General features: G+C 42.1%; 2 protein-coding genes and 1 long non-coding RNA gene across 5 annotated transcripts; 1 reads left to right on the forward strand and 2 right to left on the reverse strand.

Moving 5' to 3' along the window:
* Window positions 1-197,966: 197,966 nt before the first annotated feature.
* Window positions 197,967-256,392, reverse strand: SIM1 (SIM bHLH transcription factor 1). 2 transcript variants are annotated; one of them, XM_081856416.1, is made up of 11 exons: window positions 255,540-256,392; window positions 234,471-234,553; window positions 233,029-233,118; window positions 230,669-230,777; window positions 230,480-230,565; window positions 226,477-226,676; window positions 226,257-226,363; window positions 222,759-222,906; window positions 213,699-213,864; window positions 206,747-207,152; window positions 197,967-204,257 (listed from the first exon to the last, which is right to left on the reverse strand). In XM_081856416.1, exons 1-11 carry the CDS (start codon window positions 255,712-255,714, stop codon window positions 203,518-203,520), a joined length of 2,310 nt encoding a protein of 769 aa, XP_081712542.1. In that variant the 5' UTR covers window positions 255,715-256,392; the 3' UTR covers window positions 197,967-203,517. The 2 variants fall into 2 exon arrangements, with proteins under 2 accessions (XP_081712542.1, XP_081712543.1); XM_081856417.1 differs by lacking the exon at window positions 255,540-256,392 and adding an exon at window positions 248,253-248,314.
* A 4,542-nt stretch (window positions 256,393-260,934) lies between these two features.
* Window positions 260,935-262,875, forward strand: LOC309338688. Of its 2 annotated transcripts, XR_014155023.1 has the most exons (3): window positions 260,935-261,090; window positions 261,880-262,040; window positions 262,360-262,467. It is a non-coding gene; the product is annotated as an uncharacterized lncRNA (long non-coding RNA). The 2 variants fall into 2 exon arrangements; XR_014155022.1 differs by lacking the exons at window positions 261,880-262,040; window positions 262,360-262,467 and adding an exon at window positions 262,535-262,875.
* Window positions 262,876-281,823: 18,948 nt separating this feature from the next.
* Window positions 281,824-486,443, reverse strand: ASCC3 (activating signal cointegrator 1 complex subunit 3). Its single transcript, XM_081856656.1, has 42 exons — window positions 486,285-486,443; window positions 479,983-480,131; window positions 477,435-477,585; window positions 472,770-473,353; window positions 462,127-462,247; window positions 460,695-460,902; window positions 458,433-458,574; window positions 456,185-456,310; window positions 439,415-439,615; window positions 438,804-438,944; window positions 419,863-420,027; window positions 407,466-407,642; window positions 405,201-405,272; window positions 386,256-386,390; window positions 374,596-374,787; window positions 374,039-374,263; window positions 364,651-364,770; window positions 361,883-362,047; window positions 360,634-360,720; window positions 358,713-358,889; window positions 357,426-357,651; window positions 356,869-357,023; window positions 356,202-356,300; window positions 355,431-355,599; window positions 352,734-352,954; window positions 352,317-352,402; window positions 350,899-351,065; window positions 350,644-350,789; window positions 350,406-350,526; window positions 348,798-348,940; window positions 335,749-335,886; window positions 335,514-335,634; window positions 334,141-334,273; window positions 333,059-333,184; window positions 324,850-324,961; window positions 324,380-324,514; window positions 303,525-303,749; window positions 293,415-293,566; window positions 291,774-291,915; window positions 284,062-284,271; window positions 282,723-282,898; window positions 281,824-282,621 (listed from the first exon to the last, which is right to left on the reverse strand). The coding sequence occupies exons 2-42, from the start codon at window positions 480,070-480,072 to the stop codon at window positions 282,474-282,476; spliced, it is 6,630 nt and encodes a 2,209-aa protein (XP_081712782.1). The 5' UTR covers window positions 480,073-480,131; window positions 486,285-486,443; the 3' UTR covers window positions 281,824-282,473.
* Window positions 486,444-574,410: the final 87,967 nt, after the last annotated feature.

The raw sequence follows: 574,410 nt of genomic DNA on the forward strand, positions 1-574,410 counted from the left end.
CTACTGCTATGGCTCTTCTGATGTGGTTGCAGAATGAATCTGTCTAAAGAGGGAAGGAAGTGTTTGGCACAGAACAACCCAGCACTGACACTTCTTCTGACACAGTGCTCAGCGTCGCACTGCAAATGCACCAGCGATCACACTTCTCTGCTGTGAAGATAAGCTGGTTGATAGCACATTCAATGTGCAAATAACCAGAGGCACACTGCGGGTTGTGTGGGATCGTGTAGGTCGCTAGAATATTCAGTGTGTTACTGATTCGCAGACAGCTAAAGCCTAATTTGACTACTTTGTTTCCGTGATACCATATTTTGACCAATAAGGTGTGTGTTTGAGGGGAATAGAATGGTATTATAGGATCCTTTTAGCTCTCCATTTTAGATTATTGCTAGTACAGCAGAGCTGCCCTTTTGCTCCAGCAAAGGCAGCCAGAAATGCTGTCCTCATCCATCGTTAACCAAGCTTAGTTAATGCTGTTGACCCTGTAACTGGGGCTATCTGCCACTACCATTGCTGCCAGGCCAGGCATCAGAATTCTAGCCCAGTCCCTCTGTGGCTCACCTGAGCCTACACAAATCACTTTGTCTGGAAGTGATGGGGGCAAGAAAGGGTTCAGAAAGGAGAGAGCAGCAGCTGGGGGCAGCTGGAAGGGGAAGGAGACAGGGTCATCAAAGTTGCTCTGGATTGTGTGAGTACAGTGTTGTACCATGGATTGTAGTAGGGAGAAATTAATGGTTTTCATTGGTAAGCCCACAAAAGTACAGTGGTACCTTGGGTTAAGTACTTAATTCGTTCCGGAGGTCTGTACTTAACCTGAGACTGTTCTTAACCTGAAGCACCACTTTAGCTAATGGGGCCTCCTGCTGTCGCCGCGCCGCTGGAGCACGATTTCTGTTCTCATCCTGAAGCAAAGTTCTTAACCTGAAGCACTATTTCTAGGTTAGCGGAGTCTGTAACCTGAAGCGCATGTAACCTGAAGCGTATGTAACCCGAGGTACCACTGTAGTTTATTTTAATAAACGATATCTGCTTTTCAATTGAGGGTTTCAGCTGGCTTCATAAATGGCTGAAAACTTTGACTGACTCTTTGCCATTAAACATTTACTCACGGAAAACTTGGACTCCTAGAGCACTCTGGACATGTGTAAGTTATACTAGTGCTTTTCTTCTAGAAAAAAAGCACTGTTTAGGGGAGTTTTTAATATTTAATGCTGTATTGTTTTTAACACTTGATTGGAAGCCGTCCCGAGTGGCTGGGGAAACTCAGCCAGATGGGCAGGGTATAAATAATAAATTATTATTATTATTATTATTATTATTATTATTATTATTATTACTATAACTATTACTATTATTATTCAACATGTTATTACAGGCCATCTGAAAGTTCCAAGTGAGTGTTGGATATGTTCCAGGATGTACTGTCAGTTAACACGGGACAACAGTCAGGCCCAACAGGTCTGGAAATAGCCCTGCATAGAGTGAAAGTGTGCTCTAGGACATGACCCAGAATCCTTTGCGGTACATAGGACCTATGCTAGACATTCAAAGTCTCTCAAGCAAACAAGTTGATTTAGAAACTGCTCTCTGGAGGTAGGAAGTCTGGAAAAAACTGCTATAACTGGTGATAGTGCAATATGCAAATAAACAAAATGACAGCTGAATAAATGAATGAATGCCAATGACAAGAGATTCTGGTCCTTTGCACACATATGATGTGAATAAAGTAGAATATTTTTAAATTAATGCTATCTAACCATGAGTGTGGATGTGTGAAAATGAATGTGTGGGGCCTCCCAAGTGAGCAGTGTATGCATTTCCCCCTCCCTACAAACCAATACACTTTAAACCTACTTTAATTCAAACCATTTGCAACAAATGGCCCCGCAGTGAAGTAGATATTTCCTTCCTAAGTGGCTTTCCCTTTCCACTTGGCTAATGTTTAGTTGTATATTCATAAGGAAGAGAAAAGATCTGAGGACCTGTGGCCCAAGCCTATTATGTGCCATTCCATCTGTTTGTGATGAGCCAGAAAGAGCTCTGCGTTAGGTCCTGCCTTATGGCAATCCCTGGTCTGCAGTTGCTATTTTCCCACACTTACTTAAGCTTCCCTGCACATGGACACACACAAAGCAGATGCCGGTGCCACAGCAGGCCTGCAAGGCTCCTCCTGAGTGTGACATATTTTTATATAGCCAGGTCCTTAGGACTTGCTGCCGGCAACACCAACCAAGCAAACACAAAAAGCTGCTTACAGTTGACATCAGACAACCTGAAACTGGTTTATTGATTGTTCGAAGAAAACTAACATGTCAGACCATCGCTTATATACTGTTACCTTGTGACAAAGCCGAATGGATTGATGAACTCTTTATCTATCGATCACCACCATCAATAATTTAATTTATAATTCATTATTATTATTAACTACATTTCACTACCATCCTTTACTCAAGGATCACAGGGTGGTTTACAATATAAAAACACAAAAATACATACCATGGTAACAAACAAAAACACCCCCCCCCCAACAGTTTAAAGGGCCATAGAGTGTTTCATTAGCCAAAGGCCAGGTTATAGAGAAATGCTTTTGCTTGGCACCTAAATATATATGATGAATGTTCCAGGAAAGCCTTCCTGTGGAGAGTATTCAACAAATGGGAAGCCACTGCAGAAAGACCTTTTCTTGTGTTGCGGCCCTCCAGACCTGTTGCAGAAGAGGCACACAACAAAAAGCCTCAGATGATGACCTCAGGGTCTGGGTTGATTCATATGGGCAGAGGCGGTCTTTGAGGTATTGTGGTTCTGAGCCATTTAAGGCTTTATAGGTCATAACCAGCACTTTGAGTTGGGCCCAGAAACTAATTGGCAGCCAGTGCAGTCAGGCTGGAATTGATGTAGCATGCTCAAACTGTCTTGCCCTGATGAGCAACCTGGCCGCTGAATTCTGTACTGTATTGCTGAAGTTTCCGAACTGTCTTCAGAGGCAGCCCTACGTATAACTCATTGCAGTAATCTAACCTAGATATTACCAGAGTATAGACGGCAGAAGTTAGTCTTTCCCTGTCCAGATAGGGGCACGGCTGGGCCACCAGCTGAAGCTAAGGGTAGGCACTGTGCACCGCTGAGGCCTCCTGAGCCTCAGGTGGCAGCAATGGAGCCATAATTTAAATGAAGGCTGTGATGATGCCTTGAAATACTGCTCCAGATGTTACATGGTTCTTTGGAAGGCTGACAGTTATATTTATACATTTTCTTCAGTAGAAATTAAGCACAATGTGGTCAAAAATAAATAGCAACCTTCTATTTTATTTTATTTTACTTATTTATTAGATTTGTATGTTGTCTTTCATCCGTAGATCTCATCCGTAGATTATTCGCTGCATAAAAAATACAAGAGAAAAACACAAAATACATAATAAAACAAGAACAAGAACAAAACAAAACAATAACCCCTGTTCTCCCATCCCTCCGGGATTCAGTAATATTTGGCATGAATTTCCCTGTACATATGCATTCAGATATATGCAGTTTCAAAATGGTGGTTATGGGAGAGATCACCCCTGCTGCACAGTAAGCCATATCACCAGAGATGTGACAGGGCTGGAACTCAGCTAGGTGTGTGTGGAAATAATTCACAAATGGTGTGTATGTTCTTGCATAGGGATCAATTTTTTAAAAAATGAACCAATTTTTGAGTCTTACCTGGGGAATAGGTGAGGTCTGCCTGCCACTGCTTACAACATGCCTTCTCAACCAGTTTTTTTGGGGAGGCAACTAGAGTTCTTTTCCAGCCAGACCTAAAATTCTCCTTAGTTTTACGCTTCTACAGACAAAAAGGAGAGGAAGCCTTGTTCATCCGTTAGCAGAAAAGAACACCCTATAATCCACAGGCAATACCCCAAATATCACCCCCCCAATGAGCTAGCTTCCAGGCAAACAGAACTTTTCTTCAAACCAGTTAGTAGGCAAAAATGGAGGCGGAGGAGAGGCAGAGACACCAGAGCAAGGTGGCATTTAGCCAGAGTCTTAAAATGGACTGTACTAGAAGATCTCAGCCTTAATTGGATTAGGTTCTATTTGGGTACTAGATCTCAGCTTGGACCTAAATCTATTGAGGAGACGGCTTTGGTTATGGTTGTGTTTGTTGCTGAGCAGAGAGATTACAGAAATAAACACTTGTGCCCATATATGGTTGGAATTTGGGGAGTGGCGAAGTTGTTTCTGAAATTTGCCATAATCCTCTTCTGTGCTGTGCTGATTGTGGCTCAGCTTTAACAAACAAACAAACAAACAAACAAACAAACAAACAAACAAACAAACAAACAAGTTGTGTTTATATTATTAATTATAGTATTTCCTTTTTGGCTAGTCTAAGTGACTGCAAACACTTTTTTTGTACTGTAACTTATATTTGCATGCAAATCCTTGATAAGGTTCTGAAATATTTATAGCTTGTATTTACTTGTTGATCTATGTTGCACTGGAAAAATACAGGAAAAATACAGGAAAAATACAGGATACAGCAACAAAATTGTATAGTCATGTGCATAAAAAGAGAGACCTGAGAAAGACAATATCTGAGATGTCTTTGCTTTTTGTGATAACAATACATTACTAAATTTAAGGGCTTGTAAAGTTCTGGACCCGCTGTGGCCAGAATTTATTCAGCACCTGATGTTATTTCAATGTGAAATGAACATTCAACACCACACATCTATTCAGACTGAGTGCTATTCAATAAAGTTCATCACAGTTAAAGAAGTGTGCATTTTCAGAAAGCTGGAGATAATTACGCACTCGCTAGCCTTCATTGACTTGTCTAACAATAAGGAACTTCACTGCAACAGAGTAATTAAAATTATGGCCTGATTTCAGCTTGTATCTTCCACGTTGCTAGGGTTTTAAATTACTTCATTATGTTCATTTCTTTGTATTGAGAGTCTTTTAGGCTTATTGTTTTAGAAGCAAAAGGCATAAATATAGGTTTGTAGTTCTATTTTGAATCCTCCGATTCTTTATGTGTGGATGTTCTAAATCAAACCTGCTAGAACAGAGTACCAAAAGTGACTGGGCTGCTGGTCACTGTGATGATACTCTTCCTCTGGGCTTCTTCTTCTTCTTCTTTTTCCTCATCTTTTTCTAATCCAAGGTACAACTGTGTACCAGAAAGGTCTCCTGCACAAGCTTCAGGAAACGTATGTGGAAATCACTTATTAATTGGCCTTTGTCTGCAAGACACAAAGGAGGTCACGGGCTTTGCCCTGCCTCTCATTGCTCTTTGTTCTGACTTACAGGTGCCTTTGCCTTAAGTTGTGTTATATTTGATTTGGAGGATTATGCTTTCTTTTTAATATTTTATGTAGCATGGAGTCACAAGCCTGCACACAATTAATCACAGGCTCCTGGAAAGAAAGGAAGAGCAGGCTATGCATTTAATTAAACAAACAAACAAACAAACAAACAAACAAACAAACAAACAAAAAAAAGTAAAACTAGCAAAATAAATGTTCAAGCACTCCAAGGGAGATGTGCCACAAAATGTTGCAGTTTGGAGGGTTCCTGTTCAGGATTCAACTCACTCCACTCAATTAACTTCCTCACAGTTTTTGTTCTCTGCCCTGCCCTGCCCACCTGTAGCCAGTCAGTTAGCATTCTGTGGCCTCTGAAGAGACACATCAGGTTGTTTGGGGAGATTTCCCTCAAGAGTATAAGTATAATTATATTGCTGGTGTGTGTGTGTGTGTGTGTGTGTGTGTGTGTGTGTCACTGCCCATATCAGATGGCAACAGTTCTCCCCCCTCCTTTAAAACAGTAAATTTTATTAGTATTTTCCACACAACAGAAAACGTAAAACGAAAAATGATAATACATGTCAGGGTTTTAGGGAGAGAGGAGACAGAGAGCGAGGGCGAGGAGGAAGAGGACGACAACGAGCCGAGGTTGTCCCAAAGTCCGTCTAGCGAATCAGAGGATTCCCAGAAGGGAGCCCCCCTGGTCAGGCCAAGGGGCAATAGAGAGGGAATCAGTCAGAGAGAGGGGAACGAAGAGGGAATCCCCAGTGGGAGTGGCAAAGAGGGACCAGCTCCCCCGTCGGAACGGAGTAGAGGGGGGGGAGTTGCCAGTGTGTCAGAAAGAGCAGGACAGGAAGGAGGAAGGGGGAGGAGTTCGGAGCAAGACGTCCTGCCTGAAAGGGAGGAGTGTAGTACCGAGAGCAGCGTAACTGTAGAAAGGAAGGTCAGAGGCAACGTACGCGCGCCAAGTTCAAATATAGAGGCGCGCGGAAATGAGGAGAGCTCTGAGGAGGAGCCTGGTGCCAAAGCACGAAGGAGGGGGGAGCAGGCGGGAGAAGACTCAGCCTCTGGGGAGTCCCGGAAAGAGGGAAGACAGGGGGGCAGGAAGACCCTGCGGAAAAGGAAAGAGAGGAAAAGGTGGAGCAGTACAAGCCTCTTAAATTGGTGCAGGGGAGGGACGGACTCAGAGGGGACTTCTAACATCTAAGGGTAACAGATGCGGAGCCACGGAGTTTGGATGTAATGACGACAATGATCTTCAATAAAACCTTTTGTATATAGCTTGGACTGGACTTTGGTCTCTTGTGAGCTGGGACCCAGGGTGGCTCTGACAATACACAAAACACAAAAACAAACATATGAAAAACAAATCCAAATCTTACAAATTAATAGTATAAACACTAAAAAGGAAAACAAACGTTGACTTCCACCAATCCCACAGCACCTCCTTTACCTCTCATTGTATCATCTCATCTCAATCCTAGCATCTAAATATATATCCTTCTTTCATATCCTTTCACTTCACAAGGTTATTCCAGACTCAGCCAGATTTCTGTCCTCAAACCTTGTCTTTTAAGGTATTCATTTAGGCACTCCTATTCCTCTTTCACTACACTTTTTGGTTTTTGTCTTATTATACCTGCCACTTCTCTTTTGCAGTTACTCTGTGTTTTCTGCCCATTGCCAAGGTTTTTTCTTATTTCTCATAGATCTCTGACATTATCATTATTCAATAACAACAGCAGCAACAATTATACATTGTGTCTGATCATGAGGGATGTAGTATGTGGTGTTAAGAGCAAGCCATGTGTTAGCCCTGGGGGTGTAGGGCAGCAGGGATAATGGCGCCAGCAGCACCGGCCACTTGAGTTCTTCCTAGCAAACTCAGGCATAGGACTAATATGCTGCTGCTGCTGCTGCTGCAGCAGCAATAGCAGCTCCTGTCTCCCCATGGCTTGGAGGCTGCCACTGCCAGCACTTATAGTCAGAGCAAGCAGTCTACTCCTAATACTACCGCTAGGAAGGATCTTTTTGTAGAGCAGAAAGCAGCAAGTAATACTTTGCCACTAGCAAAGGGGACCACACTGCAATCTCTTAGTACTGTCCCCTTCAGGACCATTAAATTGCTTTCAAGCAGCAGGGAAGAAGGTGAATTCCTTTTAGTTCACACCTTTTAGTGAGTCTGTGAATAAAAATAGTTGCCATTAGTTAACAATTGTTTCAGAATTTTCAATTCATACCATACTGTTTCCTTACTTTTACCATTATCTTGTGGTTGTTTAGGTTTTTTCGTTGGTTCAGTTTTTACTTCAGTTTACAATTAAATACAATGTTATGCTGTTTGTCTGTGTGGCTTTAAAACTGCCTATAAAATAGAGACCCCTTTCTTTACCCATCTGAAATTTGTCAGGTCTGATCCCTTGGAAGAGGGGAGGATAGTAGAAAGCTAGAAATGTCATGTCAGTTGGACAGAAAACATAGAAGTCACAGGCAACAGAAGTATATCTGGGTCTCCCACTAAAAACAATGGGAAAGGATAACAATAATGAATGAAATAGTATTAAAATATAATGTGATTTAGAATAAAAAATCTAATGAATAAGGTTCTAAGAAGTAAAAATAAAATGGAATAAGGAAAAAAAAACACCACATTTTTTCTTGCACACCCTCTACTTTTCTACAATGTCTTCTTTAACATTCTGTGCACTCCTGTGTTATAGATATACCTTAACTTTGGAATAATAGCAGGATAATTCTCTTGGCAAGCTCCCACCTGTTTTAATGGACCTGGATGGCTCGTGCTTACACCAGGTTGGGAAATACAATCTTACCTAGTTCCTATGAAATCTGTGCTTATCAGATATGAACTATTACTCTTTTTAAAATGCCCTTACTTGGTTCAGATGTTTCAGGCATTTTGGCCTGGAGGAGCAGGTGGTACTGTTTATTGTCAAAAAACAGTACTGAGATTATACACAACTTAGTCTTTTTCAGAAATGCACAAAATCATGAGCCCGTATAGCTTTTCATGAAAGTGTAGAATTGCACATTGTAATTTTTTTTTATTTGTAAAAAAGAAAAAAATTGTATATACTGACTGACCATATGAACATGTTCTCATTTCCTCCTCAGGCCTTTGAGCAATTTGCAGCCTTTTGTTAAGACATAAAAGCTCTCTGAGGCTCCTACTTGAGTGCAGAGTTTACCAGCTGCTATCCACTACTAGGCCTCATTAGAGGCCTGCTGTTCTGCTGAGAACCAAACCACATGCTGCACCCTCCGTTGTCTGCCTATTAGCCTGTTGCTGCTCCTTAAATTACAAGGCACAATAGCTTGTTCTATTTCTCCTCAGAGAACAACTATCTTACTCCCATTTCAAGAGGCTCTATATCATGATCTCTCTAACTAATTAAGGTTCGTAGGCAGGCCACAGGTTGCTACAGAGAATTTGTCCCCATGGTTGATATAATTTCCTCTCCTTTTTCTTTCTTCCCTTAAAGGTTTAATGCTGGTGTATCTCATGGTCACTGGTGTCTAATAAAAATAAATACAAAAGCATGGTGAAAATAAGAAAAGCAAACTCTGGTTTCAGATCAGGTATTAATGTGAATCTTCCTATACGCACCCAGGGAGGTGAAGCAAAGTCTTAGGATTACTACATGATACATAAACAAGATAGGGTTGCCATGCGCCCCCTTTTTCCAGGACACGTCCTCTTTTTCAGGGGTAAAATTTGAGAGAAATTGCATTTATTTGTCTTGAAGGGCCATCATAGCCTCCTCTTTTTTGCACTTTAAAATATGGCAACCCAGAATAAGAGGAATAGTCTTTTGTGTTTTTCTTCATCATCTATACTGTTGACTGCTTTATAAAATAACTGTTGTGGCCGGATGTGTACAAGTTACCATGGAGGAGTGTCCGTCCCTTCATGTCTAGATCATCATCGTTGGAGGTCATAATTGTGGCATCCATTTTTGTTTTCATCTCCATTTTCCTGATGAAGTATAACGTTTGCATCAACTGTCACAAAAATAAGAATGCGGAAGTGAATAATGTTTGTTTTCAGACTAGGGGCAGATAAAGCAACTCCATGTTTCACTCTGGTTCCAAACAGGGACAAAACTGTGATAGATTTAAAGTGTGAAAGAGTAGCTTCTATAGACCCGACCGTTTGAAGATCTGATAGCTTCTTTCAGCACTAAGGCTAGCGGCACAAAACAATAACTTGTGGTTGCTTTTTAAATTGTCTATTTTTAAAAACAGGTGGTTTAAAAACTTTTTTAATCTGCGAAGGTTACTGCAGCATTTTGTTTATTTTGCTCTTTTCATTTTACAGTTGATTGGGAAACTGTGTGATTTGCTTCTCAGCAGTAGCTGGTTTCTTCCATAACTCCAACATGGATGTGCAATTCATACTTGTTATGATGGTGGGTTTTGTGTGTGTGATAAGACACCTGTCCACTAGGAACTAGGATGGAACGACTAAATTGTTTTAGATGGATCAACAAACAGCTGTCAGATAGTGTAATTTGGTTTTCTTGATTTGGAAAGGGATCTTATTCACTGGCTATGTTGCCTGTCCCCTGATAAGCTCAAGCGCATTATATTGTACACAATAGCACGATGAATGCTTGTTGATTGGAATGATTCCGTGCAGTTACAAAGATACAGCCTCCCTCCATTGTCTGCCCTCTTTTTACAAATCATAATGTTAAGAAAACTAACCCCAGGGAAGAAGAGACAAATGCTGGACAAGTAAGAATGTGGATGCACTAGCTATATAGGAAGCTAGAATTTTCAAAGGGTGTTGGATAATAAGTTTTGAATCTATGCTAATTGTAATGCTTTGTTACCAATGCAGTACTATTAGCTTAAAACATACCTTCTCTTAGTATGTGCACTGAAAATGAACCAGATGCCTACTCTATTAGTCATTATCTGCCATTGCTGTCAAAGAATGTATTCTGGGAAGCAAGATGGGGGCCTATGTTGTTGTGAGACTGACAAGGCAAGATGAGGGGAGAAAACGTTCATTTTTCAGCTGGTTTATGCACAAAGAAACTCCTTGTTGAACAACAGGTTGTCAACAGTTCCTTTTCACAGAAAAGAGCAGGAAGAACTTTCTTTGTTGATGCAGCATGCAATCTAGTTAGGTCTGTAATGTGGGTACATCATTCCTCATATTGGGTGGAAGAAGCAGAGCGGTGGGCAGGGCCTCTGAGAAAATTTTATCAGGGGGTACAAAGTTTATTTGGGGCCCCTTCCCTTCTCCATGAGTCAATCTGTTTTTATCTACACAGTTTTATGTCATGAGCCTGTAAGGTCTAAAAGGGCATGGAAGACGAGAGAGGGGTGGATGGAAGGTGACATAAACACACAGGTAAAAGATGTCACATATAACAAAACTCCATGGGCTTCATTTCTTGTTTTGACTGTCATATTTAGTTCTAGGAGGTCTTTAATTTAATGCCAGGCAAGTGAACTTTGCACATTCAACACGATCTGACTATTTTATTTCTCACATATCATGAAGACAACAACCAATACAGTTTTGTAGTAATTCCCACTGCAAATATTAATCTCCTGATTCTTAGGAGAGTTGCTTGGAAAAGATAATGTTACCTGATGTAGTCAATTCTTTATCTGTTCATGATAATAGTGGCAGTGAGGTGCTTCGCTCTCCTCTGCTTGAAGGCAGGCTGCTGTCAGCACCAAGACCCTCTGCCCTTCACCAGCAGATGGCAGTCCCCTCAGGAGGTTCCCCTCCTTTGGCTCCCGAGTTCCCATTTTGACCCCAAGCAGGGGTACGATGTATTCCCTGGGTCCTGGTAGTGGGTTCAGCATTGCACCCCAAGTCCTGTTGGCTTGCACTGGCCAGAGTGAAAGGTGGTGATGGTTGTATAGTACTTCAGTACATTCAGACCAAAGACCCATCTAGCACTGTGAGGTAGATTGTCCAAATGTAATCAAAATCAGGGCATGCATTTCATATGACAGCATTGCTAAATTTTCAGTATTATTTTTATATTCACATTTTAAATTAGCAAAATATTATCTGCTAATAAAAGACAATATCTTGTTTGCCTTTTGGGCTACTGCTGCAGTTTGGTGCATGTTTTTGTTAAATGAAACAACCATTCCTCGGTCTTTCTCCTGAGTGTTTACTGTTACACTCATCAATGTGTATGAGTAGTTCATATTGTTCCCTCCTTCCATTGTGCATGAGCTTGCCTTTGTCTAAACTAAATCTAATCAGCCAATTTCACCTCATCTAGCCTACTCAACCAGCTTTATTAGTTCATCCTGTAGATGTTTTCAATCGCCCACAGTTTAATTTCTCCTGATGATGATGGGATTTGTGAAGCTTTAAAGCTTGATCATTTGAGCAAAAGGTGGCCCAGTGTTCTGGACTAGGAAATGGAGCTCTTAGTCTTTAATTTCCACTTTCTATTTTGCTCATAATTTTAGTTTGGAAATAATGTGTATATTTGTGACTTAGATAAGACCCCAAAGGGAAATTCCTGCCATCAATTTTACTTCCCCAGCTTTCAGTTACAGTATTTTAAGGACTATAGCATGGAGTAGAATTTTAATAAAGTGTGCAAGAAAAGAATCACTCATTCTTTTCTTGGGAATGTGCCTGCTGCTTAATCAGGGCAGGCTAACCCTCGTGCTCTCTGCCTGCCCAGGAGAAGGGATGTGAAAGTTCACACGTGTGTGTGTGTGTGTGTGTGAGAGAGAGAGAGAGAGAGCACACAAGAAAGCTTCAGACTCACTATAAGGCAATTCCAAAATTCCAAAACAAATGTGGAAAGACTGCAGCTAATTAGCTTTTGGCTCATGTAAGATTTTCTAAGTTTCCTAGACATAGTAAATTGCCACGTAGCTCCACATGGCAGGATAGAAATATATATATTAGCCACACACACACACACACACACACAATTTTGCTCTGTTCTCTGATGTGCAAGAAACCATACAAACAACCAGTAATTTGAAGTCAGATAGTCAAAAAGTATTGTGCAACAGCAATTATTGTCTATTGACAATTTTTATATAATGGGTGCTGCATTGTTCTTTATTTTTGGATATTGTGTTATTTTCTTCTCTCTCTCTCTCTCTCTCTCTCCCCCCCCCCACCTTTAATTTCCAATTAAAGTAAACACAGGGAATGAGCACACTAGAGCGGCTCCCCATTGTTATTCCAGCCACCTTTCAACGATGATAAGGAAGGTATGAAGGTGGCAGCCCCTTTATAAAATAATACTAATCAGGGTTTAAAAATATGCAGGGAGCCCTTGTGAGTTCAGATCTTCACCCTCCATGAGTTGAAATATGATTGGAATGGCAACTGCGGTGGGATGGTAGATTGGCGGAGCTAGCATGCACATCTGCCTTGCCCCGTCACATGTTTGACTGGGAAGGCCGCTCCACTTCTGGGTGGGGCACCATTGTGGACAGGCCACGTGGCCTCCACACACAGTGGGGGCTGGGCAAGCCCCGTGTCATCAGGGAGTCCCCAGCCCCCAGCGGCCAATCCAGTTGGCCGGGGTGTGTGGCTTATCTCCTTTTAAACAGGCCGCACGATTCGGGGGATCTCCCTTCTTGATCTGGCTTCCACGGATCTCCTGCCCTCCCGCCTTCTTTTCATGTGTTCGTCATACTAGCTTTGCTATGGACCTTGGTTGATAGCTGTTGAGGGGCCTGGTAGGAATTTTTTCACTTGGCAAATTGGCACTGGCCATTTGGTTTTTGCCTATCTTGTAGCAATTGTCACAATTTTTGTAAGGTTTGGCGGTTAGGCATTGGTAAAACCTGGTTTGGGGGAGGGGAGGTGTGGCCATCACCTGCCCCTCCATTCTAAAGGGTATTCTGTTAAAGGAATCCAGGGGTCATGGTTCCTGTCTGAAGCCCGGGTGGAGGCTAGGGCCATGGCATGACTTTCCGGTGACCCTGAGGGGAGCTCCGAGTTGATGTGCATCAACAGGACTCCCCCTACTGGTGGTTAACCCTTCTGAGACTTCCTGTAGTGTGGGCAGGAGTCAGATATAGTTGGTTCAATTCCAATGCCTAAGCCAATACCGCTCACATTCTGTAACCAATAATAATAATAATAATAATAATTTTTTTTTTATTTATATCCCGCCCTCCCCAGCCGAAGCCGGGCTCAGGGCGGCGAACAACAATAAAATAGTACAACATTCTAAAATCATCAATAGAGTTGTGGCCTAAATTTTGCCCATTAACCTAATATATGGTGTCCATGTGTTATTATTCAATCTAAGGGGGAGGCCTTGGGGACTTGACATGCAATGTGTTATGTCTGAAGAGGGCTTTTCTCTCTTTCTATGCAATTCTGTGCATTTTCTCAGTGCTAGATGCATTCATATACTCTGTGCGTGTCCATATCCCACAGTTGATACCATTGGTAATAAATCCAATACAGTGGATTTATAATTCTTTTACATAGCATAGAGCATAGAGAGGCATTTCTTCCTTGATATCAAACATATAATATGGAAATAGGCCATATTAAAATTAATATCAATGGATATCCTGCATGAATAGATAACGGGGGTATTAGCAGTGATAAAAGTGGATTTTATCTTTTACCAGTATCTCATGATATACTGATGCCTTGAGACCCAGTTTCCAGCAAGGTGGCACATCTGAGACACAGGTTAAACACCATAGTGAGAACTACATTTAAATTTAGTGATGTATCAGAGTCAAAGTTTTGCCAATATTCTCTTTCTATGCCAACCTACTTTCACCCATGAATTACAGAAACCAGCTATTCATTTTGTTGGACTATATCTGATAATAGTAATTGGTCACTATCTCCCCCCCCCCCCAGTTTTGATCAGCAAGTTATTCCATTATGATTTTATTAGGCATTTGAGGATGGTTTTTATACTTAAACGAGTGTGTTGGTTTTGTTAATGCTGGCTTTTTATAACGAACCACTGCCCTGCTTTCAAAAGGGCTAATTCTCTTAACCATCTTCCAACACTGACTTCCCTCAGCTTGACATAAACGGTAGCACTTTGTATTTAATTGCAAATTTCTTTGCTCTGTTGCTCATCAGCTCTGCTGAGCTGCTTAATGCTGACTGACATTGCAAGATTAGCCAGTATGATCCACAAATCTGGGCTACGCTGCCACAAGGGGGGATGTAATTGTGTGTGGCCCCAGATCTTCAGGAGGTGTGCCCAATGCCCCCTATGTGTATAGGACAGTATTTCAGACCTTAAGCTTGCATTGCTGGTAACATTGGCACAGAGTTTCAATGTTTTAAGGGTTTTTGGACAGGTGGATTTAAGTGGAAGACATCAGTCTGGGGAAGGGAAACATGGAATGTTCAGTGATCAAGGAGCAAATGTATCAGTACTGCATCTAACCAGCCAAAGCAGGGCCCAGTGTCAGGGGTCAGCATTATAGGGCACCTCGCAGGGTCCATGTCCCGCTGTCAACCCCTGGAATCTTCTGATTCTCCTCCTCCTCCTTTTTGTTTCTGCCTGTTCCCCTCCTCTCTGTGAATGCGAGAACAGGGAGAGGAGTAAGTTGACAGTACAGTAACCTCTGCACACCTTGTTCCCCCACTCTGGGTACTTTAGAATGTGTTGGTGTTATGTACAGAGTTGAATAGGATCCAAAAGGCAGCACTCTGATTGGTCCTAGAACAATAGGGTCCAGAATGCAGCAGTCTGATTGGTCCACAGGAGCCACCCAATCCAGCTCCAGGTGGAAGTGAATCCGCAACCTGATTGGCCTACAGGTGAATCCCGGAATTAGCCAATGTATATAAAGCAGACATTCTGGAGGAACTTCCATTCCTCCTCACCACTATGAGCTGAATAAAGAGCATGAAATCCAGTCTCGACTGAGTATATTTCAGTTGGCCTCCGAGATAAAAGTCCAGGAACTGTAGTATCCTCAGAAGTCAGCATGCTTTAAGGAGGACATGACAGCCTGTAATACTCTGTGCACATTGCCCATCAAAGTGCAGTCTGACACACCTGACCAGGGCCAGATTTAGGTTTGATGAGGCCCTAAGCTACTGAAGGTAATGGGGCCCGTTATATGTCCAGCTGTCCTTTGTCAACAACAAATTGTCACTGTTTTTTGTGTTGAATATATGCTAAATGATAATTTATGTACCTAATAGGTATCTAAAGCCATTTGCACATAACATAATATGTATTTTATCAAAGTAATTGTTGAACTGAAATACAGTACAATTAAGAAGAAGTATATTAATACTGAAATATTTTCGGGCCCCCAAGAGAGTGGGGCCCTAAGCTATAGCTTGTTTAGCTTATGTGTAAATCCGGCACTGCACCTGACCTAGATCAACATTCCCATCAGCTTGTGAGTAGGCGTGAGTGTGCGCACTGTGTGCTCATCCTGCATGCTTGTATCAATTGTGAGGGCACAATTACCAGGGGGACAAATGAAAAGATGGAATCTTATATTTGTAAGGATATAGAAAATAAGAGAAAGCCATCCCAGCAGGTAAGCAGGCAAGCAGGCAAAAATCAACCAACTAATCTTTTTTTCCATAAAAGGCCAAAACTACATAAGATCATGAGTTAGTGATGGTTTTGGTATTCACTTCATAGTATGCACCGCTTTATTAAATGCAGAAGCAGAGTCACGAAGCTCTGACTGGAAGACTCCATGGCGCTTCACACAAGCAAGGCTCCTACTTTGTTTTCTTCATTGCGGCAATTTTACAGTATCAATGAGCAGTTCTAAACCTGGAGGAAAATGTAAGAATTCAACTGTAGCCACATATATTTATAATATTCTACTGCTATTCTGTTATATTTCATTTCTGCAGTATTTCAAATTTGGATTCCTTTAATATTGCATTAAATATTTAGATGGTTGATTGGATAACACTATATTTATATTTCCTACTATATTTACAAATCACCTTTTGTATCGCTATCATGACTGAGAGTTTACTTTTTAAAAAGTGTTGTGTTGACTCAATGTGGGTCACTTGTTCCTTTATTTGTAGTGTTGTACTGAGCCAGACAATTGGTTCCTCTAGCCCATTATATGCTACATTGGCTCTTCAAAATCTCATATAGAGGTCTTCCCTGAGATCCTGGGACCATTTGCATTTAAAGCATGTATTTTATCACTGAGCCATGTTGTTGAGCCCATACGCGAAGAACAAACTACTGGATTGGCTAATTGCGTATAAGTAACTCAACCAGTAATCAGCCCAGGTAGGCTACAGCTAGAGAAGGGTAGAGTTGATGAATAGTTGACTCTTCCCAATAGCCTTTAGGTCCCAGAAAGAATCGTGGAGAACCTGTTCATTGCAAGCTTGATGACTTGGGCATTATAAATTTGTCTTTGAGGGCTGTCTGTATGACGATAAAAATATTTGGGGTTGTTATTTTATAGATGTTCTTACAAGATATTAAACTTTATGAAATATTGAAAAGGAACAATCTTGTAGCCAGTAGGTGGTGGCGATAAGGCTTTGCAAGGCAATTAACATCGAAGAAGAAAGGAGGCAAACTCTTGGGGATGCATTAAAAGAACTGGTGTGGTGTGGTGATCTCTGAGGGTGTGGGGCCCCTGGAATTATGTCATTCTGCATTTGCAAAGGTGCATTGGGGCAGCACCCACCTTTATATTAATTGGTCTGCACATATAGCCTTGGGTGCTATATGTACACAGGTGGGATATAAATTGAATTTAATGTTAAATGTTCAGATAAGCACCAGCTTTGATAAAATGGAATGCTATTAACACAGAATACTCTGTAAGAATATTGTGTACACCATCAAATGGGTTGCACAAGTTCTGCAGAACTGAGAGTCAAATCAACAAAAGGGTTTGCTATACTTGCAAAGTGTTGGGTGAGCTTCTTTAAGAGTGCTCTTGGATGCTCAAGGAGGGTATCCTTGGGCAAAACATTTCAAACTCATATGCCTAAATTTAGGTACCCTTCATGGGATATGTTCACCCCATATTAACTTAGACAGGGAAAGCATTAATTAGCTCCAGAAGGGGCTTGCTGTAGGTTGCAGAGCAACTCTTTGACAGATCCATTAATAGAAATGAGCTCCTCTGACTCCATGTCCTGTGCTTTACATGTACAACCAGCAAAAGGAGTAATCTATTAGTACAACAGTTCATAATAAGTTGATCTTCTTTATTTAGTGCCTTTGGCAACAAGGACAGAGAGTTGCACTGGTAACAATGATTTTAAACCCATATGATGTACAAACCATAGTACAGACCAGCTAAACTCTGATTCGAGAAGCTGAAAATGAGGGCCTGGCCAAATTGCCACCATAAAGGGAGACTAAAAATTCAATTTATATTTAAGGTTTGCTAGTAACTTGTCAGAGTTATTCAGTTGATCTTGCAGTAGCACAGTGTTGTCATTTGCAGTGCTACATAATAAAGCTATATTGGAGGAAAATTGGAGTGTTATTTTTCCCCCTCTGGGATTATTGCATACATACAACAAAATGGTCAGCAGTTCTATCCAGAACACAGGGATGAATGCATTCCTGCCAGGGTAGAAAAATAAGCATGCCCTTGGGAATAAAATTTCATGTGATCAGACGCAGGTGGGGGTTGTGATCATTATTAGAAAAGCAGAGTATTTGGTACAAAAACATTATTAAGATTGGGATATTCTGTATTGGAATAGCTGCTATACTTTCCTGCTCTATAGTATCATATTTGTACGAAGACATACATTATGTTGTTTAAGCCAATGTGACACAATTCATTGAGTGTATTCAACTAAGTTTTACTCAAAGTAGACCTACTGTAATTAATGGACCTAATGTAATCATGTTCGTTAATTTCAGTAGGTCTACTATGAGTGAAACAGTAGAGAGCCAAATCTACAGGATACTAAAATATACTAAAGAAACTGGAAAAAACTGAAACTGAGAAAACAATTGTTACAACAATAAGCAACAAATAACTTGCCCTGGCAAACTTACAGACTTTTATCATGTCATGTGTTGAAGTTTCATTTGAGATCACATCACATTTTCCCATGAGTGCTGGGTGGATTCCTGCCACAGTCTGAACAACTTATGTATTGAATAAACATTTGCCATATGTTATAAAAGGAAAGTGGATTGTGTTTGCCCTTTGCTGACCTCACCTGACATGTTAGTTTCTCAGCCGATGCTATTGACCATACTCTGTTATACCAAGAACCAATGATCAGCTCAACACCAGTTTTCCAACAAAGAGGTCATCTTTAGGGTACTCATGAGCATATGGTATCCTAAGTCCAAGAAGTGCTGGTGCAGGGGACAATTCAGTTGTTTTGTTGTATATCAAGCTTATTTAAGGTATTTTGATTTTCATACTCTTCTGTGTAAGGCATTCCAATGAAATGGGGATCTGTATCTCCTTGATATGGAAAGCACAACTCAGGCCCATCGAAACACTGTTCATCATGTGTGAGAGAGAGATGCCCTGACCTCAGACTATTAGAATGCTTAAGGTCAACACCAGCACTTTGAATTAGACTCAGAAACAAACTGGCAACCAGGGCTGATAATAAATGTTATGTTCCCTCCAGCTAGCACCAGTTAAGAGTCTAGCCACTGCTTTCTAAATTAGATGCTGTTTCCAAATACTTTTCAAAGGCAGTGCCATGTAGAACACATAGCAGTAATCTAGCCTTAAGTGCAACATGGCTGATGGAACTGAAGCTAAAGAGACCAGGTTCCCTGTGGGGTATCATTTCCAGAAGAACAACTCCTGGCTTCATTTTGGACATATCTCTCAATCAAGCTCTTCTTGGTGACCTGGCCTAACTTTTGCTGTGTTTCCCCTCAACGTATAACCTAAACGTAGTGGCAGTGGAGGGCTCACCTTTCAAAAGCTTCAGTTTGCTCTCTGATGAAAAGAAAGCATATCTTTCTCAACAGTTTCCATTTGTTTTGGGGAACCAAAGCAGTCTAGAGAGTGTGTTGGTTCATCAGCTCCTGTTTCCCCCTCTCTTTCTCCATGGCTTGCAACCATACCTAATTATCTCTTGCCTTTTCTTTATCCTCTGTTGGGCTGTGTGTTGCTGCATCCTCAGTGTATTCTCCCTGCTCTGACCAGCTCACCTTCTAGTCCAACAGCCGGCACCTTGGTGCACTGAAGAGGATCTCTGTGGCCTTGTTTTGGCTCTCATCCAGCTGGCACTCAATGACTTGAATTCATTATTAAAGGGATAATGATGTGTGATGTGGGGAAACAAATATACCAAAAATAATGGACTTCCATGTGGTAAAAGCAGTCCTAAACCGTCCTTAGTCTCCAGTGTGCCACAGTATTATTTTGACATCTTAATAAAATCATATAATTGATATTCTAAAAATTCCTCATTTCTTCATTTTTTATTATTATCAATAACTGCCAAGCTAAGTATGATGTGTTCACGTCCTTTCCATAGTATGATTTAATATCCCAGCCTCAATCATCTTGACCTTCTTTACAAATACGAAAAACAGTTTGCTTCTTCCGTTCCAGTGTAGACTTGAAATTGCTAGACCCTATAGTAATTACTTTAATGATGTTCTACCATTATAAGAGCATGCAATTATTAATCTAAAATAGGAAACTTTGGAGCAAACATAGTGACCTGGATGAAAATCTCATTAGTAGTCATTGGATAAATAAACCTTTCCTGTTTTTCCTTCAGTGCGCTTTAACGTTAAAATCTCTGAAGCAGTGTTTTTCAAATATGAGAAAAAGTTGATAGGATGGCTTTGCTGACAGGTCAGGTGAAGCTGTGCATGTAGAAAGTACATATACTATCGGTTAAGCACTATATTTACAGAAATAATAATAATACCTTATAATGCATCATTACCAATCAATCAATATGCTTGTGAGCTGACACCATTGTCCATCATGGCCCCTCTCTGCTGAAGAGGATGCTGATTGTGGTAGCTGACAACCAAAAGGAGCACTACCCAGCAGTGATTGCAAGCCAGAACAGGACTGGGTCTGGAAGAGCCTACTGAGTTGCAGCCATGCTGAGGGAAAGGAACTAATGATGGTCTGGGGTCTGGTTAGGGAAGGCATAAGAGACAGCTCAGAGAGAAAGAGGGAGAAGGTAAACAGTGAGAGTGGGAGCAAGAGTGGAGGTCTGGAGTCTGAAATGGCTGAAGAAACCAAGGAGGCAGTAAAAGGGTCAAGAGACAAAACAGAGAATAGGATGCCCAAATGAGAAGGACGCAGAGGTCCTGACCTTTTGCAGAAGTAGCAGTTCCAGCAGGTGTACTCTAGTCACCGTGATGGAAGAGGAAGTCAGCCGAGTGAAAGTAGGAACCTGAGAAGAAAGAGAGAAGGCAAAGTGAAGGCAGTGGACAAAGGAACAAAGAGACTGGAAAAATGAGAGCTGTGCATAGCTTATCATGATGAAACTCCTTCCTGTACCTGGAAACTGTGGTCTCAGATGAGGAGCATAGCAGATCTCTGCACCCTCAGCAGGAGCTGGCATATCCAGACATCAAGGATCAGAGATTTCAATATGAATTGTCTTACTTCCTGGCTGGTTTGCAGATACCCCTCATCAACCACAGGAACAGAGGAGATGGCAAGCCAGGCTGGAATTTCCAGGCTGCTGGTGAAGTGCCTGGCTAGCTGCACATGGACCTTCTCAGAAGGTGTGGGAAATGCATACACATGCCTGCCCAGATCTAGGCCTGGCTGCAAGCCTGACTTCTGGAGAAGATCTTAGTCTGAGCTGCTTCACTCTGAAGCAACAGCTCCCCCTTAGAGCTCTAAGCTTTGCATTCCTGAAGTGGAGAAATGGGCAGAGCCTGTGACTTGGAGATCTATCTACTTTGTCTATAGGGAGGCAGAGAAGATCCAGAGAGCATAGCCCTTATCAGTCCCCAGGAGCCCCAAGTACATGCACTACAAGTCTTACGGAGGGAAGTGCAAGCCAAAGATACCCTCTGGCCATGCATTTCTATCCCAATACAGATTTGCTTGTTAATACGGAGAATCCCATGTCAAAACCTCTCAAAGAAGAGAAATAATGGACAAATCTTATCATTTACTTTTTGGTAACATCTAGATATAAGGTGAACTTATGTCGTTATGATTATGCTTTGTTGATTTTATTTCTTTTGTTACAAATACAATGAATTTTTTAATTAAAAAAAAAAAAAGAGTTTAGCCCAGAACATCTCAGCACAGTTGTATGGAATTAAATTTCATTAAAGTCAGTCGCAATCTCAGAAATTTTCCTAAAACTGGAAAGTTTGCTGGTTCAGTTCACCATTTTAAGGCTATAATCCTATGTACACTCAGCTGGGAATGAGTCCAAGTGAACACAGCGGGGCTTACTGCTGAGTAGATATGTACAGTAAATGGGTGGTGGATCACACCCTAAACCAAATCTATCTGAGAAAATATGTGACTTTTTGTTATGGCTAGCATGCCTATTTTGAAAAGGCTTGAAATGCAAAAGTAAAAAATGGCGTACAGGCCTTAAAAAGCATAGTACATAGTCACATTGCATTGTAATACAAGGATATTTTCAGTCAGCAGCTTTTGGCATTCCTACATTAAAGATTTACTAGCTATTACTAAGAGAAAATATACCAGATCTTAAAAGAAATGGGCCACTATTACTTTGAAATGATCAAATATGCCAGAATGCTCCTTTTGACTAAATAATATAAACTAATGCTAGGATTTTGAGATGTATTTATATATATTTAAGGCTATATGCACACACATACAAGCACACTCCATTCCCCCCCATCTCTCTCTCTCTCTCTCTCTCTCTCTCTCTCTCTCTCTCTCACACACACACACACACACACACACACACACACACACACAGAGGCATATAATGAGAACATTATTTTCCATGTGCTTATTTTCTTGGCACTTGCAGTTTGGTTCTATGTGCGATAGCTATAGCATTTGCATCTTCTATCTGCATAATGAGTCCAATATAAAATGACTGCAGCTCATGCAAAAGACAGGGTGGCATGTTTTCAGTTTTAATGGGGACACTCTGAAAACTTCCAATCTTTCTTGACATTTCTTATAGCAAAATAAATGTGGTTGAGGTTGGAGTGTCTATTATGAAAATAAGAGGAGAGCAAGTCAATTATATTTCAATGACTGAATAGCCAGGGGTCCTCATTAAAATGATCAGAAAGGCTGCAGTGTTGCTTTCCTGTATGTAGCCACTGATTAAGTTGTATAAGAATGACATGGCCCTTTTAGGAGGAAAACAGAGGAGGCCGGCTGGGTTTCGAGCCAGCCAGCCAGAAATTGTTGACACTTACAAAAGTGAGATGTGCGCTCTGTCAAGAAAGGGAAGTTACTACTTATGGGGTCATGGACTCCCGATGAATTTAAAAATAGTTATGGCTCTTTTTTTCCATGGGAGACAGTCACAGAAAGCTTTGAATTTGCACTAGGTTGTATGAAAAATGCCCGCGGTTTGGTGGTGCTATGGTATGTTTTCCTTTCCACTGGTTCCAATGACATATACATAGCATAACACACACACACAGAGAAAATGCCTGTAATATATAATCTTTGCCTATTCGGACCTTTAAGCAATACTTTAGTTATCAGTTCATTACTATTCATTTCTAGAATGCAAATTCCTCCACTTATTATTAGTTGGTATGAAACGATTCCGGGGTGGGGGTGGGGGGGTGGGTCTCTGCAATTTGTTTCCCAGAAGAAAATGTATCCTGTAACTCAGAAAGGATGTTTTGTTCAACCCTCTCAAAAGTTGGAAAACCATAAATCCACCTCCCATCGTCTAATTTTTTTTTTGACTAGTCATTGCTTATTCTTAAAATTCTTGCTCATGCTTAGAATAGGTTTTTTTTTCAAAAGGGGAAAATATTTATTTATATATGGTATCTTACAGCAGTTGTATATAATAAAGCAAGCAGCATTTATATACATATATAAATTAAGCTATGTATATTTAGTAACAGATAATGTAGAATAGTTATAGTGGATTATTATGGTTTTTTGCCATATATCAGAAGGCAGTGCATCTTAGTACATGTTCTGTATCTCTTATAATGCCTTTCCAATGGAGTGCAAAACAACACAGAGGGGCGAAAAAAACACATTTTCTAGTATCACAAAGGAGCACATTAAGGTGCAGTTGTGTAGATGGTTGTGAGGGCAGGGAAGGAAGCATTATTCCAAAATATCTAAAATCTGCCAGTTTCTCCAGTTTTGTTTATGAATGAGAGTCATAAAAAGAAAATACAGTTTGCATGCAATCATTTTCACTTAAAATTTGAAACTCAGAAGCATTAGATTTAATCACATTTCTTAGCTGGTTTTAGTTTGTTAGGCTCAGATATGTTAGGTCATAAATTATCATCTGTATAATGGCATGTGGCATTGTATATTGTACAAAAAAAATCACACATCCCTTTTGAATATCTAATGTTAGATACTATTTGAGAGCTGGCATGCAATCAGATATCTTATTTTATAGTTTTGGATAGATAACACTGTTAATTTAACAGGGCAACCCTACCCTATGCATGTCTCCTCATTACTAGGCCTCATTGAGTTCAATGGGACTGACTCCCTGGGAAGTGTGTCTAAGGTTGAATACAGTCTGAAAAGCAGTATCATATTCCACTGTGTATCAGCTATCAGTACTGTCATATGCTAATGACATTGCATAAAGGTAAAGGTAAAGGTAAAGGGACCCCTGACAGTTAAGTCCAGTCGCGAATGACTCTGGGGCTGCACGTTCATCTTGCTCTATAGGCAAGGGAGCTGGCATTTGTCCGCAGACAGCTTCCAGGTCATGTGGCCAGCATGACTAAGCCGCTTCTGGCGAAACCAGAGCAGCGCACGGAAACGCCATTTACCTTCCCGCCGGAACGGCACCTATTTATCTACTTGTAAGAAAATATGCAGAGAATATTGGGCCCACTGTATGTTCCTGAAGAACATTCAACATCAACATTTGCAAATGAGAAATTTGAAAAGTGAATTTATTACAAACAGGATGGAGAGCTATACTAAAAAAGAATTAGAATGCTTACTGGTTTATTGGTTTTATAAATCTGGGATTGACATTCTATGATATATTCATGAACAGTATTTTTAACAGGAACCATGGGTGTGACAGCACAGAATACTGTTCTATTTTAAATGGAACAGATTCAACTTTTTCTTTCTTCCATAATTTAAATAGCCTTTGTGAGAGATATTGTTTTTGTTTCTTATACCATAAAATGAAGACTTCTGCTGAACTATAGAACACATAGAACTGTTGGGCTAAATTTGTGTGCCAGATCAAAATGTATAATTTAAATGATTTTGGGATGTGTTATTGTGTTTTATATTTTTATGATTCATAATGCTATAGATCTGTCGTTCTCAGACTTCCTCCCATCATGAAGCACTTGCTGAGGGTCTTGGGGAGAACAATCAATGACTGTAATTCCACAGAATTCAGATTGTAATACATCAAAATACAACATAAGAAATAAAGGCAAAAATAAATAAATAATACAATTGAAAATCAGTATGAATATTCAGTACGATCTTCAACCACACAGATACTCTGTGGATGACCTGAATGAATCTTGCAGATCATTGGTAGTCCATAGACCACAGTTTGGGAACCACTGTTCCAGATTGTTTTTAACATGTTGGGAACTGCCTTAAACAGGGCAATCATGAATGCAGCATATAAATACATATAATAAATAATATTGTAATAAATAATTGTACGGACTTGTCATTCAGAATGATGCTTCTGTATAAATTTGAAAAATTGGGAGCTTGATCTTACAAATAAACTATATTTGCAATGTGTTTTGTTTTTGAAGCAAAATTGCAGATGACAAAGAAATCTGGGATTGCTGACTTGATGATGATGATTTTTTTTTAAAAAAAGACATTCCCAAAGATGTACAATTCTGTTAGGGGACAAAAATGCTCAAAATGAGCTTCAAATTTCATGCAGCTGTTTGCAGGTGACCCCAAAATGCAGGGAACTTGAAGTGCAAATGTAGATCAGCTTTCCTGCATGGTCACCATTTCATTGGTAACAAAACACCCGGTGCAGGTACATTCAAAACTACACTTCTGGCATTCACAAATGCACACTAACAGTGGGAAAGAGCTCAGAAAGGTTTTAAGTGACATGTGAAATCTGCTTGAGAGATAGTCCAACATGCAACACACAATTAAACTGATGTCCAGGTCTTGTACCACAGACATTTCATGTGGTTGCTATAATACCTCAGTCTGCAGGAGCTCTTTTTGGATCTCAGGAATTACTGTAATTTCATGTAACTTGTATATTATTATTATTATTATTATTATTATTATTATTATTATTATTTATTTTTTCTTACCTGTCCTTCACCATATTGTCAGAGGGTAGACCTTACAACAATATAAAAAGTGACATTACATATTACATGTACTTCCAGTTCACGTGCCACTTCCATTATGCAACTACATATGAGCATTGAAAGTGTGGTTCTTAATCTACCCCAGTGGATGAAAGGATCTTGACCAAACAGGACCTGAGAGGCAACTTCTAAGCTAAACTCTATTCAGAAGTATCCACAGCACTCCCCATCTCCGCATTGCACAGGGAGACCAGAGCCTCAACAGGATCAATGGCTCTATCCAATGGGAAATCTCCCAGAATGCTCAGGAGCCTCTCTGGTTCCATTAGGCTCTGGGGGTGGACCACCCAAATTGGTACCCTACCTAAGTTAGGCTGGAGGCTCCCAGTGGGGAAATGTGGGTGAGCTGATGTTTGCCCATTTTATTTCCTCCCACCTCCCATGCCATTCCGGTGGGTTAACTAACCCTCTGGGGCAGATTATCAGGGGGCACAAGAAGCAACAGAGGAAAGGGGCAAATGGGAATTGGCACAGATGGCAATCCTCCCTTCTGCCAGTAGGAGCATCCCATGAATAAAATGTTGCTTGGGGAATCTCAAGATCCAAGCCGATGAATTTTCTTTTTAAAGAGAATTTCAGAATCAGTTCTATGAATTAAGGAGGCTTAAAAATGCAGACACGGGTGGCGCTGTGGTCTAAACCACCGAGCCTAGGGCTTCCCAATCAGGAGGTTGGCGGTTCAAATCCCCACAAAGGGGTGATCTCCTGTTGCTCGGTCCCTGCTCCTGCCAACCTAGCAGTTCGAAAGCACATCAAAGTGCAAGTAGATAAATAGGTACCGCTCTGGCAGGAAGGTAAACGGTGTTTCCATGCGCTGCTCTGGTTTTGACAGAAGTGGGATGAGCACCGCAACTCCAGAGTTGTCTGCGACTGGACCTAATGGTCAGGGGTACCTTTACCTTTACCTTTTTAAAAATGCAGAAGATGCTGGAAAGTTACTCTGAGTCTAAATGTAAACTACCCTCATTATCATAATTGTCAGGAAGAGAAACATTCTTCTTGAGTCCCAACTCGCAAACCATGTCAGCAACAAACTCTGTTTTAGCCAACCTTTCAACCTGTGTATCATCAGAATAATTGGTCTTTTAGATGATTTGACTAACTGACAGCTAGGGCACTAATAATTATCTATGGCAGCATTTTAGATTTGGGTTTTTGTTTTGTTTTTTTGCTTTACATTAGAACACTACGTTAATGAATGTATGTATGTTAAACAACAACTGCATTTGGACGCTTAGATGATCATTTACACAACCCTTTGTGGAACTTCAACCTCCCTCCCATGGGCATCCTGAAGAATTTCTTTAATTAAAGGGATAAAGAGACAGCAGCGTGTCTCACTAGCTCTCTTTTATGCTTAAGCACTTGATAATACAATATATTAATTTGGTCAATTTGTTAAAGTATCATTTCAACTTTATGACAGCCTTTCAGTTTTACTTAGAAAGAGCCAGAATTCAAGAGAATGCTTGTTTAATAACGTACGCTTTGTGAGATCTTCATGCAAAAGGTATTCTAACCATCACCCACAGTTTATCCACATTGTTACGATGACCTTCCCTAACGCTAGCTCTATTTCCATATATGAGCGATAGAACCACAGGCAGAGCATATGTTGCAGGTCTATGGCAACAACCCTCTATAAAAGACCCCAAGAGGAATATCTTTGGGAGAACTGAGATGTGGGTGAGTTATATGCAAAGGTGGCTGATAAAAAATACTGTGCCTTCTTCCCTTGTCTTTTGAAAATATATTTATTAATGCTTGAGAGGCTTTGCACCATTTTAATAATTAAAATGACTTTTTAAAGAACAAATTAGAACCAAATCGCAATTTAGAACCAATTAATTAAAAGATTGTAGTGATAAACGCATACACATTTGTTTCAGATAAGCAGCTCATTATAGAACCTTGGCTGTTTCATACAAACCCAGATGGGTAGAGTATAAATAATAAATTATGATTATGATTATTTAACTGCAGCTAAAATTATACCTATAATAATATTGAGTATCTGCTATGCATAATAAGATCTTGCATGTCCAGCTCTGAAGAGTATACCAAGAACAGACCTAAACTTCATGTGGTTCTACCATAGTCTGCTTATGCATGGATTATTAGAAATGGAGAGTCGATTGCATATTCAAAATCCTTTTGTTACCTCCCAGTGTTTCTTCTAAAAGAGTCAATATTTTGCCATACAACCCTTGATATTACTGGTGTTTTAATTAAACTAATCTAACAAATGTAATACAAATTGAGATTTTATGTTGTAAAAATATTATTACATTGCTACCATTTTTAAAAAAATGCAGTTATATTCTGTAATTTAAAATCATCAGTTGAATGTATGTAATTGTATTTTATGGACTTATAGGGAAAGAGGAAAGCCATGTGGAAAGGAATAAAATTGAATCCTGTATATTAATGTTTTTCTCCTAGTAAGCATTTTACATGTATTTATATTTTAAACTGAAGTATTAATATAATAAGGTAAAAGGTAAATATAATAAGCTTATGCTGGCAGCTTTATACACCAGAAGTGTATTGTATTTTCTTCATTATTTGATTTGTATTATCAGTGGATGTTCTGATACATTTTTAAAAATGGCACTTGAGTTTTCAAAGCACAAACACACTTTTGAATTATTTCTTAATATTAAAATGATATTCTTTGAGGGAATTACTGCATATTGCAGTTGCTCAAACAGGAAATTATTTCCCATTGTTGTATTTGGGGTACAATTGTAGAATGGTGAGATATAAACTTTAGAATGAATACATGACTAAAGAATTATAATTGTTTTCTTGGGTTTTTTCATGTTTCTGTTGATTCAGGTTGGGCACAGCTAAGGTGGTAAGTCTATTAAGATGATAAAAAATAAAAAATTCTGGACACTAGTTTGAATAAAGAAATGCACATTATCATCATCATAGTCTAATATTGTTCATGGCACTACAAAACCTTGCAAAACCTGTTTGACTGGAGAGCATAGTGGGTAAATGTTTTGCTCTCTAAACTAACAAGCACCAATCTCTGTTTCTTCTTTAATCTGTGTTTCTCCACTGATTTCTGTGGGATCAGGATGTTGGTGGCCATATATTCTGTGCTATTAATTTACCTCTTATACCTCTGGATCAGTCCCAGGGGTTTTCAGATTGTAGTATTTCATGGATTCACTTGCATGCCAGCAAATTCAGGCTGCACAATTAATGTAGATTTGGTGCTCTTTGTACAACAAACCTATTTCCAGCCTCCCCACCCACAGCGGATGTTTTATGGAAAGGAAAGCGATGGGAAATTGCACGCAGTGGCGTAGCGTGGGGGGGTGCAGGGGGGACCGGGCGCAACATCTGGGGTTAGGGCAAATCCACGGGTTAGGGGGCACAAATCCACAGGTTAGGGGGCGCAAATTACTTGCCTTGCCCCGGGTGCTGACAACCCACGCTACGCCACTGATTGCACGGAAAGCGTGCGATAACATTTGCTTGATGCAAAATCATATAACCTCCTGACAAACAAATAGGAGGGAGTGCTCAATAAACAGTGGGCATAACATAACCCCCAAAACACTTTGCAAACAAACAAGGATGAATGCTCCATAAACAGGTTGTCTGGAAGCTGCCCTAGATCAGTGTCACAGAACTGGACTTCTTCTAAGCTGCTGAGCTTAGAGATCTGTGAACAGAATGACAGCATTTTTTCCTGTTGCTCCAGTCTAGCAAAAATAACCAGCATGTGAATCATTCCTCTGAAAATGGAGTCCATGTGCAAAATGATGCTGCACAGAGAACTCCTGCCCGTAAAGCAACTTGACATCAATAATAATAATAATAATAATAATTTATTATTTATACCCCGCCCATCTGGCTGGGCCTCCCCAGCCACTCTGGGCGGCTTCCAAAAGAATATTAAAATACTATGATACATCAAACATTAAAAGCATCCCTAAACAGGGCTGCCTTCAGATGTCTTCTAAAAGTCTGGTAGTTGTTGTTCTCTTTGACATCTGGTGGGAGGGCATTCCACAGGGAGGGCGCCACTACCGAGATGGTTTGCATGCCACACATTACTTCTGTGCTGCGTGGGAATCCATTGGCCTCACTTTGGCCTATTTTCCCTTCCTTCCTTTTTTCTTTTAAACATATTACATTATGCAGCACATCGCTTCCTGGCACATGGCAGAAAAAAGCAGGAACATCTCCATGTTCCTGAAGGAGGAGCTCAAGCTTCAGAAACAAAATGGCACAATTTAGAACAAGGGTGTTCTAGAAGGATCCACGCTTCCAATTCATTACCAGACATGCTGCATTCCATAAGACACTTCATTGTAGTTCATTGAAAAATATCTGGAATAGGTGTGTTTCCATTGTAACCCTTCCATTCCTCCTCCATGCGACTGAAATAAGAACAATAATCAAGTATCTCAAAAGAAAACTTCAGCATGACCTGGATTTGATTACTTTTAAATGCTCAGGGCATGATTCAGGCAAGGTGGGATGCTAATACATACTCAACATAATTTCTGAAAACTCCCATCAATTTCAGTGAGAGAAGTCAGCATATACATAAATCTCACTTAAATTATTTCTTACATTTAAATTGCACACTTAAATTCAGTGGACTCAAAAGTGATTTACTTTGTCTGAATTGTAGCCGTTCAAGTTTTTAGTTTTATTTTAAGCTCATTTTTATCTTTTTTAAAACAGCAACAACAATAACAACATATGATTAATAAAGGAGGGAAAAGTAGCAGAATTGTTGACTGCCTTATTTTCATTATATTCAACCAGGATGAGGCCTATTTTAGATGGCCCAGACTTGGAAGCAGCTTCCTGTTTTCCTATATACGTAAAATCATAAAGTCATCCTTGCACAACCCTCCTTGGAGGATTTGGAAATTCCCTTCTGGCTTTTCTTTCCTTGCCGCCTTCTGGAACATTGCTGTGGCAGAGAGTCAGGTAGTAGGGATTTTTGGAAATGTAATTTCCCCAGGGTTCCTGAATCTTTTTTGCAGACTTCCTAGAATCTAGTATGCCATCCTAGAGAAGCAGACCTCTAACATCTTCCTGTTGGTGATGCTCCCACCAAGTCAGGAATAAGAAAAGGTGAGAGTTGCGTGTTGAGTCCCACAGTGCCACCCCCCAAAATAATTCAAACTTCACACAACAATTTTTGTTTAAGGTTTTTGGCATAATTTTGGCCACAACTTTATTAAAATACAAAAGATGTGAGTGGTTGCTTAGGCATTGGTTATGACTATCTGTCCTGGCCCTCAAGGACAGAGCTGGTCCCTTCTGGACACCACTGGAAGCCAGCGTGGGAAACAAGTATTGGGTGAGAAATGAAGCTGGGAAACAGACCCTCACTTCTCACCCTCATGTTCCTTTTGGGGCTTGCACGGCCCAAGTCCGGCTCCACGGACAAGGACGAAAAGAATGGCAAGCCCCTGGATTCCTTTAACGGAATTCCCTTTCCGTATCATTTGGAGGGATAGGCACTTACCCCTCCAAGCACCAATTAACCCCCGCTCCAAGGCGAACGACCCCATGACAGGCATAGCAAGGTCAAGCGATCAAGAAAAAACCACCCTATGAAAGGGAGGGAGGGCGGGTGACCCAGTGCAAAACGGCCAAGAGGACGTCCCCACGTCTGGCCCCTATATTTAAAGCCTCTGACCCCTCCTCCAAATTGGCAACAATCAAAATTCCCCAGCAACCCAATTAACCCCTTAAAGGCTAGGGTTGCTGACCAAATTTGCCTAGTCATGGCAGGGTGGCCTGTTCCCCCAACCACAACACGTGCTCTCTGTTAGGGAGAACACACTTAATAAGTTATTTTTCAGCTTGGATTATAATCTGAGCAATAATGCTTGTCTCAGATGATTCAAGACAAGCATTATGACTCAGATTCCAATCAGAAAACTATTAACTTCAGTGGCAAAGCTACTTGGTTTGCCCTTGTTAGATTAAGACAAGTTACATGGACATAAATATTTGATCTGTAAGGAATTCATTTCCAAGTAAACAAATTTAGTGCCAGAATATACATTAAAAGCATATACAGTAAAGGCAAATTTGCATATTCAAACAAACAAACAAACAAACAAACACCTTATTTTCCCCAAAAGAAAGATTATGTGATTTTACAAAATGCTTTTATATAAATAAATATATTGATATATTCAATTTTACAAATGGACTATTTGCATCAAACGTCATGTTGACAAATTCAATTGCGCGTAATTGTCAAAATTGCTGGTCATTAATTTACTTTCAGTTTCCGTGTGTGAAAATCTGAACCTGCAAAAAGTGTCATTATCAATTAAAGTCCATTTCAAGTGACCTAATTAGCTTTAGTAGTGATGCGTGACCAACCAACAACATGGGAAAAGGAAATGCGGACACATGCTGTGGGTGTTATTGGAGATGATGCAAATACCAGTATCTGCTTTATCATTTGCTTCTGAATAAAAGCTATTACATGTAGAGATTTAACCACTTTGACATAAATTTGGGACAGATAAAAAAATAAATTCAATGAAATCCCACCACCCCAAGATGAATAAAAGTGGTTTTTTTGTACACAATGACCAGATGGAGAAAACAGGCCACATGCTCTTGTCTAAAGATGCAGTCCACCAAGGACTTTTGCTGTGTGTCCTCCAATTATTTTTCCTGAGACTGATTGAAGTAAATGGAGATTCATATCAAAAACCCTCGTTAGAGATTGTGCTCATCACGAACTGTTAAGTATGACTCACCACCGGATCATATCAGGCTTGTGCTTGTGTAAAGCCCAACACAGTAGCACATGGCAATTTTGTCCCTATTGTAAATGACAATGACAAAAATGGTTGTCTTTTCTTGACTAACCACAGTTTTCATTGAGCTGATATTTCAGAGCCTGAGCCGTGGATGCTGTAAAAGGGTTCCCTCCCACTTCTGGAGAACTAATTATAACATCAAGTGGGATGGTGCTCGCAATAGACTGAATGAAAAAACCTAATCTAATAATTATTTAAAAGAGTGGGTGTTAGCTTCTGGTCAGTTCCAGTGGTGGTGGGAGCTGTGGGGAAGCTTCAAAGTAACAATAAATATCTGGCCATTGAGGACATTTTATTCCCCCTTTTCATAGTTCACAGCATTACAAAAATCCAGTAGATTTAGTCTGCTTTTCATTCACACCTGCCACTTACGCATGTACTGCAAAGCCTTTGGTACAGTTGTTGTGGTCAACAAAAGACAATAAATAGCTTTTTAAAAAGCTGTAGATGAAATCCTATTACAATAGGCATAGGTAATCAGAGGTAATCACCTTTAACTGGAAATCTGTAGCCACAAAATGAACAGGAACACATGCGTGCTTTGAAGTCCATTTTTATGCAAAGATCAGATAGCCCTGCCAAATTTCCCTTTCACAGTTTTGAAGTGCAAATATACACCAATGAGTGTCAAAATGGTTTACTAGGTTCTAGTCTGTTCCTGCCTAGATTTTTAAAAATATATATATATCAATTGCTTTCAGTCTTGGACACTAATTTATTTAACTGCTAATGTTTTTCACCTTATACTTAAAAAAAATAAACCCCAGGAGATTTGTCCATAGAAATATGCAGGCTTGCTTACTAGAGAACATGCAAAGTTATTTGGATTTATTTATGGAGTAACCATGTGTAGGCCATTTTGCAGCTATTAGGATGGCGGATCAATTGGGCACCATTTTAAATAAAAATTACATTTGGCTTAGCATGATGTCTCAGACCCTCCAAGTGTCCTTTTTTCCCAGGGAGATTCCTGGATGTACAGAAGTCATCCCAGTTTCTGATTTGATGCCAGAATGTACCACTTTTCCTTAGGACATCCCTATTTTCATCAAAGAAATGTTGGACAGTATAGAGCTGTGTGACCCCTGAGCCAAGGAAATAAACAACTATACAACCTTTAGAAGACATCTGAACGCAGCCCTGTATAGGGAAGTTTTTAAAAAATGTTTAATGTTAGAAATCACCTAGAGTGGCTGGGGCAACCCAGTCAGATGGGCAGAGTATAAATATGATGATGATGATGAGGAGGGATGGAATAGGATGTCCCTATTTTCATCGGAGAAATGTTGTAGGGTAAGATGTCTTGGATTTAAAGCTGAATGATGACTTAAGATTTAATTTCCTTTTATTTAAATGTTGGTAGCATCCAAATCCTAACATGTTAGCTGCAATTCACAAGGCTGTCGATGCATAAGTTCCTATTGGAAAGCCCTGCAAGAACTCTGGAAGCTTATTTTTTTCTGACCAATGAGAAGCATGCAAACTGATAAATATCATGTTCATGCTCACTGTGTGAATAGATTTGGTTATGGTATATCATACTTTTACCATTTCTTTAATCTTATCTATTATTATTTTTTGTACTTGAAGGTATAATGGCGGCTGTATGGCTGGACACTGAATATCTTCATGCATCTTCATAATTTGGAGGGATCATGTGTACATTCCAGTTGGCAAGCCGTTACAAGGAGTTTGAGGCCCCCTCCTGCTTTACCAGTCCCTCTAAGGCAACCAAAGGAAACGACTGCAGCTACAGCCTGCAGGGTCTGGAGCAGCTACAGCCTGAAGGACCTTTAGCTTCAGCTCTCTCTGTTCGCCTCTGTCAGCTCCATAGCAATTGGAGCTCTGGCACTGAGTATAAAGGCTATCGAAAGACGGAGGCAAGGAAGAGGTTTTCCTTTGCTCCCCTCTGCTGTGTACTGTGGCATTTACCTGGGTTCCAACCTACTAGTCAGTTACCAGCTGCTTTACAGCCTGAGGCAGCACCTGGGTACTTCTACAGAAAACATGGAAAGCACCAAGCACAAGTACCAAATCAGTACTAGCAAGGCATCTCATAAACTTGAGGAGGAAATGAGTACTGAGCACTATGTAGTTCGAGGGTATGAAAACCTGCCAGGACTGGTACCTGCTTGTGTTTAATTTCCGTCAGACTGAATGCTTGTCAGCTCACAGGCCTCAGCTCAACCAGGCAAATGTATAATCTGGAATTTATTTGAAACCTTTCTGGCCTAACATGAGTCAACATGAAATGTTGCTACTAACGAGTCTCAAAAGGGATTCCATTATTCCCATTCCACAATTTTAGAAGATAACAACAGAAATCTGCAGAGATATGAAGTCTTAGATAATAATATAATATAAATAGAAAGCTGGACTAGATAAAACCAGCTGAACACTAGTCTGTCCTCAAGACCTAACAGGAAAGTAATAACAGGCTTCTGAATATGTCTCAATGTCTTTTGGCAGATATGCCTTCCACAATTCTGCACTACTGAAGAACCATTAGAACTGATTGGTCATTTAATCCATTTTTGAAGCAGCATCTCCAAGGGGTATGTGTGTACACACACACACACACACACACACACACACACACACACAAACACACACACCTATAGCCAATAAGATAGAAAATTGTCAATCTGGCTTTGGGATTTATGTTAAGTTTCCATATTTCGTTTGAATGCAGCAAATACTTTGAAAGTTCATTAAAAGCAATTGCCGTAGGTTTCATTCTTCCAGACTACCAGGATATCTGATTTTATTGTATTAATTCCATAGTTTGTCCTCACTGGTAGGGCATAAAAATGCAACAGGACACAATGCTTGTGGGGGAAAACATATCTTTGTTTTTCACTGAGCTTGAAATAACAATGCTTGGAAACCTAATCTCTCAGTGCTTTAGTAACAGGCTATCTGAACTAGGCAAATCAGATTAACTTACATTTGCTTACTCCATGACTTTTCATTAAGATGGCTTTGCTTTTACTTGTATCTGAATTCTCACTGACAGTCAAAATGACTTCTTAAAAGCTGAGGAAAAGATAAATGGACATGATCCAGCCAAAGTTAAGCACTTATGAGCTCTAATGAATTTTCCTACTAAAATTAATCAGAGCTCACAGTGCTTAACTGTGCAAAACACACACAAATCCCTCACACTGAAACTCGACAGGGGTTAAAATTGATTAGCTTTGCATGGATTGTGACAATATTTGTTTTGCAGACAACAAAATAGAAGCTGTGCATTTAGGATGCCCAGATGCAAGACAGTTCCTTCACTTTTAATGATTGTGCAACAGAGAGTATTCCAATGGGTGCAGTTTGACATGCAAGAATTTTCCTTCTACCTATCAGAGGCACAAGAGCCCTGCCTTCTTTGACATCTGGTCACTCTACATCTACACGACTCTCACATCAGCTGCAATCAGGTTGGCCAGTAGTGTTCTTAAAATGATTAGAAACATGAACCTGAGTTTTGGACTGACTGTTGATATCCTGAACTATAAACCAATGAAAAAGGCAGAAAAGACAGAAATGTTTGTCGATAACACCACTCTTTTTGTCATTGTAGGGTTCCATTTGGATTGCTGCTTGGGTCTGTGCATGGTTTCTTGGCTGCTCCAAACCAATGCAGTGGTGTTAGGATTGGAAAAGGAACTGTGCACAGATGGCTCATATTAGCAGAGAATGTCTAGTCACCATTAAAAGGTTGGTTTGCAGGAGTGTCACACCCAGGTCCCCTTGGGGAGAAGGTGGTGGAGAGGAGCAGCAGTGTCGGAGGAGGAACACTGAAGAGACAAAGAAACCAGCGTGATTTGGAGGGTGAGAAGAGAAGATGATGGAAGTGGAGGAGAAAAGGGTGAGCTACCAAGGAAATTTGTACTGCCACAGTGAAGCAGAGGCAGATTTAGGGGAGCATGACTGGTTCGGTCGCACTGGGCACCAAGCCTCAGGGACACTTCAGGGGATGCCACAACTATGATTTAGAATGGAGTGTAATCAGTGGGGGTGGGGTGCTGAATTTTGACACTGCACAGTGTGCTGGTGAAATTTGAGAGCTCAAGGTCTGCTACTGAGTGATGATAAGAAAAAGAGAAACAGAATGGAAGGGTCTGGGGTTGTTGGTGAGCTCAACCCCAGTGGTGAGCCAAAAAGCGAGAGAGGGTTGAGAAGGCAATGGGAATAGGAAATTGTACAAGAGAAGAGATTGTATAAGAGAAGAGTTTGGAGGAAAGTTATATAAAAAGAAGGGCCATTGGGGTGCTGCATGATTTTGTCCTGGGCCCCTTGTTATTCAACATCTTTATAAATGACTTGGATGGCGGTATTGAGGGATTGCTCATCAAATTTCAAGTTGACACCAAACTGGGACATAGCTGTCAACTTTTCCCTTTTCTTGTGAGGAATCCTATTCGGAATAAGGGAATTTCCCTTAAAAAAAGGGAAACGTTGACAGCTATGAACTGGGAGGGGTAGCCAATGCCACTGAAGACAAAATTGGGATACAAAATGACTTTAACAGATTAGAGAACTGGACCAGAACTTACAACATGCATTTCAATGAGGACAAATGTAAGGTTCTACACAGGAAGGAAGATCCCTAATCTCTCTCTCTATCCCTCTCTCCCTCTCTGTGTGAAATGGATGTTATCCAAATTACCAGTTCTGCTAGTGCAAATATTTGTAGTTGAACAATGGAACTTTCCCACCCTCTTATCTCATACAACCCCCAAATCTGTTCCAGGGGTTCTCCCAATGCTCTGGGGTAGATTCATGGGGCATTCAGGACACATACAAAGAGGGCAGAGGGTAGGAAAGTTTCATTGTCCTGTTAAAAGTCCTTGCGCTAGCAGAACTGCTTTGTTGAATACTACCCATTAACTCTCAACTCACCAATAATACAGTACTGTTAACATTCCACCCCCTTGCCCACAGCTATGTCCAATGCCAGGGCTGGCACTATCTTGGAAGAACCTCTCCCACTGCTGCAAAGATTGGTGCACAGGATAACATAAGCAAAATTTGTGCACAGTTTTCACCTCCTCTTTGCAATCACACTAAGTAGGCAAGTCCCTAGTCAAATCCATGACTGTAGATATCTACAGGATACTTGTCAATACCTGAGCACAGATGAATTCACTGAATGCAACAATATTTTGAAATAGTTGCTGACTTCCAATTTATTTCCAAGAAGTATGAAACAATGAAGAATCATTGCACAAGTCTCTAGAGAATTCTTTGCAAAGATTCTTCATTTATTAATAGATAAATATGACCCCATTGCTGACAAGTGAATTGTGTAGCAGAAAGGAGTTGTTGTCAGTTACTGGAAAGAAGGAAAGAGAGAAAAGGCACGGGAGTAAAAATGACACTTGCTTCTTTTGAGTTATGCTGGCAAAGAAGATGCAAGAGGAGAGAAGCTTGTCAAAACATAGAAGTTATGAAGAGTGGTGTGTGTAAAATACATTTTCCACCTGCAGGGCCGGATTTAGGTTTGACAAGGCCCTAGGCTACTGAAGGTAATGGGGCCCTTCACATGTCCAGCTGTCCTTTATCAACAACAAATTGTTGCTGTTTTTTGTGTTGAGTATATGTTATATGGAAATGAGCAAACCAGTGATATTTTAGGGAGCAGGCTAGTAGGCGGGGCCCAGTACTTACATAGGAGCCTGCACAACACAAAACACTGTTGATGTATATAGGTTTTATTTTATTTGTTTTTTATCTTATATTTTGGAAATGTACATCCAGGTTTTTTTCCTTTAATTTTTTTGGGGGCCCCCAAGAGAGTGGAGCCCTTAGCTATAGCTTAGGCATAGGCAAACTTGGCCCTCCAGATGTTTTGGGACTACAACTCCCATCATCCCTAGCTAACAGGACCAGTGGTCAGGGATGATGGGAGTTGTAGTCCCAAAACATCTGGAGGGCTGAGTTTGCCTATGCCTGCTATAGCTTGTTTAGCTTATACGTAAATCCGGCACTGTTCACCTCACTGTAAATGCAACAAAGGAGGCAGATTGGCCACAGAAGGTAATTTAGAAGTTAGAAACCAGTGTCTACTGGACTAATAGATGGACTATGTGTGCATCATTCCCCTAAGAGTCTTCTGAGCACAAATCTAAGGCAGCACACGACTGTACACACACACATAGTGTATACATGTAGCTGAGCAAATTAAAATGATTCCCACCACGATTTGTCACAAATTTGTGTCTTGGTCCTATGGATGCTGTGTTAAGCTTAGATGAATGGAAAAGGGTGCCTTGCTGGCTGACTGAGGAAAGAGGAGCTGAACTGCTTTTCTCTTGGAGGCAGCACTGCTGCCACCTGCCAGCTTTGCTCATTGATTTGTAGGCACCTGGCCCCCACAATTATAGTATTGTGGGTGCCAAAGCAACCACAGCCCCCTGGAGTTGGCTCCGATGCTGAACACCAAGTTGTTACAAAGCAGAAAACCAATTAAAGCCAGATTAGCCACACATACACACATAGAGATCAGAACAGGCTGAACAGCGCAGAATAGGTGAAAAATGTTACTCCAAAGACCAATTAGAAGTACCCAGAAATTCCTACTCAGACCCTGAAGTCAACTGACTAATCTCAACACTGCTTGTAGTCTGAGTTGCTTCAGAGACTGAGAAAGATGCCATTGAGGGTGGCACTCCCTTTTTAAAGGTAGCAGCTACCCTCTGCCTATCATTAGATATCAAATTTATGGGAATGGAAACAATGTAGCATAAGTTTTAATATCAGGTCAATAGATGTTCCAATGTGCTAACATGTTAGCATCGTAACATGTCTTCTATTACTTACTAGATTTCCTGTGGAGCATTCTAGAAGGGGTTTAAGCTTCCTGATTCTGCACTCCCTGTTTACTCCCATACCTCTTTGCTTGGCATCGAAGCCTTTCTATACTCATTGATTACATTCAGAGAGCAAGCCACATGGCCTCTGACAAAGTGCTAATTTTTATACTTACTGAACAATATCTTAGAGAGGCTGCAACTCCTTGTTGCAAATGCACTCATTACATTTAAGGACTTAAGTAGATAAAATGCTGCCGCGAAGACATTTGCATGCCACAAATCAAATAGAAAAATGAGCGATCAGGAACTGAGCAGCAAGATGAAAGCAGGCTGTCCCCTTAACTGAGACCAGAGCGCCCTGCAGTAAGCGTTTTCATTAAAAAACACCAGGGGAAATTCTGTGCAAAAAGCACAGGCAAGCACACCCTTCATATTTTCAACCTTCCCTTGTTTATGCAGCACATTATTTCATATGGGAGACACCTGCTTAGCTGGACAACTGCAGCCTGTTAGGACTATAGCTGGATTCCGTGAAAAACATACAAATAAAACGCAAAGCAACAAACGATGTTGGAACAAAGCATTGCTACTGCTAAGTAAAATCCTTTTAACGATACATAGTTTTTATTCAGCTAAGGCTTCGATCCTATGCCTACTTACTTGCGTGTAAGACTTAATTTCTGAATAAACATGCATAGGATCTCAGGCCATAAGGTTTTGGCTACCTTCTTCAGCTAGATGGAAAACTGGAGAACATGCAAATACTTTTAATTTTAATCGGTGTGGTAGGAGGTGAGGCACCTATGGCTTCTCTTGCTTGCCTGTCTCTGCCTGCCCTGCAAGTAACCAGGGGAAGCAACAGGGCGGAGGAGGCTGTAGGACCATAGGAAGCTATCTTACACTGAGTAATACCATTGCTTCATCTAACTCAGTCTTGTCTGCGCTGTCTGTCATTATCTCTACAGTGCTTTGGGCAGGAGTCCCTTCCCTAGGTGGGGGTGATAATTCAGCTGCACGTTACAAATTGAGGGAGGTGTGGATACCTTGAACAGGCACCACCAATCTTGCCCTTGATTGGCTCAACCAGGCATCTGGCTAAGACTACTCTTTGCGATCCACTCTAAAAAAAGAAGTGTTGGTGTGTTGAATATTCATGCTAGTTCAGAAACTCAATGCCAGAAGCTTTGCTGCTGCAAGCGCAATACAAAATGGATCATTCAGCCATCCGACCTACTTGGAAACCATTTTTAAAACTAGCCAATATCGCCATCTGCTGCTGGCCTTCAGACTCAACGTTTCAACAGTTTCACTGTAGCAGTTTAAATCTAGCCTGCTTCCAGGCGCTCCTTGATGCTCCAGAATTTAGAGGCTGCAAGATAAGAGGAGTGGCTGGACCACGAGAGCCTTTCTTTTTTTGCTACACGTTGTAACTATTTTATGGGAGGGAGGAACTATTGCTTTGTATGCAGAAGGTCTCAGGTTCAAAACAGTAAAGAAAGCTTCTTGGCAGTTGGAAGATGCTTTTATTTTGGGCTGTTGATGTGCCATGAAATCCCACCAGAGATATATGCTGGAGCTCCTAGTGGGTTACTAAAACATTTTGGTCGGCAAGCAACTTTTGTGGACTTAAAAGGCTGAGCTGTATTCCTGCTTTTGCATGATGAAGTTAGTTTATGTGCATCATGGGGCGTGTGGAGTGGGAAAACCATTCAGTTTCTGAGCAGCTTGTGACTCCAGATGGTTTGTAAAGCCTGACAACAGTCAGTTTCACCCTGTAGTGCATCTTGCTGATACTGTCTCAACCTAACAGCTGCACAAGAACATAGTGACAGAAGGGGAAATGCTACATATTTATAAACAAAAAATAAAGTATTTCCTATGCTCTGGGGCATGAAGAAGCCTCTTTCCAAAGGTATAAGGCAGCGGTCCTAAATTCAGGGATAGGAACTGAAACACAACAGAGATTGTGAATAATGTAACATTTGTGTATACCATCCCTTCAGGGTATTTGCTTTATGCTAATCTAGTTTGTTCTAGCTTTGGTTATATGCTACAAAGAAGCAGGTGTTTCCCTTTCCTGTGTAGTGTATGCAATATTTATTTAGTGCATAAATGTTAACTTGTGTCATCTTGATTGGTCACCGCATGTGAGAGCATTGTGAGGATGTAATCACAGTTGCTTAAAATCTACTACATACTTTTGGAAGTTGTTTGCTTGCTGTGTTTTGGAAACCTCTTGAGATAGTGTAACCAAATGCTGCATAAGGGTTCAAAGGGAAGATTTTATTCTATGTTGGACACCACTTTGATTCAAGATGATGGCTGACTGTACTTTCCAAAACTATACAAATTTGAACCAGTGATTTCAAAACTGATTTTTCTTTGGTTTCTTACCATTCCTGAGCAATGCCAGCTACAAGGATGCTAGTGATAATATTGCTATGTGACACCCACAATCTCTGCCAAGTGATTAGGTAGGAAGATTCCAGGGGAGGTTCTAGGCACTTACCCAGGGCTCTGTTTCCTTCTGGAAAATTAGGAACAGCGGAGGCTGTAGTGTTTTTAAAGACATACGGTTTTATTTACACATATAAACACCTGTGCCTAGATGGAGAGGGTTCATGTATTCACATCACAAGTGAGTCCAATTGGTTACTCTCCAAAGAGCAGCCAGTTTGGATCTACAAACAGATGTGGTCTTGTGGTGTAGGTCCAGCTCCGAGGGCCTTCTGGCAGTTCCCTCACTACGAGAAGCAAAGTTACAGGGAACCAGGCAGAGGGCCTTCTCGGTAGTGGTGCCTGCCTTGTGGAATGCCCTCCTATCAGATGTCAAGGAAATAAACAACTATCTGACTTTTAGAAGACTTTTGAAGGCAGCCCTGTTTATTGAAGTTTTTAATGTTTGAAATTTTACTGATTATAATCATTAATATTAATATTAATATCATAATATAATAATTAATATTAATAATTATAATTATCATCATTCTGTTGGGAGCCACCCAGAGTGGCTTGGGAAACCCAGCCAGATGGGTGGGGTATAACAACAACAACAACAACAACATTTAGAATGCATTTAGACACCAGGAAAGGATGTATTATTTAGTTATTCTCCTTCCTTGCTCATGTGAGTGAGATCAGCAGAGTATCATCCTTTGCAGCTTTAAACTTGGAAGCTAAGTCAAGATTGATTCAGCCTTCTAGAAAAGATAACTCAGAATGCTTTAAGGCACAACTCCATACTGGTAGAATTCTGCATGGAGGAGAATGGGGGCAAAAATAGGTTGTTGAGCCCTACTTTCTTCCCTACCAGCCCCAAAGGACACTGGCCACAAGTAATTGTGGGAGACACCGATCTTCTTAGGACCAGAGAAAGGCACATATGTTAGGGTCTGACTGGTGCAAAGGGAACTGGCTCAGTGAACTCCTGCTTGTTATTATCAGTGGTCCCCTGATCACCACCATAAGACTCAGAGGAAAGAACCTGGTAACTGATAGCACTGTAGCCTCTGAGCCAGTGTCCTGGTCATTGCTGGACTCCAGAGCATGGCAATACTCTTGCACTGTCAAAGGAATACCAGTGTGATGTGCAATAAGTAAGCCAATTGGGGCACATGGTGTGGGGAAGTAGTGAACTAAGAGGAATACATAAGAGGAATCCAGTGCTCACTTGGGGATCTTTCCTATCATATTGAAATTGTACTGATCTATTGATATCAATATATATTTATATTTAAGAGGCCTACCCTGAGTGCACCACTGCCACTGAGAATCAAATCCACACCATTATTTGTGCAACTTTAGAATTGGTTCTGCTTCTTGGTCACATTAGATTGCTAAGAGAGTGCAACAGGAAGTCGAGAGTTGGCTTACAATACAATACAATACAATACAATACAATACAATACAATACAATACAATACAATACAATACAATACAATACAATACAATACAATACAATACAGTGGTACCTCAGGTTACATACGCTTCAGGTTACAGACTCCACTAACCCAGAAATAGTGCTCCAGGTTAAGAACTTTGCCTCAGGATGAGAACAGAAATCGTGCTCTGGCAGTGCAGTGGCAGCAGCAGGAGGCCCCATTAGCTAAAGTGGTGCTTCAGGTTAAGAACAGTTTCAGGTTAAGAACAGACCTGCCGAACGAATTACGTACTTAACCCGAGGTACCACTTTACAATACAATACAGTACTTCTGCTGCAACAATAGATTTCACCAGCAGATGGAGTATTTCACTCATGGTTGATGCAAAGTGATATAAGCCGGTGACGCACCTTCTTTTTTTTAGTTGAGTGAACAATGAAATTCTGAGGGGCAGAAGATCATTCATGCCTCTATAATTGTTGAGAAACTACAATAAAAAGTGGAAATTTTCTGGCAGAGTCATTTGGGAGAACTGAATTTTCCATTCAGGTAAAGGTAAAGGGATCCCTGACCATTAGGTCCAGTTGTGGCCGACTCTGGGGTTGTGGTGCTCATCTTGCTTTATTGGCCGAGGGAGCCGGCGTACAGCTTCCGGGTCATGTGGCCAGCATGACTAAGCCACTTCTGGGGAACCAGAGCAGTGCACGGAAACGACGTTTACCTTCCCGCCAGAGTGGTATCTATTTTTATCTACTTGCAGTTTGACGTGCTTTCAAACTGCTAGGTTGGCAGGAGTAGGGACTGAGCAACAGGAGCTCACCCCGCCACGGGGGTTTGAACCGCCGACCTTCTGATCGGCAAGTCCTAGGCTCTGTGGTTTAACCCACAGCGCCACCCGCGTCCCTTCCATTCAGGTACAGATAACAAAATTTGGATGGTTCAGTCCATTTTTAGCCCCTGGAGCTTCAAAGATTATTTTCTCCCAGGAAACTAAATAAAGTGATAGTTTAGTGAGTTCCTATGGAATGAACACTCTTTGTGATTTTGCATACTGCTAAATTCACCTTAAAGGGGACGCGGGTGGCGCTGTGGGTAAAACCTCAGTGCCTAGGACTTGCTGATCGTATGGTCGGCGGTTCGAATCCCCGCAGCGGGGTGAGCTCCCGTCTTTGGGTCCCAGCTCCTGCCCACCTAGCAGTTCAAAAGCACCCCCAAGTGCAAGTAGATAAATAGGGACCGCTTTATAGCGGGAAGGTAAACGGCGTTTCCGTGTGCTGCTCTGGTGCTGGCTTGCCAGATGCAGCTTCGTCACGCTGGCCACGTGACCCGGAAGTGTCTTCAGACAGCGCTGGCTCCCGGCCTCTTGAGCGAGATGAGTACGCAACCCTAGATTTGGAAACGACTGGCCCATACGGGCAGGGGTACCTTTACCTTTACCTTTAAATTCACCTTTGGCATGATGCAAATCAGCTTGTTCAATCTGGGTGGATGCCAAAGGATGCCAAATCTCATAATGCATCTCAAATTGGACAACTGGTGTGTGGTGTGGGGGCGACAACACGTAAATTGGTGGCTATTAATTTGCATGCTTAGCCTATTCTGGAACATTTGCCCTACTTTGCGATTCACTATTTACAAAATAAAGTAAGTTCAAGTTCCCCTTCAGAAGTTCAGACCTTAGTTGAGCTCCTTTCTCCAGTTACCATGAGGAAAGCACTATAATCCAGAGCTGAGAAACCTCTTCCAGCCGTTATTCCACTGATAGTTAATGTTTTTTGTTGGTAGCAGTAGTAGTAGTAGTAGTAGTAGTAGTAGTAGTAATAATAATACAGTATTTAACAAGATAATGCATCAACAATATCAGACACTGATGGATTAGGTCTTCTATTTCAGACCTCATTCTCATTTTACAAATCCAGAACACTGAATTAAAGGGTATGGAAATGCAAGACCAACTAAAGAAAGAGTTAAGAAAAGGTAAGTTGTGAGAGGGGAGGGATGGATAAAATTTGAGTGAATACTGCATGCAAATGTCAGAAAGTGTTGTGGCGGACTGATAAAAGGAATGTAGCTATGAAACCTTAAAAAACAAACAAACCACACACCACTAAACACCAGGTTGGAAGACAACTATAGGTGCCAGTAGTAATATAGCCACATGCAGCTGACCATTATGACCTAACCTAATAAAATAAATCAAGATTGTAGAGATTATTTATTCATTCATTTTATGGACAGAATGTGCAGTGTGTGGCGTTATCATGCTGTTAGTTGAGGGCATAAATTGCTCAACTGCAACCTAGATTTCTTCCCAGTCGCTGCTGCACATTTATTTATTTAGGGTTGCTTAAGAATTAGTCTGTCATGCTTACTAAAAGCTCTTTAACGTCGATGATGGTTGTGGACTGTAAAATTGTGGCAGTTTGGGTGGGAGAGACATTGCAAAATTATGAATATCGAGGAATCCCTGCAGTTGAAGGGAAGAAACAAAGCAATCCTCTCCCGTTGTTTCAGGACTGCTTGGTACGTTTCGTATTATTCCAGAGAAACTGGAGGAAATGGAATAGTGATTAAGCATAAAGAACACCCTCCTTTTTGCATTCTAAAGCAGCTTGTGCTTGTCACCCAATAAATGTCCTCATTTATCACCTGAAAAGGGATGGTAATTAAAAACGTGACAGATGGGAAACCTCATTAGGGACCACTTAGTCCTAATTGAGGGAGGTTTGTGTAAATTGCATATTCAGTCCTTTCACACTGCATCTAACAATTAGCACTGGCTTGATTCCTCTGATCAAAATGAAATTCCGGGGAGGGGGGAATCTCTGCAGGTGCATCCTGAATTACGTGTTTGTGGGTCCTGCTATCAATAGAATGAGCGGGTCAAATTTGTTTGGGAAACTAATTACAAAAACAATTACAAACACTTTGAATTTCCAATCAATTGAAGGGGTGAGGACCCTCTATTTCCCCCTCAAAGATACAGCAGTCCATTTAAAACTGGACACAGAAGCATAGGTAGAGAGAGTGACCTCATCTGCAGTATCCTACCACTTTAAACAGTCATGGCTTCCCCCAAAGAATCCTGGGAACTGTAGTTTGTTAAGATAGCTGAGCATTGTTAGGAAACCCCCATTATGCTCAGAGAACTACAGTTGCCGGAGTTCTTGGGAGGAGAGACCAATTGTTAGACCATTCTGGAAAAAGTAGCTCTGTGCAAGTTTAGCACTCATCTGTACATTATTTCCAAGTGGATATTTTCCTCGAAGAAAATAACCTGGAAATGAGCCTGAAACTTGCACTTTATTCCACCATAGTTCCAGAAGCGGCTTTCATGTTATGTGAAAAGGAAAGTAGTGAAAAGAGAATAAACTGCCATGTGAACGCAGCCATAGGTAAATGTGGACAGTGAGTCCAGTCCACATATAAACTTTGGAGTGCATAACAATTGCCACTGAGGGTATTGGGCTCATTACAAATCTGGATCAGGGGAAGAGAGCTCTGTTGGTAGCAATATTCTCTTTCAACAGGTTTATACTGAGAAAAGGTGATGCCTTGTGGGGACAAATTTTCCTTTTCTGGATCCCCTAAAAATTCACGACATACCTGGTGCTTAGGCACCAACTTTATGAAATACTGAAGTAGGTCAGTAGACACATGCACGAAACATATGTGTCCTTTCAAGCCGTATTTAAATCTAGCCTACAACTTTCAGTTATTCACTCTATCCATAAAAGTATTTTGCATTAGCATTTATAGCCTTTCTGGTCTTCTATGATGCCCCAAGCATGCTTTTGGAGTCTATTAAACTGAACATTTCAGAATGAGTTAATAAAGGCACATGTGGAGCACAGGCAAGCGAGCTTTTCTTGGAGATGATCTTATTCATCCTCTAATCTTGGATTCACTTTGCGATGCTTTCAGAAACCCCTGATAAAAGTGGCAAGAAAGGAATGCCTTCAATGCAGTTCTGAAGTTTTATTGCGCTATAGGAAAAGCTGTATAAAGTGTATCTCTGCTGCTAACATAATAGCAGATGTTTGACATATTAAAGAATTGATCTTTTCCATATTTGAAGAATCATTTACCACTGAAGTCTTATCAGCCTTTTGGCTGAGTACTGATTTACGTTATCTCTATAGTGCTCCACACATTAAGAATTGTCGTTTGCCTTTGGAGCCTCTTTGGCAATTAGAAGTGTGGCTAAATATGGAAGTAGAAAAGTTTTCCAAAAATACATTTGGATTGCAGGGGGTTAGAATAAATGACCCTTTGGGTCCCTTCCAACTATACAATTCTGGGATTCAGAGATATTGTCACATAGGTCTGGATGGAACTTTAGCCAGATATTTTATCCTAAATCTATTTGCCACTAACTGAAAAGAAAGAAAGAAAGAAAGAAAGAAAGAAAGAAAGAAAGAAAGAAAGAAAGAACAGCCTTTATACGTTTGTATATATGCATATGGTTTCACATGCATGTACTACACCTATCTACACACAATATAAAATGGAAGCACATTTTTTCCTTTCAGATAATTCTGGGAAATGTAGGTTGTTATGGGTTTGGGGTCAACTATGGTGCCCAGGGACGCGGGTGGCGCTGTGGGTAAAACCTCAGTGCCTAGGACTTGCCGATCGCATGGTCGGCAGTTCGAATCCCCGCGGCGGGGGTGAGCTCCCGTCGTTCGGTCCCAGCTCCTGCCCACCTAGCAGTTTGAAAGCACCCCCAAGTGCAAGTAGATAAATAGGTACCACTTTATAGCGGGAAGGTAACGGCATTTCCGTGTGCTGCGCTGGTGCTGGCTCGCCAGAGCAGCTTCGTCACGCTGGCCACGTGACCCGGAAGTGTCTTCGGACAGCGCTGGCTCCCGGCCTCTTAAGCGAGATGAGCACGCAACCCCAGAGTCGGACAGGACTGGCCCGTACGGGCAGGGGTACCTTTACCTTTACCTTTATGGTGCCCAAAATTCTTTTGGGGGCTGAGGGAAATGTGCTTCAAATGTGCTTTAAAAGTATAGTGTTTAGGCAGCCATAGATTTAGGGCTGCTGCACATACTACAAATATTGAATCCACTGGTCCCCCCCCCCCCAGTGAACCCCCTTAGTGACTGAAGAGATACGTAAGGCCTGCTTTGGAAATGGAATCTATGGGTTGGATTCAGACTATGCTAGGCAATAGGAGTGTGTTGGATTGAATTGTAGCAAAAGGAAGAACAAAGAAACAGTGGGGTCACTCAGAGGAGAAGATGGTGTAATGCAAACAGGGGACACAGAAAGGGCTGAACTCCTCAATGCCTTCTTTGCCTCAGTCTTCTCCAATAAAGAAAACAGTGCCCGACCTGAAGAATTTGGAGCAAATGATTCAGCAGAGGAAACACAGCCCAGAATAACTAAGGAGATAGTACAAGAATACTTGGCTAGTTTAGATGTATTCAAGTCTCCAGGGCCAGATGAACTGCATCCAAGAGTATTAAAAGAACTGGCAGATGTGATCTCAGAACCACTGGCAGTCATCTTTGAGAATTCCTGGAGAACAGGCGAAGTCCCGGCAGACTGGAGGAGGGCAAATGTTGTCCCTATTTTCAAAAAGGGGAAAAGAGAGGACCCAAATAATTACCGCCCAGTCAGTCTGACATCAATACCAGGGAAGATTCTGGAGCAGATCATTAAGCAAACAGTCTGTGAGCACCTAGAAAGGAATGCTGTGATCACCAATAGTCAGCATGGATTTCTGAAAAATAAGTCATGTCAGACTAACCTTGATCTCGTTTTTTGACAGAATTACAAGCCTGGTAGATGAAGGGAACGCAGTGGATGTAGCCTACCTTGATTTCAGCAAGGCATTTGACAAGGTGCACCATGATATTCTTGTAAAGAAGCTGGTAAAATGCGGTCTTGACTATGCTACCACTCAGTGGATTTGTAACTGGCTGACTGACCGAACCCAAAGGGTGCTCATCAATGGTTCCTCTTCATCCTGAAGAAGAGTGACTAGTGGGGTGCCACAGGGTTCTGTCTTGGGTCCGGTCTTATTCAACATCTTTATCAACGACTTGGATGATGGACTCAAGGGCATCCTGATCAAATTTGCAGATGACACCAAACTGGGAGGGGTGGCTAACACCCCAGAGGACAGGATCACCCTTCAAAACGACATTGACAGATTAGAGAACTGGGCCAAAACAAACAAGATGAATTTTAATAGGGAGAAATGTAAAGTATTGCACTTGGGCAAAAAAAATGAGAGGCACAAATTGTGATGGCCTGGGATTCCGAGTCTGAGAGTGATCCGGAGGAATCCCAGCCGGCGCAGGAGCCCCCGCCTCCAGGGCCGGCTGAACTGGGGCAAGGCCTAGTTGCTGAGGAAACTCAAGAGCAGGCACCAGGTGAAATCATTCAGGCCCCAGAGGTGCTGGAAGACTCAGTGGCTACAGGTGAGCCTCCCCCGGGGCCCAGTAACCCTTCGGCCTCTCCTGATCTGCAGAGGCTTAGGGCAGAGAGGCGAAGGGAACTGGTGTCTCCCAGGAGGAGTGCTCGCCTTAAGGCCAAGAGAGGCGGGGCTTCTGGGGGCCGGGACCGCCCCCGGCCTTAGAAGAAGATAAAGGTCAGGCAGCCCGGTCCCAGGTTGCGGGAGCAACGTCGTTGTGAAGTATCTGCTTTACCCAGTCCTTGTTCGGCACTCCCAGTGTGCCTGTTCCTCGCCCGGCTTCCTGCTTCTGCCTTACCAGTGTTCCTGTTCCCCGCCTGGACTCCTGCTTCTGCCTTACCAGTGTTACTGTTCCCCGCCTGGACTCCTGCTTCTGCCTTACCAGTGTTCCTGTTCCCCGCCTGGACTCCTGCTTCTACCCTACCAGTGTTCCGGTTCCTCGCCTGGATTCCTGCTTCTGCTCTACCATCGTTCCTGCTACCCCGCCCGGCTCCCTGTTGATCTTGGCCTACGGTAACAGTACCTCATCCCCCCTGGGACCAGCACAGTTTGCTCCCGCCATACCCGCACTCCCCCTTCGTAGGGGTGCGTTCGGGAAGAGCCAGAGGCCATGGCTGACCAGGCGGCTGCACTGGTGGATTTGGCCCAGAGGAACCAGACCTTGACTCACACCGTGCAGCAGCTCAGTGACGCGGTTGTGGCACTTCAGCAACGCTTGGAAGCCCTACCGGCTCCTGGGGCCGACGCCCCGGCTCCTGGCAAGTACCCAGTGGCTTTGCCTGAGAAATTTGATGGAGCCCCGGCCAGCTTTCCCATGTTCCTGGCCCAGGCCAAGCTGTATATTCAGGGGCGAGCCCGGAACTTTCCTGACGACCGCACCAAGGTGCACTTTTTGATTAGTTTGTTAAAGGACCAGGCGGCCAAGTGGGCGTTGCCGCTACTCAGGCAAGACTCCCCCTTGCTGGCAGACTATACGGGGTTTTGCAATCATTTGGAGGCCGCGTTCGGCAATCCCCAGAAAGGGAGTCAAGCCAACCGGGCGATTCGGCGTTTGAAACAGGGCAAGTCCACGGTGGCCGCATATACCACGGAGTTTCGGCTGCTGGCACAGGACTTGACCTGGAATGATTCGGCACTGCGGGACCAGTATCTCGAGGGGCTTTCAGACGAGGTACTGGACCAGTTGGCCACAATGGAATGCCCCACCACGTTAGACACTCTCATTCAACGGTGTCTACAAATAGACGATCGGTTGGAAGATCGTCGTCAGGCCCGGGGTCGCCGACACTTCCAGTTCACGGCACCAGCTTTTTCCAGCAGCCCCACGGTCACAACTGATTTAACGGAGGAGCCTATGCAGCTCGGGGCAGTGCGGCCACGCCTTTCCCCTGCAGAGAAGGCGCGGCGTCGGGAGGGAAATCTCTGTCTTTACTGTGGCGGAAGTGGACACTTCGCTCGGTCTTGTCCAGAGAAACGCCAGCCGCAGGGAAACCGCCAACCCCAGTAGCTGATGGCCCTAGCTACCGGGGGTCCCAAACAGCACAGAATGGGGCCGCACCAATTGAATTACAACACCTTATGGTTCCGGTACATCTATACCCTCCAGGAGGGCCATGGATTCTTACCCATGCTCTGGTGGATTCAGGGGCAACCCGCTCTTATATGGACGCTGCTTTTGCTGCCCAGCATCGGGTGCCACTTCGGAACAAGCCAGAACCGGTACAGGTGGAGGCAATCGACGGACGGCCACTGCGTTCGGGCGCCGTCACTCAATAGACCCAGCCCCTGGTCCTGTGCCTCCAGCAGCACCGTGAGATGCGAACTCTGGATATTGCTTCCATGCCCCGGTTCCCCCTGGTGCTTGGGATGGACTGGCTAGAGGCTCACAATGTGCAGATTGACTGGGTCAAACGGACTGTACACTTCCCAGACCCCAATTCTCCTGCTGAGACTGAGATGCTAGCAGCTGCGCCCACTGAGGAGGCGGCTGCGACGCTCCCCGCTGAGTACCGGGACTATCACGACGTGTTCGAGGAACGGGGGGCAGACCAGCTGCCGCCGCATCGGTCCTTTGACTGTGGCATAGACCTCCAGCCCGGAGCGCCTCTACCGGTGAGTCGCTTATACTCGTTAACAGAGCCAGAACGCGAGGCTTTGCAGGACTTCTTGCGCAAGAACCTGGAGCGTGGGTTCATTAGACCCTCTACCTCGCCCACTGCTGCACCAGTGCTCTTTGTTAAAAAGAAATGTGGGGAGCTCCGCCTTTGCCATGATTACCGGGCCCTGAACAAAATTACCATCCCGGACCGGTACCCCTTGCCCCTTATTTCGGAGTTACTGGAGCGGGTGCAAGGGGCGCAGGTGTTCACCAAGCTAGACCTCCGGGGAGCCTACAATTTGATTCGGATCCGCGCCGGGGATGAGTGGAAGACAGCATTCGGGACCCGGTACGGACAGTTTGAATACCTGGTTATGCCCTTTGGTTTGTGCAACGCGCCTGCTGTGTTCCAACGGTACATCAACCACGTGTTCCAGGACTTGCTAGACAAGTACGTGGTGGTGTACTTGGATGACATTCTGGTTTACTCCCGTGACCCGGCGTGCCACGAGGGCCATGTCCGGACCGTGCTGCAGCGCTTGCGCGAGCATCGTCTGTATGCAAAGCTCAGCAAGTGCGAGTTCCATCAGCAGTCAGTGGACTTCCTGGGTTATCGACTCTCACCAGGTGGGGTGCAAATGGATCCTGGGAAGGTGGCAGCGGTTCGAGAATGGGCGGCACCTCGGAACCGCAAGGACCTACAGCGTTTCCTGGGGTTCGCCAACTATTACCGGACCTTCATTGCGGATTATGCTCACCGCACCACCCCGTTGACCCGGCTTCTGCGCCCCAAGACGCCGTTTTCCTGGGACAAGGAGGCGGAGGAGGCATTTCAAGGGTTGAAGGCCTGTTTCCAGAGAGCGCCTATCTTGCAACATCCGGATCCTTCTCGACCCTTTGTGGTAGAGACTGACGCCTCCAGTACGGCTCTCGGTGCCGTCTTGTCTCAGCAGCACGGACCGGAAGCGCCACTCTTACCCTGCGCCTTCTATTCCCGCCAGCTCCTTCCAGCGGAGCGTAACTATACCGTGTGGGAGCGGGAACTGCTGGCCATCAAGGTGGCCTTTGAGGTTTGGCGCCACCATCTTGAAGGAGCAAGACACCCGGTGGAGGTGAGAACCGACCACCGGAACCTGGAATACCTCCAGACCACCCGCAAGCTGAACCAAAGGCAGATCCGGTGGGCGTTGTTCTTTTCCCGGTTCCAGTTCCGGATCCGCTACATCCCTAGCTCCCAAAACCAGAAGGCGGATGCCCTGTCCCGGAAACCTGAAGACAACGCAGACACGGTTCAGCAAGCAGCACCCACCACGATCCTACCACCAGCTGCGTTCCTGGCCACCCAGGAGGTCGAGCCACTGCAGGCTCGGGTGCGGGAACAGCAGCGGGTCGACGCTTGGGCCCAGGAACGACTCCGGGAACTGGCCGAAGGATCATGCCCTCAGTATCCAGGGCTGGTCTCGCATCAGGGTCTTCTGCTGCACTACGGGCGCCTGTACATCCCACCAGGGCCGCTGCGGGCTGAGGTTCTCCGGATGACCCATGACGCTCCAGCGGCGGGGCACTTTGGGCGGTATCGGACCACCCATCTGGTAAGCCGTGAGTTTTGGTGGCCCCGTTTAAAGGCTGACGTGGCTCGCTACGTCGCTGGTTGTGACGTCTGCAGGCGGGCCAAGGGGCCTACCGGGCGACCCCCCGGCCTCCTTCAGCCGTTGCCGGTTCCACCACGTCCTTGGCACACAGTTTCTCTAGACTTTGTAGTGGAGTTACCCCCGTCTCGTGGCTGCACCTGCCTTCTAGTTTTCTCCGACCACTTCACGAAGATGGTGCACTGTGCCCCCTGCCCATCCATACCCTCAGCTAAGGAAACCGCGCAGCTGTACCTTCAGCATGTCTTCCGCCTGCATGGCCTACCTGAGCGTGTAGTATCCGACCGCGGCGTTCAGTTCACGTCCCGGTTTTGGCGTGCTTTGCACCAGGCCCTCGGAACAGAGGTCTGTCTCTCATCTGCTTACCACCCACAGACTGATGGCCAGACGGAACGGGCGAACGCGGTACTGGAACAGTACCTCCGGTGTTACTGCAGCTACCAGCAGGACGACTGGGTCGACCACCTAGCATTGGCGGAGTTCGCTTATAACAACGCGGTGAATGCGTCCACCCAGCAGACCCCGTTCCAAGCCAGTTATGGCCTTCATCCACGGTTGTTTCCGGATGTGCTGCCGGCATCTACGGTCCCTGCGGTGACAGAGTGGCTTCAGGAGCTCCAGTCCCAGCAACAGCTGTTGATGGAGCAGCTGCACCAGGCAAAGGAGGTGTACAAGGTCCAGGCCGACCGCCACCGCCAGGTGGGGCCGGAACTTCACGTCGGTGACTTGGTATGGCTTTCCACTCGCCACCTCCACCCTTCTCGACCTTCGCGGAAGCTGGACGCCCGGTTCACCGGCCCGTTCCCTATCGTGGACCAGGTCTCGCCTGTGGCATTCCGTCTCCGGTTGCCAGCAAACCTGAAGGTTCACCCGGTATTCCACAGGTCCCTTCTGAGTCCGGTGGCCCCACCCGACGAGTTCCACCCGGACCGTCCCCGACCACAGCCAGTCTTGGTGCAGGGAGAGCCTGAGTACGAGGTGGAACGCATTCTGGACTCCCGATACCGCAGGGGAAGGCTGCAGTATCTCATTGACTGGAAGGGGTATGGGCCAGAGGACCGTTCCTGGGAACCAGCGGTCAACGTCCATGCACCTGCCTGCATCCGGGAGTTTCATGCAGCGTATCCCAGCAAGCCGGGTCCGGGCCCTCAAGTGAGGGGGGGGCCTGGGAGGGGGGATGGTGTGATGGCCTGGGATTCCGAGTCTGAGAGTGATCCGGAGGAATCCCAGCCGGCGCAGGAGCCCCCGCCTCCAGGGCCGGCTGAACTGGGGCAAGGCCTAGTTGCTGAGGAAACTCAAGAGCAGGCACCAGGTGAAATCATTCAGGCCCCAGAGGTGCTGGAAGACTCAGTGGCTACAGGTGAGCCTCCCCCGGGGCCCAGTAACCCTTCGGCCTCTCCTGATCTGCAGAGGCTTAGGGCAGAGAGGCGAAGGGAACTGGTGTCTCCCAGGAGGAGTGCTCGCCTTAAGGCCAAGAGAGGCGGGGCTTCTGGGGGCCGGGACCGCCCCCGGCCTTAGAAGAAGATAAAGGTCAGGCAGCCCGGTCCCAGGTTGCGGGAGCAACGTCGTTGTGAAGTATCTGCTTTACCCAGTCCTTGTTCGGCACTCCCAGTGTGCCTGTTCCTCGCCCGGCTTCCTGCTTCTGCCTTACCAGTGTTCCTGTTCCCCGCCTGGACTCCTGCTTCTGCCTTACCAGTGTTACTGTTCCCCGCCTGGACTCCTGCTTCTGCCTTACCAGTGTTCCTGTTCCCCGCCTGGACTCCTGCTTCTACCCTACCAGTGTTCCGGTTCCTCGCCTGGATTCCTGCTTCTGCTCTACCATCGTTCCTGCTACCCCGCCCGGCTCCCTGTTGATCTTGGCCTACGGTAACAGTACCTCATCCCCCCTGGGACCAGCACACAAATATAAGATGGGTGACACCTGGCTTGAGAGCAGTACATGTGAAAAGGATCTAGGAGTCTTGGTTGACCACAAACTTGACATGAGCCAACAGTGTGACGTGGCAGCTAAAAAAGCCAATGCAATTCTGGGCTGCATCAATAGGAGTATTGCATCTAGATCAAGGGAAGTAATAGTGCCACTGTATTCTGCTCTGGTCAGACCTCACCTGGAGTACTGTGTCCAGTTCTGGGCACCACAGTTCAAGAAGGACACTGACAAACTGGAACGTGTCCAGAGGAGGGCAACCAAAATGGTCAAAGGCCTGGAAACGATGCCTTATGAAGAACGGCTAAGGGAGCTGGGCATGTTTAGCCTGGAGAAGAGGAGGTTAAGGGGTGATATGATAGCCATGTTCAAATATATAAAAGGATGTCACATAGAGGAGGGAGAAAGGTTGTTTTCTGCTGCTCCAGAGAAGCGGACACGGAGCAATGGTTCCAAACTACAAGAAAAAAGATTCCACCTAAACATTAGGAAGAACTTCCTGACAGTAAGAACTGTTCGACAGTGGAATTTGCTGCCAAGGAGTGTGGTGGAGTCTCCTTCTTTGGAGGTCTTTAAGCAGAGGCTTGACAACCATATGTCAGGAGTGCTCTGATGGTGTTTCCTGCTTGGCAGGGGGTTGGACTCGATGGCCCTTGTGGTCTCTTCCAACTCTATGATTCTATGATTCTATGATTTTATGAATGGTTGCAACCCTGTTCTCTTGTCTGCTGGGTCAACCAGCCTTCTGCCATCAGTACAGACTTCTCCCTTCTGCCCACCAGTGGAACTTGGGGGAAAGTCCCCAAATTGGTCATTCTGTGGTTGGGGGTGAGATCCAATGGTTTTAGAGCCACTGCTCTCTGGCAGCAGGCCCAATGCAGGCCTGATCACGGCATCAGCCTCAAGGATAATGCCTAATCTCCTTGTCATTCTCCCCTCACATTCCATCACTGTGGCCACAAGTGGCTGGGCTGTGTATGTGGCACAGACTCTGTTGTTCCACGGAGCCTTGACTGAGTGGCAAAGAATTCTCCCATCTCATCACGTCACTTTTCCTGTCCACTGATGGATCATGAATTTCTACCCAGCTAGCCAATCAGAAGTACAGTGGTATCTCTGGTTACGAACTTAATTTGTTCCGGAGGTCCGTTCTTAACCTGAAACTGTTCTTAACCTGAGGTACCACTTTAGCTAATGGGGCCTCCTGCTGCCGCCGTGCCGCCGGAGCACGATTTCTGTTCTCATCCTGAGGTAAAGTTCTTAACCCGAGGTACTACTTCTGGGTTAGCAGAGTCTGTAATCCAAAATGTTTGTAACCTGAGGTGTTTGTAACCTGAGGTACCACTGTATTAAAAACAAACAAACAAACAAACAAACAAACAAACACCAGCTTCCTAGGTGAGACCCATACAGGACCTTTTCCCCCAGGTGAGACCCATACAGGACCTTTTCTGAACTTACTTCCAGCACCTCTCAGGTGAACTCCATTGGCATTATAAGAGAACAAGGGAGGCATTCGTGATGAGTTTCGGCACCTCTTTTTCTAGAAAAACAGACTGGACCTTTGCAGCTACGTAACATACAACTGCCAGTCACCAGTGGATACTTAGTATTTCACACTTAACCCTTCACATAACTCCACGTACATGATGACCTCTTACACATTGTATATAAAACAAACACTGTGTCAGTGAATACATTTTAAAAGGGGTACCACTACTGTATATATGTCATACCTGCCAAAGTGGATGTGACATTCCTCGGGGCTTTCTCCTTTTCATGCAGTGAGGTCAGAGGAAGGTGAAACAGAAGCTAGTGCTTAAAGTTTCTTCAGCTTTCTAACTAAGAACCTGAACCCGGGTTTGCTTATTTGCTCCCCCTCTTAGCCAATTTCCATTTTGTGCTACGTCTTTTTGGATCGAGGGAACGAACGGGGGCCGCTAGGGGCGCATTGGAAGATGGCTGACAATACCATCTCTCCGGCCCACACAAGGTAATTAAGAGGCTGATATGGGAGTATGCAGCCTCCCTTGTCACCCCAAGGGAATGGGGAACACTGCATCGCCTGCGGTTGCCATAAATCACCCCCGAGTTCGAAAGAAGGGGGTGAGGGCACAAGGCGCACAGCACTCGTGTGGGACGGCTCTCCCAGACGCTGTCTCTGATCGCGCGGCCTGGTTGCAGTAACTCAAAATAAACAATTAGAGAGAGAAGCAAATGCACATATTTCGAGTGAAGAATGGGAGTTAAGACTGCTAATTGAAGTGACCTCTGTGAAGTGGAGCGACGGCTGGATTTAACAGGAAAAGATACCAAGAAGAAGATACATCAAAGGGTCGGTATGTTGGAACGGGACAGAATGGGGGGGAACTTTTCTTTTTTTATCTTATGTGATTACCTAACAACCCCCCCCCCCGGAAGAATTGTTGCAATTACTGAATATAAGCGGAATGATTAAGAACTGTGTGGAAATGAATTAATAATCAAAGACATGGCTTGTGAAATATTTGGAAAGGAATGAAAGGCCTTTGGAATGATGCAGTTATAAAAAGAGACCCGTTAGGAAGCAGGCCCAGTGGATTTACGATCAAGGGGGAGGAGACCACGGCTTTGTTATTATATCAGAATGTGAGTTTGACCAGGCAGAACCCCCTAAGAAGTTTGAGGAGAGAGTGACAGGCCTGTGAGGATTAATGGGCAGACTTTAAGAATGCTTTGTACGGTTGAAATGGCATCTGTCTGTTTGAATATGGCTCTTGGAGGAACAGAAAATCCACACAGGATATAACAATGTTTGTTTTTAACCCGCTTGTAGAGACTATCAGAGGTCACAAAGAAAGACATATACGATAACAACAAGAAGATGAATAAAACAATAGAGAGAAGATTGGACAGAACTGTGAATACTATTTGGACAGAACTGTGAATATTAAAGCAGCAGCAAGAGAGATGTTTGGATCCTTTTCTGAGCTCGAAGTATGGGTATCCCCAACAAAAATTTAAAAATTTGGCCTTGTAATTTGTAATTAATGTGATTTGATTGGTTTGTTAATAAAAATTATATGAAAAAAAGCCCGAGGGAACGGCTTGTTCCTCTCTCTCTCTCTCTTTTAAGTGATTTGGGAATCTTGTTTGACTGAGGAAAAGGATAATTAATTAATTAATTAATTAAAGACCCAGAGGGAAGATGTTGTCAGGATTCCAATGCAGCTGAGCTGGAGCGATGTTTTTTAAAAATAGCCTTGGCTCTGCATATAGTGTGATGTGTAGCTTGGCTCTGAGTTTGGGATCCTTTTTTTCTTGCTCGGACCATTATAACCACTAAGTAAGGTTGCAAAAAGCTTCTACTCTCTATCCCTGATTAGCTTCGACCAGTTCTGCTGTCAGTGCTGCTCTTATCAATGCCGGGGGGGGGGGGCGGAGAGAGAAGAGAGCCCACCTAAACCCTGTCCTCTCCTTTCTCCTGGGTGATTGGAAATGTAATTAAACCAGACTGAAAAGCTCACAATCTATGGAGATTCTAACCATATGGAGAGAAAGGTTATTGTTCGCCTCCAGCCAGAAGGTGAGGCAACCATTACTGTGCCCCATTTGCCAACTTTCTCAGTGTTCTAAGTAGTTGTAGTTGTGTTAATGGTTGCCAAATTCTCTAAAGCTAATGCAGATCTGGCAGCTCAAATGTCAATTGGCATCCCAGAATCTGATTAAGTTCCAAATTTGAAACAATAGCTGTTCTGCAGCCATTTTAGCTAAAAGCATTGAGAATTACGTGTTTTTTTTTGTTTTTTTTTGCTGCCAAGAAAGCTATCCCTACCTAGAATATAGGAAATTAAAACTTGGCCAGTTATCAACTGAGTGGCTGCAACAGCTACAGAAGTCAAGCTCATAGGAAGTTCATCGATTTTCAAGGGGGCAGAATTCACTTTCAGTCACTGTGAGAAACAGTTATTTAGGATTTCTAGATTTATTATCTACTGCTATTCTGTCCACCTCCCATGGGCCTGCTACCAGGGATATTCAGAAACAATCTGGATTAGATAGTTAGTAAGTGCTCTAGATTTATTTCTTTTGCCTTTCTTCCTTCATTAAACTTGAAAATGCCCCTTATACAAACCTATCTGGTGTGGACTAGTTTGGAACACTATGTACAACTCTGGTCTTCTCATCTCAAACAAAGGGCACCTCATTGCTGAAGCATTTGGGGGGAGGGGAGAAAAAAATGACTTAATGGTATATAAAATTATGCATGATGTGGGGGAAGTGATAGAAATAACATTTTCTCCTGCTCCCATAGTGCTAGAACTCAGGATCACATTATTATTATTATTATTATTATTATTATTATTATCATCATCATCATCATCATCATCATCATCATCACAACCATCATCATAATAAACTGTCAGGGCAGCTCTGACATAAACATTAATAGTAATAGTAATATTTGTTGTTGGTTCTTTCTAAAGTGATAGAAATAACTTTTTCTACTACATCCATAATACTAAAATCCAGGATCATCCATTGGACATTCTTTGACTTTATAACTTCTAATTAGTTGATCCTTTTCTTTGAAAACTCTTGTTTTGCAGGCTCATTCGAATTTTTCCTCTCCTGGTGAAGTGAAACTGGATCTTCTGGCTTCTTTTCTTTAAGGGATCTTAAACCATGGAGATATCCAGCAGCCCAAGTTGGGTACTTTTGAATCTCATTGTTTTCAGTTAGAGAGTTAACCACATATCTAACTCTCCACTGCATTGCAGAGGATTGAATTCAATGGTCCTTCGAGTCCCTTTCAACTCTACAATTCTATGACTATGAAAATCAGTGGGGTTTAGCACTGCATAGGATGCTGCCTTATGGTAGATCAGATGGTTCATGTTTGTTCAATTGGCCATGGTCCAGGGCCTCAGGAAGTGGTCTTTCACATCACTTGGTACCTGATCCTGTTTAAACTGGACTGGACTGTTGGGGAATAAACCTGGGAACTTCTGAATGGCTCTGTCATTCAGCTATGGTTCCTTCTAAGTTCAGCTTTGGCTAGGCTATGCTTAAAGGGATTGACAATTTTAGCTGTTTAGAGTGGCCTATAAGGTTAAATGACACACAGTGGATCCTAATAGGCCTGATGGTTTGGATACAGAAACAAACAACACAGGTTCTTTCTCTTTCTCTCTCTCTTTCTTTCTTTCTTTCTTTCTTTTAAAAAATCAGTTCAGTAGACACAAGGCAATCAGAGAAAGCAATGCTACTTGCTGCATTTAGGAATATAGAACAAGCCATTAAAATATTTGATAGCTGAAGCATGAAACAGCTCAAACCTTATTAAACCCCAATGGAAAAGGCACAATCCCTTTCAGCTCTTCATGTGGATTAATCACGCTGTGAATCATGAAAGCCTCATTTCCCATTTTTCACAGGATTTATTTAAAGCATTATCCAAAAGGTCAAATGTCTATAGGACTTTGAATGGAAAAGTAACATACTAAGTCAGCTTGTGACAGAAATCTATAACATGCTCAGTTGGAGCGTAATAATTTTTGAAAGGAGCAGGTCAGTGGAAGAGGCATTAAGCTGGCAAGGGACTGGTAGCATTGGCTGTACATCAAATGCAACATTAGCATTGCATGGTTTGGCCACAAACGCCTGGGTTGAAATGTATGTCGGTGAATGAAAGGAAGAAGAAGACAAAAACATCACTCTAGAGCAGAGATGCGAAGATATTGAGTTGTGTCTTGTAAGAGAAACCAGCTTTGACTTATTAGCATTATTACTTTGGACTTGAGGACAATTGCCCTGGGAAAACAGAATCAGCCTTGGCTGACTCCCTCATACATCAGCTGGTGGTGGCAAGCCAATTGTGTGCATGCTTCTACCATGCACCAAATTCAGCCAACATTGGGTTGTGCCATTTACTGTAAACACTTGGAAAAGAATATTTTCATGCTCTTGAATAGTGCCAATTGGCCACAATCTATCTAAGGCTCAGTTAGCTGGTCTTTGATTGCAGGTGGCTCACCCAAGCTACTCAGATGGGTGCCACATCCCACTTTCTAGGTGGGAGACTACCAGGGACAACATTGTCATTCTCTTGCCAGAGAAAGAGAACTGGGACATGGCAATGGAATAGCAAGAAGTAGTCTTAGGGAACTTCAGCATGAGCTGCTGTTGTATCTAGGAATCTGATCCTGCTTTTAGACTAGTACTTCCTAAGTGGGTGCTCAGTGTGTTTATTTGTAAACAGATATTGCAAAACAATCTCCAGTTTCTTCCCTCAAGGAAACTATAAAACAGGACTGGGGAACCTGCAGCACCAACCTCAGCCAACGTGGCCAGTGCTGTCCAGCAATATATGGAGGGCTATAGCTTCCCCACAAGCTGTAAAAGGTTGTCCTGGAATTTCCTAGCACTTGAGCACAGGGGAGAGTGAATAAGTTTGCATTTGTCACATGTCCTGGGTTATGTTTAGCTCACAGACACAGTAAGCGCGTGACTGGTATAAGTGTTCAATGGTTTATTCCAACACACATCAAGTGACCAATTTCTTTGTCAATAGTGTGAAACTAACCTGTCTCATGAGTCCTCCTATGATCGCATTAAGGGACATACTAGCATTGACACCAGCTGTGAAGGTGCATAGAATAACTGAGTTATGATTGAAACAGAGATGGTAATTCTGAAGTTTGGGCTCTCCAGCTTAGTTCTGGGGTGTGGATCCAGTTGACATTGCCTGAAAGCTCAGGCCATTAAGTCCTAATCACTACTATGAAGAATGTATACAGTGGTCTAGTTCGGCTACAGTATGTGCAAAAGGCAGTAAAATATACACTGTAATCAAATAAATCAAATATATGAATCATTTAGTTGCATCAAAAGATTTCATCCCATGGATGTTAAAGGTTCACCACAGTTCCACATCAGTTTGAGCTGCTTCTTCTTTTAAGCCCTCACAAAAAATTGCTAGCATTTTAGAGCTTATTTCTTCTAATATACACATTTTTGAATGCAATTATGCCCCCAAAAGATACTTTTGCATGCAGTTTCCCCTAACACAATGCATTTGAATGTTCTTTCCACCAATTACCTATTTTTGTGCACAGTTACCCCAACATACTTATTTTTCCAACTTTTTAAAACTGCATCACAGAATGTGGAGAAGTGCAAATTTCAAAGGATAGCTGTGTTCTGGTTTGTGTATTGTTTCAGAACATGCAAATGAATTGCATTTCTCACTTATCCCTAAGATCGGGGCCTATCCAATCCCACTAGACTGGTGCTCAATTTTCATGGTACCATTTGATCATTTTGCTGCAGTCTCTCATGATGATGGAGGAGTTGTGATGTTGTTGCAGTGTTCCAGCAAGGACAGATGGGCCTACTCAGCTTTCTATAAACAGCCATGTGAATAGCAAGCAGCAGCACAGGATTGCCCAAATTCAGGCCTCTGGCTTGATAGCTGCTAACTTAGGAAGACACAGATTTCTTGAGACAAGAGGCGACTTGGTCTTCACACAGACCCTTGAGGGAATGCTGTGAGCCATCAGAATTCACCAGGGCAAGACATGACTAATCAGGTTGCGTACTTACCAACCTATACAGACCAAGGGCTATGATGATCTGACCTTCCCTGCAGCAAAACTTCAAGAGGAGTGATAGAAATACTTGGTTTTGCTAGACATATGACCAAGAATGGCTCTGGTGGAAATCAGTTAAGATGAATTGCTTGTCCTGAACAATACTGGAGGCATGAAAAGGCAAAGTTTGAAAGATTTTCACACAAAAAAGGGAAGACACTTGTTTAAGGATGATTTAATGAAAGGTGTAGTGGGATGAAAACAACAATAACAATGTTTTTATTGGTTTTAAAACAAATGGTAAAAAAGCAAGGCTGCTGAAGAGGTCAGAGACCATCTTGGCTGTGACTTCTGACAGACTTGCTCCCTGCCTTGCAGGCCCTTTTCCACCTGGCCTGGAAGGGTGGGGCCTTGATTGACTCCAGCTATAAAAGCTGAGGCTGCTACAGAGGCCAGAAGCCATCTTGGCTGCCTCTTAGTGTAGACCCAGGTCATTGAGCCTGAGCGTCCACAGCCGCCACCCACCATGAACCATCATTGGCAGAACTGGTAGCAGCAGCAGCAGCAGCAGCAGCAGCAGCAGGTAAATTCTATGCTTATAGTAATATGTTATTTTCTTGTTAATTATGCTGTTTTTAATGTGCATTTTATATTTGACATCCCTTAGTAATGTTTTCTTTTGAAATATTTAGGATTTTTTTTTGTTAACTTTGCTGTGCTAAATATACATTCTGTGGTTGGCTTCCTTTGTAATGTTTTATTTTGAAATATTTAAGATAATAGTTTCCTGTTAATTATTTTGTTTTGAATGTATTCAAGATATTTGACTTTCTTCAGTAATGTTTTATTCTGGGTGGTTTTATTTGATGTTTAAAATTGTTGTAAACTGCTTTGAGTTTTTTCTTAAAAATATAAAGCAGTATACAAATGATATGAATAATAATAGTGATAATAATAAAATCAGAAGGAACGCATGGAAAGCAATGAGCAGACAAATACAAAGCAATGAAAGAACAGCTATGACAAGTTTGAATATGTGTGCATTTGAACTGAACAGGCTTGGGAGTCCAGTATAAATTCAATGAATATGGGAAGTAATTTTCTGCATTGTGAGGCAAGTGAATGGAAGTGACAATGAGAATTTCTGCCTGTTGTCAGGAAAGTGATCACACAAACCATCATGAGTCTAAATCTTTCTTTACTTCAGCATTGTCCAAATTGGCTATTATATATCAGGTCCAAGAATGTTGTTTTTGAATGGTTCTGCATTTCTCTAAAGGGAATTAAAGCAGCTAGTGAGAATTTGGACAAAGTTCTGGACAATTTCCCCCCAACTTGATTTCAGGGTATTCTCAATATGGTTAACTCCATGTCTGTGTCTTTAATTCGTGCACTGCCTCCAATGCTTCTGAAAGCTCTCACTAAGCAGTATGTACAGGTAAGAGTGACTAATGCAACTGGCAAAACTTAGGCAGATGGAGAAATAGCAGATGATGTAGAAGGCCAGTCCTGTGTTTATTCACTCCAGTGCATTACAAGAGCTTTTTGATGAGGATGCCTCAAATTCATGGCATTTCACATGTAACCCCACCGCATGATCTCGACTAAATGCTCTTAGGATCACAATTCCACTCTTTTCTGCATAGTCTCTTGCATACTTTATTATAGTGAATAGAATGCGGACATTGCCTGCTAAACTGGCTGAACAGATAATCCCAATTAGGAAAGGAAGGAGAATGGTTTCTGATGTACCAATTTCTTGATAATAACACTCTCCATTGCAGGTTAAGTTAGATGTGTCCACAGTACTTTTCCAGTGGGAAGTCTGGATTTCATTCATTCTTCATAAGCTTCAGTTCATTAAACTAGAACAACAAAACAAAATCAGTTATTCATGGGATCTGATGGTTTCAACATTCCATTTGTCAAGAACACAACCACAGCAAGCACATTATTATGAGGAAGGGATTTCTCAAGACAGTATTCACTTGCAAAGTCTTGTTTCTGGAGAACGTGATGGAAAGCTAGGATTCTAAATTACTCAGGAAGGCTGTGAGTCGAAAATGCTTCATAATACAAAAATTCTGTCTCTGGAGTCATCAGAATGGTGCTGTGGGTGCAAAGGCACCCCATGGGGATTTTCTGCAGCACCTCTCAGCACATGACTCACTGCGCCTTTCATGATGAGGTGCTGAGATAATGGGTCCCTTTCCTTCCCCCTTGACAAAGCCATAGTTTAAGGAGGAAGTCAAAAGAGTTACGTTCTTGCCCATTTTCTGTTTCAGCTTGATATGTTTTTCAAGGCTGTGACCAGCACCTCAGCAACTGAACAGAAAGTGGAGCAAGAGGGAAAGAAAAACAATTGATTATTGATTATTGAATTTGTATCACATTTCTTTCCTCCAAGTCACTAAAGGTGACAAACATGGTTCTCCTTCTCTCCATTTTACCCTCACAACAACCCTTTGAGGTAGTTTAAGCTTAGAGATGCTGACTAGACCATGAGCTTCCTGTCTGACCAGGGATTAGAACTTTGGTCTCCAAGGTTCTAAGACCAACAACTCTCAGCATCTGGGACACTGGGGGAGAAAATGGAGCGGTCAGAGGAGAGAAGGTGGGGTGTCACGGGGGTCAGAAGAGATAGATATTGGTGTTCCGGGTTAGGGGAGATAAAGGAATGCAAGGAAGAGAGGAGGCTACACACACACCCTTGAGATCCTCTTGAAATTGATTGATTTTTTTCATAAATCCCCCCCCCCCCATTTCTACCATTAAATCTAGTGGCAACATGAAAGATGCAACAGCTGATGTTTGGGAACAGTGAAAGCAACACATTTCTGAATAAATATTACACAATTATTTTCATGAGCCTAAAACGAGCCATTATTTATAGATCTCCATTTTAAAAACATATCAGCAAGAAGGCAGTGTAATCTACAATCCATTGCTTTAGATTGGAGAGTTGTCTGCGGAGTGCCCAAGTGGTGGCTTTATACAATCAAACAATTGTAGAATTGGGAAGGGACCTGAGGGTCATCCAGCTCAACCCCCTGCAGTGCAAGTATCCTGCACACAGCTGTCGTTGGGTGAGCTTGAACCACCAACCTTCTGGTTAACAGGCAGATGCACAGCTACAAAATCATTTTTTATTTTTTAAAAACGGGAGGGAGTCGATATTTACAGCGCAATTCCATACACATCTAAACAGAATTAAATCCAGCTGAGTTTAGACGCCAGTTAAGTGTGTGCCAGATTGCAACCTTAATTCGTGGGAACAGGGAAAAGGGCACTGGATCGCACAACACGTGTCCTATGTAGCCTAAGCTCACTCCTCCGCAACTGGAGAAGTAGGCAACTTAAAAACATGGAGAGGGGAACAACGCGAAACCCTAACATTTCCCTTTCCAGCTATTTATCGATTCGCAGGCATGGGCATAGCGGGGGGGGGGCAGGGGGCCAGCCCCCCCATCAATAAAGATCAATAAAAATACAAAGCTAACTGAGGTTCTGCCTTCCCTAACAAAAGTCCTGGCTACGCCCATGTTCGCAGGTAGAATATAATGGCTGGTAAAACTCTCCCCAGTCAGTTTCCAGGTATTAGAATATCTCCTCCACCGGCAGACTGAAATTACGTTAACGCGTCAGGCTGATACTACCCCGCCTCTGCCCTTGTAAAAACGCGGCGCTAAGAAGTCCAACAAGCCAAGAGGAACTCATTTTTTTTTTTTTAAAAAAAGTCACACGTGGTTTATTGGGATCCAGAACAAAACCCTCTGTGCGTTTTCCTACCTTTACCAGGATAAATTATTCCAGGCGCCAGCTTAATGTTGTCATCTGAAGGACTGGGTAAGGATGGAGAAGACCCAAGAGCAGGGACCGCGCAGGGACACCCTACAAACTCCGATCTCCCGCCCGGGCTTTACAGAGAGCAAATCTTTCCCCTGCCCATAGAATTACGGCTAGGGCTCCACGCTTTTGGTTTCACTGCCCGTCAGAAGCTCAGCTGCGTTGTCTCCTCTTCCAGCAGAGACCTCCCGCTCCCCCGCTCCCTGTTTCTCGACTCTCCGCCTTGTTACAATTGCCAAGCGCCATCCTGAAGAGCAGAGCAGAGGGAGCCATAGCTGAGCGAGGAAGGAGAGAGCGACCATTCCTTCTGCGTAGGAATGGGAGGAGTGGCAAAAAAGTTCCCCCAAGTCTTTGCCACATCTGGACACACACCCGTCATCACTCCCAACGCAGAGCATCTCTCCCTTGTGCATTTAGCCCACAGGCTAAAAATAAATAAATAGTGCTGAGTTTAAATGCTTCTCAGTTAAAGTGCTTTTAGCTCATATATGAATAGTAGTTTAGTAGAGTACTATGAATTTCAATGAGACGCGGGGGGGGGGGGCATTTTGCAGATCTCTACACACAAATTACTTGCCACATGGAGGCTACCTTAAATGACTCTGTAACTAGCAACCCGTATGAAATGCAGAGGCAAGTCAATGATTTGGAATATATTTCCCACATTGCCACAAAATTTAAGAAGGGAGACCTGCATGGAAACGCTAGCTTAAGAAGAGTATTTTGTAACTTTCATTTCTAAGATGAGCTCATCACCAGCTGTCAATACCAAATCATCCTGGGATCTTGAATTGTGCTTTGGGGCTCTGTTCAGCCAGGCATAACACCTGGACAGAAGGTATGTGCACTGCAGCTTTTGCTGTGCAGTTTTGGGTTTGGGAAACCCATTCCTTCATCGCCACAAGTATTTGCTGCCCACTTGTATTGTTTTTATTTATTATCCATTTATAGCTTGAGCTTAAATTAATTTGTTTCAAATTTTTTCCTGAAAATTTTCCTCTGCTAATGTTGATGTCGTATACTCACTGAGCATTCATATCACACTATACACTGAATAAGCCTAAGTCATCTCATGTACTTGACATTTGGCTCAGTTTGACAGTCAATATTAGAGAACAGTTGGCAGTTGACATACAGTGGGTTTTAGGAACACTGTTTCATATACCTAATCTGGAGGACAGTGTGAAATGTTCAGCTTCAGTGGATGAGTGCTACTGAAAGGGGGAGAAGAATATCATATCTTTGAAAGTATGCCCCATAGCAGCAAAGCGGGCACTGGGATTACTACTTGAGCATTGTGCAGGCACCTGCCTGGTGTATGGACACCAGAAACTAGTGTCAGCAGAGGTTGGCTGCTGCTATCCACCCAATATGGTGCTGAAGTTAGCAGCCTCAGCACTTCCACCATTAGTGACTCACCAAGCAATGGCACCACGTACCCTCCCTTTCTCCAGTCAATGGCGCTAAGCATCAGATGCCACTAACCTGCCAGCAAACAACCAGATGAGCCACCACTGAGTAGTTTTCAGTGATTTACAACCAATGTGCAACTGTACTTTCACAGTTGCTTTGCAACAGTGTTCAATACATTGAGCACTGTCTCAACTGATTGTTAGGATTTGATCATGTTTTACAGCTTACTTGTCAAAACCAACAAACAACAGACCTCCAAGCACACAAATTATATTGAATTTAAAAGTTGAGGCCAATATTTGAATTCACAAACATCTGATTTTCAAATCTGAATTTTAAAAACTCTTACATGAAAAAGAATTTAGATCCATGCATATAACATCAGCCATGCAGAAATATGATTGATTTTTGCTCATATTAATAATGCCATATCATCTTTGTTTTTGTTCAGAAAATAATTTATTCTGCAATGTTCCAACACTTCAGTTTCCCCCGCAAAATGTTCCTTGTCATTGTGGCTGGATGCTCCCTCTTCTTGTTCAATGATCCTCATGAATGAAAGCCTATTTCTGCATACAGTTCCGTATCAGATTCTTTCCAATTAGCCTTCCAAAAGGTCACTGATACGACTTTTCTTGTGGCTATGCTTGCTTACTGGCAAGATCTTCAGTATTCTGTTTGCATCTTAATGGCATAATTATTTTCATGGGGGGGGGGGGGTTCTTTTCTTTGTGTGGGTCCACATATACCATTCTGTTCCTAATACACTAGCCAGTTCCTCAGCTTAATTGCATTGTTCTGTATGGATGGAGCATGGGAAGCAGCAGTCAATTATAGCGAACTGAATGAAAGCATCTGCTGAGTAGCTTAGAGATAATTCAGGAATACAGGTCAGTGACCTTCTCTTATTACATATCATTCAAAACAAAATTTTCATGGTAGCACTTGAAAGATCACAAAATTCCGCTCTCTTCCACTCTTTCATGTAGCAGGTGCTGGGCATGGTAGCTTTTCATGCAATGCTTAGGAGAAAGGCTGGTAGAATTTGATCAGGTCATATCTGCTGGCTGGGCAGTGCAGCTAATAGGACTGGCTATACTATCTCATCTTTTCAGAGCACTGCCTATCCAGAACAGCAGATAGTGGGATCATTGGCAGCTAGAGGAATATAGGAAGCTGCCCGAGACCAAAGTTAATCCATGAATTTACCTAGAATAGTATTGTTCATAGTGACTGGAAGAGGTTCTCCATAGTTTCAGACTAAATATCTAAATATGCTGGCGATTTAAGCTAGGACCTTCTGCATAAAAAGCAGGTGCTCTACCTTTGAGCTATGGCCCTTCCCCAAGGAATTTTTGAACCTTTGATCTCGTGACAGATGATTCTTTTGATGTGCCCTGATGGTGTAGCATTGCTGTTTTAAGACTTGGTGAATGTTGTGAAGATGCCAAGAATTTGTTGGGTCTGCAGTTTGCACCTGCATTTTAGGTAAAGTCTAGCTGCTTCATTTGCACCTTCTGTTTCCTGACCCTTCTCCTTTCCTAGAGTCTGTAGAACTCTTAAAAGGATAGCCTGGCCAAAAGTTTACCATCCAAGAGCATTGCCACTGCCTTTGTCTTCTGATAACAACCATAATACACACAGCTTTTCACTCTCAGAAGAGTTGATGGTATTGAGGAGTTTAGGAATTAGGTATTTAGGAATTTTGTGTGACCTTCTAAGTAGCAGGTGGGAGCTCCTTATGCCAGTGAAAGGGTGTCCTGATGGAATCAGTCCCTTATTAAATCACATGAATGAGCCTGACAAAGAACCTCCTGGTATCTTTTATACTTTCCCATCTATGACTATCCTGAAATGTAACTTTAATCCAAGCAGCAATTAAAGTCTCCCCAAAAACCACATTTGAAGTAAATCTTCTATTGTGCTCTTGTAATATGCAGCATCTTATGCTTATCGTATTGGAAATGTCAAGTTGCAGTGCCTTCTAGTATAGATTTATTTTCTGCAATAGTAAATGCTGTGAAATGCATTGCTATTTGAGGGCCTAATCTCGCCATCATTTTTAGCAGGTGGCAGTCCAAGCTATTATTGATCTCTGTTGCATCAGTTGCATGTACAGCACCTTCTACATGCAGAATTCATCCCGAGTGCCTTTTAAACATTTTTCAGTGGTGGAGTCAAGGTCAATAAATCCAGTGGCTTTTAGTTGATTCACAGCTATAAATGACACTGCTGTGTATGCCATACTCGGGGCATCAACTGGGTGCAACCCTTGGTTCATTCCAGTTTATGCCTGTTTGTGGTATCTATGTTACAGTGAAAGTTCAAAATTTAGTGGAAAATGACATTTATATGTAAATTCCTATAATCTCATGTAGTTTCAGGGTGTGTCTGAAAATAAATTTGTACTTCTCCACTTTCTGTACGTACCCAAGTAAACGCCCTCATGGAGCTGACTATCCATATGGATTTTGGACATTCACAAAAATCCTTTTGTCTTTACTAATATCTGAATGTCATCAGCTTGCACCAAATTGATGGCAATCATAATTCTGTTAGAAAGTACTAGCCAACTAGCCATCATACACCCACTGTAACCTACACATTGACTGACTGATTTTAAAAAGTATTTATATATCACCCTTTCACAAAATACCAGGGCAATGCACAGCAATTTAAAAACATTTTTTAAAAATCCGCTGATGACTTGTCTACGCTTCTGTTTGTCCTGTACCTACACTTGACCCACACTTTCTAGGAATGAGTCTGAACAGTTTCCCCCTTGCCCCACTCATTTCCCAGGGGAAACCCACTCTTTAAAAATAAATCGGAACCAACAGCAATCTGGGGAAAATGCTGTTTGCTCCAATTGAGTACTAAAAAGTGGTTTCCCCTTGGAGGAAAGCAGTGGAACAAGAGGAAGTGTGGATAAAACCTAAAAGCAACACAGAACAGCAATTAAAATGACTGCCCAGTCAACGAAAAAGTTGAATAGGCCTGTTGGCATGAGAAAATAAGATGCCTGAAAGGGAAAAGAGAGAATGCCTGCTGAATCCCATAGCATGGGACAGGTGATAGGTTTGTTACATGAGGGGCAGCTAACAGTGCTCTTCTGGGTAATCTTAGTGACTGGGCTGAGAGAAAGAAGCAGCAGCAGCTCAGGCAGTACTTCAGTTATCCTGGACACAAGGTGTTCAGGGCTTTGTATATAAACACAAGAGCAGTGAACCTAGCCCAGGAGCATATTGGCAGTCAGTGCAGATGCTTTAACAGAGATGTCACAGCTATCAGCCATCCGACTCCATTAGGAGTCTACAGTGGTACCTCTGGTTAAGAACTTAATTAGTTCTGGAGGTCCGTTCTTAACCTGAAACTGTTCTTAACCTGAGGTACCGCTTTAGCTAAAGGGGCCTCCTGCTGCTGCCGCACTGCTGGAGAACGATTTCTCTTCTCATCCTGAAGCCAAGTTCTTAACCCGAGGTACTATTTCTGGGTTAGCAGAGTCTGTAACCTGAAGCGTCTGTAACCTGAGGTACCACTGTACCTGCTGCTTTCTGCACCAGCTGGAGCTTTCAGATCAGGAGCATTAGCAGCCCCACATAGAGTACATTGCAGTAATCCACCCCTGAGCTTCTTAAAATAATGAATTTACTGACATCTTACTAGTCTTATTTGGATGTTAATAATATAAAATATTTTTCTTCACTTTAGCATAAAACTGTAGGGACTGTTAAAAACCACCAACCATCTCGACCAGTCCTTTTCTTCCTTAAAAAAAAAAAAAGGTTATGGGGTTTTCTCATTTTCCTACTCATATTGAAATACTGCCCCTCAATGAGGCCAAACTTAGATTCACAAAATGTTTAGGGGTACACGTACCCCTGCATCCCCCCAGAAAAAAAGCACTGATCTCGACTATGAAAAGCTTTAAGAAAACATTTGGCTCTTTTCTTTTCCTGTAGAAGAAAAATATTTTTTGGAATTCTCAGTTTTTCTCCAATTTCAGTTACCGAGTTTAAAATTAGATTTTAAAATATGTAGTATAATTCTATGCTAGAGAAAGCCCTTGAACTTATTGCAACAAACTGCATCAGCTCCAGGAAGCTGAATCCCGTGGAGAGAGCTAATAGATTTCTGTAGAGCAGAAAACAACATTTAGACTTTTCTAGGCTTTGCCCTCTAACTTCCAAAGCTATTAATCTATCAATCAGAGTTGTGATTTAACTTCAGCAGTGCAATTATATATGGGCTCTAAGCTGCTACCCTTTGCAGTAGCATGGGAAATATAGCCAGGGGCTAAAAACTGGGATCTGGACATCTAGCAGGCTGGATTCTATTTCATGTTTAAATGAGAACTGCTACAATGATATTTTACCACTGGTGCCTTAGGCATTTCACCATGCCATTGGCTGTAAATTGTGGAAGATACTGCCTGCCCCCCCCCCCCCCGCACCAGCACCAATACAAATGTTATCCTCAATGTAACATAGTCACCCCTACCCCAGAGTTCCCCCATCTAACCTATGGCACAGCCTAATCTGCACCTGCCATATACTGTTTTTCATATTTGTCCTGGTGCCCATTAAAAAGCAGTGGCATGGTTGTGCCAAAATGAATCCCATTGAGTTGATTGAGAGTGTGCTGAAGTGTCTCCCATTGAGATCAGTGTAACTGGAAAATGCTCAACTGTGGATCAATTGCATTCTAACTTCACACACACACACACACACACACACCCCCGCTTCTGTCTATTCTGCCAAATATTTATCTCAGTATTCTTATACATTTATACCAGCAGTACCATTTTTCTAGAAGAGGAGGTACCGGAACTCACCATGAACACCTCCCTTGTTCTCTTAGAATGGCAATGGTGCCCACAAGAGAAGTGCCATCAAGCTACACTTTGCCACTGTAGCTTACTTTCAAATAAGCATGCATAGGATTGGATTGGATTGATCTTTATTACGGCCATTGGCCCATCACACGACAGTTTCCCATACCAACATAATATACTTAAACCTCCAAATTTAAAACCGCCCAAACTTACAAAAGACAAACAGGAACCAAAGCAAAACAAAAACAAAAGATCACCATCATACATTACAATAAATTTGTAACCTAAACATCGCCCTCTGCTCATAAATTAATCGAAGATATCAAGGGTGATATCACCTAATTACATCCTAAAGCATAGATCATGGTTTAAAGGGATTATCCGAGCCACACAGGAGTCCGTTTCTCTTCTTTAGAGATAGGACGCTGATCAAGAATCTGGCAACCATGAGTGATCTTAGAGGGTCATCATCATTTAATAGATATCTCAGTTTGGCTTCAATCGTATCATCGGCAATTCCCTTTAGATATTGAGCAAGAAACTTGCTCCTGGCCGATAAGTGAAAAGCACAATCAAGAATTATGTGACGCAACGATTCCGGAGCCCCACAATTACAATCACATAAGAGCGATATCTGTCCATTGGAGAATCTATTTCTCAGCACGTTCGATGGGAAGATGTTGAATCTTGCCTTTACAAAGGCATATCTATGAGCTGAGGAAGTTAAGGAATTCAAATAGTTTGGGAGCCTTAAGAGGGGTAATAAACCAAGATTTAGGGGTGAGCAGGTGCCATTGCCCAAGACCATTTTCTGCTGCAAGTCCATCTCCTCTAGTTTACAGGTTACTGTTCTTTTAGCTGGAACTATGTCCTGCTCTAGTAATTTGGATGGGGAGATTCCCATTGCCGTAATTTTCAGCTGTAAATTTTTTACCCATGGGCTCTGGAAATCATCTCTCCACATACATTGTATCAAGTACAAGTTTGGGAGATTGTGCCATAGAGATAACCAGTGACAAAGTATGTGCTTCCACAGAGCATTTTCCAGGGATACAGTATTAAGTTCCATGCGTAACGCTGTATTACTTACACAATTGGGCAGTTTCAATATCCCTCTTAAAAACTGATTTTGAATAACCTCCAGGTGAGATAGGTTGACAAAAGTCCCCCCAAATTGAGATGGCATAAGCAATTGTCGGGATCACCTTGGCCTTGAAGACTTTCAACGCCGATGGGATATGAAGGGCCCCATCGGTGAAGAAGAATCGCAAGATCGCCAAGGAGATAGCTTTGGCTCTATTTGTTACATAGGTTACATGGGCCTTCCATCTAAGGTTATGTTGTAACCAAACTCCCAAATATTGGAATCTACAGACTTGTTCGATGACTCTCCCATCAATTCTCCAATTATGGAGTTTCCGGCTCTTTGAGAAAATCAGGATCTTAGATTTTCCATAATTAATTGTAAGGGAATTTGCGTTACAATATGAAGGATTGGATTGGATTGATCTTTATTACGGCCATTGGCCCATCACACAACAGTTTCCCATACCAACATAATATACTTAAACCTCCAAATTTAAAACCGCCAAAACTTACGCATGCATAGGATTGTTTCGTAAGTCAGAACTGGACAGGACTGGAGGAGACTCTTGAGAGTCCCATGGACTGCAAGAAGATCAGACGCATCCATTCTTAAGGAAATCAGCCCTGAGTGCTCACTGGAAGGACAGATCGTGAAGCTGAGGCTCCAGTACTTTGGCCACCTCATGAGAAGAGAAGACTCCCTGGAAAAGACCCTAATGTTGGAAAAGATGGAAGGCACAAGGAGAAGGGGACGACAGAGGATGAGATGGATGGACAGTGTTCTTGAAGCTACAAACATGAGTCTGACCAAACTGCGGGGGGCAGTGGAAGACAGGAGTGCCTGGCGTGCTCTGGTCCATGGGGTCACGAAGAGTCGGACACGACTAAATGACTAAACAACAAGGATTGTTTCGTAAGTCAGAACTGGACAGGACATAAACATAGTCCTTGCCTGATGCAAAGAAAAGGACATGGACAGTAACTGAGTAATGCTATTGATAGCCATCCTGAAGAAATCAGTCATACTGGCACAGGGATATACTTTTTAAAAAGTTGTCAAAGATAACATTTGGAAATCTTGTATCAAGCTTTCAAAAGCAAAAACTATGTCAACACCTGCTGCATCTAATACAGTGGAAGGAAAAACTGCTGATCAGCTCAGCAACCACTGGGTGTCATTGTTGTTTTATTAAACTACATCTAGAAGTGTGAAAGGATGGGAAGGAGCTTTGAGTGCGTGAAAAAGGAGGGAGAAGAATTTCCCCAGGCTGATTGCAACACACACACACACACACACACACACACACACACACTTAAAGATATGCATTTGGGGGGGCATGTTTGCATTTTAGCAAATGCACAAGTGCATAAAAAATATAAAATAAAAAAGCACGATGTAAGGAGTTTCACATTTATAAGAGAGCTGAATACTGATTGGCCACAAGGGGGGTGGGGGGAGAACAGAGCTACAACCTATATAAATGGGTGTGTGAAAGACAGTCACAATTTCTGGAATGGATGATGGTCTCTGCAGTGGATGAAGAATAAATCTCAGTAGCTGCACCAAGGTCACTTGAAGCAAATGCAGTAATTGAGCATGGAAGGTCACATGTGAAGCCGTATCTCAGCTGACAGGAATGGCAGAAGCAACATAGCAAATTAGGTGTTACAAAATTACAGGAGATAGTTGGAATACACCTTGGGGTTAAAAGGCATAGATGCTTTGGAAGCCTGATCTCCGACTGTGAAATGAAAACAATAAAACAGAAATGGAAGAAAGGAGTAATGGTGACAAAGCTTATTAGAAGGAAAACCCCTTTCTCCCTGGAGTAAGCGAGTTCTGTGCTGTTGTTTCCATGGTAACTATCAGCCGCTAGGTAACCCTAGAAAATTTCAAAAGCACTTCATACAAAATGACTGAAAACAAAGTAACCTTGGCTAACTTGAAAAGCTTGCTTTTTATAATTTGTAATTTATAGAGGGCTTTCAAGTACGTCTTGATCAGATGTTTGCATTTACAAACAAGTAGCCTCATGCCCCAGCATACTGCTTAGATATAAATACAGGGCTTGTATTCTAATATACAACAGTTTGTTATTAGTTATCTATAGGCCTTAAACTAGGTTCCTGCCACCTCCAAGATGAATGCCTGAGTAATGGTGATGGATAGCCAAATCTGTCCATTTTTGTTTCTCGGAGTTTCTTGTTTTTGCAATCTCCAGTTCTCTGCATTGTACATCAGGTTGCCAGTAGTGGGCAGGATCAAAGGCAAAAAAGTGTGCTCAGCGGGGGCGGAGATTCTTGCATTTCTGAAGACTACATTGCAGGCACATTTAGTTCAAGGGCACAATCCTGGCAGCACTCAAGGAGGGCATGCAGCAGGGTTGGTGAGGGTGCAGCTTGGGGAGACAGTATGTGGTCGAAGAAGAGTCCTGAGGGCCAGATATGGAGGCCTGAGGTTCCCCACCACTGCTGTGTTTTTATTTTTAATAATAATAATAAGACAGCTCTTTAGTTAAGCAAAAAGTGCTTGGTTAAACAATCTAACCATTAAAATGCAAGCATATGCATGTCTACCCAGAAGTTCACTCCACTGAGTTCAATGGGGCTTAACTCTAAGATGCATAGGATTGCAGTCTAACCGTTACAGCACTATTTGAGGATAATCACTGCGATCCTTGCATTTAAATGCACACAACAAACAAGGTCCATCTGATTTGCATGAAGAAGGTCCCAGGTTCACTCCCTGGAATCTCCCAGTTGGGCTGGGAGAGACTCTTGCCTGAAACTCTGGAGAGCCATTGTCTGTCAATGTAGACAATACTGAGCTAGGTGCACCAAAGGTCTGACTCGTGTAAGGCAGTTTCCTACGTTCCCTTTGTGTGGTAGGGACAGTGCTGAATTGAGGCTGGTCTGATTGGAACAGCATTGCGTTGGAAATCTATTTCTATCTGAAAACAAAAATGTTACCAAGTGTAAAAAGCATGAAACTGAAGTGCCGTTTTGATCAGCAATCCTAAATCTCTCTCTCTCTCTCTCTCTCTCTCTCTCTCTCTCAAACATTATCCCAAAGAAAGAGTTTCTGTAGTTTGACAATTAAAATAAAGAGCTGCACAAGTACTATGAACTTTAGTTTTGTGTTTACCAACTTCACAATGTGGGTGGTTTCTCTGAACTTCTTAATATTTTATTGTTTATCACATAAAAGCAGTTGCTTCTAAATCATATCTGGAGAAATAGATTGATAGAAGCCATCATCTAGATTTAGGGCAAAGGATGTTCATATTTCAGAATGATCAGATAGAAATCCAGCAGGTGAGGGCTGTATTTACCTTGTCCTTGTCTTCCAGGAAATGTCGGTCACAGTAAAAGCACTATAATTCATATTGTTTATAAGATCTACAAGAGGAAAGCATATAATGAAAACATATAAATCTCTGCTCTCAAAATAGCAAGGAGTCTAGGCTTGCTGAATGTCAACGCTATTAGTAAACCATAAAATTGTTGGAACATGGAATAAATATTCCAGTAACTAGCAGAAATATGAACTAAACGTGTCTCGATATAAATGTAATAGGTCCATATTATTTTGAATCACAGTTATCAGAAACCCTGACTTATCTGAATTCACTGTGGCTCCCTTATGTATCCCATGTCAATGTAATTCCTTTGCAGATAATGCTGCCATTTATCCAACCTGTTTATGATCTGAATCGTCTGCATAGCCCACATAAACTATGGAAAAATGGGCCTTGTAAAGGTCTTTCCATCGTCTGCATGTTTGCATGCGTTTCATGCATCAAATATCTAATGGTTTGTCATCATTTCAAAAATGTGAAGTAGGATGCTGCTTATGGAAAGTATGAACCAGAAAGATGACATGTATTTGTTTCACATGATACAGAAACTCATTTTATTCTACCAAATGTTAATGTCTTTATGAAGATTCCCTGCCTATTCTAAATTTGCTTTCTAGATAGCCCATATAGCAGCAGATAATATTGATATCTGCCAAGCAGTGTGCTTCCAGTGCACTACCATAGTTCTTGATACAAGCTGTGAAAATGGGGCAAATGTCCCTACTAAAAATTATCCATGTCCAGTTTTTCCCACCCACACTGCAGAGTACAGTTAGCACCACAGACACGTGAAGACAGCAGAAACTGAAGCTGTTCCATGGGCAAGTGAGCTTTCTATATCCTCCCTCCATCAGCTAATGCTTGCAAGACAGAATTTGTAACCTGAAAATGTATTTATTTTATTTTCAATACTATAATCCACCTTTCAATCATTCAAAGCCCAAGGGAGCTTACATAAAACCATAGACACATCAAGTAGAATGCATGCATTTTTACTCCAAACTCCAATTGTATTAAATGGGGCTTAATCTCCCTAGTAAGAGTGTTTAGGACTGCAACCTTAATAGAAGAGCCCCAAACCAACTAACCAGCTGGGGGGGGGGGAATGCCTAAACCAGAGAAGCAGAATAACTGACAGACAGCAATGACCTGGAAAACACATGGAAGAAAATAAATATTTTTACTTGCTGTCTAAATAGGGAGAGAGATGGTGGTTACTGACTTTCTCGGCAGAGAGGATTTGAAAGCTGGGAGCCGCCACTGACCCTATCTCCTGTCATCATTTGTTGCCTCACCTCTCGGGGCAGGGTTACTTGGAGCAGGGCCTCCACTGATGACATAGGCAGATTGGCAAGTTCATTTGGGGTGTCCCATACCTGTCCGTTTGAGGGGTCATGCTTTCCCCTTTATATGAGAAGAATGTACTGCCTTAGATCCCATTTGAATGCATGGGGTTATGACTTCGACTGAAGCATATACACATCAGCCCTTTTCAAGCAGTGTGAGCATCAAGCAACATTCAGAGTTTTGGACTGGGGGCAACAGTGATTAGAAGCTTTCAGCTCAAACTTTGGGTGATGGTGGTGAAAGTTCCCAATGCCCCCCCCCCCACCAATAAGTTGATAAACGATGTAGCTTTCTCCTTGTCAGACCTGTGAGAAATAAAAATGGTGGATGTCAGCTGCCACTGTTTGCCCCAAATAAGGGAAGCATTTCCTCCCTTTCTACCTATCCCTGAAAAATTCCAAAATGGCATTTACATGGTTGTCATCTGTGAAGGAGTGGCATTTCTAAATAGCATAGTTTAAACACACAAGACTTGTGCCATCATGCCTAATTTGGCTCTTAGTCGTTTGTTTGTTTACATTTATATTCTGACTTTCTACAGTGATGGAATCCAAGATAGAGTAAACACAGTTCCCAAGTGGTCTCCCATCCAGTCACTGACCATACCCAGACATGCTTAACTTCACGAAGGTGGTGACCTCATATGCCTTCAGGCCATGACCTGAGCCCTTCATATTGAAGGGAGAAAGGAATATGAAGAGAGACTTTTCCCCCTTCCCAATAGGATACAATGCTGCCTCTGCAAAGTGATCCAAGCAACCCAGGATGGCTCTATTTCTTAGGCTAATACTCAATGCAGTTTGGTAATGCCTTTTAAAAGACTTCAAAAAGCCAGATGGCTGTTATTTCAGCACTATTCATTAGCGAGCAGCCTAAAATACGGACTTGCAGAAAGCAAACAAAATCCATTTGTGTCATTGTGTTGCCTAATGTGAAGTAGAACCAAATAAATAAAAACATGCTATTAATGCAATATTTTCCCCAAGAAGGTTTTACTGCATATAATGTTGAGTGCATATGATGTAAACAGGGATGGATGCAAAGCAGATGTAATTTCTACTGCTAATTGTAAATGAAAGCTTTTAAAGAACTATGTTCTGATCTCTCCCCGCCCTCAACCACCCAAAGACGTATTGGCAAATAAATTCAGGAGACTTTAAGAAATAGTGTCTAACTCAATGTTCATGTTTCTTTCTGAGCCATTTATCACTGATTTCCCTTTACTTACAAGGCCTTGGACAAATGCTGTTATTAATTACTGCCAATTCCAGTGCTACACCATTGCTGATTTGAGAAGCAACATAGAATGAGTTCCATTTCAAAGGGTTTATACACCAAGTCCCAGATCAATCGCCCTGATTTAGATCTCTTTGTAGGAAACTATGCATATGGGATTTTGAGGAGTATCTGTTCATCTCAAAAGAGGTGACACTTCCATGCATTGATCTTTTGCAACAAAGTACCTAAACATGGAATCATACCCAACTTTCAATAAAATCACAAAGTATAAACATCAGCATATCGAAAATCCAGTGAGCAGTAGCAACAAATACAGCATGAGGAAAAATGTATTGGAATCCAATAACTATCACCAAAAAGGCAACAGCATGAACCATAATGAAATCATCTTAATCAGATCAAATAATAATAATAAATAATAATAATAATGGACATTTGAAGCATTTTTGACAGCTAGTCCTGATGGGGACAAGCACACAAGCACAAATTCCTGGAGAGAGAGTTCTATAAGCATGGGGCTACCACTAAAAAGGCCCAGAGTCTTGTACCTGCTAACCTAAGAGATCGTAAGGGGGGCAAGCAACCAGAGCGTACACTGCTGATTGTAGGGCAGGGGTGGGGAACCTGTTTCAGCCCAAGCACTGCACTTCCTTTTATGGGCTACCTTCCAGGGGCCCATGTGCCAGTGATGGTGGGCAGAGCCAAAGGCAAAAGTGGGTGGAGCAACAAATGGAGCAACTTACCTTTTATAGCATGCTAGTTTCTGCATACACTTCATCCTCTGTATCCTCCACCTAGGGAAGCAATTTCAAGGACAGAGTCCAGTCAGGTGAAAACACAAAGGATGCAAAGCAGGGCCAGGGAAGGGTGTGGACCACAGAGAGGGTGCATGGCCTGTGGGGAGATATGACCAGTTAGAGAGGGCTGGAGGGCTGCATTCAGTCCTGGGATTTCCCACCGCTGTCTTAGGGCATGGATAGGATCATATTAGTGTAAGCAATCCATCAAGTAACCAGACCGGAAACCATCGAAGGCTTTAAGACGTTAAAGTAATCACCATCTTGTAAATGCACTGACTAGCAGTGCAGAAGGCGCAGGATTAGTGTAATATGTTCTGGCCTGACACTCACTCAAACAGCTGCACGCTATACTAGCTGAAGTTTCTGAATTGCCTTCAAAGGCAGCCTCACATAGCATGCATGAAAATATTGGGTTTGATTGACTTACAACACAATCCTAAACATGTCTAGATTCCTGCATTGCAGGGGGTTGGATGAGATGACCCTCGTGGTCCCTTCCAACTCTACAATTCTATGATTCTACTTAGAAGTAAGTCCTATTGAATTCATTAGGGTTTACTCTTAGGTCAGTGGGATTAGGACTACAGGCTTGGTCATGCTTCCAATTCATGAGTAAGCTGCTGTATCTGGAGCTTGGAAACTAAATTTTGGTGCTCTGCATGACTTTCATCAATAGCAATATTCTAGAATTCATTTTTAGATACACTGAATTGTTAAAAGCGGGCATTTTTCATCATCCCCACAAGTGGTTAAATTTTATTTTATTTTAAAGTATTTTCCATAGGAAGACTGACATATGATTTTTAAAAATACAACAGATCATACTTCTGTTTAGTTTAAAGGCTGCTGCAAACTTGCATAAGTAGCATGTGGTATAAGGGCGATAGGACTGTGTCACTTCTCAGCACAGTTGTGGGATCACATATTTAAATGTTTCTGCATATTCTGAGAATCCTTGGCAAGCTACAGTTCATAGGATTCTTCGGGGGGGGGGGAGCCATTTGTTTTAAATGGTGTGTCCTCAGGCCAAGTGAGTTTCAAACACCCTAAATAGATCCAACTGCCTGGCTTTCCCTTTCAACTTCCTTCTAATGAACCTTCTCATTTTTTATAAGTTTCCTCTTGTGAATTTAAACATGTGAGTCTTGGTCTTTCTGAGCAACTTTCCACTTTTACACATATTTAATCTAGTAGCCATTTTTCCACTGTTTTGGATTCAGTCAACAAGATTTTCATCTCATACCAACTCCTGGACACTGCATCCCTTCTTTAAATGTTGTAATTAAATAACCATATAAAAACCACTGTAGTTCCATCAACAGTACAGCTTCCTTAACAGTAATGGGAAAATGTATATTTATAAATTTATATAATTAAATATATAAAAAATAAAAAGGTGCTTTAAGCATCGGCCACCATGAACCAACTACTCATTGCCAAGTTATGCCTTATTTCCCACTTTGAAAACCTCAGAAAATTTACACCATCATTCCTAAAGGATCAGCAGTCCCAAACAGGATATGATCTAGCTCTTGTTTCAGTTCAAATAATATCACACCTACACACAGCTTTTCCAAAAATGTGCTGCCATTTGAGTTGCTGGTGGGAGAATCACTAGATGGCAGCATCTTCTCAGAAAAGTAAAGTACCACACATGACCATTAACATTATTTCCCCCCAGAAAATTCCATGTCTCCCCACCAAGCTGTCAAACCAAGACCAATGCATCTTTTTCTCCCACAAATACCACATCTGAAAACAAGCTGAAAACCAATAACTTGCACTGTAATTTGGGTAAGGAGCAAAAGGTGTCTCTCAAGTACTTTTGTCGTGAATTTTGGAAAGTTGAACTAAGATATTCCACATACCCAAAATTATACTTTCTGCTTTAGATGAAATACAAATTTTGTGATTTTCTGAGCAAAGAATTCTTCCTGATTATTGTTAGGCAAAATGAACACATATCCTTAAAATGTTGCAATCCCGTGCAAGACAGATTCAAAGCAGTAACCCTATGCCAACTTACTTGGGAGTAAGCCCCACTGAATTCAACTCAGTATGTCTACTCAGAAGGGACATACATAGGATTGGTTAATTTCTTTCCCAATGGTTCTGTTTTTAGATATATTTCACTATGATTTACACAGCAATAAAGTTAATAGAGACCATCTTTGTCTGTAGATTCCTTAACTAGCACTCCCCAATGCATGTTTGCGCAGACAGTCCATTGTATTCAACGGCGCTTACTCTCAGGTAAGTTTGCATAAGATTTCAGCTTTACAGCACTACCTCTCCCCAGAAGTAAATTTCACTGAGTTCAATGGGACTTGCTTCCAAATGCATGTAGCAGGATTGCAGTCTAGCTACTGTTTGAAGTGTAGTTGAAGAATGGATATTTGCAAATCAACATATAACAAATTACGATATAAATCAGGTGGCAACATTTTTCACTTTTTTTCAAATTGTATGTGTATGTGGGGCAGGGGGGGGCATGGCTTCAAAAATGCAATTTTTGCTTTGAGCTTTCAATCCAGTTTTGAGAATCAGTGTAGGATCTAGTTACTACTAAATATTTACTTGCTTTCAGAAACCTTGCTTATTTACTTCTGCTTCCATTCCTTGAGACCTTTCCAAATAATCTGTTTATTGTCACACAACAAATAACACATTTGTTGCCCACACCTCACTTTCCCCATTACAGCTGCTCATCTTTTGTAGGTCTGTCATATTTTATAAGCACTACAAATCATTATTTTGTACCTGGGAAATTGGCAATACTTCCCCCAGATAGCAGATACTTTGTTACCAGAAGCCTATAGCCAAGGAATTGGCTGGCTAGTTGAAATCAATACATGAAATTCAGACTTTGCTGCTTCTTGGTCCTCATTACTTGCTCAGGATTGCCAGGCCACAATACTGCAGAAGCCACCAGAGAGAAAATCCCTCAGCTATATAACTCTTAAAGGTATAGCAGTCATGTTAGGGTCCAAATCCATCAAAACTAACCCACGGTCCTCAGGCCTCTATAGCTCCCTTTTCTTTTCACCTCCTTCCTGACCCTTCTGACCTGACCCTTCCTGACCCTATTTCCTTCTTAACTTCCCTCCCTTCAAAGCCAACTCTTCACCCACCTTTGTTTCTTCAGTATCCCACTTTTGAGGCCACTGACTGACTACTGTGTCAAGCTACTTTTGGTTACATTTGTCTTTTTGGACAGCCTCCTTAGCATTCCTCCATCTCTGGCTCATCACCCTTCTGAGCAGAAGCACTGTGAATTTCTTCTTCGGATCTCAGACCCACCTTAATGTGTAGTGTTTTCTGCCCTTTTCTTGCCACCTTTTTCTCCCATAGTTCCTGTTTTTCAGTCCGTTGTTTAGCTACATCATTAGTTCAGCCACCTTGTCTTTGGAATGCTTGCTTTCCTCCCATCCCTACAGCCTGGAACTTCTTTACAGCCCTCAGCCTATTCCCCAGCTTTTCCTGTCCCAAGAGTTGGTGTAAGGTTTCGTTTCAGCCAAACTGACACTCTCCTCTTTTCTTGCAGAATCTGGACTATGAACGTTTTGATAGCTTTGTCTTCTGAGTAGTTGGAAGGTTCACAGGCAACATTACGTATCACAACAACTATATCAAAGGTCTCATCAATAGATTAGAAATTGAGATTGCAATGTGGAGTGTGACTTAAGTAGCATAAACCCTTTTATGTTGCAATGATTACTGAATGAGACACTGACACTCGCCTCCCCTTCATTATTTTCCTGGCTAAATAAATTTCATTTTCATTTTTGTATTGTTTGGTTCTTTAGGGTTGCTTATTTCCTCTACTGCAAGAGAATCCACCTAATTATTTTTTAAATTAAGGGAAACCCTGCACTGGAGGCTTTGAAATTTTGTAAAAGTTTTCTTTAGCTTTTAAAATGTATGTTATTCATTTGCTTTTCATTTGTGTTTAAATGTTTGGCGTCCCATTGAACTCCCCACCCTAATTTCTTGCCCACTGCTTTGCCTCTCTTTGTCTACGCTTCACACAAGGAGCTCTGTCCTTCCCCAGTCCTTGCTGTTACTGCCTATAATGAAAACTTTCACAAATACCTTCCATCTGACCCTGCCAAACTGCAGCCCCCTACAAAGCACTGCCCTAGGCAGCCACCTAGTGCCACCTAAGCCTTATTTATTTGCAGATTTTCTTCTTTTCCACCCTCTTTTAAAAATTGTGCCAACTGTAACTGGCTCAGTTCCACATTGCCAACAGGTACATACCACTCATAAATATATATATTGTTGCTTGCAATGCTCTGCTCAAACATTTGGATTAAATCTCTTCCTAAATACTGTGAAGACAAAGGAATTTCTGTTTTTGTTGTTGCCAGTTCCTCACCAAGACCATCTAGCTCATATATAACCAGTGTAGCGTAGTTTGCTGGTCTTCAGCTGGTGGGCTAGGACCCACTTGTGTGTTGAGGCCTGATCCAAGGAGTTTTGCAACAGGAGCACCACCACCATGCAAAGATACGGTAAAAGAAATGGGTCTCCAAATGCATGTTTGTGCTAAAAGTGGGTCCTGGACCTGAGAAGGTTGAAGATGCCTGGTGTCATGGCTAGGGTGTTGGACTGTGATCTGGGACACCAGGGCTCAAGTCCCCATTTGGCCATGAAGTTAACTAGGTCACCTTGGGCCAGTCACTGCCTCTCAGTCTAACCTAACTCACAGGATTCTTGTGGGCATTAAAGCCGCCTTGAGCTCCTTGGAGAAAAAGGCGGGATATAAAGACAATTAATTAAATAAGCAAGATTCTCCATGCTTAATTCAAAATGCAAAGCAGAAATACTACACAGCCTCTGTCCTGCTCCAAAACCTTGTTCTTTTCTAGTCCAAACTGTTTCATTAAGCTCAGCCACTGCAGAAAAGGGGTTAGGATTCACCCTTAGTTATTTAATTTAGTATTGTTATATTTTTACTGCCGCAGAAGAGGAGAGGCCAGGGACACTAGGTGTGTGGGTGTTCATGTGTGCCTCAGACAGCAAAATGTTTTGCATTGTCCCTGATGTTAGCACTAATAATAATCATAGCGCTCGCGCGCGCTCTATCTCTCTCTCTCTCTCTCTCTCTCCCCACAATAGTAAGATACTTGACAGTGGCTACATTATAGATGCTTAGCCATAATAGACATTACTTGTTCCTTACATGAATGGTCCCCGCCCCCTTGTTAACTTTCATAACTCTTTTGGAGCTAGGTGCCTGATTTTAAATGCCAGTTAAACTTGGCATTGAAATGAATGGCGCAACCAAGACATTTGATTGATTTAAACCATGACAAAAGTCTGTCTGAACTGTAAGAACTTGGAGTGCCATGAAGAAATGAGCAACAAATACTGTCTCATGGTTGTTGCCTTTAATGGCAACAGTTTCTGTCTCTGGAACACATACATGCCATACTGAGATATTTATACTCTCTTAAATGTTATCCTTTTAAATTATGCTCTTCTTGGTGCACTTATTAATAGGAAACTGGGAAAGTGTTCACATTAGAAACCAACAGAGAGAATGTCTCTACTCTCAGCAGCACTCATAATGAGAAGCATTTGCTCTGTCTTTCAATGACCACCAGTCTAATTCTTCCATTATCAGATGGCTTAATGCTGCAATCCTTCACACACTTACCTGGGTGTGTCACTGGCTCATTGTTTCAAGCATTGTTTCAATCAAAGGAGTAGCCAACTAGCTTAGGCGTGTTTGCCAGCTGCAGCTGCTCCTTGATCAGAATGGCTTGGCTTCAGTTATCCATGTTGTGGTGATCTCTCTCTTCTGGACTACTGTAACGTTTCAATCAAAGGAGTAGCCAACTAGCTTAGGCGTGTTTGCCAGCTGCAGCTGCTCCTTGATCAGAATGGCTTGGCTTCAGTTATCCATGTTGTGGTGATCTCTCTCTTCTGGACTACTGTAACGTGAAACTACATGGGGTTGCCCTTGAAGACAGTCCAGAGGCTACGGGTAGTGCAGAATGTGACTGCTAGGTTGCTAAACGAGGCAGCTCAATTTGACCAAGTGTCACCACTCCTGAAAGCACTGCACTGGCTGCCAGTGAGCTCCTAAGCCAGCCTTTCTCAACCTGTGGGTCCCCAGATGTTGTTGAACTACAACTCCCACCACCCCTAGCTAGCTAGGCCAGAGCTCATGGATGATGGGAGTTGTAGTCCAACAACATCTGGGGACCCACAGGTTGAGAACTGCTGTTAGGCACAATTCAAAGCCCAAAACCGCATGGGGCCCAAAACAACACCTTGCCCAATACTAATAGTCTCAGGTACTATGTTTAGCAGTGGAAGGCCTGTTGGTGGCACTGCTGCTAGGTGGTGCTCGGTTGGCATCGACCCATGATTCTAAACAGGGCCTGTGCCATGTGTTTCCATATATTAGAATGAGTCTCCTTACGCATGGTCTCCCTTTTTTCATCATTGCATCATATAGTCTGTCTAGCAACTTCAATAGAAAATCGGCTGGAAGGAGTGTGGCCAGCTAGGATAACTGCTGAGTTAACAAAGGCATGTGCTTGGCTCCACATGGCACTGTCTCAACAGACTATAATGATAAGTCTGTCATTGCTTTTGGTGTCCCAGCATAGCAGATGTAGCCCCATTGGCTTTGTTGCTGTAATACAGAAAGCTTCCTTTTTGTTCTGTAAGGAAATGGCAGCTGCTTTGCTTGCTGTCATGGAGGGGAGGCCATTGCTTCCAGCTAGCCTCATGGAGTGGGTACAGACTGCACACAAATTACACATGGCAAAGGCATAATGTGCCCTTTCCTTTCATCTCTTAGGCCACCTCTGCACTATACATTTAATGCAGTGTCATACCCCTTTAAGCAGTTGTGCTTTCCCCCAGAGAATCCTGGGAACTTGAGTTTGTTAAGCATGCTGTGAGAGACGGTAGGAGACCTCTATTCCACTACAGAGCTACAGCTCCCAGACTGCTAAACTACTGTGAGAAATTTAGCTCTGTGAGCAGAATAGGGGGTCTTCTAATAACTCAGCACCCACAACAAACTGCACTTCCCAGGAATTGTGGGAAGCCATGACTGTTTAAAGTGGTGTGATACTTCTTTAAATGAACAGTGGTACCTCGGTTTATGAATTTAATCCATTCCAGAAGTTCGTTCTTAAACCAAAACTGTTCTTAAACCAAGGTGTGCTTTCCCTAACGACGCCTCCTGCCGTCGGTGCCCTTCCACCATTCAGCTTCCGTTCTTAGACTGAGGTAAAGTCCTCAAATTGGGACACTATTTCTGGTTTTGTGGAGTTTGTAAACCGAATTGTTCTTAAACAGGACTGTTCTTAAGCCGAGGTACCACTGTATAGTGCAAATGGAACCTCTGTACTTGGAGTGCTTGGAAATGGGGCAAAAATGATTTGCCCGCACCACTGGTTGAATTAAAGTCCAGAAGAAAAGCAGGGGCATGTCCAAACACTCATGCATGGTCTATTTTATTATTGACTGCTTGCTAATGTGCTGTCGGGTTGGCATCTGTCTTATCAAGTGGCTGTGCCACATGATCTAAGAGGTGCACTCTACATATTTTTCAGGGAATGATGAGGAACTGCTTGATTGGAGAACTGTACACCAGAATCTTCTGGGATGCTGGAGGGAATCCCAGGAGAAATGGATCTGAACACATTCATTCATTTATTTTTCTATAACAAAAATTATATACTGCTTACTAGAACAAAATACCTCTTGATGGTTTACAATTAACAGTCTAAAAAGTCATTAAAACACCAATTAAGAAATACTAAAAAACAAATAACATTTAAAATTAAAATATAAAATAAACTCATTAATAAAATACTTATTGAAGCTATGTACCATGATAAAGTTAGATGTCTAGAAAGGCTTGCTTGGGGAAAAGGGGGTGGGGTTAGCCTGAAAAATACAGGAAAGGCCTAATATCAAGGGGCAGTGAGTTTCACAGTGTAAGTGCTTCTTTGTTGGGATGTCTAAAAATGTTGCCACCACAACTGAGTTCTGGAGTTGCTTGTGTTGCTGCATATGGCACATGATTCACACAGCTCTCTTTGAAGCTGAGGTACCCAACCAAATACAAATCTATATCAAACCATGGCAGTTTGTGAGTTAGGGGCACTTCTGCAATGCACAGTTAATACATCCATAGAGACCATTCCAGGAATTCAGATCTAGGAATGTTAATGTGCTCTCATTTCCATCTTATTCTGAATATTCACCAGCATCTGTTCTATGATTAATTAAAAGATTGAGATTTTGCAACACATGGCAGCAAGTTAATAAACAGTTTGTTTATGTACTTAGGGTATTCCTTTAATGGGAAATCTGTTTGCTGAACATCTCAAAAGACTTGAACATTCATTATCTGCATGAGAATTGACCATTTGCAGACACTTAGAATGGCTGGACAGGAAGGAAACTGAAGGTCAGGTAGTCCCAACGTTTTCCCTCAGGCAGAAACCTCCTGACTCCTGCTGCCAAGTAACTCATAGCCATATGCTATTGGGAGAGAAGAAATTCTGAGTCACTAGTCCATCTAACTGGAGGTAAAACTCCTTCCCAATAGCATCTCTTCTTTTGGAACCTATAGGTTGTATCTGAACAAGTCAGAGAAGACTAACTGAAATCAGTGGACTTGAGTTAGACATCCTCTGATTAAGTCTTCTGGTTTCAGTGTGTCTACTACTCTGAGTATGACTTAGATAGAAACCCTGCACTTGAAACAGTAGCAATTCACTAGAAAAATAAGTACACAAACCCATCTTGTTCAGATACCTGGGCCACATGGTAGAACTCTCCTCATTTGCTTCAAGACCTCTTAACCTGTAATATCACAGTCTTCTCATCATGCCAAAGGCACTCACACATGAGTAAAGTATGGCCAGGGGACTAGCTTTACATCTTAGACTCCACTCTCATTTATTTATTTATTCTGTGCAGAACAGGCCTGAAGCTCACCACAAAGCAGAATGCCTCAGGCCCACCTTCAGAAAGCTTCCACACCCACCAGAGGCTTATCTGTTCTTTTTTATTATTTATTTAGAATACTTATGCATCACAAAGTAGCAGAAAGTTCTCAAAGCAACTTACATAGTACTGGGTAGCAGAATCCAGTAACTTCTAGAGGGTACCATGTCAGCTACCCCTGCCCAACGCTATGTCTACTCAAGGAAGAATTCTTTCCCAAACTTCACCACAATTGTCCCCACAAAATGGGGCTTAATGGAGTTGCCCTCATCCCTTGTCAACAGTGGTGGTTCTTGGCCTCAGTAGAAGAGCAAAGAACAAGACCTTTCCAGGAACAGGAACAATGTCTGGGTCTGGAGGACAAGGCTGCTCCTGCCACACTTCTTCTGGCAGACTGTTGGATTGATGGTAGCTCTGGTCAGAGTCTGGTGGTAAAAGAACTCACTCTCTGTGTGTCCTATGCCCACAAGTGTGCTGAATGAATGCAGTAAAAAAAAGCTATTAAATGTTGTATACCTGTACTGTACCTTGATTCACTTAGCCCTATATATACTTAGACAAGTGTGAATTTGATAGATTTGGCTCCAAATGAGACCTGAATTGAATTTCCCCCCACTTCCTGCCACCTGGCAGGGATGATGGGAGTTGTAATCCAGCAACATTTGGAGGACCACGGATTCTCCATCTCCATGTTACAGTGAAAGAAAAACAGAGAGACCAACTGACTGCCCAAAAGTAGAACAGGATCAATACCTGTTAAAAAGTTGAGGTAATTTTAATCTCTTTTAATCTGTTTTAAAGTGGATTTGTAATTTTTTTCTTGAGTCTACTGGGGTTTTTGGGTTGTTTTTTACAATCAAGCAGGGTATAAATTTTATGAAATAAGTAAGTAAATTAATGTCATCAATCCAAAGCTGCCCTTTATATTCAACAGTTATTAGTGCCTTCTTACCAAACATTGTATAAAATGGGCATAATTCTGGGTCTTTAGGGCCATTTCCCACCTCAATATCTGCAGTGCCTTTGCTTCCTCAAGCTGTTCAACCAACCAGAAAATGAGCTGACAGGACTGAGGTATCTAAAACCATGCTGCTTGAGAGAAACTTTGTAGCAGAAATGATTGCTGCTGGCAAGGCTAGGTATTTAAAGGATCTCTCCTGGGAAGACTGAACCAGCCGCCTTCACTGCCACAAGGGCTTCTAGATTCCCCCCTCCTTCTATATTTAGAGAGAGGTGGAGCTTCCTCATTCACGTCAATAGAGAAGACAGCTATCCATGCATGGGCACACGTGTAGAGCAGTCCTCTGCCCAAGGATGTGAACAGAAAAGCTACAAAATATGTCTAGAACTCTAGATCAGAGAAATCATATAACCATGCAAATGCTTTGAGGCCAAGTCTCAGAATTTATGCTTAGACTTCAACGTGTTTTTATACACTATAGCTTTTGCCTAACTGATATCCAGATAGTGAAGATTTTCTAAATGATAGGCCTGTGGAGAGTATATTTCTAGATATGTGCTTGTGCTTTTCTAAATTTTATTTTGCAGAGTAGCATTTGATGCATCCCCAAATATCTGAGAGGCTATGGTCTTTCACAAAATGAAGAAAAGCAATGGCAATTGTATTCAGGAATAAAAATAATAGGTCTGTCAGCAAGATAAATGGAAGGGAGGAATGAAGTTTAACATAAATGGAATCAAGAAAGAGCAAAGGTCACACAAAGGGGAAATTTTATAGAGCATGTAATTCAAATCCAGTTATTGTAGCCCAAGGAAAACAATGAGGTGTCTTTATTAAACACTGGGATGAGTAAATCAGAGCATCTTCCACTGCCCCTGTTTATTTATCTCACTGCCAGGCCTGTGATGAAATTCGGGTGAGAAAATATGGACCTGGAATCATCTGAAAGTAAAATCTAAATGCATGCTGTCAAATGCATTTCCTTTCATGTTTATGTAGGCATGTGCATGTTTATAGCCTCCCCCAAAGCATGCAGAATTTAGGAAAGGCATGACAAGAGGAGCTGCTCAGTAAATATTTACTTACAAAGGTTCAGGCGCTCTTTTATTCCAGAATGACCTCTGGAAGTTGAGAAATGTTATTGTTGGGTAGCCTGACTCTCTTGTCAATTAGGCCTCAATTTTTTCAGCTTCCCACCTTCAGTTTTTAATCTCAATGACTTCTTGATACCCAATTTAGGGGCCCTTTTAAAGAGTTTTAAACCTGGAAGGGACACCCTGGGTTGTCTAATCTAACCTTCCCTGGAGAAAAAATGATCCCCAACCTGTTTGTTCACCTGCTGAACTGCTGTTGCAATTAGGAATTTGGGGAGATGGAGAGAAGAGAGAAGCCAAAGAAAACTTAACTGAAGAAACCATGGATTAATAGATAGAAAGACCTACACTGTATCTATGAGAGTCAACTCACATGGTATGTCCTAGAACTATATTAGATAAGGATTCAAGAAACCAAGTTGTTGGTACATGCTATCAATAATTATAGCAGTACAAATATGATTCAGTTGGAAATTCCAAATCCATCAAGAACTGAAATTAGATATTTTTATCTACTGTACTTTGTCATGGTGTCAGCATACAGATGTTGGTCTAGATAGAGGCTGCACATTTAGTAGTATTTGTGGTTGTATCCAAGCCATACAATAGATTAAGTGGTGTTTGCATGCTCTGAAAGGCAATTCATTAACCAATAGCTCCCTCCATGTATGGGTGACATGTGGATGCCATTCTGGCACAGTTCCTGGCTGAGGGTGGAGGTGGTGTTTTCAAGGACATTGTGAACACGTCAATATATTTTCTGCCATTTTAAAATGCTCTTGTGGTGAGTTTCCTGTTCTTCCAGCATGGCAGCAGTGTATCTCCATCCCCAGCATAGTATGTGTAGGGGATTGCTCTGCACATTTTACAGTTTTGCTTATTTTACATAAGCACATTTACCAGTTTACAGCATCTTTCCCTGTTTTGTTAGCATGAAGAGGTAAAGAAGCTCTGCCTTCATAATTTGGAATAATGTAATTTCGGTTACAAGGGCTGGAAACTTGTAGGCTTAAACCAGCGGTAGGGAACTTCTGGCCCTCCAAATCTTGACTGGTCCCAACCCATCAGTCCCAGACATCATGGCCAATGTGCAGTATAGCAACATCTGGGGGACCAAAAGTTCCTCATCCATCATTTTTAAGAAACCATAAAGCTGAGATTCTCAAAATTCTTCAACAGACTACTTCTTTGTCTGTGCTCTCATAAAGTCACAGCACACACCAGAGTCCATTTTAATAACATGCCCTTTGCAATAGCACATCAGAACCATAAAATATAATTCCACTGCTATTACTTTTCAATTTGGAGAAGGGCTTTCCCCCTTAATAATAAAATTACCTAGACATACAATTATATATACACCTCATTACTGCATTTAAAGCTAGAGTTAGCAATTCATACTTCATACCCTCCAAAGATTAGTAAAACCTCAATGGCATAATTGAGGCAAATTCAATATTCTTTTAAGTTAGTGGATAGCTAATCCTCCAAATGTTGCTGAACTACAACACCCATCATCCCTGACCATCGGCTGCGCTGGCTTGGGCTGATGGGAGTTGGAGTCCGACAACAACAACTTCTTCTTCTTCTTCTTCTTCTTCGGCGATCACTCGTAGCTGAGTAAGATTGTCTTCCATAAACACGGTTTTAACAATAAGTCCTTAAGTGACTGTGGAGGCCAATTCTGGATCCACACGTCCTACCACAGTGGGGATGTTGGTTTCTGGGCAGGAGTTGATCACGGATTTGCCAAGCGTGCCTTCCTCTTAGCACGTTTCTATAGGGCCACATATTAGCCACTGTTGATTTAAGTCCAATTAACAGTTACATGGGAATAAGTTCCATTGAACTCAGTCCAATGAACTCAGTCCATTAAACTCAGTGCAGCATATCATGCATAGCATTGCATAATATCGCATAGCATTGCATACATAGCATTGTATTGTGAGTCATCTTAACTGCAATGAGAGAGAAATAAGCATGTGCTTGTTACTTCCATTAAAGGAGACTTAAAAGTGCTTAACTTTGGCTGGACTGTGCCCTTATTGTGTAAGATTTGTGAATACAATGACTAGACATCTGTAATGGCTTGCGAACCATGTGGTAAAGTGACTGCATTTTTTTATTTTATTGTGTTCCACATTGTGTTCATGGTGTCTGTGCAAAAGAAAACTTAAAATACTGGCAAACTATCCAGTCCTGGTTGCCTTACAAATGAACTGGACCTTTCACCTTTTAACCTTTCAAGGTGGAGCATATCTGAAAGAGAGAGGCTGAACTAATTTTAGATAAAGCACCCTTTAGTATGGAGAGCATGAAAAAAGACCGAAGGTTACCATTCAACTCTGCACTATTAATCAGATAGTAATGGGTTTCTGTTTCCTTGTTTAATGAAAAAATTATACACTGCGTTGAGGTACATGTTAAATATCACAACATGTATTTTGAGAAAACGTAGAGGGGCCATTCAGAGCTATAATTCCCAGAATTCTTCTGGTAGAAGCAACACCTGTTAAAATTAGGTATATTCATCCCTGACTAGCATATTCAAAATAGCATATTCAAAACTCATATTCAAAACTCAGAAAATGTCAGATTACCTCTTAAAATTCTTAAGAAGTGGGAATGAGCTGTGTGACTTTTGCAAGGTGCCAAGCTGAGCTTGCAAAAATGCATTCTCTAAAGACACCAGGAACCCAGCTCTGCTTTGCATCTCATCAACTTATGCTAAAGACAAGAAAGGAGGCTGTGTACTGGTGGCTCGATTCAGACATAAGAGCAAATAGAGCTTGCTGTTTTTACAAATGAAAACCTCAAGCATCCATGATTTAAAGCTGCTTGTCTGCATTTGTTTTCTGTCACTGAGGCACACAGCTGCTGTTCCAATTTGCAGAAAGCTCTGTAGGCAGAGTGCTGGCCATAACTATGGTTTGTCAGACATCAGGCCAAACTATAGCTAGCATGCTTTGCAAACCAACTTCAGATTGTGTTTTCTGACTCTAGTGTGCCAACCTATTGCACGCTGTGGTTTGTCAATTCAGATAACTTGCCAAACCTTAATTAAGCTTCCTTATCTGTGGTTTGAGGTGATGTCTGAGTTGACCAGGTTCCTTCCAGGTGACCTGTTCTTAAAGCATTTATTCTGTTTGCATGTTGTTGGTCTATAAGGGGGGGACGGACCCATCAGGATAAATCCTTCCCATTAATCAGTCATTATCTCATACTTTCTAATGAATTTTCCCATCACATTCCATATGAGAAAAAGGCTGATTTTAAAAAGTGGGTTTCTTACATAATATCGTATTTTGGTTTTGTGCTTTAATCCAATTTAATTGTGCAAACTTAGATTTGCCAGTGTGCAATTGAATCCCTCCCGCAAAACAGTGACAATCTGAAAGTGATCCCAGTGTGCCAGGAGCAGATCATTTGAGTTTTGCACACCCGACAGGGTCTCTGATCATCAGCCCTTACTCCCTGCACCAACACATCAATGCTCCACACTTCGCTTTTCTTTTTTCAGCACCCAAAATACTCCCTAATATTTCTAGCATTATTTGTTCTTATTACAGGGTTGGTAGGTTTGTGCAGAAATCTAGATTTCCTAATCCTGCTGCTGCTAGCTGTGAACGACAAGCAACAGAGTACGCAGTTGTAGCTACTGCTAGAGGCTGGACCAGCCCAGTAAAGTTGATCTATGGTTGTATGATTTAAAAAATTCATCTCCCAAACAGTAAATACACCAAATAAGATGAACAGTACTCTCTTAATATTTTTCAGTCTGTTAATATTTTGTTATCCCAGGCAACCTTTTGATCTGACTGCTTCTATAGCCCTTTTTTATTTCCTGGAGCTGACAGATGAGCCTATATATCACTTGCTTAGGGCGAAGCTGGGCTCAGCACTGCGGCTTGTAACTTAAGAGCAGCAGTTGTGATGGCGCAGTGAGCAGCAAGCTGCAGGATGTCATCAAAAAGAAAGGCAAGGAACCATAACCATAAACAGGCAGAGCTTGTAATATATATATTTAATTATCATGCTTTACTCCTGCTAACTAGGCAGGTGAGCAATCAAATCCTTTATTCACATGCCAAAGCATGAAGTGCAGTTTTCAATCATGCAGGGAACTGAGAAACATCAGGGAGTCCAATCCTATATGCACTTACCTGGAGGTAAGTCCCATTGAACTCAATGGGACTTACTCTTTGGGAAAGACATGTATGGAATTGAGCTATAAAATGCTCTTCCCAGATGTACTGTACACTTTGCCATTGTATAGTTCCAAATGTAGAAGAATGTTTAAAAAACAAAAAGCTGCACATGGATGTTCAGAAAACAATATTGTGACCAAAGGGTTGGATACAACTAAATAGTTGTGCAAGTAAACTCCAGCACAATGAGTCTGGCAACCAATGCAGCTGTTTTAAAACAGTGGTTATATGGGATCTACTGTTTTAATTATTGTAAAATTCCCTGATCTATTTGGGTGGTGAGTAGTATTAAGTAAAATATTCTAAATAAATAAAAGTAAATAAATCAAGTCTACAGGCATAGGAAATCCCACATCTGTGAGGCAATCACAAAGAACATTTCTCTTACGCATAACGCCGCAAAGTGGATTCTGTAACCTTGATTGATCCTGGAGATAGTCAATGGGCACAGAAAAGTGAACGACTTCATGGTAAATCAGAAATAATCTAAAGAAGACGCAAAATATTGAATTGTACTTCAATTCCCTGGAAGGCAGAATACCAGTGCATATGCTCGGAAATGGGATTAAGGATACCCATACATGTACATTTTATGACAGAACAATTCCTTGTGGACTGGGAACTTTGGAGGCTTTGACAGCACCAGTGTTCTGGTGGCATCAAGACAGGATGTGCTGCTAGTTGCAAATAGGGGATTTATTGTGCTTATTTAGCACATGGTGGCATCAGCAAGCCGTACAAGCACTGTCACCTGCAATGTGTTGATTCCCATTAAATGAATGAAATTTTAGTTGTATTGTGAAATCAATTCAAGATTCTTCATGGAAAGCAATTCATAAATGAAATAAAAAACAAATATAATCTAAGAGGTGTCATTGTCTAGATTGTGGAGATTGGCATGCAAAACCTTTCCTATTCTTATTTTCATATTTCTGGTTTTAGAGCCAAACCACTCAACTAGTAGTACAGAACCTATCTAGTTGCAGCCTGACAAAAAGTCCATTACTGTTGTTGGAAATTTGATCTTCGTTACTGTTTAAACAGTAATGCTATTTTTGTAAGAAGACACCATCTAATACTCAACTTCGTTAATATTCTTTTTTGATAATCATCTCCCCCCCCTTTGTTTATTTGAGGAAATTTCTGGAAATACCCACCATAGATTCATTTCGAGAACCTAAAAATAATATACAGTGATAAATTAACTGTCCAAAATCTGCAGCATACTATATCTTATGGGAAGAAATTGTTAAACAGAAACCAATCATTCAGGTTGGATGAGAAATTGAATTTTATTTGCATTTTAATGAGAAACTACCTAATTTGCTCTTTTCAAACCAATATGTGAACTGAAAAACAGCTATCCTTCAAATTTGCACTTCTCTGAATTTTGCAATGTAGCTAAATATGGTTTGCATGCATTGTACCACTAAGGAGATGTTTGCAGAACAGAACTATCTCCACTTCTCCTCCCACCATGTCCACTAAATCTGTTCTGGGGTTTTCCCCAACCCACTAGAGTAGATGGTGTGGGGTGCATGCAGGGGGAAGAGGGGGGGAATCCTTTTGTGCGAGCAAAAAAAATGTAGTTGAATACCCTCCCCCCCGTATACAAATATGTGTACATTAAGAGAAAGTGTGCAAAATGTATTCATTTTTGTATACATTTGTATACAATGTACAGTATACAAAAATGTATTATATTATGGGAAATTGCTCACATATCATATTAGTAAAAAATGCATACAACAATGCATATTAGGAGAAATTTGCATTAAAACGCTGGTACATTTTCATGAAACATTTTTTTAAGCATATTGCTGCGGACTGTGGAAAACTGAATTTATGATTTAAAAAAGAAACTGAGAGAAAGCAAAATGGACAGCTTCATCCATCCCTTGCCATAATATATAGGTGAATTAAATTAAGTGCTCAGTTAAGCACAGTAGCAGCTCATCATTGCAAGAAGCTTGCTCACAAACAGCCAGAACGGCAACCAATCTGCAAATTAGAAGATTCAGCAGAAATGGGAAACTGATGTTTTGCTGTAATCCGTCTGACTTGTTCTGCATCCAAATCCAGAAGACACTAACACCCTTCACTGAACTTTCGCAGGCTATTAGTTGTTAGGCAAGCAAATTGCCTTGGATCATCTGCATTAAGTGACAGAAAAACATATATATCAAGATCAAAGATAATCAGCATACATCTGGTTATTATTTGTAAGGACTTAACTGTAAGTTTTTAATGATTAATTTATCTGGCATCTAATGCCTTAATAGATCATGAGAAACATCAAGGGAGGAATGTGGTAGTGCATTTTTAAAGTCTCTTTCTATGTCTCTGAATGATAATAGGCATGGAAGCTATCATTAGTCTTTTTTAGATGATGGCTCCTTTAGGAATCTCCTATGTGTTACCTTTTAGAAGGAAGGTCAGACAACCCCCACCCCCTGGGAGTCCCCTGCAGGATACAATGAACACAACCTGAAACTGTATGGAAATGGCTAAATTATCTTTAGGGAGACCTTGGTCTCTCCCATCAATCAGACCCTTCTGAGCCAGTAAAACAGTTAAGCATCCTGCTGGCAAGAGTGTTACTATCCATATGTTTGTTGGGACTGTCAGTACAGATTCATCAATGAAAAAGAAAGCCCTACTTGCCTAAAGAAAACAAAATGTCTGTCAATAGACACGAGAGCATGTGTGCGATTTGGTTTAGCACGAACTATAACATTGACTTGAGAGAATAAAACCAGGCGGTGGGGGGTGCTGCTGCTGCAGAACCAGTGCAGCCACCGCACAGATACCAACACGGAAAGCTGAAAGTTTTTTTTTAAAAAGCACCGGAAAGGAAAGGGTTAATGTGGTGGCAGCAAAGGAAATGCAGGTGCATCCTCCATGTGTTACTTACGTCCTACAACAGCAGGGGACATCATTGGAGATTAAAGATTTTCATTTAACAAGGACACAAAATGCACGATTGAGGTGGAGTGATGAAGATTCATGTCAAATATCAGGATTAGACAATGTGCTTACCTGCAGATGTTGTTGGACTGCAACTCCCATCAGCCCCAACTGGCATGGTTAAGGGCAAGGGATTATGGGAGATGTGGTCTAATAACACCCGTCAGGCACCATGTTGAGTATCCTTGCCATATATTTTTCCTTGGGGCTCCAGCAGCTCCACTTGAATCGGTGATCTCATACAGATGACAAAACTACATCAGGGTAAACTCTCTCATTCTTGGGTTGCTAAGACATATGTATCACCCTGCCTAGTTTTAAGTAGGATTTTTAAAACCACACTTCAGGTGAAGATGTGTGATAGAATGAATGATAGACTCTATGGCTAAATTGTCATGGGTATGCATCTTCTCTTAGAAAAATGCTAAGGGAAGACATTCTGAGGGTCTCACTAGGATTGTTGTTTACCTCAGTTGATACACGTGGGAGGGTGACAGACCTATTATAAGTGGGATAGCTCTTAGCAATCAATAGCAATCTTGTAGAAACCAGAAGCATTCTGTCTCTTAAGTTTTCATGGTTGTTTCTTGATGGCCATCAGAAATATGCACACCCAAAGAAGAGATATGGGGTGGACAAAGTGAGATAATTTATGCAGCCTCCTCCATCTGATATGCTGCACTCTTAAAAGCATTGCCACCAAAGACTCCATAACAACAGAACAATTTTCCATTAAATGTCTGCTGGTAATGGAGGAATGATTTGGACTATGTTAGGCATGGTACTCTTCCAGCACCATTGCAATCAACAGGATATCTGTTGATAAGTTCAACAGAAGCAAAATCAACCTCTATGGTTTGCTGAGCAGGTTCAGAAAATGATTTACCAGCTGGTAACTTACCATGGTATGCATGTAACTTCTTGGTCATCTAGATGTTTGTGTCCCAATTTGGATACTTTACCAACAGCATCAAGTTTTCACACGGGGCATTTTGGCGTAGCATAAAACAAGTCAGCAATAGGGTATAGAAAAGCGTAGAGCATTATACCGTGACACATAAGCAGTGTAGTTAAAGGCATCAGTAAAATGGTGAGGTATGCCATTTTCAATTATTTCTCCTTTCCTCCCTGCACCCAGAGGTTTTTTTCCAGCCAGAACTGGCTGGAATTCAGTTCCAGTACCTCTCAGCTGGGCGCCATTGCAATTATAAGAGAACAAGGGAGGTATTCATGGTGAATTCCATCACCATTTTTCTAGAAAACTAGTACTGGATGCACCCCACTCTAAATCTGCTCTGAAGGGTCCTCTAATCCTCTGGAGCAGATTTGGGGTAGTGGGTAAGGAGCTGCAGAAGGGAGAAGTTATTGTCAATATTGTGTTCCTCCCCATTCTGCTGATGGAAGCCTGATTGGCACTGTTGCAAAAAGCCATGCATCAGATTTAAAATTTGGTAGATTCAAAAGTTCACAATTTGAAAGCCTGGGAGAGGGAGGTCTTAACTGCATCAAAAAGGCCACAAACAAGTGTCAGGTGAGCCTCTTCTTCTTGTTCCCATTTCTTATAAAAGTTATTCCAAGTTATTTTGCTCTAGCATTCACCTTCCCTGCTAGGATCCACACTTCCAATACAGTCTTGTCCGAACATCTACTTTCATTTTGATACTGACAAGAGACCTAGCAGCCTTGCTACTTTGAATTCAACATCAGCTTAATCACTCCCACTGAAGGGTGTTCCTGCTTTGTCTCTAGAAACGCATGGCCTGTATGTTTACAATAAATGTCTCTATTAGTTTTTTAACACTTTCCCGGGATTCCCAGTTTTGTCTCCTTGAGTATGTAATTAGCATTAATAAGAAGCATAGTATTATGATTATAAACCAGCAGCAAGATTGCTTTGCACGTTCATTGAAAAATCATAAAAATATATATCTTCTTTCTGTAGAAATTAGGATGCCACTTTTGAAACAAGCACATTTCCAAACAATTCAATGGAGCGAAGAGTAAGCAAGCAACCAAAAAACTACATTTTTAAAAAATGTAAGTATGACAACACTACATATGGGCTTAAACATACACCTGTTTCTGCCTTTCATTTGGTAATCACTGTATATAAATTTTATACACCATGAAGAACTTTATTCGCGTCCTATGGTGTGGAAATTGAAAGAAAAACACTTAAAATTAATTACCTTTTAAAAAGTCATTTTCGTTTATCACTTACACCAAGAGAATTTATGCATGGATTGTAAAACTTATGTGAAATACAGTCATGAAATATGAGTTAAGAAAAAGGAGACTGTGCTCTACAGTGTTCTTACGATGTGGGAAGCAAATTAACTGCTCACCACTTCAATCAACACGATCTTATGAGACTGAAACGGAGACCGTACCCACTTACAAGCAGCCCATTGCTCTTTGGTGACTCAGAAAGAGACATAGAGTCATGCAATCCTTTGTCTAAATTCACTTGTTAAAGTTCCATGCACAACCTAAATCCAGCTGCAACTTTTAAATCACAAATGTCTCTGTAGCAGACATTCACAGAACCAGGATGGTGCAAAAATATGGTCAATGCAAAAATAAATCATTCTTATGAAACATCCAGCGCAAACTGTCACATATTAAGTGAGGCCTACCAGAACCTCTCATGAACCTTGGTCATACTTACCTTGTGGAGACTGAGCAGGAACTACAGCAGGTAACATAACACCTGGAAGCAGGCTTTTTGAGCTACATGCATATCTTTAAAGCACATTCAAAATACATTCTTTCCCACAAAGAATTCTGGGCACTGTAGCTTAGCCCTCACAGAATTACAATCCCTAGAAACCCTCAACCAACTACAGTACCCAGAATTCTTTGAGAGAAAGGATGTGCTTTAGATGTAATTTAACGGTATAGTGTGTACATAGCCCTGGAGTAGACATAATGTTATAAATATTCACTGTGGACACTATAGGAACTATAGAGCTTAAGGAAAAATATTAAGCCTTCACCATGTTGGTACCCTTCAAATGTTTTCAGATTACCACTCCCATCAGCCTGATTAATGGGAGTTGTGGCCAAAAACATAGAGGACAGCAAGTTGGCATAGGCTATATTAAGCTATCCCCTAATGACAAGTTCCAAATCTTCTTCTGCAGGGTAGCAGCCCCTTTTCACTTCTTCCTTGTCATTGCATGGCTCACTGAAGCAAGCCAGACAGTTTTCCAATCCTGCTCACTTCTCAAGGCCCAGTCTTTGCAGCACACCAGATTTCCATTCCTCAGCTATCCATCCCTACACTCCCTGGACTCTGTACTGTTCTGCCACTGGGGACTTCTTTATAACAAGAAAGGATAATTGCTGGCACAAACATGAAAAAGTACAATTGCCAAATGTGACTCTATGCTGTGCCATTCAGTATCTTATTCTTTATAATTCTCATTGCTACATGAATTGTTGCTACCCAGGCTAGTTCTGTACACATTGAGTTCCACTTGAACTCCAGCCTGAGATCAATACATATTGATCTGATCCTTAATTATATTAATTTTGCTTTAGAAATTTAGAGAGGCGATAGCAAGGTGTGATGTTAATTGCACAAAGTGCATTAAAGTTGGCCTTTTTTATAGGTGTTCGTGTGTCAGAGTCCCCCCCCCCATTATGAGGAGCTAATTTACATGTAAACATTGGGAATATGATTGTTTCCTTAACATTACATATTAAACCTGTAACTTCTACAAAGTATACATGAAGGAAGCACTAGAAGGTGCAAGGAAATGATGGGCCTCCCAACTTCATGTTTCATCTAAACACTAATGCAAAGGTAAGGAACATTTATGGGGTGGGGCAACTGATAGAGAATAACCATTGAACAATGCCATTGATCTGTATGCCATAAGGACAGACACCCTCTTCAGTGAAGCCTTGATACCTTTGCTTGAGTAAAAGCTGCAGGGTAGTTATCCATGTAGGCTACCTCATGCCATGTGGACAATTGTTTTTAAAGCCCCACTTAATTTATTTTGAATGAAGAAGAAAGAAAGCATCTGTAAAATGCCTCTAACATCCCTTTGTTTTTGCCAGCTCTCGTAACAGCCAGACTTTTATTACACTTTCCAGAACTGCTTGTGTCTGAGGTGAGAACATGCATGGAAAAAGAATGTGAGCCTGTAATTTTTTTAAAGCTATAATAAGCACTTGAAAATGAGGACATATAATGGATGTGACAGTTCATCCATAATTATTGAAGTGTCCCTGTTGCACAGCTGTAATATAGAAAAAAGGAATGTTCTGAAAAGAACCAGATGCAGACAGTGTTCAGGATTATGTCTTGGTTCTAGAAAAAAGGCATGGATCTTTTTGTTGTTGTTGTTGTTGTTGTTGTTTAGTCGTGTCCGACTCTTCGTGACCCCATGGACCAGAGCACGCCAGGCACTCCTGTCTTCCACTGCCTCCCGCAGTTTGGTCAAACTCATGCTGGTAGCTTTGAGAACACTGTCCAACCATCTCGTCCTCTGTCGTCCCCTTCTCCTTGTGCCCTCCATCTTTCCCAACATCAGGGTCTTTTCCAGGGAGTCTTCTCTTCTCATGAGGTGGCCAAAGTATTGGAGCCTCAGCTTCAGGATCTGTCCTTCCAGTGAGCACTCAGGGCTGATTTCCTTCAGAATGGATAGGTTTGATCTTCTTGCAGTCCATGGGACTCTCAAGAGTCTCCTCCAGCACCATAATTCATGGATCTTTAATATAACACAATTTCTGCTGAAACCACCAGTGGCTTGGAAACCAAAGTGATTCCCAGACCATCGGCTACACAGGGGCAAAGGATGAGATGCTTTCTGCATTCTATAAATTCTCCTGCACTGATAATCAGCCCATCTTCAGGCCATTGATTGGCAAGGCAAGGTGAAAGTTTGCCTGTACTTTGTCAATATTACACTTTTCCTTAAGAACAGGAAATAATTAATAGGAACAGGAATGCTTAGTGCAATGACCAATGGAAGAATGTGTATGATAACTGCGTGAACCATGACACAATGCACAGTAGACAGCACCAAATTAATGCCAAATTCCTGCCTATTTTTCCCTTTCTTGGGACAAGTAAGCAAAAGGCTCAAAAATCATGGAAATGTTCCACAGAAGAATTTGAGTAGGCAGCTGAACGTTCTGACTGCCACTTAGGCTAACCGCAGAGCCCTCCAGAGGCTAATGTGAATGTGAAGGGTAGGCACAATACTCAAGTTTAAACTTTAATTTTCACACACACACAAAAAGGCATTCCTCTCTTATACTCCAAAGAAATGCCAGGCAAAAGTCAACTTGCTGGATCAGGAATGAATTCTTAATAATAAGAAAGAAACACTGCTCAATGAGTGGATACATATATACTTTGGGTTTCTTCAAATGTGATTGGCCAAACTTTTAAATAGAATAGATCATTTGGCAGAAGGTAATTAAAGACTTAACATCATCCCACATGTATTCCAAATGGCGCTTTGAGTGCTCTTCCCTCTGCCACATATGAAGTGCTATCAATTATATGCTTTGGATGTCTTGCACACTTTTGCTCAGACTTTATCTGATCCCTAAGATTAGAGCCTATATTGCTGAGTTCCTGTTTTTACCTCTGGTATTATTATATTATTTCACTATTTTATGTTGATTTTTATTGTTTGTGCACCACCTAAAAAACCGTAAAATGTTAAGGAGTTGAGAAATACTTTTGAACAAAAATAAATAAACGCAGTGCTTTTTTTCTTAAAAAATGTTTAGGGGTTCTCTCATTTTGACTCAAGAAAACCACCATTTTATAGTTCAAATCGGGAAAAATAAATACAGTAAATGGACAAAGTACAAAGATTCACAAAACCTTTAGGGGTATGTGTCTCCCTGCATCTCCCAGAAAAAAGCACTGAATAAATGTATTGCAAATGGGAAATTTACATTTCCCTCAGCAATGAACTGAGTATGCACCAAGATGGCATAGTTTTGTCACTTATTCCTGTCAACTGAGCAGGTCAGGTAGGCACAGGAAATAGCTTGCTATCAATTCTGGTATGAATTACAAAAATATTAAAGTTCCTTGAATCCAAGTCTGGGCTTGTTATAAATTCAAATATGACAATCTTGCTCAATTTGTTTTAAAAAATGAACAACTTTGAGTTTGGGTGTCATCACTAGTATAAAGGAATACTGCTGTCAATGTATATTCATGCTTCTCAAATGAACCAGAAATAATGGGCAATATTCAACTAAATGATTGCACAAGTGCAATAGATTCTACTTGTGCAGTATTATTAATTTTATTATTTATTAAATTTATATACCGCCCTGCACCTGCAGGTCTCAGGGCGGTTTACAGGATAAAATCACAATATAAAAACACTGGATACATAATCTCATAATTTCCCCACTCTTCTCCCCTGTTGCACCTGTCCCATGGCTTTCCAAATCTGTTCTAGAAGGTAGGAGGAACCCCTAGAACAGATTTAGGGAGGAGAGAACATTCCACATTGCAAGGAGAAATCCTTGTGCTGACAGAAGACTGTGATCCTGGTGGTACATTCAAATTCAACCGAGTAAAATCCATTCCAATACTTTCTGAAAAAGTAGAGATTGAATCCAAACTTCCTGTTAAAATAATACCATAGGGTTTCCGCTTGTGAGAAAGAATGAGGACAATTCCAGCTTTCTAGTACTGCCTGCTGATAATCACACAAAATTATAGATATAATTATCTTTATTTAGATTTCTTTTGAGAGTTTAAAAATCGTTTGACTTTTTAAAAAAGCTATTACACATCACTAGGAAGTGTTCTGTTTGCATAGCATTTTACTATTCTCTATTTATTTCCTTTTTATTCACTTTTGGGAGCTAAGTTACCTTTAGAAAAAATATTTGTTATAGTGAAATGACATTTAGTTTTCCAAAAATAATGTTTGCAAATTAATTATATTTCCTCTTAACATTTGCAGTGAAGTTCACCCTCCATAATGAAGGCATAGACCAAGACTCGTTCGATTTTTTAAAAATTAGCCTTCTCTGCTCAGGGATGGGGGGGTGGGGTGCATAGCTAAATGATAGAGCCCATGCTCTGCATTCAGAAGGTCTTAGGTTCAATCCCTGGTATATCCAGCTAAAATCTGGGAGCAGAACATGGAAAAATTGCCATGTGAGACCTTGAAAAACTGTACCCCTTGGCGGTAGATAGCACTAGGCTGGGTAGACTCTGTATATGCAGTAAAGATTCTATAAGAAAATATGGTCTTATGAGGTGGGCTCAGCAATGTAAGTGTACCTTTCAAGCTCATCATAAGCCCTATTTGGGTGTGCAGCTTAAATGTAAATCCTAGATGTCAGTAGGGATGTGTGTGTTCCACCTTGCTCTCCCTTCAGGAGTTTAGGGTGAAGTCTGAAGTGATGAGCTTCAACGTGCTTGTGAAGGCTTCCCCATGGGTTTAAGAGCCCAATTTTACAGGACTTTAAATGGTTCCCCATTGAGTAGAGGAGGTACCCCTCTTCAAGCTTGGCTTTCCAACTTGTGGAGGGTGGCAGGGAGAGTGGCCAAAAGGGGAGAGGCTTAGTGTGCTACACATGAGCAGCATGTATACCACGGGTCAGCAAACTTTTTCAGCAGGGGGCCGGTCCACTGTCCCTCAGACCTTGTGGGGGGCCAGACTATATTTTTTTGGGGGAAATGAACTAATTCCCCCCAAATAACCCAAAGATGCATTTTAAGTAAAAGCACACATTCTACTCATGTAAAAGCATGCTGATTCCCGGACCGTCTGCGGGCTGGATTTGGAAGGTGATTGGGCTGGAACCAGCCCCCGAGCCTTAGTTTGCCTAACCATGATGTATACATTCAACTCATTCAAACACACATTATTCCTCTCCTACTTTACTTGCTTCCTTTTGTGTCAGAGTTGTAAGTACTTTAGAGCAGTGACCTGTTTTTGTTGTTGTTCTGTTTTGCTATTGAACAAATGAATGGAACAATTGTTGTGAAGGTGTGGGTGGTGATTAACAAAATCAATCATCTTGGCAAACTGGGAATATACCCTCACTCAGTGCTTTTTTCTAAAAATATATATGGGGTACTCTCATTTTCCTACTCATTGAAATACTGCCCCTCATTGAGGTCAAACTTAGATTCACAAAATGTTTAGGGGTATGCGTCTCCCTAGGAAAAAAAGCATTGCCCTCACTCACCCAAGTTTAGAACATTCCACCATTCTTAGCAGAATTTCTTTCTCTTTGAGAAAAATAAGTGGCTCACATAAATGCAAACTAAGCTTTAATAATAAAGAAAACTATAACAAATTAACATAATGACTGAGAGAAACGAAATACAACAACATGAGGCAAGTCTGAGGCAAGAAACGAGAAGAGCCAGTTGATCCCTCTTAAGTGACATCCTTAACAGAAAACACACTGAAGGGAGAGGCTGATTCTGGAGCAAAACACACAAGCCAGATACCAAGCACTCTACTATTCAAATTAGGCCCCAGTGTTTTTCTTACTACAGCAATATGGATAGTGTGATGATAAGATGGTGGTGATAATGACAACAACCATAACAATAATAAACCCATTCCATTTTATCCCATACAAATGAATGTGGACCTGCCACTGTAGGATGGAGGGAACCTGTCACCCTGCCTCAGCCTGCAGCTGTTCTGGCTTTTGGTCTCTATTGCAGAAAAAGGTATGAATGTAATATCTCTCCACCTGCCCCCAACTCATAAATAAATATTATATTATTACATTACTGATAGATAAATCGATTTAGATATGTTGGTTGAAGTGTAAGTGCTTTTTAAAAAAACTCCTGAAATTTAATAAATAATAAGCCACACTGTATATTCTTAGAGAAATGCATTGTCTCTCTTACATTGCAATCCCTCCCCCTGTTAAATTTATATTGCTTCCTCAGACTACCCTTGTTGACACAATGAAAATAATCATTTGTTCCAAGGGGGAGAAATTATTTCAGGAGGCCTAAGCAGCGCCTATAAATTTAACACAGTCCATTATCATGTTCACATCCTACAAAAATGTAGGTGATCCATCACGACACATCACCAACTTTTCCCGCAGAAGAAACCCTGGCTACACGTGAAGGTTATCTTCTGATCAAAGCCTAGGTCTGCATAATAAAACATGACATGCAAAGGGAGGGGGAATGAAAGGGAAGGAGGATGGGGCAGAGGGCGGGGGGGGTGGCAGATGAGAGAGGGAGGAAAAGACAGATGCTGACGGCTGGCTCTTGCCATCCACTCAGTCATCTTTTAATTCTAACCGTTTGGTTTAAAACAGACAACAGGACTGATTGCTATTGTTTTACTGATTAACTATTCTCTCCTTTTCTCCCCCAAAAGGGATCCTGGCAAAGTCTGCTTAGTAAATATTGACACCTGTAAACCAAGCTGCCTGGATTGGTTTTGGCTCTTTGGTTCTCTTCCCATCTGTTGCCTGAGAATTTTAAGTAAACTATTGCTCTCTTTTCATTGAACACTGTAAAAAAAAGGGGGGGATCTATCCTTAAGCTAATCCAAGAGACACATGGCTCTAGACAGAGGCCTTGTAGGAACTGAAGGGAAAATATAGCATATGTAAAATGCATATCTCACTGGCGCTTCTGCTGGGCTCTTCTTTTTGTTAGCAGAATGCCAGTGTAATCTGCTTAGCTACCAAGCAGAGCTTTCTTCCCCCTTCCCCCCTGAGATCACCCTGACCACGATCAAAGTCCAAACACATTCCCGGCAAACTCTATTGTTCCCAAGAGTGGGATTAATGACTAATTATGTCAGGTCACTCATCCAGATGGCCTCTCAGATGTTCCTTTGTCATTGCCTGACCTTCCATATGCCCCTTTGACCTTGAGGTTTATTGCCATGGCAACGTGAAGCCTCAGTTTCCTTGTTGAGAGTGCCAAGGAGTGGCCAAAAGGGGGGATGTGGGATAATCTGGCCACACTTTGTATTCTGCCTCCATCTCACGCCTTGTTAAATCCAATGAATAGATAAAAAATGCTATCTGATCCCAGCTGAGTGATGACCGTGGTCATGAGTCTATGTTACATGCTATGTTTTTTAAATTAGCAGGCAGCTTTGTACATGGAAACGTGCATTTAATTTGAAGAACATCAATCGCCATAATGTGATCTTTTTATCTCATTAATGTTAAGCAAGGGTAATAGAATGGAATTACAAAATATCACTGTGAAAGGAATACAATTCAGAGAATTATAGATATCCCCTATTAAAGCCCTAGAGATGTTTAGATAAGTCTACTTCTTCAGTTTCATAAATTAAAGATTCTCCACTACCTCCCCTCCCACCCACTCCCAAAGTTTAAATTCTAGCCTAAGATGTTGATCTTATGCTGGAGAAGGATTTCAGAGTGGCTAATGCAATGAAGAAATGTCCTAAAAGAACCAAATAAATACAGAAAAATACAGAAAGAAAGTGAATCATGGACTCAATTGAATCAAAAGAGGTCGACCATCCACTTTGGATGTGATGTGTTTTGCCTTCCAAAGGAAATTCTGGACAACACCCAGGTCCTCATGGTGAGCTGTCAGCCACAAATAGCAATCCAATTAACCCTGTTATTACTTCATCCATAGAATGCCATAAAATGATTATTCCACATCTTGGTAAGGTTTCTTCGAATTCTGCTAAAATAGGCAAATGTTTATTAAAATCCTTACTTCACTCAAACCTTACTCTCCTGCAGGCCTTATACAGATGGTCTCTGCTAATAACTTTTTTTCACCCTGACTGCAACTTGCCTATATAACTTACACATCCAAACATTATCAATAGCTAGGCTGCTTTACACTAAATGCCCCCACAAGTTTATGCATCATATATCAAGGACTGCATCAGTGAGTTTCCTTTCCCACCTTCATTTAATTAATTGTCTTGCCATGTTGCTTTAGCTTGTATTGTGTTTATTATCGAGTCAAATAGAGTATGCCTCCCTTTGGTTCTACTTCTGTCCTCTGCCAGGACACCAAGGGCCACTGGGAGGCTGGCCCCCTGCCTACAAGGAAGAACTTCATGGCAAGGAAGAAAACCAGTCTTACCCCATCCAGCTGCTCCAATGCTTGCTTTCATCCTCCCACCCAGTTCCTTTTCCTTTTGTGTTATGTCTATTAGATTATGAGCCCGTGAGATAGAAAAATTTGGATGCTTTATTAGTGTCGCACAGCAGCAGCAATTGTTTTGTGACATTCTTCCTTTTTGTTGCTTGTATTTATTTCAAAATAAATGTATTTTGAATTTGCACTTTATTTCAAAATAGCATACAGTACTATGTTTTTTAAACAAGTAAAATTGTAGAGGGAAACAAGAAGAAAAAGAAAAGGAGAAAAAAAAGAAGAAAAAACAAAAGAAAGAAAAAACAATACAATACAATATATAAACAATACACCACACAACATTAACGCATTAAACTAAACTAAACAGAACAAAAACAATTTAAAAACATACATCATACCATTTCAATGCCTTATCTTTCATTCCCTTGTTTCATCGACTTCCTCTCACCTCCCTTTTTGTATTCCACTTCTATTAATTGTTTCAGCAAATCCTTTCCATCTTTCACTATTTTCTGTCATATAAATATCTTAACTTATTTTAACCTTATTTTCCATTAATACTATAATACTTATTTATGCTTAACTCTTTATAACACTTCTTCTAAGGCCATATAATTTCATTCCAACATTTTTCTAACACTCATTAATTTTACCATATTTCTATAAATAAACTTTAAACTTTTTCCAATCTTCTTCCACCGTCTCTTCTCCCTGGTCTCGGATTCTGCCAGTCATTTCCGTCAATTCCATATAGTCCATCAACCTGGTGCTCTTCTGTCCGAGGCTCTTAACTCTTTTCCAGGTCCCTTCTGCAAGTCTTCTTCGCATTTATACATACACTTTACTTTGTCTTCTGCTGATCTTGTTCTTAATTTCCTTTCTTTGATGCTGAAGAGTAGGTCTCGAGGGAGCTCCAACCTAACAATGTTTTTATTCCTTCTCGACATGTCATCCACATCTCCGTGGTTAAAACTAAAATCCAAAAGATATTTCAGGACGTGTTTCAAAGTCCCTCCAAATCTGCAGGTCCCCACAACTCTAATTTCCTCCTGACCCAGGTCCAGATCCCAAAGGTCAGTAAATCCCTGCATGAGGTGATCTATCCAACTTTCCTTCTCCAGTCCAAGCAGGGTTCCAATATGACTTTCTCTGAATTCAATCATAGAGGGCAACAATTTGTAATCATCAAGTTGCCTCTGTAAGGCTGGGTCTCTCTCCCTCTCCACTTGTATTACTTTAGGTTCAACAACCACAACTTTCTCCCTTGCTTTCTCCACCATTTGGCATGTCAAAGTAGATTCCTGTATCGGTTCCTGAATAGTTTCTGTGTAGATGTTCACTTTTTGTCCCAAATTAGTCGCTTTTTGTCCCAAAATATCAATTTTAATATTCATCACGTCCATCTTTTTATGGAGCTGTTCCAATGACTCACTTATCTTGCATAGTGCAATCACTAAGGCTTCTTCTGTCGACATTCTCAAGCAATCCAAGGTCAATCTCACAGTTTTCTCTTGCAGCTGGAGATTCCACCAGCCCAACTCTTGTAACAATTTCAAAGGCTCCCTCTAGAGGGAAACAATTTCTGTTTGTATCAATCCTTTTAAGCACAGTTCAAGCAGTAAAATTAGTTTCAATTTTCAGCTACTTTTACTCCTTTTTAAACGCAGAAGGAGACAATGAAAACAATGTATTTCTCTTATTTAACTAACTGTCACAGTCAATGAACTTTTCCAAAAACGTCAGTCTTACTAGCAGTCCATTTCCAGGTTCAGAGCGGTGGTGATCCAACTTTCTTCACTCTCTGCTGCAGGCTTACGCGATTCAAAATTTCCCCCCTCTTCTCCTGCCTCCAAGGGGGGTTTAATGATTTTAGCCGTTGGAAGTTTAATCCTTTACATAGGACTTTCCAAGACTTTAGCTTGCAAATTCTTTGCTTCAATCTATTTACAAAAGGGGAAGGCGGACTTCCTGTTTGAAACCTCCCCATTTCAGTACCAAATTAAGACGTTTAAAAATCCAATTTTCCGTTCTACTCACAGGTAGTTGTTTAGAATCAAATTGTCCACAGGAAAAAGTCAGCACTCTCTGGCAACAGCAATGCGGCTTCACTCCGTGAAAGAAGCAGTCAATTCGAAGCACCGCGCCACTCACCCCACATCGCTCCGGATACCTGAAACCGGGTCTCCTCGCGAGTAGGGGGGGGCGCAAAAAGTGCCAGCCGTATCCCACGTTCACAGGCTTCTCCCGCCTGCGATTTTTAATGGGTCTCCGCCTTCGCCGTGGCAGCCAGACCCTAAATTCCATGGAGCAAGTTCCTCCCGATCAGAGGAACTCCGCCATTGCCGGAGGCGCTAACCCGGAAGTCACGATTCACCACTTCCGTGCATGCATGTGACGTCATTTTGAGCGTCTGCGCATGCGTGAGCAGCAAAACCCGGAAGTAACATGTTCCATTACTTCCGGGTCACCGTGGAGCGTAACCTGAAAACGCTCAACCTGAAGCATATTTAACCCGAGGTATGACTGTACAGGACTGCCTTCAGGCTGCTCAGGGGTCAGATAACTCTATACCCTCCAACATTTCTCCAATGAAAATAGGGACATCCCAAGAAAAAGCAAGACATTCCAGAATCAAATCAGAAACTGGGATGGCTTCTCTAAATCAGGGATGTCCCTGGAAAATAGGGACATTTGGAGGGTCTGCAAGCCTGATCCGGCATGAAGATCACTGGGTGACCTTCCGTCTCCTAGCCTAACTTACCTCACAGTTGAGGATAAAATGAGGAGGGAAGAATCATGTATGTCACTTTTAGCTTGGAGGTTAAAGTGGTATATAAATGTAATAAATAAATAAAAGAATGTAAGCCCTATTACCTTAAGGGTCTTGGACACTATGAACTTTTGCTGAATCAAAAATGTATAGCTGAAACCATCTGCATCCATAGCACCTTTCATTCCCTTAACAAGTTGCTCTGATCCAGCCATTCTTATGAGTTCAGTAGCTCCAGCCCCGTGGAGACATCTGATTGCTTGTCCAGATCTACCCTAGTAGTTTCTAGTCCCACCCCAGTTTTTAACTTTATTCTTGAGTCTCTAAAATACAAATAACACACAACTCCCAATTTACACACACACACACACACACACACACACACACACCAGAAATATTCCATGCATATACAGTGTAAATAATACAATCAAGGTGGTAAATAGTTTAGAACTGATTGCTTCAGTTAGGTGTCTACTAAATTTATTTATTTAAAACATTTTTAAGATGTGAGTAAATCTCATTGAACTCAGGGGGACTACGTTCCAAGTAAATCTGCACCAGCTTAGGCTACTAGATTGTGAATGGAAATGGTGCAAAGACCTTATCTGAAATGAGGCATACACGTTCTACAGAGCAAAGTTATTAGAACATTTACTTCCTAAGCTGCTGGTGGGGGATTGACTCATGCCAAACTGAAGTGCACCTGTATCTCAGCATAAGTCAAAGTGAAAAGAAAAGGTAAAATAAATAAATAAATAAATCTTTTTTTATCTTTAAAATCTGCATATGATTTTGAAAGTTAACTACACATTAGAATAAGTGAGGTATTATTACCCCATACTGTCAGTGCATTAAGGCATATTTCCAAGGTATTTGATCAAAGGACTGTGGAGTTTCATGTCAGCTGTTTTGAAGTATATGGCATACATAAAGCTTATCTAAGAATTTTATGCACTTAACAATTCTGGAAATTTGTTTGGCATGTTCAGATAAGCTCAAAAGATCTCTGGCTGATGTGGTCCATGCCCTTTGATGTCTGCTAATCTCTATGATTTTTATTTTTTATGAAGTACTAATTGTGAAGAATGGTACCTTTAACTTGTACGTGCTCTAGCCAGTTCCAATAAGCTGGGTAGGTATATTGGAATGAATCTTCAGAAGCAGAAACTCATTCCCAGCAAGAATGCCATGTTTTCCAGCCGGTTGTGAGGGAAAGCATTAACATATAATTATTTTAAGTATATGCCCATTTCAAATTACCTTCTGACTAAACAGAGCCTGCATGCAACAAAAGTGCATGTGGCCAAGAATAAAAGGAAAAGAAAACTGTGAAAAAGACCAAGCACCTCCTAATCTAAGTGGAGATTTTCCTGGCTCTTGTACATAAAAGGACAACGCTGAAAGATGCTGACATTGGAAGATGTGCAGGGGAAGAGGTACATTGATGGCTGCAAGACATATCCACACCATACATTTAAAGTGCTCCTATGGCACTTATGGTTTCCCCCCAAAGAATCCTGGGAGCTGTAGTTTGTTAAGCATGTTGACCTCAAACATCTACAAGTCCCAGCACCCTGTATTTATTTATTTTGGTCAATAACCATTTGAGAAGGAGGGAAGAAAAAAAAATACCTAAAACACAGTATTATACATTAAATACAAGATTAAATATAGAATGTAAAACAGTGGGAAATATAAAGTAATTACAGTCGTACCTTGGTTTTCAAACAGCTTAGTTCATGAACAACTTGGAACTCGGAGGTCGCAAACCTGGAAGTAGATTGTCTCAGAAGCCTAACATCTGGTGCGACTTCCGACACTCCTGCAGCCAAACAGAAGCCAAGCCTTGGTTTCCGAATCTTTCGTTATTTGAACAGACTTCCAGAACGCATTCTGTTTGAAAACCAAGGTACAACTGTATATTAAAATGATGAGGAACAGCTTAAGGTGTTTTAAAGTAAGGACAAGTTTTAAAGTTAGGAGCTGTCTCCTGAGATTACAGCCAAGGTAGTGTGCAGCTATAACTTGTCAGCACAGGATCTTGCCCTAACTTAACAAACAAATGTTCTGGGGTAAGAGTGTTTTAAATGTAGTGTGAGGATGTGACCCTGGGTGTACAGGGACACTATGTGACCCAATACTGAGAGAGAGCTATTGCCCCGTGGGCTTCCCTCCCTGTGGTCACTGTAGGAAACACTGTGGGCTGCTGAACTAGGCAGACCTAGTGGCCAGTGAGGTGTTGCTTACTCAAGAGAGGGAGGGGAGCAGGGGCGCCGACTTATAAAAAATATTGGGGGGGCCCATACCGGGGTCCTGCCCCGGGAAGTTTTCTAAATTTTAGATGAAAATTAGTGAGTTTTAAAGTTTTTTAAAAGTATTTTAGAGTCATATGATCAACATTAGAACCCCGAAAACTCGACTCTCTATAACTCCACACTCCGGGAAACTCGACAAGCCTGAAACACTTTTTGGCTTTGAAAAAAGAAACAAAACATAAACACGCACGGTATTTTCGTAAAAAGCTAATTTAATTTACAGTAACAATTATGCTTATAGACTATTACAGAGCAGTGAATATATAGCTCTGAAAAGACTGAAATGATATTTAAATAAATCCTAAACTATCATTAAAAGAATAAAACATAAAATATTGCTGTCGCACAGTAATAGCACTTTGATTAATAAGTGAAATAGCTAATTTAAGCTTACTTTGAATATGGCTGAGGGTTCATTAAATAAAAATAATATCTCAAAGTTAATGCTTTAATACAGTTAATAAAGTTAATACAGTATGCCTAATACTGTATGTAAATACTGTAATACTGTATGTAAATAACGGGCTTTAATTGGGTCTTACACCCTAAAAATATTTAAGTATTTGAAAATAACTAATACAGTACTATAGTAATATAGAAATACAGTACTAAACTAGTACTAATATTTCGAAACTGAAAATTTAACATTCTGTATGTATTTAATTCTCTATTTTATAAAGATTTTTAATATCTGACAGTGAGTTTGGAGTAGCCCAATGCAAAAATCCTGAGGATCCATGTGGATCCATGCTTTGTAACCATGTTTTTGCACCACTGTGACCCTAGGCAACAGTGGGTGTGTGATTTTTTTGGTGCAAGATGTAGCCATGGACATGCTATGTGATCTGATGGTGAATTTGGGGTGACCCAATGCAAAAATCCTGAGGATCCATGTGGATCCGTGCTTTGTAACCACGTTTTTGCACCATTGTGGCCCCAGGCCACAGTGGGTGCGTGATTTTTTTTGGTGCAGGCTGTAGCCATGGACATGCTATGCTATCTGATGGTGAATTTGGGGTGACCCAGTGCAAAGATCCTGTGGTTCCATGCTTTGTAACCACGTTTTTGCACCATTGCAGCCCCAGGCAACAGTGGGTGCATGATTTTTTTGGTACAGACTGTAGCCATGGACATGTAATGTGATCTGATGGTGAATTTGGGGTGACCCAATGCAAAAATCCTGAGGATCCATGTGGATCCGTGCTTTGTCACCACGTTTTAAATGGGGAGGGAAGGAAAAACACAGAAGGGACAAGAAGCACAAGAGGGGTGTGCAGAGAAGCAGCTGGCTAAGAATGCAGGGGAGGAGTTTAACGGGGTGGGGGGGAGGAAAGGAAGGCAAAAGTCACCCCCCCCAAGCCAGCCCTCTCTCTATCACCTGCATGTTTTACGGCTGCCTGTGAGTCCCTAGAGCACGGAGAGGAGGAGGTGGTGGGCTGGAGCCTGCACGCAGTGTGACTAGGAAAGAATTAGAAGGAAGGACTCGATCCTTTCCTTAACCCTCTGCTTGCCAGGAGGGCAGGGGATTCCCTGCTCTTTGTTGAGTTTGAGCAAACGCAGCAACAGAAGCGGGTGGGCAGTAAGACCCTGAGGCAGAATGCAGGAAAGCAGCAGCTTCCGCCTTCCCTCCGCCCGACCGCCCGCCCACCCGATCTTATTTTTGCCTGATTTTTGCCTATTTTTGCCCCTGCGCTCCGGCGAGTCAGCTCCAGGGACCACACATTCGCTCAATAACACACACAGACATTTCCCCTTACTTTTTAGGAGAAAAAATCTGCGTGTTATAGAGCGAAATTTACGGTAATAATTTTCTTAAATTATTGGGGGGGCGGAGCCCCCCCAAACGAATTTTTGAGGGGGCTCGGGCCCCCTCAGGCCCCATGGAGTCGGCGCCTATGGAGGGGAGATGTGAAGTGTGGAGAGCTCAGTGACTGTGGTATGATGGAGCCAAACTAGCACTCCTTCTCCCACACCCCAGACTGTGCAGAACTCCCCTGCCTCTCTCTCAGGAAATGCTGGAAACCTGCTGGGTTGGGAAGCCAGGAGAGCAATGGAGCCCCACCCACACCGCCTACCAGAGGTGGCTACAACTTCAGGCTCACTCAGCAGGACTCTTTCAGTGTTCTTGTGTTATAACCAGTGCTTCTTTTCTGGGGGGTACTCAGCACCGGGTATGCAGCACCGGCACCTTTTCTCCCCCTAAGAAAAACCACTGGTTATAATAGTTCTAAGACAACAGGGGAGGGCTATCTCCTGAATCTTTTGAAGATCCAGATAAACAGGACTTAAACAGTGAGTTTGGTCCAGAAAAGGGAAAATACATATAAACATTATTTTAATAATATTTAGTGTACTTTGCTATCCCAAAGCGACTTACAAATAATATAAACATTAACATGAAATATGGAAGCCAGAGCAACATAAAAGCCTAACCATAAAAGGTTTTATGAAACTCACCTCACAAAAAAAAAAGGGGGGGGGGAGGCAAGGAAGTATTTTCATGAGTATTGACCTAGCATGAGAGACTGAATTCAAAGGGGAAAAGAAAGAAAAAGTTAGGACTTTTCAGAACAAAGGGTCTGATATCTTCTTTCTATTGAATGCCTTACAACCAGCATAAATGCAAATGTAAATGGATGGTTTTAATAGAATATAGACAAGGAGAAGGGGACGACAGAGGACGAGATGGTTGGACAGTGTTCTCAAAGCTACCAGCATGAGTTTAACCAAACTGTGGGAGGCAGTGGAAGACAGGAGTGCCTGGCGTGCTCTGGTCCATGGGGTCACGAAGAGTCGGACACGACTAAACGACTAAACAGCAACAACAGACTTCTATCCCCTCATATTGGGCAGACTATTATTAGTAGAGGACAAAGTTTGTGAGATGGAAAAAAAAGAGTAATGGGGATGGAGTAGCAAAGGGTTAGCAGAAAGTAGAGGAAAGGTGAGGTTGGAGGGGTTCTCCGAAATTTCTCCTGGTAATGTGCTTACTGTGGGATGAGTAAAACATAGCCGCTTTACTCTTAACTTCGGATATTTCCAAAGGAAAGAATGGTGTTTCACTGTCTATAACAGATACTCTATCTCTAGAGAGTTACCCTACAAAAAATCCACAATCAGTAGTCTGAACGACTACAGACCAGTTGCACTGACTCCAATCATCATGAAGTGTTTTGAGAAACTGGTGCGCCGTCACATTATTTCCTGTCTTCCATCAACTTTTGACAACTACCAGTTTGCATACAGGGCAAATAGATCCACGGAAGACGCTATCACTACCACTCTCCATGCTGCTCTGTTCCATCTGGAGCAGCCGGGGAGTTATGTGAGGCTGCTGTTTGTGGATTTTAGCTCTGCTTTTAACACTATCCTCCCCCATAGACTGGTGTCCAAGCTAGAGGCGATTGGACTCTCCAACTCCACCTGTCTCTGGGTTTTGGACTTTTTGTCAGAACGTTCTCAGAGGGTTAGAGTAGGGTCACATATGTCCACAGCCCTTAGCCTTAACACCGGCTCACCACAGGGTTGTGTGTTGAGTCCCCTGCTCTATACTCTCTATACGTATGATTGTACAGCCATTTATTCCAGCAACAAAATCATCAAGTTTGCTGATGACACTACGGTGGTGGGGCTCATTTCAGGAGGGGATGAGTCCGCCTATCGGGACGAGGTGGAGCGGCTTTGTGCTTGGTGTGGAGAGAACAATCTGGCTCTTAATACGGCTAAGACCAAGGAATTGGTGGTGGATTACAGGAAAAAAAGGCGGACATTCAGCCCTTGTATATCAACGGGGAACAGGTGGAGAGGGTGGCGGAATTCAGGTTTTTGGGAGTGACTATCGATCAGGGCATGACTTGGAGCGCAAATACCACTGCTCTGGTGAAGAAGGCCCAGCAGAGAATTTATTTCCTCAGACTTTTAAAGAAGAACAATCTGAGTGAGAGACTGCTGGTGTCCTTCTACCGAGGCTCCATAGAGAGCATTCTCACATACTGTATTTGTGCCTGGTTCTCCAGCTGTACAGCTAGGAAGAGGAAGGTGCTCCAGAAGGTCATAACCACAGCCCAAAGGATTATTGGTCATCCCCTCCCATCTTTGGAAGAACTGTACGGTTCCCGTTGTCTTAGGAAAGCAAACAATATCCTGCAGGATGCATCTCACCCGGGACACAGTCTGTTTGTACTACTGCCTTCTGGCAGGAGATACAGAAACATCAAGTCAAGGACAAATAGACTGAAAAATAGTTTCTATCCAAGAGCTGTGGCCTTCTTAAATGCAGTAACTCGATAGTGTGACCTGGGAGTTTGATGGGTGTGGGTGTGGGTGTGGCTGGAATGTGGTTTGTTTGGTTGTTGTTGTTGTTTTGCTTTTGTTGTTTTTAAGGGATGGCATCCAATTTCGTTGCACTTGTGCAATGTTGCACTTGTGTAATGACAATAAAGAATCTATCTATCTATCTATCTATCTATCTACTCTATGGTGCATTGAGTGTAATGTTTACGCTGGCCTTTACCAGAGAGTTTTTGCAATGTGAGAGCCAATTCCCACAGCAGAGTATGCTTACTGGCTCTAACTGGCCAGTGATGCAAAGTGACCAAGGATATTCCTTTTGAATGCATGTATGCATCTTCCTCTGGTCTTTCAGACAATTGGCCTCACTTTGGGCAGAAAAAAAAGTAAACAGCAATTGACAAGCTTCAATCATAAAGCATGGCTGCTTTGGAAAAAAAGAAAACAGAAAAAGCCACCCGGCGATTATGTTTCACACTGTACATGTGTGAGTATTGATTGACAGCGTTCCCTTTTCCGTTCAGCTGGAATCCAAATGCAGCCGCCGCACAGGTTGTTTTGTCAGCTGCTGCATTCGCCATGACCACACCAACGGGCTGCTGCTTGGCAGTCTGAGCAGGGACGTGGGACGCTGCAGGGATCCCTGCCCGGGCCGCTTGCCTCACAGGCTGTTTGAGCTGCCACAGAGCTCAGCCTCTGCTCCTCAATAGAGCAACAAGCATTCAGTACCCCTGAGAGCTCCCTCCTCCCTTTATTCCTCTCCTTCCCACCTTCTGCAAATAACATTTGAGAATTGTGTGATCATTTTTAGCTTCCCTCTAGAGTGGAGAGGAGGAGGAAAAATGCCCTGCTTTGCAGCCAGCTAGAATGACCTCTTGTTACATTTTTCAGAGGCTGTGGCTTGAAATTAGTTGTTAGAAATTGTTTAGGTTTAAAAATGGAGGCAGGTCGCTTAACTAGAAATCCAAACAATTTTCCTGATTTCCCTTTGCCCAAGAAGCACTTTGAGGCAGTAATTTGGAGAGCAGATTTTTATCAGGTCAGGCTACTGTACTGTCCATAGGAGCCAACTCCTAGGGCCTGAGGTCCCGTTACCCCCCCATAAAATATATGAGGGGGTCACCCCCCAGTTGATGAGCATTGCCATTCAAATAGTGTGCATGTGCCACATCTTGTGATCGATTATGTGGCGCATTGCTTACCTGCCCCCCCCCATTTTATTCAAGTTGGCGCCCTTCAAGTTGCTGTCTGCTGCAGCCTTCCTTAGTCTGATGTCCTCCGGTTGGATTACGACTCCCATCATCCTTGGCCATTGATCATATAGGCTGGGGTTGATGGGAATTGCAGCACAATATCTGCAAGGTGCCAGTTTAGGAAGGGCTGCTTTGCTCTGACTGGCAAAAGCTCTCAGACAGGAGTCTTTCATAGCCCTGCCTGGAGATGCCAAGGGTTGACTGTCAACGATGGCAAGGGAGGGAATATTTTGTAGCCCAAGGGCTACATTCTATCTCACCAGGCATCCTTCCAGGGGTTACATGCTTTTTTTATTGGCTTGGTGGGGGGTCAAAATTTTGTGGACGGAAATGCATTAGAAATTTCCCCATAATCTTAGAAGAGGCATTCCTCCTCTGTGTGAGAGAAGGATGAAAGTTTTTTCAAAGATAACCTGCCGTCTTCAGTATTAGAAGTTAAGGTAAAGGTACCCCTGCCCGTACAGGCCAGTCGTGTCCGACTCTGGGGTTGCGCACCCATCTCGCTTAAGAGGCCAGGGGCCAGCGCTGTCCGGAGACACTTCCGGGTCACATGGCCAGCGTGACGAAGCTGCTCTAGTGAGCCAGCATCAGTGCAGCACACGGAAACGCTGTTTACCTTCCTGCTATAAAGCGGTACCTATTTATTTATTTACTTGCACTTAAGAGTGCTTTCGAACTGCTAGGTGGGCAGAAGCTGGGACTGAACGACGGGAGCTCAACCCACTGCGGGGATTCGAACCGCCAACCATGCGATCGGCAAGTCCTAGGCGCTGAGGTTTTACCCACAGCGCCACCCGCGTCCCCCATTAGAAGTTACTCTATTAAAAAATAATTGCAAGTATTTTTCTTGATTATTCAAGTCCAAAGGTATTTCATAAATTAGCCTGCAATCCTTTGCGCATTTACCGGGGAGTTAATCCCACCAAAAGCAGTTGGACCTCTTAGTAAACATGCTTACAGGACTCACCCTAACATTAGGCAGAATGGGGTACCAGTTTCACCTGCCCAGCACCTCCAAAGACTAAGAATCTCTCAGGTTCAGTGGAGGACACAGTTGAAAATAAGATTCAAGAACAAGTCCAATCAGCTTCCATATGTGGGAATGGGATGGGATGGGGATAGGGGAAGAAACCATAATCTTGGCCTTCTCCTATTTTTCTCTTAATTAAACTCATTAACTGACCACAGCTATGCCCACTTACTTGGGAGTAAGTCCCAGAGAATTCAGTGGCACTTGCTTCTGAGTAGACATTTATAGGATTGCATTGAGTTCAATGAGATAGACACCCAGTAAGTGGCTATACATTTGCAACATAGATGTTGTAGTAGTAGTAGCAGCAGCAGCAGTAGCTGCTGCTGCTGTTGTTTATTTGCTTGTAGTAGCATTTCGCATAGCCTGTTATACAATGTCCTGTGCTTTTAGGAGTAATATCTAGAATAACAAGAAACGGCAAAACTTGACTTGAAACATCACAATCCTTATTTTTTCCATCTGAACATTTATGTTTTGCAAAACAAGTAATCAAATTATTTTAGTAATGGTTTGACCTCACCGGTCTACTAATGCATACACAAATGGTTCCTGGTTTATATTCAGTTGTTACTGTAAGTGTGATAACAAGGGAAATGGAAATCTTAATAATCTAAGCAAGCTCATGGGGGAAAATTGATTCAAGCAAAAAATGTCATTTAGCAGCATACAATAGTTCTGACAAGTAACAACCTGAAGCAAGGAAACTAAAGATTTTGCTTGCTTGCTTTTTTTAAATGAACTAATCTCGGCTACTATTAGTGTGTTATTGTTCTGTTCCTAGAAGACCCCTTGCTAAATGGAAAAATATCAATTCAAACCATGAATGCACACAAAGGGGAAAAAATTGTCCTGAAAGATGGACAGCTGGAACCACAGTTCAGAGCTACACTAGCACAACAGGGGGTTATCTGTGCCCTGCATGAGTAAGAGCCCATTGCTCCAGCGTAGTGGAGGCATCCATAATCTGCATGTCAAATCTGTTGCTGTCTCCCTGCCATTCCTAACCTCCACATACACCATCATTTTTTCCACTCCCCATCTTGCTTCCAACTGTACCACTGCCAAGCATTATGGAAGACCTAGAATCCACCTTCTCTGCATCCTTGTATGCACCATACATTGTGGTAGTTATAGCATACAGGCCTGGTGTATAAAACCAATGAGAATTCTGTGATTTAGAAAGCGATTTAACACCAGAATGTGCTTCTCTTTCTGGAAACATCCCCCCCCCTTTTTTCAAAGTCTATTTTTCCCCCATGGCTAGATCATTTTTTATGGTATACTAAGGGATTCTAGAGATATGGTGAATATTCTCGCATTTCAGAATTCAGGCAAGTTGGTGGTGGTGGGAAATGCTTTGACTGTGATAACATCTACTTTTTTAATCCTGTTCAGTACAATTGTTTCACTTACCAAAATCTTTCTTCTTTCTTCAGCTTAGCCATATGGATGATCTGAGACTCTCGGGGACCATACAATGGACAGGGTGATGTCACTAAGCTGTGTAGCCCTTCAGCTTTGATTATGTGATGATGTAATGTCACTGAGGCCAAATGACATCAGTTGTGGTGGGGAGCACAAGACATGAGCAGGTAAACATTTTTGCAGATATTAACAAAAAAGAAGGCAAAGCATTTTTGAACACTGCTAAAAATATCCCCGAGAAAACACACAATGAACCATTTCAGTTAGTCATATAATGAAGAACAAGTCAGTGTTACATCTTAGCCACTGTTTGTCACTTATCTGTGGAACGATTTCCATCCATAATTAGAATGTGCTTATGACAATCTTTCCTCCACATGTAAATTGTGTTTGAATTTGCTGAGGGAAGTGAAAGGGCGGGGAGCAATATTTAGGGGTGGGTTGGGGGGCCGGTGTTCGGTGAACTTCAGGGAAGAGCTGCAGGTTGCACAACTGTGGCTTATGTTCTGACAAATCCTATGCCTCCAATATATGTTTCCATCCCCTAATACTGAGGTAGCATCAATGGGACAGAAGCAGTATGAGGTGCCTGTAGCCCTATCTTCATATCTTCTTAGTTGTGAGCAAGAACAAATAAGAGAATGGAACATCCTTCCTGTAAAGAGAACATTTTGAAGGATAAAGCTCTGCATGATTAGGTCCTTTTTAGATGAAATATAGCCTATGTTCTATTTCATTGACTTGGGTACCTCTGACCTCTTGATCTTTTATGTCTCTATTTTTTTGGGAGTCTGACAGACCACATGCCAATGTACAGACCAGAATTCCTCACCATTGTGATTGATTGTTTACAGCTGTTCCAGCATTTCAGACATGGCAGCTGCTTTTCAGATGTCTTCAAATTAGAAAGTTTTCAAAAGTGTTCATTTCAATGTAAACCTGAGTGCCGGCAGAAAAGCGGGGGGGGGGGGGAGTTGATGAAAAAATCATCTGAAATCAGGTCTAAAAGCGTTCCATTGATTCCAGCCTTCAGGGCAAACGAAAATGTTTGGCTTATTTCATAAGCTAATTAGGTGTGAGAGAACCTATTTGGCATTTGCTATTGACTGAGCCTAAGCAAAAAAGAGGAAAAAAGTGATCACGGGCAACGTGCTCAATAACGGATCAATAGGAAGCGTGTGATTGGATTAGCCACTTGATCAATGCATTGTGCTAATATATTAACAAGCAAATTACCAAGCAGCCCAAAGACCAGCCTGCTAACTATAATTGTATTATAAACTGTCGCAATTTAACGACCCTTGAAGTGCAAAGGGTTATTTATACAGTCAAAAGGCTGGAGAGGGAGGGGTGAGGTAAAATATTGTACTCTGGTTATTCCCTATTTCAAAAAGTGAGTTTTTCTTAAATAAGTTCCCTTATTTAGCTGTGTGGGTGTGTGCATATAACTGTGATTAACAAAACAGAGTAATTTTATTTATGTGGCAATAGAACAAAAAGCTCTGTCTTATTATTCACAGTTGCATACATACTAGTGTATGCAACCTTACTGCCAGATGGTAGGCACAGTGCATTCATGAGGGGGGACAGTTTGTGTGAGCAAAAATATACTTCTGGCCCTCAGAAAGGTGAATTATAGGAAAATATGAAACAAGAATTATGAATTAAGTAAATGAAAGGCATGCAAATATTCTGCTTTTGCTTCCAGCTCCGCTTACAGCCAATTGCCTGAGCAAATGGTCACAAAGATATGTGAGATCCCCAATCCAGCTGCTGTGATTTTGTTTTGATAGCCCTTTTTAAAAGAACACCCTAAACTGTCACTGAGGGACATGAGAGACTGAGGGTGGAATGTTGTGCCCCTGACTCCCTCTTCTCCGTTAATCAGCTGCTCAATGATATTCCAGCTTTATTTCCTTTTTTAAAAGGGATATTTCTGCAAGGTCTTAGATTTTGGGTAGTGGGCATGTACTCTTTTGGAGCAGGGCCAAATTCTTCTAAGGAGATTTCTTCAGAAGCAATAAATAAAGGAGACAGAAAGGAACCCACTCCGTCTTTGAGCTGAATAACCGCTGCAGTTTAATGTTGCATTCTGCGTAGGATCATTATCTATTCCTTTATAACATATATAGAACTAAAAATCACAGCTCCTTATTCAGCTTAATTCCCTACTGAGGGGGGAAAGGCATTAGGAAGACTAGCAAATATGTATTCTTTGGGAACCTATCATCCCAAGAATGTCAAGGAGATTTGAGAAAAATTGTAATGCCAAATGCAGACCCTTTCTTTCACATGATGCTCTGAAGAAAGTGGCAGGGGAGAGAGAAAGGAAATTTATAGGGAAAGGATAACCCATTGCCATTTTCTTTTAAAGTTTCACTCTTCAATACAGTCAATATTTCAAAATGCAATGTGCATGAAGAAGTTTCCACAAATAAATCAGAGCTCTAAGAGATTAACCAAGTCAACTATTTAAATGGGTATGAAAATATATAAGCCTTAGCAACTGGATTTCAGAAGTCCACCATGAAAATATATTTTCCAATTAGCATTGCACATACAGAAAGGTGGATTTACCTACTGGGTAGTGCAATGGCATAAGCCAATAAAACAGCAATATAATGCAATGGTGGGTGCAATTTTAATTACCCACCACAGTGCATATAGTTTGACATTATGACCAGCGGGGGAAAAATCACATATGCAGAGCAACTGTGAAAGAATGAAACAGTTCGGCCATTTTTTGTTTTGTTTTAGGATCATCTCAAGGATAATTCTGCTCTTGGAATCTGACAATTAATGGATTTGGCAGGATTTGAATGTGGGTCCTTATACATGCAGAACCTGTGCTCTACCAGTGAGTGCTGTTTCCTCCCATGCTATGACCTATCCTGAATGTACGTATACATATATAATCAGTTACACTTCCTCACTTGCTTCAGACAGGAATCACATATGCTCAAGAAGTTTTGTGTATCCTTGTAGCTCATCTCTAGAAGCATGGTGTGTCTAGGCATTCTGAATGGTAATTAGTAGATAGCTGTAAGACATGTCAAAAACTATTCATTTATTTGCATCACCAGAAATAACAAAGCAAGTTCTGTGCTGGGGTCAATATAAAGTATTTTGGACAAAACTGGAGCCAGGTCCCAAAATCAAATTATACAATTGTACTGGATATGGTGGCCCTTTCAATACATATTCCACTGATGGGGTTTTCTGAGTTGTTTTCAAATCAGGTACTGCAGCCAGGTGCAATTACAGTTCATTCACAGTATTGCTGAGTGAGCCATGTCAGCCAATGCTGGACATGACTTGACTGTCACATTTTTGCTCCAAATTCTACCATGGAAAGGTCCATTTTATGACAATTCAGATACAAACTTGCTTAAGGAACAGCCACAACTTAGTAAATAACAGAAAAAGTGAAGTACAGTGGTACCTCGGGTTACATACGCTTCAGGTTACAGACTCTGCTAACCCAGAAATATTACCTTGGGTTAAGAACTTTGCTTCAGGATGAGAACAGAAATCGTGCTCCAGCGGCATGGCAGCAGCAGGAGGCTCCATTAGCTAAAGTGTTGCTTCACGTTAAGAACAGACCTCCGGACCAAATTAAGTTCTTAACCAGAGGTACCACTGTACATCTGATTGTATTTGATACAACACCGGATATTTTGCACAACCCCATCCTCTCACCCCATCCTGCAAAACGTTTCATGAAACTGTATGGCAAATAGAGTTTTCTACTTCTTTGCAAAATAAGCTTTTGTCCAGGCTAAACGCCACTGCCTTGTGTTTTTCAAAAGAGCGCTTTTTGCCAAACTACTTCTTACAGTAAGTATAAAAAACTTTGACTGATCTTCAAAATGTAGCCCCAAAATGAGAAAGAGGAATATGGACAGGGAGAGGTGCGCTTTCACAGAGGGGAAATAGTGAGACAAACCAATAACTCTCCATTGCTGCTTTGAACTGAAAAACCAAAGGAAATCATACATTAAACAGGTTTATAACAGGATAAGCCTGTTATAAGAGACTGGCAAACTCCCACAATAGGGAAACATAGAGGAGTCTGTAATAGCTGTCACAAAACCTTTTTTTTTTAACATAAGAATAATAAATTACAGTCCAAAAGCATCTTTTACATAGAGACCATGAATGCAGTCAAGACTTGATTTGTGCTTTACTGATGTTGTTCCCACAGCTGATGAGGCAAAGTGCTTCCCTCTTTTTGTTCTTATTTTAAAAAGAGAAAATATCCACTTGTGTTGCCCTTTATTTATTTTAATGGTCATATAGATCCTGCTAAAGTGGCCAGAGATTCACACTATAGTGGGGTGGATATTCTTGACCATTAGCCTTGCTTGCTGTGACTCATGGGAACTGTAGTCCCAACAACATCTGAAGGATTACAGGTTAGCCGCCCATGCCTTATACCTGGTAAATTGGGATTGAGGCAATGGTCACTTCTCTCACCTATGTTTTCTCCCTGCCTTAGGCCTGCCAAGTCCAGGGGGGTTGCATAACTACTGCATATATTAATATTGCACGGCTTGAAGTGACTCAAAGCATAAGAACTGGCTCCTTTTGGAAATGAAGCATTGTCCAGACCCATAAAAATAGTATTCAATGTTTTACTGGCAAACCTCTATAAAACAAAACAGAAACACCAAATGATACATCCAAACAATGTCTTGTGCTGTCCAACACAGGTTCAGCATCTTATAAATAAAAGATAACTCCAAAAATCTAATCAGTGTCTCTCTCACACACACATTCCAGCCTGCCCAAGGCTATGCAGTCACCACCCTTTCAAGATGGTGAACTTGCAACTCAATACCTTTGTCACCTGATCTAAGGTTACAACTCTTACATGTTAGCTAGCAGAAAACAACAATTAGTTAATTATCAATTCAGCCAGAGCTCCACTTAGAAAGCTACTGTGTAAAAAAACACCCCATGTTAGCAATACACATTTAGACATTTTCCATTTTAAACCTTCATTAATACACATACATTTTTCATTTCTGTGTGAATTAAATCAATTATACTTAACAGGGTGGAGAGTGGGGAAGCTGAAAAGGACCTTAGGGGAAAGGGTGGGGAACGCCCTCACTGTCTTCTTTCCCAATTCACCAATGAATTTAAAGGTATCAGCTGCAACTTGCCAACTCTACATGCCTGCATTCCGTCTTTCTGTGGGTCATCCCAGTTTATCATTACGGAACCTTTAATGCTAAAGGTTGGATGCTAAAGAACTTATCCAGGGTCCCTCAGTGTGTTTTAGGGTGGAGTGAGAATTTAGACCCAGGTATATCCCAGGCAAATATTCTTCACCACATCACACTGGTGCTCACAGATACCCCTATCTTACACTGCCCTGAACATAAATGGCTCTTATGTCAGCAGCCATATTTTAAAATGCATATATAGCTTACATTTTTATATGTTGGAAAATGTTAAATAGAGGACCTAAATATAAAAGATGAATGAAAAATGACAATGACCAGACAGTTAATGTGGCATTGACAGCAGCACAAAAAAGTACAAGATTCAACACAAAGTTCTAGGTTCATTGAACAGCTCACTCAACCTTACTGAACAAGGTTTCCTGCCCAAAGCCTAGGCTAAACTTTACTTGGCATCAAGAAAACAAATCATTTATATGGATGATATATAAAAGCTACCACTAGCAACCATAAATTTTGCAGTCAAATATACAACCTGGACAACCTTCCATGAAAATACTCATAAAAAGTTCTAGATTCTTTAAACACCAAAAATCATTCATCAGGATATATATATATATATATATATATATATATATATATATATATATCAATACATAAATAGTATGAAACAAGAATAAATGATAGATGGTAGTGATTAAGGAAATAAAATAACAGAATACAAAGGTGCCCTCAAAGCTGTAGGAGAAAAAAACCCTCTTTCAAGCATTAATTAAAGTTGGTAACAATGTAATGCTTTATTTCGTTTACAGCATGATGAATAGTATCACCACTACTTCAAAATAAAACTTTCATCCATATTCTTTTTAAAAACACTCCCACAGCTGTAATATGTCAAATTGAAGCTGTGTGTAGTGTACACGTTTACCAAGATAAAGGAGTGCATATTATAATATGGGATGGAGTCACTTCAAAATTCAAGGAGTTCTATGTGAGACAAATAGTTTTGGGGAAATTTACAACACTTTCCTAAACAGAGATTGGCTGGAGCTAATTAGCTGAAAGGTCTGTCAGTGGAACAACTGTCAGAAGTAGTGGCCAAAGGGGCACATTTATTTCCTTTTTAATTTTCAATGTAATTGCCAACACTGTCACATGCAGCTCTTGAAAATGAATGCAAGTTGCTCTAAAATTGCCCAGATCAAGAAGAGAGAAACTAAATTACAATGCGTTCCATTTTTACCCTACTTATTTATTCGGGACAATTGCTTATACAGTTTAGAATCTGCTAGTCATTTCTCATAGACGACAAGTTACACAAACATAGAAGCATATTCAATGGGAGATTTTCATGACTTGACTTTTCTGAAGTAATAAAGCAGCGGTTTCAAGGTGAATACATATGACCATTTGCCAAGTCTGCATATAGCTGGAGAGGATGTCTCCTGTATTGCCCTGTCAAGTGGTGAGAAGAATTTCCTCACCCTTCTCCTTCCTACAGATTTTTGAGCAGATCCTGACATACAGTAAAATAAGTCAACACAAAGAGCTAGTTTACAAATACAATGTAGTAGGCTACCAGCTGGCAAATGGTTCTCTTATTCCACTCCAGTCAAAGCCTATGTGGTGCCCTTCAGAAGTTGTTAGACTACAACACCCATCAGCCTCAGAGTTAATGGTCAGGGATGGCGGGAGTTGTAGTCCACCAACATCTGGAGGATACTATGCTGTCTTCTACTGTGATTACCAGGTGTGTGCTGTTTTTTTATTGAGGATGGTCAATTGTTTGTAATGGATCTATTGATTTAGCTTCTGGCACTAAGAAAAGACAAATGATTGGTTCATGCTTTAAGGCAGATATACACCATGCAGAGGTTTTGCATTTAGGTATAAGAAAAGTCGGTGGCCTTGTTTCCATTAGTCTATTTATTTCAGAAGTAATTAGTTGATATCTTGTAAATCCTGATAAATGGGTCATTCTGGTAGGTAATGAAAAACACTGGACAAAGATAATAGAAGCTGGGTTTGTCAGCATGAGGGATTTCACCGCAGGAGATCTTGCTGTGGCTTTCATTATTTCGACAGCCAATGGCTGTTGCTATAGAAACTATATTGTTAGCAAAAGAGAGATGATAAATAAAGATAAACTGAATAGAAGGAAAGAGAGAGCAGACATGTATGGCTGTCATAACATTTAATTGCTGATCAATGCCTGATGGTCATCACATGCTTTCCCTATTAATACTGCATGGATAACGGATCAGGGAAGCTAGAAATAAGAGGACTATACATTCATATAGTGTTATTTAAAGAACTGGCGGTCTTTATACCAGTGATACAGTTAAATTCAGAAATTTGGAGGACTTATATCTATTCCAATTTGAAAGCTCAGACAATGGCCGCTCCTCAGTGCTACCACATGGGGGACACTTGAAACTGCCTTGGCAGAGCAGCTGCTCCATCTGCTGATCTGTTGCATGCTTGCCAGCTCCCCACATGGATTAGCTCCCCACGTGCCATTTCCACACATGCGCTTCTGCCCCCAGAATGCTTGGTTGAACTTGGACGACATGGTGGGGCTGAAACAGCTGATGTGGAGCCAGTATCAGATGGTATCCATGAAGTGACCCTATCTGAGAAATGCTCCATTTATTTTTTTATTGTTTTGGTTTATAAAAACACAGTGGCCAAATGGCACGTGCAAGTGCTTATGCAGGTTCATTGGAGGCCCCCAGCCCTCCAGTTTCCTATTCAAGTCACAAACATCACACTGCCTTAGGGGCCAGGCTTGAATTTTAGGAGTGGCTTCCTGAGTAGCCTGATGCAGTCAAAGGGAGAAGAGCTCAGTAGCCCATCTTCATAGGTAGACATCCCAATGCAGCCCTTTAGATCCCAGCGGGCAGTAGCTTACCTTCTTTCGTAACATCTTAGTGAGGAGGCCATAATTCAACTGTGGTGCTAGACCAGGAGTCGAGAACCTTTCTCAGTCCAATGGTTACATTCCCTCGTGGATAAATTTCTATGGGCTGTGGCCTGAGGGTAATAGATGTGACCCAGGAAGAGTCAGATAATGGGCCAGATAATGTGGCTTGCAGAACCACATCTGAGGTTCCTCACCCCTGTGGTAGACTTTACCACACAGTTAAGGTTTATCCTATTAGGTGCTTGGGCACTTTAGGGAGTCCTTACAATAAGCATGTTCTTTCATTTCTAGTTTCTTCTCTATCAGAATAGATGGGGTTTTATCCCTACTGTAGAAATGTATAGCAGCTCGGTGAAACACACAGTGCTTCTGTGGCGTGGTCAGTGGAAATGAAGGAGTTTTTCCATGAAGGCCTACAGCCACTACACAGTACAAACTCCATTCACTTAGATGTGTCACAGTGAAATCATTCATATTATTTTATGAAACATTGCCACCCGTATTACTGTCAGCCATGGAATACATTGTACTAATCAAAATGAGCCTCAGTGCAGTTATAACCTTAACACTGCATTGTGGCTGTGCATATACGTCTAGTGCATGCAAATTAAACACCAAGGCTGCACTTGCTTAGGCAATTTTAAGTCTCACTGAAATTAGTGGCATTTAAGCCAGCATGCCTGATTGCATGACTGAAGTTTAGTGCTGCAAGCTGTGTGTTGTTTCATTGCACACAAGTCCCAGTGGAAACTGTACACATAACTCTGCATGTTTTTTGAAAAATCAGCTGGTAAACAGACCTGATTGGAGAGCGCTTGGCCCAGTCACTTTCCCATTCAGTCATTTAAAGCCTATACAACTAATTTTTCTACTACAACAATTCACAAAGTGGTAAACTTCAAAGTTAAACCCATCAGTTACCAAATAAAAAAATAAAAAATAAAGCTCCAATGGCATTGCAATAAAAACAGAAAGTACAGCAGGAACATCCTTCACAAAGCAAAAGCAAGGGGAAACGATTAACCTTCCCACCACTAATATAGTGGGTTAGTTCCAGATTTCCCATGAGCAGAGTTCAACTCATAGGAAGATCCACCAGTGGGTATAACTAGTAGCAGATGTGATGGTGAGTGGGGGCGCTGCCATTGTCATGTCACTGCTGTGTACTGAGAGGGAGGGATAAGGCAGTGACAAGGCCTGCATGGTGCAAATGCAATGGTAGAACCAACCCACCACTCTTGCCATGTTTGCACCATGCTGATCCGGCTGTTGCCCAGCCCCTCCCTCCCTACTTCACAGTAAGCAGCAGCAACATGACCAACCAAAGGTCATGAGCAACAGCACCCCAGCACATCATCTGCTACTGGGTATAACCACTGACTTGTTTTTTTTAACACTGAATGCAATTTAGTATAAACCACTTTGCAAATATGCAATTTGCAAACTGAAATGCTTCCCACTAAGGAATCTCCATTTTGGCTATTGAGATGCAATAGATTGCTTCCAAACAACATTTTTCTTCTTTTCCAAATGCCCCAAGTATGGTGTTCTGCTAATTGGGAGAAATAAGTATGGTGAGTGGCAGCAACAGGGGGTGGCATCAGGAGTGTGTATTGTTCCCCACTCCCTGAAAACCCCCTACCAACTGTAAGATGAGATGTCCAGATATTATGTTGTTGTTGTTGTTGTTGTTGTTGTTGTTACATTTTACAAAATTAATTTATTGAAATGAAATTAATTATATTGAAAGAACACTCAAAACCAGACCAAATATTTTCTTCTATGGGATCTACTTCCATCAATTCGAGAACATGTGAGCAATTCGCCACCCATATAAGACATCTCAAATGAGATGTTTTTGAAGCATTTTTTGCTGTTTCGAAGCATTCCAACTCAAACCAAGCATTTATCTAAGCGAAATTATTCTCTTTTATTGTTATTTTTTAAATGCATATGTACCTGTGGAGCTAACTGATTAATATCAGCAACTGCTTTTTCCCTCTGAAAGTGTCTTTATCAAGAAGATTTATGTCTAGAATGACAGGTGGCTGGTTCCCCTCACATTATTTTGAAGGTGTGTTGTTATTTTTTAATCATGAAAAAGACCCCTCTCCACTGGTTCAGAGCATTGTGATTTCCTTGGTTCTTTTTCTTCTGAGCTGTTCAATTAGTTGGAAATCTTTCTCTGATGGACTGAAGCAGCTTGAGTGAACGCCTGAGCGCACAGCCAATTAGGCTCATTTGAAGTTGCAGAATTGCCTTCTTTGGTGTTAAAACCCCATGTCAAACACTGGGTCTAAGATCATTTGTACTGCAAAATGAGATTGACAGAGCAGCTGCAACAGGGGGCATGCCTGCTGGACGACTTAATTGTGGAGACTGAAGGACCATCATGAACTGGCGTGTGGAGATTGTAGCGCCACTGCTGCATTACAAATGCTCTTTATTAACAGTGATCTGTAATCAATGAGCTCAGGCTTTTTGCCAGAGCTTCCAAATCATACAGGCAGCCCTCCTCTCAAGGAGTAGGAGGAGCCACAAGACTTGACTGCTGTACTGAACGCTGAAGCAGTTTACATGTGTCTAGAGCAGCCATCCTTTTGTTGAGACAGTGAATCACTAAGAGGAAGAAATGTTCATTGGATGCCCTTCATTCCACTTGAATATGCATTAGGTCAGGTGCTCACGTGCCAATGTACCTGCAGCTATATGCACACTGGATTGAGTAAAATGTGCAATTCAACAAAAGTGAAGGTCTCTTCCATATATTTTGTATGCACAGCACAGATGGTGCTGTTGCTGTTGAATCCCAGGCTACAATTCAATGGGCTGCTATAGGAAAAACCCAGAGCTTGTGCTACCCCAGTCAGTTGCTATTTTTCCTCTTTGATTTTTTTTGTAATAGCAAATCTGTTTTTCAAACTCCCCCATGTTGGCAATCAGAAAAAGATCCACTATTTGACTATTGATTCAAAATCCTAAACATGGTTCCTTGGTTATATCTCTGCACTGCCATGAGAATTTTCAGCTGCAGTCCTGGAGACCACAAGCTAGAGAACTTTATAATTTAGCTGTAGTAAAGACGTTTGGGAAACAAACCTTATCAAGACTTAAATCTAATTTTAAGTAACTAATTTTTTAAACTGATATATATATATAATAATGCATTCCTCACCTTTCCTTGTTACCAAAAAGTGCAGCTTTTTACTGAAATTGAGATTTGCTAGGAATTTGGATAAACTAAGCTTGAGTCCAGATTTTTCTTTTAAATCTAGTACTCTTTCCTTCCTCCTTTCCTTATCAGAAAAATCTAATGCCTCATGTTCTGGGCCTTTAGTAAGGTATAGAAAAACCAACCTAATCAATGTCGTAGTTTGATGCAACTTTATGGGGAGGGTGAAAAGGTGCATTAAACATATTCAACATTGAATTCAGGGCTGAATTGTTTGCCCCTAACAAAGCAGTCATGTGAATGTTTGGCCTTGAGGACAACTCATAACTCAAGTCTATATTTGTGTTGACAAGTGGTATTGGTAGCAGGCAGCAGGAATGTAGGCCGGGGTACAGCATGGGCAGGAAGAAAGTCCTGAAAGTTGAGATACAATGCAAGAGGTAGGGCACCTAAGACCCAACCCACCATGAAGTATTTATTTTTTAAGTCATGTTGAGAGGGGATAAATTCCATAAAGAAATGAATGAATGAATGAATGAGCAAGCAAGCAAGCAGGAGATTAGATGCATATCCTGGAAGAAAGAAGCATGAAAACATCAGGAAAAAAAAAAAGAGAACAAAGTTATATAAGGGGATAATAGAATGAGGAAGAGAGGTCAATGAATGTTTCAGGAGAAACCTCAAAGAGAAAGGTCTGTGTGGGGAGAAGAGAGTGGATAGGAAAAGCTGAGGGAATCTGGAGTTTAAAGGATTCTGGTCAGTAGTGCACTCAGTCATTTTAGACCAGGCACCCCCAAACTCGGCCCTCCAGATGTTTTGGGACTACAATTCCCATTGTCCCTGGCCACTGGTCCTGTTAGCTAGGGATGATGAGAGTTGTAGTCCCAAAACATCTGGAGGGCCGAGTTTGGGGGTGCCTATTTTGGACTGTGAGCCAAATAAGCTAACAGGGGTCTCTCCCTCTGCCACCACACCTTCACTTTCTTCATAATGTGATAAGCCTTTGTGGTTGTATTCTGTATTTTATGCTGTGACCAGCCCTGAGATCTTTGGGTGAAGGGCAGTGTACAAATGTAATAAATAATAATAAAAAAAAATCCCCTCCTTAATGTTCCAACAGCACCAAAACAAGGGGGGAAGTAGCAGGGAAGAGGGTATGTAATTTCACATACTGTATTGTTTTGAAGCAGCCAGCCAAATCATTGGTTATGAATCTCTGGCAACTAATAGAATTGGGAAGCTGTACAAAAGGCAGGATGCACTTGCATGCTGAGCTGTTAGTTGTCTAATATATAACACTGGCACAAGAGGGACTCCACATGACAAGCGGATTTTTATATGTGCTATTAAAGTGTCATAAACAATTAATTCATTAGAATACTTATCCTATAAAATGCTTGTGATGTTTATTTCTGTTATGAATACTGTTCTTCAAACCCTCCATGTAGGCATTTGATTTAATGAAAGAAGACATGTAGAACATGCCTTTTAAACAGCAGAGTCACAAACAAGTTAAAAGAAAAATAATAATCCAGTTTTAGGATGAATGCTTATTAAAACCAGCATAAGCCAGTTTCAACCAACAATCGTTCATCTAACAGCCAAATATGTGAAGACGCAGCTGTCATCTCAGATACTTTATCGGAAGACAAGGGGGAAAGAAAAATATGTAAATTATCCGAGTATTATCATTTTTTATTAAATTTCTATACTGCCCTCCATCTGAGGATCACAGGGTGGTTTACAATGTAAAAACACAAAAATACATACCGCAGTATCAAACAAAAGCAGTAACTCCCATCCCAACACAGTTTAAAAAGTCATAGATTGTTTAACTAGCCAAAGGCCTGGGAAAGAAAGAATGTTTTTGCCTGGTACCTAAAGCTATGTAGTGAAGGCACCAGGCAAGCCTCCCAAGGGAGAGCATTCCACAAGCAGGGAGCCACCACAGAAAAGGCCTGTGTGTCACACATACATTCCATTAGGTTTGGTGAGATTACATGGTCATTCACACTGTTCCACCAAACACCTATGGCAGCGTATATACCATATATAGTACCGATTCACAGAGTAATGTAAGGAGAGAAGAGAATCTATGGCAGAATAATGCCCACATCTACCACACTGATGGATCCCTACAGCTAGAGTACAAGAGTTGCCCACCTTTGCTCTTAATAATTATTTTAGCCCCAAACTACAGGCCTGTCTCTAACCAGCGGTGCAGCTGGCATGCTGAATCAGGGTGCTCCCCGCTGCCAAGGGTGCCGTGGGGAGTCTGGAGTTGAGCGGAGTCATCCAGGAAGAGCCGAGAGAGCCTAGCAGCAGGCAGACATAGCTCTTTTGCAGATGGCTCCCTCTCTGCTTATTCAGCGGAGCAGGTGCTGAGGCGGCTGCCTGGCTCCGCCCCCTACACGCCATTGGTGTAGGGCCAGCCCAGCAGCGTGCTACTCACGAGACTCTGTTGGCCAGCTTCAACAGTTGCCTTGGCTTCCCTCGGCTCGTGCAGTGATGCTTGGTTTTTTGCATGCCCGGCCTTGCAGCCTCCACTGCCCGCTGCCGTCTCAGGACTTGGGCTCCGGCTGCTGCTTAGGAGCGCCGAGCAGGAGTCGTTGAGGCATGGCCGGCCTGCATGCGCCTCAACCTGCCTAGAGGCTGGGCGCTTCCCACTAGGCGCACAGCTTGGCCTTGCCTCTGCCACCCTCCGCCGCCTTGGGCTCCTGCCCAGAGTCCAAGGCTGAGCAAGGGAGGCATTGAGGTGGCCGGCCTGCACGCGCCTCAACCTGCCCAGATCCCTCAGGCATGCAGTCACATACTCAAGCTCGCCTGGGCAGCCCTGATGCCACTGCGGAGAACTCCTTCGGCTCACCGGGTCTCACCTGGTGAATGGGGATTGGGCTACAGGACACATAACAAACTTTCTGTGGGAAGGCCGCCCCTGCAGCCCTTTCCAGTGACTGCCATAGAGAAGCCAGTTTATTTATTTCTTGGAGTATTTTAATCATAGTATCACAGAACTGGACGGTTGGAAGGGACCCCCAAGGGTCCTCTAGACCAACCCCCTCCAGTGCAAGAATCATAGCACAAGCTCTCTCACAAAACAAATTTGCTCCATCTTCCCTGGGAACAGCCTTTCAGATACAACAGAATAACAGAACCATTCACAGAGTTGGAAGGGATCCACCAGGGTCATCTAGTCCAACCCCCTGCAAAGCAGGAATCTTTTGCCCAACAAGTTCAGCATTTTTTTCTCATTTTGGTGCCAGGTTAAGCTATGCCATTTTGCTTGGACAATTTAAGACCAGGAGTGACTTGTCAGATTTTGGCTGGCCCACATGCATCTGAGACTATATAAGTGTGTATATAGGTGCACTGTTAATAAATGAGCAACTAAAAAAAGTTTTTGTTTCCTGTTTTCTTTTCCCAAGTAGAGATAATGTGTAAGCGGTTGTCAGCTCCCTAAGAAACAGGTCAACAACTCTGGGAAATGAGGGGGGGCACCGAAGGTATCTTTGCACCACAGCACCGGATATGCTTAAGACGGCCCTGCCAAACTACCTTCTAAGTTGCACCATATCCAAGATGGCACAATACAGTTCACCTATCCATGGCAGCTCCTGCTAAAGTAGGTCAGTTCTGAGCCTGAACTGAAGAGTGTGAAATCTCCTCCACATTGTTTCCATGACACTTGCTCAGTTAGTACCCTTTCAAGTTTCATCACTAAAGCTGTAGCTTTTAAAACTGCCATGCTTGTGCTGTCTCTTTTTCCCCTTTGTTTCACTAATGGCATTAATGGCAGACATTACTTATATTAACAATAATTTCTGTCGTTAGCATCCCTAACCACTCAGTCTTAACCTTGTTTACCATTGTAGCAGCCCGTGTACTAAACTCACAAAGGTCTATTTTTGTAGACTGTACATAAATGTAATCATATTGAACGCTAACTCAGGAAACTTATACTGAGTCAGATCTTTGGTCCAGCTTGCTCAGTATTGTTTTACATTGACTGGCAGAAGCTTTCCAGAGTTTTAGACAGAGGCATCTCTAGCCCTTCCTGGAGGTGCCTGGGATTGAACCTTGAATCTTTTGCACACAAAGCAGGTGAATTATCATTTAGTTGCAGCCTTCAGTGATTTCACTAATACTATGTTTTCCAGATTGTTTATCAATTACAATAATGTTGGAGGCATAAAGCATATCAGTAGTATTTTTAGCACTCTAAGGCATCCTGGGAACATGTTCAACTTCTGTCTCACGAGAAATACTAACAGAGCTAATAGAAACACCTAGATTATATATTTCTAGCTCATTTCTATTACACTCAAGGATATTCAGAGTTGGTCAGCTTCCAGCTGAATATTTATTCTCATCTTTCTGCAAGTTGCAATAGGTGATATAAAGTGCCCTGATGTATTTGGAAACATAGAAGAGATGGAATAGCTGAAATCTGAAGTAGCATGCACTTAGGAATACTCACCACCAGAAAAGAATAATTGGCAATGCGGAGGCAGAAAAGCCCAAGAAAAATGAAATTGCTTTCATAGTGGATTCACTTTCCTTTACAGCTCATAAATGAAAACAATTATTGTAGCAGTGTAGAAATATTCTTATGTTAAACAAGGTAGAGGGGCACTCTGCTGCTAAATATATATTAAAATAACAGGCATACTATTATTATTATTATTACTCTTATTTCTCTTTAAGTTTACTGTTCTGAGCCAGACCATTTCACAGTATCATTGGCCAGCAGTCATGAACAGTGGTACCTCAGGTTACATACGCTTCGGGTTACAGACTCCACTAACCCAGAAATATTACCTCAGGTTAAGAACTTTGCTTCAGGATGAGAACAGAAATCGTGTTCTGGCGGCGCGGCGGCGGCGGGAGGCCCCAACTAGTTAAAGTGGTGCTTCAGGTTAAGAACAGTTTCAGGTTAAGTACGTACCTCCGGAATGAATTAAGTACTTAACCTGAGATACCACTGTACATGCAATGGGGTCCAGATCATGTATTTAATTGACCCAATCAGTTGAATGAGTTGTGGGATGTGAAATCCTAATACACATACAAGCACACCAAGCTGCAACAGGAGATTCCATAGTGGAAGATATAATTCACTGGATGTGATTCAGCTACTGAGTCCCACCAGCAAAAGCCCTGTGCAAGGATTTCTGCTTACTGAACAGGGTTTCCCTCCTTCCCCTGCAAGCCCCTGAAATGGGAGAATCCCTAGAATAATTCAAGGGGGAAGGAAAGGGAGAGTCATTCTTTCTGGCAAGTCCAAATGCTTGCCTTGCCTTTGCACAGCATTGAATTCCTCCCCTTATTTCTTTATGACAATATTCAAGGAAGGCTCAAATGCTATAGGTTCCATAGAATGCAGCATAACTTGGTTGCTTATAAAAGCTCAGAACTGTGCAGTACTTAATACGAGGCTATTTAGATTCAATGGATCAGAGTTTGTTGCACTTAGATTCACTGAAATCAATATTAAAAGCTAATCGTGTACAATTTTTAAGTCCCACTAATTTCAATGGGAATGAAATTCCAAGGAACTTACAGTACAATCCTATACATTTATACTCGGAAATAAGTCCCATTGAGTTCAATGGCATTTCCTCCTGCACAAGTATGTATAGGATTACTGCCTAAATCTGGATCCAATCCAGTGCGTTACAACATTTTTCAGTCCAATCCAATGTGTTAAAACCCATGTTCTATTAACTAATACGCAAACTATAGGGCATTCCATTCTGCAGACCAGAAATTCCTAGAGTAGTGAGCACTGGGGGAAGGAGAGAATAGCCATTCACCATAGCCATAAATTATAAGCAATGACTGACAAATATCAATGAAACAATTTCCACAATGTTGCTGTCTGTCAGTCAGGCTCCACACTTGGATAAAGCTGTGATCTCTTAGCAATTATAGTGAATGATATGCGAATTGCTAGGCCGATAGGTTTCTAGCACTGGAACTTCCACTAGGGCTCTCTCATCTTTTCTTCATTACACAGATAAAACAGAAAAAGAGCTGTTGATTAAATTGCCAAGTGACACCTAAGTATACAAAAGTCGCTTTTCTTCTTAGGCACATTGAAACAATTTTTCTATTTCAATTTTCCACAATGAAACAAAGAGGTAAATTGGGATTAGCAGGGAAAAAGCACTCAATCCTTTCTGTCCAAGGGAAAAAAAGAGTAATTATCAAACTGAGCGAACACTGCTAAGTCATGATAAATTTAGTACATGCACTTAATAATGCCCTTTGGAAATTTAGCCATTCTGTTGATTTATGCGCACAGGTGCCCGATCAGCAAGCAGGACTTGCTGCATAGCCATAACTGTGCAATGCGAAACTCTGATGACATCTTAACAAAGAGACATTTCAGTGGCCCAGCTCATTATGTATTTAGCGCTTTTTCCTCTCTCACCATATGTGAGTGGATGTTTATATGTGTATACAGTTTAAAATATTATTTCTGTAATAAACATGCATAATGCAAATTGAGCCAATTTACTGGGAGGAATTCAACATAGCATTAAGAAGATCGCTACATTAAGTGCAAGCAGTTCTGCTTGCCTGATGGAACAATATTTCCCTTCCTTCCCCCTTGATGTTCTGGGAGCTTTCCCACCCCCACCCTAATTTGCATATGATGTGTGCAGGGAAGGAGGGGGGCAGGGGTGCCAACTTGAATAAGATAATGAGGGGAGCAGGTAAGCTCTGTCCCACAAAATCAGTCACGAGATGCTGCCATGCACACCATTTGAATGGCAATATCCATCAACTGGAGGGAGGACCCTTCAGACATTTTATTGGAGGGCTGAAGGGACCTTGGTTCCTAAGAGTTGGCTCCTATGAGGGGGGTAGCTCCATTATGCTAGTGTAACTCCTTGAGTGGATCAGTTAGCTGAATCCGGCCCATTGTGTACCATAAATTCTGTACTAATATCCTGATTCATAGATACTTACCCAGTCACCCTGCCCCACTTTGTAGCAGCATCCTGTTCTCTCAAAACTCAGTTACATTAGTCAAAATACAGTGTTATAAATGTGTTATAACAGTCTGAAACCAGATGGCACTGTAGAGCTGAAATTGCAACTCAATGATATTTTCAATTGTTAGCTTTACAACAGTTTTTTTTGCAGAGCATTTTTTTTTATATAGCTGTATAGGATCTAGACCCAGTTGCTAACCAGTGGCCTATCAGAAACTCTCAGGCATGACCTGAAGGTAACAGCACTCTTCTCTCCTGTGTTCCCCCCACAACTGGTATTCAGGAGCATAGTGCTTCTGACTGTGGAGGCAGAACACAGCCATCATAGTTAGTAACAACTGGATACCCTCATGATTCATGAATTTGTTGGTTCCTCTTTTATAGCCATTCAAGTTGGTGGCCACCATTGCTTCTTATGGGAATGAATTCAATAGCTGTGTGAAGAAGTACTTTCCTTTGTCTGTCCCGAACCTTCCAACTTTCCATTTCACTGGATGTCCATGACTTCCAGTGATATAAGAGAGGGACAAAAAACTTTCTCTAGCCTCTTTCTAAATACCAGAAGCGGTTTTAGGGTGGCGCAGGCAGTTTGGTCACAAGGGACGCCCAAACAATGCTGTAGAATGGTGCTGAATTTTAGCACCGCACAAGGCGCTGCTGACATTTGAGAGCTCAGAATCTGCCACTACCCATACCATGAATAATTTCATACACTTTTATCATGCTGCCTCTTATTCACCTTTTTGTATAAACTATTCTGTTTAGTATTAACACTGGTGCTCATTTACTCTTTTTACATATTGCATCTTCATTTCTGGGGTGGGATAAACTACCCCAGCAATATTTCAAACCTAAACACTGGAAGAAAGTTCAGATGTGCTTTCAAGGGCAAATGAAGAAAGAACAGTGACCCAAACACAATAGGGAAGGAAGAGAACAAGCACCACATGTTCATCCTAGGAACATTTCTCAGTATAAGCCAGGGTGTAATTGGGTTGGTAGGGGGTAGTCCTCTTCTGCCCCCAAACTCCCAAGCGATGAGAAAAGCCTGCAACTCATGTTGGCGTCTTATTCCTGGATTTCCTCTCGAAATTTGAGAGATCATTGGTGCCAATTTTGGTGTGATACTGGAAGATCTGACAGCAGCTCCTTTTCCCTTGGAAAAATCCCTCAGTCAGCGTGAAGTCTACTTAGTACAATAAACAACACTGTGTGAACTATTTTTGCAGGTGAGTTGCCCTGCTGGCAGCCCACCCATAAATCAAGGACACTGGCTAATGGCAAGAGAAACAGCGAGAGCCAGAAAAGGGGAGGGGAATGAAGTGTTACATTGAGCCCCCGACTGCTGGAAGGTCATAGGCCTGTGGAGACTTGACTATGCATTAGAATTTATTAGCACAGTGTTTCCCTACTTAAGCCAGCAGGAGCATCAAAATCTAAGTATATCAGTTCTGAGAAGCTGAGGAACGTGATGTATAAAAGTACATAAAAGGGAAAAGGAAGCTTGGGAAAGCTAAGGACCACGTGAGGACCATGATATAGTCTCCATTGTGCATAAATTATAATGAGGACCGTAACTGTTCGTCTACATTATGTTTCCTAATTTAACACAAAACCATTTAAACTCAAGGACACTGTTTTTCTATCACAACCCATCCTTTCATACACACATAACTCAATGTACTTCAAAAGCCTTGATTCATATATAAGGCTGTATGCACTGGCCAGAAGATCAGACTTGCATGTTGTTGCATGCCACACCAATCTCTGAGCATCCTTTTGGAAATGAGAGTGCAGACTGTGGTGTCTGGATGATATAATGGTATATTTACATGTACCGGTATATACAACCTGAACGTACAATGGAGGGGGACACATTTCACTCTGAGAAGGTCTTGTTTCTCCCACAGGTGCAGCTCTGGATTCAAAACAGACATCAGACATCATGCTCTGACCCTCTCTCCAGCTTGCTGACTTTAGCAACCTGCAGCTTTTTTCTCCAGGTCTCAGCACAGAAAATTCAACTTTAAAACCCCTCTCTTTGGCTTTCCTAATGGTTCCTTACTTTCCCTTTGTGCTCAAAATGGCCCATCTCCCAAGTGATTACCGTATCAAGAAACTGGCCAGGCTTATCTTATAACATTTGCCTTGATTAAATTCTAACACCTACTAGACCCAGTAATTTAGGGGAGTCTAATACCCACAAACTCATAACAATATATATCTGTGGCTTTGGAAAGCAGCTTTGTCTGTTTTGGAACCACTCTGTGTCACCCTCATAGAAAGGACCCAGCTACCACAAGGGCCATTGGTGGTGGGGTGGACTTCTGTCCCCCACCACATATTTTTTGGGGTACAGCCTCTTCTCCCTTGATGACATATATTTCTATTGGCTTCCACAAGGGAAGGGGGTGGTGAGAAAACTGGTATAGATCCATGTACAGTAAAAAAGCAAAAACTTTATTTTAATATTTTTCCCAATATAATATTTAATATTTTCCCCAAATCCTAAAACCTAGATCTGTCCAGCAAAATGAAAAAGCTCCACCACACCCCTTTCCCACTCAAGGTCAGGACATTTCCCTAAAAGAAATCTCACCTGAATTGTCCTATATGTCTAATAATTGGGGATGTACGCAGAGCTGATGCATCCCCCTAAGAGATACAAGCACACACAAAGCTTCATCCTAAATAAAAACTCAGAGTATAGCATTTCCAAAGCAATTCAAACTCTCCAGAAATGTCACACTCCAACAGGAAAAGTCCTATTTGATTCCCATCATGAAATCCAGCCACCAAATGTTCTACACAGTAAACATAGTTCCAATTCATGTAACGGCAAACAAACCATTCCATTTTAATGACTTTTGATCCTATAATCCATGCTAGAGCTCAGAGGTGAGCTGACAATTTGTAGAGCTTTTCCACCCTAAACCTTGCCAGCATTTTTGCTGCCAAAGTGCACACTATTACAAGGCTGGGGATCCAAATTACTGAGGTAGAATGAAGCAAAGTGCATAAAGCAAAAAGGGCCCAAAGATATTCATTAAAGTGTACCACCTCTCCCAGCTTTCTATACTGACTAGCCTCATTTCTTAGGCTGCAGTGCTGCAAGCTCCAAAACCATCTCTTTGTTACCGCAGCACCCAGAATCAACAGACTTATACCAGCATGAAGATGGAATTGTATAATGGCTTGCAGTGGTGCTTTTTAGGTGCCGGGTTCACAGCTAAGCTGAAGAATGCAAGGCCACCTATGCGATTCATTTGCAAAATCAGGCCCAACACACTTTGGCTCACCAATGTGAGGGCTTCATCCCATATCATCCCAGCAAGATGTGTGTGTGTCTCAAAGCCAAGTGAGTAGGAAATGGCGTAGTCTATGAAGTGTCAACAGGACATTTATTTAAATGGAACTTCCTTTCAAACATGAGGGTTTCAAATTCTGGCTATACAGCCTGATCGGTGTGGAAGTGTCCTAGCCTGTCAGAATCCAGAACTGGATGTGAGACTAATGTTCTCATGTCAATGTAATGCTACAACACAGCTCATTGTGCCATCATCACTGATATTTGACCCATCCTGTGGTCTTGGCACAACTTCCATTCATGCTGCTGCCTTTCCCTTTGTTTTTGACATGATCCACGTAGGGATACCTAGTACTGTATTCTGTTGTGAACAGGGATGAGCTAGAACCACAGATGGTCCATTTACTCAATGTGTTGTTCTTCATTAACCGTTTTATGGGAGGGTTGCTTGGCAGATGATTTTGACTTCCCATGCCAGGGTCAGTATTTGTGCTACTTCAGCTGTCATGGCTTGAAAGGATTGAGCCGCCTGGTTTCATTCCTAAGCACACTTACTCGAAAATACGTTGAATCTGAATTAGTGGGACTTGCTTCCAAGTATGTCAGAGAATAAATTAGCTTAAATATTTTGACTTGATGGGTCATGGATTAGAGTGTACATCTGTTCGTTTCACCTCTAATGGTTCTCCTTTACTGGCTGACTTTTTTGCTGCCAACAGAAATGTAACATTTCAGTTTTTGTAATACAAAACAAAACAGGTTCTAATGTCAGTAAAATGCACCATGCAAAAGAACTGTGAAAATCTGTTTTCACACATGTGATTCAAACATTGATTAAATCCTTGAATATTAGCTGTGTTTATTTTTCTGACATTAAGTTGGCCAGGACTGTTTATTACAACAGCAATGTGTGCTTTAAAGTAAAAGTCGGCATGGGCAAGGTGTCTCCTGGCAAAAATAGTGAAAGACACACAGATAAAGCATGTGGTTAAAACAATGAATGAATGCTCTTTTGAGGAACTATTGAGATCATGGTAGGGGACACTCCCACTCAGTTAAAGTATGTTCAGAAATGAAATCTGAAATGAAAACTTATAGAAATAAATAATGAAACCAGCAATTGCTGTTGATCTATACTTCTTAATTCCCACCACAGATTTGAGGACATTATGTCTTTGTCACAGTACCATAGACTCCAGAATCATTTGACAGCCTTTCAAACAAATGTCACACTTCTTCCGAAGTTGGGGTACATGCCACTTACAGCATGGCACCCTCATAAAAACATACCTAACCTATTAAAAGCTGTCTGTGGGCATAGTTATGGACCTGCCCAGGCTTTTCTCAAACCACTGAAACATTGCTGTGTCTTTCTAACACCATTCAGCCAGCAGATCTAGTATATCGGGGTTGGGATTGCTCTTCCTGACCTCAATACTGTAAAATAAGATAACATGATCTAGAATGGAAGAACAAGCTCACCTTTTGCAGATAGGAAACCTGGTACTACCAATTTTACATATTAAACTCTTCAGAAAGGCTAGGTCAGCTCTTCAGACGATTTTACAAATTGCTCCCACTTATTATGGTGTGTGTTTTGTGTGTGTGTTTTTAAAATCTTGACCTGTCATGCAATTGCTGGGTGAAAAGAATTTGCCATTTCCAATGGAAATACCAGGCATTGCATTATTGATGGTTGGAAGGCTGTTCCCAGCAGAGATTGCTTGACACAGTTCACAAGATCACTTGTCTGTTAAAATTATTCTTTCATGTACGGTGCTTGTAACTCATACTCTAGTCCTAAGAGGGCAAAGTTAAAAAGTCATACAAGGTGGCCCTGTGTAAACAGTTGTGTTTGCATATGTGACTCATTCAGATCCTTATATACACACATCTGTCTACAAGGTGTGGGCTTCCCTAGCCTGGACTGAACAAGCAGAAGATATCAAAAGAGCCAACAGCTGTATGAGTGGTGAAGGATTAACTTGGCTTTCTTTAAAAAATGATAATACTGTTTGCATTTGTTTTATTCTGGCTTGATTTTGTTTTCTTAAATCATTATCACTTATCCACATGCCATGCAGTTTATAAAATAAAACTTATACAAGATCCTACCTGCATGCTCACAAACTAGATTATTAATTACCGTATATTTTGCACCATAACACTCACTTTTTTCCTCCTAGAAAGTAAGGGGAAATGTCTGTGCGTGTTATGGAGCGAATGCCTGCGGGTGATGGGGGGGATCTGCTGCAGTCGTGAGCAGAGGATCCATGGTTCCCCTTCCTTCCCTCCTCCGTGGTTACAAAGCATGGATCCACATGGATCCTCAGGATTTTTGCATTGGGCTACTCCAAACTCACTGTCAGATCACATGTCTGTGGCCACAGCATGAACCACAAAAATCATATACCCACTATTTCGTTTAGAATATTTTTTTCTTGTTTTCCTCCTCTAAAAACTACGTGCGTGTTATGGTCTGGTGCATGTTATAGAGCGAAAAATACAGTAATTAAATTTATTTGTTGCCTTTTTTTGCCATGGCAAAAAGTGACTAGAGCATCCTCTGAGGTAGCCTCCAAGGTATGTCGTACCTTAACAGAAAGATTTTCTGAAGGTTTCCCCCCTCTCCTGAGCATTATTGAACCACAGGCTGTGTGTGCACCATACATTTAAAGCCCATGACTTCCCCAAAGAATCTTGGGAATTGTAGGTTACTCCGCAGAGATTCCCAACAACCTCTTGTTAACTACAGTTCCCAGAATTCTGGAGTGGGGTAGGGATGTAATGTTCTTTAAATGTGCTTTAAATGTATGGTGTGCACACAGCCTTAGAATCATAGAGTTGGCTGGGGTCTTGTAAGTCTTCTATTCAAATGCCTCCCTCAATGTAGGATCAAGCCCAGCTTATCCTTGCTGTCCTAATGTTTCAGTAGATATGCCTCTCAGAAAATGTTATGCTGATCAAGTAATCTACTTTGCACCTTTCCATGTGTTTCTGGGTGGGTAGCCACCTTTTTAATTTCTGAAAGTACCTCTTCCCTGCTTATTGGATATATTGTTCAGCATTTTCTTAAGCGCTCAAATTTCAAAAAGTTCAAGAGCATCACAAGTCCTTGGCTATCCAATGCAGTGTAGCATCAGCTTCTGCCCCAAACACACAGAGCTAAGGTTTCCCTGAACTCCGTTCTAGGGAGAAAAGTATACATATGAACTAAACAGGGTGAGCAAGTACATAAGGAAAGCCCTGCTGGATCAGGCCGGAGGCCCATCAAGTCCTGCACAAGTGGTCAACCACATGCCTATGGGAAACCCACAAGCAGGGCATAAGTTCAACAGTGACAACTGGTATACAGAGGCACATTGTCTCTGTGGAGTTGGTACATAGCTGGCATGGCTAGTAGCCTTTGATAACCTTCTCTGTGAATTTGTCTAATCCTCTTTTAATAAGAACGAAAGATGTGTTGATACTATAGCTCTCTTGCTCAAAGGATGCATGTTTAGATGCACCCTTAGATTAAGAGATACTGGGGAACCCTTGCATTTAAAGCTAATAAACTGTTTTTGCTCTGCACTGGCTTGTGGTCAAAGTATTTAGGCTGAAGTCATTTTTGGATTCCACCTCTCCAACCTTTGACCAAAATACCAGTAAAAGATCTGATATGGCATGTTGCAGAAAGAAATTGTCCACGCAATCAAAAGCACTGTTCCCCAACCCACACACACCCAAGGGGAAATAACGTTGATCAGGTTGCAGCAACAATGGGAGAATTGTCCTTCAGAAGGTAAATATTAATAAACAAGCATATGAGCACTGGCAGATAAAAATTTAGATCCTGCAAAAATCCACCCAGTTATCAGGAGGAACTCTTTTTGCCCATGTAGCTGGCAAATACAATGGAGATGATAATCAAGGTGGAAATGGCCCAGTTCTCTTCTCTTGTAGATAAGCAGTTTGGTTTCAAAATCGCTGTTTAACCATCAGCTGAGCAAGGCAAACAATGGCAAGACTGGAACACTTTCTGTTGGTTTGCCTTTGTTCGCACAGCTGTCACTGAGCTGAGCGAAGGGAAAGGCTGCAAATGACACAATTGCTTTGGAATGGGAAAGAGAAGCCGAACAGGAATAAACAGAACTGCAATAATTTGCAGTGAATTAAAGGCAACTTTGATGAGCCTGTCCTTTTACATTTGTGTTTCCTTGGCCCTTGTCTGCCAAGCCACACTCAGGACAAAATCAGGCCACTGACCAAAGGGGGGGGGGAAGCAAAGTCCCATCAGTCATGGGAAACACTGGAGCTGCTGGTATCATTAAGGGCTGTGTGTTGTGTGTTCTGAGTAAGCACACTGCATGATGAGGCCAAGTTACCTTGATATATCTCCCTCACAAGCTGAATAAAGGGCTACTTTCTCCTGTTGAAAAAAATGAGTTCCATATGGTAGTAACACACACACACACACGCACACACACGCACAGAGCACACAGTGGTTTAAAGTGATATCTACACCACTCTGGAACAATAAATAAAGAAGTCCGTTGAACAGATGAGTTCGGCCAAAAAAGCTCCCAGGGAGTCATAAAACTTGAGGAAGGTGCTTCAAAAGACTCTCTGCCCCCATCTCAGGATATTTTTACAAACATATATTTGGATTTGCTGGGAAAATATCAGGCCTTTTGACGCGTTCCCATGTAACTAGATATGTTGTGTGGAAACAGCTCCTTCCAAACAAGAACAACAAGAACAAAATAGGTAGTGATATTGATGATATGCCACTGTGGTGCATAGTTGATTCCTTCCAGGAGATCAGTTAGCTTTTCTTTGTGCTGAAACGGCGGCTTGGAGCCAAATAAGGCTCCCACAGAAGTCCCACTGAAATTATCATATTGTATGCTGCCTGGGAACCAGGCTTGTTGGATAGCATACAAGGCTTGTTGTCTATAAATTTCAGATCAATAAATCAAACTTCCTAAATAAAAGTGGTTTAAGGAGGAACAGGGGAGTTATGAATGAGTGCAGACGGAGCTGACATAATCAACACACTACATGACTGGAGACAAAAAACAGTTTTTAAGAAAGTTGGAACTGGTATGACAGAGGTATCATGACCTGTGCTGCACACACTCACCAGATATCCACTGTCACTTCTGGGGAGTTTTGCAGGTTCTTGAATTGCTACTGTAATCAGCAAGGCACATTTTCCAGAGATAGTTGCAGTATGTGTTGAACTTACCTGTTTTTGATGCTATCCATAACCACGAAGAGAAAGGAAAAAAGAAGGCAGGCAGGCAAATATAGATGTGATTGTGTACATGGAATGTTATGTATGATATATATGTACCCTGTACCAGTGGATGGGTTTTAGCAGCATATAAGAAGCTATAACGAAAAGGAAATCGATTGCAGCCTGCCATTGCCCTCTTCCTGATTCCAAACTAGACAAATGGTAGCTCTGGGGAACAGTTAAAGGCTACTGCTACTCTTGGCACTCCCCAGCTTGAATTTCAATTCAGTCTTGAAATATGGGAACAACCTGATATCAATAGCAGAGATCTCAAGTCCTAGAAAAACCAAAACAAAATGACAAAGCAATCCCTAGGGGGCCACATTTTGCTTTTTAAACAAACACCGAATAACTCCATGTAAGCCACTGTATTCTTTCCAACTGAATTCTCCATTGTATGCGCACAACGTTAACCTTTTAAAACTGAATAATTAGAAGCCTGTATTGTGTGGCAGATAATAGGTTCTGGTGTATTACTGTATTGTAGAATAAAACATTACTCAGCTGTATTGCATCATTTTAATTAACGCAGAAAGATTGACAAGCCCTGTTTATACTTACAGCTGCTTCCCAGTGAGTGGCACTCTAAGTGTGTGCCTTTTGCACCAGGCTCCAGTTGGTGGATCCCAGGGCTCTCCTAACACACAAAGTTGATCCCACAAGCCTGAAGTCTGCCTCCCTTTGCTCTAGGATGCCTATATGTGAAAGAGGAGGGAGGGAGGGAGACGAGGCTGGAAAAATTGAACTTTATTGCATAGTTTTTGAAAAGCCTTGTTTTCTCCACACGCTGTGATTGCACACTGCCAAGGCAGCCTGTACATGCTCACCAGCATTGTTTCTACTTTTATTATTATTACATCTAACGTCCCAGAGCTGAGCCTTGCAATTGAAACAATTACCACAGCTAAGCCCTGGTGAGCCTTGATTCAAATTAATCCCAGAATAAGCCAATGATTAATGCGGCAGAACTGCACCTTTTTGCTGCCTGCTGCGCCTGATGCTGCCTGGCTTAGAAATATACACACACATTGGCAGAGATTCAAAGCTCCATGGGGATCCTATGTGCGCACAGTGCTCCACGCATGCAATCTCTTCTTTAGCTCTCCCCACTCCCTTCAATGTCCCCTGTGTTCACCAGTGAGCCTCCAGGCAGCTTCACTTCATCAGTACTTCTTCTGTACTTTCACTGTCATTTTGCATTGAACATTCTTTGAACTTGAACAGCAGAAACAAATCATGTACTTCTTTTAAAAAGGGGTGAGGGGAAAGAGAAAATATATATATGTTAACCCTTCGATGTTTGTACAGAATATTTAAGCTTGAAATATACGGGGTCAGTCTAAATGTTAAGTACAGTTAGTCCCACTGATTTTGGCTTGAGCACATATTTCTCCTACTGAAATCAGTGGCATTTCTTAGTGTTTATATTGGCCACATCATGACCATGATAATTTTAGCATGGCGATGTATAAGAAAGCACCCTAAAGACAGTGGTGTATATTCATACACTGATGCACAAATGAGGCACCAGACAGACAGACAGACAGACACAAAGGCACAGCTGTAAAATAAGGCAACCTGAAGTTACAATCATACTGTGTGTAATCTCAGAAGGTCTGAGATAGCAATAATAGTTGTGGGTTATTCTATTTTACATAGGACTGCTCTGGCCTTGGGAAGAAACGAAGCTCTTACCTTGCATGCAATTTCACCTTTTTCCTCTTCCTGAACACCACACTTCCTGAAACAGGTGCTTTCTAGATTTTTTAGAATACAGCTCCCATCAGCCCAAGTCAGCACTGCTGATGGTCACTGAGGATGGGAGTTGTAGTGTAAAATACCTGAAGGACATCAGGATGGGAAAGAGCCACTACACGCCACCCTTGTTCCTGCTGTCTTTCTCTATCTTGCTCCAAAGATTATGGGAAGGGACATAGCTTTGGAGCAGGGCTGTAGCTCAGCAGTAGAGCATCCACTTTGCAGGCCAAAGAGCCAAGGTTCAATCACTGGCATCTCTGAGTAAGGCTGGCAAACTGTCTGATCTGAAACTCACAAGTCAGTGAAAACTATACGGAGTTTGATGGAACAGGCTCTGTGAAAAACAGCTTCCTACGTTTCTAAACATGGGGGTTTCTTTGTCCTTACTTTAGCTTTTTCTAGTATAAGTGCAAACACTGATCCTGTTCATTTTATCTAGAGAAGATTACAAAACACAGAGCCAAGAAATGCCTGCTATCTTGAGTAAAAATAAGGTTTGCAATCTGCAGTAAAAGAAACCACAGTTGGGCTGGGGGCTAGAATCCCATTAGGTTCTGGAAAAGAAACTTCATTCCTCATGCTTATTGTTTTCAGAATGACAAAGGATATGGATTGGCAAAGAGAGAGAGCTGTTTGAGGAGAAAGTGTCATAGCAGTGAGCAAGCAAAGCAAAGAGAAAGGACAATTGAATGGATGATAGCTATTCTTTACCGGGAGGGCCGAATGAATCCAGAGCAAACAAAACTATAGGTTAGTTGGGGTTGTTGGAACTGAAACTGCCTAATCAAAAAAGCAAACTAAACAGTGAACATTTGCATTTCAAAATAATATTAAGGTGGCAGGCATGGTGTGTATTTTAACTAACCCATTCAGAAAGAAAGGCTGCCAATGGCATACTTGAGAGTCCCACTAAATCAAAATTCTTTCAATGTTTGACAAAGAATGCATTTGAAAGTCTGAACACATTCTTTCCTAAGATGTTTGTTTTTCTCCTTTTTTCCACACTATTTTCCTGTAGTGTCACACTCTGGGGCACTTTTCTGCTCAGATGACTGCCATTAATGACACTGAGATGGGGGGAAGACAGAGAGAGAGAGAGAGAGAGAGAGAGAGAGAGAGAGAGAGAGAGAGAGAGAGAGCGCTCACATATATGTGGTGAGATCATTCACCTTTATTCAAACAGGCAGGATTCATGTGCCCATAACAGCTTAAAGCATTTGTAAGATGCTGTGAGGGGGAAAGCTTTACCAGCTGAATTTTGCCTGCTATGACAGGAAGGTGCCAGTCCTTCTAGACCAGGGGTCAGCAAGGTTTGCCCTACCTGGGTGGGCCAGTTTCACTCCAGCGGAAATCCCTCCGTGGGCTGGATTGTGCATGTTAAGTTGTGGGTTGACATAGCAGACGACACAGCGATTTCTCCAAGTAGCTCTTTATTTTGTAAGCTGGAATAGAACTAACTGCAAACAGCTCAGCCGGCCTGCTTTTATAGGCAGCCGGCTGTCAACATTGTAACAACAACAGCCCAAAGTTCCCGCCTAAAATAACTGACGTGGACCTGAGTGAAAACTATCGACAGACCTGAGTGAAAACTATATACAGTATCCCCCTGCTGGCCCAGGGTGAAACTTCACTACATAACACCCCTCCCCACCGAGATAAGGCGTTAGTTACAATCGTAATGGTTTCCTTATATACAGCACTACGCGTAATGGTTCAATTAGGCACAAAAGCATATCGGTTACATTTCCCATACTTAGACCAACAGTGATACCTGTCCAACAACATAGTCCTTTAAATAAGTTGGGCGCTTGGGAACTCTGCCAGACCGCCGGGGACTGGTAGCCAAGTCCGGAGGGCCACACAGTTCTTGCTGAGGCTGTGGTGCGACCCTAGGTGGCGTTGGAACCAACTCCCCTGGATCCGCTGCTGTGGGTGGAGCCTCCGCAAGTGGAGTGGTCTGAGTCTGTGGTAAGTCTGGCAGACCCTCTGAAGCGGCTCGGTTCGGCTCCACGCTGGCAGTTTGTGAGGGAGGTGTAGGTGGGGCCTCGCCATTTGTACATGTCTCTTCTGGAGCCGCAAGCGCAGTTGGGGGCACCTCGGTAGTGTCCAAGTCCCCAACCCTGCGCCTAAGCTGGTCTATGTGCCGTCGCCACAAGCGTCCGTCTTCGAGTGCCACCTGATACGAGCGAGGTCCAGTGACTCCCACTACTGTGGCTGGCACCCAAGGAATGTCCCCCACATAGTTCCGGGCAAAGACCTGGTTTCCTGGGACAAATGACCGTGGCGCGTTGGCACAGCCTGGGGGTTCAGCCACGGCAAAGTCCGGGTGTAGCCGGTCGAGCGGTGACCTGAGGCGGCGGCCCATAAGCAGTTCAGCAGGACTCCGCCCTGTGGCCGCATGAGGGGTGATGTGTTGCACGAACAAGTATTCGGCGACCCGCTCATGCCAGTCTCCCCGGTCCAGGCGCGCCAGTGCCTCTTTTGCCGAGCGCACCATTCTTTCCGCTTGCCCGTTGCTGGATGGATGAAAGGGTGCCGTTAGGGCATGGCGGATGCCCAGTCCCAAAAGATACCGCTCAAACGTGCCTGACGTGAACTGCGGTCCATTGTCAGAGACAAGGACATCAGGACATGCGTTGCAAACAGGCCTCACAGCACCCGGATGACAGCTTCGGTAGTGGTGGAGGGCATCAGGGCGACCTCCAGCCATTTGGAATAGGCGTCCACCACTACCATAAAGGTCCGGCCGTGAAAGGGGCCAGCCAGATCGATGTGCACCCTCGACCAGGGTGTCTTTGGCGTCTCCCAGGTGTGTCCCTTAGCTGCCGGTGGTGCAGGCCTCGACTCTTGGCACGCTTGACAGGCGGACACCCAGGCAGTGATGGCATCGTCCATATTAGGCCACCAGACGTAACACCGAGCCAACGCCTTCATTTTGACAATTCCCGGGTGGCCAACGTGCAGAGCCTTCAGGACGCGCTGACGGAGTTCCTGGGGAATCACGACGCGGTCTCCCCACAGCAGACAGCCGCGATGAGCTGAGAGTTCATGTTGTCTGGTTGCGAAGGGCTGGAACTCTGATGCAAAAGGCCCTTGTGGCCACCCCCTCCACACCCAGTTGAGCACCCGGCTGATGGTGCGATCCTGGGCAGACGCGGAGGCCACAGTGGCAGCCGATACAGGCGCTGCCGGAAGATCCTCAATCAGAAGGAGCGATGAAGCTGGAGCCGGGTCTTCCACAAATGCTGGAAGAGGGCAACGGCTGAGGGCGTCGGCATGGCCCATCGATTTCCCCGGGCGATGGATGAGCCGGTAGTGGTAGGCAGCCAGGAAAACAGTCCATCGCAGCATGCGTGGCGAGAGGACCGGTGGAGTTGGACGATCACCGGCGAGGAGGCCCAGGAGTGGCTTGTGGTCAGTGATGAGGTCAAAAGTCCTGCCATAGAGGTATTCATGGAACCTCTTCACTCCAGCCACAAGTGCCAGTGCCTCCTTGTCGAGCTGGCTGTAATTCCGTTCCGTCGGAGATAGCGTCCTGGAAAAGTAGGCGAGCGGTGCTTCTCTTCCGTCTGGAAAACGGTGACTAAGGACAGCACCGATGCCAAAAGGTGAGGCGTCGCAGGCAAGGACCAGCGGCCTGGATTCACTGTACTGTACCAGCACACTGTCTGATGAAAGGAGAGCCTTGACCGCGTTGAAGGCCGCCGTCTCCCGATGACCCCAGGCCCAAGGCGTCTTAGTGCTAAGGAGTCGGTGAAGAGGCTCAGCCACTGTGGCTTTGTGGGGCAGGAACATGTTATAAAAGTTCAGCAGCCCCAGGAACGCCTGCAACTCCGTCTTGTTCTTTGGGGTGGGGGCCTGCTGGATAGCGTGGATCTTGGATGTGGTCGGGTGAAGGCCGGAGGCATCGATAAGATAGCCCAGGAACTCTACCTGTGGAACGGCGATCTGGCACTTCTCCCTCTTTACCTTGAGCCCGGCCTCTTGGAACCTGGTCAGCACGGCACGGAGGCGCTCGAACAGCTGCTGGTGTGAGTCTGCAGACACCAAGACGTCATCAAAATATGGTACCACGCCCGGAAGCCCTTGCAGGAGACGCTCCATAAGGCTTTGGAAGATGCCAGGAGCCACACTCACCCCGAACTGCAACCGGCGGCAACGGAATGCCCCCCGGTGGGTGACGATCGTCTGGGCTTCAGCAGTGGCATCATCGACTGGCAGTTGTTGATAGGCTTGGGCAAGGTCCAGCTTAGCGAAGACCTTACCCTCACCCAGGGAATGCAGCAGGTGTTGGACAACAGGAACCGGATAAGCGTGCTGCTGAAGTGCCTTGTTGATCGTGCACTTGTAGTCAGCGCAGATTCTCACCGACCCATCTGGCTTGACAGGCGTGATGATGGGGGTTTCCCACTTGGCGTGGTCAACCGGCTCCAAAACTCCTTGGGCGATCAGTTTGTCCAGTTGTTCGTCCACCTTAGCCTTGAGAGCAAAGGGAACCTGCCGTGGCTTTAGCTTGATGGGGGCGACTTGTGGATCAAGGCTAAAGGAGATGGGCATACCTGTATATTGCCCCAAGGTGCCGTCAAAAACCTCGGCAAAGTCTTTGACCAGACCCTCAGTCTCTGCGTTAGAGATGCAGTTGATACCGGTGACTTCCAGGCCGAGGGCATCAAACCAGTCTAGCCCTAGGAGGCTTGGCCTCTGACTTTCGACCACCACCAACCGGAGCAGGCCCGAAAAATCCTTGAAGGCGATCCGGAACCGGCCAACGCCTACCACGGGAATGTCGTTTCCCTGGTAGTCTCTCAGGTGTACGCGGTGAGAGTCGAGTTGCCTTTTGGACACTCTGGGTACCAGTCTTTTGATGGTGCTCCATGACACGATGGACAGGGCAGACCCGGTGTCGATCTCCATGTCACATGGAGCTCCTTCAATGAGCACCGTGACGTTCAGCTTGCGTCGCGTAGGCGAGTCGGTTTGGCCAATCGTGGTTCCAGACGGGCAGCGGCAGTTGGTGAGAGCGAAACAACTTTCCTTGGCAGACTGGAGTGAAGACTTGGACTTGCGAGTCGATGAAGGGGGGGTGTCAGACGGAGCCGATCGGCAGACCTTAGCAATGTGGCCCCTTCTGGAACACTTCCTACAGATGGCGTCTCTGAATCGACACTTGGCACGGGAATGATTGCCTCCGCAGCCGGCACATCCCGGTTGGCCCTTGGACTTCTGTTGGAACTTCCTGCGCTCCCGCTTTGTCTGGTGCACGTCATCGTCTTCACTGGAGGATGCCTCATCACTGCTGGCCTCTTCATGATGCACCGGAACTGGCTCCCTAGCAAGACGCGGGCTGCTGGACTTGCGGATCTCCTGGGCGGAGCGTTCAGCAGCTTCTGAGGCCACAGCCTCCTCAATGGCTTTCTGCAGCGTGAGGTCTGGCTTGGCAAGGAGACGCCGTTGCAGATGGATGTCCCGGACCCCGCAGACGATTCGATCCATCAGGGCATCGTCTAAGTCTCGGAACTCACAGTGCATTGCAGCCTGTCGCAGGGCGGTGGTGTAGTTGTTGATTGACTCCCCCTCTGCCTGGTTCCGGTGGTAGAACGCATGGCGGGCAGCAATCTTGGACGGCTTTGGTGCGTAGTGGTTGCGGAGCTTCTCTTGGATCGTGTCCCATGGTGTTGCCTGGACTGCTTCAGGCGCAACCAATGCTCGGGCCGTCTCAAACACCTCAGGCCCACAGAGGCTGAGGAATAGGCCCCGCTTCCGATCCTTTGATACTGCTGTCAGCTCGTTGGCTTGGAGGTAGCAGTCGAACCGAGCGAGGTAGGAGTCCCATGATTCAGAGGCTGGCGCAAACGGCGGTAGAGGCACAAGTGAAGCCATGATTCCGATGCCGGCGTGAAGGGCGATGGATGGAACACAGTGCTCTTAGCCAGAACAGTCAGCTCTGAATTGGTTCTGTCCAGTGATTTCGCTCAGTGATTTCGCTCTGTGATTCAGCTCAGTGATTCAGCTCAGTTCAGAGGCTGGCCGCATCTGGCTGTGCTCTGATGTCCATCTATCCCATCCTCGTCGCCAGTGTTAAGTTGTGGGTTGACATAGCAGACGACACAGCGATTTCTCCAAGTAGCTCTTTATTTTGTAAGCTGGAATAGAACTAACTGCAAACAGCTCAGCCGGCCTGCTTTTATAGGCAGCCGGCTGTCAACATTGTAACAACAACAGCCCAGAGTTCCCGCCTAAAATAACTGACGTGGACCTGAGTGAAAACTATCGACAGACCTGAGTGAAAACTATATACAGTATCCCCCTGCTGGCCCAGGGTGAAACTTCACTACATAACAGTGCATGTGTGTGAGCGTGCACACCTGTGATTTCTGGTGTCTGCGTCTCTGCAGGCGCAATTTCTGGTACCACAGAAGCGAGTCTCCGTGCTGCATTGCGCCGATTTAGCGCAGCGCACGGGGACTCGCTGAGCGGGAAGCTCGGTTCAGGGGCAGCTTGTGGGCCGGTTAAACGACCCTCGTGGGCTGCTTGTGGCCCATGGGCCTTGGGTTCCCTACCCCTGTTCTAGACAGAAGTATTCTACTGGGACTGCAGACACACTTTACCTTTCGAAGCACATTTGTAAGAGATAAACTACAGTGCCCAGAATCTGAGTGTGCTTTAAAGGTATACGTTGTACACAGCCTGTCATTTGTAATTACCAATTAAACTTGCACCATGCTGAAACATGGGCAGTCTACACTGGGAAGGAAGGATCTATATATGGATTCTGCTTCTACCTCAGGCCCCTCAGGAGAGGGACTGTATTTCTGTAATAAGAGTACATGCTTTGCATGCAGAAAGTCACGGGATCAATCCTTGGGATATTTGAAAAGGGCTGAGAAGCATCAAAATTCTTAAAGGCTGCTGCGAGTCACTGTAGACAATGTTGAGCTTGATGCTGGGTCAACCCAAGTCATTTCATTGCCTGAGGCAAGGCAGCAAATGGTGCTCCCATCCCCACCTCTCGGTCATAGTTATAGTGCAGAGTACTCAATGCTGGCCAAGTTATTTAGATACCTGAAACAGTCCCACAAAAAATTCTACTCCTCACCCTGGCAATAAAAATGCAATAGTAACAATCTGCTGCCCCTTTGTGGCACCCAAAATCAACCACCAGAGGCTGCCCAATAGTATGGCTGGCCCTGACTAGATGGACCAATGCTGTAAAGCAAATTCCTGTGTCTGCTTCCCCACCCCCCCACACACATAAAAAACAATGCTGTGGGACAGTGGACAAAATCCATATTGTAAGAGTACTTATCTTTTGCACATCATTTTTCACTAAGCAAAATACAACTGTGAGCCAGCAAGCAAGACTTTTATTTCCTAAAAGTCTACAAGCTGCTTAAATTTAAGTACGTGGATTTAAATGTTTTGGCACCCTGAGTCATTGCCTGGAAGTTGAAACCAATCACATGTTCACATTCTGCACTGAGGTTGAGGCTATTAGCATTATTGACTACCGTTAGACTTAATTGGTTTAAATCTAAGTGGCTTCTGGATTGGGCACTAATGCAAATATTTTCCAGTCCTAAACACATTATTCACAATCCAAAAGTTTCATTATTGGCTATTGAAGATAAAAGACTCGTTCTGCAGCCAACAATAGGAACTCCCCAGTGCACAGATTGATCCACTTCCCTCTGAAAGCACTTGTACTTGCTTACAGACATCCCTCCTCCCAACTTAAAACATCTACTCACCATGAACAATAAGCCACAGAGCAAAGATACAGACACAACTCCCTGCTCCCATCATGTCTACTCTGTCAAGTCTGTTGCAAAGTCTGATGTATATTTAGGATTATGGTGCCAATGAAATAGTTTTTAGAAGCCTGTATCAATTCTCAGTTTTTTTTGGTCTGGGCAGGATTTATTTATGCAGCTCTTCTTCAGTTTTAGTTTTTATATGTACATATATATTCCAAATGGTTTTTATGGTATTGTTCATAATAATAAATAATAAATAATAAGACATTTTTATTTATACCCCGCCTTTCCCGGTTCAGAAAACCGGGCTCAGGGTGTCTAACAACAAATTTAAACCACTTAATTGTAACACAACATAGAAGCAGCACAAAATACAGTATAAAAAGCATTAATGACAATAAAATTCAAAGTTCAAAAATCAATTTGGGAGAAATCCATCCAATAAAGATTAGATAGTCACCAGGGCTAGCTGGCTGAATTAGTCCTACTTGGGCCAGTGAGGAGGCCAGGGGAGAATTAGCTGTGGGGTCTCAGAGTGGGTAATCTTCATAAAAGGGGAGGGGGAGGGAAGAGAAGGGAAATAAAAGATCAGGCTTTTCAAATCCAAATTAAAGGCCAGGCGGAATAGCCCTGTCCTACAGGCCCAGTGAAAGGAGGTTAAATTCTGTAGGGCCCTAGTTCATAGCTGTCAACTTACAGATTTGAAAATAAGGGACCAGCAGCCAAAATAAGGGACATGCAGCCTCACCTGTTCCAGGCACTCCAGTCTTCCTGTCCTCCTGCAGTCTGGTCAAACTCATGCTGGTAGCTCCGAGAACACTGTCCAACCAACTTTGTAACCAGAGGTTCAACTGAATAGAATCTGAATCACATGCACCACAAGGCCTATGCAGCCTCAACTTAAGATGGCTCCCCAGCCTGGCTTTGCACTGCAACGTTTGCAGCAGCACGTGCAACAAAATGGCGTCCAGCATTCAAAAACCCTCTCAGCTTGCATTAACTAGCCACACACAAGGCATGCAAGCTCCACCCCCCAGTCGTTCTTAGACTTCTTATTGGGTGAGCAACACAGCCAAGCAACACAGTTGGAGCCTCCCTCCTCCCTGGCCGGCAGGGAGGGAGGGAGAGGAGCTGCTTCCTTTGAAATTTAAGGGACATAATTTAAGGGACATTTAAGGGACATCCATCAATAAGGGACAGCAGCGGGACATGGCCCTGGAATAAGGAACTGTCCCTTCAAATAAGGGACACTTGACAGCTATGCCGTAGTCTAATGGGACAGAGCATTCCACCAGATTGGAGCCATCACTGAAAAGGCCCTGGCCCTGGTGGATGATATTCTGACTTCCTTAGGGCCCAGGACCTCTAAACTATGGTTATTCATGGACCTTAAGGTCCTCTGTGGGGCATACCAAGAGAGGCAGTCCCGTAAATATGAGGGCCCTAAGCCACAAAGGGCTTTAAAGGTCAAAACCAGCACCTTGAACCTGACCCTATACTCCACCGGAGCCAGTGCAACTGGTAAAGCACTGGGTGAATATGCTTCCATGGCAGGGACCCCATGAGGAGCCTCGCTGCAGCATTCTGCACCCGCTGGAGTTTGTGGGACAGTTTCAAGGGCAGCCCAGCGTAGAGAGAATTACAGTAGTCAAGCCTGGAGGTGACTGTCGCATGGATCACTGTGGCCAGATCGGGGCGGGAAAGGTAAGGGACCAACTGCTTAAGCAACTTTAAGAAAAGTTTTTGTTTCTTAAAGGTGGCAGACAAATCCTTAAATTAATACATACACAACTGTGAACATACATCTTGAACTCCATCACAATCTGACGCTACCATCCCCGATCAACATTCCCCAGAAACCAATGGCAGCATTGTGAACACAGTTTGCAATGAAGTTTCAGGAGTGGTGTGAAAGTAGGACCGGCCCACCTGTGAGGCAAGGTGAATTGACTGCCTCAGGCAGCAGGATCCACAGGGATAGTGGATCCCGACATAGAACTTATTCCCCTCATGTCCCTGTTGCAGATTTTCACTAACCTCTTCTTCCCTGCAGGGAGAGAGCTGCCATTGCGTGGACAGGTGGGGTCCCCCAAACCCGTGTGGAATAACAACTCAAGACAACATGCTATGGGGTTAAAATTTGCCTCAACTTTATTATGTTTCAGATGTGGGTAGACCTTGGCTCAGGCATAGGGCATTTATCCCTCCCAGTCCCCCGCCGGGGATCTGGGGAACATCAGGGTTATCCAGTGTTTGTGGGGGATGGGCTGGCTCTGGAGAACATATGTTCAAGCAGAGAGAGCCCACCCCCATTATGCTGCCATTGCAGGGGAGAGTAATGACAAGCTCTAGTCATATGGCCAAAGCCTCCCCTCAAAACCCTTTTAACAGGGAACCCTAGTATCACCGCCGCAAAAAGGAGGGGGTGTGGGTCACCGCTACATGCCCACCCCCATTTAGGGAAGATAGACTAAAGGATTCTGCCCAAGGCCTGATACCACCAAAGTTGTGACGTTTTGCTACGGGAAAGGCAAACCTGCCAATGCAGGAGAATTCCTTTCTGGCCCTTCAACAGTGACCTTGATGTAGCGGTGCCTGTGTACCTGTGGAGAAAAGGTTAACCTGCAAAAGAAGTCTTAACTGAGGGCGGGTAGGGTGGGAGAAGCTCTGGAGCCAACTGACGATTCTGAGGTTAGATCCTCCCCCTATTGTGTGGGCAGGTGGTCCCTCCCCCTACCTGGCCTGATCACCTTGGCAACGCCTCCCCAGGTGGGGAGGCAACAGGCTGAGGTAGGCGGAGACCTCCAGTATCTCAACTGGGGATGGCGAAGCCAAGCCTGTGCTAATGGTGCCGCACAGGGTCCAGGGGGCTGCGAGTGACCACACAAAGGGTGCTCCCCATTTAATGTGGGGAGTGGTCATTCTATGGTTCACATGTGCCAAAATGTATTGAACTGGCCTTCAAATTACAGGCATTGCTAGAGCCACTTCCCTGCACCCTCTTTCATATGTTAATTGCACAGGAAGCTTTCAAAGGTGAGAGGCCATGGCTCCCTTGGCCACAGTGCTTCTAGCACATAGGCCTGTGTGTGTTTCTAATTTGTCACTGTGTTCAGTCTCAGATTCTTCTGCTTCTCTATTCTAACTATGTAAGCTCTGAACAACTAGTTAGGGAATGGCACAAATCATTCTGGCCAACTGGGACTGAAATGCTTTCATTGAAATATTATTTTCAGTTAGTGATAATTAAAGAACAAAGCACTGTTCCTTCCCCAGAACAGAGTTTTCTGTCTTTTTCACCTTTTCACCTTTGTTCGGCTGTTCTTTACAGATCTGTTCAGCATTTCTGTTCTTCCTATATTGCAGAATGAAAAGTATCTGTACACAAATATATAAAAACAAAACACCCACTTTGAAGCTGGCCTGAATCGATTGTCCAGCTCTTTAAATCTCCTAGTTCAAAAAAAGGGGGGGACCTTATGCAGCGCATATATTCATTTTCCATTTCACACATTTTGTGTTGTGATAATTTAAGTTTAGATTGGTGATAGTGTTGGAACATTGCACAATATATAGCCAGACAGCGCTCATGTAGAATTTAAATGGAAGGTTTTATATAAGAGACTGGCATGCTGATTTAAGGTTTCATATGAATATCTATGTACTGCTCTTTTCTTCTTTTTATTCTTATTTTTATTTTTAATTCTTGTATAGCTGTGGCCTGTTGGCTTTGCTAATAAAGTTTTGATCTGATCTATGTACTGGTGTGCTACAGCTGATTTTATATAATACTTATTCACTGTTATAGAACATTTCCATCAGTTCCAGATGTTTTTGTTTTACTTTCTAATTATTAATGCATATTTGAGTAGGATGCATTTTCTAGGAAAATATGATCATTAAAATAGGAGACATATATAGTAAATAAACAAAGGATTTGGCACTACACAGCCACTTGGTATTTTGGTTTGTTTGGTTTTCAGTCATCTCTGTGTGTGACAGAGATTACCAGCGAATAAGTATACACAACGTATAGAAGTGGATTGCACTGATCTTCCATCTGATCTTTCATACACAGCCTAGCACTTGTAGCTTGTAGATACATAAACCCTACCCTACCCATGTGCTTAAAAGAATGTGGTGAATGTGATTAGAATCATCCCCAAGGTTGAGAGTCCTAAGCATGGGGGGCATTGGGAATGGGAGAAGACATACAAAGATGTGGAGGATGCTCTATACCACAATACTCTATACTTGGTGTATACTCCATACCAGGGGTGGGAAATCTCCACCCCATGGGTCAATCTTGGCCTGCTAGAGGGTCCAAGCTGGCCTGCAATGTGGTTTTCCCCACATCACACACACCCAACTAAAGTTTGTTGTGTTTAGGAGGTTCACTGAAATCCATCAGACTAAAGTTTGCGGCTCTTAACATTTCCATTGATTTCCATTGATTTCTTCAGTGCAATCCATTTTTAGTTGGATATGAGCCATTATGCTCATGACACTCAGTTACTTCCCATGGCAGCAAACCAACATCCCTGTGAGAATAAGTCTGCTGGCCTGGTCCTTGCAAATCTTCAGAACACTGGAAAGCAGCAGATGAACCATGGCCAATGAGATTTGGTATTCAACCAGCTTGTGCTCCAAATACTGGAACCCAATACAGTGTTAACATGGTAAAGCTGAGTGTTCTTTAAAAGAATGAGCAAGAATATTTAAATGAGAGTTAAGGGTCATTTCACACACTACACTTTATGGGTACAAAGAAAATATTTTACATGTTCTCATAAGAATGTAACTCATGCACACAAAGAACTGGGATCTGATGGAGTGTTCAGAAAAGCTTGTGCCACAATAAATCTATTGGTTTTTAAGATGCCACATCCTCATGGAATTTTGGTGCAACAGACTTACATGGCTACTCTTCTACGATAGGCTGTGGGCTCTCTATTGTATGTGCATGCATGAGTCCATATGTACATGCTGCTGAAGTGCACAAATCAACTTTCAGCTAATTGGATTTTATGATTGTCTGGCCTTAATGAAAGCATCAAGTCATGTAGTTTTGTATAAACAAGTTTCCATAAACAGAATATGTAAAATAAATTCAGAATATACATAGACTAGATCTCAAAGCCTTTTAAAATGATTGGTGAGCTGTGCACAGTCTTGCAAAATTCTCCACCCTATTTTTGGCCAGAGAAATTTCACCCACTGTTTTTCCCCTCAAGGGCTTCTAAATGTTGTCCTAAGGTGTTTTCAGTTGTTGCCACTGTAAGACTGCAAGTGACAGCAGAAGCAAATGTGTTCACAATGCCTTGAAGCTGGAGATACCACTATCATGCAAGAAGAAACTAGCTAAAGATGGAACAGGCTAGGTTAGGATATGTCTCCCTGATGTGCTAGAGTGGGGATGGGGAACCTGCTGCCTTCCACAGTGGGTTGGAGTACACTTCTCATCTCTCCAACCATTGGCAGACTAGTTGGGGCTGATGGGAGTTGAAGTTCAACACCCCCCAGAGGACTACAGGTTCCCCATTTTCTCTCCTAAGGGTTTGGTGCTTTATATTTTAGACAGGTTACTACAGAAGAAAGCATTTGCTTTCTCAACAGCAATCATCTGCCACAACTCTGATGCTGAACTCTGTGTTGCGTTGTGGATTTGGGGGAGAATCCAACCAAAATTAAGCACCTATAATTGCAATGATTTCAATGCGTCAAATTTTAATCTTATGGTCAATGCCAACACACTGAAATCAGTCAGAGAGCCTTAAGTTTAGCTAAGCCAGGGGTGTGAAACCTGTGGTCCTCCAGATGTAGCTGGAGTCAAACTCCCCTCAGCCCCACCTAGCATGACCAACAAGGAATGAGGAGAGCTGCAGTCCATCTGCATCTGGAGGGCTACAGATTGCCCATCCCTGGGCTAGGCCATGCCCATCATCTCTGTCAAATCACAAAGAAGCAGTGGGTCTGGAAATGATGAAATCTAGAACAACAGATGGGAAAACTGCATGCAAGAAGTTGATGATAACAACATGATAAAACAGGAGAAGAGGCAGGCTGCTCATTTTATATTTTGCCTTTGGGGATGGCAGGATAGAATTTTAAACAAATATATAAATATTGGTTTTGCATGCAGTCCCGTTGGCTATCTTTCTTGGGTAAAGTTACTGCCATTTACATTCTCCTACTAATATGTAACTCACACTATCTCATATCCCCATTTAAGTTGCTCTGATTTTGGCTTCATAAGAAATGGCCATTCCATCACAATTCCCAAGAATTCCATAACAGTAATTCCCTCAGTACTTGTCATGCTTGAATTTTTCCAATCTGTTTGTCACAGTATCACCTTATACTGCTCCACTGAGGCTCTTAATTGCTTACTATATTTAAAGAGGTTCTTGAGAATTTGCCCAGAGACAATGTACAAACATATTTCTGACTTTCACATTAAAGGGGAAAAAAAGATAATATATGGATGTGTGTGCTGCTTTTAAAGAGTGGAAGTACTTTGAGTTTTTTAAAGCATTGCCAAAATGGCCAGTTGCCATAATTTAATATATCTTCCCCCTCTCCACTCTCCCAGCATAGAAAACTGACCTTTATTTTATTTTATTTCTTTGTTTTCCCATGACAGAATTCTGCCAATGATGCTTTTCAGGTTTCCGTTTTTGGGGTGGGGGTTGTCATCCAGCTTCCAGTTCAGGTAAATAGGACCATCTATGATTATTCTACTTAAGGGATGAATCCATTACAATCCTCGCACAAGGCATTTAGAAATTTAGGAGAAGATTTTCAAAGGAAGAAAATTCCATTTAAAAACTTTCTTCCTGTGCCAAGTTGAAATGAGTGTGGCCTTTTAAATATCTTTACCATTGAAAGGGTTTTCTTCAACTGCTCTGCACAGCAATATTTCACAAAACAGCAACCCTGTCCACCACCCAGTGAAGCTGAAACACTTGGCACAGAGCCAGTTTGGTCCTACTGATTTAATGAGACCAAAGCATTTCCAAGGCAAGAATATTTGGCTTTTACCAGCAGTGAGTAAACCTCTCCATGTGAGTAAACCTATATATGTTATTCATATATAACTATGTGTTGATATAAATACAGTCGTACCTTGGAAGTTGAAGGGAATCTGTTCCGGAAGTCCGTTCAACTTCCAAACCATTTGGAAACCAAAGCGCGGCTTCTGATTGGCCAATCGGAAGCCGCAGAAGCCCCATTGGATGTTCAGGTTCCAACACTCACTTCCGGGTTTGTGGTGTTCAGGAGCCAAAATATCTGACTACCAAGGCATTCAGGATCCAAGCTACGACTGTACAGTGAATTTGGTTAATGTGGTAACCTGTTGCTTCATAATGGAAGGGTCAGCAAGGGTCAACAAGGAAGTATTAGCCCTATCCATGCATTCAAAAGAAGGTGAATGGGTGCAAAGCGTCCCTATGGATCTGGAGTCTGGCATTATAAGCTGAAGACAGTTAGAAGCCCCTTCAGATCTTGCCACACATGCAGGTAGGCTGAGGATGGTGCGGGTTCAACCAGGATCATATGGGAATATTGAGGCAAGGTGGTGCATGCTTACTTACCATTGCCACCCCACACATTGTACATCCACATGCATTCTTACAAATGCATGAAGAAAGTTGATGTGTTGCTGCTTAAAAAAAGAGATATGTACATTCCATTGCTTATCTAAATTATTTTCAAAGCTGCAAAAGATGGCCTTAATGGCAGACATAGTTGAGCCACTCACGTAAAAAACACAACTTTAAATGATGGCGGCAAGGGGCATTGTATCACTCCTCGTAAGCAATGTTAAACGTGCTATAAAATAGGTGCCTGATACTTGGGTGCCTACATTCAACGCAACACTCAATGCCAAGGTAGAGGAATGAGTTGAGGAGAAAGTGCATTTCACCAGCATCAAAAAATTCATGTTCCCAGTGGAAGCGGGGGGAATACAATTGGACTGATGGGGAAATGGATTATCTGTAGAACAGAAGTACCGGTACTTCCTTGAGACTACATTATTCCTAGTAAACCAGCCAAAGTGGGGCGGTGGGAAGCACTCCTTGTCACTGTGGCCTAATCATTTTGGCTGCTTCTGTGAACAACAGCTGAGGGAGGATGCTATGTGCATTCTTCTCTTTGAGACATTTTGCCAGTGGCGTAGCGTGGGGGGTACGGGGGGGGGCGGCCACACCGGGCGCAACATCTAGGGGTTAGGGTTAGGGGGCACAAATCCACGGGTTAGGGGGCGCAAATCCACAGGTTAGGGGACGCAAATTACTTGCCTTGCCCCGGGTGCTGACAACCCACACTACGCCACTGCATTTTGCAAGTCAACTAAATGCTTCTCACAAGTCATTCATCCATTGCTATATAATGGTTAGAGTGTTGGTCTATGACTTTAGGAGACCAGACTTCAAATCCTTGCTCAGCCACGAAGCTCACTGTGTGACCTTGGGCCAGTCACTGTCTCTTAGCCCAACCTACCTCACAGTGTTATTGTGAAGATAAAATGAGGAAGAGGAGAACCAGTGCTATTTTTCTGGAAAAAGAGGTTCTGAAACTCACCACGAACACCTCCCTTGTTCTCTTATAATAGCAATGGCGCCCACCTGAGAGGTGCCAGAACTGAGTTCTGGCTGAACAAAAGTCCTAGAAGGAACTAAGTATGCTACCTTCAGCACACTGGAGGAAAAGTGGAATATAAATGAAATAAATAAGTTAGAATTTGAAAAGTCTTAATATCCATGCATGAAACAGATCACATTGGCATTTTCGTCAGACCACAGATGGAAAAATAAGTCTCAGACAGGTTAGCAGGGAAAGTTTGCATTTGTGTGGTTTGTGTTTTTGTGTTTGTGTTTCTGAGCCCATTACTTTTGATTCTAGTGTTTTCACTTAACAAAGCTATGTACTGGGCTGTTAGTCAATACCTTGAGATAAGGGAGAAGACAGATCTTCTACTTTCTCTCTCTTTTGTTAACTACTGTAAAGCTTCTGTAGTAGCCAAATATTGACGTTATCAGACAATTCTAAACTCCTCCAAGATAAGTAATCTGGCACCTGCAGAAATGTAGCATAGAGATCTCAGATTGTTTCAGAAATGTCAGCAGTATCACTATCTTAGATAGATAAATATCACATGAGAAACTCAAGGCTACAAGCTCAGAATGATATCCATTTACAAAGACTAAGGGAAGAAAACACCAGGAAAAACCAGTTACCCAAAGTTTAAAAGATGCTGCTACTTCACATCCACTGGGGAAATCAATTGAAAGCTTAAAAACAAAAGTGGGGAGGGGGAAAGCAGTTTGGTGTTCAGGGGGATTAAAAAAAATAGCTTGGGGAGAATTTTGGCCAGGTTTTTTTAAAGGCTCACTAAGCTGGTTCTTCTGATTTAGGAATGATGACCTCTGTACAAATTTAAACAATGCATGTACTGTACAAAACATTAAACACAAAAGCAACCAACAGCTTTCACCTGTAAATTCATTAATTTTAATTCATAATGAATGAAAAATAAGGATAGGACAGAAAGACCTATTCAGGTTTCAAGATTCTCCCTGAGATACAGGGGATATTATGTGGGCACCAACTGAGACATTATGTGGGCACCAACTGACGCATTGGCTGGCACACTGGGACCTGTGGGCGCTGTGTTGTTGACCCTTGCCCTGTGATCTGTGGAGAAAGCTCTTATCTGCTTCCCATGATTAGGGGAAGTTTGCTTAGAATAGGGTCTCTTCTCTGGTGGCATTCCATTTGCTAAACTACAGTGGTACCTCCGGTTACGAACTTAATTCGTTCTGGGACTCTAGTTCCCATCATCCCTGACCACTGGTCCTGTTAGCTAGGGATGATGGGAGTTGTAGTCCAAAAACAGCTGGAGGGCCAAGTTTGGTCATCACTGGGTTAAACTGAAAGGGAAAACTGTGGGCCACTCAGGGAATGTATCTATTGGAAGAAGTCAAAGTTGTGACCCCATATGTTTCTGCTCAGATAACATTTTACAATGCTATGAAAGATATGTGGCTAGGGTGTGTAATGTGTACACAGGTGACAACCAGCAGCAATGCAGGGTCTTGTCAGAGCAAATGTGTAATCACAAAGCAGCAGCACACTCTCTGGACCCACACCTTCAGAAATAAAGTACAAAACCCTGTGTGACTAGTTGAGTTGTGTTGGGGTTTTTTAAAAAGAAAATGAACACAAAGTGGGCAGAGTTAAAATAATTGCATAAATTAATTGCATGTGAATCTGTTTCAATATTTTGTTGTATTTCAGTCATTGTCACCATTCCGCCCCCCCCCCCCGCAAAGCACCTATAATTTGGCAATATATATGCAGGGTAGTGAAAATTTAACCTTGAGTTTAGGTTTACAGGCTCACACAGGTTGGCTAACATTTGTCCCTCCAGATGTTGCCAGACTACAACTCCCATTGTCCCCAACTATTGGCCATGCTAACTAATGGGACTTGGAGTCAAAACAGCACCTGGAGGGATGTCAATTAGCCAGCCCTGGTCTAACAGCTCCGTAGATGTTTACTTGGAAATATGTCTTACTGAAAGTTCAATAGGGCACACTCTCTAATATGTGAGCTTACAACTTGACCTGCATAGTGTGCCTCTATGAAAGTTTACTCAAAGGTAAACAATGCAAAGTTCAGTCTGACATTCTCCCAATAAAATGTGCATATGGTTTCAGCCTTCTAGCATGATTTTATGCTTCTTTGTTCGGAAGTAAAGTACAACTGACTGCAGTGAGACTTACTCCCAAGAATGCATTCAGCAGATTTTGTCTTAAAACCTTATTGGCATACCTTAATGGAGACAAATAGGATGGAAGTGCTATTTGGGGGGTTAAGTAACAGGAAGGGGGTTGTAAGTAAAATAAATCACTCTCATACCTTTCTTCAGTCATCACTGATATACTACAGTTAGTAAAACTGCCTCGCTGAGCTCATACCACAAAGTGATTGTGAGGCTCATCAACTGGGTTTTTACAGCCTTGTAGCTGCTACACTCAGCACAGCTGTTGGCCTGATGCCTCCTTATGAGGAGCAAGCACATTCTTTGCTATGTGAGTGCTCATTGGATGAGTTTGGGTTAACTAAAATAATACCCCACACTTGCAGGTCTGCCTGCCCATGTTCTCTTCCAGAACTGTTTTGCTAGTCAGAATCAGAAGCACGGGGGGGGGGGGGGAGAGAAGTTTTTTTAATAACCTTGAGTTTGTTGCAAAAAGAACTTCCAGTGGTGAGAAGATTCCAAAAATGTTCCTCATTTGAATGAGAAATGAGAAAAGTACAAGAACTCTGCCTGTCAGGGCTTCAGGGCCTTTGAGACATCAGCTGCTATCAGACCCAGACAAGTGTTCCTCACACGTGTTTGCATGATGACAGTCCCTAGAGCTAAACAAGAAGCTGCCATGAGGTCTGTGCTGCCATCTGATCATCATTTGTGCTGCAGCCTTTGGCCACTACTGCAGCACTCAGAATCACATGCCCCATACTACTGGCATGCAGGCAAATGAGGTTAACAGCAATTTCAGAAATAAATTGGAATAGTAAGTGACTTGGTTAAGAATGATGGGAGTTGCATTCTCCAGCAACATCTGGAGAGCACCATATTGGCTGCCTCTGGATCAGACCCTACGTCAGAGATGGGTAACATGTGACTCTACAGAAGTTTCTAGATTACAACTCTCGTCATCCCTGATCCTTGGCCATACTGCCTGGAGCTGATGGGAGTTGGAGTCCAACAACATCTGGAGGACCACCACAGCTTCCCCTCCCATACCTTAAACATCTGCAGTACTTGAAGCATTGGCGTCATTAATCTCATAAATATTTCTGAAGTAGAAAGAGCTTAGCAAATGACTGTATCAGTAAAAGACTGTGAGTACCTCACAGGAACAATATGGGCTACTGGAGGTGATATGGTCCCTACATCTAGTTGTGGGAGGGAAGCCCCTGAATGGGATAAGACCAAAGAGACAAAAGAAAGACATTTGGAAAGTATTAAACAGTTGGGTGGGAGAGATTTTAAAATAAGTTGCTTGCCAAACACTACATGTTTGGCTTCTTCTTCTTTTTTTACAAAAAAACATGGTTGTCATAGAGGTTAATGTTATGATGTTTTCAATTAGTTTAAAAGCTTTTTTAATGGCCCATTTTCATTATAATTGTTTAGCTATTTTGTAACTTCTATTTGGAATAACTTTAAATGCATTAGATATTTTTTAAAAAATACTCTATGTTCTTTTTAGGCAGTCAAAATGGGGTGTATGGAGTTTTTACAGGGACTTGAGTTTAAGTTTGTTTTACTATTTATAACTTTTTAAAACTTAAAAATATGACTTGAAAGAAACACAAGGCCTCTTAGCACTTAGAAAAATTTGCTCTATTGATTTTGAGTCAGAGTTCTATATCTTCAATGTATATGATAATAGAATGATTTCCCCCCCCCCTGAAGTCTAATTTGAGCTTTGATCTTCCTGGAGAGTATTCTTTATTTAGTTGTAAGTAGGCCAATCCAGCACTTCTTATAATGGTGTCACATCAGCAAGTTCCAGGGGGACTTTTCACACAGATGTACATTGAAGCCACAATCTAACACAGACCTTCTGCCATCTTGTAGCAGAAGCCAATTCTTTTCCTAGGTAGGTGTCGCAGGGGGCATAGAAAGCACTAGATTTCCCATTCTGAAGGCAGAGACTGAGAAAAAGATACTCTTTCCGATGCCACTTCCTGCCACAAAAGAAGCTTCCACAGTTCCTGCCCTACCAATATGGAAGCTCCAATGCCTTGCAGATTGGGGTGTGCCATGGGCAGCTCAAGGAAGGTTTAGACTCGAAGGAAATCCTAGTCGTCTGACAAGCCCCAAATGAAGGAGAAAATATAACAGACAGAGCTTTCATGCCCATGTCACATCATCTTAAACATTATGATTTTCAGTGGAAACAGTTCACATGGTCAGCTGTGAGGTAACAAATATCAAACTGTGACAGGTTATGGATGTGGAAGTGTAAATCAGCTCTCCATACTGATACAGAAAATCTCTTTGAGATGTCCGTTCAGCCCTTCTTGGTTAGGTGGCTTTGCAGGCAGGCCCTGGGCCTCCCTTGTGACCACTGACCCAATGCTCCCAAACTTGCTTCTGGATCAAAATGCAACTCCCAGCTGGGTTGTGCACTTCTCCATATTTTGTGGTGAAGTTTGGGTGAACTAAAAGTGCACACAAAAATAGGCATTTTCTGCAACAGCAACAACAAAATCCTACAAAAGGTTTAATTTACATAAAATGTTTGTACAAAATGCATACAATTCAAATGCATTGTGTTTCCCAAATTATCTGCACTAAATGGGGTGACTGAGCACCAGAGAAACTGAAACAGGATGAAAATAAGCTACTCAGACAATCCCTAATTAAACACAAGGAAACTACAATGTGCCTCCTTAGCAACACAAGCATATTTGATGACCAAGCATTAATGTGGAGAGAAGGGAAATTACATTTCAAAGTAAAATGTTATAAGGTCCAAAAAGTTTACCGGTGTGAAGCCCAAGCCAAAGCTTTTAAAATAGTTCATAATTTGACAGAATTCCAAAATTTGAAATATTTTGAAGTCAACATTTTACCTCAACATTAACATCTAATATTTTGAAATAAACATTTGGGGTTGTATCCAACACTACGAAAATGTAAGGAGTTTAACATGATCAAATGTTGGTGCACAAATTTATAGTGCTAGCTTTGGGTGTCTGGTTGGCTGACAGAGAAGAACTGGGGGAAACAACATTCAATTTGTAATATAGCCGAATGTTGATCTGAACTAATTCATATTGTGAAGCAACTACGTAATTATGAATTGTGATAATATCTCTAGTTCAAAAGCATTTCTTTTGATGGCAAGTAATAACAAAAATATGCAGCAGGATTATTCTTGTTTTCTTCTAGAGCCTTCTTCTTCTTCTTCTTCTTCTTTTTGACATCAGAAAAAGCCTTGCGGCCTGGCCTGTTTTATGCTGTACTAACATTTAATTGGTCTTTGAAAGAAGGAAAAGGGATGTGTCTATCAGTATTGGTTCACAGGAACAAGTTAACAAAAGAAGGATATAAAAAAAGGGTAATGAATTAGAGAAGTTGCTTCTGTATAAATCTCAGTGAAAATAAAGGCGATCTCATAGGCATAAACACCAGAGGACATCAGTGGTATTAATTAAAATATGTTTAAGAATTCCATTTTCCAAAGTAAATGGCATATATCAATACCATAGTGAATCAGGAAGGAAGACACACATACACATCTGTGTGTGTGTGTGCGCGTATACACACACACACACACAAAAGCATTTCATATCACAGGCCATGATTCTTGTTAAATTCTGATTTTCATTCACAGAATATAAAATCAGATCATAGCGCAAAACGTTCCCAAAGAGATGGGAAGGGGAAGAAGAGAGGAGAGAGGAAAAAAGAGAGAAAGCCCATTACTGAGAGAACCCATGTGTCATTAATTCAGTTATAAATTATTAGCTGAAAGCAGCCTCTCAGCATTTGTATTTGATGAACAAAAATTGATTTCTTCAAGGGCATTTCAATCCTTTTGATGTTACCATCTTTTAGTCCACCATGAATCTGAATCCTTAACAAAATGATTATAGCATTATAGTAATCCTAAGGGCCAATACTAACGGATTTGGAAGAGCAACAGAGATCAATAGTTTGTAAAAAGAATGTCTTTTTGAGTTGACAGAGCTGCCTAGCCTGATAGTGAACCAGGAAAAATAAGGGGGGTGGGTTAAAGTACACAAGCAATCATGCAGTCGGAGCTAAGATGAGCCATTTCTCCAAAGTGCTGAAGACACCATGGAGCTTGGAATATTTCCACAGGATTTAAGCAAAACTAAGGGCAACCCAAAGATATTTTGCTAACATCAGCCCCCCACCCTGGAAAAAAATCTTTTCAGAAATATGTTGGGACATCTTTCAAAGCTTTATGGGTTATTCTGGAGGTTGACAGGGTGCTCCAGCAAGGTCAACATTTGCGTTTTGGCATAAAGTCTGGGATTATTTGAACTGGGACTTAAGGTAACATGATTGTCTTCCCTTTTAGCTGCTTTGAAATGCGTTATCTGGGCCTTATTCCAACACAGAGATGAAAGCCCAGTTCTTTCATCAACTGGATCATATGTGTGCTATATTTACAGTAGATAGAAGAAACAGCCATTCTTACACCATCACACTTCCAGTAGTCAGAAGGAACGGTTAGGCATAGTAAGACGTGGGTGACTACTTGAATTCCAAGTAAAAGGCAGCCAAGAAAGCGAATGCCTCCTCAACAGCTCAAGGATTAGCATAAAATTATGCTGTGGAGGACAAAAACAACTGCAATGCAACAGTGGAGCATTGTTAAAGAGCTATTCCAGGATTAGAGCACAGAAAGATCATTTCCCCACCCCCACAAATGTAAACAGAAATATGTGGGCTCCTGCAAAGTTCCGTGATAGTTTACCATTTCTTTGGTGCCTAAGCAACATATTAACTTGGTCATATGCCGGTAAAAATTCAGAAAGCTGCATACACCACATCTGGAGAGCATCCGATGGCAAATGGTGAATGGCTAAGTAATCTCTTTCTACGGCAAGACGTGAAGTGATAATTTATAGTTTGTAACCAGGGCTGTGAACCAGCCATTAATTCTAATATGAAGCCTTCTAAAAAATTATACCTGAAATAAATACACAACTCTGAATAATCACACTTCTCCACTGAGAAACATATCCAGTAAGGGGGAAAACACACACACACTTATGTAGCCATAAACATCTTTAAAAGGTTTTAAAGATCTGTATGATCCTCTGTAAAAGGCCAGGGCAAAAAGCACATCGTGCACTTTTTAACCTGTTGCAGATGATTTTCTTTATGGGCCATAGCTTTCTTAGCTTGGCTTATGTTTTCACATCTGAAAGAAGGGCACAAATTAAATGCACATTAAAGACACAATTTCTGAACATTGTGTTGGAACAGACTTAACCCATTTATTTTGAGGCTGTGCATGATAACACGGGATCCTGAAGCTTAACCTTTATCTCAAGCTATTTAAAATGTTTTGCAGCACCTCTTGTCCAAATGAATAAAAAAGAGGATAAGCAGGGACCGGCTTAAATAATAGGTGCTTTTAAACAGGCAGAGAAATTGATCACCCTACAAATGGTAGCCACCTGTACCAGTAAACTAATGGAAAGAGCAAGCATCACTTGGAGCGAGATGACTGGGAAACTGATGCCAAGATAAAAACACAAATGGGAGGCATTTGTAAATGTGCCTTTTGTTGTCTAATCAATAAGTGCCACTTATAACTACAAATGATGACTGAGAAGTAAAACTGTATAATCATTTAAATACATCCACCCCATGCCCATAGAGTTATTGGGTAACTTCCCAGAAACAAAATACAGTGGTACCTCAGGTTAAGAACTTAATTCGTTCCAGAGGTCCATTCTTAACCTGAAACTGTTCTTAACCTGAAGCACCACTTTAGCTAACGGGGCCTCCTGCTGCCGCTGTGCCACTGTTGTGCGATTTCTGTTCTCATCCTGAAGCAAAGTTCTTAACCCGAGGAACTATTTCTGGGTTAGCGGAGTCTGTAACCTGAAGCATCTGTAACTCGAGGTACCACTGTAAAAAAATTCCTTCCAGTAGCACCTTTGAGACCAACTAAGTTTGTTATTGGTATGAGCTTTCGTGTGCATGAACATGTCTTCAGATAGGAAGAAAAAGAAGTGAAGAAGTGTGCATGCACACAAAAGCTCATACCAATAACAAACTTAGTTGGTCTCTAAGGTTCTAGTGGAAGGATTTTTTTTATTTTGTTTCAACTACGGCAGACCAACACGGCTACCTACCTGTTCCCAGAAACAAGCTGAACAGATCCTATAACAATCTACTATAGGCCCTCGTTCCTTTCACAGTGCTGTTATATTAACTGCCTAGTGAGCAGTGTTGTAAGTAATGCCCTGTTTATACCAACCAATGTCCCAGCTGAGCAGAGTAAAACTCAGCTTTACTAACTACAGTTCAGAGCTAGTGCCAGAAATCAGCTTCAACAAAAGTACTAGAACTGCACTGAAAGGGCTGGCTTACCCTGTGATCACACCAGAGATTGTTGGACTCCAATCCCAGTCATTGTGGCCGGTGGTCGGGGATGAAAGCAGCTATACTCCATCAATAACTAGAGGGCCACAGGTTATGTATCCATGCTGCACAAGCTGGCTTTCAACAGAAAGCACTCTGAATGACAATACAGACTGATCAACTTTCAGTGCAAATCCCTAAGATTCATTCCGTAGTATCGATGGGGCAGGACTTGGGGGAAGAAGATGTACACAATTAACAGGGGTACCCAAAATGCAGCAGGGCTGGCTTGCCACATTTGTAAGTGCAATCAGTCCATTAAATTCAGCGTCTGAAATTACCTAACTGCATCACTGGATTCATTTATTTATTTTAGGGTGGCGAAATGTTTGTTGTTTTTACATGGACTTGGATCCCAAGGTGTCATGCTTAACCAGAAAGTCACTTTCTCTTGAGCAAGGTAGGCCTGCTAAATTTCCCCCTTTTCTCTTTCTCACTACTTTCTCTCTTTCTCACTGAGTTCTGGTGAGTTCCGGCTGAAAAAAGCCCTGCATTTATTGCTCATGAAACAATGCCTGGCATAATGTGTCACTCATGTAAAAAGGTAAAGGGCCCCTGACAGTTAAGTCCAGTCGTGAACAACTCTGGGGTTGCGGTGCTGATCTCGCTTTACTGACCGAGGGAGCCGACGTTTGTCCACAGACAATTTTTCCAGGTCATGTGGCCAGCATGACTAAGCCACTTCTGGCGAAACCAGAGCAGCAGCACCTTCCCGCCTGGGCGGTACCTATTTATCTACTTGCACTTTGATGTGCATTCAAACTGCTAGGTTGGCAGGAGCTGGGACCGAGCAATGGGAGCTCACACCGTCGTGGGAATTTGAACCGCCAACCTTCCAATCGGCAAGCCCTAGGCTCAGTGGTTTACACCACAGCGCCACCTACATCCCTGTCACTCATATAATACTCATTAAATATGTTCAGGTGCAGACTGTTCTATGCAGAATGACCCAGAATGACCTTGCCTTACAGATCATACAACCTCGGAGGCATGTTACTGAGAGACAAACTAGATGTTTTGAAAAACATGGAGTGCTGCCATTGATCTGTGTCAATACTTTGAACTCTGTTTCCTTGCAGCATCTATTACTAATAAACATTATGTGACATGGGGCTGTTCACCCATACTTCACACAATTGTTTGGTAGAGAGTGGAGTGCATAGAGACACAGAGAATGACATCACATTGCTTTTGTTAGATGTCACAAGGAAAAAGGAGCATGGATTGGCAGAAACTCCATACCTGGTAGAATATCTAGCTTGGCCATCATGCTCTAGATCAAAACATATTAATGGTTTTTCTCTGAGCTAAACAGTCCCAAATGCTATTTTTCCTTACTGGGAAAGTCATCAGACTTACTTATCATTTTAATTCTCCATTTCTGCATTTTTGCCAGCTCAACAACATCCTTTTTGAGATAGGGCATCCATAACTATACTCAGTATTCCAAATACGATTGCCCAGGCATTATGAACCTCACATTTTTATTTTCAGTTCCTTTTCTAATACTCCTTAGCATGGAATTAGTCTTTTGTACAGATGCCGCATACCAGATTGTTATTTTCATTGAGCTATCCACCATGGACCCAGCAATTTCTTTCCTGGTTAGTCACTACCAGTTTACACTCAAGAAAATACATTTGCTTAGTGATGTGGTGGTGCTGTTTTGTTCCACTATCCATTGCTATGCAGATAATTACACTGAACCTGATATATAACTTAGTGTTTAATAATTATATATAAATCAATGAAGGATTCAAATGTATCCTGGGAGATAAGATACAGTAATCTTGTATGGTCTTATAAATTTAGAAATATATATAAAGAAGCAATATGGATATTCATATTGGTTGATATATTCTCTATTTGCTTTATTGTTTTTTAAAAAAATCTGAGCAATATGTCTATTATTTTTTATTATTATTTTAAAATGTCTGTTTCATTGGGATGCAGTGTAGTTAACCTATTTCTCAGGACCTTATGTTTATATATTTTCACATTTGTTTTTAGATCCAGAGATAAAAAGACTTATTATATGTGAAACGTAGTGCATATTACAGCACATCCTGAAACCTAATACAAGTTCCTTCCCAGAGGACAACAGTTTAACAGCCGAAGCATGAATCTTTGATCTTGAATATCCAAAACTTCCTTCTGTTCTTACTGGGGGAATCAGAAGTCATTATCACATTCACAAGTTTTCGTTTCGAAGAAGGGAGATTTATTATCCTAATTATGTGGTTATGGAACGAAGAACATTTATTGCCCAATTCAAAAAAATCAGTGCTACAAAACTACAAAGCACTAGCTTGGTTGTAAACATGCTGACTTTCAACAATGCATAGTCGATTCATTAGCAAGTTCTACAAAACCAAGAAATATCAGTAATATTGATGTCGCCCCGTTGGAGATCTATGGAACCCACAGAAGAGGAAAGCATCTGCACAGCTGCTGATGAGTTGTACGGTTCTGAGTTTGAGGAGGCAATGTTGTAAGTCATCCTGGTAATGGTTTTTTTCAAAAGCCCACCAAACCGGTTTGACAACCCATGTCACACCCAGATTGCCTATTCTTCTCCCTCTCTCACATGACCCTCCTCACATCAGAGGCATCCAGGCCAAAGGACCATCTAATCCAGCACCCGGTTTTCACACAGTGGCCAACCATGGGAAGCCTGCAGCAGGAGCCACGTGAAATAGCCCTCTTCCCATTTCTGATACAGATGCATTCTGCATCCAACAGTGGAGGCAGAACATAGACATCGTGGCTAGTAACCCATAATAGCCTTCTCCTTCATGAATATATCTAATCCTTTTCAAAGCCACCCAAGATGGTGGCCAGCACTACCTTTTAAGGGAGCAAATGCCATCGCTTAACTAGAGTTAATTCTCTTTCTAACTCATTTTTAATTTTGGGCATGAAACATTCTGAGAATGTAAACATTTAAAAATTACCCTGCTAATGCAAATTCAAATAAGAGCCATTGTTATCCTACAGCACAGTGCAGTGTTAATTTTCTTGGTGTGTTGTAGATTTGTAAAGGGAAATGCAGTTGCAGGGTATTAAGATGGTTGTAGTAGCTACGTTTGGGGAGAGGGATTCATTGCTGTCCCACCCATAGAAGAAAATAGGATACTTGGAGCAGGGGTTGTTGTTACTGTACACACAATACCCTCACATTGCCCAGTGCACTATAAAGAGGCCTTCCTGTTATAATGACACAAAGGATTTTGCTACGTAACTTATATAAGATTTATAGATTCATAAAGAAAAATTAATTGTAAGTTAATTTCAGGGTCGGCTTTTGTTGGTTGTTTGTTTGCTTGCTTGTTTTGTAAAGCACATTGAACCAATGCCATTGTACATAAATGGTTGTGTAAGAATGAAAAATTTACAGAAGTACCAGTTTTTAGAATTGCCTATCCAGTGCTTTTTCAGGAATGTAACAACACACCACTAAAATCTGAGAAGGCTAAGGAAGAGTACAATTATTCCAAGCTGAATCCATCAAGGACCATGCAAACTGTCGTTGAAGAATATAAGCCAACATAACTCAATTGACTTCATTGAGAACAAATTGTCTTTAAAACTTTTCAACGTAGCTGGCTCTGGATTGAGCTTTTTCAATATCCCCCGACATTTAAATCAAATCTTGACTATTTTCCTTTCCACACAGGAAGTATCCCTAATTATCTTATGAAAATCCTCTGATACATATCCAGTAATTTAACTACTGGAGATTGGAGGCTGTTCTATACCAGCTGGTATTTCCTGTGCTTTCTGGAAATGATGCAAGGAGAGTTTTTCTTGTGGTATTTTGATATTTGTTTTCCTAGCCAATCATAGGAAGTGGAAATTAAAAATTTGATCCATTCTATACCTCAAAAGAGAAATCAGCTCAATTGGGGGTGCAGTTATTAATTACATTCCCTTTCTTCCCACCACCCCAAAATAAAATATCTAATATTGTTTCCATATATGTATTGCATCTGCTAGAATGGAAGTAGTATTTGTTCTCTAATTGTTTAATCCTGTGAAGTCTTACACACAGAATATTTTTAAAGCACATTCAATATGTGGGAATGTTCAGGGATGCAGGAGAGGATATATTGTGAGATTATATCCTTATCCAACTTGTGCTAACAAGTTCTCAAAATATCAGCAGAGTTAATAGACATTCCCCTTTTAAGTTTGCAACGGTAACGTGTGCTCTGGTTCGCTAGAACCTCTATAATAATTACTCTGGTAATTTCCCCTTTATTCCCTCTTAAAATACAAGACACGACACAGTCTTTATAAAAGTATAAAAGAGTTTACTCACGTTCTGTTCACAATATGATCCCAGAAGGCAGACAGGCTTAAAAGGTAACATACTGTGCTAGTCCCGGGGGAAGTTACCGTGGGTGTAAGCAGAGTCCACACGAAGAGGGGCGAGGTCCAAGACGGGGAGCCGGGCGGGGAACAGGTACGCTGGAACAGGAGGCCGAGCTGGGATCTGGAACACCGGATAGTCAGGAACAGGAGGCCAAGCAGGGATCAGGAACACAGGAAGGTCCAAAGCCAACAACGACGTTGCTCCCGCAACCTGGGGCCAGGCTGACTGGGCTTTTATCCTCTTCTAAGGCCGGGGGCGGTCCCGGCCCCCAGGAGCCCCGCCTCCTCTGGCCTTAAGGCGAGCACTCCTCCTGGGGGCAACCAGTTCCCTTCGCCTCTCTGCCCTAAGCCTCTGCAGATCAGGAGAGGCCGAAGGGTTACTGGGCCCTGGAGGAGGCTCACCTGTGGCCACTGAGTCGTCAAGCCCCTCTGGGGCCAGAAGGGCTTCACCTGGGGCCAGCTCCTGATGCTCTGTCACAGGTGCAGACTCTTCAGCATCTAGGCCTTGCCCCAGTTCAGCCGGCCCTGGAGGCGGGGACTCCTGTGCAGGCTGGGATTCCTCTGGTTCATCCTCTGAATCGGAATCCCAGGCCATCACACCATCCCCCCTCCCAGGCCCCCCCCTCAACCGAGGGTCCGGACCCGGCTTGCCGGGGTACGTCGCATGGAACTCTCGGAGGCAGGCAGGTGCGTGGACGTTGGCCGCTGGTTCCCAGGAACGGTCCTCCGGTCCATACCCCTTCCAATCAATGAGATACTGCAGCTTTCCCCTGCGGTATCGGGAGTCCAGGATGCGTTCCACCTCATACTCAGGCTCTCCCTGAACCAACACTGGCTGCGGACGGGGACGGTTCGGGTGGAACTCGTCGGGTGGGGCCACCGGACTCAGCAGGGACCTGTGGAAGACCGGGTGAACCTTCAGGGTTGCGGGTAACCGGAGACGGAATGCTACAGGAGAGACTTGGTCCACGATAGGGAACGGGCCGGTGAAGCGGGCGTCCAACTTCCGCGAAGGTCGAGAGGGGTGGAGGTGGCGAGTGGAGAGCCAAACCAGGTCACCGACGCGAAGTTCCTGCCCCACCTGGCGGTGGCGGTCGGCCTGGGCTTTGTACGCTTCCTTGGCCTGGTGCAGTTGCTCCACCAAAAGCTGTTGCTGGGACTGGAGCTCTTGAAGCCACTCCGTCACTGCCGGGACCGCGGATGCCGGCAGCACATCTGGAAACAGTCGTGGATGATAACCGTAACTGGCCTGGAACGGGGTCTGCTGGGTGGACGCATTCACCGCGTTGTTGTAGGCGAACTCCGCCAATGCCAGGTGGTCGACCCAGTCATCCTGCTGGTAGCTGCAGTAACACCGGAGGTACTGCTCCAGCACCGCGTTCGCCCGTTCCGTCTGGCCATCGGTCTGTGGGTGGTAGGCTGACGAGAGGCAGACCTCTGTCCCGAGGGTCTGGTGTAATGCTCGCCAGAACCGGGATGTGAACTGAACGCCCCGGTCGTACACCACGCGCTCTGGTAGGCCATGCAGGCGGAAGACATGCTGAAGGTACAGCTGAGCGGTTTCCTTGGCTGTGGGTACAGATGGGCAGGGGGTGCAGTGCACCATCTTGGTGAAATGGTCGGAGAACACTAGAAGGCAGGTACAGCCACGAGACGGGGGTAAGTCCACTACAAAGTCCAACGAAACCGTGTGCCAAGGGCGCGGTGGAACTGGCAATGGCTGAAGTAGGCCGGGGGGTCGCCCGGTAGGACCCTTGGCGCGCCGGCAGACATCACAACCAGCAACGTAGCGAGCCACGTCGGCCTTCAGGTGGGGCCACCAAAACTCACGACTGACCAGATGGGTGGTCCGATACCGTCCAAAGTGCCCCGCTGCTGGGGCATCATGGGCCATCCGGAGAACCTCCAGCCGCAGTGGCCCTGGCGGGATGTACAGACGGCCGTGGTGCAGCAGAAGGCCCTGATGCAGGACCAGCCCCGGATACTGTGGGCTGGACCCTTCAGCCAGCTCCCGGAGTCGTTCCTGGGCCCAAGCGTCGACCCGCTGCTGTTCCCGCACCCGAGCCTGCAGTGGTTCCGCCTCCTGGGTGGCCAGGAACGCAGCTGGAGGTAGGATCGTGGTGGGTTCTGCTTGCTGTACCGTGTCTGCGTTGTCTTCAGGTTTCCGGGACAGGGCATCTGCCTTCTGGTTCTGAGAGCTAGGGATATAGCGGATCCGGAACTGGAACCGGGAAAAGAACAACGCCCACCGGATCTGTCTTTGGTTCAGCTTGCGGGTGGTCTGGAGGTACTCCAGATTCCGGTGGTCGGTTCTCACCTCCACCGGATGTCGTGCCCCCTCAAGATGGTGGCGCCAGACCTCAAAGGCCACCTTGATGGCCAGTAGTTCCCGCTCCCACACAGTATAGTTACGCTCCGCTGGTAGGAGCTGGCGGGAATAGAAGGCACAGGGCAAGAGTGGCGCTTCAGGTCCATTCTGTTGAGACAAGACGGCACCGAGAGCCGTACTGGAGGCGTCGGTCTCCACCACAAAGGGTCGAGAGGGGTCAGGATGTTGTAAGATCGGCGCCCTCTGGAAACAGGCCTTCAACCCCTGGAACGCCTCCTCTGCCTCCTCGTCCCAGGAAAACGGCGTCTTTGGGCGCAGTAGCCGGGTCAACGGGGTGGTGCGATGAGCATAATCTGCGATGAAGGTCCGGTAGTAGTTGGCGAACCCCAGGAAACGCTGTAGGTCCTTGCGGTTCCGGGGTGCCGCCCATTCTCGAACCGCTGCCACCTTCCCAGGGTCCATCTGCACCCCATCTGGAGAGAGCCGGTGACCAAGGAAGTCCACAGTCCGCTGATGGAACTCGCACTTGCTGAGCTTTGCGTACAAACGGTGCTCACGCAAGCGCTGCAGCACGGTCCGGACATGTCCCTCATGGCGAGCCGGGTCACGGGAGTAAACCAGTATGTCATCCAAGTACACCACCACGTACTTGTCTAACAAATCCTGGAACACGTGGTTGATGTAGCGTTGGAACACAGCAGGCGCGTTGCATAAACCAAAAGGCATAACCAAGTATTCGAACTGCCCGTACCGGGTCCCAAACGCTGTCTTCCACTCATCCCCGGCTCGGATCCGAATCAAGTTGTAGGCCCCCCGGAGGTCCAGCTTGGTGAACACCTGTGCCCCTTGCACCCGCTCCAGCAACTCCGAAATAAGGGGCAAGGGGTACCGGTCTGGGATGGTGATTTTGTTCAGGGCTCGGTAATCATGGCAAGGACGGAGTTCCCCACATTTCTTCTTAACAAAGAGCACTGGTGCCGCAGTAGGCGAGGTGGAAGGCCTAATGAACCCACGCTCCAGGTTCTTGCGCAAGAAGTCCTGCAAAGCCTCGCGCTCTGGCTCTGTTAGAGAGTATAAGCGACTCACCGGTAGGGGCGCTCCGGGCTGGAGGTCTATGCCGCAGTCAAAAGACCGATGCGGCGGCAGCTGGTCTGCCCCCCGTTCCTCGAACACGTCTTGGTAGTCCCGGTACACGGCTGGGAGCGTGGGTGCTGCCTCCTCCGTGGGTGCGGCCGCTAGCATCTGCGACTGAGCATGGGAACATGGATCTGGGAAGTGTACGGTCCGTTTGACCCAGTCAATCTGAACGTTGTGAGCCTCTAGCCAGTCCATTCCGAGCACCAGGGGGAACCGGGGCATGGAGGCAATGTCCAAGGTTCGCACCTCCCGGTGCTGCTGGAGACACAGGACCAAGGGCTGGGTCTCCCGAGTGACGGCACCCGAACGCAGGAGCCGCCCGTCAATTGCCTCCACCTGTACCGGTTCTGGCTTGTTCTGAAGTGGCACCTGATGATGAGCGGCAAAGGCAGCGTCCATATAGGAGCGGGTTGCCCCCGAATCTACCAAAGCGTGGGTAAGAATCCAGGGCCCACCTGGAGGGTAGAGACGCACCGGTACCATGAGATGTCGCAATTCTACTGGTGAGGGCCCTTCTTGCATGGTTTGGGACCCCACGTTGCTAGGGCCTTCGGCTACCGAGGTTGGCGGTTTCCCTGCGACTGGTAGCTTCTCGGGACAGGAACGGGCGTAATGTCCACTCCCACCGCAGTAAAGGCACAGGTTCCCCTCCCGACGCCGCGACTTCTCCGAGGGGGAGAGCCGAGGTCGCGCAGCCCCGAGCGACGTTGGCTCGACTGGCAACTCGGCTGTGGGCGTGGACCTGCTGGGAAGGACTGGCGCCAGGAGTCGGGAGTGCTGGCGGTCCCGGGTCTGGCGACGGTCCTCCAACCGATCGTCTATCTGCAGGCTCCGCTGAATGAGGGTATCCAGTGTGGTGGGACGATCCATCATGGCCAACTGGTCTAGTATCTCGTCCGACAGTCCCTCAAGATACTGGTCCCGTAGTGCAGAGTCATTCCAAGACAAGTCTTGTGCCAACAGCCGAAATTCTGTGGCGTAGGCGGCGGCTGTGGACTTGTCCTGTCTCAACCGACGAATCGCCCGATTGGCTTGGCTCTCCTTCAGTGGGTTACCAAACGCAGTCTCTAAGTGGTTACAAAACCCCACATAGTCCGTTAGCAAAGGAGAGTCTTGCCGGAGCAGTGGCAAAGCCCACTTGGCCGCCTGGTCCTTTAACAAACTGATTAAAAAATGCACCTTGGTGCGGTCGTCAGGGAAGTTCCGGGCTCGCCCCTGAATGTACAACTTGGCCTGGGCGAGGAACATGGGAAAACTGGCCTGGGTCCCATCAAATTTCTCTGGCAAGGCCACAGGGTACTTGCCTGGAGCTAGGGCGTCGGCCCCAGGATCTGGAAAGGCTTCCAACCGCTGCTGAAGCGCCGCAACCACATCGCTTAACTGCTGCACGGTGTGGGTCAAGGCCTGGTTTTCCTGGGCCAATGCCACCAGCGCAGCCGCCTGGTCAGCCATGGCCTCTGGCTCTTCCCGAACGCACCCCAACGAAGGGGGAGTGCGGGTGAGGCAGGAGCAAACTGTGCTAGTCCCGGGGGAAGTTACCGTGGGTGTAAGCAGAGTCCACACGAAGAGGGGCGAGGTCCAAGACGGGGAGCCGGGCGGGGAACAGGTACGCTGGAACAGGAGGCCGAGCTGGGATCTGGAACACCGGATAGTCAGGAACAGGAGGCCAAGCAGGGATCAGGAACACAGGAAGGTCCAAAGCCAACAACGACGTTGCTCCCGCAACCTGGGGCCAGGCTGACTGGGCTTTTATCCTCTTCTAAGGCCGGGGGCGGTCCCGGCCCCCAGGAGCCCCGCCTCCTCTGGCCTTAAGGCGAGCACTCCTCCTGGGGGCAACCAGTTCCCTTCGCCTCTCTGCCCTAAGCCTCTGCAGATCAGGAGAGGCCGAAGGGTTACTGGGCCCTGGAGGAGGCTCACCTGTGGCCACTGAGTCGTCAAGCCCCTCTGGGGCCAGAAGGGCTTCACCTGGGGCCAGCTCCTGATGCTCTGTCACAGGTGCAGACTCTTCAGCATCTAGGCCTTGCCCCAGTTCAGCCGGCCCTGGAGGCGGGGACTCCTGTGCAGGCTGGGATTCCTCTGGTTCATCCTCTGAATCGGAATCCCAGGCCATCACACATACATTTAGAATCTATCTTATAGGAAGATAGTCCCTTTGTCCTCTCTTGGCTGGGAGCCAAGAGGGCATCCTTAGCAGATGTTGCTGCTTCGAAAGATGAAGATGAGAGAGAGAAATGGCTTCCCTCACCTGTGTTTTTATCATTACCTGCACAGGTGAGGCCACACCCACCTCTGGTCACATGCGGAGGAAGTCTGTCCCAGGAAGTTTACCTGCTGGCTGGACAGACATCTCTCCCCATGTCTTAACATGTACACTCTAGGAATGTTGTAATTGACTGCTCCTGTGTTTTACATCCCACACAATACACATACTCCTTCCTACCCCTACCCCAAAAAGAATCATGGGAACTGTAGTATACCCTTCACAAAGCTACAATTCCCAGCACACTGAACAAACTAAAGTGCTTTAAGGATATGGTGCATACACAGGTAACAAAGCAACAACCATTCTGAGGAACAGTCATCAAGCCACAGTAGCATCCTAAGTTGCTGGGTTGTGTAACATAAGAGTGAGCATATCTCATCAGTTCAGAAGCACAAATCAAAGATGCCAGATGCAGGCTGCAATCCTACATCCACTCACCTGAGAGTAAGTCCCTTTTAAGTAACTGGAACAGGTTGCCATATAAAGAACTGAACATACAATGAAGACTGCTTCCTGCTATGGAATAGCCACACTTTGTTCACAGGGCAGCTACACAAAACATCTCCTCTTATGTTTTCCCTCTTCATTTCCCCCCTTTCCCCCAGAGCACAGAGCATCTGAAGTTTTAAAAACTCAGTTGAATAGTTGCTCATTGTCTTCAGCTGCAGACTAGTGGCTGGCAGCTACTTTTTCTTTTTTCCTAAAACCCTGAGATCCACGAGCCAGATCCATTTAGAATTATAGAACTCTTGAGTCCAGAGATTTGTTTTTAATACCTGAACTGAACTGAGCTGTGGTCACAGTCCTTACACACACATGTCCCATGCCAACTTTCTTCAAATAAATTTGAGAGGAGTGAGTCATTTTGTTGCTGCCATTGTTAAGCAATTGAGAGTCAGAAATCCTTCTTGATCTAGTGCATGATTTCCACAATTGCTGAACAAACTGCATTTGTTGAAGTGTTTATGTCTTCCTATTCTAAAGGACCAGGCTGTAAAAAAGTATGCTTTTGAAAAAGACGTATGAAAATAAAATCATCTAAAATGGCTCCAATCCTGCAGAGACTCCTGCTGGTGGAGGGGGTAGGGAAATTTATTTCCTGCTGCAGCTGCCTCCCCTAACAAATTCTGATCTGACGGATTCAGATACCCTCCAAAGGAGTGTGGGAGGTGGTGCTGGGGGACAGGTAGAATAAAGGGTGGGGAATAACACGCACCCTTCTGCCAGTGGGAATCTCTGCACAATTGCAGCCAATAAAAAACATAATATACTAACCACTTTCTTCACTTAGTGATGGAAAGAACCATTTTTAAACAGAGAGCTGCATAGAGTCAGCTCAGGCTAGGAGGAAGTCATGTTTTCATTTTCAGCATCTAAAGATGGATGCCTCAAACCTTTCTAATTCCTTCCTTCTCACTCTCTCCTTTTTCAGCAATCCATCTAGCTTTCCTCAGATCTGGCAATGACAAAGTTAAAATTAGCAAGGATAATTCGATCCATTAGAAGCATATGTGGCTTGATTTACAATTGCTGTGGTTTAGTGCGTCCTTGTGGGTGTTGCTGTCAAAGGCTTCATCACTTGCATCAGTGGGATTCCTTGGAGGCAACACCAAAGCCGTTCAAGAAACAGATCCATGTAAGAGCAGGTTCTGAAGTCGCTGGAACCACGGGGAAGTGAACATCAGCACACTTTTCCAGCAGATAACTGAACGTTCACTACAACATGCACACACAGGGTTGCCCTGTGGCTGCAGAGGCCTAAGAAAGGTCAATCTACCCCCATCACCGCCTAGAGGAGATAACATCCCCCCTGATGGGAAGTGGCATTTTTCTGCCACTCAGCAGGAAGGGAAGAGCACCAAGGGAAATAGCATTTGTTTGTTTCCTTTTGTCTTTTTCAGTATAAAATGTTAACTATTTGTATAAAGCACGCAGAGGCTTTGGAACGGAGCAGATACAAATAAAACATAAGCGATCTGCCTACCTACTTGTTTTTGTATGGGCTTTGACAGGTTCAGCAAGTTCAACTTTATTCTAACAGTGATGCTTTAACCACAATGAGCAAATGCACAATAATGTTCCAACAACTGAAGATCACTGTTAGAACAGTTAAGAGAAGAGACATTCCATCTATGCAAGGAGACATGTCTTGGGGAAATATTTGCCATCATTTTTATGAGTAAAGCTTCGTTTCCCCCTGAGTGAAGAATCAAGGGTTCTTTACTTGCAATCTCTACATTGCAGGCACTTAGACTTGGGGATCCTTCCCAACTCCCAACTTTGATTTCAGGGGTGGGGAACCTTTCTCAGCCTGAGGGCTACCCTTCTAGGCAACTTCCCAGGGGTCACATGCCAGAGGTAGGATGGACCACAGCCAAAAGTGGGCGGAGCAATGGATCTACATACCCCTCTCCCCACCATCCAGACAACATAATTAGAGTTCAAGGACACATCCCAGCCAGGTAAGAGGATGCAAAGCACAGTCAGTGAGGAGTGTGGCCCAGGGTGGCTGAGAAGGGGACATGTTGTGGGGAGAGTCCTGTGGGCCAGAGAGAGAGAGAGAGAGAGACCTAGAGGGCCCCCTGGTTTGAGATTCCCCATCCCCTCCATATTTCTAGCTAGGGTTGCCATATTTCAAAAGGTGAAAATCCCAAAACAAAAGCTTTTTTAAGGAAGATTGGATTGCCATACGTCCAGATTTTCCCAGACGTTTTTGACAATTTCTGCCCAGACACCACTTCCTACTGCAGTATTCTGGATATGTCCTCAAAATCCGGATGTATGGCAACCATATTTTTAGCAGCTGCCGGTCAAACTGGGAAGAAAGGGGACTGTGCTCTTGGTACCTAGACCATACATTTCAGACACATCCAACACACATTTAAAGCACACTACTTTCCCCAATGAATCCTGGAAACTGTAGTTTCCCCTTCCCAAAGAGCTAAATTTCTCATCACCCTTAACAAACTACAGTTCCAAGGATTGTTGGGGGAAAGTCAGGTGCGTAGGGTGTGCTTGAAATGTGGTGGAGATCCGCCCTAGTTGCATACCACCCTCAATATGATTACCAGTTCTTGCCATAAAAGGCCCAGGATTTGTGCCTGAGAAATACTTGCAAAACTAGCCCTAGACCTCTGGGGGTATGTATGCTGCATCTCCTCTTTCTGTGTGCATTCAGGCTAGAGTTTCCCTATGTGTGTGCACAACAGCTGTTTAGGATACTAAGCTCTACAAGGGCTGGCAGCAGACGTCAGCGTTGTTGGACATCTGCCAGGGCTCACAGTCCTGCTTGCTGCCTCTACAGGTTCACCCAGAGTCAGCCTGCCTATGAGGCATAGTGAGGTGGCTTCCTCAGGCAACACCCCTCAAGGGGTGGCACCTCTAATCTGCCACCCAACTTTGCCACCCATCTCCCCAGCTTCTAGGGCAGAGAAGGACCAGCAGTAAAGATCTGCGGAATGCCTTCCCTCCTGCTGACTTGGTGAGAGGGGAGGCATTCCATCACCCAGCTTTGCTGCCAGGCTGGAGGGGAGATCCAGAATGACCTCCCCACCTCCACCCCCCAGCAGTGTGGCCAGGTGAAGTCCTTACGAAGTTTCCCTGGCAGCAGGGCATTTTGCCTCAGGTGTTGAAACACGGGCCACCCCTTGACAGTTCACCTGTCCCCTCTAAGGAAGTGAGCAGTAAGAAGAGCAACGAGGAGAAACAGCAGCCTCCTTTCACTTTGTCCTCTCCTTCAAGGCATCCATGTCATTTAGGCCCAAAGAGAGATGGCAAGCTGAGATTCCTGTGCTGCAGGGGCTTGGATTAAGTTACCCTCGAGGTCCCTTCCAACTCTACAATTCTAAGATTCTAAGTAAATGGATAGTGGTGGTAGCAGTGAGGAGGGAGGTGGGTACAGTCAAGGAGGAGTCCTTAAGGGCCTTGACCTGTGGAGCATCTGACTCATCCTCTCAGGATGAAGTGTCTGGCATCAGCTTTGGGCTAGGTGTGGCAGCTGTGCAATTGCAGTTGACTGGGAGGTCTTGCACAACCAGCCCAACTCTCCTAAAAATCTGACTTTTTGTGAGATGAAAAGTGATGGGGGAAATGTGGGGCAGCACTTGTTTTGACAAAACATCATCTGGTCTCCCCACAGACAAAGCTCATTCATTAGCCAATACCATCTAATCTCTGCAAACAAATCAGGATGAATGCTCAATAGACATGTCACCTGGAAGCGCCCTGAGTTCTGCTTGTAGCTAGAGACTCCTAAGATGGGTTTAAATTTTTCATTTGACTTCTGTTAATAAGATGAGGGAAGGATTTATGAGTATTTGACAGTGGTGGTGTAGTTCAGATCCCAATTAAGAGGGTGGGAAAACTTATTTTAATGGATAAAGTTTCATCTCAGGGTTTGTCAAGCCTGAAAGGAACATCTCAGCCTCTTAGGTTCAATTCATCATCAGTTTTAAAGCTTTTTGTACAGCCTTCCTTTTCCCATCAAAATTACTGAGCTGGATGCTGGTAACTTCTCATTTCCTCTAGTGTACGGAGAACTCTGTAATTTATAGTATTGCACAGATGCTAAAGTATATGGATCACCATCCTGTTACACATAACTTATGCTGTCAGTGGAAAATAAAAAGATAAGTGCAATCCATATTGCAAAAGCATCACAGCATGATAAATTTGCAGCCTTTTTCTAGGTTATGCATCATTTTGTGGAATTTATATTGCTGTTGCAATAATGTCTGGTGTACGCCATGAATAACTTTGTGCTAATTACATTTGGATTCTGAAGCTGGGACTGTTTATGAAGACAATATTATGGCACCCTTGATTGTGGCACTAAAATAGATACCTTAAGTGCAAAGTCTGGTGAATGAGAGGGAAAAAACCCTAAAAACTAAAAGCTAAACAAGCCTCAGAGTAAAAAGAAGGCTATCACAACAAAATACGTTCATTAAACTTTCTCACCTCCTTTCCCAAGCAGCACATTCTGAAACTGGTGACAAGAAAGTTAAACAATAATAATCACAATAGAGGTAAAAAGTCATGTAAACTGTTGTAAACACAAGTGCAAGCATAGTAAAATGAAATTGCAGATTAACACCAGCGATGTCCTGTGCTGATACTCAGTTGGTGGAGAACACAATCTTGCTGGGCAGCAATCTGAGCAGCAAGTAAGACCCATTGAACACAGTATGGCTGAATAAACATGCATAGGATCACACCATCTTTTAATTTGAAGAGCTTTTTGCATTTATTTCCTTTAAACAGCAGTAATTTCTGCCAAGTTACTCAAAAATTCTCCTGAGCAGCAAAACCTAACTGCAGCTGAATGGAAACCATGTGTCTGTATTTAAAAGGCTCAGTATTTTATTTGAAAAATATTCATAAATTATATTTTAAAAATTATTGATTGTGTGGCTTGGGGATATTTTATTTTTATGCTAATTGCACTGCTTTAAATATGCATTTTATATGTGATTTCCTTTAGAAATGTTTTCTTTTGAAATGTTAAGATAATTTCTTTATTAACTTTGCTGTGTTAAATGTGCATTCTGTACTTGATCACCTTAGTAATGTTTTATTTTGAAAACTTTAAGATAATATTTAGTTTCCTGTTAATTACGCTGCTTTGAATGTGTATTTGGCTTTCTTCTGTAATGTTTCACTCTGGGTTGTTTCATCTGATGTTTTAATGTAGGTTGTAAACCACTTTGATATTTTTATCTTAAAAATACAAAATGGTATAGAAATGAAATGAATAATAAAGATGATGATAATAATGATAATTTAGTCATTTTAATGGCCAGGGCATCCCCCATCAAATCCTGGGAATTTTAGTTTTGTGAAAAGACCAGAGAGCTGTAAGGCCAAGACTACTCTAGTCCTACTCAGAGTAGGCCCATTGGAGTTAATGGGCATGGTTAGGTTAGGTTGATTCATTTCAGTTGGGCTACTCTGCGTAGTATTTAGCGGATTACAACCCATTATCTTGTTTACCCTTAACCGCATAAAGACAGATGTTAGCAGATAAGCATTTGTCAGAACCATAAAGAGTTGGTTATCTTGCTACTGCACTGCTCAGGTAATGCCAAAGTGGGTACAAATTTGCTTGTGTTGTCAATCTAGGCTCAACACTTATGATTTACTGTCATCTTTGTAAATATTTGAGCTGTGGTTGGAGAATGCACAAAGCATTGCTTTGACTCTGGTTAAACCAATACAGCACAATTATTCCCTTGACATCAGTGATACATCTGAGTAAACATACTTAAAATTATACAGTTAGCCTTAGGGGCCAGAAATTTTGCAGATCTGTATCTGGAACCTAGAGTGGTGGACAAGCAACTAGAATTTATTTAATAGCTTTAAATATTACTGTGGAATGATCTCAGGGTGGGTCACACCATTGAGAAACTAAATGCAATTGAGCAATAAATGCCAATAAATTTTACTACACTACACACTGATCCCTCCAGCTGTCACACCCATCATGCTAGCCAACATTATAATTGCAAAAGACTGGGTGAAAGAGAAATGCTCCCAGCTGGCACCAAAACTAACTAGAGCTAGTACTGAGCTACAGTTACCTGGACTTTATGTGGTGATGGTGCAACCAGGGGGCCGTCTCAACTGATCTCAGATTGTTAGTAGGACAATGTAAAGAGATAAACTCCTTCAGGTTGCTGAGTTCTATGCTGGGTCTTAAATAGGTCCCATCTGCACTGTACATTTAAAACAACATGATACCCAAAGAATCCTGGGAACTACAGTTTGTTAAGAGCACTGAGGTGCTGAGAGTTGTTAGCAGACACTCCAAGTGTCTCTGTTTTCCAAGGACAGTCCTGGATTTACAGAAGCCGTCCCAGTTTCTAATTTGATCCCGGAATGTCCTGCTTTTCCTCAGGACATCCCTATTTTCATTGGAGAAATGGGTTTGGAGTTATATGACCCCCTGAGTAATTTGAAGGCATCCCTGTACAGTATAGGGAAGGGGTTTTTTTAATGTTTAATGTTTTATTATGTTTTTTTATATGGGCAACCCAATCAGGTGGGAGGGGTTTAAATAGTAAAATTATTATTATGGAATGGGACATCCCTATTTTCCTTGGAGAAATGTTGGAGGGTATTTCCCTCACAGAGCTACAACTTTCAGAGTGGCTCAAGAGTCAGTCCCTGATCTCAGGGAACGGTGGGAACTGTAGCTTTGTGAGTAGAAAATGGAATTGCCTTACAACTCCCAGCACCCTTAACCAGCTACAGTTCTCATGATTCTTTGGGGGGGACTAATGACCATTTAAAATGATATGATACTGCTTTAAATGTGGGGCCTATGTTTCAGAGGAGCTGCTACCCCTTGGAACAAGTGCTTATAGGCACAATTTTAGATTCTTAATATAAAGTACCCATACTAGAGAAACAAGTCACACCAAACTCAGTGTTGACTACTGATGGATGTAACTTGGGTCGTGATCCCACTACACATCCACTTTTAGTGTTTTAGGGCAAAGGTTACAGCATTCCTAGCATAATAATGTTCAGAACCAACTTTTTCTCTCTATTTGTAGGAGAATCTGGCTGCACAGAGAGCTGTTGTCCAACCTCTATGACAACCATGAAGCTACTTCCCTTTCTCCTTCCCTACCCTGTGTGGCTGTGCTGAGTGTTGATTGGCTGGCCCTTGTGCTTTGAAGATTTAATGGTAAATAATGGGTTAAACCACAGAGCCTAGGACTTGCCGATCAGAAGGTCGGCGGTTTGAATCCCCGTGACAGGGTGAGCTCCCGTTGTTCAGTCCCTGCTCCTGCCAACCTAGCAGTTTGAAAGCACATCAAAGTGCAAGTAGATAAATAGGCGGGAAGGTAAACGGTGTTTCCATGTGCTGCTCTGGTTCGCCAGAATCGGCTTAGTTATGCTGGCCACATGATCCGGAAGCTGTACGCTGGCTCCCTCGGCCAGTAAAGCGAGATGAGCGCTGCAACCCCAGAGTCGGTCACGATTGGACCTAATGGTCAGGGGTCCCTTTACCTTTACCTTTAAGGAATTTTTATTTTTATTTTGTTTAAACATAAGCAAGTCATCCACATCAATAACCAAAACAGAAATTTGTCTGTCCAGAAGTTTCAGGAAATTGCTTTTAGCAAGCAAAATTCCTTCCTTCCCCACCCACCATTCATTTCCCTGACTCTGGCATGTTACAAATTGTAATTTTTACTAAATGCTTCATCTGCAGGAAGGCTACTGGGTGTTCTGTTTAAAACACAAGCCCTCTCTCATACATTGCCTATCATTAAATGAACTAGCAACAATTGCAGCACATCTTACCAGTGTGGTAGTCTAAGATTTAATTCCAAAACAAAGTGCTGCATTATGCAAGTTTTGGGGGGTGTCCAATAAAAATAGATATTGGTGCCTGGCAGCAACCAAACATCTTGTGATAGATCATGATGCCTTTGAAAACATCTTCCATGACCAAATGAGTACAAGACTTTCCCCTTCATCTTGTACTTTACGCTTTTCTTAAGAATATTGATGCCATTATGTTGGTACACAGCTTCTTTCCTTTTAGATGAGCGCCACAGACACATTTCTTTCAGCCATAAGGAGAATTCTTGAGTGGAATGATATAAATGCATGCCATTCCTCGACAGCTAGAGGTCATGCAGCTTAATGGATGACAGAGCATGAGCTGTAAACCAGGAAGTCCTGTGTATGAATCTCTCCTCAAGTTATGAGATACTTAATAGCATTACTGTGCAATCCTGTACATATCTCCAGAGAAGTACATCCCATTGAGTTTAATGAAGCTATGGAATTTCAGCCTTATGCAACTCACTTGCATCTAGCTACTGTAACTGGAATCTGGAAGGATAATAACAATACTACCTTACAGGGGTTTTATAAGGATCTGTACACACTGAACGCCATATAAATGCTAAGAGTTTTTAATAAGTTACACCGGTTAATTTTGCAAAGCCAGCTGCATGGTCTGAATATGGTCAGCTTGCAGTTGTGCTCAGGGACTCTTTCAAAAAACAGTTTATTTTGAATTTTCTAGCCCTCAATGAATCAGTTGCCCTTTCATTCAAAAATTTACCCCCAGTGTCATTTCAGAAGCAACCTTAATGCAATAACTGCACTTTATCTGCAGTTATATCACAGGCTTTTGATTCTTACTTGAAACAGTTCAGCTGAATAACAGAGGAAGGATTTGAACAAGTGCTTATTTATTTTCTTTTAACTCCCACCCCCTTTAGATGGTTGTTGGATGTTTCCACATCTGCTTGTCTTTTTGGTTGCTGTCTGTGTTTTGAAGAAACATCCAATATTTTTTCAATTATCTCATTACATTTTGTATGTTTCAAAGGAAGGTTGTTGTTGTTTTACTTTACTTTTTTATATTTTGTGAACAGCTTTGAGGTTTTTTAACCATCAAGCGCTGTGTAAATTTTAATAAAGAAATAAGCCTTTTCTTAGAGAACCACCCTTTTAAAATACAAAAGTCAATTAATGCCTATGCTACAGGCAATTACAACTCTACAGTACACATATTTAGTGCATTCACACTTTGCCTTTTAAAATGTATACTTTAGAGGGATACATCCAGCATAATGCAGCCAGATGTCCCTTTGCATAACAGGGCTTCTCCTTCCTCTTCTCCCACCTGCAATTCCAAAATCTGCTCTGGGGGTGGGATTTGGGGACTCTCTGGAGCATTTGCAGATTTGGGGCTAATGGAAGGATAAGAAAAACTGAAGGTCTCATTGTGCAAATGGACACATGTTGCACAATTAGACGGACATCACTGGATCTTGCACATATATCTTAGGTGCTTGCCTAAAAATGTAATCAGTATGGTGACCCTAAATGATACTGAGTGCATCAGATCTCTCACACTCTGTTTGTACAGCTTCCAAAGTAAGTGGTATTTGCCTATTTCCAAATGAACCTTGAAGACACTATATGTTAAAAAAAAAAAAAATTAAGGAGATTTGGAAGCAGGAAAACACACTAAAGAAAGCTACCGGAAATCCTCAGAAGAAGCTGAGAATGGTTTCCTGATGGGGCAACTGCATTTTGCCAAGATACATTTTTAAGTTAACTTTGGAGTAAGCTCAAGTCAAGCTGCCATATGGAATTACTCCGTGCCGCAAAGCTGGCCCAGGAACAAATATTATTTAAAATATATATTCTGTATGAATTCCTCCAACGGTGATATGTTTGCATTACTCCCACATGCTATCAGTTTCCAACAGTAAACATCATTCATATTCATTCATAGTGGAGAATCATGAAATAACGAAGTTGTACTTGTGCTTGGTTATTTTGACAACACTACAAAGCAGAACCATATTAAGTTATTTGCCTCAAAGCCTGCTGGCACCTGCAGTTTAGCATATTTACTACCATACTTTGGAAGATTGATCACAGGAAGCCAAGCTATCCCCTTTTTAAAAAATCAGAATCAGCTGTTTTTCTTCAAGCAGCCTGTCTGATCATCGCCTTAAGGATAACCGAGATGTTTCTTTTGTGCTAAATGCATTTATACATTTGGAGTCCTAGTAGCCTTAGGCATCCCCAGTTGCCACTAAGATAACAACCCTCCTTTCAACTTTATCAGTAATAAACAAGTTAGGAAACAAACTGACTCTCACCCTTGCTTACCAGGTGTGGGCTGCCACCATAGTTGTGGTGGCAGCTCAAAGTAGACTCTCTTAACTGTAGAGACTTCTTTGGAGTGGGCTCTCAGTTAGATAACAATGGTATTGCTTCAGAAATATTTTCCCCAACAGCCTCAGGTCTAATTTAAAATCTGTGTGAACTGGGTTGTCTTAAGTTCTCATGCAGCATAATCATAACTGTGGCCTGGGCAGATATCATATTGTAAACTAATACTGGGCACACAGTTACCTAGTTTAGATATGACAGAAGGTGAGTGAGATGCTGCACAGGTAAGTATCGTTTGCCTTTGTGCAAAGGATAAGGGTTTAACTGCAAAAAAAAATCAAAAAACCAGACGGAGACTACATATTGGTAGCTGTATTTTTTAAAGAAAAAATTCTTCACATAATAAATACATCTTATACACATTGACTTCAAATTTACTTCAGAAATCTATTTACAATATAAATAATTATAAATGGAAACAATTTTCAAGATATTGGTGACATAGCTAAGTTGGGTTTCCTACGTTACATTCCAAAGGAGAACTTCAAATTACAGATGTTATGCTACAATGTCACTAGAACATGAACATTGCAAGTCGTGGTGTTTGTGATGTTGGCAACTTTGCACTTTTGCCATACCAGCGAGTAATCCTTTCGGCCTTCCTGATCCTAAACACATTTTCTTCAGTTTTACAATTTGCTCTGAAGTGCTCCACAGAGCTTCCCCATTCACTTAAATGGAGGACGCCTACATTCCTTTACATGCATAGAGCAGCCCATTCCATTGAGCTATTGGAAATGCCTGTGAGCGCAAAAGGAGCTCAGTATGTGCCTTAGAGTGCTGGATCAGACACATTATCATATGGGATAAAAGACCTTTTGATTTTGGTGGAACTCCAAGTAAATATGCTTATAGTAATCACCTTATTCACTGAACCTGAGCATGCTTATTTGGAATTGATTTCTTTTAGAATAAATGGGACCTGCTTTTAAGTCAGTGGGTAGAATCCGGCTGGTCCTCTTGTTGCTGTTCCAACAGAAGGCATCCACTACTGGAATAGGAGGAGGGGAGGGTTTTTTGCTGATGTCCCCTCCACCCTGCAGTCCCCACAGAAATCTGTTTACCATTAGCAGACCCCTCCCTGATGAATTCAAAGCCCATGCCCTTGCGCCAATGGAATACCACCCAATTGGTTTAGAAACAGGGTGTCTGCATATCCGTGAAAAAAGAAAGCAAAATGCATCATTATCTTAGAAGTGCTCTTGGATGCAGTTATGTTTGACCTTTAAAAAATCCCTTTAAGGAAAAATAAGACCATATCAATACTTAACAGAAAATAGTTGTGCATATTAATTTCTCTTTTCTTCTTAAAGTAAAACACTGTTCTTTCATAATAAGCTTATGTAATTGCTTGGTTTTAAGAACACTTTTTTCATTTGAAAAGTAAGCCACATGCATTAAAAATAAATAAGAGTTTGTTTTTATAAATAGCTTAAATGACTACAATAATAATTGAGCATATTTGTTTTCACTGTTAAAAAGAGAGGTTAGTAGCAGTGACTAGAACTGGACACTTCGATTTTTCAGCCCAATCGTGGCCAAGCTGGGTGCAATTAAGGGTATGATTTCAGTGGCTTAAGTGCACCTAACTTGGCTAGGACAAGACACTTTGGCTTGGACTGTAACATGTTCCATTCACAGAACAGGACTCTCCTGCCTTCTCCTTCCCTCTGAAGCCCTCACATCCTCAACACACATACAAACAAACAAACAAAAAAATGGGTTCAGAATAGAAGAGCACATGGCTAGGCAACTGCAGCAGAAAGGGTGGCTACCAAAACTGTGTTAGCAAAGGCATCTAATGCTCATTCTGCTACCTTCTGAATTCCAAGTCTTTGTGTTTATTGCCAGCTTTACTGTTTCCTACCATGAAGAAATGAGCCATCTTTCATCAGCAGGTATATTCTTCCCATCTGAAGCCAAGATTAAACCACAAGACTTTTCTGTCTTTGAAGTGAGCATCAGTTGTCCTTAGCTTGTCCTACGGTAGTCTCCATGATAAATACACGATATTGTTTTATTATGCAAAATAAAAATGCATTGCAGTGCCTATTCTGCAAAAACAACAAAAGCTTCTGAATTTCTCTATCAAAATATTTAATTTTCTGTTGAGGCACATTCTGGAGGTAACAGTCAACCATAAATAAAAGAACAGCCTCAGATAGATGGCAGTTTATGCTATTTTGATGGGAATGAGTAGCCTTGCTGTTTTACTTGCATTGTTTCCAGATTCTTGGAAAGATCAGAGGAAAGCCATGTGACGAAATAAGAAAACTTTTAAATGCATAAACAAATAAAGTAATATAATTCCTATCAGAATCACCCAGGCCAGAGCTAAACCCAGTCTGTGGTTTTCCTGGGAGCAGATCATTCTACAGAAGGCAGCTGCACCAAAACTATACAGCAAACATGAAAGTTAGAGGAAACTGACTGCATATAAGCTCAAAATCAACAGAAAGGCTGGATTTTGGATTTCGTGCTTTAATTTTAAGTGCATTTTAGCTCTGGGGATAGATTCCAGGTTTTGGCAGATACACGAAAGAATGTTCAAACTGTGATGAAAAACACTTGAGTTTCAGTGAAAAGAAAGCAAGTGTCCAATTAGCAAAAGAAAGCAAATAACCATTTAGTTGTTGTTTTAAAACAAACAAACAAACAAAAATCAAGCACCCCCAGGAAGTCTTCCAGATGAGGAAGAACATCACGTCAACATGCATTTTGCAGTATTTGTTAAGCACTCCAAAATCATAGCACACGTTTCAACCGATTTGGAGCACTGAATCTTAAACCAAATACCCACCTTTTGGGTGTATTAATGCACCATTTCGCAATATTAATTGGGGGTGGGGGCATTAAAGCTCTGAAAATAAGACCAATTGCATTTATGCACAAGACAGCCTATTCCTTCAGTCCTCTCCTATCCTTTTTGTAAAATATGCTGTACAACAGCATGTAATTTTTATTTAAAATTTGATAGAACACATAACCATTTAAAATTAACAGGTGGCCGTTGTCATAACCAGGCAGAGGCATTGCATAAGCACTTCATTGTGAAGAGATCTAGCTGAGGCTCAAGCATATGGACTTTCTAGCTTAAACAGCTGCACCAAATGGATTACCTTTCAGGTCTTAGACTCTAGAGTGTGCTATCGGACTCTGACAACTCTTGTTGGGATCCATAGAATCTCAGCTTTCTTTTTTTCTTTTTATACAGCACACTACTACCATAACCCTAAATGAATCTACACTGAAAGAGGGGAGTGGGTAGAAGGTAGATTTAGACTGCAGCATCATACTCTTCAGACATTTGGACAGAATGTGCAGACACTGTAAAACCTTCTACCCAGAGCATACACATGGATGCATCATGTAAGATCTAACCCAGCACAACCATGTTTGCCAGTGGCACTTCTTCATAGTGATTTATGTAAGCAGTATGTGGGTGGGGGGAATGGGCTGCCAGACTCATACTGTGATCATCAAAGGCTGTATTCAGTAACATGGTTGTATCACATTAGGCATCACTTCTTCCACATGGCTAGAAGGGATACATAGAATCATAGAGTTGTAGGGACCTTGAGAGTCATCTAGTCCAATCCCTTGCAATGCAGGAATCTCAACTACATTATGTGGAGCGTTTTAGGGGCTCTGGAGTCTGGGCTAGGCACCTGTCACACGGATTTCAAAGCTAGTCAGAAGCATAGAGGATACTGCATGATGCAGAATATCAAACACAGTCCAATCCAAAGCATCATTACTGCAGTGCCGTTGTGAGTAGATTTCACACTTTCGGCTATGAGGAAAGGCTTAGAAACATAAGGGCATTATATGCTAAAGACCCAGCATACTTCCAGACTATCACAGTTTTTGAGTGGGATTCAAATACATCCTGGAAAATTCATCTTGCAAAACACACTCCCCCCAAAGATCAGACCTTTTCTAATAAGGAAAGTGATAGGGGCATGTAGTGGAAAGTGAGGGATAACACTTCCTTGATGCAGTGCCGTCCTACCACCCCGCAGACAAAGCAAGATAAATGCTCATTAAATAGCCAACATGGACTAATCTCTCTGGAAGATACCTCAGAAACCAGGTGGCAGTAATTCACAAAGCTTCCCGATGTCACGGCAAAGTTGTGGTTGATAATTTTAAACATTAGGAATAATCGAATCAATACCAGGTCTCATGATTAGTCCACTTGCTTGACCAACTCTGCATGTGACAGAGGAGGCATTATACTTCCCCGCATGCCAAAAATGGTTGCCAGAAAATGAATTTCTCTTTGTGTTGATACTTGTACGATAGCAAAACATTTTCACGGCAACCATTGGGGCCTCTGCATAAACCCCAATCATTCCCAAAGAGCTCTTATGGGACCACTGAAAGTTGCACTTCACTGGCCTGTTTCATATCATCCCTGCCAGCTTTGATGCATTTTCAGAATTTTCTGAAACTGGGCAAGCCAACCATTCTCCACAGTTTTGCTGAATTTTCCCTCCTTTCCCCCCACCTCCGAGTTGTGTTTCTGTTTTTCTGACACACCTGTGTTTCTGACCCTCAGCCTCTCTAACATCACCTCTGTTGGACTTTTCCACAATCCCTTCTATTTTTTTAGCACAGGTAGGATGACCCTTTGGCCCTTCAGATGTAGCTGAACTACAGCTCCCATCATCCCCAGGAAGCCTGGCCAACGGCTAGTGATTATGCGAGTTGCACTTCAGCACCATTTTGGAGGGCCAAATGTTCCCCACGTCTATTTTAGCAAATCAGGAAGTTCTCTCTCCACACACAACTCAGTTATTCTTAGACCGAGGACAGGGCATGCCAAGTTGTGGGAAATTATGTTTGAATGCTCTTCCTTTTCTTGCTTAACTTCCACTATGTTCTATCCTATACTATACTCCTTCCCAGAATGTAACCATTTCCCACAAAGTGATCACAATCTGATAGTCTCCTCTCTTGTATAACTATGCAGTTTCCAGAAGATTGAAGGGACCCATGCACAGCAGCACTCAACATCCTGACATTGCACAGGGGCCCCTTCTGAACTTTGAGGGACCACTGCCACTTCAAAAAAATGATTGGGGGCCCCACGGTGCCCCAGGCCCCAGGAGTCAATGGCCTTGGCAGTTACATCTCTTCTGCTACTCCAAACCAGGATAAGAATGGCTCATCGCCCTTCTGTCTCTCCCTTGTCACATGACCTCAGCAAGCGGTTCTCTTCCTGTCTGTGTTTGTTGTCCAGCAAGTCAGCTTCCAGGTCAAATACCCATATAATAGCCAATACCCTATCAAAGAACCACACCGGCCCTATAACTTTTATCTAGCAGTCCAGTGCAGTCACTGGAGAAGCAGGACCAGTATAAATATGAAACTGCACAGATAGCTTTGCTTTAAAATGGGGGGGGGCTGCATTTCACTTTCTTTTTCATGGAAAGAGTGCATAGCAGTTTTTGTCTTATGAGGGTGTGGCAGGTAGCCAGAGGCTTAGAAATTCAGTCGCTCTCTCTACATCCTCATACATTTCCACACAATGAAAAATCTGCCCCCTTGATGTACCCCAGAAGCTCGCAGAATAGATCTACACCACCACAATGTAGCATCAGCTTTGTGATTCAACTGACTACTGTAACCTTAACTGAGACCAGTGCATTTTCAACAGTAACTTAGATAAAGCAACACTTCCCCCAGTACCTTACAAGTATTCTCTCTAGTGCATTGTAGTTTTATCAAATGCCAGTAACAGCAAGGGTATCAAAACATGTGTGCCTGCTGTTACTACTGCAAAGATATTTTCCTAGCACAAACTTTTTTTAAAAAGAAGAAAAATGAAAAGGGGGTTGGGAAACACCCATCAGCTCCCATTGGTTATTATAACAGAGGTCCCCTTATGTCCCTGTGCTGGATCTTGCTGCATCCGTAGGTGAGACGTCACATCAAAGTGTGACCCATTGCAACCCAAAGAATAGTTCCTGATGGTTTCGCTGTCGTAAAGGTGCTCCAGAGCATATCCTGTTAGCGTGTATGCATGCTTATCAAAGTACTGCCGATGGGAATTGTAATAGTTTGGGGATTCTGCTGAGCTATCCCCTGGAGTTTGATGAGGCGACACTTCTGACTGAAGGCAGTCCTTAGCCAGTATCAAACTGGATTTAGAAATTCGGTCAGAATTGGGGCTGCTTATTCTAGACAGCGCCGTGGGGCTGTTGTCATAGTCATTGTCATGGGGGCTCATCAACTTCCCATCTTGTTGCTGTGTGTGTTCGCAGGGAGATGTGTTGGTGACACTAGGGACCCTGCAGGCATCTCCTCTCAGCTGTTGTTGCTGGTGGTGGTGGTAGCTTGCAAAGCAAACAGAGTGCTTTTTCCCTGCTCCGTTAATGGAAACCAGCTGATCGGGAGTCGACTTCCGCAACTGCAGCCTGTTTTCTTCTTCTTTAATCATTTGCTGAGTCGCTCTTATGAGAGTCTCAATTTTACTGGGCTCGTGTGGGCTGCCCTGATACTGCTCAGAGTGGTATCGGTCACCTGATTCACTAGCAGAACCAGGGTCTGGGGAACTAACAACGCTTTCTTCATCCCAGTGCCCTCTTCCTAGAAAGTGGGGTAAAACAAAGGAGAGAAGCAATCAGCAACGGGCTGTACGCAGTCAGAGAACAGCAGAACATTCAGACCTTATGCACGCCCAGTGGGAATATAACTCTTATAATAACTACAAGTCTTCTGCAACCATGAAATGGTGAAATTAAGCCTCCCCACCACCTGTTTCTTTGACCTTGTGACCAGTTCACAACACTGAAGTATCAGCAGAAGGGCACAACTGACAGAACTCCCCTGTCACGGTCCAAGTCAGCCTTTGCCAACCTAGATCTTCTTAGGCTCTAGCAACCTTCAATCCAAGACAGTACGAGCAGTGGTCAGGGATTGTGGAATTTGTAGTTCAAAACATCGCACCAAGTTGGGGAGTTCTGGTTTAGACTCTAGGGCAGAGGTGGGGAACCTGCAGCTAATGGGTCACTCTAGACCCGCCAAATCAGCTGTCCAATTTGTCCCACAAAGTGACTGGTGACTGGGAGCGGCCGCCGAGACCATATAACACCAGTCTTGAAAGACCTACATTGGCTCCCAGTGCGTTTCCGAGCACAATTCAAAGTGTTGGTGCTGACCAATTCAAAGTGTTGGTGCTGACCTTTAAAGCCCTAAACGGCCTCGGTCCAGTACATCTGAAGGAGCGTCTCCTCCCCCATCGTTCTGCCCGGACACTGAGGTCCAGCTCCGAGGGCCTTCTGGCGGTTCCCTCACTGCGAGAGGCCAAGTTACAGGGAACCAGGCAGAGGGCCTTCTCAGTAGTGGCGCCCGCCCTGCGGAATGCCCTCCCATCAGATGTCAAAGCGATAAACAACTACCTGACATTCAGAAGACATCTGAAGGCAGCCCTGTTCAGGGAAGTTTTTAATATGTGACATTTTAGTGTATTTTTCATCTTTGTTGGAAGCCGCCCAGAGTGGCTGGGAAACCCAGCCAGATGGGCGGGGTACAAATAATAAATTATTATTATTATTATTATTATTATTATTATTATTATTAGCTGGCCATGCCCGCCTATCACACACGCCTGACATCAGGTGTGGAACAGGCAAAGCCACAGCTGCCAAAGAACAACAAAAAACACACAGTTTAGAGTGGACTCCTCATCATTCTTTTGTTATAGGCTTCTTGGTAGTGGCACCCTCCCTGTGGAACACCCTCCCTTCAGATGTCAAGGAGATAAAGAATTACACAACTTTTAGAAGACATCTGAAGGCAGCCCTGTATTGGAAGGCTTTTTTATTATTATAATTGGCTTGCATTCAGCACTATTTAAATTTTGCACCAAATACAAGTCCCATTGCTTTCTGCAAAGATCAGATCCACCTGATGCCATATTATGGTATTAAATGATTGACAGGGGATGCCCCCACTTGTCAAATATGGTCAATGAGTGTAAAACTTCATTTCTGATAGAAAAAATATTCCCTAATTTTAAAGATGCTTGACACTTCAATCATGGTCACACTTTTGGAAGTCCTACTGTGCAAGCAGAATTAACTTACAAGTAGCCATATAATTTGTTGATGTTAAATGTGTTCTGTTGTATTTCAAACATTTTTTTTTATTAATTGTATTTTATAATGTTGTTTTAAATGTTGCAAGCCACCTTGAATCCCAACTTGGGGGAAATGTGGACCATAAATACATTACAATAATTATAATGCAGAATAATAACAATTGACTGGCTGAAATGGTCCTTTTAAAAATCTCTCTCTCTCTCTCTCTCTCTCTCTCTCTCTCTCTCTCACACACACACACACACACACACACACACACACACCCCAGTGCCCTGAATATTGATGGGTAAAATCAATTTTTCCAAATATAATGTATTTTGTTTGTCATTCTCACTAATATCTAGTTTCCAAGAGTCTTCTTTTTTGGTGAGATTATGAGGGTGAGCAGTGAGTTTGTTTGGGCTCTGGGTGAGAGCCAGGAGGCTGAGAGGGAGGTGTATTAGACGGAGAAGATGTTGATTTTGGTCTGTATTTATTCACAATTTGCATTAATGTATTATTTGTTTATGGAACTGTATTTTTGCAACATTTGATTGTTGTTTAAGTTGCCTGTTGCTGCTACTTTAGTTTTCTACACACAATTTAAATTATTTTTATATATTAAGTGGTACAGAAATTAATTATTTTTACACACACTTTCCCTTAATATATGCATTTTTGTAACCACTGGTTGGTTGGAGAACTGCATTGCAAAATTTGGATAAGTATGAATTTTGAAGGATGGCTGTGTTTTGGTGCTCACACAGTTTTGGAATGTCTGAATTGGATAGATTCACCTTTAAATGTGACCCAAATTGAAATTCTCCCCCATCCCTACTTCCAGGTAAGGTGCTAGTCAACAAACAGACCACAGATATCTCCTAACTCCATTGTTAGGTCCATAAATGGTCAACTTGAGACCATTCGAGGCAGGCCTTTCAAACCCTGGCTCAATGTTGCTACCACAACCTGCCTTCCAGTACATTTACCACTTACCGTGAATTCGGTGTATGGAAGTTATATGAGGCATGCTGTTTTCATAGGCTTCTCTGCTCTCAGGAGAAGATTTGGTTAAGGGAAGTCCAGATCGGGAACCCCACCATGCTTCCCTCCCAGACTGTGGTGTGCCAAGGAAGTATCGGCCGGCCTCACACCTGCTACCTTCACAGGCCTGAGTGTGGAAGTGTCTGTCATCAGCCAACCTGGAATGGTCAAGTGCAAAACCATAGCAGAGAGCACTGCGGTCTGAGTATTGTCTATAGGCACAGGAGACATCGTGATGCTGAGAGTTTGGCCTTTCAATGGGATCCATCAATTGTGGAGAGGCAGTGTCGGTCAGTGGGCTGCCACCCCACTGGCTTTCATGGTCTGATTCAGATCTTTCTGTATGAAATCCAGAATACTGCAATACAAAGAAAAAGGGGAAAGAAGACATTAAGGGTGGGATACGGTCTAAGAAGCAATTTGATTTACTGAAAACTCAGAACCCAATTCACAAAACGGAGGAGTTAGAACTGAAGAAGGACTAAGACAAGTTGCATCCATAACTAGGCTGTGAATCAGAATGCCTGCTTTCTCACTGCTACATAGCACTACAAAGCTTTCTGCATTGAAACTAGCACTATTTTTCAAGAAAAAGAGGTGCCAGAACTCATCAGGAACACCTCCCTTGCTCTCTTATAATACCAATGACACCCACCTGAGAAGTGCGGGAACTGAGTTCTGGTGAGTTCCAGCTGAAAAAAACCCCTGATTGAAATCATAAATGTAAAAGCTATAGAAGTCAAATGGGACTGTTTTTGTCTATTCAGCCACAATCCCAATGGCCAAAATCCTTTTAAGACTCCATGAAGTGGCATCAGACCCACTGCCACCTCTAGCCCTCTCCATATAATCCCATGTTATGCAAGAGCTTTTCACAATAGTGCTCTGTTGTGTCTAGTGATACTGCTGTAACAGCAACACCCACTCACTCTGCTTTATGGGCTTACTGTGCCAATATGATGTTTCAGTTAAACTCCTTCTTAGTTTGATCTCCACCCTTAATACTTATTTGCTGGCTCTCAGGTTTAAAAGTGGCAAATGAAGACACCATTTCCCAAGTGCTTATAGAGGCCAGAAAACTATGTTTGGGCAGTCATTTCCCCCTTCTCACCTGCAAACACTTGTTTCTAAGTTTATTGCTTCCCCAGAATCCACAGCCATGTACTTAAAAGGCTCTTAAGCAGAAGTTTTTTAGGAATCACTGGTATTATGATCACAGTGCAATTCTATGTACATGTGCTGAAACACAAGTTCAACTTACTGGTAGTTCAACAGTAGTATTCATGGCACTTCTAGACTGTCACTATTTTCTGGTGGAATTAAATCACATATTCAGGTTGTGAAGTTACAGTTTGTTTGTTTGTTTGTTTGTTTGTTTGTTTTTAACATTTGCTTCTGGTGTACAAGTATCTCAGGCAAATAATGCTAAAGTCTTCCATAACAAACCCACTTCCCAAAATATAATACTTTTTGCAATAAGGAGAGCGGTGGGAAAATGCACCAGAAAGTGTGAGATAACAATTGCTTTGATGCACCTTAATTTCACCTCTCCACAAACAAGAAGAAGGTGGAGGTATATTTGGGGGAAGGAAACCAAATTAAGTTCTCATGAAGAAGAAATGAAATCAAAAGAGAGGGGGAGAAATATGAGGCCAAAATAGAAGCATGCTCTTGACCAATTCCAACCATATTTGGAAGTGGTTTCTTCTCATTTTCCTCCTGTCAACTCTTCTACAGCTGTTAACATGACTTGTCTAGTCAAATTACAAGATAAAACTTGGGACAAACACTAAGAGCTTATTTGGCCTGGAGTCACTCCTGAAATCAGTCACCACTTTCCAAAACTAAAAGGACTACTGGCAGTAAAGGAGCACCAGAGAGTTCATATGATCTATTTCTGATCATCTCCAGTCAGCCCAGTTCTTCCTGTTGTACTGATAGCTTCCAGCAGGAGGGACTGGCAGTTCCTGGAACAAGAGTTGACATCCAGTGTGCTTATCCAGTGTGCCAGCAGAATGACAAGAGATGGGGGAGTGAGCATTGACCAAGGATGGCATTACTAGAGGCATCCATAGTGCTTCATATTAGGGACAGCTTGCATTGTGTTTTTGCCCTGTTGCTTAAGCACACGAAAGTTGCAATAATAGTACTGTTTAAGTATAATGCAAGCTGTACTTCACCAGCCTCGATCTCATGTTTAAATAAGTGTGCTTTACCCACATTTATTTTGGGGAAAGCCATGGGGTACAATCTGGAATATGGTCTGATCTGAATCAGAAACTCCTTGCCAGTTTTCTGCAGGAAGTCACCGCCTACCTGACTGCTGTTTATACCAAAGGCTCTCAGCATAGGAGCCAATATCTGCCCCCCCCCCCAGTTGATGGGCATTGCCATTCAAATGGCATGTGTGATTGATTATGCAGGGTGGGGCTTACCCAATATTTCATTCAAGTTGGCACCCTGGTGCTCAGACTTCTAAGCGCACCCTCCATATGTGTTTTTTATTGTGCGTTCATGATTATTAGTGCTCGTGAAGCTACTGAGGCAGTCACACATTATTTTGCTTTCAATACAGTTTGCAAGTGCAAAAGTTCACTTGTGCATACCCCAAAACCTCCTGCTAAAACCTCATAGCTTATTATAACACAAATGTTCTGCTCTATCTTTGTCCTGCATTTGTTATGCAATAGCAGCTCCTCCAGACAGCAATCATTAGATTCTTCTTTAAAGCCCGGGAGCTCCCAATCAGAGCTGGTTCGAAACTCTGCTTGTATGTTCCAGCCCCCTGATTTGGAGGTTTTGTCTCAGATATGTGATATTTGATGGTATTTGGAATCATAGAATTGTAGAGTTGGAAGCGATCCCCAAGAGTCATCTAGTCCAACCACCAGAGATGCAGAAATCACAACTAAAGCATTCAAGACAGATGGCTATCCAACCGCTGCTTAAGAACCTACAATGAAGGAAAGTACACCACCTCGGAGGTAGTCTATTCCACTGTCAAACAGCTCTTACTGTCAGAAAGTTATTCCCGATGTTCAGTCCAAATCTCCTTTCTTGTAACTTGAACCCATTGGTTCAAGTCCTACCCTCCAGACCATTTATCACAAAGCAGGGCAGGGGTATGCTCAAAAATACTCAACCTGGCTAAAAATCATTCAAGGTCATCCCTATCCAGGTCATGGGCATAACCGGGGGGGGGGGGGGGCTAGATCCACAAATATTATTGAAAAGCTTTGAAAGTACTCAGTTATCGGAGGTTCTGCCCCCTCCCCAGCAGAAGCCAACCCCCCGCAATGTCCTATTTACAGGGTATTTTTACCCCTGATTTTCTCAGTAAAGTTCAACAACTTTGGCTGCCCCCACCCTCCACCAATCCTGGCTACGCCCATGGCCCAGGAATGTAATTTGAGCAAACATAAGTGTTTTAGAATTACCAGTGTTATTTTATATTTCGCTTGTTTCTATGTTTATTTTTTATTGGTGTTTTAAAATAAATATTATAGACTGTATTCCGTAAGCTGCTTAGAGATCTTTTGTTCTAGTAAGCAGTATATAAATCTTGTATAATAATGATGTCAATCCCTGGCATTAAGAACAGGTTCTGTAACTGAGCGCCCTGGCTCAAATTAAGTTATGCATTATAGCATTTATATATATCAGGTTCTTTATATATCACCCTGGCAAGGTGGCTACAAAAAATCCCCATGCAGTGAAAGGGCAGATCATGTGAGTCGGCTCTAAGTGGTTTCTGGACAGCAGCCAAAAGGAGGTAAAGTCTTTCATGGTCTCTCTTTTTACCTAAGCTTTATATAAATACAGAAACAAAATAGGAAAATCAATACATTTTACGAGAGTCTAGCTCCCCACTCCCTCCTTTTCTTGTTGAAAGAGCTGCAAAGCTTACATTTTCAGGCTCTTACAAGGCAAGCTGCTTCAGGGGAACAGATCGGCTTACCAGTTACAAAGCTGTAAAACACTTAGGTTAAGAAGAGAGGCTGAGAAAACTGAGAATGCACGTGGTAGATTTCAGGGGAACTTAAGCATGCATCAGTATGCGCCGGGTTGTAACTTTATTAAGCTGCTAAGCGCTAGCACATTCTTGCCGGCTGGCTTGGGGAAACAGCACACAAACCCTTCCCATCAGACCTTGATAGGTCTCAGTGCCAGTCTGGCCAAGGACAACAGAACCAGGCTTCACACCCAAAGTCAAATGTGTGCTACAACCTATGTGACTCTTATTTCAATTCCTGGGCAACACCACTGCTCTTACAAAGGAAGAGAGAGAGAAAAGCCTTCTCAATAAAGTCTCCTTTGCTATCAAAGGTTTCTGCAGTACTGGGCATTTGCAACTTTCTTCTTAATTTGTGCCTGAAACTTGAGGGGGAATCACAGATGCTGTCTGCACTGTGCTGAGAACATATGCATGCTTTTAAATCACTTTTATCTTGCTTTTTACTAATGTAACTCTGAAATCTTATGTATGTTCATTTTGCATTCACTGTTATAGGCAGAACAGATGGCAAAAGGCTTAGATTAAAGTAACACAGCACAACCATTAAACTAACCTCTGCTGCTAGTGAGTCAATGCCAGTTTGGGGGTTACTTTTAGCAATAGAAAATGGAGAGATTCTCCCTTGTGTTTTTCAAAGTTGGAAAAAAATTGTATGGGTCTATTGGTATGAAGTCTGGTGGGCTGAATGTGTTGAGTGGTATCTTATGGCAACTTTGCCTTAGTGGATACTGGATTATCACTAATCTGACCCCCGCCCACACCACCCAAGTACGGCAGCTACCCTGCCATGTCATATTTTATTCCTTTCTACTCTTTGTTCCCCAGACTTTGGAAGCGTATTTTGGAGGGGGGGGATTGGCAAAAACAAAACAAAACAAAAACAAACAAACAAAAAACAGATATCCTAACTTATGTAAGAAGCCCTTTCTGCAAAGTCACCATTGGGTCCAACCCATTATTTATGCAGTCCTTTTTAATCAACGAAACAGAAGTTTCTAAATGAAAGTAACAGGCTGCAGTATAAGATGGTTAGCTTTTGGAGGAGATATCAATATTCATCACATGAAAGCTTAGCAATATTTCATTGACACTCATCAGCCAAGGCTATTACAGTAAATAAGTTTGGAGTTAAACAGCTGCAAATAACATTCCAATCAGTGGCTTAAACACAATTCTCCAACAGCGCTAAAAAATGAATTGCAGAAGATCCCCTGAAAGGTCAAACCAGATGCTGACCAAGTGTTTCCATTATAGAAAGAGTACTTTTCATTATACGGTCATTATAAGGAAAGATTACCGTACATTCAGATGATCATTATCAATAATACCTCTTGTCAATTTCTGCTGTACTGTGAATAGGTGTGTGTCAATCTGTACTTATTCTGTTGTTTATTATAGCATAGGTAAGAAAATTGACATAGCTCTAATATGACATGATGAACTCTGGTGACCTTGGTACAAGTTTGATATCAAAACATGCCCTAAGGGCATTCAGGAAACACCCTGAGTTCCTCACACTTTGCGTAAAGGTCAGCACATGTACATTTAGTTGCTAGTCTATTCTAATGTTACCAGATTTTTTTTTCAATGAATCCGGGGACGCTTTTCAATTTCAATGGATTTTGTATGGGGACTGATGTGTAAATCTGGGGACTGTCCCCGGGAATCGGGGACATCTGGTAACCTTTATTCACCACCTGATAATTTGATAATTTGAAGACAGTGAGCAGACAAAAGATAATCAGTTCAGTCATACCCCACCAGGATGATTTCCTTTCAAACACTTAATCTGCAATATGGACCAGGTGAAGCTGGGCAGGAGCTCTGGGGAAAAGGCAGTAGAACTATTGGAAATTGTAGAAATTGCTCATCTCAAGGCCTTCCTCTCTTTTCTGTTGGAACACCTTGACCAAAATGGTATAAATCCCCCAGGTTTCAAAAAGTCAGCTGGCTCTCCTAGCTCCAGCAAGGACCTTCCATCAGTGTTCACAAGGAAGGAACACACACACTCTTAAGGACAGGTATGCTATTCCTCCCCCTCCTCTGCATTTATTAATTTACTATTAGCGTGAGTCTTGCTGGCAAAATTGTCATGCTCACTTCTGGAGGCTTTTGAGAATAGGTAGGGATTCTTCCATTCTTTAGATTAAGGTATGTAGGTATGGTAGTATTTGCTGCCTGCTTAAATTGAAAATTTACTGTCTGAAACAGCATTGATGTATTCTATCACTTTCATTTCATATAATAAACCAAGCTCATCTACCTCTCCAACTCTACTCTCTGCACCAGCACTTAGTACCTGCCATCTGAGACAGCTGCCTTCCTCAGCTTAATGGAAGAGCTAGCCCTGCCCACCGACTTTCATAATACTCTCTGCTCACTACCTGCTCACACCTCATATGTTCAGTTTTTCCTCATCATTTAATCTACTAGAGTTCAAAACCATGCAGGCAGCCTCCATTAAGTAGAGAAGCTCTCTTCTGCAGGAGAGCTGCAAGGATATGATGGAATTTCCTCCATATGTCCTAATCACTAACACACACACACACACACACACACACACACACACACGCACCACATTTGTTCATACTCTTACAAAGTAAGATTAGCAGACAAGGACACCAAGAAAATATTTTCAGTTGTCGCCCCAGAGTTAGATAATTTATTTCCCACATGAACATAGAATATATGTTGCAGGGGAAGCTGCCTTGCTCCAAATCAGACCTGTTGATCCAGTTAGCTTGATACTGTCTACACTCAACTGGCAATGAATCTCCAGAGCTTCAGATGGAGTCTCTCCAAGATATGGGAGCATAGGAAACTCCCTTATATTGAGTTAGACCTTCTTTAAGCACAACCATAATAATGAAAAAATCATGTTATTCATACCTGTGGATATGGAGATGTCCTAGATTTTGACTTTGTGCTCGGCAGACGTGACTTGCTTCCTTTTCTGTTGTCAGTGATTGTTGGTGTTGAGTTTGCATATGGGAATGATGGCTTTGTTGCTGAAACTTGATCCAATGAGAGCTGTAGTCCTTTATATTCTGTATCCCTGGATAAAAGGAATAAGGTGAAATTAATACCATCCAAGACAACTTGGGGTTAACTTGTATAGCTTTCATTTTATGCAGTGTCTTGGTCCCTTTTGTAAGAAATCATCCCATAAAATATACAGACCTGTAGCAAATGTGTGTCTCTTTCCAGACTACAGAAGAAAAGTGGAAAGGGGAGGCAGCGGCTCAGGAATAAATAAGAGAGAATAGCAAAGGTACACATCAAACAGTCTTCCCTGGACAAGAGAATGCTCCACATGAGCAGTGGAGACTGTCCATTCATACAGAGAATTCTTCAAATATAGTGATGAGCATAGTTAAATTTCATGCCCAGTGCTTCATATGTCAATAAGGAGTCAGTGAATGCAGATGGCACAACAAAGAGCATCAAGCATTAATGAAGGCAATAAATAGATACAATTGAAACCATCCATTGGAAGGAAAGATTTATAACAGTACACAGTCACAAAATTGTCTAAGACGATAAAGAGTACACAATTATTAAGAATATATCCAAATTTCTGAGGCTTTTCAAAGGATAAACAAGAGGATTCATTTATTATAATCTACACATAAGACCTGAGGGGAAAATCCCTTTAAAAACTAGAAGTGTTGAAGTTTGCTCCAAATTTTGCTCTAGAGTTAGTCAAATAAATCCACCTGAACTGTTTGTGGTGCAGGCCTCTGTATATATTAAAATGACAGCAGTGTGGGTCTCAATATAGACAATCCGCATTTGATGGATAACTCATTAGTTTAGAGTTAATTCATTACATAACTTTAAACAAGCCAAGAACAGTGGCTCATTAACTGGAACTGGGCAAAGCCAGACCTCCTGTATAAAAGTGACAGGTCTAGTCTATATTATACCACATGCAAAAATATTTATAACTGGGAATACACGGAGCACTATAAACTAATGTGGTAGTTTGAAAAGTTGGCTTGTCTAGAAATTGACAGATGAGGTACAATCAATCTGAATATACAAATGCTTCTGGTCATTTGTCAGGTTTCTGCCTTGTGTCCGTTGGTGTTTATTTCAATGGAATGGGTGTCAGGACATAATGGAAGTTTTGTACAATGGCCTGGCTTACATTCATAACCTACATTAAGAACATAGGACAAGCCCTGGTGGATCAGACCAAAATCCAGGATCCTGCTTTCCCGCAGTAGTCAACCATATGCTTAAAGGAAGTCCAAAAGCAGGACACAAGGCCAACAGGTCTCTTTCTCAGAGACTGATCAAAGGCATGGTGCCTCTAATTCTGGAGGTGGTGGTAGCCATTGATAGTCTTATCCTCCATTAATTTGTCTAATCCCCTTCTAAAGGGGTGGGAACCAACCATCACCACTTCTTACAGCAGCAAATTCTATAGCCTCACTGTAGCTTCACATGCAGCAGAATTAATGAGTTGAGTTTGGAAGTGGTAGAATGGACTCGACTACTTCAGGAGGGGCAAAACCTTTCTGAATGCCACTTTTCTGCTGCACAGCAGTCTGGCAAATGTTACACCTGGAAAAAGAGGCTCTTGTTCTGCCAACTCAAGTTCCTTCACCCTGGAGCCACCCAGTTAGAGAAGTTGAACTGTGGGCTCTAGGAGGAATAAATCACTGTGCTTAAGAAATAGGTTGATCTCAGGAGAGAAGCTGAGTTATTGTACTAATCACTGCAGATCCCCCCACCTTTTTGTGTATTTTACTGCCGTTCCATAAACACAGACACTGCAGGCTGGCGACTGAATTTACACCAAAAGCAAAAAAAGGACCGTTTAACTTGCTGTCTCTGCCCAATCAGCTAGCCAAAACCCTGGCAGGAAGTGACAATAACAAAAGCCAATACTGTCGTGACAAACTGAAAATTTATACAGATAAAGGCCAATTAAAAAGGTAAAGGGACCCCTGATCATTAGGCCCAGTCGTGACCGACTCTGGGGTTGTGGCGCTCATCTCGCTTTAAAGGCCAATTATAAAGCTACATATACATGGGAAGAGGCATAAGCAATGTGAAAATACACATAGAAAGAGATGCTCTTTTTCGAAAGCGAGAGGGTAGATAGGTGGGGTGCTGCAAGCTACAGTGATTTCAGCCTTAGCTTCTTCAGAAGAGAGATTTGCAAGTCCAGCTGATGTTCTATAGAACTGTAGAGTTGGAAGGGACCCTGAGGCTCATCTAGCCCACCCCTCTGCAATCCAGGATTATGCAGCTGTCCCATACGAGGATCAAACTTGCAGCCTTGGCATTATCAGCACCATGCTGTAACCAACTGAGCTATCCAAGCAAATCAGAAGTAGAAGATACTTATGTAGACCATTTCTATACCACATGATATCTAAGAATAATGTGGTGTGCAGAAAACGAAAAACAACAGTAGTTACAAATACATTATGGAAACCCATTAATATAAATTATTCAAAAATATAGACCAATATCAATTCCTTCTCCTTCTGACACATCTCCCTGCTCAAGAGCCTCCTGGCTCTCAACTAGGGTCCAAACAATTTCACAGATCTCTCTCTCTCTCCCCCTGCCCCTGATCTCTCAATAAAGAAGATTCCTGGAAGCAGCTTACATTACCCTACTCTCTCAATCTAGGCTCCTTGTATGGGCAGGCACCAAGGCACATGGAGCATACCAAAGGACACTTCAGACAGTTCACAAAGGCATTTAAATGTTAGCCAACTTTTTGTACCACAAAACCCCTCAACATCACCCTGAATTGGCACCCAAGTTATAAAGAGGGAAACTTGATTCAATGTTTCAGATGAAACAATACCCTTTTAACTTGGTGTAATTCTGCCAAGGGTGCCAGCTCTTGGGGGCCGAGGCACTGTGCCGCCCCTTTTTTTTTTTAAGGGACCAGGCTTCCTCAATGTTCAGAAGGCCCCCGTGTGACATCACACACGGGCCCCCTCAATCCTTCGGAGCAGGTGGTGCCCCTGAATCCTGCAATGTTAACACTGGGCAAGCTAGCGTATTGGTTGTTTTTTTATATATAGCATAATTTCCCATGACTTTAAATTCATAGGTGCTTTTTAGCAGCATGTCTGCAGAGAATACACTGAAAGCCTATTAGATGAGAGATAAAACAGCCAATTTCAACAGCTCCCATCTTTCCTTTAAGAATGCATCTTCCCAAAGCCAACCTTTGCATTTCTACTTTAATATCCAAGCATTTATGCATAAACAGTATCTCTTATTTGTATTAATAGCACAGAAATGTAAATCCTCACACACCAGTAGGAGAGCATCCCCCATTACATGCAAAGTTAATAGGGACCCCCAGCTGTTTCCCAGACTAGACATTTTCACCTCAATCTTCAAGGCAATCTTTTTTACATGTTGGGAGGGGGGACCATTAATATGAGTGCTGTTGGATTGAGCATCACAAGATCCAAGTTCAATTTCTCATTCTGTTACGATAAGAATCTCAAATGAGCTTGGGCTAGTCATTCTGTATGAGATTTTTGGAAGCACTTGACATGGAGCTAACCTGGGCTCCCATCACAGCTGATAGTTAAACCTTCCAGTGGAGATTTCACCATTGGCCTTGATGCAAAGAGAATCAAGAGATGGTATTGTTACAATGGGCTTTTTATTTCATGGAGGATGTGAGCTGGTTTGGAAGCGTCAGCAAAGAAGCAGCATAGAAATCTACTGTGTTAATATTTCTGTAAACGGAACTTCATTGAAGCGAATGAAAACATGAGGATTTAGGTCAGTTCACAGTCCCATTGACTTCAACTGGGTTAACTCAAATATGTCTCAGGAGGCTGCTGCTGGATCTTTTGGCTTCATGACCCAAACTATAACCAACCTAAGACTTCAATGTAAAGTAACCAGCTCTGTTTGCTTCATAATTATGTTAAATACTGCTGTATTAGGCAGATTGGACACTGAAATGCCAGTTTCAGACCCCATACCTGGAGATGCCATGCATGGAACCTGAGACTTCCTGCATGTGCTACAGCTCTTCCCATTTAAAAGTCTTCCTAAGTGAAAACGGAAAATAAGTTGCAGTTCTTTGACATTGATACATAGCTGAGAAGTGGCTGGGAAGCGCATGGTTTGCGTGCAAGGAACAGCGGAACCCAGTGAATAGTAAGAATAATTCCCAGTGAATCTGTAGGTTCTATTCCTGGAAGGTTTTTGAGACAGAACTGAATAAACATCTATTAGTTCTTGTATACTTCAAGATCTTGGGCAGACAACCCCAGAGGTTCATTACAGCTTATGATGATGAGTAATCAGCAAAAGACACATAATAGCAATATGACCATCCAAAAAAAGACAGACATCAGTTATATTTATTGGTATGAATTCAAAATCTTCTCTCTTTTTAATCTAAATATTTTACATCTTATATATTTGATCCTTGATTAAACCTCTTGTAAGTTGATAATCATTAATGGGGTTTTTATTGTTACTGTGCAAACAGTTCATTCATGCTGGTGACCTATCAAATTTCACAGACATGGTCTTTAATTGGATTTATTCATTTCTAATCTGCTTAAGCCCTGGGTGCTGTAATGCTTGACTAAATATACATTCAGCACCCTTATTTAAACTGGTAAAATAAATGTGAGATATAAATGCAATTGTTATTGTGTACCTAACAGGAGCAGAGGTGGAGGGAGGAATCATAGAAGGAATTTGAGGGGTCAGCATCTGGTGTGCTCCTAGTGAGAAAGTTAGGGATGAGGGATATAAAACTGCAAAACCTATAATTCAAGAAAACAGACTCTTCCTTAAGATCATAAATGGGCAGTCCAATGTACTGCATCTATGGTGCCAAAGATAATCTGATGCCAACGAAGGCTATTGTACACCCCATACATGCATTGAAAGCACACATTGTCCAAAAAAAGAATTCTGGGAACTGTAGCTCCCAGCAGCCTTTAAAAAATTACAGTACCCAAGATACTTGGGGAGGGTATGCTTTGAATACGTGGTGTACGCAGCCTAAGATTCCTAACATCAGCAAAGGCACTTTCCTGTTGAATCAGTAATCCTTGCACTGGAAGTGATTTTAAGGATAACCTCATGCCTCTCTATGTAACCCTCAGGGTGCTCCCCAGGCCTCCCCCCTCAAGCGACGCATATCTCCAGTCCTGCTCTGGACCCTCCTCAAGTCCTTTTGCCTGGCTCCAATGTGTCCTTGAAATGTGATCAAGTGTCTTGCTTGCCTGAAGGAAGAAGAAGAGATTGTAGATGTGTAGAAAAAACCAACCGGCTTTTGTATGGCTGAAATGTAACCTATTGTACAAAGGTCACATCCATTGTCCTGCCCACACTTGCCTCTCAACTTGCAGAATTTTGCCTCTAGAATTATAGAAATGTTTATTTTGTACCCACCTATTGATCCTGTGTAGCCCATAACAGTCCAAGGAGGTGGAAACAACAACAAAATATACAGTGAAATCTTTCCAGTGTCCTAAAAGATTTGTTTTGTCTGTCATTACTTGAAAAGCCAAATAAGTTTATCTTTAGATTACACATAATACCTTCAGTTACTCCTTTTAAATGAACAGTTCCCAGGGTTCTATCACATTCTATCATTCTAATATAGTTTTAAATGTCAGCTCCTTGTTTTCTGACTCTGCCATATTCAGTTATTGGTAAGTCATTGTACAGTCCAATCTGCCTTTTCCTCCCCAGTGACACCATTGAGCAATTGTCATTCTATCCAGTTGCAGCAGGGCAGGAGAAGGAAATCAGGACCACTCCATCAGCTCTTAACAAGATAGCAGCTCCATAAGGCTCCTTCCTCCATCAACTGACAGTCTGCTGCAGAGGGAGATGTGGGAAGCTGGACCAAAAGCCAAGAGACTAGAATCTGCTGGCTTCTCCTCTCCTTGCACTGTTTCCATTCCAGCTGACCCTTGGAAGAACTTTGTAAGAATGAATGGCAGGAGAAATCCAGCCAGATGAGTGGGGTATAAATAATAGAATTATTGCTGTTGTTGTTATTTTATTCCTGGGTTTGCTTTTTCTTCCTATTCTCTCCCAATCTACATTCCTATTGTGTCCTGTCCTTTAGATTGCAAGCCCAAGGGTAGGATTGTAATCTGTTTAGGAAGTTTCTTTAAGAGTGGGGTAAAAGTGCTCTAAATAAATAAATGCTTTGGGGAAACCTTGGGTTTCCTTCCCAGACTGCAACCATGTAAATCAGGGTTGGGGGACCTGTGGCACCCTCTCTATGTTGTTTGACCCAAAATCCCATCAGCCTCTGCCAGAATAGCAAATCCCCATGGACTAAGGGGGCTGTGGTCCAACAACATCTGGTGGGCACCAACAGATTTTTGATGATCCATATAAACAAATCTACTTGGCAAGAATAGACACTGCCTTAGCAGGAAATCCTGTTGGCATCCTTGGGAATGAGGCAGCCCGTGCAATAGGGATCTCCTAGAGCAGTGTTTCCCAAACTTGGGTCTTCAGCTGTTTTTGGACAACAATTCCCATTATCCCTGACCACTGGTCCTGCTAGCTAGGGATGTTAGGAGTTGTAGTCCAACACAGCCAGAGACCCAAGTTTGGGAAACACTGTCCTGGGGCATTTGCAAGTTCATGATGTTTTACAGTAGAACCAATGGTCACTTGCTTATTACTCCTTCTCCTGTCCATGCCCACCCTCTTCAAAACAGAGCAAAGCAATTCCATCAAAGCAAAGGAGAGAGAAGAGAATCAATCCAAAAATCTACTTAATTGGCAGTAACGAGAAACAAGCCAGCCCACTGGCCCACCAGATGTGCCAGGTAAACCGCTATAACCAGCAACTGTGATCACTCCATCAGCAGCCACAGGATGTGGCTTTTTAATCACCGCAGTGACAACATTATTAGCAACAAAAGAAACACCTGAACTTTCTCAATTAGCAAGCCTGTGGGCTGGGGATACACAATCCAAATCAAGCAATCTAAAATAATTACCACACCTAGATTCTCTAAGTATTCAGAATTAGCAAGGCAGACTGGAACCAATACCTAAGGCAGCACAAGGAAGGAAAATAGTGGGGAGAGGGTGTAAAAAGGAGTGGGCAAAACATTCACTGTCCCACAATTTTTTACAGAAATGTTATTGTTCAGATTCCTTATGGTCAAAGCATGTTGTTGAGACAAAAAGAAGTGCTGAGCTCTGGGTGCACCTTGGGGCATAGGCTGACCAGAGGGAAAATGGAGGGAAAGTGCTCCCCCCCACACACAGTCAGTTCCCTGCTCCCCATTGGTAGACCCCTATGGTCACTTGAAGGAAAGGTGCTTTTCACAGGCTCTCACTCCCTTATAAATATACTTCCCCTCTTCTGTGCCCCCCTCAAATACTGTTCCCCTCATCTGGATCCATATCTATCGATTGTGCTCCAATGCCACCAACTTCCTTAAATTTAATACAATGGTATCAAAAGGGCTGCTTTTATTGGATTTCTAGGCTGGCTTCCAGTCTCTTGCATTACCAGCTTGTCTCTCTGGCTACACCCTCACCACACATCTAAAGCACATGGCTTCCCCCAAGAATCTTAAGTTCATTAAGGGTGCTGGGAATTGTAGCTCTGTGAAGCGCAAATTATTGTTCCCCAGATTCTTTGGGGGAAAGCAGTGTGATTTAAATATATGGTCTCTCTCACTCTCTTCATTGAAAGCACATGACTTGGGTTGGCCTAATATAGGTATTCTTGCTCTAATATGGACCTTGGCTACTTTTACCTTTTTGTAGCATAAAAACATCACACAAGTGAGCACATAGTACTTTCTATGACACCTTGCATAAAAGCAACCCCTAGACATGTCTGTTCAGAAGTGAGTCCCATTGAGAGCAATGGGACTTTATTGACAGGTAAGCCAGTACAGCCAGAAATAAATTACAGATGGTGGGAGAGAATCTCCCCTTAACTACCCTTTAACAACTCTACTCCTGAAAACAGAAAGCAACTAAGTCTGCACTCCTGTATGAGTGTTTATCTATTGAACACAGTGGGATGTACTTATGAGTTAATATACCTAGGGATTGCTCTGTGCACTGCATTAAGAGGTAACAAATTCACATGGGAGTCACCTTGAGTATGCTGTCTAATACCATCCATGTAGACCTCTACCTCTGGCAGTGCCTAAATATTAACAATGATGGGATAAAGAGTGAGGGCAAAAGTCAACATTTTCATTACTCTTCCTCCCCCTTTCCCCCCTATATTTTATTAGTTTGCTAACTGAACCCCTTCTGGTCACCCCACCTAGTTCCATGCAAGTCTCCATCTCTTTGAACAAGAAAGAAATCATGGGGCTTTGATAGAGACTCTGGATAAAATTAAGAACTTCAAACTCCCAGGTTTTCCCCCCCTTTTTGGGAGCAAAAGAAAAACAGATGTCCTGTTTGTTAAGTATAAATAACTCCGTACGTTGAAACCTTTCTTTTACGCTGCATTAAACTTTATTTAATGCAGGGTGCCCCCTTCAACTGTAAAAAGGCGGAGAAGGAGCAAACTCAAGGGGTGACAAAGCCCTAAATCTTGTTCTTTCCCCTCTAGGGAAACAGAAGAAGACAGGAGGGAAAAGCTTTCAGGCAGATGAAAGAACTTTGTGGATTCCTACCAAGCTCATGGAGAAGGATGGGCCTTGTCAACTCAAGCCCTGGGCCAAAGAGAGTTTTCTTGGCAGGACTGAAATATTTGCCTTTTTTTATGACCCCCACTTAAAGCACTTCCATGACAGGCAAAATGAAAAGAAGAGCACCTTTGATGCAATCCATCAAGCACTTATTTTTCTCCAACAGCCCTTCTCCAGGACTCATGGGACTGGCGCATTAGCAGAACTTTGGTGTGCAATGCCCCAATGTTCATGGGAGTTGACACAGGCACTCTGCTGGGGAGTAACAAGAAACCTCGCTGGATTTAGTACTTACGTGAGCACGTAATTGACGCTGACGATGCAATGAGGCCGTGAAGATCGGCTGTTGTGGACAATGGTGGCGTAGCTCTGCACCCAGACCCAGCCACCTTGCTTGGCCAAGAAGCGATAGTATTTTGTGGTAACTTGACCTTTCACTAGCACTGAAAAAGAAATAGAAGGGCTGCTTTATTTAATGAGCAGTTACTCCATTTCTGTTTTACCTTCAAAGAGGAACTCTAACAAATCTCTACAAGGGCTCCATTTTCTTTATTATATTTCAGCGATTTAACTTGTTCCCTGCTTTTTAGAAAGCTCTGGGCAACTGGGTGGTCTCTTATCCAGAACTACTTCCCTTTAGCTTCAACAAGCTTGAATAGCGTTGAGTGGGACCAATTAGAAGTGAACTCGGAGAGATGTTGTTGGTGTTCTCAGCAAAGAAATAGAATGTGGTTTTCCCAGTCCTCTATATTCGTGTTGATGTACATTAAGGTCATTGGGCACATTATGTCTTTTCAAGAGTGGCACCTCTCCAGACCACCACATCAACTTACACTGTGGTCCTCCATAAGTTGTTGGACTCAACCTCCCATCAGCCCCAGCCAGCACGGCCAAGGATGGTGGGAGTTGTGGTCCTCCACCTATTTTGAAAGAAGCCGCACTTCCCATTACAATTCTGACCAAAGTGGTGGCAGATGGTAGAAACGTAACGCTCTACTGTAAGGGCATGGCGACTCAAAAGCACAATCAATCATTAACAGCAAAAGTCAGTCTACTTCCCAGCCAGGGTGTCAATCAAATTTAAAATGAGTCTCTGGCATGTGATTATTATGTTACAGGAGTTCACAAGTGTCAGCAGTTAGATTAAAAGGCATTCTTATGGTCTCTAGTGAAAATGCCTTTTCCTGGCAGTCATGAGAGAGACTAAAGGCTTTGTAGTGTCTACACTACTAAAGAGTTCAGCTGTCATGACCTCCTTCTCTGTCAAACATCAACATAGCAATTCTGAAAGCAGACTGAGCTACAGTTCTATACACACTTACCTGGGAGTAAGAACCACTGAACTTAATGGGAATTACTTCTGAGCAGTCCTAAAAGATTGTACTGTAAAGCTTCCTAACTATGAATTACCAAACTTTAACTAGCCCGTCTTTGTAATGCAGATATTGAGAGCTCATCCTTGTCCTAAATTTTGTTAAATATATTAGAATTTAGACTGAACACTCAAAACCTGAGAGTCAAAATTAACAAAATATTTTGCAAGCCTGCCTTTACCATGTTTACTTAAATGTCTCATTGTTTTCAGCGGCGCTTTCAAGTCAGTGCGTGCAGAATGGCAGCAATTAAAAGTGCAACACACATTTAAAGCTATAGACCTATAGATTTAATTAGGATGGGTCCCAAAAGCTGTGGACCACAAACCAAAACAACCTGGATTAATTGGATTTAAGACTTTTACATTGTATTCTATTACCTCTGGCCCTATGAATGCATCAGACCTCCTCAGAGAGGATGATCCCCTATCAGATCTTTGATCCCCTAACACTGCAGTGAAGGGCAGCTCAGGGGCATGCCACGGGAAGATCTAGAAGGTTCTAATGCTGTACCAGCCACACCCCTGCCACCCCACCTACAACAAGCCAAAGATAAATTTATGTCCACTGAACTGTCATAAACCAATCCCCTTTCATCACCTCTCCCAATCTGGGAGTTGTGTGTGTCTAGAAAAGGGCATGGGATTGCACCATTAAACTGCATTCTATGCCCACTTACCTGGGAGAAAACCTCACTGAACTCAGTTGGATTCCCTTCATTGTGGAAACATGTAGGATTGTGCTGTTAAAGTGACACAAAACCCCAGTCCTTCCTGTGCAGTGTCTCCAACTTAAGAACAATTTTGCGATCACTTCTACTTAGTCTGAAGTCTGCAGTAGCAGCTAGGGCTAACCCTTTGTTTTTTGGAAAGACATTACCCACTTTCCTTAACAGTACCCACTTTCCCCAGCAGGAAGATGTAGTTACAGAATACCTTTTGCCAGCTGAATTTCTGTCTCTATCACAATTGTGGTATGTATTACAGTTACAAGCACAGAGTTAGGAAAGAGCAAACCAAGCAGCAAGCCGGTTTAAGCAGTGATGAGGATCTGCTCTGGAAAAGTGCATTCCAAGCCACTAACATCAGATGATTCTTTGAAGCCCTGCCCTGAATTAAAACGAACCTTATAGGATTCACACCCTTGTAAATATAATTAGAATCAGGGACCAACACACCAAAAGAGAGAACCCAAAATTAAAGGTTGGCAGGGAGGTAGTATGGATTTCCCATCAAACTCACTTAACAAAAATTTAAAAAATAGTAATTGATTTGAAGAGTAAACCCAAAGTGTTCTACTGTTAAGAGGTTGCATTCCCACTCTTACCAGGCTTGAGAGGCGATTCCTCACAGCCCTTTCTCAAACCATGTCATTTATTCAAGCCAAATCTATTCCATCACCCACCATTAACACATCATAAAGCAGTTCAGCAGAAGGCATGAGGGAAGTGCATATCCTTTGTTGCTTTCTAAAAATAAACCTTCTAGAAGGGGTGGAGTTGGGTCTCTTATTACCTTAATAGGCCTGAGATTATTTTGGAGTTAAGGAATGACATGGGAAAATTCATCTACACATCCCACCCCCTCCTACACAAAAGTCAAGTTGATTATCCATGAAGCACATCTATTCCTTTAGCTTTCAGTATAATTGAGCACTTTCTTTTTGCCATAGTGGTGGGGTGACCAACGCAAAAGAGGACCAGGGCCCCTGTGCCTTACCATCACAGTGCAGGAGAGGGGCTTTCAACAGGTATGGTTTGCAAGGCGGAATCCCCAATTTCTGCAAGATGATGGCAATGTGCAGGAACCCTGGTCCTTTTGGAGTCAGCTGGAATCTCAACCCCTAATCCCAAACACATCATCCCTTCAAATTATGAAAGAAAAGATACCTTTTTGTCAAGTGGAGTGCAAACCGTCCCATCTTGTGCTTAAGGCAGGCGTAGGCAAACTCGGCCCTACAGATGTTTTGGAACTACAACTCCCATCATCCCTGACCATTGGTCCTGTTAGCTAGGGTTGATGGGAGTTGTAGTCCCAAAACATCTGGAGGGCCCAGTTTGCCTATGCCTGGCTTATGGTTAAAGCGCTGCGGTGCAGACAATTTTGCTTTGTGTTGGAGACTTTTCCTCCCTGGGGTCTTATTTCAATTGAATGGTGCTTTGGGGAAATGTTTCAATCGTGCTGCCTACTCTTTCTTTCTCCCGGCTCCCAGCAGCTACCGCAATCCTATGCATGCTTGTCCCCCAATAACGCAGCACGACTTCCATCAAGCCTGATTAGGATCGCACGCAGCTACGTGGAAATACCCAAGTAAGACAGCCCACCAGCCAGCCCACTTTGACTTAGGAGTAAGGCCCAGGGAACTCAGCGCGACCTGCCTAGGCGAGGGGCTTCAAGCGTGCTAAGAGGAGAGCTCCTTACGCAGGTGATGAGCGCAGCGCAAATGGAAAGTGTCACAGCCGTGGACGTGGTGGTAAAGCGTCTTCTCGATCAGGTCCTGAGGCTCGTAACCGGTCAGCTCGGCTACCCTGCCAGGAAAGAGAGAGACACAGAGAAAGAGAGAGAAAGCCGGTCGGTTGCTTTGATTTGGCACGTCGGTGCTGTTAGGGCGAGGGGAGAGGAAGCCCCGACGCCGACCTACCGGGAATCGAGGAAAATGAGCTTCATATCCAGGCTGGCCCGGAACATGAACATATTGCTGTGCAGCTTGATCTCCGTCACGGCGCTGGGGGGCAGGGAATGGCCGACCGCCACCAGGCCGACGTTTTGGTAGCAGCCGTCGAAGGGAGACATGTCCAGGCTGTACTGGCGGATCTTCAGGTAGCCGCTGCAGTGAATGACCTGTTGGGGAGACACAGAGATCCGCTCAAGTCGACAGGGCTGTTCGGGTTGCCCTTCGTGGTCAGCGATCTGCGAAACAGCTCGCGCGCAAACAGAAAACTCTCCGGGGCTGAGACTGTCAAACAGTAAACCAGCGAAAGAGGGAGTGTGGGAGCCCCACTCGACACCACGGATGTGCCTCAATGTAGTAAACGCGCAGAGGATCGCGCGTCTGGTCTCCCCTCCCCTCCTTTTCGGTCCCTGTTAATCGTCTGGTTGGGACAACAGCGCCAAGGGTTGATTTTGCGCGCCTGAAGGGGCCACGGCGGCCAGGCAGGACTTTGTTTATCAGTTTACAACCGATGCTTCTCAGAGAAATAAGCTTGCGCGCTCTCTTGTGTCTATTTGCAGGCCGCTTTTCCGGGTCCCCATTTAGTTGGTCGTAAGGAGCGTGCCAGCCTCCGAATGATCTTTTCTTTCTTCTTCTGGATCAACGCGCTACTCCCTCTCAGTCATCCGAATGAAACCAGGTGACGTTCACCTGCCACTCATCTTCCTCTGTGATCAAGCGGGGTGCCTTCATCCTCCAACCAACCCGCAATTACGAGGCTTATTATCTACACCTATTGACTCTCAGCAGAACGTGAGAACAGTGTAAACTTAAATGTATTGCGTTTGAGATCTGTGCAGGGCGATTCCCCCCCCCCCTTTAATTGCCTCTGGCGAGAGGTCAATATTCATAGGATTGGGGTGCGCGCTTTCACGTGTTTCCGAGGAAGTGAATTTGTTCACTGGGGCTCACTCCCAGATAAACGTGGATAGGATTAAAGCCTTGGGCTGCAGTCCTATGCCCACTTACCTGGGTGTAAGCTCCACCAAACTCAGTGGGACTTAGTTCTGAGTAGACAGACGCACTGTTGACTCTCTCGCCCAACTTGGTCGCGTGGTTTATTTGCGATGACAAAATCTATTACTACATCTCTCTGCGTGTGCCCGATATAGATCGGCTGGCAAAACACTTGGAATTACTGGAGAGTCAGTAGGACGGAGTCTCAGGGCGATTGCTTGGCAGCCTCCCTTTGAATTACGTGGGCTACCTTGCAGCCGGAGGGGCAGTTAGTTCTCAAGGCTCTCAAGAAAGGCGTCCTCGACAGAATTAGGCACAGTCCGGAAGCAAGTAAAATATCGGAAAACAGGCCTTTCCTCCTTCGGAAACTACGCAATTATTCACACAACTAAATTCCCCGCAGTCGAATATTATGCACGTGATTTAGAGCTCAACAGACTTGCCCCAAACTAAGTTAGCCCCGAAATTAAAAGAGTTTTCTTCCAGAAAACACAAGGCTCTTGGAAAACACTGCAATAGCAATCCTAACCATGCCTACTCAGAAGTAAATCCTATTGAATTCAGTGGGGGTTACTCTCAGGAGTGAATATTGCAGCTCAACAAGGTAAGCTGCTGCGTTATGACAGGTGGGCACTCTGAGGTCTCTTAAAGCGCCTCCCTAGGGGGTTAAACCACAGAGCCTAGGGCTTGCAGATCAGAAGGTCAGCGGTTCAAATCCCCACAACGGGGTGAGCTCCCGTTGCTCGGTCCCTGCTCCTGCCAACCTAGCAGTTTGAAAGCACCTCAAAGTGCAAGTAGATAAATAGGTACCACTCCGGCGGGAAGGTAAACAGCGTTTCTGTGCGCTGCTCTGGTTCACCAGAAGTGGCTTAGTCATGCTGGCCACATGACCCGGAAGCCGTACGCTGGCTTCCTCGGCCAATAAAGCGAGATGAGCACTGCAACCCCAGAGTCGGCCACGACTGGACCTCATGGTCAGGGGTCCCTTTACCTTTTAGGCATATCTACTTGGGGGAAAGTTCACTGGGATTTCTTCCTAGAAAGCCGTGTATATGATTGCAGACTTCAGCAAGCCAACACAAAAAAGTCTGTAGGAGAGCAGGGAGGAAGCGCCACCACTGATGTCACCGGAGGGGCGATGGCGTCATCTCCTAGGTCGTTGTTGGCCAACCCTCTGTCTGTAAAATAAGCTTTCTTCAGAGAGAAACCCATCCACTAAGCAGAGGAAGAGAGAGATGACATCAGCATATGGGGCTAAAGGGTAAACTGGCACCCTTTTTGTTGGAAAATTCCAAAGCCCCTTTTTTGTGGTCAACCAAAACGTTAAGCCATCGTGAGCAAGCAGTGGAGTCCTCCTGAACTCTTCCTGAGGCTGAATTTTAAAAAGCTGGCATGGTAACTGAAGCCATAATGTCCTCATTGGTCAACTGGGGTATGGCTATGGGGAGTTATCATGAAGTGCGCCTGCACTTCAGAAGGTATCACTTTGCCACTGAAAGTATGTAAGGTAAAGGTAAAAGGTAAAGGACCCCTGCACAGTTAAGTCCAGTCAAAGGTGACTTTGGGTTGCAGCGCTCATCTCGCTTTCAGGCCGAGGGAGCTGACATTTGTCCACAGTCATCTTTCCGGGTCATGTAGCCAGCATGACTAAACCACTTCTAGTGATGGAAGTCAGAGCGCACCGAAACACCATTTACCTTCCTGCTGCAGTGATACCTATTTATCTACTTGCACAGGCGTGCTTTCAAACTGCTAGGTTAGCAGGAGCTGGGGCAGAGCAACGGGAACTCACCCCGTTGCCTGGATTCAAACCGCGACCTTCCTATCAGCAAGCCCAAGAGGCTCAGTGGTTTAGACCTGAAGCAAGCCAAAAAACCAGATCCTAAATATGTTTACCCTGAAATGCCTTCCACTGACAGCACTAACCTGGACTTTGGCAACTTAGTTGGGAGTAAGTGCCACTGACCTCACTGGAGCTTAAAGGTAAAGCGACTCCTGACCATTAGGTCCTGTCGTGACCGACTCTGGGGTTGCGGTGCTCATCTCGCTTTATTGGCCAAGGGAGCCAGCGTACAGCTTCTGGGTCATGTGGCCAGCATGACTAAGCTGCTTCTGGCAAACCAGAGCAGCGCACAGAAATGCCATTTACCTTCCCACTGGAGCGGTACCAATTTATCTACTTGCACTTTGAGGTGCTTTTGGACTGCTAGGTTGGCAGGAGCAGGGACCGAGCAGTGGGAGCTCACCCCGTCACGGGGATTCGAACCGTCGACCTTCTGATCGGCAAGTCCTAGGCTCTGTGGTTTAACCCACAGCGCCACCCACGTCCCTACAGCCCCCCAAAATCTCCAGGCCCAGAACACTTACAGTGAGAGCCTATGTGCATTTACTTGGACTTAGTCTTTAGTAAGCTGGTCAGCATAACTACATAAGAAGAGCCTGCTGGATCAGGCCGGTGACCCATCTGGTCCAGCATCCAGTTCTCACTGTGGCCCCCTAGGTGCCTGTGGGAAACTTGCAAGCAGGGCCTGCGCACAAGAGCACTCTCCCCTTCTGCCGTTTCTAGCCTTATTTTCTCTATGCAGAGGATTTGCACAGACTTTAAGTCTTACCAAAAGCAATTACTGGGATTTTGAGGGTCTTACTCCCAAATATGCAGAGGATTGCTGGCTCACGGAATAATCCTATGCCTGTTTACCCAGAGGTGAGTCCCGCTGCGTGGGGCTTTCTCCCAAACAAGTACGCAAGGAATCTCCGCCTTCACTGGGATCAAGTCCCAGGGAAACGGGTGGGACTGGCTGCCAAGTAAATGCACTTCAAATCGAGGTGGAAACACGCAGCGCTACACAGCTCCAACTGGTCCCGATTACTGTATTCCTATCAGTGAAGGTTTCAAAGCACCCTTGTCTTTGTACTCAAGTCCGGGCGCAAACAGTTCTTCGCTCTGCCGTTAGTTGGCACTCGTAAGCCCACCTACCTTGTAGCCTCCGCAAGTCAGCCCGGCGTTCCTCTTGGCCAAGACGCATTTCATCCTTAGGAAGAAGGAGCGCTCGATCTCGTACTCTAGTAAACAAGGGGGCACAATGCGCATGTCAGGGAAGAGGCTGCTCTCTGCCGCCGGCCACTACCTTCCTTCCCACCCGCTGCTTTACTCGGTGAACTTTACCCTGAACGAAATGGGAATGGTACGGCTGGTGGGCGGTGAGGACGGCAGTCATCTCGTCGTGGTCGGCTGGGTGGATGTACTCGTAAATGCTGTTGCCTGTCAGCTCAACCTGCAAGAGGGAGTCATCGGGGGCAGGGGAAAGAAAACGATAGAATTGTAGAGTTGGAAGGAACCCAATGGGTCTTTCTTTCCATCGATGATGACACAACGTGCCCCCATTCTATGCCCAGGGTGATCTCAGCCACCTTCAGCCCATTAAGCCACTTGATGGAATTGAGCCGCTTCTCTCTTTGGGTTCTGGTCTGGAATCTGAAGCACCCAGGAAGTGTGGGATGTAAACACAGGAGCAGTCAATGACAACATTCCTAGAATGTACATGTTAGAACATGGGGAGGGATGTCAGTCCAGCAAGCAGGTAAACTTCCTGGGACGGACTTCCTCCGCATGTGACCAGAGGTGGGTGTGGCCTCACCTGTGCAGGTAAATGATAAAAGCACAGGGCAGGCAGCCATATCTCTCTCTCTGCCATCTTCCTTTGATGAGGAAACATCTACGGATGCTCTCTTGGCTCCCAGCCAAGAGAGGAGATAAGGATTTTCTTGCTACAAGATAGATTCTGAATGTATGTAACCTTTTTAAAGCTGTCTGCCTTCTGGGATCACATTGTGAACAGAATGTGAGTAAACTCTTTTATACTTTTATGAAGACTGTGTCGTGTCTTGTATTTTAAGAGGAAACAAAGGGGAAATTACCAGAGTAATTATTATAGAGGTTCTAGCGAACCTGTGCAGACGTTACCATTGCGAACTTAAAGGGGAATGTCTATAAACTCTGCTGATATTTTGGGAACTTGTTAGCACAAGTTGGATAAGGATATAATTAGTCAATATATCCTCTCCTGCACCCCAGAACATTCCCACAGGAAGGACGTCGATTCATGCCATGAAAAGGAACAAGGCTCTTCGAATTACATGGACAGTTCAGGTTCAGTTGCAAAATGGCATCTGGACCAAGCAATAGGATACCTTAACCCAATAATGGGGTGGCCCTGTCCAGCCGTTGTGGGACTCCAGTTCCCATAAGCCCCAACCAGCATGGCCATTGGACAGGGATGATGGGAGCTGGAGTTCAGCAACTCTTGGGTGGCCACAGATTCCACATCCAGCCTTGGACCTAAGGCTGAGCACACCCCCACTGAAGGAAAATTTATTTCTGAGTAAACATGCACAAGACTGGCAGCAAGTAAGAGGCATGGTTGCCAATCCTCAGCAGGTTTGCTGTGCCTTTAAATGTGACTAGAAATTGAACAGGTGAAGCTTTGCCTAAGCTGTAAAGGGAAATATTGTTAACTGAATGTATATCCCACTCTTTCTCTTGAAGGAGCCCAGGATGCAAGATGGGTCAACGCTTCACCTCCTTGTCATCACAGAATTCATCATGCACAGGAGCTCAGCCAATCTTCTGAACAGAGATTTCTGGAATTGTACTATGGGCGTGCCAGCGGTAGCATAGCATGGGGGGGGGGCACAGGAGCAGTTGCCCCAGGCACAAAATTGTTAAGGATGTAAAATTTCAACACCCAGTGCTGCCTCAATATAGTTGCATGCTTCTTTTGCTAGGCTCCATTGGCAACAGCTTCTACATGTGAACCAGGAACTGACCTCTCCAGACAACTGAACAACTCTTCTTATCTCTGTGGCTGCAAACTCCTAGACACTGTTAAACAGTTGAATGTGCATGCGTACTCCATCCATTTCCCTCCCACCCACCCCTCCTCATGGCCCTGGGTGCTGGCAACCCACACTATGCCACTGAGTGCCAGCATGCCCTAGGTCTATTCAATTAAACACTATGTGTTTAATGGAATGGACTTCCAGCGCAACGGAAATATTGGCTAAGCTCCAGTCCTGTTCATGATCCTCTGCAGTGAATTGCCACTGAACCCAGTGAGGCTTCCCAAAAAGTACATCACTCTGAGATCTGTGGATGAAGGGTGGTATACAAATTTAATTAATAAATAAGTACATTTAGGATCAGGCTGTTAGGATTGCACTGAAGTCATCGTCAATGGGACTTGAAAGCACCACCCTGTGCATGTTGACTCAGAAGTACATCTTACTGAGTTTGAAAGGATGTGCTTAAAAAACACTCCTCCAAATCAATGGGACTGACTAGTAAATGGGGCTAGGATTTGCACTAGCCAACAGGCTTGGCTTCACCTGCCTTGCTTGCCAAAAGCAGTGGAGGTGAAGTGTTCATGTCTTGCAAATGAGGTTCCTGGCCTTGAATGTTGCTCATCAAACTGGCTCCCCCTCCCTCTTTGCCTGGATCCTGTGCATGCCTGCACATTCATAGCATACCTGTGACAAACCCAAATGAACAGAGGCTGTTTCAGAGATGTACATGATCTTGCCGTCCGGAGCTACCACAAATATGAAACCGTCCAAAGTCTGCAAGGAAAGGGGCAGAAAAGAGCTGTGTGTCAAGTCTGATTTATGAGATGTTGGTCCTCACCAACCCTTCTTTGCTCTCTCCTCCAGGCCTTAACAAGTGAGGAGTGAGGAGCAGCCTCGACTTTCAGGCTGCAATCCTTATACACACTTACCTGGGAGTAAGTACCACTGAACTCAGTGGGGCTTACCTGTGAATAGAAATGTATAGGATTGCACTGTCAGAGACAAAAATGGTTTGATAATGAGTGTGAAATACAAAAGACAGGCCTTCATTCAATTGCCATCACAGTTAAAAATCTGATCCTAAATCCACAATCATCCTTGTCCCCAGGGAATCCTTTTCCTGTATTTAGGCTGATGGGATTTGCATGGGGAGAAAGTGGACAAGGAGAAGAACCAAATTTCCTAGACTGTCTTTCTGACCCAACTGTGTAGACTGTATACCTTCCTTCTGATGTGATACTCTCAGAGTTGCTGACCTCACTTCCCACTTCCTCTTCCTTGTTGGTCCCACCTGGGGAGGAGGAGACACCTTCAGTTTCTCTCCCCCCCCCCCCAAAGGGGGTCTCTCATCTCCAAGCTCTCTTTCAGAGAATCTCCCATTAACCAACAGTTCACAGGACTCTTTGGGGAATATATAGCAGTAGATATCTGACTTCAGCTTGTAGTGTAGATATAAACTCACTCCCTGATTCAGAACCCTCAGCGGAATTGAAACTATCCTACTGATTTTAAATGGAATCAGAATATCTCAGTCGTGCATTGATTCAAACGTTGCTGACGTTGCCCGTACCCGTACAATTATTCTGGACGATATGGTTTTGCGTTATATAAAAACACATAATAATCATTAACAGCCTTCCAGTATCTCCGGAGATCATATGAGACAGATTATTTGCCTTGCCCCTTTAAACCACGATTGTCTTCTCGGAAAGTGTCCAGAATCCTAGGCGGAAGGGCCTTTTCTGTCACCTGCTCCCTGGCACTATTAAACTGGCAATGACAGGGACCGAAATGTGACCCCTCCCTCCCGCAAATCCTGAAACAGACTTGCCATAGGCCCACCACTGAAGTCAACGCGACGTTTCCTCTTATTTATCAGGGAGAGAAAGAAAGGACATTTTACATGGCTGGGACCCTACAGATCTGCAGGTCGCTCCCCAGGGGACCGTTTCGACCGCCTGCAAACCTTGAGTCTGGTTCAGGAACTCGTAGGAAAGAGCATCAAGCCCGTGTTTGTCTACTATCACGAGCCTTCTATAGCCTTCCTTCCCAGTCTGCCGCTATCTCGATTGGGTTGCCCGGGCTCTCCCTACAAAACCTTAAGGAGCTGCATTCCGGACTAGTACCTGCAAAAGGTGAGATCCCAACTCGCGCCCAACGTTGTCCAAAGGGCTGGTTCGACTCGCGTGGCCCCAGGCTTCTCCAAGTCCTGTGGAGACATCGCCGCGTTATTCCAGATCTTCGGATGAAGGGCGGTATACAAATTTATTAAATAATAGTAATAATAAAAGAGAGGCAGGGCAGCAGGGTCCTATTGCCTGATCTGGCAATGAGAAGTATATATTAATTAAATAAGAATAATTATTCTGTGGTTTCTACCTGACAGTACAAGGGGATGGGGAGGGGTTACGAATAATGAAACTATAAAGATATTTTTTTTCTTCTACTTTCCAGCTCGGTTGCGCTTCCATTGACTGGACTTCAGACGTTCCAACCTGAAACCACTTCCTTGAATGATAATTCGATTGAAATAAATGCGGGTGTATGTTTTTCTGGATTAAGTATAACAACCTCTCCTCTGACTCGTGGCCTGCAATGCTTTTGCTTCTCGAATCATTGAAATCCTACCAACTGGCTCTCTGGAAAAAAATCTTCCCACATTCATACATCCGTTTCACACACAACGAACCAATTTCTGATACCCAGAAACTAGTTTTTCTGCCAGAAATGTGGGGAACAACTAAACTCATTCCCTTTGAAGGGCCCTGGAAAAAGAGAAATGCCGTGGAAACGAACATAATGCTCAGCTTAGCCACAACTATTCTGTTCAATGCTTAAAAAACATCAAACTGGGTGTGAACAAGCAGCCAGCTCCTGTAAACACACAAACCGTCGTGTGGCCATTCAGCTCTCCGAATAAAATAAAAGAATAAAAGCAAAAGCGGTTATTATAGTTAATAACCTCGTCGCGTCTTTTTTGCAGATTTCAAATGGAGGAAATTTTATTTGGGAAGCGAAGGGCTGCTCCCCAGCCACGAAGGAAGCCTTGAAATTTCCCCTTCTCTTCTCTGGGCGTTAGTCCTGTCTCTGGAAGGAACGTTATTCGGAAGGAAAGTCATAGGATCGACTTACAAATCCCAATTAAAAACGTGGGGCTGCATGTGGTCTGAGAGCGTCTCCTCGTGAATTAATTCCCCCACCTCCACCCCACTTTTCCTCCCCCCAATGGTCTCTTCCAGTCCCCCTGTGTCGGGAACTGTTCCCTCTAGTGGGAAGGAGACCGGCCTCCGCCTCAAGCGGCGGTAGAACCAGGCAGATGATCCGAAAAGCCTCCTGGAACAACGCTTAAACGTCGGCTGCGTGTAGAAAAGGACATGAATGTGTGTGTGGAATCGCGGTTTTTTTTCTTTGTCTGCAAAGCCCTTGTTCCTGGCCTTCCTCCTTATCTCCCCTCCCTCCTCCTTGTTGTCTTTTCCCGACAATACTTCTGAAACGGCTGCAGCTCCAGCTTTAAATTGAAACCATTGGATTGGACCCGCGGCGGTGCCAGGCACAGTTTATGCCAAACCAGCTAGTGGTCACAATCATCAACAACCTCAAGTAGAACCTGTGCGCTGTGGATCCGGGGTGCTTTGCTAAACTAAGACACACATGAGCTCGAAGGGCCACTGGAATTACTGAGAGGGTGCGGGTATCAAAGGAGGGAGGGAAGGGGGCCAAGGGCGTGGTGGCTCAGCTGCGTTGTGGATCGCATACAACCCCGGACACGCCTCCTCTGCTGTTCATTCAGATTCTCTCGCGCCTGGATTCCAACGCACGTTTCCTTGCAAGTGCCCTCGATGCCGCCTCATCCCATTACACCCCCTAAGTGGGCTTAGAATGGGAAGCAAGCGGCCCAAGAGCCGCCTCTTGTTGTTGATGCAGCTAAATCCCGCTAACGATCGCGCCCGCGCTACGCAAACACCGGGCCTTCTTCGCACAAGCCTTCGCCCTTCCCCTTTCTTCGCCTCCCCCCTCCGGCCCACTCTTCTGCCAGAGAGCTTCCCACGCGTTTCCAGGGACTCGCTCGCGTTCACAAGCACGTGAAAACTCGTGAAAGCGACCGAGCCTGAAGAAACGCGAGGGCAGAAGCTGAGCTAGCTAACAATTGTGGCAGGCGCTCATATAAGATGGCATTTTATACGTTCAGTGCTTTAGCAGTGGTGCTGTAAAACACTGGAGAGGATCCGCCCCGGACTCAGACCTGTCCACAACTCGGTTAAACCAAAGAGCGCTTGAATCTAAGCCGATTGGCTGCACATTCCGAGCAATTCCTCTGTGAAGATTACTCCCAGGTAGAAGTGCTCAGCACAGCCCTATCCACGTTGACTCCTGAGTCAGTCCCACTGTATCCAAATGGGACTCAATTTCCAGGAAAGTGTGCGTTGGATTTACGCCTTAGATCTATAATTTACACGCCCGTGATTTACACATGCACATATACACACGTCAGCGGACCATACATCCAGATGTTCAAGGTCAGCGGGGTAAGCCGCCTAAAATCCTGAGCCGTGAAAATCAAGTCGTTTGGCCTCTATAGGTTCTTTTTGTCTTCTCTCTCTCTCTCTCTCTCTCTCTCTCACACACACACACACACACACACACACGCTCCCCCAACTGGGAGCAGTCAGCTCTGGGCATGTTTACTCAAAAGCAAGCCCAATCGAATTCAATGGAATTGACTCCCAAGTAAGTGGGATACAGCCGAAGTCCCTAGAGCCCAGCGATTATTCAAAGCTAAGCCCGAGGGCAATCAAAGTCGTATTTCACTTTGCCAAAAGACCGAGGACGGTGCCAACGAAGGGGAAAGCGGACCTGGAGCCACCCCGTTCAGATTTTCCCAGAATCCACTCGGCCACCTCGCCGGCCTAGCCTTGGACTCGCCAAATGGAACAGGACAGGCGAGTCCTCGCAGGAGTTCACCTGTAGCATATATAGAGTGCCTCTTCTATTCTAATAGCAACCATGACATGAAACTTCTAGCTACAGGAGCCAGATCCTAGGAATTTAGGTCCCTTTGCAACCCCCCATAAAATATTTGAGGGGGCAGGCTCCCCCCGCAAGTTGATGGGCAGTGCCATTCACATAGTGTGCGTGTGCCGCGTCTTGTGATTACGTGGGGCGGGGTTTACCTGCCCCTCCCCCCAATATTTTATTCAGGTTGGCACCTCTGTTTCTAGCACAGGTCTTTCCAGCTCTATATGGTCCATAAGGACCGGCGTCGACTGCCTAAATCTTGACAGCAGTGTTTCCAGCGGTTCCTTTTGGAACCGTTCTATTATAGTATTGTGATGGTTTTATTTGTTTTTTTCATTATGTTTTCTATTGCTGTACCCAGCCCTGGGACCTTCAGGTGATGGGCAGGTAAGAAATGGTACCGATAAATAAAACAAAACACCCGAAGCTTCCAAAGAGTGAACCCGGACTCTTCATCAGACTTTCCGGCGGAAGTCCGGGGCCCCACAGAGCGAGATGAGCAGGAGGATTCCCAAAACTGAGCCGGGTTGGCTCACCGCATTTGATATGAGCAAAGCTGGATCCATTATGAAGTAAATCTTGGGGGGGGGCATTAATTCCAGAGTCTAAAACGACCTAACTGAACTTTCTGCATGCTAATTGCGTCCTCCGATTCCTCTAACAGTGAACGCGCGCAGGGGCATCGGACCCTCTGCGCCTGACTTGGGCAGGTCTTCTTGAATTCTGTAACAAGGTACGTGTCCAGCTCTTCTCTCTCCCGACTTCATGTCTTTTGGGACACGCCTAATGGCTGGGGATCTCGCGCAGGTGGCCCAGGTGCGCAAGAAGGCAGGACACCTGAATGAACCTTTCGTAGTGGCACAGAAACGGAAAGGCTAGCAGATGCGTGATTTACCAAGCCCTCCGCTCTTGTCTTCTGCACAACTTTTAAATGTCTAGGAGCCGGGTGCTACACGCCCGCCCGCCCGCTTTGCCAACACCAAATATTGGGAGGACGAGATCCCAGCGGATTTCAGAGAACACCCCTTCCTAAATCCCACCTGGCCGCCTACACGTGGGAATCAGACTTGGGGGAGTTGGGGCGGCGACGGAAGTGGCTGTCAGGGAAGGCTCCAAGCTGATCCTTGCTCGGAAGGATCAAGGAAGCTTCCTGAATACCGGGGCGCCTAGAATGACTAGATTGATGCGCATTCGGAAACGCCTGTCCTTGCATTCAGTGGCGCTCCCTCCTGAGGGTTTCAGCCTGGAAGTCCAAACCCGTGCGTGTTTGCTTCCTTTAGAAGGGAGTCCCCTGTGGCTCAAGTCCCCTGTGTGCCTAAGTTGTTGGTTGTTGTTTTTTTTTAAAAAAGGCTTGTGCGTCGAGGTTTGACTTTCAATGATGGAGCCTCGAGAGTTTATGCGCTCGGTCAGCGCCACGATTAAGCTAAAGGGCGTGGCTACCCAGCTACATTCAGATAGACGTAGCTGCCGGCTTAAATGAGTATTGGATCGTCTGTTTTTTTTTAAAACAACAACAACCAACTCCTGTAGGGTTCTTTTCTCTTCTTCGCGAAACTGAAAGTACTGTACCGAAGCCTGACGGGCCGAGGGAAGCGGGAAGGTCTCAGACATTCACGGGGTCCTTTCGTTTCGATGTGTTTATTAGCGGAATTAAGAAGAAAGACGTAAAGACTTTTTTTGGTGGGGGGGAGTTGCCTGGATGTGCAGATCTACAGAAACGTATTAAGGAGGTCTGGATTTAAACAAGCAACGAGAGTAACGCTGTCTGTGGGCAAACACACAGACACACCTGTCGACTCACGAGACCCTCTCTGGGCGATCCAGACGTTCCCATTCCAATCTCTACGCTTTTCCCAGTTGCTGATTAATCCGAATGCAAAAGCGGGGGAGGGGAGAGAGGGGGGTCTCCTATTTCTCTTAGACTACTAAAAGTGGAGCAGCAAATCCTGCCCCGGCGGGTTAATGAATAGCCTGCCTGCATTACAGGTTAACTTTTGGGCAGAACCCGCAATTCTATTCTCTCCCGCCTCCCCGCCCTGCTCTGCAGCTCTTTTGCTCCTGTTCCGGGTGAACTCCTCCCTCTAGCCGAGCCAAGTTAATATTTTCTAAACAAGCGCTTTGCTCGCCCTTCCGAGCACTTCTCTTCCAAACTGAGCCACGTGAGATTTAGGAGGGGGGCAGGGAGCGAGAGCCTTCTACTGGCCAGATGTCTCCATCCTTTCCCATGAATGACTGGCCGCCATCTGACCATTCTCCAATCCTTTGGTCTCTGGGATTCCTTAAAACCTCGCCGCGGTGGTGGGTGGGCGACTTTCAGCTTTTTCAATCCACAAGCCAGGGGAGGTGGAGGGCGTCGAGGCTGCTGTCTTATCCGCTTATTGAGAGAAGAAGCCCCACTGAGCTCAAGGAGACTTAGTTGCCAGTGTATTGTAAGTCACTCTGAGTTACCTTGGTAAAGAGGTGACCAACAAATTTAATTGACGGGTGGTGATAGACTTGCACTGCGACTCAAGCTGAGTGACACTGACATCTCAAACTGACTGATCTCCCCTAGTTGCTCCGGTCTAAAACGTCCCATTGATTCAATAGCACTTAGCGCTACAGGAACATCGAGATCCTATGAGCGTCTACTCAGAAGTGAATCCCGCAGAATCAAAGGAGACAGAGGCCAAGGAGAGAGTGGATAGGCTTGCCGCCTAAGTGCGTTTGGATCACAATCTTGTGGCCGGAGATGTTCACCTGGAAGTTGCAGAGCAATCCTAATCGCGACTACTCAGAAGCAAGCCCTTGTCAGTTTAGTTTTCCCCCTACCCTGCACCCCCTCTCTTCCTCTGAAATGAACAACATTTTAACCCACGGATCCTAAAATGTTTATCGTAATGACAGTTCCTTTGGAATCAAGCTTGGACTTAATTCGAAACGTTTCAACTAAGTCTTCCGCTTGCATTTATTGCGCGTTAAGACACGCTGAGTTAAAAGGGGGTACTGAAAAACTGCAGCTTCAGATACATTATAGTTCGGTATCTTTCATTTTTAAAGTATCTCGCCCCCCCCCGCCCCGATTTTAACGTTGAGTAAAGTTGCTTGGGGTGCACTTGACCTACCGCAGCCAATCCCCACCCCTTCAAATACTGTAGTCTGGTTGCATTCTCTTCTTCTTCTTAAAAAGTGAGAAACCCAGATCCTCTCCCCCCTCTCTTTGCCTTTGGGATTAGGTTGGTCAGGAGATGTAAAGGTTTCTTCTTGCAATTTGGAGAGCCTCGCTGAAGCAGAGGAAGAAGAAGAAGAAGGAGCGAGAATTGGAAGAGATGAAGAAGGAGCTTGGAATCTGAAGGGGGGATTTTCCCGGCTAAAGTGGTGGAAGATAAAAAGGGAAAACATAATCTATTTTGGAAGATTTCCAAGCTACGCTACATTAACCTTCCTAGGTAAAAAAAAGGGGGGGAGGGAATCTCCGTTCCGCGCTTCGCCAAGCCTGGTTTATCATATTTACATAAGTAGCCTTAAGAAGTGGGTGGGATGTATCTATTATGGCTCTAACGAGCTCACATTTCGCTTGAAAAGCCGGGCGAAGTTCCACTGCTGCTTTCCTCACGATTCTGTTTGAAGGCAGACTCCTCTCTCCCCCCCACCGCCCCCTGCTCGCCTGCATCTTTCCCATCATCCCACCCCCGGATTACCTTCACGGCCTGCCTACCGAGGCTTTGTGATTTCTGGAAATGAGATTTCGATTTCTAAAACAAGAAACCAATTAGTAACCAAATGAGGCGGAGGAGATCCACACCAATTGACCTAATCCCACAGGCACCGTTGACTAGGCAGGCGGGAGGACGGCGAACAGCCACCCCTCCTGCCCCCTCCAGAGGCGACCAGGCAGCTGCCGGCATCGCTGGCCGGAGGACGAGCATCGATCGCGCATGGGGGGAGCCGCGCGGAGTGGGCGTTTTTTGAACCACTTCTCCTCTGGCCCGAGGGTCGTCTTCTGATCTCTGAACCCTCGAGACGGAATTTCGATCCGGATTAAGAATGCCTCTGAGCTGCCATCCTAGGCGCTCTCCACTTCCAGTGGCACAATCTTGCTCAAAAGTGTGGGCTACTAGGGAGATGCGTCGCCGCCGCCGCCGCCGCCTTCTTTTTTTGTGTGTGTGTTTGGTCCGGGTGAAGCTGACAGAAACCGATTCGATAAAGCACACACCATTGTGCTGGTTTGTGCAACGCAAACTAAGAAAGTGTCTCTCTTTCTTTCCCATTCCCTTCTCTCTCTCCTCTTCCCAAGTCGCTCACCGGCGCGCGGCCATTAATATTCAGAACTCGGGTTTCTTGCAACCTGCCTACTGCTCGAGCTGTTGCACCGAAGGCAGAGAAACTACATTTGGAAGCAGCCTCTGCGGAGAATAAAAAGACAAGGGGAAATCTTTCCAAAGTAGAAAAGGTGCGCGCTGCAGGCAAGGTGTGCAGAACTAAAAGGGGCCTCCGCAGAATGGATCTCTTCTAGTCCGACTGGTTTCTCTCCTTCCCCCCCGCCCCCGCAACCCACCCGATCTAAGATTCCTCACTCGGATTCGTGTGCTTACAGTATGACAGTGGAAGAACAAACACAGTTCTAGGGAAAGCCAGCCCCAGCCCAGGGAGAGAAGAGAGGACATCTCTAATCAAGGCCAAGTGTTTGGGCTCGCCTCTCCTCACTCACCCAGCGGGATTCCACTAGTTACAAATAAATAATGGGAAAGAGTTCATTTAACAGGAACTTAAACTTGTTTTTTAAAAACCCCATATAAGATTATTGTTATTTTTTCCAATGTCTGTATCATTTTGGTTTTAGCAAACGAAAATAACCACATGTCTATTATTAAAGTCACAAACTGAATATAAAAGGCTTCCCTATATTATTACATTTACTTCTATTATAATGAATCACTAACACCCAGAAAACATTTTCTGCTGTGTTTGCAACTTCAAGAATGCAGTTCCATGCAGCAGGTAAATCTATGAGGAAACCGCTACAATAGTGACAGTAACATTAAAAGGTGAGAAAACACCTATGCAGGTGTAGGGGAAGCTGTAGACCATTGCTGTACTACTACTAAAAATTACTAAAAGTCTGCTACAACATTAGTGTCCTTGTAGTAGCAGCATTGCCCATATTTCTCACTGCAGTATTTTCCAGTAATAATAGCTGATAGCATTATTTATGTTTATTATTTTATTATGAAATGGTTTGTGTTGCCTTCTACAACCTGCCCCACAGCAGGAGGGATATAAGAAGCAAAACAAGCTTTTAGTCTTATTCATACCAGAGGAATCGTCTTAGGATCTGGGATAATCTTACTTGCCCCACACCAAGCCAACATATATTGTCTGTGTGCAATGCTAACGTTAACAAATATTGTGATCTGGATTTTATCTGCCTCTGTTCCACAGTTTCCCACCTATCCTGAGGGATTCTGATCTGGATTTCAGGAATCAACCACAAAATCTGCTTTCCTTTTGTAGTCATCCAGAACAGATTGTTCTATTTGCTGTGCACCCAGTGCCCTAAAAAGCCTAACAAAGGCCACCTACCCAGTCAGCAGCTGTGGGGAAATTTGAATTGGCTCATCATTTCACTGCCACCTCCACACTTCTTATTCCAAGGCAATTCGTCGCAAAGTAGACAAAATGGGTCTTGTTCCCAGGTAAGTGGGCATAATGACTGCAGTCGGAAACTCAGAAATTAGCTCTACAGATTTAAGTTGAGGCCTACTCTCAAGTAATAACATATAGAAAGCTGCAACTTAAAACCCCACCCATAACCCTGTTAAGCCCAACTACTGCAGGAAGTGTTGAGACGCAACACAGCTTGCCTATAGGTTGTTGGCTTTGCATGGGAAAGAGAAGAGTAGATAGAAGAATCTGCAAGCATGTCCTTCGACCTGTACTGACATTCCTTCAGCTGCTGGAGGGAAACTCTTAGCGCTGCTGACCTAATTTCCTGCTCCTTCATCCTCAGCTTGGGAGAGGAGACATCTTTGTAGGCCTCTCCCGCTGAGAACAAAGAGCAAGCATGGCTCTTTGTGCATCGCCACCTCAGATAAGCGCGATGAACGTTCCCATCAAACTTCCTTTACTAAAAGTAGCTTTATTACTTTCCCAATTCGGCGTCTCTCTGAGCCCGCATCTCAAGTTAAAGTGCGCTTCTCCAAACGGGACTCGGTGTCCAATTCAGCTTTTGCTGGTGCATTCAAAACTCCAAATGCCACCCACTGCCAGATTAAAGAACTGGTTTAGGCGGGGTCCTTAACCCATGGGTTGGAAGGGGCAGCAAGTATCATTGAACCCAGTACTTCGGAAAGGTGGGTTAGTGGCTCCATTCAGAAATGTTGGGAAAGGGGACAGGGAGAAGCTCCACTCTGTCGCTGCACTTCACACTCCCAGGTGGATCATTCGAAAAAGAGGTGGTGGTCGGACGCATGGTAAGCGCATTCGGAAATCTGGAGCGAAGGGTTTGAGCGAAGGGTTTTGATCACTCCCCCTCCGAGAAAGTCCTAATGGCCTCAGGGAGACTAACTTCCTCGTAAGCATACAGTAGCACCGATAGGCTGCGATCCTATGCATGCTTTTCTGGAAGAAAAGCCCATTGGAAGGGGGGGGGCTTATACATGTCAAGGATTGCTCTGAACGTTATTTTTTCAGGAGCCCACCCCCCAAAAATATTCCGATTTGCAAATGTGATTTTCTGCTTTGGGTTGTTTCTATATCCAGTGGCCTTTTAAAGGGTTATTGAAGAATCAGGCTAATATCGACCATGTCTAATACTGTAGTGTATTTGTTTGTATTCAAAGCGCGTCCCGTACACATTCTTACAACAACACCGTAAGGCAGGCCAGTACCACAGTCCTCATATATTTCAGCCTAGAGCCTTTGTGTTACCTTTGTGTCAACGCTCTGTATTATACCTAGCCAGAATCCAACCTTTATTTATTATTAGACCGCGGGGAATAACCCCATTTCCCTTCGTACCATCCACTGTGCAGTGATCTTTCCACCCATCTTCCTTATCTAGAGTAGTTCGCTGCCCTTGGAAATTGCAGCGTTGGCTTCCTGCAAACCTTCATTTCCGGCAGCTTTCTAGATCGCGCATAATTTCGTTCCACAGCCCTGAGAAAAAAGATGTTACTATTGCTACAGTGCAGGGCTCTTTACATACCGATAAGCAAATAATAATAATAATAATAATGGACAGGTCCCTGCCTCCACGGAGTTTACAATCTGAAATAAACAATGAGGAACGCAAAACCGGAAAGGCAGGGCTTGGGTTGAGATGAGCAGAATCCTGCCGCCGCGTTTATTTAGTATGAAGCAGGTTCGGTAGGAAGCAGGGATGAGACCCTGGGCTTCGGAGCCACAGTTAGGACCTTCGGTTTGTTAATTCAAGGACAAATTATCCGACAAACATATTCTTTGCTGTCATCAAACTAATTAAGGCAGAATGCATGGAACTTGCTTTGGTAGATCTACTGCACCTTTGGACTTCTTTCACTCTTGGGCCGAGTTTGCACTAAGGGCTGTGCCCGAGTCTAGGATCTGGGAGTCCCGGGTTCAAATCCTCAGTTGGCTACGAAGCTCACAAGCTGATCTTGAACCAGTCACTGCCTCTCAGCGTGACCTACCCCACCCACAGCGTTGTTGTGAGGATAAAATGAAGAGGGGAGAATTATTTGCACCGCCGTTAGCTCCATGGAGGAAAAGATGGAATATAAATGCAACAAACAAAGCCATAAATAAATAACGCACAATAATAAAATTACCCTAAAGTTAAGTGCCAAGGGGAATGGTTCTCCCTGACACAATCTCTATCTATATACAGGTGTTTTATTTAGAGCAGGTGTGGGGAATATTTGGCCCACTAGGGTGTTGATGAACTACAACTCCCATCAGCCAGAACAAGCCCGGCCAATGGCCAGAGGTGATGGGAGTTCTAGTTCAGCCGCATCTGGAGGAGGAGAAAAGGCTCGTCACCCCTGGTTTAGAGAGACGGGGGAGCATTCCATCACGTGAGCAGCCTGAAGTGGTACAGCTACTTCAGGAGATGCAACCAGCACCCAACGTTATACGTATTTCAGAATGAGTTTCGCTCAGCAAACACGCTGTAGCAGATCTGCTCTTGAATGTGGACACAGCACAGCCCTGGACCAAAGGAAGCGGCTGCAGTAGACATCTCGATACCTTCTCAGGTAGTCAGCCCGCCCTGGGTTTTTCCTAATCTACAGAAGAAAAGCTTGTCACGTTCTTTCTAGCCGAAGAGGCTCGGGCTGAACCTCAGCGGGTTAAGGATCGCTTCCGTGGTCATTCTATCCTTCTAATTCTCCAGCAACAGTCATATACTTGAGAGCCACTCTCCGTGTCTGTCCTGGTCCCTCAAAAGCTGGACTGAAGCAACCACCTGTCTTGGCCCACTCCGACCTCTAGTCTAGCCAAGGCCTCCTAAGAGCGCCTCTTCTCTTCTCTACCGCTGAACCAGGGCCCTTGTGCTACAAACCAGGCTCGCAGGAGACGGAGGGAAAGCGGGTGCAGCCCACCTTGACCTAAACCCAAGTATTGCTTCTTAATTGGATTGTTGTTGAGGAGAAAGGAGTTACGGAACGGTCCCCCCCCTCCTCTCCCCCGTCTCCCTCCCTCCCTCCCTTCTACTGAGAGCTTAAATAAAAGTGCTTAAATAATGCCATCTTTCCAGATGCCCTGATCTGCTTTTACTCCCGACGGCAATAGGAGATTCACGGCTGGCATGCGCGGCACTTTCAGGTTGCCAAGGCGCTTCCAAATCCATCGATCCGGGTTCACGAGAGACAGATAGCAGGTACAAGCCCGCGCGGGTCTACTCGGAAGTAAAATCCCACTGAGTTTCTCCCAAGCTAAAGCAACTTCAGTCAGAACTGCAGCTAAAGCTAAAAGTCACATGAACCACATTGGATTTCTCCAAGGAGCAGGCAGACAGTCTTACAGACATTTGGCCGACTATATCGCTTTCAATCCCCACCTCTGGGAAGGGTTTTCCCCCTCGCTTGTTCTCTGAGGTCAGCGCTCTCGGGTTGACTGTTGAGATTCCTTACAGGAGCGTGTCCCTAGTTTGTAGACAGTTCACCAAACGAAAACCTGGTCCAAATCCAGCATGGGGGTTGTTTTTATCTCGATCATGCCCACCTCGCCCACCAAGTCTGCCCTGAAACACACAAGTTTGCGTTTAGACTGTGCAGTCCTATACATGCCTGCTCAGAACTTTTGAGTTCAGTTCCGTGAGACTTACACCCAGCTAAATTCGCGTCTAAGACTGTCGATATAGATCAGATGAGACTTCCTATGGAGCCAAGGTACCGCCAAGGTCCCACGTGAGGCAGAGGTCTTCTGAGAATGCATTCTGCGCATCTCGGAAGTTTACTGATTGACTCTTTTGCTTATTAATGCTCACATTAAAAATAACAATACATATTAAACTGTCTCTCCTCCGCTCTGGACTCAGAGGAGAGCAGCGAGGACAACTGTGGCGCATCTGCTTATTCAGACTCGGCTCAGTCTCCCTGAAGGCTCCAGACGAGGAAAGTCTGAGTGCAGTTTGCCACATCCCAGGCTTGGCAGAGGCATGCGCAGTCTTTGACCCAACCCATTTCCCTCACCACGTGGCGGCCCTTCAGCCTCTCGGTTTGTCGAGGAGACCCTGGTCATCAGGCGGCCATTTCAGCCTGCAGCTTAGAAAATGAGCACCTTTTAAACCCGCTCAGCAGACACTTCACCACTTTCTCGCTTATTTTACGGCTTGGAGGATTAATATTAATTCTACCCAGCGATAACATCCAGTGTCCTCTCCTCTCCCCACAAAGAAGGCAGGAAAGCAAAGCGCTTGACTTCGAACTGGGTTGAATTGAAACACACAAATTCGAGTATTCGAATCCTAGGGGCTGGAGCAACCTCGACGAAATCAGGCATGCCTCCGACACCACCGGCCGGATTATTGGGGAAACTGGGATTATTGAGGAATGCCGCAGTCCTATACACATTTACCCGGGCGGAGAGTAAGTCTCATTGGGATTTACTTCTGAGTAGATGTGCATAGGACTGGGTTGTAAATGACTCGCACACAATCAGAGGAAAGGGGGCTTGGACTGTCAGTCCTTTTAAGTGATCGTTCCAAGGGACCTCAAATTTCCTCGTTTCCGTGTATTTATTTAGGATGGTGGGTGTGTGAGGGGTGTGTGTGCTCTGATTACTGAGAACAAAAACCAAAGCCCCACACCGAGGAGACTGACTTTTCACTTCAACAGACCCGGGTTCTGCCATATTTAGCTATCCAGTTCACGATATTTGTTAATTAACTTTACGCTGGATCGGCTCAGATTCGGCCTTACAGAACCATCAGTTGCTAGCGACCTCTACAAAATTTACGACCCTGCCCATTAAAAAGCACAAATCAGCTCTGTTTTACATGCATATAAAAACGTACGCAGAAACAAAGTGCTGTTTGTCTTTAATAATAAGTGGAATCGGGTGGTTTAATATGCTGTGATTAAAATAATATCAATAAATGGTATATCTGTAAAATCCACACAAACCCCACTGCCATAAGTTTTTTTAAAAAGAAAATCCTTAGGAAGCAGAACAGATATGGATTCATTCAGCCTTGGGCAAGCAGAATCGTATTTTACCAGGAAAATAGACAACCCGATTAAGGATGAATCATATGCTCACTTACCTGGGGAAAAGTCCCATTAAACTCTATAGTATTGCTCTGTTAATCAGACCCATAAAACGATTCCGTTTTCCATGCTAACCATAACAACAGAGGAGGGGGGAAAATTAATATTTCGTCCTGAAATCCTTGGGGAAGGGGGTGAGGAGGAATTATTTCACCACCTACTAACTTCACGACTGATGAAAATATCTGCAAACAGCTTATTAATTCATACCATTACCACCACCATCATTTTTTTTATTCTGGCGATCGAGGCGGCTTTCCGCGAAGAAATTACGGTTTTTGCCAATCAGCCTGACCTCTGCTTTTCTCAGCCATAAATCTGCTTTTGGAGCAGTTATGCCGGGGTTTTCGTTCTGCACTTCACATTTCAAGTCCACATCAAAACTAGAATCAAACAAAGGGAGGCAGCTTAAAGGCTTTTAAATGAGAAAAACGTCTGTAAGAAAATAAACACTGAAACCCAATGCTCAATCATTTCCCTCAGCAGCAAGAAAAACAGCATTAAATCACCGATCCACGTGGGAAAGGGGGTTGTTGTTTTTTCTTCCTTTTCTCCCCTTTGTTGTTTTTGTTTTAAATACCGCCTCCCAACTAAAACAAGGCAATGGATTTCAATACTGAAACGCTAAACGCATTTATTTATTTATTTAACAAAATAGTAGCTGCAAAATTATGGAGTGTAGAGCTGCCGAGCTGCATTGCTAAGCGATTTTGAGTAACCCTAAGCGGAGCGGCAAGAAGCTGCCGGTGCCTGTTCAAAACGCATGTCCCATTCAGTTTAATGGGGCTTTAATGGGGCTTACTGCTTGGCAAGTGGATATAGGATTGCAGCCTGATCGCAGCGTCCAGAATCCAACTAGTGATGGAGTGACAGTATATATGTTTTCAAAATCCTCGCATTTCCTTATTTTTACTATCAAAAAATGATGTCAAGCGCCTGTTTAATCCGCCAGTCGGCCCACCCCAATGGAGATGGGATGATTTCAGAAGGAGGGTGTGTGTGTGTATGTGTGTGTTTCTGGTCACGTAGTGCATAACGTACACACAGATACACCCACGCACGCACAATGCACACACACACACACACACCCCACATATATATCTCAAACAATCGGAAAAACAGGAGAACACTGGGTGAGCTGAAATCAATGAACATTTTCATAATTATCATCGACGTGAGAACCGCGCGGAAATTCCCTCCCCGCGTTGCTGCTGTTTTTAACTTGCACTTTTACTTTTGAAACACCGCAAAAGAAGTACAGCAATGAAGTTAGCAAGCCCTTTTTCGATGTAAGGCCTGCGGGAAGGATTGCCTATCTCACTCTTGCTGTCGTTAACCTTACAGCTCTTTTTGAAAACAACAGCAAAAAACGATTGTTCTAGAGAAGAAATGAATACTTAGAGGCAAAAACTCTGGACCGCTATTCTCCTTCCTAGTGGTCCAATTCTTGTAGCCCTTTTCAGACAACGGTGCAATCCAGCTCCGTCCAGTCCACACCCGCCCATTCCGCACACCTAAACAGCTTTCGTTCGTATCTGAAGAAGTGTGCCTGCACACGAAAGCTCATACCAATAACTAACTTAGTTGGTCTCTAAGGTGCTACTGGAAGGAATTCATTTTTTATTTTATTTTGTTTTGTTTTGTTCCCATGTACTTGAGTTCTCTCCTCTTGAAAGACAGGTGAAGGGGAAAAAATGAATCAAACGCTTCACAGTTTCAGTTCCAATTTTTAACCAAGACTCCTACTGAATCATAAAAAAAATAATAATTACGAAATAAGCGAGAGAAATATCAAGCGCGCACGCACAAAAATACCGACAACCAACGAACCTTTCCATCGCAACCAACCGGCAGGCGAAAACCCGCACTTTGTGTTTCAAGGTTAGCTCTAATATTCGTTCCTCAGACCTCTCGGCGTTGCCTGCGTGCACCCTCCTCGACCCCTCTGTCTACCTGCCCCTCGGACTCATCCTCAAAATAGCCGTTTTATGTACTTGGGCAGCTATTGCATGCTTTCCACAAACCAATGTAACTGGGTCTATAGTTAATATCCTATTTAAATTACCAAAACTTCACTGAGAGACAGCCCCCATGGCTTCAGTGGGACTTGCTTCTGAAGACACCTCCTTGCCCCGTCTTTAAAGCAACGAAGGCCACTCCCTGGTTTGGGCATCGGATTAAAACGTTTCTAGAAATCTATCCGCTATGGTTTGTAAACCCTTCACTATCTGGAGGGCCTCGGGCCGTTGGATCTAATCCTGCACAGGCGTAAAGCAACAGCTACGTAATAACTGGTGGCCCTCAAGCATCTGAATGCAAATGCTGCATAGAAAATATTTTAGACAAGAGAGAGGAAAAGACGTGTGGCATGCGCCTAAATCGCCGAGCTGTGTTTCTCTCCTTAAAATATTTTACCAAACTTTAGTAATGTTTGGGGAAACAACAACCGCAACAGCAGCTATCTACAACAGATTGGGCATGAAAGCAAGACGGGCTTGTTGGTCTTCTGCTGCACTTCATTCTGCCAATAATGCAACCCTTGCAGCAGGGTTCCTTTTAAAAATGGTGCTGTCGTTCAGCTACTTGGCCTGATTTGGCTCAGCCAAGAGTCCTTCGATCGCTCACAGACGGTTCCCGAACTGGGCGCTGACGTAGAAAGCCTAGCAAGGCTCCGCATGGCGTCATTCTCTCGTTTGGCCCTCACGCTCCGTCACTGCTTGTTTCTGGGTAGGAAGTTAGTCGGCTTCTCACCTTTAAATGTGCTTTTGTCCTTGGAGGAGAGGAGGGGGTGAGAAGAGGAGGAGGGATGTCCCCCCTCTCCCATTTATTTGCAAAAGGATCAAGGCCAGAGCTCGTCCATAAACGCAGGAAAGCGAAACGGAGTCCTGAATTTGACCTTTGCCCTCCAAACCGGCGTGAATACGAATTCACTTAAGATCTCTGTGGACTCGGAAGGAGAGAGATGCGGTAGGTTTCTCGAGGTCTGGCATTTCCCTTCCTTGCCTTAACGCAACATCTGGAGAGCTCAGGAAAAGGCAGAAAGCGCAAGGTTGTCCATTCCCCACTCCCACTCCCCAAAAAGAGAATTGGTGGAAAAAATAATAAATCACCTACTACTGTCTGCGATTGCGTGCCACCGTGTGTCCATTCTCACAACATGCTCAGACCCGGATTCTAAGCAAATCTCACCCTATTCCGCTGAGCATTTCAGGCCCTGTGAAAAATTCGGAAGAGAGGCGATGTATTTGCCTGTCTTCAAGAACCAGCCAAGAAAAACAAGTCAAAATCCAGAAACCAGCGGTAGCCCCGCTTTTAAGTGAACCTGCTGGCCTTTGATGTGCTAAGGCTTCGATCCCAAGGCGTACTTGAGGGAGAGGGAGAGGGAGAGGAAGAGGAAGAGAGCGCCCTTAGACCTGGGGGAACTAGTCCTACGTTGTTCAGCCGGGCTAGGTTTGCCAGGCGGCTTTAGGTCAGAGGCCCAGCACAGTTGATGGGGGGGAGGGGGCGGTGAGCCCGTGGCCCTCCAACCGCTGCTAGACTCCAGCTCCCATCAGCCCAGTGTCCAATAGCCAGAGGTGATGGGAGCTGTCATCTAGGATCTGAAGGGCCGCCGACTCCCGCATCCCTGCCTTGCCATAGTAACAATAATGGTTTGGACACCGCTGGTTTGTTTCTGCGTCTGCGTCTGCTTCTAGCGCTCGCTTTCCTCACCCCACTGCTGTTCTCCTTCCTCGCCTTCCTTCAAGTGGCAATCCTGAATATGCTCAGTCCGGACCACACACAGACAGATCCTGGGACTCCTTCCACATGGATACAACCATTGCGAAAGGCAGCTGTGCCCGAGACCCTGCTTGGCGCCACTGAAATCGATGGGGCTTCATCTAGGCGGCTAGGCTCAGGCCTGTAGGCCCCGATCCCTACCAACGTGCTTGGAAGAAGTAAGGAAGACCTTCAGCCCAGTCCGCAGCCCAATTAGCTCTTGCAGGCTAATTTTCTCTGCGCCCCTTTCCCAAAATTAAGATATGCAGTGATTTTAACCAAAACGCAAGCCATCACATAAGATGCCTTCCCCATAACCCTTCCCTACCTTAGCACACCCATATAAACAGGATGGTTGAGGTGGGGGTGGGGAGAAAGAAGGAGAGAGGAGCGGGTGCGTGCTCAGGAAGAAGTTAAATTCCCCTTGCCTGAGGTGGGATTTATTTCCTAATCGCTGGATTTAGGCTTGCTGTCTAGTGACTGCAATGGGCTTGGAAGCTCCTGGGTGTCGCGCGGTGCCCAGCGCGTTTAAGATCGACCTTAATAATTAAAAATAAAAATAAAAATAAAAATGTGGGGGGAGCCCACTTCGGGCAAGCACCGGTGCCAAAATCCAGGCTAACCTTAGCCACCCGTAGCTGGAGCTGAACACCTTTCAGTAAGATTTTTATTGAGATTTCCCCATGCAATGCAAGAAGATCACAGCTGCCTAAGATAGAAAACAAGAAAAAGAAGCAAAAGAGAAAGAGACAACAGAGATAAAGGAAGTCCGAGCCCCCAAAACTTCTCTCGCTGCCTCCGAGTGTGGCAGACGCTGGGGCCATTACCCCAGCAGCGGATCTGGCTCGCTTTGCCCTTGACCACCTCAATTCCCTGGTGGCTTTCGCTCTCCCCCCCCTCTCCCCCCCCCCTTTCCTTTCTCTTTCCAGACATTCGCCGGCTTACAAGCCAGGGGGAAGCTGGGACAGAGGATCAGCCCTTCTTTGCCTCCTCTGATTGCTCGCAGCCGACAAGCAACTCCATATGCTTCTTCTGATCGCACAAGCCCGCGAGGGAGGCGCCGGTAATTGCGCAGAGCTGCTGCAAAGCACGCTCCGGAGGAAGCCCGCCGGGACCGAGGAAGCGGGCAAATCGTGGCTAATCATCTTTGGAGGAACCCCAAGGGCCCCCCACGGGCCCAATACTTCCACAAGTTCCGCGTGGACAGTCGAAAGGAGCCGCCTTTTCGAAAGGGGGAAATTAGGAAGGGAGGGTGCGCATAAAAGGTCTCCAAAAACTGTGCGCCGGAATGATAAGGTGACTTCATCGCCTTTGCATCTTCTCTCCCTCACCCCAAGAGTGATTAGCACCCTTCTCCTAAACACGGATATTTGGGAGCAGCGGCTCAGTGTACAACACACACACACAGGCTGGATTGCTTTCCCAAACACAGAGCGCTATCCAGCCGAAATTGAGCGCGCTTTAATCCCATCAACCCCGGCAGAAAGGAATGCGGCACGTGTTGTGTATGCTGGTGAAGTTACCGGCTCTAGCTGGATCATGCCCACCTTGAAATCAAGGGAACTTCCTTGCAAACAAACGAAAATATGTATGTGCAGAAGGGGAATCTGGAGGTGCCTTGGGTATGTGCAGGACGGTAAAGTGTCAATAATAATCATCATCCCATCCCAAACTGCCTTGTTTTCATCTAATGCTTGTATAAATAACAGCAAGTTACATGTTGCAAAGTATGGGTGCGATCCAGCCAAAGTTAATTGTGTTCAAATCCCTCTGGTTTCTTTTGCTGCTCTCTGAGCATGTGTTTAACTCCCCCGCTTTCGGAATCTAAAAAGAATGAAAGTTGGATCCTGTTTTACGAAAACAGCCTGATGCATATTAATAAGTTGAACTGCACGTTGCAAAATATGCAGAACGCACAGCTGGGTCACAAGCCCAGTTATTTTGAAGTCCCCTCAATTTCAAAGGAACGTTTTCTGAGCAAGTATGATTGTAGACTTTCTGGGAAATAAATTCCACTTCAACTTATTTCCAAGTGAATTTGGTCGGGGCTGACTTTCTGTAAAAACAAATACCTTGCGCTTGTGTTCTCCTCGATTTCATATCTGAAATATCCTGTGGATGCGATCGCCTCACTTCTCCAATAAAACTACATATGTTCTTAAGGCTATAGCTATCCTAATGATTTGTTTTCGTTAACTCCACCGGGAGAAATTCCACCCCCCCCCCATTTCCTATACCCCCTGGTTCCTGTTTATCTTTACAAAATATTGGTATCATCCTTAGTGAATTTTTCTAACCCCTTGCCTAATTTAAAAATAGCCACTGATCTTAGAACGCCAAATATATATTTTAGATTAATCGGGATCATATTCATATCCCGATTCCATGTAGACGGGAAAGGAAGTCTCATTTGGTGACAGCAGAAAACACGAGGGGCCCTTAATCCAAAGAAGAGTTTGGAGCGACGCAAGGAAGTCCCACGATTCTCTTCCGAGTTCATTCCCAACATATTTGGGATCCGGGTTTCACAGGAGAAAAGCCCTTGGCTTACTGACGTTTTTAAAGTACACAGGATCCTAGAGTAACAGTCTGATCTTTTTTTTTTTTTAAAAAAAAAAAGCAAGCAAGCCGAACATTCAGCTAGGCAATGGGAATTTCCTCTTAAAAGCCGTTGCCAGAGGGGATCGAGGCCGATGTTCCTGGCTTTTCTTTGGATTCCCCTCCCCCTTTGAAGTTTGTCATACCTTATTATTAAGGAATCCTGTTCTCTCCCCCCCCTTTTTTTAATCACACTACTCCAGAAAAACACTCCAGCTATTTCCCCCATCCTAATCACCCAGAACGGGCAGTTAACGCGGCCTTGCTTCTTACGAAGAACTTTTAACACCAGGAAAGACTGTTTTTGTTTTTCGCTGACTACACCGACGGCCTTGATTCATGCCTTCTCAAAAACCTGGACCCTCGACATCAGTTCCAGATGTGCCACGTTCATGCATATTCAAAAGAGGCATTTAAATTCGTCGGCTCCTTCCTCCGCCCCCGCACCTTTCTCCACCGCGACGCGACGCATCTGTCCGCGGCTGCCTCCCTTTTTTTGCTCGGCACAGAAGCCCAGGGGCTGCGCGCTGTCGATCCATCCATGCAAATATTTAGCCTCGTATTAATTCATTTCCCCCACCTTCTCCTCCCCCCTGCCCAATTTATCTATAATAAATATGAGAGAATTGCCCTTTTGAGCAACGCACGTGGCTTCGCCGGGAGGGAGACGCGGGGTGGAGAGAGAAAATGCATTGTTTGTTTTACTGGAACAAGCAGCTGAGCTCTGAGCCTCGACGTGTTGACAAAGGTGCCAGCGGTTCCCAGCCAAACACATCCTATGTACCAAAGGGGAAAGTGTTTATGGGCAGGGAGGGAGAGAGGGGGAGCGAGAGAAGAGAAAGATTTATTTTTGAAAGAGAGTGGGGAACCACTCCAGAGAGCCGTCTGGTGCGAAAACTACACAGGCCAGAGGAACAGGGCCACGAGGCGACTCCTCCTCGATGGCTCCCCTAATCCGCTCTTTAAACGACTGGACCAGATGCGAGGAGGAAGAGGCCAGCACTGCGGGCCTCCTGGGCTATCAAGGACGCCCCCCCCCCGCGCTGATTAGGAAATTGGGGTGGGTAGCTGAATCCCGCGACAATGGGCACCTACCTTCGGGGAAAACCACCCGCATCTTCAGGTAGCTGGTGGTGAGCCTGATGATGGAGGCTTTATCCAGCTGCGAGGTGATGGCGGAAGGCAAAGGCAGCAGTTTGGCCAGTTCGTAAAACTCGCTGTTTTCTTTCTCCCGCCTAGTCCGGGCCGCATTTTTGGACTTCTCTTTCATGGTGGTTTCTTCCCCTTTCTTTCTGACAGTGTAAGCTCCACAGATGCATCCAAAAAAATAAACAAAAGTGTGCGGGCGGGCGCCTCGGTCAGTTCCAGCAAAGCATCGTGAAATTGTTTGTTGTTTTGTTTTGAAATCACAAAGTCATTTTAAATTGCGGGCGCGCAAATGCTTAAGCTTCAGGGTGCGGGATGGTGATAGGTGCAAGACCATCTATTATTATTATTATTATTATTATTATTATTATTATTATTATTATTAAGGAGCTGATTATCAATGGGCTGTAAAAGTTGCGAATCCAGCTCTGGGAATCCAAAAGCGACTGGCAGAGAGGAGAGCGGCAAGATGGCTTCAGAGCTCAGCAATCCAGTCAGGGGGTCCTTGATGCTTTCTTCCTGTCGTGGCTGAAAATGTAATTCCGGGCAAAAGAGACATGATAGCGTCTCTTCAAACGTTTGACAATCTCCAGGCCTCTCTAGCTCTTCCTCTCTCTTTGCGGGGAAAAAAAGTGGCCGGGAATCTGCAGACGCAGGCTACTGTGAAGACAACAACGGCAGGGAGGTGAGACGGGGAGGTCGAAGGGTTTAATTCTCAAGGGAAAACATCGCACCTTGGAAGCATTCTGCGGTGTGTAAGTAAGTAAAGCCTTTCCCCGGAGGGAATGAGGCTGACATCCACCTGGGCAGTGAGTCCCACTGAACTCAGCGGAGGCTTGCTTTTGGAGTCAGGCACCTGTAGGATTGCAAGCTTGCGCAATCCTGCGCACACTTCCTTTGATGTAAGCCCCGTCGAGCCCAGCGGGACTAGCTTCCGAGGGCTGCAACTGGGGCCAGTGAGTGTCGCTTTCAGCATTGGGAATGGGAGGAGGAGAAGGGATCAGATGGCCTCCCTTGGAAGCGGCACTGTTTCAAGTGGTGCCCATTCCTCCGAATAATCGAAACCAGGGGGAACGCTTCGGCTCTGCGTAACTCCATTAAACAATACATCACAGACGCAGAGTCTTCAACCAAGTAAAAACAAAAAGTAATCACCACCACCACCACCATTATTATTTAGGGCCCAGTCCCATGCAGATGTTCTTATCACAGTCTGTTGATATCAGTGTTTCTCAGATTCTGTTCATTTTAACAGGATTCGCGCAGATTTCCCCAATAATTTGGGCCCCTTGTTGCTGATATTATTAATTATTACTATGGTGTCAATCTCCCATTTCCTCCTAGCAACCAGTTCTTAGGAGAAAAATACAATCAATGATGCAGCCAGAAAGAATTGTAGTGTTGGAAGGGACACCGACACCGAGGGTCATCTAGTCCAACCCCCTGCAATGCAAACGGTGCTTCCGATCCAGAAACGAGTTAGGCCGGATTCCTTCGCTTAACGTAGTGCCCGGTCTTGTTTGAAACCCATTTGAACCAGTTTAGCTATTAAATCCGGTACTCTGGCTTAAACACTTTGAGGATGGCGGCACCTGTGGATAATGAAATCAGCTAGTCCCTCCTCTCCCCCCTCCCTCTATTTGGATCTCAATATGGAGAGGGAGGGATGGTAGGATCAAACAGAGACCTCTGTCGCTCTGCCCTTGGAGAACCCTCCGCAGCTGATCCCGTTCGGGTCCCTTGCAAACGCTCCTTCCAAAATCATTCTCTTGCACTGCTACGCAGAGTTCCTTCGAAGGGAGTGCTCCCACCCGCTTTCCCCCAAAACAGATTTTCGCAGCAAGGGAGAGCATCAGATAACCTTTATCTGAGCGCCACATGGGGGGGGGTCCGGATGATGTTTGGCCAAGTCCGAAGGGATCGCACCTCCCCGCTCCCCAAAACAGCCTCGGGGGCCCTCGCCTCCCCCGCCCTCTCGCGTGCCCTTCGGCCACTTACCTTCTGTCCCCGCGCCCAAGGTGACAATCTCGGCGCTTGAATGAAACTCAGGAAGATCCTCCCAAGGTGGAGAAGAAGTTAGCTTCCCCTGCCGCGGGCAATGGAGTTTTCCTCCGTCCCATCTCGCTTCGGTTTCTCCCAGGTTCGCCCTGGGCTCTAATCTGGGATGAAGAGGGGCTATTAATGAAGATCCCTTAATTTCCGGCTGAGAAATGCCTAATAAACTTCTGGATAGCCAAAAGGGCTTTTTAGCACAACTTCATTTCTCAGTCCTGCTTTCTTCTAGCCCGGCCTTAATGCCACTCACAGAGCTAGCTCGCTTCCTATTGGAACGGGGCTCCGAAAGGCCGGCCTCTCACTGGCTGGGCGGCGCAGTGACGTCACCGCATGTCGGACACACCCCTTTTTACCCTTGCGCGCGCCGCGTCCGGTTTCTGACCTCCGCGCTGCTAAGGAGGGGACGCGCCAAAAAGCGGCTGAATCGCTCCGCTCCGGGATCCCAGGGAGATGAGAAGGAAGCACCCCGACGGCAGCTCTTCGACAGTCCTGGGGAAAGAACACCCCGCTCCTATTTCTGCTCGCGCCAGGCTCATGTTAAACCACTTTGCTTCTTGCAACTGGAGAGACAGGAAGGTTTTGAGAGTCACGGTCCCCGCTGGACCGGCGCTCTTCCAAAGAGGCAGATCCCTGGTGCCTGTGAACTTGGAGGCATCGAACGCAAATAACGCCCGTGGGAAACTCAAGGAAGAGTGAAAACGTTTAATGGCCTCAGAGTCAGACCCTAAACTTATTGGCCGGCGTTTAAAAATAAACCGTATCCACTTCTGTTGTCAACGGGGTTTCCTTCCGAGTGATCAGTTTGAGGATTGCTGACCCAAATTCGAGCACATTATTTGGAAATATATTTTCACGAATTTTTATAGGACCAATTTATTGTCAGAGTTTTAGGACAGATGTTTACTAGCCTCCTCTAGAAATAGATAACAGAGCAGAGTAGTAATTGTTTAATAACAGAGCAGAGTAGTAATTGTTTAGGATCTGTACAACCCACGCCTCCTTAATGCGCTCTCGTGCCGGTTTGAAGGACAGTCACACGTTGGGACGCGGCGCGCCACTCTTGACGATTCAATAAAACAGGAATCAGCTTTAAATTATCTGTTGGCAGAAAGTGGGGCGAACTGCACGAAGAAGAAGAAGAAGAAGAAGAAGAAGAAGAAGAAGAAGAAGAAGAAGAAGAAAGTCTTGCTAGCTGATGATAATGGAGGCGGATTCAGAACTGGAAGTGAAGAAAATACGCACATATACAACTGGAGGGCTGGCCAAATCCTAGGAGAGAGAATTAACCCCGCAATCCTCAGCACATCGTTCCCTCACTTCGTGTGTTTTCGGACGGCAGCCTGAAAGTGTTTCAGTTTCAGAAGCAAAAGAACGTGATTATCAAGAGCTCCCTTAGCCAAGGTCTGCCGCGCAAGTTTTCGCCTGGTGATGGAGGGATTACAACTTCTCTCGTTTTAAGTAAATAAGCACCGAAAATGAGCAAATAAAATGTGTAAATGTGCAGAGAGGTAATGTACAGGTGTGTGTGTATGTATCTACACACGCACACGCACACACACCTGCCTGGTTACACGGGATGCTTCTGTTGTCTTACATTACAATAAGGCAAGGCCAATAGAACACAGTGGGACTTACCTCCGAGTAAACACGCATAGGCTTATTTTGCTGCCAACCTATTATATACACTTGTCTGGGCTGTTCGTGTCAATGGGACACGTCAAAGGTTGCGTTGTTCATTAGTTGTTATCCAGCAGTGCTTTAAAAGCCCAGTTAAAATTCCCTTCGTTTCCGTTAGATGTTTGGATTAAAAACATCATCTCTACGGGTTTTTAAGGGACTAACTAAATAGAGCCATGGCTCTGCTTGCCTTTGGAAGATGACTCAGAGAGGCTGTTTCTTTTAAGGCGCAGAACGGTTTGGGAAAGCGATGCCTCAGACGCTGGATCCCGAACACGCGCAACCCGTTTCCAATATGGATAGGATCAAACTGCACAAGTAATTTCTCAGGGATAAATGCAGGGAAGGGGGTGAGGTGGACGAAGCCTGTCTAAACCCACAGGATATACTTAAAGCATATCTTTTATATCTGGTCTTTTGGGTTCATCTATTTAGCCCTATGGGAAGAGCAGGCAGGCGGCATAGTAGTGTGGATTGTGTTTGCTCTCTCTACTGATCTGAAATGAAACGTGCCTCTAAAGCCAATTATGTGCATGCTCAGGGGGGCAACTGACTAAGCAGCCACTGACTACTAAAATTTCACGGCCAGGCCCGGAAGACGATGTTTTGCTAAGGCGACTAGTGGCAAAAGAATTTCCTTCTTTTGCACAACTATTAAAAGCACCAGAATCCTGTTCCTCTCTATATATACAGAGAGAGAGAGAGAGAGCGCGCGCAGACTTGGGGACGTGATCCTTGATTTAATGCCATTAAGTGTTTAATCTACCCTGATCTGCTGTTTTGTTTGTCTGACAACGGCTAAATGTTATGCAGGTGGAGTTTTCGGATGGGGAAAAAAGTCCTTCTACAGAGGCGTTCCCCGTGGCTTAGAGATTTGTACGTCATAAAAGAAGGAGAATGTGGATTTCTCCGGAAGATTTTTATTTTGAAAAACTGTTTGGATCCCCACCCCCCTTTTCTAAATGGCCCTCGCCTTGAAACTTTGGACACAGGCAAGACATAAACATAATAATAATAATTATTCCAAAAATGTCCTCAGTCTGTCGCTTAATACGAACCCAGATCTTGGAGCCTTTAAGCTTCCAAAGATAGCGGAGACCAGCTTTCCCTTTCTTCCAGCCCTAAAGGGATGCAGGAAGAGATCACAGCTTCCAAGTTAAATGCGCTCTGGGGCAACGTGCCTTCCAAGGGAGCAGGCGCCTGAACTCGAAATACATTTAGTGGGAAAGCCTATTTGCCAATAGACTCCGATCCTAATGCATGCCTATGAGGGAGTTAAGTCTGTGAGACTTGTGTGAGTCAAAGTGTTTGGGATTGGCTTGCACCTTGGCAGTTTACAGCCGAGCTTAATGGTGGTAAATTTATTCTATTCCTCAAGAGGGTGGTAATCTTTAGTTTGTTTGTTTGTTTTCCCGATGCAAAAGTGATATCAATAAGAAACCAATGGCCTTCTTTAAAAGCCAAAACAAAACAGAATTCAACGCGTACAGCTTTAAGTTGGGTGGGTGGGAAAGGAGTGGACGGTCCAGGAGAGATAAATAAGACAGGCAATGCCATTCCTTCTCTGTGGGCCGATCTACACGCTCTGCCCAGCTCAACCGAATACTGTACTGAGCCAAGCCGCTCTTAATAAGGAGTGGGGGGAATCGGTTTCAATTCCAGTCGTGGAGTTTAGCCAGGGTGGGGATCGGGCAGAGAAGACGCAGCTCCCAAACGAAGCTATAATCGCTCCAGTAACAGACTGGAGGAGGAGATGATTTCGTTAGAGGTAGGAAAGGAAGTGCCATTAATTCCTTGTCCCCCGACGAGTCCTTCGCAGACCTGCGATTAAGGCCACCGATCGGGGGCGGGAGAGAGACGTTTCCATTGCGTCTTTTCCTCCCTTCCACTCTCCCGTCGCTCGCAGCAAACTCTCTGATCGACAGAGGGGCGAAAACCGTGTTAGGGCCGCGCCATCCCATCCCCTCGTACGTTGTCACTTGCGAGGCCGTCTAGGGGATTGAAACGCGCGAGCCTGAGCTCAGAAGGATCCTGCAGTCGCTGTGAGGGACAGGGCGGCCTGCAGGAGGCTTCCCCCGAAAAGAGACCCCACTGAGGTCAGGGGGGCTCAGTCCCAACCGAGTGTGCCAACGCGCCCTGGGCCTTTCAGGCCGACCCAGTGGCGTAGCGTGGGTTGTCAGCACCCGGGGCAAGGCAAGTAATTTCCCCCCCCTAACCCGTGGATTTGCGCCCCCTAACCCGTGGATTTGCGCCCCCTAACCTGTGGATTTGCCCTAACCCCAGATGTTGCGCCCGGTGCGGCCGGCCCCCCCTGCACCCCCCACGCTACGCCACTGGGCCGACCTGCTGCTCCCCGTCGCAACTTTCGACGGCCGTTTGGCCGCCTTGATTCGCGGTTGAAGCCCGCAAGTCTGTCCGCCGCGAAACGACAAGGCGTCGGGTATCTATGGGGATTTGGCTACTTGGAGAGGGGAAAGGACGGGAAACGGAGCCAGTGGATTGGGGCTTCACTAAGGCCCTGGGGGTGGTTCTAATATTGTGCTTTAAATTGTTGTAGCCCGCCCCGGGACTTAAGGGTGAAGAGGGGGTGATAAAATAACAACAAACACCACGGCTTCCAGCAGCAGCAACAACAGATTTAATCAATTCATTGGTACTTTGGGCTTGCGGGTTTAAACAGAATAATAGAATCAGAGAATTGTAGAGGTGTAAGGAACGGTCAGGGTCGTCTAGCCCAAACCCCTGCGGTGCAAGAATCTCGACTAGATCATACATGACAAATGGCCATCCAACCTCTGCTTAAAAGTCTCAAAGGAAGGAGAGTCTACAACCTCCCAAGGGACTCCACACCACCCTAGAACAGCTCTTCCTGTCAGAAAGTTCTTCCTGATGTTTAGTCAGAATCTCCTTTCTTGTCGCTTGAACCCACTGGTTCGGGTCCTAGCCTCAGGAGCAGGAGAAAACAAACTTGCTCCATCTTCCATGTGACAGCCCTTAAGATATTTGAAGATGGCTATCATACAAAACAAGAAGAAAGAAATGTGCTTACGTTGCTAGCTTCAGGATTGCCAACACTTTCAAGCGCCTTAAACTTTGGCTGCAAATTGTCCTTGAATTGCTGCGCTGGCTTTCCAGCGTGGCTGCAAAATGCTGGGCCTACGGCACTGCCACCCAGTGCCTCCCCCCCTCTCCCCCCCCACTGCTTTCTAGAGATGCACAAAGGACGCACGCAGGGCTCTCCTTTATAGCTGACAGCCCTGGGACAGCGCGCAAGATCAGTTGCAGGGACGAACCAAAGTGAAACAGACGAGCAGCCGAAGGGCTCCTCTTAGCAAGCAACGCTGACAGTCAGTCCGATCCACAACTCACGGAGCGACCCAGGAGCTTCAGATGATGGAGCTGCGTTCATTTGGATATGTGTTTCAGGGGACTTCCCAACCCTCGAACAGCTGCCAGATTTCCGGGGCCTTGGGGACAAAGGAGTGATGTCCAGCCAGGAAACGGATCAAACCCCAACACCCCTCCTTTGAGGAATTAAACATTGCTGCACTGGTGTCAGGCTGATTAAATGAAGTGGGATATATATCCCATATATTGCCGTGGTGCAGTTATGGAGCTTTAGGCCCCCTTCTTCAGAAAAAAGAGATGACGGCTAGCCATGCTGCCTTGGGGTGGAGGTGGGGGGCTCTCCTATTCATTCTGCTGAGAGGAGCCCTTGACATCACTGACCCAATGCAGAAAAATGTGCAATTTAGGCTGCCTGGAAAGAAGGGAATCCCATGAAGGGCAGTGGGGGGCTTAGCACCAAGGAAAAGTGCCTGCCCTGGTCCTCTAACTCTCACCATTGTCAATCCAGCATTGAAGACTGCCCACATTACTTTGGGTTGTGTGTTGTTGCCAATGGGTGGAGGTTCCAAAAAGTTCATTGATGCCTTTCAGGAGGTGTCAGAAAACCAAGTTTCCAACTGGTTCTTCTAAGTAACAGACAGCAGAATTACTGACAGATTTTCTTGAAAAGCTGCCTTTTTCAGTTCTAGCAGTGCTTCTCCTTAGGTGGTAGCTTTGATTCGTTTTTATCTCACACACAAGTTAAACTGGAATACTGTAATCACAGCCAAAATGAATCTTATTCCCATCCTAAAACAAAGGGACACTCCACCCTTACATTCTTAGATGCCACTCATTTATGTTTAAATGTATATCCCAGTTTTCTGCTGTTGAACAGAACCCAATGCAGGTCATAGTCATACCAAAACTGTAACAAAATCACAGGAAAAGAAATAACAACATAAAATAATGCACAAGCTTCCCATTCACTGGTTGCAGGGGAAAAAAGGGAAAGGCGGGGAATCCAAAAGATGCTTGTGTGGCAACACTTTTCTGACAAATATAGCTGGACCAAAATACTGTTTGACTGCTACAGGAACTGTGGGCAAAAGCTGTCCAACTTTAGGCTGCAATCATAGAAATGGGAATAAATTTCATTAAACCTGATGGGGCTTTCTTCTGAGTAGACATGTACACTGTTAACTTGCCATCTTATACACACCTTCCCACCTGCAGTAGGACGTGCTGCTGTGTAAATAGGTTCAGGGTGCACAGTACCCAATTCTGAAATATGTTCCCATTCTAAAGTCCCACAGTACATACACTACATTTGCTGTAGCCTAAAAAATGTTACTGCAGGCCACAAGGTAAGCAGCAGCACAAACACAAGTTGCAACACACACAAGTTATCTACAGGTCACCATTTCTCCTCCAAGTCACTCCATAATATCCTGCAGTCCATTCACAGAAATAAATGCAACTCTAATAAAAAGGAAGTGATAGATTAAATATTCATTATCAAAAGTTTCACGCTGCTGTTGCCCCCCTCCTCTCTAACAAATACTGAACAAATCAAAAAACATCAACAATTCCCAAGCTTTTTAAACTCCCCTCTCCTATCTGCTTACAAAGAGTGCTTTGAGTTGTTTGGAGGTGTAGCCTTGAAGGAAACAGCTTTGAGCATGCTCAGAACATCTCCTGGGTCTACCCAATAGGTTGGCCAGTTAATAGTAGATATATTGGCTGGATTGAGATATTGATAACAGGAGGGAGAGGAAAACTGTACAACTAGGGCAAATAGTCAGTAGCTCTGGCAAGATAAAATTCTCTTTTTCTGCCTGGAGAGAGATGGGTGAGGCCTCCTGTCCATAGCAATAGTTCTGGATTGAGATTGGCTGGCTGGCGCAGAGAGGTGGTTAGCCAGCAAACAGGAGATTGACAGAAGAGTATCCAAGACTTTACAGTGAAATGGGTTCTGGAGAGGAAAAAGTGTAGCTCTGAGATAAGGGGCGGGGAGATTTTTTTAAAAAATACAGGACATTTCACTTTATTAAATAAAATCAAAAATAAATAATGAAATGTTATGAAGAAGGAATAAAGTGCTTTCTGAATGCAGCCTTCGTTTACTTGGGAACCCAGGTAAATGTGTATAGAATTGCAGTCTATTAGTATCAGGGCTCATGGTGATGGTGAACCAGATGCCTCACTTAAAAAAATTAATCAGTCAATCAAACCCAGGGAAGGAAAACACTAGTGTAGCAGTAAATTGTGAAGTGTCGATCCATGCACATATATAGCATGGTGTCATGGCAGGATGACAGAGAGGAGGAAGTGGATCCAGGCAAGGGGTGTAGCTGGGACTGGGACACACTGGGGCAAGCAGGGAATGGGGAAGGAAGTACTCATGGCGTGATGGAGGATGGCGAGGGGATGGAGGTCAGTGTACAGGAACCAGAGCAGCAGGACCCATCACCAGAGCCAGAGGGCCCTGTCTTCACAAACACAGTGGGCTCTGAGGTGTAGGGAGCAGCAGGAGTGGCACTCTAGGAGGCAAGGGCCCACAACTCAGCTCCCTAGCTGGCCAGCTGGGGCTTGCTAGCTCTGGGAGGAGGGGTGTGATTCCTCTGCTGGAGTAGGCTTGGAACAAGTGAGGGTCACCTGCCTCATCAAGCCCAGATGCTGCAGTCAGCATGCAAAGTACCAAAGGGCAGCAGAGCTGAGGGGCTGTGCCTGCTCAACTGCCTGTGTTAAATGACCTTGGCTTGGATGTACCTGGACCTCTACGGGACTGTAGTTTGTGGGATGTAATCCATTGGGAGCAGTCAAGTACAGCATTCCTTGTTTTGCTAGAGTGGACATGCAAGGGAATGTTTGGTCCAGCCAGTGGAAACTTCCTGTTCCTCCTGGGGCATCCTTCTTTGCATGTGACTTGTAGGTGGGCATGGCCTTTCCAGACCTGGCTAAAGGTCCAGTCACATTGCCACTTTTCTCTCTTTCATCTTCCCTTTCAACTTGCAAACTTCCTGGACTGCTAGCCTGCAGTCACTAGGTCAACTCCCATATGGGGTAAACCTTTTCGTACATGTTTGTAACTTTAAGCCTAAAGCCTGCCTTCAGGGATCACACTGTGCTCTGCCTGATTGTAGGTAAAACTACTTTTGTTACTTATGGATAAGACTGTGGTGTCTTTATTCTTTTAGGAGGGATTCAAAAGGGGATCTTACCAGGAACACACAATTCAGTCTGAGCTAGATTGAATTGTATAATGGTAAAAGGCTCAGACGAGTCAGCAACTTGTTTTCTGCTGCGTAAAGGGGAATGCACTCTGCTAAGTAAAGGAATTTGCTAGTGCAAGTTAGGAAGGATATTAATAAACAATATATCCTCTCCTGCCACCCTCAACATTCCCACATACTTTGGGTTTGGCTTAAAGTTTTTTTCTAGTTATAGCAGGAACACTTGGGATCTCATCTGATTTCTGAAGGAACAGGAACGTTGATTCAGAGAAGAAAAGGGTGGGTCACTCATTTCACTAGTCTCAGGTAGAACTGTATTTTTGGAGAGAGTGCTTCTGGACTCTTGCAATGGTATGCATATCTCTCCAAGACTAGGTCTACCTATTTCAAAATATCAATGGGATTGCATACAACTATTCAAGTCTGTGATCAAGCACCATTTGCATTAATAATACTTAAGGTTGCCTAATCTCTTCTGAATTGTCTTCCTAATGTCCCAGGGAGTGGTCTGAAAGCCCATGATGTAATTCTACTATTCAAGATACAGAAGGTGGGAAGCCTAGGTGGGAAGCCATGAGTGTAGCATTTGTAGGCTGCTCTTGAGCAGCTGTGTGGTATATAGTGGAAAAAACCCCTAGACTTAGACTAGAAATACCTAGGTTCAAATTGCTACTCCTTGGTAAAGTTCCTTGGTGCCCTTTGGTCAATCACAGCTGTCAGGAGGATGAAGATAGCCCTTGAACCCAAAGGTCAATGTGTGAGAATTGGGCCAACCACAGGCATGCCAGGAGAAAAAAAATAGGATACAGCAAATAACTACTGCTACTAAAAATAATAAAATAACACCATTGCTCCCTGTGACAGTTGTCCCCAGCTCATGCAAATACAAAAACAATAATACAGTGGTACCTCGGGTTAAGTACTTAATTCGTTCCGGAGGTCCGTACTTAACCTGAAACTGTTCTTAACCTGAAGCACCACTTTAGCTAATGGGGCCTCCAGCTGCCGCTGCACCCCTGGACCACTATTTCTGTTCTCATCCTGAAGCAAAGTTCTTAACCTGAGGTACTATTTCTGGGTTAGCGGAATCTGTAACCTGAAGTGTATGTAACCTGAGGTACCACTGTATATGTATTTCTAAAAATAACTGCTTGGAAGAGAAGTAACATATATACAAAAAAGAGAGAACTGGGTTCTAACTGTACTCACTGAGTTACTTTGTTTATAATATTATATTTTAGTCTCAGTTCCCTAGCCCTAAAATGGGAAGAGTAGTCTGTTCTCTTGAGGAAATGAATGCTACACCCGATACAACATATTGCTTGCGCTCTGTGCTATTTGAAGTTTTATTTATTTGTTCCAAACTTCTAAGGAACATCTACAATTTGCATTCTTGTAACCCGGAGCTGAGAGCCCATTTTGAATGTAGATTTTAGATTTCTATACTCAATCCAGATGTACAACTGGCTTTGCCCTCTGATAGCATTTTTCTTCTACTCAGCACCTTTTGCTGTTCCTGGTAGAAATGATAATGAGAAAGTATTCCAGCAGGAGGAGCTGGTTTAGAAGCAAATGGATTCCATGGCAACTCCTGACTCTGCATGACACCGAGTAACAAGCCTCAGTGTTGGAAATTGCCTGCATTATCTTCCTTCCCAAGATCAGGTCTTTACGTAGGGGTTTCCTTGTTTTAAATCAAAGATGTTAAGAGTTTTGCATTCTGTGCACGGAGAAGCACAAAAGGGAGTGTCTGTCCACGTCAAAATATACACATAGGCTACTATCCATTGAGCTTCAGGGGTCCCCCCCGCCCCAATGCAGCTCTCAGATAATGATGATGATAATGATAATAATAATAGCTGAGAAATGCTCTGAATTTGGTCCCTTATGAAAGAAAGCACTTCTGTAGCAGCAGAAAAAACACAAGCGTTGATGAGGATCAGCAAAATATGAAAGCTGAATCACATTTGGATTGGGTAAGCGGTCAGCAGCTGCAGTACAACCTGATCTGGAGCAGCCCAGTAGGCTTGCTGTACTCTGAAAACAAGAAGATGCTCCAGTGAAAAACAATTAGTGCTTCCCCAAGGGGGCTATTCCATGAAACTTCAGAGGAGAAAAGCTGGGCAAGATGTTGCATCTTTGTAATCATCTGTGCAGGCTGGATGGGTATTTACAGGGGTGCTGCAGGCACCAACAGGTAAATGGCATAGGGTTGTCATACGTCCGGATTTTCCTGGACATTACTGGGATTTCAAAGGTGGAGTTGACGTCAGTGTGTGGGCGGGTATTTATGAAAAAGTGGCTTTGTCCTGGATCTTAGGCAAGTCAATTGAAAAATCACATTTTTAAAGTGTGTGTGTGTGTGTGTGTGTGTGTGTGTAAAAGCTCAACTTTTGGGATTGAAATATGGCAACCCTAAAGCAGCAGGACTTTCAAAGTAAGAGTATAGCAAGAGTTTACTCCTTCAACGGGTTGCGTCTCCCAATCTTGCTAAGCATTCTTTTTTACATATTGCCAGTTGGATCAGCCAGCCTCAAGGTGGGTGTGGCTCGAATTGCAGTTCAATAACAACTAATGTTTATTATGCATCAAACAGCTACTACTAAACTAATGAAATGACATTGTTGTGAACTTTTGGTGGTAGAAACAAAGCCAAACAGGGCCGCTGAGAAGCAAGGCGTACGAAGGAGGTTTGCAGAAGTACAAAAAGTCCATGAAGATTGGGCCTGCGTAATGGCAGTGGAATGTTGAGCATCAGCTGGAAACGGAAAAATGAGAATTGGGAGCAGGAATGGAATCCCCTGCTTGAAATGCACAATTTATGGACAAAGAGGAAGGTTCCTGCTACAAGGTGAGAATACACAGCAACATTTTGTTAACTACAGTGGTACCTCTGGTTGCGAACGGGATCTGTTCCAGACCCCTGTTCACAACCTGAGCAGAACGCAACCCATGTGTGCGTGTTCGCGGGTCGCGATTCGCTGCTTCTGCACATGTGCATGATGTTATTTTTAGTGTCTGCGCATGCTTGAGCGGCGAAACCTGGAAGTAACCCTTTCCGTTACTTCTGGGTCGCCGCGGGACGCAACCTGAAAACATTTAACCCAAAGCGACTTTAACCCGAAGTATGACTGTATATCCATGGATGAGTACCAGCACGGTCAGTTGCTGTTTCTGACATATAAGATAGCACAAGGAATTCATATTTTGTGATCGATAACTGTTCTGATTCATGTATTTTATTCATTTTACCTATATTGTTTTGAATCATTTATTTTACTTATATCTTTATTGGATTTTTTTCTGTGTTTAGGAATTGTTGTTTGTATCTGTTCATGCTTTATTGTTCTAGTCAGTTGCTTTGACCTCAACGTGGTTGTTGGGAAATTAGCATACAAATATGAAATCAAATCAAATCCATATTGCCAGAATGGCACCCCCCATGCAGAAGAGAGATACATCTTCAAGGGGGTGTGCAAGCTCAAGCTTTGCAGAAGGACAGTTGTTTGAAAGAAAAGCTGCCTCCCAAAACAGGCCAATGAGCAATGATTTCTGACTATTGGGAAAATTCAGAAAAAAACAGGAGAGGGAGAATGGAATGGAATCTATTGGAAGAGGGCTGGCTGACACTCTGAACAGAACCCTCAGCAACATTTTCGTTGCTGTTTCCATTTGTTACTCCTCCTTCTCCTGCTAATACTAGTGATAAAGAGCTTAATCTGCTTTGTGTTTTCTGTGTCTGCAAGCAAACAGATAAAATTCCATTTTTTCTTCAAATCTTTGTATTCTGTGCTTTAATTTGATTTGATACTTAGGAAACAGCCTTATAACAGGATGGAAGCCTTCTCCATCTTCCCTGGCATTGACTACCCTAGCTATGGTCTGAGAATATACCTTCTCAGGTATATTTTCACAGCCTAGGCCAAGGGCTGGAAACAAAACCAATATCTTTGTTACTTAACAGAGCCATGATCCTAGTAAGCTCCATGACATAGGACCCAGAGCTCTCTGACTTGACTAGATCTACAGATTACTGTTGTTCAGCATGTAAGCAGTGCCATATATTATAACATGGTTCCCATTATACAACTATGATTGTGTAATGGGAATTCATAAACAGTATGGTGCATAGGCATTTCTGGTTGGTCTCATATCATATCTCACAATAGTTATCACTGTTGCATTGGAACAAAGTTGTCACTTGTGGTTTGTGTTTCTATTATATGTGTTATGTAGTGAAGTTTCACCCTGGGCCAGCAGGGGGATACTGTATATAGTTTTCAATCAGGTCTGTAGATAGTTTTCCCTCAGGTCCGCGTCAGTTATTTTAGGCGGGAACTCTGGGCTGTTGTTGTTACAATGTTGACAGCCGGCTGCCTATAAAAGCAGGCCGGCTGAGCTGTTTGCAGTCAGTTCTATTCCAGCTTACGAAATAAAGAGCTACTTGGAGAAATCGCTGTGTCGTCTGCTATGTCAACCCACAACTTAACTCTGGCGACGAGGATGGGATTGATGGACATCAGAGCACAGCCAGATGCGGCCAGCCTCTGAACTGAGCTGAATCACTGAGCTGAATCACAGAGCGAAATCACTGAGCGAAATCACTGGACAGAACCAATTCAGAGCTGACTGTTCTGGCTAGAGCACTGTGTTCCATCCATCGCCCTTCACGCCGGCATCGGAATCATGGCTTCACTTGTGCCTCTACCGCCGTTTGCGCCAGCCTCTGAATCATGGGATTCCTACCTCGCTCGGTTCGACTGCTACCTCCAAGCCAACGAGCTGACAGCAGTATCAAAGGATCGGAAGCGGGGCCTATTCCTCAGCCTCTGTGGGCCTGAGGTGTTTGAGACGGCCCGAGCATTGGTTGCGCCCGAAGCAGTCCAGGCAACACCATGGGACACGATCCAAGAGAAGCTCCGCAACCACTACGCACCAAAGCCGTCCAAGATTGCTGCCCGCCATGCGTTCTACCACCGGAACCAGGCAGAGGGGGAGTCAATCAACAACTACACCACCGCCCTGCGACAGGCTGCAATGCACTGTGAGTTCCGAGACTTAGACGATGCCCTGATGGATCGAATCGTCTGCGGGGTCCGGGACATCCATCTGCAACGGCGTCTCCTCGCCAAGCCAGACCTCACGCTGCAGAAAGCCATTGAGGAGGCTGTGGCCTCAGAAGCTGCTGAACGCTCCGCCCACGAGATCCGCAAGTACAGCAGCCCGCGTCTTGCTAGGGAGCCAGTTCCGGTGCATCATGAAGAGGCCAGCAGTGATGAGGCATCCTCCAGTGAAGGCGATGACGTGCACCAGACAAAGCGGGAGCACAGGAAGTTCCAACAGAAGTCCAAGGGCCAACCGGAATGTGCCGGCTGCGGAGGCAACCATTCCCGTGCCAAGTGTCGATTCAGAGACGCCATCTGTAGGAAGTGTTCCAGAAGGGGCCACATCGCTAAGGTCTGCCGATCGGCTCCGTCTGACACCCCCCCTTCATCGACTCGCAAGTCCAAGCCTTCCCTCCAGTCTGCCAAGGAAAGTTGTTTCGCTCTCACCAACTGCCGCTGCCCGTCTGGAACCACGATTGGCCAAACCGACTCGCCTACGCGACGCAAGCTGAACGTCACGGTGCTCATTGAAGGAGCTCCATGTGACATGGAGATCGACACCGGGTCTGCCCTGTCCATCGTGTCGTGGAGCACCATCAAAAGACTGGTACCCAGAGTGTCCAAAAGGCAACTCGACTCTCACCGCGTACACCTGAGAGACTACCAGGGAAACGACATTCCCGTGGTAGGCGTTGGCCGGTTCCGGATTGCCTTCAAGGATTTTTCGGGCCTGCTCCGGTTGGTGGTGGTCGAAGGTCAGCGGCCAAGCCTCCTAGGGCTAGACTGGTTTGATGCCCTCGGCCTGGAAGTCACCGGCATCAACTGCATCTCTAACGCAGAGACTGAGGGTCTGGTCAAAGACTTTGCCGAGGTTTTTGACGGCACCTTGGGGCAATATACAGGTACGCCCATCTCCTTTAGCCTTGATCCACAAGTCGCCCCCATCAAGCTAAAGCCACGCCGGGTTCCCTTTGCTCTCAAGGCTAAGGTGGACGAACAACTGGACAAACTGATCGCCCAAGGAGTTTTGGAGCCGGTTGACCACGCCAAGTGGGAAACTCCCATCGTCACGCCTGTCAAGCCAGATGGGTCGGTGAGAATCTGCGCTGACTACAAGTGCACGATCAACAAGGCACTTCAGCAGCACGCTTATCCGGTTCCTGTTGTCCAACACCTGCTGCATTCCCTGGGTGAGGGTAAGGTCTTCGCTAAGCTGGACCTTGCCCAAGCCTATCAACAACTGCCAGTCGATGATGCCACTGCTGAAGCCCAGACGATCGTCACCCACCGGGGGGCATTCCGTTGCCGCCGGTTGCAGTTCGGGGTGAGTGTGGCTCCTGGCATCTTCCAAAGCCTTATGGAGCGTCTCCTGCAAGGGCTTCCGGGCGTGGTACCATATTTTGATGACGTCTTGGTGTCTGCAGACTCACACCAGCAGCTGTTCGAGCGCCTCCGTGCCGTGCTGACCAGGTTCCAAGAGGCCGGGCTCAAGGTAAAGAGGGAGAAGTGCCAGATCGCCGTTCCACAGGTAGAGTTCCTGGGCTATCTTATCGATGCCTCCGGCCTTCACCCGACCACATCCAAGATCCGCGCTATCCAGCAGGCCCCCACCCCAAAGAACAAGACGGAGTTGCAGGCATTCCTGGGGCTGCTGAACTTTTATAACATGTTCCTGCCCCACAAAGCCACAGTGGCTGAGCCTCTTCACCGACTCCTTAGTACAAAGACGCCTTGGGCCTGGGGTCATCGGGAGACGGCGGCCTTCAACGCGGTTAAGGCTCTCCTTTCATCAGACAGTGTGCTGGTACAGTACAGTGAATCCAGGCCGCTGGTCCTTGCCTGCGACGCCTCACCTTTTGGCATCGGTGCTGTCCTTAGTCACCGTTTTCCAGATGGAAGAGAAGCACCGCTCGCCTACTTTTCCAGGACACTATCTCTGACGGAACGGAATTACAGCCAGCTCGACAAGGAGGCATTGGCACTTGTGGCTGGAGTGAAGAGGTTCCATGAATACCTCTATGGCAGGACTTTTGACCTCATCACTGACCACAAGCCACTCCTGGGCCTCCTCGCCGGTGATCGTCCAACTCCACCGGTCCTCTCGCCACGCATGCTGCGATGGACTGTTTTCCTGGCTGCCTACCACTACCAGCTCATCCATCGCCCGGGGAAATCGATGGGCCATGCCGACGCCCTCAGCCGTTGCCCTCTTCCAGCATTTGTGGAAGACCCGGCTCCAGCTTCATCGCTCCTTCTGATTGAGGATCTTCCGGCAGCGCCTGTATCAGCTGCCACTGTGGCCTCCCCGTCTGCCCAGGATCGCACCATCAGCCGGGTGCTCAACTGGGTGTGGAGGGGGTGGCCACAAGGGCCTTTTGCATCAGAGTTCCAGCCCTTCGCAACCAGACAACATGAACTCTCAGCTCATCGCGGCTGTCTGCTGTGGGGAGACCGCGTCGTGATTCCCCAGGGACTCCGTCAGCGCGTCCTGGAGGCTCTGCACGTTGGCCACCCGGGAATTGTCAAAATGAAGGCGTTGGCTCGGTGTTACGTCTGGTGGCCTAATATGGACGATGCCATCACTGCCTGGGTGTCCGCCTGTCAAGCGTGCCAAGAGTCGAGGCCTGCACCACCGGCAGCTAAGGGACACACCTGGGAGACGCCAAAGACACCCTGGTCGAGGGTGCACATCGATCTGGCTGGCCCCTTTCACGGCCGGACCTTTATGGTAGTGGTGGACGCCTATTCCAAATGGCTGGAGGTCGCCCTGATGCCCTCCACCACTACCGAAGCTGTCATCCGGGTGCTGCGAGGCCTGTTTGCAACGCATGGGTGTCCTGATGTCCTTGTCTCTGACAACGGACCACAGTTCACGTCAGGCACGTTTGAGCGGTATCTTTTGGGACTGGGCATCCGCCATGCCCTAACGGCACCCTTTCATCCATCCAGCAATGGGCAAGCGGAAAGAATGGTGCGCTCGACAAAAGAGGCACTGGCGCGCCTGGACCAGGGAGACTGGCATGAGCGGGTCGCCGAATACTTGTTCGTGCAACACATCACCCCTCATGCGGCCACAGGGAGGAGTCCTGCTGAACTGCTTATGGGCCGCCGCCTCAGGTCACCACTCGACCGGCTACACCCGGACTTTGCCGTGGCTGAACCCCCAGGCTGTGCCAACGCGCCACGGTCATTTGTCCCAGGAAACCAGGTCTTTGCCCGGAACTATGTGGGGGACATTCCTTGGGTGCCAGCCACAGTAGTGGGAGTCACGGGACCTCGCTCGTACCAGGTGGCACTCGAAGACGGACGCTTGTGGCGACGGCACATAGACCAGCTTAGGCGCAGGGTTGGGGACTTGGACACTACCGAGGTGCCCCCAACTGCGCTTGCGGCTCCAGAAGAGACACGTACAGATGGCGAGGCCCCACCTACACCTCCCTCGCAAACTGCCAGCGTGGAGCCGAACCAAGCCGCTTCAGAGGGTCTGCCAGACTTACCACAGACTCAGACCACTCCACTTGCGGAGGCTCCACCCACAGCAGCGGATCCAGGGGAGTTGGTTCCAACGCCACCTAGGGTCGCACCACAGCCTCAGCAAGAACTGTGTGGCCCTCCGGACTTGGCTACCAGTCCCCGGCGGTCTGGCAGAGTTCCCAAGCGCCCAACTTATTTAAAGGACTATGTTGTTGGACATGTATCACTGTTGGTCTAAGTATGGGAAATGTAACCGATATGCTTTTGTGCCTAATTGAACCATTACGCGTAGTGCTGTATATAAGGAAACCATTACGATTGTAACTAACGCCTTATCTCGGTGGGGAGGGGTGTTATGTAGTGAAGTTTCACCCTGGGCCAGCAGGGGGATACTGTATATAGTTTTCAATCAGGTCTGTAGATAGTTTTCCCTCAGGTCCGCGTCAGTTATTTTAGGCGGGAACTCTGGGCTGTTGTTGTTACAATGTTGACAGCCGGCTGCCTATAAAAGCAGGCCGGCTGAGCTGTTTGCAGTCAGTTCTATTCCAGCTTACGAAATAAAGAGCTACTTGGAGAAATCGCTGTGTCGTCTGCTATGTCAACCCACAACTTAACAATATGGCTCCGTTAATAACAGCAAACACTTCTTTGTGGCAAATGCCAGTCTGCATTTCCAGTAACTTGCACTGAGAACAAACAAAACCCTACTACTTCTAAATTCCTGACGGGGGCAAAAAACTACCTTCTCCAATGACTCAAAGGGCAACATGATTCTTGTTTGGGGAGGCTGCCACCCAGCCCATTTCAGAGGCTCATCTTCATCTTCTTTTTCCTGAAACACAAAGTGAAACTAAAAAAGACAAATGAACTGAATCTGAATGGTAAAAATACAAGAGAAATAGTGGAAATAATTTGAAAACCCAAGCAGCTTCAGTGCACAGCATTAACACACACACACACACACACACACACACACACTCCCTTGACTGTCCAATTCCTACCCAGGAATTTAAGTGAAACTTAACTTTCACATTCTCAAAAAACCCCAGATAAATGATAGTCAAGAAACTGACACTGGGAGCGATATTACAGAGAGCAATTAATCCCTAATGATGGCAAATAAACAAAGTTGGGTGAAAACCCCCCAGCAACCTTCCACCAAGTGTAATTGGTAACAGAAGTTTGTTCTAAACGGAAGAGTTGTAACACTTAGCAGCAGGGAGGAAAGATACCACTGGAAGCACAGTGTGAAAGCATCTCTCAGTCTGTGCCAATTAATGGGCTGCACTACTGCTTCAAGGTGTGAATGCTCATGGTCCAAAGAATCTAGTTTGCAATAATGGCTTCTAATATGTTAATAAGCAGCAAAGGAAAAGCAGTGCTTCACCTTTGAAGGGACATGTAATGACAGCAATATATTAAGTTTATATATAAATGTAGGGATGCACACAGGGATATGTCACAGTCTGAGCACTCAGATCGTCCAGAGGGGGGCTGCTAGTTGTCCCACATGTAACAGAAGCCTGACTGGCCTCCACTGGAAGCCAGGCATTTAATATCGCTGGTCTGATGCTCTCTCTTCCTGCAGATATTTGGCAGGCAGCCTCGCTTTTGACTTTCAGGCATCTCTTGAAGACTATTTTTGCCTACAGGCCCATGCAGTTTAATTTTTTCTTAAGTAGCCATTCATTTTAATAATTGCTCTGTACTGCTTTTAATACGTTTTAAAAACGTATATTGCAGTGTACCATCCAGATATTTTGTTGGAGGGTGGAATTCTTATTCTTATTTGCAAATAAGTTAACTATTGGTGATGATTTTGACTTTCAAACATCACTTTCCACATTCTTTTCTGAAGTCGAGCTAAACATGTCAACAGCTATTTGGAAAACGGCAATGCAGCCACTTTTAACTTCGATCTCCTCTGACTCCTACACAATTCATTTTGAAATGAACTTGCATTTGTGCACTGGGATTACACAAATGGCTTTTAGATAAAGATTGAAGGCAACTGGCTCTGTATCTGGAACCCAGATCTGAAAATGGAGATGACAAAAGCAGTGCAGTAGCCATTGACTGATCTGCCCTCCAAAAGTAAGAGTAGGATTCATCAAGTCCTTGAAAAACACAGAATTTGACTTGTGCCATGATTAGAATGACCGCTTGAACCAACTATGTATCTAGGATCTGTTCAAAAACTTTCTTGAAGCAGTAAAATAAATTGCCAAGATTTTCTCACCACATCAGTTGTTCACCCAAATTCACATCCTTTTGAATTTTTATGCAAGACGAACTCCAAACAAGAATTGGAATGACTTTAAAATAAACAAAATGCAAGTTTTGAGGCAGAAATTTTAGTTCCTTCAGCATCTTCCAAAGCAGGGACCAGGAAGCCCTTTTCATCCCTTGGGATGCATTCCTTTCTGGAAGACGCATGGCACTAGCAGGGCAGGGCCAGAGGAAAAAGTGAGCAGAGCAACAAAAGTGAATTGTTACTTTTACACAGCTAGGCTAGTGTCTACACCCCCACTAGCCTCCAGCCACCCATCAAAGCAAGAAGCACCAACAGGAGACAATCACTCATTTCAACCAAGTAAAAACACCCAGGAAAGATGCAAAGTAGGGGTGGGTGGTAAGGGATAGGGCCTAGGGAAGAAATTCAAGGGCCAGACAGAGAAGACCAGAGGTATGTATTTGCCCCATGGGCCTGAGGTTCCCCAGCCCCGTTCCAAAGTTATTAGGAAAAATTACGGGTCCTTAACTGCAGATTACTGAGTAGAATTTTGAAATGATATGCGGCTTTCACAAATAAGTACTTCTGTGTGTGCATTTGGAATTTACAACAGGAACTACTAAGCAATGTGAAGTGCAAGAAAAGATCTGAGCTTTCTTCAGTGGCCAGCAGCAGCCGCAATTTGCCAACACCAACCATACAACGTTCATTAGGAGGCCTCATCAATGCGGAGAATGGTGGAGCCAAGTTAAAATGAGAAACCTGGAGCTTCATTAGGAGATACAATCCAAGACTCTTACTAATATATTTAATTGTTATGCAATGTAATAACTGTGGATAATCTTTCTTGTAAAGGGATTATTTTCTGTCTATAGTAAGAAATTCTCCATAAAGTAACTGACATAGAGATCCAAGTGGGAGATTTGCAAGAGATCTTTCTCAAAAGAATTCCTAGCAGGGAAATTATACTCGCTCACTTAAAGGCCCAGTTGTTTAACCTCACCCTGCTGCCAGTCTTCTTTATGGATTTGCAAAATAAAAAAACTACAGATTTTCTTCAGTGCAGGCTGGTTGTGTCTCAGATTGTGGGGCTGATGCTTCTGAATTGATTTTTATTTTTCAAAAATTGTTGTTTTCTATCATTTCTCATGACTCTGCACCGTGGCATGAAAGGTGCTGATAAATGCTTTTTCCATTTTTTAAATGTTACTTGGAATTCATACTCCAAATCCCAACATTGCACTTTAAAAATGCTTCCTCATAATCACAATTTAACATGAACTACTGACATTTTTAGAGGAGTTGGTGTTGCAATTTAAGAACCAAAAGTGGTCATCACTAAATGCTGGCAACAAACAAGAAGGGGTCACTAATCACAATACATTTTCCAAGGGACACTGCTGGAGAAGACAAGCCTTTGGTCTTCTACAGAATAGTCTTTCTTAATTAAATCTAGGCTAGTATGCTCAAATAAAAACCATGTTTTTAGAATTTGAGTATGTGGCTCAGAATGGAAAGGGTCATGCTTCTTACTGCGCAAATGCGCTCTCATATCATATGCAATCTTACAAATAGTTCAGTGAACTTTGGCCCTCGATTTCTATGGTTTCTGTCCGAAGTATGATTGTAATGGACCATGTATTGCTCTACTTCAGAAGAACTGAGACATCCAAATAAACCAAAACACTCTCCGCCACTTTTTTTTATAAAAAAAACAAAGACTTAACATCTATTCATGCATTTGTCCTGGAATACAACACTTTATGCTTGGCAATTGTTTTGAAATGTTACAATAAAGTTTGTAAAAATAAATAAATAAAAATAAAATAAAACGTTGCATTACATTTTAAATATAAGGTTATAAAGCAATGAGCTTGGGACCAGTTTGGTGAAAAACCACATTATACAAGCTGGAATAACTGCTTATTAAGTTTTGAGATCTGCAGATAGGCTTGTGAAACTGTTCTGATGTTCTTTATCTCTCCCCTTGATAGCATTAAAATGACAGCACTTCAGTGACATTTTCCAGTGCATGAATATCATCTTTCAGCTCTATAATGGCTTCCCAAACATCTTTGGTTTCCATCTTCATTTTCTCTCTCTCCATGTGGCGCCTGAGGTTTTAGCTGCTGGTTGATTAAGATGTCATTTTCAACATCTCTTACCATTTTCTAAATCACCATCGTTAGTTATATGATCACTCCCTAATTCATTGTCATTTGTTCCAAGATATTCTCATAATATTGGAAAAATTCCTGTCACATAGAATTATACTTTGCCTTCAACCTGCAAGGTTTATCAGGGAACAGTAAAAAACACACACACACACCACACATAAATAACTACCACGTCAGATGTTTAGAATATATATATTTTTCCTTGGTTTAAAATTCTCCTGATTGATTATGGTTGCACAGCCTGCTGTCTGGAATATATATAAAGTTTGCTTAGGATCTATTTTATATAAAGCTGATAGCAATAAATTTGCCTCCGTTAGGTAGACTGAATTTATTTTACAAAGCCAATTATTTTTTCGCAACAAGGGCATTTCAGACATATTTTGAAAATCTAATGTCTTAAAAACATAGCAAACAACACTAAGTGACAAAAGTAATATGTGAACACAGATCTTTGGCATGAATAAACCCGCTTCACTTAAAGTGCAACTTCATATTGTGATAATATGCATCAATGGAAAGCATTACATTTTAAATATATCATGTAGTTTCCACATAATCCACATTTAATGGATAGAACAATGCTGCTAATGGAAGTCAAGTTTTATTCTTAACTGCCTAGTCCATTTCCAGCTCAGTCCTGTATGGGGCTTCGCTTCACCAGATTGGTGTTGATTTTTTAAAAGTATTTTACAGCCTGGTGAAGTAGAGGTAGCCACAATGTAAAACTCAAACTCAAAAGCACTCCAAGGATATAGTTAATTTCTTGAGACAGTTGACCCCTGCATCTCCCTACACTGGTCCTACTCTTAATGGGGGAAAAAATTAAGATAGATATTAACAACTTTTTTGTTGTATTACCACCATTCAACTAATTATGCATCACACTGATTCAATTCTATGAAGCAATTGCTTTACAGCTGTGGGCATTGCAAAGCCATTCAATTTATTTCCTGGCACCATGAGGTGTGTATAGTTAAAATATCATAGCCTTTTCAAAAATGTAGATTTGGATGCAAGCTGAACACAATAAAAAACTATCTGCAGCTCTCTGAGGAAGTTCAAAATGACTGGATATACTTCCCAGACTCTCTCAAAAATTAAAGCATTCTAGTGGGTACATTTTAAAAAATGAATTTGAAAGGGTTATTTTTCACTGAGGAGCTGACCCTTTGAAACTATCCAGTCCATTATGTGCGCAGGGATAATGAAAAAATCAGGTAGATATTTTCTTTCTATGGAAGGCGTTCAGAAATACCCTTCTGTATTCTCTATGTTAACTTATCTGAAGCACAGTGAACATTTATGTAAAAATACCCTCCAAGGAAATATAAGTACTGTCAGGTAAAGAACAAAAGCACCCAGTACTGCAAACCTGAGAGTCCTTGAATAGGCTCTTAAACCCATAAATATGTTACATTAAATAGCAGGATTTCAAAGGCAACGAGCAAATATGCTGAACCCCAACCAATGTGACCAAATGAGCATGGTATCTGTATATTAATTATTCTGTTTGCAACAAAATAGTTTAAGAGCTTTATCTCAGAATATTAGACAGGTCTCAGCAACCTCATTTAGTTGTGATACAAAAGGTAGGAGAATAGAACTATTATTGGCATGTCATTCCATATTTATTTATTAAACTTGTATGGTGAGGTAGGTGAGCATAAAAATAATAATGTAATTATACTGACATTGGAAACAAAGCACATTTTTCTAAAACAGTGGAAAACCTTAATATATTGTGGTGCTTTCTATCTAGCTCCCTGCTGCTGTTGCTGGCTTGTTAAATGGGTAAAGCGAACTGCTATAGCTGCTGCTCTTGGGCAATACCTGGGCTCACCAAAAACAAAGCACATGGTTCTCCGCCACTGGTTCAATCCAGACAAGATGGAAATAGTTTTAGATGTGGTGCATCAATGCAGATGCGGGTTCATCCTGCTCTGGAGGGGTTTACATTGCCCCTAAAGGATCAGGGTTTGCAGCTTGGGAGATGTTCACTGATGCCACCTTGTTGGTAGAGACGCAAGTGGCTTTTGCAGTGCAAACAGCCTTTTGTTAACTTTAGTTGATATACCAACCACAGCCACATCTGTATGGAGAAAGCCTTCCTTCAGTTATCAGTGCTGGTAGCCTCCTGCTATGATTACTGCAATGGAGTTGCCTTTGAAAATGATCCAGGAGCCTCAGTTGGTCGAGAATAGGGGGCACCACTTACCTGGGACTGTGCAATTAGCTCATATCACACCATTGCTTTGTCAGGTGTCCTGGATTCCAGTCCGCTTCCAGGACCAATTCAACATTCTGGCTTTAACATATAAAGCTCCAAACACCTTGGAACTAGGTTACCTGAAGGACAGCCTCTACCCTTATGGACCAACACATATCAGACCACCACTTTTGGAGGCCCAAGTAAAGTTTGGCATTGGGGAAGGGGCTTTTCAGTGGCAGCACCTTGGGAGTGGAATGCTCTCCCCAGAGCACACATTTTGCTGTATTTTTGGCAGCAGATAAAACCCTTTTTACTTTCTCCAGCTTTTTAAATTCTTGATTTTTATATCGCACACCTACTGAATGTATTTCTTTGTGCTTTATTATCGTAAGCTGCCCAGATAACTTTATATGCCACCCAGAAACAAACAAACAAAAATACCCATTAACATCGTTTTGTACTAGCTATTAATTAGGCCTTTCTAAATACATTTATCAAGTACAGTAGCAGTGTTCTTTTAATGAGGAATTTTTTAGACCCCCCCCAATAAAATTACCAGTATTATCCACTGCAGTACGTCACTCTACAGACATTAAATATGCATTGCTCCTTTATATTCCTAATTTCAGCTCGAACCCCTTTGTATGTAACTTGAAACGCCAGAGCCTATTGAATGTACAGTCAATACTGAAGTCCTTTAAAAGGCCCGTGGGTACAATGACTTTTCAAACATATGATGTGCTTAAGTGCTGAACTTTATTACGATTTCCTATACATTTTAAACAGAAAATTCTGAGATGACAAAATGTGCCACAGGCATTGTCTTCAGTACAAAACCTTGCAATGTACCTCAGAAACGTTCCCCCATCGCCCTGTCTCATAAATTAAAGGGGGGAAAGGACCATTTACACAGAGTGGCTGTGACTGAAATACTTCATTCGTGCCCAAACCATCCATGCAGCTGGAACTTTCCTGCCTCTTTGAGAGCTAGTTTGGAATCTCCAGCTTACTTACACATAAATGGCGTGTTTGGATCACAGAAAGTGGCTGCAATGATGATTTCAGGAAAACTAATGAAAAGGTTAAGTTTTTGCAAATCAAAGTATCTGCTCCTTTCATTTCCTGACCTGCTGAAACCAACAGTGGCAATATACATTAATAGGAAAACAGAGCCGCTTTGCAAGAAACCTAGAAAATGATTTATTTTAAAAAATGCAACCCTTTTATTGGGTAAAAGGCCACTGTGGCTAACTCTGTGTTATCAGAATCAATACAGTAGTCATTTTCAATTTCCTAGGTGTCGAAGTTGGATGCTGATTGCACTTGGGCAAACACAATTCCCTTTCCCAGAATGAACATGTGGGCACAGGTGAGTACAAAGGCCATGTTAGTTCAGAGCCAGGTCATTTAAGGCACCAGAGATCTCTGTGTTGACCTGTGCTGCAGTATTGGTTGGTAGGGTATTCAGATAAATGTCATACTGTTGGTCCATTCCGAGGTAGCTGTCACTCATAAGATACAATGTGTAGATATACCTGTGATAAAGTGAAAGAAAAGGATATCAGTTTGTTTTGCTCCCACAAAAAGGAGTCCCAGTTTCAAAAACCAAAACAGCTTTCATTCAGTAATATCTTACTTTCCAGGAATTTCTGGGGTGTAAAAAGCAACTGAAACCGCACTCTGATTTCTGACATATCCAACTCTTTTCAAAGCAACAAGTTCCTTTTTGTCCACTTCTCCTAGGATCAAGAACCACCCTTCGTCTTTAGTCTTGGGGAACCGCGGTGCAATGGCTTTGCTGTCTTGCCTGCCCTGGAAGGAAGAAAATGCACATTTATGGAATGACCACCCAAAATTTCTAAGTTGTGCACAACAGTTTAAAAAAGCACAGTGGGCAAAATCAAAATTAATTGTAAAAACAGAATGCAGACTTAATATAGGCATTTTAAGCTGAAATAGAAAGGTATTTGTCAAGTACTAGAAGTTCAGCAGGGAGGTGGCCTGTCTAATCCTGGCCAGGAGGAACTTCCACAGGGTTGGGGCTACAATACTGAGTGCATGGCTCCTGGTGGATATGAGCTGTTCATCTGAGTCATGGGTAACCACTAATACAGACCTCCCCCCAATGTACCCATTGATTGGGCAGGAATATAAGGAAACAGGCAATCCTTAAGCCAGGCATAGGCAAACTCAGCCCTCCAGATGTTTTGGGACTACAATTCCCATCATCCCTAGCTAACAGGACCAGTGGTCAGGGGGTTGTAGTCCCAAAACATCTGGAGGGCCGAGTTTGCCTATGCCTGCCTTAAGCTATCCTGAATCAAAGTTGTTAGGGGCCTTGTAAACTAATAGAAAAACTTTGAACTTGATCCAGTAATATATATGGGCAGCTGGTGCACACTTTTAAGCAGCAGAGGTATGTGCTGGCACTCGTCTGCTCCCACCAACAGTCTAGCTGTAGCGGTTTGCAACACATGGAGCTTCTAGACCTGGTCTCGGAGAGATCTGGTATATACCACATCAAGAAGAAACAATAACCGTGTAGAGAATGTCTATGAGTCTGTACATGACTTAATGCCTTATAGCTGAGCATGTGGTCAGAGAGTGTTAGGTTCACACCAGCCGGTCCCACCTCTTTCACTATGTCATATATCCACATATGGGAGGTCTCATATGCATATGTGATGTCCTAACCACATGGTCCTAACCACATGGCACATGTGATGAGTGAATACAGCTAGTTGTCTGAATCTCGACCTCTTGATACAGCTGTGACCATCCACATTGGGCTTAGAATTCACAATACGGCGAATACAAGCCCTACCATGTGATTTTTCAAGCAAAATAGTCATCATATGAAACTGACCTGATGGAGCCATACCATGATGACTCTAAGATATCCAAAAGGAGGACAAGAAATGGGCATTAGGCACCAGTGAGAGGGACAGGGACAAAGAACAGCAAAAAAATTCTACCTTGGTGTAGCCCACATGCAATCTCCTCAAGTTTATTTGGAGGACATATTCTTGGTCCGCATGCAACTTGATCCACTTTTTGTTATCCCGCATGTTTGTTGCCAGCATTGGGACAGGTAGTTCATTCTGTTCTTGAACTGCATCATCCGAGCCCCCTTTAATAGTCATATTAACTTCTATAACGGGCAAGTGGGACAAGAAGTGCCAAGCCTGTAGAGTAGGAAAAACACAAAAAATAAAATTGTCTCCCAAACATTCTCAACTGTTTTTGTTTTTCAATTTTACGTGCAAAATCTCATTCTGTAATTATGTGTTTCATTCTGGATTTTTGTATATAACAAAACTGCTGTCCATTATTCCTTCACAGGTCTTAACTTTCCATTGCAGGGGTGGGGAACTCTTTTGGCCTGGTGGGTCAGATCACTATCAGTGCCCACCCCTATGGGCCAACATTGACACTAGGACGCCTTATGATTGGCAAGTGTGCTGTCTCACCCACCTGCCTAAGTCCCTTGTGCAGCATTTTCCAAGCGTCTGAATATCACTCAGTTGGCAGGCATTTGGGAATATCACTCAGTTGGCAGAGCAGGGGGATTCACCAGTCCCAGGCTTGACAAAGTGGCAAGCACAAGGCTGGCAAAGCTGCTTACTACAGGAACCAGCTGTGTGATCGAGATCCCCAGGGGGAACTCAAGTCACGCAGCTGATCTGTGTCTCTACCCATATCATGTAAGATGTAGTTTGGCAAAAATGGCCTTGTGGGCCAAACAGGGACCTGTACTGGGCCAACTTTGTCCTGTGGGCTGCAGGATTCCCACCCCTGCTCTGTTATCAGCCTTTTTTATTTGGCTCCTCTGCTGCATTGGGATACCAGGCTCTGATACCTACTTACTCTAGAGTTCAACAGATCAGATTGAAAGATTTGCAGAAAAGTGCTACCTGCAATGGGCACTCTATTATATCAACGGTACCCAAATTATTCCCTTTTTCAGCTGCTCAGCTTCCCTTAGTACTGAATCTATTGGTATAACCACAGGACAACTGCTGGGTAGGGAAGAAGATAGAGAGATCTCTCCACTTTTAATTTTGGTGAGAATTTTGGCCTACAATCCTACATGCCAAGTGTTGCGTACCTGAAAGACATCTTATATCACTAGTTTAAGGGAGGCTCCTCTGCACGTAATGCTACTCTATATGCTGTTTGGATTGTAGGGCATGTATGTTAATGAACAGCTAATGAATTAATAAATAATTAATGTTGCCTGATTAAAGAAACTTAACCAATTAAATAGTTTTAATTGAACCATCAATTAATTACATATGCATAATTTGACTATAACAATATTGAAGAAAACACAACCATCAATAAATTAAACCTGATTATGACCAAAACAATAAATTTGAAGAAAACACCTACTTTATCTTAAGCTAGTGCATGCACCTGCCTTCTTGGATGAAGCGCACCCTGCCATGTGACACCAGGTTTTTCCCCATTGTGGCTTTGATTTAATGGAAGGCCCTTTTGCTTGTGCAATGCAGAGTATTCCATTTTAAAAATTATTCCCCTGGGTTATCGCAACCTGCCACACAATATTCCACTCTGTCACAGATGGTACCCCAAAACTCAACCACTCTGATGTCTGTTGGAAATCAGACTCTGCCAAGAATATAAGGTCCAACAAATCCCTCAATTGCGTCACTAACAATTTCATTTCCCAGAAGGTGGAAAAAGCAACAAGGGGGTCATCTCTCTTGGCCCTAATTGCATTCCTGTTAATCATGGGTGTATGGTGAGCAATGATTGAAGCTGAGGGGCAACAGGCAAATGGTTAGAACCTAGGTTTGCTATCCTCCAGGTAGAACAAACTTAATTTGGGACCAAGCTTTCACACCCACTAACTCAGGGGCCAGCTTATTCAGCCTCTCATAGAACTGAGAATTTCAGTCAGTCCCCAAGATACATCCTGATGTGGCATCATTACCCACTGATGGGCAAAGAAGGGGACACCGAAAAACACATGGCAGGCTGGATACAGCTCACAGGCTGTAATCAAAACAAAACATGCACATGCATGTTTGAACATACAAGCAGATACTACACACCATTACATTAAATGCACACACACAAATTAAACGGCTTATCTGGCTTTTCAAGAGCTCAGAAACATGGAAGATCCATAAACACACAAAACCAAGACTGGACACCAGCACTCTGTGAAACATAGCCCTAAGGTACAAAAACAGATGTTTCAGAAACATCCACCCCTGTGTCTTTCACACAAGGATATGGGCTGGAGCTACATGTCACAACTGCCATGGTAGTCCAAGAGAGAGGAAAGAAACATGGATCAAGGGTAGATCATTCCTGAATCCCTCCAAAATCGATCTTCAGTGCTTTAGGGATATTTCCCCATTTCTGTAAGAGTCAATGGGTCTGTTTGTTTTAACACGACTGCTAGAATTGTCACCATAAATATTTTACTCCTTAATTTGACTTTGCCAACACAAACAAAGCAAATATGAAACCCCTGAAGAGTACTACACATGCTTTAGAAAGATTATTTTATGTCCATTTTTTATGTAAAAAATTGTCTTACCCCTACTGATTAAACTATTCTTCTATAAGCCACTGAAAACTACTTTAATTACATTCAGAATTAAATCTTCCCAACATAATCCATAATGAGTGAGTCACTGAAGTGCTAATTAGTGATAAGGCAAACCACAGAGAGTTCAGAGGATCAGTTCAGATAATTACCCAAAAGTTCAAATTCTTATGGAAAGTTATCCACATTCGAAGTTGCTTACTGCAACCAAAGTGGATTGAATCTTTAATGTCCTTAAAATAGTTAGCGACTATCACTTTTTCTATACTTCTTGGCAGTTTTCAGGACTTCCTCAAGATCAAAAGTTCCTTACATTCCAGTTCAGCTTTGTATTTCAAACTGGAGCTATAGTTTGAAGTGAGCAAGGGCTAAGCCTTGTGTAGCTTTGCATATGCCCAGAGATTCACTTCTATATGTGCTAGCTAGTGCTTGCTCTGGGTTTTGGCAAGGCAGTCTCTATGTATACCTGAAGGAGCATCTCAGCACCCATTGTTCAGCCCAGACACTGAGGTCCAGCACCGAGGGCCTTCTGGCGGTTTCCTCGCTGCGAGAAGCTAAGCTACAGGGAACCAGGCAGAGGGCCTTCTCGGTAGTGGCACCCGCCCTGTGGAACGCCCTCCCACCAGATGTCAAAGAGAAAAACAACTATCAGACTTTTGAAGACATCTGAAGGCAGCCCTGTTTAGGGAAGCTTTTAATGTTTGATGGACAATTGTATTTTAATATTTTGTTGGAAGCTGCCCAAAGTGACTGGGAAAACCCAGCCAAATGGGTGGGGTATAAATAAATAAATTGTTGTTGTTGTTGTTGTTGTTATTATCATCATCTCCACCCCCACTTTCCACTCTGCAGCAACTCAACCGAGATCATCAGTGGGCCCTTTGCTGAGATGTCTATGTTCAACCCCCCCTCCCTTGCTGGCACTGATGCTGACACAGGCATAGTATTCTTTAACCATTTCCCCATTCCACTGAGTACAGCAAACAAGGTTCTTTCAGAATTCTCACCTTAGTCCCTTAACAGCTCACTTAATTTCTGCGACTTGCTTGTACAGAAGTGGGCAGCTGAGGGTTGCAAGGGGGGAATTCTGACAGAACTTCTGTTATAGTTGTCACTTGGGCAAGGTTAAAAAGTGTTTCCCCTGTGCCAGTTGCCTGGCACTTGTGTGGCTCCCTGTTCCCACAGTGTCCAATCACATGCTTGTGGGAAGCACTCAGTGACAGCCTGCTGGGAAATGGGCACTGGCCATTACTGCCTAATCCATCACAGTCAAAATGTCTTTCTTAAAAAAATGATTTTACAAGTCTCTTAACTGCAACTGCAACTTTGATAGCTTTAATCTCTATTTCAAGACAATGATAGTTTTCAAAGGAAACCAGATATATATCTGTTGCAGATATTGCAAATCAGGAGTGGAGAACAGTTTTTGGCCAGAAGGCTACATCTTTATACCCCTCACCACTGATAGGCCAAAGTTCACAGGGGGGCAGGGCCACCCCCCTTTCAATTACCTAGTGCCGAGCGATGTTTATAAAAGGCTTTCAAACACCCAATTCTATTTTGAATCTTCATGGAAGTTTGAAGCAGAAATGTGGGGGGCGGGTTTATTTTTGAAGGCTTGCGAAATACATGCTCCTACCCTCTGTCAGCTGATGGGGTGGAGTGAAAATGCATTTTCAACCCCCCATCCCCTACAGTTTCTCCTTCAAATCATGGAGGTCTGAAGGAGAAGCACTGGTGGGTTGTTGTTTTGTGTGTGTGAAAGCTTTCTCTTCTTCATTCCTCCCCTACCCCACTGCCTCTGCTGCAACAAGAAGGGAGAGAGAAAAAGCCTGCATGTTGAAATCTAGGTACCTATATAAAACTTTTGTACCCTTGACAAAATTGAAGAGCAGCAAACTCTTCACAGGAACTACGTACAGTGGTACCTCGGGTTAAGTACTTAATTCATTCCAGAGGTCCGTTTTTAACCTGAAACTGTTCTTAACCTGAAGCACCACTTTAGCTAATGGGGCCTCCTGCTGCTGCCACGCTGCTGGAGCACGATTTCTGTTCTCATCCTGAAGCAAAGTTCTTAACCCGAGGTACTATTTCTAGGTTAGCAGAGTCTGTAACCTGAAGCGTATGTAACCTGAGGTACCACTGTATTGTCTTAGAGCTTTGGCCCATATAAAGTGATGTGCTTTTGAAAAACTGTACAACAAAACAGTGGGCAGAATCTACTTTACTGAGGGTGAAGCACCTGCTTGTGCAGGGTTCCAATAGGATTCTATCTCACACTCCTTTACTGGAATGTTAAGGGGACTGTGGGAGATCAGTAGGTATATTTACCTTGTGTCCATCCAGCACACAAGAGGCTTCCAATCCCCCAAACATGCTGTCTACCGTGTGTAAGTGATGGTGAGGAGGAGAAACTTCTGCCTATGGATGCTGGACCTGTGTTGAGAGTCACTCTTGCCCATTCAGATTACTGTAGGTTCATTTTCACAGGTAATTCGTATTTTCTTTGGCTTCTTATTTATTTGGTTTAGAAAGAGGCTAATGAAAAATTAAGCCCAATTAAGCCCTGCAACTTATTTCTGTGATAGTTTCTCTTTTAAAAATAATGACAAATGTTTTAGAAGCATATTTTTATTTGGGCCTGCAAAGCACATTCATATAGATATGTTGCATGGCCACTTCGAACTCAGATGAGCGTTTCCTTCTGTGTTGTAATATAATGTATTTATTTACACTTACATGCATCTAGATGTATAGTGTAAGCAGAGTTTATGTTATTGACATATTAAACAGACACATGAAATATATGGGCACACCACATACACAAAAGCTATTTTTGAAGAAACTGCTAAGACATTTCAATACCAGCCAAACATATTTATCTGAGGATTAATCTTCATCTATTGAATCAGACGCGAACACTACCATGCATACAATTATTTAATTAGCAGCCAAATCCTCTGCCAGTCAGCCACTGTTCCAGGCATACTGATGGGGAGGGAGATGCAAATCTCACAGTAGTACTGCTTTTTCTCATTACTACTGCAATTAGCACTTAAATTGATGCTTTAAACATACTAATTTCTGGAATAATTCAGGATTTGTATGTTACCTGGGATCGTCTCACTGCAGAGACGACACCAGATTGCTACGCAAATTGAAGCACTTTTGAGCCAAATAACCATCATCGTATCAGACAGAGCCAATTTGCATTTGGTTTTAAAGATAACAGAACGGCAATTTATGCAAATAAATTAAGTTAGTTTACTTCTGAGTTTTCCCTGAACTAATTATAACAATGTTCTAATTTTTCAACACATCTACAACTTGGACTTAAGTCAATTGTATATTATGTTAGAAATCTGTTGTTAAAGAAGGTTTTGTTTTGATCATAATGCATTTTTACTCACAATTTTGATGACATTTTATATATAAATACAGGTGTTAGTAATGGACATTAAAATAGTTACCTTTTGTTTGGAAGCAAAATGTTATCTTATCTGAAATTAAGGAGATAAGTGCAAAGGACATGCAGTTTTATATTTAGGTAAGTCACTAACCGCGCAATCTAACTATGTTTACTAAGAATTCAATGGGGCTTACTCTCATGTAAGTGGGGTTAGGATTGCAACCTTAGGGTACCTGAAAAAAACTTGAAGGTATAATTTTTAGTTAGCACCTACAGTTTAACTTGACATTCCTGAACCCAGAAAATGCTTCAACATACACAATCTTTTAACAAAGTATTTTTCTTTTCCTCTCTAAAAACACAGGTGGCAGATTCTTCTGCTTTAAGGGTGAATTCAAAAAAAGTTAGAATGTCTCTAGTCATAGTTCTGCTACACTTGAGTTACCTTGGAATACTAAACTTAATTTCAGCAGCATTTTCTTCTTCAAAATATTGTAACATACAATTTCTCATTGACACGCATTTTATATCAACTGTGTGCAGGTATACCCAAGTACAAGATATGGAGGACCCACGTACTTAAAAAACCCCACCCCAGTGCAGCAACTTTAAACACACCTTTGTGGTGGGCGATTTGTGTCTTGTGGCTACCACTGACCATAACAAACAGCACTGCTTACACACACACACACACACACACACACACACACACACCACACCACACTTGCCATCCTGGAGTTCACTTGCATCAGCCCTAGAATGTCACAGAATACTAGCTCTGCTATGCAAACACTATTTGCTGATTCATATATTAGGGTCTATTATATCTAAATATATTTGCTTCTGTTACATGAAAGAAAAACTTATCATATACAGTGGTACCTCGGGTTACATACGCTTCAGGTTACATACGCTTCAGGTTACAGACTCCGCTAACCCAGAAATAGTGCTTCAGGTTAAGAACTTTGCTTCAGGATGAGAATAGAAATCGTGCTCTGGCGGTGCGGCGGCAGCAGGAGGCCCCATTAGCTAAAGTGGTGCTTCAGGTTAAGAGCAGTTTCAGGTTAAGAATGGACCTCCGGAATGAATTAAGTACTTAACCCGAGGTACCACTATATATCTATGTCTGTCTGTCTGTCTGTCTGTCTGTCTGTCTGTCTATCTATCTATCTACCTACCTACCTACCTACCTACCTACCTACCTAAGAAACAAAATCAACCTCTGCAAAGACAATCTTCACACACATGCCCCACATGCAGCAGGCAAGAAACATCTATGCTTCATGGTACTGCATGACAATCCCCTCAGCAACCTCTTGGAGCATTCAGAAATTGGAATGCATGGTGTACACAAATGGTTCATGGGCATTTGCAGCAGCCAGGACCTGTGGCAGAGCAAGCCGATCAAGACAAAGTGTGTGCAGAAGACAAAGTGTGTGCCATTATCTTGTTACCTGAGATTATGGCAAATACATTTAGGCTTCAGTCCTGAATTTCTGGTCAAAATTGTGTGTGTTTGAAGCATGGAACATGTTAGATTGAATTAAGCTTTTCTGCACCAATTGTTGAAATTTTAGGTGGATTAAATATATATGTATGCAAAAATCATGTTGCTCCATTGAAAGTGTGTCAAGTGGATTTTTTCCATATATATTGACCCAATAACTTTAAACTGTACCCATGAGAGAAAATGTTACCTGTGTAATTTGTGTGGCATGGAAATCTCGGTCTACAATGGAAGCAAAAACAGTCTCTTTTCCATCACAAGCAGCAATCAGTTCAGGAAGACATTCAATAGGCCCTTGGTAACCACCTTTCCTTTTCCTTTGGTTCCATTTCCTAGTAAAACAGTAAAGATATATCCAGTTAAGAATTGAAGCTCAGGAAAGGAGATAAAAAAGAAAGGAAAAAGGAAAGTTGAGAAGGTGAAACTAGAAATACACATTTTAAGATAAAAGAAGGCAAAATCTATTTTAAGTGGAGCTTTGTCTTAGAAGTTCACATCAACAGCCTTATGTTTTAATGAATCTGAAATGCAAGTTGCACAAACACCACCACACTGCAAGCTTCATAGTTTAAAAACAGGGTACACGAGAGATTGCATATACCACAGTCCAAGGTCAAATAACATTAAGTAGCTACCCTCTTGCTTTAAATAGGTCTAATAAGAAAGAAAATAGCTTTACCATGCAGATTAACATTATTTATTTCAATTTACCATTTAAAATTAATAAGATGACCATCTCTGCACATATCCTTATGCATCTACAACTAAGACGAATGTAGTGGTCCACTTATACGAATTAGCACTCCACTCTGAAGACCACCACCCAGAAACTTATATGTATCTATCAGCAGATTATTGTATTTTTCTGTGTATAACACCCCCCCATGTATAAGACAACCCCTATTTTTTGTGGCTGCCCAAAGTTCTTGAGCTTTTTTTGCGGTGCCCACCACTGTAAATCACATGCATAGCCGCAGACACCTATCTTCTGCATACTTGCCGCAAAAGCCCACCTGAGCACTCAATGCAACACAGACGATAGTATGCCCTATTGCTGCTGCTAATCTCCTGCTCACAGCTGCCACCAATCGTCCGGCCCCCCTCTGCTATATGTGAATGAATGAAACTTTATTTGCGTCAGCCGTCGGCAATAGCAACAAAAAAACATTGCGATATACACAGAACAAAATAAAAAGTTGATTATATAAAACACACTTTAGGGTCCTGAATCAGCAGTCAAATAGTGGACCTTATTCTGATTGCCCCAGCTAGAAACCTTGCAACCTTTGCTGTCATCTGCTCCTCTTGATCTGCCAGAAGAAACAGCACTGTGGCAGTGGTTGGGCGACCCAAAATGGTCAATAAAAGAGGCATAATAATCTTGTTCCTCAGGTCTTTATAAAGAGTGCACGCAAGGAGGGCCTGTGCCACTGATTCTGTGCTGCCATCTCCGCAGGGACATAAGCGCTTTTCGTATGGAATCTGTTGGAATCGTCCCTCAAGTACAGCCGATGCTATACGTGTATAAGATGACCAACAATTTTTGCCTATTATTACTAAGGAAAAAGTTTCATCTTAGGCACAGAAAAACACGGTACTACAGAAAGGATACAACTGAATACACTCCCAAGTGTTGGACTGGAAACTTGGAAAGATTTACATTAACATATCTGTTCAGCCATAATGAAGAGAGTGGATGTAAATTGGGGAATAGTGTGTAGTGGGAATTCCCACAATCAGGACTTCATGAAATGGTCCTGGCTCATGTGTCACTATGCGTGTGTGGGGAAGCAAGGGATATCTGCATTCTGTACCCAAGAAGAATGCATACCTGAAGAGGTGAAGATGGTGGTATTCAACGTTAGGTAAAGTAAGCAAAGAGGAATCGTGGATCCATCGCCCCTGAATCAGCATCTGTACCAAACTGGTTACGTTTAGAGCAGTCACCAACCAACCTTCATTTGCTGCAATATCCAGCATTGCCTAAATCAAGAAGACAACAATTTTAGTTACTCCTTATCAATTTCTCACACGATCAATGGAAACCACATAATGAGAAATAATATGATATTGTTTATCTTCACAGTAGTTCTGTGAGACTGTCCACTACATTTGGGAAACTCAAGAGAACAGAATTAGTTCCTGTGCAGTGGTTCCTAAGTGTATCTTTTTTAAAAAAGAAAAGTGCAGGTCACAGATTGCCTGAGGAAAAGAAGGAAAGCATAAAACTGTCTTCCAAAACAACTCTTCTACAGTAAGGTGGGTTATGGGGGTCAGTACGATTTTCCATACCAGTGTTAATGGTCCCCAGGACAGTGTTAGCATGAGAAGCAACCATGTTGCCAGTATCAACCATGTGAATCACTTCCTTCGAACAATACTGAAATTAGTCACACCACTGTTGAGAATATTTAAATCAGGCTAATGTTTATACAGAGTTTTTTAAGTGCCATCACATGGTTTTTAAGTTTAATCAACCTATACATTTCTCCTAAGAATATTAGACTTTGCAGCAGGTCAAGAAAGTATACTGCCCTACAGTAAAACCATCAAAATCACATGTTGACATTAGCAGCAGCTAAAGGCTATCCAAACTGTACATGATGACAAATGTACAACTGCCAGACAAAACAAGAAGCATTCAAAGAGATTTGAAAAGCTTTAGTAGGTTGACACTTCATGAATATACCTGGAAAGCTAATCACTGACAGTATTGGAAGCAGAAGGCTTTTTATTTTCAGTTTAAGTTTTTGTTTTATTTTATTTAAAAAATAAATACAGGGAGCATCTAGGCTGCATTTTGATGCTAAAATGTATGCTCCAGACTTCTTGTACAGCCCACTAGAGGAATGCTAAGCTGTCTATATTAGCCTGTACATTTAATCAAATGTTTTACAGACAAACAAAAGGCAGCATTTACTTAAGGCAAACTAAACAACGAAATCTTCTTTAAACAAAGGAGTTGTTTACACATGCAGAGCTATTTCAATTAAATTACACTGATCCTGGAGAAATGTTGAGTTTAAAAGGTACACAAAGCTGGTGGCAGCCATGGGGGAAGAGATTCAGCTTGGAAACGGTAGTTTATGCTTACCTTTCAAAAGGTTTATTTCTGACCAAGTTTGCTTAGCGTTTGCTAAGGACCAATGTTCAAAACTATTTTGCCTATGGTTCAATGTCCTGTGAGCTTTTGATTTTTTATAAGAGAAAATCATGTCCAGTGTGATTGTATGTAAACAAAAGCACTGCTACCATAACACTCATTGCATGACACTGTGGATTTCAGATGGAGGCAAAACAAATATGGACAGGAAGGTAACTTCATATTTTTTTAAATGGTGATTTCCAATCTCTCTCCTCTTGACACAATCATGTAATACAATTTGAGGAGGACAACTTTTTAGGATTCTTCCAACTGGTAAGCATTTAAAGGGGTGAATGGGCTACTCAGTAGAAAAATGCATGGATGACTTTTTGCATATGTTGGATCCTTACTTCTCTGCTTCCGTGGGAGAATGGAACACTACAAACCACTGCATGCGTACAATGGGCTATGCACTCTGTCTAGCCAGCACTACATTTTCATGCCTGGATGACCTGGAGGTGGGTGGAAGAGGAGCGATTTCCCCCCTAGCTTTTTCAATGGGCTCTTCCTGAACTTTCAGTTGCCTACTTATAGCACCAGTTTGGACTATGCAGACATTCACTTAGCTTAGGTGTCATGGTACTTACAGAAAATGCAATATCTATCCTTTGAAAAAGCCTTATCAGCATAAGTTCTCATTCATGCATTCATAGTCTTTATTGCGCTAGCCAAAGGCCATGGCATCGTTCACAAGGGGAACAAAAGGAAAAACAGCAATAACCATAAAAACATTTAGCACTACCAGTGCAATAAACCATGGTCAAGTCTCATAGAAATTATTTGTTGCATAAATTATAATAGCAGGGAAATCTCAGGTAAAATATGCCAGCTTAAATGTCCAAATCCCCTTTGCAGTTGACTGCTATTTTATCTAGCTCTTTTCTCCTGATCTTCTTAGCTGCCAACACATATAGTGCTACTTTATATGTTACAAAGTCATCAGTATCGCTCAGCAGCCACTTCACCCTTTCCACCCTGTTAGAGTGTATTCCATTTGTAAGCAGGGGTTTTATAAATCAGTCTCTTGGATCTATATATAGTGGGCATTGCAATACATAATGGTACAGATCCTCTACACAGGGTTGCCCACATATACAAAGTCTCTCTTCATACTGTACTTTGCCATACCGACCATCCAACACCATTGAGGGCATCGATTGGAATCGTAATTCTGTAAAAGCAGTAATTTCTCACTACTCATACTTCTGGGGTTGCGGCTGAAAAGTAGCGATACGCGGAAGGGCTTAGCAAACCTCTCTCAGCACACCACTTCATTGCTTCAAACTGGACCCACCCCAACACCACTTTGCAATAGAAAAGATGTGTGGGCAAAGATTTTTGAGGTCATTTGTCTACCCTGATTTTCTATGTAAATCCCTGTAGCTGCCTTTGAGGGGGGATGCTAGCCACCTCCACCCTGCCAATATGCCTCTTTCATTGTTGTCTTTTTAAAATCGATGTATAGGTGAATTAGTTCCAAAACTTGCTTTGACCTTTATCATTATTGGCACCATCACCTGCCACATTAACCATTACTGCATCAGAGGACACCACTGTTTAACACATTCTGCCAGTTACTGATGTGAAACAAACAACATGCATGTGCTAATGCACAACAGGTTTCCTCTAGCAACAGACTGATGCTTAGATGCATCATAAGACAATTGAGAACGAGCATTTGCTGGTCCCAGCCACTCCATCCTTCCTATCTTGAGTTGGGTCTAAAAGAGCTAAAAAAAGGAGAACTGTGAGTGCATGGAGTATAAATGGTAAGGAAGTACAATTTGTGACACTGCACATTATTACTGACCACAGGGCATGTCTTTAAAGACATTAACCTTAGCTTCCAATTTCCTGGCTTTGTTGAGCTTGAATCAACACGAGATAGCCTTAACTCTTTTACCCCACCTACTGACCGTACTGAAATTTATGCACACAGACAGCTGTAGTGATGAAATTCTTATAGTGTAATATACAAATTCAGTGTGTGAAGGGGAGAGGGCTTTGGGCTGCACAATGAATTCTATTGGCGCTTTTTCTTTCGTTTTTCCTCACTAAGCAGATTTTTTTTTTTTTGACAAAGGAATAAGGACCTGAGCAAGCAAATCTACAATCTGCCAGCTGCAGAAATTTGTTATAGGATCATCTGCCACACAGAGAGCTTTGCACAAATTGACAGCCGTTTACTCGTATCCAATAAGGAATAACAAACGCTTGAGTGTGTGGGTGTGTTCTACATAGTGCCTAAGGCCCACGCGGCAAATCCTCTTTCCCCTCTTATTCTGTGTTCTCTCATCCATAATATTTATTCATAGCATCTCTATCCTGGTGTGAAATCCAGCACAGGGACATTGTGAAGAAATCAGAACCGTAGCCAGATCAGCTTCTTCCATTTGCTGCTTGGAAACCCATTCACATTTTCATTCATTAGCTAAGTGCAACACGCATAAATGCTTAACACAGCAATGGAAAATGAAATCCTTTCAAATACTCAAAGCAGCAAATTGAGTCATTCTGCTTGCGCTCTCCCAGTCAGTCAGTCACATGTATACTGGAGCAACTAATGGAGAACATATTTAACATATCTGCTCCATTCTGTAAAAACGGATTTTGCACCTGTAGCCATCACCATAATTGGTATTTTAAAAAAGACAACCTAATATCGCTTTCTTTGGTGAGGTAAAGTCCTTACTTTTAAAAAATGAAACAAAAATTTCATATTTATTCTGCATTTCCCATAATGCTTAACTGTGTTTTGTGATGCTATTAACTCTGTGCTGCTCTGTACTGACAGGATCACAGCTAGAACCCTCCTTAGAAACATTGGGTTCTACAGGGAGCCTTGGAAATGACCTCAGCCAAGGTTGCTCTTATTGGCATGAATAGTAATCCATTAATATCTGGCACTGAAATGTCAGAAGTCGTCGTATTGAAACTGGATAAAGGACTACTAAACCAAGAATTCCTGACACCTAAGGTGGAATATCCAAACGGTACCATCCTCAAGTTAGATACTGTAATGATGCCCCAAATTTGTAACCTGAAGCAACCACCTTGTTTTGCCTTATGGTAGTGCAAGTTGTGGAGCAGGTATATTGTATATTCTAGTGTAATAGCAGAATCTTTTTTACATTGACACAGAATAGATTGAATACTTTGAAAGCCTGAAAGTTCTATTATTTTCATGCTAAGATAGTAATTCAAATTCCGAATTTTAAATCAGGTTTTACCGTATTTACTTGAGGCTAATGTGCCATCAAATCTAATGCACACCTTAATTTTCGCAACATAATTTGGCCAAAAAAGGTGAGCATTAGATTTGAGTGAATACGATATTTTAAGTGAAATTCTTCTGGGTTGAAAGGCACATGTGTTGAATAAAACCGACACATTTCTTTGTGTGTGATTATATTATATTATATAAATACAGAAGATGCTCCAACAACTAGCAACAGAAGCATTAAATCATGTGAAGTAACTTCAATGAAATGCAAAGTTTTAAAGTTTCTGAAAAATTTGAAGTCAAGGGGGGGGGGAATCGAAAGTTTATGGAAAAACTAAAATATATGCAGTACTTAATTTTAAAAAATCAAACCAAAGCTTACCTTACACCTTTAAGAATGTAACATTTAGCATTTACAACTCAGAATATGAAATATTATTTGGCATATTTATGGAATGTACAGCTACAAGAACCTAGTTTGGTTAATGCAAAATTGTGACTATACTCAGCAGTAGTCAACTTCCTTCTGTTAGCCGTGGTTAGAGTTCACTTTCTATCCAAACTTCCAGATATTTCATCTTCGGTTTGACACCCACAAAAGGGTTTGGGTTTTTTTACAGTTTTGCTCCTACCTTCTAATGTTTTTATTCTTCAAGCACAGCTGCTGTTTCCTGAACTGATGGAGGGAAGAGCTGAAAAGTTGGCCGTAAGGAAGAGGCCAAGTCAAAGGAAAAGAAGAAAAGGACAGTTGCTTCTATTATCACCAAGCTAGACCAAAGGTCACCAGAAGGCGGTACAAGCAAGCAACTCATGAAGATGGCAGAACCTTCTGGGTGCAGAAATTTATATTGGATTTGAGTGCTATGTATATCAGAATTCTCATTCCCTAATGCTGCAGATCATATTTCATTCCCCCCCTGTGTTTCCCCAAATTTCCTCTCTAGCCCTTCATATCTCCATTTAAAGCAGATTATATACTATGTAAAAAACATATCTGTGGTATCACGGATGCCCTATATTTGTCTACATACAATTATTTAAGCTGGACATTCAGAGTCTTATTAATTGTGCAAAGAATTAAATGAGATAACAGCAAATGAAGTGCTCTTTTTATAAGGTAATCATCGTTTATAGGTAATTACTATTCTGTCAAAGCTGCATTAAGATGGTGAGCAGATTTAATTAAGGAAAAATAAAAAAAATAGAATTTATTACACAAGCTGACATATTTTGAAAATACTTATCTCTCTTGTCACAACATGCATCACTGGATACTTTCTTCAACAGACATATTCATTATAGTCAGCAAATTAAAACAATTAATTTATATTTTAGTGGAATGGTACCTAAATGCCCAGTGCTAAGATTTGCTGTTCAGGATAATAAATCCACATATCCACAACCACCAATTACCTCTGAGAATGAAAAGACATGTGCATATAAAGCTGACCCTTCCAGTGAAGTGAATGGGAAGCCTGGACGAAGACTGCATAAGCTATAATAATGCATAACTGATTTGCAATTTGTCTGAGTTCTATGTCTGTGTGCCACAAGGATAGATCATGCACCACATTTTTAAGCTAATAGTCTTGTCGACAGGCACAACCAATTTCTTCCAATGATTAAGTAAAAAATAGAAATATTCCTTCAAAAACCCCAAAGCATACCAAATTACAAAATTCTAATCCACTTGCCAGGCCACGCTCAATATTTTTGGAAAAGGAAAATCTAAAACCATTTTTCTCCAGTCACATCTGCACCTTTTTTTGGGGGGGGGGAGGAAGGGAGGGAGGGAGTTAAGGTCAATTTCCTTAGAATATTCAATATTGTGTAAATAATTAAATATTTATAGTGTTTCAGAGAATGCTTTTCAATGGCAACAGTTGTTCACAATAACTTTCTCCTGAACTTTTAGCCCCGTAAGGTTAGCATTCAGGAAGCTCAGCTGCTATCTAACAAACTTAATTAATCAAAAAGTCATTTCCGAGCAGTAACTATGAGTAAAAGTGCTTCAAGTGTGCTAGCAAGCCTACAAGTTAATCAAAATGCTAATGCAGTACAAATTAAAGTTGTGATTAACATTTCACAGTAGCTGCTTAAGTGAACTGATCACACAAATGGGTTAAGCATTAGTCATTTTCTCCAGTGCCAACTGGGAAAAGATTTGTCATGAGTTTTGGAGAGGGGGGGGAGGGGGAGAGAATTGTACATAAGGAGAGAACCGTATCATCAAATTGTCACCAAATATACTACCACATAGCAGTACTTACGGCTACCTGGGGTGTTTAAAAACAAACATGTGGGGGAAAAAAGCTTAGACAGATGGAAAGTAACTCTGTATTGGCAATTAAGATTCTTTTTTTTTAAATGACATGCTCATTTGAATTTATTAGCTATGCACCAGAGGTACACGGAAGAATATTCACATTTACCCCCTCTACCAAGTGACTTTTTAAAAAGGCTAAGGTATCTGAAAGACCCAGGGATAATTATTTGCACATGGAAATGCTTGAAAATGGACAGTAATAATGCCTAAGTGGTTCCAAAAACGAAACATGTAGCTAGACACCCACACGTGATGGGGGCCACAGAAGAAAGATGTATGGTGAAAACTGGGACTCTGGATTGAAAGGAAGGACTTTTACTTGCCAAATCCATTTTTGGACTGAAGTCACGACTTTCCAAAATTTCTAAGCTGACGATCAAGTTTTTGAGGAATTAAATTGGCCCAGAAATATTGCACATTGGAGCAAACAATTATTGAACAAATAGACAACACACTAGGTGCAACATGCACATCAGTATGCGTCTCTTACACTATATTAATGACATATAAAATTGGCAGAGGGTGAGCTGTGTTAATCTTTTGCAGCAAAACCCACCATAAATACTAACAAATGTACTTAATTTGTTATTATGCTTGTGCCTTTGTGGCATGGCTTCAGATGCATGAAGAGAAATCTTAGTTGGATGGTATATAAAGGAGAAAATTGTAAGGTGGAAGTTGACTGGCAATGAGGTGCAAAAATGACAACCAGTGAGAAATTAGCAATAGAGGCCATGCAACAAAGTAGTGACAGAGGTCAGGCTTATTATTTCTCCCAAAGTATAATTGTACGGACTTAGTATTTTGTCCGAAAATTACACTGTGTGTGAAACTGCTATCTCGATATATGTGGGCAATATTCCAACTACTGCATTCTGTCACTGTATTTTCATTTGCGCAACGCGACTCCTCCCCTCCCCCTCCCTCTGCGCATGCCCATATCCATACCCTTCCCAGATCTTCTCCAGAGGATTGAGAGAATGCCCTAATACAGATAAATGGGGTGTGCTGGGAGAGGAGAGAAGGAGAGAGGTCCTGTGCTCTAGGAGAAATCCTTGTCCTGATGGAATGAGAGGTTTAGTGCCATGTCGGATTTCACCATCAGGATGGTTTCTCATTTTATATGGGGTACTCAGATGGGTATGTTGAAAGTACAACACACATTTGAATCTGCCTACTAATAAAAGGGTAGGTATGCATAAACAGCTGAATTTCTCTATAAAATATATGCAAGTGGAAGCAGGAAAATATATGAATTCCTACTTCCATTTATTACAAGGGCCAACACAATTATTTCTGTCCATGCCTGCCTTTCACAATGATGGGAGTTTTCATCAAATGAGAAGCTGATCTAAAGTTTTTCCCCTTCCTGTGTGTGTGTGTGTATAGTAGGTTTTCTGATTCGGATGAGGCATTAAAAAGTCATAAAAACCATGGAGTTGCATGGCAGTGCAAAGTTAAGGCATAAACACCTCCCTTAAGCAGTTAAGAAATACAATTCTAACATCTGAAGCCTTCTCTTCTCTCAATGTACAGGTACCCTACTGAGATGTGCTTAACTCATCCATGGGTAAACACTTCTCAAAGGTTAAGACTGAGCACCATGACAGCCTCACTACTTGGCAATGGTAAAATATTTTATCAACAATTCTACAAGTGGAGGCTCATTGCCAATCAAAATGCAAAGCGGGCAACTGTCAGATTACTTCTCAGAAGAAGTGATTGCCCTCTGAGTGAGGAACTGAAAGGTATTACTACTTCAATTACCTATTTCAATTAATACAAATTCAAAAGGCGGTTTCAAACAGCAGAAAGAAAACTAATCACTGAACTTGCAGTAATAAAGCATTTGACGCAAAGAAGGAATGAGTGATTTCACATATTCTGGTACAATACTAATATGATGACTTAAAATTACTGAAGCTAACTTTTCAGCACCCCCACCCCCAAGAAAGTCTTATTAAACTATTGCCATGCAAATGGTCAGCAATACAGATCAGAAACCATGCACACTTTTAACAGAAAAATGGAGCACAGTATTATTTTTAACACATATTGTTTGGGAGAAAAACTACTCGGGTACTATATTGTGCTACTGGTTGTAAACAATGCTGGATTCCATAGTAAAAATGTAGACTTCTAAGCAGCTGAATCAAAGAATAATGAAAATGTAAGTTCTTGGGTGCTTAAATGCACAGAAACATTAATGACTTGCTTTAGGCTTAATATGAAGCCAGTAAAAGACCAATAAATAGATTTCTCATATTCGGCATCCCCTGAGTATGGCTAGCACACGTAGCAGAATAAAGTGATAGAACAGACTGTACCAATGTCAGATGGGAAATGGGGAATACAATTTTGAATGCTCCACTGTATAGAAGCGCTTCCTCAAAGTTTTAAAGGAGAGCAAACCCTAGTATATCAGAAAAAAAGTTTCCACTATAGCTCATTCTCTAATAGGCTTTCTTTTTTAAAAACCTTTTAAAGGAAGTTATTTTTTTTACAGCTAGTAAAGTCTTTAAAAATGTGATCCCCCTATCTGTGAACTGAAATAGTACAATCTATGCTAACACTTCATACTACTTTATTCTGTTAAATGTGCAGATCAGATCCAGTGTAATGTTTAAACACAACATTATCTTGCTTCTGTTAATCAGCCTTCTCCATCCTGGCGCCCTCCAGATACTATAAAAACTCCCATTAGCCCCGGTTTTAATTGTGCTCAATTGAAGGTATAATTGCTGTCACTGGAAACTGAGAAGCCAGGGTTCCAAATGGTGAGGAGATTTCTAATTGTGTTCGATTACACGTGCTTACAAACCTTCTTCATATGTTTGTTCTAGTTCTAGCAAATATCTGAAGAGCAGCTTGCGCATTCCGTTCTGTTGAGGGTGGGGCTTACATCCACTTCCCTGTCCCCATCTGTGTCTGCCTAATCACAACTTCTGTGGGATCAACATGGACTTTGCTTACATCTCAGTCCTAAATTAACTTTCTTCTTCTTCTTCTTCTTCTTCTTCTTCTTCTTCTTCTTCTGACATTCCCTGTATAATGGAACCATTAAAGTCTACCTGCCTCACAGGACTGTTGTGAGGATGCACAAAGTAAGAACTGCAAAATACAGAAAAATGCTAGAATGCTGTACTAATGCAATCTCTGTGAACAATTCAGGTTCATTCTTGTATCCATATTGTGACAGCTAACAATAGCAAACCAGGCAAGTGATCATAAAAGAGTGCAACTGTACCTGACATATTCTAATTGACTGGTCTAACACCGTCTTGGTATCAGTGACATAATCCGGGCACGGTAACACAGCGTGTTCAAAATGGGCTTGCATCAGAAGATGGGTTTTTGTGTGTGAACTGTCAAAAGAATGCGGATTGACTTCAACGGGGACATGTTTGGCCAGTTCACTGTTCATTTGATCTTCATTATGTCGTACTGGAAGGTCTGCATACTCTTCAGCATCCTTAATAAATAAAAAAAAGGGGGGGGGGGAGAAAGAGAAAAAATGTTAGTGCGGAAAACATGATGGCTGTGATCTACAGGACTGTGAGTTTGCTTCTGCAGATTTTGTTGCTGTTCCTTCCCTTCACAACAGCCATTGTGTCCTTCAATAAGCTGCTCACAAGGGCAGGGATACCCTCTGGATGGCATCTGATGTACTGCAAGAGGCGGCAACTAGAAGCAGACATTGGGCAAGTTCCACATGTGTCCTTAAAGCTCTCCTGCCAGAGGCGGGTGCAGAAGAGGTCGCACTGGGAAGAGCAGTGCTTGGGGAAGAATGGCTAGCGTTTACAATATTCTACTATTTTTGCATTTACTGTACTACCAAAGCTACCAGGTTTTCCACCAGAATGTTCAAGGGAGAGATTTGCAATGGCAAAATCAATACTTTCAAAGGGGAAAGGTCTCTCAACTTTTAATTTCACCAAATGCACAATTAATATGGTCTGGTTTTCCATCATTTCTTGAACTGTAGATCTCTGGGACAAAACGGCTACATTTCTCACAAATCCATAGGAATTAAATGCTTGCGCAGATGAATCCTCCTTCAAGCCCCACCTCCCCAAGAAGCTGTAAATACATTAGCCAAACTTCAGATGTTCCTAAAAGACAACCCACTGTTAATATTCAACAAAACTATTCACTTCTGATTATAAACAATATCACATGTTGCAGCAATGCTACTGCCCAAAGGTAAAAGGATGTTTAGAAAAACTTCGAAATAAAGTTTATGTTTCTTTAAAAAAATCATGCTCTTTAAGCAGGTTTCTTTCTTCCTCGTCATAAAAAGACTGACTGAAGACAACTGCGAACTAATCCTTGATGTCTCTGCCAGATCTCTTGTGAAAACTGTGGTCATTTATTTTCTGAACCTAAAGGTCACCACCATTTTAAGCCCTATTGAATTCTGCATGTTTGCCTCACTCTTATTTAACTTGCACCCTTTTAAAGATATTTTAAAGAATATTTACCAAGGAGATTTCCCCCCTCCTACTCAGTACGGCCTAGCAGCTACAACTGGGAGACAGACCGGGCTGGGGGGGGGGAGAGGCTGGAGTAGGGGAGGCAGGGTCAGAGGAGTAGCTGCAGCTTAGCTGGTATTTCTGCAAAAAGAAAATAGCTCCCCAGACTCCTTCCCTCCCCCTGCAAATACAACCTGTTTTATTTACTTCCAAAACACTCCTCTTGTTTCAAACAACTTGCCTACTTCATTTCCTGTGTGTGATGGATGATTGTAAGTGAAGTTCATTTTCTTATCTGCATCATGTAAGTAATTAAAGGAAATTGAGAATGGGCACTGAAGCTTTTATACAACTGGGAATGAAGCTGAATGGAGGGCACCAAGGTCAGCACAGTCCATTATATTTTTATGCAAGAGGCCGGTCTGTCTGCCCTGTCCCTGTTTGTTTAGTGTAGGCAGGACAGACTGCTAACTGCAAATCTGTGCTTCTGATTTGCCCAGCTGTCCTTGAATAAAGACATCTCCCACTGCAAATGTTAAATGACAGTGATTGACAACCTGATGATGAACTCTGCTTGTAACCCCCTGCTACTGTTTTCAGATTGCACAAGGAAAGACAGAATAAAGAAACATCCTCCATAATCAAATCAAATAGGCCCGGCTGTTCACTCTGTATTTTCCATTTGGGTTTCCCTTTTCAGTACAAACCTTATCCTAGTCTGCAAATGCCGTGGGTTCAACAGTGGCAGTCTAAGCACAAAAATATTTTGTTTCATTAGAGTATTGATTTCAACAAAAAGTTGGCAATAAAACGACTTTCAAAACCCAAGGTACTGAAGTTTACAATTTTAGGGGAACAACAGACAAGAACATCCTTCCTTGTTTTCTCTGTTGTTGCTTTGTGTCCTGTCATTTAGGACACAAATGAAGTTGAAAGTTGAACAATTCAAAGCTGGAAGCTCTTTGATAACTCCTCTTGGAATAACATACAATTCTCCCATAGTGTCTATATTTTGTCCAGAGGCGGGAAAAGTTAGGCAACTGAAGGTCGATGCCCTGGATACATTTAACACTCACTTTGCTTCTTCACCACCCTCTCCCCCTTCTTTCTTTGGCAGGCTGAATGGAACCCAAGGGCCATTAATTAAGCAGTCACCAAGTTTACTGTGTGGAAGTTTTAACCTACAGCACCCTGACTACACAATCCATCACCTTTCTATAGATTTCCAAATGCCTGAGGACTGAGTTGACTCACCATGTGCCAGAAGGACATCCCAGTGGCCACGCTACATTTTTTAAAGTCACCATCATATGTTAATGGGCATTCACTGCTCAAAAGGCAGTGGTGAGTAGAAAGTAATTCATGATTGTCTACCAGATGTGCTCATCCAAGCATTTTCAGGTTCACCCCAAAGTGACTGAGGAGTGATTCTCCTCAGTTTACTCAGTAACTAAATAAGGTCAGTTTGGAATGATTCATTAAAGAATGCAAAAGGGGAGGATCAGAGCAGAAAATAATAATTGAAATATGGGTGAGAAGAAGAGCACACTGAAGATGACATAGACCAAAATGAGGATAGGAATAAAAATATAAAAATGGGCTTCCAACATCCTAGCTTACAATATTTGCACTTTCATTTTCACTGCTAATAATTGACCACAAAACCGAGATTAGCACAAACCTTTCCACCAACTGTGGAACCTTAGATGGGGAGTCAATGGTTCTTCAGATATTGCTGGATTACAGCTCCCATAGTCACTGACCATTTGCTATGCTGGCTAGGCCTGATGCAAACCGGAGTCCAACAACACTCCATGAGGCACAGGTTCTCCACCGTTCCTTTATTAAAGGTTTCACAAACGCCCTCCAAAGCATCATCTTTTTTCAACCTTCTCCCATTCTGTTACCTGTCAACAGTGCCTTTCTTCCAGAAAAAGAGGTGCGGGGACTGCGTACCCTGAGTACCCCCAGAAAAAAAGCACAGCCTGTCAATTAAAATGTTTTGTTTACTAAAAGTTAGCACAATTTTTAAAAGACTGATTAAAAGGTACACTGGAACCAGTCAGTAATAAAATTAAAAGGCCTAATACAACTAATTCCCTAATACAACTAATTCTAAATTATGACTTTGCAAACATATTCCTAACCATGCCTATGTTTAAAGCAAACAAAGGCAAATTTATTGATGCATAGTGTGGCACTCAATTGAGTCCCATCAGCAGAAGCGCTGATCAAGGACTTCCTCTTGTGTAAGGGGGCTTTCCCTCCTCTCCCCGCAAATGCCCCTGAAATTGGCCCTGGAGCAGCACAGCAGGGGGTAGGTGGGAAGATGGGAGATTCTCCAAAATACTTGTTCCGATGGAACGATTGCCCTAGTGTGATGTTGAATTCCTTCCATTGTATCTGAAGGACTGAGAACACATGGCTTTCTTTCTTTTATTTAACAGCCTGGAAAAAAAAGTCACTGTGAAATTAATTAAATAATAGGTATCACATGTAAGCTCTTATTTATTTCAGTAATATTATTCTTCTATTCCAGTGATTTAAATAAAACGAAGCATTCAATGTAGATTTATACAGCACACTAGCTCAAAAATATAAAAAGCTAATAGGTAACACATTTCATAGTAGGCTAAGGCTGCACTCCTTCGCACGCTTGAATACAATGAGTCTTACCCCCAAGTAAGCATGCTAGAATTACACTGCAGGACTGTAATCCTATGCAGGCTAACTAGGGAATAAGTCCCATTGAACTCAATTATGAGCAAATATGCACTGGATCAGGCTGTGAGTAAGAGATGTGGGATGCCATGATGATGCAGGTGACAAAAGAAAGCCTTATTTATGCTAAAACTTAAGTTCAGCTATGAGAACCGGCAAAGCCTTTAAAGTTAATGAGTTCTAGACTTTTCGGACCAAGCTGATTAATTTGTAACACTGAGGCTTTTAAGCCAAACCAAATTAGTCTCTCACATTCCTGGAGCTTGTTTCCACTACTGAAGGTGCAAAAGTGTCCTCTTTACTAAGAGATTGAAATATTGGCAGATTTCAGCTTTCACTTATGTTTAAATTGGAATTTGAGGTCAAAACTGCCAACAGATGTATGCAGTTTTAGATCTATGTAATTTTAGGATGCAGGTTTCATTTTAAAACTCTACAAGTGCAGAAAAGAAGAGTATTCACATGTCAAAGTAGCGTATTCATGAAAGAAATATATTGCTGCTAGTGATGTTTAGTGATATCAAATCTACACATTTTTAATGGACCCCCTCTTTTTTAAGGAATGCGAAAGGTCAATTGTATTTAATGTCAACTGTGCTGCAGAATCTCATAAATTGTTGCATTTATTTCATTTCATAAAATTTATACACCACTTGATTGTAAAAAAACTCAAAGCAGTTTACAAAAAGATAAAACTGTAAAATGGAGAAAAATTCACAACCATTAAAAATATATACAAAAGTTAAAATACTAAAACATATTTTAAATGACCTCAACTTTCTAAGCATCTGGGTAGACTTGTCTAAACAAGAATGTGTTTAGCAGGTGCTGAAAAGAGTACAGTGAAGGTGCCTGATTGATCTCAATCGGCAGGGAGTTCCAAAGTGAGGGTGATGCCATACTAAACAACTGAATTTTTACACATGCAGAATGGGTATTATGTGGCACCTGTAGTCTTCTGCAGTCCGTAGCAGCTAAGATATCCGACTGAACTGGATTAGCCTTGGAATTTCAAGGCAGCCATGCACTCTTTTTTTGAAGTGAGGCCTCTTATTCTAATTCGTTGCAAAAGAACTGGGACAAACTAGCCATAGGAGTATATAAACAAGCTACTACTCTGTGAGCACAAGGGAGCCCCAGTAATTAAGCACTGAGAAGATGGTCAGGAGTCAGGCAATTTAAGGACTTAGGTGAGTTCAGCAACAGGGCAAGGAAGGCAGGGAAGTAAACATTCATAAGACTATAGAATATGGATTAGTCCGAAGGCCCAACTTAGTCCAGCATCCTGTTCTCACAGTGGCCAACCAGATGTTTATGGGAAGTCCTCAAACAGTTTAAGTACTCGCTTTGTGAAGAAGTACAGTATCTATTTTTGTACAGTATGTCCTGAATATTTCAGCATTCAGCTTCATTTGATGACACCAAGTTCTAGCACCTCCCTTTCCACTTTCCCCACGTCATGTGCAAGCTTGCACATCTCTGTCATGAAGTCCAGCAACATCAGGAAGGTCACAGGTTCAACACCCGATTTATAGAAAGCTACCTGTTCTACATATAGGACCAGGAGTGGATTCTCAATGCATGGATGAAAAGGTGGTGCTAGATAAGGGGTCAAGATATGTCAGACACTGGGGAATATTTTGGGTCAATAATGACCCCGCTAAAAAGAGAAAGGCTTCACAACAGAGCCAGGCAGCTGAAGTGTATAATCAATAAGGTTTCAGAGCAGCTTTCAAACTCACTTCTAGGGGGAAACCAACAAGAGCTGACTTTGTCACAACTCATCCTATCAGTGATGATTGTGTGACTGCTTCAAATTCTCAAATTGCAATGGAGATACACTTTGCTGTTTCTTTAGCTGTGATTAATCCAGCATGCACATAACACCAGTGTTTAATTAAGTAGCTGGGGTACAAAGATGTATCCAAGAGGAAGTTTTGAAATCACAAGTGCCTGAGGAAAACGTACAAAACGCCAAATGGCCTACTTTTTTCTGGATGGCCACACTTGGCTCTGACTGTTAATGATGTCAGGCTGTTAATCTCTGCACATTCCACTGAATAAAAGTGTACTAAACATAATCTAACATCCCTTTGTATTCACACAGTCTCATCAACCCCCAGAAATGTTATATTAGCCTGAGACGCAGCTAGCCAAACAGCAATTGTTAGAGCACATTTACTAACAGAGTAATCTTAACTCCTCACCACCACCACTGCAGCTCTACAGAGCTGCAGCTGCTGCACAAGGTGGAGAAAGGCCAGCTCAGACTTACCCTCAGAATACCTTATTTTGTGGCTTACCACAAGCAAGCCTGACATCTGCTTGCATGTTCCGTGGCTCACAGGGGGACATCTGAGTCTGCAGAAGTTCAGGGAGGGACACCTACACTCAATCCAACCCCCTCCTTCCAATTATCTTAGCATAAAGGTATGTGTGTGGATCGAAACCTAAGGCCTAAAAGGAGATGATTATTGTGGGGAAAGTGTTACATGGTCCTTAGCTGGTATCTTAAAATAAAGGAAAAGAAACCAAAGAGGCAAACAAGAAAGGAGAAACCACTGGGAGAAAGCTCAATTCTAATCTGTTGCTGAGTTTTTTGGCACAAAGTAAACTGAGTATGAGCTGCGTACAGGCATGAACCAATTGACATTTTGCATACGATTGCCCCCTAAATGCACACACAGTGCACAATCCACCCAGCAGAAAAGCAAGTGAGAAATGTGTTGTAATAGCTTTTACATGTACGATCTCACTTTTATTATCTCAGAGGAAAGGAAGCAAAACAAGACTGCGCATTTTGGATTTTGCTGTTTTCCACCCTTGTCATCAAACATCTGACAAAAAACTCCCATTCACTAGCAATACTTCATATTACCATCCAATACTTTATCATTCAACTCTTGGACAGCACATTAAGTGCAAGCTTGATTTATAAGCGCATACATATGTGTACTAGCAAGCAGATGGAATTAAGTCAGGCACAGATTTATGAGCAGCAAACAAACTTAGCAAAAGGAAATGCCACTGTTCCAGTGGCACCAAGTAGTACCGCTGGTTAAAATTAGGTCTGTATCAGTTAATTCTTCTGACAACTTTCTATTTAGAGGAGTTTATTTCTAGTCCATAAAAAAAGATTGGCCTTCTGGTTCCAACTTTATATTGCACATGGATGTTGACGTTTTAGAAGCACATAAACAAATTTTTGCTTGTTCTGGCACATATTCAAGCACAGTGGGGACAGCCCTCAAACTGAGGACAGATACGAGTGTGTCATATAAATATGTAAGGGTTTTAAGGGATAAATGTGCATGTCATGTGCTTTCTCTTGCTTTGACTATTAAACAATGTGCTGTTTGTACCTTCAGTGAGATTTTAAGGTCTTTGGCACGATCACTCTCGGCAAGCACCAAATCATTTGAGAGCCCATCACAAGCTGGGAAAACTCTCAACCAATACTGGTTAAGCCATTAGGTAGGGTGAGGATGTTGCTTCAGGTAGCAGAAGCCTCCCAGGCAGCATGCCCATGGGTGCCCTGTCACCTCTGTCAGCGGTGGTGAAGTGCCGCCATTTTGGGCAAGATCACAACCATTTTGGGTGAGATCTTACCTGAAACCAGTGTGATCTTGCCCCAAATCAGTGCCAATGGCTGTGCTGCTTCTCTGCCAGTGGTGGATGCGGCAGGGTGTGTAGCAGAGCCGGTGGCAGCAGAAGGAAGTGGCGGGAGTGGCAGTATTCCCCACCGTGTTGCTCCTGCTCTCTACCTAACACAAGTCTCAGACCTCACATACCCAGTTAGCGCCAGGCATAGCATGCAGTACAAACAAAATGGACAATGCATTTATTTTAATGAAGTATTTCCTTGGACCCCTATCTCCAAGTGGCATGTGGTTAGGGGATACCACATTCAAATAAATGCAGTGCAGTTCATTTGTTATTTTATTCCTATGAGAAAGAGAGGCACTGGAGAACCTGATACTTTGAGCTGACTGCCCATAATAGAAGATATGAATAGGCCTTGAAACCCGAGCTCTCTCTTCAGTCATGTTGGAATCATGCCTCACCCAGCAGTGGATGACCGTTAGCCTTTTGCTAGTGGTAAAAGGGATAGCTTTGCTCCAGTTGGCCTTTAAGTGTTTTCTTCTTAAAAAAGCTGAGATGAAATTAATGTTTTAGCAAAGCTGAGCGAAAAGGCAAACGCTTCCAAGGATTTAAAGAAAACCATAAGTTCCTGTTCTTCTAGATGAAACTGTTTTAAACTGATTTTAACATTGCATTTTTGTATTGCTGAACCTGCCATGGTACCTTATGGGGGAGAGAAGGTAAGAAATGTAATGGGTTCTGCTTTGGGGTCACTAGACTAGGTTATGGTTCCCCTTGCTACAGTTCACCGCTTCAGAAATAAATATTTGGAAATCCGTGCTCCTCCCACCATCTCATGTTGCCCTTATATACATATTGTATTCTGAGAGTCGAGAAACAGGAATGGAAAAGCCACAATCAAATATTTCCCTCTGCCAAGCAGTATTTGCTGGGCTGCAGCACCCTTAAACCAGTCCAAAGGGCATGAAATAAGTTTATGTTTGAGATTCAATCTTTATGTTCCCAAAGTCAATATAAACTGGATCATACAAGTTTACTGTCTAGACAAAAAAGGAAAAAAGAAAGAAAGAAAGAAAGAAAGAAAGAAAGAAAGAAAGAAAGAAGAAGCAACATTAGTTAGACTAGGACATGTGATCAGAACCAGTCAAGAGACTGAATGTGGGAATATGTGTCGTTGGAATACTAAGGCTGAAAACAAGGCAGCCGTATAGGAGTTGCTGACAGTAACTCTTTGAAACACATTATATAGTAGCCCAAGTCCTGCCAAGGAGCTGGAAGGGAAGAAATTGAGAGCTCCAGTTCTAGTCTTGTTTTCCTACTCCTTTCTCCACCCTCCCATCCATCATGGAGGGAGGACCTGCCTCAGGCAGAAGACAGGCCAACTTTTAAAAACTTAGCCTTTAGTAGTTTAGTAAGAAAATGACTTCTGTAAGTCAAGCTGCTCCAATTCATTACTTTGAAAAGTACGTGGCTGAAAACAGACTGTGCTATGATCCACTTTTTCTTTTTTTGGATTAAGGAATTACTATTATATGACCATGGCATTTAGGCAACAAGATTCCCTTTCATACATGTAAAATCTTGGTTGCACTAAGACAGATTGTTCCATGCTGTCCCAAACCTACATCTTCTTGTTTTTGTGGAAGTTCTCCCTCACATAAACATATAAATTCATGTTAGATGACACAATTTCTAGCACTGTGCGTAGTGATACTGTGGAACATGCACATGAGGCACCAAACATGGTGCTTATGAGTAGTGTGGCACATTCAGACACCTTTTTGGTTCCCATCAAGGCCCTCTGACTGCCCCATAAGTAGAAGTGTAATTTTGCCTGCTTTTTTTGGGTGGGAGGGTTCTGAGGACTACCAGTTCTTTTTTAATGAAATGGGTACATTGTAGTACCCCGCAATAGTTTCAGAGAAACACAAAGTACTGGAGGCTGCTTTTTAGCTGCATATTATGCTGCCAGAATTCATCTTCCCATCCTTGCCTGTGTTGCAATTTGTGCCATGCATATAACATGTCACATACTTTAAGCATGTTAAATGCATATTTTAACACCCTGGTCCCATTAACATTAAAAATAACAATAACACGCCACTCATGAGAAGTACATTTGTGCACAGCAAGACATCTCTATGGCTCCTTAAAACCCCCTGAGCGTTTATTTAGTTTCCAACTTTACCTCCTTACCTAACTGTGCAGAGAACTATGGATGGCATCTGTAATTATCAAGGGATCAGGAATCCAAATGACCTTTCCTACTGTGAAAGAGCACAGGAAGGTCAAACTTAGTTAAAAGCAAGGCAGACTGACCAAAAGTTCAGAGTTCTTTTGGGGTGTGAACTTAAATTGCCATGCTGTAATGAGCATTACACCATAGCGAAATTAGAATATTGTACAAATGACATTTAACACTTAGCACAGAATCAACAACAAGATCTGCAATTAGAGCAACCTTTTTCACAAACATTTTATAGATATTAGTTTCACTGCCACAATGAAGCATGTAAAAGAAAAAGCTACACCTGTGGATGTATTTGAACGGAGAGGGAATAATTCCTATCAGAATGAGCCTTGAAGGCAGACCAAGAGTAATTTCATGGTAGTTTCTTTTACAACCTCCTGGAAAATCTCTGAAAAACCTTTATGTGATAATTTCGTTAATTCCTCACATAAAATTAAACTCTTCCTCAAGCTCCTACAAACCACTGCATTAAATGTAAGGTTCTGAAGTGATATCAGCATAAGGCATGAAGTCTTCATAAGACTAGGATACAATCTGATTCCTATGCCACAATAATTCCCCCCCTCCATTTTTTAGTATCTTTTTGATGTTAAGAATGCAAAGGACTGTAAGCATCTGAAGAAAGGTTTCTGGCTAAGTATCAACAAAACTGCTATTATCCATGATAGCTAAATGGAATCTCTGTTAATATACTTTTCTGAGTACCAGATGGGATGGACAAGCAATATGAAAATCTAGAGTATTCATAAAAAATCTCAACATGGGGGAAAACATAGACATGAATCTTTATCACCCTACGTCAGTCTTCCCCAGATGTTTGGGACTCCATCTTCTATCCATCCCCAGCTAGCATGACTAATGAAAGTCCAAAACATCTGCCGGGCACCAAGTTGGGGAAGGCTATGTATTTGAGTAGCAGACCACACTTTTCATTGGAAAACATGAACGCAATGCCATGGCGCAGAAAAGATCTCGAGAACCTTGTCAATATTTTATTCCAAACAACTTTCAATATTATATTATACATTGATAAAGTGTCCAAGGACACTTAAAAAGAATGTCTAGGTTTTATGGTTTAAGCTGACTTGCCAGGAGAAAAAGAAGTTTTAACTTACTGCAGTTCCATTAGAATGTCTGCCCATGTTTTTAAGATTAATAGACTGTTTTGGCACAGTTTGTATGAACTGATGACAGTAATAAAGCAGTACCAGCAGATTTGCTTAGCAGCTGCCCAGAAGGAAATAATCGGTCAACTTTTTGTTTCAGGCTTTGAACTAAATACCGAAAGTTAGAGGGAAGCAGACTAGAGCATATGCCTTGGTAAAGTGAAGAACTCAACTTATTTGGCCTCTGTATGGTGCCAGATATACGTTTCAAAGTATTCAGATGCAGGCTGGGAACATCACAACTCCCAACATCGTAAATTGGCGTGATATACAGTGCACTTCTTAGTTTCCCACAATCGCTATGATGCTAAACATACTCATTCCAATGAATTTTACTTCAACAGAAACATATCCAGGACAGCACTGTCTACTGAAAAATTATTTTAGAGCTATGAGTCTCATGAAGATAAGGTTTTTCAAGGTTGACACACACACATATAGTTACATCATTCCAACATTTTTTTTTATTTTTTATTTACAGAGGACTGGTAAAAACAAAAGCTAAACATGGGCAATTATCTTCATTGTTAAGGATATTTTAACAGCAGTTATGGGAGCCTTGGTTCTCCAGAACTTGTTGCACTGCAATTCTCATTATTATTCTCATTATTATTAACCAAGCAGGCTGTGGCTGATGCGAATTGAAGTGCAACAAAATCTAGATAATGTCAGGTTCCCTAGCCCTGTCTTACAGCCTCTATTGCCTGTAGGTAGGTGTTTTTGTGGTTTTTTTTTAAAACAAACTTATTTTTAAAGACAAAATCCTGAAACTAGAAGTGAAAAATAGGTTTGTTGGAATCCTGTACTCAGGGAATGCCTGTGTAAATAGGTACTAGCACAACAGCACCCAACAGGTCTCTGTCCTTTTATCGACTTTGTCTTGGCTCCTGTTTGCCACAGTTCCTACTTCCTCACCTCATTTTCCGGCTGCTCAAACCTGAACTGAGGAACTGAATTTGGACAGTCATTCAATCAGTTCCCATTCTGAGCACTGCTGGGTCTGGGAGTCTGAGCCCCCTGGTGTTCCTTAGGGGAATCTTGCTCTGGAGTGCTGTCTCCAGGGGGTCCAGGTGACTCTGGGCTGTTAGGATCCAGTTCATTCAGGCTTGGTGTTGGGGCCTGTGTCTGCATTTACCACTCCAATGACTTGTGCTACTTGTCTTCCTGATCAAGCTAATACCTCCCTCTCCATATGGATCCTGGATGCTAGTCAGGGTTATTAGATAAACCAAGGATAGCAAAAACTGATTTTTACTACCAAATTGCACAAAACGACACCACTTTAAAATCAGCCAGTAACTTGACCCATTGTTTTGGTGAGCATAAAGCAAGCTACCAGGCAATATTAGCAAGTGGCTTTCATCCAAAGCAATGTTAAACTTTTAAGGAGAAAATAAAGGTAAAGGTAAAGGGACCCCTGACCATTAGGTCCAGTCATGACTGACTCTGGGGTTGTGGCACTCATCTCGCTTTATTGGCCAGCATGACTAAGCAGCTTCTGGCGAACCAGAGCAGCGCACGGAAACGCCGTTTCCTTCCCACCGGAGCGATACCTATTTATCTACTTGCACTTTGACGTGCTTTCGAACTGCTAGGTTGGCAGGAGCAGGGACCGAGCAGTGGGAGCACACCCCGTCATGGGGATTCGAACCGCCGACCTTCTGATCGGCAAGTCCTAGGCTCTGTAAATAAAGAATAAACCTCTATTTCATTAGCTTGGTTTAGGTGTTTTGAGCTACTAGGAGTACTGTATGTTTCCACTGAGCCATATCCTCTAAAATAATGGGGTTACATGCAACTTTTTTTTGGGGGGGAGGGAGGGGGATAACCTGGAACTTGGCAGTTTTGTAAAAGGGCTGGCAATACTGACATTTGATAAGACCTGTAAGCTCTATATTTCTACTCAGCTAACATTTCTATTTGCCACTTGTAAAAAGAAAAAAAATCTAACTATTAAGACAAGATCTGCCAAGAATAATAGAGGAAGATAACTGAAGAGAGCTACTTTTGCTGTGATTCAAACTTGCAAGAACTTCTATTAAAAACAACAAAGAAAAAACAAGAGATTTTCAGTACCAGATGTCTGGGAAGATCCCATTTGGATTTGAGCTACTTAAATTTGCAATCATGTATTTATACATCTAACAGAGCTTCTGTTTCTCCTAGAATCTGAAAATTAACTAGCTTTGTAGCATCTTCCTTGATCTGCCACCCGTGCCCTGAGGATTAGAGACTCCACCTGAGCTTGTTTTACAAGCATAAGAGAAAAAATTAATCTCTGCTGGCAGCGATCCCACTGGGATACTGATGAATAATGATATCCCTCTCTTGCTGCCCTCTCAGTCCACTAGAAAAGCCACTCTAACCCAGCAACGTGGAAAATGCTGAAACCATTCCAGCTGTGGATTAGCAGGCAGTCAAGCATCCATCTGCTCTGTGCAAAGCGAGAGAAGGCAAGCATGCATTCTTATGGCTCACACAGCGTTCACGACTAACATCTTTTAGAACCAGTTAGGTAAATATTAAAAGAATCTTTTAATGAAGACTTACAAGTGCTTAATCTATTTTCTATAGAATCATACCATTTCCAACACGATTGCTCTGGGGTACTCTACATTTATTTATTTAACAAAATGTATACACTGCTTGAGTGCAAGAAAATCTCTAAGCAGTTTACAAAAATATAAAATAAAACATTAGAATTTTCAGTAAGAAACAGTTAAAAGCAAGTATATAAAAGCATTCAAAAGACTGATAAAACACATGTAACTTCTACATGTCTGGACATACCTGCCAAAACAAAAATGTCACAAGCGGATGCTGATTTATATAGCCTTATTTTTCATACAAAAGCCCGAAACCCTTCTCCAAGTCGTGAACTGGGCAGTTCATTTAAGCTATGAAATATAGTGAAAGCAACACAGAAGGAATTAAGTTGATGGCATTGAAAATTAATCAAATTTTATCTTATTTGTGGAAGGGGTAATGCCAGGCAAACTGCTTGGGATCAAATTCTCACAAAAATCAATGGGAGTAACTTACAAATAAACACGTCTAAGGCACAAGGCAGTTTTGTATATTTACATGGAAAATGGACCATACTCCTTTTTTTTTTAAACCACATGCACTAACATGTGTCACAAGATGGGTAAAGTGACAAGTCCAGCAAGCTCTTTTAGAATTTTAGACTAGCTTTGTAAGTTACAGCAAGGCCAGAATAACATTCTATTATAAAAGCAATTAAGTTATAGCCTATTTCTATTAACAATGCATTTTAGTTTTAGAAAACATACTGTGCTAAAAGTTCCATTTAATTAAGTTACCAGTAATGGTAGACAATGGTGAGATCTGGAATGAGATTCAACTAAATTGTCACGTGCATAGAACCAGCTCTTCTCCTGCAATGGAACTTTCCATCTCTTGTCTTCCTCCATGTCCCCAGCACCCCCCTAAATCTGCTCAGTGGGTTTAGAGGATCCACGGGGGAGAAGAGAGGGAATTTCATTGCACAAGTGAATCTGTGCATACACACCCTACTTAGCACTATGATGATTTCTACCAACAGGCATTAATATCACTTCTAGACCTCCATTATAAGAAACAGAGAAACAGATGGGTCATACTTTTCACCATAAAACTCTTACATCTTACTTTATCTCAATATTCTTTTACCTTTATTTTTAAATCAGCTAGTTTAAAGAGAAGTGAAATTAGACCATGGCAAAAGAATGATAAACATTTGTTTACCCTGAATTAAAAATGAGCATAGAAAGGTGATGTATATTCTTTGTTTCCTAAATGTCAGGGTTTTGTGCTTTTGAACTTGGTTCCTCTCTCTATCCCTCTCACCTCCCCCAAATTCTGTGCTGCATGAAAAATACGATATGCCACATTCAGTCAGCAATGAGTGGTGGGCACTGTCATCTTGATTTACCTACTGATTGTGCTTTGCTGGGAAGGCAGAGAACACCAGGTGTTTTTAGTTTAAAGTTAGCCTTAGAAGTAAAAGGGAGAAAAAAGCAATGATGGAATTACTTGTGTCTGGGGAGACACTCAGAATTAAGGTCACGGGACTATGGAATGCATGCACTGAAAAATACACAATGCCACCATATTCTGGAAAGATGACTTTAGCTTGTAAAACTGCCCCATTTACTCAGATTATGGAAAACCAAAACAAATGTATTTATGTGTGAGCACTATTGTAAACGCATTTCAAAACCTGAGCTACAAATCAGTAAAAGCTATAGTACTTAGATTTAAGCAGAATTCAAAAGTTCCAGAATATTTCAATATTAGTTATACATTTAAGTCAATAGAAGACGCAACATACTCTTTGTGAGTTATGTGGCTGCAATGGCATAGAGTAGTTATGCCTGATACAGTTTCAGTCATAGGTGCTGGCTCCAGGGCACTGAGGCTCTTTGGGCCCCCTCAGTCTTTGTTTTTGAGGCTCACATTGTTGAGGTCAAAAGCGGAGCCTGGTGCAGAGCAACGCTAGGATGTTGCATTGGGCCCCCTCAATGGACTTTGAAAGATGGGACCTTTAGTTTCAGTTGACAAATAGTAATGCAGATAGGGATGTGGTCGATGCCCATCTTCATCTCCCCAAACCATCAGAATCAGGTGAGGCAGTACAAGTGCTTGGACCATGTTCTGAAAGCAGTAATGGGCTGGAAGAGGGCCAATAAACTGAAGGCGAATCTTCAATAATATCTAGGTGCTATTAGGAGATGGTTACTATGTCTGGAAATTGGGGAAACAACCTATCCTATATAGAGACCGAACAGTTTTTTTTAGTTGGGGGGTATTCCTTGATCCAATCCATCTCTGGAGGTTAGATGGGTTCAGTGGAATGGGGTGCCTATGCCCAGGTCTTATGGGTATGCCAGAGGATGTCAGAGCACTGGTTTTGCAGCTAAAAATGGATAAATGCCCAAGTAACCTCATGATTATATTATTGCAATTAGCATCTGAAGACAATCCAGAGTAGAATGTGACAACCTGAGTTGTGAGTGGTGTATCTAACTGAAACAATAAAACACCAATTCTGCATTAGCTGCCAATATGCCACCAGGCCCAATTCAAGTTTTTGATGCTAACATTAAAATCCCTGAAAGGCTTGGGCCCCAAATATGTGAAGGAGCAGCTCTCACTGTATTCTGCCAGCCTGGGCTTTAAGTTCTACTGGGGCAATGAGACACTGCTACTGTAAATAGATAACAGAGTCCAAGCAATCAACAACTTATAGCTTGCTGAAAGTTCCAGGATCAGTGTGCCTGGCCAGTTCCATGAAGCGAGTGCCCTTCTTTGCTTAAGATACTGCTAAATACAGTTAAAATAATAGACAACATCAGGGAGCTATTAAGAAATATGCAGCTTAGCTTGAGAGACTGGGTGTGTGCATGTGTTAGTGTTTCCCAGGGGAAACACAAAGATCAATGCCTCTAATTTCTCCCCAGCCTCTCTTATCTCCTTATGCCTTAAGTTACTATCATTAAAGAAAGGTATGGGAGAAGAGGGAGGCTCAGCTCTCCACCCACTCCATGTGGGTAAGCTAGATTGATCTAACATGGCTAGATATATTTCTCCTGCCCAAGTGAGCCCTCAGCATGCAGGGCTATCAGCATTCTGTGATGTGTGTATTGCTAATAGGATATAGATAATCCTTTACAAGTTTGTTTTCAGTTTTGAAAGGCTACAAAATAGAGAGACCTTTCACTCTATCTGAAAGTTAAAGCATTTTAGAAAATAATCACTCTAACGTATTCAAGATAAATAAAAACCCTTACAAATAGATTGTGAACTACACAACTGTTACTGCACCCATGTTTTGCAATGTTGACATGCCTTTTTTCACTGTGGCCCACATTTTTCGCTGCCAGCATCATTAAGAGATTCTTCAAATTACTTTTTAAATATTCATCTCCCCAAGGACTTTCACTTGCATCTAATTAGAGTACTTGCCCCATGCCATGTAATTCCCTGTTGCCAAAACTGTTAAATGCTCCAGTAAGTAAGTGAGAAGGGCATCAATGGAGCAAGGCAGATGCAATGCCACTGGTTAACAATAGAGGTGTGAAGTGACTTCCTTAATTATAAAGCTCATTAATGCATAGTGTTTAGAGAGAGAGAAAAACACAGCTTGGTGATAATTCTGTTAAAGTGCCTAATGCCTTCAACACAGCAAACAATTGCAATTATAACTTCCAATTTGTACCTTTGGTAAAAAAAAAAGCTGGGAGAGTAGCTTATCTAATAATTATGAAAACCAACATAAAAATGATAAAAAAACTAAACTTTAGGTTGAAAGATAAACCATTAGCACAAAAAGACTTCACTCAACTTCCAGAAAAGCAAGGATAATAGTTTACCTAACAATTATGTAAACCATCATATAAAAATAATTATAAAAGATCTTTAAGTTGAAATTATTACCACAAACCATTTAGAAGCCATTTTGGATGCATTGTTGTTGTAGAATGATACTTCACTCAACGCCATTATACCTTTTAGGTTAAAATTTATAGTAACTTGAATATTCAACATATATGTGAGATTTTGGAATGGTAAATGGACAATTCACAAGAACAGTAAGTGTGAGGGGCCAGTTTGAATAATGAAGCATGGCAAACATGATACAACTTCTCCAAAAAGCCAGTGTTTGAATACAACCACTGTGTGTACCCACTAGATGAGGGGTTTCAGGATGCAACAAAATGAAAAATGTATTTCACTACAATCCTGAAAATTCTTGTCCAGTGCACAGAAACCTAAATCAGAACAACTTACTGAACAATCTTTCTTCAATGGGAAGGAAAACATTATTTCTTCATGTATAACAGCTATTAATTCATTTATAACAATTGTGGCAATCTATGTTTGATGAAAAGGAATCCTTATTGATTGTTGGGCAGACTTTAAACCAGGACAGTTACAGGCTATTTCATTTTTTTTATGGCTTTTACCAATATATTTCACTTAGGTTTGGTCCACAAGTTTTGACTGGACTTAGTAGTCAGCCTTTATTTCATCAAATCATAGAACCGTAGAGTTGGAAGGGACCCCAAGAGATTCCCATGAATCTTGGACTCCCTTCTCTTTGGGTATCTCTATGGGATCTCTCCAGTAGTTCCTTACACTTTTTGAAACCGGCCTTCTTAAAGTCCAGAGTGTCAGTATATGGAAACATCACCGCTGCAGACAGCCAGTTTGTTGACATCACATGATGCGCCTATCTGTGGGAAAGAAGAATTTCCCAGGACGTTCACAGGCTGGGTAAGTCTTTGTGAAGAGTGTAACTTAAAACCTTCTGTGTGCGCATGTTCAGGAAGTTTGTCAGACGTGCTAGAAGAACTGAACTGAAAGGACGTATTTTTCTCTAGTGCTGTAATGTCAGAAATAAACATCATGTAAACAGATTTCTGACTTATTTTCTTTCCCCTGTGGAAGCAGGAGGGAGGGGTTGTGCATTTTACCCACGCTTGGGAAAATGTCGCCTATCAAAATCTCCCTGGTCTGTCTGGATATCAGCCAGAGGAGGTTACCGGTAAGCAAGCTCCGAGGACAGTGAGAGGGGCCAGCCTCTATGGAGGGGGCTTGCAAACCAACACAGAGTGCATGTCTTTCCCTTGCCTCTGTATCATGAAACCCAGGATGACATCATTACTTCCTCCCAAGTTTCCCAGTACTTCCATGGATCATGTCCTCCCTGTTGGGGTCAAAGATAGATGATCCCCTTGTTGTTGCTTCTTCCACCTTCTGGGAAATGAAACTGTCAGCGACGCAATGGAGGAATTTGTTGGACCTTACATTCTTGGCAGAATGTCCCCAGTATCTGTTGAGTCCCAACTGATATCAGAGAAACTGAGGTCTCCCATGACTACTTTATCTCTCCCTTTTGAATGTCTGGTGATCTCGTCTAGGAAGGCATCCTCCAAGTCTGGCTTGGAGGTCTACAGCAGGTGCTCACAGTAAAGTCACTGCTGTTTCCTTCTTCTCAATTTTTATCCATTTACTTTCTAGCTGCCTTCCTTGCTCCAGATCATGGATCTCTTCACAAGTGTACACATCCTTCCTCCTCCTCCTTTTCTGTTTAGTCTATTCCTCTTGAACAGCTTATACACCTTAGTTTCTACATTCCAGTCATGAGTCTCATGGGGGATCCAAGCTTGAAAATATCCATTCTCTCCCTGCTTGAAAAGCAGGATCCACACTTGCAAAGAAGTTCTCTGAATGCTGCAGGCAGTTCACAGCCTTGGGTTGCTTATATGTGACTTGGGGAAAGGATGCTGCCATTGCTATCATTGCAGGTTAATAGAGATGGTTACATATTATTTATATAGCACCATCTACATACTAGGCAAGAAATTCAACACTGTGCCAAAGTGATTGTTCCATCAGAGCTAGCATTTTTGCTTGCCAGATGAGCAATCCTTCCTCTCTTCCCCCTCTGTGCACTTTTCTCACCTGACTCGGAGCCAGTCTTGGAGTAAGCATGTGGGGTGGCGCAAAGAGGTGGGAAAACGCCACTGTGTAAGTGAAGTCCTTGTGCAGGCTTCATCACCCATAATACTTTACATAATACTAGACTGTCCTGCACCATTTCAGAATCTTCCAACACATAGGAGAACACACACATACACACTGGGCAAGGGACTAAAATGAATTTTAGTTCAGCCCTTTTCCAAGACAGAAACTTCCATAACAACTCGTCAAAAGTCAAACCATACAATCTAGATGAACTACAATTAAAGATCAAGTGGACTTCAGATAGCAAAAAGAAAGCCTACAAGTTACAACGTGGGGAATGGGAGCTGAAATTATAGTGATTGTCTCATTAATGGACCAAATCCACAGAATCACACAGCTAGCAGTTGAGCACACCCAAATGAGTTTTGGATTTTGATTCCTAAAACTTTATGTCTCCCCCACTGCCATCCCTGACACATGTGAAACTTCTTTTGAAACTGAAGGGCCTTTCAAAAGTGGTTAGTGATATGGAATGGGGTTCTGCTGTTCAAAGGGATAAGAATCACAAATTCCACTGGGTGTGCCCAAAGTAGCTCTCTGGATCTTGGCCAATAGGTTTCAGGGCTTTTGGTTTTTTGAAAAGAAAATTATACTACTGTATAACATGTGCTCCATCTTTCATAACAGCTGCCTTTGGCTGCCAGACAATACATTAAGCTGGCATGGACATAGTTTAAAATTAAAACCATGAAAGAAATTTCCATCATTACAACATGACATCTAACAATATTCAGCAGTGTGAAATATTTCTTTGAATAAAAGGGTAATCAAGATAATTACTCCAAGAAAACAATACTTTACTTTCAACATCTGTACATTCCTGTACTATCACTGTAAAGGTAAAGGTAAAGATAAAGGTAAAGGTAAAGGGACCCCTGACCATTAGGTCCAGTCATGACCAACTCTGGGGTTGCGGCGCTCATCTCGCTTTATTGGCCGAGGGAGCCGGCGTACATCTTCCGGGTCATGTGGCCAGCATGACTAAGCCGCTTCTGGCGAACCATAGCAGCGCACGGAAACGCCATTTACTTTCCTGCCAGAGCAATATCTATTTATCTACTTGCACTTCACCCGCTTTTGAACTGCTAGGTTGGCAAGAGCAGGGATCGAGCAACGGGAGCTCACCCCATTGCGGGGATTCGAACCGCCGACCTTCTGATCGGCAAGTCCTAGGCTCTGTGGTTTAACACACAGCACCACCTGCGTCCCTCCCGCATAAAACCCATCAAATTCCACGGGGAGTGGTCTTCACATCTGTATTGCCCATTTCATTATAGTGCTGGATGAGCTAAAAATTACTTCATTTGGATTAAGAATTATTTAATCCAATAATTAATCAAACAAAATAGCAACTTACTGTCAGAATTGAGAGCAGATCTTCAACACTAGATTCGGGTTTCAAACGATCCTTGAACATCCTGACGGTTGGGTGCTTCAAATAATAATATGACGCAATGCGGCCATGAGTCAGAGGTTCAATGCTGTGGTCGTCCTGTTACACATGGGGAAATATATATATTTTAGATAAATATGATTCAAGGTGCTTAGTGCTTTCCTGGAGGTAAGCACATTTTATGCAGTATTCTAATGGAGGTGTTATGTTTTAAAAACTTCACAATAGCGAGATCCGAATCACAAATACATTTAACAGCATGTTACTGGTTCAAATGCCAAAGGAACTGCAAAACCTCAGTAGCTGCAATGGGAGGTCGCACAGCAGCCTACATGTATTTCATAATTCAACAAACATCAGGATGAAAGATAATCCCTAATAAATATTACTGCTGCCCAGATCTTGTCTTTTTATGAAGTATAAATTAGCCTTACCTCCCCTAATTTAATGCAGTAAGAGTATTCCAGATCAACGAGTGATTTCTCCACAAGGTTTGAAAGGAACTTGTTCATGTTGTCATGGCTGACGGCATCTAAGTTATAATAACTGTGTAAATGAAAATGTAATAGAGTTAGATGCTATGAAAATGTTGCTGACACAAATAAGGTTCTTGTAACACTAGCAAAGAACATGACTAAAGTAAGAATGGTCATGTATTATAGGTGGCAATCAATGACCATATCCAATGTTACATCTGCCTGACTGTGATTTTAAAATGATTGCAGGGATGTGGCCAGTTAAGATGACAACAACAAGAGCCATTTCCAGCCCCACCCAAACATGGAATCCCCTAAATTTAAAAAATGAAGGTTTCATTGTCAGGTTTGACCTACCAAACATTACAAATATGTATGGTTATTTTCTGGCTGCTGGAAGATACCCAATTCCACTCATCTTCTTCCCAGTAGTGCTTTGAAGATTACACAACACACTGAATTATTTTGTACATGTACCAACAAAACTGTGTTATAATTTTGCACTATTTCTAATTATTCTGATTTCTTTCCTTGTTGTTTTTGATGTATATACTGTTATACAAATCAGGAATGTGGTCACTGAGATAAACATGTAACAAAAACAGATCTAAAACAAATATTTTATTCTGGACTGCTGCATAAAATAGGCCAGTTTCCTAGCAATAAGAGCAAAATTCATGTGCGTTTTTATTATTCCCGAGCAGATTACATAAGAAGCTAGTTTACGTTATTACATTATTAGCTAGCTGAATACAATGTGTATATTTACTAGAGACGTTGCTATGTAGGATAGAAAATGTGAACAAATGTGTGAATAAGTCCCTTTAACAAATCACTTCTGTAGCAATGTATGATTTGCAAATAAAGAAATAGAAGTGGAATATGAACATCTCTTATAAATATATGGCAGAACCACCCAATTTTTAATGGACTAGCTTTAATTTTAAAAAATCAATTAATATAAAACAGTAGTGTTCCCCAGCACTGTTGTAGTCTTATTTCATGTTTCAGTTTCTGCTCTTAATTCTTGTGCATTATCTTTCTCTTTTTCATGCATATCAACACAAAATCTAAGTGTTCTTTGAACTGTCAATTCGTTAATTTTCTTAAATAAGATACAATTTGGATCACTATTCTTGCTTTTCCAAATAACTCCCAACAAAACTCATGTAATGTGCCAAAAACGGTGGCTTACTGAGAGTCCAGAGATGGGCTTCCAATCAGTATGATGCTGGGAACGTGAAATTACAGAACTTTGGATAAAATGGACTTCAACTACCTTAGCCATAGTCCTGCAATTTTATGATCCCAGAATGGCAGCTGAGAGGTCCAATGGTGCTAAGTTAGTACACATTGTAAACATAAACAAAATCCTCCCTGTAATAACGGAGGAACAAATGAGACAATGGGTGAGAAAGGAGAAAGCTTATTGCTCAGATTAATCACTAGAAGGCCTTTATTTATTTAATGAAATGCACTGTTTGACACTCATGCATACGCACAAAACCTGGAAGTGGAGCACTAAATTGCAATAGATTATGAAATATGTTTTTGAGTAGAAAAAGCAAGGCTGTTACTTAATGTGCGTTAGTGATGGGTGTTGTCTTAACTGCATTTCACGTGAATGGCTACTTATCATGGCCACATAAAATATACAAAGATAAAACGAGTGTAGAAGAAAATTATGACCACCTATCACAAGCTTATAATTAAAAATGTTATACAAAATTTAATGAAACCACATGTTCAGTAGCCTAGATTCTGATTTAATGAAGGCATGATCTAGCCCAAAACTAAGAGACTATAAGAGCTTAATTCTCAATGGGATTGGTATGCTTATATCTCTCTCAGTTGAACCTAAATATGCTTTACAATACTTACTGAGATTTAAGTTCACAGAGTTCACTAGGACTTACTCTCAAGTAATTGGGTATAAAATTGTAGCTGACTCGCACAAGCCAGGATCAAAAGAACTACATCAGATGCACCCAAATGATTAAACATACCTAATAGGTTTTTAATTTCCTCCCTTTTCAACAACAGGCCCCAGGTCATATCACAAACTGCTTTTTAAACTTTCCACATTTCAAAATAGGCTTGTCATGTGGCAGGAAAAGCTGAACTTTAGGGAATACAAGTCTAAAGCTTGAGTAGGTGCACAATACTAGTTTTGCTGCTATTCAAATCCAGATTTCTATTTTCCCCAGGATGTATGTTTCAAGGGTCCGTTGTTTTGATATCCCTTTGTGCTTTAAAGGTAACTGTTAGTAACTACTGCTGCAAAATGATTTATCTTAATTGCAGCATTGTTTTTAAACCTGTATATTCAAATAAAGCTACATTTATGGACAAGCCTATTCATTTCTACTCAGAAGTAAATTCTGGAAAGTTTAGTGGGGCTACATCCAGGTAAAGGTTACAGGATTGCAGCCTAAAACTGGAATTATAAATAATTTAATGGTGTATGAAAATGCTTTGTTGTGATCCTACATATATATGGAAAAGCTGAAAATCTTTCTTTTGTTTAAGGAGTGAATTTTGCCAAGCCTTTAATTTTATTTTCATAGAGTTTGGCTGTTTTTCTAGTCCCAACGCTAGACACATTTCACAACTACAGTATGGCACTAAACAACGGCTAATTTAGCAAGAATGCAGTTGGTGAAATAGTTGAAGGCATTGTAGAATACAAACTATTTTTTTAAAAAGCACTTAATCCGTGAAAAAAATATCTCAAAAAATACAAAAACTATGGCACTTTTTAAAATAAAAAAACATAGCTCTTAATATACCTTCCTTTTTTTAAAAGAAAAACTCAACTAAAGGAAATCCAAAATAGCCATACTTCTAGGAATCTTAGGTTCCAATCCTTAACACAAGAGAGAGTAAGCCCCACAGAACGCAGTCAGCCTAAGTGTTGAGTAAACAGGCGCAAGACTGAGCTGTCTAGGTAGGATTTCAAAGTCATTTTCATGAGATCTCAAGTAAAATGCTTGTATTCTGTTAGATAGAATAGGAATCCAACCAGAGAGATTATGTACTTCTCAGTTAAGATTTTATTAATCCAATACTTTAAAAAGCATACCACAGAAAATCAGAGGTGTTTGAATGCTCATACGTTCAAAATACACTATATATCAGCCCCCCGTTTCTGAGTGACTGTATTATCTAACTATTTAATTACATATAAAGAATAAAAACAGTGCAGTTTCATGGTCACTGCATTGAATCATCCAGTCATTATTTCCCCTCTGCTGCAAACAGACAACCCACCTTTTTGTCAGCGCACCATTTCATTTATTTCACAGTGAAACCCAGTTTCACAATAATTGACTTGTCAGCAGCTCTAATTTATGAGGCTGGGCTCTGTAAGCCTTCTCCTATATTCTGCTCAACCTGCACACAAGCAAGGTTGAATATTTACAATGCTGTTAACAGGTGCTGAGTTGTTTAATGATTCTAATAGCCAGAAGCGTACTGAGAAAGCCAGCGGGATCACAATTACAGGCTGTTTGAACACAACAATTACTCGTCCCCTGAGAGGTGTGAAAGTCAAAGGCAGTTTTATACTAACAGCATCTAGCACATGGGGTAGACAGGCTAACTTCCATTAGTAGCCCATTGGGGAAAAAGCAATAACAAACCCCTAGGTATCGTAAAAATTTACAAAGTACATAACATTTAAACAATCAAAACAATGAAGGAAGAAACTTTTCCAATTTCCTTTTAAACAATATATAAAAAACAAACAAACGAACTAAAACTCCTACTGCTAAACCTGAGACTATATCTAGAATGAACTCAACGAGAAACACAAACTTGTTTTTCTAATCTAAGCCAGTGTGGCATTTCACCAGCTGAGAAAAAGGGAGCCGTGCAAGGACATAAAATGCAGATGAAGTTACACTGACCATTTTCGGTTTAATGTGGATTGTGGTGGCAATTGCTTCCTGTTTGAGTTTTATGTAAACCTGATCCAAGATCTGCCTGGGAAATTTTTCATCAGCCTTGAAATGGTAGTGCTATAACTGTCAGGCCTGTGAAGTCATTTGTTACAAACACCATGGTTTTTATGTTCAGATTATACGGTAGTAGTAATATTACACTGAATCTAAGCACAGGGTAGACAAATAGTTATCTTCTCAAAAGGTGTTCTGTCGTATTCACTGAGACATGCTGCAACTGAGATGATTTTTCTTAACGTGAAATTTACTAAACCCAGGCCACGGATGTGAGGCTTAGATGAAATCTATTATTCTAAGCCTATCCCTGATGGATGGAACACTGGAGAGATGATCCAATCAACATATTTTCTGGATCTAATCCACGAGTTGTAACGCGGTTCAATGGGAAGGAAACCAAGACACTCCCTTGAGAGCAAGCTCATTTGCAAGAGAAAGAAGGTTTATGTCATTGAGTAATACATTGAATGGCCATCATTATCATTTCGGAATGGCAATCAAAGTGAACCAAATTCATTATTAAAATGGCCATCAACACTTAAAAATACTGTATCTCTGGCACAGACAATCTGAAATATTAATAGAGCCATCTTGTTTTATTATCTCAGAATATCTTTTCTTCACCAACTGTGATCCCCCCACCTTTAAAAATATTATTTCTACTTTAATTGTGAAGAACTCAGATGGGTAATCTTTTACTAAAAATTAATATTTTGCAACCATTTGTGAGTTTAATGTAATTTCTAAGGTGCACATCTTGCGGACTGATCATTATGAAGATCCTTCAGCCATATCAGGGTCCTTTCCAATTCTACAATTCTATGTAATTCACTATGAGGCAAGGTGCATTATTTGTCTCATCAGGTAGAAGATAGAATGACTGGAAACATCCCAAGAAACGAACAACTAGTTCAAAGTATGACTGAAGGAAAACTAGAAGGACGAAGGACCAGATACAGCCACATATGAAAGAAAAAGATGGGAGACAAATGTCAACCTGGAAAGGCTTATGTAAAGCAGACACAGTTGATAGCTGGGGGGGAGCCCAAAATAGTGAATGACCACTAGATTTAAATAACTAAACAAAATAACTACACAGCTGGTAGTAAATGGGTGAGATGTCTTAGACCCATTAGATTCAGTGTAATATTGCTATATGCCCATTTGATTTATAAATTCACATCTTCTCCTATTACTTTGAGATAATTAATCTACTGTTCTTTACTTCTTATCTTTTTTATATACTGGTAAATTTCCAGTAGTTTATTATTTTAGTATTGTATTTTACTGTGTGTGGCTGTTGTTTTTGCAGTAGTAGTTGTTGCTATTGAAAGCTGCCTGGGGGCCATTCAAAGAGAAAGGCAGAATGGAAACTCCATAAAATAAACATTTTTTTTTCATTTCAGCCATATAGGTTGAATATGAAGATGGAAGAAGGTGTACCTAATAATATTTTTGTTCACAGAACATGTAATATATTACATTACAGCCTGCTTTTCTTAATAACAGACAAAATAGGTTTTGGTAGAACCAAAAACATTTTGAAATGCTATGGTCTAAATAAAATTGGGGGGAAACCTACTCCTCTTCATAACATTATCAACAGCTACAACACACTGTGAGACATTTGGTTCCTTCATCAACACTGCCCAACTAATTTGTGGTCTATTTATAATCTCTATTCAAGCAAGGAGTCATTCAACATTCCTTTGAACAAGGCCAGCTGCCAACTAGCAACACTAGCATCAGGGTTTTTTTTGGTGTGTGTGTGTGTTTTTTTTGACAATAGCATTAAAAAAGCATTTTTACAGACAGAACAGATGAACTAACAAATAAGACCACAGAGTTTTGAATCCTTTTTTTAAAAAATAGTCTATTGCATTGTGTCAAAATTACTTCAGTATCTGTCAGCAGTTAATTTTCCTGTTATATGTGTTTAAGAAGCACTCGGGTGGAACTGAAAGATAGCAGCTCATTTTTAAGATATCCTAAGCATTATTTAGGGGACACAGGTGGTGCTGTGGTCTAAACCACAGAGTTAGGGCTTGCCAATCAGAAGGTCAGCGGGGAGGGACAGTGGACTAAATAAATGGAATAGAGTTATCCTTTTTTAAAAATATCATCACTATAATCTTTTGTAAAACACTTTAAGCTTTCTACACCCCCTCCTTCAAGCAGTGTGTATAAATTTTAGGAAATAAATATAATTAAAATATTCACAGATAAGGAGTGGCTTCAAAAACATTTGTTCCGCAGATGGACAGTGTTCTGGTAGTGCTCTTTTAGCCAGCTGTATTTCAAGACTGTGGTTAACATAACTTTCTGGTATTCTGGTGGAGTCTTTAACTCTCTAGGCCAATCATCAAACTATTTCGGCTAGAAGAGTTGCACTGGTTTTAACAGAACTGGAATATTAAAATCCAAGTTGTGTGGTTTTTTTATATAAAGAAAATGGAATGATTCAGTCCTTAAGAAGTGTAATTAATTTTATGATAATTATTTAAGATTAATGCAAGATGGTCAGGATCAAGTGAGCCACAGAAGTGGTTCCAAAAGCTCAAGGAAGCTTGTTTTTCTCTAACAACAGCCTGGCCATACAGCCTTTGAAACTGAGGGAAGTTTTTCTGAAGCAGTTTGTGGCATGGCATGGAAAGGTCATTTGTTCAAAGACAAATTTCTACTGGTCTAGGAAAAGCAGCTTGTTTGAAACTCAGTAGTTCTGTGGATCCTGGCTGAGAGCTATAATTTGAGCCGCTTAACTGACAAACCAAGCTAACAAGAGCACTTGGATTTGAACCAATGTGTGTGGGCTTGGTTGCCAATTAGCATGATTAGAAGAAGAAAAAGCTCTGTTCTAAGTAGGGAGGGAGGAATCAACCAGTTATTTATATATTCTCACTTGGTAACATGCAAAACTGGGCACTTACATATAACTAACAAAATAAAAAGCTCTTTATATATCATGCATATAGGAATTACTTAGCCCCCTACAACCAACAAAATTATCACCACCATTGTTATTATATTTCTTACCTGCCTTTCACCAAGATGTCCCAAGGGCATTTAAAAATACAGTTTTAAAAATAATTTAAAAAGCATACCGTTTGAATAAAATCCACAGCAATGGTGATCAAGCTACAACAACACCTGTACTGAAATATATTCAACATGACTAAACCCTAAGCTTCATTTTGAAGATAAAATCATTTGTTTCCACCAGGACCTTGACTCCACTGTTATAGCAGATGAATCCTGAGAGGTGTCCAGAGGGGGTTCTTATAGATGGAAAGGGCCCTGAGGTATGCAGGCAAATCCGGCTTTCCCAACCAGTGAGGATCAAAAGCTATGCATTTATGTCAACATGCTGCTACTATATGTAGACACCGGAGAAACATGTGTAACGTTGAGCACTCAGTCAGGAGTTAGTCTGGAGGGAACTAAGTGACTTGCAACACACTTGTGGAACAGTAGGGTGTTTGCGTAAGACCAGGCCTCTGACAATGTTTCCATACTTTCTTTGAATCAGACCCCCTCTCCTGCCCCAATATTCTTCAAAATGATAAGGAGTGAATCAGATACACTGCCAAATGCATTTCTGAGTAGACTGCCTGCAGTGGAATGTGGACTCAGAGGTTACCCGTCATCTACACTACATCAAATGTGTGCCAGAGTGTTCATTCCACTGAAAAAAAGCAGTGTGGATAGACAGCTTTTACACCTGGATGTAAATTTTGATTTAGGCCTACTGTCTCTGATTCTGAAAGTGATACATAAAGCAAAGTCTGCTTCCATGAGAGGATCTCAACAGCTGAAGTGGGCAAAAAAGTATGTGGAAGGGATGAAGATAAGCAAGGGTGAAAGGATTGTCCTGTCCTCTTTCTCTTTTTTCAAAGCTGGGATGTAACCAAACAAAAACAGAAAAAGGAAAATACACAAACTGTACTTTTTTTTTTAAAAAAAGAACCCACTCTTTTTGTTGGTCTAGTTATGATTTCTGTAGTAAACAACGGTCAAAGTGATTTACAATACTATTACCAATCTACAGGGTGTCTACAAAGTTTCCATTTTACAAAGGAAGGACTTAGATAAAAATATCTAAGTGATATGGCCAGCATATCCATAAGCGAGAGGGGATATGAACCAAGGTATTCAAGGTTCCCTACTATGCACACTAAACCTCACTGGTGCTCAATTTCTTAACAGCTCACCTTGGATTCATGATAAGGCGACGGAAAAAGTAGGTCCAGGTGATATAATCCATTGCATCTTGCTTTGAAGTTATAGTTCCAGCTGCAATTTCAGCATTTAAGTGATCAGACAGAACTTCCAGTAAACTAAAACAAATCAACAAAAATTAAAATTGCACCATTTCACTTAGATTAATTGTGGAATAGTATTATGTACTCAAAACACTCAATTGGAGTGGGTAGATAGCTAATCTTATCTGACTACAGATGTTAAAATCTGTAAAAACTGGCTGAAGTACCTGGACTGATTCCAGTGAGCACTTTTTTCCCCTTTTAAATTAAGTTACTTACAGACTGCCTTTTAGGGCAGCAGGACCACAGTATCTTTTACGGAGAAAGCAACTTGAAATGGATACGACTTTAGAGACTGTCTAAAATGGGGAAATAGCATTTGAGAAGGATACTGCTATTCTATCACCTGCTACCAGCCGTTATGCTCATAGATGAGACATCTCTCTGCCTAGGAGGGGCTATCAAAAATTACTGGACTAATGGGCTGAAGATCTCCCAACAGACACCGAGACACCAGAAACTTTAAAATGATAATGTCTGTTTGTGAACAATGTTGCTTTTGTTGCCACTGTTTCATCTATTGTCTTATCCACTTGCCTTTTTAGCTACCCCACCTCCACAGCCCAAGAACTTTCTGTGTTGGGATTTGTGTGTTTAGGTAGCAGCAAGAAAAAAGGGCAGATTTCACCACAGATACAATGTTGTCATCTACCTTAGATACATGTAATCAAGACTTAGTGCCAAAAATTGTAGCTAAGTCTACTCAGCAAAGGAATTTTCAGCAAAGTCCAATTGCATTCAATGAAGCTTACTCCCAGTTAAGTGGAGTTAGGATTGCAGTCTGACAAAGGAATTATCTTGGCAATAGGGTGTAACTTGGAAATATAAATTGAGTATCTAGGAGAAACCTCCACATGAAATAGAATTTGGATTATCTGAAGAGGATAACTTTTCAGTTTGTAGTTCCGTGAAATACAGTGCCTTTGTGAATCACGTTTCCCCAAATTAACTGTGGTATTATTATTTTTTACCTTGATTCTACTGGGAAAGGCTCATAAAGAAATTTTTTGTAGAAGTCTTTCTTGATGTCATGAACCAGAATCACTGCTTTTCCTTGATCATCAAACTGAGGCCTCCCAGCACGTCCCATCATCTGAAGAACATCTGCAAATGTAAATTGATGACAACATTAAGCACACTGTAGAGTACTGTTTTTTTATATATTAAGGCAAATGTCCAGATACAGCACCACCCTTATAAACAACACAAATATTAAAAGATATATGAATATTTAAACTGGAAAAAGGACCAGAAAATTTACACTAAAACTGTTTTTTTCCTAATGTTTATTTGCAACATCTGGCTACACACTCGTATCTGAAAGTTGAACTTTGATTTTGCAAAGTCTCAATAAAATGAGGTTTGGGAATCTTGTTTCAAGCCTCCCAAACACCCCATCCAAATGCTTTAGCAAGACGCCTCACCTCAAATCAGTGGCATAGCGTGGGGGGTGCAGGGGGGGCCGGCTGCACTGGGCGCAACATCTGGAGGGGGCGCGCTCGCACTTGCAGCTCTCTGCCCCTACTAAAATCCACGGGTTAGGGGGCGCAAATTACTTGCCTTGCCCCGGGTGCTGACAACCCACACTACACCACTGCCTCAAATAGCCTTTGTTCCACATGGCTGATACAAAACTGACAAGTCTAGCATACAAATATGAAATTTCCTAGTAGACCCATCTCTGCTATCTGAGATACTTTTTAAGTGGAGATAGCACATCTGTGTGCAAAGCATGCTATATCAGTTCACATAGATTCCTATACTCTGTTCAGTGGTATTCTAGGGTAAAGGTACTGGCCTTCTCCTAATATACTTCTCTGTTCCCATTTGAGTAGTTTTATGCTGATAATTTTTTTTATGAAGCAATGCTGAAATCAAAACAATGACAAGTATTCCCCATGTAACCTGCAATGTTGCAGGTAAGAAACTGAAACTAAATGCCTAGCTACTCTCATATGTTTTGAGGTTAAACAATTAAATAAGGCAAGTTAATTAAGATCAGATTAGTATTCATCCATATAATATATCTAATAAGCTATATATCATTTTCTTGTATGCACTTTATGGTATGTTTGTTCAATAGTGACTTTAAAAAAATATGTTATACCATACCCTCCCGATTTGTTCTCTCTTCTCAGATATTGTTCTTTGCTATCAAATTCCACTCAATTATTCCAATTCAGTATACTCAAAGCACAGCTAAAAGTTTACTATTGCTAAAGAAACTGAACAAAAGATATGACAGCTCTATTTCAGCTTCCATATTTAACTTCCATGTTCATGGATATCAGTAGTTAATTATAACATGTATTTTTTCTAAGAGTTTTGTGATTTCTGACAATACCTGTAATTGGGTAATCAACATAACGCCTTGTTTTTCCATCATAAAATTCTGTCCCTTTAACAATTACTAAATGCGCTGGAAAATTGACACCCCAGGCTAACGTGCTAGTAGCAATAAGGACCTAAAAAGAAAAAGATACAAGATTAAAAATATATAAAGGACCTCTGTGTGAAGTAAACAGAAGTTTAAGAAATGAATAAGAACATCTTAGTATAATATTACAGAACAAGCATACTTGGATTTTGCAATTCACAAATAACTCTTCAACAGTTTTTCTGTCTCGTTCATGCAGGCCAGCATGGTGGATGCCTATTCCAAAAGCAAGGGTCAGTTTGAGATTGGACTCTCTGATTGTTCCTATGATGACACTCATCTGCAATAACAACAAAAAAAGGATTAATCTAAGAATCTTCCAGAGCATTTCCCCCCAGCAATATGACATTAGTAAATACTTATCAATATATTATACAGTCTTAGTAGTAAACAAAGGAAAAAGACAGTCTCTTCATTAAGGAATTCACAGAAGCAAGCAAATAGAGAAGCATAAGGAAGAGGAGGGGAGCAATAAGCTATACAAACACATAGTCACCTTTATAATGCACTCCACATATTATTAATATACCGTATTTTTCCGTGTATAAGACGATACTTTTTGCTTAAAAATAGGCAATACACGGATAGTGAATGCAGGGGGGGGGGGACATGCGATTAATGGCAGCAGCAAGCAGAAGATTGGCAGCGGCGATTGGGCGGGTGATTGGTAACTGCGGCAAGGCCTACTGGCAATTGGCTGTGGCTGCGGCAACTGGGCGGGTGATTGGTGGCTGTGGTGAGGCGGGCAGGCAATTGGCAGCTGTAGCAAGTGGGCGGGTGGGCTGTTGGTGGCTGCGAGTGGGCAGACAATTGGCGGCTGCGGCGAGGTGTGCAATAGGCAGTGGCTGTGTCAAGTGATCGGCAGTGGTGGGCAGGCGGGTATTAGTCTCCAATAACACTCCTTTCCAGGTGGTATTTAATGCCAGCTACATCAATATTCTACATCAAGAGAAAAAAAGGAACAACTGGCAAGTTTGGCCTTGGAGTTCAAAACGAAGCAGGGCAAAGGCTAATAGAGTTCTGCCAAGAGAACAAGCTGGTCATCACAAACACTCTTTTCCAACAACACAAGAGACGACTCTACACATGGACATCACCAGATGGGCAGCATCAAAATCAGATTGATTATATTCTCTGCAGCCAAAGATGGAGAAGCTCTATACAGTCAGCAAAAACAAGACCTGGAGCTGACTGTGGCTCAGATCATCAGCTTCTTATAGCAAAATTCAAGCTTAAACTGAAGAAAGTAGGAAAAACCACTGGGCCAGTAAGATACAATCTAAGTCAAATCCCTTATGAATACACAGTGGAAGTGAGGAACAGGTTTAAGGATTTAGATTTGGTGGACAGAGTGCCTGAAGAACTATGGATGGAGGCTTGTAACATTATACAGGAGGCAGCAACGAAAACCATCCCAATGAAAAGGAAATGCAAGAAAGCAAAGTGGCTGTCCAACGAGGCCTTACAAATAGCGGGGGAGAGAAGGCAAGCAAAATGCGAGGGAGATAGTGAAAGATACAGGAAATTGAATGCAGATTTCCAAAGAATAGCAAGGAGAGACAAGAAGGCCTTCTTAAACGAACAATGTAAAGAAATAGAGGAAAACAATAGAATGGGAAAAACCAGAGACCTGTTCAAGAAAATTGGAGATATGAAAGGAACATTTCGTACAAAGATTACCATAATAAAAGACAAAAGTGGAAAGGACCTAACAGAAGCAGAAGACATCAAGAAGAGGTGGCAAGAATACACTGAGGAACTATACCAGACAGAAATGGATGTCTCGTATACCCCAGGTAGTGTGGTTGCTGACCTTGAGCCAGATATCCTGGAGAGTGAAGTCAAATGGGCCTTAGAGTGAAGTCAAATGATATTCCAGCTGAACTATTAAAAATTTTAAAAGATGATGCTGTTAAGGTGCTACACTCAATATGCCAGCAAATTTGGAAATTTGGAAAACTCAGCAATGGCCAGAGGATTGGAGAAGATCAGTCTACATCCCAATCCCAAAGAAGGGCAGTGCCAAAGAATGCTCCAACTACAGCACAATTGCACTCATTTCACACGCTAGCAAGGTTATGCTTAAAATTCTATAAAGCAGGCTTAAGCAGTATGTGGACCGAGAACTCCCAGAAGTGCAAGCTGGATTTAGAAGAGGCAGAGGAACCAGAGACCAAATTGCAAACATGTGCTGGATTATGGAGAAAGCTAGAGAGTTCCAGAAAGACATCTACTTCTGCTTCATTGACTATGCAAAAGCCTTTGACTGTGTCGACCACAGCAAACTATGGCAAGTTCTTAAAGAAATGGGAGTGCCTGATCACCTCATCTGTCTCCTGAGAAATCTCTATGTGGGACAAGAAGCTACAGTTAGAACTGGGTATGGAACAACTGATTGGTTCAAAATTGGGAAAGGAGTATGGCAAGGCTGCATATTGTTTCCCTGCTTATTTAACTTATATGCAGAATTCATCATGCGAAAAGATGGGCTGGATGAATCCCAAACTGGAATTAAGATTGCCGGAAGAAATATCAACAACCTCAGATATGCAGATGACACAACCTTGATGGCAGAAAGTGAGGAGGAATTAAAGAACCTTTTAATGAGGGTGAAAGAGGAGAGCGCAAAATATGGTCTGAAGCTCAACATCAAAAAAACCGAAGATCATGGCCACTGGTCCCATCACCTCCTGGCAAATAGAAGGGGAGGAAATGGAGGCAGTGAGAGATTTTACTTTTTTGGGCTCCATGATCACTGCAGATGGTGACAGCAGTCACGAAATTAAGAGACACCTGCTCCTTGGAAGAAAGGAGATGGCAAACCTAGACAGTATCTTAGAAAGCAGAAACATCACCTTGCCAACAAAGGTCCGTATAGTTAAAGCCATGGTTTTTGCAGTAGTGATGTATGGAAGTGAGAGATGGACCATAAAGAAGGCTGATCGTCAAATAATTGATGTTTTTGAATTATGGTGCTGGAGGAGACTCTTGAGAGTCCCATGGACTGCAAGAAGATCAAACGTATCCATTCTTAAGGAAATAAGCCCTGAGTGCTCACTGGAAGGACAGATCCTGAAGCTGAGACTCCAATACTTTGGCCACCTCATGAGAAGAGAAGACTCCCTGGAAAAGACCCTGATGTTGGGAAAGAGAAGGAGGACGACAGAGGACGAGATGGTTGGACGGTGTTCTTGAAGCTACAAACACGAGTCTGACCAAACTGCGGGAGGCAGTGGAAGACAGAAGTGCCTGGCGTGCTCTGGTCCATGGGGTCACGAAGAGTCGGACACGACTAAATGACTAAACAACAACAACAACATCAGTATTCTATGCTGAAGACGCAAAACTACAACACAGATACGTTGAATGTATTTTGTTCATGCCTCCAACTAAGACACTTCCAGACTGCTGTACTAGAAGAAACAAGTATATAAAAGTAAATGTTCCACCACTGCGCAGTTACATACTGCAATACGTAAAATACCTTGTTCTTTTAGAAGACAGAGAAACGGCACACTTTTAAACAGTGGCCCATATGGTAATTCTAAGTTGAAAAAATAATAATGTGCCAATACTGGACAACTGGATTGTAAGAGTATGGGATAGCGTTCAATTGTTAAAACTAAACAATATTCTCAAAATATGAGAAGGGAGACAAATTGATGATAAATTCATTGAAAAAAGGAGCCCATTTATTGCATGTTGCTACTATAAAACACAGGAAAATGCTGAACTATATCTACTGTTGGGTACCTTGGTATTGTAAGAGGCCAATCCTTTAATTCAAAGAGCATAGACATTGTAAAGATGTCTGTAAATTGTTTTTGTAAAAGGAAATGTTGTACCTTCTATTATTCTTGCTATACTATTTGCTATTTGTCACTTAACAAAAAAAAAATCTCAATAAAAAAGAAAAAAAATATTTCATGAAGATTCTTTCATGTCTATCAAGTACAACCAATGGGCTATCCAGTATTATCTCTGCACTGGCAGGCAGAAGCTCTCCAGGTTTTCAGATGCAAGTCTTTCTGAGCCTTATCTAGAGGTGCCAGGGACTGACCCTGGGGCCTTTAATAAACACCAACAACTTCTGAACATCAAAACATATCTGTTTTTCTTTTTTAAAAATTTGAGTAAATAGTAACCTGTTTCATGCCAAGGTAATACCAATATTCCTGTATACTTGTAAAATTATGGCAAAATTTTATTTAATTCACAAAAATCATAAAATTAACACAATCTATTCATATCTCAGCAATTTAGACTAGTTTGTCAAGCCCAAAGAGCCAAATATAATGTAAATCCCACAACAATGATCTGACAATGATGCACAACAGGGAACCCAGTTTTCTGAAGTGATGTTTTGGTTCTGCTTGCTGCCAATTTACACGATCTGAGGAAAGCTCCTAGATCAGCCCAAGGATAGACGCTGCTACCCAAATGCTTATTGTAAATCACTGGAAAATGAAAGTTTGATGTGTGCACCAGAGTATAGGTTGGAAACATAAGGAAATCGTATATTTACAGAAGCTCAACTGGATTGGTGGAATGAATGAATACAGTGCATGGAGATAAATGCAACGGTAGAAGAATAAAAGTGAGGCCGTCTTTAACATACATCTTAAACAAAGACACTATTTTATAGTGGATTATAAAGGAAGTCCTCAGTTTTCTGCAAAGGAGCAACAACTGATTTTTTGTGTGGGGTGTGTGTGTATGGGGTATGAATTCCTTTGAGACTTCTAATCACTGTTCCAAGAAGTAAAATAAGCTTTGTGTCTAAGAGCCAACATATCAATGGAATAGTTTAATCAAAACCTTTGATTTTCAAACAACTTTTTGAGCTAGGAGCCAGTCATTGTAAACTGCCTGCCCCACAATTGGGGTCCTGTAGCTAAAACATTTGGTTCACTGTTTGGGAGGAAAACATGACTTTGCAATGGTATTTAAAAGGATCAAGTATACATAGTGCGTATATTCATTGTATTTATAAGTAGGGAACATTGCACAGATCAGCCACATCCCTTTTAACATTGGCTTATGTTGCAAGACCTGCAGCAGTGTAGTTATAGTGCTATTTATTCTAGCTCAACATCAGTGAAATGCTCAGACCTCCAAGAAATATAAAAACATGAAATTGTTTTCTTGTTTACTTTGGCCAATCAACTTTATACTTCCCCTCCTGGTTGTTATCAAAGTTTTAAGCACAGAACATCTTTCCCTATTACGCTGCTGGACATTTATTCACAGAGGAAGTTCTTACCGTTTGCTGTGCTGATGATGTTATTCATTCCCTCCCAATCCGCCCACTGCCTTTGTACTAAAGCAATATCCTGCCGTGCTGTTAGCTATACCTGCAAAGCTGTGTAATTTAACACAGCAAAACTAAAGGACCCTTAGCAGGAGTGCTGGCATATGCACTGTGAGCCTGTCATTCTAGCAGCGGGGAATCCTGGCCATTTTTAGCAGACCCCCCTCACTTTCACATAAATCAGCGTAATAAAAAACTCCAAACACCTATTTTACCCAGAAGCACATTCCACAGCTTTAAATTTTTTTTAACAACAATTTGTTTTCTGGGAAACCACTTTCCTGGAGTCTATTTTTGCATGCCTATTCCATTCACCTTATAAAATACGACAAAACATGAGGAATGCTGGAAGGACAATTGCCAGATCAACTATGCTGAGATAATAGTTCCCGTGAAACCTCAGAGATGGCTATCAGTGCAAGATGTTTGCAAACTGCCCATCTCAAGCATGAAGCAAACTTTAATGATTTTTCTAGCTTTGCTCAAGACATCACTGCCAAAAGAAAACCTGTCAAGGGAATGTGTACACATTAACATGCGTACATAACAGCTCTTTGGAAAGCACGAACAAGTGTTAACCATGAAAAGGCACAGTACGTTTACCAGATGCATTTGTTATCAAAATTAATTTGAAGCAGCAAGAAAACTGTGTTTTCAGTCGCTCAGCTAAGGTTTGCTAATTTGAAGTGGGCTGGTTATTATTATTTTAATAATAAAAGAGATCCAACCCACTCTGATATGACCTGTTGATTTTTAAACTCCAAAAAAAGTATAGCAGTCATGTTATATAATTTAACGATGAATGTGCCATTTAAAAGTTATCTTTGAAAGATGCACTTAAGATTCCTTTTGTAACATAAATAACATTTAAAAAAAAAAAAAAAAAAAAGTTGCAAGGAGCGGGGGAAAAATCTCATGACAACACCAGCAAGATTTTTCTCAGACTAAAACACTGTATTTTCTCTCTCACTCCTTCCACACATGTAAAATTCTGAACAATTTGACGTTACCAGGGTTTAAAAATATATTTTAAAAAATTTATTATACCTAAAAAGCTTTTCGTAGAAAGATAGAATTCCATTTAAGTAGATACATTACCCTGAGTCTGAAATTCATTCCAGTCAGGGTATAATTCAGCAAGTTGATGACAACACTGGCTCCAAAAGAAAGGAGGAGACCAGATTGGACAAGAATGAGCTAACAGATTGTGCAGCCCAATTCTGTCCCTTTGAGTGTGATATATTGTTTCAAGATGCTAAAACCCCATACTTTCTCAAAGCATATCTGCCGCCCTGGTTTTCCCATTTTCGCAGAATCCTCATTATTAGTACTCTGTACCCTTTTCAAAGCACATCAGACCCAGACCATATGCCACTGCATAATGCTTATCGATTGTCTGAAATGGCTGGTAAAAAAGAAAGAAAGATGGGCTGAACAAAAGAATCAGGAAAGTTATGAAGTCTTTAAAAGAAAATATAATTACACATTTCACATCTGGCACAGATGTTGAGTTTAGTTAAAGTGCTGCTGCGTTAAAAGTTAAATGGCATTTTTTTTTAATGATAAAGCACAACACTGCAGAAGGAAGAAGCACTGCAAATCCTGAGAAAGGACTACACGGATTCAGCCCACACATTATGTTGGTATGCCTCATTCTAAGCACCATCCATGCAGCAACAGTGGATACCGAGTGGGGCTTGATCTGGGAGGTGTCTACTCAAATCCCCACTCAGCTACAAAGCTTCCTGAGTGACTTTCAGCCAGTAACTATTTTTCAGTCTAATCTACCTTATAGGGTTGTTGTGAAGATAAAATACATATCTTTCCCTAAGATCTTTGAGGGGGAAAGGCAGGATAAATACGTATAAACAAGAAACACACACGCAATCCTAATATAAATGAATAGAATTTGAAAAATTGAATTCTAAAATACAGAGAGATTTATTGTGTATTTTTAAAAATTTCCTGCTGAATCTGTCAACTCATAGAAAAGATCCCAACCCTGTCACAACAAACGTTTTAATTTTAATTTTTTTAAAAAAGGTGAAAGCCTAGCTAAAAAAATATTGGGTTTAAAATAGGAGCAATTGACATTATTTTACAAAGACAGATTTCCAGGTTTCCTGTGAGTGGAGTTCTGCTCAAGGGACACTTCCTGACTCAAGGAAAGGGAGCCTCCCCCCCCCCCCCGAATCTTCTTTTTCCTCTGGTCACCAAAAAGCTGCTCCAAATGATTAGGGGACCCCGTGGAACAGAATAGGAGCCAGTGATGTGGGCTGCAGAAATCATTTCCCTCCTTCCTGTTATGGCAGCCTTTGCTGAATCAGAATCTCTTCTGCGAATGAAAAGAGCTTTTCCGTTTGTGGAAGGGCATGCCTTCATCCAACCCAAACATATTTGTTTCAGAATATTAAAAGCCCCGAGAAGAAATGATTAAAGAAATATATTTGGGTGAAATCCAGTGCTGCCATTCTGCTTGTGAAATGGCTTTTGATCTAGCAGAGACATTTACTAATGTAAGAAAAGGGAAGGATATTTGCCCCAAATTCCCTCCACACTGCAGACCTTTGCACCCCCAAAAGATCTGTCCCAAAGGGTTGGGGTACTCTCCAGGAAGTGGTGGTAGAGGGCCTGCAGACAGAAGGGACAATGAGAGATAATCACCTTTCTTTCTCTCTTTCTGATGGATCAAAATACATTTTGTGAACAGAGAAGCAGCATTAAATTTCACCCACAAACTACAGATTGCCCTAACATTGCCTTTAAAATTGGAGAGAGAGAGCTGTCACATGTTCAAAACCACTCTATTTTTCTTTCTTTGAAAATCATATTGAAAATATTAAGTTATTGATATAAATGTTAGAAGCAAAAGGATATGCTTGACACTCTCTTGACACTCTCTAAACAGAGCAGTTTTTTAAACTTCTATTTTTAGATCTATATAGGAAGCATATTCCTCTGTATACATGCACACACATTTTGCTTCATATTCACAGCTGCACATGCAGTTTCCTGTTCAGAAGCTATAAAGGCCTCCACCGCCTTCCACAATACGTGTGGTAGTCTTTTCAATGTTCTTAGCAGGAATTGGATGTGGCCTTCCTAAGTGTTACTAAGCGTCATTGTTTAAAAGATGCTACATTAGCTTTATTAAATTAGCTGTAGTACAATCTTAACAAGCTGTAGATGTTTACAGTACTAAATACACTGTGGAAAGAAGTTGCAATTGTAGTTTAAAAGCCACATACCAGTACTAGATTTCCCTTCTCCTTATGAGTCTCATCTGTTAAAATTTCAGACTAGAGTAAAGAGAATCAAATCCAAGCAAATGCTAATTTAGTATGTTGCACTTTTTACATTTGTCACAGGAACTAGCTTCTGTTTTCAACAGGATCTTTCCTAGGTAATTGGCACAATATTGTACGTTACACAGGACTGAATCTGTTGGATGCCCTCTTTGCAGTTTAGGAGTTACATAAATAAATATACCCTATAAATATAAATATACCCTATAAATAAATCTCCTTAGTTTTGTTTCCCCTACACTGATCAATCACAAGGAGCTAAACCTTGTGATTAAATACATTAAAAGCAAAGCAAATCACACTACTGTGTCTAGTGAGGCTATACTACTATTGCTTCCAAAACATGAATCTTCAGGGAAACTGTCATAGACCCTTTAAACAGAAAAAAAATATGACTGTTTCCCTTGATGTAAGAATGCGAGGCACCAAAGTTTGTTCTCAGTACTGTGAGCACATTGCTCACTTGCATCTGGCTTTGGTTACTATGACCTAAGCATGTGTTACTTGTGTGTAGGGAACACAAATACAAACCAGTGTGGGGACACACAAAAAGCAAATGTGTGAGCATCTCCTCATTTGTAGGGGGCTCCCAGTGGCACAAAGGCCTCACGCCAGAAGAGAACCTCACACATTTGCTTTTTTATACAGGCAAGACAGTCACACAAAACACACAGTTCTTTAAGAAAGATTAGCTGATGTTGGAGCAAAGCTAAAAGTGCTGTTCCACTCTAGCTGGTATACATGAGTAACACTTACATAAGGCTGTCTCTGCTAGATCTGTCAAATTGTCAGGATAGCCTGGACTGCTCAAACTGGTGACACACCTAGCAATTTTCTATCTCTTTTGTGCTCTAGCAGGCAACAGACAACACGGGATATTCTCAGAATGGGACAGCATGACGTATAGGTGTTTCAGGCCTTGTGTTGAATGGGCAGCTCCATCTACAATCATCAGCTGAAGAGTTTTCTTAAAAAGAATGTAATAAAAGGCAACTGACCTGGATTAATCAACTGGGATTTAAAAAGCGACAGTATTAGTCATCTCCTACAATTGCTCCCAGCACCTGTAGTAGGGTAGGAGAGCTGAAAATAATGCCAATATATTTCACATCTGGCAAACAATGTGCCCCTTTGGTTTCAGATAGTACATGGGTAGACAAGTCTAAAAAGCCCAGGACACAAATTGTCACAGCCCTCTAGAAGCTATGGTGGCTCATTTACCAGGAATAATGTATTTAGCATTATCTCTGGAAGCAGCTATGGTGGCTCATTTACCAGGAATAATGTATTTAGCATTATCTCTGGAAGTGTATACTTGATTCTGACCAAACTGGGCCTTCTGATGTATATGTTGCTTTAGGAAGCTTAGTTCTGTCCATCAGTCTGAAATAACTATGCCAAATGATGTCTGTCCTGAAGAAGATACTGAATCTACAAATCTATTTGCCCTCACAGGAGGTACTGATGCTCTGCAATAACATTGTTTACACGAACTCTCACAACCAAGGTGGAAGAAGAGGAGACTTTAGAACAATAACAGAAAACATTAAAGCCTACAGACCACATCTGGCCTGCCAAAGTTTTTATCCTGACTTACTGCTGCCGTACAGTGACTTTCTGAGGACTGGCTCAGTGGAAAAGTGGAAGGTAGAAACTTTTCATGGGGGCCAAACAACTTGCATCTGTTCAATAAGACACCTATAACCACCTCCTAGCCAAAATAATTTAGGTCTATAATTGTAATTGAAGAAGAATTTGGTAAAAGCAGATCATTTGGATTCAAAACACCTAAATAAATGAAAAGTCGAAAAGGTGATTTTAAGCCAACCAACTTTCAGAGATGTCTATGAATTTGTATGTCAAAGCTTCTAGAATCCTTCCAGTGATTTCAAAAATCTTTCTAAGACTAGCATTGCCTCTGAAGGTTTGTCAGCCATTTCCTAAATCTTAACTGCCTTTGGATAATTGAATGTCCTTAAGTAGTCTCTACTTTAAGAACTATTCAAAAGCAGAAACTATTTTATTAGCTCACAACTCAAAAATATTGCCCCCATCAGTTCTGTTCCATGGCCACTGTAGATATCACATAAGCCTCTCTCTTATCAACAACATCTGCACAATGAATCCTCTTTCTCCTTGCTTATGCTACAGTACAATTCAGATGATCGTGTGCTGTATTAAAAATGTTTGGATATTAAGGAAGCTCTCCCAATGCACTGTACACCCTGTCAAGTAGTTTTTCCTGTCCTTAGGAATGTGTTAAAACCTAAAGGCCTATATCACTTGCAACTCAGGAGATACAAACTTAAGTACTTAGGGTGTCAAATCAGTAATAACCATTGTGAACCTGACGTTATCTTCTTTGCAATTTTGTTCTATTTCATTTTCTCTTATGTAGCTTCAGGTATTTCAGCTGATTTCATTGAAGAGGAGGAAGCAGCAGCACTGAAACAGAGTTTGTCGAGTTTTCTCTTTGCTTTGTGGATAAGAATGAAAGGCCCACTAAAATATAATGGCCACAGCCACAAAATGGCTCCCACGGGATGCATGGCCAATCACAAAATGTATTGTACACTGTATGTGAATTGGACCCTTCAGCCCACCTGCACATGGTGGGAATAATACTGTACTGGCCTAGGTTACAGGGCTGTTGTAAAGATTATGATGATGTTGAAAGTACGTGAAGCAGTATGAGCACTGAAATGTGCTATGAATAGAAATGCTAGGTATCAGTGTGTGCTATCTTATGTACACCCATGCATAAATAATATCCAACACCTGCACAATTCATGCAACTGATGATGGCTTATAGAAGGCTTATGCAATAATAATTGTATTTGCTTTTATGGTGCAACAGGATCCCTGGGATGTTTTAATTTCACAAGTATCCTCCTGACAATTTCCCTCCTCCTCTTTTACACAATTGCCAAACTTAATTGTCAACATTTTTGTGCTGTTGTGCTGACGAGCAGTTTTTTCACACCTTGGAATTGGAAGAATATGCTTGCATCTAATGTTCTCAAAATTCCTGACACCCCAGGCACTGTCTCTCTCTGAGCTTGTGCAAAATGTCTCCTTCCTGCTCCAATCAGAGGATCTCTAAAATGGTTCTTCTTCAGTCCATTTACGCACCCAGTGAATTCCCCATCCATGTTCTGCTCCAAATTAATTCTCCTTCATTTACACCACATTCATCATTATACTCCATACTACCTTTACATAAATACCTCTTAAACTGATTTAATTTCCCAAATTAATATCCTATCAATCAAACAAACAAACAAACAAACGGTCTGTGGACCTTTTAAATAAATACTTCTGCTTAGTCTCTTTAAAACCCAAACCTCGGCAAGCAGCATAAGTTCCATTGCTTACAACAACATTTCTAGCACTCAAAGCTTACAATCACAAGTGCCCTTATTAAAGAACAAACCTCATTTAACTCAGGGACTTGCTCCCAAGCAAGCATGCTTTGGCTTTGGAGGTCAAACACCCTTCCTAAAAATAATCACGTCCAGTAACAATGTCGCATTAAACCACTGATGACAGTTATAGTTAACACTGCTTTAGTTAAAATTTTAAAGACATTACCATCTAAGGACACACTCTGTAATTTTTAGAATGCTCAAGGGAAGATGTGACATTTAGCTAAACGGCTAAGAGATACAAGGTCATTTTCATAATACAAAATGGGAACTGTTAAGTGACAATTTATTCTTAAGAATTTGACCATACTGAATATGTGATCTGAATCGTTTGTTGCTATTTGCCAACTGAATATGATTTCTAGAGTACCATGTGTAACACACCACAAGCCACCTAAGAACAACAAAAAACCTAGCTAACTAGTAATTGAAGTCTAACCCTTCGTGCACCACTATTAAGAATAGGGTGCTCAGAACATTTCACTCAATGAAATGTGAAGACGGGTTGGGGAGAATTCAACCACTCAATTTTAACATCAGAGGTAAATCATCAGTTTTGAAGCAAACAACCCGCCCCCGCCTAAATTAAGAGGGCAGCAAGTTTTACCAACTCAGGAGACTCCCTAGGCACAGAAAAGTGTGTAACTTTGGAAATTTAAATAAAAGGGAAAATTTAAGCACTCCAAAAGCAGCTCTGCAAGGAGCTTCCAGGGACTTATGGAATGTTGATGGCGTTGGAATATATATAAATGAGAAATTCTGGAATAACTCTCCCAGCCATCTGCAGTGCAGGGCATTCCAGCTTCCCATTGAGTGAACTTCCATAGTTGCTGCTACCTTTTGGTTTTGGTAGGTGGAGCACACAGCTGCTAAATCACAGCTATGGTATGCTGGCCTGCTTCATTTGTTACAGGAAGATTTCATCCTGTCCCAGTGAAGGGGGAATCTAAAGGAAGCAGAAGTTGAGGACACTGTGCAAGTTTAGCCTATCCTTGAGATCTGTTGTGAGATAGAATGCCAGGATGTCAAGTTGAAGAAAAAAAGCAAACAAATAAAATGGAAGGGTGGTAAAAAGAAATTGGGAGGGAGGGGAGAGAAGAGAAGAGAAAAACCAGAAATCCCCCTAATTCAATTAACAGAAAATGTATACCTCTCTTTCATCCATATTCAGCCACTGTTTTGGATCATCCTCAGTTGCCAAAAAAGCAATCAACTCCAAAGCAGTAAGTCTAGTCTGACGTCTGGATGATACAAATATAAGAACTGGTTTGGCTGGAGAATGACTCCTGATAGCTGTGGAAAACCAGAAATTCAGAACAATGCAATGTATTTCCTTCAATCAGCAATCCTTGCACAATCCCTTTACATCAGCCATGGATTCATTTGAATGGAAACTGCCTGTGACTTAAATTGGTATTTTTATTATTGTTTTGTTGTGCTTTTGCACTTCGAATACCAAAACAGATAAGCCAAACAATCCAGTTTTATTTTTTAAGTATTTTCTTGCTGAGCATGAAAAGTTTCAGCTGGCAACAAAATTTTATGGGCTGTGAAATGGAGATTATAAAGGAAAATGTTGACACATTCACAACCATATTATATCAAACAAGTGTAAAGAAAACCTCTCTATAAATCAAATTTCTATAGCAATTTGATCAATCAGCCAAAGTTTTAAGAGCACCAAGCTACTGTTTCAGATACTATCAATATGTACCACATACTTGTTTAAATGCTAAAGGCTTTGCTGAATATAAAATGATTTTATCCCTTCATGCAGTCTTCTGAAGTTCCACTTAATTTTAGGATAAATCATGGCAAAACATTTCTGCAAATGGAAACCAATGCATGTACACATAAGTATGATAGGAGACAATGTAAATATTGTGTCTTCATATAGAAATCAATATATCTATTGCCTAAAGAAAGCTTGACAGCTAATGAATTTTTGTTGCTTCTGGAACAGGTGTAGCTGAACAGCTCTGGACAGATTTATTGTTCATTAGTGTTTTTCTACAATACTCCTCCTTGAGGTGTAAATAATCTGAACTGCCAAGATTGGTCTCCAGTCCCCAATCAATACTTAGTTTCTGTCATAAGGCTAATTAGATCAGCTAAAAAGTCACCTCACAACTGTCGCCTTACAATCAACAGCAGTTCACATCACAAAATTTATTTGGGGACTTCTTTTTAATTGATATAATAAATATTCCTTATGGAACGTACACAGAACATGTTTCAATAAAATATGAAGGTGGTTCTTAAATCTATCCCGCTTGCCAGTTTAAGAATAAAGAATTGAAAACAGAGACATATTTGGACACACTGAATATTCTGAAGTTTATGGTTATTGCCCTGAAATCAGAATTATGCAAGCTTAGCTTGACATGCAACTTCTGTTTGCAATTTTTTAATGCTTCCATGAGGAGCAAATCTCTTACTGAATTAATACCACAAAAGGTTTTATGTTGTAAATCTTAAAATATTAATAGAAAAATGTTTACACAGTGTCAAATGTGAACAGTAATTTCAATTATTCTGTTTGAAATACATTTAAGTTCCACTGACATGTGTGGTGCTAGCATCTTTAATGTACAAGGCCTGAAGCTGGGTAATGTTGCTGAAACAAACAAACAAACAAACAAACAAACAAACAAACAAACATTCTTCTTAAAGCAAACCAAGAAGATACACAACAACACATAACACAATTTGTCTAGCACAGACTTATAAAAATAAAGTTGTATCTTTGGTTGTATACCCTGAAATGCTGGCTTGTTCATGCTAGCCATACGAGGACAATAGTGCTGGCCTGGGAAGCCCTGAATGTGTACTTCCAATGGAACTGGGCGCACTGACGGCCTGAAGTTGAATAGCCCCATCTAAAGAGAAAACATATAAATGGTTCACTGTTCATGCCTCAGGTTGTTTTTATCCCCAAACCAACGCCAGAGTGCTCCTCCTCTCAAAAGCAACTGGCATTCATGTCTTTTGCATACCTGATTGATATTTAGCCAATCGGCAAGATCCCTGGCATTAGCTAATGCAGTCGACAAACCAACAACTCTGACAGGCTTTTCTGTGTGAGATGAGATGAAGTTAGTACGAGACACAATAACTTCCAGCACAGGGCCTCTCTCATCCCCTAGGAAAGGAGGAAAAGGAAAACAGACATCAATATTCTTTAAAGTTCAACTCGCAATGCCAGAGCACACTTCAATTCCAGCAATAATAATGGTGAAAACGATGCTCACCTAGCAGATGGATCTCATCTATGATGAGAATGGAAACTTTTTGAACATAGCTTCTGTTCTGCCAGCTTCTGCTGACCCCATCCCACTTCTCTGGTGTAGTAACAATGAGATCAGCTTGGGCAATTGACCTCATATCAGGAGTCACATCCCCTGTCAACTCCACAACCCTGTAAAGGGAGTCAAATGGTCATTGTGAAGCAATACAACACAGATTCATATCCGTTTTGGAGTAGACAGTAGGTCCAGAACATTAACCCTTAATATAAACATGCAGAAAACCCCCCAAACCCTTTGCTGTCTCTGACTAGGATGAATCAACAATAGGATCCAAAGGCTGACTTCCTAATCCATCACCCTAGCTGAAAATGGAAAGTAGTCAATCTCCATTCTAGTTGTAGCAGCTCCTTTTACAGACAAGATCAAAGCTGGAGTTGTCATGAAAGTGGTAGTCTAGAGGTCAGTAGGGAAAAACAATATTCATTTTAATACAGGACCCTACTTATCCATGCTGAAAAAGCAGCAGATCTTCTATCTACCCTAGTCATGATTTTTATAAAGTCATCCCTATTATAAAGTGATTTCAAGGTGTGGTGTGTGTAGATAATATCTGAACATTTATCACATACAGTGGTGCCTCACAAGACCAAAAGAATCCGTTCCGCGAGTCTCTTCGTCTAGCGGTTTTTTCGTCTTGCGAAGCAAGCCCATTGACGCCTTAGCGGATTAGCACTATTAGCGGTTTAGCGGCTTTTAGCGGCTTATCGGATAAGTGGATAAGCGGCTTAGAAAAAGGGAGGAAAAAGGAATAAAAACCCCGCAGGAACTTGCAAGACATTTTCGTCTTGCGAAGCAAGCCCATAGGAAATTCGTTTTGCGAAGCACCTCCAAAACGGAAAACTCTTTCGTCTAGCGAGTTTTCCGTCTTGCGAGGCATTCGTCTTGCGGGGCACCACTGTATACAGATTCTTAGCTAATGCTAGATCAATGTACAGCAAGTTTCTGCTGGGCTAAGATCTCTCTCTCTCTCCCTCTCTCTCTCTCTCTCTCTCTCTCTCTCCCTCCCTCTCTCTCTCTCTCTGTTTGATAGTGAGAGGATCCTGAGCCTGAAGAAATATTCTTCAGAAAAATACTTTTCTTCAGAAAAATACTCTTCAGGAAATTATTCTCTACAAGTTTTACAACTTTTACTGTCATGTACAAGTTATGCTGTCTTGTAAAGACAGCAGAATACTCAAAGGACAACAAGTTCTGAAAAACACAACTTTCTTTTTTTATGCTACCTGTTGACAATTCTTTTGACATGGAAGCTAACCTTTATCTGAATATGAGGTATTACAGGATTGTTGTTGCTTTTCTTTTCTTTCTTTCTTTTTTTACAAAAAAGTTTTATTTCTGACCATGTTAAAAAGCAAGCTTACTTTTTACCAAGCTTTTCTTCAATTCTAATTTTCCAGTCTTCAATTCTCTCTCGCACCAGTGCTTTCAGGGGAGCAATATACACTGCCTGCAAGACAAAGGCCAAAGGAAGCAAGAAAAAGTGTGAACACACAGACATATTGTAGGTTTTAAAACAATTAATAAGAGCATTTAAAACAACTACAGCATATTGCATTTACTTCCTTGCATTTCTCATTCATTGGAAAAAAAATTATTCATATTTAGTAGTGGTTTTTCCATTTCACAAGTGTGGTAAAACATTTTTTAATGAACACACTCAGATAAGAAAGAAGTGTTCTTACACAATAGCACTGTCCATTTGCATGGCAAGTTCTGAACTAATAAAAAGCAGAATAAAAAAGTGAACATTTCTCAGGAAAATAAATGTTTTTGCAAACCTTGGATGTAGGATAGTTGTTGAAAATTCTGAAGATAGCCAGTTCTGCTGCAACTGTCTTCCCAGAGCCTGTTGGAGCTCCAAGAAGAACATTACAATCTGTGTGATAAAGCGTATGGAATATCTGCGTCTGAATTGGGTTGAAATGAGTGAATTTATACAGGGCTTCATACTCGGGACGTCCCAAAGCTGTGATAGGTAAAGGCTGGAGATCCAGTAATTCTAAAAAATTGAGGAATTACGATTAGTATATATTTAAGCTTGCAACACGGAACATCACATCATTTATAATGTCAGCACCAAAAACCCTAGAAAACACATAATATATGAACCAGATTGTGAAGGATGCTGTCCACATTGTCTTTTCAAACCTATTGAAATCTAGATCAAAATCTGCCATATCAAAGTAGATGCAACCCATCATTTATAATTAAATCATGGAGAAAAACACTGTGGTTGAGGAAAAGGATACCCAAAGCCTTGAAAAAACAGGTGTCTGATTATACAGTAGCAGTTCTACTAAGAGAAAAGTCTTAAAATACAGCTGGGATGGGGGGGGGATTCAGAAGAAGAAAAAAGAAACAGTGATGTATAATTGGATTTAATAGTACAAAAGCACAGAACTCAGTACTTGCATGAATGGAAGGCAGCTCACATAACTTACTTCACTTCTCTTTCTCCTTACAATCCCATGCACCCCTCAAATCCCTCTCAATATAGGTTTTCTTTTTTGGCGGGAGCTGTGTTATTAGGGGCTACAATGGGGGAACTGACCAAAACTGAGTGGAGGGAACTTGCTCCAATGGGTTCCCCTACAATGTTCTCCCAATTTTTCCATGTCTTACTCATGACTCCACTGGAGGAGAGGCGATGTAGAAGCCCAAAACTCACTTAATGCTAAACCATAGTTAACTTCATGTCTGAACATGGCCGTTATGTCCTATGCCTAAAAATGATACAAATAGGACAATGGCAGATCTCCCACATTTGGACCTCTAAAAATCTATTCACATGTGCAGGTCTGAATTATGATAATCTCAAAGTTGTTCTACGTGGCAAGGCGTGTGGCAGAGGATTGATGTTTTGGTGTTACGAGGAAACTGCATTTCTTTACAACAAAGCAAAATAAACAGAAGTTTCTTAATATCTAGTGGGGAAAAACAACATTTCAAAAGAATGGGCCCACTCTATGGACAAGCAGAGGTGAAGCTGAGACCACAACGTTAGTCCAAGCAAAGGCAGTCTGTTAACCTTATTGCAGGCTTCCTCAACCTCGGCCCTCCAGATGTTTTTGGCCTACAATTCCCATGTTCCCTAGCTAGCAGGACCAGTGGTCAGGCATGATGGGAATTGTAGTCTCAAAACATCTGGAGGGCCGAGGTTGAGGAAGCCTGCTTTATTGCCATAGTAAAGAAATGACAAATCACCACAGAATATTTGATTGGTTGATCAGGATAGACCATATCCCAATTATATTTTAAAAATGCAACGAGAAATTCAAGAGAAAACAACAGGATTATATAGAACATTCTGGAAGTATCTGATTGCCAAACAATTATGAGCTGTGGAAAGCTGAAGCTCTGATATGTATATAACAAGACTGGATTGGACTTCTATTAAATTAGTCAGGACTTGCATCGATTCTGTTACACAGATGCTTTCTTTGAAGTTACGTTTGGCTCAAGATCTCAGTGCCTCTTTTAGGATGCTTCACAGTAAGGTATGGATGGAGAGCCATAAAATCTGCTGAAGCTGCAGGACTTAATATTCACAACATACTTTTCATAGATATTTCAGAACTCTTTCATCATTCCCTGCTAATGCTGTGATTTCTTGGGATCTGTCAGAGGGAGAAAAGGCCTTTTCTTGATCTTTGTCTAGCAGGACCTCTGTACACTTCATTGTTTCAGAGGAACCAGATGGGAATGGCAGTCAATTACCATAAATCCTGGAGGTCCCCTATCTGCTGATGTGTAAATATCTTTTTGTTTCTTCTGAATAGCACTCATTGATCAGTCAATTAGATAAATAGGGTACACATGTTTAGCCAGACAGCTTAGGTACAGCACAACAATGGCTAAACACATCCTATGCACGTATGAATTTATACATGCAAAAACAGGGAGCTGTCAGCTCCAGACATGTACATTCTGAATGCACTAAGTATACTGGATTTTAAACAGGGATGATGACAAAAGAAGTCTATACAATAATAGGCACACTGATGTTATATCTCTCTGGTAAACCTAGAAGCAGCAAACAAATGCATGTGCCACCTGTTTTTGATTTTGTGACTAATAAATGTGGGGAATGAATAAAATAATGTGAAAGTAGTGCCCTGTATTAGTTCCTAGATAAAACAAATAGTATAGTGAAGAAAAAAATTTATCCCTCTCTTTTAAGGACAAAATATATTTTTCCTGATGGCACAAAATACTGAAAATTCCACTGAGAGACAATTAGAGAAAAATGTTGTAAAGCATAAGTTAATTTGCTGCAGCTAAGAGAGAAGTTCCAAAGATTCATTGAAGATTAGCTAATAGATTTCACTGTTGCAAAGTATTGACAATCTAAACTAGCAACAAGTGAGAAAGGAAAAAACATAAACAATGATGCATATTATCATTTTAGGACGAACGATAGCCTTAGAAATCAAAATGACCTATGATTGTGCAGGAATGCTGCTCTCCTTTGTTACCTGTATGAGGTGGATGTCTTTCTGGTAGAATCAGATGTTGAAAATTGATGATACAGACAGCCTCAGCTCCTAACCATCTATCAGATACAGCCCGGATATAGTACTGGGATGGTAGTGGTTCAAAAATGGGAATTGTGAATACCAACAGCTGAGTCTCTTTTGCAATGACCTATGGTAAAAATAAATGTAAAAAATACACACATATACTACAATAATCACTCTCCAGATGGCAAAAATTATGTTGCTCTGTATTTTCATATAAATGCAAAAAATGAAATACACATAAGCAACCGAGCTTATTGCATCTGTTTATATTCATAAAACACACAGTAAAACAGAAGAGAAGCAATTCCTCTCTTTTGGTTCTTTGGGCTTTAGAGACAGATTCTGTACTAAATGGCTTAACACAATAGGATTGGGCTCCTGCTTATTAAGTGATTTCTTTTGATGGAACTGTAGCTAGTAATAATCTGTATTGACATCTGTAATAGAAGGTAGCGTCACATATTTGATTTTTCATCTGTAAGTAATTGTTCTTTCAGACACACCAGAAAGGCAAATCCTTTATTAGATTTTATTTTTAAAGTGATGCCAGTGAATGATCACACAGAAAGCCAATTTTAGCATGTGAATCTGAAAACAAAATTCAGACAGATACTGGATACCTAATAAAATTGTATTACAACATTTATATTAAACTGATGTTTATGGAAGTCTATCCCACCACTTTACGTGGTATGTGCTTTGAACTGCTGTGCTGGATACATTTACCTGCTTTTTCTGAATAATGAAATATTCTGAATGGTAAATATGATCATTGGTAGGGTCTTCCACCCAAATCCACCAGGGCTCTCCACCTGTTCCATGTACCTAGTTGACAAAGAAAATCCACACTCATTAAAAATATTCTAGCTCTGTTAAGACTTTCAATCTGCACATTAAAGTAAACTGGCAGGTGCATTATTTCGGCTGATGAAAAAAGTGTTGGTAAAATGTCTCAGAATACCACTGTGCCTAATATCAGCAAGGCATATTTCAACCTATTTAGTGTGGAAAGGAAAGACTCCTATCTCCTATGCATATCCCCATGCAAGAATGCGTGGGACCAACAGATTTTTTTCTTAGTAGGCTTCTTGCAAAAAGCTATGCTTTGCAGTTTCCCTGGATTCATGGGATTGCTTAAAATTTACCCATGTGGTTGGTAACATTCAGTGTGATGGATGCCAATTTAGAGGCATAGCTTCACAACCAATATGCTTCTGATCTTAGTGAAGCAAAATGCAAGATTCATATACCATACATCAATATCATCTGAAGTATAGGCAAGGAAAAGTTACTTTTAAAAAAATCATGCTCACTGGTTGTGTGTTGAGTTAAACCCAGAGGATTCCAAGTCACTTAGCAAATTCTCCAGGCTTTACGTTTTAGGCATCTTTACCTGATCGCTCCATTTGAAATCTGAAGTGATGTTCAACCTAACTCTCAGCACAGTGCGTGTAATTGGCTGGATGGTCGCTTCCATTGTAATGGAGGGAATTTGATGGACACACTGTTTGACCTTTAAGCCAATATTCACATGATGAAGCATGTGACCTGCAAAGTAAATATAAAACTTGAAACAAATCTGCATTTACCAGAAGTCTAAGGGAAGTGGTGCAGAAAGGAGGCAATCACACAACAACTTTAAAATTGGCCCAGAGAGAGAAATATTGCTTGGCCCAAGACCTTGTCCATGTCATCAGGTCGCATTTCAGCTACATGGGACTCAGTAGCAGGAGGATTAGTATGTTTCTAAGAACAAAGCAATGTGCAAGCAAGTCAATATAAATTTAGGTTGTGAGCCTTTATTACAGAGAAGTATTTTCAGTAGTCTAAAATTAATACCACAAAGGCCTCAGGATAAGGGTAGGATTGAAATGCAAGCAAAACAGTAAAGACAGAAATAGAGTTCAATCTAGTCAAGACACACTGACTTAGCTTTTTCCTGTATCTTACCGATTTCATCTTTCCTCATGTCCTTCAACTTATCAATTGTGAGATTCTTTTGCTCCAATTTGGAAAGGACTGACGGTGGCAGGACTGAGAATTGACGCAGAGGGCTGACCCAACCCCACAATCGCTTGTCAATTACTTTGCTAAGGTTTAGTAGCCGGTATGTCATCGCAGGCCAGCGTTTTCGAAGAGCCACTTCAAAAAGAGCTCGGACAATACGTGCTGCATTCTGTAGGGTACAAGCAGGTGATAAATTGTATTGTTATGTCTATTCCTTATCTATTACAATACACATATGTTTCAAACGGAACGGTGCAACTATGGATGACATTAATTGCTCATATTTATTTCGGCCCAAAACCCAGTGTAGACTACAATTTAAACTATTAAAACAAACAAATGGCACAAAATATTCTCATTCCAACTTCAGGAGCTGACAGCACTAACTTCCAGGCCTGGCCACTTAATTCTGCCTTCCCTTGGGGGCACAGAGAACTTTCTGAAGGGATGATGCCCCAACATGGATGTTCAGAAAGGTCTTTCTCCATTGTAGTATCCATATTATGTAATTTTCTCTTGAAGCGGCAGCTGGCAGCTTCACTTTACAGTTTCCAACAACAAGCTGAAAGCGACTTAGTTTCATAAGTCATTTGCTGAGAAATTAATTTTTTAAAAAACTGCTGCTTTATCTTCTTATCTATGCTACCATATTGTATGTTATTTATTTGTTTCTTGTGGTTGAACATCACCTTGGATATGCAAATGCTTTGAATAGAAAAGCTTTTAGTCAACAAAGAGCACAAAGTTTGTGAAGAAAATACAGAAAGAATTTTCAGCCAAAGTTTTTTGAAACCCTAGAGGATAGGCTTTCTGAAAGCCATGATAATCTACCATGATAAGTCTTGCCTTACAATGACCAACCACAGAAGTGAGCACTGGGTATATTCTAAGTCTGACCCTTCTTTCTTGGGTGACAATGGTTAGGTCAACAGGTTTTCTAAAATAAGAGAACATTTCCATTGTCCTGTGCAATATTTCAGAGCTTCACGGCAGATGCACAGAGCTCCTCAACAAACAACGTAACTGTGAAAAGGATCCTCTGTGGGCAATAAGCTATATATATATATATATATATATGCATTACATATAGGTTGAGACACATACACACAAAACTATTAGTTTTTCAAATCCAAATCTCATGTCAAATGTGTATGGGCTTTAACACATGGGGCCTCTAGTTTTCTGTGTTTCTGGGGTAAGTATTCATTGGATACATGCACACATTCATACCTGTGCAACATAAGCAGAATCAGAAATAAGGGAAAAGCTGTCCATCTCTCCTCGGCTAACATATGTTTGCAGAAGGATATTTATTTTCCCGTAACTGTTCTCTACACCACCAGGAGCGGGAAGTTCACAGAAATCACCCAGCAAGGCTTCAAGCTCTTCTATTTCTTCTTCTCTCACCTGAAACACAAATTAATAGACTTTGAAAAGACTGGTGCAACTTGTTAAATCTTCCACATGAAAATTAAATGCCAATTATCTCTCAATAAATGTGTTTTTAAACAGTCTACAGTTTCTGAAAAACAAGTCTCCCAGCACTGTACTTAATAAAACTTAATTGAAACTATCTTAATAATGACACAATTGCATTTCATTATGTATCACCTTTTATTAAGGTTGCCATTGACACATAAAAATGTGATATGCCTCAAAAATTAAGTCTTCTGACCGTACCATCCTCAACCTGATGAGATTTCCCTTTTTATTTGACCAGAGTATGACCTCTGTCCTTCTGGATTAGGGCCAACCTGAATTAACATTAAATGCATTCATTAAAATCATATAGTTTGCATGTGGCATATTATGTTCTTAGCTCAAAACTCTGAAGTACTATGATTCATGGTATTAAGGTTTTCACTGTTAATAAGATTAAGTCTTAATGCAAGTAAAGAAATATTCATATCTACAGTCTGAATAATGCATAGTATTTCAAATTTTCACTCATACTTGCAAAACAGAGCATACATTTACATATTCTTTGATTTGCTGAAAGTCTATTAGTCTAAAACTTATTTAAAGAGGGTAAATGTTTGGCACCTGCAGGGAACCATACAGAGGCCGTTTCCCTTAAGCCCTGACCAGCTCATTCAACATGAAAGCAGAGCAGAAAAGTCACAAATGTCACTTGAACCATTTGCAGGATTTCTCAATCATCCCCCAATTATGTCACTTCAAGAAGACCCCACTCTGTTAACTACCAAACTACAGTTTGTTAACATCAAATCCTTTCCTTCACTGGCACAGCTTTTGAATGAATGAAGTGGCTGAGGTTTCAATAAACTTGAAGCGACACCTAAACTCTCATCACAACGTCAGTTTTGCCTTTCTTCCTAACATTTAGGAACATTTGCATCCAGATTCAAAGCAGACTTTGGGACATTGCAGTGATTTGATTTTTTAAAATTCTTAATTTTGCAAAAGAAAGTGACTATTCTCTAACGCAATGCTAGCCAGTAAAACTCCAACTCATCTTGAAAGGATTTATTTATAAAGTACACTCAACCTCTTCCCCGTTTCTTGAAGAGCTGCCAGAACAGAACACTCACAGCACTCTGGGTTGCATTCCTCATTAAGACTATTCACTTTAAAGTGAATTCCATGAATTAAAATCTGGAGGTGAGATCAGATGTAGCATGAGCAGGCATCTGCTTGCGTAACAGGGTTTCTCCATTCTTTCTCCCCCGCCCCCCACACATTCAAAATCTGCTCTAGACAGTTGGGAAAGCCTGAGAACAAATTCTGGAAGCATGGAAAGGGGTTACAGAGGAGAGAACAGAAACTGGAAGTCTTGTTGCACTGGATTTCCAGTTGCTGCACTGGATTTCCAGTTGCGCAAGGGAGGTAGACAGCACTGAATGTTGTCCGGGATTAGAAAATGTACTCTAGTTAGAAAATAAGATTCTCGCCTAAATCATGTATATCCGGCCAGCTGTACTCAAGAAGCCCCTGTTAGTGTGGGCTTTAGCATTCACCAAACTGACAGGTGCAACACTGTGCATGGGAGACAGAGAGATGCATGGAACTGTCATTATATAGCAGTAAATGAAGACGTTCCTGTATCCAGTAACACACACACACACACACACACACACCACTTTCCATGTGTAGAAAAGAAGCCTTTAAAAAAATGGCGATGTGTTCTTACCTTGATCTGTTCAAATTCCTCTGCTTTAGACACTATAGCAAGAATGTCACCTTCTGTTTTATGAGCATCAAACAGTTCATTGAAAGTCTGCAAAAAAAGAGAGGTTCGCCTTTGAGAATATTTATCAATAGTGCCAATCTAGACACAAAGTGGTAGAGATGGAGAACTTATTGTCAACATCGCCACTCAAATGAAACCTTTTTTTATTTTGAAAAGTGACGTGGAGTTTTGAACACAGGAAGCATATATACTAGTTTCACATTGTGCAATTTAAAGCATTAGCTCGAATTTGGTTAAAGGAGCTTGCTATACACAGGACAAGATTCTTCTAAAAAGTCAAGTCATCAAGGTGCCAATGGTGTATCCATTTTTAAAAAACTGAAAGTTTAAGGTAGTGCATACTAAAATGTGACTGAGTCCAAATATGAGGACATCAATAATTTGATTTTAAATAACCTAAATGGGACTGTATGTTCAAAGATGCAACATCTTTCAATTAAGATCCTCACAGTAAGTCTTTCAAATATGGAGCAACAAATGCTAACACTTTTTAGAAGTTCATATCACTTCTGCAAACACATACACAAATGTTCTTCATAGGGTGTTGGAGAATTATGTCAGAAATGGAAATGGGAGCTGAAATTGCCACAATTCAAATGTTTGTCCAAGGTCATTAACGAAATCATACAAACAGTATTCACTATATATATTTTTAGACTGCAAATAATATGTAAATAATTGTGATTTTATGCATTGGTTTCAATGTTTCCTTTCCACTGAAATGCATTGAAATTAATTACACGATTAATTACATTAGTTCCAGCCATTGTGGATCATGAGACAAATAATCAAGGTTTTAGTTGAAACCATGCTGCTTGTGACCAACACATAACAGGATAGAAATCACTGCCTCTTTACAATCCCGAGTTCTGCAACACTCTAATTACTGAAATGCCTTCAGAACATACACATTTCCAACATGTTGAATAAAATGGTGTTTTCCACAGAGTCAATCCTACCTTACTAGTAGTTTTCTCTGAACCCTCCCTTATAGAATAAGATAATGCAAACGATAATGTTACACCAGATCGTCCCCTCACCCCTCCAGAACTTGGATTTAAAAGCACATAAGCAAGCACAGAATTGTAGCTATTTATTTTATTACAAATCTAAGATGAAGATGCTGTTAAACAGATCTTCGTGGCATTATTTCAAAATGAGAAAGTATGCAGAGAAATAGCATGGGTACCTCAATTGTATTATATTTAATGTAGTAGTGGCTGGCAATTCTGCCTAGATCTGTAGAAGAAAAAAATCCAGTTCTCTCTTCAAAACGAATCATCCGAGCTTTGTCCAACTTTCGGCCAACTTCAATCACTAGCTGCTCTCTGTGCTTCTCTAAGCCTGGATCCATCTAAAATACAGTAAATCATTATATATATTTATCTGTTGCCTGTCCTCCCACTTTTACAGTTTCAGATTAATATATGGATATGCATACATAGTACAATTTTATTGATTTCATTTGACTCTGTTCAATTTATCTAGAATATTTAGAACTGAAATGCTTAATAAGTTTGGGATGTGTTGGTATACATAACTTGACAAATAACCTTATTATGAATAGTAATAACAAAAGGTGGCATATTTTAGAAGAATTTATTGTAGCTGTTGTTATACTACGTAATAGCCAGATATATTAATGGTTTGAATAATATTTGCTTAACATATGAAATGCAAGGGGAAGAGGAACTAATTTTTGCTTTGCTATTCCTAAAATTGCACTCACAAAACCCAGCTTCCCCTCTAAGATGAAACCCATCCCTTTGAAACAGTAGGGCTGGGACCAATTTGTTCTGGAATCAGAGATGAGCAAAGTTTTAATTCAGTGTAACCACTGGCTGCAGTAGGAAGAAGTTACTACAAACAACAACTGAATGTTAGCATGAAGTTCTAAATCCCTTAACTGTATAAAGAATAAGAAGTCTCTCCCCCCCCCCCTGTAGTACATATGAAGACAGGCAAAGATTCACTGTACTGAATTCTCCCTTTTTTCCAGCTTGGGCTCCTAAAGTCTTATTATCTCCCTATGAGAATATTCTGTGTTAAAGAGGGTCATTTCAGAATTCAAATATATTCAAGTATTCAAATATATTCAAGATGAGTAGAGGGAATTGGATTTTATTTAATGTTATAGGAACAATTTAAGCAAACACCAGGTACTAAAGGCAGATTTAAGAAATTTTCTTAGAATTTTATATTTGAGCCTGAGCAGTCTACATATAGCAGCAAAGACAAACACCTGCCTTTTCAGCATTTGTAAGCTGTAAGTCTCATTAGAATGTGAAAGTAAAGAATAAATTATCAGCCATAAGAAGGAGAAAAGGCCTAGCTTTGACCTAAGTGTGGTCAAATGATACCTTGCGTGAGAAAAAATTTCACTTGACAAACTATCCAGTCACTGCTTGTAGCTATGATGTTGCAATTCTCTTCCAAGAAAAATGGGTATTTTTTTTATCGAAAAAGGATTCTACCAAATAATTATCATCATCACTTTGTCCTACTGAACAAGGAGAAGTTTTCTCAAGCAATGTGGGATGCCACCAATTATCTTTTTGTAACCAAGGTAGACAAATTATTACTATCCTTCTATGAGTAGCGGCAGGGCTGGATTTAGGTTTGATGAGGCCCTAAGCTACTGAAAGTAATGGAGCCCTTTATATGTCTAGCTGTCCTTTGTCAACAACAAATTGTCAGTTTTTTTGTGTTGAATATATGCTGTTTGGTAATTTATGGACCTAATAGGTATCTAAAGCCGTTTGCACATAACAAAATATGTATTTTATCAAAGTAATTGTTGAGCTGAAATACAATTAAGAAGATGTATATTAACAAAAAGGTAAAGCACCCCTGACAGTTAAATCCAGTCGCAGACGACTCTGGAGTTGCTCATCTCACTTTACAGGCTGAGGGAGCTGACGTTTGTCCGCAGAATTTTCCGGGTCATGTGGGCAGCATGACTAAGCTGCTCCTGGCGAAACCAGGGCAGCGCATGGAAGCGCCATTTACCTTTCTGCTGGAGTGGTACCTATTTATCTACTTCCACTGGCGTGCTTTCGAACTGCTAGGTTGGCAGGAGCTGGGACTGAACAACGGGAGCTCACCCTGTCGCGGGGATTCGAACCGCTGACCTTCTGATCGGCAAGCCCAAGAGGCTCAGTGATTTAGACCACAGCGCCACCCACATGTTTTTTATCTTATATTTTGGAAATGTACATCCAGTTTTCCCCCTTTAAATTTTTTTGGGGCCCCCAAGAGAGTGGGGCCCTAAGCTATAGCTTGTTTAGCTTATATGTAAATCCAGCACTGAGTAGCGGTGCTGATCATAAGATTACCTACTGAGTTCATTCAACAGGCTTGAATATTCAGGGTTTATTCTCTTAACCACTATACCAGCACTCACTCTCAGATTCTGAGTGTTGAACTGAAAGAGCTAGGGGTTATCCAACTGCTGGTGTGCCTGGCAACCACACATTCTGGTAGCTGCAGAAGGGTCACATTGAACCCTTTTCTCATAACAATGAATGTGTGGATGCGAAGGGGCATCAGCGAGTGCTTACCCACAACTGCTCATGCATTCATGAACGCACAAGGGGCTTCACGTGAACATTTTCACATTTAGTTTGCAAAGCTTATATTTAGCACCGAAATACTGAGAGAGATTGCTGTACGAAACCAGGTCTGAATAGGCTACCTTCACATACGCTGTGTGCTCATTTGACTGTATTCTGTGTGTTCTGCCTGACTGTTCAAAACTTTATCTATCAGGATGACTCAGTAAAAATAATTCAAGTTGCTTTCCTTTTTACATTTTGTTCAATGGAGTATTTTCCATGTTTTAAAGCACTTAGAGGAGTTGCTGACGTCAGGAAAAGCAGCACTGGCAAATATTTAATCTCCCATCAGGAAAGGATTATGGAACCAGAAAGCAGGTTAGTTTTTTCATGCATTTTCTACCTGATAAGCCTTGTGACTGATGCCATATACTAATGGGTTTGCTCTCATCCGTACATAAAGGTAAGTGTAACTTATCCACTTTACTGCTTCCTCGACATTTGTCACTGTTCCGAGAGCAATCTGCAAGTAGGAAGAAATAAAATTAAATTTACATGTTAAGAGCCGAAATTGATATAAAGGCAACCATAAATTCTATGAGCAGGAAATGAGGAATGTTATAATGAAATATTCCCAAGCTGGCAAATTAAGGGGCTTCATTTAAAAAATAAAAATAAAAAAATGTACCAAGATTTATTTCACTATTTATTTATTTGAAGTATTTCCATCCTATGGCTTTTTCTTGAAATCAGGGGCCCTGATAGAAAGTTTATCCATAATATCAGTTCTTTCATAGTAGGAGTATCATATTCTGCTAACAAACTTAGAACGCAGTACACTTGGAAAACCAGATTATGCATTTCAACATTGCTGTGATGCTTTATGGAAAATGTTTGCTCAAGTGTCCTGGGCATCAACAGGATATTGAGTTGCATCCAGTTTTTATCCTTCACTCAGAGAAGGCTTTTTACTTCCGTGGAGAAATTCATGAACAGAAGAGAGAAGGCAATTTCTTCTGATTCTCATTTCCGTCTATGGCCTCCCATCATGCAAATGTGCTAAAGGAAGCTGGAAAACTCACTGGTACAATACGGGAGGTTATAATCTTGCTTTCTGTATATTGGTCTGGGTTTAGAAGTTCCATTCCATAAACAGTAGGAGCTTCAATTCATGGGAGCAGAGTTCTACTCACTAAATGATCCCTTTCAAATGAAACTTTGGATCCTATTGCATCCCATCATCATTTTGGGCGTTAACATTTTTGTACAATTCCAAGTGGGGAACACTCTTCTATTTAGTCATATGTATTTAAGTGGGAATGCATGTCAAGGTTAACAGATACATACACAAACACTGAAGTGATGCCACAGAATTTGTGTACAATTTTCTTTAAAAAAATACATTTCAATTATTTTACAGCTATATCATTTCTCTTGAACTGCACATCTAGCTAAAGGGGCTGTTTTTAAAAGCGCAATGGCAGAATGGAAACTACCACGATAAGACAGTGTCCTGTCACCCCATATAGCTAGAATATATTGTAATATGGACTCTGCAAACTGACTCATACAACACAAATGCTGAAATGTGATTGAGACGTATAGATAGGCCGTAAATGCACACAATGTCATCAAACTATATTAAGTGCTAAGTAAAAACCAGCACCAAAACTACACCCATTTACTTGGGCAATTCCAAAGCACCAGATTATATGGAATCACTGTAAAAAAATTGTTCATAAAATAAATTCTGAAATTCCACACTTTCATTGATATTCACTTAGAAATTAGCCTCACTGATTTATATGGAAACTAGTTCCGAGCAAGTGAATTTATAATGGAAAACCTTGCATCCCCAACAAAGCACATTTACTTGAAAATAAGTACTACCAACTCATTCCCCTAGAGTCTAACCATCGTAATCCAATTCCCCTCTCCAAAATTATCCTATAAAACATTTCCATTTGTTCTAACACCCCAAGCTTCTATCTTATAATAAACAAAGCCTTCTCCTAACCGAGCCCCACAACCTGTGTCAGGATGACATGAAGCTGTTTAAAGTATCTTTAATACAAAATTCTCCAACTGCATTAATAGCACCAGATTTTGTTTGAGCCAAATTGTATCTCTCTGCTATCGTGGACATTTAAAGTCAAATAAAGGTTATTTTGATATCTGAATGGGGCCGCATAAAGGTTAAAAATGCAGATCTACACTAAATGAGTGCATCTCCATCCAAACGAGAGGAAAAAGGGTACTAAGCCACAGGCATATCACACAATTTGTTACCTAAACTAATGTATGCATTTGATTTCTGCCCATGATTCATTGAAGTACTTGCTTGTTCTATTTTGAAAGAGGAGTGAAGGCATTTCATCCTATTACACAACATCATTATTGCTCCTGGAAATGTTAGGTTTTGGACTATTGAAACTATAACACTCCTTTCAGAAAATGTAACAATGTGCTCCTTCTCAACATGTTCTCTCCCTGCCCTGCAACGATAGCAATATTGGCCTTGCAAAAATTTGCCCCTCTGAACCAAAATGCTGCTTTTAAAAATAGATAGCAAACAGGCAAATATGCAAAATAGCCCTAAAGAAAATCCTCACTGTGGAATCGCACTCGTTAAACATCAACAGGGCTACTACAGAACGAATGGATTAAAGACTGCAGCCATGAAGATGTTAAACTCTTTAATGTTATTATTATAGCCCTTATTGAACACAGATGGTGCTGCAGAACATAAACTACTTTTGAAGATTTGCTGCCACCTTGTGTCCACTTCAGTGCCCTGTCGTCTTTTCTTTTTATAGAGAAAAAGGAAAGCTGAGCTGAAACCATCTATTTTGTGTCACTGCTGCTTTTTAAACACCTCCCATTTTAAGGGGGCAGAGAAAAATATACTGAAAGTATCATCTATCTTTTTTGTTCAGGTCATGTGCAAAGGCCCCAGGGAACTGTGGACACACAGACCTTGGAAGCCCCAGAACTCCTGGGATACAAGGGAGCAGAGAAACCCATTATCCTTACATGATCACACCTGGGGTAGGTTCCAGACATGAGCTGCCACTTAGGCAAAATCTCTTTGCATACTGTACTCTCCAATCTATTTCCTCAGCAGCCACATTCTGACCTCTGTCATCAGTCAGGAATCCATGCACCACGGGGGGCAGAGGAGGGCCGGCTGCACCCCCACTTCTCAGGAAGAACATAATGGCAAGGGGGACACAAATCTGCCCCTTTCCATTGGCCAAGGAATGGACCTTTACAGGAGTTTGCTTCCCGACACCTTGCCAAAAGAACACTCTGCTCCAATGTCCAATTGCCCTTGAGCTGCAGAAGGGGTGGGAGGGAGGAAAGCAACACTCTGGTTCCATCCATTGGCCAAGAGTACAAGGACCACCAACTGGTATCCAAGAAGACCACCAGAAAGGAAGATCAGCCTAGCCCAAACTGGATTTAAATGACTGTAGTTCACCATATACTCTAGGCATTTGGCCTTTGGCCAAAAAGGCTCAAGAGTGGTTTACAACAATCCGTTCCGACTTTGCTTTGGCCTTGAAGAAGAACTGATTTGAACCTTTCCTCTCCACATTCTGCCCCTTGTGTGTCTTGTTCTCTTTGTTTGTAAGCCTGGGCCTGTTCCTTTCCTCTTTTTGAAAACTCATGTGAACAGCTTTGGGAGAGAACAATTGTCTGAAGTGGCACAAAAATATAGTAAATAGATAGATGGATAAGTAGGAAAGAGGGACTCTGCCTAGACTCCAGTTCCAAGTATGAAGGCTGCCATAGGCATTGCCATACAAGTACAGCTTCCCCTCTCCCCAAATCTTGGAAGACATCTCTGAGCTGTGCCCTATGGCGGGACCTTAAAAAAAATCCTTTCGGAGGTGTTGGTATACAGGACTTGGACACAGAGAGAAACATTTCATTTTGCGCATTTGTTTGGTAGCTTGGCAAACATGCAAATTTTGACACTCAACGTCACCACCCCACCCACAAGAAAATGAGTTCTAAGACAGGGCTTGGAAATGCTTTTGATTTCTGTGAATGATTCATAACTACATAACTAAGAACATTTTATCATAACAGTTTTGTTGGTTTATTTTTTCCAGAAACTTGACTCCTAAAGAAAAAAGCAAAAAAGCATTGTATTGCCTGCTTGATAAGGAAAACTCAAAGTAGCAGGTAGAATTCTGGTTTTTTTCCCCCTTTGCAAAGCTGAATGGATTTTGTTTGTAGGTAGGCAAAGTAGTAACTGTTCATTGCTATTTACAAGAAAGGAAGGCAGGTGCATAGCTCTGTTAGAACCAGCATATGCCAGACTGTGATTAAAAATACATAGATTAGCTCATTTTCAGAAACATAGACTATAATCAGTTAAAATCACTAGGAATGCTGTCCCTAGAGAAAATAATTATTCATTTCTTACGTTTATAATTCTATTATTTTAAAAAAGTCATACAAACGATCCGAGAGATTGTAATGTGGATTAGTTTTGTTTCCATGCCCTTTTCCCTCTCAAACCAACCATACTTGTGCAGATCATCAGTAAATGTACATCATTACAAATGACCTTGTCCAAGATAAGCGTAGAGGACACTGTAATGAAAGGAAGATCTACACAGAAAGATGTAAAACACTTTTAATGAACTATATCCCTGCACAAAAGTTACTGGGTAGCTGAAGTATTGAACACTATAATTAAATCAAAATTTGCAAGGGGGGAATCTGGTGTGTGCAGAAGATAGAACATTTGCCTTTGAACTGGCACAGCATGAATTCTTTTCTCAAGTGCTTCAACAGCATAGTCATGCCAGTTTGCGTGTTTTGGAACTGCTACTATATTCTGAATGGCCACCTATTTGCCACAACACCCCCCCACCCCCAAACGGTTCAATATTTTATGTCCTGCCAGAGCAACCTTCAATTTACTTGCTATTTTTAAAGCAACATTTCTGAACTTATTTGCCATACTGAACAGTGGGAGACATGCTTCAAAGTATTTTAAGTCCTTAACAAAAGCACTATTTCAGATACTTCCAGAGGCCTGTTTCTCTCCCCTTTTCTCTCTCTCTCTCTATATTACCCTATCATGTTACAGACCATGTTACATACATCTTGGCATCAATCCTGAGTGATGCGCATACTGATACTTCCCCTCACTTTTCAGAATATGTTTAAGGATGCCTGGTGTTGCACTACTGTACTGCAGCAGGCTATTTATATGAAGCCAATGCAAGGTTCTCTCATATCCCATTGGAATACCCTCTCCACCCATTGCTTCCCTAGCCACACACCCTCTCTCTAGGTCATGCCCCTCATCAGCCCTGTCCTTGAACTCTGATGATGCCTTTTGCTTGTCTGCATAAAGGTCGGAGACTTGTATGTGAGCATGCATACAAACTAGCCTACTTATAAAATGTACACTCTGACACTGGCACGTGCCCCCACAAGGCTGCCCAGCAGGGAATGTGCCCCTCAGGCTGCAAAAGGTTCCCCGCCTCTCTCCCTTAGAGCCCCCAGAAGCTCACAATCCGCCAGATTCCCTTGCAGAGCTTAGGTGCCTAGGCCAAGGAGTGAGAGGCTTCTCTAAAGTGAGGTGCTGGGGGCGTGTTTTCCGGTTTGAGTTCCATCATGTGCCGCTTCTTTTGAACATTTGAAGACTCACTTTTCCAAAGTAAGTACTGGAAATATATGAGTGTATCAAACAAAGAATAGCAGCTTTTGCTTGGTCTTTTAATAACATGTATCATTAGTATAATCCGTAACACCTATAAACAGCTTACTCTACTAAAGAATCTTATTTTTGAGTGGATGTTGCTTATGTAGTCAAAATGGCACCCCCCCCCCCCCCACACACACAGTGCCAGAAGGATCTGGGGAATTCCAAGGTAAAAGTAAAAAACATATTTAGTAAAAAAGTAAAAAACATATTTAGTAAAAAGTAAAAACCAAGTAAAAACATATTTAGAAAAAATCCACTATGGGAAACCACATGTTAAGAACTGAGCATGCTTAGCAGCCATGGAAGGCTGACTGACTATTCCAGGGAGGGGTTATAAAATCGAGTGGGAGGGAAGACAGAATGGAGTATTGTGGAGGAGGGTATGGCTGGCTGGCTGGAGTAAACAAACAGGAGTACTCCAGAAGGGTCGACATTTTGTTGCAGGTTCTCATTGTTCTATTTCTAGTTTTCAGGCTGTGCATGCCATTGCTTATGCAGTCAAAATCCCTAATGTGAACCACCAGCCATGATGTAAGAGAGAGACGTTACCAGAGATACCAACAATCTCAAATGCATCTTGATTTCTGATTAAATTTCTAAAATCACCACAACAATTTACAGCGATTTTATCTAACTCATTTTTCCCATTTTGTTTTTTTAAACAGTGCATAGGGGGTGGGCACTCTGTGTGTTAAAAAGCTATTCTTATCACTCAAAAGAAAACAAACCATTTCTGCTGGGGCGTACCTGCTTACTTTGTGAACATAGGTTTCCGAAAGCGATCTTTTGGGTCTTTATATAAGACGCAGGCTACCTGATAATGAGTGATGTCTTCCACCTGAGGTTGACCACAAATACAATGCCTGTCTGCGTGTGGGACCTTCCTGTAGCAGCCATCGAAGACTGCAGTGGGCTTAACTCGGAAACGCAGCTCAGTAAAGGCATTTCTTATGGAAACTGGTGAGAGTTTGGTCAGATAACTATCTCTAAAATATTCTGTTCTCAAAAGTAGATACAAAGGGAAAATCTGGTGTTTCCAATTAGTTGGAGGTCCCTTCCGGATTCTATCCAGAAGACCCAACACCTTAGAACATTCCACATTACAACACTGTGTTGCATGTCCGACTTGCCCATCTTATTTTGAAAGCCTTTCCTTGTTTTAACCCTAAATTGGCCTTTAACAACCAAGTGTCTTCCCACTGGGACTGATAAGAACGCAGCAGTTTTAATTATGAGCCACTGAAGCATGGCCTTAAACCCAGCTTAGTGCAAGTGGAAGGCAGTTACACACTTACACACACACACAGGATTTCTGATGTCCACTGACGTATGGCATTGTTCCAACTGTGGCAACCCTCACAGCCACATCAAATACCATTCTGGAGGCTTCCCAGTAGCTTTCGGAGAAGTGCAGGGTATTCCAATAGGAAGAAAATGGATGCAACATCTCTTTGTGTAATTTCAACAGAATTGAACATAGAGAAGCAGGTGGTACTAATTGCTCTCTGCGTTGCTTTTGCTTTTTCAAGCACCGTTAAACAGAAAAGCTGGTAACTTTATTAGGATTTCTCCTGATGACTCCAAAGCCTTTTCCCTCTGATTATAGCAAAAGCTAGTTAAGCAAGAATGGAAGATATTTATAAGATCATCTGAACTGAAAGAGATAAATGACTGAGTTACAATCAAGAGAAACGAAAGACTTTTGTAATTGGCCTGACTTACAATTGATTTTCTGTAATCAAGCAAGTACCGATCTTTCCTGGCTTGTCATGTCAGCAGGAAAAGTCATGTCCAGTGTTCCAGAGTACATAAAAAATGATGGTTTCATGGCCCTGTCAGTGCTTCACACTTTTGCTTTTCAGCATTTTCAGTTACACCAGCTGAGATGCATTGCTATTTTCACTAACATAAGTTTATTAGAAATCATTAACACACTTCAACATTGACCCTCAGTTGTCGGAAACTGGCACAGTTCCTGACCATTGAAGATTAATTTTATGCTTACTGTGCACTAGATCTTTTAAAGCATAATTAAACTTTTACGAAAACGAAATTGCATTTTGGGGTGGCCAAAGAAAAATGAGTGTTCTAACTTTCTTTCTGCTTTTTTCTGCTATGGAAGCTAGATTGCCTCCTGTGGTCAATGTTCAAAGCAGTACGAGGCAGTCCATGCATGCCCATTGTCAAAATAGAGAGCAAAACAAAGGTCAGGACCAGCAGAGCAGTCCTTCACTTGCTTGTCTCTATTGTTGCCTCAAGAATATGGCATTTTACTGGAAGATTGGGGGGCGGGGGGCGAGAATAGGAGAGTGACTACATCTGGGGACCAGGCAAACATTTGTCTTCTCCCAGGCCTTTGGCTACTTAAAAAATCTATGGCATTTAAACCATGTGTCAGGTGGCAGCAGTGATTGCTTTTGATTGTTACTGTTGTATGTATTTTGTGTTTTTGTATTGTAAACCATCCTGTGATCCTCAGATGAAGGGTGGTATAAGAGTAAAGGTAAAGGGACCCCTGACCATTAGGTCCAGTCGTGACCGACTCTGGGGTTGCGGCGCTCATCTCGCTTTATTGGCCGAGGGAGCCGGTATACAGCTTCCAGGTCATGTGGCTAGCATGACTAAGCTGCTTCTGGCGAACCAGAGCAGCGCACAGAAATGCCGTTTACCTTCCCACCGGAGCGGTACCTATTTATCTACTTGCACTTTGACGTGCTTTCGAACTGCTAGGTTGGCAGGAGCTGGGACCGAGCAATGGGAGCTCACCCTGTCACGGGGAATCGAACTGCCGACCTTCTGATCGGCAACTCCTAGGCTCTGTGGTTTAACCCACAGCGTCCCCCGCGTCCCTGAAGAGTGGTATAGAAATCTAATAAATAATAACACATCTCAGAGGACAATTGGTATATCTATCATACAAGGTAATACCAGCTTGCTAAATTTTTTGAAGAGATGTAAACATAATAAATGCCCTGTTGTTTCAGGTCAAAGGTCTAGCTACTCCAGCACTCATTTTGTGGCCAACAGATGACCCTGGGAGGTCCACAAGCAGGGCATGAGGACAGTAACCATCTCCTTCTTTTGCTCCCCAGAAATGGGTATTAAGAGCCATGCTGCCTCTGATCCTGGAGGTATTATATAATAATCATGACTAGCAGACACTGATGGCCTTTATCATTTTCTTTTTTTAAAAAATGCATTTGTTCTCACCCACAATTGTTTCAGATCTGAATCAACAGCACTGTGATGGGTACCTATATGAATCTGCACACTATGCCAACATAATCCTGACAAATTAGAAAACTGCTACTACAGCTTCTAATATTGGCTACTTCTTCTTGACCCAAGAAACACCACTCATAGCATTCTCATAGTCTAGGAGACTATGGGAAGGAAAGCCCTCTGCAGTAGCCCAAGAAGCATAGAAGTCCACACTTGTGCTGATCCTCCCTCTTCTGGCTCTTATAACTTGACAGAAAGGTATGTGTCAGAATCCTAAAAAGAGCACAGTTTAATGGGGAGCTTGGAAAATGAATTGGCCTATACCCTAGTCCTTCCTCATGACCCATCAAACTTCACACAACTCGCTTTTTTGTTTTTACATTTGCATGTACAGATTGAAATCCACTTGAGAAAGGTTTGTACTGTACAAGGAGAATAATCAGGAAAAGTATAATCCCTTCTGGTAATATGTAATTATCTCCTTTTTGGGCCAACCTCTTACACACAACATGTTGGAGTAAGAAGAGCCATTAAATCTTCTGATGTGTTGAGCAGCTTTTAAAACTGCTTGAGAGCTGTTAAACCAGACTTGGTCTTATTCATAAAAATGGCTAATCACATTAAAAAAACAATTCAGTATTCTTGATTTAGACTTTACAGAGCACTGCTACATTTGCAAAATATGTTACCCAGTGTCACTACGCAAACCCCAGAAACTATTTAGTGAAGCTGTATAATTCAGGAATATAAACAGTACTGAATTTTCTCACATTTTACTCATATTGGTTTCAAAAGGGTCATATGTATTAGCTACGCAGAATCACTTAAGAAAACGTACCTCTGCATTCAAGTTGTCTGCCAGACTTTCAAGAAACTGGCTCTCAATTGGATTCTGCTGAGTAAGCAGGGTCAGGTAATGGCTGAGTTTGTCATGTGTTGTAATAATGACGCCTTCTCCAAATTTGTCAAACTGAGGTCGTCCAGCTCGACCAAATATCTGCATGACATCTAAAATTCCAAGGTCAACAAAGGAGCCTCTTTTTGCAGCATAGATCTGTGTTCCCTGGTTGACGAAAAGTTAATAAAAATTAACATAAACACACACGAGTCTAATCCAGATGAGCTGAAGACCAAAATTAGGCAAATACAGCAGGATTTCAGGAATGTACTTAAACTAATCCTTCCATAATCTGTGATATATTTAAATCTTTACTATCCAACTAGATTCCCAAAGGGGAGAGACAGTTTTTTCAAGCGACCCCCCCTCCAACATTACTAGATAATTAGCAGCATACCTTACCCCCACAAACCTACCCTTCCTTTTGCAAACAATGGTAAATATATGACACTTTATAGATTTTTAATGGCTGATATGGAGAGAGGATATGCTCTTACCTTAATAATGACAGCATGAGCAGGAAGATTGACACCCCAAGCTAATGTAGCTGTACAAACCAAGACTTTTATATATCCACGAGAAAACAAGTTTTCCACCAAACTTCTGTCTTGCCGCAGCATTCCTGCATGATGAATACTGAATCCATCAGGAAACATTTCACGCATTTGCTTGTTTCTGGATCTTTGAACCTTTTCATAGACAAGTGAAAAAATAATATTTACATTAAAATACAATAATCCTGGCAATCCATACAAAATTGCTTCCAACAACCACAGATAGGATGCAAATAAACTGCTCTTCTAATCACATTAGTGGTTTGTTATTGCTGTTACTGGAAATGGATATCTTTCATACTGTTAGTTCTGTATCCCTAAACAGTAAGGTAAAAGGTAAAAGACCCGTGGATGGTTAAGTCCAGTCAAAGGTGACCATGGGGTTGCGGTGCTCATCCTCGCTTTCAGACCGAGGGAGCCGGCGTTTGCCCACAGACAGCTTTCCAGGTCATGTGGCCAGCATGACTAAACCACTTCTGGTGCAACAGAACACCATGACAGAAGCCAGAGGGCACGGAAATGCTGTTTTCCTTCCTGCCACAGTGGTACCTATTTATCTACTTGCACTGGTGCACTTTCAAACTGCTAGATTGGCAGAAGCTGGGACAGAGCAAAGGGAGTTCACCCCATCATGTGGATTTGAACCACTGACCTTCTGACTGGCCAGCCCAAGAGGCTCAGTGGTTTAGACCACAGCGCCACCCGCGTCCTGTTCCCTAAACAGTACAGGCCATGAAGGCCAAATGGTGTAAGAGACAGTAAAGCACTGTTTAAGCCAAGTCACAGGGCAACTAGATGTTTTCTACTGCAGACCGCTCCGCAAAGAATTCCACCCTTGCAGTCCAAATACGCATTTTGAGACTCACTTCTTAATTTACTTCTTCTTAATATTTGTATGATGTTAGTGCTGCTGAAGTGGCTCATTTTAGGTCAGACTTGTTATATACCTTAATTCCTAGTAAGCTAGGAAAGTTGGATGTCATCTATAAATAACAAAGTCAAACTCAGAGCCGATTTACTGAAATCAGTGGATTTTATTTCAACAGGTCTACTTTGACAAACAGTGGCTATCACCCTGTAACTTTAATTTTAATCTTGCAAACCGTGTTGTGTGTCCAAAGATAAAATAATAAACCAAATCAAGTCAATGGAAGTAACTCTTACAAGATCATTCTGATTCAGATGCCTGACTTATGTCTCAGACAGCAAAATCCTGTGCAAATTGAAGGTTTTACAAAGAATATTGGGATTTCATAACATCCTTGTGGAAATGAGCTCATATTTGTGGGCCAGAAACTGAGCATTTGCAATGCTTCTACAGAATTGCCAGATAGACGTATGCTCAAAGGGGCATTCTCGGGTCTTCCTTGAGCAGCACAAGTAAAATACTCAGTGTAGAGGGTCAGTTAATAGGTTTCTAAATATGCACAACTGCATATTTCAGTTGATGCATGTTTTGGAACAGAGGAATGGACATACAGATAGCATCCCAAATCAAAATTGTATTATTTCCCTCCCAAAGATTGGGTTATATTCAGATACTGAATAAATTTCAGTTACCAAATGATGTAGTTCATCTTCAAGAATGTTTCATGGTTAACTTCTGAAGAACTGATATATTACTAGGACACGAAACTCCTTCCTTTCCTGAGGTTGTGGGCAGTAAGAGGAAGCCCATTTTCCAGAACAAACATTTCATGTCTCCAGATTTCAAAGGCACATTAGAAAGGGACTTCTGCTGAAGACCTTAACATAGCCAACCAAACATTACGTTCAATTTACAGCCTGGGCTCAATTCCTCACTTCCTTTTCAGTAGCTTGTAAAGTATGGATGCGGGACTACAAATTACATTTGAAGGCAAAGAAGAATAAATCGAGATTTCAAGGGTGCTCTCTCAGGATTTCCATTAAAAAACATAAAACTGGAAAGACTACTAAAGTAGACTTTGCTTCAGTGGTAACAAAGATAAAACATGCTCCAAATTGTTCTGCCTCCTAAATGCACACAATCTAACCAACAAAACACATTCTGAAAAGACCTCCAAGTATAGGGAGGAATATAAATTCAATCAATCAATCAATCAATCAATCAATCAATAAAATAAATTCAATGGTTGGTAACCAAGTCCCAACCTACATATTTCAGAGTTCTTTCAAATGAAACTGATCCTCCAGCAGTTTGAACAATGCCTATTTAGCAACCTTGATTTAATGTTGTCCACAGTGCAATAATCTTACTGGACTTTCACTATTATTGTGTATAACCTTTAGGATTAAATAACAATTAAAGGCATTTCTGATTATGTTTGTTCAACCTTATGAAAACCAGGAGATTATACAAAATTACTATAATAAAAATCTGTCACAAAGTTCTAACACTAAAGCTCATCTTCTGAGGAAGTCTACCAACATACACATCCTAAGCTGCCAACTTAAGTATCTCCTCAGGCCATAGACATTTCAGGCAGTGAAAAGAAAAAAGGGCATGGTTGGTGTAAGAAACAGAAAAGAAGATAATGATATGGGGTTCCTCACCTTTCCTGTCTGTTCTGTCTCCTGCAGGTGCTTTCTTGCTCCTTGACATCAGCTCCCAAGAAGGACAATTGTGACATTCTAGGCAATGGCAGATCACATTGCACCATTTCCAAGGAATAGTCCCTTCCAACTCTACAATTCTATGATTCTATGAGCTAGTGTACCAAGAGTTGTTCATTGTTTCACAGTCCAAAAACAAATGACCCAAGATGGCTCATATGATGGTAGTCTCCTCCCCCCTAGTTGTTTTTCTTTAATGTTCTCATACAATCTTGCATGCAGAGAACAAAACAATGTCATAATGATGTATCTTCTCTCAAGCAGTAGCCAAGATAGATTAATTTTACTATTGACACTTTCCCTCAAAATACCTTGCAAAGGAAAATGTGCAATCCTAGAGTGCTGTAGAGATGGTGCGTCACAGGGAAAACAGAACTCATATATCAAAGGCAGCAACAATAGCCATCTTAATGCAGAATACAATGAATATGCATACTCTACTTAGGGGTATCTAAATAATAAATACATTTTAAGCTGATGTACTTTGGATTAAGCTGCTTTTCTCAATTTACTTGAGTACGATTAAACATATTTATCAGGTTATATCCATGCTGCCAGTGCATTAGCAGAAGAGACTTTCACTCATGCAATGGGACTTTCTCTTCCTCATTTAGCCCTGTGGACACTCAAAAATTTGTTTCAGCGGGTTGAGGGAATCTCCACAGCAGATTCTTGGGGTGAATGGGGGCAGGGCTTCAGGGGGGAGGAGAGGCTGGGTAAACCCTGTTTTGTGAACTGAAGTCTGTTCTGTTTACACAACAGCAGCATTAGATACAACCCATTGGGTGGGAGTTAGCCCATGAGTCCTTTCAGCAGACACCCTGCCCAAGGACGGCCACTTGCACAACGTGGCTTTCCCCCTGTGTGCTCACAGCGGGGCAGCCAGCAGAACCCTCAGAGCAGGGGAAGGCATGCCAAAATGCTTGCCCTGATGGAACAATCACTTTAGTGAGATGTTGAATTCCTCCCATTATGTTATTTATTGTGGGTTATATTCAGATTAGTGGGAAGAGACCATGAAGCATCTGCAGGAAGGAGGAGGGGAAGTGATTCCTCATTCTCCCTCCATCTCACAAACATCTGCTCAGAAGTTAGGAAAATGGTGCTGGAGGTCTGCAGAGGGAAGGGCGAACCCACAAAATTCCCCCCTTCTCATAGAATCATAGAGCTGGAAGGGGCACTAAGGGTCATCTAGTTCAACCCCCTGCAAAGCAAGAATCTCAACTAAAGCACCTGCTTAAAAACCTCCAAGGAAGGAGAGTCCACTACCTCCTGAGGGAGTCTGTTCCACTGTTGAACAGCTCTTACTATCAAAAGTTCATCCTGATGTTTATTCGGAATCTCCTTTCTTGTAACTCGATTCCATTGGTTGGTTCCTAGCCTCTGGAGCAGGAGAAAAGAAGCTCACTCCATCCTCCATATGACAGCCCAATAGATATTTGAAGACGGCTATCATATCTCCTCTCCTCCTCTTCTGCTAGATCTCAAACCATTTTGTAGAGAGAACTGCAAGGATGAATCTTATTCTATATTTATAACCAGTGTTTCCTATGGTGACTTACCTTACAGGGCAGCTACGAGGAAAAAATGAGGTGGAGTAATGTATCTCAGTTCATATAAAGTAGTTACAAAATAAGTTATAAATACGTCCTTCATAATATGCAACTAGCTGCCAATATACATGACTATAGTTAGATATCTAGTCATACTAGTAATCTATGAAATGAGTAACAGCAAATTTCATTATGCCAGCCTGAACAACTCTGTCATCCTATATGCAGATGCCATACCCATAGCAATATTAAAAGGTAAAGGGACCCCTGACCATTAGGTCCAGTCGTGACCGACTCTGGGGTTGCGGCGCTCATCTCGCTTTATTGGCCGAGGGAGCTTCCGGGTCATGTGGCCACCATGACTAAGCCGCTTCTGGCGAACCATAGCAGCGCACGGAAACTCCATTTACCTTCCCACTGGAGCAGTACCTATTTGTCTACTTGCACTTTGACGTGCTTTCGAACTGCTAGGTTGGCAGGAGCTGGTACCGAGCAATGGGAGCTCACCCTGTCACGGGGATTTGAACCACCGAGCTTCTGATCAGCAAGTCCTAGGCTCTGTGGTTTAACCCACAGTGCCACCCGCGTTCCAATAGCAATATTAGGTGGGTTCAAAAATATGTAGTTATCTGCTTTTGAGGTGGCTATATCTTTCAAGAGAGTACATTTAAAACATTGACATCAGGAGACGGAGGCCAGCATCGTCCAGTGGATGGAACATTAGGGTTGGATCCCTGATGGCAAGGTTCACAAGGCAGCCTCTGCCAGACTCAGATGTTCAGATATTACAGAGAAAAGTGACGAAGGGGGGGGGGAGCTACTTGTGCTTTTGCTTTCCCAATTTTTACTGCACTTTGCAAAGGAAGATGCAAATGTCTCAGCTATAACTGAGATCTTACTAAGAAGGAGAGAGAGCAAGTCCCTGTGCTTCCGTTTTCTGTGCTTTCCCTCTTTTTCATTCAGCCTAAGATTTGTGGTCAACAAACTGGAAATGAGTTAAAATAGCTTACTCACAAGGCTGCTGTGCAGGGAAATGAGATTATAAACATCCCTTGCTAATTGAAACATTCTATGTAGAATGATAAATACAAACTGACCCCAAATAAATGGACTTCCAGGCAGGCTTACACAAGAAGTGGACAGGTGATTCTTACAGGACTATCCTACTCAGGTATACTCTGAAGTTCCACTGTGCTCACTGCCTAGTAAGTGTATTTACGATTGCAGTCTTAACGTACTACATTTTGATCTACTTTCCTGTAGAACAGAAGGAGTGCTGGAGGATTGCATACATCCAGCCAGGTGCTTGTTAAATTCTTGCAAATATACAGCCAATTTAGGCACCTGACATTGTTGAAGCATAGAACTGGCACCAAAGAGACATTCATTAGTCCTCAATGGTGCTGTTTTGCAAGTTTCAGAGACAAACAGGTAATATACATAATCATTCAGTTGTTTTATACCATCAAGGCATATTTAACAGGGAAGTGTAAAAAGCAACTACACTACCTACAGGAAGGCATTATGTTATTTGGAACATCTGTTATCATTTATCACCATTGAGCATGTTTGAACACAATGGCCCAGGTTGGATGATGCTGGCTTAGTAACCAGAGATTCCAGTGTTTTCCTCACACAAGCTGCTTTGTGTGAGCTGTGATTAAACCAGGAAGTCTTTAACCATAGTTTCCCATTTTGTCTGAACCAGCTTCAGTCTTTAAACCAACTTCAATGGTTAAGATCCTGTCTTGTTCTGATGCTGGTGAGGATAGTTTCCCTGTTCACAGTGGCGTAGCGTGGGTTGTCAGCACCCGGGGCAAGGCAAGTAATTTGCGCCCCCTAACCCGTGGATTTGCGCCCCCTAACCCGTGGATTTGCCCTAACCCCAGATGTTGCGCCCGGTGCGGCCGGCCCCCCCTGCACCCCCCACGCTACGCCACTGCCTGTTCAAGCAACTTATGGTTAATTAGAGACTTCTTGGTTTGATGACCGCATACTGCGAAGGGAGGAATCAAGGGGCTGTGTGTGTGAGAAAGACTTCTGCAAATCTTCACTTAAGAAACCAATATATGATCATCTAAATACAGCCAATAACTGCAGAAAGTATTGACCTTGTTAAAATCATTCCATTTGTCACATTCCCCCTCTCACCAGCTTAAAGTAAGAATAGAGGAAAGGTTACTTTCAAAGTGCTGAGTGTAGAAAGTATATTGAAAAACATAATCAGAGTATAAACAAAGGTACTAATACTTTAAAAAATAAGATATTAAAAGACAGCAGCAAACCAGATTATATACTAAAAACACAATCAAATAAAAAATGTGCAACAACAAAAAATTCCACAAGGTGGCTCTCAATACTATATATATGTGTGTGTAAATATATATATATATATAAAATCTCATACATTTTAGGGTTACATTAAAATGTTTCTGTTCTGAAGATAATTTTCAGTTTAAAACTGATTCAAAACTAAAATGCTGGTTTAAGGCATGTGACGTAGAAGTACATTTTTTAAAACATAGTCTTCCTCTCCCCCCCTTTGCTTGGTGTGAACAGCTAACTCAAGGTTCACATAACAGATAAGTGGTTAGAAAATAAAAACATAGCAAACCTTTGTAAAGTTGCAGGTGGTACTTTATTTATAGATTGCTTCTTTTCAATCATCACACCAGCTCAACAACTTTGCTAAAAAACCAACTTTTGTGTTGGGATATTCACTTTTTGAAATATGGCAACAGGAGACTAGGGTTGGGAATCAATGAATGAGTTCTGTCAGTGGAAGATCTGTGCAAGGACTTGTGGTTGTACAATAGGGGTTCTCTTCTTTCCTCCCCCCCCCCTCCCATGCCCCTGAAATTGGCTTTGGTGTGGGGTCAAGAGAACTCCCGGAACAGCATGTAGGTGGAAATGCCTTCACACAATGCTGACTTCCTCCCCAGGGTTCAAATCCCTACAAATGAAGCTCACTCAGTGACCTTGGGCCAGTCATCGTCTCTCAGCCTAGCTACCTCACAGGGTTGTTATATGAAGATAAAACAAACAGGGGAGAACAGCGTAGAAAACATTGAGCTCCTTGTTCCATGCCCCTCATCCCTAGTCACTACTGAATTTACTAAAATGCAACTTGAAAGACTGTACAACAGCTGCCTGTGGTTTAGCATTATGTCCTAGGCATTCCTAGCCAAGAAATGTGTTTGTCTTTTAGTTAAATCTTAGACACTTACAGCAACTCCCATGGTGCCCCGGATAAACACTTGCACATGCTTCTAGCCTCTAGGCATCTGTCCCAAGGTCTGTGCCCTGGGGAGCAGTTGCAGTAACAGTGGGCCCTTGCCCCTCCACCAGCTTATGTACCCTCACCTGATGGGGTGCATGTACACAACCTGAGACTTCTCCTGCACAGAAGGCATTACTGCTCTTCCCTCTTCAAGCCTCTCCTGGTTCTAGGAGACAGCAGGGAGGGAAGTGGTGGCGAGTTAATTGACCCAACCCTCGCCTGAACAGCCTCTTCCCCCAACATGCCCATCTCTGTATCTGACGGCCCTCATCATTCGTCTCCCCCTGCTGCCCTTGCTCCAACCTCATGGCCGGTGACAAACCCCATAAAAGGCTGCCCCCCCCTCTCCTGGATCAATCCCCTGGCCTCCTGCCTCCGTCACACGCTTGTCAGAGCCCTGACACATTATGTCTGAAACAGGCTTTCAACTCTGATGAGCTGTTTTTTCTATAAGCCACTGTTTTCCAGATCCTGTCTCTCTGTGTATGCATGTGTTCCTTCTCTGTCAACTATTTCCAATTCTTAATGTTTCTGAAAGGGATTGACATCATCCATAATGCCTGAAAGCTTTAGTCGAGAATAAATTCCTGAGAGTAATTCTTAATTACTTACAGATGTCTGTTAATTCCTATGAGAGGTTTTATTTCAAAATTGAAAGGGCAGGTTGTCTCCTGTCAGGCTCTTAAAAAATCCACTGGCTCTTTATTTTGTCAAAATGTTATGCTACGTGGAATAGGAAGCTGCTGAAGTAAAATAGACTCTCTCTTCAATGTCATCTTTCCCAGCATGAGGACAAAAGTAATTTTGTTTCTAAAACTTGAACGAGTTTCATTATTGACCGGTATCCAAACAAATTACAGTTTGTTAATGATTCATGGTGTGGGTTATTCAGAGTGAAGGGGAAGATATGCCTAAAACTATCCACATCTATCCACACATGCATGTATGTGTACATACACACGACCACTGTGGGTCTGCCTCTCTGGCATATGACTATTATGACAGAAGAGTCCATGTGCTCCAGTTAAGTCTGGGTGAAGTCAAGCCAACCATGTCCCGACAAAGCTGGGTTGCTCCTCTATTGGCAACCCATAAGACACAGAATTGAGGTTGGAAACGGAACTGTCCCAGGAACAACAAACCCTATGACCTCCATATGTTGAGGACTATACTCCGATCATCTCTAACCACCAACCATATTAGCTGGGGCTGATGGGAGTTGTAGCCCCAAATATCTGGATGACACAATGTAGATAACCCCAGACTATGGAATGCCCTCCCATCAGATGTCAAAGAGATAAACAAGTATCTGACGTTTAGAAGACATCTGAAGGCAGCCCTGTTCAGGGAAGTTTTTAATGTATTTTTAATCTTTGTTGGAAGCAGCCCAGAGTGGCTGGGGAAACCCAGCCAGATGTGCAGGGTACAAATAAAAAAATATTATTATTATTATTAACAACAACAACAACAACAATAATAGTAATAATGTAATGTCTAATTTATAATGTTTGGTTACATATGTTTGAAGCTAGCAAATATCTGCTTTTAGCCCCCTTGCCCCATTGCTATAGTAAGAACAGAAAAATGGAAAAATATTGTAGAGCTGCACTCAAAGTTCCCATTGCTCATAATTTCATTTTTCGGATGGATGTGCTGGACAGTTCACAGCACAAGCCAACAATGAGGGAAGAGCAAAGGGCCCAAGGGTGCGCATCAGCAGGTTGCTCTTTCACATTAAACCATAGTGTATTTTTGCTATGATGGATAATGTGATGCACAAACCAGGCCATTTCCTCTTTTGAATACAAGGTGGATAAGAACACAAGTTCGTTTGGCCGCAGTGGGTCCCCTCCCCCCCCAATCCCTAAACTTTATTCTACTGAGATATTATCTCATTTAATTATGCCAAAGATATTGCCAGAGTATAGATGGGAATATGAACAGTGTTAATTAATAACACCTCCTATATCTCACTCTCCTACGTTTATTAAACACTTTTTTCCATTTTATAAGTTCATCTGCAGAATTTTGTAATTACCTGCTTAGCGAGATGCAAACCAGATTAACTTATCTTTTACTGAAAAAGTATGATTGTTCTCAGTAAGCAAATAAGATAATCCTTTTTTTAAAAAGTCATTTTCATTCAGAACATTTAAAAATAAGTCTTCAGTAAAAGGAATTCATTACAAGATTGCAACATGCTAAAATCAGAAGGGGAGGGGGGAAATGCAGAAAAGGATGCTAACAGCAGAAAGCCCAGAAGCTATTTGGCAGCCAGTGCAGTTGGACCAGGACTGCTGTCATATGCTGAAACTGTCTTGTCCTGGTGAGCAACCTGGATGCCAAATTCTGCACCAGCTGAAGTTTCCAAATTGTCTTCAGATGCAGCCCCACGTATAACATGTTGCAGTAATATAACCTAGAGGTTACCCGAGCATAGTCATGAGAAGTTAGGCAATCTCTGCCCAGATAGGGGCGCAGCTGAGCCACCAGTCAAAGCTGATGGAAGTCACTCCACATCACTGAGGCCACGTGCGGCTTAAGCCGTAGAAATGGACCCAGAAGTACCCTCAAGTTGCATACCCAGAATGGACTCCCTCCTTATTGGAGGTTTTTAAGCATATGTTGGATGTCCATCTGTCATTAATGCTTTGGTTGGGACTACTGCATTGCAGTGGGTTGGACTAGATGAAGCTCAGTGTCCCTTCCAACTCTGCAGTTCTATGATTCTATGAAAGCTGCTGACATTTTAAGCAAGGTTATATCTGAAGCAAGCCTTTGATGTGCTCTGCTTTGGTTTTGTTATGATAAATGTTTTGCATAAATGAGCTGCAAACTACAAATGACTCTTTCCTGCAAACATCAGCAGATGAAAACATCTCTTTTGTTCGTGTGTCTCACAGGGCAGTGAAATAGCTCCATTAATTATCACTAATGAGAGAGCAACCTATGGGTTTTAGAAGCAAACTGTCACTTATGGAAAATAATATTAATGTTTTAGTAATGTGTAGCTGTTTCTTAACAGATGGATTTTAATTAGCATGACATGTCAAGGAGTACCAACAACAACAAAAAATAGTGAACACACTTAAATCCCATGTTGAAATATTAGCAGACAGCACACGTTCTTCCACCGTAAATTAACCATGGTTGAACTTTGCAGCCACAGCTGGAGCCAGGGAGAAATACAGAAGTCAATGGTAAGAGCTCAGTGAATAAGTAGAGCAGGTAAATTATTAGTAATGTTTACAGTTGGTTTGGCAAATGAAGTCAAGGATGCAGACCTTCACTTCTCCAGCTAGAGCCAGTTTCCACAGTACCAGGGATGATGGTTAGATAAACTTAGGAAGACAAGCCTGTCAACTGACATGAGCATAAACTAAATATACACCTAAATGTACTCACAGAGCAACATCTATACTCTATTTAAGACCGCCTTAGAATGCCAGTGATTCACTCTTGGTAAGCTATCATAACACTAGCACTGATTAACAGCCAGCAGCTGCCACAATGTGAATGTGAAATACTATCAGAGATACAAAATGTTGTGAATATTTTATTTATCATATTCATATCACATCTCCCCCCCCCCCCAGGAAACTAGGAATCCTACAAACAGGGCCCACTTGACACTATATTCATGGGTGTAGGTGTCATGTTGTTCTAGCTAAAAGATTGAGGCCTTTGAGAAGAATGCACAAGGTGCAAAATTAATCTCCTGGCAACTTAAAAATGGTGGCATGAGAAGGAACCAAGTTGAGGACAGCTCTCATATAGTCAAGATCTTGTGATGTTTCCAAGGTGGTGCAAGAGGGTCAAATGGTACATTGGCTCCCATGCTATGAGGCAACAGCAAAAGTATTATGGGTTACTGCTTACAATATGTTTTGACATACATCTGCCTTAAATCATGAACGCCACATTCATGTTTAAAATACTGCTTTCATCAGAAAAAAAAAACGTATTTGCAGCCCTAGAAGCAGACACAAGGTATATGCAATGCTTGTGAAATTTAACCCTTAGAATGAATCAGTGTGCTCAAACACAGAACCAAATGTTTAATCCATTAAAAACCAAAAGAAAAACACACCATGGTAAGCAGTAAAAACAGGAAGGTATTAATGGACCTTGTTTTGGTAGGACATCAAAACCAATTAGCCATAGAAACCACTTACTTGTTTTTCTAGTTGCCCATAGTCAGGACCTTGTGTTGGCAAAAAGTAGCAAATGTGACCGTTATTTTTAGCTTTCTCACGAAGAGCCATGGCAGTTCTGACAGTAGCATTCCGTGCATGAACAAACACCATCACCTTGAAATAAAAGAGATTTTTAAGAAAAATATATTGAGCAATAGGAATTGGTTAATAATATTAGTGATTTAGGACTAAATTAAACAATAAACACATAGAAGTCATTTTAATCAGGGTTAGTTAACCTCTGACCCTCCAGAGATTGTTTGACTCAAATTCTCATCAGCTTTCGCTAGCATGGCCATCGATCAGGGAAGAAGGGAGATGGAGCCCAACAACCTTTAGAGGTCCACAGGTTATCCAGCATGTTCTAATCCAGAGCAAACAAATACAGTGGTACCTCGGGTTACATACGCTTCAGGTTACAGACGCTTCAGGTTACAGACTCCGCTAACCCAGAAATAGTACCTCAGGTTAAGAACTTTGCTTCAGGATGAGAACAGGAATCGCGCGGCGGCGCAGCAGCAGCGGGAGGCCCCATTAGCTAAAGTGGTATCTCAGGTTAAGAACAGTTTCAGGTTAAGAACGGACCTCTGGAACGAATTAAGTACGTAACCAGAGGTACCAGTGTAGATGGTATGTACACTAAATGAAAGCATGTACACTTTCCCCCCTTTTCTTTTTCACAGTTTACAATTCAGTTTCAGAGCTCTAACTTAGGCTTAGACCTCAGAAGGAGCATATGAGGTCATACAGTGCCTGGGCCACTTCAGACTGTGTATGAGTGCTAATAGACTTCAAGAACAAAAGATTATCACAGGTAGAAAACTGGCATACCAGGGAGAATGATATTTTAACTGCAGTGTGTATACAAATGTGGGTGACCCAGAGTTTTAGCATTATGAGAGAGAAAAATGTATCCCTATTCCTTTTCCTAAAACTGTATATAGTTTTATAAACCCGCATTACACTCCCGCTTAGTTATCTTTTCTGACTTGGATGGCAACAACTTCATTTACTTCAGGACTAAAACTTTTTAAAAAGGAAAGGAAAAGACCAGCCTCGATCCAAGACCACAATGCACAGTACTCTCAAAATATGTATTTTTATTTCAGTCTACTGAATGAGCATATAAAACAGAACAACACTGCAGTTCTAAGCGGGTTAACTTAGCCTGTCCTAACTATGTCAAGAGAATTTTTTATTTTATTTCAGTGGCTAACCTCTATGCATTACATTATGCAAATAAGTTGGGAAAAGTAATTTGGAATAGAGAAAAGTGGTTCCACAGCTACAAGCTGTGTAATTAGATCTGTACTCTGAAGTTCAAAGCTAGTTCTGGTGTCTCAAGAGCTGAGAGCTTGTGTAGCTTTTCTTAGGGAAAAACTAAGCTTTTAAATGACAAAATATGCAAGCAAAGCACAAAGGAAATGTCTCCAGGTTAGCACTACAGAATTTTATGACTATCTGGGGGGAGGGACTAACAATTCTTGCTGAAGACTTTTAAAAAACGCTACTGAAAGTGGTTTAAAGAAAGAAGGTGATACTTTCCTTGAACAGAGGTAGTTTTAGCAAAAAGAAATAAATCAAAAATATATTTCTTACTATGTTAAAAATGCAACAGTGGATTTAATTTCTACCAAATATAGCACCTTCTTCCTCATATTCTGTACTGGGTGGCAACAAACAAACAACTTGAGGCAACTTCCCCCAATCTGGCGCTCTCATGAACTATAACTCTCATCGAACCCAGGACAATGTCCACACTGCTGGGAGTTGTAGTCCAACAAGTTGGTTAGATCATGGTGCCAATAATGCTATGGTTGCAGGTTTGAACCCTGTATGGGGCAGCTGCATATTCTTGCATTGCAGGCAGTTGGACTAGATTATCCCCAGAGTCCCTTCCAACTCTACAATTCTATGTGAAGTGAACACCTTTGAGAAACATTTGTCACTGAACATTCCATTTTGGTAGCACTATTTCCTATTCAACCTCTTTGATGGGATGGCTGACCACCATTGTTAAGACTACCAACAGATTTGGATATTCTCAAAACTTTTCCAAATGATCTCTGTGGCTGGAAAACCTAATCATTTTGTTGATCTCAGTCATTATCACCAAAGAGTCTGGTGGCAGCAAAGGCAGATTAAATGGTGACATTTTGAAGCTGACCAGTTTTGGCACAGATCCTTTTCCTGCCCAGTGGAGCAGGCAGTGGTACAATCCTTCTTCCGTGATGCCACTGCAACTGACAGTTATCATCCTGTTAAGAATTTCAGTTTATGGTTAAACTAAGTAAACCAGGGGGGCAAAAACATTTGGGGGCGTGCTTTATCCAATTTTGATGCATGTTGGCATCTGGTTTATAAATAAAAATTAATTCAGCTTGAAGTTGAACAAACACTCAGATTTTGATGAGCAGAAGGCTTCATCTCATGCCCTTTGATTATCTGTAATTAATATTACTCATCAATAGAGAGGAACACTTAAAAACTAGAAGCAACTTCAAACTGAGCCATGTTAGTTCTCCATGATTAAAGTTAGTTCTGATAAGCTGGGCCTTTTGTTGTTTTCTTGCTGGGTAAGATGAATCAATGCCTCCCAGCAGGAACACTTGGTGGGGTATAAATAATAAAAAATAAAATTATCATTATTGTTTATTATTACTGTACACCAATGTGGCAAATCAGCATCATTCTCCCTTCCAGATGCTGTGGACTGCCATGTCCATCATCCCTGACTACTGGGCATGTTGGCTGGTGCTGATGAGAACTGCAAATCACAACATTTAGAGGGCACCATGCTGGCTATCCCTGCTGACCACTATTTTTCAAAGCCTCACTTCCCTGCAGGTTTCTATTTCCCCAATGTACTTTTGGCACAAAATCCACTCATGGTTGAAATATTTTGCTTAGGGTAGGCATGGACAACCATCCTACAGCAATGAGTGCTCTTTAGCAAAAAGTGTAGAAACTGTGAGCATTTATTTAATATTTCTTGAGTAGCTTTTCTCATTCTGATAAGGAGGTTGCAAAGGCAGCTCCCTTTTCTCAAACTAGGATTTTGCTGGTCCATGGATTGTGGGAAGATTTACAGTTCAGTGCTATCAATATATCCAGCCTTAAAAAACTTCTTAAAACTTTTGTGTGCAAGTCAGTCAGTGGTGGCACACTGATGGTCTATTACTTTCAATAACAACCAGCATCTTTTCCTCTTCCCTAGTTTGTGTGTATAAATAGGCAAACTATGCTGGGATGACAAAATCGAAAGAAGATACATTTATCACTTCAAGGATAAAGAAAAGGGAATGTCTTTGCTATATCTTTAGTAAAACAGAATTTGAAAGGACTCGATGTCTGCCTCTCCCTGACCTACTTACTGTCTTCTTCCATGGAATTACTCTCTTGCTAACAAATCTCTTCAGTGCTTGACATCAGCTTTGAACCCTGTTACATCTAATAGTCTCCATGGCCATTGCAGATGCTGAAAATCCTGTTAACCATCAACTTCTTCAATCCCCCTTTGGACTCTAAAAGTTTCCTAGGTTCACGTACACTTGACCACCAAAGCAAACGATTTCCAAGATACTACCTAATTTAATTTCAGTTCTATAAAATGGCTAGCTGGTAACAAGCAAGTAAGACATCATTACTTTGTGCTTGGTACAAACTTTACATCTTGCCGCCGAGATTTACAGAGCTGCTCTTGCCCCTTCAACATTTGCTGAACCACAGCAAGTATTGCAACAAGCACTATTTTAGCCAGATGATACATCTATCTTGTTATTGGCAGATTCCCCTGCCGACTTCTAAGAGACAAATGATGAACACCTACAGTTTTTGAAGCTTATTAGCAATATTGAGATCGGCTTTTTTCTGGCCAGCTGGGTTTAAAGTGCTATTCAGTCTTTATTTCCTCATTATGGTTTCCTAAATAAGATTACAGCCTAATCAGGAAAACTTTCAAGTATATCAGACCACACCATCACCGGTGATTTAGTTAAAACAACTTCTGACAAGATGCATGAAAGGGATAATGGTTGAAATGACTGCAAAGCATTTGTTTCCAGGATATATACTTCAATAGCCTTAAAGTTGGTATTTCAAATATGCAAGTCATATACTCCTCTAATTCTTCCAAGGCAACTGGATGAAGGGTTTTGCCAGGATTCATATTCAGTTTCCTTGAGTTTTGGCTTGTCATACTATCTGGACCATGGGTGGTTTATCTTGAAAATATGACCTCCTTTGAAGGAGAGACAGGCCGTGTAGCCCTGTTGCTGCTGCTAAGTATTTCAGCTGCTTTTGATACCATTAATCATGGTATCCTAGTGGACTATCTCTGTGGTTTGGGAGTTTGGTGGTTCCTATCCTATATGCATGACCACCAGCAGAGAACCGGGGGACTACACGTCTACATCTTATTGGGCGTTGCAATTGGGTATCCACATTGGGAACAATCATCAGGAGGTTTGCAACACTCAGATCTAGTTTTCTGTTTTATTTCAGCCTAAGAAAGGCCATACATAAGCTGAACCACTGCCTGGATGCAGGGGTGCAGTGGATGAGAGTCAGTGAACTGAAGCCGAAACCAGTTACAGAAGAGACACTATGGGTAAGTGGTTACCAGGTCTGACAACTGGGGTGTGTGTGTGGCCAGCCTGTACGGCCTCCCGCTGGAAAACAGGTACACGGATTGGGTCCATCTTTGTCTGTGGACCTAGGCAGCCTCTGTGGTAAAGAGTACCACCAGCTTTGGCTGGTATGTCAACTACACCATTTTCTGGATTGTGATAATTTAGCCACTGTGACACATTCATTGATAGCATCATACCTGGACTATTTCAATGACTCTATGTGGGGCTTCTCTGGTTCAGAGATTGCAGCTTACGCAGAAGGCTGCAGCCTGGGTCCTTATTGGACATATCCTGCCAGTATGGAGGAATCTTCACTAGCAGCCTATTAGCCACTGCACCAGTTTTAAGGTTCTGCTACTAAATATCTCTGAACAAGGTTACCTGAAAAACCGTATTCCTTCCAATGCCTGGTAATGGCAACCAGGAAATGGAACATGGTTGGTTTTGCCACAACCTGGTGATGACCAGCTTGTTGTAACACAGAGGAGGGCTTTTTCACTGGTGGTACCAGTGTTGTGGATTGCTCTTCCTGCTGAAATATGAGTTTCCATCTGCATTGGCATGGCCTCTTGAAAACATGCCTTTTTGGCAAGCATTCACCGGAACCGGAACTTCTAGTCTTATTGTTTTAACTGTTTTAATTGCCATGCTTTTAAACTTCCTTGATTGTACATTTTAGTTGAGAAAGTTTTAATGCTTTGCTTGGTTTATTCTTGTGTATTTTAATTTTGTACAGATTTTATAACTGATTTTATAGTCGTAAACCACTTAAAAGCCATTTTTGCATATGAGCGGTTTATAATTTAAATAATAATGTTAATTTATTCCAAACTGTGGCCAGTTGTTTTATTTAAACTGTAATTTGGAATAAGCCATGATCCCTAATAGGACACGGGTGGCGCTGTGGTCTAAACCACAGAGCCTAGGACTTGCCGATCAGAAGATTGGCGGTTCAAATCCCCACGATGGGGTGAGCTCCCATTGCTCGGTCCCTGCTCCTGCCAACCTAGCAGTTTGAAAGCATGCCAAAAATGCAAGTAGATAAATAGGTACTGCTCTGGCAGGAAGGTAAACGGCATTTCCGTGCGCTGCTCTGGTTCGCCAGAAGCGGCTTAGTCATGCTGGCCACATGACCCGGAAGCTGTACGCTGGCTCCCTTGGCCAATAAAATGAGATGAGCGCCACAACCCCAGAGTCGTCCATGACTGGACCTAACAGTCAGGGGTCCCTTTACCTTTACTATGATCCCTAGTCTGAATAAAACAAGTCAAGATCAGCCAAAGTCCATCTCTTAGCCATGTCAGTATGAGAAAAAAGTAATATGCAAGCCTGAAGGTCACTGCAGCTCCCTCTTGCGATTGGACATACCATTGTTTGTATGCGATGCAAACACAACCATGGACACATTACATGTCAACTCCTACTGATCAAGAAGTTCATTAATGGTAAAGGATCAGTATAATGACTCAACTGCCTGTAAATACATAAAGCTTGCTGAACTAATACTCCAAAAGTTACAGACCAAGGTTACCAATTAACTATTTAATGACTCCATTTGTTGAAATTGGAGAACATAGTGAAGGAATGCCAGCATAGGCCATACAAGCATTACATTTGCATTCTTTTTTAATTTACTTCGGAATTGAATCAAGTGTAAAGTTAAAATAAATCATGAAATGTGGTTAAAAGTGGAAGATGTGCGAAAGGGACAGAAACAAATCTCTCGTGTCATTTGTTATTTGTGCTGTATCTTATATGTTTACAGCTCTTGAATCTAATTCTCATTATTAACTTTCTACTTAATTTGTGAGGCTGGAATAGTCCTGTATAAAGCCTAAAACTCACTTGACTGAAGAAAAATCTGGAATACTAATGGCAAAACATGACTTCCAAAGGTAACTTTTGCAGCTTAAAAACTTGTGGGGTAATTTATATTTGCATAATCTACTTTATTAATTTTTTTTAGCAAGAATCAATTTGTTACCAGTTAGCATGCAAGATCACCACTAATGGCATATTCACTACACCTTTAGAGCATAAAATCCTGAATTAAAGGCATGATGTATTTACTTACATCAAATTAAATTATGCACACTGAAAGACAGAAATCTTCTTTCCAACTATTTTACTTATGCAACCATCTGAAGCAACCAAATGCTTAAAAGTACTATGATACCGTTTCTGAGATAAGGTAAACAGAAATGTAAATAGCATTCAAAAATGGTCATACTATGAATTTATATAAAAGGCACAATGTTACAAAAAACATAAATAACTGCTACCATATATCCTAAATTTTACTGTGTGAAAAAGAGGAACATTTAGCACACCAAAGGGGGTCCAAGTCAGGATGTGGCTTGCTTTTATTTTATACCAATGTGCATTTGCACTTACTTATACTGAATCCCATTGGTCATTCTGTTGCCCATTCATACGGTTTGAAGAAATTCCTTTAAAATTCTTCACAGTCTGATTTTTGTTATGTTAAATAATTTGGCGTTCTCTGCAACCTGGCTTAACTTCACTTCTCACCCCACACCAGACTATCTGATTCAGTTAATCCCAACACAGATTCTTTCCTCCATTGTGTAAACTGTCCATTTGCTTCCTGTCCTTAGCCAAATTACTGATCTATAACACAAACAGATCTAACCTGCAACTACTAAATTTATAGGAAACTTTATCATAAGCCTTTTCAAAATCCAAGTATGGAGAGCCTGAAGGTTAAAAAAGATTTTTTTTTTTTTTACTGTGACACAATTGATCGCTTAATCTTTTGCCAGCTTCTGCTGATAGGTAAACATTCCTGTCAGTAACAATTCAAATATATAGAAACAGCAGTGTCTATTCTTGTACAAAAATTAAGCAAGAGTGGCTAGCCTATTGCCTTGAAAATTTAAGTCATTAGACAGCTAACAAACACATTTCTGTGGATGCCAATGAACTTGAAGGGTTATTATTCAAAATTACAAGCAGCCCAACCAACCCTGGAATGAAGAAAACTAATAAATATTCTGACTATATATAGCCAGACACCCATGTTATCTTCCCCCATATTCTCATGCACTCAGGATTAGTGCAGTGTAGTACTACCAATGTATAGTCCTACAAAATACACAGAGTGTGTATTATGTACAGATGTATTATATACAACTTATGTGGGTTTTTGGATAAATAAATAAATAAATAAATAAACTGAATCATTTTGTCTTTGTGTGTGGACCTCCTGGAACCAAACCCACAATACAGTACACAGGTCCTAACCGCCCCTGCTAAAACAGATTATATTTAACAATTTATATTTAACAATCCCCCTAATAATATTAAACTAGACCACAGCTACATTGCTTTAGAAGGTGGTACATAGCTTAAACCAGGAGTCGGGGAACCTGTGGCTTGCTGTTGCTGGATTACAGGACTGGCCAAGCTGGATGGAGTTTAATGTAGTTGGGAATCCAACATTTGAAGGGCCCCAGATTCCCTACCCCTGGCAAAAGAGGAAATTCCAGAATGTTAATAATGGGCTAAATATGTTATACAGCTAAACTGGCCTCTAAGGAACTAATTTGATTCATTTATATTCATGTGCAATGGACTCTTAAAAAGACTTATACGCTTGATATTTTTTAATGCTTTACAGTGGTACCTCCAGTTACGAACTTAATTCGTTCTGGAGGTCCATTCTTAACCCGAAACCATTCTTAAAATGAGGCACACTTTTGCTAATGGGGCCTCCTGCTGGAGGCTTCTGGGTTAGCGGAGCTCGTTACCCGACACGTTCGTAAGGAGGACAGTATGTAACCCGAGGTTCCACTGCACTGCAAAACACCTTGGGTGAGATGTATATAAAAGGTAGTCTACGACTAAAGTGATGGATGCCCCCAAAGCCTACAGCCTGCCATGAGTGTCCACTACCTCAACGGAGGAGAAGTGCCTTAAATTCATCAGAAAACTTCAATTCTCTTTCAAGCTGAGCAGCACTTTTATGCCTTCCAAGCCACTTCAGGCTTTTTGCCTCATTACCTCAGAGAGGTGAAGGAATCTGCCACTCTGCTCACCACTATGCTACTTGTCACATTAAACAAACCCAAGGCTGCAAAAAGAAGTGAAAAGTAGGTAGCATAGGCCAGTTCTGTCATATGAAAGCATTCAGGTACATTGCTGAAAAGCACAACTAGAAACATATGGCTATGCCAACACCAACCCACAGTACAGAACTGAGTGAGTGAGTGGCTGGATGGTAAATCCTAGTGTAAGGTTACCTGTGTAAGGTTGCATTTAGACATATTCCTTCAGGAGACTCAACACCCTACATTACATGGTCACTACAGTACATAGGAAAATCTTGCTGATATGCATCCTTCCTGGGGTGACACTCCAAGTAGGGGCTGGCTATGACAGTAGCCGATCAGCACTTTCCAGCTTTCCTCTTCAATGTCGAAACCCACCCTTAAACCAAATCAGGAGATTTATATAATGAAAAAAAAAAGGGGGGGGGAACGCCACTAAGCACAGACTTTTCAGAGAGGAAGGAAGAATATTACTTAAACTGGGACTGTCATGCTATGAGCTAATGTACACTTTAAATAATATAAATAGCAGCCACAGGTTGCATCCTATATACACTTATATGGGAGTCAATCTCATTGAACTCAATGGGATTTACATCTGAGTAGTCACACAAAGGATTCCATTCTTAATGTAGCTTCAAAATGGTCCTAAATACTCCTAAACCCAAGTCAAGTAAAAGACAGAAATTCATCTATATATTATGACAGGGTTGAAGTAAATACAGTGGTACCTTGAGTTACAGATGCCTCAGGTCACAAACGCTTCAGGTTATAAACTCCACTAACCTAGAAGAGTTACCTCGAGTTGAGAACTTTGCCCCAGCATGAGAACGGAAATTGTGTGCCGGCAGTGCAGCGGCAGCAAGAGGCCCCATTAGCGAAAGCACGCCTCTAATTAAGAACAGTTTCAGGTTAAGAATGGACCTCCGGAATGAATTAAGTTCGTAACTAGAGGTACCACTGTGCAAAAATTAAAAGAAAATGCACATTTGAATAAACTTAAAGGAATTGCAACTAAGCAACCTGCAACCCCATTCCACCCAGCACTCACTAGTTATTGCTCTCCTATCTAAAGGACAAATTATATTTTCCTAGCACTATAATAAGATGGTTTTGAGCATTGGGGCAAGCTCATGAGCACCAGCTACAAAGCAAAGGGTCGAGAAAGAGAATGGAATGAGAGTTGTTGTGAAAACATGTTGGAGGAGGTGGCAATGCTGTGGTAGGGGCCATTAATATTGAGGATGAGTATTTAAGTGTGTGAGCTGTACGGGTGAGGATGGCAGGTATAAATAATATGTGTAGAAAAGAAAGAGGGTTTCAAGAATGCATAAAGAGGATTGCAAATGAAAAACACGGCAAATTTTTGCAGCTTTCCCCTTCTTGGGACTGTTCCTGAAGCAATGTGATTTGAAAAACTAAGCTGTCTTGTTGACAAGAAAGAATGCTAGCTGGTTCTACAATATGGAAAACCAAACTCCTCTTGCATAAAAAATTTTCCCTTAAAAACACCACACACAAATTGGGAGTGCATGCACTGCAGTTTATAGATCAGGAAACATCCATGTGTGAAATTAGAAGAAGCTGCAAGCAGGTCAAAACTAAAATGTAATCATTAGTTCAGAAGACACTACTCAGCAGTGCCACTGCTCTCCACTCCTGCAATTTCTGTCTATAATAAAACCAGTAATATGCAAAGTAACTAAAGGCTGACATTCTCAACAGCAGTTCTTGCTTCAGTGTTACTGTTAAAGCATCATTACGCATTGTTGTTGTTTAGTCGTTTAGTCGTGTCCGACTCTTCGTGACCCCATGGACCAGAGCACGCCAGGCACTCCTGTCTTCCACTGCCTCCAGCAGTTTCGTCAAACTCATGCTGGTAGCTTCGAGAACACTGTCCAACCATCTTGTCCTCTGTCGTCCCCTTCTCCTTGTGCCCTCCATCTTTCCCAACATCAGGGTCTTTTCCAGGGAGTCTTCTCTTCTCATGAGGTGGCCAATGTATTGGAGCCTCAGCTTCAGGATCTGTCCTTCCAGTGAGCACTCAGGGCTGATTTCCTTAAGAATGGAGGTGTTTGATCTTGCAGTCCATGGGACATTACGAATTAGTGTATTATATTAAGAGTTTTATGGATGCATGTAATCTTCTCCCCAATATGACAGGAAACGTGTGAGAACCAACATGCTTTACATATATTTAATGTTTTGAATGTGTATTCTAGTTTTACTTTGTAGAGAAGCACACCAAGTCTAACACAGTGCTTCTCAACCTTTTAAAACCCATGCCCACTTTTAGCTAACAAGAAAATCCCACATCTCCATTCAAACCTAGCTTTCTGAATTATTTTATTCGAATTTTCAAAAGCATTGAAATATTGCGAATTTTAATTATTATTTTAAAATTATACTGTACTACTTCTTTTTTGAAACATTTACACCTACCCTGAAACCTTCATAACTTCCTCTGGGTGGGATGGAGTGCCCCACCTTTTGATAAGCACTGTTCTAAACATACATGATTAAAACAAGCCATAAAATGCAAAATCTGTTAACAGCAAGGAAGGATTTTCTCAGTTAATCAACAAATGACAATCTAAATAACATGTTTCTGCTTCTCAATACGTATGATCATGGTTAAATTTGTTCCTTCTCTTCCTTCTTGTAACATAAACCAGCCCTTACTCCTTGATAAGGTGGTCAATTACATATTGACAGAAAATAATAAAAGAAAAGAAAGAAAGTCATCACTAAAACAGAGGACAAAAGAGAACAGTAGTTTGCATAAAAACTGTACAGTATATCCTAATTTATATGTACAGATGCAAATTTAGAAATAATTACTACTGTAATGTAAATATTAATTATATAATCATAGTGGAGCTGACTGTGACCAGTGACCTATGTTCCTCTGCTATCTGAGTGCTACTGATGGACAACTTTAAAGCGTCTGCCCTTCCTTATGGTTTCTTGGGTTTAACCCAGATCTGGGTTGGACACCTTTCAGATAGAGGAGGGTGGGCAACGTTTTACAGCCTGAGGGTCACATATCCTTCTGATCAACCTCCTGGAGGTAACACACCAGTGGAAAGCAGGGCCAGAGCCAAAGCAGGGCAGAGCAATCAATGAAAATTTTTATCTTGGCCTGGGGTTCCCCCATCCCTGAAAGAGACTGTACTCTGACAGCCCTTCAAATAGTGTCTCCTCTGTGAAGAGGACATGTTGCCATCCTACTCCATTATGTCAACATCACATTGTTCTGGTTCATTTATTGTATTGGGAAGTGTTGTTTTTATTTGACAACATTTTACCGTTGTGAGCTGCTTTTGAGTTCAGATTGGTTGTTGGGAAAGTGGCATAAAAATATACAAAAGCAAATCAAATCAGAGTTTTCCCACTCCAGGTTCAGATCATTAGCTGCTGGCGAAGGTCTCCCCCCCCCCATCCCAAAATTCATAAATACAGTGTCATTTCCCCATCATCCATAACCTAGTTGGGTGTAATATGCAGCTGTATCCTAATGTACTGTTGGGCTTTGGCTGACTTCCTTCTTTGGAAGGAATGGGTACTCAAAGTTATAGCAAAGGAATGCCACACTTTCCTCCAAATTCATTTCCCCCTTCCCTGTGTCTTGCTGGCTAATTAATAAAAGCACCCCATGCTTTCCACAATCCTATCTAGCTCAGCCCACTTCACCAATATATTGACCAATTTTGCCCAAGACTAGTCACACTAATCTAGGGCAGAAGGAACGTAACATGACTCCTGAACTTCCATTTGAAAACAACAGTAACATGCTTGTCAAACTGAAACTAAGGATCTCTTCTTCCATCTTTCCCAAACAAGGGAAAAAAATAATAATTAAAGATTAAACTAGCAGGCATAGGAAAACATTCACCAGGGGAGACAGTTAACCATTTGGAAAGGGAACTCAAAACAGCATCCAATGTCATACTCAAAATCTTGTGAGTATTTAGATTTTTCAATTAGAACTGTTCCAATACATTTTTAGTAGAAATCTTAAGGAAGCAGGCAATGCTCTAGTACAAAGCTAACCTTAGAAACCTACAGCTTTCATAAACACTACCGAGAAAGCAAGTCAACTCTGTATGCAGGTTTTGTGTGCGTGTTTTTTCACCTATTTTTAAAAGGTTTCCATAAAAGAGGGGAAAGCACAGCAAGACTAAGATATCTATTATGATCCCTTTCGGCAAGTTAACGCAGGAAGAAGGGCTGAGGGAAGAACGCTATCACTGCGCTTGCATTGAGTAATTCAAAGTGAAGCCCACAAACGAGACATCTCATTAGTTTGAACAGATGGATAGAAATTAAAGGCTGATTCGCCAACTTCTAATTTCCCAATAGCCAAGAGGAGCTCGAAGTCTTGCGGAGTAGGACAGTTGAAAAATCAACATGAAAAGATTTTCTTCCATCTGTCATAAGCACATGCCTGTGTAGAATAAATCTACCTCCCACTGTCCTTTATTATTTAATAGCAGTACAACATGCAACATCTATTAATGCACACCAACATACAACATCATCTGAATATCACATGCTACAACCTGTATTACAGTAATGGGACTGAACCAAACCAGCATGAATTGCAGACGTGAAAATTATGCCTTGTTAGGATGCTATGTTCTTTGAGGAGCTAAGAATAGTAGATAAAGGATAACCCGTGGATATAATTGATCAAGTTGTCAAAAAGCCTATCACAAACTATTAATAAATCATAGTAGCTACAGTAATGCAGGTAATAATAAATCCAGTCCTAGTTTTGAGTATGGAAAAATGCATTGCTTCCAAATTATTTCTTCATAATGCTATTCTCATTCTGCCAATGCCAATAAATCACGAACATTTTCAGACACCTGAAGTGGTGGTACATTGATACCAAATAAAGTACCTCCAACAAATAAGTAATACCTTTGAGCATCTTAAAATAACAAGGTTCCTCCCACCTCTCTGCACCATAGGATTCTTTTTTTGGGCTGCATTTGAGATGTAAATAAAGTCAGTGGAACTGAACCAGACATGACACTGAATGCATAATTTCTTTAACAAGCACTTTTAAACTGGAGTGTAAGAGACTATGACTGTGTATGTTGTTGACTCTGGCTCCAGTGCTTCTGAATCGGTATACACACAATGTTACCCACAACGTAGAGCTATCCTGTAATTTCTTTAGAAATACTGCTGTTTGATGCCTTTCTTCACAACAACAACTTTATTACGGTCATAGACCAGCATAAGGAGGGAGGGGTAGAATAATTCAAAATCAATCTCAAACTAGCTTCAATCTAAAAGAAAAACTTATGCCGCCTTCATGTCACAGTCAAGCTGAGGTGTAAACTTAAGACAGCCATTGCGCGTGTGTGGATGACAATGCATGCACAGATGACTGCTTCATTGAACAGAAATTGGAGGGGGGATCCTGGGGAAGGGAAACCATACAGGCATCCAGTTGAAGACATCCCCACCCCTTCTCCACTGTGTACAACAGTGTGCAAATGTGGCTTGGAACACAGCAAGGCAAAAGAATCTCACTGCCTTTTAACTCTGGCTATGTACACAATAGTAGCAGGTAAGGAGGGAGATTTTAACCCTTTCCTCCTCTGCCAAGACCCTAATGAAAATGGTTTCTTTGAAGCTGCTATTTGCGTTGAGAAGAAAACTCATAGGCCCTAAAGGAGCTTTCCTCACAATGCAAACAAGCTGCTTTAAAAGGAAGGATTCTCATCAGGTCTGCAGCAGGGGATGAAAGGGTTAAACTCTCCCTCCTTGTGTGCTTCCAGCAGCTGCTATTTCCATTTCACAAACAAACAAACAAAGACATTAGAGGGAAAGACATCTCTGATATCACAGATGGTTTGGGCCCCTAGTAAGGCTAGTTATTTCTGACTTCCATACAATTCAATCTAGGGACCAAATGTTGAATGGAAATGCCTAACACAATTAGCCAAAAGCTAAGAACCACCATTAAATTTATACAATTTGCCTCATGCAGGCTTAATGCATATGGAGTCATTAATAGGCCCATGGGTGTCATGGCAACCATGACATCTTCCATTGGTGCCCATGAAGCTTCTGTTTCCCTCCATTCATTGAGCCCTTGGTCAGTGAGTGGTTATCTTTTTGCCCCTTGAAAAGTACATAGAGCTCTTTCCTCACTTCCTTGTTCAGCTTTATAAGTTTTCCAACGCTTAGATTAATTGTACTGCACCACACTCTTACATAGATCCTTTGGAAAAGGGATACGCACTCTGCCTCTCAGGGGACTGATCCTGGGGAGGGGGTGACAAATGACCAGGCAGAGCGGCACCCACGACACTCACTCAACATTCAAAATTTGCCCACAGATTTAAAAGGGCTAGTGACCCCTGTAGTAAGTTCTTACACATTAGAGCAGGAATGGGAAATTGCTGTTCAATGGCTCTGAATTCAGATTGCGGCTGCCTGTCCTCAGTCTTGCCCCCCGCCCCAGCAAATATGCTAATAATAAGTTCCTGTAGGCACCAATGAACTCCCCCCCACACACCTTAACTGCTGTGCAGGGAGCAATTTTAAAATCTCTCTCTCTCTCTTTCTCTTTCTGTGCCAGGAAGAAGGGTAATTTAATTGCTCCACCCACTTTTGACTTGGGCCTCCATTCTGGGTATGTGGTCCCCAAGGAAATTTTCACAGAGGGTGGAGTTCAGCACCCCCTGAGAAGGAAGGCAGCTCTCTACATTGCGTTATAACTTGTAAAGCAGTCATAGGCAAACTCGGCCCTCCAGATGTTTTGGGACTACAACTCCCATCATCCCTAGCTAACATGACTAGTGGTCAGGGATGATGGGAGCTGTAGTCCCAAAACATCTGGAGGGCTGAAAAGTATTTGATCTTCACAATCCTTGGTTTATTCAACATGAATGGGTTGAGAAGGGTGATCAGTAGCATCAAGTATCACTTAAGTACTAAAACTCTGAGAAACCTAGAATTATCATTTACCCATGTAGGTTGTTGTAGCTTGCTCGTTCAAGATACATTCCTTTAATTCCTTTGTTTGCTTCTAATGTAAATTCTAATTCTCTTACACCTGCCTCCATTCCTGTGGGTTTTTATATATATATATAAAAAAATATAAATCTGTGGCGGTATAATAAAATCTTATTTCCTGATCTGACAGCAGGAAATGGAAAGAAGATTACTTGCTAATAAAAATGAACTCTTTCAACAACAAACAGTAATTAGTGCTGAATATCAAACTAATCTTTAGGAATATTTTTAAATAAAAATATTATATATTAATAGCATCTGCACTTATCCCATTTACAACAGAAGCTGCTCACCTAAGTATTAAAGAAAGTCACACTTACCTCACTTAAAAGATTAGAGTTTCCAATGTGTAACTGGCTACATTACATGAAGTTAATATTTTTCATTCCATATTACAAGTAATGGAACAACAGATAAAATACTGATTTGATCAGTTCTAGTATACGGTTCTGTTTCTGTAATACAGAACTACCTTGGAGAGCCGTCGTCAGTAAAAACAGACAATACTGAGACAAGTGGCCTAATAGTCTGATAAGGCCACTTCAGCTATTATTTCAGTATTATAACTCATGCACTACTTTAACAATCTTGGTACAATTCAGTTGCATATCACAAAATAATAAAATAAACCCACCTTATTTTGTATCCACAATATTTAAACCATGTTTAACCACATTAAAATGGCATGGCTTGATTATATTGGAGACAAGTGAGAAGTCTGCCCCTCAGGTATGTATTATAGTAAAAAATCAAAATATCGAACTGTGCTCTGAGTGCAGTAAAGAATCAGCGCAATCCCCAAACGACTGATGAAATGGAGTTCCAATTTTTACTTTTAAAAAGAGCAAGTTATCACATTTTCCTTTAGGGAATTCTGAATGAACAGCTGTCAAATTCTATAGAGTTCTCTAAAAGGTAGCATTTATCAGTGTTTAGGTTACATGTAGGGCATTTTTAAGAGAAAGCAAGTAGGATGAATTAAAAGAAAAGATGATAAAGGTCTTATTTCTACAATAATCTATCTCTTTGGACATATATCTGAAACCATTCAAAACACATCATTCAGGAAAAACACACATTAAAATTCATTTCAGGAGGAAAAACACTTTCTTAGTAGCTACAAACCCATGGAATATAGATTCGGTAACTTGTCATGCATATGGAAAGAAACCAGTTTTGGAGAAGAGGAAGGAAGAAGTATGTATTAAGGATGTATTAAGGACCATATGAAAACAACTAGAGGCAGCTTTATTATAGGTTTACTAGTAGTAGGTGGAGAGGTTTTATGTCATACTTTTAATACAGTGCATTATAGAAAACAGTGGGGATATGTATATATCATTCAAAATCTTTTGCTGCCAGAATGCTTGAAACTTCTAACAGCAAAAATAAAAAAAACTGCAAAAACATCAGACTCCATTCTAAGCACACCCAACAAACCTCCCCCTCTTTTTTAATAAAACGTCTCAGTATACAATCACCATTTGGAAATCCTGTGGTTGTGCCATATAGGGTACATATCCACTCTCCTTGCTATTAAGATCAGTGAGACTTATTAGTTGTGACCCACCTCAACTTTTGACCCAACTAAAGCCCTGTTAATATTTTCAAGTAGTTATGGATGCTGAATGACTGAAAGACCCACCTAGAATGCTTCAGAATCTGATAGGCACACTAGCCTCTCTCTCTCTTTTCTATTTTTATGGAGAACTGGGTGGTAATAGAGCTCAATTTATTTTCCCAGAACACTCCAAATGTTGAGTAGTTCAACAGCATTCTTTGAAACAGTGCCTGCCGGCACAAAAAATACCAGCCCTAACCAGTAACCATCATTTCCACCCTGGAATGAGATAATATCCTAGCCTTTGAATTACTGTGATGTGGTAAATGGGTTAGTCTTGAGGCTACAAATGGTGCAGAACGTAGTGGCTAGGTTGCTTGTGAGAGCAGACTTCCACAATAAAACATTGCTTGCACAATTTGCACCAGTGGCCAATCTGCTACCAGGCAGTTCAAGGTGTTGGTACTAACATATAAGGCCCTATGCAGCTCAGGTCCAGGTTACTTGAAAAACTGTCCTCTCTTACAGTGGTACCTTGGTTCTTGAACTTAATCCGTTCCGGGAGTCCATTTGACTCCCGAAACTGTTTGAAAACCAAGGTGCAGCTTCCGATTGTCTGCAGGAGCTTCCAGCACTCAAGTGGAAACCGCATCACACGTTTAGCTTCTGAAAAACGTTCACAAACCGGAAAACTTACTTCCGGGTTTGCAGAGTTCAGAAGCAAATTTGTTTGGAAGCCAAGCTATTCCAGAACCAAGGTACCACTGTATATACTTTATATATCACTGCAGTCTATTAGTGAGTTTCTCTTGCAATTTTCAAAGATCTCAGAAGCTCACTTTCCAACAACTCAGACAAGGCTTTCACCGCGGCTGCCCTTGTTCGGTGGAATAGCATTCCTGTCAAGATATGTCAGGGACCCACTATTTGTACTTTTTGTTCCAGCATGCTTTCCAAGCTGGATCAATGGGTGCCATTTATATAAAAAAATGCCTATTTTGCATTGTTTTAGTTTTGTTTTAAGTGTATCTGCTGTTTGTTGTGTTTTTAGCATCTTGTTTTCATTGCTTTGAGATGATTGAGCAGAAGGTGATTAGTAACAATAGTAATAATTCTGGGAAAATAAAACAGTGCCCACAGAAATCAATAACCAAAAAGTAACCAATGGGTATAAATAGGATAATGACAGTGAACATATTTCCACCCATTCTGATATTTGTTCTGAAATGAAAGAAAGTTGAACCAAATGGGCTGCATTCAGTTAATTTTTCATCTGGTATGAAATGAATGCATACCTTCAGTGGAAAAGTACATTATTTCATTACAGCAGGGTAATTTTTCTCAAGTTACAATACTGCAGAAGAAGGGCAAATAGCAAACTACGAGTGGAAATAAATTCTACATGTGCTTGCATTTGCATTCTGCAGTATTTGATTGTGCAGACTTCCTTACATGAAAACCTTTCATTTTTAGAAGCTTTTCACCGCCTCCAGAAACCTCAAAAAAGGCCAAGTCAGCTGGTTTCCTGAATAGAACGAAATCCAAGTGTTTATGTGTGCAAAGAATAAATCCTTGTGGATATTCACAAGCAGGTTCTAACTTAAAAGCCAATGAATAAACATACCTGATGTCCAGCTGTTACTTGCTTCAAGACATTTTCATAACAAACTTCATCCATATTATTCAGCTGCTGCACCTGAGCAATACAACAGAAATGCTTTATTGTAGTATCAAAATGTAAAAGACAGTATTCCCATTCTACCAACTTTAACGTAGCATAATTTAAAAAATTTATGGTGTTTTACTAATGCTTGACGAAGGCATACTTTTATTATATTGTTACATATTTCTCTTTCATTGAGATACCGTGGAAACAAAGAGGTACAAATATTAACACCAATAACTTAAAATCATTTCTTCTTAGAGAAGTTCTGTTCCTCAAACTTGATCAGGACTTGCCTTGATCTGTGCAGCGTGAAGATTTCCTAGTCACTATTTCCGTGTCATTAGCAGCACTTGAAACATTCTGAAGTCATCAGAACGACACCACAATTTCAGTGAGTTCCAAGGCCCTACTAGAATGCAAAGCCTGGCAACCTTTTGTACTTATAATATCAAATGGAGCTAGAAGTCATCCCATTTTTTAAATGGACAAAACCAGCTTCACCAGCTGCATACAACACTATGGAACAAACAGATGCCCTACAGGATCGCGGAATAAATATTCAAGATTTGCAGTTCATGGTTAACAGACTACCTTAGCAGTTTGGTTGCTGTTAAACCAATCAACTGATGCAAAGCTGCTATTTGCATCATTTGCAGAGGTGAGGTAAAAGAAGACTTAACAGAGCAATCCTATACGTGTTTGCTCAGAAGTAAGCTAGAAGTCAATGAGACTTACAATCAAGTAAATGTGTAAAGCATTACATACAAAATTTACAGGCTGAGGCGAAACATGATGTGTGAACATGTTCAGTGCCACACGGACATACAGCATGTTAATCTCAGGATTGTGGGTTTGAACCTTACGTTGGGCAAAATATATGATTCTAGCATTCTATCCTTACTCAGACTCCTTATCCTCTCCAGAGAAAAAACTACTGCTATCTGTATAGTCACTTGTGCTGTCTCTGGAGCTTGGTATGTTCCTTCTAATTGAAAGCAGAGGATGGGGAAGCCATCAACTTAACTGGAGAAACCTGAACTTTAATTTCACAAGCATTTTGCACTATAGAACCCCTTGTGCCTCTTGACTCTTATGCATTAACATTGATAAAAGACAGCTTCAGAGAAGTAATCTGATATTAACTCTCTATTTATATTAATACTTGGAGAGTAACATAATTCCTGATCACACTGCAACACAGCTAGCTCTACCTGAGTTCCAAGGGGGAAATAATTCAATCATGAAGGCAGCAACAGCTTAAAATGAAGCCAGGGAATTCATAGTCATAGCTGACACTCTGTCCATAGCACATCATTACTAAAAGGGTAGTTGACTAAAGTGAATAAATAACTCGCTAGCAAAGAAATAAAATGCAAACCGCCATCTCTATTATCATGGCAAAACGTAATTATGAAGGAGGGAAGGGAATTTGACACTATTGAGCAAGTCAAAGAAGTCTCAAATCCAACTCTCAAATGCAAACTTAATGAAGAGAAACAACAAGATTCCAAGGAAAAAGAGACGCTGGATATTTCTTCCAACATCAGCAATACTGTACTGCTGTAGTATTATGCAGGAACACATAAGAATTAGACAGCAGAACTGAAAAGAGAACTCCAAACCAATTCCCATGCTTCCATGTATTTCTTTATCATAATTACTGTGTTGCTGGGTAAAGTCTGAAGCAGTAATCCACACATCTCCCCTGTAATGAGTGTTGCACAGTGACTAATAGTTTATTACTACACTATAGTCAGACATTCTATTGTGCAATTAGAATTGCAGGCTATGTTCCAGATTCAAATCTCAACTCAGCAAAAGATTCACTCTGTTGCCTTATGGCAAACCATGGATCCCCATTTGGTACACAGGGACCTTGCAGGTTTGACATAAGGACTGCCAAGAAACCATACGTGAATCACTTTGAACAATATACACATGCTAACATACTGGATATTGTTTATTTTCATGTCTGTGAAACAGACAGGGCACTTTGTAGAGTTTTGTAAACCAAACAAAAATTTAGTAAGATCCTGACCCCAAAGTAGTAGTCTATCTAAAGCTAATGCTGAAGAAGGTATTACAAGGAAGGGAGAGACAAAGGGATGATAATATGAGAAGGATAGTGACTACTACAGATATATGCGGAAATACCACTTGAACATGTTCCTAAGAATGGTTGTCTCAACATCTCATTCCAAATATTTTATAGCAAAACTGTACCTTGTTAGTTGTCTTGATACCAAGAAATGTCTGCCCAAGTGGAACAGGCCGGAAACGGCCATCAAAATAAAACAGTCCAATATAGGGATTAACATGCAGAAATGTAGCAACATCAAGGTAATTAGGTAAAGTGGCTGAAAGGCCCAAGATCCTAATCATGCTTTGGGTAGATTCAACCTGTAAAAAAGAAAAGAAAATGTCATTAAGTTAGCACATTTTTAATTAAAGTCTAGAGTTAATATTACCTTAATAAAATATAAAAATAATTTCCACATAAATATATAAATATGTGTTAGTGGATACTAATATTTTGCTCAATATGTAGTACTGCGGGAGTTTTTCCTTTTCCTAACAAAACCCCCAAGGCCCAGCAATTCGAGACACATTCAAAATAGCAGATTTGAGGGTGTGTTGTTGTGGTCAGAACCTGAACTGAACTCGTAGTCCTTTCTCAAAAAACCCACTTCTGATTTAGATCAACTCAATTTAGAAAGCCAAAGCCAGGTTGCTTCCATGGTTAAACAACTGAGTCAGAAGGCTCTAGAAGTACTGCAAATCAGTTCAGTTCTGGCATTGAAGGAGGCTTTTAAAATGTATCTTTTTACTATTGTCTTCGCTTACAAGAATTTTTGTGATCTACTTCATTATCTCTCATGTAGCTTTCTTGTCTGCGCCAGCTCTGCCTGTGGTTCTATAGCAATATTTCTCTCTGAGGGTCACTTTGTGAAATCTTAGCTCTGAAAAGCAACTAATAAATTACCAGAATGAACAAACAAGCAAGCCACATCACTCAGATATCTGCAGTAGGTCCTGATAGGTCTTGCAGTGGACCTAGCACTTATCTACAGCAGTGTTTCCCAACCTTTTTTGGGCAAAGGCACACTTGTTTCATGAAAAAAATCTCGAGGCACACCACCATTAGAAAATGTTTAAAAAATTAACTCTGTGCCTATATTGACTATATATAAAGTAACTCTCTTTAATAGGAATCAAATAAACACAAAGAAAGTATTTTATAATTACTTTATTATGAAATAGTAAGTACCGTATTTTTCGTCCCATAGGACGCTCCGTCCCATAGGACGCACCTACTTTTTTGAGGGGGGAAATAAAGGAAATTTTTTTCCCCTTTATTTCCCCCCCAAAAAAACAGGTCGGGGAACAGTGGGATGGTGGTGCTGCGCCTCCCCGCTGTCCCCCGAGCTTGTGGGGCTGGCCCATGTCTGCCTGGCGCGAGGGGCGCTCTGCTTCAGGGCGCCCCGCGCGTCCGGTGGCAGGCTACAGTCCGCAGCATGGGGAACCCTCTGTTTCAGGGCGCCCCATGCGCCCCCCGGGTGCGCAAGGCTTGCCAACACGAGCGCAGAGCACGGGGCGTCCTCCGAAGGGCGCCCCGTGCTCCGCGCTGCCAGCTGCCGCCCGCAAGCCTTGCGCTCCTGGGGGGAGATCCCCCGGGTGCGCAAGGCTTGCGGACACCTGCGTGGAGCACGGGGCGTCCTCCGGAGGGCGCCCCATGCTCCGCGCTGCAGGCTGCTGCCCGCAAGCCTTGCGCTCCCGGGGGGAGATCCCCCGGGTGCGCAAGGCTGGCCGACACCAGCGCGGAGCACGGGGCGTCCTCCGGAGGGCGCCCCGTGCTCCGCGCTGCAGGCTGCTGCCCGCAAGCCTTGCGCTCCCGGGGGGAGATCCCCCGGGTGCGCAAGGCTTGCGGACACCTGCGTGGAGCACGGGGCGTCCTCCGGAGGGCGCCCCGTGCTCCGCGCTGCAGGCTGCTGCCCGCAAGCCTTGCGCTCCCGGGGGGAGATCCCCCGGGTGCGCAATGCTTGCGGACACCTGCGTGGAGCACGGGGCGTCCTCCGGAGGGCGCCCCGTGCTCCGCGCTGCAGGCTGCTGCCCGCAAGCCTTGCGCTCCCGGGGGGAGATCCCCCGGGTGCACAAGGCTTGCGGACACCAGCGCGGAGCACGGGGCGTCCTCCGGAGGGCGCCCCGTGCTCCGCGCTGCAGGCTGCTGCCCGCAAGCCTTGCGCTCCCGGGGGGAGATCCCCCGGGTGCGCAAGGCTTGCGGACACCAGCGCGGAGCACGGGGCGATGGGATGTGGGAGGGAGCTCGCTCCCCGCCCCGCGCGTGCTCGCCGCCGCCGCCCCGCCTCTCGCTGCCCAACTCGCCCGCCTCCCTCCCACGGCACACCAGCCGACGTCCCGCGGCACACTAGTGTGCCGCGGAACACCGGTTGGGAAACACTGATCTACAGAACGTGCTCTCGCTCTCAAACCATGGCCCTAAGAACTGTGTGTATGCTCCAGATGGAGAACACTTGAGGTAAGATCTTCAAAGCACGTGGAGTTCAGAACAAAAAGAAGCTGAACAAAGTTGATGATGTTAAAGAACCTAGCGGCATTAAATTTATAAAGCAGAGCAAGGATTTTCTCAGTTCATGTTCAAATCCATTAATTCTGATATACACTTGAGTGTGCTCAGAACTTTATGGAAACTTGGTATTGACTGGTTTAACCTCTATGTAACTTTACTGAAGCTACGTATCTGTTTCCTGAGCCAGTGTTTGAAGGCTGTGGTCAAATGGATGGGGGAAGAATAGACTAAAACTGAACCCGGAAAACAAAAAACGAGGTGAGGAGGAGGAACGGCTATGGTCTGGAGAGGGAGATGTCTGCCTGTGAGTGATTGTATCCATGTGAAACAATAATGAAGGGGCCTTGAGGATATTCCTAGATCCAGCATTGATTCGTAAGTTGTCCGTACAAGTTGTTGCTAGGAGTGGCTTTATCTGTCTTTGGCTAGTAAGGGGGCATTCCCCTTTCAGACAGATCAGATGGATACAGGGTTCTGGATCTCTCAGGCTTGATTACTACAATGCACTTTTCACAGCACTCCCCCCCACAGACAGTTTTGAAATTTCACCTGGTACAGAATGCTGCTGCATGTCGTCTAACAGGTGTTGATAAGGTAGAAGGCTTTCCAACCTTTTCTGTGGTTGTCAGTTTGCTCCAGGGACCTAACTTACGTATTTCTTTCAAGGGAGAAACTTTTTTGTGTCTGTTTCAAATCTGTATAGGTGTGCTGTTCTTGTGCTTATTGTTTTGTTTTTAAATCTCATGCAAGTCACTTTGAACTGCTGCAAAAGGAGTACAGAAGTAGACAGACAGACAAACAAAGAGAGGCAAAGAACCAACAAGGACTTGTTTTTGATTTTTTAAAAAAGCAATTTAATTTGTACACCAAGTAGTCTGAAAGCAACGCTGTTCCACATTATGATGGTAACACCGAAACGGATTTGAGTCAAAGAGCAATCCTGTCATGATTTATAGGTGTATCTAATTGACAGGTAACTGTAACAGTGTGAGGAAATATGGGAAGCGTATAATTTTTGCAATTACTGAAACTAGTGCATGAAAAAGAAAAGAAGGGTGTAGGCAGTTTTTATGGTTCTTTCCAAAATGTTTTTCAGTGACACCTAATCTTACTGCAAGTAGTTTGAGGGGGAGATCAGTACTATACAGTATTATGAACTGTTCAAAGTAGCTCTCTCCATGTCTTAAAATGGCATCATGGCACTGAATGTGACATTTGAAAAACCAGAAATATATTTTTGATAAAGATAGTAAGTTCAAATATTAAACAACACTTTTAAGGTTCATCTCCAGCAGCTTTAGATGCCACATAGATTGAAATGTACTAAAAATTTAACATGTGATTATAGCTGCAATACCATGCTGTTGATACTGAATTTACTATGACTGGGAGTGGAAGAATTCTGAAGAGAGATTATGAGGTTAATTGGAGACACGGCTGAATACTTTAATCCCTCATGATGCAAATATACTACCATTGAGTTATTTTAAGGGAATTAGTATTTAGCTAATTGCAGCAAAGATTTGTAAAGCTGAAAAAAGGGGGGTAGTGGCAGGTGAGAGAATGCACCGCCCCAACAGAATAGTTCCAGAAGATATGGTCAACAGCTTTTATGACCCAAGTTTTGTTAAGAGTATACGGAGACAGACAACAAAACTCACTGAAAATTGAACTTTTCATTATGTATTAGAAGAAGAAGAAGAGTTTGGACTTGATATCCCGCCTTTCACTACCCTTTAAGAAGTCTCAAAGCGGCTAACAATCTCCTTTTCCCTTCCTCCCCCACAACAAACCCTCTGTGAGGTGAGTGGGGCTGAGAGACTTCAGAGAAGTGTGACTGGCCCAAGGTCACCCAGCAGCTGCATGTGGAGGAGCGGGGACGCGAACCCGGTTCCCCAGATTACAAATCTACTGTTCTTAACCACTACACCACACTGGCTCTCAATGAATGACAGATTAACAAACTGACGATTAACACCACCAGGTAATGCTTTTAGCATTGCCATGAAAGCTTATTTTTAATTAAAATATATTAAAAGTCTGCATGGTAATGTTTTCTGCCTGCAAATCTTTACTTTGGATTTTGTGAGTACAGCAAATCCTATTTGCCAGTGGTGGGAGAAAGCCCAACACACTTGAACTCAACACTCTTGGGCACACATATACACAGGACAAAGAGCTCCCCACTTTCCAATCATGCCCACTTTCCTCTCATCAAATGATCAATCTGATGAACGGCAAGGAGTCAATTAGCACTCCTCTCAGAGAGCTGAACTACCTCAGCACCATGTCTGCTTTTTCTTTTTGCAGCATTCAGCAAAATTGGGGGGGGGGGGCTGCTTGGCGGGCAGCCTGATCCAGTCTCTGGCTACACACATTGGCCTGAAATCCATGTTACATGGTCAAGTCACATTTCCAAAATCCCCATCCTGTTTCTCCTTTGCATCGCAGCAGTGGGAAGAGCAATTTGCAAGAAAGAAGCGGTGCTTAGCCCATTTCCCATCTGCCACTTACGCCCTACAGTCCTCCATCCCACTGTTTACCCCTCAACCAATCTTCAAAAAAAAAATGTTGCTTTCCTGACATTGAAAGAACACATCAGAACACTCTCTCTCTCTCTCTCTCTCACACACACACACACACACACACACCTGTAAGTTAATGGAGACTGACAGATAGGATGGACGACTGTAATTTTGGAAGACATAGAGATTCAAGTCCTACAACAGAACTATTTGTTACCATTAAGCCTCTATCAGGAAACACCATGCTAAATACTTTTATTCAAGACAAACAACAACAGTGGGAGTCAAGGAGTCATAGCTGAGCACCAAATTCCATATCACAAACTGTTATGGGCCTATGCAAGCAGGCATTTCTACAATTATGACTAAATATTCAGTGTTTAATTATTTATCCATCCTTAACTGCAACCATGTAAAGACACAAAACTGCAATAATGATTAGCATAGAAGTTATGCACAAAAAACAACTGGAAAGCATATGTGCCTTCACTATTCAGAACAAAAATGCATTTGTTACTAGGCAACTACCTAACTGAGTAATGTTATATATGGATTAATTCTAACAAATGAATTCTGGTATTTAAAGTACTCTGGCCTCCTGAACCTCTATAAATAGTAGTCTTAAATCAAACAATAGAGGGAAAACCCACTAAATGAAGACAACACTCAAAGCTTTGTAACTCTGCAGTATTCTGTGATGGATAAACATCCATACCTATTTTATGAAGCTTTCACACCTGATAGATAAAAAAGGACAATCAAATTTCTTTTGTACGTGGTGTGAGCGTACCACAACAGAGGTTCCTATAAATGCCAGATAGAATGCAAGGGAATCCCAACACACATTCGACCAAGCAAAAGTTCTGCATTTTTATTATAGAGCAATTTAAAATTAATTAATTAATTTTATTTTAATGAAATAAATTTCTATATTGCCCTTCACCCAAAGAACACAGAGCAGTTTACAATATAAAAACACAAACATACATACCCATAACAACAAAAACAATACCCCCCCAGTTTAAAAGGTCATAGATTGTTTAAGTAAAAGGCCAAGGCTGATAGACAGAGGAAGGGTTAGAATATGTATAGAGAGCATGGGAAATATTCTACTATTATGTCCCATCAGCACAAGCATTTCCATGTGTTCAGTAGGACTCCCCCCCCCATGCCCTCCCCAAACCTGCCCCAGAGAGTTCAGGGAACACCTAGAAAAGACTTAGGGTGGGGTTGGGGGACAAGAAGGTAAAAACCTTCCATTGCTGACGCAGAAATCCTTGCACTGATGGAATGATTGCCATAGTGCTACATTGGATTCCACACCAAGGGTTTGCAGCATTTGCACTGAAATTAATACAAATTGAATGTCCTATTTCAATGAGCACACCACCGCTTCTGGGTTTCTTATGGGGTCAACGTCCAGAGACACCTGCTAGCTTTGACAAATTGATCTGAATGAGTAATGCAATGAACAGCAGCAACACACCACTAATGAGGGAGAACGCAGGAGAAGTCAAAAAGAGAAGCAGCGTAATAAAGGGACAATGGTGCAGGTGCCTATTTAGAGAATAGAAAACCCTACAAAAAAACTGAATCTACGGGGCTTCAAAGTAGATGTAAATTCTATGATTCTATAATCAGAAGCGTTCGCTGCCTTAACAAAATCGAAGCAATGGAAGGGAAGAGATAAATATCTGAAAGAGGAAGGCTTCTGTTTCCACCATTGCTGCTTAACCCCTACCACCACAAATCTTCCCCCTTTCTCAAGGGTAAGATTTGGGAATTGGTGTGGGGTACAGGGGGCTGATGTGGAACTCCTTTGTTCTTATTGCAAAGCTGGACAGAGCTCACAAAAAATGCTGAGTTTTTCTCCCAGACTACTGCAATAGAGTTTAGGAAAAAGAAGCCAATTTCAAACTAAGAGGGGGGGGGGGAGTGTGTGGTGGGAGACTTTTACCATCACTAATTTAGACAAAATGTCTAAGTCAGAAAAGGTAGTCATCAATGCACCAGCCAAATGATGACCAGAAACTTAGAAATTTAAAGTGCACTAATTTGCTAAGTAGATATTACTGAACTGCATGGTTTTTTATTTAACTTTTATTCTATTTTAAACATTTAAGCATTTTCATCTTACATCCCTGTTATTTTCAGGAATGCACAATTTTAAACATCAAAGCTACAATTAGTTTCAGAAGAGTCTTTTGATGTTGTATCCACAGCATATGAGCAAAGCTCAAAGCCTTTTTCCACTAAAAAAAGTTTTGTCAATTCAATTTAAATATCTTGTAAAAGGAACCTTTAGAATTCACAAAGTGCACAATGTGCATTCGTGTTTTATACCCTTTTAGCTAAGGTCACATCAGCTTTTACCCTGCGAGATATGTAACTTGACCCCTGAGTTGAAGGGACCAAAATCTGAGCTCAGCAAAGCACATCAAAAAGACAGCTATCCTCCAACCCCCAACAATCATCTCATATACTGCTCTAATTCACAGTAGAATGCAAAAAAAACCCAAACCCTTGAGTATTGCCACTCTTCCAATATTTGAACAAAGAATTGCTGAAAATTTTAAGCACCACTTTAGCTAACATCTTCGACCAGAGGATGTCATTTTCACACCTGTGCTATATTCAGTGTATAATGACATTAATGTTTCTTAACCAATGTTAATATTGTAAGAGGACTCAACACTTTCTGAGGGTTCCATGTGTCAAGAACTGAAACTACAGACAGGATTCTGCAGAAGCTCAATGGGGCTTGATCCCCTCTCTTCTTCTCCTGAGCACCCCAACGCCCCCTCCCCAATTTGTAAGAGGGGTCAGGAAAACCCCAGAATAGTACACAGGGTAAGGGAATGGATCCAGCTGACAAGCTGCTATGGAACATTTGTAACAGTGTAACACTGAATTTCAACCACAGTACAGTGGTGCCCCGCAAGACGAACGCCTTGCAAGACGGAAAACCCGCTGGACAAAAGGGTTTTCCGTTTTGGAGGCACTTCGCAAAACGAATTTCCCTATGGGCTTGCTTCGCAAGGCGAAATGTCTTGCGAATTCCTGCGGGTTTTTTCCCCTCCCCCCCCTTTTCCTAAGCCACTTATCAGCTGATCCGCTGATCTGCTTATCAGCGGATCCGCTAAAAGCCGCTAAACCGCTAATAGCGCTAATCCGCTAAGCTGTCAATGGGCTTGCTTTGCAAGACGAAAAAACCGCTATACGAAGAGCCTCACGGAACGGATAAATTTTGTCTTGCGAGGTACCACTGTATTAATACTTCCAGATATTCAACTACAATTCCCATCACCCTTGGACCTTAGACACGTGGGCCAGGAGCAATGGCATTAGCAGTCCAACTATATTTCATTGCCAACAAGTTCCCTGTTGTCTGATGTAAGGTATAATCTAGACAGAGTAACTTCTGCTAAGAATTATATGCCTTGAACTCTCAATGTTTGTTATTAAAACCAACTATTTTTAGCACCGTTAACTATGTTTAAAATTTTATTTTTGGACTGGAAGAAATTGAAAGACTACCTGCAGAAACATTGTAAAATGTCTGAATGTTAAAATGATGTTGGATTTAAAGAGAATATGGCATCAGTGATCTAGTTAAAAGGAGTATGCAAAATTCTTAAAAAGAAAAGGGGGAAAAGATCAGAGTAATATTATGTGAAATTTAAATAAAATGGCACAAGGGCTTAAGTTATTAAGAATAGTTAAAATTTGATAATGAAAAGAGAAGGAAAATTGGAGACATAATAGGTTGAAATATATAACTATAAACGAGGTCTGAAAGAGGGTTAGAATTTGCTGAACTTGATTGTGTAAAGGGGAACACAAAGAAGGGAGATGTGAGGAAGTCAAGAAAGAAGGTTATATAGATAATAAGTTAAAAAATGGATTTTTTCTTGTTTATGTTTTTATTGCTTTTTCTGTTTCTTTATGATGTACTTTTTCTTTTTGCTGTTTCTATTATATAAAATTTTAATAAATATCTTTAAAAAAAATAAAATTATTTTTGAAGTTATGTGATAAGCCTATATGCCATGATGGCGTACACACCACTGTGAGTTGTATCCTGGGTTGTACCCAAAGCAGCACTAAGTACCTTGTTCTGTCAGCGCAAGGATTTACCGTTGCCCAATGGAACTCCACCAACAGAGAGGAGTGCTTAACCCCAGAACAGATTATTGGAAAAAGACGGGGAAAGTTGGATTGCACAAGCATAAATCATTGCACTGATGGAAAAAATTAACTGGATACTGCCCTCTGTACTAGACTGCAGGAATCACTCTTTTAATTTTAAATAAGGTCCTATAACTCCAAGATAGGAATAAAACTTAAAGCCTTTGCAGATGACCTAGTTTTGACTTTGCAGGAGCCAGAATCTAGTACGAAAAGAGTATTGCAACTGATACAAGACTTTGGTCGGGTAGCGGGATTTAAATTAAATAAACAGAAAACCAAGGTGCTGGGGAAAAATTTGACAGATACAGAGTCAGAACGGTTTCAGAGGGAAACAGAACTAACTGCGGTTAAAAAAGTAAAATACCTAGGGGTGAATATAACAGCAAAAAATCTGAGTCTATTTAAGGATAATTATGAAAAATGTTGGTCTGAAATTAAGAGAGACTTGGACAGTTGGACAAAATTGAAGCTTTCTTTGTTAGGCCGAATTGCTGCTATTAAGATGAATGTATTGCCAAAAATGTTGTTTTTGTTTCAAACATTACAGATTGTGGACAAGACGGAGTGCTTCCGGAAGTGGCAGAAAGATATTTCTAAATTTGTCTGGCAGGGCAAAAAGCCCAGAATTAAGTTCAAGATATTAACTGATGCGAAAGAAAGAGGGGGCTTTGCCCTGCCAGACTTAAAGTTGTACTATGAAGCCGCAGCTTTCTGCTGGCTAAAAGACTGGCTACTTCTCGAAGACACTGATGTACTGGATTTGGAGGGTTTTAACAATGCTTTTGGTTGGCATGCATACTTATGGTACGACAAGGTTAAGATCAATAAGGCCTTTAAGAACCATATTGTTAGGAAAGCAGTATTTAATGTCTGGACAAAATACAAAGACTTATTGGAAAACAAGACTCCGAGGTGGCTTTCGCCTCTGGAAGCTAAGGCCCGAAAAAGACCCAATATGGAGGCCAAATGGCCAAAATATTGGGAAATATTAGAAAAAGATGGAGACAATTGGAAATTGCAGAGTTTGGAGAAAATGAAGGATAAAGTGCGAGACTGGTTACATTATGCTCAGATTAAAGAAGTCTTTAAAAATGACAAAAAGTTAGGGTTCCAGGTGGAGAAATCGAAGTTAGAAACAGAATTGTTAGAACCAAAGACTAAGGTACTATCTAGAATGTATAACTTGCTGTTAAAATGGAATACACAAGACGAAATGGTCAAATCGGCTATGATAAAGTGGGCACAGGACATTGGGCATAACATTATGTTTCAGGACTGGGAAAGGTTGTGGACCACTGGGCTGAACTTCACCGCATGTAATGCTCTGAAGGAAAATGTAATGAAAATGATATATAGATGGTACATGACCCCAGTTAAACTTGCCAAAATATACCATTCGTCTGATAATAAATGTTGGAAATGTAAAGAAAATGAAGGAACATTCTTTCACCTCTGGTGGACATGCCCTAAGGTGAAGGCCTTCTGGGAAATGATATATAATGAGCTGAAAAAGGTATTTAAGTATACCTTCACTAAGAAACCAGAGGCCTTCCTTCTGGGTATTGTCGGCCAGAAGGTGCTAAAGAAGGACCGAACATTTTTTATGTATGCAACAACGGCAGCAAGGATACTCATCGCTAAAAACTGGAAAACTCAAGATCTACCCACACTGGAAGAGTGGCAGATGCAGCTGATGGACTATATGCAACTGGCCGAGATGACTGGCAGAATCCGAGACCTGGGAGAAGAGAGGATTGAGGAAGACTGGAAGAAATTTAAGACGTATTTACAAAAACATTGTAAATTGGTTGAATGTTAAGAAGGATGCTAGATTATAAAAAATTGGCCACCACTAAATTGGATTTGAATTTGATGACAAGTGAGATTAAAGAAAACATAAACTTTTTGGAGAATTGCTAGATTATATTTAAATGAGTGGATATAAGATCGTAAACAAGTTGATAATTTGCTTGGAAAAACCTTTTAATGATGTAAATGGGAGCGGGAGACGTGAGGGAGTCCAAAGAAGTGATGAAACCACGTTATGATATAAGTAAGGTTGTTTATTATTTGTGCATTTGTATTCAAAAATCTTAATAAATATTTATATATATATAAAAAATATAACTCCAAGATAGGAATAAATTGTCTGCTTCAGATAGCCTAGCAAGAGGCATATAGTTTTTTGTTAAAAAATACTTAGGGTACCTAACTCCTGCAAAATTGGCCAAAATCAACAAAAACCATAATAACAAATGTTGGAAATGTAAACTACAAGTGGGAACCTTCTTTCATATGTAGTGGTCATGCCCAGAAATAAAAAAAATTCTGGGATTTACGATCTACAAAGAAATGAAAAATTTACTAAAAATCGCATTTCACAAAAAAATGGAATCATTCCTTCTTGGGATTCTAACTGACAATACCCCAAAAGAAAGATTAAAACTATTTTTTCTATGTAGTGATGGCGGCTAGGGTACTAATAGCCAAGTACTGGAAGGGTGACCATATACCAAGTAGAGAAGAATGGCTACAGAAGCTGAGCGAGTACTTGGAACTCGCTAAGTTGACTGAAGCCTTAAGGAATAAGTCAAATAAAATAGTCCAGAAGGAATGGGAATACCTAAATATCTACCTATCGAGTCAAGGTTCAACAACCAAGATTTGGTTGTGTTTAGAATAAACCCGTTAAGTAGGAAAATGTCTCCTTATACCAAGATGAGGAATCTATTGAAATACAGAGAAATTGCTTTAGTTATAGGAAATGAACCACCGTGAGGTTGACGGAAGTCAAAAACCAAAAGTATAATCAAACGAGATCCACCCCAGAAGGGTCAGCATCTCGGTAGAGAAATGACATTCTGGGATGTCTATTCTAGTTATCTTGTAATATACTTATGTTCTTACTTTTTGCATTTTCTCTGCTTTGCTGTTTTCTTTTTCTTCTTTTTCTTTTTGTCTTGCCCCCTTTCTTTACTCTTCTTTTTTGTATTTAATTGAAATGTTTTTATACTTTGTTTCATTTGTATTTGTATAACAATTCAATAAAAAAATACTTATGAGTGTCTTATTTTAGGAATTATGTGATAGATTTTGAATTATTCTTTATTTTATTCATGTTACCAAAACAGAAAGTTTCCAGATTTACACATTTTCATCCTTCCTCTCTCTGTTGTCTTTCACAGCAGCCTTAAGTGACAGATACATGATCTGGAGGCAGCTTAGGCACAATGAAGGAACCAACTAGAATTATTTGACTTCTCCATGTGCATTCTAATGTTTAATCTGGCAGCTCCAAAAAGGGTTTGGCACATACCTGACGTAAGGTGCGTGCCACTAAACTTTCCAGCACAGGTCCTCTATCTTCATGTAGAAGGTGCACTTCATCAAGAATAAGGAGCTTCACAAGTTGGGAGAGGGCTACATCTCCAACACTCTTCCTTGTCACAACATCCCATTTCTCTGGAGTGGTCACAAGCATCTGACAAAGACAAAAGGAGCAGACACATTTTTATTTATTTTTTACTGTTTGTTTTTTTAAAAAAAACCACACAAAATGAAAAAAACAAAAAGAAATGGCTAATAACAAGTTTGTAAACCAATGAAGACAAGCTTATTCTTGCCAGCACAGAATTCCACTGCCATTTTGTGTTACAAAGCACCCTGGATTCAAAACACTTTCCTCTGATCTCATTCTGAGCTATCCAATGTGGCCCTTACCTTTCTACAGTAGGCTATATTCAGGCCATGCAAACAAAACACCCTACCTACCTCCATTCAAGCACATAAGAAGTATCAACACAATCCAAGGACACATTCTAGCCAGGAAAAAGAATTCAAGGAGAGCGTGGAGCAGGGTCAGTAAGAGGTATGGCCTGGGGAGAGGCCTAGAGAGCAGAATTCAGTCTCCACACTTTAAGTTTCCCACGTTGCCTTAGCAAAACATTTCAGCTAAAACTTCCGAGTTATTCAAAAGCAGTGTTAGAAACTGAGATATGAAGGCTAGGAGCTAAATGGCACCTTAAATCTAGGTTATGGGGGCAACAACGGAATGTCTAGGCGCACTTTTTTATAAGATGAAAATAAATGAACTGCATCTAAAATATCTGTTAATTTTTCACATGGTCTAGTCCTAACCCTGCTCAACCCCCCCTAATATTCTTAAGAGGGTCTCTTCTCCATTCTTCAGAAAGCAGCTGGAAGTGGGGAGGCAGAAAAAGGTCCTCCTTTCCTTCCATTTTGCGGTTTTAATGTGAAATCTTAGGCGCAGTACTGCATCCACAGCTTAGAAACTGCTTGCCCTAATGAAAGTCACCGCCACAAAATGCACCTAGAACAACAGGAGTTTCGAACACTGTTCAAAAGAGCTTCCTTCACAAATAAGAAGAACTTTGCAGATGTGTAAGAGGCAGACATCCAAAGCAAAGTGTGGCAACACTATCATTCTGAGGCTAGCTTCTTGGTAGGTTTGGAAGGGAAGTGGATTTCAATCTGATTAAACATCCCCTCTCAAACAATGCAGATCTAAAAGACCACAGCCCCAACTAACTTAAAAACAGCCGAGATCTCTCAGTCTTATTTCTTATCTAAAAAGAACAGCAGCACTAATCCCTGAGAAAGCTGTGCACCTGGAACTTCTCTCACTGACGCATCATGCACTGACCTGCTCAGCTGGCCTTAGCATAGCACTGCAAATCCCTCTGTACCTTTCGGTAGGGAATCTAGCAGTCAAGGCTGTGGCTGGTAGACTGGCAAGTCCCCAGAGGACATTAAGGCCAACAAAACTTCACCACTTAATCAGGAAATTTCCTCCTACCATCCGATATATTTTGCTCTGCAAGGACTACATCTGAATAACGCTTAATGGGCAGTGTGTGTAGTTAAAAGGATGATTGTATCCATAAACTTCTTTAAATATGCCACCATTTCTTGCATTAACACTGCAGGATTAATCATGTCCACCAGAAATTCAGAGTAACTTCCTAGAAGTTCACTGCCTGGCACTTATTGCTGAGATTTGAGAGAAGTTATCTGTTGTATATTTGCATCCCTGTAGTAGAAGTGATAAATCACCAGACTGGAAATAATAAATCTGAGGTTTCAAGGACATGCAAAAAACATTACCTTCCTCGTTCTGTAACTAGAAAAACCAACTGATACCCATTAAAGCAGGACTTCCTATATAACTTCAAATTCAAGAACTACCTTATAAATGGGAACAATTCTAATCAGGCTTCAGCTACTATACAGAAGGTACAGCTTTAGATGTTAAAAAAGGAGGCAAATTCTCATGTAACTTAAAGGGGGGGAAATATAATGAGCTTTTGTTTATTAGCTAATTTAGGACTGAATTTTTCTTGCTACACTTGAAAATGGTGCCTTAAAATGGTGGTTAAATAATTTATTCAATGTGTCCTTTATAATAGCAATACCTTCCCCAACCTGGTGCCCTCCACATGCTTTGGAGTACAACTTCCAGAGTTGCCAATGGTGAGATGTTTTTATTGTTTTGTTACTTGTTGTTTGCTGCCCTGGGCTCCTTTGGGAGGAAGGGCCTGATATAACTGTTTTGCTAGTCAGCATACTGAAATGGAACATGGACACTCTATTATTCACTACCTATTGTTAATAGTCAATGATAGCTTCCCTTATGTAACTGGCTAACTTTTAAAGAAAATTTTTCCATCACATATTTTGTGGTAGAAGACTATGTAAGTTGGTACTACTTTTTTGTTTCTGTTGTTGCCTTCTGCCAACCAATGTGAATGGATGTCCTGAAAGTTCAACTTCTAATGAAGTTGGTGTGTGTATGCTTGCACACAGGCACACACACAATTATACAAATCTTTCACATTATCACTCTACTGAAACCTAAGCATCTAATGTATTTACTGATACAACTGGGGGGTTATTTAAACATGGTCAAATTTTAAAACAAGCTTTAGTACAATCAGCTAAGTCTAAATGTTGTTTGAAAGGTGTAACGTGTGTTAATTTTTCATCCAGGATCCTGTAAAATGCGATGTGTATCTTTCTCCACACACAAGCATACGCAAGTGCACAGTCACCTATACTACTAAATGCTATACTATACCTATACTACTTTTAGCTTTATACTGCTAAAGGTGGTAGTGGTTATTGTTTTGTTTGTTACCATGTTATGTATTTTTTTTGTTTTTATATTGCAACCTGTCTTGTGATCCTTGGATAAAAGGGTGGTATAGACATTTAATGAAAAAAATAAATATAAATTTAAATTAGGAAACAAATAAATCTAAGGAAACCAGTTGGAGTTGCCCTACGTTCTCTTTTAAATGTGTAGGCTGATCTAAATGAATCTATACAAAACAGAACCAGCGTGTGTGTGTGTGTGTGTGTTTCAAAAATAGAAGACAGCTAATAAATCTCTATGCCTATGCTATGTAACCTAATAAAACATTTATAGATGCTGCAACACTCTATATGTGGAAATAGAGGCAGAAATCTTCTGTTTTTGTCCACTTGTCAGGCAAATCCCTCTTTATCCAAACAAACCTTACTGAAAGTACCGTCACTGCCCTTATAGCCATGCCAGCTAACAATCTACCCTAACAATAGCTAACAATCTTGCTAAGATAGCTAACAACTTCCAAGAGGCATAAGATTCTTAGAGCTATTCTGCATTGGCGCTTTGGCTATGGTTGGATTCCAGGGATGGTTTGAAGGGACTTCAAAGTCAGTCAGACCACCGGTCAATTTAGCTGAGTTTTGTTTAACTGATTAGCAGCAGCTCATCCAGATTTCAAAGCACTTTTCCTAGTCCTACCTGCAGAGATTGGAACGGGGAGCATGTGCTCCATCACCGAACTTTGACCCTTCCCTATTAAATGCGGAAGTTTAATGCAGTAGAAAATGTGGTTTCCAATTATGTTAACTTTTAGACTGACTCGCCTGAGAAAATGAGAATAGCTAGTGACAAAAGAACAAATCAAAAGCCGAAAGCTACAGGCCAGCAGTCATAGCTAGTCAATTGTCCCTGCATCTCTCACAAGCAAGGGAAAGGGAATCATCCCCCGTCACCAGCATCTGGTTGCCTGATGTGGAAAAAGATGGACATGTTAGTCACATTAGACTCAGAGAATCGCAACAATACACTGTGTACAGGGAAGATACTGACTTCTAAGTCTTTGTATGTAATGATGGCGGCCTTTAATGAACCCACTCTAACTCAAAATAGTGAGTGTACAACCAGCATTTATAAAATGCCATCACACCACTACAGATGTAACTTATTACCACTTTGAAATGAGCCATGTCAACCACGAAAATTAGCAGCTGTAATTTTCATAGAACATTAATTAGCAAACTGTGATGAAATATATTTAGCAAGGCATATTAAGAATTTAAAGGTGTGAAATGCTACAAACGCAAGCTACTTAGCTAATTTGCCAAAGCTAAACTGGTACTGCTGCGATCACACACTTTCTTGTACCACAGCCCTGCTGTCACAATTTAAAATAAAACAGATGCATATTTTCTTCTTCTTCAGTTTTAAAGTATTTAGACACATTCGGCGCTAAGCGTAAAGCTCTTTTACGGCTGCATGTTGTAATTAAAAGTTGCTGATGGCACTCTAAATAACAACGTGAATTAAATGCGGAGTTCTGTATATTGTTATTCTGAAGACAGTGTGAACACATTGAGCACAGCTGCTGAGCAGTCTCCAGCATTGAATTTCAATAGGACTCTGACACAAACACCATTTAAACAAACTGAGGGAGAAAAACAGTGCCAGTGCCTGATGGACTGGACCCAAAGTTACAAGAACAGTGCATGTCTTGCTAGACGATGCTGCTCGTTTTCAGATTTATGACTAAGAATTTAGGCTCCTGTGAGGAAAGGAGAACAAACAGTCCGAAGATTTCCTCCTCTAAGTGCAGTTGTGTGAGCTGTTTCATCTCTGAGGCAAGATGAGTAGTTTGCTGCCCATCTTGCCTAGAATTCTAACACTGTAACCGAATTGCCTTGTAGCACTAAGTGCCAAGGCATGGGGTGGATGAATGAGGGGTTGTTTGTTCCTCCCCTCCATTTGCTGCATAGGATAGTTGAGAAGGAGATTTGGGCAAGAGCAGGTGTGGCTAACATGTAGCCACCCAGATGCTGTTTGAATCCAATGCCTATCAGTCCCAGCAAGTATTGCCAATGGTCAGGGATAATGGGAGGTGTGCCGAGGAGAAGGGAAAATATATAAAGTCTGAAGAAGGACCTTTTAAGCTTCAAACAGTTTAGAATTAGATTTAAAACGTTGAGCTTCCAAAAGTGGGATATTGATTATGGTTGTAAGATACACTTTTCAGGTTACCTTCCCCAACCCACCTTCAGGATATGGTAAACCAGGGATAGGGAATTTATGGCCCTCCAGTTGTTAGACTACAACTTGCACCATTCCTGAGCTCTGGAAATGCTGACAAGAGATAATGGGAGCTGTGAGTCCAATATCTGGAGGGCCACATGTTTTCCATCCCTGTGACAAACTGTTAGGTCTTAAGCACACCCATGTCTACCACCCTACTCCAGTTTCTTATTTCCTTTTGACATATTCAACATGGCACCTAGAAAAATGCTGTTCTTGACTGAGTAAATACGTTTCTACGTACTTGGGCAAGTCCTCAAAATATTCTCTTTCCAATTCAGCTGTCTTTCTGGTATTCTACCCATTGGATTGACCAGAGGTGTTGAGCTTTTTTGGGGGAAGGATGAGCCAAAGGTGATGAGCTTTTTTTTGGGGGGGGGAGGAAGAGCCAAAGTTGTTGAGCTTTAGGGGGAGGTAGAGCCAATGTGATTGGGATCGAACAGGGACACCCCACGATTGACCTGTTGGACATCCCTGATCTAGGCAATACAACTGGGGCAAAATGAGCAGTACAGTGAAGCTGGGTATATAGATTGTCCATGGGAAGCGCACATTTCTATGCCACTAGCCCACGCTGGGTTGGGATAATCATAATTAGTTTTGCCATCTCTTCTTTCTTACAGTGACCATGGAAAGCTTCACAGATAGTCATAGCATATTCATTTCGTGACACTGGAAAACCATTTCATTTTTAAAGGAGTTTTAGAATACCTTTATACAGCCATGTTTTCTATTCTCAGTGAGCAGCACTGCAAAGAGTTTTCATTTATATCACTATTACACCACTTCAGTTCTCTCAGCACAGAAACAGCCAGGAAATAAAGTGTCACATTTGGTTAATGAATTGAAACTCATGCAAGACATTTCAATCTGGCTTTCGTATTAGGGCATGGCCAAATAGAAATGGGCTAACTGTCGATATTTTGACTGTCAACTTACATTTCTCTCTGTCCATGTAATTTCTTCCCACACCCTCTTCAGTGGTGCCCAGATTAGTATTAGGAACTACTCCAAAACTAGTTCCATCACTGGGTAAGCATAGAATAAATGCGTGCAGAAGTCCAAAACCGCTGGTCAATAAAAAAATTAATATCAGCTAACAAAAGTGCAACATTTAAGACTTTGGATATTTAGGTTCCAATCCTATATTGTGTTACCTGGGATTGAGTCCCATTGAATGAGGTGGGACTTTCTTCTCAGTATACACAGGATTGCAATGCAACAAAAAAGTATTGTAAAGGCTGCTATTGCTATGCTAAACCTTTGCTCGTTTCCACCTGCTCCCCTGCCCCCAAGAATGCATTAACGGGAAGCATGTCACAAAAAAGCAAAATGGGAACTTTTTTTGGCATGAAAAGTTCCAGTCTTTCTGTAAAAAGCTATGGATCATGCACAGATTGCTACAGATTCTACATGACCATCTAGAAAGTCTGAGGGTGCGAATCAACTGGACTGCAGGAGCGCACATGACCATCCAAGTATATTCAAGAGCAAAAATAAGCCTGATAGCACACTGAAGTTGTCTTTGCAGGACTCCTAAAATTTCACTTAGTAACTACAAAATTCCTATATCCCGTCTTTGAAATACACTATCTGGCCAACTTACAATAAAGTGTTAAAATCATCATAAAGTTACTAATGAATTAAAATAAGTGAAAAACATCACCCTTATAAAAGCAGCATCCAGATACAGATCAACTGGAGTTAAAAAGTTAAAACCCCAGTGAAATTAAAAATGCATTCACCTCATGGTAGAAAGGCACCAGATTGCCAGGCTAGCATTCTCTGGGGAGAGAAATTTTAGAGCTGGGCATCAGCACAGAAAAGGCCTTCTCCCAAGTAGCCACCTACCACATTTCAGATAGAGGGGGAGCCCACAAAAGAATACCTTGTGAAGTACAATGTGCTCATAATGGCTCTCTCCCGGTTAATCTAACAGCTGTATTCTGAATGGATCACTGAGACCAGCTATCTCTGTTTGAGCTGGAAAATGTTGTTCCATGTCACTGAACACGTAACATGCTCACAGTAACATTAGGACAGAAATATTTTTTTAAACAAAAACAAAAAAGACGTTGAAGCTCTCTTCATCCAGATATCCACATAAAACCAGAAGTCAGGGAAGATGCTCACCCTAAATTTAAACTCATCAGTACAGAAAAAAACATGTCAAGATAACGGAGGATAGCAGAGTTTTCTTGTGACATCTCAACTATTGCATGCCAGAAGTGGGTGAGACCAGAAACTGTGGTGGATGTAGAACTAGAATAGTAAAGATGGTAACAAAATGTGACTCTGCTGAAGATGCATAGTTGTTTAACTGGGTATAAGCTTTAATAGTTTACTAACCAATTAAACTGATTAAGATTTGCACCTATATTTGTATAATAATCTGCAAACATATCAAAAGATAAAAGGACATAAGGGAGCAGAGAGGAGAAAGTACAAAGAAGGAAGGATAAGATGGGGGAAAGTCATCAGAATAAAGCATATTATGGTATACTGATAAAAAGCAGCATCAAAACAGTATTCCAGTACATTTTTCTAGGGTAAGTAAGTCTGTCCACACAAAGCACATTTTTAGCCTCCAGAACAAAAGAGGAGGAACAGCTTGTGTGCTTTGTGAAATCCAACACTTGTATTGTAAAATACATAATTAGCTTCTCAGTCTGCAAGTTTAAATAATGATTTAAATGTTTTAAACAGGAGAGAAATTCCATATTATTATCCTACTTTCTTTGCTCTAATTCATTTCACTAATCATGGTTATATCAACTCCAATACTCCAGTGTCAACTTTGACTGATGCCAATAAGCTCCTTAATCAGGTATGACAACTTTCAGCTAGCGTGCCTCATTAGCACACAGCAATCCTGTTCATAATTTTCTCTTTCCCCCCACATTTCATTGCCCATTTTAACAGGCGATTCTGTCAAAGTGTGAGGTATAAATCAGGCATGGGGAACATCCAGGCTGCAGGCCAGATTAGGGCCATAAGCCACACACACCTGATGTCATACAGTTTCAGGTATGGCACAGGCATGACCCCCTGCTGAAAGTGAGGTATGCAGGTACCACCAATCAATAGCATCTTCAAAACCCTTGTGCCTTGGGGGGGGGCAGGAATAATTTATATTAGTTTTCCAATATTTCTCCAATAATAGCTAAATTATAAAATTATTACAAAACCCTTGTGCCTTTGCCTGCACAACTTTATTTCAAACCATGTGACAATGTTCACCTACTGAAATGGCCCATGGGAGTTAAGGGAGGTGAGTATCTGTACCTCTGGCTAGATCAGATTCCCTACCCCTGTGTAGTGAAAGCTGATTGACAATTTGTTAAGAAAATATTCAATTCTGAAATATGAAAAAATTGTGATATAAAGCAAAATGAAACAAAAACCAAGTGTTTTCCTTTTCCTGTACATCACAGGGACCTGACTGATTGTGATGGAACACACGCACAGCTAAGAAATCCTACCATCCTATAATTCTGCCTTCACAGAGGGGGTTCCTTACATCCAGGAAATGCATTCTGGCTTTCCAGCATGGTAGCTTATTGGCGGCTACATAGTGCAATTAAGTCTCCATCACATACTCTTCCTTCATTCTCTAGGGAGGAAGAGAATGTTTGTTCTATGACCATGTTAGACTATTTGTCTCGCTCAGGCAGAGTGCTTCTCCATTGTCTGCTAACTTACTCTTTCAACCAGGAGAACAGGGTTGAACTTAAAAATATTCTGCATTAACAGCACATGCTCTGCTACTAAGCTGCAGTCCCGACCCACTGCTTTATTTCAGACCTAAGTTCTAGTACACAGAGTCAAACTACATGTTGCAAGGCAATCATAGCGATCCAACCCCCCTGTTTGTAATGGGATGGGAGTGTGTTGGGGATGGGGAGATATCTGCAATAAAGGATTGGCAGATATGTAAAATGCTTAACTGTTTTTAGTCAGTTCAGTCAGTTTTGTTTGTTTGTGCCAACTGAGTTCAGAAATGCAAATTAAGCCCAGCTGGAGGATGAGCCCCTGAGAGCTAATTTCAGAGGAGACTTGGCAAGTGTAGGAGGGATTAAGCACTACCTTTTCCTGATCTGCCCCTAAAAACTCTGCCTCCATCCTGCCTGTGAATTTTATTACTTCAGCAAATGTGAACTAAGGGTCTCTTCCTTTGCATGCTGCAACATATGCAGGGAAAATAGTCCCTCTGCTTTCCCTCATCTTCTCCATAATGTAACATATGAATTAGCTCTATGGTTCTTTCATTCTCAAATATGACCTACTCATTCTTCATTAGAGACAAATCAGTGAAGGGGATTCATTCCTGCAACATTACACCATTCCCAAAACACTAAGACCTCAAAGCCTTGGAAAATCAAACTGCTGTTGTTGTTTTTTTAAAAAACCAACAACAATTCAGAAGATACACTCAAAACAAAATCAAAATATCTAAACAAGGGCAAAACTTGTGCAAGCAAAACAAGTGCCTCAGGGTTATATTCAGTTGGTATCGGTTAGCTGACAGAATGTTATTTGATTCAGCATATTTGATTCAGGCTTGGGTCAGAAGAACAGGGATCAAGGTGATCATTGGTGCTTTCCCCAAAAAACCTCTGCTCTCAATAGCTTGGGGACACTTAAGAACAGCAGGGAGATGATGCAGAAGATCACCTTCATCCTTGCTGCTGCTGCTGCTTTTGATTCATCAGTCTTCCATCAAGACCTTCTGAAAGCAAAGAAATGGCAGGAGGATGCAATCTGCAGAAACAGTGTTTAGACTACTTAGCTTTATAGAGGCATTAGTTTCCCATTTAAACTTCCATCATGCAAAGATTGCACACATTTCTAATTTAAAAGCAGAAATCAAAATTAAAAGATTGCTGATTTCCCTAACTGCAAGTTGGTCAAACAGGGACTAAAATCACGCTGGAACAACAGCGTTTTACTTTTAAGGCTTTTAGCATCTGAGAGGTAAAGATTAATTTGTGCGTTTCAATTAAGCAGCTGAAGTAAATTCAATCTGATGGCTACTGAATTGGCAAACAAAATTATTCTGCATGAATTTCAAAAGAAAGCCCAGTACACTAAACTGTTATAAAGTCATTTTGCATGCACTGATACTATGGTTATATATATAATACCCAATTTGTTCTTCATTTCTGCTTTTAGATTAAATGTTAAGTACTATTGTATTCCTCGGTGTTGTTTCTTATTCTATATAATCATCACACTAAAAGACAGAATGTTTTTGTTTTTGAGAAAAAGAACAAAAAGAAAGCAAGCATTCCTGTGTTCCTCCACTTCCATTTTGCCATCCCTCCCCTACTCTCCACATTTCTCACCATTCAAATCCATTTCTCTGCTCAAGAATATTCACTCAACAAGCACAGCTGTTATTCTGAAATCTTTACAGCTAAATCAGAGATAATTGGACTTCAGAGTACTTTTAAATTGTAGCCTAGGAAAAGAATCTAGCTTAATGCATCATTTGCATTACCTATAAAGACTGCTTTTCTATCCTTTTAAATTTATAGTGCTTTTTGTATGGGGGGAGCACAAAAGAGTTATACAGTAGTTTTACAGATATGTGAATTTCTTTGCACAAAAGGGTTTTATGAGAAGCTATTAAATCTTGCAAAAGTAAAAAAAAAATCAATAACCAACTCTGGGAATTCTACAATGTTTAAAGTTATTAATACAAGTAATGAAATATTTCTCATAAGTGGGTCCTATTTGTTTTACGAACAGTATGTTGTAAAAATCATATTTGCACTCAACACACAGTAAAAAGGGTCATCATTTGGTGAGATTTTTAAAAAACCATAATGCAATCAAGCATTAACAGATTCACAAAGCAATTATATAAAGGGAAATTAGTAAAGCTTTATTGTTATAGCAGTTTAAAATGATACAAATCATTATACCCAGTGTTTGCCTGAAAAAATAAATAATGTAATGTTGTAATTCTGGCATGAAGTTGCACACAATATCACCACTTTGCCACAGCAGTCAGTATACCATATCCTAAGCAGTTAACACATGAGCATAGAAAGCCCTGCAGCTGTACTGTTAGGTATTCCACATCTGTCTCTGTAAAATTATTATTAATAAGTCTATTAGTAACAAGTCGGCCATTTATTAAACAAGCACTAATTGCAATCATATCTGGCAAAACATTGCAAGGAGGGCAGCTAGTTATTGTTGTTGCTACTTTTCAAGGAGGAAAAAGGAATTCTGCCTTTAAATGCTTTCCACTAGCACCCAGAGCACTGAACTGCAAGCCACTTTGTGCGACTCTGCAAATGATCGCCAGAATGAGCATCTTTTGGTCCACAGGACAGGTGGTCTGCTATTCCTCTTCTCATCTTGCTCTTCTGCTTCATTTCCCACCAGATGACGAGCCCTCTTGGGGCAAGGTCTCTCTCTTTTTTATGTGGAAAGCAGAACAGGTTTTAGAAATTCAAATTGAAGTTTGAGATAGTAAGCAGTTACAAGAGAAAAGGCTTCAAAGTGAAAAACATTTTAAAACTTTGTGAGGCAGGTGCACTTGCTAAATAACTTATTCAAAGCATTGCCAGTGGTTGACATCTGCAGTCTCAATGCTGTGTTGTGGAGGGCAATAGGAAATCACCGCTCTGATTTCCCAAATCCTGCAGGAATCCTACAGCAGCACCATGCAAAAAGCATGACAAGGACCATTTGTAAGCCAGAGATAATAGAATCGTGAATTTTGAAGTAAAAAGTTTTCCCAGCATCTTCCTAAGGGTTCTCTTTCCATTTATGAAGCCTGACTCTGAAAAAAATAACCTTACCAGATTTTGATTTTGCATTAATATAAACATTTAATAAGATTTAAAAAATAAAAAAAAATACTCATCGGACAATGGAATGTCACTTCAAAATGCTTGCCTGCATGAATAAAGACAAGACTATTAGTGTGTTATCATCACGTTTTACAAATATTAAATCAGATCTAAAACTGACTAGGTAAACTTTCAGAGCAGGGATGGGCGCTATTCAGATGATGTTGGACTTCCAGCAATCATCAGCTGCAGTCAGCATGGCCAGTAATGCGGGTGACAGATGTAGTTCAGAAATATTCAGAACACACATTCCTCATTCCTGATTTAGGGGAAGTGTCACTAATTTAATCTAATGTACTGTGCGCTTTATTTGAAATTCACCCTGAATTCACTATAAACATTCTTTCAACCAACGTGGAGATGAAGAAAAGGTAGATGAAAGGTTTGTAGGCAAAAGCATTGCTAGCTTGGGCTATATTGAATTGAAAAGTAAAACATTTAACTTTATTTTTTATTTTTTTATTTTAAAAAAAACACTAGCTCTTCTACAGCATCATATATTGGATTAACAACTACAAGAATTAAGAAACACATTTTGTTCACCTGCAGGTGACACTGTTGGACCAGTCCATGAAAACACATAAGCAACAAGCAGTAAATATTCCTTTTCAGCGTGCTCAACTATTTTGGATTGATGAGGAATCCAAAGGAAAACATTATTTCTTCTTTTTTATGTTAGCCCTTAAAGTTGTACAACAATAAACCTCAGCATAGCTATTAATTTAACTATTTCATTTTTAGGCCTGCTAACACTGATTTTTTTCAGACAGTGAGTAAAATAAATGTAAGAGTGTGCATACTTGAAACTAAATCTTCTAAGCAAAAAGCCTGCTTCAATCAACCAGAACATATATAGTTTTGAAATAAAAAAGCCTTTATTCTAAAAGGGGATTAAACAATTTTGTCATTTAAAAAATAGGAGAGGGTTCACAAGGAAATGAGGCAGAATGAAATCAACATACTTTAAAAAAGGAAAGTAATTTTTTGGCAATATTAAATTTAAATTACCATTAGTAATTTAAAAATAATAAAATATATACTACCTTTCCCAAAATTCAAGGCACCTTACTCTGCTCTTATTTAGCACTTACTGAACGTTCACACTTCTTTGTACAAATTACCTCCCTTCCCTCTATTGTCCCAGTCAAATTAGGACCCCTTGGCTGCCACCATTTAAAAGGAGGAGAAGGAATGCAGTTGTGGTCACAAACCTAACACACCGTCTAGCTGGGTTTTGAGCAGCATTAGAAACTAGTTGCATGTTACAACGGGCTAATCAGGAGAACGAGCACATGTGCAGAATGGTACGGATGACTGTTTTGCAAAGTGCTTACTTGAATACGTTGGTAACTAGTAATCTGCCATCATCACCTGTTAGTGTGTCACAAGCAGGAACCTTGAAAGCTGCCTTATATTAGGCCTGTCTACCTGTCCATCGGAACCAGTACAGTGGTACCTCGGGTTAAGAACTTAATTCGTTCTGGAGGTCTGTTCTTAACCTGAAACTGTTCTTAACCTGAGGTACCACTTTAGCTAATGGGGCCTCCTGCTGCCGCACAATTTCTGTTCTCATCCTGAAGCAAAGTTCTTAACCCGAAGTACTATTTCTGGATTAGCGGAGTCTGTAACCTGAAGCGTCTGTAACCCGAGGTACCACTGTACTGCCTGTTAGGACTGTCAGTGGTTCTCCAAGTTCTAGTCAATCCTCTTGCCTTGAGATGCCATGGACTGTACCTGGGACCAGCTGCAACAGAATGCATGAGCTCTACCACTTAGCTGCCCAGGTATAACAGTATTCCATATGACAAAGTGATACAGAAAACCCACAAAGGGTGCATGCAGAGGGTAGAACTCAGCACACTGCTAAGTGGGGCATGAGTGTGGGGAATGAGGTCCAGTCACACAATAAGACTTCCTCCTTCTCATGCCCCTCACACCACCTAAAACTGTTCTGGGTTTCCCCTCAAACCCCCAGAACATTTTTTTTTTTGGGGGGGGGAGGACGGGTGGGAGGAGAGAGGGAGAAAGTTAGGTTGTGCAAGCAGACCTCATTTTGTGCATGGAACAACTAGTTGAATCTTGCCTCGAGCTCTTTGTACAATGAATCAAGCATAAAAATGTTTAGATGTTGTGGTCTGAATGACATCTGGCAGAAGCCTTGTGAGAAGAGGGATGGGCAAGGGAGTAGATAGTCTTGTCGAGTTCTGCCTTAAAGACTGGGGGAAGGATTCCCCATATGTGTTCCATGAGCATAAGGCATGCTGGATCTGCTTGCACAATGGGACTTTCATGCCGTCCTCCCCCTCACCCCCTGAAATAGCCAATAGGAGGCCCGGAAGAACCTCCAGAACAGCATGCAGGGGGAGGAGAGAGGGGATCATTCTATCTGGCAAGCTGCAATGCTTGGACAGATGGAAGGTTCATAAGAGCACTGCTGAATGCCTCCCAAAATATACAATCAAGTGGGATGTAACACTTTATTCTGGGGCACATAAACCACTCTACTATAAAGATGAATCCATAAAGGGAGAACACAGTGTGAAATAAGGAAGACTTCAGATTATAAAAATGATTGCATATGAAAAGGATGTTCAGCTCCCTATGGAGAGCTAGACGTTTTTCCTAAGTATCTTCAGCCTCGAACACCACTACCAACCTTTGGGTACATTGTGCTACATTTGAAAAAAGACACAGACATTTTTATATTTCCATTTGTAGTTCATTTAAGGGGGGGACAAGAATCTAATTTTAAATAGGGCATGCCTTTCTACCTTGTGAATAAAAGAAATTACTTTCAGCATAGCTGTGCCACTGAGAAATGCTGCAAGAGATTTATCAGCAAAGGAACAAGGCTTCCTCTTTATTAGCAATAGCTTCTTGATGTATTCTGGTATTGCTACAGGTCCCTGCCCAAATGTCGATCAAAGGCAAATATTCTGATCCCGAAACTCTGTGGGTGGGCAAAACGCTCAGCATTAGTTTTTTTCTCCACCTAGTTATGATGGAAGAAAATACAAGTATTATAACAACTGCTTTTTCTTTTCAGATGTAACATTTTTAATGGGGAACTTTTCTTGGTAATGTCGGGGTCTTCAGAGGACCTTCTGTGATTCCAGCTGCTCCTATTTGTGTTCAAAAGCCATTATTTCAAAAGGTCTCACATGTAAAAAAAATAAGCTGGTCCTAAAAACAGCAAACATTAAGAAACCAGGCTACCCCAGTTGTACTGTCCTCACTATGACAGTGCAGAGTTGTGATACTAATGTGCGGAATGGTTTTTTGGTGTGTGTGTGTGTGTGTGTGTGTGTGTGTGTGTGAATATGTGTGATATATGTCTATAGTATTTTCATTAAAACAGACCTTTAATACTAGAAAAGGATACCCACAGACTCCACAAAGTGTCTGTTCGGTGTATCATCCAGTTATGAAGGCTGCACATCAGTGGTACTGGGCTTCTCTCTTTCATTCCGCCATTAAAAAAAACAGTAGGGGTTTTTTTTTGTTTTTGTTTTTTTTTACTGCCAGGTGGTAGGTAGAAAAGGGGTGAGGAATCACAGAGTATGAATTAAAGAAGAGGTGAGCCATGGGAGGATACACATATCTGGCTCCATCTCGTGTAGCATTTAGGAACCAATGGCCCTTTAAAAATTGCAAGTGAAGCAGCACTCATCAGGAGAAGGAACGTCAGAGTGAGCAGAACAGCAGCTGGGCAACCAACAACCTGAGTAATTAGCAATTCCAAATGGAGACTATACTGACTGAAAATACAGAGATTTTGTCACACATGCTTAATAACTAAAAGTAAAATAAATAATAAAATTATTATAATCCCAATTATTGTATTTCCAGAAGTGAAGCCATGTTTGTCTGTTTCAGTTTAAGTTATAATACATTTGTTAGACTTTAAAGTGCCACAAAAATACTCTTAGTGTTACATTATATACTAGCAGGGAGTGCTCAGCCCTGCATAGTATTCTTAAAAACTGAAAATATTGTAATTTTTAAGTGGGTAGTGCACTTTGTGAGTTTGAACCAATCACGTCAAAAATCAGGTAAAATCAAGAGTCACCTTCTGGTCTGCCATCTTGGTTCAAAATGGCACCTGATACTCAAACATTATGGGAAACTGCTCTGCACACCTGTGGAAGCCCTCATGTCAAGTTTGGCGATGATATCCCTAGAGGCAGATAAGCCTATGCCAAAAAACAGGCCAAACAAAAATGGGAGCTGTGCCAAAAACTGTTCTCTCTGACGAAGGCAGGAAGACACCTTGGAAGTGAGGAATTCTAGCGCTTCCCCACACACTTTTGCTTACCTAAAAGCTGGTTGTCGCCCTCCCCTTGAGGGGAAAAACTGCATTGTTCCCTCTCCTGTCAGGATCATTTGCCACTGGACAGAAAAGCCATCATAGCTGAAGTGTCTGAAGTCCATCAGCGGACAAACCCATCAGGGTGCTAATCCATACAGCTCAAAAAGTCCTGATATCATTTGCCACCCTCAGGGCTACTTGCTCTGTTCAGCTGTGACACGTCCGTTGTCTGCTTCACTTCTTTCTACTGCACTGTCATCACAAAAGCAATCCATCTACTAATCTTTGAAATGGCAATCTGCTTGCCCCCTCCAAGCTATTTCCCCATTCCAGAAAAGCAACACTGCACGCGTAACTGGAGAAGTGCCCACTTCACTGAAATATTAGCTTACATAAACAAGTTGTATTTTCACAAAGTAATAAACCAGTTATATGTAGGAGTTGTGCTACCGACTCTCATTATGGATTTATTATCGTCTCTGTCTCAGAGTTTCCAACATTACCTAACATAATAAACCACATCAACATCTGTCTCACAAGTGTGCTTACCACAAATCTGGTTAAAATAGACATTAATGCTGCTCAGATCTTTACAGAAAACCTCTATAAAGGAGCTTCAGGAAACTAATTTGCCCACGCCACCTTTTCTAGTATGTGGGGAGACAATATGTAGACAGACAGTCCCTGCTGGGTTCTGCTGTGCACAAAGAACTGTGAGTGAACAAAGGCAGCCACATTGACTTAAAGTGTCTCTTCACCATAATAGATTTTTGTGCACCCACATATCCACTGCATGTGGCACTTTTCCAGTTACTGGAATTGGGCTCTTCTTGCTTATCCAGAGCTCTGTGTGCCCATCCCAGCCCCTACATCTGAGCCTAGAGTTTCTGGTTTAGGGCTAGAAATCAGAGCTGGGGTAAAAAAAGATAAGAGACACTTAAGTGCTTCAAATACACAGTCTGTTGCAACAATCCTTACAAAACTCCTTTAGCTAGGTCAGTATTAAATAGCTATGTTGTGTATGGAGGCTGGGGTGGGTAGGTTGTCGACAACGTGTGTGTTTAATTTGTGCGATTTCAGCTGGCCAGCTGCCAAACATGTAAAGCTGGGACTGAGCAAGTTAACTATATGCAAGTTGTAAGTTGACCTGTACACAAATAGTTAGATAACAATTCAGTATCTGTTTGAAGGAAAGAAACAGAAAGGCTGCAGAGAGATAAGAACAGGGTATACATAACAGCACAGTGCCACTTATGACTGACATGACTGACATCACCCAAATAAACTGGCCCACATCTTAAAATCAGTTTCTGCTCTCTGTCCTGTCACTGATTAAAAACTCAGGTGATACTTAGGGTCTTCTCAGAGATGGTGCCACAGTTTTGCAAAACCCTCTTTGGTGAAATCTAACAAGCTCTCTCCTGTCTCACTTTCAGCTAGAGTGCTAAGATGGTGGTGGTGATGATGATGATGATGATTTAGACATGCTTTCAGCATGAACTCTTGGACATCCCATGAAGCTCAGTGTTGAAAGATTCAGTACTTTTTCACACAGCACATAGCTCAAGTATGGGATTCACCGCTACAAGAGGCAGCCAACTGAAATGGCTTTAAACGAGGATCAGACAAATTCACGAAGGATAATCAATGGATATAAACAGATCTCAATGACTACTAGCCACAAATGGCTGCCGCCCTGGTTGGAGGCAGCATGCTTCTGAACATCAGTTGCTAGGGAACACAAATGGGGAGCCTGTACTCAGGTCCTGCCTGTGAGTTTCCTGTAGGTATTTGGTTGAGAACTATGAGAAAAGCAAGCCGGACTACATGGGCCTTTGGCTTGATCCATCAGGGCTCTTCTTATGCTTACACAGAAGCTGAAAGCTCCATTTGTGTATCACTAGATCCATTCGCTTCTCTCTCAGATCTGCAAGTGGTAAGAGCACCGATACTGGTGCCATGGCATAAAACAGTTTTTCAGAGTCATCCAAGAGACGCTAGGGCCATTTGGAAGTTCATAGGGAGTTGGTTTCCCAATAAAAGTATCAGTAAATAAGAACAAGTTTCACTGGATGACTTATTTCTTCATCACTACTGTGTATGCCTTGCCATTTGAAAGCAGGCATACAGTGGAGTGGCGTGTGTGATCTCTGCTCATGCAAGGCACTGGTGAAACGCAAAAGGCTTGACTAGCACTATGCATGGACTTTCTTTTTTCTTTTTTATAAATTTTATTTTCCAATTTTGGATCCCCCCCCCGAAGACATACAAATACAAAACTTCCCAATAAACATATATATTTTGACTCCATCCCTTTTGCAGTTCCTTATAATTTTTAATACTGTGTTTCCTACGTTATTCGATTTATTAGCTATTCCCTGATTTTTCTTTAACGTTGCATTTAACTTCTTGCTTCACGTTAAGCCTGCTAACGAGCTTAAATGTATACAAAAACTTTTCAGATATTCCACAAATGTTTCCCTCTATGCATGGACTTTCAAGGCAGCTTAGAATGTTTCCCACCATCTTCTGCAGCAGGTAGCATTGCAGAAAAGCTAACCTGATGGCAGTAAGTTTGAAAAATCACTGCTTTAATTCATGAATCAAGAATATTTCATTGTTTTGTTACAGCACATTTATACACTACTGCTTGCATCCATCAATATATTTATGTTTGTCATGTAGCATACCTGGGTTCGTAGAATCTCACTTTTCGACAACTGCATATCACCAGTCAGCTCTTTCACTGTGATGCCTAGTGGCTCCAGCCGCTTACTGAAGTAATTTGTCATCTCAGCTGCCAATGCCTTCATAGGAGCAACATAAACAATCTGCACCAAAAAGGACACCAGTTTGATAAATGAGCAAAGTGTACAAGACTGTTGGTTTTGTAGCAACTGATACAAATCACAATTTATTGTGAAATATTATACCTAGCACTTACAGCAACGGGGAAAAAACTTAATAGTAGTATATGGAAAGTGGTTATCGGTGCTGGATAAGTGTGTAGCTTTTTAAAAGACAATAGATTTTGTTTACATGGGCTTATCATTTTGAAAATTGGTTCTGCATCAAAGCTAAATATATTTTCAAAGCTTTTCCCATGGGTAATAAGATTTTCAGAACAGAAAAAGGAATTACATAACAGAGATGAAGTAAATCAACAGGCTCCATCTCCGTGTGACTTGGGGAAAACACAATGTCCTTGAAAACTTCTTGAATCCATATAAATGTGCACAACTCTATAATGGGCTTTATCTTACAAGTTATAAAGCTGTCCTGCAGTTCATTAAATTCCTACCTTAAACTCGTCCTTTTTGATGACTCCTTGCTGAACATGCTGACGGATTTCATGCAAAACTGTTAACATGGCAATGTTAGTCTTTCCAGCCCCAGTGGGCGCACAGATTAGCATGTTTTCATTTGTATTGTAGGCAGTTTCAAACACTATGGACTGGATTCGATTTAACCTTTTCATGCCCTTGAAAGCAAGTTGCCCAATCTGCAAAAAAAGTCCAGAAAAGAAAAGAAGCATTCAACTAAATAATTAAAACAGTTGCTGTTGACAAGGATTAAAGTCTACAATTCTCTCCAACTTTAATATGTCCAGTTCATCGTTATGAACTACACCAGGGTGGAGAACCAGTAGTCCTCTAAATGATACTGGACTCCTGGCTCCCATCAGCCCCACCCAGCATAGCCAACAGCCAGGGATTATGAGTTATATTATTTGTCCAACTTTTATTTATTTTGACTATTTATGTATTTCTTACCTGCAGTTGATTCTATTTGGTTTATATCAAGGTCAACAAATGCAATCAATATTAAAAAAGTTAAAAACAAACTATAAAATGTAGCAGGAAACCCCCCCATCATTCAGTTTGTACAAACTTCACACACACTCACACTCACACACTACATACGCTACGCTTCTGTTATAAATTAATAGAAAATCAACCATACGTCGGATTTGCACTGTTCCACTTTTATTTTACTCCATGAAGGAAGGACTACAAAATGGGGGAGGTTTGATACAGGCCAGGTCGCACTGGTTGATGATCTCCGGCAGGCTAGGGACAAAGGTGAGAGCTGTTTCCTAGTTCTGCTGGATCTCTCAGCGGTGTTTGATACCATCGACCATAACATCCTTCTGGACCGTCTTCTGGACTGTCATACAGTGGCTCCGCTCCTTCCTCCTGGGCCGTGTTCAGAAAGTGGTGGTGGGGGATGAGTGTTCAGACCCCTGGGCTCTCACTTGGGGGGTGCCTCAGGGTTCTGTCCTCTCCTCCATGCTTTTCAACATTTACATGCAGCCACTGGGAGAGATCATCAGTGCGACCAAGGCAGTTTCAGTCCCATGATGAGGCCTGAATCCCGACTGGAAGGGATCCAAATGGTCCGCTTCTTCCAGGCGTGTCTGGAGTTGATTGGCAACCACTCGCTCAATCACCTTGCGCAAGAATGGAAGATTTGAGACTGGGTGATAATTGGCCATCATGGCCGCATCTAAAGATGTTTTTTTAAGAAGCGGTTTAATAACCGCCTCTTTCAGCGGGTCTGGGAAGGCTCCCTCACGGAGGGAAGCATTCACCACCCCACGAAGCCCATCGCCCAGTCCTTCCCGGCTAGCTTTTATAAGCCAGGATGGGCAAGGATCCAGGAGACAGGTGGTTGGCTTCACTCGTCCAAGCAGCCTGTCCACATCCTCAGAGGTAACAGATTGGAATTGATCCCACACAACTTGACTAGACAGGACTCTAGCACTCTCCCGCCCTGGCCCTGCTTCCACGGAGGAGTCTACTTCTTCCCGAATCTGAGCGATTTTATCTGCAAAAAACTTTGCAAAATCATTGCAGGAGATCATGTGGCCCGTACTGGGCCCCAATGTCGCAGGTGGTTCCGCTAAATTGTGAACCACCTGAAAAAGTCTCCTGCTGCTGTTTTCTGCAGATGCAATAGAGGCGGCGAAGAACGTCTTCTTCGCCGTCGTTATCGCTACTTGGTAGGCTCGACGTTGAGCTCTAACCTGTGTCCGGTCAGATTCGGAATGAGTTAACCGCCACCGGCGCTCTAGCCGTCTCAACGATTGTTTCATTGCCCTCAGATCCGTGGAAAACCACGGGGCTGTCCGGGCTCCATGCAATCGGAGAGGGCGCTTCGGAGCCAAACAGTCAATAGCCCTGGTTAACTCCACATTCCAGTGGGCCACCAGGGAATCGGCTGAAAGGCCATCAACATGGGATAAAGCATCCCCTACCACTCTCTGGAAACCATTTGGATCCATTAAGTGGCGGGGGCGGACCACCCGAATTGGTCCCACCTACCTGCAGAGGGGATGGGTCGCAAGAAGTCCAGTTGCACCAGGAAGTGATCTGACCATGGTACTTCTTTTGTTTCGCTTTTACTTAGATTCCACCTAAACATTAGGAAGAACTTCCTGACAGTAAGAGCTGTTCGACAGTGGAATTTGCTGCCAAGGAGTGTGGTGGAGTCTCCTTCTTTGGAGGTCTTTAAGCAGAGGCTTGACAACCATATGTCAGGAGTGCTCTGATGGTGTTTCCTGCTTGGCAGGGGGTTGGACTCGATGGCCCTTGTGGTCTCTTCCAACTCTATGATTCTATGATTCTATGATTCTAGTGTCAGATCACCAACATCCATAGAGGTAAACACCTGGTCCAAGGCATGTCCGCGGCTATGGGTTGGGCCAGACTTATTCAGGGACAGCCCCATGGAGGCCATGCTTTCCACGAAGTCCCGAGCAGCCCCTTGTAAGGTCGTGTTGCCATGGATGTTAAAATCCCCTAGGACAACCAAGCTAGGTGTCTCCAGGAGAACATCCGCCACGACCTGAAGCAGCTCGGGCAGGGAATCCTTGGAGCAGCGGGCTATCCCTGTCTAGATAGGACATAGCTGGACTAAAAGTTGAAGCCAATGGAAGGCACTCCATGCCACCAAGGCTACTTGAGCCTCAAGTGAGAGCAGTGCATCCAGAAGTTGCCTCAAGTTGTGTTTGAAGCGGGCAGGGGGAACCTGTGGTCCTCCAGCTCCTGCTGGCATACAATTCCCATCATCCCTGGCAATGGATATGGGAGTTGGGACCAATCACAACTGAGGTTCAGCAACCTGTGGTGGGCCACAGGCTCCCCACCACAGTCAGGAATGTATAGTAATAGAAGCAAATGTTAAAAAGCAATTGAAATGATTACGGGGATCAAGCATCTTCTGTACAAATAACATCAGGACTTTTAAGTATACAGGGAGCAGAGAGGATGGAAATTATTATTTCATTTTATACAGTAAAACAAAAACAAAGCAGTTTTAAGATTTCCTCACAGGAATGCACAATAAACCTATGAAACCTACTACCACAGAATATTAACACATCACTTACGTCAATAGATATTTTTTTTAGGTAAAGGTAAAGTGACCCCTGACCATTAGGTCCAGTCGTGACCGACTCTGGGGTTGCGGTGCTCATCTCGCTTTATTGGCCGAGGGAGCTGGCATACAGCTTCCAGGTCATGTGGCCAGCATGACTAAGCCGCTTCTGGCGAACCAGAGCAGTGCACGGAAATGCCGTTTACCTTCCCGCCGGAGAAGTACCTATTTATCTTCTTGCACTTTGACGTGCTTTCGAACTGCTAGGTTGGCAGGAGCAGGAACCAAGCAACGGGAGCTCACCCAGCCATGGGGATTCGAACCGCCAACCTTCTGATCAGCAAGCCCTAAGCTCTGTGGTTTAACCCACAGAGTGACCCATGTCCCATTTTTTTTTAAAAAAATGAGATGGTAAATTCATGAAGGATATATTCACGTAGTATATTCCTGACACTCAGATAACAGGGCACAGAGATGTGGGGGCATGCAAGCTTTCCTGGCACATTAGGCTGGCCACAGATACGAGAATGTTGAACTAGACAGATCATTTATTTCACCTAGTATAAGTATTCTACAGCTGTTGTGCAAGATTATGCGTGTTAATATACGCAATCTAAATTTTTTAGCAATTTCATAATCATGCTAACTGGGGTCAGGCTTGGGAATGAAAAATGTGTTCCCTTTGTTTCTACAGCAGTTCTCAGAAACTCACCACGTGAAAAGTCAAAGTTATCTTAAGGTTTTCTATTCCAGGTGTGATCAATTCATAAGTGTAGAAGAAAAAGAGAAGGGCAGAAACAGTTTCCAGGAGAAGAATTGCTACCGACATGCTTTGATTTTTTTTTTTAAAAAAATAATGGTTACACCAGGCAGAGGAGGAAAAGTAGTAGGAGTGAGCAACGACAGATTTTTCAAGATGGGCTGGCAGTCTGTCAAGTCACTACTCCTAAAAGACGGCAGGAACAAGAAATCAAAGCCCAGAAAAAATGAAGCGATCTTGGAAAGCTCTTCAAACATGTACTTCTAAGAGGCATGAGGAAAGAGAAGGAACCACAATTTATGAAAACAACCTAAAGAATAGTCTGTTTGAGCAACACACCTTCAGATGCAGATCACTGCTCACGAACCCAAGTCTCTATTCTTGCCTGTTTGCAATTGATCAGTTTGCAGCAATGGGAAAATAGGCAAGGGTTAACCATTTCACCACTTCCCCCCTGCAACCCCATCCCCTCCCCTCCACCAGTCACTTTCCCTCACAATGCAATAAATGTATCTGGATGGCTACAGGAGCTGGAAGAGGTAAAAAGTAATGTTTAGTGGAAGTCCAGAAAATATTTCGCTTTTTCTGCTGCACCCCATTTAATTAGCCAGCGCCTTTGCAGCTGTTTCAAAACGACCTGAATTGCCAAACTCAGATCTGACAAATTGGTAGTTCTGAACTAGTTTTCTGTGTAAGAAAAGGCAGGGGTCATCATGCTGCAAATGCAAAAAGCTGAAAGGTAAAAATGTTGTTATTCTTTTCCATTGTGAGGGATGAATACCGTATTTTTCGCCCCACAGGACGCACTGCCCCCATAGGACGCACCTAGGTTTTTTTTAGGGGGGGGGGGAAATAAAGAAAAAAAATTCTTCGGAGGGTTGCGCGGAGTGCAGGCAGCTCCGCGCAACCCTCAGGAGCCCGGCGCGGCTTTGCGCCAGGCTCCCTAGGGTTGCGCAGAGCTTCCTGAAGCCTGGAGAGTGAGAGGGGTTGGTGCGCACCTGTATTCGCCCCATAGGATGCACACACATTTCCCCTTCATTTTTGGAAGGGGAAAAATGCGTCCTATAGGACGAAAAATACGGTATGTCTACTTATTTTTTAAATCTAACTATAACAGGAGCTATTTCAACTCCTTATGCCAGAGAATTCTACATCTCAGTTATAAAATTTCTTGTCTGTCCTGAACCAATTTACAGAGCAATTCTAACTACTGGAAACCAGCATAACTTACATTAATGTAAGCTATCCCAATCCAAACGCTGTTCGGAAGCCTCTGAGAGGGCTACTGACACCTAACCCAGCAGGTGAGTATGGGCCTGAGTTTTGAGACTTGAACCCTAGGTCACATGACTGACCAGAACAGGGAGTTGGAATAGACTTAAGCATTTCCTAGCCTCACACCTGGAATTTGCATATTTTTAAAGTTAGACATTAATCTGATTATGGCTTCCCTTTCTCAATGAAAACTTTCCCACTTGTCATGTATTCCCAAATTCATTGCTACTTATGACTCTTGCTTGATTTGATAAGAATTAATTGCTCTTGAACAACATGTTTACCTAACAAAATAATATAAACAAGTAAAATGGAGAAGAGAATTGAACTTTGCCATGGCTTTGATTTGCCTTGAAAATTATCATTAAGTTTGTTCTTTCCCTGGACAGCTTGACCATTTGGACTTTTATGGCTAAAGGAAAAAAATTGGGACAGTATAATTGTGCATTGATTAATGGGTATGATGCTGCCAGTTCTTATGAGTTGACTCTTTTAAAAGGTTTAGAAGCAGAATTCTAGATTGCTGTGTAACATCCACTTATTAAAATAGTTTTTGGGAAGATGATTTATGATGGTTGTAAGATATTTTATCCCTTCAAGTATTTGTCCCTTCAAGTCACACTTTGAATAGGAAATACAAAGGAGTGAATAGAACAATATCTCACTGATACCTAGTTGCCAGCTAACCTGTGGTGGTACGTTAGGTTAGTGCCTCAAAGGCATTGGGTTTAAATCTTATATCCCTGGAGGTCACAGAATGCAAGGAGCTCGCCTGTTTGTGGAGTTTATTGTTCCTCTACTCAGAGTTGCATTTGTTTTTACCATCCGTTGATCTGCTGAAATGTTCTGAAAAAATCCAGAGCCAATCTATTGTTCAAAATTTGCTAATAGCTAAAAATTTCTTTGCTGGACCACAACAATATCCACCTATTCCAGAATTCCGCAGCTAAGAAGCAATTTAAACCTGGATCTGCTACAGTAAAGAACATAATTGAGAGGATTTGATAATATATTAACCAACTCAAAAGCCCTGTGGTCCGATACATATTTCCTTTGAACAAGGTTCTGTGGGACCTTAATGTCAGCCATGAAGTGTCCAATAGCTGCTTATTTCCTTCATTCCACTGTTGATTCTGGCAGCAACATAACATCACATTTTCGATGAAAAGGCTCGGCTGGTGAGCAGTTGCACTTCTGGATCATGACAGGACACAGGAAAAGCCAATTAGCCACCTGCCAGCTAATCTTATGCCTACAGCCAACATTGTCAGGTCCTGTTATTGTAGATGAAAACAGTTCTGCTGTTTGTGTTACAAAAATAGTGATCTACCCTAGTTTCTCCTCTGTGCCACTGCAACAAGCAACAACACCCACTTGTTAGAAAAATCAAGTGAAGTACAGAGTGAAGATGGCAAATTAAAACTGGAATATAAAGAACAAATGCAAGACTATGTTTGGCCATGCAAACAAATTTAAAAATTCACCCACCCACGTTTGCCACTGTGACAAGACATGACCAAAGGCTTCTCTCAGCATCCCTGTCTCTCTTCTTCCTTAGATTTACACCAATAACCAAGCACTTGGATTGCAAAAACAAACCAGCAACAAAGAACTGGGGGATTAGTACAACTCTTCCTTTAAGCTCATAAACTACAGATGAATACATGTGTATTAACACCTCAGGACACATGAAACAAACCACTAGTTCAGGTTCAGATTCTGGCATGTTTCATCATAGGCACAGCAAGAGTGTGGGACCAGCGCCCTGGGGGTTCCACTCTTCATTCACATCAAACAAGTTTTGTTTTAACCTATAGTTTACTGGGAAATGCAAACTGGGCCACTGCTTTTATTTTTGCATGTTGCTGTATTCATGTTTCCCCACTAAACAAAATTTACTTTCGTTTGGGAACAAAATAAAGAACGCTGTGGTACCTTAGTTAACCAAGTTACAGAGGCATGAGCTTTCATTCACCATTTGTCTACAGTGGTACCTCTGGTTACAAACTTAATTTGTTCCAGAGGTCCGTTCTTAACCTGAGGTACCACTTTAGCTAATGGGGCCTCTTGCTACCATCGCTGTGCCACCACCATGCGATTTCTGTTCTCATCCTGAGGAAAGTTCTTAACCCAAGGTACTACTTCCGGGTTAGCAGGGTCTGTAATCCGAAGTGTTTGTAACCCAAAGTACCACTGTACTTCATCCCATGCACAAAGTAGACAGTGAAGATGTTGAACACCGCTGTCACCTGTGTTTGGGCAACATTCAGAATAAACTACAATGCACTGTAGATTAAGACTGCCTTTGAAGACGTGTCAAAAGCTTCAATTGGTCCAACACTCCTAACCAACAAGAAATTTAGAACAATGGTCACCAATTCTAAAACAGCTTCATGAGCTCTCCCTCCACTTTATAGGTGATAATCTATAACATTTTACTTCGGATCTGAATACTTCTAGAACTTCCTGTTCCTATATGAACTAGTTGGCTCATCGGATCAGGAAAAACTCTTCCCAACCTAGTAAGGTAAAGAGAATGACCATTTGGCCTTCTCTGTCAAGACATCTAGATTATACAATACCCCGTTATGAGTTGTTGACACAAGGTGAAAACCCAGGCCTTTTAACTGAGGAACACTGTAAATTTATTTGGAGCCTGTTTTTAGCACTGTTTTAGCCTGCCTGCTATTTTACATGCTGTTTTAACTATTCCCCCCTTTTATATCTCTTAATTTAACTGTTTAAAAGTAATAAATTACAGACTCTCATGAGTCAAATGAGCTATTAAACAAGGTGGAGTGCACAGCTTCCAAACAATGTTTAAAGCTACATTGGGGTGGGAGGAGATAAAAGCTCAACAACCCATTCAACAAAATGCCAGGTCACTGTCGCAGGAGGTAACTTTGCTGGTATTCCCTACTTTTGAACAGCTTGAAATTAACAACATGAGAATGCACAGGGATTAACTCTGTGTCAACCATAACTAAACTACAGAGATATTCAACAGGTGCCCGATATGCTCATCCAACCATATTCCACTCAGCCTTGCAGTCACATTAGAAAACAAATGTGCTCTCTAGAAGAGCACCTGGTTCACCCTACTGCACTTTAAGTTCTTGGAAAACATGATTTCACAGCAACAGAAGCACAAACTGCTGGAAGGTGTGCTCAACAAATGTGTATTTACTGCGAAATAAAATGGTTGAGGAGAAAGACCGTGAGTGAAATTTCCTTCTCTACAGGCACTAACTAATGGCACAGCTTCCAGCTGTTCAGGCATGAGTCACGATTAAAGCTCTTAACAATCTTATCACTTTAGAGATTTCCACATGTACTGAATAATGATTTTCAGAGTACATATTTAACTTGCTTGTTCTCTTATGATGGGAGATAAACCACCTCCTTCAAGCTTGGTGCTACAATATCTATTTAACAAAAAGGGGAAGAACTAACACACACTACTTTAAAGGGTAATTATAGCTGACAGAGATAATAAACGTTAACCCGTCAAGTAGGAGTGAGGCAACAGAGAATGGAAAGAACATTCTTCTGGGGGGGGGAAACACAAATGTCGTGAGCATCTACTTTTTAGAGTGCACTTATTTTTTTCTTGTTCTTTATCTCATGCAATAGCAAGCTAGAGTAAGCAACTAATTATACGTAAGCGTTCAGGATCCCAATAACTCTTCATCAGGTTAAATAATAAAAAATATAAGGCGGCGGGCATAAAGAAAAGGCTGTTCCTCAAGCCATATATGTGTGTATTTTGTAAGCATCTTAAGGTAGAACATGAGAGAAAATTCAAGCAAAGAAAACTTTTTTTGCCTTAAAAACTTGAAAACCTGTACGTTTTGTGACGTTTTGGTTGGTCTGATAACGATATTACCTAATGTGTATTTTGGTCGTCCCCCCCTTATGGGTTGACATGGTTACCTTTGTGTTTGTTTGTTTGTTTGTTTGTATCCTAATTTCAATCTCACAGCCCCAAAGCAGATCATCTATTGTGCCAAAATTAAAGCAAAAATGTATTAAAGCTGATAATTTGACAAAATTAGTACCATTACATTAGTTTACACAGAAGGAAAATTGGGGGGTGGAGACTTGGTAAAAGGCACATCTCATATTGATGCAAGCTATTTACTTTCAGGCAAAGAACATAGGAATACAAATATGGACAAGCTTCATCATGACAGTACCTTCTCTAATTTTGTGTCCTACCATGTCCCCCTGACACCCATTTTGTTCTAAGACAAACCCCCTTGGAAGCCATTTTGTAACTGTATCCCACTGTACTCTGAAAATCTGAAATGTGCCCACTGCATCAAAAAGGTTGACAACCCCTGTCATAGATGATATCAAGTTGTGGCATCCAAATTACAACATGGGCTTCTGTTTGCACAAATGGAACTTCCCCTTTCTTCCCCTGACAGTACCCCACTTCACCAGAATCTGCTACAGAAGGCTGGGAGACCTTTTGGGAAGAGCATCTGGTATACTTATGGAAAACTCCACAAGCACATCTTGGAGTTGGCTGAGGACCCACAGAATCCTAACTCCACTTCATTCCACAGACATATCCCCAAAAATGGCCCTACCTACGCCAGTCCTGGAGGTGGTGTAGTTAATTTCTTTCAGTTGACTGCAATGGAAGAAGACGCACCCCCTCAAAAAGGTAAAAAAATAAAGTCTCCCACCTCTCATCCTGGCTGCTATGTGCTGATAGGGCTTAGCAACATGTGATAGCTCCCCAAAGAGATTCCACCCTGTTTCCCCCCACAGAAAAACACCCAGAAAATTCCTCTGTAAACTCTGTAAACATTGTTTCTATTTTAAGTGTGTTTTATACTTTGAAACATTCTAACAGGCAAATTCTCCAAGTACCTAAAATATTATCAGACGTTACAGCCTGTTCTGGAAAAGAATAGTTTCCCTAATAATTATCATCTATAATTTTTTAGGGCACATTATGTATATGTTCTTAATGTCTAAGACTGAAACAACAAGGTGGCAGTTCATTATTGTTATAAAAAACATACTTTTAATATGTAAACCTTTAAAATAATTAAGAATGTTTCTACTGTTTGTATAACTTTCATCAAGCGTGCTACACAGAAATCTTAACTCCAGTTAATAACAGTGTTCAAACACTGTTGTTTCCTAGTAATTATATGGGAACAAAGCAGAAACTTCATGTTTCCTGAAGTAGAAGTTACACAACACTTGCTTTTAGAAAAACTGAGAAAAACTCTGTACATTTTAATTTCACCAAACATTTTCCTGTTCTTGTTTTCAACGTGAACAAAAATGAGGTGTGGATTTTTGTTCTTAGCTAGAACAAATTAAAAATCAAAATTAAATATAATTTGTGAAGGTGAAAATGTATGGCTATAATCTGAAGTACAGCCTTAGTATGCAAAACATCCCTGACTAAATTCCTGCCATTTTCAGGTAGGGATAGAAAAGACCCCTGTCTAAAACTTTGGAGAGCCACTGCTGGTCAGTGTAGAGCTGGGTTGGAGAACCTGTGGCCCTCTATATGTTGTTCGACTACAGTTCCCATCATTCCTGACCACTGGCCATGCTAGCTAGGTCAGACGGGAATTGAAATCCAGCCACATATGGAAGGCCACAGGTTCCCCATGCTCAATGTGGACAATACTGAACTAGGTGGATCAAGAGTATGACTCAGTATAAGGCAGCTTCTATGTTCCTGTTCTAGGAAACAAGTAAGAAGGTTGTAGAATGAGGAACAAGAGGAGCAAAGATACACTGGGAGTTTAACAAAACACATTGGACTGACTCTAGCAATTCCATGACATTTGCTTTAACAGCTGTATTTGAGTCCCAAGAATTCTGAATATTTATTCCTCATTTACTGGTGGTAAAATACATTTATGTCCAGTGATTTTGAGCATCTCTGGGGCTGGTCCTGGGTACCTCCATTTATTAACATGGATTTCACCCTCTGATCAGGGGCACTCTTTCGTTGGACTTCAGCTTCCATCAGTCCCAGCCAGTTTGGCCAATGATAGGGGATGGAGTTGTACTGCAGCAACATCTGAAGCCACATGTTCTTCATCCCTGCATAAGCCCAACCCTTCAGACTATTAGCAATTCACCACCATTACCACTTCAATCCAGAACTCTCCCTATTTCCCACATACATTTCAGCTTCAGCATGGCTTGAGACGCTCCAGCTAGCACCCTAGTTTCCCATTGGTTTACATGATACATATTCTGTGTCCAATTTTGTCTCTGGACCAGCTCAAGGCTTGATGAGCTACAATGCATTCTGAGCTAAAAAGTTTCAAACTAAATGTTTATTTTTACTTGTTTGTAACTGCACCTTTTGTTACACTAACACAGGAACAGCTAAGAGAGCGAGGGAGCCATATTCAAATGGACAATAAACCGTGGAATACTGATGTACAAATAGAGAGCATTGATTACAATCAATAATGCAAATAGAAGCTTTCTACTTGGTAATTAATACCGTGATTAAAATCAATACCCATGAGTCTTATGGCCATGTCCCTTCATCACCAATCCCTGATTTTATAGGTATGTTTTAAATTTTTAAAAGGATATTAAACATTTTTTTCTTTTTTTAAAAAAGATAAACACATGAACCAACACTTAGCATCTATTTTCTACACTAACTTTTTTCAAGATGTCTGCATAGCTCTCATGAATACATTATGCCTAGACAGCAAGTGAAGGTGTATTGTTGGTTAATATGAACTCCCTACTCACTGTTCTTTCATTGCACTGTTCTAATAAAGTGCATCTTGCTATACAAATGTATATGATTCTTGTAGACAGTGATACTGCATCCATTCCAACAAAATGCATCAGTCTATAAACATTTTTTTTGTTTTTTGAATGCTGAAACCCTCTTTGGAAGGAATGGAGGTGCCTGAATCCAACTTTACCCCCTCACTTCTCCCATACTGATCAGCACAGGATTCTGGATATTGGACTGGGCTAGAAAATGCAACTGGCCCAGTTCTTAAGCCATGGTTTGAAGTTGGTTTAAGTTCCTGGCTTGTACTGAAACTGACAAGTATAATTTTCCAGTTAAGACTAAATGGGAAACCTTGGTTATGATGTAGATTTCCTTGTTGAAACTGCAGCTCACCACCATAAGGAGGTCTGAATGGGCTGTATGTGTGAGCAAAAGGCTTGGGCATATCTTGCATTAATGAGCAAGCATAGGCCCACAGCGTGGCTCAAGGTTTCATGCAGCTGAAGCCATCCTGGGGAGAGTGGCTCTGTAAGCCCCTGCTAAATAAATGCAAGTGGTCCTGTGATAGGGTCTCACCCAGTATTGAAACCACCTGCCTGATAAAGCCCAGCTAGCTGCAGCCAAACAACTTGCTAGCAACCAAATGCCTGGGAAGTTCATGCCAGAAGATAATCAGCCTAAGAATAATGCCTACCAACTATTTTCAAAACTTGCTTTTATAAACATTTCAGAAATGTGGCCCCAATACGTCTAGGCAGAAGGAAAAAATAGCACGACTTCAAAAGAGGAAGAAGATAAATTACTATATTACATCAGAATATCTGAGCAAAAATGAAGGTCATTAAAGCTGGATTTTATGCTATCCGGACAGCTCTTAAAAGATGCATAAATAGCATTTTAAAATTTTCACGTCTTAATAATGTACATGGTTATATAAATGACTGCTATATATAAATACACCCCATCCTTCCCGTTACCCTCCTCAAACAATAACTTGTTCTGCATTTTCAAAATCAAGTAGTCCTGCCATACCAAAAAGTGATAGTGTTCAGTTATCTCAGGAACTTCTCTAGTGCACAATATGCACCTTTCAAACAGCGATCCTTTTGTCATCAGAACAGTTTTAAGGGGATGTGGAGGTATGCAGGAGGCAGGGGAATCAAAGCTTGCCTCCTTGCCCTGTTATGCCAATGGATTTCTTCCAATACCAGACAGACAGAGCACTGGTTACTCCCAATAGTAAGGATTTCCATGTTATTAAAATAGTGGTAGAAGAAATGTACACTCTCACTCCTATCCCCTCCTGCTTGTTTTGCTGCAGAATGTTGTTATGGCTGCACACATTGCAACAATATTCTTCAAAAGACATCAGTTACTGTCAAGCTTTCATGAAATATCTAAAAAACAATAATGATTGACCTCATTCTTCAAGGGAACCTAAGAAACAGTCAAAACATCCTGAAGGGTGACGTCAAAAGTAAAATTTATACATTAATATGTCTGCCTTCAACCAGCCCTGCTTATTAACTAAAACCATAAAAGCAAGAAAACATTATGGAAAGAAAATGGGTATTGATTTTGTAATCATTCCTAACCATTATGCAAAGAAAAATATGTACTTTTTTATATTTAGGCCATCGATTAATTACAGCAAGTGAAAGAAAATGGAAATGACATGAAACAAGGAAATAAATCCTATCACAGCCATCCACTTTAGGTAACAGTAGAGCCATTCATCAGCAACATGGATGTGTTAGGTAAGCCTTTCTTTAACCTTAGAAGAGCGGTGAAGAGAACAGGTTTAACCTTGTATCGCAGCCCTGTAAATAGTTTCAAAACGCTGGCCTACGCACTCCCATTCCAATGCTACACATCACCCTCTGCCTGCCGGCTCCTTGCTTGCACCACAACAGCGTTCTGTTTTTGAGGAAGAAAGAGCATAGCGGAAGGCATAATAGCATCACAGCAGTTTGGCCAGTCCAGGATAAACCACTGCAAACCTTTGCATTAGGCTAAGAAAGACTACCACACAACCAGTCTTGGCTATCCTACCCAACAGGAAATAGGACTAGTCTTGACAGTACCTCTTTCTTTCATATCCCAGTACGTTTCCGAGCACATTTCAAAGTGTTGGTGCTGACCTTTAAAGCCCTAAATGGCCTCGGTCCAGTATACCTGAAGGAGTGTCTCCACCCCCATCGTTCTACCCGGACACTGAGGTCCAGCACCGAGGGCCTTCTGGCGGTTCCCTCATTGCGAGAAGCTAAGTTACAGGGAACAGGCAGAGGGCCTTCTCGGTAGTGGCGCCCTCCCTGTGGAACACCCTCCCACCAGATGTCAAATAGAACAACAACTACCAGACTTTTAGAAGACATCTGAAGGCAGCCCTGTTTAGGGAAACTGTTAATGTTTGACGTATTACAGTATTTTAATTTTTTGGGGGGAAGCCGCCCAGAGTGGCTGGTGAAGCCCAGCCAGATGGGCGGGGTATGTATGTATGTACAAATTAAATAAATAATAATAATAATAATAATAATAATAATAATAATAATAATAATTGTATCAGCAGTATGCTCTGGAAAAATGTCAGAGAAACAGCAGCATGGGCTCTGCACTGCTTTGTCAGGCTGGCAAATACTAGGCCTGTAAAAGCAGCATAAATTACCGGTGGAAGGAAGGGCAGGCCACCATTCACTTGGTCAGCAAAGGAAAAGAAAAAACTTCTCTTTGTCCCAAGTAAGCAGCAAGATTTTAATACCTTAAAAGCACACACTTCAGGGATGCATAAAGTAAGCATTTTATATGGGAAAGTTTAGCAAACTGAACCATTTTTCTTTTTAGTCTGCTGATCCCCCACTGTCGTGGGGACTGCCTTCAAGGCAGGCTGGACTGGAAGCCACAAGTTTCAAAACATTATAGATTAACTGTTATCCAACCGCATGCATATTTCTAGGGACCCTTTGAGTTTTAAGCAAAATGTGTGAAGGTCATCCTTTTAATTACTATGATGCTAATACTTCAAAATCACATGTAATTTTCAAAAGAGAGATGCACTCTGCCAAAGTATGAAATCCTGCAATGGGTACTAAAAATCCCAGCTCAACTTCTACCAAGCAGCTTACACGACTATGTTCCACTGGATAAAAATGTTGGGAGAAGCGTAGAGGAAAAGGTCACAAGTACAATAATGTACCTCCTTTAGCTCTGAAGGCTTATGGCATATCATTTCAGTTTTCCATCTGCCATTGGAATCTATTGAAAACTAGTTGACAGATGTCCTTTTACCACCTACTGGGCATTGTGTAACCAAAATTAAGCACTTGTGCTTTCCTAAGTGAAATCAGAGAGCCCAAAGTGCTAAACATTTGCTGGATGATGCCCAAAAGCTAATGCTAGAAAGAGTCCACATCAAACATTCTGTATTATTGCATAATTAGTGCAATAAGAAGAGAGGTATGTAGAAAAAAAGAAGTGTATGACCTGAATCAGAGAGAAAAGGATTTAAATTCCTGTCCAGTGGTTGTCTTGGTTACATCTCTGCCTCTTAAGACTAGCTTGTAGTGTCTCACAAACAGCTGGAGTTCAAATGTACCCCCCCCCAATATTATACTTTTCTGTGGCTCACTTCATAACTTCATGTTCTCAACATCCCACCATGTAGCAATCCAGCCTCACCATCCCTAATCTTGAGGAAAATCTAGATTTATTCTTACAGCTAGATTCATTCTTCACTAGTTTTAGTACTAGTGAAATGAAAAAAGAAACTCAAAAACTATACACATAAGGTGCTAGGTGTCAAAGAAACTGTCCAAAATGTAGCTTGCTAGTTAATTCATGTCTACAAATACTTAAACCAGAACCACTTATTGCCATTTCTTGCAGCAAAGGAGCACAGAGGGGAAACTGTTTATTTTCCCAACAGACAAATCCCTTAATATCTCGACCAACAGTATCAGGGGTCAACAGTATCCCACGGGTTTACAAAGCCTTTTTACAAACAAAATTAATCTCTGTGCCCCCACCTCCAGTTAAAACCTCCTTGTGAAAAACCTGCCTTTTTCATCATAACTATTTTATGTATGTTTTTGTAGTCGTTTATACTTTACATTGTGGGGTATTGCCAACCCAAATTTCTTATTTGCAACTATGGTGCATTGCTGGAAAAAAGAAAATTCTCAATGAAGGCATAATTCTTTAACTTGCACATTATGTCATGCTTATTACCTACCCTTGAAATAATTTAATTTTCTGGTTTTTGTAGCATGCATTTGACACACAGACACCCGCATCCAGACCGATTAAAGATTATGTATTGACAGAGGGTTAAGGCAGATTACATTATCAAGTTTTCAACTAAAGATAACAAAATTACGGTCTATAAATAATTACTATATTCTCTTCCTGTTTCTTCCATCTTGAATGAATGAATTGATTTATTTCGGTCACTGACCAGAGTGATCTTGGATTTGATCTTCTACCGCCTTTGCCACCCCACCCAATAAAAGCAAGCATTTGTCTTTTTTCTACTTATGGCATGCTGTAAAGTGTTAGAACATGTGAGAACACTATGGCTTGAATCAAGAGAAGTTCAAAGAAAATTTGGCATGCACAATGGGGCCTTCTTGCCCTTTCGTCCCCACTGCAACCTTCTGTGCCTGCAAAAAATCCACTGTTGAGTGCTGACAGTGAGAGATGTGGGGTGGGATGGGGAATGGGGGTGGAATGGGGTGGGGTGCTCAGTGACATGCAGCTTATCCAAAACAATCCTTGATCCAACCTGATATCAATATTAAACCACACAAAAACTGAATTTATCTTTTTCTTTCAAACACGCCTGATTATATACTGATACAATGGAACAAAAGTTTGTATACATGTTCCATAGCACACCACAAAAGTTAAGTTTTACTCACCTCATCCAAATCGTTAATGTAAACTGGTTTTTCCTCCAAACCAATAGGCATCGGTTCGGTGTGAGGGATCTTTACTTCTTCATACATTTTGTTATTTTCTCTCTCAATACCTTCTGGCAGAAGCATCTGTGAAAATTAAGCAGGAGAAAAGAAAGGGGGGGAAACAACTTAAAAATAATTAGCTGAATAAATAATGTTTTGATTCCCTTCCACAAACAGGTAAAAATCAGTTTGAACAGAGTCCGGAAATAACACAGCTAGCATCAAAAAGCACAAAGTAGCAAAAACTAAGCAAAACAAGTTCCTGGAATTCCATGGGGGAAAATCAGTCCCATCTCCACTACAGATTTTAGTGAGCTTTAGGGGATTATTTGGGGGTTTTCCAAATAAACAACAACAACAACAACCCAGTTTTACATGAAGATTTCAAAGTAAGCCTTCTAGAAGAAAGAGAGAGATCAAAAATCTATATAGAACATCAATTAAATCTTTATGGAAATCATGGTAAAATTGAATCTGTATGCTGTTATTTATTTCATTACTTCAATTGTATTAATTCCAGAGAAAGGCTTCTGCTTATAATTTGATTTAATCTTGATTAAAGATATCCTCTTGGAATGTAGAAATACAAAGTGAAGTTACTTTCCAAGCGGTAAAAAATGTGTAAGCAGCCCAGAAACTGAGTAAGTGGTTTGGAGAAAGTCATACTGATGATTACAAAAAAATGTGCATCCGCAAGGTATTTTGTTTCTTGCTGTTTATTTCATGAAATATATATACCGCTTGACTGTAAAAAACCACACACCTTCAAAGCGGTTGCAATACATGTTTTAAACGCTTGCATTTTGGGTGGTAGTGACCAGTTAAGCTAACCAGATTTATTAATTCTGTTAGGAAAAGAGCTTGAACTACAAAAATTTCATATTACTTAATTCAAGCTACTGGTGGACATGTTCTGTGCCACAAAGGAAAAGGTACAGAATCAGTAAGCATCTTTCATTAAAATGACCACTACTTTAAAAATATTGCCATGGGCTTATTTATTTACAGAGAAGTCTATTTCAAAGCACAAAGTCCTAGATCACCTGCATGTCCTGTTTCATAGTACCTTCTCTTAGATGGTGCTGAAAGAGGAATTTGAGAAGGAAAAGGCTACCACTGCTTACTAACCATGATGGTTTTGTTCCATCACTACTGGCTGATGCTCTACGCCTTTGAATGTCAGTTGCTGGATATCGCATGTGCAAAGTGAACTGTTGTGCTCAGATCCTGCTTAGGGGCTTCCCAGAAGTATCTGGTTTGCCACTGTGATAACAGGATGCTGGGATACATGGGCCACTGATCTGATCCAGCTGGGCTGCTCTTGAGTTGTTTTGTGTTTTCTCTCTCTCTCTTTCAAACCACATTTGGAGGCATGCTGTAGGTTTCACACTCCCTCATATCCTTCTCTCTCCTCCCCCCACAACTTTTCCCCTGCCCCCCATTGTAATGCCAACAAAATTTCACAGCCAGAAAAATTTCTCTACCAACCCTTTAAGCAAGGTTTGCAGATGTGTTTTCAAACTCTACCTAAAAGCCAATCACACCTGTACTGAAGCAGATGGTATGGCATAAAATCACATGCAAAATCAAAGGAGAGAAAGTGTGAGCATGGGACACTTGCCCGATCTCTTACCCATGGCTAGGAGCTACAGAACAGCACTTGTTTCTAATTAACATGGAGCTCTAAATCCAAAGGCTGGATTTGGAGGACAAATGCATTCTGCACTGTTTCAGCTGGGAAAGACTTGAAATGCTGTAACCTGAGAGCCACCAAAACCAGCTCCACTCAGGAACAACTTTAATTCACAACCATAATGTGAAAGCTGGTAGCAATGTCTTTAACTGCTGGGTGGTCCATTGTATATATAATCCCACCAATAGTCCTTAAGAGGATTGTTCCACTTTCAATATTCCAAGAAAAACAGCTGAGTATGGCAGAGGCTGCCAAGACCTCAAAACCACTTTAGTGGAACTAATGGCAATGAATTCAGCAGGATCTCTCTGGAATAAGTGACTTCTGGCTGTCACCAAGATTACCAAACATGCAAGTGTTCATTGAGTAGGGGGAAATATTATTAAATCAACGTGAAGACAAATTATTGCCTCCTTTGAGTGGAAAATGTGTTTCTTTTTAATATACAAATGGTTTTAAACAAGTTTCATACTCCCTCAAATGCAGAATTTAAAACAAACACCCAAAGCATACCTTTGATCCTCCAATAAATGCTGAGGTTCTCCTAGCTTCAGCTTGAGAGTCGTAAACGTGAGGGTAATGAATTTTTTCAAATTCTGTGTCTCGCTGTCTGCCCAGCACTGGCATTGTGCGGGCGTTCAAAAGCGCTTGTTCTCTGTAATCACAAAATAAACCACATTATAATCAAGAGGTTATATTATGCAAACTCAGCAAAACATTTACGTGTATTACAGTTGTTAGAAACACCTTTTACTTGAGCAAACCTGTATTATAAAATGAATGAACCTCCTATTGAAACACACAGGAACTATGAAATTTCTCCCAGTTGCTTTTTAATTCAGTAAACATATCAATATAGAATAACTTTTCACAGCCTGTTTGGGAGTGTTTTTTTAATTATCTACTGGTTTTCCATCTTTTCTTTTTCTTTTTAAGTAGGTATACAGCCTGAAGTTTCAATTAAATTTGGCTTTCTACAAAGGAGACTAACACCCAAAGCTGACTGCTTAGGCAAATTCACATGGAACCTTCCTCCCACCATGCAAATTCAGCTTCAAAATAAATATTCGAAAGAGAACAAGTGTGACCTGAAACAAAATGTTACAGTAGGTAGGACTAGCAGCCATTTATGCCCTCCTGCAGGATACACCATTCCATTTCCCCTCTTGTTTTTTGTTCCTGCCCCCACCCCCATCAGCCAGCATTCCATGCCGATGGGTGATTCACTCCTGGTATATCAGGCAAAGGCACAATAGTTCCCAAGAACATTTTTTTGAATGTTGACCCTGACAAATCACAAAAAAGCCAGTCGGGAGGACTGCAAGAAACTTGGACCAATTCATACACTGAGCAGCTTTTATAGATGGGAGAACAAGATTGACAATAAAACTTTACGGTGGAGAAAGATGGAGTCCTATCACTCATATAGCATCTAAGCTAAAATGTTACTTGCACCAAAATACTGATGAGTAAAAAGTAAGCAAAATGTAATATTCTAAACCCAACACTGTGCAAGGAGAGGAGTTGGGTGGAAAAGAAGATTGTAAAATGCTGGTCAAATCAAGAGCTCTCTCTTCAGGAAGTAAATAATGAATAGTGCTCGTCTTAATTAAGGTGGTGATCAAAGGGTGAATAGCCCAGAAATTTCCACTAGACGGGTACATACGGGGTTGGAGAAAAGGTTGAAGGGGCAAGGGAAGTAGAAAAAACAATGGAAAGAAGAAAAAGCTTTTGGCTTTATTATTACACACCTTACTGTTCCCTGACGAGTCTCTAATTGTAGCCCAACCTTCATTGCCCCCCTGACACCTTTCTCCCTCACTTCCTCCACTGTATTTCCTCACCTTCTCTCACTACCTCATCTTTCTCGTACCCTTTATATTCTCCACTTGTACAGAGTAAAGGACGCAGCCTGCCCATTAAAGGACATGCCCCACTTGCTTTCTGGCATACGCAGGAAGCCTGACAACATCTTTTAAAGAGGGGAGGAGGTTCTTCCTTCAACAAAGAAAAAGGAGCTGGCAAGGGTAACCGCTGTTCCACTCACAGCTGGACTGGAGGGAAGCTCAGGTGATTTTCAAGCAAGAGGCAGGCTTAGCTTAAACAAGGAAGAGAGTGCAGCTGTGTTTTGACAGCCAGCTAGCATCTCTCGCCAGCAAGCAAGAGTTAGTGGCCAAGGACAATCCTCTGCCACCAGAGATATCCCCCAGCAGCACAGTGGTGCAAGCCCTAAAATGGGATGGTTCCAACAAATATAGGGGCAAAGTGAGGGCCATTCCAGCTCCCATTCCTTTCTGCACTGATGCAAAGTCTTTACTATTGGAAGGGATCATCCACTCTTACCACTCTCCTTCCACTAATGTACCTGTCTAAATACATCCTATTTTAGAAATAAACAAATATTTTTATCAAGCTTTCTGCACGCCCCACTCCTCATCCATAATACAATGGCAATGTGAAAAAGGACTGATCTAATGATGAGACAGACGGTTGAATATAGACCTTTTATGTTTTAAACTAAATGGACAGTACCCAAGAATGATAGGGTGCCTTTTGCATCTTTACCTCTAACCTGTGTGGGTTAGACTGTGGAGAATGTAATTAGGCAGATCACTGCTCTTTTGTTTCATACCAAAAATAATCTGTAGTTGTAATAAAACATGCCCTGAAGGTCAGGTCTATCTAATCCCTAAAGATGCACTATGAGGGAACAAACGCTTACTATACATTAAAAGTTAACAAGAACAGCATTTTTCCATTGATGGCATTTATTACCTTTGACTGCGGAGCTCTTTCGGATCAAAGCACATTCCTCCATCGACAAAAACGTCTCCATCCTCCCCAGTTCGTTTTTCTCGCCGGGCATTCCGCTTTTCTTCACGACGACATAGTTTCATTAACTGCTTCTCTTGTTCGGACTGAATTGTTACTTGACAGCCATAGTTGGGCTTAGTGTTTTCTCCAGCAAGCTTCCTGCACTGTTCTGCAACATGGAAAAGAGTACAGCTATTTGTAGCATCATGCTGTCTGCTATGTGAGCTTTTAGCAAAGTTATTAAATTTATAAGTAGCCTGGAACATTATTTTTAAAAGTTGGGGGGGGGGAGCTTTCTTTTGAGAATGCTTTTAGATTTCCAAAATATTGTTAGGTTACTTGACACATTCTGAAACATTCGGTTCACCTCCCATACTGGGAAATAATTATCATTGGGGTAAGGAAGGAGGTGGATACAGTATAACCAGCTTGTTTTCCACAACACATTCAACCTCAGTTGAATGACTGAATCTTAGCTTAATAAACTGAGATAAGAACAAGCCTTTTGGCTGCATACACAGCCCCTTCACTCCTTCATTTACAGGAGTCATCAAACTAATCAGCAAGGCTTCCTATTCCTAGTTTAATCAAAACTAGGAAACTATGATTAATAGCTTCAGAATAAACTAGGAAATTAAGACAACCATGGTTTAATATCTTGGTTTGGTGTTGTTGTTGTTGTTGTTGTTGTTGTTGTTGTTATATTACTTTATACCCCACCTTTTCCCCTCAAAGGGACTTAAAGCAGCAAAAAACAACAACAGAAAAAGCAATTATTAAATGAGAATTAGACTTTAATAAATTTAGAATATCTTTATTAAAAACATACTGATAATTACAAAAACAAAAAACCAGCATGGCACCATCCCTTTCATTAAAAGCAGTCTGTTCCCAATAGCCCGTTCCAAAGCTTGCCAATAATAGTTTCTCTATTTCTTTCAAACTATTAAAACTATAGTTACAGGGAGACTTTCTAGTTTTCAGGCTCATGCAAGGGGAGAAGAGGCTCCATCGTGTTTCAACCTATTAAGCTGAGATGGGATTGTGTGTACTCTCCCTCACTATGAAACTATATACCCTTAACTGTGAAGTTACAGCAAACCCACTAATAATTGCTGACCTTCAGATAAGTTTTTTTTAAAAAAATTACTAAAACTATGAACTTGGAAAAGGGGGAAAATTGAAGAATAAATTTGTGATCTCAAGTTATTGTATTCAGCTTTTCAAATTAGAAAATGTGTTTATTTTTTAAAAAATACACACTAAAATAAGGTGGATGTCTGGATGCCATCCATACCCATGACCACCTCTTTCCCCTGTGAGTGGTGTTGCTAAGTTTTTAACCAAAATTAAACCATGCAACTAGTAAAAACCCTGTGTTCTATTACTTTACCTTGCAGAGCCTGCAGCTTATAATCATTTGGTCCCGAGAAAGATCTCTCCACAATTGTTGATCTGTTCTGCAGGAGTTTCTCTATGAGTTCAAATCCCTCAGGTCCTAGCAGCTCAAACAACTAAAGAAATGGAAGGAAAAGCCATTGTCTTAGTATTATCAATTATTGGATGAAATATACATTACAGAATTGTACTTGTTCACAACTTCCAGGCACTAAGCTGTGATCAAGAATGCTAAGAACATGTGGAGCTCCCACGACCCATTATCACATATACTGCTGCTGTGTGTGGAGGATACTTCTGCGGCTGCATTGAAGGATGCCCCCCAAGAGCTGATTTTGAGGAGTGAAAGTTTCTGTCCATTTACACAAATAGATTCAACATGCTATCAAGCAGCAAGTATGCAGATGGCGGCTGCTCTCAGCACTGACAAAACTGACTGCTTACGAGGGATATTATGCAGAATCCAATCCAAAAGATGATTCACACATGGAAGCCCAAGTTCACACTAGTTTTTTGATTAGTGCTGGGAGATGAGTCCAGATCAATCAAGGCATTAAAAAAAAGAGACTTTCTTGACACAATATCAGTTCTGTTGGCAGAACAGTTGATCTGTAATGTATAAATGGTAATCCAGACTTAACGAGTAGCGCGCACACACACAAACACACACACACAGCTTTCCAGTATAGCTAAAAGCATAAGGCCAGATTCAGAGTTGAACCCCATTTACTACACATTCCTGCAGGTAAAGAGTGGGGAATTTTTCACCAATCCCACCACCCCAAATGTTCTGCAGAGGATTGACAAAACCTCCAGAAAGCTGTAGAAGGTGGAACAGGGGGGAGGTAGGGAGGAAACCAGTGAAAATCACCTCCCTTTTCTGACCACAGGAGCACTCAACAAGCAGAGCAGGGAGAATGGAAATTCCACTAGCAAATGGCAGCAGACCTTTGCAGAGGGTGATTGTGATGTCCAGATATAACACACCAGCTTCCACATAAAACATTACAAAATGCCTGGAGACTACTAGGAAATCCTCCCCCCCCCCCCCGACCATGCACATGTCCCATAGGATCAGCCAACAACCCCTCTCAGTTAAATCAGGCTATTTATATGGAAGTAATGGTAATTGATCCCTGGTAACAAGTCAACTGATCTGAGGGAAGTAGAGCATGAGACTCTATCCCAGGATTGTCGGTTTGAACCCAACATTGGGCAAAATATTTCTACACGGCAGTGAGTTGAACTACATTATCCTCGTGGTCCCTTCCAACTCTACAATTTTATGATTCTACTTATAAACTGAGGGTTGCCAAACATATACATTGGGCACATTCATACTTAATACGTTAAATTTACACCTAAAAAAGGAAACATAAAGGTTTCCTTTACCTTTTCCATTACTGACACTGCCTTTTCATACATAAAAGGACACATATGGATCAGGCTTTCACAAATGAAGTGATTGTTCCAATACTGCAAAGTTGCCACAGCCTTCACTCCTTTCACACAAACAGAGGCAAGGAAATCCTTTGTGCAACATGTCGGAAAATGTATGATTAACATTAATTAAGATTGTTAAGCTGTGATACTCCACTATCAAAACTCCAGTGAATCACAGTAATCTCGTGAACTACGCATTTCAAAATGAAGCAACCCTCCCAGTAAAGCTGTAATTATTAATAGTACCATGACACTATTTTGATAAGTTTGGAATGAAGTGACATAGGTAGAATCATTTTCAGAAACAAGAGAAATTATTGCCTTTATACTGCATCGCCTGTATACTGAACACCATTGGATATTATTCCTTCCATGGCATATGAAAATCACCTTCCTGGCCATAGGCAGATGTCTAGATCAGGAAAAGCCAATTCAGCAGCCGCCATATGCTATTCAGACTTCCAACTTCCATCTGCCCTAGCCAGCGTGGTCAAGCGCCAAATGTAACATCTGGAGGGTGCTATATTGGCTATCCCTCATCTACAGCAACTGTATTTTATATAAGAAAATATATCAGGATCTAAAGCACAGCATGCTCAAAAAATCTTTGAGCTTTTATTTTTCAAACAGCAACCAGCAAACCACTTTTGAGACCCTGGGGGCTTTAAAAAGCAGCTTCTCATCATATGGCAGGAAAGTCTGCTGGGGGGGGGGAGAGACAAGGAAGAGTGTACCTAAAGCAGATCTTTGGATCTCAGCCACTGTATCTGCATCCATTTTCATCAGTTCTAGCAAACCACTAAAAGACTGAAATTCCCAACCCCATTTGCTACTAAGTAATGTGTGGAGATCTGCCAGTTGATATAGGTCTTATATGGCCACATGTGAGATGGGAAGGTGTGGTGGAATGCTACATGAGGAAGACAACACAAAACAGGGTCCAGAATAAGTGCTGCATTTCCAGACTCAGTCATATGTGCCAAAGGATTTCTACGCACGACTGAACTTGTAAGCATAGCAACTGTAAAAGGTATGTCCTACTAGAAGCTTTAAGATTACATGACACATGTCGGCATCCTACGCTGCCAATTCCAACCTGTTTGTGTAAGGTTGTTTGAACCGCAAGATGATCACATGCTCCTTAGACATATGAGATGTGTGGACCCCTGTCAACTTTGCTAGCAGATATAACATACCATAGCTTTACTTGTGACACTGTCCAACAATGAACTATTAAAATCATTAAGGACCACCCCCATTAGATCTCCCATGCGTCTTCAACACATGAATGAAAATACCAAAAGGAGACACTTCATGTCTGAGGGGGAAAGCTCTACTTCTGTTCGGTCCACACAAGTCAACAATGAAACTGAAGTCGAGAGTAGGTTTCTGAAGGATTGTGATTATGTTGAACTATGTTGTTACTGTGAGGAGGAATTAAAGTGAGGAGGAATTAAAGAACCTTTTAATGAGGGTGAAAGAGGAGAGCGCAAAATATGGTCTGAAGCTCAACATAAAAAAAACGAAGATCATGGCCACTGGGCCCATCACCTCCTGGCAAATAGAAGGAGAAGAAATGGAGGCAGTGAGAGATTTTACTTTCTTGGGCTCCATGATCACTGCAGATGGTGACAGCAGCCACGAAATTAAAAGACGCCTGCTTCTTGGGAGAAAAGCAATGACAAACCTAGACAGCACCTTAAAAAGCAGAGACATCACCTTGCCAACAAAGGTCCGTATAGTTAAAGCCATGGTTTTTCCAGTAATGATGTATGGAAATGAGAGCTGGACCATAAAGAAGTCTGATCGCCAAAGAATTGATGCTTTTGAATTATGGTGCTGGAGGAGACTCTTGAGAGTCCCATGGACTGCAAGAAGATCAAACATATCCATTCTTAAGGAAATCAGCCCTAAATGCTCACTGGAGGGACAGATCCTGAAGCTGAAGCTCCAATACTTTGGCCACCTCATGAGAAGAGAAGACTCCCTGGAAAAGGCCCTGATGTTGGGAAAGATTGAGGGCACAAGGAGAAGGGGACGACAAAGGATGAGATGGTTGGATAGTGTTCTCGAAGCTACCAGCATGAGTTTGACCAAACTGTGGGAGGCAGTGGAAGACAGGAGTGCCTGGCGTGCTCTGGTCCATGGGGTCATGAAGAGTTGGACACGACTAAACGACGATGACGATGTTGTTACTGATATCAACACACTCCAGTTCAACAGTGCATGTGCACCAAAACTGAAGTAAAATGGATAAAACGAAGCATAGCCTTCATTGCACAGATGATTAATAGTTAGTTTATTAATAGTTTATTAGTTTATTAATAGATACTTTTTCCTCCACAAAAAACAAAACAAAACTCAGTTTTGCTATTAATATTAACTTTTGGTGACTTACAGATATAGGTTATAAACTTTAAAAAATCTTCTACTTATTTTTGCAAAAAAATGTCGTTTTTCAAGACCCTAATTTTAGTGTCAGTTTTGTTATAAATGCCGCCACCACCATTTCAGAAGAAACCAATTGATTATATAGTGGATCAGAAGCTTTGCTCATGGTAGGACAAAAAGCAGCTGCAATACGAACGCTCCAAGTAAACCTTTGGTTCTGTTTCAACTAGGAAGAAAGGCAGCAGCTGGAAGGCATTTGGGAACATTGCATGTTGATTCATCTAGAGGGAGAGAAAGGGCACCAGCTAATATCTAGAAACTAAGCTTTGGATGCTATTGGAGAGCAGCTTGCCAGCAGGGAGCAGAGGTGGGCTGCAGAGTAAGATTTGGAAGCATCTGCTTCGGGACAATTAAAACCCAATTTCCCCACTGTTATAAACAACAGCGCATGCTAGATTTTCATACATTTTTCTGATATTAGAAAAAAACACTGTACATAGGCATGTATTAAAACAATTTGCATTCTATGTAACGTAAATAAATGATACATTCCTACCAGAATACATTTCTTTACTTGATGATGTTGATCTACATTAAACCTAATTCCAGAAGCTTAGAATGCTAAATGTAAATTGTAAAGCAGATTAAAAGTAGATTAAAGTAAAAAACAGCCATGGAGCACTGAAATTCCTTATGAGTTTTGCCCATCTCTCTGTGCTCTTTATGAACCCCCTTCCCCCTGCAACAGACTCCAACCTACACTTCCTCCTGGCCTTGCCTGCTAGCTCTCAGGGGTAATCAAATTCAGATGTGTGATCTCTTCCTAAAATGAAAAGGCAAGGAGACATCTTTAAAGGCCCATTGGGCTGTTAAGTCTTGAACTTGGCCCCATCAGTCTCAGAAGAAGGGTATGTAATATGGAGAATCTGTTAATACACAAACTTCCGTATAGAAGATCTAGCTCAAGCCTTCCCAGCCTGGTGCCCTCAAGGTGTTTTGCACTACCATCAGCAATTGACAGTTGTAGTCCAAAACATTTGGAAGTAGCTCCATAATTCTCCACCTAAATTAGCCAACTGGCAACAAACATTGCCACAACCACACTAGATTCTACAGATGGACATGATCTCTTTGTAGCTATGCAGTAAAATACATAATATATTTCTATCTACTCCTAGGCATTCATTAGCATCCCATCTTTACTGTACAGTGGCATGACTTTTTAGCTATTGTTACTTACTGAGAATGTCCTCATTAGCATTCTTGTACTTGAGTTTGCTCCCAGAGTCCACTCCTAAGTCAATGAAAGATTAACCTATGAAATCTAAAGACAGGTTAAAGGTAAAGGTAAAGGGACCCCTGACCATTAGGTCCAGTCGCGGACGACTCTGGGGTTGCAGTGCTCATCTTGCTTTATTGGCCGAGGGAGCCGGCATACAGGGTCATGTGGCCAGCATGACTAAGCCGCTTCTGGCGAACCAGAGCAGTGCACGGAATCGCCGTTTACCTTCCCGCCAGAGTGGTAGCTATTTATCTACTTGCACTTTGATGTGCTTTCGAACTGCTAGGTTGGCAGGAGCAGGGACTGAGCAACGGGAGCTCACCCCGTCGCGGGGATTCGAACCGCCAACCTTCTGATCAGCAAGCCCTAGGTTCTGTGGTTTAACCCACAGCGCCATTAACAGGACTATAAATTACTATGAGGCTTTTGCCCTGTGTTTTTATTTTTAAAAAAACAAACATTATGTAGATATCATTGCCGTAAATCTGTATTTATTTGAGTTTTCAATCTTCCTTATCCTCGATGGTGTGATGAAAGAACACAAAAAAGAAAACAAAAGCATTTAAAACTCTTGAAACAGATTGAGTTGGCTGCAAAATAAGTGAGTCATGACCAAGCATGACTAACGTGTTCTCGATCCAAACCACAGTTCCAATTAAGAACTCATCAACTTAATGAGATTAGTAGAGAATACCCCCAATAAAGCATGAATCTTTATTAAGCATGAATCTCTTAAGAATCTTCTTATCGCATCTATTCAATGGGCCACGATTCATCCCATCTGCAACAGGAAAATAAAGAAAGTGGCCTAACAAAGTTCTTGTAAACAGCAATGTGATACTCTCTATGCCAACACACTATATCCAATTATCAGCAACACATCTTGAATGAACATTCTTCCCCCATCCCCAAAAAGTCCCACCCCAGCAAATAAATCTATCTGTAGTAAAATCAGTACACTATTTAGGCAGTAATTCAGAAGATATTTATCCATGAAGATGTTCTGGTTCTTCAGTTTATCTGAAAAACCAGTAATTTATCGCAACAAGGCAAGGAAACTTAAAAGAATTCAATTTCGTCCCTTTAGTGCTCAATATACAAAACAGCCCATAGATCTCATTTGGGTTTAAACCTTTAGGTCTGTGAAAAATGTGTCTGACAAAAATCTGTGCCCGTGAAACACACTTTCTCTGCACATGCACATTAAGCTTAAAATGGCAAAGAACTGCAAAGCACCTCAAACACTTCAAAGGGGGGAAAAATCTAATAATAAAAGTACCTGAAACTATTAAGAGAGGCACCAATAAACAAAAACGGAGAAATCACATGTAGATACAGACCACTATTTTAAAAGTAGACATTAGTTACATTCAACCGTAGCAGCGGGAGCACCAGTTCCCAAACTTTTTTTGGACACCCCCCCATGAGTCCCATAAACTCAGGGGTCAGCAAGGTTTACCTTGCCTGGACCAGTTCACTGCAGTGGAGATCCCTCTGTGGGCTGGATTGTGAGCGCATGCGCCCGCAATTTCCAGCGTCTGTGTAGACACGATTTCCGGCATCAGTGTCTGCGCAGACACGATCTTCATCATCTGTGCATGCGCAAACGCAATTTCCGACACCACGGAAGAGAGTCCCAGTGCCACACTACACTGGTTTAGCACACCAAGCGGGCAGCTTGGTTCGGGGGGCAGCTCATGGGCTACTTAAATGACTCCCATGGGCTGTTTGTGGCCCATGGGCCTTAGGTTGCCCACCCCTGCATAAACTCATCCCCAGCGCTCTCTACCCTACTCAATAAAAAGCATTACTCAAATTAGCAGTTTGCATGACCCACCAAGAAAGATAATAGCACAATAATATTCAAAACAGTAACAATTAATTGTGCATTTATTCAAAATTCAATTTGAACCAAATCATGCTCTGCATAGACCAACTAAAACAAACAAACTTAACTTGTCCACTGATTTCTGCAGGTCTATTTCTGACTTAGCCAAATATAACCCAACCTATACAATTTTACGAAAAAGGCTAGGTACCAAAATCTTGTTGCACAAAGGTCACCATGTTTATATACAATCATTGTTAGCTGATGGTGCAAATTTCTCTGGTTAATTTCAGTAACAAATGAGATTCTGGCATATTAAAAAGACATGTGACCCAAAAGTTGCCAGATATATAAAGCTAAATAAATAAATAAAACTAATGCTCTTATATCTCAATAATTTCAGTGAAAAATGAGTATACTCAATTTTGGGCAGGACAGAAGCCATGATTGTTTATACTGTATCTACTGTGGTGGTACAAAGTTCCATTGTCCTAGGCAAAATACAGATACAAAACGAGGATGTTTTCTGTTTGTAGTATTTGTAAGCTCAACTTGGCAACCCATACAAATGTTGTAGAAACAGCAGGATACAGAAATTAAATCGAGAGGAAACAATTATACAACATTCAACAGTGAAAGAGACAACCCCAGCTTATGTATGGATGCCATCACAGAAAGGGAAGTTCTGGCAGCATGCTGTCTCCCAGCATGAGGGCAAAATATGAAGGTGTTTTCAGCTACTTAAAGTAAGCAAGCACTTGGAAACTCTACTGGATATCAACACAATAGGAAAGATAGCAAAAGCCAAGAAAGGGCTTAAAAGCTGTTTGTGCTTAATACTGTCAAGAATGGGTAACTAGTGGAGGATTCCCAGAAGGTCAGTCACACTGTAGAGCAGAGATAGCCAACATGGTGCCCTCCAGATGTAGCTGCGTTCCAACTCTAATCAGTCCCAGCTAGCATGGCTAATGGTTAGGGATGGTGGATTTATTCTCCAATAACATCTGGAGGTACCACATTAGCTAGCCTGCTGGAGGAGTTATAATGCATCTTGAAGAAGCAGCAGCAGCAGCAGCAGCAAATAAGATGGGATCCACTAAGAATGAACAGAAAAGATGAGAGGAGCCCCTTCACTTGTGAAAAGCTATTCAACATGATTTCTTCTTACAAGGAAAAAGCGAGCGCCAAGTTACATGCAGCACCAAATCATATGTAATCTTTCCCTGGGGACTTTGAAAACACCCCCACACAATGTTATTCCGTAAACTGATTTAATAAAAAGCAACAGGACCAGACGGAGGGGGGGAATGTCGGGGTGATTTTCAGCAATTGGAGAAAGAAAAACACAAGGGAAAGGGTTTTTAAGCTCCTCACCCTGCCATAAGTGTTCCGAGACACATTGTGGCAATCTCTCCGACTGCAGTTTGGGACACAAACACACCCTCACAGGACAACACTACAAGCAACATGCATATTACAAGTACAGTGGTACCTCGGGTTACATATGCTTCAGGTTACATACGCTTCAGGTTACAGACTCTGCTAACCCAGAAATAGTGCTTCAGGTTAAGAACTTTGCTTCAGGATGAGAACAGAAATCGTGCTCTGGTGGCGTGGCAGCAGCAGGAAGCCCCATTAGCTAAAGTGGTCTTTAGGTTAAGAACAGTTTCAGGTTAAGTACGGACCTCTGGAACGAATTAAATACTTAATCTGAGGTACCACTGTAGTCTGGTACCAAGAGCAGATACAGAAGGAAATAAAGATTTGAAAGAAGTTTTTATTTTTGAATGGAATTCTTTTACCAGTATGTTAACGAGTTCCAGCAGAGGGAGCTATGGTAACATGCCTGTAATTTGGAAAGGAACCAATTCAATGAAAGGAAGTACGGTAACAGAATGGTGGGAGACTCCAATTCAAACTACACATCCCCAAACCACATGTGACCCTCAAGGTCCTAGAGGGTTTAGGAAAGTGCATTTGAAATCAGACGGCACATTCCTAAAAACATAAAGACCACTGACAAAACAAAGCAATTAAATACATTAGTAGCAGAAGATTGTCTAGACCAGGATTCCTCAACCTGGGCCCTCCAGATGTTTTTGGCCTACAACTCCCATGATTCCTAGCTAGCAGAACCAGTGGTTAGGGATGACGGGAATTGTAGTCTCAAAACATCTGGAGGGCTGAGGTTGAGGAAGCCTGGTCTAGACTCTAGAGAGGTGGTCTGGACCCTTGAATGACAAGGGAGTCACCTATATGTTTTGGGGTCTGAAGTGGCAGTCACAGACAAGCAACAAGACCTTGGGGTCATAGTGGACAGCTCAATGAAGATGTCAACCCAATGCGCTGTAGCTGTGTAAAAGGCAAATTCCATGCTAAGGACCATTAGGAAAGCAACCAAGAATAAAACTGCCAATATTATAATGCCATTCTACGAAACTATGGTGCAACTGCAGTTGGAATACTGTGTACAGTTCTGATCTGAAAGCGTATTGCAGAGCTGGGAAAGGTTCAGAAAAGGGCAGCTGAAATGATCAATGGGACAGAGCAACACCCCGGTGTGGAAAGGCTACAGCATTGGGGACTTTTTAGTTTATAGAAAAGGTGAGTAAGAGGCAACATGACAGAAATGTATAAAATAACGCATGGCATGCAGAAAGTGGACAGAGAAACCTTCTCCCTCTAGAACTTGTGGCCATCCAATGAAGCTGGAAGTGGAACTCGCTCTCACGGGAGGCCGTGATGGCCACCAATTGGGTGGCTTTAAAAGAGAATTGGAAAAATTTATGCAGCACAAGGCGACCAATGGCTTCTTCCCACAGTGACTATGCTTTGCTTCCATTGTTGGAGGCAGTAGGCTTCCTGAAGAGTTTGGTTTTGATATCCCACTTTATCACTACCCGAAGGAGTCTCAAAGCGGCTAACATTCTCCTTTCCCTTCCTCCCCCACAACAAACACTCTGTGAGGTGAGTGGGGCTGAGAGACTTCAGAGAAGTGTGACTAGCCCAAGGTCACCCAGCAGCTGCATGTGGAGGAGCGGAGACACCAACCCGGTTCACCAGATTACGAGTCTATTGCTCTTAACCAGTACACCACACTGGCTCTCTCTCCTGGAAACCACAGGAGGGTTTTCACTCAAGTCTTGCCTGTGAGCTTCCCATAGGCATCTGGTTGGCCACTGTGAGAACAGGCGGCTTGATGAAATGGACCACTGGCCTGATCCAGCAGGCTTTTCTGTTCTCTATTTCCCTACTATCACTCATGAGGCATCCTGTTCTTTACAAAAGAATCAAGAGGGAAACAGCACACAAAACCCAGTTTCTAGGTGTTGGTTTGAAATGCAATTTTTCTCAAAACACAGTAAACCCCCGTTTCATATATTTCCCCATTACAACTATTCTAAGAAGTTGAAGTACTGCCACTTCACAGCAAGTCAGCAGAAAATTACCCCCGGGATTATTCTCAGACCACTTTACAAAGGAGTGTCTTCAAGAAGCAGCAAGCTGTTTCCATATTGTTTTCTCTGACTCTCCCACCTCAGGCCATTCCCAAGGATTTACTGAGCATCGGGCCAGGCTTATAGGGATGGGGAGAACAGATGCAGTGGTAGCACAAGGGGGCACTACTTAAGCACGCTCTGGTTCCAAGCCATTGATACTTAAGGTAATAACGAAAACATTATGCATACCATACCTCATTCTGAAGCTCATCACCACTTTTATGCGAAGCTAGCATCTCATACAAAGTGCAGCAAAGATCCTCCGTTGTTGGGACTCCAGGGGTTTCTTTTAGTGATTCACTCAGGTACTTTCCAACCTCACACCACAGAAAAGAATCATCCACTTTGTCCAATGCCTTCATGCCAGAGCTTTCATCATAGCCATTTGGGAAACGTTCCAAATGGTTATTTAGAAATTTCTTAAAATCCAAGCTAATACCTTTCTGTTCATCCATTTCACCGTTTACTGGCAGTTCTTCAAAGTGATCCAAATCATACATGTCAAAGGAAAACGCAATGTTTTTACCAAAACACAGTTTCCTGTCATCATTTTTGTCTTCTGTCATCTGCAGAAGGCCAGCTAGCTGATCTTCTGTGAAATGAGAAGCAATCCGATAGGTAGCTTCGCAGGCTTCTGTCGCAGAGGATGAGGGAAAGGGCCCAAACATCTGCTTGATGGCTTTCGTTTCCTCATGACCAACACATTCCTTTGTGTGAAATGTTTTAAAAAGGAAAACAGCACCACTTTCAATGGCTTCTTGACCATTCTCAGATCCCACTGTTCACAAAAAAGAAACCCAGAAAAGGTTATAAATACCTACAGTTTAAACCAGCTACCTTATGCAACCACCATATTTGAATGATTTTTGTGACAATCAGGTAAGGGACACAAAGCAAGAATATAAATTGAAAAATAAAACTCTTTTGAAGAACTGAAGTCCTAGGAATTTGACAAATAACAATGATATTCCATTAGATCCAGTCTACACTTTATACAGAGCTACTAAGCTGCAGCTAATAAGCAGAGCTACTAAGCTGCCAGTATGCATGTATGTGAAGGTTTGAGATGGGTCGGGTGGTTAGGTGGAGAAGGGACATAGTTTTGTAATGCTGCCCTCATTTAAAGCTTCCTGCATGTAATAAACTAGAACAGTGCAAGAAGGCTAGCCTAGCCATCTCCCTAATGTGCTAGGATAATCACATGTAGGTACCACTTTACATAAGAACAGCACCATGCCTCCTACTAATGCTTTTCTAAATGTCTAAGAGATGCTGCTGCAGGTGAATTTCTGTGTTTTTTCCTTAGGATATAGGCAAGGATGAGCTCCCCCTTTAAGCTAGAATCCCAAAATGCAATTTAGACACTAGAGTCATGAGTTTTATCACTTACCTCCCATCCTTTCAGTTAATGAAGATGACTTCTCTTTCCTATACCAAGGGCTTTGGGTAGTAACTTCAGTTTTTACCCATCCTCTTCCTTGCCTGGTTGTAGCTGATTTTCAGCCCCACACCAGAATCTGCCACCTTTCTCCACACCCAACATTCCCCAATTTGCAAATATAATGTCAATGTGCTTCAATAACTTAAAGAGGAGATGGGGGGCTGAGAAGCTCTACACCAATGGCTTGACACCATTTCCCCTCAGCACCAGGTAGCACGGCCAATAGCCAGGAATGATGGGAGCTGAAGTCCTGCAGCATGTACAACGCAACATCTACAGGGAGTTGCACATGGCCAGAAACAGCAGAGCCTTGACCTAAGTGAGATATGCAATTCCTAGGATATCCTCCAACACTACCACCCCAAACCTGTACTTCAGCCGACAAGATATGCAGTCTGCTTTGCTGAAACGGCAATGAATGGGAGCCACAACGATTTTTCAGCACAGTCTTAACATTTGCTCACAAACTTCAAATAATAAATCCATTTTCATCCTTTTGACATTATTTGTACCACCTTTATTTTATGAAACTGAAAGTAGGACATCAAGGACACCCCATACATCAATGATCTGAATTAATGTTAAGATGTTCTACTGGACGGGTATTATAAGCTACACAAGTCTGAAGTTATACATTTAACACTTCTATATAGAAATATGTTCTTCTACAGCTAAAACAAATGCAAATTCACATTGTTAGGTTAAAACAACAAGAAATCGATTTTTACTTATGATCCTTTTCATCAAACACAGAAAGTGGTCAGGAAATCAGTAGGCATGGGGATGGGGATTTTGTTTTGTTTTTGTTTTAACTATTTATGTTCTGCTTTTATTCTTTTTTTAATCTTGTGAATTGCCTTAAGATGCCTTCAGATGAAGGATGGTATATAAATTTTAATATAATAATAATAATACCTGTGTGCACACATGTATTATCTTATGCATGCCTATGAAATGGAAGGAGAGCACAAGCACACAAGCATAGCATCAAGGCTAGGAGTTTCTCCATCTTTCTGGAATAAAGAGGACCAAAGGACAGATAGCACTGATTCAGCTAGAGTGTTCAGTTCCACTGCTATTAAAGGGCACAGAGGATACCTGTAGGCTTCCAGATGGTGTTCAACTACAACTACCATTACTACACTGGCCATGCTGACTGGCGCAACAATTGAAGGACCACAGTTCCTCTAACACTGGAGTACAAGTTGACAAGTAGCCAGAAGGAGAGTTTTTAAGAATTAAGAAGAGAAAGGAGGGCTGTGCGTACTCTTTTCTGACCAACCACACTTATGCATAAACCCCACTCCCATTCCACCATGGTTCATTGCTAAGACAGACCATTACTACTCCAGGTCAAAATGAACTTGGGTTTGCTTGTAAATTCACTTTTGAAAAGCTGGTTTTCATCACAGTGAATTTAGGACTAAATTCACATTGGTGTTCTCTAGCAGTCTTCCATGATACTAAACCAGGGCAGAGCAGAAGGGAGGACCAGGAAAGTGAATGACCCACGTGATCTGCTCCTAATTTCTGTACTGGGTTCCAATCCAACCTGGGCCTAATTGTCCCACTGACAGCAAGACAGGCAGATTTATACTCCATATGCTCCATATCCTCCAAATCTCTTTATGAAAGTAATCTCAGAAGTCAAACTCTGAACATCCTACAGGCACTTCTTATCGTTCAGAAGTGATCCTCCTCTGGCCTGGCTCATGTTACCCAAAGCAGTCAGGCCAGCTGTGAAGGATGTGATTCAGTTACCCAAAAAGGTAGCTCGTTTCCAAGCAAACACTGGATTACTTTATAGACTACACAGGCTTGCTGTCAGCAGGGAACCTGGTTGCCACTGGCAACTAGATTTGACCAAGGTGACCCAGACATTTCCTCTTGCAACCAGGTGGATCAGAAACCCCAATTTAAAAGATTCCCTAGCAACACAAGTCAAACTCTTAAAAACAAAAACAACCATTCAATATGATCACTTCAACACTTCAAAACCTTAGCACTCAGTTCCTCCATTGCTATCTTTTTGGTACACAATCAGGACCCAGTAAGTTAAGAGTAGATGCCCCATGCTCAGAGTAAGGCCTTCAATTTACTTTTCCTTTCCCAGATGCAGAGTGCTAAAGTGAAGTCTATATGTATTGATCTAGAAGATTCATATCCCAATTTTTGATCAAATTATTCTCAAACGTTCTTAGATGAGATTTTAATAATGTGTGTGCACAACACACAGGAAAAGCCACACAATCCAGCAAACCTTAGTCCCAGCCCAGTATGCTTCCCCTCAGCCCTGTGGTCCAAGGGCAACAGACAGTAGGAACAGAGTGTTCTTTCTGGCTGGGAGGCGGGTGGAAAGAAAGCTTTGGGTATTTACAGAAGAAGCTGAGGTATGCTGGTGCCTCACTATCAAATTACTTTGCAATGATTTTGAAGACTATGCAAGATTGCTTACATTAAAGGTATTAGTGGGGAAAATAAGGCACTTTATTAATACTTGAAGATCAAATATTATATCACATACTATTGGGGCGAATTCTGCCAGTAAACATCTCTTGCATTAGAAGCAGAAAGAAAGGAAAGAGGATATAATGGATGTGCCATGGCCTGCACTGTTAGGTACAGCAATTATGAAGCGGCCGGGGTGGGGGGAGGTTGTGTGCCTTGTGCCTTTGTTCAGTTAGTCTGTAAAGGGGAAAACAGCGATGATTATAGGCATCATGGTGCCTGTGGCTTTTCTAAAGGTACCTATCTAGTATTACACCGAAGTGGGGAGATATTTGGGGTATTAAAACTGTAATCCCAGAACTGAGGTTTTTTAAAGGTGTTCACTCCAAAGTTTCAGATTAGAGATCCGCCCCCCAAAAAAGGTGGTTTTTAAAATGCAAGGATAATAGGATAACAACTTTTGAAGACTCATCTGCAAAGCTAGCCTAATTTCATCATACCGTTAATATCCTACAAATGAGTACCATATTTTTCGCTCTATAAGACGCACCCAACCATAAGGCGCACCTAGTTTTTAGAGGTAAACAAGCAGCAAGAAAGCAATGCAAAGCCTCTTGAGCGAAGAGGCAGGAGTGCTCCAGCTGCGCTCAAGAGGCTTTGCGTGGCTATCGCTGAAGCCAGGAGAACAAGAGGGATCGGTGCACACCAATCCCTCTTGCTCTCCTGGCTTCAGCGATAGCTGCGCAGCCTGCATTCGCTCCATAAGATGCACACACATTTCCCCTTACTTTTTAGGAGAAAAGTGCATCTTATAGAGTGAAAAATACGGTAATTATGGATATGCACAGGAAAACAGGCTTGTGGATGATTAGGAGCCTTTTAAATGTTGCAGCCTTTTGTTCTGCAAGACTAGACCACAGTATGGCTCAGTCATCTACAAATACTATCCCACTTCTAAATTACCACTTACCTATTTGTTTGGAAGCTTGTAGTATTGTCTTTAAATCTTCAAGTATGGATTGTTTGTTTTCCTTTGCTGAATTTTCATCAACAAAGCTAACTATTTTCTTCCAGGTAAGACCAGAGTTCAGTTGCTCTTCTTGCAATTTGGTTCTTTTATTCTGAAGATATATATATAACACAAGTAGTCAGAAAGGTTCATTTTCTTTGAAAAAAGGTATTCTATATGGTAAGAAAAGGAATGTTTTCAAATACTTCCAAACGCTATCTACCTATTGCGTAACAGAGCTGAAAGTTCCAAATGCTAGCACATTACTCATGTGTTAAAAATGATTGCTTTTAAAACAACACATAAAAATCTAGTGAAAAAATTGCATGCTTGAATCTCACACTGTTCTATTAGTCATTTCAGCAACCATCACTCTTTAGCTATTCCTTTAAACTTGAATGGGGGAAAGGGGGGAGGCAAGGAGAGTAGCTGTTGCCAGGCAGAGTTTAAAGCAGTGATGGCCAAACTTGGCCCTCCAGGTGTTTTAGGACTACAACTCCCATCACCCCTAGCTAACAGGACCAGTGGTCAGGGATAATAGGAATTGTAGTCCCAAAACAGCTGGAGGGCCAAGTTTAGCCATCACTGGTTTAAAGCACTAGTAAGAGATGAGCTTTGGGAGTAGCTTTAATTCTGAACCACTCTTCACTTATGGCTCTATGAATTTGGGTTCTAACCATAGTTAAGGAGTAGGTCTGTGTTCAGGCATATTGCTAAGTGATGGGCTAATTTTATCCAAGGATTATAGAATTATAAATTATAGATTAACCCTGGCTAACGAGTATAGTTTTAACTGTTGTTTATAAACCATAGTTCAGCTGAAGGGCCAGGTTTGGAAAATCAACTTTGGCTAATGATTAACTAAATCATGGCTTATAAACCATGCCAATCTCTAATGATTGACAATGGGATTCATGAATCATCTTCTATCTAAAATTTGACTTCTCCCTATTTTTTCCCCTGCCCAATCTTCCCCTTCCCCAAACCCTCTCTGATTTGGGAAAATATGAAATACAACTGACTGATCCATCCTATACCATTTCACCTGTTTTTCAAAAGGACCCACTAGAGAATGTAAACAATTCTCCTTCTCCATCACTGATACCACCCTTCATTCCAGCAGCCAATCACAGTCCCTTTTTGAGATTCTTTCCATTCTCATGCAGTTTGGGGGGGGGCTGCTATTGCCATAAAAAACAGGCACCTAAAAAAAGCTGCACAGATTATTATTAAATAGAGCTAGTATTCCAACTCTTCTTTGAGAGCCATCAGAAGATTATTTAAGAAAAATGCATTAAAGTGCTGTACAGTATGTTCCTTAAATTTATGCTATATTAGTTGTTGCTGATGCTTGTTTCAGTGAATGGAATCTCTTTTAATGGTTCATTTAGTAGTGCACTTACACAATTTCAAATGACATGAAAAGAGAGGGCCAAATTGATGCTCTAGTTATAGTGATGAAAGAATGGAATAGAGGTAAGATTAGAGGAGTTACTCTGGGCTTATAGCGACATGACGGAAATCAGAATCAGCTCTGAAGTGCTTGGGTAGGTGTACGCGTAGGCGTAGATGGCATCTCAGTATCAAATTGCCAGATGCCAATTTGTTTCTTTTCAATTTACTTTGAACAGAAGATGCCATTGGCTGGCAATGACTATTTGTGCTATTTTGCCTTTTGTTTCAGGAGTGTCTGCTATTGGTTAAAAGTTTTAGCTTTTCACTTTCTAGAGAGATCAGCAGCTCTATCGCCATAGCTCATTAAAAACAAAGCAAAAGGATTACAGTGGTACCTCTGGATGTGAACAGGATCTGTTCCGGAGCCCCGTTCGCATCCTGAAGCGCTTCCACGTATGCATGTGATGTCATTTTGAGCGTCTGCGCATGCGCGAGCAGCGAAACCCGGAAGTAATGCGCTCCGTTACTTCCGGGTCACCATGGAGCGCAACCCGAAAAGCCTTAACCTGAAGTGACTTCAACGCAAGGTATGACTTTATTTTCTCATGTATGCCCAGTGATGTGGGTTTTCCAGAAAGTTTTGTCTGTTTTAGCCTGCCACTCCACTCATGAGCCTGGTAAGACCTCAGATCTCATGGCATCCCCCATGGTCTGCCTAATTTGGCCCAGGAGCTAGACATTACACTTGCCTGCTCTACAGATTACTAGCTGGCCAATGACAGACTGAAGGTCAGAACTAACCCATAGAATATCACACTCTGGTATGTCCACAAATGCTAGCAATGGAAAACTGTAGAAAAATGCTGCACGCACATACAACTGTGTGACATTAAAATGACTTTTCGAAGTTACAAAATTTATGGCACTACTGCATCCCTTCAGAGCTTTATCCTTTCTTGTGTGAGCTTTAAAAAAAGATTAATGGTTTTTTTGCGGGGGGAATACATAAAGTACATAATCTGAGGCAAAGCTGTTGACAAAATGACTGAATATAATAAGCAACTAAAAACATTAAAATAATTCTCAATATTTAAGTTTTGAACAAATAAATTACCGTTAAGTCAGCAGATTCTTCACTGTAATCATCTTGTTTAGTGACATTTGAAAAGGAGCGCAGGGCTCCTGTTAGGCGAGGAAGGGCCATTTATTACCCATTCAGTGATCCATATGATGAGACATTAAATTCATCTCCAGCAGGTAAACCTCCAAAAAGAACATCAAAATCACAGTTAGGTTTTGCCAGTGCTTTGGGAACTTCTCAGTTTAAGTAAATAAACTATTTTATGCAAACAAATGGATGTACACTCAGAGCCTCTGTGTATAACCTAAGAAAATTCTTGAAGAACAGGTGAGATCCCTACAGACTGGAGACAGGTAAATGTTGTCCCCATCTTAGAACCGTACAATCATAGAATCATAGAGTTGGAAGGTACCCTGAGGATCATTTAGTCTAAACCCCTACAACACAGAAATATGCAGCTGTCCCATACCAGGGATTGAACCTGTGACCTTGGCATTATCAACACCATGTTCTAACCAACTGAGCTATCCAAAACATATCTTCAAAAAGTGGGGGGAAAGAAAACCCAGGTCACCAACCAGTCACCTTGACATTGATAGCAGGAAAGGTCCTAGAGCACATATGTAAACAGTCGGTCTATGAGCACTTGGAAAAGCATGCTGTGATTATTACAACCCAGCACAGTTTCTCAAAAGAAGTAATGTCACATGAATCTCATGTGAAAAGAATCTAGAGGGCTTCGTAGATAGACCACAAGCTGCACCAATAGAAGTATAGTGTCCTGATCAAGGGAAATAATACTATTGCTCTATTTTTCCTTGGTCCGACCATACCTAGGGCACTATGTCCAGTTCTGGGTACCACAATTTAAGAAGAATGTCGACAAGCTAAACCGTGTGCAAAGGGCGGCAGCCAAGATGATCAAGGGTCTGGAAATTGAGCCTTATGAGGAACGGTTGAGGGAAGCGGATATGTTTGGCCTGGAAAAGAGGAGACTGAGAGGAGATATGACAGCCATCTTCAAATATCTAAAGGGCTGTCAAATGAAAGATGGAGCAAGCTTGTTTTCTCCTGCTCCAAAGGGTAGAACCCAGACCAATGGCTTCAAGTTACAAGAAAGGAGATTCCAACTAAACATCAGGAAGAATTTTCTGACAATAAGAGCTTTTTAACAGTGGAATAGACTCCCTTGGAGGGTGATGGACTCCACTCCCTTGGAGGTTTTCAAGCAGAGGTTGGATTGCCATCTGCCATGGGTACACTACAGGGGGCTGGACTAGATGATCTTTGGGATCCCTTCCAACTCTGCAATTCTATGGTTCTGTGTATAGGATTGTACTTCGTCTTAAACCGGCAGGCAAGAACTTTAGCAAAAAGAAATTACTTTAAATTATTTGATGAAATAATATAACACAAGCAGCATTATAAACTTATTATAAAATGATAAAGTCATTTTCACTAATTAACAGATAAAGCATACATTCACTGAGTAGGCAAATAACATCAGGAATTTTATGGTACAGCAGCAGCTAAGTCATACTGTGCCAATGACTGAATACATTTCCTTAGGCTCCAATTGTATTCATATTTACCGGGGAGTAAGTCCCACTGAACTCAATGGGAGTGACTTCCAAGTAGATATTAAAGGACTACATTATTAACATCTGATTTACTACGTGGGAATGATAAGCCTATCCCCAAAAATCAACACATGTACACAGGCTTAGAATACCATCTGTATTTTTGACAGAGAATAGCCACAACTGATACCCCACCAAATTTCAAGCTGTAAAAGTTATTTTACACTTGGTGTATAATCTATAAAATGGGAATCATATGGGCACAGCAGCCTTAGATACTTCAGCAGAAAAGGTTTTAGTAGTGAATGATGAGGTGCTGTGGCAAAGCCAACCTGATGCTGCCTTTACATTGTACATGCACCACACTGAGCTCCTGCTGCCTTGGCCCTTCCCTTCACAGAAAACCCCAGCAACCTGCTGTGTTGAGGAGCAGGAAACATAATGGAGAACCGCATTCTCCACCTTACCAGCCATTCCTAGAAGGTTCCAAAGTCTAAGACAGGTATAGGCAAACTCGGCCCTCCAGATGTTTGGGGACTACAACTCCCATCATCCCTGACCACTGGTCCTGTTAGCTAGGGATGATGGGAGTTGTAGTCCCAACACACCTGGTGGGCCGAGTTTACCTATGCCTGGTTTAGGATCACAAAATGCACACAATATTGTATACTTGGTAGCAACTTAACATAACATTGGCTCCCTGCCAACTGCAGTTTGTAAACTGAGATCCAGGCTAAGGAAAATGCACTTCCCTCATTGTCTGGTGCATTTTTCCCATTTCCCTCCAACCATATTCAGCATTAAACATGATTCAGCTTTACAGTTTCACCTGTACAAATCATGGTTAACACTAACCAGGTTGTTCCTTAACCATTTGAAAATATGTTTCACTGCCCAGTGTAACTTGTTTGAGTGTTATCATAGTCAGCTTTGGGGCAGATGTAATACTGAACTGTAATTATGGCTAATGAGGGGATAGAGATTTGCACCAGATGGAAGAACAGAGTTAAGTATGTGTTCCCAAGGCTGGCTCTGAATTTGTAAAATACACAAAGCCAACATTAGATCTTCACCAGGTCAATCATGGAAAGGAAATGTCAATGATTTAAGACATGCTGATTTTGTATGCATAAATACATATAGGACTGCATTAACTCCGAAGAGATGTGGTGCCACAAAGGACTACAGGAGCAAGGAAAGTCACCTCTCATTGCCCTTCCACCAGTGGAGGCCTCCCATGAACAAAACTCTACTCATGGAATACTCCAACCACCAGGATCAAACTGAAGATCCACATCAATATCTTTTCCTTAAAAGAAATTGTTGAAACTATCAAGCAACTGGAAGACTTCAGCACCCGGCAAATTGAAAAGGCTTAAATTCTTCAAGCAAGACTTTAGCAAGCCAAGTGAGTAGGGAACAAGCCCTGCTGCATGTCATCATCTCCAAAGCAAACCAAATAGCTATGCTCTCGAATAGGAATAAAAGTAGTAAGAATAAAACCTACATACACATGCCTAAGGCCAGTCACCAAGAACTTCCCAGGTTCCTGTCTCCTCTCTCCTGGGCATGTCATTCTCTCTTATCATTGAAATTTTCAAAGCCATAGAGAACATAAAACTCTTTTAGCTACTCTGCTAACTGAAGAGCTTTTCTCATACTTTCTTATGGCCTTGGATCATGCAGTACTGGATCACCCACTTATAGTCAAGAGACTTTTAATGCTCCTGCAGAAGAGCACATTCTTTACACCAAGAATTAATTTTCCATTTTGGGGACTACTTGCTACCTAGGATTTTTCCAGCCTTTGCAAAACTTACACAGAAGAGATTTTAGTTAGACGGATAACATGTGGACATGATGCTGTTATCAAGTCCTTTTGTTCCACCTTCATTTGTCAAGTCTTATTTGGTCCAAAAGCTCTCTGGATGGAAACAGAAGTACCACTTGCTTTACTCAGCTGTCAAGTATGGAGAGAAAACAAAATAAAGTGTGTATCTGAAGAAGTGTGCATGCACACGAAAGCTCATACCTAGAACTAACTTAGTTGGTCTTTAAGGTGCTACTGGAAGGAATTTTTTTTCTTTTATTTTGTTTTGACTATGGCAGACCAACACGGCTACCTACCTGTAACTGGAAGTATGGAGAGAACGCTTTTCCTATCCTCAGAAAATTTTAATGGAACTTCACTACACAACCAGTTGAGTGTCTATTTATGGTAGCATAAGCTGGAAACCAAAACAACTTCAACAACAAATCAAAAGATTAAAGCAGCACATACCTTTCTTACTGATATTTATAATGGCTTCTCTTGCAAAATGTCTGCAAAACGCCCAAAAGCTACTTATTAGTAATCTTTCACCCACTATGTCTGCCTTGTTTTCATCTTACTATAAAGAACGGAACCAAAAGACTATTTATTTTATTACTACTTAACATAATTTGTATACAGTGGTACCTCAGGTTAAGAACTTAATTCATTCTGGAGGTCTGTTCTTAACCTGAAACGGTTCTTAACCTGAGGTACCACTTTAGCTAATGGGGCCTCCCGCTTCTGCTACACCGCCGGAGCACAATTTCTGTTCTCATCCTGAAGCAAAGTTCTTAACCCGAGGTACTATTTCTGGGTTACCGGAGTCTGTAACCTGAAGCGTCTGTAACCTGAAGTGTCTGTAACCCAAGTTTACCCAAAATGTAAAATACACATTAAAATTGGATTGGATTGGATTGATCTTTATTACGGCCACATTATTATTAATACACATTAAAATGCGAGATTCAGCAGCAAGTGTGACCAGCTTATCAGAAAAGACTACAATTAAAAAGCAAATAGGCATAATACTAGCCTTAAAAGGAAAAGGTAAAGGTACCCCTGACCGTTAGGTCCAGTCGCGGATGCCTCTGGGGTTGCGCTCTCATCTCACTCTATAGGCCGAGGGAGCCAGACAGCTTCCGGGTCATGTGGCCAGCATTCTGGCGAACCAGAGAAGTGCACGGAAACGGGTTTACCTTCCTGCCGGAGTGGTACCTATTTATCTACTTGCACTTTGACGTGCTTTCAAACTGCTAGGTGGGCAGGAGCTGGGACCAAGCAACGGGAGCTCACTCCGTCACGGGGATTCGAAGTGCCAACCCTCTGATTGGCAAGCCCTAGACTCAGTGGTTTAGACCATAGAGCTTTACATATTCTTAATATAGGCAGCTGCCTTATAGCAGGTTAGACTATTTTACAACTAACCCAGTGTCGTCTACTCAGACTGGGAGGTTCTTGCCAGTGTCTCTGGTAAAGATCTTTGCCACCACCTGCCTGATCCATTTAACTAGAAATGCCAAAGGGCATGTAAAGTGTGTGTTCTGCCACTGATGTACCTCTGAGCCTCCCCAGATTATATAATCAGGAGTATTGAGAGCATGTTTTATGTAGCCTGAGTAACAAATATACCAAAGGTAACCAGTCTTCATTGGCTTGATGGCCACATTCACTCTGGGGCTGGATGGCAGCAGTGGGTGTGGTCAAAAGTGGAAATGGCCACCCACCCTCTTGCACACCTCTACACACACAAGGATACAAAAGCAATTTCCCACCTTTTCAGCTGATCCATGCAGATGAACTAACTGAGAAGCAGCAATCTGTGTGGAAAGGGACTATTTCTCCACTTAGCAAATAATCAATGTGATGCACAGGGAGGAAGTGATGTTGAGCTCTCTGCTGACTTGTGTGCTGTATCTACTTTTTTCTTCTACAACCACTGCCAGAATCCGGGGGGGGGGGGGACTGCTTGGAGATGTGGTAGATTAGAACCTTATATAGCACCTATGGTGGGGGTAGTACTATTAAAATGCACCAATTGGCTCAAGGCCATCTCCTTTGACTTAGTCACTGGGAGCCTGAATGGGGATGGGGAAAAGTAGCATGTCATGACGTCTTTTTCGAAATACAGTGGTACCTCGGGTTATATACGCTTAAGGTTACAGACTCTGCTAACCCAGAAATAGTGCTTCAGGTTAAGAACTTTGCTTCAGGATAAGAACAGAAATCGTGCTCCGGTGGCGCGGCAGCAGCAGGAGGCCCCCATTAGCTAAAGTGGTGCTTCAGGTTAAGAACAGTTTCAGGTTAAGAACAGACCTCCAGAACGAATTAAGTACTTAATCCGAGGTACCACTGAATCCACCTATCCGCAAGTAAGAAACCGGGGCTCTCGCAGGCAGGCCGATTTAAGAGACGTCAGGCTCAGTTTTCCTTTAACTTGCAATGCCGGTCGCTTACCCCCCCCCCCCCAGCGGTGACAAAAGCGGTCCCTTGCTTACTTGTTGCTCTGCCCCGTTACCCAATGGACTTTACTCCCAAACGGCCACGAACAGGACCAGAGAGAACTGGGAGCCTTGCCTGCAATAATAAACACGACCGGGACCGAGAGGCAACCGTCACACCGCAGTGTCTCTAGAACCAAAGTCTCACCCGAGTAAACAGGCGCGCAGGGCTTGGGCTATAAAAGGCTGCGATCCCCGTCCTCTTCCTGGGGAGCGTGGGCTACTGAATCCCGTGGCTACAAGAAGGGAGGGAAGCCACGAGAAGCGAGGGACGGGCCGGAGACTGTCGCTGCCTGGCTCCGATCCCGGCGGGAAACCCCGCACTGGGGGCGTCAGGGGCTCAGCAGGGCTGAGTCTTTCTCTCTCCCTCCCACGGAGGGCGCCTCCTGCTCAGCCCCCAGCCGAGAAGCGGCTCCGTCCGGCGGCAGCTGCTGCCCGGCTTACCTTCTTCGCTTTGCTGCCACGCCGCTTCTCTCCCATGGAGGGCCGACGCTTACTATTTCGACCCAGCCGCTTCCGGGTTCCTCTCCTCGCGCAGCCGCGTTCCTCCCCTTCCGCCGGTTTTGCCGGCTGGGCCGAGGGGCGCCGCGCCGCGTGCGGAAAGCGCGGTGACGGCGGCGCTGCGCTTCGGCCGAGGCGTCAGCCAATGAACGTCCCCCTCGTTAGGGAAGGCTCCGCCCCCTCTCCTCAAGACTTCGACGTGCGCAAACCGCCCGACTTTCTCTTTCGTTTCCTGATGCGCCCCGGAGCTGAAGGCCAAATCTGCTGCCGGCAGGAAGAGGGGAGGGGAAATCCTGGTTCCGCCTCTGCTTGCGGGATAATAGTGGCAGCTGCCTATGTATAGGGAACAAGCGAAATTCAGAACTGTGGCCGAGCTGCTTCCCAGTTGCCAACCGCACGTTCTGCGTGCAGAAGATCCCACGTTCAATTTCTGGCATCTCCGAGTGGGCGGGGTATAAATAATAAATTATTATTAATTATTATACTCGGGAATGACTCGTGTCTGAAACCCTGGAGAGATGCTGTCGGTCAGACAATGCTGAGCTAAATGGAACAGTGAATGGTTTAACTCGGTCTAAGGCACCTTATTGCAAAGAGTCGTTGGCAATAAGTTTTTGTTTTGTTTTTAAAGCACCCAGAAACTTTAAATACAGATTAAAAGGGGGACGTGAGGATCCGGGCTGCCGTTTTGATGCTAATGACATTGTGTTGACACTGCAAAAAAGTCTGTGACTCCACAATGAGCAGGCATCTGGAAGCAGAGAGAGAGAGAGAGAATGATTCTCTGAAACATCTTTCGTATCAATCAGGAACTGGAGCAGAAGATGGAATTTTCCACTTTTTAATATCAATTTCATTACATCGATTATGAAGGCCTGTCATGTGGGTTTACCTATTTAGGAAAAGGTATAACTTGGATTTCTTGACTCGGGTGACTTTGACACATTTCAGGACATTCTTTGAAACATTCCAGCTGTGCATAGATCTGCAGAGCAAGTCAAGCCGTTTGACCAATGGATTTGAGCATAGTATTGTGACCAGAGATTGTAATTAATAAACTTCCTTAAATGCCTTAAGGCTTTTCTCCCTTCATACACTCTGCATGACATCAAATTTGCGTCTTAAGTCTATATGTTCTAATTTTAAAGAGAAAAAACTTGATTCCACCACCACCCCACATAGCTAGTTTGGTGCTACCCTATTTTTACTATACTTGTCTTTCAGTGGGTTTTATGTAAGTAGAAAAAAATATTTCTCACAACTTTTTCTTCTTAATTTTTCAAAGTTCTATATCTAAACACTCTCTCATGTTACAGCCAGGCTGCTGTCCAATATATAGAACTGAAGCTCCAGCCAAAAGAAAAGCATGAATGACAGAGATGATTGTGGTGGGGAGGGGAAAGCAGGCAGATAAAGCCAAATACACAGGCTTCCCTTTGACAGAAGACGTCTGTTCAGATCAAAGTGTACAGAGTTTAGTGACATGACGTGCTGTTGCTTGATATGTCAAATGTGTCACCACGACTGGACTACAATTTTAATTCTGCAGTGCACTATGTGGAAGACTTCCACTATTAAGCTACCAAATGTGGGGGATTTTTTCCACTTGTTTTCCATTGGTTTGTTTTAAAGTCACTAGGTGCAAGATTCAAGTTTTTATTTATCAGCCACCTATAGGATCCACAGCTTAATACAGTATTAATAAAAAACTGCCTTTCCCTCCTATCCTTCATACATTTCCTCTGCCACAATTTTATTCTAGCTTGTTTGACATTGTCTTATGTCTATATCCCGTGTCAGACTCAAATACTTGTATTAAACAGAACATTATAATTTTATTAAAAACATAATTTATTATTATATTCATTTGTGAATTGCATCCCATGAGATGTCCCAAAGTGATTTACACTATACAATTTAATACACAATTTATTTACTTTCATGTAGCTTACATTTTCAGTTTGTTAATTATTTGAATAGGTTTCAGTGACTATAAAGAGGACATTCTATGCCCTTTTAAAATGTGTTAGGGGATTATTGGGTTGTTTTTATTTTTATTATGTATTTTGTATTCTGATTTTATTCTGTTAACCGCCTTGAGACCTGTGGATACAGGGCATTATAATAATAATAATAATAATAATAATAATAATAATAATAATAATAATAGTTGGAGGATACCTATAACAGCATGCTAGGTAATACAAAGCTGGCAGAAGCCAGGCAGTACAATGTTTACTAGCAGCTGTTGGTGCTGCAAAGGGTGAGGAAGGTAAAAGCCTCCTTTCATGAGAGACAACAACCTGCCTCCCATTCGCCACCAAAGGCATAATGCACTCCAAAGTCCCCCTTCTAGCTAGAGGAAGACATATGAGCCTAATTTCTAGACCAGCTAAGCCAGCTCATTTAACAGAAATATCAGGGCGCAGCTGCTCAAATTTATACTTTGAAACTTACTTTTTTTCCTAAATGAAAGCCAAGAGTCTGGACCCCTTTCTGGTGTTTTGCAGTCCTGTACAATTGACTTACTTGCACTTCCATATATATGTCTCTGCCACATAAGAATATGCCTCTTGAGTCTACTGCTGCTGTCTCTCTGTCAGACTTACTTCAGCTTTCCTCTGAAATCTTCATTTTGGGCAGGTACTTGGAAACCCCCCATGACAACTGAGTAGCTAACCACCAATGAATGTTGCCTGTGCTCTTGGGAATTTGCACATTTCACACATGACCCTTAAGCACGCTTGAGGAAGGAGTGAGATCTTTTTTGGTGGTTGACACACACTGCCCTGAGCATTTGTTTAAGGGAGTTCAGGATCTGGGAATTCAAATGCATACCAGGATCTCAAATTGAATGCCAAAGCACCAGATTTATTAAAGTGAGGTAGGAAAGGGAAATTCAATTACACAATAAATTTGGTACAGTATATTAAACATAAATCCCCTTGTGCCTCTTACCTAATTCCTTACTGCATTCACATTAAAATGGAGAATAAATTCTCGGAGTGGGGGGGAGAGAGAGCTATGTTAAATGCATATGTGAAAAAAGATGGGAGCATGCCAATTTGGCATCAGACTCTGAAAAACAGAGAAGGGGTTAATCATTTACCTCAGAGGAGATCTTGGCGGCTGTAAATTGATATTATGGTGTGGTATATTTAAATACCGCCTTTAGGCCAAAGGCTCCCAGGCAATGAGAACCATTAATATTAAAAATACACAATAAAAGTACAGTACATAACACATCAGTCAAAACAATACAAAAAGGTGACGTGTGTGAATGTATAGATGCCAGAACCAGGTGCCTAGGTGATTACAGCTCCTGGTGTTTGGATGCTGGTCCCTTGTTTCACAGAACGTTTGGTGTAAAAGGTGTTGGCTGATTTGCCCAGCTATGTCATAACCCAAGGACTAGTGTCTGTTGATTGCAGAATTGGTGGATCTTGTCTTTGACAAGGAAATTCTACTTCCTGGGATTGATTCAGTTTAATCCAGATCAACCGTTTCGTTTAGTCATTTCTGTCAGCCTCTGCACTGCTGCAACATATCAAAGTAGAGAGCTGGGAACTCATGTCAATATGGCAAGGAGGATGATTCCCAGCAGACTCTACTGGTTTCTCCAGTTTCTTAGTCCAGTGTCTGGAGACTAAGAACAGGTTGTCAGGTTACATGAGGTGGGCTGCCTGGGAATAGGTGTGAGATGCACTTAGGCAGGTATCATTTGATGAAAAGGGAATTTAGTGCCAGGAACTCCCCTGTGAAGGTGAGGTCATAAGTCCCAGGGCACCATTGGTCTCAGGCATGGATTGGCAGGCTATGGAAGTCGAACCCCCTGCCTGGAACCCTGGAGAGCTGCTGCATGTAGACTACTGAGCCAGATGGACCAACAGGTCGACCCACGATAAGGCACCTTTCTGTGTTTGCAATCATACTTTTAGCCTGCTCCCCTAATCCCACCTTCTTCGAAATGCAATTCACAGAAGCTAGTGGAGCTTCTAATTTGATGTGTTTAGTACTAAAGTGCAGTTGTTACAGCATTTGTTAAATAAGCAACACCACTTTTTGCATGTAGTACATATCCACATGACTAGCAAAATGGCAATTTCCTTTTTCATTATGCTGTATTATGCTTAAGACAATTTAAAATTAGCACTGATTCACTCTTCCTTTGTAGCGAGAAAGGAAATGCAGCTTTCCTTTAAACACTTCAGTGTGTGCAAACTGGAGAGCAAAAGCCACCAGCTGCTGCCCACTCCTTCTGGGCAGCATGCCCTGTGTTCCTGGCAAGAAGCTGCCAAGGATATTTTGAGCAAGATACCAGCAGGATGCCTCATCTTGTAGTAAGGAAGATTTGCTCCTTTTTATCAAACTCAGTGGGAAATATAAACCTGGTCTGGTTGAAATAAAAACAAAGGGAGAGACAAGAAAAGAATCAAAGAAAAAAGAAAGTCAATATAGTAAAAATAATTTAGAGGTTGCCTGTTTGGGGAGCTTGGTGGGCCAAGAGAGAGAAATCCCATAGTCTCAGACAAGTCATTGGGAAGGCAGCACCTTCAAAGGCAAACAGTTTTAAGCCTAAGCTTTTGAATTCCCAGAAAATTCACAAGAAAGAAGTTTTAAGCCTACCTAAACTGCAGCGCCACTATTGTGGTGTGATTCTGCCCCCAAAGGGTATCGGAGCCAGGGTTGTATCCAACAGTGTTGATCAATGGGGTCAAGGGGACTCAAACACGACTAAGACAACTAAACAAACAACAATTATAATGCAGATAATTTATTGAACTGTATGTAAGATAAGCAAGTATTGTGCAACAGAGCCTTAGTTTTTTGGGGGTGGTGGGGGTGGGCAGGGGTGGCTAGCCAGGGTTTTTGCCCTGGGTGAAGCCTCCAGAGTGGTGCCACTGCGGCTCTCAGCCTCTGCATGTGTATACACAAATACATGTGTGTGTGTGTGGTGGTGGTGCCAAACTGGGTCTTTCACCTGGGTGAAATAAAGCCTAGTTTCTCCCCTGCTGTGCAGTGCTGTGCCTTTTAGGACCATATACTAAGCCAGACCATTGCACCTCCCATATACTTCAGTTGGGCTTGCACTGTTACTTTTTCTACAGTCTATAATAACCTCTTGCAATCAGCTGTGGGGTTATTAGTATTGTATTTTTTCCCTAGCCCTTAAGATATTTTTTTTTTAAAAAGTACAGCCATTTAAATATTGAAGAGATGGAAGTTGGGAAATTTTGGTTTTAGACTAGCTTGGATGGCTACATCAATCCAATAAGAAAATGTTTGTTTAAAAAGTCTAATAGAAACCTTAATGACTGCTACCGAAAGCAATTTACTAGGAAAAAATGGTAAGCTATTATTTGGTGCAATGAGGCTTTTGAGCAATTTTCTGAAAATGTTTCCCTTTCACTACTCAAACAATCTTAGGAGCTTCAATTAATTATTTAACAGCACCCAAAATAACAGTGTTCTCATTAAAATTGTAACTAGCCTTTAACACTTTCTAGTTGATGCTGTTGTAAACCTATGCCAGATGTTGAGCCCATTAGAAGCCCAGGGGAGGAGGGGAGGGGAGCAAGCTGGGCCAGGGCATGCTGGGCTTATATCCTATGGGTGCTGCCATGGGATTGGCCAGGAGATCTGCTGGATCCCCAATATCCTATTTGGAGCATCCTGGGTGGGGCTGCCAACCAAGTTTGGGCCCAATTTCTGAGGATCGATCCCTTCCCATTTTCTTCTGGGGTGGTTTTTTTTACTGGAGCAACTCCCACAGGGTTCCTAGGGTCACAAAAGAATGTGCAGCCCCCATAGTCTTCTGCGTAGAGGTAATATTGTAGTCTCTCTCTTATCCTCCTATTTAAACTCACTTTCCCCAGTCTGGTGTTCTCCAGAGGTTGCTGGAATACAACTTGAATCATCCCTGACCATTGGACCATACTAGCTCGGGGGGGGGGGTTAGCTTGGGCACAGTGCCCAGATCTGTCAGCCTCTTATGTGAAGTGATGGCAGTATCACTCCACAAGAGCAGGGTTCTGTCTTCTATCTGCCCAATGAATGGATGGATTAAAGCCCCCCAATGGGCTGTTCTGTGGATACAGAAATACTTGAGTTGCTTCCATCAGACAATGACACCAGGGCGAGTTTGCTTCTGTTTGCTGCACTATTTCAAGGTATAATAATAATAATAATAATAATAATAATAATAATAATAATAATAATAATAATTTATTATTTATACCCCGCCCCCAGCCACTCTGGGCGGCTTCCAATCAAGTGTTAAAAATAATACAGCATTAAATATTAAAAACTTCCCTAAACAGGGCTGCCTTCAGATGTCTTTTAAAAAGAAGATAGCTGCTTATTTCCTTCACATCTGAAGGGAGCGACAACCAAGTCTTATAATGCCTTAAAGACTAACAAATTTGTTATGGCATAAGCCTTTGTGGACAGAGGCAACTTCATCAGATAAATACCATAATATATGGGATGCTAATCACAGAAAAGTCATTAATGCAACGGTTATGTATTTCTCAAAAAAGATATGCCTTTCATAAGAAAAAGGAAACAAGTCAATGTTCAGAACAGCTCAGTCCTTTTCTTTTGGCAGAGGCAAACTAATTTACCCCACCCTATTTTTATGTCCCTTTGAGGTTGTGGGGTTTTTTGTGGGGTTTTTTGGCAGAACCTGACAGACATACTTGACTCGTCATTGATCTCCACAGCTCTCTCTTTTGTGATGAGTGTATCAAGCAACTGAAACAAAACTCCTCTCTGCAGATGCTACTGTTAACGGAAATTGTGAGAAGAATCCTAAATCAGTGTTATTATGTGGGGACAATGCAACTTCCTCAGAAAATATCCAATATCTCTATTGCCCATGATTATGAAGCTATCATACTGTTCATGGCAACAACAGCAGTACACCATACTGGGTTGCTATCATTTAGAATCAACTGTCATTCTTCCCTAGTGATCTTGTTCCTGTGGCTTTTAATACCTCTTTTCAAAATGACAGGAAGGATCTAAGTGGTCTGTGGGCTCTTGGGAGAACTAAACACATTGTGTCTCCCCCCAAAAAGGTATTGTTGCTGTGTAACATTTGCAAGTCTAATTTGCTTCTGTAGTTATTCTTTATTTGAGTACTAGTTAAGGAAATGGGTCTGAAGTCTCCTTTTATCAGCTATACCTTAAGTAGAAATATATTTAAAGTTTTATTGCGAGTTTGTAATTAGATTGCAAAAGTTGTCATTAATTATGATGATAGTAACAATAGTAACAACAACAACAAATTTCTTGTTCCCCACGTGGGTGGTGCTACGGGTTAAACCACAGAGCCTAGGGCCTGCCAATCAGAAGGTCGTCGGTTCAAATCCCCGCGACGGGGTGAGCTCCCGTTGCTCAGTCCCTGCTCCTGCCAACCTAGCAGTTCAAAAGCATGTCAAAGTGCAAGTAGATAAATAGACTGCCAACTGGTTAATAATAGCAGCACCAAAATGATCCTGCCCCTGAAATGAAGAAAGTTTTTGGTAAAGCAGGAGTGGTTGTGTGTATTGGAAAGAACTTTGAACTCTGTTCAGTTCTAGCACATAAAACCAATTCCTGGTCTTGGAATTCTTTAATTCTAAGTGTATAACTAAATATGTGGTTCCAGCTGATACATCTCAGGGTTATAATAAAAACAACAACAAAGTAGATCCTGAAAGCCCAAAGTGTGCCTATCCCTGGTGTGGGGAATATCATGTGTTTGCCAGCCCTTGAGACATGAAGTTTCATTAGTGCAACAGGGAACATGGTGTCTTTCTTCAAATGAGGCATGGGTCAATTTGAATATTAGGGTAGCATAGCTGTTAAAAGAGCAAGGACAACACCTGCTTTTTGACAACAAACCATTAGGTAGATTTAACCACTATTCTTTCAGCCCCTCTCCTCTAAAATAAGGGGCTAATAATGCAGGCTTCCCCTGTAAGGATTAGTGTCCTTGTGGCATTTTAAAGACTAACACATTTATTATTGTGTAAGCCTATGAAAGCTTAAGCCATAATACATTTAGTTTTTAGGTGCCACATTTTGGGTGTATGTACTACAGCTAGGGATGGATGACTCTCAATTTTGGTTTCTCCTTCCAGTCGTAAAGGCATCTGCCCACATTTCCACTTCGGTTTGTGCGTTTGTTTGTATGCGTGTATAAAATTGGTCAGCATTTTAGAATGAACTTCTAATAAGCAGATTTCTGCCAGCATTTCCCCTAATATAATGCACTTTATATGTTGTTTTCACTAATTTATGCATTTTTATGAACACTTCCCTCCCTAATGTATGCATTTCTATACACATTATTTGGTTGGAAAGCCGGCATTACAAAATTCGGGGAAGTGCAATTTTCACATGCCAGCTGTGTTTTGGTTAGCATATTGTTTTAGGGCATGCAAATTAGGTAGTTCCTCCTTAAAATCTAACCAGAGCCCTCTGAAAACCAAGGTAATATATGCAAAGTACATTGAATGCTCAAAAAGTGCTATAGGATTGCTAAGTATTCTTCTTATAGCTGCATGGAAGCGCAGAGGGTGCGTGCACATAATATACATGAGCTGCTGAGCTACACTGAGCTCATTTGCCTTACGAGGCTGCGTCCATCAACTAATACAACCGGATTTTCTTCTCTTTACTGCTACAAACAACGCCGCCTCTCCTTTCTCCTTCTGAGGAAGGACCAAAGCCAAATGCTTTTATAAATGACAGAGCTTAGCCAACCAATTCCCGTCACAATAATAGTTCGCAGTCATTAGCCTTGCCTCCTGTGTCCCGCTTCGCTTCACTTACATGCACTGGATATACTGCCAGCCTCCCTTATCTCAAGTGTATCACTTGTTGCTCCTTACACAGCCCAAACAGCCTCAAAAGCACCATGGAGTCAGAAACCACCTATCTTGATTATTGCTCTTATCAGTGCTCTTGCACCTCACCAGGCAATCTCATAGTAATTCATCCAGTGAACCAAGAGGAACTTGAATATGAGCAAAACAACTAAGCCCTACTATGAGTGTGTGGAGGCACACAACTTCCCTTAGCCTAAATGGAATTTTGTCAACTAGTCACATTTATTCTTATTTTAAAAATAACTCCCCGTACCGGCCTTAGGATTAGGCAGTTTGGTATACTAGACAAAATATGGCATGGAACGTTTTTCATATAATTATGATGCATTTGTTGTGCAATCATATGCATATTTACTGGGAAGTAAGTCCAGCTATGTCCAATGAAGCACTTGATACTGTTTTTACTGGGCTGTTTTATTTGTGTTGCTAATAAACAAATGATAGAAAGCACTGTGTCCAGGTGAACAGTCTGAAATACTGTTCCTTTTTGGCATAATTTGGCTAAGTAAGGGTGCTTTCAGGTGGTCTTAATACTGCAAGCAGGTCACTGACATATTACAAAAGGCAACAGGATTTTTTAAACATTGTTTATTTTTCCTGGCCATGAGAACTTTGGATTAAATGCAGATAAAAATATGGGCTGTCATTGTGGGTGCTGGAGAAAATGTGCATTCACAAGCAGCACCAACCACGCAAGAAACATCCATCTTGATATACTCCATATAATCATTTGGATGTTTTGTTATAACAACAACAAAAAGATAATAGTGTAGTAGGGAACATGTTTTAAAAACGGAATTCCTTGGGAAATGAGATATTTAGGATGATCTCATTATATTAACCTGGCATATTAAGTATGTTGTTAGTGTTAATAATTAATCTATATGCTGCTTACCTGCCAAAATGTGGTTTACAAGCATAAAATCAGCTATAAAGGCCATCCATAATTAGAATAAACAAAAAAAAAAAAATTAAAAACACCCATATTTAAAATAAACCACAAAACAAACCCATTAAAAAGTATAACAATTAAAACAGCTGTCTCAGGAAGTTCAAGTTCAGGGGAATGCTTCTCTAAACAAATGTATCTTCAAAAGCTAGCAGAAACCAATACAGATGAGGCCTTTTGTAAATGAAACTGTAACCTGATTTTGTTTGATACAATGGTTGTGGGATTTTTTTAAAAAATGTGCTGTTAGCATCATTGTCATCATCCTTACCACAGCCTGCTATACAAAATGTTTTGTTTCTATCCAACCATGATACTGGTGGTCTCCTTTTAAGCAGCCAACAAAGGGCCTCTCTCTTGCTGCCTTCCATTTTAGCTTTTTGTAAAAGGGTACATGAGCAGCTTTCTGAACTCTTGCAGGCAACCCTGTGACTCCAGACACCAACACATTTGCAAGCCTTTCCACATTCATCAGTGCGCACAGAATCCTTTGTCCACCAAATAAACTTTCCATGTTATGATGGTGATGTGGTTTTTTTGTTTTTTGTTTTAAAAAGGCCAACATAATTACTGAATAGCACTGTTTATAATGAGCAATTTGTTTGAATAATATGACCTTGTTTTCTGTTTTTAGAACATTTTGACTAGTACTGATTTGTTTGCTAGTTGTAATCCTTTGAGTGCTTAATGGGCACAGAATTCCAATAATAGCTTGCTTGCAATTTGTATTCAGTGTAATACATTGTTTCATTACTGCATGAGTCATTATTTTACTTGTATGGCATTATTTCATTCTTTCTTTGAACAAGCAGGACTGTAATAAAGTAGCCGAGAGTTCAGTCAATGTGCCCAGCTAACTGCTCTCTTCATATAACATCTCTGATGTACGTATCTGAAATCAAAGTACACAACAGCAGAAAGTTAAGCAAAAGTTTGTGCCTATGTCCATTTCCCTTTTTCTTTCTTTTTTTCCCCTCGCATAATTTTTATTGTTTTTTAAATCACAACAAACAAGAAAATAAAACAGTTTACACCTTTTTGTCACAGATTTCTTTCTATAAGACTTCCTTCAGCTTCCCCTGAAATCATCCATACCCTAATTTAACAAATTCACACAAATCCTAGCTTATATTGACATTATTTTCTCTTTCCTTCTTTTTCTCTTTAGACAATATTCCAACCTTTTCACAGAGCTTTTTTAAACCCAACTAGCGTTATCTGACCTTCACTTATATTTTCCAGATATTCCACAAATTTCCCCCAGTCCTCAATGAACCTTTGGTCTTTTAAATATCTAATTTTCCCCGTCAATCTGTCCATCTCCGCGTATTCTAGTAGTTTTGCTCTCCATTCCTCAAGCGTCGGTATGTTCTGTTGTTTCCAATTTTGAGCTTTGCGCAGTGGCAGTATCATAGCCAATGAGGTTAATCCGAGGCGCGATTATTGCTAATTGAAAACTTTTCCCATTTCCCTTTTTCTTATCCTTTGAATCCTATGGAAATATTGTGTTTTTAATATTCAGTTGGGAGCCGCCCAGAGTGGCTGGGGAAACTCAGCCAGGTGGGCGGGGTATAAATAAATAAATATTATTAATAATAATAATATGTAGGATGGGCCTTGCGGATTTCATTAAACTCTCACTCGCTTTTCTCTGTAAGATTTGAGCCTGGACAAGGTGTCTTAAATACCCTCCGAGTCTTTATTTCACTATACATGGGAAAGTTTGGTTGCTGCAATGTGAGTGTGGAGCAAATCAGAATGTGTATCCTGGTCAGGGCACATTTTATATTTGCTTTACAAACTAGCACTGTTTACACCACTACAGAAGGAATCCTGAAAGCAAGGAGGCATTAGAGAGCTTTGTAGAGCTGTGTTTCGCCTTAAGTGTGTTTGCTGCCATCAAGTGTGGAAAAGGATGCTGTCCAGTTTCCAGTGCTGAAGTGAGATTCAGAGTTCCTCTAGAGAATCCAGACTGTCACTATTTTAAAGTGGGATTCAATCACATGCCCCAGTGCTCATAAGCTACTGGGACAAATTCAAGGTTCTTTTATTAATTTGCAATGCCCTCAACAGTTTGGGTCCAGGATACATGCAAGACTGCCCAATCCCTTATATCCCTCCCTAATTAGTGAGGTCTTTGCAGAAGTCACTGTTAGTGGTCCCCCATGGTTTGGATGCATGGCTTGTATCCACCAGGAGTCATGTGTTTAGTACAGTACTGTGAGCCTAATTTTATGGAACTTCCAGTTAAGGTCAGACAGGTCCCTGTTGAACTTCCAGCACCTGATGAAGAGTATATATATTTCCAACAGACATTTTTTTGTATTGCGATTCTATAGTTTTTTTACCTGCATTGCATTACGTGTGCACTGCTTAGAGAGGATAGTAATTGTGTGACATATAAATTGTCAAAATAAATAAACATACCAGCAAATTCAGGTTGCACAATTACAATTTATTAGGAGGCCTTGCACAACAACACCCCCCCCCACAAAAGATTCGAATTTTTGCAATAAGGAAAGTGACAGGGAAATGATGTGCAGAGAACAGATTTTCTCACCTCACTGCCCTCCTCCACACATTCAAAAGCCTCTGCTTGGTCGTGTGAACAGAATTACTGATTTGGACAAAAACCACTCTAAGCCTCATACATGAACACAGCCACTGATCGCTTCTCTGCAGGTTGTGTTTTTATGGGAAATGTGTCAGTTACCTCCAGCTGTTTCTGTGCTGAGAAGACACAATCATGTGCATTACAAGTTTCAAAACAGCAGGACTCTTGCAACACTGGCATATGTTTCCTGGGTGGCATAGGCCTACAATGGGACTATAGCCTGGGGAGAATCTAATGCAAGTTGAATGAAGACTCTGGGATACCGATAGTACCAAATTTCAAACCAGAGTTTTTTCCAAATCTAAGCATGTCTGATTAAAGGGATTCTTCAGATATTCGTATTTCAAATCTTCATTTTGACCTATTAATGTACCGTATTTATGTGGGCTTTCTTTTTTCAAGTTTACATTTGAGTTTGTATCTAACTAAGGTCCCAACTGTACTATGCATTGAAAGCAGCAACATAACCACTTTAACAGGCATAGTTTTCCCCAAAGAATCATGAGAACTGTAATTTGTTAAGGGTGCTGAGAGTTGTAAGGAGACCCCTATTCCCCTCAGACAGCTACCATTCCAAGAGTTCCCTGGCAAGAGGGAATGATAAACCGCTCTGGAAATTGTAGCCCAATGAAGGGAACAATGGTCTCCTAACAACATTTAGCCAGTGGCGTAGCGTGGGGGGTGCAGGGGGGGCCGGCCGCACCGGGCGCAACATCTGGGGTTAGGGCAAATCCACGGGTTAGGGGGCGCAAATCCACGGGTTAGGGGGCGCAAATTATTTGCCTTGCCCCGGGTGCTGACAACCCACGCTACGCCACTGCATTTAGCATCCTTACCAAACTAAAATAGTCCCCAGGATTATTATTATTATTTTGGCAGGGGAGAAGCCATAACTGTTTAAAGTAGTATGCTATTGGTTTAAGTATATAGCACAGATGGGCCCTATCTTATACCCAGAGTAGGCTCATTGAAATAAATGAACATGACTCATGTACGTCCAGTCATTGGAGTCTTCAGTAGCCTATTCCCAGCCACAAACACATTGTGCTAATGACTGAGGCATAAATCCCCAACACTGCATCTCTGGAGCAAGAAAAAGGTCCAGCTGTTAAATTTTTACCTGTATGCATCAGGAAAGAGCACAAAACATGCAAAAGAAAAAGCACCCCGAGTTTGACCATCCTGATATAAATACTAAGATATTACAGCAAGGAAATAATAAAATGCATTTTGGTGCTTCCCTTATCTGCTTTATGCCACATCAATAGAAAGGCAGATTTATTATAGCATATGAATGTAGATTTCTTCAGGACAGGTATGTTTTGGGGGTTTTTTTTTAAACCCTGCTATTGTTCAGATACATGAAATGCACACTGTGCACAAACATAAAACAGATATATTGCAACACTTGAATATTGTTTATTTTAAACCCTCCGTACGTGTTTTATGTTGGAAATGAGAGCTCTTTCAATAAGGAGGCATATTTTTCTTCTTTGCTTTGAAAGAAAAACATGCACTTGGATTACACTGTGGGGCAAGGTGGAATAAATAAACTCGCATGCCATTGTTCTAAAGAGGGAAAACGCTGTTTTGTAAAAAGGAATTACAGCTTCTGCACACAGGTATGCACATCCTTCCCTACGAAATCCAGATGCATTTCTATAAAGATGGATTTAGAAGGGTCTCAGGGCACCTGATGCAGACACTTTGCTGAAGCTACACAGGTGGCTATGAATGTCAGTAGCCTCTGGCCATGAAGGCTATGTTCTGCTTCCACTGTTGGAGGTAATTACCGGGAACCAGAAGTGGAGAAGCACTGTTGTACTCAGCTCCTGCTTGCAAACTTCTCATAGGCATCAGGTTGGCCATTGTGAGAACAGGATGATGAACTAGATGGGCCTTCAGTCTGATCCAGCAAGGCTACTCTTAGGTTAGGAATGAAGGAACATAGGAAGTTGCCCGGTCAGATCATTGGTCCATCTAGCACACTGACTGGTGGAAGCTCTGCAGGGTTTTAGCAGGTAGGCTTGTCTCCTAGCCCTATCTGAATATGCCATGGATTGAACCTGGGACCTTTTGCATGAAAAACCATGACCCCCAAATGTTCAGGCCTGGGTCTTGTGAGTGCTTTGATAAGATAGCACATGTCAGTTCTAGGTACACAGATTTGGATTCCATCATTGTGGTAGAAAGGTGGGGATATAAACCAGAAACTCTCTGGGCTAATATTGTATTCCCTGGTGGCATCAGTGCTCAGTGGCAAAGGAGTAGAAGACAGTTGCTCTCTGCTTAATCCCCTGCTGCCAAGTCCCCACAGAGACAAGGGAATTGCCAAAGAGACCTCTTCAATGATACTGAAACAAATTTCCTGATGGATGGGATATCCAGAAGAGCACAACTCTTACTCATGGTCTTTTTGGTCCTTAGGTAACAATGGCATGGTGACAACAGAGAGGAATATTAGAAGCAGCAGCAGTAGGGGTCCCTCCCATGCATTTATCTCTAGCACAGGAGAACAAGGAAGCAAAAATGGGGTGCACAAGTTTATCTTGCTCAACTCTTCCTCCAAAGCAAGCCGTGAAAATCTTAATTTTAAAACAATTTCTGTTTAGTGTTCTGTCACCTGTCTTTTGGAATGAAAAACAAACATCTGGCTGCTATTGCAAATGAAGGTGATTAAAGCTGCAATCCTATCCCACTTACTTGAAAAAAAGTCAGTTTTTATGTCACCTAGCAAAATGAAACTTTTGCATGAATTGAATTATTGAGCCCCCCAAATGTTATTTGTGAGCTGCCAGTTTTTGCCTGTAACTACCCATTTTGGGCCTGAATGCCCATTAAAAATGTTATTGGGATGAAATGCAGTTACTCTTTACTCATTGTTCTTCAGACCTAAAATAATTGTAAAGAAAATTATGGCAAACAAGTGGATTAGGTTTAGGAGAAGGATTTCCCTTAACTACCATTTCCCACCATTGGCTCTAAACAGTGAGCTAAAACTAATAACAATTTTGCAGTGTTTCACTCAGCAAACAATGACTCATTTAACAACTTGTTCTTACTTATGCATTTGCACTGAAATAAAACACTTTAAAAAACCTCCAGATCTCTACAATACAATCCTCTTGAACACACATTAGCTCTGCTGATGTTAGTAGCTTCAGGAATGGAAGGGGAAAAATCTGGTTAAGTTAAGGACACAGTCAACTTTTTAGAAGGGATGTTCTCTGTATAGGGTGACTGGCAGTAATGCCAACTCACCAGAAAAACAACAACAATGTTGAATAAAATAGGTTCGTGTTCTGCAATTTTGTGATTTTTTGTTTGTTTATTATTTGTAACTCATGAAATTTCTGTTAAACTGTATGCATTTTAATTAAGTCCTGCATACTTCTACTCAGTTTACAAATTAATAGCCACTTTTTAAACAGGATCTCATGCCTAGAAGTTTTTAAAATAAAAATCTAAGTAAGCTTTGTGTCTGTGGGGGTAAAAAACAACAACAGTGGCCTGCAAAGTCTATTTTGTCTCATCTTTTATTTTCTTGTTAGATGAATACACAACTTTGTGCTGGGCTCCACCCCTAGATCAAAACCTGCTAGAATCTGTACCATGTGGAAAGATGATCACTATGTTGAGCAGATGCAATGGACAGCAGAGATTTAGTACTTTTCCTTTTCTGTTGTGGACCGAATTTTGGCAGAGGGAGGTTGCAGTGAAAAGAAAATGTACCTGCTAGAATTATTTATTCTAACAGCTGGAACCTTCAGATGGAGAATGAATGACACCCTCTTTAGAGATGAAGCAATTTATAAAAAGGCCCAAAAGACTTTGAAAGACTACTTCGAAATAAACCTAGGAACAGATGTGGAAAGAAGAATAATATGGGATGCAAGCAAGGCCGTGATGCGTGGTTTTCTAATCCAGCAGAATTCGATAAAAAGGAAACAACAGAATGAGAAGAAAGAAAAAATTTGGAAACAAATGAAAGAAGGAGAGAAGAAATTGAGATCAAAACCTAAATCCCAGGAGATTTTAAGAGAAATAAAGTATTACCAGACCCAATACATGGAATTGATGAACCAAGAAACAGAATGGAAAATAAAACAAATGAGGCAAAAAACTTTTGAATCAGCAGATAAATGTGGGAAACTGCTGTCATGGCAACTGAAAAAGAGACAAAAGTTGAATACTGTGACATCTCTCGAGGTAGAGGGAAAATCTATAAATAAACCAAATGAAATTAGTAATTGTTTTCAAAGTTTCTTTAAGAAATTGTATGCACAAGGGCCAAAAGATGAACAAGAGATAGAAGAATTTATTAAAAAACATGGACTGTCAAAGATCTCGGAAAAAAATAAAAGGATTTTAAATGAGAAAATTACGAACCAGGAAATAGAGGGTGCCATCCAGAATATGCAATTGGGAAAATCACCAGGACCAGACGGGCTGACGGCGAGATACTATAAAGCAATGAAGGAATGGCTAATACAACCATTGAAAGAAGTTTGCAACCAAATTTTGGAGGGGAAAAAGGCTCCTGAATCGTGGAAAGAAGCATTTATCTCACTTATACCGAAGACAGAAACTGAGAAACATCAAGTTAAGAACTACCGCCCTATATCACTCTTAAATGTGGATTATAAAATTTTTGCAGACATTTTAGCAAAAAGATTTAAAAAAGTGTTGTTAGAGGAGATTCATAAGGACCAAACAGGCTTTCTCCCAGGGAGACATATGTCAGATAATGTAAGGAACATTATAGATATTTTGGAACTATTGGAGACTGATATAAATAGAAAAGCAGTTTTGATTTTTGTGGACGCGGAGAAAGCCTTTGACAATATTTCTTGGAGCTTTATGAAGAGGAATCTCCGTGGGATGGGGGTAGGCCAAAATTTTGAAAACGGTATAGGTGCAATATACTCTGAGCAAAAAGCTAAATTAATTGTGAATGGTGTGGTTATGGACGAGATCCCAATAGAAAAAGGGACACGACAGGGTTGCCCAATATCCCCTCTATTGTTCATATCGGTCCTGGAGGTGTTGTTGAATATGATTAGAAGGGACCAGCTGGTTGAAGGAATACACCTCGGAGCTAAACATTATAAGTTAAGAGCATTTGCAGATGACCTAGTTTTGACTTTGCAGCAGCCAGAAGCCAGCACAAAAAGAGTTTTAGAACTAATTGAAATATTTGGTCAAGTGGCTGGTTTTAAATTAAATAAACAGAAGACAAAGGTGCTGGAAAAAAATCTAACGATGGGGGAAAAAGATAGTTTTCAAAGGGAAACTGGTTTGGAAATAACAAAAAAAGTGAAATATCTGGGGGTGAATTTAACATCTAAAAACATAAATTTGTTTAAAGACAATTATGAGAAATGTTGGCTGGAAGTTAAGAAAGATTTTGACATATGGTCTAGGTTGAGACTATCCTTGTTAGGCCGAATTGCCGTTATTAAGATGAATGTATTGCCGAGATTGTTGTTTTTGTTTCAGACACTGCAAGTTCTAGATAGGATGGACTGTTTCAAGAAGTGGCAGAAAGATATATCCAAATTTGTCTGGCAGGGCAAAAAGCCCAGAATAAAATTTAAGATTTTAACTGATGCAAAAGATAGGGGGGGTTTTGCTCTGCCGGACTTAAGACTTTACTACGAAGCAGCAGCTTTCTGCTGGTTGAAGCAATGGCTACTTCTTGAAGACACAGACATTTTAGACTTGGAAGGGTATGATAATAATTTTGGCTGGCATGCATATTTATGGTATGACAAGGCAAAGGTTTATAAGGGCTTTAAAAATCATATTGTCAGGAAAGCTTTGTATAATGTTTGGAATCGATATAAGGATTTGTTGGAAAATAAAACACCCAGATGGTTGTCACCAATGGAAGCTAGAGCGGTGAAAAAACTTAACATGGATTCTAATTGGCCAAAATATTGTGAAATTATAGAATATGACGGTGAAAAAGTTAAATTACAGAGCTTTGAGAAACTAAAATCCAAAGTTCGAGACTGGTTACATTATTATCAGATAAATGAGACTTTTAAGCAGGACAGGAAATTAGGATTTCAGAAGGAGAGGTCAAAATTGGAAACAGAATTGTTAGAGACCAATACTAAGAATTTGTCGAAAATGTATAACTTGTTGCTGAAATGGAATACACAGGATGAAACGGTTAAATCAGCTATGATCAAATGGGCACAAGACTTAGGTCATGATATTATGTTCGCTGACTGGGAACAGTTATGGACCACAGGTCTTAAATTTACGGCATGTAGTGCCTTGAAAGAAAACATAATGAAAATGATCTATAGGTGGTACATGACCCCAGTCAAGCTTGCAAAGATATACCATTTGCCCAATAATAAATGCTGGAAATGTAACGAATGTGAAGGAACTTTCTATCATCTTTGGTGGACCTGCCCAAAGGTTAAAGCCTACTGGGAAATGATCTATAATGAAATTAAGAAAATCCTTAAGTGGACATTTGCAAAGAAACCGGAGGCTTTTCTCTTGGGCATGGTCGGCCAATTGGTACCAAAGAAAGATAGGACTTTTTTCATGTATGCAACTACAGCAGCAAGAATTCTCCTGGCAAAGTATTGGAAGATGCAAGAATTACCTACTCTGGAAGAATGGCAGACGAAGGTGACTGAATTTATGGGACTGGCAGAGATGACTGGCAGAATCCGTGATCAGAGGAGAGAGACAGTGGAAGAGGACTGGAAAAAATTTAAAATATATCTTAAGAACTGTTGTAAAATCTCAGACTGATAAAATGTCAAGGGGTAAGAAACAGAGAATTATAGCTGTAAATATTTAAGTCAAGAGAACCTTGAGGGAAATTAAATATAGAAATGGAATGAAGGATTGCTAAAAAATTTGAAACAAGGGTGCAGTGAAGGGGAGGCATGGGGAAGTCATGTGTTGTTTATGAATGTTTTTATTTGTGTGTTTTTTGTTTATGAAAATTAAAAAAAATTATTAAAAAAAAATAGAATTATTTATTCTATAGGAACCATAAAGGAACATCTGGTTTATCTTCATAACTTATCCTTGTGCTTAAAAAGCATCATTTAGGACAGGGGTCAGCAACCTTTTTCAGCTGTGGGCCAGTCCACTGTTCATCAGACCGTGTGGTGGGCCGGACTACACTTTGAAAAAAAAATATGAACGAATTCCTATGCCCCACAAATAACCCCAAGATGCATTTTAAATAAAAGGACACATTCTGCTCAGGTAAAAACACCAGGCAGGCCTCACAAATAACCCAGAGATGCATTTTAAATAAAAGGACACATTCTACTCATGTAAAAAAGGTAAAGGGACCCCTGACCTTTAGGTCCAGTCGTGGCCGACTCTGGGGTTGTGGCGCTCATCTCGCTTTATTGGCCGAGGGAGCTGACGTACAGCTTCCGGGTCATGTGGCCAGCATGACTAAGTTGCTTCTGGTGAACCAGAGCAGCGCATGGAAACGCTGTTTACCTTCCTGCCGGAGTGGTACCTATTTATCTACTTGCACTTTGACGTGCTTTTGAACTGCTAGGTTGGCAAGAGCAGGGACCGAGCAACGGGAGCTCACCCCGTTGTGAGGATTCGAACCGCTGACCTTCTGATCTGTGGTTTAACCCGTAGTGCCACCCGCGTCCCATGTAAAAACACGCTGATTCTCGGACTGTCCATGGGCCGGATTGAGAAGGTGATTGGGCCATATTCGGCCCCCGGGCCTTAGGTTGCCTACCCCTGATTTAGGATTTGGAGACCACATTTCAACATCTTTTTTGCTCTGAATTGAAAATGGATAGCTGTTTGTCTTGATCAGAACCACAAAACTTGAGCCCTCACACCCTCATATTGCTGGAGCACAACTGATCTCCTGACCAATAGCTATGCTGGCTGAGACTGGTGGAGCTGCAGTCCAACAAAAGGTTCCCCATCCATGACATAGAGCTACACAATCTACTTTTGAATTCACAAGTGTAGAATTGCACTGCTATTCTACATGTTTACTTTTTATGCTAATGGTTTATAAGCAGCTGTGATGCTCTAAATATGAGGATGAGAAGCTTCAGGTTCAACTTATTGTTTATTGAAGGATAGTATTTTAGGCCCTTACATCCACTGTACTCACTGATAGCAAGGTGGAAAGATAACCTTATCTAGTTTTTCTCTAGAGACTCCACTATTAATAGATTTGAAGATATACTAGGGAGCTAATTCACAATTTTGCCTAATTAGCCACATCCCAGGCTCTCTCAGGAAACATCATGGTGAGGCAAAAAGCACTGTAGTATATAGACCTCACATACATACTGCTTACATAAAAGATTTGGAATGTAATTTTCTGTGCAGTTCAGCTGCTTAAAACCACTGAAGGGCTTGTGTTGATTAAAACAATCAAACTGTGAGTAGCATTTCAACCTAGGAAGGCAGTGCAGAATGTGGTAGAAGTTCCTGGTAGAAATCTGAATTTTACCATCAATTAAAGGAGTGGCCACTTCCTCTCAACCTCCCAACCCTGCTGATGTAAATTCATGATAATAATAATAATGCCTTTGCCTTATACGGTCATTGCAAAAAGGATTCTGGTAACATATATGAAGTACAGTGGTACTTTGGTTTAAGAACAGCCGTTTACAAACTGTTCAGTTTACAAACTCCGCACAACCAGAAGTAGTGTCCCGGTTTGTGAACTTTACCTCAGTTTAATAACGGAATCCGAATGGTGGAAGGGCACCGGAAGTGGGAGGCCTCATTAGGGAAAGTGAGCCTCGGATTAAGAACGGTTTCGGTTTAAGAACGAACTTCTGGAACGGGTTAAGTTCGTAAACCGAGGTACCACTGTACTTTAAGCATTTGGGGGGGGGGGACACACTATGTAATACTCAGTACAAATACTATTATTAGTTCTATGCCAGTAAATGATTAGATCAATATCCTTGGCATTTCTATACAGCAAATTAGATTTGTTAAATTCAAATTAGGTTTTGGCCAAAGAATCAAACATATTGATCTACAACATTCACTGGCCAGGACACACTGAATATATTTCCCTATAAGTCTCAATCTAGATTTTAATTTGGGTTTTCCTGGCAGCTAAGTGATATTCAGGAGTTGTTAAGCTCCAGAAATAAAGACCTTTTGACGCTAGCATTGTTAAATGTGCCAGCTACTCTGGTTGGGCATTTTAAGAGAGTGCCAATGAGTGGTCGACCCTGACCATGTGGTACTTTGGTGACTGAATCAGTGGCACATGCAGGAACATATGACACTGAATCAGACCATTTGTCTACCTAGCTCAGTACTGTCTACCCTAATTGACCATAGCTCTTCAGGGCTTCAGACAGGAGTCCTTCCCAGACTAACACAGAGATGCCAGGAATTGAACCTGGAATCTTCTGCATGCAAAGCAGATTCTGTACTACTGAGCTGTAGCACCTCCTAAATGACATGTATGTATTGTTACAAAGGTTGTGCGCACACACCCCAATTTCTGCTGAGTGGTAGCACAATTCCAGGGAGTTCCAGGCACTTAGCCAGGGTTGTGTTTCATTGGGTATCACCCCATCTGTCTATTCGTTTCCTATACCAGACCTCTGGTTTTTTGGGCTTTTTTTTTAAAAAAAAAGAACAGCATTTTCCTGTGCCACACCACTCCCACATTGCCCTGGCAACCTCCCTCTCAGTTACTGGTAGGCTCTTTTGTCTTTCAGGTTGCTTTTGTGATGGGTTAATGGCAGGGCCACAATCTCCTTCTGCCCCTCTGTCTGGCAGAAAAAACAAACTCAGCCTGTCAGCTCACCTTCATTATCAAAGTTCTGTGTAAAACCCCAGTACCCAAGAATCTAGAGGGTGGGGGAACCTGACACTCAGGGCTCTGGGCAATCCCTGTTCCTCAGTAATCCATAATAGTACATTTGCTTTCATGTTACACACAATGGGCTAGTTATATCTTCCTTGTAATTCTTCAGAGAAGTCATTTTTCACCCTTCAATATCAAATATTCTCATTGTGACTTATCTAAAATGATGATAATGCCACAGAACAAATTGTATCTTCCATTTAATCTGTCTTCCACCCCCTTCACTGTACCTGTATGGATTTGAATCCCTCTTCCCCACTCTGCATGACTCCTACTTTTTTTTTGAAAAAGGGCTCACACACAAATCTTACACTTAACATTATATAGTGTTTGGCACTTCGGGCTATTAGAAATGGAAGTTTCTAGAATTCTTTAGTGAAGAAGGCCAGCTCTCAGACTCTGCTGCAGTCGAGTGGAAAGGAAAACAGAGTTAAGTGTAAACAGAGCCTGCTATTGTTTGCTATGGGTGTGTTGACAGAAACTAGTCATATTGGAATTAGTACAAAGTAATGAAGCGTGTGTTAGTGGGCTGCCTGTCACAATTGTAGACAGTGCGGCATGTGAAATTATTCAAAATATATCTCAACATCCTATGAATAAATATGATGTGGCAGCAGATATCAGAGATTGTGTCAGAGTTAGGGGCGACTTTTTGTTTAGACTAGAGTTAAAATGGGAAGGGGCTATAGATACACTTTACCCTTTATGATACCCCAAAATAATCAAACAGCCTTTATTTTTTTGTATGCACTCTACCTCTCAGTCAAAACAATATGCAGAAGGCAATATTATTATTATTATTATTATTATTATTATTATTATTATTATTATTATTTCTATACCACCCTTCATCTGAAGATAACAGGGCAGTTTGCAATATGAAAATACATATTATAGTAACATACAAAAACAACAACCCTGCAACAATTTGATTGTTTAATTAGCCAAAGGCCTGGGAGAAGAGGAATGTTTTTGCCTGGTGCCCAAAGATATGTAATGAAGGAACCAGGCAAGTCTCCCTCAGAAAGCATTCCACAAGTGGGGACCCACTGACAAAAAGGACCATACTTGTGTTGCCACCCTCTGGACCTCTCTTGAAGGAGACACATGAAGAAGGACCTCAGATGATGATTACAGGGTCCAGGTCTGTTCATATGGAGAGAGGCAGTCCTCAAGGTATTGAGGTTCCAAGCAGTCTTATGCCTTATAGGTCAAAACCAGCATTTTGAATTGGGCCTGGAAAATAATTGGCAGCCAGAGGAGTTGGGCCAGGATCATACCCAGTGAGCAACCTGGCCACTGAATTCTGCACCAGCTAAAGTTTCCAAACCATCTTCAGAGGCAGACCCACATATAACATGTTACAGCAATCTAACCTAGAGGTTACCAGAGCATAGACAAAGTAGTTAGATTTCCCTTGTCCAGATAGGGGTGCAGCTGGGCCACCAGCCAAAGCTAATGGTGGGGACCCCGCGTCACTGACAGTGCCTTTCATACTTTTCATTTTTTACTAATTTAGAGATGTTCTACAGCTTTTTCATCTGCTCTATTTACCCTCCAGGTCAAAGAAAGCTCTTCACAGGATCAATATTCTTGTAGTTAAACACTAGGCAGAACATTTGTGGAGTCCCAGTAAGAGGGAATTTTACTCCAACACAAAATCTCAGCTATACTTAGAGATAACAGCATTTTATGGATAGCAAACCTAAGCAGGATGCTATTTTCATATCTTTATAACTGTTGCACAGCTTCCCCTGAGAATGGACTAGCATGCCCAAAATGCATTAGGAATCTGCTTGGCATTAAATCATTTCTACACTTTACCAGTTTTCACCTTTGCATCTTTTTGGGAAAACTGAGACTTCCTTTATCTCACTCATCACAGCAAGCCCTTTGGGAGGCCATTTTATACAATTTCTATGAACAGAGAACTGAAGCTGACTGGTACAAGACCACAACTGAATCCATTATTACTGCTTTAGGTAATACATGTAGGCATTGCAGTTTCACCTCTGCCTAACTGGCCCAGAGTGGCTTGAAGGGTTCTTAACAGAGCCAATTTCTGCCACTCTGTTAATCCGAATAGTACTGTACTATCCTTTGTAGTCAATATTGATTCTGCTGCAACCCTTGGGTGATGACCTAATGCTTTAGCCTCCTTGGAGAACCAGAAGCACTTTATTGCTTAGAAAAACATGATTTTGGTTCTGGCCAGGAACCCCTCTAGGCCAGAAGCAGACAACCAGCAGCTGTCATTTGGCCTACCACAAAGCGCAGCAGCTAGATAGCCTCCATAGTGACACCCTAAGCACCTCACTCTGTGATTGGGTTGCAAGTACCCAGTCTGCTCTTCCTGACTCTTCTGTAAAGGTACAGCAGGCAGTGGTGAATAGGTGGGGGATAGTGACAGAGACAAGTACCAGAAATGTGAGAGAAACAAATAGAATGAATGCCAACAGATGGTGCATGAATGGGATGCACACTGGTGTGATTGTGTGAATGGGTGGGAAAGAGAATGGATGGTGAAGGGAGGAAAGAAGAGAAGATAGAGAGAAAATGTTCTTGCCCACTTTTGGCTTTAACCTGCCCTCTGCCAGCTCTGGGTTCTGAACACTTTTCCCTGACGAAATGCAATCTTCAGCTTCAGAATGTTTGCCCACATCTCCTGCATGTTTGCCCATAATGAATCAGGGAGTGCTGAAGTGGTATACTTTGCTGCTGTGTCATCTCAGGTAGTCTCTCTACCACATTACTTTACCATCTCGTGAATTTGCCAGCTTATTTTGTTGCACTTTGAGCTCATAAGGAGGAACTCTAGTGAGGCAAAGCAAGAGGAAAGGAGACGTAATACAAAGAGGGAGAACTTTGCGTGAACAACCTGGCCTTAGAATACACACAATAACTTTGCTAACACTGCTTTTCCTCTTCTCTCACAAACACCTATGATATATCCAACTCCCATTAGATGTGCAGCTCTTACCTGCTGTTGTGGCTCATTGGTTGGGTAACTGCTTTCATTTGCCTCTGTTGCAATGTTTTTGAGCAGGCATTCCAAAGCTGGATGGAACCGGATTCCACCCTGGTGGGGATGAATTCCTGTCTGGCTTCCCAACTCTGTGCCCTGTGCCAGAAATAGGGCACCTGTGGCCCTCTAGACATAGCTGGACTCCAACTCCCAAAAGCCCCAACAAGCACAGCCAATAAGCAGGAAGAAGGGGAACTGGATTCTAGCAGTTCTTTAGCAGCAGCTGCAACTGCAGCCTAATCATTAGCCGCACCTGTGCTACCAGATGCTGCTCTGCTTGCAAGGCCCAGGCTTGTCCACTGACTTCCTACAGCAACCACCTGAGGAAATTTCTGCTTTTTCTCCAATTCTGAGCTCATATACTCCTCCTCCTCTGAAGATGAGAAATCAGAGTCCAGGTTCACAACATGAAGTTCTCATCCTTGATTTACATAGTGAGTCATGATGCTGTTCTTATTGTGTGTCTGGTCTGGTTGCATGTCCTGGTCTCTCCCTTTTACTAGTCAAAGAGTCCTTTTATTCCTCAGTGGGTCTTGCAACCATGACCCAGGAGAGCTATGTATTCATTGTGTGGACCTCCTGCCCAGGTAGCTGTATGGATGCTGTGTTGGGTGTGCTCTCCTTCCTCCCTCCCCCCCTATTGTGTGTTGTGATTCAAAATGGTGGTTATGAATAGCACAAGGAGATCCAAGTTTCTACCTGTAGGGTTGCCTGGAGACTGGGCAGTAGTGGGGCTATTGTTGCCTGTGCTACTGAGGTTTATGGAGTAGGGGTGCTTTGGGATTTTAAGGGGTATGTGTAGGGGGCGATATAGAGAGGTCTGGTGGAAGTGTGTCCTCACTGTTGTCAGTCCATGTGGGGGGCATATGGGTATTGTTGCTACAAAAGTCCCTGATCAATAGGCTTTGGCTGTGCTTCAGTGGGCACATACCCTCCCAGGCTGAGGGCAAGCAGGAAGGATGGGGAACCTGTAGGTCTTTAGATGTATTGGACCTCCAACTCCCATCAGACCCAGGCAGCATTGCCAATGGTCAGGGACTGTGATAACTGAAGTTCAGAAACATCTGATGGGCAATAGTTTAAACTCCCATGCTGTGTAGAATATGATGGCCTCTCTGCTGACAGAGTGGATTCACCCCTCCTCTACCCACCTCCCCATATAATCAGAGTATAGTATTGATCTGCCTGCTCTGTTTTGCTTTCGTTATGGACTTGCAGTCAAGAAGACTTTGCATGGGTACACATGTGAGTACACATGTGGCACCTGAAAGGAATAAAAGTGTTAAATCAAATCTTTTGACAGACTGCAGAGGCTATCCAGCAGACCTGTATTGCTTATGTAGACAGTTGGCTACAATCTGTATTTGGCTGGCTTATTAATAAACCTGAAATTTGAATATGTAGACTGTCTGACAGGTTTTCTGGGTACTGCTTTGACTGGCAGATCTATTCTAGACAGATGACTGCTTTACCTTTTTCTTTTTGGTAGATATTATCCTATTTTGCTCACAATGTGATGCTGATAGAGTTCCTTAGATCAGTTTTCACCCTGGATATGATGTTCTTCTGCAGATGTGCTTACATTTGTAATGATTCAGACTGATGGTGGTGGGTTTTTTTCTAAACAATAGCATGCAAGAAAAATTAAATATGTGACAGGAGGGAGGTAAAACCTGGCCCTGGGCGTACCAAGCTAATAGCCAAAATTACACTTTTCAGCCTCAATTAATGTTTTTAGTTCCCTTAGTTCACATATGTGTTTGAAAAATATATTCTGCAGTGGTAAACACTGCCAAAGAACACACAAAACAATAGGAGAATGTTAGCAATTCAGTGCCATGTTTGGGTGGTGTGCAGTACAAGGTGGGGGTGGAATTGAGATGTTACAGTGATAGCTGCCCTTACTCTGTGAACTTATCCTCCTACAGAAGAAATATTGAGCAAATGTAGGTGGGTGTAATGTAATTAAATGCAATTGAAGTTCAAAAAGGCTGAGTGAAATCTGTACAGTCACATTAATCAGGCAATGACTAACTCTCTAGTATCTGAGTTTTGCAATCAGTGGTGTGCACCTGTAATCTGGTTTGTGGAAATCAGGAAGGTAGCTATGAAGTTAATTTTAGCTGCATCTAATAAAGGAGTGTCTGTAACACTGAAGAGCATCAGGCATATGCAGTGTTTTCAGATAAACTATTTTGTAGCCTGGTGTTCTGTGCAGAGATGCTTCAAGGATGGTTCCTCTCAACTGTAGGGAGAGGAGATAACGTCATCCCCCTCAATATTCCTTAGCAGGGGGCTCAGCCTCCCCCCCCATATTAAGGGGAGGGAGGAGGCGGAATCGCTGAGCCGAGTGCAGAACAGCACATCAGGCTCCTCCTGAGTGCGAGAAAGGAGGAGCTGTGGCCACTGAGGTTGTGCATGCTGGGCAAGGTCAGCTCCCGATGCCGTGCATGTTATGCACTGCTGCATCCCCAATCTTCAGCCCAAGGTGCTGCCTCTGTTCCCCTCTCCTAAAGAGACTTGTGACTTAACCCCAGGCTCACAGTGTAGCATTTTTTTTCATTAGGGTATGTATCAGTGTTTATCTTCATGCCTTTGTGGAACAGCACAAGGGTTCCTCACATAGGCCTCATAGACACTTGTCAGGGAGTTGGAAAGAAGAGTCTGACCTTGCGATGGCCACCAAAATCACATCCTGCATCAAGCAGCTTCCCCCAACTTAGTGCCTATTGGGTGTTGTTGAAGTACAGCCCCAGTCAGCAGAACCAATGGTTTTGGGGAATGGGAGTGCACCATATTATGGAAGGCTGGTTTAAAGGCTCCAGACTGAATAGGAGCGGGGCCTACTTTCTGCCTATGTGTTCCTTCGATTTAGTTCTCATTAGATCAAAGTAGAGAAACTAGTGTCTATCAGGGGTGAGCAAACTTTTTCAGCAGGGGGCCAGTCCACTGTCCCTCAGACTGTGTGGGGGAGGGCTGGACTATATTTTGGAGGGGGGAAATGAACAAATTCCTATGCCCCACAAATAACCCAGAGATGCATTTTAAATAAAAGAACACATTCTACTCATGTAAAAACACACTGGTTCCCGGACCGTCCTCGGGCAAGATTTAGAAGGCGATTGGGCTGGATCTGGCCCCCGGACCTTAGTTTGCCTACCCATGGTCTATGCCATACTCTTGGGTACCACAATTTAAGAAGAATATTGACAAGATGGACCTTGTTCAGAGGAGGGCAACCAAGATGATCAAGGATCTGGAAATGAAACGTTATGAGGAAATGTTGAGGGAGTTGGGTGTGTTTAGCCTGGAAAAGAGGAGACTGAGATGAGTTGTAGAAATGTAATATTCTGTTTGTGTACCTGTGACTGGGGATCCGCTTGGAAAACAATTATGAAGTCTAACTTTACAAGAAAAATGTATGGCTACAAATTTCAAAGAAACTTGATAGCTACTGGTTCTTAAATCCACACAGAAGACGTGCTTCAGTCAATAAATTGGAGTAATTGTTTGGAAAGGCCATGGGTTTGGTTTACCATAATGTACATATTTTTCGCCAACTGCAAGGGGTTTTGCCCTTTTCTGTTTGTGTTGCATGCTGTGGTAGATGTAGCTCACTATGGGTACAAGACCCTGATTTACTTCTTACTGCTTTGATCTGGCTAATGCTTCCCCTCACCCCCATCTGATATCTGCACAGCAATGAATGATTGCATTCTCAGGGTTCCTAGTCTGGTTTTAAAGTCTTCTGTAAACCAAGTCACGCATGTGCCTAAGGAAAGCTTAGTCTCTCTGAGCAGCTGTTCTTGCAACAAGTGATCCTATGTGTGCACATGATTTCATCAGATATTCTGGCCCTCTGAAATTAAATATGCTTACTGCACTTTGCAGTAATCTAATCCTTCCCTCCCCTGTTGATCTCTTGTAGTCTGTATGGTCAGTTCTAAACTATTACTGTTTTCAAGTGGGATTCAAACACTTATTGGCAAATTCAGTATGAAGTAGACTTGATTATGTAATTAGTTTTATGTGGGTACTGTCCTTGAATTCAGTAAGGAAGTTTCATGGGTGCTTTCTGGAGTAACCTATCACCAACATCTAACACCTGTGTTGAAAGTGTTGCACTGGTTGCCAAGCTAGATTAAAGGTTTTACTACTGGTGTATAAAGCTATATAGTTCTTGAAAGAGTACCATGGTCACCTTAGATCTTTGGATAAATATCTGTTGATGGTGCCACACATTTCTTGTGGATTCTTGCACATATAATTTAGCAAATTAGCAGTCATCATCGCATTGGGTATCCACGTGTTGATTACTTCATTGTTCAGAATATATACTATCCAGTAGGAATTTATTGTACTTTAACATTCTTGAAAGACAAGTAGTGTCTTCTAAAGAGCCACTGTGAAATTTATGTTAAGTCAGAGGTTATGTGTACTTCCAGGTGGCAGTATATTGTAGACTCAGTACTACTCATGCATCAAAGTTTTTGCAGGGTCTCGCCGGCTCCCTCGGCCAATAAAGCGAGATGAGCACCGCAACCGCATAGTCTGTCATGACTGGACCTAATGGTCAGGGGTCCCTTTACCTTTACTGCACAACTCTGCCAATAACAAGATGCCATTTCATATCCACACACACCCATTGAATTTGGATTTACCACTTCTTTTTAACCCTGCCCCCCTTTTTGCTTAGCTGATTTCCTGCAGAAAACAGCACCATGCCCATAACAAACTGCTGGGTTGGAAAACATCCCATGTTCCTCTACTTTTTCCTCATTTTCCTCTACTTTTTGAAGAGGTTGGCTAATTGTACCATGAAAGTTTTCCTATTATATAAAAATGGTGTTTATTTTGCTCTTCAAGGTAGCCTGGGATGTGTGAAATCCCCAATGATTAGTGGTTCATACATTTAAGGAGATAAATAGCTAACACTGCTCTTGTTAGTCATATTGGGAAGAATATGATTCACTAGATATGACTTCAAGGTTAGACAGAAGCATTATGAAAAATGAGGAATAAACAAACCATTAACCATTGATTGGACATCGTAGATACAAATGATTCAGATGTCCATAAGACATCAGGTCCTTTGTATTCTAACATATAGCAATGTTCTTTTTCATGAGAGACAGACAAATGATTTTGCGCAGCTTTAGATAATATTTATTCCATGCATGTACCTTTCTATTGTTCAACATACCCTTGAAAACTGATAAGGCCTTGGCAGATAACTAAATAATCTATTAATTCATGTCTTGTGTAATGAATGCTGGAAGAATTCTGTTGCTACACATGCTTATAATGCTTATACAAATCTAGTGTGAGGCCATGCTTGGAATACTGGGTACAGTTCTGGTCACCGCACCTAAAAAAAGGATATTGTAGAGCTGTAAAAGGTTAAGAAAATGGCAACGCAAATGTTCAAGGGGTGGAGCAACTCCTCTATGAGGAAAATTTACAGTATCTGAGCCTTTTTAGTTATGAGAAAAAGCAAGTAAAGGAGGACATGATGGAGGTGCATAAGGTTACACATGGTATGAAGAAAGTTAATAGAGAGAAGTACATCTCCATTTCTCATCCTGCTTGAAGCCATACAATGAAGTTGAATGTTGGAAGGTTCAAGCAAACAAAACAAAGGACTTCTTCACATAGCCATAGTTAAATATGGAATTTGTTCCCACCAGCTTGGATGGCTTTAAAGGAAAATTAGACACATTCATGGAGGATTAGGCTATCATTGACTATTAGCCATGATAACTATGTTCTACCTCCATTGTCAGAGTCAGTTTGCCTCTGAATGCCAGTTGCTAAGAATAGCAAGTGAGGAGAATGCTGCTATGCTCAGGAGTTGCTTTGGGGTTTTTCATAGGCTTCTCTGTTGCAGCTATGGGAACAGGATGTTGGACGAGATGAGCCTTTGGCCTGATCCAGCAAGTCTCTTATTATGTGTGTCGGAATAGTCTCTTTGCATGTGTAATATTTCCCACACAAATAATTTTTGCTCATAAGAAATGTGATATAAAATGGTTGGATTTAAAATTAAGTTATTCAGGTTTACAGCAGTGGTTTCTTTCTCTTGTTTTTTTAAGTGGTGTGATCAAGGATTAATTGAAAGGATTACAAGGGTGTTTTGCTAAACTGTGTTTAGTTTCATTACATTTTTTAGCATTCAACTAATGAGGAACTGAAAGCTGAAACTGGACTATTAAAACTAAAACACTCACACTGTAGCCAAATAAAAATTAACAGTGGCACATAGTACAGAAACAGCAAATGTCAGCAGAAGGAACTACAGACTCTGTAATACATATTTTAAAAATTAGCTGCTTAAACCAGTCAACCATTAATTCTGCCTTAACAGGACTAGCATAGAGATTTGATGAAGTAGGATTTGATTCACAAATCACTTTGGCACCACTTACTTTAAAAAAAAAAAACCTACCTAATTTATGTGGGTTTCACACATTTCCATTCCCCAAGGAACCCTTCTTCTAACATGAAATGGTTTCAGCATCACTTCTATGACTCTGAAGTGTGCCGAATATTGGCTGGGGCGGAGCTAACGAGAAAGTAACTCTGCTGTCTCAGCTCCAAGGAGAAAAGGAAATGCCTTTAAATTCTAAAGTGTGTTTGGAGCATCAACGAACTTGGACAATGGTTCTAGGGTGACATGCAGCTATTAAAGTTTCAGGATTCAAAAAATTGGAGGTTTTTGGTTTTTTTAAGAGACAGGAAAAAATAATCAGCTACTGAAAATAAGGGTTGCATATTCATGTGACTTTTGACTGACTCTCAAGTGGTAACCACACTGGACATTCAAGTTGCTTCAGTCAGACATGATTGATGACTGTATCCTCTGAATAAGTCTATTGACTCTCATGGGCTGTTTCATCCAAAATGCACTCCCCACATTTACATTGAACACAATGATGACATTCTTAATTCGAACAATTCCAAAGGCATAGTCAAAACAGGAGGCCAAATTCAGTGGTCGTGATAAACCATCAACTGTCAGTGATTTTACTTTGCCTGCTTTACATCAGACTTGAATCTGAATCCGGCAAACAACTAAATAATTCAGTCTTCTAACTGAAGATTTTTATTTTATACAGCTGTTCAGACATCAATGTTCCCTTTACCTCTCCCTTCATCTTCAGAAAAATATTTTAAAAATCAACCCTGCTTCCCCACCCCTTTCTTATGTTTAGGAAAAGCAATGTTTAAAAAATGCATTCAGTAAATAAACACCTGGTCATTCAGCTCATATGTCATGTATTTCTGTAGAATCTCTTTGTTTAGTTACAGATGACTAAATAATTCAGACTGGTGGAAAACTAGTTATCATTTCAGTCTGCCTCTACAGCTGTTTAGATCAGGAGAAGAGGTTCTTGTCCTCTTCTGGGGACAGGGAATGGATAGCTCAGATGGATGGCATTTAGAAACAAACAAACAAAACAAAGAAGGATGGGATATTTCGAAAGCAGTACAGCCGCACTTTGGAAATGACCATAGAACTTCTTTGTATGGCAGCACAGAATAGGATTGTTTAAGCTCCATTACATCATGCTGTGTTACACTGTGAAGTGGAGTGACTGCAATGCAATTGAAAAGTAGCTGATATCAAATCGCTTAACAAAAGGGGAAACATAGCATAAAATCAAAATGGGCTGGAATAGAGAGCAGAAATGGTGAACTGGAGAGACATTTCTGTGCCCACCTCTCTTATTAAAATCCTGCCGACAAGCAGCTGTAGCCCCACTAAAAATATATAGTGTCTGCCCCCTCTCACCTTCACCGAGACCATCCCAATGAATAATAGCTGTGCGAAATTGATACCATAGTGATGGATGCGATATATGAATCTGAATAAAGCACATCTTGTTGTGGGATTCTGAAGTCCCCATTAACTCGTGTTTGTCTTATTGCTTCTAAGTAAATATTAATTTTATAAAAGAAAAGAAGCTTAAGCAAGATAACTGACTATGGCTCCAAACAATATAAGATTCAGAAAAATGGCACCACCATAAACACCACCATCTTATTTCTGTGTGTAGGTTGGCAATATATTATGATATTTGCTGTATCCAATCAGAAGCACTGTTAAACAGAGCAAAGTTCTCAGCTGTGAGCTATTAGCCCAGGCCCTCATCTATGTGTTACTCTTTATGTAATATTCTCTGTCCAGAATGCCGGGTTCCAAAGTTCTTTAGCTCCTGCACACAGATAGGAGTAGCCAACAGGATGTAATGGGTGACTGGCAGAAAGATGGAGGGACACGCAGCATAATAACTGGGGCCAGAAGTGAAGTTCACATGACACTCACTGCATATGTTGAAAGAACACAAGGCTGCTGGTTTTTGCCTTGTAGATGGCATGGCACAGCCATACATCCTGTACTTCCACTCATACAGCAGAAATTCCTTCTCCATCTCCTCCTCCCCATCTGAGCTCTACACACATACTGATTTGTAGATGTAGAACTCTTCTACATGGAAGCAGACTTTAGCCCAATTAGGGTCACACTTCACATGGAAGAGCTGCATGCATGTGTATCAGTATGCAGGTGGACCTCTTCCCCATGGATAGCATGGGATGGTTTCTCCTGCTTAGATGTGGCTGTGGGATGCAGTGTAGAGCCAAGATAGTTCATACACTCGGCAATACTGCTCACCTTATTTCAGAGGAAGGCGGTCATTTCAACCTCCCTATGGAGATCCCAAGGACAGTGGAAGAAACGTAAAAGTCCTTTCTTGCCTCTTCCCCAAAACAAATGAGCAAAGGCAAGAGGCACAGGCAGTCTGGGTTACAAACTTGTACTGGATCCACAGATATGGTGCTTGGGGCAGTGATTGTGCTGAGCACCAAGGGCATGGTTTCCAAAGCAGTGTTCATGTGGTCAGCAGCCCTGGCTGGAGTCGATAGCTTTCAGCAAAGGCTAGGCCAGTTTCCAAGATGTCTAAAGTAAACAAATCCTTTTTGAAGTAGTGGGCAACAGAAAGCCAACTAAAGCATCTATCAGAGGGATGGATACATGAGTTCAGGTGCCCACACAGAATTGGATGAGGATTCTTAGAAGAATCCTTACTTCTCCAAGTATGGAAGATCTCATGTAGGTGGCCTGTAAAACTGCCATTCTGCCACCTGACCTAGAGCCACACAGGGCTGCATGTATGGTGTCCAGCCATCAATGCCAGTCCTAGAGCCCATGCATACTTGCTCCATCAGACTGCAACTCCCAACAAGGTACATCTGAATTCTATTCATCCAGGTAATGTATAAATAGAGGCATATGGCACCTTCCATTAAAACCTGGTAAGTAGATCATTTCAAGCTTTAGCTTTCCCTGTTGATGGGTAATATATACCACATGGAGCAAAGATCAGCTCATTTGCACACTGCTGGAGGAAGGAGTGGTCATTAGCTAGCCTACAAAGTGCCTGCTTCCTTGCAGTCAGCTGTGTCGGTCACTACATTTCAAAGCTTTCAGAGATGCAATTCCCAGGCATAATTCACATCAGACATTGTGGCTTAAAAGGATTTTAGGTTACCTGCTTCTGGAGCAGAAAATGTAGCTCACTGTGAGAAAAAGGAGGGGTGTGCGTGCCCAGGGTTACACTCAGCTGTGATCTGAAAAGAGAGAGTATTAAAAGAAGGAGCTTGTCTAGCTGAACTAGATTTGGCTAGGTGGTCAAAGAAAGATGTTTTGTGGAGGTGGTGGTGGGGGGGGGAAGACTGCACAAGAACAGAAATGCTGCCTTAAGAAGATTGGAATCCTATGCAACCAATGAACAAGAACTGAACATCTATTATCAGGGGACAACATGATACAGTGGTACCTCAGGTTACATACTCTTCAGGGTACAGACTCCGCTAACCCAGAAATAATACCTCAGGTTAAGAACTTTGCTTCAGGATGAGAACAGAAATCGCGTGGCAGCAGAGGCAGGAGGCCCCATTAGCTAAAGTGGTACCTCAGGTTAAGAACAGTTTCAGGTTAAGAACGGACCTCTAGAACGAATTAAATTCTTAACCTGAGGTACCACTGTAATATGGAAAGGCTTTTATCTGAATGCATTTGAAAGGTGGCACTCTTCTGCAGTTTGGGAGGAAAGAGCTAGAAGAAGACTTTGGACCACCACACAGACTTAGTAAGCACTATCATGAGATGATGCAGTGCAAAAAATGTTGTGAGGTGCCTTATGTAGCAGGCATCTAGAGACCCCGTGTAAAAAGAGATTGCACAGCACCATATGCTATGTGGATTTGAGTTCTTTTTTCTCTTTTCTTGCACTAAGCCTGTCCCATCTATTTTCCTGCACCTGAAGGCATGTGCCTACACCAAAAACAAGGAGTATTCTGAAATGACACTGTTTGACCTGACCATCCACCACTACCCCAGAATTCCTCCTGGGAAGAAGCTTCACTGTGTAGAAAGTCTTCCTGCTGATGCACCTCAGAATCCAACTTGGCATATTTAGTTATCAGGGACAATAACACCAATGTCTGGGTATTTGTGACTTTGATGTGAAATGCCGGCTTTTGAGCTACAGAGAAACAACCAGTCCTCACAAATAACTCCAGGGGGTCCTCCAAATGACCCATATTCATCCTGATTTGCTTGTACAAAGCTTACAAAGGTTAGACTATCTCCAGTCTTTATTGAGCATTCATTCTGATTTGTATATGGGGCAGTTATCCTACAATAAGCATCCATGCTTATTTGCTTGCAGAGTGTTTATATTTCTTTCTGTTATTCATTCATTCATTCATTCATTCATTCTACACTTTTAGGTGTATTTCCTTGTTACTTTCCTAACTGCAAAAAGTCTGTTTTATTTTTGTTTTTAAAAGTGGATTTCTTGTGCAACAGGTGGCATAGCACTTTAATCCAGTTTAATTTCACAAACCTAAATTTATAATATGCACTTGAAACCCTCACATGAAGTAGGGACAGTCTGGAGGCTCTCTAGGACTGAAATGAACATTTCCCAAAGCTGTACCAAGCAAGTAAAGGCATAGGGTGGTATTCAACTGAATAATAGTGCTAGCACAAGCAATTGGACATTCCCCCATGTCATCCCTTAATCTGCCCCAGAGGGTTGAGGAGGAACCCCAAACAGATGAAGGAGGCACTTGTTGGGAGGAGAACATTCCATTGTCTAAGGAGGAATCCTTGTGCTGACAGAACATCTACCTTTTTGCTACAGTGAATACAGCCCATAGCTTCCAGCTTTGTTTTCATGTCCTCAGAAAGCTGGTTGTGCTTGCATCTGTCCAGGTGGAATGTGCTGGTTATTGTGCACAGGGACATCTCCCCGTGATCAACAGTGCACCCAAGAAAAGCTGCCTTTTCGGAGCCAGTGTGGTGTAGTGGTTAAGAGCGGTAGTCTCGTAATCTGGGGAACCGGGTTCGTGTCTCCACTGCTCCACATGCAGCTGCTGGGTGACCTTGGGCCAGTCACACTTCTTTGAAGTCTCTCAGCCCCACTCACCTCACAGAGTGTTTGTTGTGGGGGAGGAAGGGAAAGGAGAATGTTAGCCGCTTTGAGACTCCTTAAAGGGAGTGAAAGGCAGGATATCAAATCCAAACTCTTCTTCTTCTTCTTCTTTTGTGTCACTCAAGCGTTGAAGATATAAAATGGCATTCCTCTCTCTGCAAGTTGTTGTCTGGCTGCATCCACACCTTGGTCTTCTGCTCCTATTAAATTCAGCAGCCAAATTCATATTGACTGTAATAGGAGCAGAATTAGACTCATATTGAGATATTGGAACTGCGTAGCTCATGCTGTCAGTAAGATTATGAGTTCCACCATCATCTCCTTCCCCTGACATCTGTCTCTTTCAGCATATAAATGAGCTCACTCGCAACACACTCACACTCCAGGACATTTATACATCTGGCTTTATTGGCAACCAAAAGGAATGTCATGGAGTACTGGAAGGCTGACAAACCCTCTAGCTTTTATAGCTTGGATTACAAGTGTTCTCAATTTAGCCTCATTAGAAGGCTAAATTGATGGCACAGAAAAGAGAGGGAAAGGAATATATTTTTCTTGACCGTTTCAGATATGAAATGCAAGTGACAAAATGGTCAATGAGGCGTAACAATGAAGCCGGAACAATCCACAATAGCTCAGCATTGTTAGCTCTGATGGTCAGCTACCTCTGCATGCACTTGGCAGAAATGACCTCAGCCAATGCTGTGGCCATTTGGGTACCGATGCAAGTGTGGTGTTATTGACTGAGGAAAGCTAGCCCTAAACTTTGACCTTAAGGAGCATCCTTTCCCCATATGCTACTTTGCACATGCACTGTTCACCATCTGTTCCAGATACTTTTGCCTTAGGAAGCTGCCTTATACCAACTCAGGCCATTTGTCCATCCAAGTCAGTGATGTCAACAATGATTGGCAGTAGCTATCCAGGGGTTTCTGACAGTTGGTTCCCTCACTGTGAGAAGTGAAGTTGCAGGGAACCAAGCAAAGGGCATTCTTGATAGTGGTGCCCACCCTGTGGAACACCCTCCCATCAGATGTCAAGGAAATAAACAACTATTAGACTTTTAGAAGGCTTCTGAAGACAGCCCTGTATAAGGAAGTTTTAGATGTTTGGATGTTTTATTGTGCTTTTAATATTTTGTTGGGAGCTGCCCAGAGTAGCTGGGGCAACACAGTCAGTTGGGCTGCCTATAAATAAAACAACAACAACAACAACAACAACAACAACAACAACAAATGTTGTTTGGTTGAAAACTCTTCAACAAATGTGACGCACTGTGTTTTGTGAATGGAATATGCTAAGCCAGTGAAATACTATGAAAACCTTGGCTTGGATTCAAACCTTGTTCCTAACAGTAGTAGATATTCCTCCAGTGTGGTGTAGTGGTTAAGAGCAGTAGTCTCGTAATCTGGGTACCCGAGTTCGCGTCTCCGCTCCTCCACATGCAGCTGCTGGGTGACCTTGGGCTAGTCACACTTCTTTGAAGTCTCTCAGTCCCGCTCACCTCACAGAGTGTTTGTTGTGGGGGAGGAAGGGAAAGGAGAATGTTAGCCGCTTTGAGACTCCTGAAGGTGAGTGAAAGGTGCGATATCAAATCCAAACTCTTCTTCTTCTTCTACATCCCCTTGCATTTACTGAAAATTTCTTCTGGGGGCTGTGGGACCCTGGGACTGTGGAGAGAGATGTTGGCTAAAATCTCCTCCTCCCTTCTGCCCAGTAGGATCCAACTGCTGGATCAAAATCTTTCCATGCGTGGGAAGAGCCATTTATTTTGCAGATGCAAACCATATATAATCACCTAGAAGAAATCTTCCAGCTAGCAAGTTAGTGTTGTTAACTGATCACGTGCATCAGAGATAAACTCCTAGGGAATTGTTCTCTTGTATTTAACGTAGTGCTGATTCCTTATTAATTGCAGCAAGCATATGAACAGCAAGCCTCAGCAAAACATATTCCTTCCATGAAGCCCTTCTTATCTTATGGGCTGTCATTGGCATTTGTAATCCCCATGTACTTGGGTCCTGAAGAATTTCACTCTGTTAAATACAGCCTGATCCTACTAACACAGCAAGGGAATATCTCAGGGGTGTAAAGAAAGGAGAGAGAAAAGAGCTGTCATTTCCCCTTACCCACCTCCTATACCATCCCCACTGGCCTGAACAACAGTACATGGTCATATTCATGGGCGTAGCTGGGGGGGGGCAGGGAAGGGTAGCTGCCCCCTCTAGATCAAGTAAAAACATAGAAATACTTAACTAACTGACCATTCATGTTGGTTCTGCCCCCCCCAACAAAAGTCCTGTTCCTCCAGCAAAGTCCTGTCCCCCTAACAAAAATCCTGGCTATGCCCATGGTCATATTTGTATTCCTGTATTACCAACGTGAGTGTTGACATGGAGGATGAGAAATAGTGACATGCCTATGGCTGCTCAGGAAGTTGATGGCTGAGGTTAAATTGAGCTTACATTTTCACAATCAAAAGGTATGGCTCATTGTTAGAAGCCCTTCTTTAATTCCCTATTACAATAACACATCAGAGAAAAAAATAACCTTTGAATAGCCCTTAGACTTTAGCCTTACTGATTAAAACTAGCTGCAACTGATTCATCTACTAATTAAAACCCTCAGCCCTGTAGCTGATCAGGTAGCAGCACTGCAGTAGTGTGGAATTTTATGTTATCTGAATTTCACAGTGTTGATGAAAATTCAATGTCAATATTTGAGAATCAAAATTACGATCCAGAGTAAGCAGAAATACCATGTCATTACTGGGCATATTGATCTTGGTGGATCTGTGAATTGGAGCTGTTTTCATTATTCAGTGAAGTAACAGAAAATGAGTTGGACTTTGTTTAGCCTGGCACATGCATCATCAGCTGCATCTAATTGCAGCATCTTCTGACAGATGATGATTTATAGTACAGAAAGCACAGTAATTTTTATTCAAATGCCACCCTGATTGTCTGTAGCAACAGTTTACTCAACTGCTCATTTCTGGGCTAAACACATCTGACGCAGTGGGGTTTCAGGGGAAGTAAATGAGTAGCGCTAGAATGGAGTCACCTTTGGAGGAAGTTGCATTTTGCTCATGGGGTGGGTGAGTGTTAAGCCCTCCCATGTTTACTAGAGTTAGGGTGCTATCTAACTCAGCAGAATCAGTAAGTGGTGGCTGGTGGGGATCAGATGGGGACAATTTGTTTTGATTTTCTCCCTATCCTCCTCCTTTATGAATGTACTGCGGACATTCAAGCAATGCAGTAGTATAGTTGCTTAATAACTAACTGAACTCAACCTTGTGTCTCTGAGTGGTTGGGAAATTAAGAATATGACTTGGGGTGGTGGGCAGAGTTTACAGGTCTGCCAAACTACAAATTTGGATTTTGCAGGGACTTAAAAATATAGGTAGGACCCTGACCTAGTCATCAACCTCCCCTGGTATGAGCAGCCATAACTGTCACTCATCTCTAAGTGCCTATCTTATGGAACCAAAATGGCACTGTGCACACACCAGAGGGAGATATCACCAGGCCTGTGGGAACCCCAAGTAGAAATTAGGGGTGCCATACATGTGGGATTTTCCAGACATTACCAGGATTTCAAAGGCGAAAGTGATGTCTGTGGGGGATTTCTGGAAGGTATTGGTTTGTCCTGGATCTTTGGCAAATAAATCTGGCAGGTGTGTGTGTGTATGGAATGGAATATTCTGGAATAGGGCATAACTGGTTGGAACAAAATCTCTCCACTGTGTCATTTTGCTATAGCCTGCTTGTATGAGCAGATTCAGGATACGGGTGGCGCTGTGGGCTAAACCACAGAGCCTAGGACTTGCCGATCAGAAGGTCGGTGGTTTGAATCCCCGTTACGGGGTGCTCGGTCCCTGCTCCTGCCAATTTAGCAGTTCAAAAGCACGAAGTGCAAATAGATAAATAGGTACCTCTCCGTCGGGATGGTAAACGGCGTTTCCGTGTGCTGCTCTGGTTCGCCAGAAGCGGCTTAGTCATGCTGGCCACATGACCCGGAAGCTGTACGCCAGCTCCCTCGGCCAATAAAGCGAGATGAGCGCCGCAAGCCCAGAGTCAGTCACGACTGGACCTAATGGTCAGGGGTCCCTTTACCTTTACCTTTATGAGCAAATTGCCAAACCCCTTTCAGCTTCTCTGCTTTTCACCTTGTCTGAAACCCTGGAGAGCCACTTCAAGTTTCCCTTCCACTGCCATTTTTACTAACTCTCCATGACTTCTTCCCTGCCAAGAAGCCCATCTCACCTGCTATCCCATAGCACTTTACCCGAAAATTAGTTATCTGTACTGTGGTAGAATCTTGCCCAGTTTCTTTTGAAAAATCAGGGTGTATGACATCTACTTATCTCACATAGCAGGGTCTTCTTCAAAGAACTCCCAAGGTAAGCATGGGTAGCCATTGGCAGAATCCATGCTAGTTGTTCTTAATTGAAATTGGCACCTGCGGGTGTGCTACTGCAAAGTCCTGTATTAAAACATATCTCCCTTTTCCTGCCCACGTGAAACTAATATATCTGTTTTACAGACTCCTAGGTTCAGCTCTTTTACATTATTATTAAGTGAAATATTGTCAGCAAAGCGATAAATGAGTTGAAATGTCACTTATGGTCCTGGATATTTTTCTGCTTTATATTTTGGTATTTTTAGAAGTAGGTTATCATATTCACATGTGTCTAACACTGAGAGTTATGGCAATGATTTGAAGCCAAATTTGGAATGCAGCTTTACAGGTTCTTCTTGATTTATGCCCAGATTTCATAGTGAATTTATTATATTGCCCTGAATACAATATTCAGTCCAGAAATATATTTTGTTTGTTTTATTCTCTGCAACTATTTGACCTAACAACATATGCATGTGAATTATGATATTTATGCACCACACAGAGGAAATATATCTTTTGATATTTACAGGGGTGGACAAGAACTCCATTTCATGCATGGAATTTGACAAGTCCACAGACAATAGGGCTGCAATCATATGCACACTTAGCGGAGAGTAAATCTTATGAAACATATTGGGACTGACTTCTGATTGGGATTGTGCTATAGGTCAATCAATGGCTATTAGTCATGATGGATATATGGACCCTCCATATTCAGAGAGGACTTAAATGACCTTAAAATCTTTGGAGGAGGGGTGTCTTAGAGCCCCATAAGACCTCAATGGCATGCAGTGTTGAGTGACTGAGTGGGGAAATCTATTAAGTGAGTGAGAGTAGAAATGGAGTCTAGTGTCTTGAATGGAAGGAGGGAGGAACAGAGACATTGATACAAAAATGGCAGAATAAACCATCTCATTAGGTTGGATAGGTCACTGTATACAAGACTTAATATCTATACATGTATTTGTACTGGAAGGAACACTTTATTCCTGGCAATTGTTTTTAAAATGTACAATAGAGTTTTTAATTAATTAATTAATTAATTAATTAATTAATTAATTAATAATACAGTAATAATAATAGTGTCCCCAAGTAGAAGACAGAGCTGCCCATATACATCAAATGAGAGATCTAATATCCTAATGCACCTGGGATTGAGCCATGGTGTGTTCATCCCACCCACCCACATACTTCCCCCCCCAAAAAAAGACAAAATGGAAAAACACAACACCCCAACAACCCATGCTGACTGGCTTTTGGGTGGCAGGTCAAAAAAGGGGGTGGTAGAGGAGAGGAAATGGAATATCCTAGAAGGGGGCATAGCTGGCTGGTTAGAACCCTGAACAGGAGCACCCCGCAGTGCCCACACTGAAATATTTTGTTGCAGGTACTTCCTTGTTTGCAAATTTTAATTTTATATGCTATAATAGTAGTTTCCTGATCATGTATATTAAGGATCGTTTTCATTGCTTGCTTACCATGAAGGAGGGTTTGTTCTGTAAAAGGTTAGGAAAATTACAAAATCCCTTTTGTGAGGGAGCCTTCAACGTGTTCTAAGTTCATACCTAACACCAATTTCCTTTCCCCTGCATGGTTCTTTATATCAGTTCCTTGTAAACAGTAAGTGAAAATCAAAGCTGTCAGGCCTATCTTCAACTTTTACCTTAAAGCATACAACCCACACATTATAATGTAGTTCTTCCAAGCAGCATGGACTTTTTCTGTAGTTCTTGATAACCAGAAGCTTTGCTTTATCTGTAATAGTTATACCGGCTGGCTTCTGGATTTTTCCATTAGCCTCCATCCACACACTGCCCATCACTTTTAAAAAACCAAGCTGTGATAAAACGCTGTTTTAAGGACCACCATCATTCAACCTGAACATAAACTGAAATGAGGATGGGAAGCAATTGTTCAGCAATTACAAAAGAGAGAGGCACTAATAAAGATCTGAGCTGATTTAAATTTTAAAATCCAAATCTAATCTAAAGAGAAAAACAATCCCATTGTGGATGAAAGCTAGTGACAGGTGAATCTCTCAATTTAGGTTTGCTTGCTTCTCACTGTACTAATTGTAAATTCCATTTTCCAAATTTTGGCATCACTTTGCATTTTTTAAAAAATGTAACCCATCCACTTGAAAATTCATCATAATTTTAGTATGAATTTCTCCCATTGTATGCATGTTAATATGCAGTTTCCCCAGTGCAATGTTATTTTGACCAATGCATGCATTTTTATGCACACTTTACCCTGGTATATGCATTTTTGTACACAATACTCGGCTAGAGAACAGCATTGCAAAATTGGGAGAAGTGCGAATTTTGAAGGATGACTGCTTCTTTTCACATATTGTTTTGGAAAGTGTGAATTAGGTGGTCACATTTATATGCAAACTAAATTGACTTTCTCCCCTCTTCCCTAGTGAAATCTTTGCAACCCCCATTTAGAGATACTTTTGCATGCAGCAGGAAACCGTAACTACAGAAACAAGCTTTTGTCCCCCCCCCCCGATGAATAAGAATTATGAAACCAAAACAAAGGAGAACCCCCCCATCAATAGCTCCCCCCATCTGCAATTGCCTTGTATAAGAAAATTTCCATTTTTTGTTCTGATGAAGTATGAAATGGGATGCAATCAAGATCTCATTTAACAATGTGAGGTGTTCGGAGAAATGCTTGTAATTGTCACACCACCAGCTTTTATACCAATTTCATTTTTTCAGTGTGTGGAGGGAGGGGGGTCCTGTCACTTTTGTCTGTTGCTTTGATATGCAAAGAATTGTGCATCACACAGAACATAGGAAACAAAGAGGATAAGGTTGTTTTTCATTTTCTACCTTAACCCTGAGTATCATTGATTTCCACAAGCCAGCCAGGTATACTGGTATACTAGTGTGAAAATGATTATTCCCTCTGGTAATATTTATAAAAGCCATCACATTGACACTCAGTTTTATTTACTTTGCACAAAAGCTGCTCCAAATGATAATTGTGTAAAGAACAAGGCATCAGTTAAATAGTCCCTACGCACTTGGAAGTGATTAAAAATGCATTACACATTTATCTGAGGTTTAGCTTCAATGTCCTGTTTTCTTTGAATGCCAAGCTTGGTGGGAAATTTTAAACATCAGCCACAAGCCACAGGCTTTCTACTATTTAATGTAGGATTGTGCTTCAATGGAGCCATACCAAAAATGGCTGGATTTATGTCTTTATGCTTGGATTCCCAGGACACAGAGGCTGAAACCCTACACACACATACTTGAGAGCAAGTCTCAATGAAGTCAATAAAAACTTATTCTTTTTTAAGTAGGCAGGCATTGGATTCCACTGAAAATTTCACTTTTTCTACTACTGGTACATATCCTCTAGAGCTGTGCATGAGCCCTCAATTCAATTCAAAGCCTAATCTAGCACTTCAGAATAGCCCTGATCCAAGCTAGGATGATCTGGGACTGACTTGACCTGGATCTGGGCCCTGAACTGATTTGGGGATTGTGCACAGCCATGTGGTCAGGAGTAGGAAACACTTGTATTCTCCCCACCCACCTACACAAGGCCTCCTGAAGGACAATTAGATATGTTTGTTCCCTGAACCTATTCCGAAATTGCCAGGTCTACTAAAATCTCAATAGAGCTACTTCAGTACAATATATGATGATCTATGGGTTGTCTGAAAAATACCTTCAAATGAGACAAATCTCTTGAAAGATGATTTAAAAAAACCATAGCAAAATAGCAAGAAACTTTACCAGTTGTTTCTTCAGCCAAACAACTCAGTGGCATCAGATTGGCAAAGCCAGAGTCAGATTAGTACTTGCTTTTCATGCCCAAACAGGGACTTGAATAATTTCTTTTGAAATTTGGCCAAGCTGTGAGTTGCGGTCAGTGTGCTCTGCAACTGGTCCTCTCTGCCAGAGGTTTTTGTATGGTCTTCAGAATCAAGCTTCCAACCAGCTTTTTCAAAAGGTTTCTAAATGGTCTGTTTCAGATTTGGTCCAGGCCGGTGATTGATCTGGTCAATATGAAAGTCCTGGCTAGGAAATTGAGGAGTTTAGTGAGCAAAGCCAACAGGGATCAATAAATTAGTACAGTGGTGCCTCGCAAGACGAAATTAATTCGTTCCGCAAGTCTCTTCGTCTTGCGAGTTTTTCGTCTTGCGATGCACGGTTTTCCATAGGAATGCATTGAAAATCAATTAATGCGTTCCTATGGAAACCGCCTTCCCCCGACCTCTTCTGGCGGGCGGCATTTTAAAATCGCCCGGGACAGCGGAGGACTTCTCGATTTAAAAGCCCCTGCGATTAAAAAGCCCCGGCGATTTAAAAGCCCCTGGGAAGGCAAGCAGGGGGGACAAAGACTTTTGCCCCCCGCCTGCCTTCAGAAGAGGTCCAGGACAGGCTTCGCGGACCTCTCCGCAAGGAGCGGGAGCGCTCCTTGCGGAGAGTTGCCAGCGCGCCCAGGCTTCGCGGCCCCGCCGCCCGGTTTCGGGACATCGTTCCGATGCCAGGCGGCGGGGGGAGGCTTTCTCGCCCCGCCGCCCGGCATCGGGACGATGCCCCGAAGCCGGGCGGCGGGGGGAGGCGTTCCTGCCCCGCCGCCCGGCATCGGGACGATGCCCCGAAGCCGGGCGGCGGGGGGAGGCTTTCCCGCCCCGAAGCCGGGCGGCGGGGGGAGGCGTTCCCGCCCCGCCGCTCGGCTTCGGGACATCGTTCCGATGCCGGGCGGCGGGGGGAGACTTTCCCGCCCCACCGCTCGGCTTCGGGACATCGTTCCGATGCCGGGCGGCGGGGGGAGGCGTTCCCGCCTCGCCGCCCGGCATCGCTGCATCCTTCCGAAGCCCGGCGGCGGGAGGAGGTGTCCCCGCCCCGCCGCCAGGCTTCGGAGGAGGTCCGAGGACAGCGGGGAAGACAAGCTGCGCTTCCCCACTGTCCCGGAGATTTCCCTATGGACGATGCCCCGAAGCCGGGCGGCGGGGGGAGGCTTTCCCGCCCCGAAGCCGGGCGGCAGGGGGAGGCTTTCCCGCCCCGAAGCCGGGCGGCGGGGGGAGGCGTTCCCGCCCCGCTGCTCGGCTTCGGGACATCGTTCCGATGCCGGGCGGCGGGGGGAGACTTTCCCGCCCCGCCGCTCGGCTTCAGGACATCGTTCCGATGCCGGGCGGCGGGGGGAGGCGTTCCCGCCTCGCCGCCCGGCATCGGGGCATCCTTCTGAAGCCCGGCGGCGGGAGGAGGTGTCCCCGCCCCGCCGCCAGGCTTCGGAGGAGGTCCGAGGACAGCGGGGAAGACAAGCTGCGCTTCTCCACTGTCCCGGAGATTTCCCTATGGGCTGTCGTCTTGCGAAGCAAGCCCATAGGGAAATTCGTCTTGCGAAGCGCCTCCAAAACGGAAAACCCTTTCGTCTAGCGGGTTTTCCGTCTTGCGAGGCGTTCGTCTTGCGGGGCACCACTGTAGTCATTTTCTGGACTAGATCACTAACAGGATTTCCTCTGCCTCCCATACCCAGCTGAAGTTCTTGCTCTGTCTCTCATGTTTACGGGGATGGGGAGGCAAATGGTGAGTGCAGCACTCCACCAATTTATAAAATAAAAATCTGTTTCCATTGATGAAATATTTGGCATTGAGTGTGTTGAGAGTCTGTACTCCATGGCTTTGAGGGCAAAGGTCGAATTCTTCGCAGAGTCACCAAATTACAAGATCACTGCTAAGATCCTTGTCCACATACTCTCTGTCATACCACATAGTGCTGGTTCTGAGAGACTCATAAGTGCAAGGGTTGTGCTTGAGTGAAAGCAGATCCTGAAACTTCTATATTTACATCTATCATAATATGCCACCATTGGCTAAGTGGGGCCACAGACCAGCTGTTATGCATTTGTTGCAGAAGAAGGAACATAGGAACACAACCAGGAGTATTTTAAGGGTATTTACAAGGATGAGATGAAGTGTTACCTGCCTGGAGATGAAGGTGCAGAAGAGAAGTTTCTGGCCAAAAAGAAGGTGGCAGTTCTCAAGATTGTTGAGGCACTTTAAGTATGAAAATTGAGCCCATTCTACACTTATAGGATTTGTGTACATACTGCCGAGACATTGCCTGTGCTTAACAAACACATACTCCTAATATGTCTAGTCCCCTGGCCCCTATTTTACAACTGCATTTTATCAGCTTTCCAACTGCACAGTTTTTCTTCCAATTGCACATTTTGTGTCCAGTTTCACACTGAAAAACAAATAAGCAAACCCTGTGTGGGGACAGGGGAGGGATCATATGTCTTAATGGTTCCAGAGGACAAAGGCTTTGATAAATAACGACACTTTTTAGCCAGCACAGTCTCTTGTGTCACAACCTACTTAGAAGCCTTTAGTTTATGTACTGACTTGATAAACTGCAGTGTCTTTTAGGGTGCTTTTAATGTCTGTTTGGTCTGTGCAGGTGTCGCAAATGCAGAATAAGCAACTATTTCTAGATCATTTGGATGCTGGGTAGTTTTAAGCAAGTACAAAGAATTTCACAGGGGAGTCATTCATATGTCATGCATCAAGGTTGGTGGTAGCAAAGCAGGAATTTAGTAGCACTTAAAACTGGTTGAAATGCTAATTTTTCTAAAAATACACTTGTATTATGGTGTGATCCTACGTCCCATAGTAAGGTGGTCAGGGGCTGTAGGATACTGCAGACCTTTCTCTCCATCACCTAACAGATATCATTATTTGATTGGTGTCATGATCTCTGTATCCAGCAGTGATGTCAACAGAGGCTGCAGGGGCATCAGATTGGAGAGAGACGAGTCTCTTTCTGGGCTCAGAGTTGACTGTGGAAGATGGGAAGATCACAGTGTCTGTGCTTGGAGAAATACTCCCAGACCACCCAAGCCTATATAGACCCTCAGGGACACCTTTCCTGAACCTGATGCCTCCCACCACACATCTCTGGTCCAGGCCAGAAGGTTGGTCCTTTAAAGGTCTTGTTTGATTTTAATTAGTTTTTATAATGCAATGTTTTTAGAATGTTGGATTATTTGATTGCTATTAGCTGCCCTGAGCCCAGATTCGGCTGGGGAGGGCGGGATATAAATAAAATAATAATAATAATAATAATAATAATAATAATAATAATAATGTTCTCTCAAGGAGGTAGAGCCTGGAGAAGGTAGTCTGGAGGTGAAGACATAAAACACCTCCGTGTGATAGCAACCTTTGTTGCTGACTTGAAGCTATCTGTGTCAAGCAACCTTTGAACAACCTCACTTCCGGCCTTGCCATTTCCCCCGCGGTTTCCGGCATTGGACTAGAACATGGCTATTGGTTCAGCTGCAGTGACTATCCTGCAAATAGTGGTTTGTAAGTGGGAAATTCAAAAGGGGGGCATGTTGGGGGAGGTTTTGAAATCTGCCAAATCCAAAGTCCTCTCATTCCCCAGACATGGTAGAAACTACATAGATTATTATAATTTTTTTAAAGGGGAAAATCCAACGAGAAAATGAAGGCAAAATAAAGTTAAAAGCCTCCTCCACCTTATGCTTTGTCTACTGCAAGCACTGTGAGACTTGGGAGATTGCAGCTCCTCTGCCAAATGTCCACAAGTTTGCTTTATTTATGTTAAACTGGCCTGAACATACCTATTCAGAAGTAAACCCCTATTTATCTTCAATCAGACTTATTCCCAGGAAGGCCAGTATGTCTTTCCAAACTTGGTGCCCTCCATATGTTCATATCTGCAGTTCCCATTATCCCTTCCCTCTGGTTGTGTTGGCTGAGATTGATAACCATTGGAAATTGGGATGCAACTCAGCTTACAGAAAGGGGTTTGCATGGATTCTTAGACCATCCCTGTACATTTGACTTCTGTGATGACCTCTCTATCCTTTGAAGTCCAGACTGATACATCTTAGGTTGCATCACCTCCAATTTCTGCCTCCCTCTCACACTCCTCTTTCAGACCTAGGGATGAGAGGGCATCTTATGAACTAGCATGGCTGCCTTTTTCTTCTCTAATTTGACCAGAACTAGAAAGTTTTCTATCTAAGTTACTTTATTATTATTTTTCTCTACAAATATCTCATTGTGTGTGATTGCAGCCGGTAAAGTCTACTCTCTAACCAGATTCACAAGCCACACTCGACATACAAAATTTCAATAATCTGAAGGGCAACCAGCTGCCTAAAACTTTGTGATTGATGTAGAAAGAAATGTGATCAAAGGCAGAAGGATAAGTACATAGTGGATTGGATTCTACATTCCAATAGAAATTTTATTCTGTAATGTTTCTGATTGTGTTGTCTATTCCTGTATATGGAAACAATATAATTTTTACCCACCTTTGGGATTTCTTCCCGCCTTTAATGCATGCTTCATTGATGATCAAGACCTCTTCAGAATAGCTAGGGAAACTGCTCTTTGCAATATAAATGGGAATGCTGTTCAAATAAAGTTCAAGGTAGATTCCAGCAAACATTTCAGCTTGCCTCATAGATTGTGAAGGCTCATTGAATTGCATCTCTTTGCTGACAATGAGAATGCAATCACAAGGGGCTTCTCCTTGCTGCCACAACACACTTCCCATTCTCTCCCCTGACAGCCTTCTTGCTGGACCTCAAGTAGAATTTTGGCCTTGGCCTTTGGTGTTGTGCAAATGTTTGAAGTTGCTGCCTTCTGCCAGATGCCGGAATCTTACTGCTTTTTGGTGCCATTATCCCAGGCCTCAGAAAGCCTCCATTTCTCTGCCACTATTATTATAGCCCTGTCCCATCTTTCACACTATTATGTCTGTTTAGTTCCAGAGCAAACAATACAATCGTGGCAACAGGGTACACGGCAACCATCTGAATTGATCAGAGCTTGCAATTCCTGCCTTTTGTATGCAGCTTTAACTACTGCTTCTGAAAAACCAGGAAACCATGTATTTCCACAATGGGAGTTAATGCTGATGAATGGTTTGTAAATAGCTTTGATGAGCTTGGGATAACTGCCTGCATTATTCTACAGTACTTTGCAGAATGGACAATAGCCCCATTAACAACTGATTCACATGAGTTGGCAGTGTTTAATCACATTTCCAACACAATAGAGCTTTATAGCTCTTCAAATAACAATTTTCACTGGTTTGCAATGAAGTGTTTTTGTTTTTTTCACATAAAAAAATGCTTTCTATTTTTGTGACTGTCCATGTGCGCCTCACTTCCCTTACATATATTATATTACCTCTAGCTGACAGTGTCTGTTACAGGTGCAGTGTCCTAAGTGTGCGGACAGCAAGTCTTTCAATTTCAAAAATTGCAATAAGATAGAATTAATCATTGACTATACAGATAGGGCATATTGCAGACAAGGTGAATCACTTTTTGAGAGCCATTGCTTCCAATGAGAGTTAAGGCACTTATTTAAATCTTTCCCATTTAAACCAATGGGATATAATTTTTGTTAATTTTAGCTAGAGTGTGCTAATAATGATTATAATTACTGCTCCCTTTTTCGTGTTATGGTGCTTTCCCATCCTTATACATTTTATTTCACAGCAGCCTCTTGAAGTAGATTAGGTTGGAAGGTAACAGTGTCTGCAATCCCATACCTGGGGGTAAGGCAAACTGAATTTAATGAGGCTTCCTTCTGCACTGATATAGGTGTAGGTCTGAAATGTTAGTCCCTTCATCTTCATCTCCAGCTGTAATGGAGTCAAAGTACATCTCAAACAGTGTTTGATTATATTCACCCTTCCCATACTGGAGCATCTCTTCCTCCTCCTCCTGTTACCATCTCCACTATCTGAATTTAGATTTCTAAACTCCTTGGGGAGAGTCCTCTCTCCCACTTTTTAGCATATGAAACTCAGCAAATCATTATGTGGGGCTACCATATTTCAAAAAGTAAAAACCAGGACACCCAGAACATTGTTGAGCTTTTTAAAGACAAACCCCAAAGTTGTTGAGCGATTTTTTTGGTTTACTTGCTGAAGAACCAGGACAAGCCGCCATCCAGAAATTCTCCCCGGATGTCACTTCCGCCTTTGAAATTCTGGTAATGTCCGGGAAAACATATATCTCAGCAACCCTCTTGCACCTCCGCCATTTGTAGTATGAGGATAATAATAACATAACATGTGTTTAGTAGCACTTCGACCACTTAGAAAAAGTGCTGAATAGTTAAGTAATGTCTGTGGAATGCTGTGGCTACCTGCTATGGTATTTTTCTGGAAAAGAAATGGATTTTAGTTCATTTAATAGATTAACAATTCCTAGGAGCTGTGGCCTGTTTATCTGTCTCTACTGTTGAAAAGCGAATTACTTTCCCCTTATTATCTCATGTGCCTGTATTCATGCTTTCCCCTGTCTCTGCTTTTTAAACTCTTTTTAAAGAATTTTTGTTCTAGTTTGGCCCCAGGTTCTTCGACAAGGTCTTGCCTAGCAACTTGATGCTTAAGCTTTTAGGACTGTGTCTGTTTGTTCCTTTTGCAATTGTGTTAGCCAGATATTAGCCTTGATAGAAAGATGCTGTATTCTGGCTATTGCCCAGCGAAGTGCCATTGTGAAAGTCATTTAACTTACTGCTGCATTTGTGTTTCAACTAATGTTTGTCACTCTTGGACTGTACCATCAGGTGGTTATTGGCATAGTGTACAAATGAGCCATTACAGCGTTTTCATATCGCCCAAACACAATGCTTCTCAATGGATTCCTTTCTCCCAATTGAAGTGCTGAGTCAACATGTAATCAGTAATCAAGTGATAAGAAATCAAATGATGCACAAGCATCTGTGAACCAGCCCTGTGAATTATGTTGACTCAGCTGCAGCAACCCCCCCTTCTCCATCCTACAAAACTGGTATTCCATAAAAGTTAGAATCATTAACTGGTCAGAGTAATGTATGCATGCTAATATTGTGGGAGAAGCACTATGTGAGCCAGGGCTCAGCTTCATGCCATTAAACAATATACCGTATTTTTCGCACCATAGGACGCACCGGACAATAGGAAGCACCTTGTTTTAGAGGGGGGAGAACAAGAAAAAAAAATCTCCCCCTCTCTGCCCAGTGCCCCTTCAGTGAAGTGGCAGGAGGTGCTGCGCAGAGAGGGGGAGAATTTTCCCCCTCTTGTTTTCCCGCTCTAAAACAAGGTGCCGTTTAAGGTGCGTTTAGGCGGCTACCTTGGAAGCCTGGAGAGCGAGAGGGGTCGGTGTGCAATGACCCGTCTCACTCTCCAGGCTTCAGGTTCCTTTGGACCTGCTCTTTGGGGCTGGCGGGGGAAAGCCCACCACCAGCCCCAAAGAGCAGGTCAGGGAGCGAGCAGTGGAAAGGCGCAGCGGAGAGGATGCTGCTATAGCCACGCGTCACCTCTCCAGCCAGGAGAGGGTTGCGGGGGGGGGGCTGCTTTAGCCCCGCGCGTGCTCTCCCGGCTGGAGAGGTGACGCGCGGCTATGGCAGGAGCCTCTATAGCCGTGCGTCACCTCTCCAGCCGGGAGAGGGTTGCGGGGTGCTTCTTTAGCCCCGCACGAGCTCTTCCGGTTGGAGAGGTGATGCACGGCTATAGAGGCTCCTGCCATAGCCGCGCGTCACTTCTTCAGCCGGGAGAGGGTCGCGGGGCTATGGCGTCTTCGCTCCATAGGACGCACACACATTTCCCCTTCATTTTTAAGGGGAAAAAGTGCGTCCTATAGAGCGAAAAATACGGTATACAGGGATGCCAACAAACTTTCCCGGGCCTAGCACACTGAATGTGCATTGGACCCCTGCATCCTGCTCCTCCACCCACCCCACACAAACTATAGCCAATAACTGCTGCTTATATACACATATAAATCTAGCCTAGCCTACCCTGCAGGGCTGATGCAAATATAAAAGGGAGAAGGGAAGAAAAATGAACCCAATCAACCTTGATCTCCTTGCTGGAAAAGCCAGATACAAATATATGCTGCACTATGCATAGGACATGCAAAATCAGTATGTGTGTGTGTGCAATGTCACAATTTTTTTCTCAGTAGGAAGGAAACCTCACTTATTTCAAGGGATCTGCTTCTAAGTAAAACAAAAACCAGCCAATTGTGTTTTATTCTGTAATACAGGGGTGGGGAAACTTTTGGCTCCTTATCTGGATCCGCCCCACAGGCCAAATTTGACCATAGGCTGCCCACCTGTCAATCACATGACATCACATGGGTTTAGCCAAGGGGGGCAGAGCGGCAACTGCCACACCTAAATCATGTAAATCAATAAAAATACTTAACTAACTGAGGTGCTTCCCCACAACATGAAGCCTGCCCCCTTAGCATAAATCTTGGCTATATCCATGTGACATCAGTGTGATGTCACATGATTGACAGATGGAGAGGCCTGCTAACCTGTAAAATTCCCCTCTGTGGCTTTGCAAAGTGTCCTTAGAAGCAGCCTCTCCTCTTTTAAAGGGGGGGAGGCTGTTCCAAATAGTGTTTTGCTGTGGTTCTCCTTTAAGCAGATGGGCAGCAGCAGCCATGCGGCCCCCTGCTCACTTAATGGGGCAGTGCACCCAAGCTCTTCAGTATACAAAATTGCCCCACCCTTCACCACATTGGCTGATGTGAAGGGAAAGGGTCCCAACTTTGCGCAGTGCTCCATAGGCTCCTGACAACCAGCTGTTTCCCAGGTGCTTTGGAAAAGCCCTGCCATTTGGGGCCTCTCTTACCTGTATTATTGTATGTATGTTGCCTGCATAGAACTTAGGCGTACTTAACTCAAACAGATATCATTCACCTCCAGGGGCTGTGTTTGCTAAGAACAATTTAACATCAGAATTTTAGAAATAAAATATACAAAGCAGATGCTCAATCACTATGTTTTGCTCTTGTCTAGAAACCACGTGCGCTACAGTCTTGGAACTATATGCAGCTGCTTACATAAATCCAAGTGTTAGATTTCAGCTCTTTTTGCCTAGCTAGCTAAGCCAGAGTCATATCTATGGTCAGCTAAATAATATCAAGTAACATGATATGAGCTTGTAAAACTTTAAAAGTGACAAGGTGCTCTTAAACCAGCATGTACTTGTACTGAGTTTGGGCAGGCATGTATGTCTATACTTCACCCAGCCACGGCTGTAAGGGTGAAACCTTTCTGCTTTTATTTGTACTTATCTGAGCCTGGGGGGAAAAAGATCTAGGGGAATTTTATTGCTGCTGTGGTTTCAGCAATTACATGAGGGGGAAAGTTCCAACTAAGTTTGTCACAGCCATAAACCCTGGAAGAGAGAATGCTACAGACGTTTCTTTTTCTGAGTCGGGATGATAATTTGCATGATCTTGGAAGATACTTGTCCCATTACTGCAAACAAAATCTGAGAGCACAGTTCCAAAGACATTTACACTGATGATGATTCACTGAATGTAGAGGAATGCTTTTAGCATTAAGTGATGCTCAACCACTCAGCCAGTATTCTACAGCTCGGTTCCCCTGGCACCCTCATACACTCCTTTTGGGGCCCATGAAATTCCACTGGCCGTCCCAATTTCAGGTCCCCCTCCGTTTCCCTTTTGGGTTGTTTCATTCAGGCTGTTGTTGCCTGGGTTTTTTGGGCTGGTGTGTGTGTGGAGTGCCTGCCCTTTTGTCTGCGCGTCATTTGTTTTGTGGTGCATACAGGTGTTTCTGAGCATCATTCATTTTTCTTCCATTAAGTGGCTATATTGTGGTACATGGGACAGATTCTTGGCCTTCCAAATGTGTCTCTGGGCTGAAAAACTTTGGGGAGTGCTACTGCTATCCTCCACTGTTTCGTCAAATCTTTGCTACTGAGTCAGAATGGAAAAGGTTTTTTTTACAAAAGCCAGAATTATGTAAATGAATATATTATTTAATTAGGAATAGGCATCATGATGGTGCACAAGATGTATTAAAAACAACACTGTTGTTGTATACATAGTATTTAATGTTATGAATATGTTTAAGTATCTTTATGTATTTGGGTGGGATTTAGCTAACTAGCACCGTCCATGCGTAATGGGGCTGTATTTATTTATTTATAAAAGTATTTATATACCACTGTATCATAAAAAACCCCCACAGTGGTTTACATTGATCTCCTTCCCCCATGCATCTTTGCACCCCATGACTAGTTGGGGGGGGGCAAGAGAACCCCCAGAATAGCACACAAAGGAAGGAGGAATACTTCCATCCAGCATGCTGAAATACTTGTGCAAACAAAATGATTGGAAGAGCGTGACATTGAATCCCACCCTCTGCATATTCTGTGCTGGAACTTAAACAAATATTTCTACTTCTCACAGAAAACTTACTTTTCTTAGGAAGAATTCATTGCCACACAATATTCTGATGCCTATGAATTGCGCTACTGCCATCTTGTGCTAAATGCCATTCATACCAGTGGGTGTGGTGTGACGCAACAGCAGACCTCATGGCGATATGTTGTCACCCTTTAGGCGTGTGTGTGCTTCTGCTCCCCCATGATTTACCCAGGAGAGAACTGCGTGGCAGAATAACCCCTCAAATTTCATCCTCTCACTTTTCTGGGCTAATGGGGTAGCAAACAGATGTTTTCTGGAAGCACTTGACATGGAAATGAGGGCTAAATTTCCACAAGATCCTGCTAGATTTCCAGAAGTGGCTTTCACATAAAATGTGGAAATTATTGGGTATGGAAACATTGGGAGAATGAAATAAAGCCTTGTCTGACTGTAGCCTTTGAGTAGGCATGGCAAAGCAGTAGTTTTACTTATTCCAGTAGTTCTGCTCTTACATAAATGAAAGGATTTGCTCCCAATTACTATTTGCCAGATTATTAAAAGCTCTCATGTTAGCCAGCCTTTGGTGCTTAATTGGATACCTTTCAGAGGGTACACCCAGCCTTTCTTCTCTGGATGAAGGTCACAGGAATAGTTTAGCAATAGGGTGAGCCCACAACACACACCCTACAACTGCTATAATTGCCTTGCCTTTTTATGTATTCATAACATGATATGTCACGTTGTTTCATAAGGGTTGGCACTTCCTCAGAAGTGGACAGAGTTCTCTTCAAAGGCAAGGCGGAGAGTCAGTAAGAAAGCACTATCACTTCAGATGAACGACCACCTGTTCTATAAGTAAATGGAACTCTTAACACATCCACACCATGCATTGAGAGCGCCTGGCTTCCCTCAAAGAATCCTGGCAACTGTAGTTTACCCCTCTCAGAGCTACAATTCCCAGCACACTTAACAAACTGCAGTTTGTGAATGTGACTAAACCAAACAAGTCTTGCTTTATTAAGTCCTGCTCCTCACCTGAAAAGCCAAATGACTTGAAATCTACATAAGACATAATTATAATACTGGAAGGAATATGTGTGTGTGTGTGTGTGTGTGTGTGTGTAGTTATAAAGAGCTCACAAGGAGGAATATCAAAGTGAATTCATAACCTTGAACTTTAATTGTAAATCTTTAGAATAATTAAAGTGTCTTGATATTTTATACTGGAGATAACTCTGCTAGCTTGCAGATGAGACGAGCCACATGCATAGCTCATAAATCCAAAGGATCATATAAAAATGGAAACTTTTTTTTTTTTTAATTCCATTTTGCAGTTTATCATTCTTTTCATGGTCAGGGCTAAATAATAGTTTAGATATGCTAGCAATATACATTTACACTGAGCATTGTATGAAAAGAGACAGTACTTTTATGCCTGTGAGTTTGAAGGTGTCCTCTTCCCTCATGCAATCTTTAATTTAAAGCACCAACTATGTATTGCAGGAGGTTGGACTAGATGACCCTCGGGATCCCTTCCAACTCTATAATTCTATGATTCCATGAGCATTCATTATCTCCCCCTCCCCGCACACCAATAGATTGAGAGAAACACTTGTAGGACCCATTGGATTCAATGGAAGACAGTCTTGTAGAAGATTTATAGACTAACACTTTACTGGAGAATACGGTATCAATTTGCTATGAAAAATCTGTGGATCTTTAAGGTGCTTCAAAACACCTTGCTGGCCAAATCCAGTGCACAGCTAGTGAAAACACACTGGTGGAACAGCTGAAATGTGGTGGAACTGTGGGGAGGATGAAGGCAGTGCAGTGCAGTAGTCTCTCATTGAGACTATGACCACATCCACAATGACAACACAACTTTACGTCATCACTACACAAGGAATATTCCTCCTGTTGAGTTTAATGGGAGGAAAAATAAATAGGCCCACTCCTGCAGTGATGGCTATATGCAGATAACCAATGCAGAGTACAGAACAGACAGCCAATGTGGCACCCAGGGCCGTCTTTACCCTGGGGTGCAAGGGGTGCAGTGCACCCAGGCTCTGAATTCTGGGGGGAGCCAAATGTTTACCTATTTCACACCGGTCCCTCTTGATCGGAGGCAGTGAAAAGCAATGGAGCAAAAGTCCCTGCCCCCCTCCTCCGTTGCTCTGTTACTCAGTAGCATCAAACAAAACAACAACTTTGGCTTCCCTCTCCTAAAAAAAAGCTCAACAACAACTTTGAGTTCCCCCCTTAAAAAGGGGGGGGGGGCCCTGGGCAGATCTTTGCACCCTGGCAGCGCATATGCTAAAGACGGCCCTGGTGGCACCTTCCAGATGTTGCTGCCTAGGAGCAGCTGGATCAGGGCAAAGATTCATGTAGTCCAGCATCTTGTTCTGGTCAACCAGATGTTATATTACAACTCCCGTTGTGCCTCACCATTGGCCATGCTAACTGTGGCCAACAGGAGTTGTAATCGATCAACATCTAGAGGACACCACATGGGCTACTGCTGGTATAGAATGTGGCACAAGTCAACACTCGATCACAACACATCACCTCCAGTAAATATTGGTGACTGACCAATGCATAATAGGTGTCACAGGAAAACCACACCTCGAACAGGAGGAGGTGCAGCAAGGGCCAATACTTCTCAGACCTTAGGACACACTTATGGCTCACAACGGGGAACGCTGGTGATGGGGAAACAGGAAGCCAAATTACACAGAAAGGATGCGCTTTGCACAAACAGCCTGTCTCCCGAACACACATACGGACTTGAACACATTGCTTTTCTTTCCAGAACGCTTTCAAGAGTCTCACCTTGGAACTCCAGGCACAAATGCCCAATGCCCACTCTACTCCATGAACTAAAGGTTCAAGGAAAGAGCACCTGTCCTCACCAATAAGCAAAGACAACCACACCACAAAACAGGCCTACGCAGAGGAAGGGGCAGCTGCTCCAGGCCTTGGAGGGCTAAGCCAGCCAGGGGCCAGCCAGACGTATGTTAACAAGACTCCTGTCCCAGCTCTCAGACAAACTCTGCCGCAAGGTATAACTGCTACAACTCTTCCACATAGCTCCCTTCAGTAGTGATTGCTGTGCTTACCAGGTGGCAGAGGTGGCAGGAAGGTCAGCATGGTGCTAACACACTAACAGGAGCAGCAGTTTGACTCTGCCAGTGCTTTTGCATCACAGCTACCTTCCAACGACCTCACAGTGCAGCATTGCCAGTGATGAGAGGTCTGGTAAGCTCCTCTGCCCCTCCCTTCTGCCTCCTTTGGTATATCCACTTTCTGTTTCTCACCCCAGGTATATGGTTGTAACATTTTTGCCACCTAAGAGTAGGGAGCAGTCTCTCCCACACAAGGGGAATACTTATTCCCACACATAGGTAAGATGACTTTTTCCTACTGCGTTTCCTTCATGGTATCTTGACTAGAAATTTGTTTGGAAAATAAAAATTCATGGGTAGGAGTTGCATCACTGCCAGGTTGAGTTAATAAAGGGGGAAAGGCAGTTCCTAATTTAAAAATGTATTATGTAGCAGCCCACTTAAAAGCTTGAGTAGACTGATTTGATCTTCTTAGTTATTAAATATGATATGACTTGCAGCAGGTATATTCAGATAATCCTCTATATGTTTTTCTTCTCCACTATGGAAAGAAGAGGGCAAAAAAGATAATACAGGTTTTTTCTTGAAATCTTAGAGGTATGAGATTAAAAATGAAAAAAACAACAACTCAGGTTTGTCTGTCTGCTTTAGAATATGTAAAACATTGTGAGGTTTTGTTATAACACCCAAAAAAGAAGATTTTTTTTTTTCAAGCTAGGACAAAATGCTAGGAAATACAAACGAGGTCCTTCCAAGATAATTGAATTATTATTTCCAAAAAAAATCAATGAAAAGTTGTATTTATGGGCAGTATCCAGAGTTTTGTGAGCAGTGGGGCTTTCTTCTCCATTTCAGCACCCCCAAACTTTTCAAGAGTTAAGGTATAGGCTACAGCCTATGCTTCCATATATATGTCTATATGGGTAAATGGGAATGTCTTCAGTTGTTGCTAAAAGGTGAACCGTGATGGTGTCATTTTCTTCACCTGGAAGTTTCCATGATGGTGCAGGCAGTAAGGGTGCCAAGGCTCTGCTGCCAGATCCCCCAATTTGAACCCCTTGGGGCCTCACCTTACATTTGTGATGAAGTGGTTATAACAGTGTTTGACTAGGCTCTAGACAAGGGTTCAAATGCCCAGTTGACCGCAAAGCTAATTGAGTGACCTTAGGCCAGTCTCTAACTCTAATCCTAACCTACCTCACAGGGTTGTGAGGATGGGGAGGGCAATGGGGAGGGCAAGAACTATGCACCTCACCTTGAGCACCTGGGAGGAAAAGGGGGAACATAAGTGTTTAAAAAATCACTTAGTCTTTCAGTTTGAATTTTTGATTTATGTGAAATGTTCCCATCAACTGTGGAATACTCTCCTGAAGAGGTGAGGCCACACTCGATCTGCCACCATTCAGGAGGGCTGTGACAAAGTTTTTATTTATTTTTTCTGTCATGTCTTTGGTTTATAACTTCCTTTGAGCTAGATTTTTTTTAAAAACCACCTGTCAGCTAGTTGCAATGTGTTTGTGTGTATTTAGTTGTTGCATGTTGGCCTGGATCTTAGCTTTTGGGATTGAAGATATGTGCATGGCACATAACCACTGTCCCCAACCTCCCACTTCCTGCTATACTCACTTGAGGCCTCTGGAAAGCTGCTCCAGAGGGTTAGGGGACCATCCAGAATGGCAATATGGGATATGGCAGAAGGGTTGTAGCAGGGGAGGGGGACTTGGTGAAAAGAGTGGTATCTTTGGATCCAAGCCACTGTTTGTGTTGTATATGTTATTATTATGTTGTGAAGTGCTGGGGCAGCCCAGTAAGATGTGAAGTTATGGAATTGGACGTCCCTATTTTCATTGGAGAAATGGTGGAGGGTATGTGTATACTGTACAATAGAAAAAGGTAGCCCTGAAACAGAGTACAGGATGCTGCTTCTTTGAGTAAGAGCACCAGCATTCATGCACAGCTCCATGAAAATGGTACTGGTTTAAAGACTGTCAAGTGACAGGTCCTTTAAAATGCATTAAATATGATTGACTCAATTCACAAGGTGCTAAAATGATGTTTAAAATGAAACATCAACAAGTTTGTAAATTGCATTAATTTTTTTACTAGGTTTCAATTATTTTTTATTATGTTGGATTTTTCAAGGACTTACATAAGGGTCACTTCATAATTAAAAAATTCTATTACAGTTGATCCTCTAGTAATTTAAAGTGTGTACAATGACCTGATTGAAGGGGAAATGTTCTGATTAAGATAAGCCTGAGCTCATATGGATCACCTGGACAGAAGAGAAAAGATTTGGATATTGCTTATGTTTCCTAGATTTCAACTGTATTGCTGGAAGGACTACTTTGCCTCTGCTGCTGAAGCAGCAAAACATATCTAGGAATGCACCAGAAGGAAGAGAGGGTGGGAACTTGTTTAGAAAGAGGAACATCATCTATATCAGGCCACATTTACGGCATGTAATGCCTTAAAAGAAAACATAATGAAAATGATTTATAGGTGGTACATGACCCCAGCCAAGCTTGCAAAAATTTACCATTTGCCCAATAATAAATGCTGGAAGTGTAATGAGACTGAAGGTACTTTTTATCACCTTTGGTGGACCTGCCCGAGGATTAAGGCCTTTTGGGAAATGATCTATAATGAAATTAAGAAAGTCCTAAAGCGGACGTTTTCTAAGAAACCTGAGGCTTTTCTCCTGGGTATGGTCGGCCAGTTGGTGTTAAAGAAGGATAGGACGTTTTTTATGTATGCGACTACAGCAGCAAGAATTCTTCTCGCAAAGTATTGGAAGACACAAGAACTACCTACTCTGGAAGAATGGCAGACGAAGGTGATTGAATATATGGGACTGGCAGAGATGACCGGCAGAATTCGTGACCAGGGGAAAGAGACAGTGGAAGAAGACTGGAAGAAATTCAAGATATATCTTAAAAATTATTGTAAAATTGAGGAGTGCTAGATGTCAGGGAATAAGAAATAGAGAATTGCAGCTGTAACTAATAAGTTAAAGAAAAAGGATTATAATGAAAGTGAATTAAATAATTAATTATTGAGAGTTGCTAAAGAAATGTAAAAAATAAGGATGCAGTAAAAGGGAGGTACGGGGAAGTCGGAGAAATAAGGTGTATGAAAACAAGATAACGGAATTATACATGTTTATATGTTTGTATGTTTTTAGTTTGTTTATTGTTTGTTTTTAATTATGTGTTTGGAAAACAAATAAAAATTTATTTTAAAAAAAATATATATCAGGCCACCTGCCCATCTAGTCCAGCATCCTATTCTGCCAGTGACCAACTAGATACCTATGGGAAGCTTACAAGGTTCCCAGGGCACTTATAAATTAGTGTTCCCATACATCTGGAATTTCCCAGAAATAGCTAGAATACTGCATTCGCAAGCAGTGTCTGGGCGGAAATTGCTAAAACGTCTGGGGAAATCTGGACGTATGGCAACCCACGTCAGCAGGGTCATTTTTGGTGATTTACCTTAAAGAAGAAGCTCAGAAACGTCTTTTTTTGTTTTTGCTATTTTTTCAACAACTTTGCTCAAAAAAGCTCAAGAATTTTGTGCCCAGATTTTCACTTTTCGAAATATGGCAACCCTATTATAAATAGCCCAATGGAACTTAGGAAAAAGCTTGCAGTGAAGGTGGCAAATGCAAGTAGTACATACTAGGATTGTTGTTGTTGTTTTTACAAAAAGAATAATGTTGTATCTAAATGGGATTAGTGTAAAAATAATTGTCGGATGGCTGTTGTGGTTGCTCAAGAGTAACCAGGCAGAACTCCGACCTGAGTTTTACAGGCTTTATTTTGCTGCAAACTATTTACAGTGAAGAGCCCCAAAGCTCATGTCTGGCTCAATCGCTAGCAGAATCTGGGAGTGGTCTTTCTTTGTACCTCCCCCAACATAAAAGCTTTGTTACCCCCAACCATCTCTGCCCCTCTCTGCACCTCAGACTACTGCGCAGGATGGGCTATGGCAAGGGCGTGTTTCCCTCCTCTCCGGCTTGCTCAGGAGCAGTGTTAAGGCTCCCCCCAGCATCCTCTGGTCCTTGCACCTCTTCTCCTCCCCGGAAGAGGAACTGCTTCACAAGATTTTCGGAGGCTCCCTGTAACACAACTGCCTTTCTATGTCTTGCGTCTGAGCTGATGGCAGTTCCCTGACAATAATGTTTTTATGTTTGTTTTCTGGAACCATAATTGCAAATACCTACTTATGCTAAATACCAGTAATTTAATTTATTGTTATATGAAATACTTACAACCACTGGAAATATTAAATCATGAGGTCGTCCTCCACCCCCATCATGTGCCCTGGTGTTTCAGTGCCATGGGAGAGAAAGCATATGCATTCTATCACAGACAAATCTTTAAATACATGAATGTGCATCCAAGTATTTCTGCCTTGGCGGAGATATGAAACATGGATAAATATGCTATTTTTCTAGAAAAAGAGTTGTCAGAATTCACTATGAACAGAATTCCCTAATTCTCTTAGAATGGCAGTGGTGCCCAACTGAGTTCCGACAAGCACTGGCTGAAAAAAGCCCTGGATGTAGGTCAAAAGCTGATGACTGGCTGCTGCACAGCATCATAAAACCAGTGCAGCTACTTTTGTTGTCTGAAGATACGAGACTAACAAATTCCCATTACATCTGTGACAATGAAGAGGCATTTGTGGTTAGATGCCAGTTCCCATCATCCCCTGCCAGCATACTCAGTTGTTGGGGTTGTCTTGTCTTAGTGTGCCATGTTAATTGGGCTGTGTGTGCTTCACTGGCCTATCACATACTCTCCAACACTTCTCCAATGAAAATAAAGATGTCCTATTCCATAACGATAATTTTACTATTTATACCGCACACAACTTATTGGTTTGCCCCAGCCACTCTGGGCAGCTTCCAACACATATAAAACCATAATAAAACATTAAGCATTAAAAAAAAAAAAGCTTTCCTATACAGGATTGCCTTCAGGCAGCTCAGGGATCAGATAACTCCATATTCTCCAATGAAAATAGGGATGTCCTAAGCACAAGCAGGACATTCCAGGATCAAATCAAAACTGGGACGGTTTCGCTGAATCAGGGACGTCCCTGGAAAATAGGGACCTTTGGAGGGTCTGCTATCACTAGTTATTTGGTGGTCTACTTGCAGCATTAAAGATGATATCAAACAGTGTCCTGCCCAATGGAGCGAAGTCTAAACAAGAGAGGATTGAGTATTAAATATCAAATTACTAGAAAACAATGAATAACTAACTATAGAGAATGCTTTATCATTCACGAACAGTTATTGGTTAGAGCAGGGGTTGGCAACCTAAGACCCATGGGCCACAAGCGGCCCATGGGGGTCGTTTAACTGGCCCATGGACCCCCGCCACCTGCTTGGTTGGCTCCCATGTGCCGCGCTAAACTGGCTCCTGCAACCCATGGGAAGCTGCGTAAGCCTCCTCCATGCTGGAAGGAGCACTGGAAATAGCATTTGTGTGTGTGTGTGTGCATGCGTGCGCACTCCGGCCCACTGCAGCGTCTGTGGGACTGTGAACCGGCCCAAGCCAAAATAACTTTGCTGACTCCTGGGTTAGAGTGACATCGTCCAATGGGCCCACATGCATCCCTAGACTCAAATTATTTAATGAAATGGGCTTTTTTAAAGCCTCACCCAATACATTAGGTTCACAAAAGCCTTGCTTAATCACTTTCATCAATCTTTCACCTACCATATAATTTTATTTGCTTTCCTTTTGTTAACTTGTCTGTCAGAATTACTCAACCCTTTCACGGTGATAAAATTTCCACTTCGTGTAAGCTTGAGGTAGCTGTAACTGAAAACTCTTGTCTGGGCCAGCCAAGTAAGGAAGAGGTAATTGAGCTTTCCAAACATTACTGCAGGGAAAATGATTAAAAAACATGATATATAGGCTACTCTCGGAGTCAGCCGCTTCAAACATATTTTACATAAAACAATCTGCACAGTGATGGCTTCATCATGGAATAATTACATGTGTATTTCCTTAGATGGACATGCTCTGAAAAGCATGTATGCATGTAGCAAAACCGATGTTTGTGTCATGTAGCTGGTATATTACTCTTTGCACAGCTGTTTCCAATTAGGAAATTCTTCATGTCTACTGCAGCCCCTTAGGCCGTGCTTATGGTTGAAATAGCTAATACCTGAGTTATCATTGACAGGATATTTCTTTGTAATGTGGCATGCTTGGAGTATGACATGCCAATCACACATAACATTGCTGATGGATGCATCTAGCTTCCAGAGAATGAGTGCCCCTAGATTTTGGTCCTGTGTGAGAACACACATTTATAAGCTCTCATAATAAATATGTGCACAGCTAGGTGTAGATTTGCTGCTTTGGGGCTGTTGTTCTGAGATTCCTTGGAAAGGCAGCTCAAAGACCATTGGACAGACTTGAGTCTCACTTTCTGCTGCTGGAAACAGATCTATGATATTGGAAAATTAGATATCTGCTGTCATATCCTTGCTTCCTGTTGCCAGCAAAATCTTCCAATGCCTTGACCCAATGTCAGAAATCTGATATTGGTAGTTAAAAAAAAAGGTGGGGGGGATGTTCAGGGCATGCTGAGGGAGGCCTGGTTTGGATCTGGAAGCCATTATGGTCCTTGATATGCCTCCAAACTGGGGGCGGGGACAGGCATGCTTGCTTCCAATTTGAAGGAAAAAATAACATTTAAAAAACAGCCCAGAAATGGATGGAGGTATACACTCATGCCCATCAGGATAAAAGCAAGTGAACTATCTTCAGATTTCACCCAGAATTGAATTTATGTTTGGTTGGAGGTGTGGTCATGCGGTTGCTCCAATCTTGGGTAGGGGATGCCAGCTACTTGGTCTCCAGAAGTGTGTCTTTGTATGTGTTTAATGCACCTCAGGAGTGTGTGTTTTGTCAATAAAGAATTAAGCTACTGGCTGTTTGTCCTCCTTGGGCTGGGTGTGCTCAGCAGAATGTCCAGTGGTGGAGGAAAATAAAATACTCAAGAGATATGCTATTGCATTTTATCAATCCACATTCTAATTTTAAGCCAGTAGCAGTCGGGGTGGGGGATACTTGTTCAGTCCAAACTTTTGAAAACAAGCAAGCCAGTCTTTTTAAAGAGAACGTCATGCCAACCATCTGTCTGCCAAGCATGTCTGCAAAGCTGGCCATCTGTTTCTTCCTTAAATGTCTCTGGTGCTCTGGTGTATTTTTAAAGAACATGTAAGTCTGCTGTTTCAGCTGATATTGTAGCAACAAACATGGTGATCTGTGTTTTGAGGACTTTGGCTGAACCTTTTCTTGCACTGTACATATTACATGCTTGTAGCTTCATCCTGTGCAGGTTTATTTTTATTTTTATTTATTTATTTATTTATTTAAACAACGTTTTTATACCTCTTGATTGTAATTACAGCCTCCATGCGGTTTACAAAAGAATAAACATTAGATTTGTCAATAAAAGACAGTGCTAAAAACAGATATATTTTTAAAAAAATCAAAATATAATTAAAATCAAGAGTTAGCGAAAAACAGATTGAAATGCATGTCAGTGTCTGCATATCTGGCTAGGCTTGGCTGAACAAAGATGTTTTTAGCAGGCACCAAGAAGAGTACAGCAAAGGGGCCTGCTGCCTCATGTCCATAGGTGTTGAAGGAATTTTGTTTTGCACCTTTGACAGTGCCAGTTACAGATAGGTAGCCGTGTTGGTCTGCCATAGTCAAAACAAAAAATTCCTTCCAGTAGCACCTTAAAGACCAACTAAGTTAGTTCTAGGTATGAGCTTTCATGTGCATGCACACAAAAGCTCATACCTAGAACTAACTTAGTTGGTCTTTAAGGTGCTACTGGTGAGGCACCTAACCATAAGCCTGCATTTTTATCAAAGCTTCTATATATTTCAATCAAGGCTTGTATTTAAAAATGAGCTTAAAAAGGATTTTCAAATGTTTCATGCCAGGCAGAGAAAACCTTGGCCATTCTCCTAAGACAAGAGGGCCCCATTGATTTATAGTAGAAAAACAATTCTCAAAGTCATAAAAAGGGAGAATTACATATGCTGCCCCAAGGCTGAAAAAACACCATTAGGAATGGGGTAAGATAATACTAATGTGCCTCCCAGTAAAATGAGCCAGATCTTCTTTCTAAGGTTCAAAGGCCAGGAGCAAATGGGGAAAAACATTTAGCTAGAAAAAAAGAGAACATTTTTGAAAAGTCTCTTCTAAAGCTGTTTCTTAAACTGAGAGAGTTAAAAAGGTTAAAATGTGTTAAATGTTGGAAAGGCAACTGGCTTGGCAGAAGAAGCAGCTTCTTCCTATTTTATTTTGAGGCTGGAAAGGGGGAGGTGTACACTGAAGAGGCTTCTTTTAAAAGCTGTGTTTTACTGAGTTTCTTCCTTTTTACTTTGAAAAGCTTTATTCTTTTAAGAGGCTACCTATGATAAATGTATGAAATATATTAGCTTAAATATATTGGCTTAAATGTAATTATGCAAAGGATTTAAGGAATGCTAGATTCTTATTTCATATGGTTGTAAGAGTTGTATTTATCCTGAAATTAAGTCAGCCACCAGCCCCCCCCCCTGCCAGACAGAAGACGCCATCCAAGCAGTCTTGATATATAGTTGTCAGGCATTTTGTTTAGAAACATTAAATGAAGGAAATCTTTCAATGTTGATGTGAAACTCAAGATCCTTGACATCTGTTGAACATAAAAATGTAAGATTAAACATTTGTTTTAGAAGGCAATAGGGCAAGGAGGGCAAGAGGTGAGCTGGTAATTAAGATTCCATGTAAGATATATTATTACTTATATGTCATATATATAGCTCTTTGTCTCCCTTATAAGGGCAAGGAAGTGGGTGTATCTTTTGTGGGTGTATCTTTTGTGATTGGTTCTAGCAAACAGCCAATGGGAATTTCAACCAGGCTGATTGGACAGAGGCAGCCACAGGAGGAGCAAAGGGGGCTGGATTAAGGGAATATAAGTGCTGGCCAGAATGGCAGGAGGCCAGGCCAGAGCTTGGTAACCATGTACCACTGTGCCTCTTATTTATTTGTCTGACAAATAAATTACTATTTTAATTTCTCTATTGCTGCGTTGAATATTTCATTCCAGCTAAGCGTTAACCACAAGCAGGGTGCTACATTTTATGGTGCCCTGTGACTCGGATAAGTGGTCTGCTGGAACGCAGCCCCTTCGCCCTACTGGGCAGGGTACAAGAGAGAGGACAACTGCTTACCCAAAGCGCGCACTGGTAAATTTTTCCAGGGGGAACGCAGAAGACTCGTCTGTCTGATACCCTGCTCACTGGCGGCGACGGACCGGGGGAAACAGGGAACCAACCAAGGGTAAGTGCACAAAGGGATTTTTGGCCCTCCAATTAATTAGGAGGAAGAGAAGTCTTGATCAAACTTCTGCGTCTCAGTAAGGGGAAACTGAGTACGCTAGGTGGTTGGGTACATCAGATGGTGATCTGGTGTAGGGAAAGGGAAAAATTGGGAGGTAGAGTGTGGTGAAGTATCCAGCGCATTGTATGTGTGAGAAAGTACAGAGCAATCTGTAGCTGACCTGAGTGTGGAGTGGGCAGTACTTCGGTTCCTAGTGAGGCGACTCCATCTAGGCAAGGAAACCCACAAAGCGCGTCTGTGAGTGACTGAGTGGATACTTCACAGGGCCATACAATGGGAGTTGGGGGTTCAAAGGGGGAAAATACACCTCTTGAGTGTATGTTAAATAATTTTAAGAAAGCCTTCTCAGGGGCATATGGAGTCAAAATGACGCCAGAGCGCTTGAGAACGTTATGTGAACTAGAATGGCCAAAACAAATTACTGGATGGCCATCCCAGGGAACCTTTGATATAAATTTAGTGAGCAAACTTTGGACTGATATCGCCAAAGAAACTGGAGGGTGCCCAGAACAATTTCCATATATAGATTCCTGGCTGAGCACATTAAATAAAAATCCTCCATGGATAAGGGAATGCAAAGTCAAACGATGCAAATTATTGGCTGTAAAAGCCGAAGCTAGGAAAGGAATCTTGCCAAATAAACTCAAACCCATTTTTGAGGGGCCAGAGGAAGAGGTGCTTCCACCTCCACCCTATGCTCCACATCGAAGGGAGCTTAATCCAAACACTCCACCAGTTGTAACCCCAAGGCAAGAAACTGGAATGAATAATGGGAGTGGAGTCACAGAGTTTGATTCCTTGATAGATTATGATAAATATCTTCAGGAGGCATTGGAGTCCTATAATAAAGCCCAAGCAGAAGTGGTTATTCCACCTGTGACTCCTAATAGACCTCCATCTACAGTCTCCTTTAGTGGAACAACTGATTGCCCACCCCAAACCCCTGTACATCCAAGTCCCAGAGAAATATTACAGAAGTTACAGGGAGACCTTGCTCAGTCAGCAAGCAATACAGCCAGGCGTATAAAGCTGCTAAAAGAACGCCTTGCGACAGATACCATCCCCTATGATTTGAGGCCCCTAGAGCAAAATGAAGAGAAAGATCACGTAGTAGCCCCTCTTAGAAGAGTATTTGATGCACTTGAGGAGCCTGCGCTGGTTAATGGGCAACCCGGACCACGGCCACCTCGAACTTCGACCCTGCAATATATTCCATTCACAACTACAGATCTGATGAATTGGAAAACACACACCCCATCTTTTGCAGAAAAACCTCAGGCTATGATGGACTTGGTGACTTCAATAGTAAATACTCATAGTCCTACTTGGACAGATTGCCGCCAGCTCCTGAATACTCTGTTCACCACTGAGGAAAGGAGAGACATAATTGAAAAGGCACAGATATATTTGCGTGAGCAGGCCAGAGTGGGAAATATTTATAATATTGACCGTCATCTCCAAGATAACTTTCCCTTGGAAGATCCTAATTGGGATCCAAACAATGCAATTCACCTGGCCAGACTCACCACCTACCGCCAGACACTTGTGCAAGGTATCCGCAGGGCATGCCAGAAGCCCACTAATATGTCTAAAGTCTCAGAAGTAGAACAAAAACCAAATGAGAGTCCGGGAGACTTTTTAGAGAGGCTGCAAGAAGCCTATCGTATATGGACTCCTTTTGACCCTGAAGCCCCTGAAAACAGTAGAATGATTACTGCTACATTTGTGGCCCAGTGCGCTTCTGACATTCGTAAGAAAATTCAGAAATCAGAAGGATGGGAAGGGATGCTGATGAGCCAAATTATGGCCATTGCACGCCGAGTTTATCGGAATAGGGATGAGGCTGAGAAGCAAGAGAAGAAGTGGCAGAAGGAAAAGATGGTAATGCTAGCCACAGCAGTGAAGCAAGACCACCGCCCCTTAAATGGAGGGCGAGGGCGAGGAAGGAATCCACCACTGGGAAGGAATCAATGTGCAAATTGCAAGAAGGAGGGTCACTGGAAGCGGGAGTGTCCTGAACCCCTGAGGTTGGAAGAAGTACGCCCAGGCCCAGGCCCAGGCCCAGGCTCCGGCCCAAGAAACCAGGGACGGGGACGGGGAATGATCCGAGATGGAAGATATCAGAGACCAGGACAGGGACGGAGTAGAGACAATTTCATTGGACTGGCAGAAGAGGATTTTACTCAAGACTAGGAACGACCGGACTCCATAAAGTTAGGCTTCCAGGAGCCCACGGTCACGATTCAATTAGGAAGCCATTTAATAGATTTTATGATTGATACTGGGGCTGAATACTCAGTACTCCCAGAACTATTGCAGAAAAAGGCATCCAAAAGTGTAATCATTAAAAGTGCCACTGGACAGTCAGCTAAGAGGTCTTTCCTCCAACCTTTGGAATGCCAGATTGGGGGACATCGTTTAACCCATCAGTTTTTGTATATACCTGAGTGTCCAATACCTCTCTTAGGCAGAGATATGCTGTCCAAATTGCAGGCCCAAATCACTTTCACTCCTCGAGGTCCAGAAATGAAACTGCCATCAAAAGCAGCAGGAATAATTACCCTCTCAGTACCTAAGGAACAATCATGGCGCCTAATGTCAGCCTTGCAAGTCCAACCCACATTGGATACAGAATTAAACAAGCTCCTCCGAACTCTACAGGTGCCACCAGGAGTATGGGCCGAAAATAGCCCACCAGGAATGGCTAAGAATATAGCTCCAATTGTAGTAACCCTAAAACCTATGGCTACCCCTGTATCTGTAAAGCAATATCCCTTACCCTGGCGAGCAGCGGAGGGCATCCAGAAACATTTGGACCGCCTATTAAAATATGGTCTGCTTAAGCCTTGCCAATCAGAATGGAACACACCCCTTTTGCCTGTTCGAAAACCTGGGACAGATGAATACAGGCCAGTGCAGGACTTGAGGCTCGTAAACCAGGCTATCGAGACCTTGCACCCAAATGTACCAAACCCATATACCTTGCTGAGTTTGATCCCACCAGAAGCAACATTTTTTACTGTATTGGACTTGAAAGATGCATTCTTCTGTTGCCGGCTGGCACCACAGAGCCAACCTATATTTGCCTTCCAGTGGGAAGACCCTTTGACAGGAACAAAAGGCCAGCTAACCTGGACAAGATTGCCCCAAGGATTCAAAAATTCCCCAACTTTATTTGGCACTGCCTTGGCGAGGGATCTAACAAGTTACCCCTCAATACCGGGAGAAAAGGTGGTTCTGCAATATGTGGATGATCTTATACTAGCTGCAAAGGATTTTGATACCTGTAAAGAAGGGACAGAGGAACTGCTCCACTTGCTCTGGGAAGCTGGCTACCGAGTTTCCCAGAAAAAGGCACAGTTATGTTTAGAAAAGGTCAAATATTTGGGCTTTGACATCTCACACCAACAACGAGCATTGAGACCAGAGAGGAAAGAAGCTATTTGCCTTATCAAGGAACCTACCACAAGAAAACAACTTAGGGGATTCCTGGGAACAGCAGGGTTTTGTAGACTATGGATACCTGATTTCAGTAGTCTGGCCAAGCCCTTACATGAAAGCACTCGAGGTGCAGAAAAGGACCCATTCGTATGGGGACCTGAGCAGAAACAAGCCTTTTTAGTTATCAAACAACGACTTATGGAGGCACCAGCCCTTGGATTGCCTAATTCGGAAAAACCCTTTCAGCTGTATGTACATGAACAGAATGGGATTGCAGCGGCAGTCCTGACCCAGAGATTAGGAAGTTGGAACCGTCCAGTAGCTTATTTGTCTAAACAATTGGACTCAGTAGCAAAAGGATGGCCTCCATGCCTAAGGGCAGTAGCGGCCACTGCGAGCCTTGTCAAAGAAGCTGATAAATTTACCTTTGGCCAGACGATGTATGTGAATGTACCTCATGCTGTTCTGACACTCATGGAATATAAGGGTAGTTATTGGCTAACGAACCCAAGGATGGCTAGATACCAAGGCCTATTGTGTGAAAATCCCAGGATTCATCTACGAGTAGTGAATATGCTCAATCCAGCGACTTTGCTGCCCCTACCAGAGGTAGATGATGAGGAATCACGATTGTCTCCAAGTAATGGATGAAGTTTATTCCAGTAGACCTGATCTGAAAGATGAGCCATTGAAAAATCCAGATGTTGTATATTATACGGATGGTAGCAGTTACCTGCATGAAGGTGCCAGACGAGCAGGATATGCTGTGGTCACCAATGAGGAAGTTGTGGAAGCTGAGGCTTTGCCTGCTGGCACCTCAGCACAAAAGGCTGAACTTATAGGTTTAACTAGAGCTCTGCAATTGGCAGCCGGATGTAAGGCAAACATCTATACTGATTCAAAATATGCCTTCTTAACCCTGCATGCACATGGAGCTCTATGGAAAGAAAGAGGTCTAATCGGAGCCCACGGGAAGGCTTTGAAATATGGACCTGAAGTAGAAATCCTGTTAGAAGCAGTATGGGCTCCAGAACAGATTGCTGTAATGCACTGCAAAGGTCATGGACGAGGAAGGGATCCAATAACCAGAGGAAATCATGCTGCTGACAAAGCAGCCCGACAGGCAGCCCAAAAGCCTGTGGGAGGATTTATAGCAGCCCTCATACCAGAGGTAGTTCCAGAAGATGTTAAACCTCACTATACCCCAGAAGAGAGGAAGTGGGCTGAACAGGAAGGAGCAGTTGTGAAGGATGGTTGGATGATCCTGCCGGACAATAGGATTTATGTACCTCATCATCTAGCAGGCACAATTGTAAGAAATTATCATGAATCTACTCACCTTGGCGGTACTGCAACTAGAGAGAGTCTCAGTCGGAAGTTGTATATTATTAATCTATCACAATTAGCAACTTGCATTTCACAGAAATGTGTTCTTTGTGCTAAAAACAATCCCAGGCAGGGACCGGTACAACCTCCTGGAATTCAGCATGTGGGATACGTCCCCATGGAAAGCCTAATTGTGGACTTCACAGAGCTGGTCCCTTCTAAGGGATTCAAGTATCTCCTTGTGTTTGTAGATACTCTTACCGGATGGGTTGAAGCTTTTCCCACCCGAACTGAAAAGGCACGAGAGGTAACTAAAAGACTCCTCACTGAATTGATCCCAAGGTTTGGATTACCTAGATGCATTGGAAGGGATAATGGGCCAGCGTTCATTGATCAAGTAGTACAAGATGTATGTCGAGTCCTACAAGTAAAATGGAGACTGCATACAGCATATAGGCCTCAGAGTTCAGGGAAAACTGAAAGAATGAATCGGACTCTGAAAACCCAATTGGCAAAATTAACCCAGGAAACGGGATTGGGATGGGTAGATGTGTTACCCATAACACTGTTTCGTGTTCGGTGTGCACCCACAAAAAGACTTAAGTTGTCACCTTTTGAGCTCCTGTATGGGAGACCGCCCTCCTTTGTTCAGGATATTCCAGCTGACCTTAAACAAATAGGAGATCATGTGACACAGGGACAAGTGCAATCTCTCTCCCGTGTTTTTGTTTCTCTTAACAGGTGGGCCCTCGAGCGCACGCCGTGCAGCATTGCCGAGCCGATTCATCAGTTCCAGGCTGGCGATAGCGTATGGGTGAAAGAGTGGAAACGTGATCCACTTGCACCTAAGTGGCGTGGACCTTACACCGTCTTGCTCTCTACTCCAACAGCGGTGAAGGTAGCTGAGGTGACCCCCTGGATTCATCACTCTCGTTTGAAGAAGTCCGAAGGCAGTTGGACGTGCAAAGGTGACCCCTCTAATCCTTTAAAACTAACTCTCTCCAAAAACCCCTGTATCTAGCCCTACCGGGAACGGGCTAGGTCACGGGCAACATTTGACGACCGGCCTGCTGCAGCCACAACCTGGAAGCTGGCTGACCTGCGCACGCCTGAAGCTTGAGGAGCATCTGAACCAGCGACTGTGAACGGAAAGATTCTCTAATACAATTGATTGACTGCCCCCCTTGTGGAACAATTATCAGAGATATTACTCATTGGGGATCCTCGGGATATATGTTTTGGTCTTGGTGGTTCCCCATTTCTGTCACTGGGGGAATTATATTGGGGCTAATAATTATTTGCTATCACAATAAGGTAATCTTTTGTGGAAGGAATGCATATACTAGACATCAACATGATTTTATTATTAATCCTGATCCCTTGGGAAGGGGAAGGGTCCTTGAATCTGACCAAATTGGCTAAATATGGATTCAGCCATGACCACAATATGTGGGTAGGTTTAGCTGAAATGGTAGCTAATGTTGCAAATAGGACCAATTGCCTTGTTTGCTCTCTTGGGCCAGATGATTCAGAGGGAGGTATGCCCTTATTACCGATACCATTAGATGCTATTGGTATGGTAAGCGAAATGCCACACCAAACTGAAATACAGAATTTCCCCGGATGGAACTCAACTAAACCATTACGAGTTATACCTGTACAAGGGGAATTCTGTGTACATAAATCATCAGATGCAGCTGATTCTCCCATGATAGGCTCTTCTCATTGTCACTATACTTGGGATTATAAGAAGAATAGTCATACCTGGGCACACGGTACTACCTATCGAACTCGGAATACCTTGCCCTGTGCACCTCCTTTTATTCACGCATGGAAAGTGGTGTGGAACATAACTGTGACAGAAAAAGGCAATCTAACATACTGCACTGTGAACTCTCTACCCCTTTTGGTATTTCGCCTTCTGTATTCCCCGTACCAAAAACCTCAGACCCGATGGTTGTGGTGGATATGTGGAGAATGGGCATACAAGAAACTCCCTTCCAAATGGAGTGGGACTTGTTTCTTGGGTTGGGTATTACCACCAATGTGGATTATGCCCACTAGTTCGGCCAGGCGAACACGAAGGAATGCTGATATTTCTCATATAGCAGGAGGAAGTACCCAAAGTTGGAGCGGTACTGATGATTGGCCACCAGAGCGCATTATAGCCTATTATGATCCTGCCTCCTGGAATCCTGGTGAGCTCATACAAGGGGCACGGGATCCTATTTATAATCTAAACAGAATAATTCGATTGCAAGCAGTAGTGGAACTTGTAACCAATGCAACGGCCCAGAGTTTGAGACTTATTGCACAACAGTTGGATGAAAGTAGAGCCGCCATTTTGCAGCTGAAAATGGGAATGGATTATGTACTTGCCAGGCAAGGAGGCCTATGTGGAGTCTTGAACTTGACAGGGAATGCCTGTTGCTTTAACATTTCTGATAATGGTGAGGCAATCCGTGTGTTGGCCACAAAGATGGAGAATATAGCACATGTCCCAGTACAAACATGGGAAGGATGGGATATGGGATGGCTCACCAATTGGTTACCTAATGTCACAGGACTCAAAGGGATACTATTGTCTTGCTTGTTTTTCTTGACAGTAGTAGTATTGGTTTTATGTATGATGCCATGTATCATTTCATGTTTTAGAAGTACAATTAGCAAGATGGTTTCAAATGAAACTCTACCTCATATCATGGCCCTATACAGAGCTTTACCTCAGGAATATGATGAAGGTCAAGCTATCAAGGACACTTGGGATGAAGGTCCTTGAGCTTGAAAGGGGGGAATGAGGCACCTAACCATAAGCCTGCATTTTTATCAAAGCTTCTATATATTTCAATCAAGGCTTGTATTTAAAAATGAGCTTAAAAAGGATTTTCAAATGTTTCATGCCAGGCAGAGAAAACCTTGGCCATTCTCCTAAGACAAGAGGGCCCCATTGATTTATAGTAGAAAAACAATTCTCAAAGTCATAAAAAGGGAGAATTACATATGCTGCCCCAAGGCTGAAAAAACACCATTAGGAATGGGGTAAGATAATACTAATGTGCCTCCCAGTAAAATGAGCCAGATCTTCTTTCTAAGGTTCAAAGGCCAGGAGCAAATGGGGAAAAACATTTAGCTAGAAAAAAAGAGAACATTTTTGAAAAGTCTCTTCTAAAGCTGTTTCTTAAACTGAGAGAGTTAAAAAGGTTAAAATGTGTTAAATGTTGGAAAGGCAACTGGCTTGGCAGAAGAAGCAGCTTCTTCCTATTTTATTTTGAGGCTGGAAAGGGGGAGGTGTACACTGAAGAGGCTTCTTTTAAAAGCTGTGTTTTACTGAGTTTCTTCCTTTTTACTTTGAAAAGCTTTATTCTTTTAAGAGGCTACCTATGATAAATGTATGAAATATATTAGCTTAAATATATTGGCTTAAATGTAATTATGCAAAGGATTTAAGGAATGCTAGATTCTTATTTCATATGGTTGTAAGAGTTGTATTTATCCTGAAATTAAGTCAGCCACCAGCCCCCCCCCCTGCCAGACAGAAGACGCCATCCAAGCAGTCTTGATATATAGTTGTCAGGCATTTTGTTTAGAAACATTAAATGAAGGAAATCTTTCAATGTTGATGTGAAACTCAAGATCCTTGACATCTGTTGAACATAAAAATGTAAGATTAAACATTTGTTTTAGAAGGCAATAGGGCAAGGAGGGCAAGAGGTGAGCTGGTAATTAAGATTCCATGTAAGATATATTATTACTTATATGTCATATATATAGCTCTTTGTCTCCCTTATAAGGGCAAGGAAGTGGGTGTATCTTTTGTGGGTGTATCTTTTGTGATTGGTTCTAGCAAACAGCCAATAGGAATTTCAACCAGGCTGATTGGACAGAGGCAGCCACAGGAGGAGCAAAGGGGGCTGGATTAAGGGAATATAAGTGCTGGCCAGAATGGCAGGAGGCCAGGCCAGAGCTTGGTAACCATGTACCACTGTGCCTCTTATTTATTTGTCTGACAAATAAATTACTATTTTAATTTCTCTATTGCTGCGTTGAATATTTCATTCCAGCTAAGCGTTAACCACAAGCAGGGTGCTACACTGGAAGGAATTTTTTGTTTTAACAGTGCCAGTTCGGCATTGAGTTTACTGAGAAGTAATTTCCACTGAGTTCAGTGAAATTTATGCATCTATATATCACGAGGTGAAGTCAAAACACAGAGTCAAAATTCACAGTAAAAGAAAAAAAATTACTGAGGCAAACAGGCTTCTTTACAAACACTGTACAAACAACAATAGAAGAGAGCAAAGTAAAAGTAAATAAGGAGCACATTGAGCCCATGTATTTATCCTTCCTGGCTCCCTGTGACTTCCTGTAATTGAAACAATATTTGTATGAGTCAGAGTGAGTCAGATAGAAGAATGAATCTGCACTTTTCAGCATTTTCCAACACTTTACTGCTTCTGCTCTCAAAATACCTTTGTCACATGATACTATAGAGATACATTGGGTTGCAATTTAGGTCAAGCTTATGTTAAGGCTCTACCTTAAGCTTCACCACACAATTCTTAGATGTTATTAAGAATGCAGATTGCAAAACAAACAAACACACCACTCAGTGTTCAGGGAAGTGAGCAGCATATGCCCAGTGGATGTAAGATCCACTGAAATAAATGAGACTTCCATCTGAGTAATCAGATAAAAAGGATGGAATTGCAGAGCTGGGCATCTGGAGCGAGAAATGTCATTGGGACAGCTCTCGATGTTTGCTGCCCTAAACCGTCACCCACTCTCCAGTAAGATAAGGCTGCTTGGCTTTAAGTCCACATAAGGCAACAATGGCTTCAAGACCTTGTTCCTAAACATATTTTTAACCCCAGCAGCTGAAAGTGCATACCCTCCAACATTTACCCAGCAAAAATAGGGACATCCTATTCTATACCTACCCAACATTTCTCCAATGAAAATAGGAGCGTCCTAAGAGAAAGCGATATATTCCAGGATCAAATCAGAAACCGGAACAGGGCATCCGTAAATCCGGGACTGTCCCTGGAAAATAGGGACACTTGGAGGGTATGAAATTCTAGCTTGTGCAAGCATCCTAGATGAAATAAAGTGAACCAACCTTTCATTCTTCAGAAGGGCCATGGCTCAGTAATAGAGCATGTGTTTTACATGCATCAGGTCCCAGGTTTGATCTCTGACATCTCCAGGTAAAGCTAGGAGAGACCTCTTTCTGAAATCCTGGAGAGCCACTGCTGGTCAGTGTGGACAATGTTCTAATTTGGTATAAAGCTGCTTCCTACGTTCCTACACTGTCTTGCCTGTCATAAAGAATTACTGTTTTAGATCATTTGTGAAGTAGACTATATCTGTACAGTGGTACCTCAGGTTACATATGCTTCAGGTTACTGACGCTTCAGGTTACAGACTCCGCTAACCCAGAAATAGTACCTCGGGTTAAGAACTTTGCTTCAGGATGAGAACAGAAATCATGCAGCAGCGGCGCAGCAGCAGCAGTAGGTCCCATTAGCTAAAGTGGTGTTTCAGGTTAAGAACAGTTTCAGGTTAAGAATGGACCTCCGGAACGAATTAAGTTCTTAACTCGAGGTACCACTGTAATGATGTGACTAATTCTGTGAAAGCAGCAGTTCCTTCGGAATGGTACACATCTGCCCTGTGAAAGTTCTTTTCTGCCTTTGTGCGACACTTCTTCCTTTTCTCTGGTGGTTGCAAACTTGTGGTGATGCCACCAACCTGCAAATTATGATGATGTGCTGACACCGAGGCTACTCCAGCCCATGTTGACCAGTGTTTCATTGGTATCCTCAAAACCCATGTCCAATTTATGTGGCAATGTTTGCTTCTACACTAGAGCCCTTTAACTCTGCAGAGCTATTTTCTTTCCACCATTAGCTGGAAGTGGAATTCAAATGCATGTTTGTTATAGTATTTAATACAGTGTTATATCATCCAACAACATCAAAGGTTCTTCTATATATTTTATTCTGATCCAAGTCTCATTCAGCAAATTTAGCCTGCAGTATTAATTACAAGCTTCATGTTTGTCGATTCAACTTATTTTGTTTGTTTTGGCTTCCTTTTTCACACAACCATGCGTATTGGTGAATAATAATAAAAACAATTCTTTTTTTCACCAGAAGGTACCAGGATGGGTTACTCCAGGTAAATGGGTTAGGAATGCAACCTAAGTCCCACTTTGTTCAGCAGGACTTACTCCTAGGCAAATGTGTATTGATTGTAGCCTGATGCAAGAAAAAACCCCATTATTGTGGTTATTTTCTATTTCAAATAAACCTTTTCTTTTAGAACTCATTAGTGACTCCAGAATTACATGTATAACAAATATGCTTCCTATATAGAGAAAGCACTCAACTTATATTAATTAATTTAGGGATAATTTACCAGGCCTTACTTCTTTTGCATTTGAAATGCACAGGGACCAGAAGATGGTACAGTAAGATTGACTTGCAAATCAAACATGAACAATTTTGTCTCTCGTATAATAAAAAGAGTGCTCTGTAATCTCATTTGTGCCTTTGGCAAGTACTGTATCTTGTCTATGCTGAGCTTGTTAAAAGATTTCAAATTGGCTTGCAGTGTAAAGAAACTATTTTAGTGGCATGTGAGAGGCATTGTTGCTTTCTTTTTGATTTATAAGTTTCAAGCTTTTACTGTGACTTGAGCTATAATTACCATTTGTAATTAAACAAGAACAATAATCATGATTATTTTACACTCTTTAACACTATGAAAAAAATATGAGTTCAATCCACATTAGATTTTTATTGCATTTTGCCATAATAACAGTACTTTGTAAAATAGATTCTTTTCCAAAAGTAGAACCAGTTAATGAATGAAAATAAAACTTACTGAAAAATGAACTATTTTTCAAGAAGGCAGGCTTTTGACACAATAAGCAGAACATCAAAAAGTGGAAAATATTTCAAACTTTTATTTTTCTAATTTACATAGTCATATTTCAACAAACATCTCTTCATGCTCATTACGTTTGCTGACTGAATTAATGTTGTTACTTTCCCTCGTCAAATAATACATAATAAAAGTACATTTTTATTATTTCTAGTTACATAACTTTCCATTTATTCCAGCCCTGATTATAAAACATATAAATGCAAGCTTAATCCAGGCATGGCTATATGTGCTTGGGAGCATGAGTGTGTGCATGTATATCTCTAACTGTGCAAGGAGCAGTGCATGCAAATGTCTGCTGCACATATTGTTCTCAACCTTAAAAAGTTCCACCTATCACCTGAGATTTCACCCTTGTATCACTAGTCAGATGATCCCCCAAAAGCCTGCTTCAGCTTTTCAGGGAGCTGAGTGGAGGGCAGGGAGGTTGGGGTTCATTCCACTCCACATTTCCACTAAACCCAGATTATCCATACTGTCACTGGTAACCTGGATGGTGTTACACATCTGTCTGCTAGATTTAATGTTGATTCAAGACTCACTTTTAGATTTCTCTCTCATTTCTTTTCAAGATTACTTTCCATTTGTTTGACTACCCACCAAACAAAATATAAAATTATTCAATGGTCATCAAACTAGCCCACAGTCCAAGAGACATTCTTGTTTGAAAACAATTCCTAGTGATTAGGATCCTGGAAGCTGTAGACTCTCAAAGTTTTCTAAACATTGTAGATTATCATTATCATCACCAGCCATTTGAGCATTGATTCAGATCATTGGTCCATCTACCTAGTACTGTCTACTACACTGATTGGCAGTGGCTCTCCAGGAAATTCCCAGACCTACCTGAAGATGCCAGGGATTGAACCTGTGACTGTCTACATGTTAAGTGGATAATCTACCACTGAGCTATGACCCTTTCCAAGTAGTCCAGTAGGCTAGGATCCATCCAATTGCAGACCATGGAGTCCCTTGCTCAAGGTCCAGAGCCTCTGACAACACCACAAATGAAACTCTCTTCTAATATTCAGCATTATTACATGGAGTTATCTTTGCAGGGAAACATTTTCCTTGGCCTAAGCCCCCACCCCCTATTTAATCTGTACATATATAAGCAAGAGAAGGGGAGGCACTGGGTGGGGGACTTAAAAGTATGGAAATTCTTTTCCCTTTTCACAACTTCAGGCAGACACTCACAGCAATTCACAAATACAAATTCTTCCAAGGCATCTCTCCTGCTGAATTGTCTCCACTGTGTAGCTAATCTTCTGTCCTTTAACCTTTGTTTTTCTTTTTTTTTTTTTTTTTAAAAAATAATTTTTATTGGGTTTTTACATTTTATAACAACAGACACACACACAAAGATAAAGACAAGCAAACACACAAATACAATTACATACCCTAAGTTTCTTTACCCACTTTCATTGACTTCCCCCCACCCCCTCCTCTTACATCCCAATTCCAAAATTAATTCAGCAAGTTCTTAACTAACCTCTTAAAGATATTCACATTGCTTTTAAAAATTAAAATCTTTTGTTTATCTGTATTCAACTATCCAATTCTCTTATAATCATTAATTTCTTTTTTTTTTTTAAGGTCGATCTAACTTCCCCTTCACAAATTTTCCCTTTATTATATTAATTATAGGTCACATTGACCAAGTAGAACAAAGCATAACATTTTATAATTCTATTCTCTCCCCCCCCTGCCCCGGTTTCTGTCCCTTCCTAGACAAATGTCCAGAAAACAAACAAAAAATATTTCTAGCCCGGATTCCTCACGTCCGAGGCGTCTGATTCTCTGTCAGTCCCTCTCTGCCAGCTATATTGGTAGTCCTCTTTGAAGGTCCTAAGACCCCGAAGGAGTTCAGTCAGAGTCAGATCATATTTTCTTTCATTCTGAATGTTGAAGAGTGTTTGCTGCGAAAGGCCATCTAGTTTTCCATACTCAAGAGAAAAGTCCCAATCATATTGCTTTGTTCTTTCTAGTTTTAATATTCCAAGTACTCCAGGGGCTTCTCTCTTCTTCTTTCTCATCTTTCGCAGGTCTGTAATCCAGAGGTCTTCTTGCTCATACTCTAACGCTGCAGATTTCTGGTTGATATTTTCCACTTGTAGTGTCTGAACTCCTTCTTTTTTCTCTGTCAATTCCAAAGGCATCTCTTCCTGCTCAGCTGCAGAATTTTTATCGTACATCTCCTTTGTGCATTCAGCAGAGTTGTTTGTTTCAGGATTCAAGGTCATAAAAACTTTACTCAGAGCCATACTCTGCTCCTGCAGGATTCCCACGAGAAAAAACATTTTTTCTATCTCCGCCAGTAATTTTCCCTCTGCAGCCATTGTAATGTCACTGATTCCCCCTAGGGGGCTTTCAGTTATTTAGTAGTCCTTTTCCAATAATCTGTTACTTTGTTATTATCAATACTTTGTTTCCAATCGCCTCAGTCCAAATGTATCAGCTTTAATTCCAAGAGTTATTAAATAGCAAAATTCTTTACTTTGTCCGCCCGTTTGACAGCTTCTTTGACAGCTGTCAAACTCCTTTCACTTCTTCCTCCGGGACCCAAATAGGACACTCCCGGGTTTTTTGGGGGGGATACACACAAAGTTCCGAATTCCCTTTCTCTCCAGCACAAAAATCTTGTTCTATCAAATTTGTGAGAAACTTTTAAATCATCAAAACAGTATTCATTCCGCCTTAATTCTCCGTTCCTTGCTTTGAAACGTCTATAAGTAGAGGGGGTGCGGACTTCCCTTTAACACATCCCCCGATCGTGCCGAATTCACGGGATAAAATTTTTAAAGTCCAAATTCCACTACTCACGGGTCCTTTGTTATCCAGTCCAAATTTTGGGAAGAAAGTCAGCGCTCTCCGGCCATGGCTTGCGGCTTCGCTCTACTGAGGTAGCGGTCTACTCTCAGCACCACGCCACTCTCCGTACCCTCTCCGCAGCCTTTAAAAAGGCTCTTCGTGGGTCGGGGAGGGCGCTTAAGGTGCCCACCGAGTCACCAAGTCCGCAGGCTTCCGCGCCTGCGGTTTCTGAGGGTCCCCGTGTCGCCGGCACGGCAAGACCCGTCCTCAGCAGAGCCGATTCCCTCCGGAGCTCGGAGGGAATCCGCCATTAGCCGTTCGCGCTAACCCGGAAGTCCTAACCTTTGTTTTTCATCTTGGAATTCATCTTCAGTCAAGGAACATGTTTTGCATTTCATTGAGAGCTTACTAAATTCCTTTAATAGCTTTCTGTAGGAAACGTTATCAAAGCTTTTATAAAAAGCTTCATTAATTAGTTAATGTTAATGGAGCACTTCAAAGATTAAAAAGCACTGTATAAATGTTAAACAGTGTTATTATAAAAATGTTCCCTGCATTTAATTGCTTCATTTTTAATGCAAGAGAAACTACATGATATGTGCCTAGCCAAATCTTGGTTGTCAAAAAATTGCAGGTTGCCTGAATTTGCTATGTGTTGTTTCTCCACTAACCCATGCAATGGAATCTACACCTCACCCAATGTCTAATAATTCATATGTTATGGGTATTTCTTAGCCAAATTGTCAAATAGCTTTCCATGACCATTGAGCACACAGTCCACACTGAGGTGTTTGTGCAGATCCTTCCATTTGCGTTTTCTTTCCTAAAGAGTTTCAGTACTTCTGAGGGTCCCTCACCTTTGCTGAACCTCCATCGTGTACATAAGATGCTGCCAGTAACATTTTTCATAAGCAGTGGAACTCATAGCTTTGAACATCAGAAATAGAGGGAACGATTACATTCCTTCCCCATTCAACATTCAGCCACTGGATGGTTCCAATGTTTTATACACATTCTAATAGAGCAACAGATCTAAGAAGAGAATAGTCTTGTCTGCTGCTGGTGGGAAAGAGAGAAAAGAAGCAAAGTGGTCACCCATTGGAATAGGGATCTACCATTAGGCAGAGTGAATGAATGGGGTAGCATGAATGATGTTTGAGAATAGAGATACATTAGCAGTCTGTGTATGCATAGTGTGCAAGTAGCCCGTGTGTGAAACAGAAGCAGGAAGGCAACTCTTACAGCAGTGATCAGCTTGTTGTGTGAGTTGTCTGGGTGTGAATGGGACGTGTGCATTGTGGAAACTGTGTGGGGTAAGGATGAGTAAGTGTTACAAAGGGCATGATCTATCCCCTCACAGAGTTGCCTCTGCAAGAGGGTATCTCCATAAAGGCACCACCACAGAGACCTTGCCCTCTCCCCCTAGCCCACTGCCCCTCATGTACCTTGTGTTAAGTACTTAATTCGTTCTGGAGGTCCGTTCTTAACCTGAAACTGTTCTTAACCTGAAGCACCACTTTAGCTAATGGGGCCTCCTGCTGCTGTCACGCCGCCGGAGCACGATTTCTGTTCTCATCCTGAAGCAAAGTTCTTAACCCGAGGTACTATTTCTGGGTTAGTGGAGTCTGTAACCTGAAGCGTATGTAACCTGAGGTACCACTGTATTATGTTAAATGGTCTGCAAAAGTCATTACATTAAATAGACCATATTATGTCTCTGCTAGAGTACGCAGTTTCCCAGTGCTTGTAATGCCAGCAAGTGTTTGTGTGTGTCTAGAACCTTTTAAGGCCTCTGAGGGGTCTTGAGCCTGAAAGTTCATTTGAGGCCCCATCCTTCATCTTTTCCGTTAAAGGGGGTTGCCTGATAACGCTAATGTGTCCTTTTCCATGCATGAAGCCTATAGCAAATGTCCCCATTAACATCCTCCCATGTGCGCATCGAGGAAAAGTATAGGTCCCTCTGTGGACAGGCCTCAAATTCAGAGTTATGGCAGGTGATTTGCAATATGCCAGGCACACTCCACAACCATCTGAAGGCTAGTGGAGTGGAGAGGGAAGGGCTTGTAATGTCCTGTAGGGAAGAATCCCCAGTTTGTTTATTATTTGTTTGTTTTATATTTTGCCCTTCTTCCTGATAAAATAATCAAAACACTTAAAAACAATTCCAGTACAAGAGTAGATTAGGAAAATCTCTACCATCACAGAAGAGGAAGGTCTTCTGTAGGTACGAAAAAGACAATGGATATGGCCCAGCAAAAGTAGTGGGGATTGTGCTGAAGTTTTTCTGGTTTTTAAAAACATGTCTCTGAGCTTTCATGGGTCTCTGCTTAGTACGTGACAGTTCGCTGGCTCGGTTGTGATTCCAATTCCACCATTTTAATTTTAAAACAGAAAAATCAGCACAAGAAAACTCATTAGAGAAAACAAGCAAGGCAATAAATATCACTATTAATATTTTATTCTATGCTTCTTCAGAAATGGAAGTTACTTGGCTTGTTGCTTTATTCCTCTTTTTTGCATATACCATTTTAATTTTACTTCTATATGTAAAGTTTATTTTTTAAAAAAACCACAAAAAACAATGCTTAGAGTTTACTTTTGATTACTTTCATTCATTGGGAGGCTCTTTGATATAGCAGAGGTTTCTGTAAATGTGGTAGAGGCATTTTTCCCCTCCTACTATTTGTTGCACCACTTCCCAACTCTCAGGAGCAGATATGTGGGGTACATAAGAGTTCTAGGAGAAATTTGCCAAAATCATTTCTTTCCCCCTTCCACTCACAGAAGCCACTACTGGAGGCTGTGAATGGAATGTCAGCATTGGATACAACCAATTATTCATAAAACTAAACACTTGGTTGCTTCAGCATCCGTGAATAGCTTTATTTAGGCTATAATCTCAAACACACTTAACCAGAGTTAGTTTCAGTGACTATAGCAGAACCTCTGAGTTAAATGCTTGGGACTGCACTCTACCCTAAATGTGCTTTGGTGCTTCCATTCTTGGTAGAACTTCAGTCTTGCCAGCTGCATTATGCATTCCATCTTCAATGCATTTTGAGGATCGTGACCTTTATGAAATCCGTACGGTTGGTTTGTATGATATAACTTCATTGTTCTCTCTCCAATGAAAATAATAGCACAATGTCATATCTTGGCCCCTAGCCAGAATTTTTGAAAACATCCGTTTGGGAAATCGTGTTGATATGTTAACAACTCATGATTTGTTTCCTGTACAAGAATTTCCTTGGGCTAAACAAATTATGAGTCCAAGTGAGCTACAGTAGCAAAAGGTACCACTTACCTGGTATTGTCATTACCATGCCTCAGTCCAATTTCTGCACACATGGAACTCCTAAGAGAGAGAGATCGAGAGAGAGATCTGTGTCCTACTTTTATTAATTTGTAGCTAATATCAGCTTTACCTGAGGTCTTGTACACAAAAGCAATGACTCTAGTACAATAAGTCTGACATGATCTAAAAAACAGCAGCGATATTATCAAACTCTGTATAATCAACTGAGGCAAAAGCAGCCATCTGCATCAATGGTTGCTGCAATTCTTCACATAGTTACTGAAAAGAAAAGTCCTGTAGGCTTCAATGGGACTTGCACATATGCTCAGGATTGCAGTCAAGGGAAATAGCATTTCATTAACTGCAGGCATGGGCTAATCTGTGCCACCATTCTTCTGTGACCACATGACAGATGTTTGTGGGAAGGCAAAAACTTTGGGCTTGTTGAGATAATCAGGATGACGAATTTGTTGTCGTAGGGTTTTCCCCTATGCAGAAGCAGGAATGAGGCCTCCACACGTTTCACTGAAGTTTCTGTGAAGTGAGCTTTCCTTCCTTTATTTGGCCCATGGTGGCGGCAGAGTTACAGCTGACTGGAATCCTTTCTCTCCTCCTTGCAAGGTTTTTCAGTGCCTTTTTAGAGCAAGTATGGCAGGCACTGTGGGACTTTTCCAAGAACCTCTGTGGATGAAGCACTATCTGCTTGACTTACTGGTGTTAATGGCAATTTCAGTTGTGGCATTCAGAAAATCAGGTGACATCAGAGGGCTTAACCCAGTGCTACTGCCTGGGATAAATCTCCCTCAGATCAGATCAGATTGGCTAGCTTGTTAATGGAGGGATGTCATCAGATTTTTCTCTTTGGGGCACAGAATGACTGGCCTTTTCTCCTGTCTCTTGCATGTCTGATTTCTGTCTGACTACTGCCCGCCTATCCACCCAATATATTTTTTTCACTTCAGGGCTTGAATACCTGACAAAAGCAGTAGGTGGATCATGATAACATCACCATGATCCTGCATGCTAGTTTTTCTACAGCAATAGCTTGTCATAGCTATGTTAAGGAAGGTAGGATATATTGTTTTGATATAATTCCTCCTCACTCAAGCTAGTGAGTGAACAGCAGAGCACATTCCCTTTGCAATTTATTGGAAGCAAGTTGATGATTCATTGGAATCCTTTAATTAAGCCATCCAGTCTGGCTTGTCCAGTCTGGATTGTTCCTGGTAAGTTTCCCCTTTATTTCTCTATTAAAATAATAATAACACAACACAGTCTTCTTTAAAAGCAAGAAAAACGTTTTACTCACATTCAGTTCACAGCAGTAATCTGAAGGCAGGCTTTATCTTGTGGTTACAGTGAAAAGAAGTCTGAGCTACATCTCAGACTTTCTGCTTGTGGGCTCCATCCTATGTGAAGGTTGAGTCATTCACTGGCTAAGAGCCAGGAGAGCAAGAGTCCAGAGTAAGCGTAAGAGAATAAGAGAGCCCAAGAGTAAGAGATGGCTGCATGGCCAGCCATTTTATCTGGTCAGCTAGGGTCACACCCATCTACCTGGTCACATACAGGAGGAGGAAGCTCGAGAGCAGGTATGACAGGAGCCTGTCTGGAGCCATTCCCTGTGTGTCCATTCTAGGCAATAAGAAAAGGTTGTACTTGACTGCTCTAGTAATAATACATCTCACAATAGCTAGAGATGTTGTCAAAGTTCTTCCAAGGCATGTTCAGAAAACAACTCAAAGGAGAGGCTAGCTTTCCAAGCCCCAAAATTCTTCTCTGACTCAGATTGAAATCCTCTGGAGAAGAATTGTTAACTTTTCATATGCAACATAATTATGTCATGTGCTCTGTTACATTGCTTAGGAGAAAAGAAATAAGTTGCAGGGTTGGGGTGTGTGTGCACATGTACACATGTACATATGTGTGAGGGCTATTCGTGGTATGGTCTTCTCTCCTTGGTAGTTATTGCTGTTGCTATTTTGCCCCTTCAACCCTCCTTAATGTATCTCTATTTAGTGGATCTTGTTCCATTGTGTTGGTTAGGCACAGAATGAAGGGACTGTGTGGAAGATCATTTGACTCATTTTGGAGTTACACTAAGTCACACTAGGAAGAGTTTGCCCATGTCTAATCAAAGGAAGGAGCTTTCCCGTCACTTTCATTGGTGAAATGTTCTAGTGAAAGTTGTGCACCTCATTTCCCACAGTATGCCTTATCATAGTAATACAGTATGCTATTCACTAGGGATTAATAATTCCCATAAA

The sequence above is a fragment of the Podarcis erhardii genome (assembly GCF_964252035.2).
Source record: "Podarcis erhardii genome assembly, chromosome: 3".
Lineage (NCBI taxonomy): Eukaryota > Metazoa > Chordata > Lepidosauria > Squamata > Lacertidae > Podarcis > Podarcis erhardii.

Coding starts and splice junctions, on each gene's coding strand:
- ASCC3 (XM_081856656.1), bottom strand. CDS start 480,072: ATGGCCCTTCCTCGCCTAACAGGAGCCCTGCGCTCCTTTTCAAATGTC. Junction 356,301..356,868: donor ATTTCAAATGGAGCGATCAG/GTAAAGATGCCT, acceptor TTTGTCAACTAG/GTACATGGAACAGGTGGAGA. Junction 324,515..324,849: donor ACTGCATTAAATTAGGGGAG/GTAAGGCTAATT, acceptor CATGTGTAACAG/GACGACCACAGCATTGAACC.
- SIM1 (XM_081856416.1), bottom strand. CDS start 255,714: ATGAAAGAGAAGTCCAAAAATGCGGCCCGGACTAGGCGGGAGAAAGAA. Junction 234,554..255,539: donor GCGGGTGGTTTTCCCCGAAG/GTAGGTGCCCAT, acceptor ATGTCTCCACAG/GACTTGGAGAAGCCTGGGGC. Junction 230,778..233,028: donor TTCATTTGGGTTTGTCACAG/GTATGCTATGAA, acceptor TCCCTCTTGCAG/GTTGAGCTGACAGGCAACAG.